The sequence below is a fragment of the Eutrigla gurnardus genome (assembly GCF_963514095.1).
Source record: "Eutrigla gurnardus genome assembly, chromosome: 11".
Classification (NCBI taxonomy): domain Eukaryota; kingdom Metazoa; phylum Chordata; class Actinopteri; order Perciformes; family Triglidae; genus Eutrigla; species Eutrigla gurnardus.
In genome coordinates this window covers 16,942,353-17,519,068 of record NC_139925.1, presented here as the reverse complement: position 1 = coordinate 17,519,068, position 576,716 = coordinate 16,942,353, and the positions used below count along the sequence as shown (strand labels likewise).

General features: G+C 40.8%; 1 protein-coding gene across 1 annotated transcript; it reads left to right on the top strand.

The window, feature by feature from the left end:
• The first annotated feature begins 164,067 nt into the window (after positions 1-164,067).
• Positions 164,068-530,926, top strand: nrg3a (neuregulin 3a). The gene is made up of 9 exons (XM_084020530.1): positions 164,068-165,349; positions 388,059-388,188; positions 459,943-460,016; positions 490,966-490,989; positions 501,725-501,827; positions 509,660-509,786; positions 519,948-520,063; positions 522,384-522,569; positions 527,571-530,926. The coding sequence occupies exons 1-9, from the start codon at positions 164,626-164,628 to the stop codon at positions 528,250-528,252; spliced, it is 2,166 nt and encodes a 721-aa protein (XP_083876656.1). The 5' UTR covers positions 164,068-164,625; the 3' UTR covers positions 528,253-530,926.
• The last annotated feature ends 45,790 nt before the right edge of the window (positions 530,927-576,716 follow it).

Genomic DNA, 576,716 nt, shown 5'->3' with positions numbered 1-576,716 from the left:
ACATTTATCAGTGTGACCATGGCCCTCCCTGTCCTGGCTGTTCACTCTCCACACCTGCTCCAAGCCGCACACCTGCAATCCATCGTCTCATGTACTCTGCAGTATATCAACCGCAGTTCTTCATCCACTGATCGCCAGATCATTGTTTCAGCCAAAGTGGATCACTGCCTGCTGCTCTGTCACGCTCACATCCAGCCATTTCCTCTGCTCTGCCACGCTCCACCAGCCACCTGCTCCCTGACCACCCTCCCTCTGCCTCCACCAGCAGGACTTCCCACCCTCATCCACTTTCATCCCCTGCAAACCCAGTAAAAGTTTTCTTATCCACACCTCTGAGTCTGTGTCCCATCCCTGTTGATCTTCCCAGTGACCTCACTTTTCTCAAATCACAAGATCTTCCGGATTTTCAAAATTGAAGAAATTATCATACTTTGTGCTGCTCCCACAAAGCAGCCACACAAAGCTTAAATCAAACCTTTGTTCACATATGCAGTAGTCATTCTCAACAGCAGTCAATTCACCTTGATTTGTAAAATTATTTTAAGTCTCACCAATTCACTTTTCCAATGCCTTTTGACCTTGGTTCACACTGTACAGTGACATGTTTGTGTCTTTCCATAGGTTTTTTTTTTCATGCAATCAAAATGCATCTAAAAGTTATCTTCATGTATAAATTGAACATTGATTTGGTCACAAAGTCTTTTAGCCATTAATTACCAGCTTGTGTTAATTTTTTTAATCTTGTGTGTGTGTGTGTGTGTGTGTGTGTGTGTGTGTGTGTGTGTGTGTCATCATGGCAACATGTGGTGCTGGAGATACTTAATGTAGCATGTATTTATATTGCTGTCTCTGGACCTGGAAACAGGAGTGTAATTTGAGATCAATATAGAGGCAAATAGCAAAGTGGCTTCTGAGAGATGGATGAACACATTTTAAAAATAGCAAAAAGGGTAATTTTAGTATAGTAAAAAGTACACTATAAATCCCAAAACCCAAGCCACTCTAACTGGGAACGAGTTACAAAGAAGAAAGGAATGAGTTAATCATTGACTGATAACGAGTGACTGACATGGCTGACTGGCTCATACTGGTGTCTGTGTGGGAGGTGGCACATGTTCCCAGCCAAGACTGCATGGCAACAGAATTATTGAAAAATGAAATCCTCCTGTGTTCATCATAATCTGAATCAAATTATTGTTGTGATCGAGTAAAGAGCAACCATTTGATCATTTTTCACATTCATTGTCTCGAAAGACAGCCATTTGGTTTACTCAGTGGTTTACTCTGGTTTAAAATGATGCAGCTTTTGTTCATGTTCCAAAATGAATTCTTTTTTTTTTATTTCTTTTTTTTTATCCACTTGGACCATTCTGTCCTTCACACATTCCCCCCCTCTTTGTCTCACATGAGCTTTTAGTGCACTCTTGGAGTTTGGGAATAGTCAAACCACAGCTCCTGTTTGGCTGGCTAAGTGTGTGTAAATTTTGTTGAAGAGCATATATTGGCAACATTGTACAGAAACTCTGAGTGAGAGAGAGAGAGAGAGAGAGAGAGAGAGAGAGAGAGAGAGAGAGAGGGAAAATAAAAGAAGCAAAGACGTTGATTGAGGGAAAGAGAATGGAGGGTCGAGCTGGCGTTTTTGCTGAACAGTGAAGAGATATGCTCTGCAGCCTGTTCTCTTTCCATCCACGGAGGCCGGCTCTTTATCTGCTGTCTCTGTGGGCAGGTGGACACAAAGAGAGATGGTGATACGAGGGGGGAGGACACAGGCAGAGTCTCCTGAAACAACCTGGAAACGATGGCCAAAAACAGGGAAAGAGTGGGAGAATGCAATCCAAACTTCTAACCACTTCTGACAGCAACAAAACAGTGGAAGTTTATTAGTTATGTCTCCAGTACATTACATGATTTATATCATTAGGGAAACTACTGGCTGTGTTGCTTTTGAAAGAAGACAAACCACAACCGTCCATGAACAAAAAGGAAAGTTGAATTATTAAGCAAAAACACTTGATTCAGTGTGTGGAGAGTTTGGTTTCCAGAGTTCACCTTTCCACGTTAGAACAGACTCCATCTATAGAATGGGTGATGTCGTAATGATGGCTGATCTGTTGGCATGCTGGCAGTTGTGTGCAAATTTTTAAATGAACATGTGCACGCACACACACACACTCACACACACACACACACACACACACACACACACACACACACACACACACACACACACACACACACACACACACACACACACACACTGCCAGCGCCCCTCACAGCTTGTAGACTGTGACAGAGTCTATTCGCCCACCTGCTCCTCTTCATTATCCAAGATGCAGAGCTGTAGATGTAGGGCAGAATATCTGGCTGGTTAGGTTCCTCTCCTGTCTCTCTGCTCTCTTTCTTGTGCTTCCCTTTGTTCCTTATCTCCCTTTTGTTACGTCTCCATCTGTTTCCCCTCCTGTTCCACTCACTTCCCCATTCGCGACTACCTTTTTTCCCTTCAAACGGTGCATTTTCATTTCCTTGTTTCCTCACCTCTTTCCTTTTGTCTTTTCTTCTCTCGTCTTGTTTCCTCAAGTCATCTTTTGTTTCATCTGCTCTCCCTTTCTCTCGTATCCTCTCCTTTCTTTTTCTGATCTCATCTTCTCTCCTTTCCTTGTTTCCCCCCCATTTTCCTCTCATCCTTTCTTATAATTTCTCTTTCTCTACTTGTTCCACCCCATCTTCCCCTTTCCTTACCTCCATTCTTTCCTTCCTTCCTAATGTTTTCCTTTTCCCATCTACTTGCCTCCTCTCCTCCATACCTCGGCATGCTCGCCACGTATTCAATTACTCTGGCCTTGATTACATGCTTAAAATGCGACATTGAAGGGCGAGCGGCTACTCTCCAAAAGGAAATCTATCGGCATATTGCTTGTAATGCTGCAAGGTTTCTCTGGTTTTTGTTTGTGTGCTTTCAGAAGCAGCTGCCCTGCTTTGGTGCTGCCAGGTGTGCAATGTGAGGAGCAGGAGGGGCAGGAGGTTGGTTTCTCTGATGCGACAGTCTATGACTTTTCCTCTCTCTACACAGTGACACGAAGCTCTCTTAATACCTACTCATTAAATATATCACCTTGGCCCTCGGTCAGGGAAATTGTACTATTTAAGCTGAATAATAGCAATCATTGAACCTGTTATAAGCTGATTGATGCAGAACCCCCCAATGCTGTTTTCAGCTGCCCTTTCTCACAGTCAAGAAACACACAGATACATAAGCATGGTTGCTGCTGCATCACATAAGAACATGTTGATTTGAGAAAGATAAGATTGTTGCTACCCAATCAGTACATTCTGCATTCTCCACCACATGCTCTAAACAGAGATGAGAAGGAAGCAAGATAACTCACTCGTTAGTTTCTTCCTTGCACCAGGAAAGCGCAGGTCAGGGCGCAGCCACCCGAGCTGGTTTGAGATCCGTTCTGCATCGCCTACCCTGCAAAAATATGCATTAATCAACCACCAGAACCCAACATGCAAGCCACCAATCTAATGCATTATAGTGTCACACTCGTCAGGACTGAGGAGACAATTACAGAGATGAGAGCCGGAGTGCTCGCTGTGTGAGAGAGAGACTGATGGAGAGATTAGAAGGGAAGATGGACTATTGTACAGCATTTGTCTTACCCGCAGGCTCACACATACAGTATATGCAGTTTACATGCCGGGCCACTCAGAGTTTACTTCTGGTTGCCAACAATGAAAGAAACCCTATGCAACCCATAGACTGGATGCACACTGACACAAACGGCAGAGTGGCAACCTTACTACATCTGGCTCCATCTGGTGCAAAACTATTAACAAAGTTAGCTTCCGTAATTCCAGGTCAACTAGTTAGCTAATTGCATTGATATTGGTAACATTGGTTGAAATGAGGCTGTGGTAGCGATGCCATGGTAGTGACCTGTCAATCACAAGGTATAGCATACCCTGCTTTATCATCTATTTTACTTGAATTTGTATTATACAACACGTAGATCCGACCGAGCAATCTGATTGGTCAATCAGACATTTTAGAATGTGCTCAAATGAGCGTTAAAGCACAGCTAGCCGTGCTCAAATGAAAAATGCCTCATCACTGTAAATATCACTCCGCCTTATTAGTAATTACGCAGGAGCAGTTACCAAGCAACACAGGTAGCCTACCTATCTAACGGTAGAGCTAAAACGGCTGTATTGACCTGACAGAAAATGGATCGGTTTGCTGTTAATTTTGATCTTTATGGCGGACTTAGTTTTGAGGAATGGCTGGAAGAAGATGAAAAGGAGAACATAACACCAAGAAACGAGAGATTTGCTACTTTGTCGGGTGAAGAGCTCAATCAGTTAGAGAAGTCGAGGAATGAAGAGAGTACATACCGATCAACATCTTGGGCTGTCAAATGTTTCAAGGACTATTTAAAAAGCAGGAAACAAGCTGTGGATTTTGCAACTGTAACAAAAGAAGATCTCAACAAGATTCTCCGTGACTTTTATGGTTCGGTTAGAAATAACCAGGGTCAGTATTACTCCATTAGTAGCTTCGTCGGGTTGAGAGCTGGCATTAACCGTTTTTTTAACGACCCTCCTCTTAGTCGCGCATGGTCTATCATGAAAGACAGTGAGTTCACTACGTCAAACAATGTGTTTAGTGGGCTCATAAAGTCTCTCAGGAAAGCAGGCCACGACAAAACTCAACATCATCCCGCCATCACCGAAGAGGACTTGATAATATTGAGGAACTCGGAGGCAATGAACCCAAACACACCACGGGGCTTGGTGAACAAAGTCTGGTTCGACATCCAGCTACATTTTGGGAGGAGAGGAAAAGAGGGTCTGCGAAAACTTACACCACAGTCTTTCGCAATAAAACGGGATTCAACAGGTGGGTTAATCAAATAGCCTAAAGGACTTGCAAAGTGCCATTAATGGCACAGTGATATAATAACACTGTTAAGAAGAAATGTGGTTAAATGTGTCTGATTACTGTTTTATTTCTGTCTTAAGGAAACAAATATGTGACGCTCACATTCAATGAGGATACAAAAAACCACAAAGAACATCATGACAGGGATCGTCAAAGTAGACGGGGGTTTATGTTTGAAGATCCAGGGAGTGAATTGTGCCCAGTTTCATCATTTGAAAAGTACCTGTCTAAAATCCCAAAAGAGGCTAAAGTTTTTTACCTCCATCCAAAAAGAGGAGAAAAGTTAGGGGAGGTGTGGTACTCTTTGGAACCGATGGGTGTAAATTACCTAGGCTCCATGCTATCGCGCATCTCTAAAGATGCAGGCACATCAGTGATTTACACAAACCACAGCATCAGGAGCACTACCATCCAGAAACTGGCCGAGTGCGGACTGGAAACGAGAGAAATAATGGCCGTTAGCGGACACAAGTCCGAGAGTTCATTGCACAGCTACTGGGCACCTTCTCTGGATAATAGAAAACTGTGGAGCAATATGCTGTGCACCAGCCGTGGAAACGTCACGCCAGCGGAGACCAGCCCCTCAAACACCTCTACAGCATCACCTGCAAAACGGCTGAGATCCAGTATGGACTTTATGGATAACTGTTTCACCAACTGTTCTTTTAATGGCAGTCTGCAGATCAATTTCTACAAATAACTCCTTGATGAGTTACTGGATACTACGTGGTGTGTAAAAATGAGATAACATAAAATAGTGAAGTTGCATACAGGAATGAGATGTGTGTAGCTACATAATAAAGTAGAAAATAAAAGTGTTGTGTGGTTTAACAGTCTGGATGTTACCTGGCTAATTTTCACCTGGTATATCAGTACAGTAGAAGAACATTAAGATTAATATAGCTATTGTAGCCTATATGCAGAATAAGCAGAAGTAATAAATACTGAGATGTAAGAGACGATGTAGTAAATGTCGCCTAAAAATTGATCATATAAACTATCAAATTGCTGATTAATGAAAGCAGTATAACCGTTAATCATTGTAGATAAAGATCAGCTGTGCTGATGAGTCGTTGACATGGCAACTGCTACCGTAACGTTAGGCTACTAGCTTAAAATGACTGTAAAGTCGGCAGACGTAATAACTATATCAGTCCATGAAAAAAATATTTTTACCAGTGGATATCTTAGTTACAACATGATTGAGCTAGCAAAGCAGTTGTGTGTTGCTTTGTGTGGTATTTATTCAGTTTGGGGAAATTGCGATGTCGAGACAGCTGCAGACGTTGGCTGTCAGCTGACAGGGACTAGTTAACGCCAGACGTCATGTATTTCCATTGAAACGGGGACAAACACTAGCAAAACACTTATACTTTGAGAGCGTATTGTTCCACATAATTTTCTAATATATTTTATTTTTTATTGTTGGTCGTTGTATAATCGCATTATTACACGAGAGGGTGTGCTTTACCGTCATTATTGTCACGACAGTGATGCGGTCAGGAACGAGGCGCTTGCGCCGAGTTCCGTTAGCATCACTGTCGTGACAATAATGACGGTAAAGCACACCCTCTCGTGTAATAATGCTTAATTGACGAATACTTGAAAACATTGGGACCATAAACTCATGTTTACAATGTTTATGTCAATGATATTAAAATAAGTGAGAAGTAGGATAACTTCCTCATAGCCTTCCAAGAAATCAGACTTATTTTTGCAACCTGAGGAGATGCCCCCTGATGGTTACTAGAGAGAATTATGTCATTTTAAGGCACTTCAGTCTTGGTTTCACTTTTCAGGACTGTTTCTGCTGATGTAACCTCATTATTTGCAGTGCAGGTCAGACATGAAAACAAGTTCTCATCTATCATGTGTTGGTGTTTATGTACTCACATGAACATGAATGATGACACAAAGAGAGGAATGGGGTAGACAGTGTTTGTGTTAGCTATCAGTGTAAAACAGGATCCGAGTCAGGGTGGCACCTTTAGCAACTCTATGTCGAGGACCCGTCCTTGGCTGTAGGTCAGATTGGCTTAGTGTGCTGGTTCATTCATCCCTCCCACTGGTGTGATGGAGAGCCTTGGCATGAATTATTCTCAATTTCATTTCTTGACATTGAGACCATCCCTCGTGGACCTTCAGCTGGGACTTTTAGTGAAACTGCAGTAGTGGCGGGAATGAGACTGTATCATCAATAATGTTGAGAATTATTCAAAGTCAAAGTCAAGTACACCCTGAATGAAACTAACACACCCCTCTAAAAACATATACAGTTGCGTCTTCAGGATTTGGGGAATGGTGTTTTTTTCACAAGGTTCTCCTATCAATTCATTCATTCATCCCTCAGTATATTTCCCATTATGCCTCCTTCTCGTCATCCCTTCATTCACCAACCTTCCTCCCTTTATCCTTCATCTTCCTATCGGACCCTTAATCCATCCCTCCTACTTTATCATGACTCTCCTCCATTGTCAATACAAAATAAACTATTCTAAACCCTTATTGTTAGTGAAAATATCTCTATTAGTGAAATATATCATGGGATGATGTATGGAGGTGATGGTGTGGGGTTGTCCTTTTCTCCTAATTACCTGCTGTCAATGAGGCACAGCTATGTTAGGAATATTTTAGTTTATAGTGTATTTCGAGGATTTGCGTCCTTCTGTTAATAAGCTCACTGCACCAATTATGAAACTGATGTATTGTCAAAATGTCAGTGAGTCCCATGGGATGATACTCAAATGCTGATTGTCTCCATGGAATGTGGCTGAAAGTTATTTTTGTGTTTAATGCCAAAACTGAAGCATGTTTTCAGCAGCACAAGGAAAGGCTTATGGATTTATTGCTGTTGCTCAGTGAAGGTTCATCGGATAGAAAAAGAAATATAAGCATTTTGGAACACTGAATTTTGGACGCAGCTCTTGATTGTACATTTAACTGCTACAAAAAAGACTCTTCAAACATGATTATAATATGCGCCATAGTTTGAAACATAGGCCCGCTGACCAAGCATTGGTATTTGATGAGTTGGGAGTGAGAATGCATTGACCAATAATCTGATACATGTAGCAGATGCTTTATGATCAACAACACTGCTTGACAAGAAAAATGCTTGCAAATTGCTAAACTTACTACCTCACCAATTTCCCATTATGTTATCCAACAGGGAGGACGTTTTCCCCAGAAATCAAGTCCCACAACACAGTGTGATATCTAAATTGCATTTTGAAACCTCAAATACATTTTGTTTTGTTTTGTTGTTTTTTATATTTCAGCAGAGAGATCATTGGTGATTATTAAGTGAATCACCAGGTTGAATCATCCTATAGTTGGAGGCCTCTCTCTCTTTCTCACCTCTCTGTCTCACACACAAACACACACCTGCATGTTGTATACCATAGCGATGTATTTGCACACAGTTGGCCTACCCACTTCTAAGCTACTGGCAGGCTCACATGTCTGAGAGGCATGCTGCTAACAGGACTCACCGCCTGAGTCACTGTGGAATCAGCCCCATGCCCACTCAAACATACAACTCATCATCACACCTCAGCACACACATACACGCTCAGTAACGATCGGGCAGGTGCTATTATTTAATATCACATTCATAGGTGAATATATAGATCTCTTTAAAATATGATAATATCTTGTTTTTTTAATATACTGGTATCGGATTGTTACTTGGTACCGGCCGATATGTACGTGCAGGTTTCGGTATTGGAAAGAAAATACTTTTTGTAACATCTCTTATTTGTTACTGTTTTAAGTTTATTCCCTTCTGCTATGATAAAGAAACATTTTGATCTACATATCTTGATATTTTATATACCTACGAGGACACCAGTTGTGAGGTTTAAAGCTACTTAAAGCTAATAAACTTTTTAGATCTTGGACATTTTAAAAAAATTTTTAGTACTTGTTATTATACTTTTTATCCAGCGTCATGGATGTGGCCTCAGGGAGTCCAAACTGTTTGCTTTCTCGGTGCAACTATTTCTTAATAGTTGCACCGAGTAACTTTTTCCCTGCTCAGTGTGCGGACCATGGTTGGGTGCACAGGTGGCGATAGTATCTCCCTGGCCGAAGCCTGCTCTGACTCCATGGGTTACTCTCCCTTGTTTGTACCTCAGCATCGGCACAAAGCAAATGGAAGCTTTCTCTTTTTGACTTACCGCCAGTACTTAACATTGCACAACTCAACACAGTGTACACACAGTTAAACTTGTCTCTGCATCCCTCTCACTCTCTCTTGCTCGTCCACACACACACACACGCTCTCGCTCGCTTCTCTCTCTTAAAGGGACCAGAACACTTTTACAACACATGATCAGGGAAAAGTAATCAACACCTTCATAACATCAACTCTCCAGCCTTCATTCACTTGCTTAGAGATGGTCCAAAATTCAGCTGTAAATGATGTTAACAGGTACTAGAAAAGTGCAAACATGTCACCCCGGTAGTCTACTAGCCTCTCTTCATTGTCTCCCTGTTCACTTTAGAATTCAATTTAGGACATTGCTGATTACTTCTGAGGCTCTTGATGATCAGGCCCCATCTCATATCGCAGAGCTTATTCATTGGCACTCAGCCTCAAGGTCTGTCGACACATCTCGCTTATACCACATTCACACCTGAACATAATAATACGTGATAAAGCGAAACCAGTTGTCGTCGGATGATAGTGGATGTGCTCCTCAGATGTTGGTCTTGTCTTTCTTTTTTGTCCAATATTTAAACGTAATCTGTGTTAGCTTGAGAAATAAACCTGGCTCTCTTTACACATACACACACACACACACACACACACACACACACACACACACACACACACACACACACACACACACACACACACACAACAAATATCTCTAAGGAGTGTGGTGGCTCAGCAGGCTAAATCAGATAGTAGGTACTCACAATATCAGGGGATGATGGGATGAATCTGGCTCACAACCCTTCTCTCTCATGCACTGTCTGTCACTGCTCACGGTATCCTATCCAACAACTCTAAACTAGCATTATAAACCACCTTTATCCTTACACATGAGCATCCTCAGATTAGAAAAATATTCACTCCTCTGTGTTGCCTAAACCTAACGTCCTGTGAGAAATTTGCATGTAACAAGCGTATATTGACCCACTGGCCCAACACATTCCACACTAGAGGGGTACCAACTGTGTCAATCTCCGATGCTAAGGGGCAGTTGGGAGTGAGAATGTGTTGATAAATCATAGAAAACAGCTGCCTCTTGATATACCCCGTCTGATTTACTATCGATGTTTGTCTGGTTGCCAATAAGGCTCAGTCATAAAGTTGTACCACAGCTTGGTCAGTGCCTGTTGATGTATGATATCCTCACTCTGAGGCACCCTTTAGCAACTGTATGAAAGGCATGGGGCTTTCAACTGACTTCCATGTAAACTAACCTGTACATCCATACAAACTAATGTCTCTGTGTGTTGCAGGTGCATGTATGACACGCATGCAGAAGGCCTTGGCTTTGCCATATAAGACGTTTGGTCATGATAGCAAAAGCGAAGCACCCCAGGGTTGAGATTGATTCACACTCACTGAGGAAATGTGTGAATATAAGGTATAATAGAGGCACTCATACCCCTGGGGAATTGATATGTTTATATGGCGACATTTAGTGAAGGGCATCATAAGATGATACCTGCACATTTCAAGGATGCTTATCTTTATGGTTTGTGTGTGTAGGAGACATTACAACAGTCCTGTTGCAGAGTCGATGCCAGTTACTAACCATCACACTGAATCATAAATATGTGAAATTGCACACATGCACAAACACACGCACAGAAAAAAACAAACAAACACATCATAGAAAAAAATGTGAGCCGGCATTGCAAACACAAAAACATGAAAGGTAAGTGGAATTGAACTGCATATCCTGGAGGAAACGCTCAGGGAATACACACCCACCATGCAGCAAAAACTTCATGATATAAATACAAAGACAAAGTAAGAAGAAATCAGCATGCTGTTGTATGTGTGTTAAATCTGGAGCTCCAGAGGGAATACATGCAACCACCTCACAGAAAAGACTTTCATTAAATACTAAATATCCTGTAAGAAAACATAACAAGAAATCAGCACAAGGTGGTTTGTTGTTGCTTCATTGGACATAAAGGGCATAAAGAAAGTAAATACAATTATGTCTTTCTTATAATTCTTATTATAATTGTAAGAATTTACTGTATATATCACTTTTAATTATTATCTTGCTATAATAAGCCTTCATATATAGATATAAAAACAGTAGATGTGGTGGGTTCTTATAGTTTGCCATTCTGGAATGGAACCGCTTGTCTGAATGACTAATGTGCTTCATGATGCAATATCCTGAATAGTTTCAGTATTGCCCTATAGGTAGGCAAATACAAGCAGACACACACAAGATAAACACACCGATGTGATATATGTATGTAATAAATTGAGTCACTTCCTGTTTTGTCATTTCATGCCCTGATGGACTCGTCCCAATTACCTTTCACTCTGATTGCAACACAACATTATGGACATTAACTTTACGATGATGATGCAAATTGAAGCTTGACCTGAGCTGCTGACATACAGCTCCATGCTCCGACTAGATTACTTTACCTGATCAAGACATGGATTATATTTAATTTAATGTAATGTAGTCACTGACATCAATATCTTGTAAGTGCATGAGGTAAGTTGACTACACGTGATGTTAATATATGGTGACTGATTGCAGGATTCAAGGCAGAAACATTAAGTCTCAGCCTGGAATAACAATGTCAGCTGATTGTGTGTGTGGTTGGTGTGTGTGTGTGTGTGTGTGTGTGTGTGGTGTGTGAGATTTGAAGCTCAGTGCCACTGACTAAGCTGCATTATTTGATGCACTGGTGTGGTCCAGACTGAAATAAAAAGTATGAATTCATCACATGGATATCATACTAATATATAATAATAGATCAATCGGTAACTTCTGGTCGAAACGGCTCAGCTAATATCTGATTCTCGTTTCCAATACTTTCTGATTTTATTCTTTTTAGTTTCATCTTGCAAAAAGATATGAGATCAACGATGGTCATGAATCAGATGCTTTCTTTTATGCTTTCAAATCTGTCCCTGTCATGGTTTCTATCCGCCTCAGACAGTCTTATCATCATTGTTCCATTATTACCTCCTCACCCCTTCCTCCACAAAGTGGCCTCGTGTCACATCGTCTGTAACCCCGAGCAACATTTATTTTTTAAAGCCTTTGGAAAAAACTCTTTAAAAGGAGAGAAATGGTTCTCTGATTGGTAAATTTAGTGCGTCCAATGTCACATGCAAATTGTTTCCTTTGATGCAAACCTTAAAAGTCTATTTTTCAACCACATCACCAAGTTGCATGATTTCACATCTCAGATGAGAGGACATTTATCCTGTCTGCGAAGGTGACAGATGTCCCTTATCTCTAGTGTCACAGTGGTTTGGAGCCTTTTTCACTGAGAAAGACTCCTTACAACACTTCAAGTAATTGAAGGTTTGGGCAAAAGGTCCCTACTCGGTGAAATAGATGGCAATCATCTGCAGAAGAGAGTGACAGTAAATATACTACTATCCAGCTTGGTGACAGAAAGTTCAGTGTCTTTGTGGCTAACTAAGTAGTGGTGTTGCCTAAACCCTAAACGCCAACCTTTCACAACGTTACCCAGGTTTCACAATGTTAGCCAAAAGTGAATCTTCAGTCAAGATGCTACACAAATGGCTGCCCCCAGTGTCATAATAGTAATGGAGGCTGAGTGGGGATGAGATCACGTTGGTATAGGAGATTATGTGTCCTTCTTTTTAAAAGGGACAGTGTGTAGGAATTACGCCCATCTAGTTTCTGGTGAAATTGTATTTTGCATTCAAACGACTAGGCCTAGTGGTCTCTAACGCCTCACTTTTTCAAATGTGGTGATGAGGTTCGTTATTTCAAACAAAATGTGTGAGCATTACTCCTCGGGCAAAAATAGTGATGGATGTTGCCAGGTTTATATATTTTTTTGGTAGCCTACCATTACTATGTCATAGCCTATAGCATCACCTAACAACTTGACACACAACAAACACAAACAAATGTTACTAACCAGTAGTGCTGCAAACTGGACCACCAACCTCCTGAAGTCCACCTGGACCTGACCGGGATCGTTGAAAATAAAGGAGTCATCCAGCAGTTAGCAGGATAGTTGCGCAGCTTCATTCTTTTTCTTCTTCCAATAATGTGATGATAATTAGGTCGTCCTCACTGCTGGATGACTCCATTTATTTTCAACGATCCCGATCTGGTCTAGGTGGACTTCAGGACCAGCTTCCAGCACTACCGGGACCGCACATCTCCGTGATCCACCTGACCCTGAACAGCGGCTGCAGTACATCCCCGATCCCAAATTGCTCGGCGATCGTCTATTTGAAAGTCTATTTGATAGGGAAGCTTATATCTAGATAGTGATTAAGTAAAAAAGTTAGATAAAATGATATTAAGACTAAAATATAACATAACTTTATAATATCAAGTCTAAAAAACATAAATCTTTAAATACAGTTGTTAAACCATTTTAAATACACGTATAAAAATTAAATGTTTCATGTATAGTCACTGAAAACAAAATATTAATGCTGAAAAAAGTCAAAAATATTGGAGTTACTGCACTCTACTTTTGCATTACTATGAGAACATTTTACAGTAATACTGTACTCTGGGTACAGTAACTACATTCTTGAAGTCAAAGTTCAAATAAATCTTGATGATTTTTGAGCATAAAAATGACATCAATACATATTATACAAACATTTTCTTTAATGATTATTACAAAAGTAGGAAGTGACTAGCAAACTCAGATTTTCATTTTTTTTTTTTTACCATGGAAATGTACACAAAAAAATCGAGATGCATCGATAATTGGTTTAGAATCAAATCGTTGAATGAGGACATATTTATGAATGAAGTGATTCATTTTAGCAAATAAATTACTTTTAACATTAAACAGTGTCCTTTAAAATAGGCTCTTAACAAGATGAAATTGTAGTATGTAAGATTGCTTACTGGGGCTGCATCTAACAAAACATTTCCAAGTTTCCCAAAATCCAAGGTGATATATTTAAATAACTTGCTTTGTCATTCTAAATCCCAAAAAGGTATTCAGTTTAATATGACAGAAACAATGAAAAGCAGAACACCATTATGATATGTGTTTTAGATGCTGAAGAGTACCTTTTAAAAATTGGTGCTCTATTGTATAAAGAAACATAATAATGCAAGCTCTGCTTGTCGCCCTTGAATCCCCCTAGAAATTGCACAATACATCTTTTAAATTTTTGCTATGGTTTGTGAACAAAATACAATTTGCAAGGGAAGTAAAATGTATGCATTGTTTAGATAGCAATAGTAGCAGTGAGTAACATTTAAAAGCTACATAGTATCATTCTCAAGCAAATTAACCATTAGCTAACACTGCACTCATGTAGGCTATTATCTGCATAAGTCAAAGCAGGAGAAGAAAGAAGAACTACATGCATAACAACATGGATGCTTTATAAACAGAAAAGGAAGGACGAAGCAATGCACATCACCATTGTTGATTGAGCAGCAGAATCTGCATTATACCTGTTAATGTTGTTTATTGTTCCCACATTAAGCCCAAGTAAAGACAGAAAAATAGTGTTCTCCTTTTTCTCTCCAGCACTGCGGCCTTGTGAGGTTCACTGGTCCTCTCCATCAAGGTAATGTGATAAGTCTAGTAGGCTGGGGGACCTGGACAGGATTCCACTCGCTGCAAGCAGTGTGTGTGTGTGTGTGTGCGTGTGTGTTTTCAAGCTCTGTGTGGACAACGTGATGGATGATGAAGATGAACAAATCAATACAAAAGGGCCTGTCATTGCGGCTACATCCCAATTTACTTCGGCATGCCGGCACTGTCAGTCGGTCAGTCAGCAGGCGGAGGAAGGGACAAAGAGAGAGGAAATGGTGATAATGGGGGAGGTGGAGAGGAGCAGATGGGGAACAGGGAAGTGATGAAACAAATGGAGAAGAAGAGGACAAGGGAGACTGATGGTCAGGAAGAGATCTATAGGGAGAGGATATGCAGGATGGGATTAGGGGTAAAAGGCAAATGGATGATAAAGACAGAGTGACTGACTTGGGTATTTTTTCCAGCTGTGATATCAATCAGATTTGGTCCTTTGCCTGAAAAGGTCACATAGTACAGTTGGATACCTTGAGTAATTCTGTCCTTCACATTCACGCGGAAACTAAGCATGCACAATTGTGTGCCCACACGCACACACACACACACAAACACACGCAGCAGCAGCACAGGGACACCAACACATCCAATCCCAGAAGGGCTGCTCTCGTCTCTCGTCACAGATAAGGACGCTAACCCTTGACGGTTCAAAATGGATGAGGGGCCTCTTGATTGTGAGTCTATTTTCTCTGAGCTATAAGCCTTAATGTCTGTTTTCAGCACCAGTGCGTTGTGTTTAATGGTTCCTGCCTGCTTTTTGAATTTAAGGATGGAATTAAGTTATCTAAAAAGGGGAAGTAACTCAATGGAAACACCGGCCGTCTCTGTGTGTATACATGTGCATATACGCGTGCCTGTGCGTCCACTAAGCCTCAGTACGGAGTGAACAAAACACTGCAGTTGCATTTAAGCATCAGTAATGTAAGTATTTGCCACAATGATGGCACTTCACAGCTCTCGGTTCTGTCTATTCAACTGTCAAGACGCTGACAAGCCGACAAATGACTTCTTGCATTTCTCTCGAGTTTGAACTTTATGTTAAATGTCTCAAGGCTGTGGTTAGTAGAGATTATGACTGTAGCAGCAATGCTTTGACAGGTTTGATGAGTGAAGGCTTCCATTAGGTCAGTTTTCTTTAAACAATTTCTTCACTTTTTACGTGGTTAAAAGTTCTTAACCAACTTCGATAAGGTTTTTTTTTAAATCCGTAGCAGATGCAGAGATCCTAATTCACCCCTTTGAATCATCCATATTTGATAATTGCAACATAATCCAAACTAAATTTTAGCTGTCCTTCATTGGTTCCCTATCTGTGTCAGAGCAGACTTTAAGTCTCAATTTCATACTCCAATCAGGACTATGAAGAAGAAGAAGTCCTCTGGAATAACCAGTCTGGCTTTTAAATACAGAACACAAATCTTATTTAGTTGTGTTTTAACTTTCATTTAGCTCCTTATTCTTTTATTATCTGGCTGGGTTGGTCCCAGTTGCAGTACAGGACAGTCCTGTTGATTAAAATATTAACTTTATGAAAGCTTCATCCCACATGTTGAAACTCTTTCTTTGTGTGTTTGCTTAGCTTGTCTTCTTCCATGGTGGAGACGTGGTTGGGAACTTGACATCCTTCAAAATAATCTGAAAATGGATATGATTCATCAAATGATTTCATTCAAATGCAAATTCAGTGTGTACTGGAGCTTTTGATTGTATTCATGATCTTCCTTAGTAGATGGAGGTGCACAGTTGCAAAGGAGTTGCATCTGTTCACCAGGTTGAAGTATGGTAAACATAGTTTTGGTTAAATTGAAAGTACTTTTTCTCTCCAGTTTGATGTATAAATTGAACGCATTTAGACTGGAAAAAAACATTAAATATTAGTTTAATCAACTTAAACAGTAACCATATATATATATATATATATATATATATATATATATATGTATGCACTATAATCTAAGCTAAATAACAGAATATAAAATTCCTGTCAGATGGTATTTCATACACTATGATTTAGCAGCTGGCATTCCACGCCATCCTACCTGCTTGTATGATGAACATAATTATCACCCTATTTTCCACACAAAGCTTGGCTGGACCTGCAGGATGGACAAGCTGTTCACAGCCTGCTATGATTGCAAATCACCTGTAAAAGTCGCTTTTATCGAGCCATCGCAGGGCACCTATATAAAAAAATCAACACAGCGCATGCTCCACACATTCCAGCTGGCTCCATTTTGTTGGAAAAAGGGGTTTGTGTAATGGCACATTATAGTATATATTAGTTGCGGAGCATATTGCTTAGAGGACGTAGAAAAGCTATATTTAACAACAGTGCATTTACCTAGTTTTGATCTGATGTGCCAGCTGTTGGATCTAATTAAGAGGCTATTTCAAACCTTATCCAAACACAACTTATAGAGCCACAAATCTCAAACAATGTGCACGCCCTTGTCTGTCCTGCCATGCATCACAACTATCCGTTTCTCTCCCCAACCCCCACCTCCTTCCATCCCACTCTCACTGCCATTTCATTGCAAGACATTCAACTTTAATTGGTATTATGGCCATCCCACCATATTCTCCTATTTAAATTCAAATCTATTGAAATGTCAGTTTTTACCTCAAACCTAGATTCAATTTAATTATCTTGCACCGAAAATTTTAAACACCAGTTTAAACCGTGATCCAGTATTCACTTTAATCTTACACAAGATACGGATGAGTTCAGCAAGGAACCTGTTATGGAGCTGAACAGGAAGATTGGACCAAAAGGCAGTCTCCTTTTTTCATATCCTCTGAAAAAATTGCCATATTGCTCTAACAATTTGACTGTCTCAACTGGAGGAGAAATTACAGCTTCTCTGCTGACTTTTTAGCCAGTTAGCTAGCACAATGTAATGTTTTTGTTTAGGAATACAGACATCACAAGTCCCGACATCATGTAAATGTATTGCATTTATTTATTTTAATTCGCGCAACCATCGTGTTGATTTGATCATCCATTTTGGTTTAAAATTGGATTAACTAAACCGACATGAGTTTTGTGGTGCAACAGAGCTCTTCTTAAATTTTATATCTGGATTGACTAATTTTAAAACTAGTTTTGGTAAAAAAAAAATATTAGAACCAATTTTAGATTAAAGTAATCCTTGTTGCATGCGAGTGTGTGTGTGTGTGTGTGTGTGTGTGTGTGTGTGTGTGTGCGTGCGTGCGTGCATGCATGCCTGCGTAGACACTCTGGGGATCCAGCTGTTGGTGTGAAGGAATTATAACTCCTGTATTTCTCAGGCCAGTCAAAGACAGCACTAATAACTCTGCCAGCTGTCCCAGCTGAGGGTATTTTAAGACATTCAACTTCACATCTATTATTGACCAGACAGATTCGGATGTCACCTCACTGTTTCGGACCCTCGCCTGAGTCTCCTGACATGACACATGCATGCATTTATTCCCTCAATAAGTAGTTTCATATGAAACCATTAAACATTATTATGCCATGCTCTTTCTGAGAAAAAAAGTGTTTGTGGCATTAATATACAGCCGCAAAGTTCGTTTGTTGATCTGTTGTTGATCAAGCAACCCAGATCCTACTGTCATACAACTAGTCGACATTGAGTTTCATTATTCATTTTAAGTAGAGACTGTGCAGCCACAGCCTGGTGGTACCAAATGGCATATGAACGATGATATGAGATACAAATATGAGCAACGATTGTACACCATTCTTTCTGAATGAAATATTACACCATGTAGTCTGTTCTTACAGCAAACATGTAAAACATGTAAACATTAATATGCTACGCTCAGAGCAAGTGTATAAGAAGTCACTTATGGTGGATGTGTCCAACAAGAGCTGGACTTTTATCAACCAGACTGGTGTTTGTGTTTAGGCTTGTGATGCATCTTTCTTTACTTATGGTAGGCTACATTATTTACTTACGTAGTTATTTTCAGCCTAACAGTGAAATGAAATGGCCAACTAGTTTTCTTGAACGTAAACCTTACTGTGGCCATTTCATGGTAACGACATGGCATAAAATGTATTATAATGACATGTCCTGAGTGAATAGTCAATGCCCTTAAATGCTGTATTAAACAGGGTTTCCCATGAGATCCAGCTGCTCTAAACACAAGAAACGCTTACTGACAAGATCACAAAGGCAGCTGCGGAATCATTGCAGAATAAATATGCTGTTCATGTTGTGATTACCACAAAGGACAAGACCTGAGTGCAGACAATGAGGGTGCAAAAATTAAAATCCTTTTATTAACAAAAGCTAATGAAGGGAATGGCTGTAATGAAGGGAGAAGCTGGGGAGGCTTTGGCAGGAAGTGAATGATAATAAAAACAGAAAAACAAAAAGGAGTTGGACACAAGGGGATAAAAACCCCACAAGACCAAGAAGTAAGGAGAGACAGATACCATTCATTCATCAGGTGTTTTCCACGGGAGAGTTGACAACAATGGGGTGAAGGCTGGAAGTAGAGCTGCGGTGTATATTCTACAGAGCTGATAGGTGGGTGGTGTACAGGCAGTAGTGTGAGCAGGGTGAAGCTGGAAGCCAGTAAGCTGAAGACCTTCACTGGACTTCACCTGTATACAACCAATCGCAAACACGGACATGTCTACTGGCAGCACAGCAACGATTTGCAAAGGAAGAGCAAACTATTATGACATAAATATGAAGAAGCAACACAGTTTAAACTGCCAAATCCAGGAAGGACAGCTGGCAAAAAAAAAAAAAAAAAACGTGAAAATAAATACTTATAATATCCCTCCCATAGACCACGATAGGTCTGACAATAATTACATTTGTGTATTGTATTAAATGTATAGGGTACGATGATTTATTCTCTTTGGCAAAAAAAAAAAATGCATTTTGGACAATTATAAACTCATTCAAACATAATTCAAAGCAGTAAGAAGGTTTTTCTTCCATGTCTTACATTCCCCCACGGCATACTTAAAAGTAGCGGTAAGTAGGGTGATGCATACAGTCTGCAGCACTGTAAGGTATACGACTCAGACATGAAGCACTGCAACATACCACCGAAGACATCCGTGAGGGCAGTGGCGCCGCCAGCCGGAATCCTATACGCACTGTGCATACTTTTTTTGAAGGTGGGCTAGATATTTAAATTTCAGCGGGTGACACCAAACAACGTCTGCCCAAGCAAGTCAGAGCTTTTCTTTCGCTCACACAGTGACCTGGAGAGACGCAGCCGCATTTGAGAGGACGATCGCGCGTGTGTGCGCAATTACGCATAGCGTGTGTTGGTCCCTCTCCACTACACAATACAGCTCGGCTCTAGTCTCGTCACCTCTCTGCTGCTGAGCACTGTGGGCCGAGCCGATGCATGTCTCTCTCCCCCGGCCAGGAGAGTTATCATACCGTACTGTGCGTGTGTGTCCAAGTGTGTGTGTGCGTGCGTGGAGTGCTCACAAGTGTGCGCTTGTGTTTAGGGCGGGGATGGAGGGCACAAAAAAAATATTTGCACCGGGGCCTATCACCATGATATACGCTACTGATTTCACTGATACTGAAAACATTCGATTTTGTCTTAAAAAAGTATTTTTCCATTTGTTGTTGTATTTTGCCATTTCTGTGCGTACATTGAAATTGAATCCTGGCGGCGCCACTGCGTGAGGGAATCTATGATATGAATATATGACTAGAGAGTACATACTGAAGATTAAGTTTAAATATTGCCATAGACACAATAAGAAAACATATGTCACACATAATTTAATATAATACACGTGTAGCTGAAGAGACAGATCTATACGGCTCTTGGTGTGGTAGGAATATTATAAGTCTACTCATCTACACATTCTCGCAGTCAGTTATGCCAGATGTCCTTTCCGCATTTGGCAATTTGAACTGTGCTGCTTTTAGTCTGAATTATGAATTTTCCTTCTTCTGATTTGTGTGATATTGTCTGATGATCTGCACGTTGAGCTTTGATTGGTCAATAAGCTGTGCTTTTGTATGAATGGATCTCTTCTCTCGAACACCGTTGCACCATTGTATGTGTGAAAACCTGAAGTGACCTCGCAAACCCAATATCCTGCAACTTAGTACCATGGTGCTCTGAAAAGCATAACAAGACTGTCTGAGTTGCTTTTCTTTCCTCAACCTTCCCCTTTCTTTTGGTTTGTTTACCACTCTATTCCATCTCGCTTTCATCCACACATTAAATATATCTTCTCATTGGTGTATGTCCGATTACTCAGTCTATTAAATTAGGTTTGAGCTAGATGGTGACACTGTTTGAACATAAATCTCAATCACATGCAGTTTTTGTAGGAATAAGTCTAATTTTGTCAGGGAGCGGCCTATATACGGTGCAAACCGACTTTTCGAACATTAACCCATATTTAATTCAAGGAGGGTCATGGGGTTTGAGGGACACACAAGAAATAAACAGGAGCACACAATTCAAGCAGTCTTAGGCTACGTTCACACCGCAGGTCTTAATGCACAATTCCGATTTATGGCTCAAATCCGATTTTTTGTTTGGCTGTTCACATTACCTCTTTAAATGCGGCCTGTCTAAGGATTGCTGTGTGAACAGCTCACGCTCCTAAAGTGACCCGCATGCGCAGTTGATCATTGATGACATCACGCCACAGCGGTGTTTACGGAAGCGGACATGGCAACGGCAACCGGTAACGTGGGACTGTATGGCTTCATGCTAAAAACAGTGTGTGGCGGCAGCCGGCAAATTTGCTTCGCTGCTGTCCTCCATGTTTGTTTTGGCTCCCGCCCGCTTTTCAATCAACTTTATTTGTCATTCATTTACAAAACAGTGCAGCGCGGGTCAGAATGACGTCAAAGTCGCATTAAATGCGACCTGGCTGTTCAGACTGCCAGGTCGCAAAAAAATCCGATACGTATCCGATTCAGTACCACATTTAAATGTGGCCTGAATCTGATTAGAAAATGTCAGATTCAATGCGACTTGTGCTGTTCACATTGTCAAAAGCAAATCAGATATGGGTCACATATGAGCGAAAAAATCTGATTCAGGTCACTTGTAACTGCGGTGTGAACGTAGCCTTAGTGCTGTGAGTGTGTGGGATTGATATACTGCAGTGCCTATCAGTAGATGGGTTGCAGGTGTGCAGCTTGGAACAGGTGAAATGGCTTGGCAGCAATCAGGGAGACGGGGGCAGGGAGAGTGAGTGGAGGAGCCACACCCACACCAGCATACAGACAAGGCCGGGGAGAGGACACTGGGCAATACGCTGGAGAAAGGTCAAGGCCATAACATGTCTCCAGTCCTCAAGTGTGCTAACACGTGCGACAGAAAAACACATTCACATCTCTTAAGTGTCTTCAGTCCACCTACGCTAACCTGCATGTCTTTGAAGTGCAGGCGAAGAAACAGACCCTGACCCCTGTGTTCAATATGAAACTCAAAAAGGCCCTCTTGCTATGAGACGACGGTACTCATAAGAAAGCTTACAGTCCCATGTGAGCATTTGTACAAAATGATGAACAGAGTCACAGCATTATCCTGCCCTTCAGTCACGTGAATGCATGAGTACAATATAGCCTCAATACTCATTTAAAAACCTAAATAAAAACCACATGTTGAATAAACTCTAAATAACGTTTTTTGTCTGAAGCCTCCTGCTCAACAATCAGGAACATAGACTGATTCGTCGACAGACAAACCCAAAGCATCAGGAATTCCTAGTGGACATGCTAAAGACAACAATAACTGTTTTAACTTGGAAACGTGGATAAATAATAACAGAAAACACTGCAGTTCAAGGCTGAATTACAAAGCTGCTTCTAATAATAATAATAATAATAATAATAATAATAATAAGGACTGTTTTACCTTGCACTTACTTGAAAGCATGTCTCACACAAATGCAAAAGGTGCCCTGGGTCATGATAAAGTGTCAACATTAGACACCCTGGGAAGGAGAATGGGCTGAGCGTATGGTTGTGACGACTGTAGGGGATGCTAGAATCCTGGCAGTCCTAATGTTAACAATATATGAACACAGCCTCCTTTTTCTGTATTAAGCATGTAGGAGAACTACACTGAATAGCCCCGTCTAGTCACTGTTTTTGTCCATTCTGGGCTACTGTACAAATATTGGCTGACTACGTAAAGAGCAGCGTCTCTGTATGTACATATACACAGCTTATTCTAAGGTCATGGAAACATGATGCTTCTTATTTTATTTTTTGATTGCATAGAAAAGAAAACATACTCAATAATATCAAACTCCAGTTCTGCCAACATTCTCCCTAAATACTGCACACTGTACCTTTAAGGACATGCACACAGGTAAAAGGTTAATCATGTTATCTTTATCACGAGCTGACATTCACAGCTGCTTGTAGAATATCTTTAAGTTACCCAAAGCCTTGTATTCATCTGCAGGCAGGCGGACAGGGCATAAATGGTAAGCTTTAGTATGAGCACTCCCTTTGCAGCATTTCATTTGATGTAGGGTTTTCTGAGTGCAACTATGCACACCTCATACAAAGTGGGAAGCTTAATCTTGTGAAAGCAGCATCAAGCTCTTGTTAAACAAGTCCATAAACGATGGCCTAAAGCGTCATGTTGGAGATAGGACCATCTAAATGTGGCTATGCCTGCCACCATGGACCACTACTGGTAATATTGCTACCAACCCCAAATGCAGATGGAACCTAAAAGCCTGGTCTGCTCATGACTTCTGCCTTAATCCTGTCAAGGCAGTTTTTTTCCTCGCCACTGTTGTGCTCTAACACTTGCTCCTGGGTGATGTTGAAACTTTGAAATCCATTGACATTGAAAATCATGAGCGTGTGTTAAGTTTGAATTTTTGTTGTGATATGATACCATAAAACTCATATCCACATCATATTGTCTGATACCCCTTGGGGGAAAAAAGCTTCAAAATATATTTTTCTAACTGAAGCTAGATATATGCCTATGGTTATGGTGAAATCAAATTAGTTGACAGAATACTTTAAAATATGTAGGAGAAACAGCCTTCATCCAACATATCCTTAATAACTTTTGAACAATTTCTCAAATTCCCACTTTCCCAAAGAAAGTTGATAACATAATATAACTGCTTTCATTAACAGTACTGGTTTCTGTGATACATTTTAGTCTCATTATTTTGTTTTTTATTCATTTCCCCAAGTTTTCCCCCATATGTCACATACAGTATTACATATTTCCCTTATCCATGATAAAGGCATTCAGATGAATCTGAATTCATTATCATATATCATTATTTACTCCCTACTGTAGGTTCACCAAGTTTCAAGTCATTAATTCAACTTTTTCACTTTTGCAACATTAAAAGATCTTTCAATATTATTTTCAAAGAATACACATTTTTAACTGCAATGTTAAATATTCCACCCTACCAGCCATTCACACCTTAGTTGTACAGCATTGACAGATGGTAGATATCTTGTGTGGGTAGTGCTATATGTAATTAAGGATCTGACTTTGTATTCCTTACCTGTTTAGTGTGTGACTGAATGTTTGCTCCATGTGGCACAACATGCTGTCAATGCATCAAATGCTTTACAGGTCAAACATCTCGAAAAATAAAATGGACCAATGAGCACAGAAGTAGTATTCCACGGGCACACATGTAACCTGTAGCATGTCATTTGTGTGACATGGACACTAAACCGAGCATCTAAAATGTATTGGATTTGAAGAAGTGGGGGCTCAACCACAGAGGTGGTAATCTTGAAGAAAAAATGCTTTTATGGCAGGAGTTTTGTTGGATCATCTTCTAAAAAGCCACCAATGAATGAGGAAGATATCTTGATCCCTTTTCTGTAAAGTAAGTGAGGTTGCAACCTATCCTGCAAAAAAATATAACATTTTTGTTTACTCATTAATATACAATGACAAACCGGTCCGTTTTTTTTGCTAAATCTGGTGCATATTTTTATTTTATCAATGTAATGTTGCACATTGTCCCCTGACAAATAAACTTAATCATAATAATTGACAGTTAAAGTGTAACGTTTCAATGTACAGTAGTGATTGAAATTGAGGTTGTATGTGTTACCATGCAGGGTGAGGTCACAGTGGTTGATGATTGCATTCACCTGTAATGCTACATGATTCCATTCTGGGTAAAGCTCCGTGATTGGTGATTGCAATCTCCTGTTAACCAGCCTCCCTATGTAGAGATGGTATCCCTGCATTTGTACATAATAAAGAAGGTCTAATGGCGGAAAACAGTTTGTATATTGCCAGATTGATCAAGTGAACATATTGAATGATGTGCTCGCGATATAATGACCCTACCTCTTATAGAATTTTTACGTTTCCAGTTATGTTTATGCAACAAAAGTACTTGGTTGGAACAGTACACAAGCCCTGTGGTGTACACCATGCATCTCCACAGACTCGTTTGGAACTAATTAATGACACGTCGAGAGCAAACGTAATCCACAACAAAATATGTTTCCCTCGGAACACGAGGCACGATGCACTTTCGTTGTGTGGGGATTTAATTTTTAGGCGAGCAGGCTGGATATAAAATGCTTTAATCAGACTATTACCTTAATTGCGGTATTGCCAACTGTAACATTATTGTCCTCCTGAGTCAAAGTCAGAGGCTACATTAACAAACAGATCATACTCAAAACTCAGGAAAGACAATAAATTATGTTAAGCAACAACACTCAACATACCTACACAGCCAGGTGAATATGACCACACACGGACACACGCACACACACTCACACACACACACATACACACACACGTACGGTCTCTGCAGCTGGAATAAGTCTGTAGTAGAATGATCACAATCCCAGCTGCAGGCAGAAGGTAACAAATTAACTGAGATCTAATTAATATTTTTTGTCCCTTTCTCTTTCCCTCGTTATCTTCCTATCTCTCTTCAGGTGGCTTTCCTCATTCCTTTCATTACGTTTAGCTGGTCATATCTTCTCATCCTGCCACATCTCTTGCCCAAAGGCCCTTCCTACACCACTCCACTTGAAACTCATAACCGCCTTAATTGAAACCGTCATTGCTTTAATTGCTTTAATTAATCACCTTTCCTGCAGTAAGGCCTTTGTGGGATTTGTAATAGGCGCTTACATTGCCTGTTTGCTGAGGCAGGAGGGAACAAATATCTTTATCTATCCACGAGTATGTATTTGATTCCAATGGTTTGCAGACAAACACAGACGCAACTCCTCCAAGCAGAGTGTGGCATAAACACATTTCTTTGCACATATTAATCCCTGTGTTGGAAGAAATAATTGGATGCTGCAATTTCATTTTGCAATGTCATGTTTGCAGTTATTTTGCTTCTGGTGATGAGTTGGATTCATTTTTACAAAAACACTGATCAGGGCAAAGACTGGATTTAATTTGATAAAGTAAATTGACCTGCAGTTATTTAGCGATTTTCTAATCTTTTTGACCACTCAAGGCGCTTTACGCTATGTCTACATTCATGCACGATTGCAGAGGAGCCACTTGCCCATCAGAATCTCCCTCATTCACACGCTGAATGCACGGACCAATGGGTGACTCATGATGACTATGTCCACTTCTTATATACAGTCGTATACATGGGTGTACCACGAGTGACTTCTTGCACACTGGTCCTTCTCAAAGGCTACCGTTACCTCTCCTGACATCTCCATATTAGGTTCCCTCTGTGAGTCACAAAAGCCTGCGTCTGTGTTTTAGGGCAAGATATCACAAGCCATATGAAAAAACAATGGGGAGAGTATCTGGATGAGCCGATGCACGGCACGGAGGATGGTGGGTGAGAAGGAGAGTGCTGCAATGTATTTGCGAACATATAAAAGAATAAACATGCTTAAAGAAATAATTACTAAAGAGGAATAAGTAGCCAGAGATTGCTGATAACAGCTGATACACACACACCAACGTATACAGAAAAGGAGTACTGGCATTTATTATTATGTAGATTAGGTATGAATTGTACCCATTGATGCATCAGATAAAGTGATAAAGTATGGGTGAACACTAAAAGGAATTGAAAAGTCAGTTCAAGTATATAAGTGTTAAAAGATGTGTATCAGGTTTTTTTCTTTTTTACATGTGGCTTTAAGGCAATGAGACAACTAACAGAGTTCCATTATAAAGACTGTTGTGTATACAGTCTTTATAAACCGTATAAGGCAACACTGACTACGTTTAAATGCACCAAATATTTCTCTTGTTGCCTTCATTCCCAAAATACAATATTCCTACTTAGCGGTTTACATGGCAAATGGAAATTAATATTCCTGTTTACATGGAACGGTGCATATTCCAATTAACATGGTGTGACTTGTCTTGTTCGCTATTCCTCGTCCTTTTAAGGAGCTTTTCTTCCACATCCTCACTACACACTGAAAAGTGTTGATAGAAAGGTCTGTGGATTATCTGGAATAACCATGAGGTTGTCCCTGGAAAAAAAGTGCATTTTTATTGTGCTTTGTAGTGTCCAGTACTCTGTGGCAGTAAGCGTACAGGAATGTAGTTATAGAAGGAAACGATTAGAGGAACATTCACCTTGACATCCCAAGTAGCCTTGCTGCTGATTGCATTACTCCCTATACACATTTGGAGCGACTACTTTGGATCGATTCTTCTGTTTTTATGTCTTCTTCTATTTTGTTTGCTGCTGTCCTTCTATATCTGGGAGACTCATAGATCTCCATGAGGCAGAAAAACCCTTATTTAGGGTAACACTTGAGGTTTTTAAAAGAGGAACTGGCCATGGGCAGAAAGAAAGACAACACAAGCATGAAATTACACTCTATCACAACCGAGTTAGGATATAGCAATGTGATCTGGCAAAAGTTCAGCTTGTTTAAACCTCTTCTTATAGCCACCTGTCACCTCAAGATATAATCTTTGATACAGATTTTTCCAAAATGCACACTGTGCTTTTTTTAATGACTCATTCATAATCATAATGTTGATTCATTTATGGCATACTGTCTTGCATGTAGTTCTTTCAAAATTTGTTTTAGTGTCAGATGAATGTAATTAAGAGAATAAGCTTATCAGCTAACAAAGAAATGATAGCAGCGAGTGGGCTGCAAATACATAATGGCAATGTTGGAAAGAAAGGAATGACTGTTCATATAACTCCTAAATTAATACAGGTGTGTGATTATATGTATATATACATTATATTGTAATTAACATGTGGGTTGTAACTAAGATGTGTTGAATATGCTAATTTGAAATATATTAGAGAGCCAGCAGCATCATTCAATGGCTAACAGACAGAAACAACAGTCCAATGGCACATATTAACCCTGGTATTAGCAGAGGCTAGCTATGTGCAAGGTTGTTCACAGCCTAACTGAATGGAGTATGGCACATGCACAGTATAACTGGTGTTGCTATGTTGGGGAGTTACAGCAGATGACGATAAATAATTGGATGGTGTCTGCTCAAGCTCTCTTTGGTTTTCTGGCCAATTTACAATAGAACATTTTCAAATCGAAAATATTTGTTTATGGTCTTTTCAATAATTGCAGAAGTGTTATTCTCACCCCTTGCTCAGCTTTGGAGAAAAGAAAAAAAAAACGTTTTTGTTCGCTTCAAGTCATTTTTGCCTTTGTTGAAAAAGAGTTGATGTGCTAAATGGGTTATGGAAATTTCTTCATAGAGGATTGTCTCGACAACTGAAACATGCACAATACTAGCTGACATGAAAAAACTTTAAAAACGTGCAAGCTCATACCGCCAAAAGTTATCTTAAAACATTGCTTGACAGTTAAATGGAATGCTGCGTATCTAAGTCGAACAAATCAGTCATCCTCTTATTGTGCCAGTGAGTAATCTCTTTAGCAAGTGCATTCTATTTTACTGTGCATGTGCTGGACCCTAATGATATGAAACGTTTCCTCTTTTAACTCTCCTTGGTTATGTTTGTGGCCTCTGGCAAAAGGTCTGGATTGCAGGACTAAAGTCGCTCCTGCATGAGGCAAAACTGCTATGGCAGGGGCAGGATATATTTACTCTACTGCAAGCAGGAGCAAGTGGTCTGCATTAATGCCATGCAATGAGTGCAGGATTAAATTTCATGTATGGAAATTTGAGAAGCTATTATTATTAGTGAGCTTAACCATGCATATAAATTTAGCATAAAACATTTGCAGTTTCTTTTCTCTTCGTAGCATAACCACCCACTGTCTCCCTCCTCCTCTCTTGGCCAAAATTAGTGAGATTATCCATTTAACCATTGCCATTTTCACATTAGAAATATTCAACACAATCAACATCTTTTTTTTTTTTTTTTGGCTTGTTGTGTAGGCTGTAGTTCTCGATGGACACACTGCATCTGTGTGTGAATGAAATGAACTCCTAATGTGTAAGCAGCTCCTCTGCCATCACTCTATGAATGTGTGTGAACGGGTAAATGTAGACTGACTGTCGTGAAAAGCATCCAACGTAGTAGGAAAGTCTAGAAAAGTGCTATATACATTCAGGGGAAAATAATGTGTTACGTAACAGTGCTATTAAAGCAACTCTAAACTGGCAGATCACTTTGGAACTGAGGCTAATTTAAAATGTATTTAACCTTGTAATGATGGAACTAAAGAAAACTCCAAACATAAATATTGGGTATATACTGAACACTAAAGGGTAACCTGCAATAATAAGGCAGAATTACTCTCAAATGAAAATGGAGGGCTTAATGGATTAGTACATTTGCCCTGCAAAGCTGCAGAGTCAGGCAAATTATTGTTAAGGTGATTCACTCCCACTTAATGAAACATAATTTTAACAAAAAATGAGAATTTTCACATTTGTGTTTGCTTACGATGAAGGCAAATTCAGTGAAGCTTCACAAAAACATATTCAGAGTTAGAGGATGACAGGAATGATACCAGAAGCATAACTCAAACAGATTATCACTCCCAAATACTGACGCTTGGTCAGTGACCCTTGGCATTAGAGATCAATGCACTAGGTACATCAACTTCTGGAGATGGTGTGTCAGTATAAGCCTTGTGCATGCAAAGTGTACTTTCAAAATGTACTTCTGTTTCACAGGAAGTTAGGGTTGTTTGATGTTTGTTGGACCTGTCTGACCCTAAGCAGTTTATACTACATCACACGCTTGTAACGTCCACTAATGCCCTGGAAAGGTTTACATTGGAGTTAGTTAAAAGCATGGTATGACGCATACAGCTGCTTCTGACCCACTATCAGTACTTAACAGGTTGGAAGTGAGAACAGGTTGGTCAAAACCTGGCAGGCAGATCAAAAATTCCAAACTTATCCAAAAAGAGATCAGACAGGAGGTTATGAAGGTAAAGTTGGTCAGCAGAACAAAAAGGCGAGAAATCTATGGCAGTACAACAGAAAATCTAGCAAACAACAATTTGAAATAGGCTGATATACTGCAGCACTACTCTGCCTTTCTCTATCACATTTTTAGTCTCGTATATGGTTTCAGACACTATGAATACACAGTAGGTCAACCTGTCACAACTCCAGCCTGTATTGTAATGAACTTTGCCCCACCCATCCTCATGTGCAATATTCAATAGCTTTGATAATATAGAATGCAAGTGAACAGTCAATTGAGCAACCATAAATCATTCATTAAGTTCAAAGCATATTATGGTAAGGCAAAACCCTGTATGTCAAAAACTAACTAAATGAAAAAAGATTTTTCAACATTATTGAACACAGTATCGTAAAGTTGGTATTGTGGCCACATCGGCTACATTTACATGATGGCGGTCTGAACGAAAGACGCACAAGTGGCATCGCGTCTTCACTTTTTATTCCACGTTTGATCTGATCTGAGCAGAGTTTTGCATCTTGGCAGTGTAGATGGTAACGCTACGGTGGAGCATATGCACGTTTTCCACTCTGGAGGGTGGTTTCAGATTTTTGCGTTTTTAAGCCCCAAAAACGTTGTCACCGTCTAAACGAAAGGCACTTCCGATAAAAAATGTTGTCGTTTTTACCCGCAAGTGTCCTCGTTTAAATGGGGCCTTAATTGCATGCATTATCATATTATTAAAAAGTGCTTTTTGAAACATTTCAAATATATGTAAAACCCAGAGATAGGTAAAGAGTGACCACTAGTATTGATTTGTGTGTGTGTGTGTGGGGGGGGGGGGGGGGATGTTTCCACAGTGAAAATATATTCATCTCTAAAACACTGATTAATTAATCTTGACGGCAATATAAAATAAAACTGGATCAGTCTTATTTGTTCTTACTAGAAAATATATGTTTATTACAACAACACAAATGTCAGGACACCTTCTTTCAGACCAGAGAGAACACATGGGTACCGTTAAAGTTCTCATCCATGCTTATTATGAAGATGAAGCATCTCAAACATCTTCACCTTATCTGCCAGAAAGGTTGGGCCTATTAAGTGGGAAGGTCTTCAGGTTCGCACACACAGTTCTTCACATCCATATTCGTGTTTTTCTCAAAATGTTAAATTGTCAATGAAAGTTGGCTCCCCAGCACATATGCAAAAAAGGCAAGGGAAAATGGAGGCAACATCTTATGTCTACATGGGTGTGTACAAAAGACACATTTCTAGAGTTTCCTCTGTGACAATCCTTCCAATCCAGCAGTGGTCTGTGTTTCTTGTCCTTCTCTTGCAGGACATTAACAGCTGATGAGCCACACCTGAGCCTGATGTGGTTCCAACATGGCCCTTCTTTCAGACATTTTCACACATCCACATGCACTGCATGAAAAGTGGGATTTTCGTCAGTTAGCGGCCCTGTAAATTCCCGTGGAAGTTCAGGTTTACGACTGCAAACGGCAATTTGCAGGAAACACAGAAAACTGACGTAAATTGCCGGGAATTGACGTGGGCCTTGCTTGGCAGTTGTCCCCCCATGACCCCCCCTCCCCGTAATCCTAGGGGAGGCTTTAACATGTAAATGAAAATGCTGTGAGCTATACAAATGCAAATCAGGGTAGCAGGGGGAGTTTTCCCCCAGGTGACATTTTTCTGAAAGGTGTTAACTTCATTTCATCTTCATTCAAAGATACACAAAACAATTTGCTTCAACAATTACTTTTAATCAGGCTTTGCCACAAAGGTAAAATGTACATTCATGCAAACAACATCACAGTCTCCTAGAGCTCAACCACTGTGCATAGTGGTATGACTACAGTGACCCTTTCTTTGGTCTTGCTTAAATGCACAGTGGATGTGTTAACCACACATCTCCCAGCAATGCGCTCAACAGGCAGAAATGATGCTGGGTATGACGTGTCTGTTCCCTGCAAGCTCCAAACTCCTATTGGCTTTCCATAAAAATGTCTGTCCGGATGGGGATGAAGCCAGGAAACTTGCGCAATAACATGTTTAAATGCAGTACCTTTTGACACAACATTAACAACTATAAACTGCTTTATAATGGCTGGTCGTAGTTCTGCTAGAGGGTCAAGGATGGGTTCATAGATCATAGATGTGTTCGAAATGCCATACTAACGTCCTACTCGTACTTAATTGTGACGTAAATTTGAGTACGTAGTGCGTTCACACTATACTATGTGAACGCACTACGTACTCAAATTTACGTCCCAATTAAGTACAATAGTATGTGAATTTGTGTACGCGAGAAATGCCCGGATGTATACTGCATTGGCAAGACTTTCTGAGTATACAGCGGACCTTGCTAAATCTACTCAACTTCCCAAAATGCATTGCGGCTCGTCTGACTTCACAAGTTTTGGATAATGGCGGACGACTGCAGTGATTCTGGCGAGGAGCCCGACACAAACCGCGTACACATGTAAGTATACTGTAACATGACTTTTATGTTTCCAGCTGACTTTTAAATCGTATTGATAATGAACGTTACTTTACTTTGTTGTTGGCATTGTACGTTAACGTTACGAATCGAAGGTCCTGCCAGCCGGCTAGCCTACTGACGGTAATTTACCATAGGGGTTAGGGAGCGCAGGCGAAGCGGAAAATGTGCCGTTTTTACCGACGTTAACTAATAATATAGTGCTTATGTTAAACCGTGGTTATATATTTACTAACGGTGATTAATAACGCCGTGCACCGTTGTCCGTTAAAGGGACGGATGCAGACACCGGGCGCCTCATTCAGTGGGGGGAACGATGAGGAGACGTTCACCGGCAGGAGGGATGCTGCTCTGAGAGGCTTCACTTAAGAAAATGTGGTTTAAATGTTATAATTCTTATATCCAGGACTGCTGGAGACTCTCAGGATGATTGCGGTAAGAATATGTTCGGTGACTGCTAGCTAAGCTAAAATTAGCAAAGCAAGCCCAAGCTAAAAGTAGCTTAAAAGCTAATAGTCTGGGCTAAAAGTAGCATAGTAGCCTTGTAAAAGAACAAGAGAGAGGAACCAGTGTAACGTTAAGTTGCTTTGTTAAGTGTATGTTGTTGGTCTTTTACAGGAAGCAGTACGCCGTCTTCACAACTCGGAGACGAATTGTAGGCACTACGAACCGGAGCAAGGGTACGATTTAAAGGATATGCTTTCATTCTGCTGTATAAGGAAATAGATGCGTTAACAGTAGATACCGATCTTAACTGTTCATTTTGTTTTCACAGACGAACCTCGCCTCATAACGAAGCTGTGACCTCTTACTTGCTCGGAGCTTTGTCCGCAAGTCCGGATTTCTATGACGCTGATAGTGACGCCATTGTGTGTAAGTAACTTTTACTGTTTTCTTCTTCCTTGTTTTAATTTTACTGTGACTTAAGTTTTCTTATTCATACCACTCATTTAATTGTTTTCCAGCTGCCTGTAAGACATACTATGAAACGGTACGCAGGAGCTTCAGACACACACAGCCTGATCTCGCATCGCAGGCGGAAGCTGTGAAGAGGTCAGCTCGGAGTCGTTCCAGGAGAAAGAAGGTAAGACTTTCAATGTGACCAAACCTACCTAAACCTATTTTTCAGGTGCATTAATAGATGTGTTGTGTCCATGCGCAGTGCATCGCGCAGTACTGATTGTCTTTATTGATTGTTTTACAGCTGCTGGAAGCGAGACGGAGTGTGCTTGCTGGCGATGAGGTGGACCGTTGGAAGTGCGCCACCACAGACATGATGTCTGATGAGGAGGACGGCGTCGTTGGCTGGGTGTCTGGATGGATTGTGCGACCTCCATCCTCTCGTAGCCAGGAGCTCACCGAGCTCTGTGCGACTCTACAGTCGCGATTAGAGAAGACTCCCAAGTACAGGGCCACGCACCGCAGGCGGCTGTAAAATTGACCAAATTCGGACAGAATGTCGCCAGTTCATTTGTTTGTTGTGTGGGCAAATTTGTACAGTTGTGTGTTGTGTTGTCAATAAAGCTCTTTCTTTGAATACTTCCTCCTGGCAATTTTTCCTTTCCTCAATAAATTCATTCATATTTATATTTATAAATATATAAATAATTAAAAATAAATATATGTGTGTATATATATGTATAAATATACATATATATATATATATATATAAACATATGTATATATATATATATATATATATATATATATATATATGTATATATATATATAGTGATAGATCTGCTAACCAATCACTAGTGATTATTCTTGTTTAAAAGACCCAGTGTGACCAATAGTAACACATCTGCCAACGGGGGTGGGGTTTACATTTATAATGACTCATCAGGTTGACCAATAGTGACAGATCTGCCAACGTGGGTTGGCTTTACATTTATAATGACCAGATCTGCCAACCAATCACGAGCGATTATACTTGTTTAAATCTAGTGGTTTCATCCAATCCTGAGTGAGGATATTCAAGCCATCTCTGGCCAGGCGCGGTTTCGCTGCTATTCATATGCTAATTAGAGCGTTCGCTGTGGCCTGTAAACTGTCGTTAACTCCCGAAAATTAGGCAGATTTCCGGGCGTTTACAGGGACGAAAATCCGACTTTTCATGCAGTGATGTATACATCACTGACGACTGATCTTCCACATTTGATTGGTTAATTTTGTCTATTTATTACCTTTAACCCATCCCATTTGTGTTGCAGCCTTTGAGCCATGCTGTACCTCTTAGAAATGCTATGGCCAAACCTTAAATTCACAATAAGTAAGACATTATCTGCTAACCTTTTGGTTGCATATCACCTAAATCCTAGTTAAACAATACATATCTCAGGCAATCAACATTTGGTGAAATATGTTTAGGTTATCTGACCCAGTCTTTTTAAACACACAACATCTGCACCATTGCTCGGTTGGTCTGATCTGGGAGAGATCCTCTGGCATACAGGGCAGGATGGCCCACAGCAGGTAGGTGAGATAAACGGTATGTGTATTTCACAGTTTTCACCCGCCACGCCAAGATGGGTGCCATCCATCACTTTACCACAATGACACTTTAAATTGGTTACGTCAAATTAACCTGATGTATCATGGCACCATGCCGGGAGTTTCAAATTGGTTTTGTGGCCTACTATGAGCAATGGGTAGACATTCATCAAGAGTGGCTTTAACTTCTGCCATACTTTCTTCTTCTCCTCCAAACCAATGAGGAGCTACAGCTAAATCATAATGACTCCGTCACACTTAGTCCCGTGAATTAAGATACTTGCCAGTTACACGTAGGTTGAGTTTGACATTGAAGTCACAAAGAATGTCCACCTCTTCCGAGAAGATTTACTGACTTTCTTCAGTGAAGTATTTCACAAGATTCCAAAGCCTTCTTAAATAGTCTGTCACCCTGGCCTTCTTTCATGGTGTTCAGAACTGTCAATACCTTGGAAGTACAGAATCGTGGCTATGAGCCTTTTCTTCAGCGCTGACAACTATCCCAAAGCCTACCTTCTCCCTTACTTCAAATTAAAGACTATGAAAGACAAGAAAACCACATATGCATTTTATTTTTAGTTTCCTTTAAATTACCCTGCATACATGAAGCCATAATAGGAATTTCAAAATGGGGAAATGAATGATTTTTAAAAAGCTATAATGCAGGGGTCAGCATCCTTTTTCAGACTGAGAGCTACCTAAAGGGTGACTAGAGTAATTTTCTCAGTTTACCCTGGGAGCATTTGAGAAGTGCAGTGTTTTTTTCAGCTGAGAGCTTTGGTTGCGTCTGATCACTATGATACGGAATATCCATGGAAGTAAAAAACGTTGCCACAAGGAAGTGTACTTGTTCTGGAAGAAGAGGAGGCTGAAGTACTTAGGGAGAACGCATGTACCCGCTGGCCAATGTGAGACTGAGATTTGATGTGGGAGGAAACATCTCAGTGAAGGCCATTTTTTGGTTCAAGAGCTGAAAAAATTCAGCGCATCATCGTGCTGCTGGCTCTCCAATTGTAAAGAATTAAAATGGCCTCAGGAAAAAAAATGTTTTGACTGAACAACTCTATTGTGCTATTTTCAGAATGTGCCTGAGGGCGACTCATTGGCTCCCTGTGGGCAACCAAGCACTTGCAGGCACCACATTGGCTATCCCCACTATAGTGAAACTATAAGGGTGCAGTTTACTGTGAGGTAAGTTGCTAGTGTTTGTAGCTCTTTCAAAACATGACAAAATGACCAAAGCTCGTGTGAAGCAGATCGGATCGGTACGTCGGTGAAGTCAATATCACTGCCGCATGCCGCTGCTGGAGTTGCTAGCTCTGAGGTTGCTGCTGTTTCCTGATCGAAGGGAGTTTGAGAACAGAGACACAGAAAGTGGAAGGGGAGGAGTAAAGTCTGACTTCCTTCCTCCGGGTGTTGATCCCGAGCCTTAATTTCCTGTTATCTAGATCATACAAACACAAATACTGCTCGATACCAGGGGCCTGTTCCAGAAAGCAGGTTTTCCTGAAACTCTGAGTTTGTTAACCCTGAGAAGAGGGATACTCTGAGTTTTCCTTTCCAGAAAGAGAGGTAACTCAATCTTTAGGTCAGTTACCATAGTAGCATACTCTGTGAACCTAACCTGCTTGCTGGCAGGTTTGTTCAACATACCCTGAGTTTCTCCCTACATGTCTCCGCCGTTTTCCAGAATCTGAACCAACTCTGGAAAAAAATTGCCGTCCTTTCCTGATTCTAGCTGCTTTACGGCGGGAGAGGATTTTGATTACTTAGAAGGAAATTACCGGTTTTCTACCGATCACATATCTAAACAATATTCTCCGACATTTTCAACATTTCATATCGCGGACATAATCCAGATTCTTTGCAGAGCTCTTCAGATTTTTTGGAAAAGGGAGTTTTCTGAAAAAGATAATTTCTTTGTTGAAATAGTTGCTTATATTTACTGTTAATATTGCGTAACTCAGAGTTTACATCCTCAGAGTTGATTTAACTAATTCAGAACTGCTGTTCTGGAACCGAAAACTCAGAGTTTCCCATCTCAGAGTTGGTTGACTCAGAGTTCAGTGTTAGGTTCAGAGTTGGTTGAGCCTGCTTTCTGGAACAGGCCCCAGGAAGCTAAAATCAAAGCAGCTAAATGGAATTCGGTCATCATTTGTTGAATTATTTACACCTGCACTTTTCCTACTGTGGTGAGCCAAAACGTAAAAAGTGATATGCGAGTGTCAGGGTGAGTGGAACATAGAGCAGGCATGCTGCAATTTTTTTTTTATCCTTTAAGCCGTGTGACATTTTTCTAACTACAGAAGCACCAAAATGTTCAGTGCTGTTACAGAGTGAACTGCTGGATGTGGTTCTGATTAACATAATATCACCCCCTCCTCTAGCTTCCTGAGACCCAGGAAGGGAAATGTTTTTTTAAATATGATTTGTTTTACATAAATTAAGTGTCGAGGTGGTAAAAAAAACATAATATTGCAACAACAAAAAAACAAGTAAAACTTAAATTGTATTATACATGTCTACTGTAGTGGCCAACAGGATTTCCTTGTTCTCAAATGTGCAGTTTTCTAATGAAAAAATTAGTAGCCTACTCTGTGCTGGATGTCAGGACTTTTTATTGTTATAAATTAGCTGTTTTTCAAATGAAAATATATAAGCTCAGCTCTGAAAACTCAATTATTACTTGAAACAATTAAAATCTAGCATTAAAACATGTTTTAATTATGAATATCATGCTATTACCTTTTTTTCATAAAATGTGCTTGTTGTGACTGCAGCCATTTTGAAAAGACAGGCACAGGGCAGTTGGCAAGGCCGCACCCCAAACAAGTGGTGTCATTTGAAAGCCCCAGTTGTCCTCTTTAAGGAACAACAGGACTGAATAGAGCGACATGTATAGTATGAGAGATGTACGCAAAAGTGGACAAAAATGAATCGCTGGGTCTCAGGAGGCTAGAGTGTAGTGTTTTTTTTTTCTCCTCGTTCTTTTTAGTTTGAGGCAAAAAATAAAATTGAATATAAAATGGATACCTGTTGATGCCCCACTGGGTAAGCAAGGTCACTTTAACCATTCAGTAGCATGTTAGAATTGAATATGAGATAATATCTGTAACATTTTACTATTTCAAATATATATTGATGCGTACAGCTATTGTGGTACATCCAAAGTCAGCAAGTTCTGGGGCCCGTTCCAGAAAGCAGGTTTTCCTGAAACTCTGAGTTTGTTAACCCTGAAAAGAGGGATATTCTGAGTTTTCTGTTCCAGAAAGAGAGGTAACTCAACCTTTAGGTCAGTTACCATAGTAGAGTTGGTTGGGCCTCCTTTCTGGAATGGGCCCCTGGGGCCTGTTTCAGGTAGCTGGTTTAACATACTCTGAGTTTAATCCTGCGCTCTGAGTTGGTTGACTCAGAGTTCAGGGTTCAAAAGCAACTCTGGGTTTTCGGTTTGAGAACAGGTGATCAGCGTTGGTTTAATCAACTCTGAGTGTGTTCACGCTCTTTAAAGTCAACAGGGGGCGTGCCTGTTGACTTTAAAGAGCCATCATCAATGGATCTCTGATAACATGATCAAACATGGACCAAAACCGTAGATCCGCATACTTTTCCCCCACGGAATTAGAAATTCTAATGCACGCACATGCCGAGCAGTTACCAATTTTAACCAAAAAAAGCAATACCGCCGCGGCAGCGAGAGCGCGAGAGAGAGCTTGGCAGGAAATAGCTGAGCAAGTCAATGCGTGAGTAAAATAAAACAGTAAAATAAAATGAGAGGAAAGTTTAATATCTTCCACTTATTGAATATGTAAATTGTGTGTGTCAATATACGCAGGAACAACCCCAGTTGCCCCAAGAGGACTTGGCAGCAAATGAAAATGAAGTACAAAAATATAGTTCAAACAGGTAAACTAATGTTTAATTGAAATCAAATCAATTGTGCTGTTTTGCCTGCTCTACCTAATTCAACAGCTATATTCAACATGTGATGGGTCTATATTTTTGCAGTAAATGTAAGTAATACATTTCTCAGCCACCCCAACACTGCCAATATAGGATTTAGATATATTAGAAGGCTACACCTATAGGCAAAATGCATTATATGTATGTATGTATATGTATGTATATGTATGTATGTATGTATGTATATGTATGTATGTATGTATGTATGTATGTGTCTTCAAAATAGGGCTTACTGAATATTAGGGTAACATTTTCCTCCATGTTAGCAAATCGAAAAAAAGCAGAGGCCCGGAAGACTGGAGGGGGTCCACCACCTGCAGCCCTCACAGTGGCTGAGGAGATAGCCCTCAGCTAACAGAGTATGCGTCCTGTGGCTGAGGGCATCCCTGGAGGGAGCTCCTCTGATCCCCCCACCCCCCAGGATAGAAGTGCTTTTATAAGAGGTTGGTTATTCAAAATAATTAAATATGTACACGCAACCCAGCGCGTTGCAAATTAGATGGGGCAATATTCTGGCTCAAGTAATAAGTTCACTGTCTAATCATCTTCTTCCAGTTACTGATGGCGTCATCGCCCTACTGGAACCAGATGCCCTCACCAACCTCCATGCAATTGTAACAATTCTTCACCTTCCACAGATTATTAATAATGTATTGATAATTGCTGAACACAACTGTTAATGTCATTACAGGAAGATGATGGAGAAACATTGTCTGCGGCATTTGAAAAGGAAGAGGAAAGGCCTATTGAGGTTAACACCTTTTTAAAAATAACATCTAAAAGTTGATGATAGCGTTGTACAATTTAAAACTGACATCTTCTTTCTCTCAAACAGGATGAAATCGAATTCAATGAGAGGCCAGCCACTTCTAAATCACAGCTTACCTCTGTAAGATTCTCCCTGGAATTATAATGAAACACTCTACTTGGTACTGTGAAATCCAATGTCATCTTTTGCATTCCTATAGCTTCCAGTCAAAGAGCTCTATAAAATCTATCTGGAAAAACTAATAAACAAAGCAGACTTGGAAATGGACCACATTAGGCAAAAGATGAAAAAGGAAGCTTTGGAGATCCACATTTTGGAACACAAGTTAAAGGTGGGTGAGGTGCAAACTGGGATACTGTTTCCTTCTCCAAAAACATACCCAATATGACTTTTTTTTTTGGTGCTTTCAGGAAATAAAGAAATCCTCATAAAAAGTTGATTGTCTTCATTAGAACACGGGCTGTGGTGGGACAAGTTATTTTATTGAACAGTGTCACCCCCTACCAGAGGCTGGGTCTGTCACACGAGTTTACATACAGGAAGGTGAAAGAATGCCGAAAAACATTTCGGAAATAAAATACATTTAACTACATAGAAAACTCAAACAAAATGGTTTTGGCAGAGTCTTTCTCGAACCACCCTTCCCTCCTGTGGATCCATGGCATGGTTTGGGTTGATGTGCTGATGCTCATCTGCAACTGTAGGTGGGCAATTTTCCCCTCTCAAAATTGCGATGTTGTGAAGCACCACACATGCAATTATTATGTCGCATGCCCTTTCGGGTGTGACTCGCAGCATTTGGAGGCACTGAAATCTAGCCTTCAGGATCCCGAACGTGTTTTCCACCCTGGCCCTCGTCCTCATATGCGCCAGGTTGTAGCGCTGCTGTGGTCCTGGCACGGGATCGGCATACGGGGTCAGAAGGCAAGGCTGGCAGGGGTACCCTCTGTCACCTAAGACATGACCGTCGAACTCTCCTACGATACAGGGGAAATATTAATCATCTGAACAAATATGGATTATAAGTCCTTCAAATATAGGCTTAACTCACCACGGGCAAAGCGAGTGCTCAGATTAGACTCCCGAAATATGCGGGCGTCATGCACAGACCCCTGCCACTTTGCCTCCACTTGGGTGATGACATTTCTCGCATCACATACAACCTTCAAATTGCAGAGGAGTATAATTAGATACAGAGGCTGTTTTGTTAAGCATCTTTAATTTAAAATGCTGAAGGTCTAGGCCTTCACCTGTACCTGCACATTGATGCTGTGGAAGGACTTCCTATTAACATAGTCTCCTTCATTTAGTGAAGGAGCTTTAATAGGGATATGCGTTCCATCGATGCACCCGATGACACCCGGAAAACCTAGAACATTACAAATTAATTTATTTAATTAAATTGTGCACATTATTTATTAAATTAAAACGTTCCAAGAAACAAATTGTTGCTACATTGTTGCTACTGTTACCTGCAATTCTGTAGAACTCTTCCTTAATTGTTCGTATAGGTCGGTGACTTGGTGTTACGTGTGGCCAGGAGGTGGGGCTCTGTGTGTGAATGTGTGTGTGTGTGTTTGTGCCTCTCTCCACCTTTCTCTCTCTCTTCACGCAGCCAGTCCTCAGGTGAGACTCATCACCTCGTCAGCTGGAGCTGACTTAAGGAGGCTGTGAATCCCTTTCTCTCGCTCTATTCTTCCCTGCAGGTGAACGGGTGAGAAAGTTCCCAGGGGTGTTTTCTGTCTGCGCTATTACCCGTGCCATGGCAGCAAAGCAACGTCAGCTGCAGCCTGAGTCCGGTGATGAGGAAGTAGCGTTGAGTGACAGTTTTATGGCTGGGGACGGTTCGTCAGTGCTACCAGCCCTTCCCTCCCCAGACCCGGTTTCTCTTCCCTCCCCAGACCCGGTTTCTCTTCCCTCCCCAGGCCCGGTTTCTTTTCCCCCGCCATCTTCCCCTTCTCTATTGGACAGTTCAGAGGTTAAATTGTCCATGTCACGTGAACAGCTTATCATCGAACAGCAGCGTGATCCCACGCTGGTTTTTCTTTTTGCGGCTGTGGGTTTGAATGATGATGATGGGGGTGGGTCTCCCAGGTATTTCTTGAAGGACGGGGTGCTGATGCGTGCGTGGGTGCCACCACGTTTGGGTTTTCAAGAGGATTGGGGGGTTGTGAAGCAAGTTGTAGTACCACAGCTGTTTCGACCAGAGGTTTTGAAGCTGGCCCATGATAATCCTCTGGCTGGCCATCTTGGGGTAAATAAGACATATGATAGAGTGTTGCATTGTTTTTTTTGGCCGGGTCTTAAAGCCAATGTGCGTCAGCACTGTAGGACCTGCCATGTGTGTCAACTCCCTGGTAAGCCCAATCAAAACATTCCCCCGTTTCCACTCTATCCGATTCCTGTTGTAGGGGAGCCTTTCGAACGTGTTATCGTAGACTGTGTAGGGCCTCTTCCCCGCACAAAGGCGGGTCATCAGTTTCTCCTGACCATTATGTGCGCTAACACTCGTTTTCCTGAGGCTATTCCTCTGCGGAGGATCACCGCCCCTGCAGTCATTAAAGCGTTGACTAAGTTTTTTTCCTTGTTTGGTTTGCCACGGGTGGTGCAGATGGACCAGGGGTCAAATTTTATGTCTAAGGTTTTTGCACAGGTGGTGAAGCAGCTTGACATTTCTCATTGTCATTCCAGCGCGTACCATCCAGAGAGTCAGGGTGCGCTTGAGCGGTTTCACCAGACCCTAAAATCTATGCTGCGCACTTACTGCCTCGAGTATGGTAAGGATTGGGATGAGGGTGTCCACCTGCTTCTCTTTGCTGTGCGTGAGGTGGTACAGGAGTCGCTGGGTTTCAGTCCTGCTGAGCCTGTGTTTGCCCATACGGTGCGCGGTCCGCTTAAATTGCTGCATGAAAAATGGGTTGGTAGTGCAGAAACACAGAATCTGCTGGACTATGTGTGCGAGTTTCGTTCAAAACTTCGTCGTGCTTGTGAGCTGGCTAAACAGAGCATGGTTGTTGCCCAGGGCAAGATGAAGCGTTGGTTCGACAAAGATGCGCAGAGCCGTAGCTTCAGCCCAGGGGACAAAGTGTTGCTGCTGTTGCCCATTCCTGGCTCATCGCTACACGCACGTTACAGTGGGCCATATGTTGTCCGGGAGAAGGTTAGCGCTCGTGACTATGTGGTCGCGACCCCGGACCGCAGGAGGCGAAGTCGGCTTTGTCATGTCAACATGTTGAAGCCCTATCTGGAACGAGGGTCTGTTTCACCCTCCCCTGTTGTATTGAAATCTGTTGTGGCGCTGTCCGGTGCTGAAGTGATTGATCAGGGTGAGGCGGCTGTGGCGCTGTCCGGTGCTGATTTGCCGGAGTCTGAGGAGTTGGATTTTGATGGTGATGCCGTTGCCTTGTCCAGTGCTGTTGTTCATGGGCGTTTGAAGAACTCTGAACTGCTGGTTAATCTTGATGGTTGTGTTTCGCATCTGCCTCCGTCTCAGGGTGAGGATGTGGTCCGTTTGATTGGTTCACATATGTCACTGTTCTCTGATGTGCCCTCTCAGACCCAGGTGCTGCAACATGATGTTGAAGTAGGAGATTCGTTTCCGATTAAACAACATGCCTACAGAGTTAATCCAGAAAAACGTGCACGCTTGCAGAAGCAGGTGGACTACATGTTGGGCCACGGTATTGCTGAACCCAGCTGTAGTCCCTGGAGTTCTCCCTGTCTGCTGGCTATGAAATCTGATGGTTCAGACCGGTTCTGTACAGACTTTAGGAAAGTGAATGGAGTCACTAGGCCTGATTGTTATCCTCTTCCCCGAGTTGAGGATTGTGTGGATAATGTTGGCGGTGCCAAGTATGTAACCAAACTTGACCTGTTAAAGGGATATTGGCAGGTGCCACTGACTCCTCGGGCGAAAGAAATTTCTGCTTTTGTGACTCCAGACGCTTTCCTTCAGTACACTGTGATGCCGTTTGGCATGCGTAATGCGCCAGCAACTTTTCAGCGGCTGGTGAATATTGTGTTGTCTGGTCTTTCTGGTTGTGAGGCATATTTGGACGACATTGTTGTGTATTCTGGGTCCTGGGACGAGCACATTCAGCAGCTGTATTCTGTGTTTGGGCGTTTGCGTGACGCCAATCTTACTTTAAACCTTGTTAAGTGCGAGTTTGGCCAGGCGACAGTGACCTATTTGGGCAAAGTGGTTGGTCGGGGCCAAGTCAGGCCGGTGCACTCCAAGGTGGAGCCTATTCTTTCTTTCCCTGTCCCTCGTTCACGGCGGGAATTTTGCGGTTTCTGGGGATGGCGGGCTACTACCGTAGTTTTTGTAAGAACTTTTCTGCGGTAGCTGCTTCCCTCACTGACTTGTTGAGCCCGAAGGTGTGTTTTCGCTGGACTGAGGGCTGTCAGCGTGCTTTTGAATGTATTAAGGCTTTGTTGACGACGGCCCCAGTCCTGTCTGCCCCTGTGTTTGATCGTCCATTTAAACTGTCTGTTGATGCCAGTGATACGGGTGCGGGTGCTGTTCTGCTTCAGGAGGGGGGGGACGGGGTTGAACATCCCGTCTCTTACTTCTCCAAGAAGTTCAACAAACACCAGCGCGCGTATTCTACTATTGAGAAGGAGGCGTTGGCCTTGGTCCTGGCGCTGAGCCACTTTGAGGTTTATGTGGGTTCCGCGAGTTCGCCAACTGTTGTGTATACGGACCACAATCCTTTAGTTTTTGTGAATCAGATGCGGAACACTAACCAGAGGTTAATGCGCTGGGCGCTCTTCCTGCAGTCCTTTAACGTGGTCATTCGGCATGTGAAGGGGCGGGACAACGTCCTGGCCGACACGTTGTCACGGTGTTAGGTCTTGTGAATGTGTTTTTTTTTCCCTTCCTCCCTGGTCTTCACGTTTGCCCCCGGCTATTCACAAGCTCTGGGTGGGGGTGTTACGTGTGGCCAGGAGGTGGGGCTCTGTGTGTGAATGTGTGTGTGTGTTTGTGCCTCTCTCCTCCTTTCTCTCTCTCTTCACGCAGCCAGTCCTCAGGTGAGACTCATCACCTCGTCAGCTGGAGCTGACTTAAGGAGGCTGTGAATCCCTTCTCTCGCTCTATTCTTCCCTGCAGGTGAACGGGTGAGGAGACCGGAGGCTCCGGTTTTCCCCATGCCAGAAGTCCTTTGAGCTTTTGTTATTTTGGTTTTTGGTTCGGAGGTTCCCGGTAGTCCTGTTTTCGGATTACCTTTTTCTTTCACTTAGGTTTAATGGGTTATTTAGGCAGACTTAGTTTCGGGGGTGAACACTGGGTACGACGGCTGTTGGCTGGCTCAGTGTTCCCCTCTCTTTTGTTTGTTTTGGCCGGGAACCTCCAACCCTTTTGGTTTGTTGCTTTTCTAAATATTTGTTTGTTTTAACCAATAAACATTTGTTACTATTTAGTGGCAACAGTTGTTTCTGATTCGTTTATTTGATGTGTTCCGGGCCTTACGAGCCATTTCTTTAAGGTCCGTAACACTTGGAAACATCACAAACGTGTAAAGAAAACGTTTCAGTGCCAAAGTCACATTTCTGACAGCCCGACACACGGTTGCCTTAGAAATGTGCTCGGCGTCACCGACGTTGTAAAGAAAACTGCCGTTGGCAAAAAAACGGACTGCCACACAAATAATTTGTATCGAACTTAAAGCATGCCCCCGGTGCGTTTGGCAGTTAACGTGGGGGCTGAGAAGGTGGTCTAAATAAATGAGAGATCGCGCTGAAAAACGATAGCGCTCGTGAAGGAAATTGTCATGAAAAGAAAGTATATCCAACCGGGGTCTTAATAATCGTTCCTCACGGAGATTCCTTCTGAGGATCGCAGCCTCTAGGTCCACGGGCTCTCGGAGAAAAGGACATGCCATTTCTAACACTTCCTTCTGTCTGAGTGCTGCCTTCAGCCTTATAGGCAACAAACTCAGAGTAGGTCTAACCACCTAGCGAGCAGGTTAGACTCACGGCGTATGTTGCCGCAGCAACTAACTCTCGGTTGCACTGAACCTGAAACGGAAAACCCAGAGTTTCCACTAACTCAGAGTGAACAAACTCGGGGTTGCCTCAAAACCAGCTACCTGAAACAGGCCTCTGGTGACAAACAAAACCCAGCGGTGAAAAAAAACAAAACACAAAAAGTCATCAACTTTCATTGATGTTTAAGAGCGATGAAACACAGTTACCATATGTCAACAATCTAGTCAATTGTCTTGTGCATAGTTTCTTACTGGTTGAACTGCTAAGCACCCAGCATGGAAAGCTCCAACATTGGTCATTAGATAGCCCTTCAGTCCCGTTTTTAAAAATTAATCTGACTGTAAAGAAAGTAGTGCTAATAACGTTGTCCAAGACACACATATTTTATTTCTTGCTACACAGTAATTAAGTTAACCAAAATAGCATGACAAGGCACACTCCTCACCAATATGGATGCAAGGTCAACATATTAGCAGGCAGCATCACACAGGAAGGTCAGAACAGGCTCGAAAACACTGGAAACCTCGGCATAACACACTAGACAATCTGGGAGAGAGCTGGTGAATCTGGGCTGGAATATAGTGAAGCTGATGAGGCAAATGGAGCTCGGGTGTGGAAATGGGCAGGGAAGCTCAGGTGAGGGGAATGAATTGATTGCTGGGCTGATGGAGTCAGGACCTACAATAGGCGCGTTTGGAATCATGCATGCGCATGCATTTGCCTCGCAAAACCAGGCATTCTGGGAAAAAAACGTCAGAAATGCTGGTGATAACTTCCCTTTGCGACATGTCACATGACTTTAAAAACTCGCGGTATCTCCAGGGTACCTCCCTCCGCATGCTTTTCTGTGCAGATGGTCTCAAATAAGTGCGGACATTAGACACTCCCCTCAACGTTGCCCTAGTTGGTTAGAATTACCACATGGTATTTCCCACGTGAGAAAATTCCTCAGCCTCCGTCAACAAGGGGAGTTCAAATGCCTCGGCTCGAATTCGTCAGCGACAAAGAAAGCCAGCGCCACTGGGTAGACCATATTCTTTGTGCAAAGTCTGTGAAGTTTCCCCTATTAATAAAGTTTAAATAAAAAAATAAAAAAAAGGCTGTGAAGTGCACCTGTGTCCAACTTGACGTGGTGAGAACTTGACGTGTTTATGACGAGTTCCGGCAGAAACGTTCAAGTCTCGTGCATGCATAGGCGCAAATGCATGCGATCCGAAACGCAGCCAATGACAGGAGTGTTAGTAATCAAGCAGTTGAACCAAGGGCAAATAATATGAATGAAAAACAGTCAATCAGGGTGAATTTGTGACAGCTTTAGTCCTCCAAAAATGTGATACCTTAGAAGAAGCACTCTGCTGAAGTGTACTTCATTTTGAGGATGGGTCCTTTGTCAGTGATCCTTATTTGCAGCCTGCTCATTATACTAATGGTCTTAAAGTCACCAAGTATCCTCTCTCAGAGGCGAAACACAAGGGGCTGTTAACCTCCTTGATTTTCCAGGGATCCATTCAGACAGAGCTCTGCCCCAGGAGAAATTAACCCAAATTCAAAGAAAAAAGGTATTCCAATGAGGAGAGACTTTTGAGTAAACAAACATTTTAATTGACATGTGGGTGGTTGTGAACAGTCAGAATAGCAACATTTGGCAATTAAACATCATCGTAACATCATATTTTGAGAGGGCAATGACGATGGAAGTAGGATAGGAAACCCCATGGAGCCGTTTTAATTTTGCAATGAGAATCATTTACTGCTCCTATCAAAGAGAGGATGGTTGTCTTTTCTTACTGTCAAATCCAACCTGATCACATGGGAGGGTGTTTATAGGACGGCTGTTTAAGGACATTGTCTTGATGACGCATTTTAGGCTGTTGTGTGTCATTTCCCGCCACGCTGTTACAGAGAATCAACTGCAGTTAGGTTTAGGCAACAACACCACTTCAGTTTAGGAAAAGCATCATGGTTGGGCTGTAAATAATTACGGGGACTCACGCAAACATAACCAAGCAACATAAATACAGAAAACACATCCCAAAAATCACCAACATAACTTTGATTTGGGACACAAGCACTGGTTGAAAGTCTTTCATTTTTTCTGACCCGTCCACATCCCGTACCACCCAGAGAAGTCTTTCTCCCTTTCTATGCTTAAGTTTACATTCAAGATTAAAAATGTTTCTTATCATATGCACCGTAAAGAAACATGTTTCCCTGTACAATGAAATTCTTGGTTTGCTGTCCACAGAATGTCAAACAATGTCAAATCTCAGTGTAAAATAGATAAATAATACAAAACAAAGCAATTAAATCATTGCAATCAGTACAGACTAGATGGTGTTAGAGATCGTGCTAAAAGCAAGGATGGTGTTGTCGTTGCTTGTTAAATTACGCACAAGCTGTTGTCATTCATATGTCTATTTGCTGTGACTGGGCTGGTGATTTTTAAATAGTGTACTATTCATGAACAATATTGCAGGAACCCTTGTATTGACACTCATGGATGCTGACATAGCCCCCATATCCTCTGACTGTGAGCACCAAATGTGCTTTCAAATCTAATAATGGCCCAGAAAAAAAAAATATCCCTCCATGTTACCAATCTGTTTGTACACTGGACACTCACTGCTGGTAAGAGAGACTTTGAACATCCTTTTTTTCAACTGGGAACATCAACATACATACTGTTGCTATGGTTACCTGTAATTTAATATACCTTGTGCAAGAGTGGTTTATCTGTTGACCAGGAGCATAGGTTTCCTGTCATACATTTTTCCTGTCAAACATTTGCCAACCAATTATAAAAGATTGTTGCATTGGGCCAATTCTATAGTTAGTATAATACCACTGTGCAATGGAATAACATAATTAATGGAGAACAAAAGATACCTGACACTTTACTTTTAATTTAGTGTTACGTAAAAACAGAAACATTTTACTGACAAGTGATGCGTTTCAGGGCACAATTTCAGCAGCCAGATTCAATCTCAAATATGTTGTTGGCAGTGCTGATGTCCAGAATGCCCCTCTGCAGTCAAAGCTGCATTGGCTTGTGGTACAAATTAGGCATGACAGGCTTTGCCATGGAAAGGTAAACAGGAACATAAATGCTGAAGGAAGGAAATCAGATGAAGATTTGTGAACAGACAGTGATTTAACCCATCCTAAGGATTGGTGAGATAAATGGGGAGATGCATACTTTATTGGAATGAAGTTTCAAGAGAAATACATGCCAAAGCATCAAAATACAATCTGCTTGAAATCCTTCAATCCATCATATATTTCCTATATGTTTACATTCTATGCAAGATCAATTTCTTCAACTTCTTCCCCATTAAATTCTAGCTACTACTCAGGTTATATTTGAAAAAAAATACATCAATGCTTCATTGTTTAAATATTTTGTGACCAGCATGACATTAAAATATATTGTCAGTGGACTGCTTTTGAAGGAATGTATACATGCAATTAGATACTTAACTTAATCAGTGCTTCCCTGCGGAATGCATTAGGAAACATCTTCTTCCTTTGCATTCTTTGTCCTGCATTTTCATACCAACAAAACAATATACAACACTATATCCATCACTTAGTTGCAGGCCCCAACTATCCCAAGGAAGCATTAAATAATAATTCCATAATTCCAACATAAGGAAAAGAACTTTGCATGCAGTCTCATTAACGGAAGCTTAACAAAGTAAGATAAACTTTGTCTGCTTCAAATATGTTAATATGTGTTCTGCATGTAAAAGAGGAAGGAAGAAGCACAAAGAGACAGAGAGAGAGAATGAGGTTGACAACCTCATTGCACGCACGCACGCACACACACACACACACACTCACTCTCTCTATTTCAGTGGGGGGGATTGAGCAATAATGCAATGCACGTTAGCTGACCTTTCTCTTTCTCTCAGCAGCAGTCTGTCATGGAAAGAATTCCAGCACATTCGAATCAAAAGGCATGGCGCTATGAAGACATTACTCTGTGAAAAAGTCGAGCAGAGAAGAAGAGGGCGTGTGTCGAGGACTGTGTGCAACGCCTGACCGGCAAATTGTGACTGAACGTACGGATTTGTGAGTTTGACGCAATTGTCTGTCCGTGTGCACACGTTATCGTCCGCCTCCAGCTCAGACCGGTCTTCCTCCATCATGTGAACCACCAGCTCGAGCCCTTTCAGGTGGCATGCGGAGTCCGTCATGCTTTGTATCTCGGCCACAAGGGAGAAGCGACTGCCCTCACGCCTGTTCATCAATGTATTAATCAGAATCTGAATTCCGCCTCTCCGTCAGTTTATTGATAAATAATGTTTTGTGGGCTTTTGTTGTGATTACAATAGTGTAGAGTGCATTCTGTGCAAAATGTTTAATTGCTATTTGATTTACAGTGGCGATCTCCAGAATGGTTTAAAGTTATAACTTCTTGTTTTTTCTCTCCTAAATGTGTCTGCTTTGTGTTTGAGAAATTGATTGCACTTAAAACTTGCAGGTTTGTTTGCTTCTTTGGGTAAACATTAAAAAAAAAAAAAAATTACACTGGCTGAGAAGTTGTCATGGCAGCCATGTATGGTGATTTTTTTCACCTTCCTTTCGATCAGAGCACGTAGTGATCCAGAAATTGTCGCACACATAACATTCACCTACACATATGTAGCGTACATACAGGCATGTGTGAGCACAGTGTGCACATTGTGTTAATTATCTAGCTGTGGTTAGAATGTGCTGAAAAAAATTCATAAGAGAGATATATCTTTTATGAAGGCCCTCTGCCCTATTTGGTTGTGCCTTGTTTTCTCTTCTCTTGCAGGGCCAACTGGTCACCTGGTCACCTAAGTCCTTTTGGAAAGAGGATGTCTTTTTTGGCTTAATCAAAATTGTTTTACCAACCAGCATCTGCACATCATATTTCCAACACAACCACTCAGTTATATCACTTACCCATTAGGCTGTTTGGTAAGAGTCTGTGCAGATAGCAGGCTGCAACATAACATAAATCTTTATTGCCCCATAGGTGAACATGTTCAATAGCACATATAAGCCAATATCGAGAATTTAAATTAATAAGAGGTATAATACAAATTAAACAAAGCTAAGAATGGAATAAAATGTTTAACTAACAACTATACAGTAGGAAATGGAGGTAAAAACTCCAAGGTAAAATGGTTGTGTAGTAGTTGTTCAAGTGACAATCGAGTGGTTAATATCAGCAAAGTCAGCAAGTCTATTGCTGTATTTCCACTGCTTGTTGCAGCATGGCTCTACTCAACTCAACTTGCTTTTTCGTATTTTTCCATTAGCACAAATTGTGGTTAGTATACCTGATGCCTTTGGTGCCACCTTTGTCTAGTTTCCCAGTGAGTAAAAACATCATCATCACTTGTACTACATGGGGCTCAAACCCCACATTGTTAAATAGCCAAGTGAACACAATATTACCCAATATTGGCCCACAAAACTGCAATGTGCAAAAATGTGAGGGAAGTTTAATGAGGCGTAGCTATGGCGATCAGCTGATAATACACTGAGGGTGTACTATCTGCAGTTGAAATGGCATGTTAGTGTACAAGAGACCGTTGGATTACGATTAACACATTGTTCTTGGTGTGTGTGTGTCTAATATAGAGGTGTAATTAATATAATAGATGCAAAAGTCAGATAATATTCACGTAATAAAGTATAATACGGTAAATTATGATATTATGGGTAGTAAATAGTAAATAAGTATAAACTAAACAGTTGGCTGGAAAAAAAATGTTCAGTACTAGCTGACGTCAGAAGTCCATTGTTATTGATACTGCAAAAGGTGATCAGAAATGTAATTTGAAAAAAGAACAAAAAAAAAGTGTGATTTATAAACAAGTAGTGGAATTTTACATTCAATACAAAATGCATCATGAATCATTTCCACTGTAAGAAAGGTTTGTATGTCATCTGGATATAAGAAACATGAAAGTGAATTTTAAGATATGGGATCTTAGTTTGGACTTCAGCAACAGCATTCTTGAAACTGGAGGAGAGCTATTTTTCTCCTTACTCCTTCAATCAGTATTCATGTTTCAACGGATCCGATTTCCAAAATGAGTACTCCTAAATGTCTAACACACACTGTTACGACCCGGCTCGTGGGGAAAAGGGAAGCAACATAAACCAGAATGTTTTTGGTAAAATTGAAAGGTATTTATTTGCAGGGTTTACAAAGAGAATGGAAAAAGGGCTGTTGGATGCTGCTTAACTCAAAGAAATGAATATAACCTAAAGAGGTCTCTCCAAAATGAGAGATAGCCATTAGCTACTTCAAAATCAATTCATCCATCTCATCAATAATCAAAATACAACAGAAGCAGCACCCTCTAAACCTAGTGAGTCTAACATAATTCTTCTACAGGTGTCTGGATGGTGTCAGTTAACCCCACTAAGATCCTTGCCCAATTTCCTTACCACAGTTACCACATTCACTACAGGGGAGCACAACACACACGAGGCCAGTTGATCATAAAGGGCCAAAATCACAACTGAGGGCAGCTATTTAACAGAGTGATGATCTGGAAGGTGGTAGATGATTGGAGAAGATTGCCAGGCGCCGCACCAATCAGATCACCGGCTGGAACCAGGAAGTAGGCAGGTCTTGCGCCAACCAATCCTCGGCAAGGGACCGCACATCCTGCTTAACATGACACAGCTGCACAACACAGATACACATACCCAGATAACGAAGGTGGCCGTAACACACCCACACACACACACACACCATACAACCCCTAACATACTGACAAACAAAGGAAGGTGTGTCATTGTTTAGACATCCACATTGCCGCTGAATATGGACAGCAGTGACCCACTGCCAGCCTTCATTTGACCTTGCATTGACAGTTGAGCTGCCTGCAGCCATACAACTAATTCTTCAGTTCACTTCTTATTCAGGTCTTATTAACATAAGAGTGCATTCAGCGTTATCTCTCCACTGGTGCAGAGAGGGAAAATTAAAAGCGCTACATGAAAAATTCTCAGTGATTTCACCCATGGTTCAAGTCATTTAGGAAGAAATAGAATAACTTCTAGATAAGAGTGGTCATGTTTCAATTCAGTTGTCGAACGTCAATCAATACATTTTAAAGTTCATTATAAATCTATTTATTTTTTAAACCTTGAAGGCAAAGCATGATGTATACAAAGCATTCAATCAATAGCTTGTGCTTCTGTAATGATGCACTCACTCTGCACATTGGCAGCCACCCACACTTGACATTGAACAGTTGCCAGATAATATTTCAAATAAAATGTCCTGTGGTTAATGTATTAAATGTTAACTTTCAGTTTGTCTCCCTTATTAACAGCTTCACCCAGACATAAAATAGCTATTCATGACCTGACCATTTGTTCATAATGTTCTGTCTGCAGTTTCATTGTAACTTAATCGTAGCATGGGGGACTGAGGCTAGCTTGCTCCTTTTCTGCAGGATTTGAAGGTACTTTTTTGTGGTTGCTGTGTATTTATTAACTTGTTTGTTTTTTCTGCCCCTTATTGGCTACAAATCAATTAATACATACCTAGCAAAACCATAGCCTCCTCCTTATGGGGCCACCATGCATATGCTGTATTGAACACGAGTCATGTATCATGGTAAGACACTTCTCGAAGTATTGCTCAAAATTGCTACAAACAAAAATTGCATTGTAAAGATTTGTGCATGGGTCCATGTACAAACACTCACATCCAGATGTGCCACTACTGCACAGGTATGAATGCAGAATGCCTGTTGCTCAAGCAGGACAAGTGTTCACCTAAACTCTATATCTGTGTTTGCATAAGCATTATCAAATCAGAATCACAGAAAAAAAAAACCTGCGGACCAGTGTTGCCAGGTCAATTGGTCACTGTTTAACTCTGGATTAAAAACAGTATACCCTATTTACACATGTATTTCCTACAAGTAAATGATTATATTGTAGTGTCTCAACATGATTATGTGTGAAATAAGGCATTCTATTGATATAGTTGCACAGGAGACAGAGCTGTTTTATTTAGGATAACATAAGGCCTCTAATTGCACAAGGTCATTTTAGGACCAAGGTGAAAAAACTGTTTAGGGAAAACTTGCTGGAACAGTTGGCGGTTTTACTTTATAGATTAAAATGTATTTGGTAATGATATCAGTGCTGTTGAAAGCAGTGTATATATGGTTTAGCAGGGACATTTCTGACAGTTCTGATATTGGGCTGGTGTCACGCCGAGGTGAGGTTTGTCTTGTCTTGGTTTTTTGTCTTGTGAAATTTCCTGTTTTATTTTGAAAAAAGTAACCCCCCTCGCGTTTCAGGTCACATGTTCTTCCTCATATGTCCCTTGTCTGATCTCATCCCTGATTGTTTCCACCTGTTGCCCATTATCCCTCTGTGTATTTAAGTACGCGTCTCCCCTTGTCTTGTGCCAGTGCGTCTCTATGTCATGTCAAGATCCTCCAGCCATGATCCATAGCCTTGCCACGGATTCTCCACCGTTTGAATTTTTGCGTTATTTTGTTCAAGAGCATTTCATTTCATAGCCATATTTTTCCTCCCTGTGGAACTATCTTTTGTTTGTCTCTTTTATAATACAGAATAGTGTCGTTTAAGTTTGTAGCCTTATTTCATAGCCTTGTTGTTTTTCCTCCCTGTGGAGCGATCTTTTGTCTGTACCTTGTTAAATAGCATAGTTTGTAGCCATGTTGTTTTTTTGACATTTTTTAAATAAAAGCTTGACCAACCCGTTCCTAATCTGCATCTTAGTCCTCTCCCTTGCCCAAGCCTGACAGCTAGTTTTGTCACACCTGGCAACCCTGCCACAGACCTATGAATTGACACCACAGTGGCATTTACCCCTGCTGGCCAAAGAAGTTACTTTTATGCCAAGGCATGCTCACATTTGTGCGGAGGCATGTCATTTTATTGCATAATAACGGGAAAACAAACGGAATTGAATTTCAAATTGAAAATGTAATGTATTGAAATCAAGACTAACAAAGTGAAACAAATGTCTAGGAGTAATCTTTAAATGCAAGCTATGATTCATGTGTGAGTGGATGCAGTGAATGTGTCTGTATGTTAGATATAAGACTATAAAACAGTGAGGATGAGGGGAAAGAATTAGTGCCCATGTCAAAGAGAATAAATCAAGAGTGCCTGCATCAAACAAAAATATTAGACTCGAAGATGAGCCCGAGTAGACTTGCTGATGGCGATTACATTTTTTTGAAAAATACCATACTAAGTGCTCTACATCATCCAAACCCAACTGTAAAATAACTGCACCAGCGCCACTCTCACTGGCATCAACAGCAACACACAGTCAAAGTTTGGAGCAGACAGCACAGGGGAAGAAGCAAGCATGAGCTTAACATTGTCAAAATCTTTTTGACATTTTATCTACCAATCAAATGGAACTTTAGGGCTAAGAAGGTTGGTCAAGGGCCCTTTGGTAACCTGCCATAGCAAGAAACCTCCAGAAATCCCCGGCAGGTTCTAGGTACTGTGAAGTCACATGGCTTCAATCTTAGCTCCTACAGGCCAAACTTGTCCTCCACCAACTATCTTAACAAGATAGGTAACAGAAGGTGGTAGAAGGAGGTAAAACAAGATGATGGGACCCAGCCCTGTGCTTGTAGTGGCAGCTATGACCAAACGGGGGTCCAGGAGGTTGTCACAGTTATGCTAGGCACAAACAGCACTCAACCGCACCATTCACAACATGGGAGGGGGTATGGTACAACAGCCTTTATTTGAAGAGGCTCGGTACACTGAGATCAGTCAGGGAGGTAAACAAAGCTAGCATGGTGAGTCCAAGGAAAGACAGAGTAACTGAGATGAGGAGGAATGCTGTAACGCCAGACACTGAGGTACTAAGATGTACTGGCACTGAGGGAGAGAATACAGGCGGTTTATATACATAGGGAGCAGGGGTTAATTAGACACAGGTGGAAAACATCAGAGGCAGAGCAAACAAAGGAAACCATCAGGAAACACACAAGGGCAGGAACATGAGAGGAGACGTGAGTAACAAAATAAAACAGAGAGGGCAAACATGAAAATGACATGACAGTGTACTGTAGATGAGCCAAGATGACATGAGCCCCTGGGAGGCATCTTGTTAAATAAATACATTTCCTGAAAGTGTGGTCAATAATTCAGCATTAAGTTGCTTCCTACCACTTGTGTTGTCCTAGCGACTGCAAATGAAGTGCCTTCAGAAATTGGAATTCCTCTTATTATGTGCTGTTATAACCTTCAGGAGAGTCAGATTGGCACCTGTTTAACTGTCAGACATTTCACTTTTTCTTTTGTAAATAGATCACAAAGTTAAAATGATAGAAGAAAAATAATTAGCGACATTTGTTTGATTTCACCATTGCTGAAATCAAACAAATGTCGCTCAGCACAGTCCAGACTTTCTCTGTTCTGGCACCTAAGTGGTGGAACGAACTCCCGACCAATGTCAGGACAGCAGAGTCACTTGCCATCTTCCGAAAAAGGCTCACGACTCACCTGTTCGACTCTGCATAGCATGACCCACTAACAACCCACCCACAAACCTATAGCACTTTGATCATAGCACTGTTGTTCTTAAGGTATGTTTGCTGAACAGCTACTATTTTACTCAGACGAGGACCTAACACTCATTTCTATGTTTTAGCTCTTACTTTATCGGCAATGATATGTTAGCGTATAGCGTCTGCTATATGCCTTAAATGTAAATTTAATTAACGTAGCATGTTAGACTGTGTTTTGTTTGTTCAAATAATATTTTTTTAATGAAATGTCTGACCACTAATCAATTTGTCAAATAATTGAAATTGAAATGATATGTTGAAGAAAGCAAAGATCCTAACGTATCTGCACCATGGTACAATGACTTGGCCTTGCTTAGATAACGCAATGAAGCTGAATAGACGAGCTGAACAGTGAGACCACGTTTCATGCCGAGTAGGAATAGAGCACCCAACAGGAAAATTTGAATCAAGGGAATCACCTTGTTTCTGAATAGCAGGGGGAATCTTATTAAAGAGGGTTACGTGAAGGTGAGACAGCCGCGGTAAGAAATGCAGCGAGAAGAGGAGGACAAAAGTACAGGTTAGGGGAGATGGATGGAGAGAGAGTCACAGCCTAATACCTTTTGCTCTTTTAACATCCGTTTGCTTGCGCCGAAAAATAGCGAAGCAGCTGCGCCTCATCTGCTGATTAGAGCTGCCATCAATCATTCATCACCATTTGTGTGTGTGTGTGTGTGTGTGTGTGTGTGTGTGTGTATCGGCAATGATTCGTTGTGGTTTCCTTGTTTCCTTCTTTTGACAAATGTATTGTAAGTCGCTTTGGACAAAAGCGTCTGCTAAATGACCTAAATGTAAATGTAAATGTAAATGGAGCTATGGATGCATATGTGCAGTTTCGGGAGTGATAGGGCTTTTAGGTAATGGTTGCGCTGCGCCACACCGCAAGTTAAGGTTGTTCACCCGACGTATTGGAGGTGTGCTTGTCACAAATCACAGTAAGAGTTATCCCACACAATTACATTCCAAGGCCCAATGTGTTTTATCCCACATTGTGGTAACAGTTTTAAACAATGTGAAAATGATCAAAAATCAACAAAAGCCACAACATTCTCCCTTACTCAGACTCATTTCAAATAATTTGTTGGAATATAACACATTTTGCAGTTTTGTTGAATGGGAACATCATTTTTAGGTGAGACAGCTGTCTCCCATGTGGCTGTGGGTGGTTTTTTTTTGTTTGTTTTTCTCGAGTTCTCCCTATAATATTTAAAACTGACTATTACATACTATTTGACTATGTTAGGCTTGTTTTGTTGAAGAACAGCAAATGAAGCTCCGCTAACTTGGAGATAACACATTGCATTTCTTCAAACTTCTTCACTATAAAAGCAATAAAAGCATTCCCTCGATTTTACCAGCGGAAGGCTTTCATTGCCAAGCATCAGCAGTAAGGAAGGATCAGGGTTGGGTTATCACACAAACGTGGAAATACAGACATACTGTTTATGTGTTCATTACTGTGGCTTCACTCACATCGTGAAACCATGTAAGGGTAGCTCGCCGACTCAAGAATCTAATCGAGTTCTTCCACTTTCACATTTTTTTCACTAGAATCTGAAATCTGAAAGGAAAAAAAAAACATCCAACTGCAGCCATGTTCACAGCACCTCTCGCATCTGCTCTCACAGCAAAGCACACATCTCATTATGAGCATAAAAGCCCTAGCTGCTACCGAACATGACTGACGGTTTGTTCGCCTCACATGGCGAAGCTCTGGCTTCAGTTGATCGAGCCTGCATTCATCATTATTTCATGTTTTTTAACGACGGCACAGCTTTTCTCTTATTTCGTTACAAATGCATGACTGCTTGAAATCTAATCTGACATTTGCCTGCAATGTTTTTCTCATTCCATTCACATCGCACTAATGTGTCGGCATTCTTTCCTTAATGGTTAGAAAACTATCAAAAAACAACCTATTACAGGCAATAGTACCATCTCAAGAGGCACTTTTCATGCATACAATTATATATACACACACATATATTTATGTATGTATTTTAAAGATTAAGCCTTTCAGTCGCATCCCTGCAATTGCCGTTGCATTATCTCCTTTCAAATAAACTGATATGGAAATGAGTTCTGTTCTGCTCTGAAAATGCATGAACAGTTCTGTTTTTATATTGGTATTTAATGCATGATGTAGATCTATTCAAATCATGCATATGTTAATGTGTTTACAGAGTAGTGCTGGTAATGCCGATGCATGCATGAGAAGTTTTTTGTGTTTTTCGTTTAGAATGTTTTTAGTTTGACGCTGATGATTCATGAATTTGCCCTCTGAGTCATCTACAAAAGTTTTTGCTTATAGTCGTTCGAATGCAAGACAAGCTTTAGGCTTCACTTTACCACAGAAGTCAAGGAGACAAGTAGACGTTTCTCTGGAGATACATTTACAAGAGTTAGAAGAAAGGTCAGTCGTTTGGGATGTCAACATGCTTAATCACCTTGTGAATCTCTCCACAGTCTTGCTCCTACACAATGCCCCATTTCCACTCCAGCATACTTTTTGGTTGGGCACAATAATATGCACTACTTGAATACTTCAAACACCATGCAAGATGAGCAATTAAGCATTGCTTCTGCATCGTAAAAAAACAAAATTCACCTTTTATTCTCTTGCTTTTACTTGTTTGCAAAGTAATTGCTTTTGAAATGGTTTCATGAGACAAAGATCAGAATATTTTTTGAACCAACAAAAAATAAATCCAAGTTGTAAAATTTTAGATTTGGTTTCATTTAAATTTAAATTGTGTTGTTATTGTTGCACTGCTAAGTAGCAGTAATGTCATAACAATATGGAGATCTTGAAAATACAGACCACATTTTTAATTTGGGATGTATTAAAGGTTATCTATTTTATATTCAGAGCAATATTATTGCAGCAAAAAACGATTAGCTATGCAAATATATATTGGAGTAATATCTACCAGAGCAGAGAATGAAGTCACTCTCCCTCTGTGAGCGTTAGCTTCTATGTGCTGTTCTGTTGCCATCGCTTGCTCTGTTAGCTTCAAGCTGCCGGCTCGGCAGTCACAATGCCGAGAGCAGCATGCAGACAATAGATTTCAACTGAACTTCTTTTTACTCTTTAAATTAATGTTAATACAAACTGAGGGGACTATTAAAACATCCGCATTGAGTGAGTGGCACCAAGGCAATAACACGCTGTAAAGTTGGAGCGTAATCAAGTTCTCCTTTAACAGATTGTATAAGAGGAAAGATTACCAAAAAAGTCCCTGAATCAGCCTTAAACAAATAGATAATGGCTGGTTTGATGAGTATTGCCCTGTCAGCTTTAATGCCCCATTTAACTGCTTGGTCACACTATGGAGTCGGACATTCAAAGGATTAGTATGTACTGTGGAAAGGCTGAGCTGCATTTCTCAAAGCAGACCTATTTTTTCTCCCAGCAAAGGATAAACGTGACGAACAAGTAAACACGTTTTGATCAGATACTGTATTTATAAGTTAGTTGTGAAGGGTCCATCCATTACTGTGCACATGGCAACCACATGAACAGCATTGGCTCATGTGTAATGTTACCTGGATATCTCCTGATGTTTTTTCTTACAATAGAGTTCTCTCTCTCTCTCTCTCTCTCTCTCTCTCTCTGTGTGTTTGTGTGTGTGTCCACATGACATGTAAGGCTGCAGCAGCTTTTTCTACCTCTTCTCACTTTACATTCTGTTCCAAAAACATGAGATTTTCATATCGGTCTTCTCTCGGAAGCTCCAGGCATCTTTCATACCGACACACTTTCATCATCTGCATGTGTGTTTTCTCGCAAGCATACTTATAGGTGCGTGCGTGAGTGTATGCCTGCTGCTTTGCAAGCGCCCTGCTGAAGGAGACAAATAAACACATCTCACACTGTGCCCACATGGTAACCATGGAACAGAATGGAGAGGAGGGAAAAAAAGATAGAAGAGACAGGAAGCCTAGGAGAGGGGATGCAAACAGATGCTCAGGGATAAAAGAAAAGGAGCGAGGAAACAAGGCCACATACGCTTGTCTAGTTGGATTTTGACACATCCACAGTGAATAGTTCCGAGCTCTGTTGTTCAACCCTGTAATGTCCTCTCACACATCTACAACATGAAATCACCACCATGTGATGTGGCTTAAGCCTTAAAAATAGAAAGTCCTGATACCTAGGTTTGATAATTTCATTAAATAAACCAAATAATGAACTGATAACGGGATGCACAAAAATGTTTACCTGGTCATTATCTCCTTCAAACATCTGTATGGATTCACCGAAAAATAAATTTTACAAGATTACATATGAACACGTTAGAATGCGTCAATAGATAATACTAATTGTGACATTTTAATAATACAGCTGAATGCCTTAACCATGCATATTTTGGTGCGATTCCACCAGAAATGTCTACAGGCAAATCTTGACTGTTTCTCCAACATTGTCCTAATTCAACCAAGTTGAAGTAATATGTTTATTTCTATGTTGAAACTTTACCAAGTCCTTATCGAAGAATCTTTGTTTTGCTTAAGTTCGAGGTGTGTTTTGTAGCCTCTTCAGCGTTAATCCCTGTACTGTCTTTAAGAGGTCGCAGTTTATTGATGTCATTCGTACGCCACCTTCAGTCCTGTCTAGGTTAAATGAGAGGAGGTCATATAGATCATTTTCTGGGTCATAATCAGAGGTGAGTAAAGTAACCAAAAACTGTACTTAAGTAAGAGTATTGTTACTTTGGAATCATTTAACTAAATAATAAAATAAATGAGTAAAAAGTCATCCAAATACTTACAAGTATTTGGTGAAAAACCTACTCAAGTACTGAGTAACTCCTGAGTAACTTCTGATTTACTGTTTTAATATTCAGAGCATGAACGTAAAATAGACAAATTATCAATGTTGCCAGATTGCGCGTTGAATCAAAAATGGATAAAAAAATAAAAGTAATATATATATATATACACACACACACACACACACACACACACATGCCACACAATGTTAACCATTTGAGTAAATATTTTAACCCCAACCTTGATGACATTTTTCTCAACCTAACCAATTGTTTCCTGTGAAAACATTTATTTTGAAAATACCGCATGCATGTAACAAGCGTAAATATTGCTGGATATTCTTAGGAACCAATGCTTCCAGGGAAGTCTCTTTACCCTTCTGGCATTTTGACTGATCACTTCATTTTCAGAAGAATCTTCCATCATAAATATGAGATTTCACGTCGTGATTATGAGATACAAATGTGAAAGAAATACTCTAAATCATTATTAATGCAACATGCTGTAAACTAAAAAACGAACATCTTATTTCATGTAGAATGCATTGAAACCAAACCCAAATAGACTCACTGGCTCTTATCAGCGTCTTAAAATCCAACACTCATCCCTAAATTTAAGAAAGTTCAGGCACACACACACACACACACACACACACACACACACACACACACACACACACACACACACACACACACATATAACCACATGGACAATCAACAGGGACACGGACACTGGCAGCCCTATCAACAACCGTGGCACTGCTCCGGTTAGCACAGAGGTGGCTCCTTTAGAATGCCAATAAAGAAGTAAAGAATAGGCACAGGGTGACTCAGACTTTGGCATACCCCTAAAGACACACACACACACACACACATGATCCAGGTGCCAGCTCACGTCTGCGGCTAACAAAATGTCCCACTCAATCATGTTCTCTTTTTCTCCCCTTCATTGTCACTCTGTTCTGCTACACTGTTGCTGCAGATACAAAGCACACACACACACACACACACACACATTTCACTCTCTCCTCCTTTCTAATTTCCCTCTTATCAAAACGCAAACAATATATAAATTAAAATATGACCATTTTGTTGCCATGCACCCATCTAATACATCTTCCACTGAGACGTATATTTGTGTGCAGAAACCGCAGTAGATGCTTTTATCCGTGTACCTTGGGAGAAGGGGCAGGAATGCTAATTGTTTCTTATCACCATTGTAGTTCTGCAAAGTGTCAACAATGTTTAGAAACAGAGGCGAAATGCACGCAGCAAATCAGTTGCTAAGGCACAAAAAGCTTTCTCTTTTGATTCTATTTGACAATAGGAATAGGGCTGCTGTTTTCCTTCTTCAATTATGCGAAAAATGCCTTACAATTTAATGAAATTCTCCTCTTGTTACCTCCCGCTGTCTCCGTTTTTATCAAGTCACTCAAAAATGTTGTCAGCAGTGGCCCACACTTGCACTGGCGCACAGAATCAGATGTGGGGATGGCAGGGGGGTTTTATATGCGTATTAAAGAGCCATCTTATAAAGAGACCATTTATTCCTGCTGTCATCAGGAGGCTTGGGGAACACACTCAGGAGCAGTTAAAAAAAAATAGATTATGGAAGCTCACAGGAATTTTTTTCAAATCGGTTTGGTTCATTCTGAGGTAGACGCCGCATTTGCTTTTTATACAAAATGGGATTCGGTTGTATAAGGTTAAAGCTTAAAAATGTCTTGCAGATGTTCTCAGGGTTGTTTGTTGTTTGGGAAGCTGGGCGGCTTGCTGCCTCATGCTGTGCTAAGCCTCAGATTGGATGCTATGTGCATTTACTATAATTGTGTAGAGTGTACGCTTGACCATGCTACTATTTTATTATCGCTTAAGTAACTGAAATGTGAGGGAGAACTATAACATGTAAGAGAGGAATCAATGAGACATCGGAACAGCATGCAGAGTCCTCTGACAGTTAGTGCCATGTTAGCTTTAAGCCATTGCTATTATGGGAAGTTGATAGACAGAGTTATCCAGTTATTATAGCTTGAATTATATCAACGGTTATGATATTCATGTTGGCCATCATCTACTACAAGCAAGCTAATAGAATAGAATAGAATAGAATTTAAATATAGTGAGCCTTCATGGACAGGAATTATTTACAGTGTTGCTCAGCATGAAAACATTGCCAATGGAAAGTCAATTAGGATGGTTTTTTGAGATACTTACAACTGAATTACTTTGAATGTTGTGCAGAGTGTCATGAAACATGGAAAATGTACATGAATAATTTCAATTTCACACACAATTTAAATGAGAAGATTCCTGCCACTCTCATTTCTGTAAGGTAGATATGAAGCCACAGTGAACTTATCTTAGCTTAGCATAAAGACCGTAAACACTAACACATAGTCTGGCTAGTTAATGTTAATTAATAAGCTTTAGACATGCTGGTAGGTGGTATGTGTTACTGTTGGACAGAGATGCTGTATGCTGCTTCCCCCTATTTCTAGTCTTTGTTTAAAGTTACAACTGCTCACATTGGCTTTAAATTGTATAAACCCTCTCACTGTTGGAAATGTAGCTTCATCTTATATCACTCTTCCCACTCTTGGAAAAAGTACTATATATTTGAATGTCTAGGTTTTCCTTTAAATTAAGGTGAAATGTAAAAATTAAAGACTTTATTGTAAGAATGATTTGAAATAATTTACATTAGGCCTACTCATTCCACCATTTCCAGTAAGTACAATCAATTAACTGTATTATTTTAGATCAAAAATCTTATTGTTGAACTATATCACTATGTTTTGTATTACAAAAATGGAATCTACTCTTAGATCTAACTGCCATTTTCGCAAATATGGAACAACTCTCTGAGAACACGGAGAGAGAGAATACGCTTTGGATATGGTCTCCTGAGATTTCTTCCTTCTTATCAGGACTACTAAGGATTTTTTTTGTTTTCCCAGAGATTGGCCTAAGTTGGCGACCACTGCTGCTGTGGGCCACTGAGACGTAGTGATGTGATCGTGAGATGGTTACAGTAAAACTGATTTGAGCAAGAGAATTGTTTATCCTTGAACTCGAACATTTCTAGTCAAAAGTAAGAATCCAGAGGGATTTTCTGACTCTGCCCATAATTACTGCAGGGCCATAAAAAATGTGATTTGCTACTCTTCTGATCTCAAAGAGTTTTCTGCACTCGCTCAGCGGTGAGACCACATAGATTATGTGCTCTTGTGCGCTTTTGTGAATTGATGCATTCGATGTCATGGGGTGGATGTCTAAAAAGGGGGCAAGTTCTTTGTGTAACTCAAATAGGTCACAATTTCTTAACCTTCCTGTTGTTAGAACTATGCAACTGGTTTTGAAAACTGAAAAGTATCTGACGAATTCACCAAAGAAGACATCTTGCAACAAACTGCTGATTTCATTTATCTTGAGTCCTAAGGTGCTCATGCCATATTATTAATATCCTGAAGAATTTGTGTTTGTGTGTAGACCGTAACCACATTGTATTGATATGAATGTAAAGAAATGTCTATGTATTAGATGGTTCATTGAGCAAATGGCATCACAATGACAACATTTAGTAGGCCCAGCTGCAAATAAAACATGAAGAGGCTTTCCTGTTATTGCTGTAACTCTAATACTTAAATAAATCTGTTATCCTCTCTGGTGCAGGAGTGTTTGATTCCTGGACTTGACTATCCCCATTTCTCACTTTGATTGGTTTCCAGGACTCCAATAAGTGCACTCCTAAAGCTGATTAGTTCGTTTCCATTCTACAAACACATTAAGTCTCATCTTCTTAGCTACCGCGCGCAATTCTGTTCTGGTTGTGTGCCACCCAACATGATGTATTAGGTGCACATGCTAAATGAAATGGGAAGCACACCACCAAATATACACAGATTGAGGTGCAGCAACGATACTCAAAAAATCAAGAAAAGAGAACACATTATTCCAGTGTTGATGAACTTACACTGGGTGCCTATTTGTTTTAAGAAGGATTTTGAATTACTTTTAAGCCTGTTAACGTCTGGCTGCAGAATCAAGACTGCTGTCCCCTTACCAACCAGTGTGTAATGTAATACAGACTAGACTAAAGACTAACCAAGCATTTCCTGTTAGGGTTTGCAAAGGAGAACCCTCAAAGAGATGATGCTGGTCGCCAGTCCATCACAGGGCCGACATGTAGACAGTCAACCATTCACACTCACATTCACACCTACAGGCAATTTAGAGTCATCAATGAACCTATCCCCATCCTGCATGTCTTTGGACTGTGGGAGGAAGGAACCCGAACCGGGAATCAAACCCAGGACCCTCTCGCAGTGAGGCTACCCACTACACCACCGAGCAGCACCTGTAAGCAATGTTACCTTTATAAATCACAGATCACCTGCGTACCTGAATCCGCCTCTTATGCCGCCCTGTACACGCCCATTTTTAACCATAATGGTCAATACAAAGCACTTCATGCATGCTGATCCATATATGAATAGGCCGGCATTCAATTGTTCTCGGTGCGGTGAATCATGGTGACAGGCCTGAAAAGGGCAAAAAAGTGTAACTTCTCGGAAAATGACATTGAGACACTTGTTGAGGAGGTGGAAGCCCAGAAAAACATTTTATTTAGTGGCCACTGCAGCAGGATACCGAACAGCTGTCAATGGGAGAGATCGGACAGCGATCTGAAGATAAACTACATCTTTCTACTCCTTTACCAACATGTATTTAATGTATTGTTTGAGTATATGAGGAAGTTTGACTTTGATTTGATTTATTTTAAATGTGAGAAATAATCTCATTCATTCAAGGTGGACGCAAAGAAGAATCTCGGCACAGCGTCTGGCTTCGGCTCCAAGCAGTGGTGCACCAGGTGCTCACGGACGCCGTCCTACAACTCCAGCGAGATACCATCAGCGCAATAAACAATGTTGCAGATGAGCTACGGCAATGAAGATGTAATGCAAGAAATTGCCCAATTAATCAAAGATTTTGTTAAAAATTAACATTGATTGATTATGATTGATTGATTCATTATCAAACAAACGCCCTTTAATTTAGTGTATATGACTGGTTGATATCACTTTATTCTTATCCCCCAAGTCCTAGTAGTCCAAGGAATAGGCATAGTTCTATTCAACCAGTACCTTAACACCCAGTGAGGAAGAAATGTTTTCTTTTTCTTTTGCTTTTACTGTCTGGTAACATTGTACTCAAATTGATTTTAAATCCAGATCAGGGCTTGGTGTTGTACACCTAAATGTTAGAAGTCTATTGCCAAAACTTGACCCTGTTGATGGCTTAATGGCTGTATTTATATTTGTGTTGGTGATATATGCACAGTAATTAAGGACAATATTTAGTTGTTCTGCAGTTATCTAATGGGAGGGTATTTGTTGCTAACCTGTATTACATGCAGTCGGGCCATCTCCTCCTCCTGCAGCGACACAGCGCTGATTAAATTATTTAGAAATCATTTTTGATTTAAAAGACGGGTTGGATTTTAAAAGAAGGTGTTTTTGAAACAATTATCACTCAGTACAAGTGCAATTAACACTGCTGAGATTCATCTTCATGATAACGCAGATGTAACGTATGATATGGAGTGAAATTAAATGTGTGCGAGTCATCAAAACTATTGCCACATTTACTTTCTTCAATCTAACTTCAGTTCACCACAGCTCCGTCTGTGTCGCTGATTCTCCTCCAGTCTCCAGAATGTGTGTACGCATGCCTCAGAGTTTGGTTACAGGGTTACGTCCTGATACAGTACCTGGAGTAACCATTGATGTTAATAGACAGAAGGATGGATGGGAGGCGCTTGTTGAAAGGAATTGTCAGTACAATTTTATTAATGAAAAAATGAAACAAACTAAAGGAACCATGCCTGTCACCAAACGGAAATGTGCTTGCCACACAAACAGGCAGAGGCCGATCTAAAATGACAAGGACAACAAGGTTAGGGTACTGACAACCCAAAATCCAAATCCCAAAACCAAATGTGCAGCAATCACCCTCCTTTTGAGGAAAAGTGCACAAAACAGCATCCACCAGTGGAGAACCATCCTTGTTCATTTCTGCTCCGCCTGCAAAAATGTGGTCTAGGGTCTGTGACGAGCTTGACCCTCCCACCGTACTTGCAACTGCTCAACAGAGGCTGCTATCTCTGCTCCCACAGGGAAGGTTGAGGAAGTGCTCCTTGGAGTGCTGCTCCACTGGCCGCCGCGTCCCTATCACAGACCGGTGTGGTGTCTGCTGCTCCCTGTTCCGGCAGACTGCTACCCGGCGGCCCTGTGGGTCCTTCCCCAGTGTCGGATGACAAGGCGGCTGCACCTTCTCACCTTGCTCCTCCACCACCACCTGGCGGGACCCAGAGCTGCTCTACTGGACTGACATCTCCCCCACCTCCCCCCGGTGGCGCACAGAGCTGCTCCACTGGACCGACGTCTTCTCCAGCTCAACCCGGCAACGCACAGAGCTGCTCCACTGGACTGACGTCTTCTCCAGCTATACCTGGTGGTGCACAGAGCTGCTCCACTGGCCTGACGTCTCCTCCACCACCCCCCGGTGGCACCCAGGGAAGCACCTCTGGAGCCCAGTGCCAGCAGTTGCCATCCCAGACCGCGACTTCTGCCTCACGGCGGAGGCTGCTGAAGGAGGCAGTACAGAGACGCTCTGGGTATCTCCACAGCGGCCGGCCTCGGGATCACTTTTCCGGTGCAAATGCCTTGCCGCTCCTTTTCCCGCCCCCGACTGTGATCATCGGAGACTCCTACACCCGAGGCGTCCGCTTCGAAAACTCCTCCACTCACTGCTTCCCTGGCGCTACTGTCCCGGTACTCCTGGACAAACTCCCCGGTCTGCTTCACTCGATCCCACCTTCCTCTATGCCTACCCGGTTAGTGATCCATGTAGGATCAAACGACATGGCCTATCAGCAGTCAGAACTCACAAAAGAGTTTTTTAACAGCCTTTTTAGTCTTTTAAAATCCAGTGAGAAGTCTGTTTTTATCAGTGGCCCCCTCCCGGCTCGATCCCACGGTCCTGAGCGTTTTAGCAGAACCCTTGCTCTCAACACCTGGCTCCAGTCTGCATGTCGAGCCCACAACCACGGTTTTATTGACAATTTTAACTTGTTTTGGAAGCGCCCGACTCTTTTTATGCGTGATGGAGTCCATCCAAACTCCTTAGGCATACAGCTGTTGGCGGCTAACATTCACCATGCTATCCTTACATCTCCACGTGAATGACTGTTTACATGTCACACCCCCTCCTCTTCACCTGCTTCTTCTTCCACGGTCTCATCCCACCCCATTCCCTCCTGTAATATCTCCCCCTACTGGCACCAGCGGCATACTCCACGTCACCTGCAATCCCTTATTCCAGTTATAATAAGTAATAGGCCCTCTCACATTCACCGTACCCCTTCATTTAATGCGTCAAATGGCGCCAGCCCAAATAGAAGGTGCTTGCTGTCAGTCCCAAAACAATCAGCTGTCAAATAAGCTGATTTGTCACTGCCGTTGCGGGTGGCATTGTTAAACGCTCGTTCAATTTCCAATAAATCCCTCACCCTGAACGAATTGTTTATGAACAAGAACATGGACATCTTGTTCCTGGTTGAGACTTGGCAGAGGGAAAACAAGTTTTTCACTTAAAGGAGCTCTGTCCTCCAGGCTGCTCGTCTATTGGGACCCCCCGCATGGAGCGCCGTGGTGGAGGACTGGCTGTTGTGTACCAGGACAGCCTCCTGTGCAGACTGGTCAATTCCGAGCCGTTCTCTTCTTTTGAGTCTCAGACAATAAAAGTTGGGTCTTCTAGCCCCTTTTATTGTGTTCTAATTTATCGCCCCCCTGGCCCTGTGGGAGCCTTCCTCACTGATTTTACAGAATTTTTATCCTCCATTATTAAGCTAGAGAGAGTTTTAATCATCGGTGATTTTAATATCCACATCGATGATGTCTCAAGTAACTCAGCTGCTGACTTTTTATCCACCACTGACTGTTTTAACCTCACCCAGCATGTCTCTGGACCCACGCACACCAAGGGTCACACATTAGACCTTGTTTTTTCATTAGGCCTAGATGTTGGAAATGTGCTTGTTGAGGACTTCCAAGTCAGTGACCATAGCTGTGTGCTTTTTAATGTCAACGTTCCCGTAATTCCTCCCCCTCTGAAAATAAAATCTCAAAGGCGGATTTTAAACCAGGATGCTGCTGATGGTTTCTCTTCTATGTTTGAGCCACAACTACTGACGGGAATTGATCACCCAGATGTCTTCATCCAGTCTTTTAATAGTCACTGTGCATCCATCTTAGATAAAGTCTCTGTGGTGAAAACAAGCTGTGCACCTGCAAATGTAGCTCACCCCTGGATAAACGACTCTGTCCGCTCTCTTAGGAGAAACTGTCGCAAAGTGGAACAACTGTGGAAGTCAACTAAACTGGAGGTTCATAGACTCCACCTAAGGGAGCTTAGAGCCTCTCTAAATGAAATGTTGAGGAAAGCCAGGTCACAGTATTTCGCTCAAATCATATCCTCAAATAAGAAAAACCCTAAGGTCTTATTTGAGACTATCAGCTCCCTTGCCTCACCCTCTGTCCCGCAAATTCCTGTGTATTCAAATGCAGACAGCAATGATTTTCTTAAATACTTTTTGGTCAAAATCAGTGACATTAGAGACAATATTCCACCACTGTCTTTAACTGACTCTGATTCTACTGGTCAATTGTCCTGCACCTGGTCCTCTTTTGGCCAGGTGACGCTCCAGGACATCACTATGCTGTTGCAAAAAATGAAACCCTCCTCGTCTCCTTCTGATGTTATCCCCACTAAGCTGCTTAAAACTGTTCTCAACTCGATTGGTCCTTGTGTTGTGAACCTGATTAATCTTTCACTTTCAACTGGTGTGGTTCCTAGGTACTTCAAACATGCTGTCGTCAAACCTGTTCTTAAAAAGCCATCCCTGGATCCATCACTACCTAAAAACTACAGGCCAATCTCTAAGCTTCCTTTTTTGTCCAAGATTTTGGAGAAAATAGTGGCAGAGGAACTAACAGTGTTTTTAGAGACTAATAATGTCCTGGATAAATTCCAGTCGGTTTCCGTAGAAATCACTCTACCGAAACTGCCTTGACTCGAGTTTCTAGTGATATTATGATGGCAGCCGACTCTGGCAAAGACTCAGTCCTCGTTTTACTAGACCTCTCCTCAGCCTTTGATACTGTTGATTACGAAATTATGGCAAACAGACTCAAAGACTTAGGGTTTTACGGTCTCGTCTTAAAATGGTTTGAATCTTATCTCTCTGAAAGAAGTTTTAATGTATGTGCAAACCAGATCTTCTCAGAAACAGCCTCCCTGCCCTGTGGGGTTCCACAGAGCTCGGTGCTGGGGCCAATTCTATTCCTACTATACATTCTTCCCCTGGGTCAGATAATTAGCCAGTTCCAACATGTTTCTTATCATCTATTTGCTGATGACATCCAGCTGTATTGTTCTTTTAATGAGTCTGAGTCTTTTAAACTGTCTTCACTAACCAGCTGTTTGTCCACCATCAAACAATGGTTAAATTCAAATTACTTGCAATTAAATTCTGAAAAGACAGAGACCCTGATTATTGCACCCGAAAATCGCATCCCCTTTATCAAATTTCACTTGGGTACGGTAGGCTCCTCCGTTCAGACGAGTCTCCGGAACCTCTGGGTCATCTTTGACTCAGCCATGTCCCTTGAGCACCACACCAGCAAGCTGATTAGAAACTGCTTCTTTCAACTGAGGAACATCTCTAAGATAAGATCCATGGTGTCCAAAGCAGAACTTGAGATGATCATCCATGCTTTTATCTCCTCACGTCTAGATTACTGCAACAGCCTTTTTACATGTCTTAACCAAAAAGCACTTTATGGCCTCCAGGCTGTTCAGAACTCCGCAGCTAGACTTTTAACCCACACGAGAAAAAGTGCACACATCACGGCGATTTTAGTAGAACTCCATTGGCTCCCAATCCATTTTAGAATTAATTTTAAAATCTTAGTTCTTACTTTCAGGGCCTTACATGGTCAAGCCCCCTCCTACATTTCAGAGCTGCTAAAATCTTATACCCCCACACGCTCCCTCAGATCCTCTGGTAAATGCCTGCTTATCATCCCCCTCACCCATTTTAAATCCAGAGGGGACAGAGCCTTCCAAGCTGTTGCCCCCAGACTTTGGAACGCCCTACCACTGTCCCTACGCACTTTAAACTCCATCGTGTCTTTTAAAAAGTATCTGAAATCTCTGCTGTTTCGACTGGCTTTTACGTAGGGGTGGGTTTTCTGGGTTTTTTTCGTAACTTTGTTTTATATTGCCATACTATTATGTTTCTATGCTCCTCTGTATTTTAATTGTCTATTCTTGTTTTACTCCCTGACTCTGTTGTGAAGCACTTTGTGAACCCCTTCTATGAAAAGTGCTATACAAATCAAATTTGCTTGCTTGCTTGCTTGCTCCTCTCAGCCCTGTGCATGTATGTGTGCCTGACCCCCAGGAAATCGTATATAGTGGCCAAACTGTGGAATTACAACTTCTGGGTCATTGGGCCCAAAAAGACTTTTCCCCATATACTTACATCAGGAAAGACATCATTCCTTTATAAGTTGCTAGGTGGCACAAGATGCAGAGACAGTTTGAAAATAATATTAATAGTGCCTTTGACAGACAATGCAAAGTATAACAAAATACAAGGCAATGTCACAACAAAATGCCCAACAGGGACGCCAAACAAAAGCAAGAAAAAATACACTGATAAAGCAGTACAATACATAAAAGAATGAAAAACAAACCAATACAATGAATTCAAAGAAAATGCAATGCAAACAAAATAGTAGAAGAGCAAATCAAAGCAGTAAAAAATTAATTAAAAAGATATTCTGTAAAAATGGGATTTAAAAGAGATTATGAAATTTGTGAGCCTTCTCTCTTCAGGCAGGTTGTTCGAAAGCCGAGGGGCCCTATCGGCAACCTTAAATCTTGAGCCCCAAGTTTTAAACAGCCACAAGGGCCCCACCTGGGAATCAAAGGCTGTCAGCTGACTCATATGGGATCAACAGTTCTGCTAGATAGCTTTAAAACTGATCAGTATAATCTTAAAATGAATCTGTTAAAACCAGTGAAAAGCTGCATTCTGAACTAGTTAGATGTGAGAGTGCCTTTTGGTTGATGCCAGAGAAGAGGTAGCTACTCAACTCAACTCAACTTTATTTATATAGCACTTTTTTTTCAACTACGGTTGTTGTAAAGTGCTATATAAGTGCTGTACAGAGACATAAAACAATTTAAAAAGACTAAAATAAATAAAACACACAGTAAAACAGGTGTTACATTGTTTTTAAAAACAATTAGAAACGATAAAACAATAAATCAAAGCAGGGCAATAAGAAAAATAAAAACACTAAAACAGGAGTAAAGTGGAGTTGAAAGCCAGGGAATAAAAATGGGTTTTAAGACTGGTTTTAAAAATGGACAGTGAGGAGGCTTGTCTAATGTAAAATGGTAGCTCGTTCCAGAGTTTTGGGGCAGCAGTGGAGAAAGCTCTGTCCCCTCTGAGCTTCCTTTTGGACCTCGGTACCACCAGGAAGAGCAGGTCGGCTGACCTGAGGCACCGAGCAGGAGAGTAGGGTTTAATGAGCTCAGAGAGGTAAGGGGGGGCGAGACCATTTAAAGACTTAAAAACAAATAAAAGAATCTTAAAATGGACTCTAAAGTGCACAGGCAGCCAGTGGAGGGAGGCCAGAATTGGAGTTATGTGCTCCCTCTTACGTGTTCCAGTTAGGAGGCGAGCAGCTGCATTTTGCACCAGCTGGAGGCGTGCGAGGGAGGACTGGCTGGCTCCAAAATAAAGTGCGTTACAGTAATCCAGCCGAGATGTTATGAAGGCGTGGATTACTGTTTAAAAGTGCTTTTGTGCAAGGAAAGGCTTCACCTTTGCCAGCTGCCTAATCTGAAAGAAGCTGGACTTCACTACTGAACTAACTTGCCGATCCAATTTAAAATCACTGTCCATTTTAAAACCCAAGTTTGTGACTGTTGACTTTACATAGTCTGTCAAAGGGCCCAAGACAACGGGCGAGGGTTCACGAGAGCTGCTTGGGCCAAACACCATCACTTCTGTTTTATTTTCGTTTAAATTTAAAAAGTTCAAGGCCATCCAGGCTTTGATGTCTTCAAGACATGACAGAAGAGGTGTGAGGGAGAAAGCATTTGTTTTGTTCAGAGGCACATATATCTGGCTATCATCTGCGTAGCAATGAAAAGCAACGCCATGCTTTCTCAGGATGGAGCCTAGGGGCAATAAATACAAAGATAAAAGCAGCGGCCCTAAAATGGACCCCTGTGGAACCCCATACAGCAGTGGAGCAGAGCTGGACTCAAAATTTTCAGTGCTTACGCTCATGCTTCTGTCAGCCAGATATTATTTTAACCACTCCAGAGCAGTACCACGGATGCCCACTAGGCAGTGTAACTGAGCCAATAAGGTATTGTGGTCCACAGTGTCAAAGGCTGCAGTTAGGTCCAACAGAACAAGAATTACATGGTCACCAGAGTCATTAGCCGTGAGAATATCATTAAAAACCCTTAATAGAGCTGACTCTGTGCTATGCAGCATTTTAAAACCGGACTGAAAGACCTCCAGGACACCATGCTCGTCTAAAAATGACTTTAACTGAGCATGAACAATTTTCTCCAAAATTTTAGAAATAAAAGGCAGCTTGGAGATGGGTCTGTAATTGGCCAGCACACTACGATCCAGGCCAGGTTTCTTAAGTAGTGGCTGCACCACTGCATGTTTAAAACTCAGTGGGACAACACCTGAAGACAGACTGCTGTTAATGATGGCCAGGACTGACTGCCCTATACAAGGAAAAACCTCTTTAAAGAGACGAGGAGAGACAGCATCACAGGGAGAACCTGAAGGCTTAATATGGCAGATCAGATCTTCTAAAAATGACAGAGACACAGGCTCAAACGTATTAAGAACTACAGAACAAGGAGCAAAGTCCGAGGGGTCGGATGCAGGAGCTGAGATGAGGGCCCTAGCAGTAGCAACCTTATCAATAAAGAAGTGGAGGAAGCTATTGCACATTTCAGGAGATGCCTCCACACTGACAGGCTGTGGAGCATTAAGAACAGTGTCAATGGTCTTGAATAGCACACGTGGGTTTTTACAATTGGACTCAATGATATGTGAGAGGTATTGTCTTTTGGTCTCCCTAACAGTATCTTGGTAGCATCGCCAGCAGCCTTTTAGGATCTGGAGGGAGACCTCCAGCCTGTCCTTCTTCCACTTTCGCTCAGCTACTGCAGTCAAGTCTGGAGAAGATAAAAGCATTAAAGACTTTTTCCAGGTCAATGCGTGAGGGGATTAGTTTGACTTTGAAGGTGCTCCTTGTTTAAAGAAAGCAGGTCTAGACAACTTCTGTGATGTGCATTGTGAAGCTTAAATTGGAGTCAAGTAGTATGATTGCTTTGAATGTGACCACTTTGTGCTCCATAAAGAAAGTAAAGAAGTAAGCAGCACACTTTTAAAAGCCAACTTTCAAGCTGAAAGGAGATGATTGTTTCATTCATTCTCAAAACTATTTTTTTTTTGGTGGAGAATGCCAGAAAAAAATTAATCTGAGAATGAAACAGATTTTTTTTTATGTAGCTCCTGCACGACTGTCTAAGTTAAGAACAGACAAGGTGATGATCTTATGACTGTCATATAATATCCTCTTCACTATTAACACCTACAGTATATCACCACAGTTATATGATGGACACCATAGATAAATAACACTATAGCTACATGCATCTACACACACACACACGCACTCACACACACACACACATTACAAACAACTTTTATGTCCCCATTTATCTTTCAGTGCACCAGTCATCTGTCCACTTTATGTGATTCCATCTTAATTAACTCACCCTCGTTATGTCTCAAATAATCCAGGCTCGCTTCTCACCTGTGAGATTTTAAGTCATTGTTCGGAGAAGTATTAAAACCTTGTAGAATGAACATCACAGTCCCTTTGATGGGAATTGGCGGGAAACAGTAGCGGCAGCAGGTGGGATCCTTGATTCCGGACACATCTTGGTTTTATAGGTGGTGTGAAGATGAGGGAGAGAGGTTCAGCGTAGATATAGTGTCATTACTAGCTAGTTCACCTTGAGGTTATGCACATTCCACTATAAATCCAGAGCCTGCTCTCACCTTGGCCAGGTGCTACAAACGGCTCCTCTAAAGCGGTGCAAGGGAATCGTTTATCTAATGAAATGTTTGGGGAAGCTGAGTTTGAAGGGCTGGAAAGGCTGCGGCTCGCCTTGAGTTATTCTGTAACACAACAGCTGCATTTGTCAGTTGTATTTGTTCAAGTGTTACTTATGTATCTCATGTCTCAGTGGTTGTTTAGAAAAGACAAACAGGATTACGCAGAGGGACCAGAAAAATAGAAACCCTACTCAAAGGAGAGCGGCCTTCTAAACACTACTTTTATGAAGCACAAGCATCTTTAAAGAATTCTTACAGGAAGATATGCATGCTCACATCACATGCATACACATTACTGCTGTGGGTTATCACTATTTCACTAATTTGACAGCTTAAATTTGTAACATACCAAGAAGAAAATGCACTTAACACATTAGCCATGAAATGTTAATGTATCCAAAGCATTTTGGTCAGAAAACCCTGTGTTTTTGTGTTTTCTTGTTTACAGGAAAACTCCACAGGGCATATTTTTACCGTAAAATATTAACTTTTAATTTGTGCTGGAGTTGACTGCCACAAGATGCGCAAAGTATTTAGTTCAGCTTGCCCCCAAACATCCAGAGGCTGCAGTTGTAGTTATGGCCTTTTTATTGTTGTTCCGGGCTAACATAACATAAGCACAAGAGCCCTTGTTTGTAATATGAACATTTTACCAAATCCTCATAATTAAATGATAACACTGTCATCTGTACGGCCATGTCCACACGGCAACAGTTTTTTGTGTGTAAACGCAGAAGTCTTGCATGTTTGGGCCGACTGTCCACACGGATCCAGAGTTTTTGATGCCTGTAAACGCTCTCTTTTGAAACCAGGACCCAGGGTGAAAAAGAAAATACGGCGCCCTTGCGTTTTGTGTTCGTATTTGTGTCTACGGCAAATACACATGATGATGTCATCGCCCCCCCCCTCGACCCTCTAGTCTTTGACTTCTTATCCCCGCGACATCTCATAACACCAACAACAACAATGGCGGTCTACATGCTTGTGCTACAGCAGATATTGAGCTTATTTGGGTTTCTAATGGAAAATATTCTGCTCCTCTGCCACTACACTGAGCTAAAAAGGATTACGGACAGCTTGTCTGCGTTTCAAAAACAGTTTGAGTCGCCCTCGCTCACTTGCCCTCAGCCCTTGCTTTGACGTCACACGGAGGCCACTTGGAGGGTGGAGGGAAAGTGGGCGGAGGAGTGAAAGAGGTAAATGGAACACACCTGCCCTCGTTCACTAACAGCCCAGACAATCATGGATCAACCACACGTTGTTGGAGTAGCGCTATACTGCCTATTCCAAATTACACAAAATATGCGGAGACTCATTTCATTGAGACAAAGACGTATTCTGCGCTTGATGGCAATACGTCGGCTTATATACTTACACTTGTAAACGGTGGGCTCTGCCATAACTCTGCAACAGTCTGCGACAGTCTAATTGCACAATTTAAGAAAATGAATTAAATTTGATTCATTTTCTTCTTCCTTGGTGGTGAATAGACAGCAGACAATGGTGTTTGAGGTTCATTATCGCCACCGCATGGACATATTTTTCGTGCACCACTGCAATGCATTGTGGGTGATATACAGCTCTGGAGTGACCATCGTTGTTGACTCGATCACTCAGCCCTCAAGGGTCGATCTCATGGAGTTCACTATAGCTGTTCAGAGAAATGGAACAGCCCTTATGATGGTGGCGGGGATTCCCCCGAGGGCAAGTGCTTAGGGCAAGTGAGCGAGGGCGACTCAAACTGTTTTTGAAACGCAGCCCCTGTATTCAGTGTGCAAGCTTTATGTGAATGCTCCGTCTCTTCTTCTCCAGTTATGGTGTATTTTTGTAGCAGAAACAGCGCCACATATAGGCCTGGAATATGTACTACAGTGTGCTGAGTGTCAGGCTTGGACAAGGAGGAGGACTCAGATGCACGTTAAACAGACTTCTATTAAAAAAAAAGTGTAAAAAAAAACAACAACTTGTCTATCACCTTAAACTGCACTAATCAGGATTAAAAAAAAGGTACAACCAAAAGATCGCTCCACAGGGAGGAAAAACAAGGCTAATGACTACAAACGTAACTACACTCAAACAAAAGAACGCAAAAAATACCAACTTGGCCGGGTTTCTGTGACAAGGCTATGGATCATGGCTGGAGGATCTTGACATGAGATGAGAGACGAAACCCACTGGGCCAAGACAAGGGGAGACGCAGACTTAAATACACAGTGGGATAAGTTTCACAAGACAAAAAACCAAGACGAGACAAACCTCACCGGCGTGATACTAGCAGGACGTACTGTAACACAAGGGTTATTTAAAAAAAAAAAAAAATCACTAAACAGTCTCAGTTAAAAGTTGTTGTTTTTTCGTGGATCAAAGTGTTAGTTTGACTCTCAAGAACACATGCACTGTACTGCACTGCTGTATGGAGTTGTACAGATGTGCACCCATGGGATGCATTCCTATCCACAGACAGGAGGTTGCAATGAAGAAAGCCACCGGCTCTCCGTTTTTTTTTTTTTTTTTTTTTGGCAGCGTCCTGTGGATTGGTGATTATCATGCTGCCAGGTATTGATTTTTGAATGGTGGGACAAGCACTGCTACCCTAGACTGAAAGATACTGTCAATACAAATCCAATTGTAGTGAAATAATTTAATCAATTCCACTGAAAAAAAAAAAAAAAAAAGTAGAGGAAGGGAAAGAGTTATGCTGTCTGGTTTTGCAATCATAAGGAATCTGTTTGTACTCAGGGCATTATGTGTCTCAAAGAAGAAAGCACAGACAGAGACAGAAAACACAATAAAGCTGTGGACATAGTCAAAGTTGAAATATGAGTAGTGTAATAAGGAAGGATTTCTACAGTCTTGTTTGTCTGATATTTCCATGAGGTATATATTCAAAATAGATCAAAATAAAAGCAACTTGTTGTATTTATTCAGATATAAGTTGATGGAACTAAAGTTATCGGACTGAAGCATTTTCAGTGGTTCCCAAATTTCAATGGTTCCCAAAGTGCGTACCTTGAGGTCTGGCCAAGGGTGTGGCAAGATTTGTCATATTATTGTTCATTTATTGTGAATTTCTAGTTATGTTTGACCGCATTGAAAACACAACATAAAACATAGTTAATGTAAATGTTTTATTCATATGTTGTATTAAGAAGAAACAATCAAACAATTACATTTGGAAATCACTATATCTAAAATTTCCGTCATAGGGCCCTAGTTTCGTGGCGCAGTGCAGGGTGGCGGAGCCGGCGTAATGCAAGTTTGCAAGTTGAATTAACACGTGAATTTATATCTATATAGATTGTCCTGTCACATCTGACGTCAGATCAAAGGCGGATGGCACGCATAACGGAAACTCAGCCTCTTGGACCAAAACACCTCCCTCTCTCTCTCCTGTTTTTTTATAATATCGGCATTGTTATTATTATGATACGCACGCACAGCGCGTGATGCGCGTGGTGGGAGCGGCGGCGCTGCTTCTGTCATCGGGTTGTCAAGTGACGAAACTTGCACTGAACCTCCCCTAACGCATTAGAGGTGAGGAGAGGAGCTCATTTGATTGGTGAAGATCTGAATCGGCTGTGTTAATCCAAGTCCACGCCTCGTCTCCTCCTCGTCTCCCACTCACGCCCTCTTCTCCTCCCTCTTTCCCACTTGCGCTGGTGGGAGTGACGGGAGGTGTGCCTGCGCGAGCCTGCACGGTGCACAAAACTTGCAAAGTCCAGGCGGACACACCCCGTCGGCGTGGCGCAGGTGCGCTGACTACGCCTAGTCTACGAAACTAGGGCCCATAGTGTTTCTCAAGAGCTCAGCTTTCAGAAAACAATGACCGTCAGAGCGAGGAAATATGACAGCTCTGATACTGATACATACAATACATCTGAGTAAACAAAGAAAACTAAAATTACAATGAATGTTATTGGCTAACAGTTTCACAGACAGATTTTGGCCACTTGTGGTCGATGAATATCCATCATGTAATGCAATTTGTTAAAATTATGGGTCAGCACCACAGAAACAATGGCAATGAACCATCAAAATTAAATCAGGCATTCATGTGAACATGCAGAGCTCGGAGCGAGTGGCTTGGGTGGACGGATCAGACAAACACAGGACCAATCAGGAGATATGCTGAAGACTGTTTCCATGTCCAAAAGTTCTGACAAGTGTTGAATAAAAAATAAAAATAAAAACTCAGTTCAGTGATGGACAAGGCCACAAGTATTACAAGTAAATGCCAATTTGTTCGTTTCTGGTAGAATAATGTACTATTTTATTTATATATATATATATATATATATATATACACTGTCACTATTAAGGAGATTGGACACTGATAGGAAAGAAGGCCTGGATCACAGTTGGCGTTCCATTTCAGTTCAGTTTACGGTAAGTGTAGGAAGGGGGTTGAGGTCAGGACTTTAGGGAGGAGTTATTATCATTTCCCACTATATGCTGTGCTGAGCTTGGCATTTTCTTGAGAGGGGTGATAAGGTCAGTGTCTGGACACCAACTATATATCTATATATGCATTGATAATGTGACTTGGCTGACTAGACTACAATTTTACTATACAATTTGATGCAGTAACCCTCCCTTTTAATGAAAGATTTATACTTGGCATCATTGATATTTTACATAATTATGTTTAGAAAAATACATGAATCATGAATAATTTTCCGCAGTGCCAATGTGTCATTCTTCTCTCTCAGGTTCTGTGTGAACAGAATTGATGAGGATACGACTATGGAGTACAGCTAAGTCAGCATCAAGGAAACTCAATATCCCTCTCCAGAATAACTATGGTGTTAAGGATGGAGGGCATCAGTGGCCTCTCAACAATCAGCTGACAATCGCCATTTCAACTAGCTGCTGATTGATGAATCCTAACAAAATCTATTAGGTGTTTTTTTTTAAATTGTTCCAACCTGACTCACGATCTGCTTTTCAAACATCACGTTTCACCTATTCCATCTATTCATATATCTAGAAAATTATTATTATTAAGTTATATTCTATAATGTTATATACTGAACATATCAAACAAAAAGTCAATGAATATGATACTGTTTCCAGTGAAAATATCCGATCATGCAATACAATATCTGCTGACAACAGAATTATGAAACATCTTACAATCCTTAACCTTCATTCATCAAGAACTTTTCAAAAAAGTAACAGGTGCTTTACCGACAATTTAAAAAGAGAATAAGCAAACAGCTCATTAATTACTATGATAAATACAACAAAATATAATAAAACAACGATGAAAATTAGACAATCTGTTAATTTCCCTGATCTGCTCTGGCAGATCATTCCACCATCCTGTGGTGATTATTCTCCTCTGTATGATGAAAGCGCGTAAGGGCAAGCCCTCCCTGAACCCATAGAGATTGCATTGATGAGAGACCGCTGGGGCGATTTTCAACCGGACTGAAATCTTCCCCAAAGAGGCGAGAGACCATTTGAAGCACGTCTTTAGTCTGATTGGACAATGATATTTTTGGCAGATCAAACATCTAGAACACTGACGTCTGTTGTGGTGATAGTGGTTCGAAAACATTTTCCTCCTTTTCCCCATTGGTAGTGCGTTGCCCAAATCGCCCCTATACACAAACCGCCCCTGCTTTAGAAGCAGAGTCTGCCTGAATGAGGGGATGAAGTGCTGGGCAAAAATAAAGAAGAAAGTGACTGAGAGAAAACATTCAGAAAGTGCAGGATGCTGGAAATTCATGAGGCAGATCCTCTTCTTAACGGAATATAACAAGGCCAATGATGTGCTTTGAGTACCCTGCAGAAATAATACTTTTTTTTCTCATTTCCACCTGCCTGCTTGCTGAGCTGCCATCGCTGTGACATGCTGCCTGGTTATTTACCTTGGGACTTTGTTAAAAAATGCTTTTCATAGATACAACTTTTAACTCTTCAGCAGAATCTGCAATGTCTTAACACAACCATTCCAATGAGAAGTGCATTTAGTGCATTAATTAGTCAGCATGGCTGAATGCATAATTGATGGATGCAAAATTTGTCAGCACATAATACACTGACACAGAAAAGACAATACGGCCCGTGTGTTCACACATGAGCAAGCACTCTGACACCACTTGGGAAATATGGAGGTAGTGAGCGTCCTTAAAGACTTTAATACGTTTCTGGAAGGCAAAATGGATATTTAAATAACACTACAGCTCTAGATCCTACTCCCTCATTAATCCAAATTTGAAAATAAATATTGCTAGTTTGACTAAGTACCTGTGCCTGCTCATTTTGATCATTTCTCTCTGTCAAAGATGTATAAAACTGGATGTAAAAGAGCTTAGCAATAATACAATTTGTCTGTGGTTATTAGAAATACAAAATTAGTAGTCCATCCATCCATCCATTGTCTACTGCTCATCCTGTAAACAGGGTTGTGGCGGGGGGGGGGGGGGGGGGGCTGGAGCCGATCCCAGCTGTCATTGGGCGAAGGCAGGGTACACCCTGGACAGGTTGCCAGTCTATTAGTCTATAGTCTTGTTATTAATTTATTGCAAGTGTGTGTCTGTCTAAAATAATTTAATTCACTAGTTATTGTTTGATGTCATATAGATGTCTGTCCGGTATGATGTCCATCTATATGTACTGCTGCTGATGCTACCTTGCGTCACCAAAAATGATTTACAATTGATTATAATTAATCTGACTGTATGTAAAATTATTTTTTAATTAATCTCGATCATTCTTACCCTTTAGGGTACACTTTAGAGTTAACAGGCAATACTACATGTGCTTGTCTAAAACTGCTGCGCAAAGACAGTAAATAGAGCATTTATCAGCATAGCTCTCACTAAAACACTCCTGTCTCCTTATGAATCATTTTCATGTTGGATCAATCTGCAGCCAACCCTGCCTCCAACGAACTTATGTTCTCATACAACTAAACTGCACCTTGAATTACATTTTTGAAGAAAACCTTTTCTTCCGGTTTAAGGTCCCAATTTTAAATAGTTTATAACATGTGGTTAAAGTTGTAAATTGAAACAAAACTAAACAAAAAATGCTAAACTACTTTGTTGGTTTTAGGGAACAAAGGTACTTAGTTAGGTGAAGGCAACAAAAGCTGGTTACGTTTAGGCAACACAAGTAATTGGTTCACACAGGACACAAAGAGCAGTCTCCTGGTTAAGAGCCCTGTGTTTTTTGACAAAACCACCACACAGCCTCATCCACATGTGGACTTACATCGACTTGTTTGAAACGAATGTGTGATGCATCTAGAGCATATGTTTCTCTTGAAACACAATTCACAGTGCAGTTGTATTAGTTTAAGGCTGCTGCAGCACATTTTACATCCAGTGGCAACATTTATTGCTGTTGTGCAAAGTATGCGTTTCCTTTTAATGAGGTGAAGAGTAAAGGTGGATGGATGCATAGCCCGTCCCACTTTCAGTGAAACTGGATTTTGTGTGTCGTCTTAAACAATAATAATAATATTGATATTATACTAATTTTGAAATTTTTTTTTTAAAAGGTTTACTTATAATACACTCAATCAATCAAAAATCGGAAAAAAAAAGCTTTACAAGGAAAAAGGGGGAGGGGAAGAGAGTAAAAGTGCATGTTAAGTATGTTACATGGCTGTAAACCAGCATGCATACATTATGTTTGAATTTATTATGCTAAAAGTTATTAATTGAATATGGTTATCAAGAGGTTCAATAAAAAATGCATTGTCAGGAGTGATTAAAAAAGAATATACTTATTTTGCAGGTATGAGTGCAAGTCAGCATATTGAGGTTTAGTAGGTAGATCATGTTCATTGTCTTGTTTTAGTGTGTTAGCATTTGCTTTTAAGCACTGAACACATACTGCTGAAACCAAATAGGAAAGGCATTCATTGCATGATTCGTCAATAGGACTCATCGTATAGACACCATAGATATCTACACCCAATGTCATGGCACCCTATGCAATGGTTTTTGAGGTAAACAAATTAAGCTGACCTAAGAAACATCTCACTTCAGACTTGAATGTCTTCAAAGTTGAATTGTTGTCCTTCCTATCAACTCCCTTCTATTGACTACTCTAACCCCTACAAACTGGTAGGGGTTGAAGACTTTGAGCTTGACATTGTTACCTTTAGGGGGACTCCATTCAAAGTCATTGCATTGCAAGAAGAGTGTAGTGATGGTGCTCCATGTCCTATATCTCGTAAATTCACAAACTCCCATCAGGAAAGTCACTCGCTGCTGCCTGCAAAATGAACATGAATGATGGGAGCGTCTGAGGTGGGTCAGGGTCCTCTGAGGGCACAATGGTGTGCACACACCCACGAGCATACAAACAACTCATACATGAATGCAGCTGAGCCCAATCCAAGCAGACAGGCTGAATCTGACGGCATCTGAATTGTAATTAGCACAAAATCCAAACAGTCCGGCAGGCCTCAGAGGCATTAAAGCGGAAGAAGAACGTCCACAGAATGCTTTGAATGTTGGACTTTGGGCTACAAAAAAAAAAAAAAAAAGCTAGAGACAAACAAACACTGGGCATCATTAGTACCTTCTACAAACGTGTTATCGAGGATAGAAATGGAGCTGTAGCCTGCTAGCTTGCAGCTTATACCTGCCAAGACAGGATGTCAATCATCACTTTCCAAGTTAATATTTCTTGTTATTTTTTTATAGGTCCAGTTACAAGCTGAAAGCTTCAAAAATACCCCCCCCTCCCCCAACTGGTATGTCCAAGGTCCATAATGAACCTTCACTTTTCATTAGCAAGCACTGTGAAAATGATTTGGCTCAACAAAAAATGATTTTCCTATTAACGTCACTGTCAATTTTTTCTTCTTTTTTTGTAGATTTTATGTCGATGTATATTTTTTTTTAAATAGGGGTTTCCAAACTAAACTGATAAAAGGGAAGCCTTTAATCTTAACAAGAAAACTGGAACACCTCATTCAATCAGCAGTACTCAAACCTTAATTAGTAATCATTAATTAAATCCATTTGGGAAAGCCACCTACTGCTGAAGGTAAGACTTAGAGAGCTGACTTGAATTAAATTCTGAGTGAGGATTAATGGTTTCTGTCAAAAGAAAATCCTCTTGGGTGCTTAAAATGGTTTCATAGAGGTCACTGGTGATCAGAGAGAGGGGTGAGGAGGAGGAAAGTAAATGAGAGTGAGGTAACTTAAAAAGTGCTTAGTCGAGTAAAACTAATCTTTGATGTTATTCTCCTGTTTGTCAAAGGGGATGGACTTCATTCCATGAGTTGGCATCTTCTGCCCACAGACAATGGTCGCAGGACTCGGCACACGTTTCTCTTCACCACCTCACCTCCTCTCGATCACGTTTTTTCCTCCACCATTTGATTATGTCCTCTGTCCCCACTGCCTCGCTACCTCCTACCTCCAGCGTGTTGGCAGACTCGGTCTCTGTGCCCAGTGCTCTGCAGGTATGTCCATTAAAGCTGGCAGGAAGGACCATTAGTGCTGTGCCTCATTTACTACGGCCCAGCCTCTAAATCAACTGAAAGACACATCCAGACACTTAGACAGAGTCACAGTGCCAGACATTAGACAGATGTACAACCCGTTCACTGCAAAGCCCTCACAACTGCAAAGCCCTCACCACCCCTTTTCTTCCTTTCTATTTATCTTTTCATACATGTGTTTTATCCTGCCACTCTTGTAGCAATCCCTACTCATCATTAGTATTAGTGTCCTATGCTTCAAACTATGGTCGAGCTGTTCTCACTCCCGAATCGCCAAATACCAAGAGTTGGTCAGTGCCCTTCGGCATAAAAAAAATCAATGCATGGAGGCTTTCATTAGTGGACTGTATGGAACTCAGTGGTTTTCAACTACTTCCTATAAAAATAAAAATAAAAAACACTCCCACAGCATTAGTGGCCAGTAAGAGCAAGTGACATAGAATTAAGTGCTTGGGTCATGCAGGAAGGTTAGTGGATGCATCCAACAAATAAAGGACATTCATCCAGGAGAGCAGTATTTGTGTCCCATGCAAAACTGAAAATAAACATTAAAAATAAAAATAAATAGTGTGGTTTTACTTAACTAAATGGCTCCAAAATCCACGTTAAAAATAATACATGTTGAAAGAACATTATGCTTGGAACACCCCATGCTGAGGCTGGGGTGGTATTTAGTGTGTCATCCTCTGAGGCCAAGAGAGCCTGAGCAGTCTCAGCCTGAGACTGAGCAAAGGTCGGTATTTGTCAAGTTGAAACCAAGCATGTGTTGGCTCTATGTACACTTTTAACTTCACTTTTGTATGTTTCTGCTCATTACATGCAGTGTCTTATGTTAAATGACTATATGACTAATGACTAATAACTATGCTTGTTATGTAACTGGTCTTGAGTACTAAAGTCACCTTACAAAACTATGGTCAAATCTAAGATGGTCAGTCAACGTTGACTTTGTTTCACACAGGACACGGACAGTGGTCTCCTGGGGGAAAGTCCTGTGTTTGTTTGACCCATCCATGCTCCGAGTGGATTTTCTCACTCTTTATCAGTTAATGATGAGAGGGTTATCTGTGTGGCTGTTCCCAGTTTAATCGATAGATTTTGATTTTTGGAATTTGCAACATCAAACTAGTTCAATCTTTACACAAAACATATAGACAAGTTTAGACATGAGACACAACTTAAGCTTTTGCAAGTAGAACTCAAAACTCATCAACATGCCTGAGGAAATAAATGCATATTTCCGAGTCTTTTATTTAAAATAAACAAAACAACCACAGGAGTTATTTTTTAAACAATTCAACTTGCTTTTGCACTCAATAGTAACAGTAACACTAAATCTTTTTTTCCCAATAGAAGTGATTCTTATATATTTGACTGAACATCAACATTGTATTAAAAAGCAGTCATAATAAAGTGTATTCATCAGTGTTATTAAAGATGGTCCTCTGCTTTATGTATCCTACTCTTGAACTTGTTAGCTGGCGGTACCGTGGCCAGCGATCATCTGTCAGAGCAGCGCAACATGAACACAGATCACGTGACATGACACAGAGCCGCCTGCACCTGACCCTGGCTCAGCCGCAGAGAAGCACATTCAGCAGCTCGGGGCTTTTGTTGTCGCATTCTGCACACTGTAAGGAGGCCGATGGCTCAGCTTTGGCCACTTTCTGTGTACCAGCCAGGGCATTCCAACGCCTCAGGAACTACTCTGGCTCATAAAGGAATCATTTCATGAGAAACGCTATTTGAAAGAGTTAAGTGGCTACTGCAAACACTGATGCACAGTTAGGGTCATGTCAGGATATTGCACAGGAACTGCTGCTTCCAGAAGTATCAGTGGGGACATTGTACGCTTTCTTTTAATGATCGCCTCTAATTTATTCAGTATAGACAACCAGGGATCTGCTGGACAATAGACATGTTCAGCCTGTGAATGATTAAACATGGTCCTTACACTGATTTGAGTATATTGAATCACCAGTGTCAGTGATTTAACCAGTTCCTTTTAAAAAGGGATCTTTCCTGTTTAAAGCTTACTGAAAGACAGACAAAATCCAGCATCCTCATCATCATGCCATAACCCTTTTGCTGAAGTTAATCTTAACTGTTTATGTCAGCCCAGTTTTGTACCAAACTGAACAAAACTGTTTTAACCAAGAGAGGAATTGTATTACCGAGACTGAAATGAAACTCACGGGGCTTATTGTATGCCATGATGTACACAATTAGCCATTACCTTAGCTCTAAAATAAACATCATCCTTTTTCTATTATTTTAGGCATTTCTTTTTTATGTAGCAAAAGTAAATTGAAACACAGGAAATGAAGGTAGATATTGAAAGAGACAAGGAAAGACATACAACAAAGGACTGGAGCCACACAAACCAGAGACTTATGGTTCTTTGTCGTTACACAAGCTTGGGGCCGCTCCAATAAAATCACATTGTTTAACTCACGTGTTGAATTAGAATAGGTTTTCAGTTATAATGAACCCTGGATCCCGTAAATAACACCTTCCTTGCTACTCCTTTAGACATGTTTTTTTTTCTACTCTTACTGAGACACAAACAGGTGAGTGGGCTACATTAAAGTAGCACTGGCTGTGTGTGTGTGTGTGTGTGTGTGTGTGTGTGTGTGTGTGTGTGTGTGTGTGTGTGTGTGTGTGTGTGTGTGTGTGTGTGTGTGTGTTTGGCATTCAAGGCCAATTTTCCTGTCAGGAGCGAGCAGAATGATTAGATTTTATTGTAAAATAAGGGATTTGTGTATAAAGATTGAGTCAGTGTTCTTGAAGTTTTTTTGGATGGCCTCACTGATAGAGGAGCAGCTGTGTGTGTGTGTGTGTGTGGGGGGGGGGGGGGGGGGGGGGGACGACTCTTAGCCTATCTTCATTATTATTTCACTCAGCAGCCAGATGCGGCTCTTCACCCACAGAGGCTGGTGAATAGGTGAGTGACATGGAGATGCAGAGGAGGCCAGCTGAAGTGGGAGAGGTGGCTACTATAGTGTATCAGAGGGTGGGTTGTCACGACGACGGACAGTACGGAACTCGCAGCTTTTGAAGTGCATGCCAAGACGGATGTCTCTGCAATGTGTCATGTTCATTACTTCGGTGATGAGACCAAATAACCCATTCTGACCCTCCAGACGGCTGCTTGGTGCATTAGTGTGAAGCCAGTGGGGCTTATTTATTTTTGTCTGATTATTATACTTCAGAAGATTATTCTGTCTGGGAATAATCACGTTGCTGTCCAAGCCAGTCGCTGAATCAGGACATGCATAATTTAACACACTACATAGGTTGACCTCTGCCATCTTGCAGACATGCATATTAACATGCTGTAGCTGCTGCTGAGACATAATTGTTTGCAATTAGACATTTAGCTGCCACACATTATCAGCAGATTGTATTTTATTCAGCTACTAAAACAAAGAACGGAGAAGCTCATTGCTATGACAACATGTGAAATCTACTGCTAGCATCTAAGCCCAAACCCTCCGATCAATAAACACCCATGAGATGACAATTTGGCCCATATAAAATTAACCAACAATAACCATCAACAGCCATCACCCTAAGTACATTAAAAAGGCGTTATCACACATTGTGATGTATTAATTAGAAAAGACATTCATGGAAAGTTATGCATCGTAATAAAGTAGCAAATCTGCGACTTTATAGAGTAGCAATTGTCCTACTTTTAAATTATAAAGTTGCAAATTTGCATCTTTTTTTTCTCTCTGAATATTGTCCACCTCTCTTGGCTACTTTTTTTTTTCCTCCATTGGCCCTAATATGGCGTCATATAACAGATATTTCATTTCACTGAGGAAAAAAAAGAGAAGCTCAAACACTCAAACTTCCCTTTCACTTGGACTTTAACAGACTTAAAAAAAACGATTTGATAAAGAAAACACTGAAATACATTAAATCAAAAGGTAAAAGAAAGAAACATTAGCACTTGAATGTTAGTAACTCACCATTTTGTGAATGTTGTGATGATAAACAATGCATGATTTTATTGTTGTTTCTATTATGTTTCATTCTCCTAGAAGTGAATAGGCCTTTAGAACCTGATTCATTAAACAATGCAAGATACTATTATTAGCCCATCAGAACAACAATTTACCAACCACGGTCCAGGGTGATAAATGTCGGGTCAAGTAAAGCCTGCTAACGATGAAAAATGACCATTCAATGATGGTAGAGTTATAGCAATATGAAAAGGTTTTCCTGTCTCCTCTGCCTCAAGTACAGGTATTTTCAGGTCCTCTTTTGTGGATTGCATAGGTCACTTTTATGATAAATTTGAATGTCAATAGTCTCCAAAACCTCATCTCTTCTCTTTAGCATCTCGAAGCTGGCAACTCCTTTCTCTTTTCTTTCTTTCTTTTTTTTTTCATCAGGTGTTAACAACACACATCAGTGGGATGTTTTAAACCAAGCACTGTACCCTACGCTTATCAAAAATAATGTTCAACAATTATGTTTTTAGCATGTGTAATTGTTTGGTGTTCTGTGTAATTACTTGCCATTTCACTCCTACAACAATAGTTTGACATTAAACACAGAGATCGATGGCAATGGCAGCAGCAAGGAGACAGAGGGCAACTGCCACTCTGGGAATGCACACAATTGTATTGTATGATGTAAATCTTCGACTGCAAGTTAGTGATGGCTGAACTTTTTCCAACCACAGCACGAAAAAATGATACAGGAGATGATTTTACTGATATCCAAGTTCCTTGAATGACACATGTAGATGATTCTAGTCGGCAGAACTTCCTGTAGCCTATCAATCATGCCGTCATCGGCTTAAAATCACTCTCCTTAGCTGCGCAATGATATACACGGTGGATGGCAGCGGCCTGTGGTATAGACTGGGAGGATAGGAGGTAGCAAGGAGCTAGCAGATTAGTGGCATGCATTTGCTGTTCTAAGAGATTGATCCATTGCTCCTAACATTAAGATATACCTATCGTTTTTGCGTAATCCAAATGCTTCCTGTTTTTGCATCCATTAGTTTGGGTATCTATCAGACCTGCAGGCTGACTGCAGCATTTGTCTTCATCCAAAAATGAAGAGAAATGCTTCGAGCTTGAAGAGAAAGCAAATCACAGTGTGTGTCACAACATATGTGTGTGTACCATTGTTCATGAGCATGCGATGCGTATGAAGCGCCACTCTTTACACCACACGTCGCCACAATCTCACACATATCGGGAGATTTACATGCTTCTTCCTCTGGCTGTCAGCACTCATCCCTGTGCTTCTGTTTGAAGGTTAAACAGTCGTTTGGGATGCATCTTTTTTCTTTTGCTCATAAGCCAGTTCCCCCCCAGCTGTCCTACTGGGGCACATTAACAACAGTACACTACTCCTTTACATCATTATAGGACAGATCCCTGCCTTTGCGACTGTGAATCTCTAAACTGCTGGCGTGTGCTTGTGTGTATTGATGGGAACCACTTCCCAACAGCCTCAACAGCCCCCCCCCCGGACTTTCTGTAATATTCACTGTATCAATCATCCGCTCTCTCTTTTGAAACTTGTGTGAGTGTAACAGGTGTATGGAACTGTTTCTCATTCCCAAGGCGACAAATACCAACACTTTCTCAGACCCCTAGTGTCTGTGTGAGATGCACCGGGACTTAAGTAGCTACAATGTAAACCCATCCCCGTCATTATTATTAGAAAATGCTCCGGGAGTGTGATGACGTAGTGTAAAGACGGAAGAAAACCCACACAACTAACTCCATGTAAAGCCATCTGTTTCATTATTAGATGCTCATCGCAACAAATGTATTTATAACGAGAAGTCTTCTAAGGGAGGGAGGGAGGGAGGGAAAAAAACATGTGACTTTTACTCGGGAGACCAGCATTCCTGTCCCGTGTAAAAACAACTGCTGAGTAATTTTTACTGACAACATTATTGCATGCGACAACGTGTACTTATTTTACAACAAACAATTTTTTTCCCAACCCTGACTAATTGGTTGTGTTGCCTAAAACTTAGCTCCACCATTCCACATCGTTAACCACGCGTCACATTAATGGCGACAGTTTCACAACATTAACCACGCGCAAACCTTCACCATCGAAACACTTCAAATTATAGAGATAGAAGTAAATGTGACAACTAGGGATGAGATCAGGTTGCACGTCCACGTCCCTTCAGTTCATGAATAGATTGTAAACTCATTTCTTATTGTGCAAAGTGTCTTATGTGGTAGGATACATTTACAAACTGCTTGTTGGTATAGCATCTTTTTGCCATTTGGACAACATTGTGTTTTAGTATTCCAAAACACCAGACAATAAAGCATTTCCTTCTAAACATAATTCGCAGTGCAGTTAAGATGTGTGGGAATGCCATTTTTATGAAACCAGGCTGTGGTTGGATATAAGAGAATGGTCACCAACTGGGGTGGAACTAGTCGTCTGGCAGCAAAAAGGTGGGGACGTAACATCTTTGGTAGCTTGATTAAGCAATTTAAAAAGAAAATGTGACATGCAAGCAATAAAATAGGCCTTATACATAGATTTGGACACAATGAGGACCTGTCAAGTTTAAGGTAAAAGTAGGACCCCAGGCCCTCATCTTGTCATTTATTGCGCTTAAGTGCACTGTGTCATTCTGGAGGGCAATGACAACCTACATATTTAGTAAAGATGTTGTTTCATTTTGCCTTTAATGATTCAGATTTGTTCATGTTGTCCTGTTACTGAGTTTGTTTTACATATGTTATGATGCAGGACAGTTGATGTCAAGTCAAGTCAAGTTTATTTATATAGCACATTTCATATGAATACATAGACACAATGCGCTTTGATGTCACAGGTGTTAACAAGAGAAATACTTTTGTTATGTCCCCCGTTGTGACGTCCAGGGGGAAAAGGGGCAGCAACAATTAATAATGAAACCGGGTGTTTAAAGAAAGGAAGATAACAGAGAGAGTTGGACTATTAAACCATTTATTCTAATACAAACCCAAAACCACTTCCTTAAAAGTAAGGAAGGGAAAAGACAGTTCAAACTAAACAAACCACTGGTGCAACCAACAACATTATACCTCCACTGAGGGAGCAATGCCCGACGAAGAGGTTATTCGTTCCAATCAAAATGCACCACACAGCTCCGATCCACAACCGACACGCTCTCTGTTTGGCTATCTGGCCCACCGCCCCCGTCTGCTTTCATCCCTGCCTGACCAGTCAGCTGGGGAGGGCGGTACCTGGATCAGGACACAACAAGCAGAGGAAAACACACACGTAACAACTTTTTTAACTTTTTTGTCTGATATTTGCCTTTTTTCATGCTGCAAAAATTAACAATGTCCATTTCTGTTTGTGCATGTGAGGATTTGTGTTCTCACAGGGTCTGAACTCTGCCAGGGTGCCTGCCATTGTTGCACCTTAATTATAAAGTAATTAATTGGCACAGAGTTGTTTTAACAGTGTGTGGTGGAATTGGATGTGGTAGCAGCAGGACAAGATGGGACTCATCTGGGAGCTTTACATTGAGAGGGATTGTATTTGCACGTTTGACAGCAGCACAAACGGACACAGGTTAAGCACACTTCAGGGCGCAGATGATCCCTTAACACCCATATCGGGCCATAGCAGAATCTGTGTGTTTTCAGACTACACAAACACTGAATCAAAGCCACATAAACTACACATACCAAAAATGTCAAATTAAACTTAAACAGAGTGGGAGACGGCGAGGAATGAGCATGGGTTGTGGCAGAAATAAGTATTGGTAGGGGTTGTAAACAAAGTGCTGTGCTAACAACAGCAGTCCATAAAGTTGTAGATAATGCAGTGTTATATCAAATATTTTACCATCATCAACCTCTGTCAGCATCCTTGCACTGCAGCCAAACAACATCCCTTCTTCCCTTCCAAGCTACTTTATTTCACCAGGCAGTTATGAAACATACTCACAAGTATTTCTTCAGTGAAAGGGGCGCAAAGAACGACACGGATGGGTTTTCTACGCAGAAAATATAGTTTTGCTCTTCTCCCGACTTGCTAGCATTTGATCGAGACATCGATCATCCAATCACTTGCCAAGTATTTTTTTAATTTTTTTAAAGGGCCTGCCCAAACAGTTTCCAATGATGTCTTCTACCATCTGGTGGGTCAGGATAGTCAATCCAACCAGTCTCTCAAATTAAAGAGTATACTGGAGCCTCGCAATTTTCAGATTGATCTCTGCATGAAGATAAGCATGTGGATCAAGTCACAACTGGAAGTGTTTACCTCTATTTAAGAAAGGCATACATGAGAAGAACATTATGTCTAGGTATACAAAAGATCAGGCTTCAAGTCTCAAGAAGTCCTTTCTTAATAAAGAAACATGGTTGTCCTCATCATTAAAATATTTATCTTACACTCGGCCAAAAAAAGATTTAAAAAGCATTCAACGGTTCCAGTTTTTTAAAGAGAGAGACAAAACGGACGTGCGGTTACACCATTAAATGCAAAATAGCTGTCTGTGATTCAAAGTAATACTTGACAGTGCAGTTCTAACTGCAAATTATCACCACAGACTCACCAAATCGAAAATCTTAGTAATAATTGGACAGCCATACTTTAAAAAAAAAGTTGGGGAAAATGAGGAAAAACATTTTTTTTCTAACCAATTCTATCACTACCCGCTTCTATGTGGACGATTTCAGTCAGGTTGAAAATCACCCCAGCAGTTTCTCATAGACTGTCATGTGGGGGGGGGGGGCTTGCCGGTCCCGTCTCACCCGACTGCGAGCCGGTGTGGTGAACCGGGCGGTCCAGTCGGTCTTAGTTTTAAGAACCGCTCCTTTGATTCAGTCTCCATTATGTGTTTATTTTAAAGAGTATGACTAGAGCCTGGCTGTTAACGCTGATTTTGCTGTCGGAGCATCAAATTGTTCTGAATCGAAATGTCATGATTCCATCATGGCAGCCCTGCCCCTTTTCCTGTGTGTGGGTGTGTGTGCTCCTTGTCTGTTTTCCCCTGTGTCTCTCCCCCTGTCTGTTCGGTGCATGTGGGCGTGGTCTTCCCTCCACAGGCAGCAGGCAGGTGAAACCACTCGGCTTTCTCAGTTCTAAGTTCCTGTTGTTGCCTTCGTGTCCACTACCAGCTTGTGTAGCTAATGGCTGCGTTTCGGATCGCATGCATTTGCGCCGATGCATGCACGAGACTTGAGAGGATCCACCGGAACTCGTCATAAACACGTCAAGTTCCCAATTGTAATGCCTTACAATTCAAAGACAGTAATATTGTAATGTAACTAATTACTTTGAAATGACAGTAACAAGTAATAAATAATGCATTACGCTTTTGAAGTAACTTGCCCAACACTGTTGATTACTTACATTTAAGTATTTATTTTGTTTTACAAATTTTCAGAATAATTTGTTAAATGTGCAAATAATGCATTCTCTTATGAATATGTGCTGATTTGCAGAAATTTCAAGAACATTCTTGTTTCATTTTGCTGATATATTAGAGTCAATAAGGAGTTAGGAATGAAACAAAAACTACTGAAGATTTTTGCTCATACTGAGAATAAGCACATTTTGAGAGAACAGACTTGAACGATATTGCAATTGGTGAATACTTTTTTTAAATGTCCCTAACCAATATATGTCGGCATGAAACTTTTAATAAGTAAATATGCAAATGAGGCATTATCTCAAGCTTACTTTTGGTGGATTTAAGAGAAGTCTACAGACACAAAAAAATAAATAAATAAACACCTAAATTTGTATTGTAGATGTTTGCTTTACACTAATCTAAAATGGGAGCAAAATAACGCCAATGAGATAAACCTTTTTCCTGTGTAGTGTCTTGCGGCACCATTTTCCCATGGATTTTAAACATGATCAAAATGCAGACCAAAATCAGCCCAAAACAGTTTGAAGGTTTATCAAGCACAGAGCTTTGCCATACTTTGGAGGCGAGGTTTTAATTTTTCACAGAGGAAATTATTTTTATCTTCCCTCGCAATGATTGCGAGGTCAAAAGTACAATTATGACATTCATGTATGTTACAGTGTAATCTAAAAGGAACGAGCTGCTGCACAAATGTGTTTGGCCAACACGGCGCCTTGCCAGCTGTTGTTGATTAGAGTAGAAAACAGACCAAACAATTAAAAGGACCCCAAACTGTGGGCTCCTTTTCTGTACTAGCAGATAACCCTGAGCAAGATATGATGACATAACTGTAAAGGTACATGCCCCTTACAGACGCAAACACAGTAATAAGCTCTATTAAGATTCCTGCATTCCCCCCTCCCCCTCCAATCGATTCACAATCATTATGCAGAGTAATAATGTTTGGGGGAGAACATGCGTATGCAGACAAGTTTCAAAAATGTTTGTGCATGTGCAAGCACCCCCATGTGCATGTTTTATATTGCTTATAATGGTAGAGATATTTTTAATGCCTCCTCTCCCCAGGCCGGCTGAATGTTTCAGAGTCAGCGGGATTGTAGAAGGCGGAAATATTAGCATGTGGAAGGACGAATGAGCAGACCTTTTGCTGCATAACGTCTGTGCAATCCTTATCTTCTGGTTGCAGGGTCTGCTCTGTGTAACCGAGCCCTTCCGACTGCTAATGCCAACAAGCCGGGTGGGGACGCTAATGCTCCCATTCCAGACAGGCCGTTCTTAATGTATATTATTACCTCCTGTGTGTTCAGGGACGGAGACTCAGCATCGACTTAATTGATAATATGGCAGTTCAGCCCTTGATAGGTCTCTGTGTAAATGAGCCACTATGGATGCACACACACAGTACAGAAAGCACAGTTGCCCCTAAAACATCTTTATCTCTGCTTCATTAGCAAGACTGTAACATAGTATTACTGCCCTGTCTCCTTAAAAACTAGGTTCACAATCAACAAATCTGCATTGTGTATCACACATAAATTTCAGATAAGTAACAACACATGACACATAATGCCGCTTGGTCAGTGCTCCAAAGCTTCAAACTATGAGGCCGTACACACCCTCGAGCCTCACCTTTGCACATGTGTCAATATACGCTTGTTACATGCATAATGTCTTTTCAAAATAAACTTGTTCTTAGGTAGTTAGGTTTAAGCCAAAAAAATTGAATAGACACTTACGCCTGACATGACCCATCCATCCACCTCCCACCCTCTATTGACCTGTATCTACCCTCTGTGTCATTTATAAACTTAACCACAGAAGACGCCAGATTCACATGAGAAGTGGGAGCGGTCCAAAAGGATACCAGTTAACTGCAGCTGGTCTCCTGAAATACAAACAGCCACCTCATGATTGTTAAAATACAAACAAGCACCAAAATCACAATTACAAACATAAACTGCCATGTTCCAAACAGACACGTAACAAGCTAACAACAATTAAAATATTGCATTTGCATTTTGGAATATAAACCCGCAAACATAACACAATACTCGATACTCAGTACAGCACTGCATTATGGGACATATTGGTCATGTTTACACAGCAACTAACGCATCCACTGACTTTGCTTTCAGCTCATCTGGTTGGAATGTAAAGCAGATTAAATCCTGGAACTGTGGAGTCTGTTCTTTTTCCAATGCATTGCACCCAAACACTATAGCTATAACATCCAAATATACACAAAGAGTTACTATTTTGTTAGGTTCACTGTTTATGTAGACTAAATCTTATCACTACTGACAATTGTGCTACTATAATAAAGTAGCAGTTTAGGAGTGTACCAGGGAGTAGAGTGTGTAAAAGAGGCAGGGTTGGTTTTAATGGGAGCCAGCTGATCGAGACAGGAGGAATGTGAGATTATAGTATTGGATTGGAGTTCAGATGGGTTATTGGGCGGGGAGGCAGACGTTTAATCGTGAGGGAGGCTGAAAGGTTTCTGAATTATATGATACACTTGTCCTCTGGGATGGGGATGTTAATGTCCACAGTGATTGCCAGGTGGTCAGAGATGCTGAGGTCGAGGCTGGACACATGATGTACATTGAGACCGGTGGCGCAAACCACATCCAGGATATGGCCAGTGCTGTGGTTGGGGCAGTAGATATGTTGTGTGTAGTAAAATCAGACAAACATTTGGATGGTTTGAAAGGCTCAACAATACTCTGAATACAGAACAGTTGTAATGCTCTTCACAAGTTAAACTTATGTAAGATAAAAGGAAATTCAGATTCAAGGAAGAGGACGTGTCCAAATTCAAAACCCCCATGGCCACTAAAGCCTTTTGAAGGTTACCACCTAACAAACGAGCAGCAAATCGACTGTTGCACAAACATCCAGCCATGATCTGAACGCATGTCACAAGATTTCAATCATACCTGTCAGCCCCACCTGTGCTGTATCCTCCGCCATTCACTAATGTTATTACAGCCTGCTCAGGGTCACGGCTAATCACTTTATATTCTGTGTATCATGCTGTCAGAGAGGTGGGGGCACACGGGATCTGGCAAACTCACTTAAACATGGGACATGTGCAAAGGCAGATTAAGGCACTGGTTCAAAAAAATCCTGCTGATAAAGTGGCAATTAGTGATTCACAAGCTGTTTCCCCAATTTGTCATGAAGCACTTTGTTGTGGGAGAGCGAGCTTTAAATCAACTCACCCAAACGGCTTGCTTTTGCCTTTTTGATGCAGGTGACTTTAAAAGTAATACAAAAAGAAAAATGGTGCAATATACAGGATTCAGGTCATTTGCTATTTGCCATGTAAATATATGGTGACTACCTCAGCAGAGAATGAAGTTGCCCCGCCTCTGTGTGTTGTTATCTGAGCTTCTCCTCGCTGTGTTGACTTAGTAGAGCCAGATATGCCCGCAATTCATGCATGTGAATGCTTTTCGTGCTTTGGCTGGCTTAGCCATCACCATGTTGAGAGCCATTTGGAGGCAATGGAAATGCTCCCAATCTTCTAGAAAGCACTTTTAATGTGTGGTTTTGAACCAGAATCACCCTCATTGGCCAAGTATGTGTGCATATCATGTGGCTAGACAGGACTGTTACTTCCGCCAAGGAGGATATTATTATTTTTTTTTTTGTCAGCAGAATTCCAGAAAACAGAAGAAAAAAACAACTCAAAACAACTGGCTAATTTTCATGAACCTCAGTACACAGTAAACCCAGATTTTGATTCAACTCACAGAGACTGAGTTCATATTACTTAAATGTGTCTAATTTATTGACATTACTTGTTAATTCTGATTAAGATGAACTTTTTCATGTCCTTTCTTATTGTAATTGTGCTTTTAAGTCGAATCAGTAGTTTCTACTCAAACAAACTGAGTTTGTATTACTTAAACGTGTCATTTCTTTACATTAATTATGAATTCTGAGTAAACTGTACTTTTTAATGGCTTATCTTATTGTAATTATGTGTTTGATCTCAAACAACTTAATATCATCAAGTTTTGCCTGTTACTAATAGCAGCACAGTGATGTCACCCATGCACCCGCCAAAAATCTAGTTTATACCAGTTTTGAAAGAGTGGCATTGATGAGCTCTTAACATTTTGAGAAAGAACAGAACAAAGACAAAGAATTCAGCTGTATTCAAATTTTCGACAAGTGAAGTTCAAGCAAGAAAGTTTTTCGACCCACGTTTGCCTTCAGAGAATGACCTGAATTCAGCCACAAAACGGTAAGTTGGAACCTGGCACTGGTTGCATGCGTTGCAGTCCCGACTGCTAGCTGAGGTAACAAAGAAATTAAACTTTGATATCACTTACTTAAGTGATATCAAAGTTTAATTTCTTTGTTTATAGTGTTGTCCCCCGAAAAGATACAATAAAATATTTGCAAAAATGTGAGGGGTGTACTCACTTTCGTGAGATATTGTAGCTCTAAGAAAAAAAAAAACCCACTTAGCTAGTTATTAACAAGCTAGTAAAGTAGCTAGCCAGCTAACTCTGCCCCACACTTTCTTAGCTAACGTTAGCTATGTGTTCGCTGGTAACGTTAGCTAGCGCCAGTAACGGAAATTGTATGTTGCTCCCAGACAGCTAATCCAAGTTGAGCTGAGCCGGGCACCTGAAGCAGCGACCTATCCTTAGCTCAACTACGGACCACGGACCAGCGAACGTCCCGGTAAGTTGGCGCAGATCCCAGCTGCCTTGCTAAAGCAGATTCTATTGTGTGACACCGAGTATGAGTACGCGGAGTCCGCCCGGTCATAAAAATTGAGCCTCCAAGGACGTCCGCGGCGGACAGACCGCGTATGTACACGGAGCGGACTCCAAGGATGTCCGCGGCGGACTCGAAGTGTACCTAAAGCGGACGTCGCCGGACACGTCGGTGCAAAGCTCAAGTTTTATGACCGCGCGGACTCCGTGTACTCAGCGTAACACAATAGACTGCTCGGCAGGAAGTCTTCACGTCTATTTGCTTTTAATGTGACACGCAGCTGATGTCCGCTCGACTCTGATACTTCTTTACTCTGTTGCTTCCAGACAGCTAAAGTTGAGCTGAGACGGTGAAGCAACTAGCCACAGACCTGCAAACATCCTTGTAAGTTGGTGCACACTAGCTCACAGTATTAGTTAGTTAATTAGCTTCAATTCTTCAATTTCTTGATTTACTTTGCTTTATTTTTTTTTAGCTTGTTGGTTATTGTGTTAGTTTGGAAAGCCCCTCTGCTGTCACCAGAGGGGCTCCATAGTACTCATCAAAATTGTATTAAAGAGTAATATTGCAGTCTGAGTTGTTGTAGCCTATAACAAGATCACATAGTGTCAACTCATTTGAACATGAACATGTTTTGTTTTTTCATGTTTCAGGTGTCTGGAGTTCAGCAGGGTGGTTGGTAAGAGCCTGAGACAGGAGTTCTACGAGGCCCTTGACCATCACAGTCCCAGGCTCATGGAAATCTTCAGGGCGAAGAGGGGCCTCACAGGGCAGGTCTTGGCTGACCTGATGCGACAAACAAAGGTTAGTTGAACACTGTGTGTGAGATAACAGGTAGGGTCCAGTACGTAAAAGGCCGTACTGTGTATTATTGATTATGTGTGTGCACATAGTGTTCAGGGTAACATATGGACCCTATTTAAAGTGTGTGATGTCCTCTCTGCTCCCTCAATCCACCAGGCTTCTGATGTGACAGAAGTCAGATGCCTTGTCCTCAGGGCGCTTCCTGTCATTCTTGGTGATGATCCATCCACCTTCTTCAAGGCCTGTTTTGTAAGCAACTTTGATTTTTCTCTACCTCCTCTCCTCATAGCAACATAGCACTATGTTCATGCACATGTTGACGTGATCATGCCCTGTTCCTTTTTTCAGGATGTTGATGATGAGGAAGGTTCCTACAATGATGTGCCAGTGGGTATCCTCTGCCATGAACAGGAAAACATCACTCCACACACGCAGTACCTTCACCACAATGCATCCTCAGTGGGAATAATCTTGGAGGGAAAAATTGTGATGGATGTTGAGAGCCTGCCCCAGGCCATGTACATTGTCTTCGGACTTACCTATGCACTGCATCTCAACTACCCAAAGTACATGAAGAACACTTTTGATTTTTTTCAACAGGTACTTCTGAACTTGGGTAAGACAGATCTGAAACCTAAACTCCAAACACTCAAGAATCAGCTTGCAATGTAAGATCCAGAATCTCCTCTTCCCAAGTTGTCAAATGTGAGTTTTTTTTTATTAATTGGCAGTAAAAGTAAAGTGAAGAGAGAGAGAGAGGGTAGGGAGAGATGGACAGACTAAAACAATGTTAGGTGGAGGATAGAGAAAGCATGGGGGGTCGTGAGGAGGGGAGGTAGAGGGAGGAGGGGAGAGTGTGGGCTTTAGATGGGTATCTACTGTCGGTTTTATTTTTCACCCTTATTCTGTCACACACATGCTTTTTTATTTTATCCAGGGAAACATTTTTTTGTTAATGATGAGTTCACAATTGCCAAGATGGAGGAGTGGGGTAGATTCTCATTCTCATTTTTTTTTTTCCATGGACACATTTGTTATTTGTAAATATTGAGATGACTGTGTTCAGCAGGGTTGAGTTTTATCTTGCCAGTTTGTCAACCAAATTTGAAGAGTAAATGTTAAGTGTTGAAGTGTAAATGTTAAGATGCCAGTGTTCAGCAGGGTCGAGTTTTATCTTGCCAGTTTGTCAACCAAATTTGAAGAGGCGGAGTACAATATTGTAATGATTGGAGGTAAACAGGAAGAGAGCTTGGCATAGTACCAGTTTGTGAGGCAGACTTTTTTTTCTTTTCATGCCATCACTGAGGAATCTACACACTAGAAGCCTATTAGGCTTGCAATCATGCCTTGGTTTCTTATGTTACTGAAAAAAAGATATGTTCAATAAAAAAAATTGGATCAGTGTAATGTTGCAGTTGTATGTGTGAATTTTACACAGCTCTATTGATTGAAAGACATATTTTGAGTTTCAGGAACCAAAAAAGTTAAGTTTGGTCAGTTAGAATATACAATTAAGTTGAATTGGTAATGGAGTAATGCTTACTTAACAAGCTGAGTTAAATAAATGGGTGGTAATGATTGTTTAAACTAAAGTATCTTCAGTTACGGTAACTTGGTTATGAGTACATTCAACTTAAATGTTATATTCCATTCCATTATGTGCTCAAGTACATTGAACGTAGTCCACTTCACTTATTCAACTAATGCTTCATTACTTAAACATTTTAAGGCAACGAGTTACCTTGATTTTTTAAAGTAGATTCTACTTATCCGGGTTTACAGTGTAGAAGTGTTTAGCATTTGCCAAGGAAGAGCCCAATACAATGTTGGAGTGAATCCTGATAACAGTCAGATAAACTAAATGTTTCTCACTTTCATTAATATTGCGAGATAGGCCCTGGCCTTGGTGGATGTGCCCTCTGAGTGCCCGCCTAGTTTTCTGTGGGAAACCTGTTGAAGCAGGGCTGCACAATACCAGACATGGATGTGTGAAGTGATACGGGCAGTGATGACAGCAGGTGATGAGAGAACAGGACAGATTGACTAATAAGTTCTCTCTTCACCCTAGCATGATGGATGCTTTCTTTGTCTTTGGTTGATGACAGCAGGGACTGAGAGCTGAAAAGGGAGTCTGGCTGCCCAATGAATATATAGCAGGATAAAAGCATTTATGAAGACTTTCAGAACATAAGAATGCCAAATCAATTTCTCTCAATTTGGTTTCTGCTAGTTTTTTTGTTAAATTGATTTCATATTTCAACTTACACAGCTTGCTGCTGATTCAAAACTTGTCATGGCATTTAGAGCCAGAGTTTGAATGTTTGCAGCACTGAGAGAGAGCGCTTCTCCTCCAAATCGATCATGGAAACTGCTATAACGTAACAGATTTCACAGTGGCCTTGAGCCTGTTGCTATGTCTGTCAATATTGCATTATATTGTATTGATATTGAACTTGATTTGTAGGTGTTTATCAGTTGGTATCTTAATAAAAACTATATTGAATTGACGCTAATATTTGAATAAGTTCTGCATTGCTGTAAAACATGGTTAGGAGATACAATACATGCCAAGTCAATCAAGATGTTTTTGTGTCCTTGATCATGACACCGAACACAAAATTGCAGTGCTAAATAAATTGCTTTTTTACATTGTGTGATGCTGACCATGACATCGCAACATCCTTTTTTTAAAATTCTTAATCCGTCAGCGGAAAAGATCTAAATGCAGACAATTAGGTGGAACAGTTTGAAAAAGGGACTTTACCGCAGTGCAGGTATATGTATGGCAGGAATGAGAGGAAAAGGAAAGCAATATTAAGCACATGGAATATAAAATACAAATAGCTTGGTAACTTACTAAATGAGTGTTGATGTAATGATGATTTTACATGGGAACATGCAGGTTATGGTAGATTTCTCATTTTCATAATGAAAACTCACCTATGATAAAACAAAATAGAATAAGTTAGGAGCAAATCATTGGAAAAATAAAGTCAATTTAAAGATTTTAACTTTTTTGCGCACTGGTGGCGGAGTGGTTAGAACGCATGTCATGTACGCACGTACGCATACACAGCCGACTCCGGTTCGAATCCTGGCCGGAGGTCCTTTGCTGCATGTCACACCCCCTCTCTCTCCTGTCTTTCTTATCTGTCCACTGCTAATAAAAGGCATCTATGCCTGAAAAAACTTTAAAAAAATAAAGATAATTACTTTAACCTTAAAAAAACAATGGAGACAGAACATATTGCATTTCATTTTTAATTTAAAGTAGGAATGTGTCATTTGGACCATAAATCTATTAAATAATTTACTGCAAAACTCACTCTGCATAAAAATTGTTAAGCAATTATAGCTTCTTTTAGGAGATATTAGGATGGCTTCACTTTCACAACAGGATCATAACTCAAATAACTTAAAGGTCTATGATTTGAAAGGTTTGAAAAAAGCCCCCCCCCCACACACACACACCCCTCCCCTTTATGCTCCTTAACCCCCCCCCCCCGAGCCTCCCGCCTCCCTCTTATTTTACAAAAATAGTTCACCGAAATGTGGTTCTGAAAAACAGTTCATGCCAGAAATAAGCTATGCAGTTGCTGAATCTGTCTTTATTTTAGATCGGTCAACACCTTGCGAGTGGCGGCGCCCCTCGAAACGCGACAGCATTGCACGGCTTCTTACATAGACAATGAATGGGAACATCCCACTCCGGGTAACAAACTCAGACAGGACGCCGTTTAGTTTCCCGGTGTGTCCGGGACTTCCACAACATGTACAAAGCAGTAATAGTGTTTATTACGGCCATGAATGATGAAACATTATCGGAGTAAATGCCGGTCGGATTTCTCTCTCACCCCGACTGCAGAACGTCCCTGATCCCAAACTGCTCAGCGATCGCTCACCACAATCGCCCCCCTCCCCACTGATGCTGAAGCCTCAGCCAAAAATCTCACTCTGAACTCAGTTAAACACTTGAGAGCCCTGCTCCATACCTGAACTGCTCAGGGCAACAAGTGTCTTGTCCGCTCGTAGTTTAAAATTCGGAAGTAAGTCGGGACGAGACGTGAGCAGGAGCAGGTTTTGTGAGCAGAGGCAAATTTTGGCTCAATTGACAAATCTTTCAAATCATAGACCAGGGCCCGGTTTCCCGAAGCCTTCTTAAAGCCTTCTTAACGCTACGTCATTTGTAACCCTTACTTAGAGTTCCTACTTAACATTTTGCGTGTTTCCCGAAACGTTCTTTGATACGAATCTCTTTCGTACGTCATACGTTGGTAACGGTGGTCTGGAGCACTCTTAGAGCCTTTTTAGCTCTACCGTAGAGATGTTTCAGCTCCTGACACTAGTCGCCACCACTGTACAGTAATCCATAAATCCCCGTTGCGCATGGAACTGCACATTGCCAGTGTTGTGTTTCACCAATGGTTTTAAGTCATTCATGAGGAAAATAAAAATAAAATTTCATCACAACCTCAGAAGTAGCCTAGGTATATTACAGTGTAATTTAATTAGCCCATTATGCCTAGTCAATGTCAAGACATGTCATAAATGGACGCCAGTGACGGTTGTGAACGGTGGAGAACTATGGCAGCGATACAACGCATCCTTGTGCTGAACCAAAGACGTCGCCGTCCTCGGAGCCGTTTAGTTGGAATACATAATTTCATAAGGATCAACTTCAATCCCATGGATATATTGACCAACGCGGCTATATTGCATAAGTTTCGACTACAACGGCAACAAATACGCATGTAATTTAGGATGTAATTGGCTTAATCTCCTCCGCTGTTTCTATATTTTCCTGTTACTTTTTTTAAATCAGTATAGGCTATGGTAGTATGTTCGACCATGGTTAAACAAATGTTTAGGCCTAGAAGGATTTCTAGCAATGTTGTATTCGCAAACACTGCAATAGCCTACATTTTATAATATAGTGGTGTCATGCACCTGCGCATGTAATGGAAAAACGTAAGGAGTGTTTCTTAAGAAGACTGCTAAGAGACCGTTCGGGAACCACGACTATAGAGGTAAACAACTTCGGTAATTCATAATGTAGGAGTCTTCGTAGCGCGCTAAGAGTGGACGTTATCGGGAAACCGGGCCCAGAGCTTTAAAAGTGTCATGGGGAAGCTTCGTCTCACCAAATGACGTATAATTAACATGCCAATTTCTTGGCATTTAGGCTACATTGCACTCCACACATTTTTTTGCTTTTCACCATTTCATGTCATGGCAATAGAGGTTCAATACAAGTATCCAGATGAGAATGGGGCCTTAAATGATGCATGAAAATGTGTGGCATGAAAAATTTTCTTAAAAGTGGCTTGATATTTATATACCTGAGATGATGTTGCATCATCAACATCATGGAAATCATGTGTAGCAGTGTATGGAAAATCATGTGGAGCACAATGTCGAACAAAAGGACACCTGCAGCAACGCTGGGACACACAATGTGATTGTGAATTAATCTATTGCCTCAGTGCATGCTTGGACGGTTCGCAACACCTCATGTAGCCACAATCACATGCTCAGCACTCAGTCAATCATGTGAATGCTGCTCATGGTTTCAACGCTCCATTAACTTTACCATCATTTCAGAATAAGAGTGCACCGTTGCCCAAGATAACTTAATCAGGGATCTTCAAATCAATTATCACACGCTCTCAACAAATCAAGCTAAATACATTTTCTGGATAAGGATGAATGAAGCCACATTTGAAAAACAGGGTGTAAGAATGGGGTTGCTATAGAAAAACTGGGTTTGATGAGGAACAGGTGTGGCTAATTGAGTGGGACGAGTACACCGGTGTAGGAAGGGTCAGGTGATAAGGCGAGAAAACTCACTGAGGACAACTGGTGGACAGATGTGATCAGTTCTCTCATCTGCATACCATCTACAACAACTCTATCCAAAAATAATAATTAATCAAATCACGTGCTTAAAAAAGTGCTTAAAGGCATGATTCAAAAGATTAAAGATTAGGGGCCCTAGTTTCGTGGCGCAGCGCAGGGCTGCGCAGGGTGGTGGAGCCGGCGCAATGCAAGTTTCGACCCGCCTTGCGCACGCTCAGTTTGGCAGTTTGGTGGATCGCCTGCGCCAAGATGGGTGTGGCAGCGCAGCAGGGGGAGGCGTCACAGATTCAGCTTGGCGTAGCGGAAGTTTCGTGACAAAAAGCCTCGCTGAGACTGCGCTGAAAGGTCGCCAGCTCCAACCTGGTCTACTCTCGGCGCAAGGCGTAAGGCGTAAATCAAGTCCATTCATTCAAGGCGAATCACAGCTGGCGGAGTGGAAGTTTGGCTGACAGCGCGCAGTGCGCACACGTCACCGAGACCTCACAGGCAGGTTTCCACAGTTCCAGGCACATTTAAATGCAATACATAATCACAACAAACACTATTTAATGCAACTTATTGAATCAACACGTGCATTTATATCTATATAGATTGTCCCGTCACATCTGACGTCAGATCAAAGGCGGATGGCACGCGTAACGGAAACTCAGCCTCTCGGACCAAAATATCTCCCTCTCTCTCTCCTGTTTTTTATAATATCGGCATTGTTATTATTATGATACGCACGCACAGCGCGTGATGTGCGTGGTGGGAGTGGCGGCGCTGCTTCTGTCATCGGGTTGTCAAGTGACGGAACTTGCACTGAACCTCCCCTAACGCATTAAAGGAGAGGAGAGGAGCTCATTTGATTGGTGAAGATCTGAATCGGCTGTATTAATCCCAGTCCATGCCTCGTCTCCTCCTCGTCTCCCACTCACGCCTTCTTCTCCTCCCTCTTTCCCACTTGCGCGGGTGGGCGAGACGGGAGGTGTGCCTGCGCGAGCCTGCGCAGTGCACGAAACTTGCAAAGTCCAGGCGGACACACCCCGTCGGCGTGGCGCAGGTGCGCTGAGAGCTGACTGAGCCTGGTCTACGAAACTAGGGCCCTAGATCTTACCATCCTATGCTCGTCAGGCAGGGACTGGCAAATGAGTCAATTGAAATTTCAAAACACACTCCAATAGCAGTGTGGACAAAAGAATCACTCAGACGGCCCCCCAAAAAGGAAAAAAGTATGAAACGAGGGAACATAAAAAAAATTATAATAATTAAAACATGAGTACCACCCATATTAGTATATTCACATACTGTATTTCAAGTACAGAAAGAAATATGTCTGCAGAGAAAGGCGGTGCGATGAAGAGAGTATGAGAGGCAGATGGACAAAAACAAATTGTTGAGAACTGTAAGCTCTGGAGCTCTATTTCACATAAGCAGCTGTTTTAGTCTACTACACAAACATAATGAAATACAAGAGCCACCGGTGACAACAAAAATATCCAAGCACAAGAACAAATGTTCCAGAAACACAGAGTACCAACGCACACACATGCCACTGCACAATAATGAAGCACTATATTCAGGAAAAGCATTCAACCTGTAAAGTGTGAACTGCTGCTTTAGAAACAGTGGCTCATTTACACTGTAACAACCAGAGGCTGCATTGTCTGAACACCGACAGACAGCACCTAATGCATTATGGGATTTCATGGACAAGTAAGCAAGTAAGTAAGTTCAGTAAATTATATATAAACATATATAGAGGGGCAATTGTGTGTGTGGGGGGGGGTCCTTCATTAAGGTAGGTGGATAACTCTTTGTCATTCCCTCCAAGAGTGGAGTGTGATGTGACGGAGTATGAGGATGCAACATGACTATATGAACTTAGTTTACATACTTATTTTAAGCCCAACCATGATGATTTTCCTTAGCCTTTGTTGCACTTGTCTTTACTGCGACCATAGTGGAGCATCATCATTTGGCACACTGGGATCATCAGTGCATTAGAAAGTGACGCCAAGGCTCCTTACCAAGCGTCAGTGTGTGGCGAGTGGGATGAGATAACCCACCGTCTGCTCTGTATCACACAGTGATGGTAGAATTCATGTGGGGAAGCCTAGCCTGTGGACTGATTTCTATGTGAAGGACTCCAGGGGAAGTGAGGTTAATGTGCACTCATGAGTGCCTTGCCCATTCTTGCCAGGTCTGCGTTTTCCATGATGAGTAGTTTTAGCCCGTTGGTTGGGTAGACCTATTTTGCATACAAATTACATGAATTATATATAAAATATACCCCCCAAAAAACAAAGCCTATCTGACTGACTCAGCATGTAGCCTATACACATGCATATGATACATGTCACATGTACACATAAATGCCATGCTTTCCACCAGCCAGCACCCACCTGGACAACATATAGAAAGAAATATACAAAGCAATGGCAAAGTAAAATCGTAACCATTAATGCAAATGAAATAATAATGTTGTGTCCGTGTTTCAAGGGAGAAAGGATGAGGGAAAAGAGAAGAGGGAGAAAACGTGAACAAACAAGGCACTGGGTGTTTGTGCGGCTTTGAATGGGTCTGCACGTTTAGAGCTATATTAATATAAGATAATATATTGTATCTAATTACACAAGGCCATTTATGACCTCAGTTATAACTGTCAAGGGAAAACTGCTTTTAATGCTGGCACAGTTAACATGGTTTTACTTATAGATATTACAAAAAACTTGGCAATGATAGTAGCCTTGTCCTGTGTATATAGTTTGGCAGTGGCATGGCTTGAATTATGGTATTGGATGTAGGCTGTACCTCTCTTCAGTTCTGCTACAGTGCCAACAGTGTGTAGCTAATGTACCAAAACACTTTCTGGAAAATTGGTAAAACTTGCATTTTGCAAATTGCTTTGTCAATGGCAGATCGATGCAGCTAGCTGGCTAGCCTTAGCTTGCTTGCCCGCAAACCGCAAAATCCATGATATGTATGATATATGATATATGTTATAAATATCACAAACAGTGATATTTGTTAGCAAAACATAAAAGCAAAAACCAAATGTTACAAAGCAAATGTGTAGCCTGTAACTAATGATTATTTCCTAACAAAGAGTGATACAAGTTAGAGGAGGCCAACTAGCTAACTGCAACTTAAGCTGAGTGGGAGGATTTGGTGTTGGTTGCTGTGTTTCTTGTTGATCCTATGTGTGCTTTTGTAGCTGTAAACCTAGTTATGCTTTCTACCACACACATTTCCATTTCAAATGCTTTGTAACTTCCTTTTCATTAACATAAAGCAGGATTTGCTCACTTGTGCAGAGAAAAGATAAAAACACAACAAAAAACAGCAACAGAAAAGACCAAACTTTCCAAGTTTCAGACAGACAGACAGCTTTTACTTTTTCCTCTCAGTGTTTGACAGGGTGTTTGAGGTCATCACTGATTGATGGGGTTGAGGACAGATGATATATCCATCTACCTTTGCGATGCTGCACTCTGTGGGCGTTCATTTTGGATGCTACAATGGTGGTGTCAATCTTTTGCTGCTGTGGTTTGGGTAGAAATGTATGCTCAAGTGCACTGATAAGTGTTGAGTTGTGTGCAGTAAAGCTAGTGCAGCAGAAGCTTGTAGGACAGACTTGTCCTATGTCTGTCTCCATTCAATAATGATGGCTGTTTTGTGTGTGTCACATTGAATGTGTCTCTGAATATGCCGACCCTGCTGTGTGTGTGTGTGTGTGAGAGAGAGAGAGAGAGAGAGAGAGAGAGAGAGAGAGAGAGAGAGAAAGAGAGAGAGAAAGAGAGAGAGAGAGAAGCACAGTGTCTGCCAGTGTGCTTGATCAGCAGTCCTACTGCTATCCCATTAACTCTGCTGCCGCAGGGCATGCTGGTCCGACCCCAAGGACCCTCGGTAACAGCATAGCCCAGTGAGGTCATTTTTTCCATTCAATCGCCTCACTCCGACTGGTCCAGCACTACACCTTTATGTGTGTCTGTGCATGCATGTGTGTGTGTGTGTGTGTGTGTGTGTGTGTGTGTGTGTGTGTGTGTGTGTGTGTGTGTGTGTGTGTCAGAGTGAGTAAGTGTAAGAGAAAGAGTTTGGATGGACATTGCTAATGAACTATGCAATGGCAAAAATCATTGCAGAGTTAGAGAAATCTGAATAGATAGTAGCAGAATCAGCCATAGCTCATTGATTGATCAGTTTTTACAAGAACAAGTTCATTAACAAGATTGATGATTTGGAAAACTAAACACCCTAAGGATTACTGACCTCCAAAAATAAAGTGAAACATGACAATTCAAAACATTGCCGAATAGGAACATTTGCCAACTTGTTCAGAATTTGGACATAAGAGAAAGATGTTTCTTTCAAAAAAAAAATAAAGCAGTTAAGAGCATGTATGTGTCCTTGTGGGAGAAAGTAAAAGTTTTATTAACAGTATGCGTTTGATTTTGTGAGTACATTTTTAGTAATATATGCACACATGCCTTCATATACATGATATATCCTTCATTGTTCTTCACTGTTTCCATGACTCTTGTTGGCTTTTTAATCAGGTTAACTTTTAATTTGTTTTGCATGTGTGCAAATGTGTTGTATTTCAACACTACAATACATTTTATACTGTAGGCCTATCTATCTATCTATCTATCTATCTATCTATCTATCTATCTATCTATCTATCTATCTATCTATCTATCTATCTATCTATCTATCTATCTATCTATCTATCTATCTATCTATCTATCTATCCATCCATCCATCCATCCATCCATCTGTGCATGTTTGGTCATGCATTGCCAACCCAATAGTTGCATATACCCAATGGTTTAAGTGACATAATTTGACCAAGGTACAAAAGTTGACTCTCACAAAAAAATTATATCTGAGCTTTTGCATTTTTGCTGTTACTTCTATTTTGCTGCCCACAGGCAGTTGGTCTGCTACAATGAAAATCCACACCAAAGACAAATGAGACCTAATTTCAGAAAAAAACTACAGTAGTCGAGGAGAAAGGGTATATATTTTCATGCCGTTTGAAATGTGCCATGAATTTCACATAAGATGATAATTCTGCAAGTCAAGAAAGCCGCAGTTGGTCGTAGATTTGTTGTAGTATCGTTTAGATTTGTGTGAATCTGTGGAGTGTACTACACCTGGAACAATGTCACCAACATGGCCGTTAGCTCACCTTACTAGCAAGCTAGGTAACTTAGCTATGTTTCATGCACAAATGTAGTGTTATCATACGTGATGTGTTTTATCCAGCTACTTTTTTTTATCATAGAGGGCGAACGATCAAGATCTGTTAATGTAACTAACATCACATCTCGGTACAAAACACACAGGAACGCACAACTTTTGGGTGTGTAGTCTTTAATTATTTTGTTTCCATTGTGAGATACCTTTGTCTAAAGCAACTTTAAAGCCAGCTGATCTCATCGAATGATTATACATAAGTGATTTGATCCCTCTGCACCAAATGGGTCCACATGAAATCATTTATCCTGAGATAAAACTCTGAAAATGCTGCACTTTCATAAGGTAGGCCTACTTGGTGCAGATTTCTGCCAGTGAAAGACTCACCACGAAAATACATTTTGTTCTTTTAACAGAAAGAAAGCAAGTGGGGCTACGTTTCCATGAGAACAAGTGGTTTGCTCACATTGTGAATGATGAAAGATAAAGACATGATAAAGAATGATATAGTGTACCTGGGTTAGTTGCTCAAATGGTGAGGGCAACTGAGTTTGATAATTTCCTCGCCAAAACAAATCCACAGCTGTGGTGCTTCTGGGAAATTGGGTGCAATCAGGGGGAACATACCATCCTCATCCTTGAGGTCTCAAAGTTTCAAACATTATTCCACAAGCATTGTATTATACATCTCTCCAGAATAATCACTGTAAAGTAAGCACATATGAGTAATATGAGTAAGCATTATGTTTTATGTTCCCCAGATTATTAATGGGTCGATACATGAGCCTCATCGGCCTCAGCTATCTGGGTCTTATATTGAATTTCTTGAATTTTAAATCTGTTTTTAAAGTTTAAGCTTTTTTCTGAGCAGCTCTGATTCTTGATACACCAGTGTACTTCTGAAGAGGCCCTTTCTTTTCTAGTTGATTCATTCAACATTGATTTGTAATGCATTCAGCTTTCTGTTCCACAGGACAGCTTCTTTTTTTCCTCGGTCTGAATGTTTCCTAGCAGTGTTGGGAACGTTACTTTAAAAAAGTAATTAGTTATAGTTACTCACTACTTGTTCCAAAAAGTAACTGAGTTAGTCACTGAATTACTTTATAATAAAAGTAACTAGTTACCAGGGAAAGTAACTATTTGCGTTACTGTAAAAAAAAAGTTGCTTTATGTCAAAGAATTTGGATTTTTCTTGTAATGAGATGGCAAACTGTAGTCTTGTAGTCTACTCCTATAGTCGCGTAGCGTGTTGTCTTGTGTATAATAATTGAGATCGCATTCTCCGCACCTCGCATGCGGGAATAATTAAAACTTGAGGAGAAATTATACAGTGGGAGACGCTGTGTCTGTCATATATCACAAAACAGGGTCAGAGCGCACAGCAGTAGACATAATGACCCCGGTGCCTCGAGCCGCTGCGCCGTTCATCATCATCATCATCACCACCGTCTTCACCATCCGCGCTCCACAGCTATACCGGATTCCCGTCCAACACCAGAACGGCGGGGACACCGGGGCCCGCGTGGCCCTCGCGCGCCGCTCAGACCAGCAGCAGCCCAAACTCCGGCTTCAGCTCGCGGCAAGTTTGCACGTTTCTCCACGGACAACAGGCTGCCGAGACCAGGCACGAGCGGCGCGCAAGCAGAACACGATCCTGACTTTTTTTTTAACCGACAAATTCAATTCATAGTAACGCACCGCATTTAACGTTCAGTAACGATAACGGCATTGTAACGTCGGGAACAGTAATTAGTTAGAGAACCCCGTTACTGAAAAAATAACGGCGTTACCTAACGCCGTTATTTTAAACGGCGTTATTCCAAACACTGTTTCCTAGTATCAGGATGCCTTCTGAAAGTGTAAGCCGCAGTAGTCAAAGGTAATTTCTGTATCTCAGGCAAAATCTTTGAAACACCCTTTCACGCCCGAAAGTAATAATAACTTTCCTTTTTCTGTCATGAGTCTGACATTTGACATTTTGAAGTTTTTGATGCCTGCTGAAAATGCCGCCAACACTGAACATTTGATTTTAAGGTGAATTAGTAGCTCTAATTCCACTAAGGTCAAGTTTTGCATCTACTTATTAAGTAAGGAATCATTCCATCTGTCTTCCTGTCGGTTTGTATTTCCTTTGCCTATCTCAACAACCATTCATCCAATCGACTTCACACTTGGCAGGTTTATTTCTGGGGACTCAAGGACTTGAAGTGCTGATGTTGGTGAAATTTGTTCAATAATAGAAAACTTTGAATGATCATGCGATAGTGATCTGTGCAGGACGGGTGTGGAGGATATTGTCCACAGCAGGACATTTCAGGCCATGGCTCATTTATAGCAGTTCACTCTTGCTGCTGGATGGTGGATATAGTAATGTTACATCCAAACTCTTCTTCACTTCCCAGGAGTCAAGGAGCGATGAGTAGCCTTAATGAGTGTTGTTCAAAGCAGAGGGCCCCACGCTCAACAGCCATGTCATGAATTTGCACTGCAGTCACAGCCTCGTAAACAGTAGTTCCATTGGTGGTCAAATACGTGGGCATTTTAATAGCTGGGAGTGGCACTGTAAGTATTTTGTACCACTAATTTTTCCACATGATACAAACCTCTCACCAACACGTCAATGCAAGTAATGACTTGAGTAAAATTAAATGCAAAAACAAATTAATACAATTTTGGAGCTAATGGGTGAATTGAAAAATGTTTCAACCATTAAAAATGGGTAAACATGTTTTGGCAGAAATTGGTGTAGCCCGGAGTCATTTGCCTTTAGTCAAGTAATGCTTATACATCTGTAGTTAAGAAGAAGTCAAAACCAATTCCCGCAACACCGACACATTTCAGTAAGGCAGATAAGCTGAATGTTTCCTTACAGTTGAATTTGGTATGCAGCAGCACAACTATGGACTTCCCACCTGAGGAGATTTGGGCCCGAGGGTGTCAATACACATCCTGCCGTCTGACTGAAATGGAGATAGAGAGCAGTGTTGAACATTCACACCAACAAGCACTCATTCCTGTCTGCAACACCTGGACGCCATGAGCCTCATTCTCACTAGTTTTTAAAAAACATGTTGCAGATATTACCTTACTGAGCCTGTTTTATTTATTTAGAAATATGTGTTTTTACTAAGAATACTGAAACTTGATAATATGATTCAGTGTCATCAAATCCAGTAAGTAATAATTCACTGATGACAGTGGGTGCAGGTTGCCCAGCAGCAGGTCAAGCTTTGTATCATCTTGATCTCTTAAGTACAGCTTCATTCATCTCTCTTATGCACAACAGTTTGGTGGAATTGGGTCAGACCTAATTGCTCTACTGTCCTTTGGCTCAGGTTGATATGAATGCAATTAGCCCTAGGTCACTTACAGAATGAGTCTATTAGTTTATGTTCGTCAGATTTGGGTAAGTGATCCAGTTCAGAGCAGTCTGACCCGAAAACTTTATTTAGGGACCTGAAATATATTTCAACCTCGCTACCCTATCGTGGCATGGTGATACATCTGCATTGTGTCAAACACTATAACCAGTTGCATACATATTTCATATGTGTTGGCATTGGGGTTCAGGTGACGTGGATAGTTAAGCACTCCTAACAGCAGCATGGGGCTTCAGGGCTCTGCCTACTGAGTCAAGCATGTCCTTTGCAGCAGGTCTTTAAATAACTTGTTTCAGTGACTGCAGTTACAACCAAACTCTTATATGCTTCCTTGGAGTGTGAACAGAACTGCGTTTTAAGATTGGGATTCACATTGTCACGGTAAGGACCCAAATGCAGTTAAAAAAAGTTTTATTTCAATGATAAGATAACAAAAAAAAGTCCAAAAACTCAGGGAGACCACAGGGGCAAAAACACTGAAAAAACAAAGAACAAGATAATCCCAAGCATAGACAAAAATTTACAAACAATAATCCAAAGCGTAGACAAAGACCAGGAGACATAGGCAGGACAGATCAGGTGGTTGACACACATCCGGGATAACACAAGACGACCACGCAAAGACAGTCAAGATAGTCAAAAAATAAGGTCCTAACACTTATTCCTAACTCCTATTCCTTGACCTCCAGGGAAAAGGTTAAGGGGTTAAGGAAAGGCGATAGGAGAATTCAAAAGGATTTAGGAAAGAGATTGGGGAGAACAAGAGGCAAGGCTGATGAGACAATGAGACACAGCTGGGAGACAGAAAAAAGGAGGGAAACCAAGACAGGAAGCAAAGCACGTGACAACACAAGACAGAAGGACTACAAAATAAAACAGGAAACCAACACTACAAAAACCCACAGTCATGACATAGACAAGACAAGAAAAACACGTGACAACACAAGAGAGAAAGACTACAAAATAACACCTGAAACCAAAACAACAAAAACCCACAGTCATGACACACATGCACTGCCTTTTAAACATCACATCTCTGGGGCAAAGCCAGAGGAGTATTTCCCTTTATCTCTCAATGTCTCTCTGACGTCAACACTGAAACCTGTTATTTTGGGTTATACTCTGAATCCACTCTCACATAGGCTGCGATTCGGGGAAAAATTAAATGTCTGAGGTGTGTGAGTGTAGCTGCAGGCCAGATAAAGTATGTCCCCATTTCTTCAACAGCGGTATCAGTGCTGTTGGAAGTCTTGGGGGTAAAGGTTATCCACAAATCCTCCCACAGTGCAAGAAGATGACAGTTTGCCGTTTCTTTAAAAACCTCTAATACCTGATAATACCCTGTCTCCCTTTTAAAAGAGGGGTGAGCAGTGGATGTACTTAAGGATGTTTTCATTGAAACACAAAGGAGGATGAGAAGAATGTTCAATGGAGGAGTCATTGCAAAGTCGAAACACACACACGCACAAACAATACTGTATACTTCATATTTCTATAATGACTAAATGTAAGTGGTGTTCTTGAGCACATGAGGGGAAACTCTTTCAGTACGAATGAACTCTTCATAACACCAGATGATGGGGGTTGACTGTTAAATTATTCTCTGGTCCAAAATGTTGTTCTTCAAAGTGTCATCTGACGGCAGGGAGAGAAAAAAAGGCCAGGGGAAGACCAAAAGCAGATCAGGGTAGTGCACCTCTTCCACTTTCAGGAATGACAGGAAACATTTATGTCAGGATGCCAAAAAACTTTAGATGTCTCAAAATTCAGTCAGATCCAGCAGCTATATTTCCACTCAAATCATAATGGCAAAAATGTACTATACCTTAACTAAAGTGTATTTGCCATAAAAAAAAACAAATCAGTCTAGCCTAGTCTCAGCCGAGCAGCACAAATCACACTTTCTACATTTTTTATTCAGATAAGGAATATATATATATATAAAAAATGTAAGAAATCTTTGGAAGAGAAATCCCTCTTCCAGGACAGACTGGCATCATGGCAGACGTGGCTGTGCCATGAGTATATGAATGTTTGTGAATGGGTAAATAGACTGAATGTAGAATTATCAAAAAGACTAGAAATGTGCTATAGAAATACAGGTCCAATAGATACATATATACACAACCGACCAAAAAGTACAATTTCTGTCGTGTCAATAAGAAAAAATGCTAGATAGATTGTGAACACTTGATAGCTATGCAGTGTATCTTGTGGCATTTGAATGAGAAACATTTAACCTTTGTTTGGGAAGGACTCTCAGGCCCAAACAGTGTTGTTCTGAAACATGGGTCCTCTTAAAATGTTTTATTTTATTTATTTTTCTTTATCCTGATTGTCTGATGGATGTTCAAATAAAACATTGTGTTGGTTGCAAAAGTTAAATCCACAGAGAGGGACACTGATGATGCAAGCTGGGCAATGATGACAGACAAGTACAGGACTAAACCCTTGGAAACTGCTGAAACGGGTTGACACACACACACACACACGTCCATTACTTATATGGCTTCTTGACATGTCAGCTCCGAAAGACTAGAGGCCAATCTCATCCCTGAAGAATTATGTCATGTTGGATGGCAGAGCAGTCAAAGGTCACAAGTCTACAGGCAGCTGTTGCCATAAAATGACGTGAGGCACCGTGACTGCTTTTTAAAGGCCAAGCCATTGTTAAGGCCTATTTCTAACATTTCCCTCTTCTGTCAAACCTTCAATATTGATTTCAATTCAGCGATGGCTACAGTGAGTCGACTGAGAGACATGAAACGTGTAATTTCAGTATTTTTATTGAACAGGATTAAAAGGCAAAACATAGAAGCAGGTGTGCAAGGATCTCGACCAATGACAGCACCAGCCTGGTAGCCGAGTCAGCGACAGCAGAAAATATTATCCAATGACTTTCTGATATTACCAAATCATCTCTCATCTCAGTGACATTTTAAAACTCAACTTTAACACTGCTGTGCATAATACACGTACATATTGAAATGTGAAAAAGACAACATCTGTGTAGTCCTTTCAATAGGAAGTAAACATGAGCGTGTAGCTTTAATAGTGTCTTGTCTAGACACATACCTACCGAACTGATAAGATAATAAAAAGGTGGCTTTTTCTCCATCCAACTGACTCACAGATATCTGAGTCCTCCGTTATTACATGCTGCATACTCATCACTCCATTGACAATAATGGCTCATATATTGGTCTTTGCGGTGAAATTGTTTCATGCATTTATCTGCATATTGTGTTAAAGTCAATCAAGTGTGGATTTGCAATTTCAACTGTGTCATTGCATACGTGTGTGTGTGTGCGTGTGTGTTTGGTTTAGGATTTTTGTATCTCAATGTGTTTCAACTTGTTTGATAAATTGGTTACTCCAAGAAGAGGTTGTGGACTGTCAGTCAGCCGCCACTCACAGGTAGAACATGACGTGAATGCTGAACAGAGTGACACATTGCAAAGAATGCCTGGTGCTAAGGAGATAGGTTGAGAAAGTAAGGTGGTTCTAGTATTGAAAGAGAAAAGATGACACTTGAATACAGGGTGAGGTTGGTGATAAAAAAAATGAGCATTTATTCTGTGTCCTTTATCAAGAGAGTTAAGTACGATGGCATATTAGGGCCACTCTTCCCATGAATTTTGCATTTGTTATTCTAATTAATACATCACAACATGTGACAACGCCTTGTTAAAGTCCTTAGGGTGATGATGGCTGGTTAATTTTATATGGACCAAACTGTCATCTTATGGGTGTTTATTGATCAGGTGGTTTGGTTAAAATGCTAGCGGTAGCTTTCACTTTCCGGCAAACATCCGGTCAAGCAGCGCGTTTACTTCCTCTATTACCACTATAAAAAAGTAGCAAATCTGTGACTGTATGAAGTAGAAAATTTGCTACTTGATGACGTCACAAATTTTCTAGTTTTAAAGTAGCAAATTAAAGTGAACAAGTGAAAGCTACCGCTAGCATTAACCCCAGCTGCCCAATCAATAAACACCCATAAGATGACAATTTGGCCAATAAAATTAACCAACAAAAACCATCAACAGCCATTACCCTAAGGACCTTAGCAAGGCGTCACACGTTGTGATGTATTAATTTCGAAAAATAAACTTCATAATGTCACAAATTTGCTAGTTTTAAAGTCGCAAATTTGTACTTTTTGTCTCTGGATATTGCCCACCTCTCGGCTCCTTTTTTTTTTCTTACATTGGGTCCTAATACGCCATCATAGTAAAGAGTCTAATGGCCCTTTTCCACCGAGGCATTTTGAGGGCCGGCTCGGAGCCGGTGCCCAATCGCGAACCAGTTCTTCCTGTTTCCACAGACAAAGAGCCGGCTCTCGGCCTGGAAAACTGGTTCCCGAGCGGCCCCAACTCCTTGCTGGGCTGGAACTGGCCCCGGAAGAAGGTCTTGCTTACGTTAGGGGCTGGGGGGCGGGGTTAACGCTCGAGGCAACGGGGGAAAATACGCCGCTGCGGAGTTTTACTAACGTTACTGTTCCCGGTAAGTTTCATTTTTAAATTGTTTCACCTCGTTACAAACCAACGACACATTTCTGTTTAGTTAACCAAGCTAGTGATTACGTGTGTAACAGCAGCAACTAGTGGCTATGCTTCCTCGGGTAATGTAAGCTGACCGGCTCGCTAGCCCGCTAGCGTGATATTGCTAACAACAACGTTAGCATGCCACTTTCTGACTGCCGTTGGCTCACTAAACGTTACCAACTACCAACGTAACATAGCATCTGTGTTCACAGTGTCGTGGACACGTTTGTGATTAAACCGCTGTTCTCTGGTTTGTGTTTGTAGAGCTGTCGGACATCGGCGATATTGAACGGAGGTCCAACCTGCAGATGACTAAACATCAAACACTTTGATCTATTGATCACACACTGTTCTACACTCTAAAAAAATGTTGTGATTTTAGTATTTTGTGTATTTTATTGTTATTGTATTATTTGCCAAAATAAACACTTTTTCTGAAGAGACATGTCTGCTATGCTTGAAATTAGCGCTGCGGGGAAACCTCAGACGTATACAGTGACGTAATGACGTGGCTCTCTGGGCTCTCTAGCCGGTGGAAATGCAAACAGGTTCTCAGAAGGTTCGCAAGTTGAACCAACTGCGAACCAGCACGGGCACCGGCCCGGTTCTTGAACTAGGTTCGCGTTGGTGGAAAAGGGGTATAAGACACAGGGTATATGTTTAATTGTCACATTCAATACATAAAAGCATATATTTTTAATAATCTGGACAAGGGAAGGGCAAGAGACGGACAAGAGGATCGTCCAAAGAACGGATCATGCAGGTCCAAATGTATAAACTCTGGAGAATTAATTCTGTGTTTTACACCATTATGTGATACAATTGAATGAAACTGAATTAAATTCTAGTGAACGCTTGGTAGGACAGAGTCTGCTGCATATTTCCATTTGAACAATACGGTGACATTAATTGATAGATTGGAGTGGCAGAAAGAGGTCGGTGCATTGGATTTGTGAATATAGTAGCTCCACCGTATTCAGCCAGGTGTGAGACAGGCCGTTTACATTTTTTCTGGGTCCAGGCTTAATAACACATAGGATCGGGTGACCCAATTTGGATCTTGACACATACATTTGAGAAGCTTGCGTATTCAAGGGGTGGAGAAAGAATGACGTGTGGTGAATAAACCTGCTGTTACACAGCAATTGAAACAGTTGTATTGATTGTAATTTTCACTGTATGCATTTGATTGAGGTGACAATGTCCTCTAGGTTTGGATCCAAATATAAATATTGTTACACACGTAATATTTGAATTAAACGTCTCTATAGCTTCTCTTTGGTGAGGATAACAGTGATTTGTGATACAAAAAATCATGCATTTTTTCAAAAGTTCTGTTTCGTTTATGTCTTGGTGTGCTTGTTAATCTGCAATGGAGAGTGTGTGGGTAGAAGAAGGCTTGTTTATTTGTTTGTGTCAATGTGCATGTGTGTGTGCGTGTACTGTATGTGGTTGATGCGCGTGATTTTTTTCTGGCTGTGACTACGTGCCTCTCTACTGTTTGCCAGTCTCCCCAACAAATTGATCTGCCTGAATGTTTGTGGTGCTGAACGTCCTCTTCCCCCTGAGGAGACTGCACTCAGAATTTCTCATTCTCCCTTTTTTTCTCCATAATTCTTACTCTTGGCTTCAGGTCTCCCAGGCGACAAAGACAAAACAAAGATAACATTCTGGATATGCACAAGTCCAGATTGGCATTGTGACTTTTTTTTCTGTTCCATTGCACGCAGCATACAAACCGAAGAATGAACTCATACAATTGGCAAATGATATGGAAATCTCCTCAGCTACATACATTTCACTCCATAATGTTAACATGTTGATGATATCTATTATTACAAGCTCCTTTAAACCTTGTGCACAGATTAAACAAATGCTACTTGATGTGTTAGCGGATTAGCTTTAGAGGTAGCCAGGAAGTTGCCGACATTGCTGTCAAGGTTGTCTCAAAAGCTTCCCCTCTCCTCTCACATTGTGTGCCATTACAACCATGAATCAGGCGGTCTTTCACTTGGCGAGATCAACAAAGAGATATTCATTAACATCTAAAAACAAAGATTGTGTAAACATGACATCAGTTTGGTAACAAGCAAGACTCTCATCAACCTGACCTCTTACTAAAACCTAAGGGACTTAATTGACTCCAAGCACCAGATAAATACATTTCTGTTCCTTGCAAAGTGAATGCAAGTTCTATCACAACACCATCACATAATTTCAAACTACTACTTCTATACTTTTATATTTCAGCTACTGTGCAGAGATGCGAAGTGATTGGCCCTTGCTCATACAGGATGATTTGGCAATCTTTAATGGCGTTGCTTGCTGTTGTGGTTGTGTCCATTACTTTTCGTTCAAAGCATCCTCCCTCCACAACCGGTTTCCATTATGATAACACAGAAGGCCTCTGAATCATATTTAATGCTGCCATCTCCTTCAACTCCTCTGCAGCTCTCCCTGGCTTTGATTCAGGCCATGTCCACATGCACCAAATGGATATTTTTTTCCCCGGTTTTCCTTGGCGTCGTTTCAAGAAAATCTGCGTCCAAACGAATCTTGTAAACGACTCACGCACACTGTAGTACATATTCCAGGCCTATATGTGGCGCTGTTTCTGCTCCAAAAATACACTAAATCGGATTAGAAGAGACGGAGCATGCGCATTAAGCTTGAACACTGTATAAAAATGCGGCCGTCCATAATCCTTTTTAGCTCAGCGTAGTGGAGGAGCAGACTATTTTGCCCAAGTAACCCAAATAGGTTCAATATCTGCTGCAGCACGATCACAAGCATGTAGGTTGCCGGAATAAGGAGTAATCCAAGTTATCTGCTTTTTTTTTGTATTTTACACAAATTACCAAAGAAATGTGGCTTTGAAAAGCATAACTCTCACTTTAAAACCTGCTGTTTAACATTGAACTATTTCTTGTGTGTGTTCACAAAGGATAATGACATAACTTTAGAAGTCAGGAATTATAACTTCCACAATGTAGTTATTCCACCTTTACATTTTTTATGCTGACATTCAGTTCTTTAACTCGCCACATATTGCTAGTGATAGATGTCCTCCAGGACACTGCTTAGGGGGGCAATGAAGACCGGCAACTCTCAACAGACAGGGGTGTGTCACAACCCTTCACCCTAATTCTACATGCTTCTACATGCTAAGTGACTAATAATATTAGTTACTTAGCATGTCATTATGTAATATTATTCAGTTTATATATACATATACATACACATACACATACATATGCTTTTCACTGCAGTGCCATCCCACTCTGTAATGACTCTAAATTGCCAATAGGTGTGAATGTGTGTGAATGGTTGTTTGTCTCTGTGCCGGGCCTGTGATGAACTGGCGACCTGACAGGGTGTAACCTGCCAAATGTCAGCTGGGATCAGCGTCAGGCAACAAAACTACTTGGTTTTGTTTAGTGAAAAACATCACCCTGTGGCTTAAAATGGCTGAAATTGAAACAAAACAAAAACGCAATAATCAAAAGTACTATATCATGTTTCCAGTACATGAACAGTGGACTTCTGTGGACTCGTTGGTCGACGTGCATGTCCGTGTCTCCCCTTCGTGTCAGTAAGTGCCCCCATTTTCCTAGTTATGCACTTATCCAGTTTGCATCCTGGTGTGTTCCGGTCATCGGCCACCGAGATAAGGTTTGCTGTTGTCCTGGTTCGGCTCCGGGTGGACCAAGAAGCTCCACACTGTCTCGGGTCACTGCATGTGGCCACAGCTTCAGGTCCAGTGTGAAGGCATCACGCCATTATCGGTGCCCACACTACGAACTCCAGTCGTCAAGCAGAGTTTGGGTCACCTGTTTTTTATTTTGATTTAACTCATTATTTTCCTTTTACAAATTTAAATATTAAAGATTGTTTTGTTGATTTACTTTAGGACGCATTTAGTTTAGAAGTAATTTGCTAATAGTTTGGATTATTTTGTTTACTGGAATAAGTTGATTTTAAGTTAAAATATTATTTTCTTTCTTTGGTATTAATTAATAGTTTAATTGTATATTTGGTTTTGTATATTTGGTTTCCTTTTTTCTCTTTTTATTAACTGTAGATATTTCTTTGAAACCATGTCCTCTGGCCCTAGTGTGATTGTACGAACCTGTGTTAGCCTTGTAGGGCTATTTCCTGGGTTAAAATCCCAGGTGGCGTTGTTGACGACACACACTACACATACACACGCACGCACAAACACAGTTTCACTCCAGTTTACTTACTTACTTCTACTTAATCTGGAAGACATTTAGCCATCTGACTGCTTGACCTGCTTATTTTACAGTCACAAGAGGAATTTCACTGCATCTTGCCATTTCTAGAGTTGAATAACTTAGTGAATTTTCCTTTTTAACTGTTTGTGCTTAAGCCTCATCAACACTGACTCAGACATTACTATATATCTGTCCTCTTGTTTTACTTTCAACATGTGACTGCTGTTTTACGCAGCGCCAGTTCCCCGCAGTTGTCCCCACGCCCGCTGTGAAGACATCGCAATATCAACGGTCCTATCTTTGCAAATATTCCATATCATAATTTCTGAACCTGATTGAGTTCAATTTCCTTTCTTGTGAAAAAAGCACATGCTGCTTACAGAGACATCATGCTTCCTGCATCACAGTGATCAACTCATATCAGTTAGTTGGAACATGGCAGTTCACCAGCCTCATCTCTGTTAGAAATAAAGCAGCAGTGGATATAACGAGTATCCTGGTGGAAACCACCGAGAGGACCCGCTGGTGCTTCCATGCCAACCTTAACTAGTATATTCATTATTGAGTTTGTTGCAGAAAAAAGGTGAAGACCTGCAGCAGTATTGACCTCAGAAACCACTTTGACGCTTTGATGGCATTTGACATTGTCAGCTAGCTAAGCCACATCACTCCAGGGAGCAATCTTCAGCATCTTTAATCCCTCAGCACTGCGTGAGCTGTTCAAAATCCCACGCTCACTCTCGGTTTCATTTGTGCTAGCTGGCTACTAACCAGATTAGAACTTGACAAGTGGGAGGGTGAAACAGGTAACATGAGAAAGAGAGAGAATAAGCCCCCAAAAGAAGCTTGTAGGGATGGGAAAGTAGTGCAGGCAGGTTTAGTTTATGTTAGTGTTCTTAAGTGAGTTAGAAAGAAGCAAAATAGCATATTTTAGGGCAGGGTTTCCCAGTGATATTTCGGCCAGTGACCCTTTAAAATGAAGCAATAACCACTTGCGCCCACCTCCCAGCTCTTCATGGACACGAGCTGTGAGCAGTTCAACCTTAAGAGTTATATTTGTTTTCTGAGATTGTTTAGTTTAAAGGGGCTTTATAATGGAAAGGTGTAAAAAAATACCTATTTTTTCACAAGATCAAAGCAAAAAATATATATTTCTATCTCAACCCATTATCATCTTTTGATTCCCTGTGATATTTGTTGCGACCTCTGAACCCCATCTTTTTCCTGGAAGAAACAATAATTTTCAGTCAAAACTGTTTCAGGCTTGCTATATGAAAGTATGAAAACCTAATATAGTATCTGTTATTCAGTGAACCTCCAGTGGAGGTTATGCATTCATCAACTGTATTACGCAACATCAATAGAGGTATTTCCAGTGCACATTAAATGGGCTTATTCGTCAAAGAAAATAGTCTTTCATTTTCTTTTGTATCTGCAAAAAAAAAGAACATCCCATGTATTTGATGGAAAGCAATTATTAGTTGGTATTAGACTAATTCTTGAACACTATAAAGATACCACACAGTCATGTAATGTTAGTTGAGGGCATAATTATATTCATCTATCCGCCTGACATGTTTAGGTTTGAACACAACTGTGCAGCCACTCCAGGGAGAATGAGCATGCTCAAGCTTCCTCCCACTTGGTGACAGTAAAGTGATTTATCTTCCTACAAAGAAAATCCTCGACAGAATCTTCTCTCACATACAGCCAGGCTTCTTCCAGAAATGCGTGTGATGAATTCAACTCACCAGAGTCAAGGTGGAGTGGATATTCTTTAATAGGTTGTGTTTACTTTTGACCGGATCATTATGAGATACTAAGTCATTTTTTTTTGTTTTTGCCATATCCAAACCTCTTACCGCACCACAGAGCAAAACGTAATGTTGCTTTTTCTTTACTTGCAGTGACTTTTTTTCATTATTTACTAGAATAACTATACAAGTAATCTAGTACACCAGTATGACAACAGAAGTGATGATACCGTTCCACAGCTAAATCCAGACTTCAAAGGGTGAGTACCTAGTTTAACTATGAAAAAACCTATGTATAATCACATGGGAAAAGCAGTTTGTACAATGATAATGTTATAATTTCTGGAATAGGGGTCACTAAAAGGATGGTGCGAAGTCAAAGGCAATTCTAGCATTTTAATTTACATTGAATTTGGAGGATATTATGTTATTAGGACTACTTCGTACTTATGCAAGCAATGTCAGTAAATTGTATCGAAGTCAGAGCTCGAACATTCATGTTCATATATTGATGTGACATTCAAATAATTACCCGGGGGAAACCATTTTCCTTCATCGCCTCCAATAAATAGGTTGTAGATTAGATCACGTTAATGTAGGTGTCAAAAACAACAGTCATTTTCTTGTTATCACAAAGTACATTTACAACCTCCTCGAAGCTGTGACACGTCAACCAATTCCTGGGGAATGGATCCATCTGTCTGCCATCTGCCACTGATCAGGTAATTTGTCCACTACCGCTGGTTGGTAATGCTAATGCAGAATGTGCTGCAGTGGAAAAGGATGTAAAATAATGGCTCAAAATCGTTCTGTGTCTAATCGTGGAGATAGACACAGAACCGCAGTTCGAGAAGTGTGCATCGGAGTGATCTGTAGATGCTTATAGTATGTTGAGTGAAAAGTTTGTACCTATGGAAAAGTGGTTTCTGTTTCTTGCATCTGCATTTGAACACGGCATAACTTAAATTTGATTCTTACTTATTAGTGAACAAAAAAGGGCAAAGATACAGTGGGTTGTTGGTTTCACTTCATATGAACAAATATAGGCAGTGGAGAAAAGCTTTGCTTCCACCCAGACCAAATCAGAGATGCTATTTCTGTACTCAGCGCATTGAAAGGTTGCTGCGTGATTTTCTTGCACCTTAGAAGTCTTTTTTTTTTAGTGAATGATAGATCAAATGTTCTAAAATGTAGATGTTTTGCATTGCATCCACACAGTCTTTCCGTGAAACAAAACATATGAATGTGTTAATTTCAAAATGTACTCGCACTATGACACCTTAGAGATGAGCCAGATGGACAGCCATTGTACCTTTGAAGGGAGGGAACGTAAAGTGGACATAATGCTGAACATACAGCAGAGTTTCTGCTAATTTTTCAGCTGGTAAAAGTATACTGTGATGATGGCAATTTGAAACAAAAAAAAAACATGAGCGATCATCAGGGATCCACTTATGCAAAACCAAGCACAGCAGAAAATACCAAAACCATTTGTAAGACTTGGCATGCAAATCAACACAGATGTGCATAATCCGTTAGAATTGCTAACCCAAAATGCTATGAGGGAGCAAATGTAGAGCTTAACTGCATATAGAGTTTAATTATTTCAGCTCTCCAGAGAGCCTTTCTGGCAAAACAAGCGCAAAGTTGAGAGCCGGAGGTCTTGCACAAATGACAAATGTAGGTAATGTAGATATGTGATAGGAAATCGCACTACAAACACATTACATTTTGCCTATCACAGAAAAAGTCACATAGATCTAGTTGAATATGAAAAGTGGCATTTGCAATCCAGAATGTAGCTATTGGCCTGTTTATTTATTCCCCCTCCTAAAATAGAACATTGTCTGTGTTGTTTTCCTTCGCAATTCATCATCCAAGTGACTTTCGCAGCGATGCTTTCCCAAATGTAACTGCGATTGGCAATTGGAAACTCCGCAGAAAATATGTGTCAAATTTATATGGCCATAATCATAACCAGTCCAGCTTTCCAAAGCTTTTATGGGCTTCCTGTGAACATCTGATGAAACACAGTCATACTGCAATAGAAATAGTAATGATACGGTGAACAACTTGGAAACGACTAAACTGCACTCTCAAAACCCATACTGTATTTGACTTAATTAAGAAAGCAAGGCATCAACAATGTTTCAACTAGTCCACTGTATACAACTGTGCACATCTTGAAAAGGAGAAACATTTGAAAAAAATATAGATTACATTTTTAATTATCACTCAGTATCTCATCGGATAATCATTACACTGAACACTAACACATACTTATCAGCATCTGGCTAAAACTCTCTGCCTTTTTATTAAAAAGCTCTTTCTCTTAACCAAACTGACGACCACAGGAACCTACAACATCAGTTCCTACAGCTACTTTAATAAGACAGATCTTGATATTGCAAATCCGTTTTCCATAATTACGAGATAAAGACCTTCTCATTATGAGATACTAAGTCATAATTATGAGATACAGATAGAGATATGGTCTTTTTTTTCCTTCCTTTCCTTTGAATTCAATGTGCTTCTGGGATTGTTGACTTATCTGGCTAATTAAATATGTGATAGATCAAGATACTTTATCACATTTTTTTTTAAATCCTGTAAATCTAATGAAGCCACAAAGTGGTTCCACTTATTGATTGAGTTTGCTTTTTGTGGGTGAGATACAGTGCTGTACTACAAATACACATTTTCAGCCCAACTCATCACATACTGACATATTACCCATTTTAGACGTTTTTGGCGTGTCATTTTGCCATCGCACGAATGTGGTTATGTTAGGGCAACAAATACACTGTTAATTTTAGGAAAAATATCTTGTGTATTTAAATATTAGTTATTAAATAATACTAAAATCAAGTACATTAACTAAGTATGAAAACTATGCAACAGGGATGTCACAAATGTCACTGACGTAACTTCAAAAACAACCCCACAACAACACTTTGGGACACTAGTCTCAAACAAAGGTCTTCTAGTTGCATGTCCTGTGCTTCTTTGATCCATCCACGTCTCCTCCCGCTCAGCATGAGTGGTCAAAAGGTACGGAAGTGCCTTAAACTTGCAGTCTCTTGACTGGCCATCAGAGGGCGACTCCTCTGGTTACAAAAAGAAGACGTATGGACGTCTGTGAGAAAATGACCCTACTTCTCACTTGATTTATTATGTCAATAAACATTGTAAACATTCATTTATGGTCTCAATTGCTAGTTTCAATGCTTCTGCAATACAGCATGATGTTCATTTAATAAATTATGGTCGCCGAACTCCCTCAGGATGTCTGAGTGCCTCAGCCTTAGAGATAGCGTGAGGAGCTCAGACATCCTTCGCAGTGAAAGAAGCCAGTTGATTGACAGGTTGCTACCACTGTGGCATTACCACACTACCAATGCAATTATCAAATATGAACACTTAAACACATACTGTAGCTGTAAAGGTTACCTTGACTTATGGAAGCTCAGGAAAACCATCAAGAAAACTTTGGGACACGTGATTTTGAACACCAGTCTTGTGGTTGAAAGTCCTATGTTGCTTCTCCACCCGTTCACCATAAGTCTTTCTCAATATGAAATACTATGTCACCAGCTCTGGCCATTCGTGGATGAGTTTAATACGTTTGTATACCACGAAAAAGGATCACAATTTACTTTTGTGGAAGAAAAACTCTTCAGGTCCAATTCTGTGGCTGGTTCAGTTGAGGTTTAATCACTGACAGTGGAAAAAGAAAGTCACAGCATTGCCATAAAATCCTTTCTGACAAGAGTGGGGCTAAACAGAGAGTTTTATACAGAGAACAAGGAGGAAGGTGTGATGAGTGGATTTGCATTGATTCAATACATGTCTCTTCCAAGAGGAAGAGACTTCCTGAGAAGAAAAAAGTTGTGGCTGCTCTCGGGGCAGCTGGGTTTCTCTACACAATGTCACAACAGGGGCCATTCATCAAGCCTTGATCAATCAATGTGAGATAAGGATGTGGAAGACACATAAGGAAGGGGGAAAGACCAAAAGGTCTTCTTATCAGAATAACAAAAGTTAACCACAATCAAATAGGAGCAGCAGGACATTTGATAAGTACAAGAGTAAGGAATATTAGGATGAGATTAAAATAAAACTGCAAGCACATTTAGCACATTTTCTTCCACACTTTCCATCTGAATCATCTTCAAGCCACACACACAAAAAATGGAGAAATTATGTACCTGTATGCAAATCCAACAGATTATATTTGTGACTGTCACAAACTCCTATGAGACTGGGTTGCATATTGCACAGTTTAAAGTAAGGATGACTCATGGCCAGACAAATATATTTACAGTATATGGAGAACACAGCAGTTGACAAACATAATTTAAATTTCCCCATAACGTGTTTGTGGATCCATGGACAATCCCTTGTGCGGTGCATCCTGTGTTTGCTGTATTATTTATTTTCTGTCCTGTGTTGAAAGTGAGGATTTGCAGAAAGGATGAAAAGCAGCTGCGATATTCAAACACTCAAGCATCAAAATGTGTATAACGTCCAGAAAGAGATGGCAGGCACAAACAGGCTTCATCGTCCAGTAAAGCGTGGACAGTGTTGAGCTAAAATACCATGCGCCTGTAATGCACTGCTAATTTGAATTGGAAGTATCTTTTACTAAGTAGTAAGTGGAGTGGTGTCTCCATTCTGTTCAAAAGAGATTGTTTTCCTGAACAGCAGCACTCAGGCTGAGCTTTCACCTGAGCTGGAAGAAATCACGAAATCAGTGCAGGTAAGAAGGAAAGCGAGCAGGAGAGGGATTGAAAAGACATGACACAACAGTGCAACAGAATGGGGCAAGAGAGAAGAAAAAATGAAGCAAAAAATAAAGCATCAGTTCAGGAACACAGAGCAGTGAGATACATGTGAGTATGGGGCAGAGAAAAGGGGAGGCAGCGGCAATGTTAAAAACCACAGACTAAGCCCAAAATCTTGCCATTTCAACAACCAGACAATTACAGTCAGCCTACTATCACCTGAAGAACCTATCAAGGATTAAAGGACTTATGTCTCAGCAGGATTTGCAAAAAAAAAACATTTTCAGTAGACGACTGTAATGGTGTCTTCACGTCTCCCTGAAAGAATAAATTAGACAGCTGCAGCCGATTCAGAACGGTGCTGATCGAGTCCTCACTTACAAGAACAACAAAGCGCATCTCATCACTCCAGTTATGAGGTCTTTGCACTGTTTTCCTGTAAGTCAGATACCTGATTTCAAAATACTACTCTTGGTTTATAAAGCACAGAATTATTTAGCGCCAAAAATACATTTATGATCTTTTTTACGAACCATCCAGACCTCTCAGGTGGTTAGGTCTGCTTTGTTAAGTCAAAACTAGTAGCCTGGTCTCCTCAAAATTACATTCTCACACAACAAATTGTGAATCATGTTTCGTGGGAAATGTATTTTGTTTAGGGTGGGTCAAAAAACACAGGACCTCCACCCATCGGACTGCTGTTTGTGTCTTGCTCAACCCAGTAGTTTTGTTGCCGAAACATAACCATGTACTTTTTCATAGTCATTTTAAGCCTCACACAATCATTTTGTAGGGGTGAAAAAGTAGCATTTTGTATTTTAATGCACCATATATCTGGAACCATACTGGTTTTTTTTATTTTTATTGAAGTATCAGTTTACATTGTTTCTTTTGCTCTGTTTTTTAGCTTCTTATATTTAACACAAAGCCATTGTTATACTATTTTGAAGTTGCAATGTATTAACTAAACTTACCTTGCAGCAAATGGGAACCAAAATGGCCTTCAAAACATCCTTATGGCCACTAGGTGTGAGGGAGTTAACTAACCCCTGAGATGGGAAACTGAGTTTTTTGGTTCCAGAACAGCTGTTCTGGATAAGTTCAATTAATTCTCAGTATATGTTAACTCTGAGCTATGCACTTGCCGGCCGACCACAAAAAAGTCATCATCAATGGAGCTCCGACACTGCGACACACCATGGCAACCGGAGAGGAAACAAGGTCCTTCACGGAATTAGACATATGACTTTGTGCTTATGGACAAAAAAGGAGCACATCCTGAGAAAGCAGAGCAACAGCAGCAGCAAAGGAGAAACAGTTGGCGTGGATGACAACTGCCGCCCGAGACAATGCGTAAGACTGCATGAAAGGTCAACTGATGGAAAAGTGAATAATATTTTCTATTTATCAACATTGTAGCACATCGGTGTAATGGTGAGCAATACTGCAGTAATTTAACACACTGGCGTCCGAGGTAGTGGCGGCTCCTGCAAAAAAAATCTCAGGGGGCAAATTTTCTGATAATGATTAAGTTGACCCATTCAATAGGTACATTAGGGCTCCAGACTAACTTTTTAATTTAGGTGCACCAGCACATCATTTAGGTGCATGCAAACATGTTCACTGCTCCCTATGGCACCGCAATAATACACATATACAGTTCCCATATACACCGTTAATTTAATAAACAGGAATAAAGATTTTTTTTAAATACATTTTGTCTTATAAATTTAAATCTCAACACAAATAGTAAATGAGAGACCGCTGGGGTGATTTTCAACCTGACTGAAATCGCCCATTTGAAGCACATCTTTAGTCTGATTGGACAATGACATTTTTGACAGATCAAACATCTAGAACACTGATAACGTCTGTTGCGGTGATAGAATTGGTGAGAAAAAATGTTGTTTTTTCCTTCCTTTCCCCCGTTGGTAGTGCGTCACAAACCACCCCTGGACCGAGGTACAATTCCTGTTGGTCATGGCTGAAAGTAAGTAAATGTAATAAAAATCCTTTTAGATTTAGGTCCCACGGGCACAAAAAAAGGACATGGCTGCAGCTGAAGATGATGCATGAGAATATTGTGCAAACGGGTAGCCAACAGGCATATGGTTTTGATCATATTTCACACATTAAACAACAGTCAATATCAGTGGCTCTTTCAAGTTGTAGTAGCTTAAACCCCAACAGACTGCTGCTTCAACACACAGAAATGTGCTTAAATATCCTGTTTGTAGATTCACATTTAACTTCTATTCAGCTAATAAAAAAAGGGCAGAGGCCTGCAAAACAGGTGGAAGGCCACCACCACCCCTCTGACAGAAGTATAGTAGCTGGCTTTGAACCAGAACACCGGGAGACCAGTGGCTGAGGGCATCCCTGGAGGGAGCTCATCCGAGCCAGTCCCCCCCCCCCCCCCCCCCCCAGGACACTAGTGGCTACATAACGTGAGTATGTGTATACCTTTTGCCCTTTTCTTTTATCTCAACAGTCACTGATGGTGTTATCTACCTCGTAGAGCCTCCTGCCACAACATAACCTATTGCAGTTGTAAGTAATTATACTCCAGAGATTTGGACAAATATGTTTTTTTAAGTAAACCGAGTTTGGGTGGTGGTGAGGATGATGATAATGATGATGACTGTCGCCACAGAGGGGGAGTGTGAAAGGCCTATGGTATGGTAGCTACAGAGTTCTTTTCTCATTCTTGCCTTATTGTGTGGCTTGAAAATATACACCGAAATTATATAATGAATAAATAATGAATGGACAAATGACTTGCTCATTATCATCCTTTTTAACAGAGCATCACTGAACAGTAGCAGGGGAGGGTCCAGCAATCTCACAGCACATATGAACATGTGGAGATGTTCAGTGAATGCCAGGTTCATTCTGCATGTAGAACTGTATGATTTAATGTCATCCATATTGTTTCCAGTTACCTGTGAAGGACTTAAAATGTATCTAATCGAGAAGAGAAATGGTCCTCTCGCAGTGGCTGAACGGCAACTGGTGCAAATAGTTATATCAATATAAATATATGAATTTCTGTATTAATTTATGTAGGAAATAAAGCAGAACAAATTATGTAAATTATTTGTCTTATTTGCAGGGCGTGGTGGTAGCTTAGCTCTGACAGTTCTTCCATCCGAGACATCAGCAGGGGGAATGGGATGGTCTTCCTCATTGTTAATGTATGGCTGGGTGTTGCTTTACAATATTCTGGAGAACACATGCCACAATAATGTTGCATGCCCTCTCTGGGGTTACTGGAACCGGGCTTTGAGCATGCCTATGTCATCTTGTCCTGCATTGGACCACATTGAATCGGTTCTGGGGATGCCGGGTCAGAGTGAGGGATCATCAGGGAGGGCTTGCATGGGTACCCTTGGTCACCCAGCAGCTGACCATCAATATCTCCTATAATTATATATTGGATACATTTTAAGTATGTTAGCAGGGGCAGACACAGGGAATGATATTTGTGCAACACTTAACTTACCATGTGAAACTGCTCAGGGTAGACTCACGATGCACACATGAGTCATGCAGCGGGCAACTTGGCCTCAACATTCTGCAATACATATGATTGGTACGTCCCCGTATGGCTAGGGGACGAAGGGAGTAACATAGTTAGTTTAAATAAACCAGGTGTTAAGGAGGGGAAAAACACAAATGGTAACGGTAACTCAAAATGCTTTTTGCCAGCAAAAACACTGTTTCATCAAGGTGCTATGCAAGGTGCTCACAAAAACGGTCCGTTGCAGCTAAGGTGCTCAGACTTCTGCATGCCCCCCCCACTGCATGACTCAGAGTTCAGGGTTAGGTTCAGAGTTGGTAGAGCCTGCTATTTGGAACAGGCCCCTGGACATGATGTTCTTTCTGTTTATAGAATGAGCATTAATGGGGATGTGTGTTCCATCAATGCAGCCTATGGCACCTGGAACACAAACACCAGAAACCTACAGTATCCCTCTTCTCAGGGTTAACAACTTTCTGGAATACACCCCGCAGTGAGGTTACTTCTACACAATACAAATTATTTTGTCCCTGTGCTAGAGTTACTTTGTTTGCGTGCCAGTGTGCTTTGAATTTAGCTCCCCTTTGTGTTGGTGGTATTTGATCTTGGCCTGGTTAAATTATGCAATGCACAGTATTTTTTCCAATCAAGATCAATACATCATTAGCATATTAAAGATAGCACTTTTAATGAGCAAGGGAACAGGTTTGTTCTGATTAACAGCACAAAGTGAGATTGATTTATAGCCCAAAACAGGCCAAGGGATGAATGCAGCAACAGTTTTGCTGGAGAAGTCCAATTATTTCATCATATTTAGGTTTAAATAGATTTCAAAAAAGGTCCTTTACATGTGGCTGGTAAACAAATTGTGGCATGAGTGCATCAGGATTGAAGTCAAGATCACTTGTGTCTGTGTTGTTTAATACACACGACTCCAGCAGGACAGTATTGATCTCACAGATATCACCTGAGATGTTAGAAATTCTAACACATGCATGTTGTAACTGTATGAAAAAGTGCTTTTTCAGTGCAGACAGCATATAGTATTCAAATTCCTACTGTATAATAGAGATGACTAGCCCAAGAACAGAGACTTAGGAATCAGGCAGAACTCAAACATGGGAAGGGAGTCAGTGGTGCAAACCAAAAAGCAAAAAGTCAAAAGCCAGAACAGGGCAGAAAAACAGGCAGCGCTGAAAACAAAAACAGAAAATGGTCATACACGGGAGGGCTACATGAAGTAAGACTGCTGGAGAGCTCGACATGAAGTTCTGATACAACCTGGCAGAGAAGTAGTGTGTGAGCTGGTGTATATACTGGGTGACTGATGGGTAACGAGGAGCAGGTGTGGTGAATGCCGTGGAGGGAAACTGAACAATGGGAGGAAGTAAAGTTGGAGTCCATGAACGGAATGAGTGAAGAACAAAATAAAACAGGAAGTGGGAGTTCAGTCAGGACGGGTCATTAAAAATAGTTATAATGGGACTATGCAACATGTCCTCAGTGTGTCAGCCTCAGTGAAAATTTGGTTAACATTATCAATTCAAACAAAAACACTAGTTTAGCTTTATGCAATAAAATCACCTAAACAAATCATGACAGGCTTTTCTCTGAGTGTCTAATATTGACACTGATGGGTTTACGTTTTCCTTCTATATCACACAGGATCGCCCTCTACTCGACTAACCTTTCGTTATTTGGGATCAGTGAGTAGAAGGATGTTGTGGCAGGGTGTGCATTTGTCGGGCTCCAACCTGTGTGAGTCACAACAGAAGTTATATAATTGTAACCCTAGTTGTAGAAGCACAGACAGAGCCCTCTACCAAGGAGGTGTAGGATAGGTGCAGCAGTGTGTGCTGCCATTAACTGTGGGGTCCACGCTAATTAAGGTAGGCACATCCTGATTTGCCACCGAGGCTTATGTTGATTTCTGTAAAGTGTTCTTATAGAATGATGGTTACTATATCATAACCTTCATTACCTGAAAGGCCTCATATACCTGCTTATATGTTGGTATCAGACAATTGACGTGACAATGCGTCATTTAACTCCCTATAGATAGGTGGATGGATGGATGGATAGATGGATAGATAGATAGATTTTTTCCACAGATATTGCATCTTTTTAAACATTGCAATGAGAGGTCCGGTGGCTTTATCCTATATTACCAAAGCCTGTGCAGGTAAACCTGGCCTCTCATTTCTGCGGCTGCCTTAAACATAATGTTCCCACTGTGTCCCCTCAAGGCCCACAGTGAGGACAGGCTATTTTCAGCACCCATATTGCAGTGTTGCCCTGTTCCAATTTGACTGACAGCTCAGTTTGAGGGTGGAAGAAAGGCTTTATGTCGCCTCTGGATGATCTGCCAATCACAACTGGACCAACTGCTGTTGGTAACCGTTGAGTGAGTGTGTTTGTGTGTGTGTGTTTCATGTGTGCGCAGACTTCTGAAACTACATCTGGTATGAGTCAGGATTGTGGTGGGTAGTGTAGTCTAGAAGACAGTTGGGGACCTTGTCTTCTTGTGTTGCAGTCAATACACTGCACCTTAGTTTGCAGTTGTCATACTCACCATCAAAATAAAGGTATGCCTTTTGAGCGCCCCTATGTTCCAACAAAATATGTTCATTTATTTGAGAGTGTTTTTAAAAGATCTGTTAAAAAAAAAATAGAAAATGTATCTTGAAGTCTATTTTCAGTGTTCATGGTGTACTGTATCTTCGTTTTCTTCACTAACTGAACTTATTTTACTGTGTAACAAAGTTTAAATCTGTTGCATGTACTGTGTAGTCATGCACTGTACATGGAGAAAACACCAGCTGGCTCCCAGGTGCACTGCAATGACTATTTTAGCTTTTCTTCATTACAGAGTCTCGCATTCGCATACAACCCACGGACATTCCAAGAAAAACAATATGTTGCTGGTTTGCACATACTGCTATGATTTTTTTTTAAATAGCAAGTATTTGATTATTTTATATCTTATAATTATACTTTTCTCTCTCTCTCTCTCTCTCTCTCTCTCTCTCTCTCTCTCTCTCTCTCTCTCTCTCCCATAGCCATGGTTACTGTAATCTTCTGTCCTCCTGTTATTAATAGCAGGTCATAGGATCTAATTATTCTTCACATTGGTTGCCTGAAATAATATTTTCTTCTATAGGAATTCACCCAAATTGAACACAAGTAGGTATACAAACTTGGGCACGACTTCACGACTATTACATTTCTACCCAAATCAGAATGTTTTTTCCTAAACTTAACTAAGTGGTTTTCTTGCTTAAACCTATTCAAGTGTTTGTTTTTGAATTCACAAGGTTAACCACGTCCTTTCTGCTATGGTAGTGGAGCGTCAGTTTGACGCACTGGGCCACCCAGTGTCAGGCCTGGCAAGGAGGGAGGACTCAGATGCAGGGCAGCGGCAGTAAAAAAGGCTTTTATTTCTAATGTAAAAAAGAGCAAACAAAAGACCGCTCCACAGGGAGGAAAAACAGGCTATGAAAAATAATGCACATGGAAAAACAGGAACGCAAAAATACAAACTTGGCTTGGTAAGGCTGTGGCTCTTGACGTGACAAAGGACGAACTGGCCCAAGACAAGGGGAGACGCAGACTTAAATACACAGAGGGATAACGAGCAACAGGTGACAACAATCAGGGATCAGGGATGACATCAGACCAGGGAACACATGAGGAAGGGCAAGTGACCTGAAACGAGAAGGGAGTTATTTTCAAAATAAAACAGGAAATGACAAGACAAAACCCCAAGACAAGACATTACCACACCGGCGTGACACCCAGGGCCTTAGAAAATGACGCCAAGGCGTCCTGACAAAGCATCCGTATTTGACGAGATGGGAATGAGAATGTTGTTACAGCACAATTGATGGTCTAAAGCACTTTCAAATATAAGAATGGTCAACATGATCTCACAGAAATACATGCCTTGACCTCTAAATAGAGCATTGTGTGGAGCCATCATGGAAACAAATTCATGTTAGCGTTTGGTAACAAAACTACTTGGTAGGTAGGTTTCAGAGAAACATTATGGCTGAGATTGAAATAAGACATTACAAATATCACAAGCATAACATGGTAAATGGTCCTCATTTATATAGCGCTTTTATCCAAAGCGCTTTACAGTAATGATTGACAGTCACCCATTCACACACACATTCACACACCGACGGCGGAGTCAACCACGCAGGAGTAATTAGGGTGAGCTGTCTTGCACAGGGACACCAGGCACTCAGCTAGGAGGAGCCACGGATCAAACCGGCAATCTTGCGGTTGCCAGCCAACCCGCTCTACCTCCTGAGCTAAACCCCCACCAGTCTCTTGTTTGTTTCAACCCTCCAACTTCCCTCCTTCCCACCACTAGTACTCTCTTTCATTGTTTATACGATGTCACTACTTCTGAGCATTGCATATTCACATAGGTGTGTTTAATTTGGGTGTCCACCAGGACAAGGGATCCTCATTGACTTTCCATTGGCATTGTTTCCGTGGAGCTGACAGGTAATGTTAACAGCCAGCCCTGCCGAAACAAACGCCATCGAAATTGAAGTCGACTGCCCAAGGAAGCGAGGGACCAGCTAGGACCTAAGGCTACTCCGGTATTCTCCTGGCTGTCTGATTTCTGGTCCAGGGAAAATAAGATGAATGAAGTAAGACTAAGAGGCTAACTCAGCAACGGGAGGTAGACTCTTGTGCCCACATCTTTACAGAGACCTGCATCACTGGTGGACCGCAGGATAGAGTGCGAACTCCGGTGGGATGAGGGGAGGTGGACATTACTGACACATAGTACTTAAACACAGTCAACGTTGATAGACAATGTTCCCCTGAATGTATAATCATGAGAGTTGTTATCTGCCCAGAGAATTGTTTTCTGATGCAAATGAACATACATGTACTACAGTAATGAACTCAGTTTAGGTTATGTTTGTCCCGTTTCTCCTGTTTAGACAATGGGCTACAGCTGCACTTGTGTATCCCTGTGTTACACAAGGACAATGAATGATCCTTGTAGCGTGCATCACCTCTAATGAGCTGCGAACTAAAGTAGACACTAGGCATTAAGTATGCTCTTTAAATGTATATTAGCACAAAAGAACACAGTGGGCATCAGGTTCAGGATTCATTTATGTTTGATTTTATGTTTATTTTTATAGGGATGCGCACAGTATATACCCTGAGTTAATGTGACATACTAGAGCACTTAATGTCCATTTCTAGAAGGGCCTTTAGAATACAGAAAATGCTACAAGAAAATATATAATACCCAGCATGAAACACAACCGTGCACAAGTTAATACAAAGAAATGAGAAATGCTTTTTGTTTATTTCCATTACATTTTATTTTATTTTTTTTACATTTAGTTTTTATTTGGAATCACATTTCAATAGCATATTACACAGTCATCATCATGTTAATAATTGGCATTGTGATCCATATTTTCTGATTTTTATCTTGTTATAAACAGAAAAGAACAGAACTTGGGGTTTCCTTCTACCAGCCCCATTACATTTTAATGGAGCCATACAGCACCTACAGTAGAATGCTTTATAGGTTTTTACCCACATAATGTCCTATGTGACAACAGTCATAAAGTATTTAATATGGTCGTAAGAGTTAATACAAGGTCATATGTCATAATTGCCAATGCTTATTCCACCCATTGTATATGGCAGGTCATAAATTGTTATAGACATTATACTGGATTCTGTCACTATGATGGGTAGAAAGTGGGTGTCTGGTTTATCATAAGTCTTTATTAACAGCTTATTGGAAGACCTTTTGAACGTTATTTTTGCAAATCATCTATACAAAGACTTTTCAACCCTCTCTTCAGCTGGGTAGCACACACACGGCCAGTTTTAAAATCTGCTTTGAGTCATTGGTTTATCTAATAGATCCTTTGCATCACAACTTTAAACTTTTACACTAAACTGTTTTGATTTGAAACTTTCAGACTGTTGGAGGAAAGAGTATTGACTAAAAATTGTGATTTTAATGCAGAGATGGTGTTAGTGGGCACATTAATGCATACTCTCTGAGAAGGATATCACTGATCTCTCATCTATATTACAGATCGGTTAAGTTGACAGAAGCGATTTTGTTGAGACGTGAGGGATGATTCATTGATGTACACACCACTGATTATGCAAGCTTACTGGCACTGTTGCAATATACTCTATTTCTCTAAATACAAATATCAAAAGTCAAATCCAGTCTGTGATTTGGGGACCTGAGAGGTTTATCTGGAAAAAAAATCTTTAAAATAAAATCCCTTATTTGTGAGTAAAAGTATGCTGAGTAATTCTGTAATATTTGCATCACTGTCTGAGATGGGGGAGTTCATGTGCTCCTTTGCAGGAGACATCATGTTTTTTATTGCCTTAATGGATCACACATGTGAACAGCCATCAGTGAGCTTGAAAGTCAACACAAAAACAAAGTACTTTTAAGTTAAGTTACACATCATAATACATTGATTAAACAGCATATGTATGGCAATATCTTTCTTACATTAGTGTATTATGCAGCCAGTTAGCACAGTGGGTTGAACACTGATGTGATGCAAAGACTCGCTGGAGAGATTTACTGACGTCCTCAATTTAACTACTTTGGATAAAAATGCAACTTAAATGACTGTAATGTTATTTGGTAATGATGCTCACAATGTATTCATTAATTTGGATTACACCCTTCAAGGCCCAATGCTATTCTGACAGATTTTCTTTTGAAAACAATAGAACATTATGACTATAAGTGATAAGTAGCTGAATACTGCTTGTTCTTGACAGGATTTAGAATTTATGCCTTTTTGTCAAGTATTGTGAGCAGTTGGAGAAGAAAACTGCAACGTATTCAGATGCTGCTGGAGTTCTAGCAGGAAGGCAAATAGCTAATTTAGACGGATTCATTCTTCAACTGATATGACAACAGTCACCCATTTTTGCAGTCAAAAATCATCTCAAATTGTTTGCTTTTAAATTGAAAAGAAAAAAATGCATATCAGAAATGGTACAAGGTGGATGGCCATCACCAAAGATGCTTTAAACCAACACATTCTCACTCCCAGCCCATCAAATCCTGATACATGGCCAGTGTCATCACTCCTCCCTGAGCTGAAGAATTTATTCAGTATTCTGCCTGGTTGCTCATATCTGATAACTGTCTTGTCATTTCAGAATCTGCTGCTTCCCCTGGCTTCCCATTTCACTCAATATCTCAGTAGGATTTATTCCAGTCCACTTTTAGTAATTTGTTGTAAGTTTGCCTTATGTATAGCTTAGCATTCTAGCATTATTGTTGCCTGATCCTGTTTTCTGAACCCTGTTTGACTTCCTGGAATCTGAATCTGGCCCCTCTAGCATTAGTTTTGGATGTGGCACGGATAGCATGTCAGTCTCCACTCGTCATAATAAGTTAAGTTTAGGCAACATAATGTGAGTAATAATGTAACGTTTACTTTTAGTTTGGCACGGGACACGGACAACGGTTTACTGGATGAAAGTCCTGTCTGAGTCATCAACCTCCCCTCCCTACTCCCTATGTGAACTATCTCGCTCTTTATACTACGCAGCTGCTCTGACCTAGATGCTAATCACACAGCTGGGTTTATATTGGAGTTACTTGAATCAGACGCTGAGGGTACTGACCTACTGTCTGTATTTAGGACTTGGGAGTGAGCCTGGTTTGTGAGAAATTATGTTGAAGAAAATAGTACTCACCATTCTGTGCATGCTCTATGTGCTATAGATGACATGCTCAACAGTTATCTACCCTGAAATGTATGTATGCAAGTATTTTTTTTTCCAGGTGGAGTCTTGGTTGCTAGCTACAGTTGTTCAACAAGCCAAGGTGCAACGCCAGATATACGTACTTGTAGATGAGGAGACTAATAACTGCTCCGGGTTGATTAATCCAGGCCCTTTTGTCTAGGAACTATAAACTCAAACAGGTTCTCTGTCTGAAAATAAGAAGCAATTCAACTAGTATATGTATGGACTAAGAAAAACTCCTTATCTTTAAATATAGCTCTCATACTATCTTGAAAAAAATATATTTTAGGTCAAAAAAAGGCATCCTAAATTGAATTTACACATCACATCTGTATATGGAGCAGAACAAAATAACATGGATTTAATTTGTATGGACTTTAAATATTCTCATTGGCTCTCAGGTATAAAAGAGATGTTAAAGCGCTGCTACTGGTTTATGAATCACTTAGTGGCAGATGGCCAGAATTAGTTTTTGATATGCTTAAACCAAAAGGGCCCTGAAACCTTCTAAAGCCTGCAGCTAGCTGCTAGCTGTAACAAACACAGTGATGCTGAATTTAGTTGCTTCACACAGATGGAACCAATGTCCGCATGACATTAAATGTCTTAAATCAAGCTATCTACATCAAAAGGTTTTTTTGACATATAAACTGACTTTACATTGCTCCGTTGTAACTTTAATTTCCTTGTGTTGGTTGTATTTTTATGCCCTACAATTTGTTAGACTCTTTGAATTACCTTTTGTGTTTTAACAGTGTTATAAGCCTGGGTTTGGTGGTGTGCGAAATACTTGTGCTCATACATGATAGTGTATGTCCGCCATGTCAGTTTGGCAAAGATGAAAAGCATATCCAAAACTTCTTACAGAAATAAGCTTTAAGTTTCTTTTACCATGCATAGTCATAGTGACGAGCACAAGGTCAGATTATTACAAACACAAACATACATCATATGTTTTATTACTATATGCAAACAGGCACGGAGGTCTGCATTTCATAACTTAAATAAAAGAATCATGGTTGGAGGACATTTTACTGTAGTCTCTGAAAAGTCTAGTGACTTCCAGGTCATATTCACATTGTACAAGTATTCAGTATTCCATGGACCTTATGGGCAAACATTTATGAGGTTTTCACAGTGGGAGGTGGGCCTCCACAGCTGTGCTCTAATCTGTTTCATGGGAGACTCAGTGAATGATAGTTAAACAATATTACATCAGTCATCAAAAGAAGATCACTGTAGGAACAGCTTCATGATTTTTTTTCACACTTGGATTTAATTTGATTAATAAACAAAAGAGGAACTATTCACCCCTGGACAACATAGTCGGGACACAGACAGAGTCTCCCGACTCCAGAGGAGAAAACACTCACATTCAGATCACTGGACTGACCAGGATGGAATGTGAGGCCTCTTTATGGCCTCAAAACATGCCCGATTAGGAGATTTATGAACGCCTAAATCGAAATACCAACAACATCTCTACACATCTCCGAATGTGAGGAGGACACAGACCTTCAGAGACACCAGTCTTTGAGGTACAACAAACACGGCTGGAGACTGATTTAATACCTTTGTTTTACAGAGAGCCCTGATCGAGTTAAAAGATTACGACCTCCTTCTGCCTCTCAGGACCCAAGGATATGACGTTTGTTTAGATGCTATTGGGGCGTCTGCTGTGTGTCAAATAACCCCCCCTGCCACTTAAAAGCACACATGTAGATAAGGGGGGCCAGATGTTATTCTCTTGAAGTTAACAGCAGAAATTACCTTAAAGCCAGTCAAGACCACTTTTGGAGCAAAGCTAAGAAAGTGCTCATTGATACTTAAAAATGCAGTCTAGATTTGTTATTATTATGTAACACATGATAATTATGACAGTCTGTTTAAATCCTGGGCTTCTGCGACCCAGATGTACGAAGTTCAGAAAATGTGATTCATCCACAAGAGTTACGTAGATCTCTACTGCCCTCAAGTGGCCAGAGGTAAAGTGGATGATCTCCCAGTCACCTCGATATATCGATATATAAGAGTAACCAATAGATATCAATTCAGACGTATACATAGTGATATACAAAGACGTGTGTATTAACCAATTTACGTGAGACTAGCTTGATTGAATGTATGGTGTTAAGAGACTTCCTTCTGAGATGATGTGTTCAAACGTATAGTTATAAGATTGCTTTTTTAACAGTTTAATCATATAGATTTTGGACTGTAACTCGAACGGGTCCGTCCTGGATACGCCCCTTCGGTCAGCATAAAAGCTGCGTATTACAGTCGTACTGGGCTCTTGCCATCCTCTCTCTTGCCCGCTTCATTTTCCCTCCTTTTTCTCGTTCAAAACTTGTACTACTTTTCTTAGCTTGTACCGTTAGATTCTTCATTTTGCATCTTTAGTCTTTTACATGCAAGAATTTATGTTACACTCTAAATCAACTGCAAGATTTAGTGAAGATTTAGTGTACTGACCGATGCTTTTGACTAGTCACCCACAGCCGAGCTCACAGAGAAGACAGCTAATCAACTGAGACGGATTTCGGCGAGACGATACCCGCTACGAAGCTACCGCAGATTGCCGCTAACAGTTCAAACCAACCCTCTGGCCTGGCACGGAGAATCCCTTCGTGTCTGTCTACATTACCAAAGGAAGAGCGACCACTTGGAGTTTCAGTAACCTGAGAAGAATCGTCACAAAGTAAGACCCAATCGGCATTCAACAGTAATGACCGAGTTGCAGGGTAAAACTAAGTATTAGCGTCTGTTAATATCTAATATCTGTAAGATTATTTTATTTCATAATTCCATCATTCTATCTCACTAAGAAGTCCAAATTCTTGGGAAGAACATACTGGCCTTTATCGCCAAACGTACTAGATGTGCTGGTAATCATTTTCCCAGTTATATTTCTTGTGTTGTATTGGTGCTTTTGTTATGTCTCTGTTATTATTTTATTCACTTTGTTTAATCTTTAGTTAATCAATAAATCCCCCTAAAACATAAAGTCGTCCGTGGATATTTCTTCTGAGCAGAATAAAAAGATCCCTATTTCAAGAGCTTATGATCTAAGTAAGTGAGACTGATTTATTAAATGATATTGATTAATTAATAATTGGTCATTAGCAGTGACAGCGCGGGGGGGGGGGCAGCAGGGTCTCGCTTTGACCCTCCTGTCAAAGGCTGCCTTTTGCCCCCCCTCCCCTCGAAATATTTATGGATTAAAAAATCTGATAATCTGAAGAAATATTGTTTATAACGTTCCTATGGTGATTGTTTTTTTGTTTTTTTTCCTGTGCCGTGCGATTTGATTGGCTGGTTTGCACGCAGACGACAGGCTGAATTTGACGTTCATGACGAAGGGGCGGTAGTAGGTGAGGAGAACAGAGAAAGGAGGAGGAGGGGAGAGGAGAAGAGAGAAAGACAGCATTGGAGAGCGAGTGAAGCAGAGTTTAAAGGACAAGAAGGGAGGAAGAGGAGAGGAAGACAGGAGTGGGGAGTGAGTGAGGAGGAGAAGAAGGGAGGAAGAGGAGAGGAAGACAGGAGTTGAGAGTGAGTGGGGAGGAGAAGAAGGGAGGAAGAGGAGAGGAAGACAGGAGTTGAGAGTGAGTGAGGAGGAGTTTAGAGGAGAGGAAGACAGGAGTTGAGAGTGAGTGAGGAGGAGTTTAGAGGAGAGGAAGACAGGAGTTGAGAGTGAATGAGGAGGAGTTTAGAGGAGAGGAAGACGGGAGTGGAGAGTGAGGAAGAGGAGTTTAGAGGAGAGGAAGAGGAGGAAGACAGGAGTGGAGAGTGAGGAGGAGGAGGAGTTTAGAGGAGAGGAAGAGGAGGAAGACAGGAGTGGAGAGTGAAGGAGAGGAGAACAGAAGGAGAGATAAAACATATTTAGTGAGTTAAGAGACAGTTGTAAGAGTATACTGTATACAACTAGCACTGTGCTACAATTCTCAGTTACACTCTTGTAAATCCACAGATGTTCTCTGTGGTGGATTTGTATTGTTTTTTGTGCTTGTTGTTTGGCACTTAATTTCATTAAAAGTAGTTAAATATGCTTGTGTTTGTTTTATGATAAACGTTTAGTAACATGCATTCGACAATATGTAGTGTATCAGCACGGCCACGGGAACAGTACATCTATTATAGTATTATTCGTTGGTGTCAGAATTCACTAGCACCTCCTATAAACAATCAGACCCCCTCATTGCCTCCCCAATAATAATTTTCTGGTGCCGCCGCTGGTCATTAGAGTCATTAAAGTGAACTCTATAAAGTTCTGTCCGACCAACAGATGGTGCCCCTTTTTAAGAGAGCAGGTATTAAGTATATTAATACACATTGATATACATATTTTAATATTGTTCCTTAGTTTCCTTACTTAGTTACATACCTTCCTACATCACATAAAATAGCCTAAATAAGTGGGCATTGGTTAAAGAGAGAGCTCAGACACAGTAGTTTGTGAGAATGTTACTGTTCCTCCACTTTCCCAGAATCAGAAACTAATAGGACAGACTTGTTTCATATATTTGGTATAATCTGAAGATATGTCAAACAAAAATATTCAACTGTGCTAGCGCAACTGTTGAATTTCCATCAACTTTGTAGTCATTGACAGGCTGGAAGAAATCTGTATGCAAAGACAGGCACAACCAAAATATGCAATGTCTACACTGATTTGTCTGATGAGGAAAAACTCAAATGTGCAGATGTCAATCTGTATGAGCTGTATAATTATATCTGAATTGGGCCCAAGAGTATATGCCATAGAGGAAATCAGGACCATGAGATGAAGAGTAAAAAAAAATAGAGTACTGAGAACAAAACAAGCACATTTAATTTTCCATCAATGTGAATAACTTTAAGGGTAACTTTGGGATTTTTCAACGTGTATCCATTTTCCAATTTTTTTTTGTGTCCAAGTGACTAATGGGAGTGCAACTTTTGAAAGTGGAACAGTATTGAAGGATAACTCAAACTGGCAGTCACAACAAAAGCTGCAAGGGCAAATCTGTGTCAATGTAATGTTACAGCCACTAAAAGAGCTTGTTTTTGAAAGGCTCAGATTGTTATTATGTATCTGAAAACATTATGGAAAGGTTCCTACAGAGAAATAAAATGTTTTTGTTAACCTCTCACTTAATTTGATCTGTTTGCAATTGTGTGCAAGTCTGGGTCAAGTCTGGTTGTAAAATCTAAATATCAGGCAGCTATAGGTCCAACTCTCTTTAGCATACTTACTATCTGGCATTGATGTAGTCCACACAACCTAAACTGAGACCAAGTCACGACCGAGACTTGAGTGTATCGAGCAAGAGACAAGACCAAGAAAAGTTGAGTCAAGACCAGATTGGTGAGTTATGACATAAAATAAGGAAAATGCAAACTCCTAAGTCATTGATACTTCTGCTTGAGCAAGACTCTTTCCATAATGTCAGACCCTTGTAATAACAATCAGCACATCAGTGGCAAAAACAAGCGTTTTAGGTCATGGTGGACTTGAAGTGGACTGAGATGCTCGTATTCTGTGGATGCCGATGTGATGACATCCATCAATTGGTGGACTGCAGTTTTGAAATCTTGAGTTTGTTTTTTTTGGGGGGGTTTTTTGCACTTTTTGCAAGCAGAAGTGACAGAAATTGGTGTAGCAAAGAACAACCAACGTCTGAAAAAAGAACTGGATGTTGTAGCTTGTCAATTTGGCTGGTTTGATTTCTCAGTGTTTACAGATAGGGCTGGGCAGGTAAATTAAAAATAAGTTACTGTCACAGACATTATGATTTTTTTTTTCATAATTCAGTCATATCAATAAATTATCTCCTTCACACCGGATACTTCTGTGCAACAAACAGGTATTATTTCCCTTTTATACTATTTCGCAAATAAATACCGAACAGTGTACTTAATTACTTAACTTTGTTATGTTTCATAAATATTACTCAGTTTGAGACATTTTACATTTTATGTATTTATTGTCCATTGTTCAGCTAACTAATAACTTTGACGGCAGATAATCTTGGGTACAAGTAAGTGTTTGATTAATTGAATATTGAAATTATTTGATTGGGACGATGCAATTTAATATAGCTCCAATAATGGGCCTGCAACTTATATTCTACACAGAGCCTTTATAGTATTGCTCATTTCCTGTCCCTAACATGTACAGTGTTATTAAAATAGTGTTATTAAAACAGCTTTCAGTATCATAAAAAATAAACACAAATATGAAAACAATAAAAAGAACATCCAACCATAAATATACCACAGTAGATAAATACACTGTAATACATTCCAGTAAGTTCTGGAATGTATTACAGTTAGTAAGTTCTGTTTTGCTTTGTTTTAACCTTTGTTGTAAAGGACTTTGTATCTGGAATAATTTCAATTTTAGTTGGTCATATATTGGCATTAGTTGATATTCCTATATATATGGAAAAATGACAGTTCTAGACACATTGGGCGTCAGCAGAGGTGAAATAGACATGAAAGGTTCAACCTGAGCGGGCAGTGATGCTACTTTTTAAGATTGTCATTTCCCCACAAGGACGATATCTAAGGATCAGTGACTGACCTTTAATTGGCCTCAATTAAATACTAATGTGAAGATGTTTTGCCAAGGGCTTTAATGGTAAGTCATGGCAAATGTATGTTCTTATACAAGGCTGGTATCACACGACAAACGGATGGTGTGTACATACATAAGTAAACAGCTGTATGCACTCAGGACAGGTGTCAGTATAAGTCTCTATGGGCTGCGCCTGCACACCTTGTATTTTGGCCCATCTAGACTGTCCCTTCATGTTACTGCCAACATTTTCTACAGAGAGTACCTCATTAAAGATTTACACTGCTCACCGCTTAATGAACCAGAGGGAGACAGGAGGCAGAGGAGATGAAGTCGGGACAGAGATGCATGAAAGAAGAGGATGAAGGAAGGCCAGCGGGAGGAGAGACGATGAGGTATGTGAACTGTGTCCTGGGGTTTGAAGTGTGAAGTGTAAAACAGCAGTCAAAGCAAAAATCTAAAAAAGTACATACACTATATATCTAGTATCTACACTTTTCATGCAATTTCCACAATTGACATTGCACAGGGACTACACTACCCTGAACACTCTCCGCTATCTTGGTTTTTCACACAAACACACACACGCACACACACACACACACACACACACACACACACACACACACACACACACACAGTCCCACTATCTCTTACCCTGCTGCCAAAAGATCAAAGTGGGTAAATGTGTTTGATGGAATACTCCACTTTCTTCATTTACCACGCATACAAGTGTTGACTTGAAAGAGTTTTCATTGCAACAAACTTGATTCTGGAGTGTTCAAAACAGGAGAGGATATTGGGGTGTGCGTGTGTGTGTGTGTGGGGGGGGGGGGGGGGGGGGTAAAGATAGAAGATAGCTGTGTGAGCTGTTTGTGTGATGTCTTTCTATTATAATTTGTGAAATGAGTTTTCAGTATAATGCAGGGCTCACAAATAAGTTGAAATGTAGTCTAGATAATTCCTATTCTTCTCACATAAGAGGCAACGCTCTTTTGTTCAGGTTTTATGAATGGGGAATGCATCAGGCTCGGCCCAAAATGTCAGCATCAGGTTGCTTTCGTTTGTGTTTTTTCTCTGACATTCTCTCATACTGTTTCCCTTTCATTCCCTTTCTCTTGAACAGTTCCACTAGCATCCAATCCTCTTCCTCTCCCTTTTCTCCTTCCTGCATGCCTCCAATGCAACCCCACCTCCTCCTTCATGCATTAACCAGGATCTCCTTGTGTAACCTTTTAAAGAAAGCCCTTTTGGTCATCCCTGAGGGTAATTAAGAAGGCGGGCTCGCCGTGTCAATGAACAGACCTCAACTGTTTCTTCCCTTCATTAGTAAAACCATGACAGGGAAGAAAACCATGGCAACCACCACGGAACAGCCGCAGCGGCTGTGTGACATGAGCAAAAGAAGAGAAGGGTCCCCAGTGTTGGACATCTGTATGTATACATCTGTATGTGTGTCTGTGTGAGAGTCAGTGGGCAGTTATCTCATGATAATTAGCCCACACATCTTCTTTCGTCTTATTGATCACTAGCTTTGAGGGTTGTTAATGGGGACAAAACACTTATTTTGAGTTAACTGAGAAAAGAGGACAAATGCAATATTGAAGACAATCCTGGACCATCATGGTGTGTACTTTTCTGAGTTGGAAAGTGTTAGGGAATTAGCAGGAGCAGATTTGCTTATTAAAAGATAATAATTCATATCAATACAATTATTGATATTAATAGGATCATTAATCAAAAATCAATAATAATGGGGCACCAGCCTGGAATCAGGGAAAGATAAACCAACGTTGTTTCCATTAGCTTCTTCCTAGATAGCTGCGTATGTGGGTATATCACAGTCCATCTCATCTTTCCAGCCTGCCTTAAATATGCATGCATGAATGTACAGGGCCATTGCCGTGGTGGAAGTTTGTGGAAGTTTATTATACATGTGGGAATATTGTCCCAGATATATTATAATTTCTGCAGTCTTTGATAACAAAGTGCTGCGGTGATAGTGTGTTTTTGTTGTCTCAACATCAAGCTAAAGAGATTGTTCCATTTGATTTTGAACTATCACTGTGGCAAACACAAGTTTATGATACTTACAAGTGTTGTTCATCAAGTTTATCATTACAGTTTACAGAGGAGGCGGACTAGCTACTTGGCATGATGAAGTTTTGTAGTTTCATTCACTTAAAAGCAAGGCAAAATGTTAAACTCTCTTCATCTTGTGTTAATCACAGATCTTATTTCAGGCATCAAACCAAAAATCAATTTAAAAAAGACTACATGCTATTGAGTAAGAAATAGATTTTTGCAGGTATTTTTGTTCACTGCTTTGTTTTCTTAAAACCATTAAGCAATGAGGAATGTCCAGTGGCAAATATGTGTGCACTGTGGTTTCTAAAGGCTACTATAACAGCAATGTATTACTATTATGCAGGATATGGTCAAACTAGTTTTACTGTATCATTTAAGTACTCAGATTTGTTTGGAAAAAATAGTTAATTGGTTATCAGCCATCCGGTGCCACAGCCTCTTTGGGGCTAACAGAGTGGAAATAAATCATTAAAAAATATCATCAAAAAGTATATTGAAATTTAATGAACAACTCACTTTTGTGCTTGTCCACATACATCTGGGTGCCTATCAACCTTCAAACTATGAAATAAGACAACCCTTATGGTTTTTGTGGGCTGCCTAGATGAGAAAACGTGATTCAATGAGCCATTCAGTTCCCTTCCCATGTCACAGGTAGGCTCATTAGAACATACCACACATCAACTGAGTATCTCCACCCACGGCTTGAGAACTACATTTGCTAACGACCATTTTCTGCACCACATTGTTCTGGTCAGACATGTACATGTATATTCAGACAGAGATTATGAGGAACATTATGTGTTTATGAACATTAAAGCATGTAAACGTGTACCTGAAATCGGACATGACGGGCCCTAGTTTTTGTGGCGCAGCGCAGGGTGGCGGAGCCAGCGTAATGCAAATTTCGACCCGCGCAGTCTTGCGCACGGTCAGTTTGGCAGTTTGGTGGATCGCCTGCGCCAAGATGGGTGTGGCGGCGCAGCAGGGGGAGGCGTCACAGATTCAGCTTGGCGCAGCGGAAGTTTCATGGCAAAAAGCCTCGCCGAGACTGCGCTGAAAGCTCGCCAGCTCCAACCTGGTCTACTCTCGGCGCAAGGCCTAAATAAAGTCCATTCATTCAATGCGAATCACAGCTGGCGGAGTGGAAGTTTGGCTGACGGCGCGCAGTGCGCACACGTCACCGAGACCTCACAGGCAGGTTTCCAGAGTTCCAGGCACATTTAAATGCAATAAATAATCACAACAAACACTATTTCATGCAACTAGTTGAATCAGCACGTGAATTTATATCTATATAGATTGTCCCGTCACATCTGACGTCAGATCAAAGGCGGATGGCACGCGTACCGGAAACTCAGCCTCTCGGACCAAAACATCTCCCTCTCTCTCTCCTGTTTTTTATAATATCTGCATTGTTATTATTATGATACGCACGCACAGCGCGTGATGCACGTGGTGGGAGCGGCGGCGCTGCTTCTGTCATCGGGTTGTCAAGTGACGGAACTTGCACGGAACCTCCCCTAACGCATTAAAGGTGAGGAGAGGAGCACATTTGATTGGTGAAGATCTGAATCGGCTGTATTAATCCCAGTCCACGCCTCGTCTCCTCCTCGTCTCCCACTCACGCCTTCTTCTCCTCCCTCTTTCCCACTTGCGCGGGTGTGGGCACACAGTGTGGGCTGCATTGTGGTCACATACAATAGGGGCTACTTCTGTACCCTCTGTAGCTTATTGTGGATCTAATCAGTTCTACTGTAGCTCAATGACAGTAAGATCAGTTGCAAACTCAACATGTCACTTCCATTTTAGCCCCTTCACTTGTGCACTGCTGCTCTTTGTCTTTCCCTCTATGCTAATATATATGCTTTTGATTTGTTTGTATTTGTTGTTGTTGCTTGAGAATGATGTGGCATATTTCTGACATACAGGATTGACACATAACATATCAACATACCTAATCTATTTTTCTTTAGATATTAGCTTCTCACTTATAAAGGATTATGAGAAACATTTTTTTGATGTCATCATACTTTGTGATGACTCAGCGGCTCAACCATTATATGACAACGGATGAATGGCTTTTAGTTGCCAATGGTTTCGTTCAGTTAAATGAACCTCTCTAAATCAATGCATATTATAAATCCTATGTGGTTTCCGACAAGTTTTGTTCGAAAAAGAAATACAGCTACAACAAGGACCCCCCCAGACCTCATTTACTTTTTTAATAGAATCCCTAATCAGAGATAAAAAGAATAATGGAGGCTTCAGGCAGCTTGAGTGTTAGGAGGGCTTAATGAGATAAAAAGAGGGTCTATGCACAAACAACACCAATTTTCAGAGGGAGAGGAAACAACTGAGATGGAGGGCAAAGACAAACAAATAAAATGAGGGCGATGGAAATTCATTTTGAGGTTGGTTTGTTTGCATAATCAACAATAAGCCAGGTTTCAGTGTGTTGCCTCTGACTAGAATTCAGAGATGTTTATGAGTCACATCCACGACATGCAGAAGAGACGCCAGACTCCACCAGCTCACTAGAACAGTGAGTTGTATAGACACTTGACACTTTCAAACATGAAAAACATCAAGAGCAAAGCAGCAACCTCAACAGAATATTTTACCCACAAAATCACACATCCTTTGTGCATGCCTTGTCGTAGTAGTAAATGTAAGCATGATACTGTGAGGTAATACGGGGTGAGTAATTAATACATGAATTTATCATTTATATTTATGGTATTCCTTGAGGTAAAAATGGTTTGTTTCCCCAACATTCGTTAGCCAGTCTCATAATAATATCTTCATCACCATTATTGCTAGCAAAACACCATAATGATTCATTCTCATCAAAAAACAACAATGGTTTTTCTAACGAGGGCTGCGGTGCAGTGCGCTCATACTTTATCATCTAAAATCACATGTGGCAAAGAATTTTTTCACAGCACATTTTAAAATAAGTTACAGTTCCCTCAGCTCATTGGTTGATTTTATAGTTCACAGCTTTACTGTTTGGTTGCTGTCAACAAGCACCATGAGTAGATTTTCAGTGATAATGCTCTGATAAACTGACTAATTAAATGGCAGAGAGACAGAGGCCCAATGATGAACACTGCTGAGACAGATATTTACCTCAGGAGATGATAGAGCCTAAAAAGAGCTGAAAGAGAATGAAAGATTGTACTTTGACAATGGCCATAATCACAACTGTCGCTTATGTCGGGTGTCTGCTAAATGCTGTTTTTACAGTGTTCTCCTGCCCCAAATGGCCAAAAATAAAGTTATTTTAAAATTCTCATTGTTAGCTTTGATGGGATTTGTTATTAGTTTTTTTCCCTCCTGCAAAGCACATTAAATCCTTCTTGAGGACTTTGCCTGCTAATGAGGTGTGATGAGGGCTCAGTTGAGATTTTGAAACATATGATTCAATTACATTATTTTTAATGTCATACTTCAATATTAATAAAGATTCATTTCAGTTAATGGACAAGCTGCTTCTCTGGTAGTGAGTTAGAATTTTTGGAGATTTTTCAAGGAATATTTGGCCATGTTTTCCCCTCTCAATCTACTCAACTTTCCTCACACAGTCGGACTGTCCTTACTGGATGCTGTTAACAAATTGGTAAAGAAGCCAAGTGAAAGAGAGGATTACAAATGTGTTGTTTTACTTGTTCAGTTGAACAAGAGACAAAGCAAAGAATTATACTGTACTCTTTATCTTTGGAATAGATCCTAGAAGTGTGATTGTCTGCTTAAGATGTTTGGTAAGTCCCTTATATCATATGAGAGAGATCAAAAATTAAAATCACATTAATTTGAACCATCACATGTTGCTTTATCTGAGGACATTGTTTACCCATCAGTTTAGTGAGATGTTCATTTGACATTTGTCCCTTTGGGTCAGCCAGAGTGACAGTTTGGCTCCTTCGATCGCTCACACTACAAGACTGCCAGGGAAACTATTGAACATGCTTGCTAATGATCAGGACCTCGCAGGCTAGGCTTGGACTACTGGATGTCAATTAAACCAGGGTATGTAGACTTAATAACATGAGACAACCACAACCCTCCTGATGTCTCAAAGTGTTTTCATTCCAACTTGTCACACACTGACACTTGGTCAGACCCATTGGCGTCTCTTTCTAACACGGCTATGTGGGTAATGTGGAGAATTCAAACACTTTATTGGGTTCAGGAAACAAAACCACTTATGAAGGTTTGGGGGAAAAAAGATAATGGGTGAGCTTAAAATTACATAACAGTACGAAACAACGGAAAACGTAACCCTGGAACATGAACACCTGTCTCGAAGACTTGACTTGTATGTCATCACACTCCCAGAGCTGATGGGTTTCCATCATAGTTACCCGTAATCCCTGCCTTGAAAGGGTAGCTTGTGCATCGGTATCAGATACATAGGGCATGACCAAATGTCAGTATTTAACTCCCTGGGAATGAGAACGGGCTTAATGTCCAGATCCTAAAAATCCACCTTGTTCAACCAATAGAGCCAGTTTTTAGCAATAGAGATCCGCTAACCAAACCTGTGAAATTAATCTGTCGTACAAGAAATAAATACGTTACGTTTCCACCAGATTACCGTTAAAAAAGTTGCGACTGTCCGACAGACATGGGGGACTGTGGTTCAGGTGGAAGAGCGGGTTGGCCAATGTTCGGAGGGTCGGCGGTTCGATCCCCGCCCTTGTCACTGTGTCATGGTCGTTGTGTCCTTGGGCAAGACACCTCACCCAGCTTGCCTTGTATGAATGTGTATGACCGGGCCGTAGGCGCAGAATGGCGGCTACGCTTCTGTCAGTCTGCCCCAGGGCGGTTGTGGCTACTATCGCAGTTTACCACCACCGGTATGACTGTGTGTGAATGAATGGAACCTGGAACCCTGTAAGAGCGCTTTGAGTGTCTTGAAAAGCACCATACAAATCCAATCCATTATTATTATGAATCTCCATATTACAGAATAGATTACATATCATATCCAAATGTACAGTGCGAACAGTACAAACTACGTGCTGGCAAAGTTAATAGTGTTTACCTGAAGGGGAGCCTCAGGGTGGGTGCTACGCTTCCATGATGACGGCATCGGTGAGAATGGCATTATCAGCTGTAACCCTTCATATGACAGTAGTGCAGAGCGATGCCTGTGAGCTCGCCTGTGGGGCATGCTCAAATGCACAAACATACGCTAAGAGCACACCGGCCAGGCTAAGCAAGGAGCAAGGGGAGGCTGAGATAACAACACACACAGAGGGAGAGTGACTCCATTTTCTGCTCAGGTAAACATAACTCCACTCAAGCTTCACATAGCAAATAGTTGTTAGCTGCTACATCAATGCTCTGAATGATTTGTAAATTGTTCACTTGTACCAATGCATATTTCACAGTCAGAGCACACCATAATTCATACAGTATGTTCTTTGAATCATGCAAAAGAAAAAAACATCTCACCTTGCTAACAAGGTTATCTTGGGGAAGAAGCCATGGAAATATGTTTGTTTTCCAACCTCCCAGGCAACGCTTCATTTCTAACCTCACTCCCAACTCGTCAAATACTGCAGCTAGATAATTGCCCCTCTTCGCCTTACACCGGCGCATGGAGGCACACTTGGATGTGATGAAATGCAGGAGATTCACTGGGCTTTCAACTTACTCCAGCCACGCCATTATTAGATGTTAAGAGGAATGGATGTTGTGTAGAATTCACAATATTTGACCGAGGGCAGGTGGGAAACGACTATTGTTAGTCCCATGAGTCACGTGAGTCGTTGGTCGGGTTAAACATAAATCACAATCTTTTCTAAACCTTAACTACATCAGGGCTCTCAAGTTTTTAACTTAGTTCAGCGTGAGATTTTGGCTGAAGGTACGTATCCACAGGCAGCGTTATTTCCACGCTTCCCATTCATTGTCTATGTAAGAAGCCGTGCAATGCCTTCAGAGTTTCGAGAGACAGGGCGCCACCTCCCGCAACCTCTTGAAAATCTTTTATACTGACCGTTGTCGATCTAAACTAAAGACAGATTCAGCAACTGCATAGCTTATTTCTCGCATAAAATGTTTTAAAAACTATTTTCGTAAAATAAGAGAATGTTTTTTTTAATTATCCCTGTAATTTGTCTGTGTGAGAAATACTAGATGTGGCGTGTGAGTGTGTGAACAGGTTGAAATGCGTGTTTCACGCCCAATGCGTGAGACTTGAGAGCCCTGCTACATACTTTAGCTGCCTAATGCTAATGTCCGATGAGGCCGGCATTTTGAAAAGACGCTCGGTAAGATGTGAATATTATGTGACACGTCGTTCCTGACACATCAAAAAGTGAAAAGGGCATCGTTTGAAGTTTAGGGCCACTGATTAAGCATTTTAATTTGACGTTTGATGTCATATATTCCACCACCTTCTGTTGGATTAACATACCATAACACCATCCATGGCCCTAATTGTTTGGTTTGTTTCTACCAGGAACACATTTCAGGGCAAAAGGACTCAATTATTCGGTGAGGTAATTTTTTAAATCTCATTATTGATTTAGATTAAGGAAACACTTCTTAAAGGAGAAATCCGGTCATTTTTGACCCCATTGCGGTTGTCCTCAGGGTCATCCCGACTTATTAGAAGCAAAAAACCAGACAAAAATTGACGTTGCCTAGCCCGAGATCTGTACCTGCCTGGCAGCCTTCCAGACTCGCTCCAATGCTAACCCATTGGGGCACGTTATATCTGCTTTCCTGGGCCTCAGAAAACAATTCCAAGACCTATGCAACACAGGTTGGGTCCGTACGAGACACCACGGCGCTCGTTTAGCTCAAATAGTGTTGCGAAATGACATAAATATGTGTGTTTTAGCATGAAGTTACTCACCTCAAATCACCCCGTAGACATTAGCAGTAGATAGCCGAGCGCCTGTCGTCCCTCCCAGTCACCGCAGAAACGAAAACGTTTTCCTCGTAGTTTTGATTTTGTATCCATAAAGAAACGACCGAGCAGTGCAGTCGTCCTGTCCGTAATAAATCCAGGAAGCTGTTATGTCCATATGTATGACTATGTTACAACATAGCAACGATAGCATACAGCTAGTAACGTTCCGGGCGCTCGTCCCTCCCACTCACTGCAGAAACGAAAACGTTTTCCTCGTAGTTTTGATTTTGTATCCATAAAGAGTTGATCAAGCAGTGCAGTCGTCATGTCCGTAATAAATCCATGAAGCTGTTACGTCCATATGTATGACTGTTACAACATAGCAACGATAGCTTCAGCTAGTAACGTGCCGGGCGCTCGTCTGTCCCACTCACCGCAGAAACAAAAACGTTTTCCTCGTAGATTTTGTATCCATACAGAAACGATCGAGCTGCGCATTCGTCCTGTCCGTAATAAATCCATGAAGCTTTATGTCCATATGTAAAAATCAAAACTACGAGGAAAACATTTTCGTTTCTGCGGTGACTGGGAGGGACGAGCGCCCGGAACGTTACTAGCCGAAGCTATCGTTGCTATGTTGTAACATAGTCATACATATGGACATAACAGCTTCCTGGATTTATTACGGACAGGACGACTGCACTGCTCGGTCGTTTCTTTATGGATACAAAATCAAAACTACAAGGAAAACGTTTTTGTTTCTGCGTGACTGGGAGGGATGACAGGCGCTCAGCTATCTACTGCTAATGTCAACGGGGTGATTTGAGGTGAGTACCTTCATGCTAAAACACACATATTTATGTCGTTTTGCAACACTATTTGAGCTAAACGAGCGCCGTGGTGTCTCGTACGGACCCAACCTGTGTTGCATAGGTCTTGGAATTGTTTTCTGAGGCCCAGGAAAGCAGATATAACGTGCCCCAATGGGTTAGCATTGGAGCGAGTCTGGAAGGCTGCCAGGCAGGTACAGATCTCGGGCTAGGCAACATCAATTTTTGTCGGGTTTTTTGCTTCTAATAAGTCGGGATGACCCTGAGGACAACGGAAATGGGGTCAAAAATGACCGGATTTCTCCTTTAATGGCTGTTAAACAGATATATGACCTCTGACACTACTGTTGTCCATCTTGGTGTCAATCTGTGTAAGCTGCCCTCAGGAGTATATCATTAGGTCTCTAGGGTCTGAGTTCAGACAAAACCAGTGGGCTGCATTTGCATCAATTCAGCAGAAATGTCAATTCAACGCCAGTGGTGATCGAGGAGAGTATATGCAGCTCAGAAGGAAAATGGCTAAGAAGTGAGTTTTAAGCTGTTGATTTTGTAATTATAAAACTGTCATACCGCTGAATATTTACAGTTGCTTGCAAACACTATTTATAAGATATGCCAACCATCGGTTTTGTGAAGGGGAAATGTGTCACTCATAGCTGATTTATCGAAATGAAAAGAAGTTACCTTACTCCTTAATTTTGTGAAAAATTAGACAATTTAGAGTAAATAGTGGGTTTCTCCATAATGGGACAGAGAGACTGCAGTGCTAGAGGGAGCAATGACAGGCTTTTTTTTTCTTTTGTTCTGCCTCCATAAATCTTGTGTGTAAATTCTATGCGGACTGTCAGAAGCCATGCAGGAGGTGAACAGTGAACAATCTGTGTACATGTGTGTACGTGACCAATAGGTCTCCTCTTTAAACCCCTGGGGCTTGACCCAGCCTGACCCAGCCAGACACCGCTGCCATTTTAATGTAGGAAAGATGACATTCATGCAGAGTTAAAACATTGCTGCTTAATCCTCAGGCCCTGACGCATTAAACATGTTGGAAACTATTTTTACTAGTCCGTGTCCTTTGCTACTGTAGGTTGCTTATATAGACTAATAGCCTCGAGGCACCCATTGCACATAACATCACATACGAAGTGTAACTTCCTATAATGTCGTATTAATAATCACAGAATGTAATTGCTCATAGGACAACATTAGCTTTCACTCACATAGTCGCTTGTCTTTCTACAACCCATGGATAAGCACAACTCATATGATCTGTACATTGTAACAAAAGAAAATATATATACAAACTGTAAATGCAAACACCTAAACATTGGGTGTGAAATGGTGGGAATTTGCTACCAATTGGACCAGCTCTGACAAAAATATGGCAGCAAGCTATTGCAACTAAAAAGGGGATTTATTGATAACTTCTTTTGCGGTTGAAAAAAAATTCCTGGAGGGACTTATTAGGCTGCGATCCCAACTCTCTTGCACACATTATTGCTCTGGACAAATGACTACAACTTTGACCTTTTGGAATAGGGCCTTTGTTGTCTCCTTGTGAATGTGATTGGAGGAAATACATTTATTTGCCCTTTAATTAAAAAGCAGGTTTGCATTCTGGGAGGCCTGATAATGGGGACAAGCAATGTTATCAAAACAAAGATCCACCCTGTCGGCCGTGGGCTTTCTTTTGCTCCATGCATATGTATGTAGGTTTTTTTGCGCAGGTTAACCCTGTAAGACCCAGATATAGAAAAACCGAAAAAAAAAAGTTTTTTTACCTTTCAGATGTTGTTGTGGGAGGCCTTTGATGCAGAAATTAAAGAGTTTAAAAAAAAAAATTTTATGTATGATTTTAGAGAATAATAATAATAAATAATAATATTGCAAAATTGGGCTTAGATGGGAGCAGAATTCCTGTATTTGTGCTCACGTTGTCTGAACAACAATTCAGAACAACTAAGGGTTCATTTGCAAGGTTGATTGCTTACTACACTAAAAGATATTTTACTTTCTTGAATCTGATGAATCCAGTCCAATGAAACAGAGAGATGTTGTTGAGAGGTTGTGTGAGTTCATGGCCATAAAGCGGGACTTACAAACAAATGTATGATCCAATAGCATTGTGAGACTGAACAATAGAACCCAATGACTATGTATATGTGGTAAAAAACAATATAAAATATACCAGATTGTTTTTTAGGATGGCTAAAGGTAACGTTGTAATTTTACAACATGGGGTGTTATAGGGTTAATGGATCTGCATCCTTCTCAAAATCGCATCTTTAATCTGACATATACAAATATGCATAATGGAATGCGACTGTAAGGATAAAAAGGATAATAAGTGACGTTAGTCCACATTCCACGACTGCTGAAGCAGCAGATGATGAAAGGGCTTCACAAGACTGTTAATGGAACAGAAAGTGGAGGGAAAGTAACAAATATGCTCTCTCAGTGATGGCTGGGTGGCAGTGCTCACATGTAATGGGACTGCGATGGACTTTCTCTGGGGCCTCTGGATATGATGAGGTTATTCTTATGTATCAGCCAGGTTTGCATCCGTGGGATGTTGAATGTGTGTGTGGTCTTGCAATATGCTGAACCAACGCGTCTCTAGAACACTGGACCTATTTGGTAGCCTATATAATAGGATTATATTGCTTGATGGGTAAACAACAGATGGCATGGGTATATAAAGAAGAGCAGAAGAGTATTGAGTATTTACTACCATTAATGAGTCACGGACGAAAGCTTGTAAATAAAACTATGAGTCTAAATATAACCCCCCCGTTGTACCAGCCAGTTCAAGCTGACAGTAGGATTATCAAACAAACAGAAACATAATACTGAACATAATCATTCATGCTTACAATGTTACAAAAGAGGCAAAAGCTCTGGTTTTCTTTGTGTTAAATTATTGGAAATGGAATATCTGTTTAGCCGTTTGATAATGTCATGTTGGCCTCAAGTTTTAATTGGTGTAGTGGAGTGCCCGCCACAGGATTCCATATGGAATGGACCTTTTCACCAGACGTGCTGCAGAGAAGTAAAGAAGAATTTAGTTAGTACATCCAGCAGCACCAGTGAACTGCAGTAAATGAGTTGCGGCCTGTAAAGGCGACATGCTCAACTAAGGCCACAAACTCTGAAACTAGGAAAACAATCACATCACTTCACAACAACATTTTGGTGACAAAAAATGGTCTCATGATTGAGAGTCCACCTACACACCGGTCCATCATAAACAGTCTTTCTTAATATCTAATCTACATAACTAGCTTGGGCCGTTGCATTGGATGGATGCATTTTATTTGTTCGTCCACCATAAACAAAAAACCTTATTGACTCTACAGCAGCATTATTTTTGTACTGAGCGACACAAAAACATTGACAATTTGTGTCCACTTCCACCTATAGATTGCATTTCATGACTATTTCATGATTTCTGTGAAACTGAGCTGACATATATGCAAAGGATATTTGCTTAGTTATATTTAAAGGTTTCAATACTGGCCGACACCCAGACAAATTGAGTGCAGTGGGAAAACATACTGATCCTGTTCACCACTGGATTCCACTACGCAGACACTTCGCTTACTGTAGGTAAGGACAAGTAATTAATCCATAGACCAGCACAGGCCATGATATCTTCTTATTAAGCACATTTAAGATTCGGCATGTCGGCAACTTTTTCTGCAGTCAATTACAATCTGTTCTACTTTAGAGGTAAAGCAGTTTCTTTTGCAGCTCCATCTATCTAAGGAAGCCTTTTTACATACTGAGATGCATGACTTACTTATCTATACATAATAACAAATAGGCATCTATCTATCTATCTATCTATCTATCTATCTATCTATCTATCTATCTATCTATCTATCTATGGCCATATTTTCATGTTTTTAAAAGTGTCTTCTTCCTTAAATGGGGCGGCTGCTAGGAAAACATTTCATTTGTGTCTCTGCGGCTGTTTGCCAGTGTGATTATTGATGATTTTTTCCAGCCACCAGTGCCGTTATGGACCGCTCTAACAGAGTTGTTCTATATATTTGAATGCCAGAAGACAGAAAAGAGGCGTGAAAAGCCTCAACGGCATGCCTTGGCTTTCCCCACGGGACCAGTTGAAGGATTCTCCTACAGGCAGATGGCTATCTGCATGACTTTGCGTGCGTGTCTGGCTTCTGATGCTATCACATCCGAGTAGACACTCTTTCAAACACGCTCATGCACACATAGATAACGTCTCAGTACAAGAGAGGAAGCCGTGCATGGTTTTACAACAAGCATCTTAAAGGTTGTTTTACACACTGCTAGACTCTGTTAAATTGATTTGAACCCAGGCTGGATTTACTGAGGCTCAACCGTTCAAACTGGCTGTTAACATAATAGTCAAAGAAAGCTGTGATGCAAAACTCAAAATGTTATTAGTCTTTTGTCTCTTGTCAGTTTTACCTGCACATTATTTCCTCTTGACTTATGGGTCTATTAATTATTTTCTCTCTGTATTTGTTCCAACTTTCTCTCACTTCACTTTTGTGCCGTCCTTCAGAAATGACTTTTCTTAATAGATTTTTTGAAAGAGCATAATATACAAAAAAGATAGGGGGAAACAGGGATAAAAGTTTTTCACAATGTAACAGATGTTGAAATAAAAAGGCCTTTAAATGCTTGATGATTGCGCCATCAAGTATTGTAATAATAAGAGACTATTTTTCACATACATACAAAGAAACATACAGATTTAGTTTAATTGAAGCAATGCAAATTACATAACCATGTTCTTAGTATTTATTGAAACTCTTTCTGGAGTGAACTTCTTTCACCCTTCAATTTGGGAAAGAAATTGTGCTGATTACAGACAACATTTTGTGGTGTAAATAAATTAGAATCACATTAAATGCATACTCTGACATGTTAAAAATGGGAATTACACAATATATGGGACAAAAGAAGAAAGAAATAATACAGACCAACATTCAGGTGACTAGGAGGTAAATTAGGAGGCTATATTCATTAATTAACGTTAATCTGCAATTTCACAAAACAACATACATGTGATACAATATAGAAAGAAAGAAAGGAGGTTAAACTATATCACAATTCTTCTTTAAATAAATTAGATATAATACATCCAGAAAAAAACATATAGCATTATGAAGAAGCTTCCATAAAGAAAAGTGTTGAACCCAAAGATTATAGTAAGTCAAAGAACAGAACAAATGAGCAGACTGTGATGCACTACATTAGAAAACTAAATGTATTCAGAAATGTAGAGCTATCTTTTGAAAGAGGGTTGCACTTAAATAAAAGACATCTTTTCTCATACGCAGACAGCTTTTCATGCAATTCTGAACAAGCTGCAGTGTTTCCACATGAATATTAAACATGACATTAAATACACTTATATTTGGTCTGATAATCCATCTCTCCTCCCTTATTCCTCCCCAGTCCCTTCTCTGGTGCCGCGCGGTGGGCGGGGTCAAGTCAGTGACGGCTTCTGCATTGTGCCTCTGCTCTGATCCCTCTGGGACTCGGGCTGCTCGCTGGTAACTGCCTCGTCTGCTGCTGCAGAGCTCTCTCTCTCCCCCTTCCCACTCTCATTATCTTTATCTGTACACACACCTCCGCTTCCTTTTTTTTCCTTTTCCCCCCATCGTTTTCTGTATGCATTCTGCATCTTTACTCGCTCCCCTCCCTTATAACGGAGGTGGGCAAGCTTCCCAGTGCTGGTGCATCTAGCAGGTGCAGCCTCTTTCTCTCCTCCTCCTCCCTCTCTTTTTCTCTCTCTCTCTCTCTCCCCTTGCTCTACCAGTGTGCACACTCCACTCTGTTTGCGCCTGCATCTTTTTTCTCCCCCATCTCATTCGTTCTCTGTCTCTCAGCGGCGGCAGCTCAGGGAGGCAGCTGTATGTGCGTCTGCATAACAATTGCCACAGGTAAAGACAGCTGCATCGTCGGATGTTGCCAACCCCACAGGGGGTGAGGGAGCCTTCGCTGCTGCGGTTGCAAGTTCTCATCCCAGCGCGGGGCGCACATTTCTAATCATCTCCGAGAAAAGCATCCTGTAGGGAAAGACGAACGGAGGATCCCAGCCACCGGACCAACAAATCACAAGCCGACTCGGAAAGAGCAAAGGCTTTCAGGGACTGAGGAAGGCAACGCACAACTCAGTGAGACAGGAGAGAGAATCAGCGGGATATTTTTAAACATCGCAGACTATTTTTGCTCTTATCTCTTGCTTCTGCTCTGTTTCAATTATTCGCATCCACTCCCTGCCTCTCGTCCTCGATTTTTTTTTATCCTTCTGTGGCGGAATGTTCCCTGCAAATAGATGAGAAGAGGCTTTCAGAGTGCTTGCTGCAGTATTAACAGACAGCACACTGAGACAGCAGGGCGCTGAGCGGACAGCTTGGGGAAATCTGACCCAAAGCCGGCTGGACAAGGAGCAGGATCACGCGTTGCAGTTGCAGATTTATCCACCCTGTGATACCACTGCACGACAATACCCCTAATTCTTTTTTTTTTTTTTTTTACCTCTCTCTCTCTTCCCTCATCTGAAGTTGCTTTTGACGGGATCAGAAAATTCTTCGGGATCCTACTGCTTTTATTTCACTGGAATTTAGAGCACACATAAAGGAAGCAAACATTGATAAAATAACAAATAATCTTAAAAAAAGGAGAGGCTGGTAGACAAGCAACGGGCAACAACGATAGTGAAGAAACCAAGGAGAGTGATCGACAGACGCATAAACGCTCTCTTTCATTTACGGAAGAGACAGATTTTGGGAGCTGAGGGACGCTGACTCTGCTAAAGCTGTCGAAACAGGCTGCATTGGAAAACATATTTCTTTTTCTATTTGGTTCTTCACAGGGTCGGGAGGCAACAAGACCCACCCTGCAAGTTTCCATCCCCTCATTAGACAATACCATTCCATCGTGGATTGTGCCTGGTGAAGGACATATATGCATATTAAGTAGAAAATAGCCGGATCTTTTGCTGCAGTGAAATCTGAACACTGATGCCACAGATTTCTTACATGCACAGATGTAAAGCTGTTCCTTCCCACCCATCTCTCCCTCCCGTCCCTCCTTCTCCTTGTTAGAAGCACTCCTTCTTCTTCTCTGGCTGATCCTGCTGTGAACATTCTCGAAGTTTACCGTTACTTTCGTCGGACATTGGGAGTTGGGCAGGACTAAGCGCGGACTAATCGGGCGATTATCCGTCTACGCCAGCTCTCCCATTTCTCACTGGTGTCGTGTGAGTGTGCGTGCTTGTGTGTTTGTGATTGCGTGTCTGCATGTATCTCCTGCACCCCTCCCCGGCTCTTTATCCTTGGATTACATATTTTTGTACGTATTGTTATTGAGCGTCCTATTCCCGTGAGGTCCTTTTTCTATTTGTCACCTTTCCTGTTGTCTCTTCTCCTTGTCCGGCATCGTTGGGAGCCTTTTTTCTGCCATGTGCTACCGATGCTTATCACAGGGTTAACCCTCAATGAGCCATAACGCACGGCAGGGAAGGATGAGCGAGTGTTCTGGGGCAGCTGTTTCAGGGGCGGTGATCCTGGAGGAACCTGAGGGTTCAGGGGTTTCCGGGGGACGAGGTGAGGGCCAGGCCCAGGATCAGGGTCCTGTTCGCTGTGCAGTTTGGCCTCGCCAGCAGACATGGCTGTGTGTGGTCCCCTTACTTATCGGTTTCATTGGCCTTGGATTGAGCCTGATGCTGCTGAAATGGATTGTTGTTGGTACCGTGCGGGATTACGTGCCAACAGACCTGGTGGATGCTAATCGGATAGGCCAGGATCCTATCTTCCTCTCCAAGCCAAGTGGGATTCCCAAAAGTCCTGATACAACCACCACGACAACTACTCCTACAGTTGATGGTGGGAATCCCACACCTAGAACTGTAACTATCACAAAAGGTAGAACTCGTTCCTATACTACAACCACGACCATAAACCCTCAAGGGGGTGCAGCCTCGGGTAGCCAAGTAACCCCACGGAATCCCGTAAATCGTAATGGACGTGGACCTTCCGGTTTTACTACAACCACTGCGGCGCCACGGACGACTTTCATAATTGGAAGTGCAACATCTAGCCCCTCACCGTCCAATCCAACTGTACTCCATGACTCTACACAGATGTGGACCGTGGAGCATACTACGACTGAGGCGGTCTCCACCACGCTCACCACGCGTATGCACGGCCACCGCAAAACACGTAAGTCACTTGCATCCGGAAATGCTTGCCAAATTTGTTTTCTGGGTTGAAACGCCACTGTGAACATCTTCTGAATTGACTTGTCGTGGTTGAACAGATTAATGAGCAAATTCACGAATTACATTTTAGGTGCGTGACCTTTTAGCTAGTTGAATTGTGTGTGTCTATTGCTTGTTTTTTTTTTCACTCATCCAAACTGAAATTTGAACTTCTGACAATCTAGAAATGTTCCAGTTTCTTTAAGACCAATTGGGGGCCAATCAACACTTACCGCCATCCTGTTTTGGAGAGTTTATATATGACACTCCAGAGATCAATATCATTGATAGGCACTGTAATGCAATCTGGACTCTTGCCGGACTCAATAATCAACCGTTCTGCTTTGAATGGATAAACTGTTTTGTTGGTACATGACGTGCTGAAGGCATACGAAAGCAGCATGTGACATTGCGACATAGACATTTAATATAAGGCAAATACAGTCCGCTACAACTTTGGCTTCAGAAATGTTTGTCTGGTATTTGGTGACATATTGAGTAAGTAATCTTAGCCTCACATAAAGCATTGGCACAGATCATCAGTCATGTTGTTTTTTTACAACTATAATGTGCAATATGTCATTAATAAGGGGTTATTTCTGTGATGAGGAACAAAAAGATCAATAGTGTGGACCTGCATTGGTTAGCTTCAAAGTTGAAGTATTGAGGTGTTATTTTGTTTGTCTGCGGGACAAGATATACTGATTAATTGTTGCATCTGGAATGAAAAGAAAAGTGCTCTAATCCATCTGTTAATAGATGCTGACTCTTCTACTTCTGTTTTCAATATCGCTGTCCTTGACTCAAGTCATGCCATGCACACATGCTATTGATTGGTGCTACAGGGCTTTTTTTTGCAGCAATCAATGACACACACACACACACACACACACACACACACACACACACACACACACACACACACTCTCCCTCTCTCTCTCTCACACACACACACACACACACACAGTGTACGTGCAGCTTCCTCCATGATGAATCTCTCTGTTCTCAAAATGGTGTAACATTATGTGCTGGACTTCCCTCCTCTTGTGATGTCTCTGATCCTGGCTTGGGAGAACACAGACAGTTGCAGAGTGACCTCATGCTCTTTACCATGTCTGTGAAAAGCTCACAAGTCAGCCAGCAGTTGGTACAGGCATCTCATACACTGTCAACCGTTTAATATACCTTAATTATATTCATATTGCTGTGTGTTATGAATTAATTTGCACTGATCAAAATGGCGTTCTAATGTATCGTTGCTTTTCTCTCATTATATAGTCTGTTATGTATGATATACTGCCATTTAGCAAATTATTTATAATTATATGATGGCAGCCATGTATTAAATAATTGATAAACTAAATCATCCATTCAACCTGATGAGGCTTCTCTGCTTCACTGCAAAAGGTGCGTCTACATCTATTTGTGTCCGTGATAATGAAAGTGTCTCCAGTTTACACCAGAGACCAGGGAATGTTCCCTCTGATAATTAGAAACAAAGGGGGGAAATTGTGTATCATTTCATTACCAGGAAAATGGGGGCCATCCATCATCATCCGTTCATTAATTAATTAACAATTAGATAAAAAAATGTAACTTCTCAAGCAAAAGCTTCTGAAAACCATTAAGCTGATAGATATCCAAGGGGAAATGTCACTCCTCCAGCTCGCCTGAGAAAGTTACTCCACCACAGAATAGCCAAATTTGTTCGATAATCCTAAACACTCTTCACCCTCCCATCCCCTGCCTTCCACCACCCACATGCTTTGATTTGAAAAGGCCATTGTTTTCACAGTAACTATCCATTATTTATGAACATGTTACGTGGTATGACTGACTTGCCTGACTTGGGCTCAGAAACGGAGAATAAACACAGTTTATAGACTTTTGTCCTGATGACTCAACCTCTCCATAGCCATCTGAGCCTTGGAATTACTCAGCCCTTATTCTCTATGCAGACAATGAATGTCACTTTTACGTCCAGAACCCCTGGTGGAGTGCAGCTTTGGTGGTATTCTGTGACATTCTAGCTTGTCTAACTGTCGAAAAGTCAAGATCTGACAACTAAAGGAAGATATCATAATATGATATATGTGAGACATCTTGGCCCACTCCTTGCAAATGTCACTTTGAAAACATGATTGACATATCTAATCTGTTGGTCCTTAGGAAATCAGAATCAGCTATCCCCATGCTACAAGATGCAGAATGAAGTTGATATGGTTGAGAAATGATACCACTCTAGGGAGCCAAGTGACCTCTGCACTGCAGGGCAAAATGTCAGGTGATGCCCCAGTGATAATGTCAGTTAGATCAAGCAAACTGGGAATCTGATGTCACGATAAGTAACAAATAAGCTGAAATAGAAATTGAATTGGAGGATTGGAAATATTCCCGTCTCAAAGTTCATAATTTGTGTAATTTATGACTTGAAGTACTTCTTTGTCTGCTGCATAGAATGTAGAATAAATATGTATCATATGATGTTTCTGCTATAAAGGTTGATTCTAAAATCAAAACAGTTATTGAAATAGGTCATAAGCATGCAGAGGAATTATAAAAAAGGAAAAGGGAATGTTAGTAAATAAGACCAGATGAGTCCGTCGTAATACATCTATACAAAGGTTTATTCAATAAGGATAAAGGAAAGTATGTGTTGTCTACTTCCCCAGTGAAAGTAAATATGAGAAACTGAGTTTGTCAGTAGATTTGGGTCGATGATCGGAGATTATTGGCTGATTTTCAGTTCCGTGCTTCAGACGATGTTCTGGTGCAGGTGGTCTGAGGTCTTCATGCTGAGCCACTCAGTGGGATTGGGTTTCAGTCAGACAGTGGCCCTGAAACCTAAATCCAGATTAACAGCCCATCACCATGACAGTGGAAGCAAGAGAATTACATTAGCCCACCTATCAGTCACACACACTCAACATGGGCTTACAAGCAGCCTGACTGCCGAAGGATTGTTTTGATAGATGGTCTTTGGTGGGATGAATTCATGATGTTAAGGTGACATGTTTAAGGAAATATTTTCTCTTAGCTGCGTTTCAGAATTCCTTAACGGTGTTGAGGAGGCTTCACGTATAGTTGTATGTTTATAAACAATTTATTCACACACAATAAAGTGGCAGTCATTGATGATTTTTTGTGGCAACAGTATTGTGCAGGGAAGTTGTATATTTTCTATTAAGTACTTGTGGCAAATGATATGTACAGTATCACGTGAAGCAGAAACTTGACTAAACCAATTGTCTGAAGTTTTTTGTTACATGTTTAATTGTTTAACTCTTTGGGGGGGAAACTTGCTCCTTGCTTCAGCCAAAACCCTTGATGAGGATATTATTCTTTATGATCAGTATATTGCTCAAAATCTGCAGACAGCCAGGATAGTTTTGGGCTGATGTCAGCAAAATTCCCTGATCCAACATAAGCATCATGAATAAAAAGGTGTTGGGTGCAGCAATTGGCATATCTCAATAAGCCTCATGAGGCAAAACTATAACCTTCTTTCTCCTTCTAGTTTGATAACATCACCTTAGCACAAGGCGACTAGAAGGGAAGAATGCCGTGTTTGGATGGGTTTCAAAATGTTGAACACGACTGTCAGCTTCATTTTTAAATTTTAACCAATCACAGTAGATGTATTTCTATAGCAATTGATATAGAATGTTATTATTATTACTAAAGCAATAATGGAACCCATAATTGTTGATTAGTCCCTACATGTTGCTCTTTTGTGCGTTTCATTGCCATTTCAGATATCACACACAAAATAATACCCCCCAATTAACAAAAAAATACCTTTGGCTTGCATCACCAGTGGCTATCTCATCAGGGAGAGATTTTAGGTTTTAAACCAGATTTATTTTTGAAACAAGATTTTAGAGTTCACATTCTTTGCACTTGGATTAGTTCTCTGTGAGCTGCTTAACACGTTCCCTATGGGGGTTTTCTATGTATATGTGTGAGACGGTGCATGCTGCCTGCGCACATTCTTACACACATATACCCGCTCGTGTCCACAGCAGCATACATCTGTATGTCTAAGTATGTCTATACATATCCCGTGTATGTGACCCAGATGTGACGTCTTGTGTTAATGAGAACTGAATTCCACCATCCTTGGCGTTTCATTGCTGAAAGCACTTTGTGGGACAAAATTAGAGCTTTTCTGAAAAGTAATGTGTGATGGAAATGGTGACTGAAATAAACTTTCAAATTGTGGCAGTTGAGATCCATAGTATGTGTATTGTGCTGTGTAAAAAATGCTTCATATTTTCTTGAGATAGATTAGTGATTGTATCTCTGTAAAGTGGCTGTTAGAGATGGAACACTGAACGTGCTTTATATAATTCCATCAATATTTAATTCACATTTACCCTCGTCCTACCCACTTCAGACCTTGAGGTATACTTTTTTTTCTATTTATTCTATCATTCTAGTTGTTCATGTCTTTGTCAATCAGTTTGTTCCTAATTCTTTCATCATTGTCAGCCTGTTCTCATTCCCAGGGTGTTAAATACTAATGCTTTGTCACGCCCCTCTGTGTAGCACAATGTATGAGATGCACCAACTGTTAAGCCATCCGCCTCCTTATCAGATGCTCGGAAATGGAGTATAATGACCACACACAGGGTCGGTGGGCGGGTGGGAGGTGTGTCAACCAAACACTGTACTTTCAACAAGAAGACCAGTGTTTGTGTCCGAAAGTGTTGTTGACCCTTGTTTGTACTCCTTGTATGTTAAATATGTTTGAAGGATGAGGATTAAGGCAGGGCCTTGAAATAATGACTTAAAATGTCCAGGTTACAAGTAATTTAGTCTCAAATGAAGCCTTTAAATCAGATGTTAGCCAGTGGGGTGATATAATTCATGTTGTTACATAATTTCCCATTTAATTTTGACCAGATGATTTGTCTTTGTAATTGGCGGAGGAGCAAGTGCCCTGGGCCCCAGATCCCTATGGTCCCAAAAATCAGAAGCATCTATTGGTTATTCCATTTGGGTATTTGCACCACTTAAATGCAGTACCAACTAATGTGCATCCTGTATTATTATCTGATCTTAAAACCGTTTTCTACCAGTTTCCAACCAGTTCTAACATTTTCCAGTAAAGTAAGTGTTCTTGAATGAATTCCTAACAATATTTGGCTGGGAACACATCCCCATCTGAAGGGTCTCGTAATCAGAATGTCTTGGAAACTTGCGTTTGCATCCCCATTCATCTAAGTGATGAATGCCTGTGCTTTCCCCGCGTTCCACTTAATTTGAGTGCCAAGATAACTTACAACCAATCGCATGAGTTCTTCCTAAAAGATCAAGGAATTTTATTTTAATTTGCAATACACTCCAGTCAGATTATCTCTTGTGCAGTTGCTGAAACTGCTGCGCCTGACCGCAAACCAAATGCATCAAAACCTGTCATGCTGTCCTGATTAGAATTTGGTGAAGACACTGTGAGAATAAACCTTCACGTCACTTTGATTCATTCTGATGAAATGTCTTGCAGGGGGAAGAGCGATAAAATATTAATGATGCAAAAGAGAAACATGTTCAATATGTAGCGGAAAGTGTAAATAATTGAGGATGGCCCTTTGACAAATTATCCCACGCTGAGCCCTTCCTGTGCATGCATACTGTACTTGTTCAACGAATTAAGGTGTTCAGGGTCTCTTAACCCCCCTTACTGGCTGAGGTTGCTTTTGCTGGTGGAAAAGAAAAGTCAAAAAGGTGTTTATTTTTTTTATTTTTTTCAGAAAATAGCTTCATGACTGGCTGCCAAGGTAGAAATTCTCCAGCTGCGTCTCTTCACTCCTTTACTCTGCTGTTCTCCCTCCCCCTCCCGAGCACGCCGGTCGTGATGATGAAGAAGTACAAAGTGGTTAAATGTTGCTGCTAACTTCAGAGGGCCTTTTAATAATGAATTCAGGTTTCGGCTTCCTTGATTAGATGAGGCTTGCTCCATTTCATTGGAGCCGGTGGCAAGGGAGGGAGCTGCTGACTAGATGTAAGCAGAGTTAATTCCTTTTCTGGGATTCACCTGCCGTGCGTTGGCTCTCCAGACGAAGCTGTCACCCCCCAGCTGATGGCACCGACATCCCCATTCTCTGAGGTGGCTGCTCATGGGAAATTGGGTTCTTGTTAAGATAAATATATGGCGAGGCTCACACAGAAAGCAACAAGGGTGGTAGCATGAACAGTAACGCGGATCACCCGACTCATGACGTCATCAACAGGTTGCCAAACCCTTTAAGTTTTGATTAATCTCTTAACTAACTTAACAGAAAGCTGTCAGGCTGTTATTCATCATATCATGGGGTAAAAATATTAGGAATAAACATTCCTCTTGCATGCGTTCCTATGTGTTGAGGACATACTTTCGCAAGTTCAATTTAAGTTTAGTTTTGAGCAGCCAGTAAATCAGAAAGATTACCTAACACAGGATGGAAATCGAACATAAGATTTTTTTTTATTTCCCCCCACCCCCAAATTTTACAATACGTCAGGGAGCATATAAGAAACACATATTGATTTTTTGTAGGTTATTAAATAAGAGAGGTTTCCAAAGAGGCAATAATCTACAGCCCTTTCTCCCACAACCCACCTTTGGCTCGCTCTCTTATTGAATCTGTCAGCTGGCCTACAGCAGCAAACCATTTAACACAAGTAAGCAAATAAATATCAGACTGTTATGAGTTCAACCATGGCCAACAGCTAGTGTTGCAGCTTGTTTCTCTGTAGTTATTTCTGAGGAGGAGTGTGGGCCGTGACAGATGGGGGCAGGGAACTCCAACTACCCAACTGACCCGTGGATACGGCAGAAAAAAAAATATGACAACATTGGGCATTTGTTCAAGTGCGTAAAATGACATACAGTGTATATGTGCATTTTCCTGACAAGGGTGATGGGGTTAGTTGAAAAAGAAAAAGGAAAAGAAGTAGTTAGATGTTGTGACAGCAGCATAAACCTTAAAAAGGAAGGTCAGCATGGTTTCACTGTCAGTTTCCTTTTATGGGCGGGCCATACTGCAAAAGAATTACCAATATCCATACCGATAGTTTTAACAATCAAGTGACTCATGTACTTTCATGTTGTTTTCCACAGTTAATCAAATGCAAAAATGCATGTTTTATTACTGTAATAATTCAATGGGCAACATGTAAAAAAGTGCAAATATCATCACTAGTTCTCACCTCCTCCCATTAGTCAACACTGGTTTTAACCAAGTAGTTGTACCTAAACTTCCTAGACCGTCACCACTAAGCATGGTAAGTATTCTATGTCTGAACAGAAACAGCACAAATTCAAACAGCTGATTCTTTAAAAAAAAAAAAATTTACCATACCCAATAGTGTAATTGTTTGAGCCTCATGCAGCTCCCTTATTTATTATTCGATTAATGGTCCTTTAGAAAGACATCTTTTATTTTATGCCATCATCCAACATCAGCTTTAGGTCATATGAACCGAATGACATAGTTTGACTTCTCAGAGTCTCATGCTTCAAGCAGAACATATTCAGCAGTGATGCATTGGTTTGAAGAAAAGCCTGCTTATTATGCTGCTGGCACCTGGCAGTAAACACTGCTATTAGCCAGGATACAATGCTTAGACAGTGATTATTTAACCTCAGTGTACACGGAGCTTGCAGAGAGCCCAACAATTCAGGTCTGAACCAGTTGTGGTCCGATTTGATTTCTTTCAATGGCTGAGCTGTGTGTGTGGTTGGGCCGACCCAACCACACACACACACACACACACACACACACACACACACACACACACACTCCTCATATCTCTCACTGTCTGTCTCTCAAGGTCAGCTAGTCTGATTCATATTACCGGTGCCCCCACTGCTGATGTTGACTGGACTTAATGGAGTGTCATTAATAGATGTTTTATACAAGGGTACAACAGTTTATTGGTTGTCTTTTCCAATAACATTTGCATTTTTATCAATTCAATGGAAGTTCAATGTTAATGGCTACTTTGACAGAAATCCAACACAACAGAAGAAAATTAACTTTAACTGTCTGCCTCGTTTATTGAAATAGCAAAAAACACTGAGAAACATGATGGCAACGTCCAGTCACTTCACAAGCACGGGGGTCTACGTCATCATATAAACACAGGTAATTTAAAGGGGCCGCAATCCCAGAGTAGTCATACCTAAATGCATAACTAAACTGCATGACACAACAGTGTAAAGAACCACAAAGAACAATGGTGAATTATGTAAGTCCATTCACTACACAGTGTGGAGTGGAGTTAGAGTTGGAGGGCGCCACTATTGTTTGTGTATGAGATCTTTTGAAATGAGGGTCTGACTTAAGAGCACCTCAAGCAAAGCTGTCTAATCCATTTTCCTGGCCATTAATTTTGACATCAGTACCAGCAAGAGATCCTCCCTCCTGGTTAGTAATAGATAATGACTCTCCGTATGTGGGTGTGACAGCGTCTGGCAATTCAATAAATTCAACGCATTTTTCATGCACATTATACGAGCCACCTCCGCCGTCCTCTGCCCTGTAAGAGATGTAAGAGATATTGATTCCAATGTGATTGTATCCTGGTCTTTTACCAGTCAGCAGTTTAGCAGGTGGCCAGGCGAGCGAGCGGGCCCTGCATTTGGGCGTGGGTTCTGATTATCCCGAGCTCGCTGCATTTTGCTGCGGTTATTTTTAGCTTCAAAGATTGCTGCCAGCTTCTCTCTGGGAGACTGCGTGGAGCTGGCTTTTCTGGTGGAGGCCTTTGAGCTGACAGAGCTGGAGGAAATAGAACAAAGAGGCGCAGTTGAGACAGTTGAGACGGTAGACTTTAACGTCAGTGGAAGATGGTTTTATTTTGGAAACATTACAGTTATGGAGGATTTAGGATGTTAAGCTCAGTGAAAAACATATTTCCTGTGTTCTGTTTGTTTTGGGGATGCAGCCATTGTAGGCAACGGTATCTTATTATGCTAAGTAACAGCAATTGGAGGTCTCAATAATGCGGGTCTAAAGATGTAGGAGGACATTTCTTTCCAGGAAATCGGAGCTGTTAAACCGCACATTGCTTATTATGTTACCACACATTGGCAGAGGAAATAGGATGCTTTCCAGAAGGTCACTTTCACCTTGATGGAAAACACACCTCAATCACACACACAAACGTGTTGGTCCTCGCTGCACTCTCCTTTGGGCAGATGATTACATAATGTATATTATGTAGGCTGACTTTGAGCATGTGTTTGCGCATGTTTGTCTGGACAATATCAGTAGAGAGCTCAGGATTCATTATTCTGTCAACATGTTTCACCATGTACCTCTGCCTTGCCATATTTTGGGGGGTTTAAATTATCGAACTATTGGTCTGTTATGTTTTTCGATGAATCAATTCATCTTTTGGTCTGTGAAATGCTCGATGACAAAAAGCTCATTGGAAGCTCCAGAACCCACAGATTCAAATAGTTTTGTCAACAACAACAACAAAAAAACAGTTCACATTTCCACAAGCCTGTGAAAAATGACTTCAAGGTTCATGCAATCATTGTTGATTTGCTTTCTGCCAATCAAAGAATCATTTTAGCAGCAATGGTCATCACTTTCTTCCCATTCTTGCTGTGTCTACTGCATTCTCTCTCTGGCCCTGGGACAGTGCTGACAGCTGCTTCAGAGGTTTTCTGTGACACGCAAGAGATAGAAAGAAAACAGGGGAAAACTCATTGTACAACCATCCTAAATGTAATGAAGGAGGACCAGAACCAGGTAGAAGGAGGGAGATGGAATTGTGAGGTTTGAGTAGAGTGCAAAAGGCGAGGAAGGAAATGAGGAGACAAAAATTGAGGAGAGGGGAGCTAAAAAAAAGAATAATGGGGAAGAAGAAATGCACAGAGGGGAAAGGAGGATAATTTTGCTGGAGGAAAACTTTCTACAGGGTAAGATGAAGGCAGAAGGAAAAACAAGCTTCTCACATCCATCTAGCAACACTAAGCTCTCTCTCTTCAGTCTCCCTCCATCTTCCCCTCTCTGCCCACTCAGTTCATTTACATTTACATTACACCCAGCTGGAGTTGATTTGGTGGCGAGTGATGGAGGGCGCGGCGAGGTTCTAATGCTGTTTATAGAATTGGGCTCAGGGGGTTAGCAGTGTCAGCCGTTTGCATGGTGGCGAGCGCAGTCTGATACAATATGGTTTGCTTGTTAGCCACTAAACTGCTGCGGTGGAGCCAGATCCATGTGGAGGGTCTGCTGTTTGTCACAGTACCTACCACATCCAACATCCGTCTGTGACACAATGGCCTGCAGTTGTTTTTTTCTCACAACATTTTCCAAAGCTCTATTTGACCTTTGTTCATTTTGAAAGAGGGAAGTCATTTTTATGCCCTTTGGCTCAATTCAGATAGGATAAGTTCCTTGAACAATCTCTGAGCGTTGACATTTCTTTACCTACGTTAAAGTCAGCCTGGTCTCCTAAATTCTTTGCTCCCACACAACAAAACTGCATTTAGAGTTAGGTTTCGAGGGGAAAGCATTTTGACGTGGATTACGTCTGCTCTCAACATATTACAAACTAGTTTCAAACGAGTCTGTCCACATAGGGAAGAGGTTGGGTCACCCTGCTGTTTGTGTCCCCGTTCAGTGTCCCTTTGTTGTCTGAACTATATAATTTCATAGCGTGTTATGTTTGGTTATGTCCATTAGACACATGTTTTGGATTGTTTATGGTGGCAATGTTTGGTCCGGATTTTTTTTCACCCTGGAAACGTATTTGACAGTGTAATTTAGTTGTATGGGAATTCAATTTTTGGAAAAAGGCTGTATTTATTTATTTTTTTTATTTAACCTTTATTTAACCAGGAATAATCCCATTGAGATTCAGAAATATAGTAGTATAGTAGAGTATTCAAATATGTACGATAATACATTTTTTTTAAAGGGCATATCTTATCTGATAACAACCATGACTTGCATTCAATTATTCTGTAATTTGTCAGGATGTGGGTGAAAGCCTGATCCAGGATTAATTTTCACTGGGTGCATCTGTGACAAAAAAAATGACCTAGCCTGCCCTGTAGAAAGCAATGCTGTCAGAACAGGGCTTATGTGTGTCACACCAGATGGCCGTGCATGCTCAAAAAAAAAAAAAAAAATCTCTGTGACCTCCCTCAGATCGCTGCTTAGACCCCATGACAATCCACTTGCAACCAAAACATAACACATTTTTACTGGACAGTATGATTCATTTTTGATCAGTGCTGAAAGTAATCTATTTCTTATCATTGCTATTTGTTGTGTTGTTGCCGTTGTCACAGTACAGTATGTGTGCTTTTTTATTGGGAAGATCGTCAAAACAAATCTGCAAACACAAAGCCTCCTCCTGGCCTGATATGTATGTAGCATAAACACAACACACAACAGAACAGAGAAGAGGGTACACCTAAAAAGTCCCATCAATCCATCCGTTTGTCTAGCTCAATGTGTTACTGTACTGGGTTGCAGGGGGCTGATTCAGATCCCAGCATGAACTCAGCGAGAAGCAGGGCACACACTAAGCAGCTCACTAGGCTATCACGGGAGAAAACACGCTCAGACTTAGACTACACTTCAGGCAATTTATAGTTTCAGCTGATCTACATGTTTGGACTGTGGGAGGGAAGTAGAGCACCAATAAGAGGAAACTCACCGACATGCAAAATACACACAGGAAGGACGTTCAGTAGACAGGTTGATTTCAAAACTCACCACTGTTACTGCATTACATTCAGTGCGATGTTTAAAGTTGAATGCCATATTTTGTTGTGGCACACTGCACAACTCTATTCTAGGGATGCTGGTCAGTCAGTCCACCATCTTTGCCCACACGGAAATATCTCTTGCTGTGGAACTTGGCACTGTTTTCATTTATCTACTGAAATTACTCAACATCTATGATATGAAATCTAAAAAAAAATAAAAATAAAAAAAACAATTCCGGTCTGAAGGTCAGCTGCATACACAATCCTGACTCGCTACCTGGTCTCTCTTCCAGGGCATACAAATACTTACGCTTGAGCAGTAACCCTTAGGGTCTTGATACCAATGCACAACTCATGACCCTGTGTATGAGGCACCCTTTGGCGTCTCATACAGATGCCAAAGGGTGTCCCATCACAGGTGCCTCATACTGACGGTCATGAGTTCAATGGACATACTCTCACATCAATGCGTCAAATAATGCAGTTTGGTCAGTTCTCCGAAGCTTCAAACTATGGTAGCCCTAGTTGCCCTTCTAGCATCACGTTTGCACGTCAGTGATGCTGTTTGGGAGTATATTGTGTCCTTTCAAAATAAACTTCGGAAGAAGTTAGGTGTACCAAATAAAACATAGTTGAACAATCACAGGAATTTCACTCAGAGCACCAGCATTTGTGTCCAGTGTGAAATTAAAAATAATTTTATGTTACGTGAAGATACTACGCAAAAGCCCCTTTAAATGATGCACGGCCATTTTCCCCAAGCTTCTTCCCAAGTGACAAATATATCACAAGTAGGTCCCAGGTCATGGTAGCATCTGTGAGGGAAATTCCTATTTAATCATGTATCTCTGTGGGCAAATGGCTGTCTGTCCTCAATGCGTATTGCAGGACCATTTGCCACCAGCGGCGTCACCAGACAAGCCCATTGATGCAGGATAAGACAATGACCCTTTGATCAAACATAATATCTGGGAACACCTGGAACGGGGACTGCAGGATGTCAGACCTATATGTAATTTCAACTGCATTATAAGTGCCGACAGAAACAGTGACTCTCCAGTCATTCCTGTGTCGCACTGGGAATGGCTCATGCTGCAGCATTAAAAGATCTTCAGATTCGGATATTATGTCTACTGGTATTTCATTGCCAAACTCTCACCTGCACTAAACTGATATTTCAGTTGCAACGATAGCTAATACATGATTTAATAGGAATTTCCCTTACACATCGCTATGTATGGCACACTGCTGCTAATGACACTAGCGCTGTGTCAGGTTATGAAATCGCTTCACACAATTGTAAGAAATGGATGTCACTCATCTGCGATGCGTGTCGCCTTCAGTGAAGCTGCACTCCACTGATTAAATGAAAAAAAATAGTTAAACCTTTTCATAATTATCGTGTTTTATATGTATTACATTGTATGACCACATTACTGTTTGTATCCTATTAGAAGGTAATTGAGGCATTTAGTTCAGATGGGCTTCATCCTTGCGGCAATGAACACGTCAGAGTCCTGAGCTGTCAACAAGCCATCCGCCACTTGTCAGCAATGACTGATGTCCAACGCCGGCTCTCGCACTCTCTCTCTCTCCGTTTCGCAAGTCACAAACACACACTAACTGCAACACATGCACAGATGCACACGCCCTCCCACACACAGACAGCCGGGGCGTCACTCTGCTGGCTCGGAGCCCTGAGAGGAACACAAGAGGAAGATGGACTGGCAGGAGCTGTCGGTGACGACGCGGGGACATGCAGTCGACATCCAACTTCAAATAAAGAATCGCATGTGAGGCGTCAGCTCAGCTCCAATTAAATCAGATCATAATTATCTCAGCACAAGTCACTCATCCTAATCAGGGTGTGATTTGCTGGTCGGGCTAGAGGTGATGTTGAGCAAAGGGAGAGGCAGAGAGTGATAGTTTGTAGTCACTGCAGAGTGAATTTCCACTTTTTTCCATACAAAGAAATATATTTTGGACCAAAAACACTTTTTTTTCTTGGTAAAATCACAGGGAGATACACTGTGATATACCCCGTAATATCCATCTGTTTGAATACCCGTTTTTGCTTTTTGTTATTGTACTGCCAGTCACTCAATAGCATAACAAAATCCACCAGTCGATAGAAAATGATGCTCTTCAAATTTTTGGAATCAGCCAAACAAGTAGTTATCTTGAGCAGTAGCGCCAGCCTTGCCTGAAATCATAAATAAAATTGTTTTTCAGCTGATTTTCAAAACATCAACAGTGATACAAGAGACAGTTTGGAGATTTGGAGCGTCTGGGTTCAATAAGAATATTGTATGTAGAACACAATAGTGCTTCTTTACATTCCTGTCCCTTTGAACCAAACGTGTTTGCCTTGAGGTGTATACTGAGTTCTTGCATGTTTTTTTCTCACATGTCACTCCTCTGTACTACTTTGTGGAAAGCTACAGTCACTATTTTGTCATACATTTTTTATTTGATTCTAGTGTACAAGGAAAGAAAGCTGTGTTCCGGCACCCACTGAGCAAGTTGATGTCCAAAATATATTTAATAGATGTATGTGAGATGTCTATTTGTCTGTAGACATTTAGTTTAAATTTGCGCTATTCTCATGTCGTTCTCATGTTTAGTAAACGTCTTGTCTTAGGCTGGTAGTTTTTGCAACGCCTTTTCAATGCCTTATGCATTTCTAATAATATTTTTATAATATGGCCTAAATCTGGGTTATGCATAGCCTAAAAGGCCTTTGGTCTATATCTCATATAGCAAACAGGCCAGATTAAAAAGACGTTTAGTGCTCAATAGGCAGGTTTTGGTGAGTAAAATGTAGTTTTTCTAAAAAAATAAGGCGAGCCATTTTGTCTTAAGCACAATTTTAATACTACGTATGCATATAAAACTGTGTTCAGGCACAAATACAGTTAACCTCCACAACACCTCTTTGTTTGCTTTATGTGTATTAGACTTCAGAATACAGACAGGCAGTCTGCTCTGGACAAAGGTGAAGGCTGATTGTTATTTATGATGCTCAAATCGACTATCAACAAATTACACACCACATAACTGTGACTACACAAAAGGTCATTGTTTGATTTCCCAAACAACATTAAATGAAAAGAGAACCGAATGCTCTGATGGTAGACTATGCAAGTCCTTGAATTAATAATAATGGAAAAATATGGTGGGTTTTCAACCATAAAAAATCTGCACAAATAACATAATTGCTTAAGATTGCATCCAACACTATATTAGTCTTTTTTCAATTATCATTTGGTGCCTCCAACCACTCTGTCTACCTGTCAGTCTCTGAAACGTGTAAGAGAAAGCGCGTCAACTGAACCGTGAATGACCTACATGACCGACAGCTCTGTCTTGTGTCTGTCTCAATCCCATTAGCGCTCTGTTTGACATTTGGCAGCTCGCATCATTGTACCACCACATGCATATGCTCTCCTATGTATTATACATTATCCCTTTGAAAGTACATTCAGTAAACCTACTCACACTCCTATTAAATTCTTCATCGACACTACATAATAATAGATGTCTCACTTCTCATCACTGTGACACAATAGGTCTGTTAGTGGATGTCAATGCATCGTAAGAGGAGCTACACATGAGCTTGTTATGTGTGGTTTAAAGAACACATGATAACATTCCCACTCATTTGTGAAGATGTTTACTCGATGCTAACGTCACTATTAAAGGGATTCTACTGTTTCCGTTGGGAACTGACATTAGAGCTTTGGCATGTGACCTATACTGCTGTATTTCTCTTCCTGTTGGGGAGGTGTGTATATGGGTGTTTCTGTTTTCTGTCTTAAGGAGAGACAATTAACTTCCATAACATGTCTTTTTACAGGCCAGTGGAAAGAAAACATCAAAAGTACACTTAGGTCTTTATTTCCTCACTTTGTATATTTGAGTCTGTAGATTTCTCCTAAAATTAACAAAGTGTAGCATTTGATAATGATTCTAATGAATTGCATTAAACATGTAATACATTTTTTTTCATATTGTAAGTAATCAACTGGGGAAGTTTCATAATGTTATCTATTAATTATTTTTTCCAATTGACCTGTTGAAATTTGACTTCAGTAGCACATACTTACACTAAACTTTCCAGTTTCATTCATATCTATATTCTGAAGGTTTTACAGAGATGTTTGTTCATGTATCATCCATAGCCTGGTTCATATCATATTGTATTCCTACAAGCATGGCAGTATTAACAGCAACGTCTGATTTATCGAGTGATTCAAGGAGATATCTAAAATTGCAGCTGCCTCTGATGTCACACAAAATCAAAGAATTGTGTAGTTGGCCAATCCAATGTTCAGATTTTTGTTCTGTAAATGTTTGGACATTGGTACAAATTAAAAATTGTAACTACTACTTAACTACAAAAAATTGTCCTAATGTACGCAATGAAATAAGGAAGTTTCAAGGTGATATCCAATACTACTAAGCCTTTTGTGAGTTTCCAGGGAAACTCCATTTACATTAGTGAGATTTCGGGAACAACTTAGTTGTACTAAGTAAAGGTAATTACAATTTGACTTAAAATTACTGTGAAACTGGAGGGGGAAAAAAGGCAAATGCAACAAAAGACTTGGTTCTCATGGGAAAACAACAGCAGTCTCCTGGATGAAAGCCCTCTGTTTTTTGAGCTGTTCCCCACCCTGACATCCTCTCGATATGTACTCTTTTGAAATGAATTTGTGATACATAAGGAGCAAACGTAAACTACGGCACACTTTTCCTCAAAATTTAATTCACAATGCAGTGTTTTGGCACTTCAATTTTAAGGGACTGGGCTAAATGGATAACAGCTGACATAGACAGGCACTGAAAGGCAGCCATTTACCACATTGTACACATGATCAGAGCAGACAAATTGCTAAATTCAATAGAAACACACACACACACTATTTCTTTGATGAGAAGCATCAGTGAAAAGCCAATATATATCACAGGAGCTCGCTTCATTCTTTATTCTTGTCACATCATCTTGAAAGTTAGTTTAAAATTGTACATTTGGATAGAAACATAATTGTGGCATGTGTTCCCTCTGACCCTGTCATTTGATCTCATATAGTCCTTAGAATTCAACGACAGTTGATGTCATGATGTTTTGGATTGTTCATATGAGTGATTGCATGTGTGGCTTTCTATCTGAGGCTGCAATACTACATCTCGTCCCAAATAAGCTGAGTGTAAAGCAAATGAAACATCATCCGGTTTGATCTCGATCTTAAAATGCCTACCGGCTCACTTATACAGACGTCACCCTGCACAGGCAGACCATTAACCTCCTGAACGCGGCTTCAATGGGATTAATGTTACTTCACTACTGACCCTGTTTTCTCTCAGCCTCTCTCTCTCTTTTCCCCCTCTTCCTTCATGCTCTTGATAACAACGATTGATAAATTCAACATTAAGCCTCCCTCTTAGTTGTAAAATCAGGAGATGACATGCTACAGATGTTTGTTTACTTGTTTACAAAATTATTATTACATTACATTCTTTTGAGTATACCAATCCAAAGCAAAAATGTCCCTTATTCACACCTCAATTTTACCCTCTGAAGGAATCTTTATAACGTCTATATGAAGTCAATGAAGGAAGACCAACTTACATTGGCCAATAAAAAAATCCCATTTATACTTAGAATTTCAAAATAAAATATATGCATGCAAAGTGTTGAAGCTGCTCCCGAATTTGGCCGTTCGATTTAGCGAAGTGCGGCCAAAGTTGTTCTTAGCTATTGGCTGAAAATTGCCCACCACCATTCAGTAAACAAAGAGCCTGTGACATGATGACCGATAATTTATTTCTGCCTAAAACTCATAAACACGCCGCTGCCTCATGTGTTCTCAGCGTTCGTCCTTTGAGCCTCCTCATTCACCACACACCCATTTCACATGTGTTAACCCACTGCAGAGCTGGCTATGCAAAAGGATAAAAGCTTCTCATGTACACATAAAAGGTTTGCCCATATAAATGGCATCAATCCACACATACATTGTGATTCACGTCAAGTAATTGCTGTCAATTCTGAGGGTTATTCTCAGTGAAAATGTCAAAAGGTACAGTGTAATTTCTGTCCTTGTTACTCCCACAGATGGATCGTCGCCATTTCATCACACCAATTGCATGCAATTTGAAACAGCAGGCTTATTGGCGTGGAATGCAAGTCTCAGTTTCACATAAACCTGAGTGTTACTGTTCGTGGTAATGACTTTAATTTCCCACCGTCCCGAAGCAAACGGCCACATTGAATGCGGCAGTGCTGCGATTATATGAATGTGGAGGAACATTCGCATGGCATAGTGCGTTTTTTATAATCCATTCAACCATTTAACACTGAAATATGAAACCTGGCTTGTAAATGTTCAGAACCACAAGACTGAACATGACCTTAGCTAGGATTCGCTACACCCCTTTATCTCCTGAGCTCACTGTAAAGCACACATAGAATGTAGTAGGAACAATTTGTAAATTCATTCAGTGTCCCAAGATGGTGATCCACTACTTTGACGAACCAAGTGAAGGAATGACCAACTTGCATCTGCAAAATAAAATCGCTACTTTTTAAACTTTTCACTCACACAGAGGAGCCTCTCATACCAAGCTGTGCAACTCCATAATTTACAGTATCCTCATTGTTTATTAATGTCGAGCCACAAAAGGTCTCAATGCAATGTATTACTCGTTCCCCGTTTTGTCGCAAAGGAGCAGTAGCTGCCACAGCCGGACGAGGCCTTGCACGCAAGCTATACATCAACACAGCCGCTACCCAAAAAAATCCCCCAAATGATCCTATCTGGTGCCAAATGGGATGTGGAGGAGTGATTGGGAGGTGGGAGGTGGGGGTGATCCGGCAAATTAGAGTCCCAGCAAGAGAGAGAACGAGAGAAGAGAGAGCAGGAGGAGAATGAGGGGAGGAGGAAAAAAAGCATTTCTCTAAAGGTTAATGTGTGTTTGGATTTTGGTTGCCGGAGGGTATCTGGCACTAATGAGTGTGAGAGAATGTTCCAGAAGCAAGATGGCATTTGCCCTTATTTCTAATGCCAGAGGAGAGGGAAGGAGGCAAGTTGGAAAAAGGAATGACTGATAGCTGGACAGAATGAAGGGAAGACAGATTTTCACAGGAGAAGTTTTTCTGTGAAAAACTGTTGGTGCATTCTACAATCAACATTTTACGTCAGTGACAGTGGACGCAGACTCTTGCCATTTGCACACATGTTTGTTTTGAAATTCTTTTAAGTATAAATAAGAGAAAAATAAGAAAAAATGAAAGAGACAGGCATGTGTGTGGTGCTAATATTTGCTCTCCGCCTCCATCCTTCCTGTGTTGGGCCACAGATTGCGGTATATGGAGAGGCCTAACTAATATTTGTCTTTCATCCCTGCAGGATGTGTTGGCACTTTACGGGTTGTATCTTTTAGCTCTGCTATCTTAAAGTGTAAGTTTGGCGGAAATTGAAAATAAAGCTATTTTCTGAATGAAAATACATCAACTAAGCCGTGGAGGAAGTAATTTTCGCTCATCACACAGTTCAGAGCTAGCACGGGCGGGAGCTAGAGTCCAAAATCGCAAACAGTGGGTTAGCATGGGGCCTACAGCCACACGCTTTCAAAATCACATTTTTAAACCACTTACATTGCTCAAAACAGCGCCAAACCTCGTCAGCAGCTTGCTCTGGGTGTCTACACATAAAACGAAGCACCAACAACTCAGTTCATGAACCCGAAGTTTATGACAGAAGACAGTTAAGAACACTCACCAATTCTACCCCTGCCAGCTCCTCGCGAAGGATAGTCCGTAAGTGTCGATTACCGAACGCAATGCAAAACGAGGGAAACGAGTATACTTTTAAATTAGTGGCAGTTTGGCCAAATATAAGTTAATAACAGTGGGTAAAACGTCGGGATAGTTTGTATACACATCCAATCAGTTCAAGACAGCAGCCCTATCTGAAGCACATAAATGTTGCGCGAGATCTCACACGGGAACCGGAGAGCTAATCTCGCGCGACATTTATGTGCTTCAGATAGGCCCCATGCTAACCCACTGTTTGCGATTTTGGACTCTAGCTCCCGCCCGTGCTAGCTCTGAACTGCGTGATGAGCGAAAATTACTTCCTCCACGGCTTAGTTGATGTATTTTCATTCAGAAAATAGCTTTATTTTCAATTTCCGCCAAACTTACACTTTAACCAAAAACTCAACTTTTGACCAAAACTCACTTCAGCTCAGTCCACCTTCATTGACTGCATTCACTACATAGCAGTAACAGACACAAATCTCATTTACAGGTGTGTCCAATGCATTAAACATAGCATAACGGGCATCCTTGTATAGGGCCCTTAGGTAATTGTTTTGAAAGCCTTTGGATTCACTTGCAATAAAAGGACAGCCCACAGTTAGATATCTACCATTTGTAAGCCCCAGGTGGATTATAACCAACACTACAATGAGTCCTGGTGAAGTCATGATCCTGTGACAGCCAGGAAGAGAGGCTCATTGATGTTCTTAGAAATGTATAAGGGATGCGAGATGAATTAAATATACACTGAGCTGGCTGCCTTCCTGACTCTCTTTGTTTCAGAAAAAGAGTCTCAAGGAGTGTCTTACCTGCAGGCTGTACAAGTACGATGTGTTAAACCCCAGAGTAAAAATTCGGTCTCAGGTTTTCTAGAAACAACAAAACTTGGCAGTTGACTCAATTGATTTAACCAAGATGCTGTGGGCCGAAGATACAAACACACACAGGACTTTCATCCAGGAGTCTGGTGTACATGTCGTTAAATGTTGAGGTTTTTTGTAGGGACATTAGTTTTGTTTGTGAAACCCAGTCATGGTGTTTTTGCTAAGCCTTAATACATCGTGTTGTTGGCTAAACCTAACTGGGGCCAATGACGCGGCGTAACAATGACATGCTTAAAACATGTTATCATTTTCACACGTAATGCCCTTTAAATTATATTTACATGCCTTCCCATGAGATCAGGTAGCACAAGCATAAGAATCATTCTATGCCTTTGCACTCTTATAGATATGCCATCATTTCTTGTGCTAGTCATAATGAGAACTCAGTTCCACCCCTGGAGGAGATGAATGCTCCACATTTTTAAAGTCATTGGGCCTTATTCACCAACTGTTCTTAAGAAGAAAATGCGGAACAGCATATGCTGTTTAAACAAGTTGCTTAAAGTAGTCAAGTAGAATGAAAGTGTTAATTGTTGTTGTTTTGTTCATAGATGGTAATTTGGAAAACATGATATACTGTGTATATATTTATATTAGGCTATGCTAGCCTACAATTTATTTTCAGTGCTATTCAAATTCACTGAAACAACTGCCGAGCTGTGGCTTAGTGGCATTACTGACCTCACTTTATTTGTAAAGATCATAATAATGTTTAAAGATATAGCTCGAACAGTGGAAAGGTGAATCAATTCAGTAAATTTTTAAGTTGTCTCATTTAATTATTTCATATTGATATAATACATATAAAATTGTTGATATGGTGGTAAATGAAGCATAAAGGAAGGAACAATTCTGCGAACACATCATGAATCCGAAGTAAACCTTTCGTAGGACATTTCTTAAGAACAAATTTCGGAAGATATTGGTGAATGATGCCCATTGTTTATAATGGCGTTGTAATTCATTGGCCCTATGATTTAACAGGCCCAATTAACAACCTGCCTCAACAAATCCCTTCAAGATGTGTAGGATGCAATTTAGCAAAGGACTCACTGTCTAAAATAGTACAGTATACAACCTTTTCACAAGAGTAAATTGTCAACCTGCCTGAAGGAAGTGGGATTTAATTACAAAAACAGGTTGTGTGCATGCCGACTTTAAATTTGAAAGTGAAGTATGCAAAGGGTGTGAGTACTTGAGGTGATTTTGTTTCAGCATATCTCGCTAATGCACTTTGTTCCTGTCACTGTGAACAGCTCTCTTTTTTCCAGGTACTGTTGTCACTGCTAGTATATATATTCAACCAGCATCGTGCTCAGTCTTTTTGATGTTTTTTGTCTCTCACTCTCCTTTACCCATTTTAATCCAGTTTTCTTGTTTTTCATTCCCTTTACCTCCCTGCTTTGTCTTCCCTAAGTACAACACACTTATTTTAAGCTAAAGTTTTCCTACATGTTGGCCTAAGAAAGAACAAAATAGAACAGGAAGTGACAGCTCAGTCAGGACGGGTCAACACAATACCATACCATGTTCACCACCAATTGGAATAAACCTCTGGCAATCTCTATTCTATTTGAGATGCAATTATTACGTTTTGCCTTTAAGTCAATGAGTAAGCTGGAGTTAGCCACCATTAGCCTTGCAGTTATTGACCAGAGGTACAACAATTAACTTGGTTATGTTTGAGATTTTTTTTTTTAAATAGTATTACTAAATGTAAGTACATTTTGATTTGACTTTGATGTGATGCTGAGAAAAAGGGTTGTGTCTTGAGACTAGATGTGGCAGTCAGGCACGAAGGGTAATGCTACACCCCTATCTGTTTTTCTTGTTCTTTTGCTTCTTTTATTTTACATTCTGGCATTGCTCTCTTGTCCTCCTTTGTTTTCCTCTTCCAAAAACATCCCCCCGACATCCCATATTAATTTCTTTGCTTCGCCCATTGCTGGGAGAGATGAAGCTGTCACACCAGGCTCTAATGACATAAAAACCACTAGACCTGCGCCCTTGCTATCGCTTACTCCCTCTACTTATCCCTCCAACTCTGTCCGTTGCCGCCTCTGTCTGGCTGCTCTGACCCTCTTTTGGGCGTGGCAGGCTTCTGTCTCCATCCCAGCTGTATTGGTGAGTCTTTCAGTGGAGTGGCAGCGAGAGAACCAGGGGGCCAGAGTGTGATGGATGGCCGTTCCTCTGGTCCTCTACTTTCCATTCCGTGACCGCTCTCCTCTCATTGCCTTCCCGGGGCTCGGCTTTGCTGGTAATGGCTTGAAACATGATATGAGTCTAACCCCGTGTTTGCCGAGGGAGAGGGAAGGAGTCCCCTAGCCAGCCAGACTAAAGCCTCAATCTGACAGGCTAAAGCAGAGCGGGCTTCTGCAGCGAGCTGATTTACAATGTGGAAGGCAAGGACAGGTGGGGGGACACCAGGAATCAGTCAGAGATGAGAAAAGGGATTACAAGGGAGGGGAAATGTAGAAAACATATATGAAATACATGCAGTCATTGTATTTTACCTCTTTCTTTCTTTATTTTAGGTTTATACAGCCAAAACAATGGGGAGAAACATAATGTGCACACTTTAATCTTACTTACTTACTGGTTCTCTGTGTTGCCTCAATAAAGCAACTACAATCACAAAGAGCATTCTGTTGAAATCTTCCCAGTTGGCATTAGAAAAGCTTTTAGCAGTCATGCAAGATCTGCGTAGCCTCATTAATGGTAAAACCATAGTTACATGCATCCACATGGATACAGAGTAATCAGATTAGGACACTAGTTTGATTTAACTATACACTGAGGTATTGCTATAAGCATAATGTTTTATCGATTAAGTGTCGATATTTTGATTTCATAACAATATGATTCCATTGAAAAACAATAAATTATCATATTGAATTGAATTATTTAATACTGACTGCACAATACATTTATTTATGATGAGCATTAACAACATAGTGCAAGCCATAGTTCAGAAGAAAGACACTATGATGTATGTATGTATGTATGTATGTATGTATGTATGTATATAATCCAATGTCTGGGATGTTAAAGAGAGGCAGTAGATTACAGTCATGTGATATGGAAGTACAAACGTTCTCTGTAGCACTCGTTTTCTGGCTGTCAAGGTTACAATCAGCTATGCCTCCAGGAAGCCAGCCTACATGTCACAATCTTGGAGTTTGCTCCTGGGATCGATATATATCTCTGACAAGCCCTACTCCGCCAGTTGATTATGTTCTGATCCTGTTTATCTATACAAATTAAGCCTTATCTCATTAAATGTGTGATAATTTGCATACATTTCCAGAACAGAAATAATTGATTAAAAGTTCAAAAGTCTTACCGACATATTATAGTCAAAGTTTTTTTAGAGAGGGTATGTTGGATCTATTTGTATCACTTCATAAATCAGAAAACTGTACTGTACAGCAACCATAAAAAAAGAAATCCATTTTCGCCATGTGACCAGCACTAAAATGTTCTTTAAATCAGGCTATGAATGATATATGAACAAACCCCTTTGCAAAATCCTGCAGAATACAGATAGGAATGAATCTGTTGAACATTTGGTGGAGGTACAATCAGTGCTACTGAAGTGAAGATTTCCGGCTCAGAATATGAGAAAAAAACTCAATTAAGAAAAAGATATCTATTGTAAACTTCCAAACATTTTGCAAGACACTACAGGTGAATCGGGTTAAAATAATACTACTATACACTGCATGAAAAGTCGGATTTTCCCGGAAACGCCCGGAAATCTCCCTAATTTTCGGGAGTTAACGACAATTTACAGGCTGCGAACGCCGCGTTCGTCTGTGCCGAAAATTGTCGAAAACGAACCACAGCGAAGGCTCTAATTAGCATATGAATAGCAGCGAAACCGCGCCTGGCCAGAGATGGCTTGAATATCCTCACTCAGGATTGGATGAAACCACTAGTTTTAAACAAGTATAATCGCTCGTGATTGGTTGGCAGATCTGGTCATTATAAATGTAAAGCCAACCCACGTTGGCAGATCTGTCACTATTGGTCAACCTGATGAGTCATTATAAATGTAAACCCCACCCCCGTTGGCAGATGTGTTACTATTGGTCACACTGGGTCTTTTAAACAAGAATAATCACTAGTGATTGGTTAGCAGATCTATCACTATATATATATACATATATATATATGTTTATATATATATGTATATTTATACATATATATACACACACATTTATTTTTATTTATTTATATATTTATAAATATAAATATGAATGAATTTATTGAGGAAAGGAAAAATTGCCAGGAGGAAGTATTCAAAGAAAGAGCTTTATTGACAACACAACACACAACTGTACAAATTTGCCCACACAACAAACAAATGAACTGGCGACATTCTGTCCGAATTTGGTCAATTTTACAGCCGCCTGCGGTGCGTGGCCCTGTACTTGGGAGTCTTCTCTAATCGCGACTGTAGAGTCGCACAGAGCTCGGTGAGCTCCTGGCTACGAGAGGATGGAGGTCGCACAATCCATCCAGACACCCCGCCAACGACGCCGTCCTCCTCATCAGACATCATGTCTGTGGTGGCGCACTTCCAACGGTCCACCTCATCGCCAGCAAGCACACTCCGTCTCGAAAGCATATTCTTTAAATCTTACCCTTGCTCCGGTTCGTAGCGCCTACAATTCGTCTCCGAGTTGTGAAGACGGCGTACTGCTTCCTGTAAAAGACCAACAACATACACTTAACAAAGCAACTTAACGTTACACTGGTTCCTCTCTCTTGTTCTTTTACAAGGCTACTATGCTACTTTTAGCTTGGACTATTAGCTTTTAAGCTACTTTTAGCTTGGGCTTGCTTTGCTAATTTTAGCTTAGCTAGCAGTCACCGAACATATTCTTACCACAATCATCCTGAGAGTCTCCAGCAGTCCTGGATATAAGAATTATAACATTTAAACCACATTTTCTTAAGTGAAGCCTCTCAGAGCAGCATCCCTGCTGCCGGTGAACGTGTCCTCATCGTTCCCCCCACTGAATGAGGCGCCCGGTGTCTGCATCCGTCCCTTTAACGGACAACGGTGCACGGCGTTATTAATCACCGTTAGTAAATATATAACCACGGTTTAACATAAGCACTATATTATTAGTTAACGTCGGTAAAAACGGCACATTTGCCGCTTCGCTTGCGCTCGCTAACCTCTATGGTAAATTACCGTCAGTAGGCTAGCCGGCTGGCAGGACCTTCGATTCGTAACGTTAACGTACAATGCCAACAACAATAAAGTAACGTTCATTATCAATACGATTTAAAAGTCAGCTGGAAACATAAAAGTCATGTTACAGTATACTTACATGTGTACGCGGTTTGTGTCGGGCTCCTCGCCAGAATCACCGCAGTCGTCCGCCATTATCCAAAACTTGTGAAGTCAGACGAGCCGCAATGCATTTTGGGAAGTTGAGTAGATTTAGCAAGGTCCACTGTATACTCAGAAATTCTTGCCAATGCAGTATACATCCGGGCATTTCTCGCGTACACAAATTCACATACTATTGTATGTGAACGCACTACGTACTCAAATTTACGTCACAATTAAGTACGAGTAGGACGTTAGTATGGCATTTCGAACACAGCCAGATCTATGATCTATGAACCCATCCTTGACCGTCTAGCAGAACTACGACCAGCCATTATAAAGCAGTTTATAGTTGTTAATGTTGTGTCAAAAGGTACTGCATTTAAACATGTTATTGCGCAAGTTTCCTGGCTTCATCCCCATCCGGACAGACATTTTTATGGAAAGCCAATAGAAGTTTGGAGCTTGCAGGGAACAGACACGTCATACCCAGCATCATTTCTGCCTGTTGAGCGCATTGCTGGGAGATGTGTGGTTAACACATCCACTGTGCATTTAAGCAAGACCAAAGAATGGGTCACTGTAGTCATGCCACTATGCACAGTGGTTGAGCTCTAGGAGACTGTGATGTTGTTTGCATGAATGTACATTTTACCTTTGTGGCAAAGCCTGATTAAAAGTAAATGTTGAAGCAAATTGTTTTGTGTATCTTTGAATGAAGATGAAATTAAGTTATATCTTTGAATGAAGATGAAATTAAGTTAACACCTTTCAGAAAAATGTCACCTGGGGGAAAACTCCCCCTGCTACCCTGATTTGCATTTGTATAGCTCACAGCATTTTCATTTACATGTTAAAGCCTCCCCTAGGATTACGGGGAGGGGGATCATGGGGGGACAACTGCCAAGCAAGGCCCACGTCAATTCCCGGCAATTTACGTCAGTTTTCGGTGTTTCCTGCAAATTGCCGTTTGCAGTCGTAAACCTGAACTTCCACGGCAATTTACAGGACCGCTAACTGACGAAAATCCCACTTTTCATGCAGTGATATATTACCATGAAACTCACCTGTCATGTCATGTTTAAAATATACAAATATTATCATGACAAAAGTATTGTGACATAAACACCTAAATGTGTATTTTGGAAGTTTTCTGTCCAGTAGACTGCAAGAAGACATTTTATGGAAGAAAATAGCCCAAAACTTGTGACCAGTGAATGAAAAAAACATGCCTGTAATGTCTACTCCGAAGCTGATTTTAGTGAAGCAGCTGTCATTATCCACTTTGAAAACCAGAAGAATAACACAGCAGCAGCCCAGTGTGTTTGTCCAATCGGGTGTAGGAAGGATTGGTGATGCCTTCGTGAAGGAGACAACTGTATTATGTCAACTATTTCAGGTGCTATTTTCAAGCAAATGGGAAACATAATGAACCCTGCCAGTTTAAAAAAAAAAAACCCACACGAGCCAAAACTCTATCATAACATTTTTTTAATCTCATATTTGGAAGGAGGATGTTACATGATTGTAGTTTTAAAGTATTTTGATTATTACTGTTTGCAAGAAATGTGTCATTTTACACAGCTGTGTTAGTAAAACAGTGAGTTTCACAGGTGCGTCACAGGCTCATTTAACGACACAAAGCTAGATCATTTGTTTTAGTCCATTTTCAACTAAAGCTTTTTTTTTAAATTGTGATCATCACCATTTTATTTGTACATTCATTATTTATTCATAGACATAGAGTGCATTGAAAGAATCAGACATAATTGATAATAATCAATAATGTCTCTCTTTGCACTGGCATTTATACAGTCAATTTATACACCATTGAAATACTTGGGGGCTGCACAGTGGTGTAGTGGGTAGCACTGTTGCCTCACAGCGAGAGGGTCCCGGGTTCGATTCCCGGGTCGGCCCCGGGTTCCTTCTGTGTGGGGTTTGCATGTTCTCCCCATGTTAGCGTGGGTTCTCTCCGGGTTCTCCAGCTTCCTCCCACAGTCCAAAGACATGCAGGATGGGGATAGGTTCATTGATGACTCTAAATTGCCCGTAGGTGTGAATGTGAGTGTGAATGGTTGTTTGTCTCTACATGTCGGCCCTGTGATAGACTGGTTACCGGTCCAGGGTGTACCCCGCCTTCGGCAGCTGGGATCGGCTCCAGCCCCCCCCGCGACCCTGAATACAGGATAAGCGGTAGACAATGGATGGATGGATGGATGAAATACTTGGAACATGACGCTGTCCACCTTCAAACACCTCTCATGATGAAAATATGTTTGCCCCATTCCTCTTGCTGTGCCGCACCTTGCTTCCTTGTTATCTGTCCCATCGCTCTGTCAGGTAAGAGGGGCTTGACGGTGGCTTGCTGCTGGCGGCGACCACCAGCAGAACACAGGAATAAATAACTGGATGAGCGGTTTTGTTAAGAAGGGTGAGAAGAGCGGGCAGACGCGTGCAGCTGAAGGGGGCTCAGCTGGAGTGTCTGTCTGAACAATAGGACGCTGACAAAGAGAAGTAAATTGGCGACTGAACAGCCTCAAACAAACACATCAACTTCTCCCACATGCAGGAACCGTGTGTTTGCTCGCCAAGTGTGTGCAGTGACGTTATTGTGTAATTGAGTGAGTGTATGTTATGATTGCTTAACCTCACCGGGCGATGCCGGGTGTGCAGCCGTGAGGTGTGCAGCCTGACCTCACAGTATTACGTGAAAATGACAACAGCCACGTAATGTGTTGAAATGACATGTCCGCACCACGGACATAACGCCAATGGACAATCAATAAGGACCCTTTTTTCGTGGTGGACACGCAAATGAGGTAATTTCCACCACTTAATGTGCTGTTAAGAGGTCGTAGTTGTTTGACGTATTTTGGTGAGATCATGTTGGAACGCGTGAGTCAATTAGGGCCAATATATCAAAAACCATTGCTCGAATCACACCCTGTGTTTAAACAGATCTTGTTGCCCATTTTTGCTGATTTACAGAGTTTCTAAAAGCGGCTCAGATTTCAGACATTCATCTATATTCTTTTGTCCCCCTGCTCGGAAAAAGTTTCAATCATTATTGCTGGTAAAGTCCACAGTTGATTTTTTGATACCACTCTAAAAACCCCAACTGATGTGCCAGTTACTCGGACTTATGTGCCGCAGTTGGCTGGTAATTTAGAGAAGCTGTGCTTCTTTTACCATAAGCCTGGTCATATAGTGGCTGACTGACGGTAACTGAGACGTAAGCAGCAGGCGTCGCAGTGTTGAGGCGGCCCAAAGGTGTTGGGCTCATTAAAACAGCCTCCCTAGTGGACTTGCCCAATGCTTTAGCCAGGCCTGATGAATGTTTCAAGCCGTTCATTTTTCAAGGTTATATTTGCTTCTGTTCTGGTAGAGGATAGGTTACCATCTGTTAGTGATGTGGTGGATTGTGCGTTCAAGGAGCCAAAAAAAAACTACCTGCAGACTAGGGATGCCACGGTTTTCAATATAATATTGAACCGTACGGTAGGCCTACGCCATGCACGGTTCAATACACACTTGTGAATTGAGGTATTTTTGGTTTTGCAATCAAATTTCATGTAATTTCACATTTCCATCCTTGTATTTCTCTCTGAATTTGCTATGTCCGATACTTAAATCAGTGACTTCATGTTTATTTGAAATATCTACATTTACTTTTGAAATTGTTTTACCCCCTTTTATCATATACCAGTTGGCAAGGCTAAGACACATGTTCTTTTACATATTTATTTCATTATACAATACATTTTAATATCCATACTGTAATGTAACATAATTTGATCATCGGGGACCCAGCAGTGAAGCCTGTCTATACTTTGGCTCTGGAGGAGCTCACTGGATTAATTAAAAACACAGACGATTTGCTAGTTGTTTGTAGCTCTTGCAAAAAATTACTGAACCAAAGCTTGTGTGAAATTGGGTGGTCAGGTCCGTCCGGTGGATGCAAAGGTCCAGACAGTGGTGTCATATCCTGTCCCATCCACCAGACGTGACCTCAGGCAGTTTCTTGGCATGAATGGTATCATCGGTGTTTCTATCGGAATTTCTCTCTTGTGGTGGCCCCACTTTCACTTCCAGCAAATTATGCATCCCTGCTGCCCCTTTGTGTGGAGTGAGGAGAGTCAAAATGCTTTGGAAGCAGCTAAGTCTCTGCTCTGTAGTGCCCCTGTTCTGGCAGCCCTTAACTTCTCTCAGCCATTCAATCTTTAGGTTGATGCAAGTGCATCAGAGGCAGGTGCTATGCTCCTGCAGGATAGCCAAAGTTGCATAAGTCATCCTGTGTGTTATTTTTCCTTTAAGTTTAAACGCCACCAGCTCAACTACTCCACGACAGAGAAGAAGTCGCTGTGCTGCAGCAAAATAGTGTCGGGAGGAAACTTGTTTAGACTGTCATTAAAATGGCTGAAAACTCTGCATAAAACATATGTCGACTGTGTGACGAGACGTTAATTAAAAAAAAACATAATTTGATCATCGGGGACTCAGCGGTGAAGCCTGTCTATACTTCTCACTGGAATAATTAAAAAAACAGACGATTTGCTAGTTGTTTGTAGCTCTTGCAAAAAATGACTGAACCAATCACACCGAAGCTCGTGTGAAGCGGATCGGATCGGTATACGTCAGTGAAGTCAATGTCACTGGCGCATGCCGCTGCTGGAGTTGCTAGCTCTGAGGTTGCTGCTGTTGTTTCCCAGAAACAAAGAAAGCGGAAGGGGCGGAGTAAAGTCTGACTTCTTCCCTCCGGGTGTTGATCCCGAGCCTTCACTTCCTGATCTAGACTAGTTTGGGCACTATGCGCGTGGTCGATGAAAGGTGCTAATGGAAAAAAGTCAGGTGTCACCCACAGACTATATTATCTTTACACCTGAACGTAGACACAAAACACAGTTGTGCCAAGTGAATATGCTCAAGCCTTTCCTTTCCAGAGATGTCACGGGGACGCTGTTTCGTTGGCCTGTCTGAGTTTCTTGGGTGAGGATGTTTTGGAGGAGCGAAGTGATGGCGAGCAATCTGGTAGGCTGAGTCATACGACCATATTAGCAAACATTGATTCCCATCTGTCCGACCTGCCTGACGGGCAGCACAGTGATCTGGTAAATCTGCTCACCTCACATCCCTCTTTGATTGGTGATATGTCTTCCGAATCAGTGTTGTCTCACCACAACAACGTTGGCTCTGCTGCACCCATGAAGCAGCATGCATATTGCTGTCCACTCCCAAAGAGGGAGGTGATGATACAGGAGGCCAGATATCTGTTGGTAAATGGTTTAGCCAAGCCTAGCAGCAGCCCATGGAGGTCCCCCTGTTTGCTTGCTCTTAAAGTAGATGGAACACCGCGCTTCTGCACGGATTTTCGAAAGGTTGATTCCGTCACAGTGCCTGATTCATTTCCTCTGCCACATATGGAGGATTGTATTGACAGCATTGGTCCCGCCACAATCATTACAAAATTAGATCTAGGCTACTGAAAGCATATTGGCAGGTCCCTTTAACAGCCAGAGCATCTGCTATCTCCATGTTTGTCACGCCAGACTATTTTCTGCAGTATAATGGCTTTTGATTTGAGGAATGCCACTGCAACCTTCCAGCGCTTGATGTACCAGCCTGTAGTGTTTATTTGGATGTGGTGGTATATTCTGACTCGTGGGCAGAGCATGTGTCCACCTTATCTGAGGTATTTCGGCTATTAATGCATCACTGACGTTGAACCTTGCAAAGTGTGAGTTCGCTAAGGCCACCGTCACCTATCTGGGGAAGCAAGTGGGCCATGGTCAGGACCGTCCGGTGGATGCAAAGGTCCAGACAGTGGTGTCATATCCTGTCCCATCCACCAGACGTGAACTCAGGCATTTTCTTGGCATGAACGGATGTTATTGGTGTTTCTGTCGGAATTTCTCTCTTGTGGTGGCCCCACTTTCACTTCCAACAAATTGTGAAGCCCTGCTCCCCCCTTTTGTGTGGAGTGAGGAGTGTCAAAATGCTTTGGAAGGAGCTAAGTCTCTGCTCTGTAGTGCCCCTGTTCTGGTAGCCCCGAACTTCTCTCAGCCATTCAAGCTTGAGGTTGATGCCAGTGCATCAGGGGCAGGTGCTTTGCTGCTGCAGGATGGCAAAAGTGGCATAAGTCATCCTGTGTGTCATTTTTCCTTCAAGTTTAAACGCCACCAGCTCAACTACTCCACGACAGAGAAGGAGACACTGGCCATGCTCCTTTCTCTTCGGCTTTTTGAGGTGAATATGTGCTCCAGTACCTCCACTGTGTTGGTGTACATCGACCATACCCCCTTGTGCAGGGTTATACAATCTGTGTGTGTCACAAGAAAGAGGCAGGCAACATAGTGGCAGATGCACTGTGTGGGTGAGGTGACGATTTTGGTTTTGTGTCGCCGATCAGCACTATGGTGCTGGGTCTGGGTAACATGAGTGTTTTGTGTTACAAGGTGTGTCAAGGTAAGTATAACCTGTGGTGGATGCATACATCTATTTGTAGGGTGTGTGGATAAATGGTTTGTTCCTATGGGAGGGGGTGTTACAGCCACAGTGCTGCGGGTGTGTTTTATGTTGTTTTCTTTGTCCCATTAAGGTGACACCCTCATCCTCCCCCTCCTCCTCGTCGGTGTGTGGAGCGCCACACCTGAGGCTACTTGCCACTGAGGGCCTGTCCACACGAAAATGTTTTCAGTGCGTAAACGCAGAAGTCTTGTTTCTCCCTGCCGTCCATACGGATCCGGCGTTCCCGCGGCGTGAAAACGCACTTTTTTGAAACCAGCTCTCAGGGTGGAAAAGAAGAATAAAACGGCCCCCCTCCGTTTCGTGATCGTTTTCGTGTGGACGGCGAAAAAGCTGACGTCATCGCCCCGCTCCTCGACCCTCGAGCCTGACTTCTTCCCCCGCGACGTCTCGTAACAACAACAACAACGGCGGCCTCCGTGCTCGTAGCAGATATTCTGCTCGTCTGTACAACGGCGTATCAGGGCCGCTGTATGAAAACAAAACGGAGCCGAGAGAGGGGGGCGATATTCCGGGGAAAAAGCTACTTTATTACGATGCTAACAAACAACCGCTAGCTAACTTCCCATGAATATAGGCATTCATTTGTCTAATTAATCCATCCCAACGTGTGACAAAGCCTTGTCAAGGTCCTTAGGGTGACGGCTGTTGGTGCTTATTGTTGGTTTTATTTATACGGGCCAAATTGTCATTTTATGGATATTTATTGATCGGGTGGTCAGGCAGAGATTACATTTACATTTAGGTCATTTAGCAGACACTTTTGTCCAAAGCGACTTACAATAAGTACATTTGTCAAAAGAAGGAAACAAAGAAACCGTAACGTATCATTGCTGATAAAGTAAGAGCTAAAAATAGAACAAGTGTTAGGTCCTCATCTGAGTAAAGTAGTACTTCAAGAGCAACAGTGCTACGATCAGAGTGCTATAGGTAAGGGTTTTTTTTTTGGGGGGGGGGGGGGGGGGGTGTTAGTGGGTCATGCTATGTAGAGTCGAGGTGAAGTCTGAACAGGTGAGTCTTGAGCCTTTTTCGGAAGATGGCAAATGACTATGCTGTCCTGACATTGGTCGGGAGTTCGTTCCACCACTGAGGCGCCAGAACAGAGAAGAGTCTGGACTTTGCTGAGCGACATTTGTTTGATTTCAGCGATGGTGGTACCAGCCGGACAGCTGAAGTAGAGGAGCGAAGTGCTTGCTTCGGGGCATGAGGTTTGACTAGTGTTTGAAGGTAGACAGGTGCCGTTCCATTGATGGCCCTGAAGGCCAGTGTCATCGTCTTGAATTGGATGCGTGCTGCAACAGGGAGCCAGTGGAGGTCACGGAGGAGGGGGGTCACATGGGAGAATTTGGGTAGATTGAAGATAAGGCGTGCTGCAGCGTTCTGGATACACTGCAATGGTTTAATCGCAGAGGCCGGGAGTCCGGCCAGGAGAGAGTTGCAGTAGTCAAGGCGGGAGATGACCAGTGCTTGGACCAAGAGTTGCGTTGCATCCTTTGTGAGGAAGGTCCGAATCCTGCGGATATTGAAGACGGCAAATCTGCAGGATCGGGCCACAGCACTGATGTTGGGGGTCCAGGATAGTTGGTCATCGAGTATTACACCCAGGTTCCTCGCAGTTGACGACGGCAATACTGTGATGCCCTCGACAGTGACCGACAGGTCCATGCAAGGGCAGTCTTTCCCTGGGATGAAGAGGAGTTCGGTTTTATTCAGGTTAAGCTTGAGGTGATGTGCAGTTGTCCAGACAGAGATGTCAGCCAGACAGTTCGAGATGCGAGTTGCAATGTGAGTGTCAGAGGACGGGGGAAAAGAGAGGAGATTAGCCGTAACTCTCACGTGTTGCCATTGCAACGGCAAACATCCGGTCACGCTCCGTCTCTTCTTCTGCATTTTTGTAGCAGAAACAGCGCCGCATAAGGGCCTGGAATATGTACTTCGTCGTTTTCAGTGGATTCATGTGGACGCAGATTTTCTTGAAACGACGCCAAGGCAAAACGGAGAAAAAAAGTTTGTTTTGCTTCGTCTGGACGGGGCCTCAGAAAAACCAGTATAAATTGCCACGGATGCCAGTGGGCTGGGGTCTGAGCACATGAGCTACAACCTATGACCGACAGTTTTTCTTCGGACAATAGCACCTTGGCTAATTAGTGTTTTTTGCTGGCTTAAGTAAAGCAGTTTTTGAGTTACCATTACCCATTGTGTCTTTCCCCTGCTTTACACCCAGTTTATTATTTAACTATGTTACTCCCTTCATCCCCAAGCCATAGGGGACGTCACAAACACTTTTGGTCAGAAATCGGAAATGGAAATAATTGGTCATTGGTCAATGAATTGTACATATTCATGTGATAACCTGCATGATCCTACAGCTCATTCATGCTGCTCCCATATTGATTCCTAGAGCTGCTTCTAAGGCCTCACATGCACATCACTTAAATTATAGATGCCTTATATAACTCTATCATCACATCCCATCTCTGTCTAAATCCACAAAGTGGAAGCTGCATACCTCTCCGGCTATTAATCCATATTAGCAAAACCATCAATGGCTGATCCATCTGCCATGATCACAAGCATCTGTTTCCAGCATATTGCACTGATATAGGATGATGTATGTTGATGCTTGGTAATGCTCTATACTGTACTTCAGTGAGTGGCTTGAAATGCACACGTTAAGATGACTCCAAAATGTGCATGCAGTTCACGCGAACATGTGCACATGCATTTTTTTTAGCCCCACCACTTTTTATCGTTTCATTGCTTCGTACAGCTGAGCAGATGCTGATGGTACACACGCGCATACAAGCGCATCTTTGTGTGACACCGGGCAGAAGCTCTTGCCCAGTGTCATTTGAATCGGCACTAAGAGGCTTAACATGAGCGGCCACTTGCCTCAGCAGAGCCGGGTCTGATCAGACTGAATGGAGGCCCCCACTACAGCACATCTGTTCCTCTATCGCTCTCTCCCCTCCCCCCACACATCTGCACTGTGCTCCTTCGGGGGCACAAACAAGAACACACACACATGCATTCATGTCCCATTGGCGAACCATATGCACTGGGAAAAATTACTGAACAGCAGACCAAGTCTCGTGGAGCCAGACTATGATATTGCCTTCTGAAATTGTTGGTCGTCGTGGATGTCAGTTAAATACACTGCTGGCAAAGCCACAAACAAAAGGCCTTTGCACTGCAACCTCTCCACAAATAGATTGAACCTGTAGACTTGAACATCTGGAACAAAACAAAACATATGAAGCATCGTCTTGCCTAAAGTCACTATCTGTAGAATATTCATGTGCTTATAGTACCTTTGAAATTGTTCTGACGGCATGCATATTATCACTGGTGCTGTTTCAGCGTCACCCAGTTGGATTTTAAATAACATTTGCCAAAATCAGTTTTAATTCAAAAAAATATATATATACAAATACAGGCTTTGATAGCTAATTTCACGAGTTTTATGGAGTAACATCTTATTCTTTCCACGTCAGATTGAATGCAACTGCATTGTAGCAACTGTGGAAACAGCAGAGGTCACAAAGAGCTGCCAGCATTCAGTGTTGTCACCTGTTCAGAGTTATCCAGAAGGATAGGAAGGTGGTGTGGCCCAGACTAATAAGAGAATTTAGGTTTCAATTTCTTGTTTGAATCGCCATCTCCAACTTTGAGCAGCAGCTTCCAGAGATGTTCGATTGATTTTGTGATTGGTTTAGGGTTAGATCCTGCTGGCCCACATTTACTTCACAACCTGACTCTGGCAGGCGCGCGCACACACACACACACACACACACACACACACACACACACACACACACACACACACACACACACGTTAGCTATAGATAAGATGTAGTGATTGCATGGGCAGGAGACAGGCAATTTTGTGCACGTACACTATATAGACATCAGAGACTACACGGAGCTGTGGGATGGAACAATGAACTATCCCGCATGACACAATCTAATGGACGTACATACAGCTCACCGACTGTATTTTCTCTTATCTTTCCTCTCCTTCCCCCACCTCTCCTCCTCTGCCAACCTTCTGACTTTTTTTTCCTGTTAACACCTCTCAACAGTTTCTTTGTGTCTATTCTGGTCAGGACAAGTGCAATTACGTTCAGTTTCATTTGTTTTTCCTCTTCTTTTTTACTTGTCTCTCCTCCCCATTTCCACATTTTCTTTAACCCTGTTTTTTCATCATTAATAATTATAATTAATTGAATTGATTAAGCATAGTAGTGGGTAGCACTGGTGCCTCACGGCAAGAGGGTCCCGGGTTCGATTCCCGGGTCGGGGTCAAGTTCAGGTTCCTTCTGTGTGGAGTTTGCATGTTCTCCCCGTGTAAGCGTGGGTTCTCTCCGGGTTCTCCGGCTTCCTCCCACAGTCCAAAGACATGCAGGATGGGGATAGGTTCATTGATGCCTCTAAATTGCCCGTAGGTGTGAATGTGAGTGTGAATAGTTGTTTGTCTCTACATGTCGGTCCTGCGACAGACTGGCGACCTGTCCAGGGTGTACCCTGCCTTCGCCCAATGACAGCTGGGATCGGCTCCAGCCCCCCGGCGACCCTGAATACAGGATAAGCAGTAGACGATGGATGGATGGATGGATGATTAAGCATACTGTAAAATACAACCAAATATGTTAGCATTGTACTTTTCTGCAAACCACATATGTGTTGAATGTGAACATTTCTTTGTTCAGTGCAAGTGACGTGTTAGGCTTGCAATTTTATTTCAACGCAAAATATGATTTTCTTGTCGCTTAAACCTAACCAATCATTTCACAACTTTATCCACGTGTCATTGTGCATTTCTGCAAGAGTGGCATGAGGCTGATGTGAAATGTATTTATGATTTTTTTCCACCTTTCAGAAACATGCAACACCAACATTTTCTGCTTTGCTGAAACAGACAATAACATGAATCAATGACACAAAATATAGCCGACCTAGGATGGAAGATGAAATGATAGGGAAGATGAGAGTGCGTTGACCATGTATGTGTGGAGCCCAAAGAGCTACAAACTGTGAAAAAAATGCAAATTATTGGTCCCTCTTTCATATTTTGTGAAAATAGCTGATGGAAATGTTGGCATGGGAACAGAAATGTATGGGAATATATGGTTGATGCATTAATAAAGATCATTAATTTGTCATAAGGCATGTTAAAGCTGCAGTATCTGATCTTATCTTCCCAGAAATTACTCATGTGATTATTATGGTATCAGTAAAATGCACACAGGCTGCTCATGTTTATCACCCCGACTCCTCTACAGATTAAGAAAACCTGAGAGAGAGCCAGGGGATCGACTGTAACGTTCGAAACTCCAGCTTTTTTTTAGGATGGAGCTTTCTGCCTGGGACACAATTTATATTTTCCCCTGAAGTGCTAGTTTGTCACTTGCAAATAGGGCAAATCATCAGGGTCTCAATGAGTGGTGACAGAATGTACAGTGTTTGCAGTCTCATTTTGTGTTTCTGGTTGAGAAGACTGGTGTATTTTTAGCCTCTTTTAACAACTGGGTGCTGCATGTTCATAGTTTGTTAAACTTCACGCTGTCTTGCACACCAGGGGAAGCATGGTAACTATACAGTGTATATATCTGTTTATATATTTTAATTAAATAATGATGACACCGTTTTGGGGCTGCTTATAACACTCAGAACCCCCAAGATCCATGTATATGAAAGAACAGAAGAAATCAGGATTGCAGGGAAAGAGCACACACACTGTGTTCCCATGTTAAAACACAGGAAGTAAAACAAATTATTATTTACCATGAACATATATGTACCAATAAAATAAGTAAACTTACTTCTGTTCAATAAATAATTATTTCATTTGATTTGACATGAAAATGTAGTTTTTGAAAGGCTAAACAACAACAAATATGGATGGAAGCAGATTATTTAGTTCGAAAAAATCACAATGTGAATTTTGGAAGTCCATCCAACTACATTTTGACTTTTGGACTATCCAACGCTCTGGGGATATTGGAAATATTTCAATTACAAGAGTCAGAAAAAAATCCTACACAGTCAGTGGAATCTAACTCTACAAATAGTATAATATTTATAATGTAACCTGATGTGTATCTGCAAATGTGTAGAAATAGTGGGTTTAAACAGAATGAATAGACATGCAATTATAGTCAGATCTGATAGTGCTCTCGATGGGGCAGTGATATTATAAAACTATTGCATTTCCTTTTAGCCTGAATTATGTGTTTAACTCCTTCCTATTTTGTGTCATATGATAGTTTGCGTTTGTCGCTTTGCTGAAAAAAGACTTGTCCATGTTTATGATTGGTCTTATGCTGCAAACACTGCCCCTTTAATTTGAACACGCTCATCAATGGATTGGGAAATGCTGGGTTGACCTTCAAGTAGTGAGAAAGGAGAAGGAGGCGATGGGAGGTGGATGGGTCAAATAAGGACTTTCAACTGTGAGAACCAAGTTCAAGACACAAAGTTGCAAAGTAATGCATTGGCAACCAGTTTTTCCAACCTGCAGAAGCGTCTCATTTCCACATACATACATGTGTGATTAGACTGTCGATACAACATTCAGTAAGTGTTTTGTATGTCTGATTTGGGTGTTCTGACCCTTTAAAATGAACTAAATGTTTTCTTCACTTAATTTCAGTGAAGCCGTAGTCCAGCAGCTGACATCTTAACAATTGTCTTGTATTGAGATGGATCGTAATACTACAAGCGAGCGGCAGCGAAGCATGCCAGGTGTGGCTTCATCAATCAAATCAAAGACCATTAAGAGACATGTCTCATGAACCAAACGGCTGGTTTTGTTGACGCCAAAATAGCGCTTTAAAGTTTCATCAGTCACCTGGAGCACGTCAATCATATCGTCAGCGCCAACGTTTACAGCCAGAGGGTGCGAGTGTGTGCTTGCTTGTTTCTCTAGCATGTACACTAGCCTACATATAGCGTGTAGGCTGCTGGAGTGTTTGTGTGCATGTTTGAGCCTGCGTGCACATGAGAGTGAGTCTTTTGATGTATTTGGACTTGGTTTGTTCTTGCGGGAACAATTCATCATCTCTTGGCTCCCAGGGTGAGGAAACACAACACACAAATCTCCCCACATCCCTGCAGGATGCAGTAGTGGGCTAAATGTCCAAATATCCAGGATTTATGGGGGCGTAAAAAAACATCTTGCGGGCTCCACAGAACGTCATTTGCCAGATCCCGGTTGAGAAGTTAGAGGAACTGCAACAGTGGCTTTGCTTGTGTGTTTTTGGAGGTCAGGGTGGTGAATAAAGATGTCCTGTATATAACCAAAAGTAAACTTGATTTTAATTTACATCTGTAAACTCGAATAACGTAACAAACATAGTATATTTAATAATCCACATATCTTTTCGTGGATGAGTCCACATGGAAAAGAAGACCTCTGCTGTCTCAAACAAGATTTAAAAGCTGTTAATTTGCCGACAGGAATTCCATATCCTGCTGCTGTTTAATTAGCACTTGATAGAGATTTGAAGTTGCCACACACAACCCATAGCTGTGAAGTAACAAGCAGCATGTTGATGCTGTTTAAATTTGCAAATTATTTTTAGCATTGTTATTATTTGTTTATTTTTTTAGTAAGACAGTGTGTTTTTGAAAATCACTGGCTGTAAACATGACTTTAGTTAAGTTTCATTTACTTATTTACATTTTTTTAGTTTAAATGTCTGTTTAAGCGCTGTCATGCCACTTGGATTTCTGATTTGGAGATTGATCAGACAAAAAGAGATCTATCCATCGTCTACCACTTTATCCTGTATTCAGGGTCGCGGGGGGGCTGGAGCCGATCCCAGCTGTCATTGGGCAAAGGCAGAGTACACCCTGGACAGGACGCCAGTCTATCACAGGGCCGACATGTAGAGACAGACAACCATTCATGCTCACATTCACACCTACGGGCAATTTAGAGTCATCAATGAACCTATCCCCATCCTGGATGTCTTTGGACTGTGGGAGGAAGCTGGAGAACCCCAGATGTGCACAACAAAAAGAGGTGTCTCACTTTAAAAGAGGAATAACAGAAGCAGGTCAGAGTCAGGTCTAACAATTCTGTGTAACCTGAGCTGCTACGATGACACAGAATCTGGATCTTACTGGGTTTTGTCGTTTTCTGGCATCATATGTCTGAATTCGCCTTCCTTCTACAAAATGCATGCACATGTCCACAGTGACAATAACACTGTGTAATGATTATAAGTATGTGTTTTCTCAGAAGGGAAAGCAGACTCTCCTGTTGGGATAAAAGCCAAATAATATGGTTCACCCTCAAAGCAAAGAGCAGAGTTGAAAGGAGAAGTTATGCCCGTGTTTTGTGTGTAAAATAACATTATGTTGGTTTCGTGGCACCCCTTTTTCACAGCCAAGGCCTCAATTAATGCAGCTTGGTCAGCGGGTCCTTGGTGTCCATCCCCGAGGCTCATTTAGTGCGCGAGTGTGTCTTTCTGACGCACCCATCCGCTGCATGATGGGAAAAGCGACTGACGTGGTATAAAGGGCAACATAGTCCATGGAGGGTTGGAGACAGTGAGGTGGACGGGTTCAATAAACAGGACTTTGGTCCAAGAGGCTGCTGTTCATGACCTCTGTGAATGAAGGAAGAATGACTGCATGGTTGTAGAAAACATGGAAGTAAATACACTTATTTTAAGTCAGTCCCCACTGTGTTAGTCAAAAGACATGATGCCATGGAGACAGAAAGATGGGCCGAAGGCACCAGAATACCATGTTTGAGTCAAATTGTGTAAAAATATTGAATTTATGCGTCTAGTATCTAAACTATCACACCTGCAACACCTGAGGCACACAGCTTACTCACTCTGCATTCTTGAAATGAAAATATCATTTTTGGAGTTCAGCAAGCAGTTTTCTTATTTCGTTTTCAAAATGTGTTTATATATTCTCATTATTGCATACACTCAGTCTGTGATAGGATGGGTTGGTCAAAGAAGCTTCTCCAAAAATGTTTGCTCGGCTGGATTCTCATCCGTTCCACTTTCTGTCTTTCCTGCTTCTGCTCTCTCCTTTTTTGTTGGTAATTATTTCAGTGTTAAGCGTGTTTTTGTTTTATCCTTTGATCTATTCCGCAATTTTCTACCATTTTTGTCATTCCTTCTATTCTATCTTCCATTGTATGTGGAGTCACAAATCCACCTGTAGCTGGTGACTCACAGCTGAATGCGTCTTGATTTCTTGGAGTGACGGCAGCTGTTGGATCTATTTTAAATACGTAAACATCGTCAACACCAACCATTTAAGTTCTCGCAAGCAACCAAAGACTCAGATCTCAGAGAGAAACCTCTGCGTTCCTCGCGAAACCAAAAAGATTGGTGCCCATGTTTGCTTCCACTCAATTTTGTGCAAGCTCTTCCTTCGCTCATGAGCATCCATTCAAACGTGTGCGAGTGCAAATGTGTAGGACTTATCCATCGCCATCCCTGGCAAGGCCTTGCCAAGAGCACGGCAATCACAGAGATTTTTAGAGAGAGACAGAAAAAAACCCTCCACACTCCCAACTGTTGGAGCTCCACCGCCAAGAGGTAAGAAGTAGAGTCAATAGAGAGAGTGTTTATCCGGGTCGCTAAGCAGACGGGAAGAAGGCTTCTGTTTACTGCTGTGAGCACTGAGGAACAGTGAGGGAGCTTTCCAGAAACATTTTGGAATTATAAGATGCTGCAGAAACAAGCATTAAAGTAGGGTGTAGTGGCAGCAGTGGTAGTAAATAATAGGAAATGTTTTCCGTAATATATATATTAATGTTTCTAATATATTTGATTGAGAGGAAGTCAGATGAGGCACACATGAAACAGCTTGTTCACTTCTCGGCTTCTCGAAATGAATTACATTTAGCAGAATGTCTGAAGTTCAGCATGTAGCTTTTTCATTTTGTTTCAAAAAGTCTTATTCTCCATAGAATTCTCATTATCTTCTGCTAACGCAGTCACTCTTGTTTGAATGAACAATGCTGTTGTTAAATGAAATGACACATTTTTCACTGTGAAAAATCTAAACAATTACTTTTTGCCTCATTTCAAGAGAATAAGAAAGAGACAGCATATATCTTAAAAGAAAATAATCTGCCATTGGGATGAAAATGTTTCACTTGTTCCAAACCAATGGTGTGACTTTGTAAGACTGTATTAGAATATAAACAACAATCTTACCATCAAGCACATTTTATTGGCTTTCTTATGTATTTTCACACTGGATTATGGCTCAAGTCATTTAATTTGGCAAAAATAGGCAAGGTACTCGTTTGATGGAATAGACAAAAGGAGAGAGAGAAAAGGGGGGTCATATAGAAATAAGCTCCTCGGCTAATAACCAGGGATTTTGTGGCTCTAAGGGACATTTCGTAGAAAATAAGATTTTTTTTTCTTTAAATAAAATGTGTTAATGGTTGTTTTGACTTTTAATAACCTTCACATGTTCGTATTAATATGATGTGAGAGACAGCATTTTGAAAAAAACAACCAATAGAAATGTCAGTGATACAGCTTATTCAGAGTACATTTTTGTTTCAAAGTGATACTTTTTACTTTATACTTTCAGTACATTTCACAGCCTGTACTTTTTCACTTTTACTTGACTAAAGAAGTTGAATCAGTCTTTTCTACTTGATTATAAAATTATTCTACTTCTGACACCTGTGTTGTTCTCACAAATTAACCACTTCAACGCCAAGTATATTGTGTACTCAACTTCCCATGCCATAACCACTTGCACAGCTGTTCAAATGATGTCGTCCATCCCCTGCACTTAAGCCAGTAGCTGAGTTTGAGCAGGAACAAGGATCAATTGCATGCTTTCATGGCTGAGCATGTTTTGACAGAGTATTACTGTCTAAATACCTATTTGATGTTTACAGACTTTGCCTGGCATGATGGATTTGCCCAAAATGACAAACTCTGTTCTCATCTCCTAGTCTCGGCAGGCTGAAGCAAACCTTCAAAGGAGTTGGAAGATTTCACTGACTAACTGGCCTCGAGGTTGAAAACAGCAGAGACATGACAGCAGAATACTGTAGTGTTCGTCTCAGTCTGAGACAGTTTGAGTTATGTATAGGATTTGCTTGTTGCTTTGCTATGAAGCACTAAATAAAGTACTTAATGTCAAAATAACACTAGTTTGTGAGTAATGGAATTGATTTTATTAAGTCACATTTCATCGTCTCATCTCATCTGCCCACCAACAGTCCATTTCTTACCTTCATAGCAGCTGTTTACTTTGGTACAACTCCTGTTGTTTTTAAATGTGCTATACAAGTTGACTTATGTATTACAAAGTCATATTCTCCGATTCATTGACTGCTTTAAAACCTCGCAATGGCTTATGGTTTCGGTTGATTGCAGCACTCGGGTGGCAAGAGATGAGTTTATGGGATCGGTTGATTTTTACGGTCTGAGTTGCAGCGGACTCGGTCAGCAAGAGAGTACTGAGTAGTCGCAGTGGTTTATGGGATTGCTTGATTTGAAGGTCTGAGTCACAGCAGACTCAGTCGGCAATAGAGAAGGCCTACAGAGTAATCGGATTGGTTCAAAAGATGCTAGTACCAGCCTTTGTTTCTGCAAGTGAGCTGTGACTAGATACTTCAGCTGGCCGGCTGGTACCACCATCGCTGAAATCAAACAAATGTCGCTCAGCAAAGTCCAGACTCTTCTCTGTTCTGGTCCTCAGTGGTGGAACGAACTCCCGATCAGGACAGCAGAGTCACTTGCCATCTTCCGAAAACGAACGGAAAACGTTATACATTTGAGAAAGAGCCGACTAATTGGCTGCTGACACACAAATCCACCGAGTCAATGAATTAACTCGGTTCAAAAAACCAGCTGGTCCGACGGACCGTCATCTCTACTTCCATTGAGAATACTTTACTTGTATGCATAATTTCTTGCTGCAGAAAACACAGCTTTGAAAAACATGATGATTGTGAGATGATGATGTTTGCTTGTTTTTTCCAAAGCTCCAGTTTTAGTATTGGAAGACACACAGATTGATTTTTCGTTGCTGTTGTTCACATTGCTTGCTGGGTATATTTGAAGCTCCTTTATAGTGTTTTAATGCTTTTCTATTATTATTTACCCAGATTTCTGAAATTCCAGTTATTTATAGTTGATGGGTGTTTCACTGGCATGTTTATCCGGAATGTATCAATATAAACAGGATGTTGTTGGTTCAGATGGTATATACAGTTTGTCATATGATAAGATGCAAGAAGAGAAGGAGATAAATAAACATGAAATTAAAAAAATAAATTACAATTACACTGCAATCATAGTATTATATCTCAGATATTTTGGGCTGATTTGATTCACTTTGACCCAAGGAATGGTTACTAGAACCTAGACTATGTTGCAATCTCCCCATCCATTAAAAAATTAATAATGTAATTATTATTATTATTATTATTAGTCATAGTATTATTATCATCAGCTAAGCAACGGAATATACTGTAAGGACGTTGCTTGAGTCTAAATGTACACAAATGACTATGGTAACATAGATTTTCTCTCCAGGAATCTTATCTCTGGAAGTACTTCTTGTGGAAACTGAGAATAAAAAAGAAACCAAGAGAGCAAAACAGGGAGTGAGTGGTTGTCTCAGTGATAGATGAAATGAACAACTGAGGCGAAGAGACAGAGTGCAATTGTCTGACAACAGAAATAGAACACAAAATATCTGGGAAAAGAGTGAAAGCTTAGAAATTAAACTTAAAGGTTTCGAGAAAAGCAATGTGAGGGCATTAAATGGATAGTGGAACTTTTCTGCAGTAGTTAGGTAGTTCTTCATTCTTTCCAAAAAAAGGTCCATGCGAACCAATCCCGAAAGAAAAAATTCAAAGAAAAATGCTCAACACCAACAGTAAGAGACCAAAAAAGATAATACACTTGGAAGAAAACGGCATTCAGACCGAGTGACCAACACTTTTCATCTGTTAACAAAACTCAAACAGTATGGGTTTTTGTAGACGTTTACCTTAGCTCGCATCCATTTCACAGTATGTTCCAGATAGCGTTTTTACCACTATCTAATTGACAGAAAATGTGGTAATGGAAGCACTTAGGAGAAGAGAGCTGAGAATGGAATAGGTCCGTCAGCAATGAATGACTGCACTGCGAGAACAGTGGCACAAAGTGGTAAATATCATGTTGTTGGCAGTGGAGGGAGGTCGGGGCGGTCTCATTCTCTGCTTGTCTCTCGCTGAACCTTGACATGAAATCTTCGTGTGCCTTACTGTATGTCTGTGTTGGAACGCTGCATGTTCTACATGTGTATAACTCCATCTATTCAAATACTTATTTCACAAAATTCTGCTGGTATATTTATTTTCAATGAGTAGCTACTTTAAGCATCTTTCTCATGAGGATCTTGTCAAATTAACTTTGAAAGCTGGAATGAATTAAATAAGTCCTGCTATTTAATTAAAACGCTCACAAAAATACCATCGAGTGCACAAGAAAAAACCTCTTGTTTATGCCTCCATGCAGTTGAACACGTACATAGCAGTTTCTCCCCATTCAAGAGCCAAGTGTGTCACATGGAGGTTAATCCAGTGTTTATGTAATTTCTCACATTGGTTACTCAATGGGATATAATTATGCAACGCTGCAGTGTTTGTGTGTGCGCACTTTATATACTCGTCTTTACACAAGTGATACCCAAGTAAGAAGGCTCACATTCTGGTTACAAAATAATATTTATACCATGACTTTCTTTTCCAATGTTTAGCGATCTGGCAGTTGAAAGCAATTATTTTATTCCAAGGATTGGAAATTATCCATATTGTAAAACCCTTATAAGAATAACAGACATGACTACATGAATACACAATCACAATTAGGTGACAAATGATTTTAAATTATGTTATTTCCTGACTATTAAAAACTGTACCGTGACTCTTAAATGTCCAATGTCTTTGTACGTATCCGCCATAATTGCATAATTTCAGACAGAGTTACTACCATAAACAGTAAACCCAACAACGTTAGCAGCTAACACTACTTCCAAATTGTAGTGCGACTGTGCTAATTCTTCTTATTGGAAAGCAATAACTAAAGTTAGCCATGTTAATTACATGCAACACTGCAACAGAATCATCTGAGATGATAGAAGCATATCCACAGTAAATTATGTGTATTTATATGTGAATGTTGCTAATATCTGACACATTTGGAGTCAAATTGCATTTGACATTTCTTTAAAGCCTTTATAAATGTTTCACATTTTTAAGTGTTATACTCACCTAATAATTGCAATAGTGCATGCTTAACTACTCTTGACATGTGGTCAGTTATAATGTCAATTTCTTTCACTTTAACTCATGGAGAGGCTGATCTCAACAACAACAAAAGAAACAAAAACCTTGCTCTTTTCTAGCAACAGTATGTGCTCAGGCACCACTCTATTCCTGTTCCCAGAACTCCAAGTACTGGAACTGTAAGTGGTACTGGAACATTTCCAAACTAACTCAGGCCAGAAAAAGAGAGATGAGGGGGAATATATGAAGTTCTAAATAATCGGTGTGAGATTGCCCAGTGCTGCTGGGTGTATGGATAGGCCGTCCCGTGGTTGCTTAGCGAGCTAGGGGAGGCCCGGGGTGTTGTCAAGAGGGTGAGCAGCCCTTGTTTCAATTGACGATTAAAAGGCTCTCCCAGCTCGTCCTCTGCCCCTCTTCAGCCTTCAGTTCCTCAAGGTCAATCCTTTCCACACACACACACACACACACAGCTCTCCACAGCCGCCCAAGTCTCCTCTGACTAACACCGCCTCTCCTTCACTTTCTCACTCCCCCGATAGTAAAGCCCTTCATTGCTCTCCACCCATTTTGCCATTTTTATTCTTCTCCAGCTGTGAAATTAGGTCTTTTATCATTCTAGGTTTTTCAGGATTTCCTCTTGCTTTTTTCCTCCAGCTTCCATAGTGAATATGTCAGCAGACCCATCCCATACATGATTCATTGCTTTTTTTGAGTGTTTGACATTCATCCCAAGTGCTACCATGTATGATCTGCGAGTGTCAAGATCAGAGGGATATTAGTTGTCTGGTCTTTCCGTCCGTATTTCAGAGCAAGATTTCGGTTAAATGCTGTGAAAGTAAAAGTTTGCTGTGCAGTTTGCTGGCTGGCAGTGTTGCAGAACTGTTAGATCAAGATGTCAAGATTAAAATTGAATAAGCAGATTCCTATGAATGTGAATGAGCACACTGATGTCCCCCAGTGAATGAATACCTTATTTCAGATAATCCATGATATTGCTGCGATGTTTGCTGAGCTCCCAAATGGATGAACTCTTTGGATTTTACGTAATGAACCTATGGTTTTTTTTTGTTGTTGTGGGTAGGCAAAAAAATATTGCTGTTTCCGTCCTCAGTAGTTAGTGAAGGGGCAGCTGTGGTGTTCTACAACATTTAGGGAGCTGTCCAGAGTGCTTAAACTCCACTGCAGCTGTCCACTTTGTGTAGTTCTGAAGTGATGATTGCAAATCAAGGCAGCGCTCCTTGCTGGCTGCGCTCTCTGTCACTGCAGGTTTCAGCCTAAATACGAGTGATGCAGTGAGGGAGCTGTTCACCAGACGTGGCGCTGAAATTTAGCAAATAGGCAGTAAAAAAATGCCTTTAAGGAAGTTAAACCAAATCATATCATATAATGGAGGCATTCAATATGATATAAAACTATTCAGTTGCATTACTTTTATAATAACATCTTTTTTATGAGGATGCTAATTGTTTGGGTTTTTTTTTAATCTACCATAGCTGTCTGAGTTAAAGGCATAATTTATGTCAAAATCTACAAGGAGCTAAAATGGTCATTTGTGATTAATTAAAGTAGTTGGACCCACTGAGTCCTTTTTTTAAGTATGTGTTTAATCTACCATCATGTAAGATTTCATGAATATTTTACCTTCTTTATTTTATTATTTTTTCTTCTAACTACACAACGTTAGAATATTATGTTGACATTAATTATGTAAGTAACGAAAGTTGATTATTTTAGAGAAATGTAATTTTAATGTAGGTGTCGGAGTACTGGTTTTCTGTAAAACATTTGTGATAAATTATATTGCTGAATAGATGTGCAATCTTCACTCTTTCATTGACTGACCAGAGTTTCCTGATTATGCTTTTGTGTGCACCTGACCTCTAAGTGTGTGGATGAATTTCTCATAATGTGCATGTTTGCTCTGTTTCTTATGAGTTTGTACAGCTCAGTAAGTAAGAGGTAAACTGCATTATGTACGAGCTCGCCCACTTCTGATTAAGTGCATGTGCGTGCATTTCATCCCCATCTAAAGCCACGCTTATCCCCCTCACCGGCACTCTGGCTGAGCTCATTCCATTCAATAATTTGACTTGATAAAAGGCCTCTTGCCTATTCAATAACACCTGCCATGTCTCTCGCAGAATAGGTGTGACCAATTAGAGAGGATTGGCGCTTTTATCTCCAATCCCTGCAAGACAAGCCATCATAAATACAGCTAAGGCCTACCAATGGAGGGTGCTTATCGGTCCTCCGAGAGGTAGAGATTGAGATGGGGGAGGGCTTGTATCCTGGGATAACCAGAAAATTTGGATTTGCTGCTTGGATGCAGTGCTGAGCCTGGCTTCAGCTCCGAGCAAATGACTGTTTAATTTGTTCACTGTTGCAGGTAATTTCTCTCACTCACTCGAGGCAACCGGGTCCCAAAGTGGCTGCAGGCAAATCGATAAGGAATAATAATATAATAGACCCTAAAACAAGTTAGGCTGCAATTCTGCAGTGCGTGCGTACAGCAGCACACGTCAGCAAAGTCTGAAGATTGGGAGAGTGAAGGTGAAAGAGAGCGATGACAGTAAGAGGAGTAAGGAGCGGAGAGGATTCAGTTGTGTTTACATCATGAAGGTGCACGCTTTGAGATCGGAGCACAGAGGACCAGTCGGGAGTGAATCATGGGAGGTTTTCCTGAGGCGAAAACAATGCTGAGGCAGCATTCAGCAAAGGGCTTGACTGGATTTTGTCCATGTGTTTACATGTGCACAGAAATCCTTGCATATACGTGAAAATACAAATTCAACCAAGCGTCCAACTCCTGACAGCATTTGGCTTGCCGTCAAGGTTACGTCTTTTTCTTCATATCCCCCTGCAGTGAGAGCCAAGGATGGAGAGAGGAGGAGAGAGGAGTTGTGGGAGAGAGGGAGGTTGGTGCCGAGCCTTTGACATGCTGCTGAATTATTAATGACGTTGCAAAGTGGTATTTCGCTAATAGCCATCCTTTAGCATTGGCTGTCAGGCCATTATAAGGCATTTCTCTCTCTTTCTTATTGGTTGTTTCCTCTTTATCTCCCAACCCCATACATTTACCTTCTGTCTCTCAACAACCATAGTGCAGTAATTATCAACAACAGCTGTTATGCCCATACCCGAGGCCTGGGCAGTTTGGAGTGAGAAAAAGTCAGCATTTTTGTGATTACTTAAATAAAGAAATCCACAAAATTTACATTTCATGTCAGTCGGAAGATGTGAAATGTGGATATGAGGATACATCTATATGATATTAATCTTATTTGCTGAATCCATTTTGGACGAAACATGGCTGCTGCCGGGATAATGTTTACTGGCAACTTGTTTCCCAGTCCAGGAAGTGGGAGTTGTTTTACTGCATAGAAGTCATAAGGATGACCACTTCCTGCACACATCCCACACAGTGTTAGGTTTACCTCAAGCTCCAGCTAAGACTGAAAACATTAAGTCCTTCTTACTTATTAATGCTAGGAGGAAACAAACTTTCTTTGTCATTAACATTGGGGCTGACTTGAACATTACAATTATGAGTGGTATATCCTGGCTATATTTTTTTAGGCTACTGAAACACCTGGTGGTTAGGGAATAGAGTGATCCAGGAATTAGTCCTAAAACTAGCATTTTTTTGGCACTTTCAGGTTCCTTATTTTATAGTCATATAGTATACAGTATATGCCTAAAATAAGATAAGGTTAAGACAAGCATCAGAGACTTAAAGTGTTTTGTTCTACGATATAAAACAACAACAACATCAGTAGATACACCTCTCATGAAATTCAATGCTAACAAGTGACTAACTTAAACCACAAAACGTCATTATGCCGGCGAGTCCGCCCTTAGCCTTGTTGTGTATATAGCCTAACCTTAGTTAACTCTATTTTTATTATGCTGATAAAAAAAAACACACAATCCAGGTTGAATTACATTTGCTACTAAACACATGCTACTTCAAATTAGTTGTATATAAACATATATTTTGGCAGGGTAAGCAGGGTTTGTGCTAAGCAGTAGAATATTCTCTATATAATGGAAATCAATACAGCACATCAAGATTCCATTCAACACAACACGGCACATTGCAGCACAGAAAAATATAACCTCATAACAATTCATAACGGAGTGCCAGACTCCAGACAATGTGCTACCTCGGTAGGCAGTATGGCCAACCCTAGTTTGAACAGAAATAATTACTTTATAGGGGAATGAGTGTGATTACAAGCTGCCCTGTGAGACTCAACAAGCAATTACAAATCAGTAAATAATAATTACTATGGCAGCTCAGCTGAGAAGCTGTCTGTAGTTGAGATAGAGAGCTCACCAGCAACATAAAACTATACACACATATGCCAAACATTTTCATTAACAGCATGAAGGACTGTGCTTTTATCATTCCCTCCCATTCCGTCACTCTGAAACATGCACAAACAGATATGCAGAAAGTCAGTTTTGTTTCTGTGTGTATAGACTAAGTATTATTGGTAAGGGACTTCTGAACCTGCCTGAACCACCACAGGGGCCCAGTAGTGTTGTAAAGATTCCATACAGCTGCAAAAGGCATTCCATATAAATGGATTTGCTTCTGGGTAACACTGTATGTTGTATCTTCACTATTATATTGCATTCCATTACATGTATACTGTTGTGAGATCATTATGCCCACTTTTTTACATACCAGTGTACTAATGTGGATGGTGATGGATGGATTGATGGATGAGGTGTTTTCAGAGTATATTAACAGGTTAAAGGTGCTTACTATGTCAGACTAACAGGATTTGAGTCAAAGTTTTGCACGCAGCCCCCGGGGCGGGCTATGGATTACATGGGCCACGATTTGTTGGCAATTAAGCTGAAAAGTCAAGTAAATTACACAGTGTAATCATCAATGTCAAAGGTTAAAGCCTTCAACCTCCGGGGAGTCATTTCATGCAGTATATTTTGACATATTTAACCTCAGCCGGAAAGATTTACTCATACATGAGCTGCTATTATGACCATGTTAAATGTTGAGTTCTTACATTTCTGTTGTTCCATTCTCTCTTCATATGACCATACAAACAACCACAGCATGCTGTTCCCCTGTGCACTGTTGGTTCAGAATAATCACGCATGAGAAAACAAGCCTTCTTGAATTCATCTTTGGTCCACTGCTGTTAGATTATTCTGGTCTGGTTGTAACCAAGACCACAACCGGCCACTGGGTATTAACACTGAGACCATTTTGGTTGTTTTTTTCCACCTCAAATCCAAACTGTAGTTTGTTGTCATTGGCGTGTTTAGGATTAAGATCAATCCGACCTTATTGTCAACAAGGTCTTGATCCGTCAGTCCTCGGGGGATTTAAATGTGAAAAGGTCAGGAAACTCTCTAGCTCCATTTACACTTCCAGTTCTTTGATAAACCTTCATCAAGAAAAGATTAAAGGTTCAGTTCATGAACCCTACCAATTGAAGGTCAACCATGGTCTTGGATTTTACCTAATAAACATTTTATCATAAGACTCAGTCCATCAAAGGTCAAATTTGAGTATCTAGTAGTTTGTAGACGTCAATCAGCATTTCATCTTAATGAACCTTGCTGTACAGTCTGTATGACCAATGAATGTGAATATGCATGATCTGCTATATCCCACAGATCACTCAGGAGTTGTAATATTAGTTGTGATGAGTGCGATGGTGTTATGAGGGCAAGCAGAGTAGCCTACAGGGATCCCAAAACACTAGATTAGATGAGAGATTTAACTCCTACAGCAGATAGCTCCAATTTGTTCATGCAATAATAAAAAGGGAGGTTACCAAAAGCCATGCATAGGCTGGTGCTCAAACTGGACCAACTAATTGGCTAAGTGATTCATTTCAAACTGAAAAGACTATGAAGCTAAGCTCAGTGACAGTGCTCGTAAACCTTCACTATGGTACATCTATAAGGTTTCAGCAAATCACCATAGGATCTTACAGCATATCAAGCTTAGGGATGAGGTAATGGCCATCACCAACATGGTGGACTACTAATACTTGACATACTGTCACATGTGTTGAGCTGAAATACAGAAGCTTAAGCCTAAGCTACAGTAAATCACATCTGTGCTGATTGCTAACGGAGACTATGACCTTATAACCTTCACGGTGGTACCTTCTGAGTATCCAACATACATCTGAGTGATGGAATTAAACAAGAAAAAAAACATTAGTGAAAGAAAGTGAGTGCTATAGAATGTTGCATGCTTTGCACAAACCTTTTGTTGGAAAAAGCGACATTTTGAATGGTAGTGAATAGTACAATGAGGAAAAGGTTAGTATAAAAGAGGAATACAATTTGAAGGGCTCTTAATAAGTGAGCGTCATAAAAAGCAGAAGATACGACGGGTAGAGGGTTAAAACGTAAACCGAGCTTTGATATAAAATTCTGACATGATTCATTATGAGTACAAGAAGAAAGAAGAGGAAGAAGAAACTTTGGACTTGGAATGATAATTCAGCTTGAGGTGTGCGGTGTGTGTGTGCTCATGCACCACCTATTCTGCACTGCATTCGTGCACACACCCACATTTCACTATGAATCATGAGATATTACTACCTCCATTCCTCTCACTCCATCCCTCCACTTTTCGTTATCTATCTTTTTCCCTCCCATTGTTCTAACCTGTATCATGAGCAGGGACTGTGAGAAGCACTGCCACGTGCAGCCAAACTGGTGCTTTTTATTCCATTCTGTCAGACCACACGGTGTTCACTTTTACTCATAGAGAGGAGGAGGAAGTGGAGAGGGAAGCAGAGGAGTGTAGTGATGATGACAATGAGTAGGAGGTGGAGGTGAAGCAACATGACGAGGAACACGAAGATGTAAAGTAGGAGGCGAAGGCAGAGGAGGAGGGACAAGACGTGTTTATCTAGGTCATCTATATCTTCATCCTCACTGGCCTCCTCCTCTTGCTGTCACTTCCTCCTTTCCTCTCTATCAACCCCATAGCACCCCATATTGTTCATCCACTAGCCAGCGCAACACGCTGCCTTTTCCAGTCTACTTCTTCTGGCTTGGATGCTAATGGCATGAAACTTTAAATACCCTGAATGGCTCAATAATTTAATAATCACCTCATAGCAGATGGACAGCAAGAGTCTGCCCAACCTCTTTATCGAGAGGAAAACGGATTACCGAGTTCCTCCTTAAAATGCAATACAGAGTTCCTCCTTAAAATGCAATTTCCTTTTCCACAATCCCTGTACACGTTTAAGAACAATGTACTTAAGCATCTTTATAAAAAAAAAAAAGTGCACATTATAATCGTGATGCAGTCCCCATGGCAGGTTTGAGCATTAGGAAAGACATATGCTGCGGGAACGGTCTGCACTATACAGCAGGAACCAAGCATGCTTTGTGCACATCGTGTGCTTGCTCCGCTTCCCTGCGCTAGCTCTATTTTTTGTCGCGTACGGTCATGTTTCACTTGGGGACCTGAATAACAAAGTGAGCAGAACTGGGCAACGCAAGGAGGAAGAAGAGCCAGAAAAGCATGGTTGTATAACATCTGCTCCAGAGAAGATTGTTGTCAGTTAAATAGCAGAAAGGGCAAACGTGTATGTGCATGTATATGCTTTGAACAGTTTCTCCCATGATATTTGCTACATTTTATCTCAATTTGTTGACTTTTTGTGTATATTACTGATGCCCTTGTGGCACTTGACAGAATACATTGATCAACTTCAGAGAAGGAAGCTTCGGGGTTGGAATAAGTGCAGTGGACCAGAGGACAGAGTGCAGGAATCTGTATTCACATCATTTACATCCCTGATGTTACATTCCTACTGTTATGATGCCAGCCATGATATCTACCCAGAGAATTGTTTTTGCATGCTGCTGTCTAAAATCTAAAATCCTCCTGATGCAAATTCCTAAAATGTACTTTTTTTGGTCTCGTTTCGACTGCATGTCATCCCGGTGTTTGCACAATGACAACAACAACAAATGAACACCTAAGAATACCTCAAAAAACTGAAGTAGCTTCCAGAGCTGGCACACTGTCGCACACTGTTGTGTCACTCTCAACGGCAGCCAAGGAAATTACATTATATGTCACAACTAATTGCCCAGTTGTTCCACCGGCATTCAAAAAGAAATTGATGGTAATGGAGCAGTGACAATTGAGCCATTATGTGCGATCTGATGAAATAGGAGTTCGGATATAGCCCAAACTGCATTAGATGTGACTTTCAGGAACGTAAGTGTTATGGATTTCAGGAGGGGGGAGAGAGCTCCAGAGAGAAGCAAGTGACTATGCATTTCAGCGATAAGCATAAATGGGACAAGGGGATCGTGTGAGTCACGCTTCACAAACCTCTAAGCCGAGCAGGAGTAGACCCAGGTCGGCACTCCCTCTCCATCTTTTCCTCTATGGGCTGTGAAGGCCCAAGGGTTCCAGTCTTAATTACTGATGAGAGATGCAGAGCCTGCACACCTGGCCCTACCTCTCAGCGTGATTCACTCTGGGATCATTTCTCACCCGATGGTATTGCATGACTAGCACTCAGCCCTCAAATGAAGTCTAGTGCGTGCAGTGTAGTGTGCGCTCGTGTGGTGTAAGCCCCGTGGTTGTCAGGTGGCAAAGCTCTTCTGGGCCTCCCGATGCAAGTCCTCTCGCTGCTTCAGCATCTACGTTGCCACAGCCTGGCTGAAGGGCCACACGTCAGCAACAGAAGTACAAACAGCAGAATCTCGGTGCACATGGTGAGGGGGTTTTAACCCCTTGCTACTGCAGAGTGTAAATAGGATATTTGGCCTCTTAGAGTTTTGGCCTGTAATCTGAGCATCATTTGGCCTCTACAGTGCTGGTTCATCTGGTTGCCTACCACTTTGTTTAATTTTTGGCACATGCATGGGTCAATGTTAAAATAAATCTTAAAAAACTCTCACAGTATACCCTTACAAATGATAGCCGCTGTGTCCAAAAGGACTCTACTCACACCGCCATTTTGTAGTGCTTGGATGGAGACAACTCCATGAGTTGTGGGGTAAAAACAATTTTTTTAGCAGAGCAGCGCACCACAATACAAAAGGCCTCCAAACATTTGTATTTATTTATTCATTGGGGAAATATGCTTATTGCCCGCATAATGACAACGGCAGCATATACCGCTCCTTTTGTGCTTACCTTTCACAATAAAAGCCCTAGACATATACAGACTTCACTGCTTACCAGGGGAATTTAAATTCACTCACAACATTTCGATTAGAAGTAACTTAAATAATATAACTGACAATATGTATTTTTCCTGGGTATTTATTATGGATGCTCCACCAGACGTTGTTGATCTGGCATGTTTTATTTTTGAAGCAGTGATGTCATTGAGGGCGCAGAGAAAATGACTAAGTGTTTCATCCTCTACATAGAACTCCCTGGGTAGTGAGTAGTGAATGAGTGAGTGATGTTGGACACAACCAAGGTTTGGTAGCCAGGAAACATAAATCTGGGCAGAGTTGGATGAGATTGTTGCTTTTCCTCAGCAGGGAAGCATGTTCCTGCCGGGGAAATAGGACAGTGTTGAATCTTGCCACATTGATGCCCATCAACCACCAAAGATGTGTGTCTAGTCCCAATTCATATTTAAAATCGATGATGTCCTTTGTTATTTTTGCATGAAGCAAACAGACATCGCTGTTGACTTCGGGGTTGGCTAATTGTACATCAATAAGCAGAAACATCAACAGCCAGTCCGCGTTGTGTCGATAAAATCCTGCCTTTGAATTTGATGGCAGTAATATTTTTTTCCTCAGAATAAAATAAAATCAAAGCTCAACTTTGAAATTTGCTCTGGTTACACTGCTGAATATTTTGCTAATAAGATTCCAGAATGAGCCTGTCAAAGAATGTTGATTTTTGTCTCGTCACATTTTCGCTCCTGTGATGTCTGCTTAGGTTGCACTTTCATGTTTTGACCCCCTGCATCTCTCCTTCTGAAAACAATGCCAAACTGCAGATGTGCAGGATTTTAAAGTCTGCCTCGTGTCTTCTCTCTCTTCAATTGATGTTGTTTTTTTTGACAACTTCACCTCTACCCATCTCAATATGTTAAGCTCTCTACCACCAGCCTCCGCCGCCTTGTTCTTTAAGTCCATCTTCCTTAAACTCCATGTTGCTCCTCAGCTGGAATGTTTCACTCCAATCTCCTTCACATCGTTCCTCCTTTCATCTCGCTCCTCCCTGTCTTCTCCTCTTTCTTTTATCTGTTTCACTTTACCGATAACCCTTTTCTCCTGTCTTTCCCACTCTGACTTCCATTTCTCCCTCTTTGTCTTCATATCACAATCCATCTCATATCATGCTAGCTTATGGTGCGCTGAGGTGGCTATTGAATAGTTATTAGAGTGTGTCTCCTCAGGTGCTGGTGTGAATGCTGAACATGGAGTTATGCAGGCAGGGAGGGAAAAAAGGGGGTGGGGTTGGAGGGGGATACTGCTGCCGATTCTGGAAGACGGATGGAGGGGATCTCGGCTTGACTGACAAGGCAAATGGTAGTAAATGACTCTCATGCCAGCTGATGAAGGGACACAGGGGGCCAGGAATAGAAACAGTCAAAGCAGATAAACACTGACATGACACTGACAACACACATTGTGTGTTTTCCCCTAATGTGACCCACTTTCCTGTTTCTTGTTAACCGAACAGTGTTGAAAAAAAAAAAAAAAAAAAAACATTTTATGCATTTGACTCACGGCGAGTTCAAGGTGGTATATGGTCTACATTCTGCATGCACATCGTGTGAATCTGTGTGCTCATGTACCATGTTTGTGTAACGTTCACTGCAGTGTAGCAGTGATGGATGGGACCCTGTGCTGCTCCACCGGGGCCATTAGTCAGCCAGAGAGCAGGGGGGCCGGCCACCTGGCTGTGATGCTCCAAGCTAGAGGTTGAAGGCCAGGGCAGACGCTTACCACCGTGTGTCTATGTGTTTACCACGAGTTCCATGTTTCGATTTAAATTTGTGGTAATTTGTGTAAATAAATTGAAACGTTTGCAAAGATATTGGCGGTTGCAACATGAAAAAATGGGTGCAAACACTAGAGGGAGACACAATGTCCTGCCTCTCCTCTGCTCCACTAGCCTCGCTAACTCATTTGTTTGGGCTTATTAAAACACAGGCGCTTTCATCAGTGCTTCTGAAAAGCAGATTCTGTGGTTTTCTTTCCATATTTGAGGTAAAAGCATATCTACTATCGTGGTGGATGGTAAAATGTGATTATTTTGTGGGGTTGAGCTACAGTTGTTACCGTAGCAACGTATTGGTTGTTTAATCTTTATTAATTTTTTTACAGATTGTCGAAGGCCAAAATGAAGACCATCGAAAATAAAGAGTGTGATGTAACATAACCACAGATATTCATAATAAGGACTTGTGACTTGACTGATAAGAGGACCTCTACAAAGGTGCACCATATTTTTCTCATAAACCAATCAGAGTAGAGGGAAGAGTGAGAATGAGAATGAGCATGAGAAAAATAAAACGTGTGAACCTGTTCTAGAATAAACTCAAACTCAAAATACAAGTATGACTCTGATAATGAGCAAGATATGTCCTCTTCAATATAATTTCCCTGATGTACCTCAGTGTAAATGTGTTGCATCTTCTTGTCGAGGCTGACATAATGAGCTCGACACAGCTACTGTAGAAGCACCACTCCAAGCCAAAAAATCTCACCCTTTAACCCGACCGCATGCTTGTCTTCATCCCTCAGATCGTACGCTCACTCCTTACACCAAAGCCTGTTAGCTGACCAGCCAGCAGCCTTTACCTGCCGAGACCAATCGCACCCACTCAACATCAGCAAGCCAGCGTTTTCTGCATGGCTCTGCTGCTCGCACATGTGCACTCTGCACTGCACACTATAAGTGGATGGAAATTATTAACATATGAACACACAGACACACACACACACACACACAGTCAAACATGGCCGTCCTGGTGGGAAAACACACACTGCAAAAACACACTGTCAGTTTGCTTTCCTGCTTGAGTAATCTCCGTCCGCTGATGGCGGACATCGCACTAACAAGCTGCTTGACTGAAACGGCATCTCCACCGTGTCACTCCGGGCCTGAGCTCTCAGAGCTCTTTCACTCTATCAAGACCCACAGCTGACATGTGGATGCACTTGGCAAAGAAAATCATCTCAGAGAAGTTTGTGTTACTTTGGCTGAGAAAAGAGAATCTAATTGGACTGTTTTAAAAGTTTGCTGTGGCAAGCTTGATTTATAAAGATACAGTTTTATTAACATTGCTTTAAGTTCTTGGTTTGAATTTCCAAAGCAAAGGCATTGATAACAGCTGCTGTCTACTGGGCATTATAATGTATATGTTTTACAATGGGACATTTTTGATATTGTTTTGACATTTGAAATTAAATAGTCTAGGTCACCTCTGACCATGTTAGCTACCTTACTCGCCTATAGCTTCTTTTGCCTTGCTTTATGAGTCTGCATCCTTACTATGCTGCAAATCAGATTACTGCATGTCCCAAATCTTAACGCCTTAAATATGTATGACCCATCTTAATAAGGTAGTATCGCTTCAAGCAATTTTCTTTAAAACCAATATCTCTCCTCTTACACATTCCTAACAAATTGCAAAACATAAATTACCTCTCTCTCTCTTTCTCACACACACACACACACACACACACACAGCCTTCAACTCCCCAGGATGCAGGATCTCTCCCAACTCTCTCTGGATTGCGGTGGTGAGAAATGTTCACGCAACAATGAGCCAGTGAAAGACACCAACACAGAGTGAGAGGAGCAGAGCAAAAGAAGGGATCCAATGCTAAGCAGCTTTAAGACAATGTGGAGGGGGAGGCTCATCTGAAAGCCCAAACGGCTGCTGCTTCCCCGTATCGCTGCTCCACTTACAGTAAACACACCCCCGCACTTAGATACACACAAACACATGCATGTAAAAACATGCACTGACACCCATCCACCTACGTGTGCTCTCCTATCGCTGCTGCACATGAGTAACCAAGATGTGCTCCCACGTATATCTCATCTCTGAACCCCCCCACCCTGCAACGGTGGAACAAAGAGGATGGGGAAGCAGAGCAGAGCATCCTATCTATGTCGTGGGGCTGTTGGATAGTAGTGGTCCCATGTCTCACAAAGGGAGAAAACGACAAACAGTTATTCAAACATAAAAATTGAGCACTGAAATTATTCACTCTGGTCAGAATTGTAAAGAAACCCATTTTCAGTGACCTAAAAAACTGTTTGAGTGTGACCAAAACGCCATAATGGAGCTCTGGCTGAAATAAATTCAGATAAGAGGAAATAAATGACAATAAACTGGTTTAAAATACACAAATATGGTTAAAAAGGTATAACATTTTTTTCCATAAGGTGTAAAACGTACATCGTATAAACGTTAGAGTTCAAAGGTTAATAGCGAACAGCACATGTCAGCCTAACTTGTTTAATACCCTGATCTGTCGATCGTTGTCTTTATTTATGTTAATTGGATCGTCTCAGGACTAATAGCCAACCCTGTTGTAGGTAAAGGAAAAAATAGGAAATAGATTTAAAAAAAAAGAGAGAAGATATTCAGTTACTCTGTTCACTTATTTTTTGTCATGTTAATCAGAGTTGTAGAAATGGATACAGTACAGACTAATATTGATGTCAGATGTCAATCATTTTTGGAAAAACTACATAATTTGTAGTTATAAGAAGCATATCCAGAGTTTTTTTGGCAACACCCCAGCAGTCTCAATGTAACCTTAATATTCAGAGACGCCACCCAGAATCAAGTCAAAAACTCTGAGAAATGTACTATGACAGTTCAGTAGAGTGTGTGTATTCGGAGACTCATCTTTATTATCCACATTCACATTTAATTTCCAGGAACTGTGCTGTGACATAGCGCATAATTATGTCACAGGTTTCTGGCTGTAGAGGATAATTGCTCTTGTTCAGATACATTACTGCATGTACTGTACCAAAGTTTTAATTGCAGTGTCAGGGAACACAAAGGCCTTTCATGCCGGCTGGTCCATGGATTGATTTTAAAATGGTACCAGTTTTAATTCAAATGACATTGTAGGTCTAATTAAGTCAGAAGAATACTGCCATATGATGAAATATGATTTTGTCTGGGAATTTATTGGATAGTATGTCAACTTTACTGCTTCTTTGGAAAATAAATAGAGGCAAAGCACAAATGAAAAATTAGCCATGGGCACTGTATGCTTGCTTGCGTTTTGGTGCAGCAGGTGTTCAGTATGTGAGCCTCTGGTTCTGTTCCGAGTTCTGCAGCTCTGTTCAGGGAACTCCTCAGCTGGGGAGGCACTGATGGGCAGCCTGAGGCAGGCCGACAGATGCTCCCCCTGCAGGTCATTCTTCAACTCAGTTCTCATCTCCAATTAAGTGGATCATTCTCAGCTGCATCTGACTGCTGGAGAACTAAACTGCAATAGTTGCCTGTATGCACAGTTGGAACTTGTCTGTCACTTCCTTTGAGAACACTTAGTCTATGGTTGAAGAAGTATTGCAATCTTATACTTGAGTTTTGACTCCTCGATGAAAACCTGCTCCACTCGAGACAGACACCTCAAGTCACAAGATGCTGTCAGTTAGTTTATACACCGCTAAGAACTATGGGACTGAACCATACAGTAAAAAAGCTGTACAACCAAAACAATGAACCAAACGACTAAAGGTGATGATTAATTTGTCATCAAAGTCATTGAAATACAACACAAAAAGAAAGATGTCCGTGTGATCTACTTTAATCGGTTAAGTGTTGACAACACTGGGCTGGGATTTTCCTTTGTATATTTTTTAAAATTTAGCCAACTAATTTAGTCTTAATGCATAACCAGTAAAGTGCCTTACTACCTGCAGGGTGTAAAATAACCATATATACATTTTAATTACTTAGTTATAGTTGTAACTGATGCATTAACTAAAAATAACCTTTTTTTTTATAGTGGAACTATAGTTTTCACTACTAGATGAGTTTAATTTTGAGCCATTTGCACTGTAACAGGTTACTATGGCTTTCATTTTTAACAATATATGACGAAAAAAGTAGAAGTATTATGTAGCATAAAATGCTATATCCAATCCACTTTATTTATGTAGCACAATTTTAACAAACATGCATCCAAAGTGCTGCACAAGATAAAACACAATAAATAGATAACACAATAGAAACACAATAAAAATATGAAGTACATAATAGAAAGATAAAAGCAATAAAATAAAATAAATAAAATGCACTGCCAGCACAAGATAAAAAATATGCACGTATACACATAAAATCATAAAACCAACACCCTACATGGTGTCAGAACCCAAAGAAAAGAGGTGAATTTTAAGAAGAGGTTTAAACTACTCCGAGTACTGTAAACTTTGAGCACAATCTAAGAGTTGGAAGCACCACGGTAGCTACCCTCTGAAACCGTCCCACATCACACTGCTGCTAACTTTGACACCATCTTTCAAAGTTATCTGCTGGGGAGTTGTGCATCTGTGGCTCTGCTTCATGCTTGGCTGACACATCTGTGGCTGTGTGGCAGCAAAACCACCACACAGCGGGCAGCTAACGCGACTCACTGAATCGTGTTCATTTCCAGTACACAGAGTGTGTGCGCGCGTGCATGTGTGTGTCGTCTATGTGAGCGTGTACAGTACTTGTGTGTAGGTGCATGTGTGCACCCACATTAATATTGCATATGTATCCTGCTCCAGAAAAACTCCAGTGTGCGTGGAGGATTCGCTTGAGAGCACCACTCTCAAAACAGATTCACTTTTAATTCATTTAATTTAGAACCGCGCCATGTGTTATGCAGAGACTGCCATTTGATATGCAGCCTGTGCATGGATGGGTTTAATTACTTAGCCATCAAAAAAGTTATGCATTTACAGAAATATTGGTTTGGTACTGACACGGGATGCTTATCAATTTGAAAGAGGGTGTGTGTGTGTGTGTTTATGAGACAATAACTGATGATCATGCTAGATTAAATTGAGACATGTCTGCAATGCAAATGCAGAAGGATACAACAGATAAGCTATGAGAGACTGGATGAAAGATATTCTTAATGGCTGGTGCCAGTGGACAATAACATTTTTCATGTTTTTTTTTTTCCATGTATGTGCACCAGATTTTTTTTTTCACAAAACATTGAGATATTTATGATAACCAGTGACTTTGGATGAAGTTTATTCATGCATTTGAAAATGGTCAACTATAAACTAAGAAAAAGAAAGTGTTTGTTAAATCTAAAGTGTGCAAAAAGGTAAATACAGCATCGATGTAATGAATTGAAACAGCTGGATTATGATAAATAGAGAAAAATAAACAGCCGCCACACACTTGCACAGACACACACTGACAAACCTATTTCGATAAGAGATATGTGTAGCTGCAGGCCATTACTCCCGCAGAGGCAAGAGGCAGCTTGACTGGGAGCTAATGGATAGAACCATTACAGCCGAGAGGAGCCAATGTTTCACCATTAGATAGAATCAATTATATGTTTGTATGGTGCTTTCTGCCTCCTCCTCCCTTATACTTGGCCTCCAGCTCTAGGGCTCTTATTAGAAATACAGCTGAAAGGTGGAGTCCAACCGTCATGCTCAAACAGTTCAGAAACTTCCTTTTGGACCGTCTTTATCCCCAAAAACAGTTCAAATACAGTAGCTCCTGTGCTTTGAGATTTAAAATATCGGTGCAATTGTAATAGCAAAAAACAGGTACATGAAGTAGGATAACAAATCCAACATGACATCCTTTGCTATGGTGATCCGTGAGACTGTATTTCTTTTGTTATAGATATATATTTAATAGGGCCTCAAAATCCAGAGTGCCAGATGGTGAATTCCCACAGAGACAGCATGCACCTACATGAATGGAAATGAAGAGCAAAGAGAAAGGGTAGAGATACATTCATCTGTGGCTCCTCTCTCTATTTTGTCCCTACAATGTTGCTCCCAGAGTTCCCCCGCGTGGGGAGGCAACAAAGCATCAACAAAGCCACAAAACCGAGAACAAAATATCAATATATATCATCATATCAGAAAAGTATGATCGACTCATAACAAGCTGACATCTTAACTGTGCAAATAGTATCCTCTTTTCGGTCTTCAGAGGAGATGCTGTCAATTGGGGAGGGAGCGTGAGCAAATATCCACAAATGTCATGCCTGCTGCTGTCAATCCGAGGATTTTTTTGTCTTTAAAACAGTTGATGGTGTTGTGATGGAAGTCTATAAATCCCACAGTTGTCACGGTAATCTCGGTAGAGACACGGTGAGCCTTAAATATGATCCCATATCCATGGAAACCACATCAGGTTTGATTGAAACTGCTGAATTATTAAAAGTTTAATTTTGCAGTGTCAAGCATCAAAAAAGAAAAATAGTAAAAAGTAAAAGTAATCCATTATGAAGTACAGTTTCAAATTAAAATAAAATGAATGCTGATGTAGAACCAGCTGCAGTTAATCAGTGACTGATACAGTAGGTCATTTCTGTTTTAAAGGTAAAGTCAGATCAGCTGCTTGCTGAGATGGATATGGCTCTGTGCTGCGGAAATGTACATTTTCCAAGACAACATGTAAATAATGACAAACTGTTTGTATTAACAGCAAACAGTAACCAACAACAAATTTAAATGGGAGCAGATCATTTGATCAAATACTATCTGCAATAAACTTGCTCCAAATAAATGCCCATTTCTCATATATAGACACATAGGGCAAAAACTCTGTATGAGACGCAGAAGGCTTTCAAGTAAAAACAATTCAAACCTATTCATTATTAGACACTCAATGACGACTTGATGACAAAGTATAATGACTGAAAGGGCAGTGAGGCCAAACAAACAGGACTTTCAACCAGTAAAGTCATGGTCATGTCCCAAAGTATTATTTAGAAGTCAGGTTTTTTCCATTACATTGTTTACATTTTGGCTAGTTTACCTACATATTTTAAGTCCAACCAGTGTCATAGTTTGATTCACTATCCTATGAGCTGTAACAGCACAAGGTCAGTTCAAGGAAGTACAGGGATGTGGAATTGATTTCCACAGAATCAGGGTGCGTGTAGGGTTACCAGGTCACATGCAAACATGAGCATGCACAAACACAAACATAAACTCTATATTACATGTGCTGGTGGATACCTGCACACGGATGCAATAAAAGCGGAATCTTATTAAAGTTTGCAGGTTGCTGAAAGGACACAGGCAACAGTGTTTTCTCTGATAAAGGTCTTATTTAACAATCTCCCCGGACATCCTAATTGTGGTGTTGGCTCGTGTTTCAGTGCACTGAACTGGAAAACCTTGGCATCTGCGCAGCTCCCTTTCCTCCTCTCCTCTCCTCCACTCCCTTTTCCCTTTTCCTCGTTTCCAAATGCTCTCCACCCATATCCCCCCCACAACTTTTTTTTTCTCTACCACTTAACGTACAAGTAATTATCCCAATTATGACTTAGATCTGGTAAGAATATTTGCCTTCCAACTGGAACCCAGAGCATTAAACATTTCTGAAAAAGCTGAGCATCTGTTGTTTGAATCAACTGAAGGACTGGTTTGATGCCAGGTTTTAGTCATAAAAAAAAGATACAGCACAGCTGATTTCAAATGGAGATAAACACCTATGAGGGAAAAAAATTACTGTTGGGGCAATTTTCTTAAAAACAGCAGGTCTATTTAATTATTGAAATGTTTTAGGAAACACTTAGATGCGTCTATTTCCGGTGCAGCCCGATGAAGGAGCCCAGACTTGTGCCAGGAGCCAAAAGCCATTTTTATGAGCACTAAATGGCGTCCAGTGCATTCACCCCTGTGAATAAAAGAGGCGCTAGTCTTGTCTCCGTGAAACACACCATTACTCCTCCATTGTTTGCCAAAGCACATTGTCGAGAAATAATTTACACTGAGCCTTTCCGCTTCCAGCCTGTTCAACACAAGGTCATGTCCAATAGAAATGGCCCTGTAATGTCACTTGTGCACAAACCAATATGAATCGTCTCTATCCATTACTTACTGTTAAGATGTGTTTGTATGAGCAATATGGGATTGATTTATCTGGCATATTATAGTAGGACACTCATGCAGTTGTGTTTTTTTATTGTGCCAGTGGAGGAAGAAATTAGCTTCTTGCAACCATGGTATACTTCTCATTCTGTAAACTGTATTCTGAAACTCATAACAGTGGGGGAACATCATAAAGAACCTGTTATGTAAAGTCTCACATTAGATTCTGTATAATACTCAAATTGGTTAAAAATGCAACATGTCAAGAAGTGGTGGACTAAAATGTAGTGACAGAGCGGTGGTTCACCGATTTAAAAATCCGGTGAAAAGCATGAACGTTACTTTTTTTACATTTTCTTTTAAAGTGAAGCAGTTCATTGAAATAGACCTGAGTGAGAGTGTCTTGGAGATCGTGCTGTGAAGAGAACTCCTGTCCCCGAAGAGAGGTTCACAAGGTAGAGGCGACTCTTTTATTTCCGGATGAACACAATGGTTTGGCGATCAACTCAAAAGGCTCTCCAAAATGTAGCTATTTTTACACAAGCGATGTTAATTGTGGTGTTGTTGTTGTTGTTGCTGCTGCTGCTGCTGCTGGTACCAGATGCTGATTGTGGAACATAAATAGGATTTTTGGAATTTTGAAATAAGGATTTTTATGCTGCCTGCCAGAAAACGTTTTTGATATGTTTCTGCAAACCACAGGATACGCTGAATACTGAAATAAATAAAAAAAAAACAATGAATATCTTTCATATTAGCTTCCAAGAACATAATGTGATAATGTCAGAATGTAACACCGCAATGTAACCGGACTTCCAACTATCCTCAGCGAATTGTCTTATGAAATGTAAAACAGTGTGAAGTCTACGTCTATGTTTAGTTTTCCCATGTTTGGTTTTCCCTGTCACTTGCCTGACCGATTGGAAAAACATCCACATCCAACATATCTCTGGTTTAGCAGAAACATACAGTGCCAACATTATTTCCTGGGCAACCTTGGCGAAATAAGAAAGAAACCAGATCCCTGTTACTCTCAAGTGTCTCAAATCTATCCCTTTCTACTTTATGTTTTAACTGATGGCTGATGTTCATACACACATGCAAACACGTGCCTGCACAAAGAGTTCCGACTGCAGCAGCGAGAATAAAAGGTTATGTTTGACAGGCATTGCCTTTAGCGTGGCGCTCTCTGCAGACACGTGCCACCTCCATTGGAGGCTCCCTCAAAGACATACTGTGAAGAAGTTAAACTGTATATTGTGGGGGGGGATTAGCAATGCAAATTCCTGGAGCCCGTGGTCTCCCGGGGTCCATCATACACAGCAGGCACAACTGGATGAACATGCAAGCGAGTGTTCATGCTTTCATTTGGTGAGGCTCTCTCTATCTCTTCCGCTCTCTCTCATTAAAGGGGCTCCATTTCTAAAGACGTTCATGCATCTCATGTATACTGATGCAAGCAGAATGTGGAGTCACTGAATTGGGAGGTAAACAGACCCTGCAGGACTGTTGGCTGCGTTCTGTTCTCCGCCAACCAGTAAAACAGTGGAAACGAGCAACTAAGAAGCTCATTACGGACCATAAGAACGCTCAAAATGGGCCTTTCTAACACTCCGGCGAACACTTAGGCCTTTGTATAACTCTGTGGTTGAACTTGAGAGATCGATAGGAGGTTTTTACAATAGTGCATACAATATGCATAAAGGGACACGGAATGCACAACACAGATGGTCGGATAAGGACAAGCAGAGAAAGCGGTGCTTGTGGTTGCATTACATGCGGAAATATCAATGGATTCACCAATAAACATCAGACCGGAATGCTCCCATGCACAGTCCACTGGTTGTGAATACGGTATACTTTACACACATTAACAGCCATACTGTATGTAAACACCTGGCTGTAACGTATGTTAAATAAATGAGAACAAAAATAAAATAAGGAATAACATGGTATTACTGCTCATGTTAATTTCCATCTGAAACCCTTTTAGCCTTTTCTGTGCTGGTCCTTCGCCCATTGCATTCATCCTCACTGAGCGGTTATAAATGCGAGCAGGTGTTGTATTCATGTTCACTTTGGCAGCAGGAACATTTTTTTGACCGCTATAAAAGTCCAGCCAGACCTTGAGCTTTGAAATCCAGACATCTCAACACCTGGTAAAGATTAAATTCAGACTGGCGTATAGACATCAGCAACTCCCGTCCAGATGTATGGTCGTACCTTCAGATACGTTAATACAATCGTTATTGTTTCCCTCGTCTTTACTGTATAATATGTATGTTATCTGAGATTTCAGTTCCAAACACAAATTCCGATACGCTGCTTATCTTCAACTGGTCCTTCTGTTAAAATCGCTCCTCATCTGTGTTTCTGTTGGTTTTACAGAGGACTGTAGAAAGCGAGGTGAACTTCTTACTTTCAAGTCTGTAGCTAAGCAATGGCATTGAACCCTCATTGGCAAAAGACTAAGACGTGTTTACGAGTGTAAAATGGACATGTTCAGAAAGAAGCCCCTTAAAAGCTGCCCTGCGTCACATTGACATTGATTCTACAGTCTGCTGGAGGTGTTATTGAGCACATGAAAGAGTTACAAGCTATTGATTTCTGTCAGCTTTTCATGCCCCGTTTTCTGCATGTTTTAACACAACAACAACAAAAAAACGATGACCTTCTGAAATTGTTTATTTTGTTTTCTTCTCATCTAATCTTCCAAATAGTCCTGTTATATTAATGTATCACGTTTTTTCTTGTTGCCTTTGCCATAGATGCACAACATCCATCTTGCACACTTATAACTGATCAAGCTTTTAATTCAGTACAATTTACTGTGATTCTAGAAAGGACCGATCCCAGAGGTGAATCCTGTGCAAGGATGCCAATTTATCTGCATAAATCAATTCTATTTTTTAGTCTGTGGCAACTCCGGATAATTTCTAACCCATCCTGGCCACAGGCAATCACACGAATCATGTCTGTAAAAAGCAGAATGTACAACCCTGTGCACATTTGTTACAATGACAATTGTGTTCAGCTATGGAGGACAGACCAAGCTCCTCAATTTATGAACATCCAATTGCACACAAATTCTAGACTTAATGTCTCCACTGGAAAGATGTCAAAATGCACCATGTTAATATCAAGTAGTGCAATTCTTAAGAGAGCACAGCCAGTACCTTGTTTATTATTGCTCAGGGATTGGATACACAAACCACAAGGGGTTAATTCTTTTCCTGTGATCTTGCCTGACTTTTCTTATGAAAAGGAAACACTTTGTATTCATTCTGCGTAGCTAGAGTAGCTGTTGGTGAGGCCCGAGTCGAGTTGTCATTGACTTAGGCAACCTCATGGGAAGGCGCATGAATAGCGTGGCACTTTTATGGACATTTTCCATGACATGTCACACATGTTGAGCTTCTCAGGTGTCATTTCACGCTGTGGTTAATGTGAATTAAAACAAAAAATAATAATAATTTGAAAGTAATCTGTGATAATGGCAACGTAATCCCTGAGAAAATATGTTTGCCTCGAAATATAATTCACTATGCACTCTTTTAGGAGACAAGGCTGCAATGAGACCAGGGATCCGTTTCACAAAGCAGGTTTAGTAAAAACCTTGAGTTAGTTAACCCTGAGATGAGGGAAACTCTTGTTTTTCGGTTTCACAAAGCCAGTTCAGCATAAATCTGAGTCAGTTACCCGGGTAACATACTCCGTGAACCTAACCTGCTCGCTAGCAGGTTTGCTTCAACAAACCCTGAGTTTCTCCCTACATGTCTCCGCCCTTTTCCGGAATCTGAACCAACTCTGAAAAATTGTGCCGTGCTTTCATCGTCAACCTAATCGATACGGAAATAAAAGTGATTCTAGCAGCTTTGCGTAGGGAGAGGATTTTGATTACCTTTCCTTTCAATCACATTAGATATTATCTAAACAATATTCTCCGACATTTTCAACATTTCATATCGCGGACATAATCCGCAACCAGATTCTTTGTGGAGCTAGCTTTTTTGCGAACGGGAGATTTATGAAATGTTTAAGTACATTCCTGTGTTGAAATGCCTGCTTATATTTACTGTTTAATATGTGAAATATGATTAAAATCATATGCCTTAGTCAACGTATTTGCGCAATATTCTTATGCTTAATTTTCAACAGAAGCCACTTTCTTTCTGTGACTGGGGGGGATTACACCCAATGAAAAAGATAATTCATTCAGGGCGCTACCTTATGTTACGGGAATTAAACCCCTGTCGCCTGCACCATAGGCAGCGTTGCTAACCATTACACCACAGTGTCGCTGTGCAAGTCTGAAAATAAAGACTTATTACCTTTAGATCAATAGACTGTTTCATTCAGTTATACACATTAGATCGGGCAGTAATTGTCTGCCACGCCAACTATCGCTACTTTGCGGCAGTTACGTTGCTCCGCTTTCTCAGGATGAGCTCGTTTTCTACATAAACACTCAGTAATATCTAATGACGCTCTCCCCGTTGCCATGGTGAATCGTAGTATCGGAGCTCCATTGATGATGGCTTTATAGAGTCGGCAGGCACGTGCGTAACTCAGAGTTTACATACTCAGAGTTGACTGAACTAATTCAAAACCGCTGTTCTGAAACTGAAAACTCAGAGTTGCCCATCTCAGAGTTGGTCAACTCAGAGTTCAGGGTTAGGTTCAGAGTTTGTTGAACCTGCTTTGTGAAACGGGCCCCTGGTTGGTTCAAAGACTGATGCATAATAATAATAAAAAAAATATATGTTAAGCTTAAAACACGCACCGCCTGCTGGCTCCACATACAATGCACAAGTGGCTTGCAGGTTTACATAAACATTTTGACTTTTCTTTCACTGTGAAACTGAGTCATAAGTAGCCTGTTTTCATTTTCTTTCATTCAAAAAGTTTGAATACCTATGTGTTATTTAATCCCAAATTAACTGTATGCCACCTTAATGCACTTTTCTCCTTGGTAGCAGCTTCTGTTTGCTGCAGTTAAGCAATCCCAGCCTCCCTTATTCATTGTTTTATGTAAAATAAATTTATCTGAGACATTGTCTTTCCCTGCAACCCCATGGTTCCTTTTTCCTTTCCTTTCCCATGAGAGATGACGGAAGATTACAATTCCTACTGAAAGGCAGAACAAATGGTGTTGCCTCAGACTTCTGGGGGTCGTGCATCTTGATAGTAGCAGTGGGAGAAGTCCTTAATGTCCCTAAAAAGCTGGTATACAGCCATGCTTCTCTTAAGACAAGCTCCCATAATAATGAAATGCAATTGCCTATTATTATTATTATTATTATGATTTATTTATTTTTTTATTTATTTTTTTTTATTTTGCTTTTATTTTTATTATATTTTTTAAATGAACATCTCTGTGCATAAATCAAACGTGAACAATGTTGGCTGTTTGCTTGCTCTCGTGGAAGTAACCGAGCATTTGGTGAAAAGTGCCAGGCCGTCAGTTAATTTATGCAAATGACACAGCAACGTCAAGCCCATTTCCCAGAGGATGGGAATGTTTATTTGCAAATTATATTTTTATTTACTATGAAGGCAATATGATGAAATGATAAGTCGTCCTATTTGCTCGGTGATTACTCCCTGATGGAGCTGGATTTGTTGACTTCTACCAGATCACAACTTGCTTCTTAACCTCTTTACTCTCTGGGGTTAGTTTTGTTATCCACCTTTCACCTTTCACCAAAAAACATTTTTTTAAATAATTTATTCCCCTTCCTCATTACTGCTCTTATCTAACCCCCACTCACCCCACTAGCATGGGAGTTACTGAGTCTGATTACAGATGTAGAGATGGAATAGGTGGGGGTTGGCTTGACTTTCATCCAAATATTCAAATCATGCATTCATTATTCTTTTCTCTTGAAAATGGGCTCAGATAAACCAAACATATTTTACAACTGGGATCATATATCTCCAATTACTACTTTATGATGAAATTGTTAATTTTAAATGCATTAGACTAAATGTTAAAATTGTTATCTTGCAGCACCGACACCGCTGCATGTGTACCCATCTGCAAAAATCCAGTTGCCTAAAAAATGCTTCTATACACATTATTTTGTTCCATTTGCTCAGAGGTACTGTACACCGACACTAATGCCTCCACTCTATGGAGGTGAGCCATTTTGAGAGCAGCCATATCTGTGACAGGGTCAGCATAAGGAGTGTAATCCTGAACCTGATTTAGTGTGCAGAGAGAAAGGGAGAGAAAGCTGATTATGAGTCACAACCATCTCTATGTCACCCTGCTTCCCTGAAAACCAGTTCAACACAGTCATAGGTTGGGCATTATGTTAAGACAAAAATAACTCCCATATGCCCCAAAGTCAAAACAATGTCAAACAATTTTTTTAACCTTTTTTTCAGGTGACAGGTGGCCAACGCAAGACTCAGACACAGTAGAGTTGATGTAATAAAAATAATGTTTAATGTTCCAGGAGTATTATAGCAGGGGATGAGGATGGATCGCTAGTGGGGAATGTGAACAGGCAGGACTTGACAGGGACTTGACCAGGAGAGAAGGCAAATCCTGTAAGTGGGACCAACACGCAAACCCCGATTGCACACGCAGGGAAATTTGGATACGCAATCTGACGCAGAAACACACAATCACCAGTTGGACTCGGAGCACAAGAGAATACAATGAGCATGGAAATGAAACAGACTTGGAAAAATAATTCAGCAGTTTGGTCACAACGAACTACTGCAGGGCTAAACGGCCGATCTGACGAAGACTGGAGATCAGAGCCGGGCGTTAATGCGGCAGGTGAGTAGATTGCATGATTGCCTGCAGCTGTGCAGAGTGGCAGGTGGGCTCTGGGGCCACAGATGGAAGGAGGACACTAGGAGGCCACGCCTTGGTGATTAACAAACAGACAGGGGAGAACAGACAAGAGGCACAAGGAAGGGTAAAAACACCAGGGGTGCAGTCGAATAGTCAAAAAATAAGGTCCTAACTCCTATTCCTATCTCCTATTCCTTGACCTCTGGGGAAAACGTCACGGGGTTAAGGAAAGGCGATAGGAGAACTCAAAAGGACTTAGGAAAAGTCGACCGCGGGGTTCAGAGAATCCGACCGGACTTTCACTAGGCTACGTCATTAAAACGCGGCCGCTGATGATTGACAGCTGATGATCGGCACCGGCGATTGACGTGCGTCTGCGCTGGATAAACTACAATAATGGACTACAAAAAGCGCATCGTCCACTTCTCCACATGTTGGTTTTATAAACAGCTGGTTCACTGACCGGCTTCAGGTCCAGCAGCTCCTCCTTTCTGTTTGACCGGTTGCTTTATTTACTTTTCATTTGTGGTTTTAGTTTCGTTTTTGTCAAACATTTGTAACATGATTGAAATAAATAAATAAAAAACATTAAATTATTATCACTGTCCACACATTTATCATCACTATTCCAATTACTATATGTCTGCATGAAAGTCATTGTTAAATATGTAAATGCACATATCGTTTGTTTTCATGAACGGCCGAGGTGTGCGGCACTTTAAATGTTGCTCTCGCAAAGAATTGTGGGTCGGCGTAATCTCCTTTCCTATCGCATAGGAAGGTCCGTTGCATCCTATGCTAAAGGAGCTCTGAAAGGAAGCATTGGAGCTCCTTTCCTTTGCATTTAGAGAATTCGAACAGCTCTTATCATGGCGGCCACTTGTTTACTTCCGGGTCACTTCTTCAGTTAGGGACCTTCCTAAGCAAAAAAGACTATTCGACTGCACCCCTTATACAAGAGGGAGAGAGAGGGCGGACTGCCAGAAAGATAACAGGATTTGAAGTTGTTTTCCTTATTTAATTTCATGATGGAAAGCAAAGCAGCTTTACAATAGTTGATATAGTTTAGCAGCACGCCCTTGGACCATTAAACTTTTTTACCAGCACTAGATTATCACTCAAGTGGAAAAAATGGAGATGTGAACGTCAACTTACCTGCTTTCTTTTATGTGCTTATCTGAAGGAAAACATTGTATGCTTCTACATCCCAAAATGGCCATAATGTAGCAACAAAATGAAACATTTTTAATGTCCTTTTTTTTTTTATCTCGCAGAGGATCTGCAACTACGTGTAAGGAAAGATGATGACAGGAAAATACTGGGCAAATGTTTTCCACTAAAGAGGGATCTTTTATAGGCCTGCGTGATATTACAATTCAACCAAATATAAACATGACTAGATTTGGGCACAGGAACAATCTATTCAAATTACTGTAATTAAAACACATAATATACATAACTTCAGTATAGCAACAGAGAGTTTTTGTTTCCAGTCACTTTGTTTTGTTAAATTCACATGCATTTTGGTCACCATACCCATTTAGCGTTTATTGTGTCGGCTTCATTTTGTCTGCCAGCACAATATTAACTTCACTTCACATCAAGACTCAGAGAATAGAGGGAAAGAATAATTTAATCATAAAAGACACAGCCTCCAACGTCACAAAAAGACACTTGCTGAGCCAAAGTGACAGAATATCCTGTGTTTACGGACATAAACCACCACCTGGAACCCAGAGAAAGGAAAGCAAATCTCACATTGATTTGCTGAAGCTGCTGGCTAGCGAGGGAGTTTACCCGCAAAGGTCTTAGCTTGGTGGTTAGCTCACTTACTTTAGCTAGCTGACTTTTTGTGTATAAAATTCACGTTTTTAGAGAAGTGTGTACCAGGGGTATCACCAACGAATCAACCGTTTGAGGTGTTGATGACTATAACAACTGGTAGCTGTTGTGAGCACTAGCAATGGAAAATATCATTGTAGTAATCATTGGATTTTAAGTATTTACTTGGTGAAATATAATTGCTTGCCACATTCATTAGGCACTTCAGCAATCCCCTGTGCACAATTTGACTTTACTTATCGCTGTATACTAACAAGTGTAGGTTGAGTTGAGTGAAACGAACTCAAAGGTCATATTTCTTCTCCAGGGATGAAAAGAGAATAAAAAGTATTTGAGGCACCCATATAAACTTGAAAGCAGTATATGCGTAGGTGCTATGAATTAGAACGTCTGCTTTATGGAAAGCTACACATTGGTGCCTTGCCTCCTTAAGCCGCTGCTTGAAAATGAGGAGAAAGACGATACATGCCTTGAAGTCCCTATAAATGAAATAGCCTGGTCTCACTCAAATACAGACACTTGGGCAGTGGTTCACAATGTCTGTATGAGACATACCAGGCTTTCAAGTAACTCCAACGTAAACCCATCGCTTCATTATCAGACGCTTAAAGCAACGGCATAATTTGGTGGATGGGTCAAACAAAAACAGGACATTTATTCAAGAAACATCCAACATGTGAAACCAAAAGTGGGATTTTCACTGATGATGTAATGACACGTCACATGGCGCTACGTCCGTAGCTTACGTTCCAATGTGGAAGTGCATAAACTGACATTCTCTCTAGCCAACAGAGTGTAATCCTACTATAATACACTGTATTATCTCAGTAAACATTGTAAACATCAGTTTATGATCTCAATCTAGGTTCAAGTCTTCTTCAATACAACATGATGTTCATTTAGTAAATTCTGTTCCCATTTAGAAAAATAGATGATGAAGCAGGTATTGCTACCTTCTGATTTACTTGCTAGCAAGGTGGCATTGCCATGCTACAATTGCTACCAAGATAACAATGCTATTGGCAACAAAGATTACTTTCACATTTAGCTGTAAAGTTTACCTCAAATTATGGAGCGGCATTTGTGAGCAGCTCGGCACCAGGAAGCCAGATCAAGCCAGGTGCAGTAAGGTTGCCGCTCTGCCGTGTTAGTTCCTCAGATCCACCCATCGCTCACTTCCGTTGAATGGTTGCAAAAATCCAAGATGGCGACTACCAAAATGCTGAACTTCCAAATCATTGTCCACAAACCAGTGGTTGATGTCATGATGACGACGCCCACTGCTAATATGCAGTCTATGGTTACGTTACAAGCACACTTACTGTAAATTAAGCAAAACCATGTTTTTTTTAAAAACCATACTAAGTGGTTGTGTTGCCTAAACATTCACGCCACTGTTTCTCCACGTTAACCAAGTGCAGACCTTTTGCTCAAGCGGCAAAACATAATGAGTAGGTATGACATCACATTGGATTAAATATTGGTTAAATACTTTACAGGAATACAATATACCATGCTCCAGTGTGCTTGTTGTAATGGATTGCTGTTGTGTGCGGTTGGTGGGGTGGTGGTATTACCGAGAGAGCCTCATCGCTGTGCTGCTCGGCTGACTGTTGCTGTCACAGAGGCTTGTCCCTGTCAGCGAGATAAATGACATTCTAGCTCCCCTGCTATCTACTTGATACCTAAGAGACAGAGACACTGGTGATGCCCTTCAAATGCTATACACCATCAACCCTGCATGTGTCTGTCTGTTGTCAGGAGAAAAGTGTGTAGGTGGGTGCAGGTGTGTGTGCGTGTGTGTGTGTCCCTGCATGTCATGACAATTGTAGCATGCCGGTTTGCGAGCACAGTATGTGTACTCTTGCACGTATGCATGCAGTTCTTAAACATGACCAACCTCTTTAATTTACAGTATGTTAGAAGGAAATTTGCCATGACACTTAATCATGGCACAGCAGCTGAGCGATGACAGGTCAGTCCATGCCGTCAGTAAAGACTCTCCAGGCACACTCAATATGGTGGTACAAAAGTACCACTCTGAGCATGCATATAAAAGGCAGGCTAGTATTTTGGCTTAAGTAGAAACAGCAAAAATGCTGTAACACCATATATTTTCACATAATACGTAAGAATGACCATACTTTCACACCCAAAAGACGTGACCCTTAAAGCAGTTTGGGATCGGGGACGTACTGCAGTAGGGGTGAGAGAGAAATCCGACCGGCACCCGCTGCATTTACACCGATAATGTGTCATCATTCATGGCCGTAATAAACACTATTACTGCTTTGTACACGTTGTGGAAGTCCAGGACACACGGGAAACTAAACAGCGTACTGTCTGACTTTATACCTTTACCAGGAGGGAATATTCCCATTCATTGTCTATGTAAGAAGCCGTGCAATGCCTTTGCTCTCAAAAATCTTTTCTTTGTTGTAGATCTAAAATAAAGACAGATTCATGCATAGCTTATTTCTTGCCTAAAATGTCTTCAGAAACACATTTCAGTGAACTATTTTCGTAAAATAAGAGGAAGGTGGGGGGGGGGGGATTAAGGAGCACAGAGGGGAGGGGGATGTGTGTGTGTGTGGGGGGGGGGATGCTTTTTTCAATCAGATGTGTGTTGCACTTTTTTAAGGTTTTATATTGGGTTAGGTAAGAATGAGTGGCTCAGTGCTGAAAGCAATATATAATTGCCTATCATTTTAATGTAGTAGTGGAAAAACACCAAAACAATTTGGTAGAATAGGAAGGTAGCATTTTAATTTCAAAGACAGTGTCTTTGAAATTACAAACACAAATCTTTACTTTGACCCCAAAAATGTGAAGAGCAAAATAAGTAAAGTAAAGGTGTCCATGTTATTTTCCAATAAGCATTTTGCCTTGGATCAAGTCTTCAATCTATCAGTTGTTCAAGCCTGCTGTATATGGCCACATTTGTATTTAAGTTAAATTGTAGCTATTATTGTTTTTTAATTATTATTATTGTTTTTTGTGTTTAAGCGTGTATGCAACCATTAATCTGAAGAATGATAAGCAATACATTGAATTGAATATTGATTTAAAGAATGTTGGGAGTCAACATATTCTATATACTGTATATATAACTTCTACACAACAAAATTGCTGTGAGCATATGCTTTACGTATAATCTCATAATAGCACCATAATATCATAGCTTTTAATGACAATACAAAAGATTTAAAGGTCCTCTGGCGCCACACAGTTAATCAAATCCTGAGTAGTAGCGATTTACATGGCAAACATTTGCTCCAGTGTTAATCTCGATGCCAAACACTACCTTTTCATTTTGGCACTAAGCGAGCACAGAGCTGCCAAAAGGCCTCACTTTGAGACCATAACACCGCTTGCTGAGCAGCAAGACTCAAGAGTTCATAATGCACTGGTAGGTGACTGTTGAGGCAGCCAGATCTTAGCAGTGACCACAGCTACAGTTCACTACCATCTCCCTCTGCTTTTTGCCTTCAGGTGGGGAGTCTGACCTTTGTGAGCGGCCAGCTGTAAAATGTCAGTGCAGGGTAAACTGTTAGCGATCTCAATTTGCAGTGGCATTTTTTCGAAGCCAGACCCCGAGGCTGCAACTTGCCATGCCGTTATAGCTTGTGCATTACGTGTGTTCATTTGTGTTTCAATTTCAATTTCATTTAAAATTCAATGTGTGCGTTTGAATGTGTGGCTATCAATTCTGACTTAAATACAGCTTGCCTGATTTGATGAAGATGGTCATTATCTTATTTCAATCGGTTTTTGCTGTCATATAGCTCCGAATACTTTTCCTTCCTCTACCTTTTTTCTCTCTCATTACTATGCATCCATAGTCTCACGGCTTTGATTATATACACTGTGTGTTCAGTGTATTTCTCAAAGATTAACAGTCCAAACACTGGCCCAGTCCATCTTCCAAATAGAGAAAATAAACAGCGGATAAACAGATTAACAGTCATCTCAATTGAAATATGTATGAATCCTTTGAAAGGCTAAGCAAAGTCCATCATTCACATACAAAGCTTGAAAATTGAAGGTTTTTCTGTGTACAATCATCTAAATCCCCCAGCTATTTGGGACTATTTCTGAAAGAATGCCTCACGTTGACTGCAGAATAATGAGGGCAGACTTCAAGGAGCTGGGCGAGGCAACTGATACAGTCTTAGCAGGCACTAAGGCAAGCAGCGTCATTTGACTATTTTTAAATTTTGCAACATAATAACTTTGTTTGAAAGTGCGAGTGACTATAGGCCCCTGACTATCCTACATGTTTTATTCTAACATTGGCATTGCATCAAAAATAACAAAAAAAACTTGAATGGCCACACCGGTCATATTGAGCGTATGCATTATCTGACTCCCACACAGACTTTACTTGGGCAGTTCGCCCAGGTAATTAACGGCCTGGGGTGAGAGAGAGAGAGAGAGATGGAGCGCATAAGCATGGACTGAAGTGCAGACAAACCGTTTATGATTATAAGGCTCAATGTAACTGTCCAGTTTTCTGTTTAAAACAAAACAAGGATTAAAAAAAAGCAATTGTCTTAATTAAGGTAGTTCCAATGTTTAATGTTGTCAAATCCATAAAACACAAGGAGGGATATCAGCAGTGATGCAAGATTGGCCATTACAGGAAGGGATGCCGTTATAGATAGAACTGCTGGCAGCCAGTGATGCTTATTTAACTACACTGTTAAATTTGAAGTGAGCAGGTTTCCTTCGACGGGCTGAGCTCAAGCAAGCTAGCGGTGCGTGGTGAAGATGTTCCTGTACTCAGGGCAAACTCAGACAACTGGAAACCGGCCAGCCTGGAAGAATCACTCTGAGCATTCAAGCTGCTTCAATGTAGTTTGTGCACCTCTCCAACAGGCTGTTGTTGTTAAGAAGCAGTAATGTAAAAGGCTTCTACTGCAAAAACAAACAAAACCACACATTTCTGTACTCTAGAAAACTGCAATCCATGACACCAACCTTTCTCTAGGTCCTTGCTGTATTTCTCTCACCTACTAACTAAGCACTCATTTGCTCTCTAGCCACTTTCCTCCAGGGTTCACCTTGTCTAACTTCTAGCCAGTGCATGACCTGGCACTGGGCTTCCTGAATAATGGTTTAATTGGGGAAAAAAGCACAGAGGGTGATTCTACTGTCGACCACAAAGAGTTGCCTCCATTTCAGGGCTTACCTCTGAGTTTGTATGTCGAAAATCTTGGGACTGGAGAGACAGCACGGTGCAGAGACTTCAATTAAAACTTCCACCTGAATAAGTTATGTCTTTCTAATAGCCTTCAGGAAATAGTCATGAATATATAAAGAGGAAGTATGCATTCATCAAATCCCCCTTTCTTCCTGGTCACACAGTGAAGGAAAGAATTGATAGTCAGAATGAGAGTAATAGGTGGGGGGATGGGTTGCAGAAGCTTTCAGGCTAGTATAGGAATGTGGCATAAAAAAAACAAAGCAACATTGATTTGAATTTCAAATTACTTTTAAAAGAGCTACTACAAAATGCATACCCATTCAAATATTGAAGACAATTTCTATATCAGAATGAAGGAAATGAGAAAGCGAGTATCTTTCAAGCAAAGAGAGAGATAAATGGCATCACCACAAAACCCCCCAAAGAGATGAGTTTTGATACCAAACCCTCACATCAACTGTGGGCAAGAAAGACAGAGATTGGGTCAGAAATGTGACTGCAACAGAGATTGTTGGGAGAAGGAATTAAGGGCAGTGTGATGAAAGCTTTTAGGGATGTGACCTTTAAAAGACAAGTGTTGGACGTCGTATGGCGAAAGGCCACACGAGGAAACTTCTTGTACTGATTGAAAGCTCTTTCTACCTCATGCGCGTGAGGATATTTTGGAAATGCGGGAGAGGTAGAATATGCATATTGTCTTTAAAATATGGAATATTAGTGTCACTTTTATCTTAAATTTGGAATGAAACAACATTTATCATATTAGATCATTGAGGCGGGTTTTCTTTTTGTCGTTCCTGCTGTGATTATGCTATTACTTCCTTTAACACAGGCCTAAACACTGCAAAGGAAATGTGGTGTGACTCAAGATAATCAACGCTTCCATTTTCCATCTTGCATTCATTTTCAATCCTATAATTAAGTACAACATTGGCAAAGTTTCATTTTTTTAGATTTGGAAGGAGATAACTATGTCTTGCTAATCTGTAAACATATCGAACTCTGTGAGTGTGAATTTTATTTTGGTAAAGCAAACGTATTCTTGTCTTTATACACAGCCCTGTTTCCTACAAGATTAAATTCCCATATAACTACGGCACTCTCAATTACATTTTCAGGGAAATATATTTTTTTTTCCAAAAGGTCACAATTCCAAACATGTGGTTAACCAACCAACAAACCAAAAGCTACACATCTCCATAGTTAAGCTTAAGTAATAAACTAGATAGGATTTGGGCAACAAAACAAAGCAAGAAAGTACTTTACAAGGGACACAAACAGCTGTCTCCTGGGAGAAAGCCCTTTTTTGTGGTACACAACCCCAACCTCCTTCCTACTCTTGCGGACTCATTCGAAATTAATTTGATTCGTCAAGTGCAAACATAGTCCATGACATAATACATTTTCCTTGAAAAATAATAAGCAATGCATGTTTTGTTGTGTGGGAATGTAATATTTAGGAGACCAGGCTGGTATAAAGTCTATAATGCAGCAGGATGTGTTGGTTGTGTGTTTTGTTGGCAGTCTCAGTCCTGTTCTGTTTGACTGGCTGATTGAGTGATTTGTTAGTCTGTTGCTGGCTTGCCTGGATCTGCATGAATATTCCTGGCGTGAGGCAGTTCCCCTGGAGCCTGGATGCCATCAGGGGGTCACTGTGACAACTGACAGGATTTAATGCTGACAGATTACTTTGTGTGTATGTGTGTGTGTGAGAGAGAGAGAGAGAGAGAGAGAGAGGGGGGGGGGGGGGGGGGGGGGGGACTAGAGCCACCACCAGTATAATTTGACATCCATAGTTTATCTTCATTTTTACCCTCAAACTGTTATCCATGAGACAGAGCAGCTGACAAATGAAGTTATATGCACGTACTGTATATGTATATAAAGTATGTAGAAATATTAGGCTGCTAGATTAGATCCTATGAAGAGATGTGAGTGAGTGCCAAAACTTGCCCCAAAAAATTAATCTTCGCGATCCGTTTTTGCCTGGCTTCTGGGTGGACTTCATTGAGATGGAAATTTCTGAGGGAGTGCTGTGCTCTGTGACAGATTAGTTTTTACCATCATGGAAGACAAGATGGAGTGCACCAATTAACTTGGCTTTTGACAAATGAACTTCAAGATGAGTTCCCTAAGGAACCAAACTGCTGGGATTTATAATATATGATGTTTATTATGATAGATGATGGTCTCCAAATCTTGCAGTGGTAATGAAGGGAATTAACATGTCGTAATTGTGAATTTTAGTCACAGTTTAGGCTGTTAACACCCAAGGAATAAGCCTCTGTAATGTTTAATGCAATGATGACTTAAAAGGGAAAAACAGAGTGAGGAAGTCATGTAGCATCTATGTGCTAATTCTCATCCAAACACTTGGGCACCGATTCAGTTCCTGTGAAATAAAACCAAGGTTATTCAGCCAGCCAGCAAAATATTACTTGGATGGTGGTTTATATGCTCGTCTCTGAGTCAAATCATCCGTGGATGAAAACATTGTTTATTGGCAGTGAAAGCTAAATGTCTTCGACATGAGGCGAATTTTAGTTGAACAAATCAGAATTCAGCCTGGTTCACTGAATCCAAGTGCAGCCCACAAAAAGGAAAGACAAAAAAGGGAGAAAAATACATTCCCCCCACCCCACCCCTCTTTAAAGGATGACAAAGACAGTGCAGCAACACTCACAACAAGCTCTTCTGCTCTTTCCCTCGAGCAGTAGCTTGGCTGCTTGGACAGTGTTGAAATGGGCAGGACCAAAGAGACTGTAAAAGTACAGCCAACAACATCCTCAATGGGCTGCCTCTCTGTGACATTTCAGCTGGGGCTTGAGGCTGTGTGCTGGAGTCATTTAATGTGTGCGCTCGTCTGTACGTGTATACAAGCCTGTCTGTTCATGCGCGGAATTGTAAATATGACAGTGTAATAAGACTTAAATATATACTTTGCTATCATTGTTTTTAGGGACGGAGGATTGAGTGAGACTGGCACAACACAGTTGAAAAGGCACAACACACTGTAACGAGGAGCAGGCAGCTAGCAGGCAGGAGTGGAGCAGGCAGCTAGACTTTGTCCGAAAAATGACACAGGCCATCATGCAGTGTGTGGAAAGTTGACATAGAGATGGGAAAACTCAGGAGCAGCACACCAGCATAGAAATCTTCCCTATGGAGTGCTATTGAAATAATTGGCCCCACTTCTCCAACTTTGAGTTCCATCCACAATGATTGTTTGCTGCTTAAAACCAGGTTAAACTAAGATTTAAGATTCATGTGGGGAAAAAAATTATAAAATGTAAATAAAATAAAATGTGCATTGAGTAGCTCTGTTTCACTCTCTCACTCGGGAATTTCATTACACTTACATTTGAAATGTGTGACCTACAATCAAAAGGGCAACAAGGAAAAAATGGCAACGCACTTTGATCTAAATGCTAATGTCAGAATGCTAATATGGCAGCAAAGAAAATGTTTTCATGTTAATGTTCAGCCAGCAATACCCATTTAAGTGTTTTAGCATGCTCACCCAAATACCACCATTGCTATGGAACTCCTCACTCCTTTGTGCATGAAACTAGAAGCAACTGTAGCCAAGCAACAAACTTTTCAGTAGCTTTGCACATGTGCACACAAACATAAAGGCATGGGTGTGTTTGCAAGCGTTAACACACAGCTTTGATGGCGCCGGAACTTTCCAGTTTAATGATCAATGCTTGAGATGCAATTAGACACCCTGTCAGTGGAGCCTGAAGTCGTGTGTGTGTGTGTGTGTGTGTGTCCTCGTGTTAGTGTGATTGTGGCTGTCATTGTGTGTGCTTATGTGTTTCCCTTTCCTGAGGTGTAATTACAAGTGGGGCTGCTACAGGGGACTCTAGCTGTGCGCAAGCAGCTAAAAACAGGCCAGCCAGGAGAGGAGCAGTGGCAATAATTGGCCAGAGTAGACCTGCAGAGAAAGATATGTAGTCAGGGGAAAAGACAGGAAAACACAGAGCACGGGAGACAGAAGGAACACGTCTTTCCTTGAACATGAACCGAGAGAAAAGACGGAAACACAGACATCTATCTTGAATGGTCTACATGGTGGAACCTCAAGTTAACACTTTAAAAGTGCACACGAAGAAATGTTCGCAAGAGAAATGTCACATCCTCTGAGAACGGCTACAATCAGAGCAACAACTGGGTGGATGCTGATTTAAATGCTGAGCTAGAAACAGAAATTATGATTGCAGAGGTACTTGCAGTGTGCAGTGAAGCTGCAGCAGAAAAAGGAGGATTTGTGTGGAAACAACGTAGTCTCACTTCAGATCGTGAAATAGTCACAAAAATAAATTATCCATTTGTGTACATGGACATGAATTTAGCATTGTTTTTGTGTCGCTGAGCATGACATTCAAACTAATATATTTCAGTTGGAAGTTTCTTTTGAATCTGCACCTAGCTCCGGCTTTTGGAAAGTCACGTGGGTGTGTTAAATTCAAATCAGTAGATTTAAATTTCATCACCGTTTCTCGATCTACCGTGAGACTGGGTTGGTATAAAATGTTGTTGCCTTATGTGTCAGGCAAACTTTTCTTACACATCCTCTCTTCAACCAAGTTAGTAGCCCCAAATTACCCAAATCATAACCTTAGAGGTGGCAGATGACAAGCCTTGATAGTATTGTTGAAGTGTTATAATGGGTGTGTGTGTGTGTGTTCGTCTGCATGTAACAGTAAGCCAGTTTTGTGTGCGATAAAGCATGCTCAAACATCTCTTCTTGTTCATGTATTTATCAGCAAGCTGTTGGGCTCTATTGCCTACATCAGCACTTCTGGGCAGCCAGGGCCACCCCTAATCCATACTGTCCCTGTCAGCCAAATGCTAATGACACTGGAGCCCAGTCTGTCATAATGTACCCAAACCACCCTCCACCTGCATCCCCTCCATCTGTCACGCAACCACCCCACCTTTACATTACCAATAATTTGGGATTTTTCACACGAAAAGCCATCGAACCAAATCCATGGCTTACAAGGCAAAACGTGGAGTGATCCCTCGAAGAGAAACCAGGCAGGCTGTTCCTCCCCGTCACACACCAGCACTTCATTTTATGTGTAATGAAATGGAGGCTGCTTGAAATGACCATTTCCAGAAAATCACAGACCCCAAAGGGGATCACTTCAGGGTGGCATTGGGGTGGAGCATTTCCCTACCAGTAAGATCTAATTATAGTTATTTTATATGTTAATAGTATACGTTTATTTCAAGAGAAAAAAAGTCTGTTAGAATCACCCGAATTCCAATGGGTAAAGCATCATTGTTGGATCGTCCTTGGTTAATCAATGCTTGGCGGTTTTTGTAGTATTGCCAGGGGCAAAAATGTGGTATTTTTTCACATAAGTATTACCTCCTATATTAACAATTCAGTGTTCCACTTTTTCAACATTAGCATTTAGCTTATTAGCAAGAATGTTTGTTGTCACGTCAAACAAACTGGCCATGGATTAGAAATATAATCTTTTTCTGTATTCATTCTACTGAACCCAATCAGGGTTGACATGAATTAGGTTTAAAGTGCTGACATATTTTAGACCTGTGAATGTGCAGCATGAGTTCCTGCTGTAGCTCGATCTGTGGCATCAGCATACTAAAGTGAAGGAACTGGAAATTATTGTCATGGTGAGATCAAAATGGGAAATTAATCTCAAACACCTATATATATATATATATATATATATATATATATATATATAAACCACGACAGGCAGAGAGAAAGGCACGAAGGGGTAAAGAGCAGACTGATACTCATGTTTGACAAATGGAGGGATTCTGGGGAGAATTGCTCAAGGCGAGATAGACGGAGATATAAACAGATGGATGAGTACAGTAAAGAAGAAATATTTTCAAATGAGGACACAAACGCACACACACATGCATACATATAAAATAATGAAAACCTTTGTATCTTTCGTATTCATGCTGCATACTGACAGAAAGCTGCAAAGAGTTGTTAACATCTGAAGTATTTTGATATTTGCATGCTGGTGGTTCAAGTTGAATTTGAGTCAATATGTTTCAGCAGCAATCGAGCAGTGACATAACGACTGATTGACTTCATTTAATCAATGTTTTTGCATTTCAATCAGATGAAACGAGAAGACTGAGTTCATGATGGGTTCTCAATCTTTTCTAACTTAAGGCCTTCCTCTGAGGACCACATTTCCAAATAAATGAGAGGAAACGGGTTATTTCTCTGTCAGCTGTAATGACCAAACTAAATATCTTGTTTTCCCTCAACATCACTGCCTGCCATAATGCATAAAAATGTAATGTATTCACGGTTATATTTCATCACTACATGCTATGAAACCTTTAATTGGCAGAAGGTTGTCTCCCACATCACTTTTTTTATTTCAAAAAACGATTAATTTTGTGTCACTGCATCGGAAGGACGGTTAGTTAGCTAAACACGTTTGTCTCCTGACGGTGTTCCGTGATTAGCGTGGCAATATTCAAGATGTAACTGGTAAAATGATTGATCATTGAAATGTTGCTTTGTTTCAATGACTTCATTTTTTATTCATGTGAATTATTGACTACAGTTGAATATCAAATGCCTAGCTTTGTAAATGGCCCAGTGTTTAAGAATAGCTGATCTAGACCATATCATGTAAAAATAATCATGCTGGGTGATGAGCTCCTGACGACACTAATTCGCTTGACCCTCCATTGAATGCATGTGTTGTGGGAAGCCAGTAAGGGATCATGTAAGGTTGGGGGCTCTTGTAGAAATATAGGTTATGCTCTCCTGGTAAAACTCCTTGCAAGCGGGCCACAAGAAGTCCTAACAGTCAGGCCAACCCGGCAAAGATAGTGACATATCGGAGTACTACCAGTTTTTCAATTAAGTCCAATGTAAACCCGCCAGTGTCATTATTAGACGGTCAGAGCAATTGGTGTAGTGAAAAGAGCGAGAAAGTCTGCATAGGGTTGGTGAAAATGAAACAAACCCAGGAGACCACTGTATGTCTTTTGTGAATCCAATTCAATGTTGACTTCTTTTACCTTTCTTTCAAGCCGCAAGCATAGCCTAGTTAATGCTTAACCACACACTTGTGCTGCCTAAACTTCATTCAGAGTTTATTTTGAAAAGGAACTGTATGCATGCAACAAGCAAGACCCGCGATTCCTGAGTCCAAAGCTAGAGGGGTAACAAGAGCGTGGTATGGGTCACACTAACCAGGTTGCTGTATTTAATGAGTTGGGTGTAAGAACGTGCTGACAGGTGATTAAGTAATGACAAAATCTGAGTTACGGTGGAGAATCTGACATTCCTAATTGGAATCAAAGGGGGGTGAAGACATTAAAAAGCTAGGTAAATATATTCACAGGATATTCAAAGCACAAGTTCTAAATTTGGCATCACTATGACAACTGGCTCCCAGAACAGAAACTGAAAAACGTGACAGCGTCTCTTAAACTAAAGAGACAGTGTACATAGGAAAAGCACAGCCTGGTTTAACCGTTGTTAAACACAATTTTATACTTCTGCACAAGGAAATATAACCAAAGTAACATAACTCCAAGCCACGATCTTCTCCTAAATCTAACCAAGTATTTCAAACATATTTTAAACTCATCCCATGATACCATGTAAATTGAGACATGTTGCTGGGCCTTCGTAGGAGAATGCACTTAATATGAGGGCTCATTACTTTGTAAGGTATCATACGAACGCTTCTTAGAGGATATATGTCTTACGCTCTTAGCAACCCAATTTGAATTGAAGTCCATAGCAGGACAGATGGAACAGAGGAAGACTAACAAACTACCTGTTAGCCTGACAGAGTTTTGGATGTGACCATTCTGTTCTTGCATAATTACACTTTCTGACAGACACCTTGTCAAAATGAAAGCCATAGATGTTGCAGCTTCTAAGTCCTGCCCTGAAATACATACACACGCACGTCGTGCACACACACACACACTGTGTTTAAAGAGAACATATGGACGCTCTACACCACCTCGATTGCATATGGCACTCATGTGACCCCGGCCACCTGGGCTCCGGAAGGTGACAGCTTGTCTTAGTAGAACACTATGTATGTGTGCGTGTGTGTGTGTGTGTGTGCGTGTGCATGCTCCAGTGTTAACTCCGGTAACTGGAGTTTAGATGTCATGGTCAATAATGGGCACTCATGCATGCAAAGCATATATAATGTGCACTCAAATATGATCAGTTACCATTTGAGGGAAAGAGAGGCAAGCAAGTGAGCACAAATTGAGCACAAGTTGAGAACAAATGTGTTTTTTTTTTCGTTATGCAATATTTGACTTTATTTGTTATATATAGATATCTCTTTTTTTTCATGGCTTAATGAAGGACTGTGCTTTATTCTCATCATTATACTGCTGTGAAATGAGATGTGATGACATATTTTAATAGTAGAAAATTAGTGTGACCACCACTGTTTCACACAACAGTGGTTTCCATGGATACAATTTGTAGTTGGCAAAAATAATGGTAGATAACTAAAGGTACCTTTCAAGAAATAAAATGCAGTGGATGTGTTAAGTTATTGAAAGATACAGAGCCTAAAAGGAAATCAGTGACAAGTCCCATATAGTCTGATACTTAATTAATTCATAGTGATATATTTATAAAGAAAGCAGAACTACCATAGTTTTCACTCCATTTCCTAAACAAACTGTCCAACACTCTTTGACAAAGATGTCACACACCTCACTGCGCTTAATTTCATATTACACTTTAAATCAATGTCACACAAAAAATAAAAAAAACTCATGTATAATTCAAAGCACATGATTATGTAAAATGTATATATATCTCTAAGGGTATGATCCATTGTTGATGAGGTACAGTATGTGCATGAGCTAATAAAACCCAGGGTGGATCATGGAGGAAAGAGGGACTGGCTTCTCTAACTGCTGCAGTATGAATGTTTACGTTGCTAATCAGATCAGTGCTATGTCCTATAAAACATGAGTGAAGCTTTTTTTTATTTCTAGTTTAATCACAGTGTGAAGGATCAATCTTTATAGGGTTTTACATGTTTTCTTAAAATAATCTGTGGCATTCATAGTGAAGTTGTATCCGATTAAAGCAAAGATAAGGTCACGCTTTACTCATTAACCTGAAATCTCCAAATTTCAACCAAGGCGCCAATTTTACATTCTATAAATCCACTAATAAATAAAGTGAGCATTGACACATTTTCCACTTGGAGTTACTTTTTAAATATGTATTATCCACAATAAGAATAATTCGAACAAATTAAAATAAAAACATTACGCAAGTAACGCAGTTCGTGGGTACTTTACTGAAATATTCAAATTTTATACTACTTTATATTCTGCTCCACATTATAGAGGAAACAGTCTGTTTTACTCCACTGCATATATTTGACAGCAGTAGTTAATGATAATATCGCAGATTAGGATTTTACATATTATTAGTTTGCAAAACATGATATGTCAATTAAATGTATAGTATAAAGTCTTCATTATCTGCTTAAGTGTGGATTTAGAAATAAAAGACTTGCATGTATCTTACTAATATTACGTACATTTAATCCCTTGGCTTTACTACTTCAGGGAGAGTATAAGGATCTGGATGTGTCAACAATGAATAGAGTTACTTTATTGCTCCCAAGCACATTTGTTCCCCATCTGAACAGATTGCATTGCACATTTCCCCCCGTCTTTACCACAGCTTCACATCCTATAGCTTGAGTCCAACTTCTTTTGACAGTTTTGTATGCTCTTTGTAGTTGTATGAGGCAGCAAAAAGCTTCGGTGTGAATGAGTCTATCCAGTATGTCACCCACAGTCTCATTCTCCAAACTTGCAGTCAAAAAAGGCCATCCGTGCAACTGTGTGTGCATCCACAGGGATGGGGATGGAAGCGAGTCAGGGAGAGAGGGAGGACTATAGTGAGCAGCGGGCGTCATTGAGAGCTTCTCTCCCGGCTTACAGGGAGGGTGATGACAGCGTGGAGAGCACACGTCTTTCAGCGTTGTCTATTTTGCAGACACTGCAGGGAATTAAAAGACAAATTGGTCCAACAGCCTCTCCTTCCTTGTATTTCCCATCTGGTGTTCGCTTTCATTTTGTCTTTTTGAAGCTTTCTGAGATGCTCTCGTTTCCCCCTAACTCTCCGAACATCTCCATATGCAAAGAGGCAAGCCATTTTAACATTTCAGCCCTAAAGTCATCTCAACATGAACATCGACTTTAAACCAAAACTAATGAAATCACCTCAGTCCAAAATGATTTGCCGCCTTTGTTAACACTGAATAATGAGGTTAAGAAGACGCTATCATGTATTTAAATTTAAAGAAGCTAATATCTACTCAACCACTGTATGTCCGTTTTGAGTGACCGCTTCGCGGTAATACTTGACTTATTTGGGGTTCAAAGGTATCTCAAAAGAACTACTCGCTGGCTGTACAGTTGCTGTGCCATATTGTCTTAGAATTGTCTATATTTGGACTCATTAATCAGATCTGGGCAAGAAAGGACAGAGAAGAAATAACTAATATATGTTACTGAATGAATGTGAATTATATTTGAACAAATATCTCATCTGTAAAACCCCTCCAGAATATATATGGAAATGAAACTGGAAAGGTTGGTGTATTTTGTAGTTAAAAAAAGTGTTATGTATTGTGAAATTCCACTTAAGTTTTCTAATATTATTATTTAAGGGCAAACAATGTTTTTAAGTGTGCTATTATGCAAGTGAGTCGGTACAATGATGGATAGTGACAGGAAACGTAAGTACTCTTAGGAATGCAGAAGCTTTTGGCAATGGCTGGTCAATCTGCTTGAAAGGCTGCTGTATATCTGAAATACAGCAAAACAAAAAATTGACAAAAATAGTTTTCACGTAGGCAACATAAGACATATCCAAGAGGATAACTAGCATTTGTTTCCTTTGTCAATATAACAATAACAAAACTGAAAAACTCCACAAATTGACTACCATATGTAGACTTATGTGGTTTTAATGGCTCTACGGGGATTACACTTCGGTTTGCTTACAAAACAAATACTTGATGTATTTGTAGAAACAGGTGAAAATATCAGTGATGTATCATTGATCCACTGGAAACTCATCCGCCTCTTTATTCCATACTCAGAGCAACTGATGTAGTATGTAAGAGCAAGAAGGCTGTTCGGGTCAGAAGGGAGGGTGGATGGGACAAACAAACACAGGACTTTAATTCGGGGGACTGGTGTTCGTGTCCCTTGTGACACCAAAAGTCAAGTGATTTTTACGCTGCAGCTTGTCCTTGGCGTCTCACGCAGGCTCTTTTTAAGCATGTGAGTGTGTTTGTGATGCACCCACCCGCTGCATAACTGATTCAGGTTTCTGATCAAAGTCAGCTCCATGTCACTGTTGACTATCATGATATCAACAGTAACGGTGCATTTGTGATGATGAATTTTTCCTGTATCTTTAACTTTTCTCACTCTCAGCAGAATTTTGAATATCTTTGAGGCTGAACACTGATTATAACAGAGGATAACAAACTGCACACACAGCTGGGAAGTGAATGCAGAGGAGCCAATGATAACACATTACACATGGAAAAAAATAGATGAACAGCTCTGCTTTGAACTCATTGGAAACTCGTGAACTCCTTTGGGCTCCACCTGCTGTTTACTGCAAAAGTTGGTCCTTCCGAAAGGCAAGAGGAGGGCGGGAGCTGTTCACCAGGGGAGAGTGGAAGTGCTTTCTTACATGAAAACAAAAAAAACAAAAATGAATAAACATGTTCTGCTTATGTGTTCGTCACCCTGATCTGCCAAACAAATCAAGAAGAACTCACACAATTAAGGATCAGAACGTTTTTTTTTTTGTTGTACAAACTATCTACCATCCTGCTGGCAGTGTTTCCCTCTGTATTTAATCAAGACTTTGCATTTTTTTTCCATCCATGGTTAATTGGGGCTTTTTGATTGGTTTGAAAGTTTGGTGCAGTGGGTTACTCTGGCTGGTGATGTTGTTTTGATGTGAGCGGACTGTTTCAGCGGTGGCGGCAATCAAAATGACCCCTACTGTGCTGAAAGAACAGGAACAGTCGTCACTGACTGTCATCGGCCTTTGTTTGTGCGTGATTGTGTTGTGTCGCGCTAGCTAAGAGGTGCAGGCGAGATTGAAAGCAAAGCGCCAATAACAGTGTTTGGTTCCAAAGCAAAAACAACTTGTTTATTAGAGTCTGTGGGAGTGAACAAGCACGGGGGCCAAAATGAAGAGAGGGCATCAAATATGGAAGCATTGGCGTGTCTTCATTGCTGCTATCCACAGGAGAATCTGCAGCTCGAAAAAGCGAAAGCTCGACAAAGGAAGACTAACATCTGTTTTTGCTGTTTTTTGTCTTATTCAGAAACTAAATTATGAGCATGTTAAATTCCCAGCCTTGCTTCGGTTATAATAAAGATCCATATAGAATTTACGTATGCATGACTGTGAAGCCTAAAGTAACGATTAAACTGGCACAATTAGGCATTAGCATTTCTTTCATTTCGATGACATGGCACATTGCTGTAATGAAGCTGCGCTTTGGGTTTAAGGTGGAGACCAAGAAACATATATACTGTATATACTTATGTGTGTGTGTATGTGGCTGCTGCTGCTTTGCTGGGAGGCTATATGATCATATTCAATTACCTCTCCAGTGATTGTATGTTACAGTTAAAGCCACAGCTTTGAAGTGCAGACAGTATGTCGACTGTAGATGCCTTGAAGGCATCAGCTGAGGTAAACCGCACAAAATAATTTCTTTGATGAATGTTTGTGATTACTAAAACAGAGGATGATAATTCACAATAAATGTCTCATTCACGCATTTATCTGGGCATTTTAATTTCATCCGGTATAGTTCTTATGTTCTTATGTCTGTGAGATGGTCATTTTTCAATGACAAAGCAAAGGTTGAGTATGTGATGTTATTCAGAAAACATTCAGAAACATTTTCTGTTATTATACTTGAAATCCTCGTAACATACTGATAGCAATGAATACATTAAATCCTTTGACATAAAAAAAATGTCATCTGTGGCCATGGCAGGACTGTAAAAACCCCGTCCAATCAAAGTCGAGCCGAGGAAATGATTGGACGGCCTGCCGGTCTGTCAATGCTTACTTCCTGATTGCGAGATGATCTCGAGCACTTGTCTGGTGTTCTGGGGGAGCGGCTTTGAACAGAGGTCTGAACGAAGGAGGCAGGACTTTTTCGGTTTGGCGATGCGTTCAAAGTCAAAGTCTTTGTGGTTTTTCCAAATTGCCTACTCTGCCTTTAACTGATTGTTTGATTTTGGTTTTTACATTCCAAGATTGTGTTTTTTTTTTTTTTTTTTTTCGCAAAAAACAAAATTCATCCACAAAATCCCTTTCAAATGTCTCTTTAATTTGAACCAAATGCTCCTTCACAGAACCCCTCATGCTTTCAGCTTTTCTGCTCATACTGCAGTCTAAAAAGTCTCTCGAACAAATGTAGTGTCAGATCCGCTTGTGATCATGAGCATCACCGCACCCACGGCTGTCACAGTGTGACTTGCCTACCCCAGCAGCCGTGACGGATTTGCAACAGGATTTAAAGCCCTGACGACTCCAATGACCCTTACAAATTACCGAACATTGCCAGGTACTTGTCCTTGACATGGAACGGCTGCCATGTGATTTACTTTAAGCAATTTAGCCTCTTTTGTTGTCTTCTTCATAGCTGGAGCCGAGCTCAGCAGCCAGCGGTGAGACTGATGCTCTAAAGTAGCAGCTCGAAGCAAACTGTGAGTTGACCTGGATGTTAATAAAGTCCTGATGAAAGTAGTGACACAGTTGTGCAAGGGCTCTCAGACTGGATGCTGGGAAGAAAATTGGAGAAGAGAGCATTACATTGTAACTGTGAATGGATGGTGTGTGTGTGTGTAGGAAGGATTATAATTTTTTTCAGTTATATTACATATATTTTATATATATTGTTGCACTTTCTTCGAGTAAATGTACTTATTGTAAGTCGCTTTGGATAAAAGTGTCTGTTAAATGCCCTTAATGTAAATGTAAAATAATATATGTGGTGTTATTCCTATAAATGTCACTATTAATACATCTGAAGACTTTTAAAATGTCAATCACATCAAAAACTACAACAAAGGTTTTTGCAAGAGCTTTGAAAAGAGAGAAATGTCTGTTTCAGAACTGTCAAAAAAGAAAAAAATGGTTCAGGAGTTTAAGAGGTGTGTTATTTTGATCAACTTTTTCAGACACTTATCATGAGTGTTTTTTAAAATCAGCACCAACTAACCGCAGGAGAACTTTGTGGCTCTTTCAAAGTCAACAGAAGTCTGTTCATCGACATCCTGTCGTTAAAAATAAGTAGGAAAAAAGTGATAAGCCATCTGAGAGTTACATCCTGGTTGGGTGCGAAGGCGACTATCGGTTGTTACTTTGACAGTGGGATTTCAGCAGGTACATTTGGTTTTCATTTTTTTTTTGTTCTGTGGTTTAGTAATGCTAGCGTACTAGCACAACTAGCGTAACTAGCGTCTTTTTTAGTCGGGCCTCTCCTTTGGCTGTCTGAAATGTGTTTTGTATTTGCCCCCATCTTCAGCTGTACAGCAGTGTTCATGTCTGCTTCTCCAACCGCCATCAACTGTCTGTAATACGCTGACAATGGATAGTACCTCACACAACCCCACTTGAAATAATCCGAACCATCCCTTTAATTCACAATTTTTGAGCCTTGGAAAGTTTATTTATATGCAAATGTGAAGGATGATGAGTGTTTGCATTTGCTCTCCCTCCGGGTTCGTAGTGCTTCACATAAAATAAGGTCTGCAGCAAACAGGACTTGGACGTATGCATGGACCTGTAGGGCCAGACCTCAGGACTCAAACCTGCAGCCAGCTGTCTGCCGCTGGGCTGCTGGCCAGGCTCCACCTCTGAGCTCATAGCAGTCCTCATCCACATGCACATTTTACACAGACAGACAAAAGTACATGAGCACGAGAACACACACTCGCAGCGTTAGCCCGCTGTCTTCGCTGCCCGCGGTGCTGTATTTGGATTGGGCCATCTGTTCGAGAGTCACCTGACAGGTGTAGGTGCAGCTCTCTCTCTCTCTCTCTCTCTCTCTCTCTCTCTCTCTCCTCTTCCTCCTCTTTGTCCTCTACTCTTCTTGTGGATGTGGGGAAGTGTACCATGCATCAAATTAAACATAATAGTTCATCCACAGCTCACAGTAATCAAGGCATGTTCTTATTCATCCATCCATCTGAAAAATACTGGAAGCTACCTTATCCACGTGTTCGGAAGATTTACGCTTGCTATCTTACCCCAATGTCCTTGAAATAGAAAACAAATATGTTTAAGTATGATGTTCTTGCAGTCTGGAAACGTTTGCAGATTGATTTGGGTGAAGGGGAACTGGTCTTTTTAAGTGTTTTCAAAATCAGAGTTAGAGGACAATTTCATGTTGTAGATAAACCAGGATATGATGACCTGAGTATGATTTTGGTATACTCATGCTGTGACCTGAAATGTAATTGTCTGCTGCTACCTGTCTTAGCCGGGGCACTCCTGTTAAGGAGATTTTATATCTCAATGAGGCATTTCTTGGTTAAATAGATTTAATATAAAATAAAATTAATATAATAATATATACAAGGAGGGTAGATGCTAAGAAATATGTCAAAGTCAAAAGATGGAGGGGAAAAAGAGAAGGAGACAGGAGGGAAGGATTATTATGTATTATCCCTGAAAGCCCAAATTCTTTTGAGCTGCATTCCCCCCCCCAAAAAAAAAGATTAGAAATGTGTTATATGAAAAAAACAAAAAACAAAAGCAGGGCATTGTGAAACACTCACACACATAAATGAATACACAAGTATGATTTATTCTGACTAAATTTACAAGCATTAAGCACTAATTGCAGCAGCACAACTGCGATTTCAGTCCTACTAACTTTGTTTAAGCAGTGTGTGTTGTGTGTTGTAGTATGTGTTGTGTGTTGTAGTGTGTGTGCTCCTCTGTGTTACTAGTCCTTCAAACAAAAACAAAGCCATGGTGTTGATTGGTGTCGTTCCCCTCATTATTTGTTTCTGAAGACTACACAGGAGTTAAAGTTGCTCTGCAGACCTTTGCACCGATGCCTGTTATTTGCAGAGATGGTAAACAGAGGATAGATGAGATGATGTAGCGTCGGCTCAAGCTAGACACTGCTGAGCTCTCTGCATCGTTGGACGAGTCACCTGTTTTGTGGATTCGGAAGAGATGCCTGGGGAGCTTTGCATTCATTTAGTAATCCCTGCTGCTGGGACGCTGACTATTATCACACTGATTCTTCAAAGACTGGTTCAAAGAGAGAGAGACTGAGATGTGTATAGAGTGCTTTATTCTCTGTTTGCATCTTTTCAAGGTTCCTCTGTAATTTATCTCGACGATGTCCACATGAACATACGCGTTTCATAGCCCTTTAATATATGAAACATAACAAGCAATATTTTGAGTCCTCATTTGATATGATTTCAAACGTTTTGTATCTTTTTGGTCTTTCCACCATGAAGCAAAAAGCATTAACATGAAAAGATTATTTGTTTCTCAATTGAAGTGGCCATGTTTATTTTCGTAATTTATTTCACAGAGAAGTGTTTGAATATTTAAGTCTCCAATTATCTATTTTTCAGGGGAGGTCGCCTCTTTGATTGTTGGATATCAGCCCCTCCTCGCAATAAAAAAAAAAAAAAATAGAAAATACTGAAAATAAAATGTTCTGAAAATACCTACAAGGCACCACCCTGGTTGGATGAGTATGTAGGTCCGCTGTTGGTAATGTGTGTGATCTTTTTAATCCACTTATGGCAGATGGTGTCGAGCCATCATTTCCTGTTGATGAGGACACCACACCTGTGGCTACATAAGCAGGTCTTTGTGTGAAGTTAATCAGTCAGATGAAGAGCATGCTCATGCAGTCATTTGTCGTGATAGTACCACGTTTTGACATTGGACTGTACAAATTACTTTTTGTTTTCAGATCATGTTAATGCTCCCATATGGGTTGAGGTAATTATGATGTTGTTCACAATGCCTTTTAAAAACAAACAGGATGATGCTGTTTTTTTTGTTCATTGAAAGTTGACAGGACTTTGTTGCCATGGGACAGCATCTTACTGATAACACTGTAATGTCCAACAATTGTGGTGGAGACATATGTTCTTGCGTTTGAAAGTCTTTCAGTGAATGTTAAACCTGTAGGTCGGTCGAGTGTGCAATAAAAGTGTTTAACTACTGATAAAGCTGTCCCAACCCATGGCGTTGTCATGGAAGCGTAGCGTCCGCTCTCTGGTCCCCACTCATGTAAGGTTCTAATGGTGCGTTCCATTTACCTCGGAAGTCGGAAGCCCGAGTTATCAGCGTTTCAGTTACAAAGTCGGAAAAAGTAGCCAACGGCCAAAAACGGAAGAGGAAACAAGATGGCTACATCTACAAAAGTTATTCTTGCGCTTGCCTTGTCCGAATATAAACACCTTCTGGACAAATATGCGGTCCTTCTGCAACCTGCAAACACGGTGGATTAAGAGAAAACACAAAGTCTTTCTACGTATTTCATTGTTTACAAAAAGTATCGATCGCCCTTTGATCGGTCATCAGTAACGTTACTGTTTACAACCGGGGCAGCCATCTTTAAATGTCAAGTCGGGCTTGTGTGGATCGTCCGACTTTCCGAGTCGGAAATCCGACCTCGGGGCTCGTTCCAGTTGAAATTTCCGACTCAGAGCTCGGATATCCCGATTTCCGAGTACAACTGGAACGCACCCTAAGGCTCTGAATTTCACACGAGCAACTTTTCAAACAAAAACAAGAAAGGAATTATGTTGTCAAGTGTTATAAATAGGATTTAAAGTTTGTCTCCAAGAACATGAAAGTGACCAGATGGCATCATCGGGATAGAACACATAGGGTTAGAACATGTTTCAATTCCTGCATCATGCTTCTAAAAATATTGCAAATGCATGTTACAAAAGGGGAGGGGGGGACTAGTACTGGGCACACTAATCTATAAAATACTTAAGGAGAGAATCTGTAAAGGAAAAGACTGAACGTAGTAAAGGAAAAAGATGTGTCCGTGGCAAAATAACGTAGCAATGTTGCACAAAAAAGCCCCAATCTGAGACTGTTTGGCTACCCTCCCCTCCCCTAGCAGACACCCTCATATATTGTATCGATTCTTCAACGAATGAACATTACATCTTGTGAAATACAACTCAGTAAAAATAAAATGAGAGAAACTCGAGTAGACCAACGGAGGAGAAAATTGATGAATAAAAGGAAGAAGGGAGCTGGTGGAGATGAAAAAGTGCACTGATGACATAACCAGTTTAATATTTAAATGGCCAGAAGTCCGTCTGGCTGTTCATGCAATGCTTGATGAAAGATTTAGAAGCTTGACAGTTATTTAGCAGTGTTGGAACAGAACATTCCTACATTTCTACTCAATACAACACAATATATTTGTGAGGTGAGTGCATCTGGTCAATAAGAGAAAATGTGTTTAGTTCAAGATGCAAGTAAATACACACACACACACACACACACACACACACACACACACACAAACAGGCATGCATGCATGCACTTTTTATTATATATTCACAGACATACTGTCAAGCCACGAAACAGCTGCCTACACACACACACACACACACACACATCAGGCTGACTCAGCAAAATGCAAGACTGTCAGTAATTTAGGGCAGCACTGTTTGTTGCATTCAGGTCCTCTGGAGAGCAAAGTTTTAATGCTAAATTGAAGTCGTTTTTTTCTTGTTTTAATTAAAAGTGACAGCTGCTAAGGAGACAGTTGTGATTAACACTATATAAAACAAATAAACAATGACTGAATCAGTTGTCTACTAATGTGCCATGTACGGTAGATGCTGTGCAAGCGAGATGGATGTAAACAAGGTTTAATGCTTCGCTGGCAGAAAAAAACAAGTGGAAGATATACATGGACAGACTTCAAAGACATTATGTAAAAAAACAAAAAAGAACTTGGGGGAAGCGTTGCAAATAAACATAAGACAGAAATGGCAAGAGATTAAGAAAAGAGCACTGGATTCATAGGGCAAATGTCAATCAAGCTGTGTTTTTTAAGAGACAAAGAAAAAAAACGGAAAGTAGAAACATTTTGCTTCCTCGTATCAAGGCTAATGCCACACGAGAACTGTCAACTTTTTCCATGATGAGATCTTACTATCTGGACATAAATGAACAACCAAAGGATGATACAGAGTGCTGATCAGGACTTTCGGAGGTATTTAAATAATTATAAAATACTTTTGTTAAAAATGTATTCCTTTTCTAATGACTTTGTATGAATCGCTGGACACAGACACACAAATACAGATTCAAGGCCCACTTTCATCAACACCAAATCGATTCTGTCTCGTGACCGCTGTATGAACAGAGGACCTTGATTTCAACTGCAAAGCTTAAAAGTTGAGACTGAGACTGTCAAAGAGAGTTGAAAGGATTTCACCGGCTTCTTAAGCATTTTACCTTATCTTCACTGTGTAACTGCCTTTTTTAGATTTTTTTTTAATTTTTTTATTATTGAGTTAGTGGCTGCTTTGGCTTCTGGCACAGTTTCACACTGTATATAAAACACCATCGACACAGTCTTCAGGTTCCAGTTGGTTTGTGACGATTTAATCCATTGTATCATAATATAAATATCACAGTGTCTATCTTAGATGTCTGCGTTGCAACGTAATACATTCATTTCATGTACTCTGATTCCAGGTACCTAGAGACTACCAAATGTCTTGAAAGTGAATATAGGAATAAACAAAGATTGAATTTCAAGTTTCTTATCAAGTTATTTTTTGGATGAAATCTGGGTCCTTAAATGTACATGTTTGTCTCAAGCTCAGTGTGTAAAAGTATTTTCTATACATTTTGATAAAATCGTTAACAATTAATAAATAAGTAAATATATTTAATTTTCTAATACATTTTTGTAGATAATAAGATGAGAAGATTGATACAACTCTCAGACACTGGAGTGGTAATGATCGTCTTATCAAACTCTCTGCAAGTCAATAAGCATATTTCATAAAACGTTGAATTATTCATTATTTCTGTCTTGTAGACTGAAATCACTAATAAGATGTACTTATTTTAAGTGCAGCTGCCAATGAAGATGACAAAAAGATTTGGTGACTTGGCAAATATTCAGCTTCAACGAGCAGGATTGACGAGGCCATCAATGATGTAATATGGGTGTGATTGGCTAATTATTCACTGTGCTGACTACATAATGTGGTTTACAACCACATTATTGTTGTCGTTGTTTTCTTTTAAAGGCTTTGGAATTGTTGCACAATATGGTGGCTAAAAAAAAGACAAGATGTCATCTCAGAAATGAAAGGAAAGAACATTTGTCTTCTTTGTCATTGATTAGAAAACATGTCAAGTCAGGTGATGTCTTTTTTTTCTCCTAGAAGGATACAAATACACACAATCAAGCCCGAAAGAAAAAGTACTGTAAAGTAAAAGAAGGGATGTTTCCCCCTCTCTAAATACTTTTAGGGATAAGAGAGGTTTTTTTTTTAATTAAGAAACTTTCGAGCTGTCAGCCATTTAGAAGATAGAGGTGAAGAAAAAGACGAGCGGAGGGGGACAGACAAAGTCTGCGTTTGAGTCTTTAAATGTTTAAATATACCACCTCTTTCTGTCTCCATCTCTCTCCTCCACATACGCTGTCTTTCCTCGGAGGAATTAGGTGACTCAGAAAGCAATTAAAACGGAATTGCTGCTGCTAGACAGAGAAGGAGACAGAGGAGGGGAATGGGGAGGTAGAAGAAAGAGGTTTGGAAGGAGTGAGGGAGGTAGAGAGGGAGGTGAGGAAGTGGAGATTGGTACAGAGGAAAAGCAGAATTTCAAAACAGCCGCCTACATTATCCTGCTCATTAAAGACTTGGATGCTTTCCGTATTAGAGGTCTGTTTCTGGAGTGTTTGTGTGTGCATAATATGTGGGTGCAGGCATGCCTACTTACGTGAGTGTATGTCTGCATAATTCTGTCCTTAATGTGCATGTACAGTATGTCTTTGTCCATGCTTGTTTGTAGATATTCGGGAAAATGTTTGCTTATGCAAATCAGATATGAATAAAACCCTTTGAATATGGACATGTTGTTGTTACAGCGATTTCCTCTCCTCAAAGCTGTGTGTGGGAGAGCTCGGCAGCTGTAGTATATGCTCGGTGCCATAAGCCTCTGATGGAAAATAAAGCTGAATGCCTCCCTGGAAATACCCCTATGAGGGGTGTATAGGGTACATCATTTTCATAATGTATCGATTTTTGCTGGAAAATACTCCAGGTGCAGCAGAGGCATTTTGTGTAGAACAGTTTGCACCTCATTGTATAGATGTCACTTGCATGGGTGGTACTTGATCTCCAGGTAATAGCAGTTTGTCTGATGTATGAATAGGAATAGGACTGGGTATCGGTAATTGATACCTTTTTAAGGTATGGACTGAAATAACCCATGCCAAGTAGTATTTAAACTTTTCCAGTCAAATAATACCTGGCTCAGATCGGTAATGATAATGAGTGCCGCGGGTGAAGTTCAACTGTTTCATCAATTGTCAACACAAGCTGCGTCTCGGATGCCTCACAACTTCCCGGCAGAAAGTTTAGCATGTTGATTGATTTTTTTTCGTTTTGCCTGTTTCATCACGGTCGCCACTTTGACTAAGAGGACAGAGTAATCTGTAAACAACGGTGAAGCGAAAGAGGAATGATGTTGATGCTGTGAGGTGGAATTGTGAATGAGAGGAAATATTAATCATATTATTACTTTATCAAATATACAACATCCGCTGATTCTTAGATGTTTCCTGGAGGGGCTAGCATGACAGAGTGAAAAACCAAACAAACTTGCAAATGAATATTGTGAATATGGATGATATCACACATGCTGTAAAAGATGCACAGCGATAATTGTTGGGGACTGTCGTGTCATCTGTCATGTCAAGTCATGACAATATTTTATGACCCTATACTCACCTATTCTGACATAGTGATGATCGGACCGACACAAATATCAGGCAATGTGAACTAGATCTGAAACCTAGAATCTGTAACCAACCTCAATGGACTGAGCCAGGCTATTCTCAAACACTGTTCGTACCTTTACTTATACACTGCAATGCACTATAATGAAATTAAATCAATAACTTGAGTCAGGACAGTGATGTAGTATAAAGAATGACACAGTCAGCATTTAACTCAAACCACGATATTGTCCATAACCTAACCAAATCATTGTGTTGCTAAAACTGGTTCAGGTTTTCCCAGGTTGGTAGATATTCCTAGAAAAACACAAGAAATATAACAAATACTTACCACCATATAAGGACATTATGCTTAACTGAGCACAGTCTGGGTATACTTCTCCATCACTATTGTAAGTGAAGCTCTGAAAAAAAACATAGCTAGTAAGATATTTTTATAGTAAGAAACTAGACTTTCCTTTTAAAATAGAAAAACTACAAATCCAAGGAGAATATCCAAAGCAGTAAATGATAACTGACATGCCCCACAGTGTGACAAGAGGACTTGTTCTTCACTCCCAGTCAAATCGCAGGACATTTTCTCTCTCTCTCTCTCTCTCTCTCTCTCTCTCTCTCTCTCTCCCCGCATGTTCTCAATCCATCTGCTCTCCCATCTTTCCTCGCCACTCATCTGCGCTTACCCCTCGTCTCACTCATTCCCAGGAACAACTTGTCCTGCACACGAATCCTCACACTCTGCTGTGTGAGTGTTTCTGTGCATGCGTGTCTGTGTGCCGGCGCATGCATGTGTGTTTTCTCCCAGGTTGGTATCTGTTTGATGTGTGATCAAAGGCCCTCTCAGCTGGGATGAACAGCCAAATAGACCTATCTGGATCTGTGTGTGTGAGTGTGTGTGTGTGTGTGTGTGTTTGATTCTTCAGTGCGCATGTCTGTTATCTGTGCCCATTGTTTGCATTAAGTGTGAGCTCTGTGACACCCTGCCACGACAAGGTCTCTAAACACTTATAGAGACAGGATCCCCCATCTCTATCTGTAAATGGTTCACTGGCTGCAATGCACATACTAGTCAAACACACACACACACACACACACCACGGATTATGGATGGATAGATGAGGTTATGTATGTTAAAATGTGAATCTGTGTTCTTGCAACTGCCAGTCACACAAACAAGGCCATGTTGCAGCATATTGCCTGCACTCCTGTTCTGCATGGATACTGAGAAGGAATGTACCATCCAGTACCATCATCATCAAGTCACTGACAGAAATCCTTGTTTTATATCATCTTTGATTATTGTACTCTTTGCAGTTTTTCTCTTATGTGGGACACAATTATTAATGTGTATACAAATATATTTTTTTATACACATTAATAATCTGTAGTGGCCCCCACAAAACTATTAGACCACTCTAATAGTCTAAACAGTTATAATCAGAAGCACCTTGATAAATTGTTGGGGTTTTGTTTTCCCACAGTCCATAATTGCTTGTGATTACTAGATGATAATGACGATTACCAGTCTTTCAAAACAGAATTTGATTTTATATTTGGTCTAATTATGTCTATGCTTGAATATTTTCCTCTCAGTTCTTCTGGACAGGAGTTAAATGAGCCAATCATCTTGATTGATGTGCACGTCCACATTACTATGTAGTTGAGATATGGGAGGTGGGCATATTTGCTTCTCTGTGAGCCTCAGCAACCTTTCATTACATTACCCATGATACACTTCTCTAGTAGTGTATATGTATCTTTCAATACATTTTCAGAGTAATTCGAGCCTCAGTTCTACTCTATTTTATATGATAACTACCTTCATTTTTATATAAAATTGAGTATGGGCATGTGTATCCTTTGCATTTACATAAACAAACCTTTTGTCTGCATTATGAAGCTCTCCATTGTGACATGAGTCACCGGTCCCTCTGCTGTTTGTATTGAAGTGCAGATGTGAATACATTTGTTATGCTTTCTGAGGCAGACCCGTGTAAATGCTGCCAAGACATTAGAATTATGATGCTTAATACTGCAGAGTAGTTTTGACAGTATTAAAGAATAATGTGTTGTGCTGCACTGTGACTGTTGTTGCTGTTTGAGCTAGAAATGGATACAGTTTGATACTAACAACCACCTTGATATTGCAATGTTTGTGTAGGGACACAGTGGTTCCTAACACTGTCCTTTAGGAATTATCAGGCAGTTGGTCTCTCTCTCTCTCTCTCTCTCTCACACACTCTCACACACACACACACACACACACACACACACACACACACACACAGTGACATATTGCATAGCCTCTTACTATAACCTAAACCATCACAACTATGTGCTTAACCCCTAACCCTTACCCCAACCTGAACACAGGTCTTTGAAGAAATGGACTGACTATGCAAAAATGTCCTCAGCCTGGGGTTAAAAACGTTTCAGTCCTCGCTAGGTAGCATGTACAGTACACACACAAACAAACATCTAAATCCCAAACCACAGTTGGGTCAGGGCACTTATCCTCAACAGGAGAGTAAATAAAGTAATTGTATCCTAGTCCCTTAGGTGTCTGTGTCTACATGTGTGTATCTGGGTGCGCATGTAGCTGAAATACATTTGTAATTTGTATATATTTCTCTTTCTCTCTCTCTCTATGTGTGTGTGTGTCTTTTATATTATTCATGACTTTGTGGAATCTAAAGTCCACCCAGACCTCTTCAGAATAAATGCTGTTTTGGATCAGTTTTCATAAAGAAGAGAGAGAGAGAGACAGAGACAGAGACAAAGAACATTTAAGGTTGAATCATACACAGAAGGCATGTTGAGTAACCTTCACAGACATGACATGTGTGTCAGGGACAGGTGTGCTGCTATTAAGCAGTTTTCTGGACAGACAGAGTTGCACACTCACTCACTCACACAAGCGGGCGGGCAATTGCATGATTCTCCTAGTGGAGATAATACAGTTCTTCACAGTAAAGCATTGTGAAGGTAACTATATGTTAAGTTGTAGTACGGTATATTGGTTAAGGTCATGGTACGGATACATTCTCACAAGCCGAGTAACAATAACATGTTGCTGCCTTCATGCACTTGTGAGTGTTATGCATGTCGGGCAGTAGCAGGTTGTTGCCTGCTAAACGTGAACTATGATATGCTCCCTGTGCACCAATGAGCCAGTGATAATGCTCCATTCCCCTTTTTTCAGTTGATTTCATAGGATTGCAGCATCCGATCTGCCTCGGGGCCCTCAGGCTGCAGAACAAGACATCCGAATTATAGAGCAGCCAGTGAGCTGAACTCCAGAAACAAGGCCACGACTTAATCTTCATCACAAGCTATCCGTTAAGCATTGCAACAGCTCAAGTTAATTTAAAATATCCCTCGATTTGCTTCTCCTCCTTGCATCCAGTCCATCTGAAGTCAGTCACTATTAATGAGCCTTTCACTTAGCGACAAATTAGTGATACAATGTGCACACATTAATTGTCCTTGTCCATCATGTCCTGCTCAGTTATTTCTGTCTTTGGACTGCTTGGTGACTGGTGGGTTGATCCCAGATGGTCAGTGGTGTGCTGTGTTGAAATCCATCAAATGTTGAATTTCTCCCTTCATGTTTATCCCAGCTTGTACTGATTGGCAGATAAGAGCATTTGTACTTTTTATGATATCTTCCCAACAAATGTATAATCCAGTTCAAGATCTGCATAATCAGTTGCATACTCAGGCACCCTCCTACATTTGAGATGCAGTATGTAAGTAAGTCACTGAGGCCTTCTGATGAGGACTTGTTGCCTCTGAAGATCGAGGGGGCTCTGGCTTTTACAGCCAGGCACTGCAGTTGCTCTCTACCGCCTCCAAGACCCAGGGCATGATGGGAAACTTGTGGCTATCGCCTGATCAAAGAGGACCCTTTTAAAGCACATTGTAATTGCTGGTTTTGATAAGGCAAACATACAAATAACAGACTAGCATACAATGACAGGTACACACATTTATTCTAACAAAGCCTACAGATTGGGTCTTAGAGGATGACACCATTTCTGTGACTTTCTGTAAAATCTGCTGGAAACTCTCCAACTTGACCTCAGCTATTTGTGTTGGCCCCCTGCTGCTGCCGATTCGTCTACTTTCCAGGCGAGACCCAGCTCATCTCAAGCAAGCCTATTATTTTGCCCAGAGATCCAGAAACCACCTTGTATTCAGGAATGTGCACCATAGAATCACTGAAACAGTCCAGACACTACAGTTGGAAGACTGAAGGGTAATACACATCAGCGGTCCCTATTACTGAACAAAGTTTCACCATTCGGTTTGAAGTGCTGACAATGAATGCATTACTTAATTGAAGTACCACAATTAGTCAGAAAACCTGGTGCCTTCATGTCTTCGACATTTCAGGCCACCTTTTGTGACAACTGATGGCTGTCAATTATGCACTACAGCATTTCTGCTGATGTCCCTGATGTTGTTCCCAAAGGAAACATCAGTGGGATTGAAATTAGATCAACGCGTACAGTACATTAGGTCGGTTTATCAAGTAGATTCAAGAGCAAGTGAGAGAAGAGCGAACTGTTTGATTAGTCTAAATGACATTGGCTAGGAGATGAGAGGAAATGGATATTCAGGGCAGGGGTAAAATAGTCCATCTGTGGGTAAATCGAATGCAGGACGCCTGAATAAAACCGAGCACACAACTGAGCAATGTAGTTCTGCGAGCCACTGTATTGCTTGCAAGCTGCATTTACACATATAGGGGTTTGGCTCAACACTGTGTTGGTAGACAATAGCTTTCTCTAGTTTATTATTCCACCTCTAGACTCTTTGCAAAGAAGAGATTATGTAAATACCCACTTTCAAAAGTGTCTCTATGCCTGATTCTCTCTTCTGTCCGTCTCTTTCTTGCTCTTTCAGGGTCTGTATAACTGGGCTTCTCTTTCTGTATGTTTGTGTGTAGTGCATTTGCCATGCAAGGCCAATAGATACACACCTTCTACAATAGCTGGGAGGCTGTGGTGTGTATGTGAACGTGCAGACAAAATCCCATCCAATTAACCAAACGACGCGATTAGAAATGCCAATGCTTCATTTGTGTGCATTAGTTAAGTTTAACTCCGTTTCAGTACTTGAGTATGACATTAATCTCACATTTTTCTTTTTCGTCTGTTGCTTATTTTCACTCAAGCAATAGGGTTGCATAATGTAAACCATTTTCAGGCATTTATTCCCTCAATAAGCTCAAAAGACAAGCTTCCTTGAATCAGTGTAGATGCGCTTCCAAGTCCCTATTGTGGAAGGTCTATTACATTTCATGATAAGCTTGTCAAATGTTCTAAATGCTAAAGAAAGGTGGTACCTTTCTGATCTCCTTTAGCATAGGAAACACTGGAGCATCCTTTACAAAGGGGAAGGAGGTAAAGCTCTCCCTCCACAATTGACATTTCCCATGTCCTTATGAATGCTTCTTTACAATTTCCTCAACCTCCTGACATTTTTTTAGGTCAAGGAACAGTGGTTAGGAAATTACATAGGGGGTGTTTTTTAAATTATCATCCCAACCAGTCAACCAAAAGGTCCTCATCCCTGATAAGGCTCTTTGAATGGTTATGCCTCAAGACTCAATATATTTCATAAACAACTTGATCATGTTTTTTTTTTTCTTTTTGCGACCAACAACGATGAGAAACCAGACTTATATTTTATCTGCCATATTGTGATATGAATATATTTTCAGGCATGAGGAGTCACAGCAGGGTTTTCAAAGAGAACCAGTCAAACTGAACGCACTTTTCTGAAACAAAGGGGTTAGACAAAACCAGGAGGAAAACTTCCAATTAAACCAAAAGTTTGGTTTATTTTTTGCAGCAGCAGCAGCAGTTAACCTGAATCAAAAGCATGAATACACTAATATAATCTAGCCAAATTAAACAACATTTTGAAATCCCCTCATGAGGTGGACGGCACTTGGTACATTCTGATTAGCTATTCATGGCTTTTAGAAATGCCATTTGTCAGCCATTTTGCCCAGCATTTGTTATGATATAACTGTTGTATAAATGTATTTAACGTTTTTCTAATATTGTTTTTTTTTTCTCTCTTTCTTTTGCTCTCTGGCCCTGCACACACCTAACTTTCTGTCAAGCAGGTAAGTGATGGTTCCTATTAGATATGTGTGATATCTTTTCATCTGTCCATCGATCCATCTATTGCATCTTTACATGGTCGTTGCCCATACCTCCCTCCTCTGACTGGGCATAAATCTGTGCTCAGTCTTGCGGCGCTGTGTTCAGCCAGTGTAATAATGCATGGATGGTGTTGCTACTCTAGCGTGCAGGGACCCAGCGATATGCCAAGGCCTGTGTGTTTTATGCTCGGCACTGTCTAAATGGCCGGCAGCCGCCGCCTCAGAGGGAGAGGCCTTGCCTTGCCCTTGCTCCACTTTACCCCAAATACAATCACAACTTCTGAAGCGAGAGGGAGAGAGGGGAATTGATGGAGAGAGGCAGTGAGGGAAGATGAAGGGAAAGTGATTTTTTTCCTCTCCTTCAGAGAGACAGACAGAGCAGCAGGCCATCAGACTTTGCACCGGAAATTAATTATTTTGCATATCCGCTCTGAGACATACGCAAACATCCCAACTCTCAAAAATGTCACCGCAGAGGCGTGAGCATGAGATCAGTAGAGCCGGAGCCATGAGGTAAAAGGTTAGGAGTCATTCTCAAGGAGAATTTCAGCAGTTGGTAATTTAGTATTTCCAACCTCGGTGACTTGAGAGCGAATGAGTGCAAAAAGTGAAGGAGAGCGAGTAGATGGAGACAGACAGAGCCCGACAGGAGGGGCAGATGTGTGAAAACGAGGGTGTGGATAACAGTGGAGTATATGAGAAGACAAAGAAGTGAGAAACGGAGACAGAAGGAGTGGGAAAGGACAAAAATAGTACAGGAGAGAAGGAAGAGATGCAAACGGGGAGAGAGTGAAAAAGTTAATTTGGTCCAAACAAGATGGATGAGAGATGATCTGGGGTCTTAAAGGAATACTCCAACATTTCAGTGGATATGGTAAAGGAGACCATTCCAGGATGTGTCTAGCCTAACTTAGCATGAAGACTGGAGGCAGGGCAACACAGCTTGCCTGGCACAAAGTACCTGCTACTTATTCACTCATTGAATGTGGAAGGTCATTTGTGTAAGCTGCACGGACACACAGAATTAAAAAAAACAAAAAACAGTGTGTGGTTTTCATGGGAGTTATGGACACAAATTATTTCTCTGTAAACTGGGCACTGATCGCATGCTGCTCTCTGAATTCTTGTTGTCACAGCGAGATCATGCCTGTATACGGATCCAAAACCTCTAAGCCACCAGATCTGGCAAGCAACAGTACAGCCAGAGAAGCTGCACAGATGTAGGCTACTGGGCAGAGGACCAAGTAATTGTTCCTAAATAAACAGTTCCAATACGTAAACCATCGAGGAATAGTCGAAGATGGAAAGCATGCTCTCAAGTTCACAAAAAAAACTTGCTCTTGCCTCTAACCCTCCATGATCCTCTTTTTTTCTCCTTCTCCTCCTCACATTTTCTTTGTGTTCTTCTGGCATGCTGTAGGGTTTGACACATGAAAGGGCCTCTGTGCATTTTTTTCTGGGTTTTTCTTTTCATGCATAATTGATTTGTGTCACATAATGAGGGAGTTGTTAGGCGGAAATGAGTCAGTGGCTGAGCCAGCTGGTCCGATACGGTTTCAAAAATAGTGAAGGGGCAAGTTTGTAGAGGATCTCGTCCCAGAGGATGCCTCAGTGGAATCGTAAAGGGAGCTGGGACAGGGCAGAGAGAGGAAAATGGGCATAGCGGTGCACAGTGGTGTTTGTAACAGCCCTGAAAGAGATCTGTCATTTTAGTGGACAGAGGGGCCTGTGTTGGGTTGTTCCATCCACCAGGGACCGCCTTGCAGGGGTGGCACAGCGAGGGGGCCGATCTCATTTTCCGGAGAAAGTTTCAGCTGTGCAAACTGGGCCACTGAGCCGCTTGATTGATGTCGGACTCACTTTTGGGCTGTAATGACACAGTGTCAATAATGTCACTGCAACCTCTCTGCTGACTTTATTTAACCTCTTAAATCCCCTACATACATTTAAGAAAAGGTCAACTCCTACAGTTAGCATACTGAACCAGCAATTTGTCAAATGACGTTGAATGATGAAACATCCCTTACAAAAAAGCCACCTTGTTAACACTATGATATAATGCAATATTGTACCATCCTCGTAGTGACCAAATTACCATGCCACTGTGTTTTCATGGTACAGCAGTACCATGATATTGTACCATACAAATATAACAAAGGAATAAACAATAATTAAGGCATATACAAGCAGTATACAATTAAAAACTATATGAGGACTATACAATAGCAACACTGGTCAAAATCCCCATCAGATATTGTGAAGCAGAGACGGAGGCAGACAGATAGAGTACATGCATGAAAATGCAATGAGATTGCATCACAGAGGGGGATTTGTCTTGCTCACATAGCAGCGATATTGCTGTTGTGACTACATTGCTCATTTGTTTTTCTATGCTTATGAAAGGCAAATATGTAGAGAGCTTTGAGATTACTTCCGGCAGCCTTTAGACCAGTTTTACCCTCATTCTTCACCTTTTCTTTCTGTGTGTGTACAGTAACAACAGTGGCCAAAGTATTTAGTAGTGTCCCTCACTGGTCTAGGACCCAAGTTGTACCAGCTGCGGTTTATTCAGTCTGCTCTTATTTGGACCCCATTTCCCAAACACACCTTAGCCCATAGATTTATGGGACAAAGATGATATATCCTTTGGGCTGCTACAAGTCTTGGAGTCTGTTGATTTGTCTAAACCTAGGAAGATCTAAGTGGCCTACTATTAGCTCTGATCATGTTATTGTCATCACCAGATAAAATGTGTTTTGTTTGACTCAAGATGAAGAGTGAACTTTGATGTGCAGGTTCTAAATCTTTACTGAAGCAGAAATATGACATCAACAGACATTTGTTATTGTAAGTAACAGTACACATTATTAGCAAAATAGCCTCAAGCATGAGTACTCGTATGTTGTTTCTTATATAAGGACATGCCATCACGTATTATTGCTAACTCACTGCATTAGCATGTAAGCAGCTTTGTAATGTTGTAACTAAATGTTTTGTTTCGTTGACACCACTGTCATATTCTAAACGTGTTCATTTGGAATTTTAAACTAGATGGGATTTAATACTATTATAAATAGATAATGTGACAATATTGTCATGGTGAGCCTGTAAGTGTATATGTGTTTAGGCATGGTCTTTTTGATATGTTTTTTATTTTTTATTTTTTTGTACTATAATACTTGTTTCAACTCTTCCATTTCAAGATATCAACTTGCATGCTGACTCATTTTCATGCACTGTCAATGGCAGCAGCGGTGCGTTCCAATTGTGTCCCCCAACAGAAAAGTTGTTCCTTATGTAACTGTGACAGTGGCCCCTGAAATGTGGCATAGTTCAAAAGCACCTCACCACCCACTCTCACCCAACACACACAAACACACACACACACACACACACACACACACACACACACACACACACTGCCTGTCTCTGCCCTCTCCCCATGTGGTATACTAGGTCTTGCGCTTTCCCAGCCAGCATCCCTTATCGCTGCAGGCACTGCAATCTTGCCCTGCTTTATTTATGAGCCCTCTCAGCAGAAGGGTGAGAGAGGAGGACAGAGAGCTAGATAGAGGGAGGAATTGTTGGATTGAGTGAGTGATTACAATTTCTGTGTTCATATCCAATTTTGTTTTGTTTGTTATTTTTTGGTGCATAGGGGAGAGGTTAATGAGCACTTGGTTACAGCACAAATCTCCATCGCTCACATATAGACACTTTTTTACATTCGCGATTCCGCATTCGCTTCGTTTATGAAAAATTTACAATCAGCCGCAGATAAAGCTATGGACGAATCCATGGATTCTGTATTTCAGATGTTGTTTTGTGCCCTTGGCCAGGTTTCTGATATGCACGGTGCTCCTGCAGTAGCGCCACAGGCACTTAGGAGAAGTAACATCACCTACATATGTTACATAACAAACGACATTAGCAGCACCATGACCCATCTCGCAGGAAACAATCTCGGGATGATGTGACCTCAATTTTGTTGTGTAAGTGCGGAGCTGTGCGGGAATTTAAAGATCAAGGCGGGCTTCTCTCAAGCGTGGGGCTCTTACATCCTGTCTTCATTCATTTCCCTCCATATGCAGCAAAGGCAGACCATAATATACATTGCATGTTTACCCCAGAGATGTAGAAATGCAGAGCTGTGGAATTGTCTTGACAGCACTTGTGGAGCGGCTTTATGTTTGTCTTCCTGTGTCACTGGAAACACAAATGCTTGCATCTCGTTTCCGCCAGTGGAAGCCAATCCCTTTTACGTAAGAGTGAGTGGTGCACTTTGCAAGGGAAATATTCGTATTCTCATATTGATTCTAGGGAGCTTTTAATCCATTTTTGACAGTTTGTGACATCTAAATATGAATAGTTTTTTGAATGCTGCACTGCACTCTGTCTGAAATCCTCTTGATATCCTCGTTTGTTATGTATTTTATTTATCTGATTTCACACACGGCTTCAACACTTGCAGAAATTCAGTATTGATCCTTTCTATCCAGCATCAGTGGGAGACAATGGTGAGAACTTAGAGTGCATTGCTTTGCTTTTCTAGTGTGACCTAATGCTGAATCCAAATCCACTGAGTAAGCCTAGGACTTGTGTTGCAGATAGAAGATGCTTGCATAAACGTCACACATCTAGGACTGTAGGTACAAGGAGAGAGTACGTTTTTTGAGAACTTGTGATAAATGCTCACTACCTTCCTGCATGTGTTAGAAAAGAGATACAAATAACAATGCTCCCCACAAAACTTGGAGTTGGGAAGTTGATATCAGAAAGGGTATTGGTTAATTATTTCCAGGTAGCGGAATTGTTTACAATCATCAGAATCTGAATCACCAACAAGTAACTTTTTTTTAAATATTTTATCTTACTTCATGTACTATATGACAGTTTGGAACAAGCACCACAAAGCTGGACAGAAATAGTGGTAAAATAGGTAGAAATATGTATATATCTATATATATGTATATCTATATCTATATATATATATATGTGTGTATATCTGGCAGGGAGGGTTAACACACACATACACTAGCATATGTCCCATGGACATAACAATATATAATATATATATATATATATATATATATATATATATATATATATATATATATGTATATATATATATATATATATATATATATATATATATATATATATATATATATACATTGTTAGGAAATAGGAAATTAAGTGTCTATACAGGTCAAGTGTTCTATATATTGTAAACAAAAAATCCAACACTGATATACACTGACTGGTTATGTACGTAATACATATACGTGTGATGATGATTTAATACTGTATGGACAAAGCCTAGGATTTATATTGACAGTCACAGATGATATGTACATATTTAAATACAAATTTGCATTAAAAACTGTGAAATTAGAATCTTTAAATGCAGCAGTGAATATTTTGGTGTTCAAAGTTTATGAATAATTGACCTGTTCATTAGCGTGACGGTCTGTGGGAAGAAAATAAATAATTTAACTGCAGAGTGAAAAGGAACCAAGATGTTCAGCTTGCTACTGCAACTAGTTTACACGGATACAAGAAAAATATATTGACATGGTCAGGCTATTTGATAATGTGATCTAGGTTGCTGTTTCATTAAAGACACATATCTTAGAGTTACAGCGTATAGCACTCTAGTTGGCAAAAATAAAACATAAAATAAATAGGTATGTTTTCTTGTGTGTAGTAGTAGTGTATTATCACCAACAAATCTTTATCTTGGCATACAAGAGACGTTTCAGTTGTTTGTAATCTGCAACCACTTCACAAGATGCCACCAAATCCCACACACTGCACCTTCAATTAGTCACTGCAATAGCTGGGAAGATATCAGTGCATCCATCCTCGCTGAAGTAGCGGTAACCCAATTTGTTCAAGTCCTTTGCCCTGACCAATAAGCTAACCTAACCCCAACTACATGAGGTCAATGCCTAACCTTCACCACTTGCCTCTGCCTCAAACAGATGTGCAGAGCAGGTCATGCCAAGAAATGCAGTGGGATTCATAATTAGATGTCACTGAAGGAATGCTGACACGAGTTTAACATTTTAAAGTAACTTTGTTGATTGGACAGATTGTGTCACTCAAGAAGGCTCACTGTCACGTTTAGAGAGTTCATTCAATATGTTCCCACATCACACAAGGCAAAAGTTTGCTCTTCAAGCAGTTGTTTCTATAATATAAAACGTATTACTGGAAGTTCCCCACCACCTTATATTAAATTTCAAGACAAACTCCAGCCTAAAGAAAGTCTATTGGAATGACATTCCTCTATTGAACAACCATAACATTTGCCATTTTCAATGTAAAAAAAAAAAGACGTGCAGTTCTGACACTTGAGATCCGGGTTTCTGTGATCATTTACATTTACATTTACATTTAGGTCATTTAGCAGACGCTTTTGTCCAAAGCGACTTACAATAAGTACATTTGTCAAAAGAAGGAAGCAAAGAAACCACGACGTATCATTGCCGATGCAGTAAGAGCTAAAAATAGAACAAGTGTTAGGTCCTCATCTGAGTAAAGTAGTACTTCAAGAGTAACAGTGCTACGATCCGAGTTTTTTTTTTTTTTTTTTTTTTTTTTTGCGGGGGGGGGGGGGGGGGGGGGGGGGTGTCGAGGGAGGGTGTTAGTGGGTCATGCTATGTAGAGTCGAGGTGAAGTCTGAACAGGTGAGTCTTGAGCCTTTTTCGGAAGATGGCAAATGACTCTGCTGTCCTGACATTGGTCGGGAGTTCGTTCCACCACTGAGGCGCCAGAACAGAGAAGAGTCTGGACTTTGCTGAGCGACATTTGTTTGATTTCAGCGATGGTGGTACCAGCCGGCCAGCTGAAGTAGAGGAGCGGAGTGCTCGCTTCGGGGCATGAGGTTTGACCAGTGTTTGAAGGTAGGCAGGTGCCGTTCCATTGATGGCCCTGAAGGCCAGTGTCATCGTCTTGAATTGGATGCGTGCTGCAACAGGGAGCCAGTGGAGGTCACGGAGGAGGGGGGTCACGTGGGAGAATTTGGGTAGATTGAAGATAAGGCGTGCTGCAGCGTTCTGGATACGCTGCAATGGTTTAATCGCATAGGCCGGGAGTCCGGCCAGGAGAGAGTTGCAGTAGTCAAGGCGGGAGATGACCAGTGCTTGGACCAAGAGCTGCGTTGCATCCTTTGTGAGGAAGGTCCGAATCCTGCGGATATTGTAGAGGGCAAATCTGCAGGATCGGGCCACAGCAGTGATGTTGGGGGTGCAGGATAGTTGGTCATCGAGGATTACACCCAGGTTCCTCGCAGTTGAGGAAGGAAATACTGTGATGCCCTCAACAGTGACCGACAGGTCCATGCGAGGGCAGTCTTTCCCTGGGATGAAGAGGAGTTCGGTTTTATTCAGGTTAAGCTTGAGGTGATGTGCAGTTGTCCAGACAGAGATGTCAGCCAGACAGTCCGAGATGCGAGTTGCAATGTGAGCGTCAGAGGACGGGGGAAAAGAGAGGAACAGCTGGGTGTCATCAGCGTAGCAATGGTAGGAGAATCCATGCGATGTGATAACAGAACCTAGTGATCTGGTGTATAGTGAGAACAGAAGCGGTCCTAATACTGAGCCTTGAGGGACACCCGTGTCCAGAGAGCAGGGTTTGGACATAGAGCCATTCCATGTGACCTGAAAGGTGCGGTTTGTCAGGTATGATGTAAACCAGGTGAGAGCAGAGTCGGTTATGCCAAGTTCAGCCAGAGTGGAGAGGAGAATTTGGTGGTTGACTGTGTTGAATGCAGCAGATAGGTCAAGGAGAATGAGAACGGAGGAGTTGGATGATGTTTTGGCGTCTCGCAGGGACTCGGTCACAGTGAGGAGGGCCGTCTCAGTGGAGTGGGCAGTCCTGAATCCTGATTGGTTAGGGTCTAGGAGGTTCTTCCGCAAGAGATAGGATGACAGTTGGTTGTAGGCAGCACGTTCCAAGGTTTTAGAGAGGAATGAAAGAAGAGATACAGGTCTGTAGCTTTGGATGTCAGTAGCGTCAAGGGTGGGTTTTTTCAGGAGAGGCTTCACGATAGCGGTCTTAAAATCCGCTGGAATGACACCTGAGGTGAGGGAGGAATTGATCAGGGTGGTGAGGAATGGCAAGATGTCGTGTGAGATGTCCTGGAGAAGAGAGGAGGGAATCGGGTCAAGGGAGCAGGTGGTGGCACGGTTAGATGTAACAAGTGCGTGAACGTCTTCAGAGGTGATGGGGCTAAAGCTGGTAAGACCATCCGAGTTGAGAGTTGGGGGAGATGTCTTCTGGGAGGGAATAGGCGTGAATGAGGAGCTGATGTCATTTACTTTCTTGGTAAAGTAAGTTGCAAAGTCATCGGCAGTAAGGAAGGAAGGGGGCGGAGGGGTAGGAGGGGTGAGGAGGGAAGAGAACATGGAGAAGAGTTTCCTGGGGTTGGAGGCAGAAGAGTTGATCTTTGCCAGGTAGAAGGCAGATTTAGCTGCCGAAACAGTTGAGGTGAAGTCAGAGAGGAGGAGGTGGTAGTGAGCAAGGTCCTCGTGCTGTCCCGATTTCTTCCATTTTCTCTCTGACGCTCGCAACAATGATCTGTTGGTTCGCAGAGGTTCAGACAGCCAGGGAGGGGGGGGAGATGATCGCGCCGGTCGTGCGATTGGGGGACAGAGAGTGTCCAAAGAAGAGGCGAGTGAGGACATCAGGATAGAGGAGGCTTCCTCAGTAGGCATTAAGGAGAACTGTTCCGAGGATGGGAGCGAGGAGAAATCCGTCAGCTCATGATCAGATTCCTACACTTAACTGCAGCTCTAACCAAACCTGTCTAAATGGCATATATCCTCATTCTACATCCTTGCTTCTGGGTTCACATATCTGGATTTCTGCATATGAAAGACCCATTAATAGTCTTTCTACTTTGTGTATTCTGACAATTTCCCATCTGAAAATGAGCTGACGGATTTGAATTTTAAACCAGCTCTAGATTATTTGGGTGGTGGGACAGAAAACACCTATTTATATGAAATTCACCAACAAAACAATATATTTGTCACTGAGGTGTCAGCGTCAGTGTCAGCATTTAATATGAATGCTAAAGACATAAACAATGAAACCGACAAATCCAGTCGGGGGAAATCAGACAGCTTCATCTTTCACCTCCTATTCACCCTCTGACACCGAATCCATTTTACATGCAAACACAACAAGGGCCATCTCTGTACCTTTATCTCAGCTGACTGGGCTGAAGCAGAGGAAGCCATGTGACTCAGAGAGAAGACTTGAAAAAGGTGTGTGTGAGAGAGAGAGAACTGAGAGAACGAGAGATGAGTGATCTCACGCGTTGCTGAAAGTTGCACACATGGTGCTTAATTTAGGTCTTCTCTCTATTTTCCTCCCTAGATGTCACGCTGCCACACACACTTACACTCTCACACACTCAAACATCCACGTACACAACAGTGTTGTCACCCTCTCCCTCTCTCCTAACTGTGTTTATTAGCATTGATCAAAAACAAGTCAAAGCATAAGCATTAAGGAAGTGATTCGTCAGTACAATAACCAAAACCATATGGGGATTCATGGCACGTCTGCTGATGACCTCATTATATTTCTTGCATGTTCATAGCATCGAACTTACAATTCCTCCAACACACATAAGTGGATACAAATACACATCGACAAAGTGAAAATGTGGCACTGACGAGGTTGTGCATCACATTTTAACAGGAACTCTTACACATTCCGTCTCGTGCCTCACTCTCTTAATTTTCAAATATCTCTCGTTTTTTTTCTCATCTCATCTCTCACAAAACAGATGTGAAGACAGACTCACAGAGTATCAGCGGCCAACATTTGCACCAAAGCTCACCCCTCAGTCTTACCTAGCTTCCTGTTTGAGTGCGTTCCTGCCTCCCTGTTAGGCTTCCGCTCTACGTCATGACATGCATAATGTAAAGCTTTGCCCGCTCTTCGACGTAAATAAACATTAAGGGGCCGGATGTGCCGCATTGCTGCTGAGGAGTAAACACATAAGGATTCATTTCATCATTAGGATAGATGGTAATTGTGCCAACACCACCCCTCTGCTTTACAAATGCAAAGTGCTTCTCTCACAAATGGGAATATCACTCTCTCTTCTTCATAGTTTATTGCAAAGTGTGTTGTGATGGTGTATATGTGTTCGCCTGTGGTAGTGAGAATATGCAATTATTCCTTTCATTAAAAAAAAGATGTTATGCAGTGAATCACAACAGGTGTTGAGAAGAACAAACAATGGGAACACTGGTGGTCTGCAGATATATATAAAGCCTTTATGTTAAATACGAACCCGACGCTCCAACTACACCTCCCTCATTAGCGCTCCCATGGGACGACCCGTTCTTGGTGCATGCATAAATCTGTCGGTTAATTGCTGTTATTGTAATTTCAAAATGTCTTTAAGTGCCAAAGAGCCTTCATTTCAAAGTAGAATGATGCCGAGTTAAATTGCCACTCTCAAAATAAGTCACAATGATAGACTTGTGCATTTGACTGGATCGGTAAGCTCATTACAACCAACTTACTTATAGCCTGCAATTTGCAAAAGAAAAATACCAGGGTTGAATGGTGAATATATACATCTGTGCCCCTGCAATATTAACAAAACACATATTTTGTTCGTTGCCTCTGGGGAGCTCCGGACTAATGTGCATTTTATGATCCTCAAGTGGATGCATGAATATTTAATCATTTCATTTCACACTGTGGATGTGAAAGTGTGTGAAGGATGGACCGGCGACCAGCCTGGGCCGCCTCTGTGCTGCATGCCCACGGCATGCTGGGATGAGCTGCATCTGCTCTCTCAAATATGAATAAGTGGTTAGTGGAAATAGATGCAACGGTTTCACTCTAGCCTGTTTTTTAAACTGTTTTTGGAAAAATCTTCAAAAACTAAAATATGCAGTACAATGGAATTATACCACTGTATTGTGGAAGACAGAGTGGATCAGTTGCTGTAGGGTAGTGGCTAAAACCAGTGATTACAGTCAGGGTTGACTGTGTTCTCATTTGTGATACAGTTTGTAAGTTCACTGTTGATGCATAATACTTCTAAAAGAGTGTTTGAATAAAAATAAAACAATACTTTTTCTTACAAATGTTTGCAGCTCATAAGCTCCATAAAACAAAAAAATGATAGAATTGAAAATGCCAAAATAAGAATGTTGTCAAAATCAAATCTGGTAAGACTATCATTTTCCGATCCAGATATACATTTCGTAAAATACAGACATTTGGAAAGTAGCTGCCTTTAGTGTCCAAGTGAAGCTTTCAACTAACCAATGTAAATCCACGTAATTACTCAAAAACTCAGGTAACTGAGGTAGAGTTTAGGAGTGAGAAGTCCTCTGAGGGTGGATGGGATTGCTGGTGAATGGGATTGCTGGTGAATGAGACAAAAACACAGGACAGTATTCGGGGGTGTTCGTGTCCCTTTTGAAACCAAAAGTTGAGTGATTTTAACTGACGCATGATGATATGTCCATAGTGTTTGTTGCGTTACAACTAATATTAAAGTACTTATTTCAAGCCAAACCATGATTTGAACCTTAGTGTTTTTTTTAGCTTGAACCTAACTGCCACCTTTTTGTAACATTATGCACAATATTACAATGTGAAATACGACTGTTTGACAACATTGACAACCTGAATATTATTTTCCATAAATGCAATTAGAAACAACAACTTTAAGGGGTTGAAATTGTATGGTACTTTTCTGTAAATGGTTTAGTTTTAACATTGTACAAGAACAGTTTTTACCCCGTATATAAAGCACCTTGAGTTTGTCTGTATTTTAAAGTGTGCTACATTTATTGAATGTATTATTATTAATAACAAATTGATTTGGCTGTAGGTGCCATGCATTCAGTGGAATATGTTTCAAATCAACTGAAACATGAAATATTTAGTGTTTATGTACACTGGAGAGGAAAGGATAGTAAACAAAGAAAACAAAGAGAAACTGGATTATGTTTTGAGTGTTTGAATCATTTTGAATTATTTTCACAGCATACTGTACTCACTCTGCCACACTCAAAATCAACTGTTGATATTTAGTTGATATTGCAATCAAGTTTTCAACTCCAGATACATATGTCTGTATCTATTATTTTACAGTCAAAGTCACAAGACATTTAAAAGTAGAGTAGAGTCCATTGTTCATACAATGTGAGAAGCATTCCTTTTATGCCACATCGTGGTTGTCATAAAACCAGACGCCATGTCTTCGCACTAACCCTGTCACAGGCTTGGGTGGCTGGTTTCCTGGAGCTGGCGAGGGAGTGGTGACACAGCAAGAGACAAAGACAGAGAGGAAGAGCTGCAGGGCTCACAGGAGAGCCCATCAGCAACACAAGGTCAGCAGCAGAAAATGTTCTATCGATCCGGTCCAATCCACAAAAGACTTTGCACTTACTTCGTTTTAGCAGCACGTGTTAACACAAAAGCACATATACACGTCTTGGAGGTTGACATGATTTGCCACAGGCAAGCAGAGGTACAAGTGCAAACACACCACGTTAAGTGATATGAGGCGACAGTTTGACAAGCAGAACGCAAGATGGTGTTTTATCAATTAGCAGAGTGTGTGGCCCCCGAAAAAAGCTGCAACAGTAGAGAAGTAGCACAAAGCATTTGAGCAATTTTGCTTTTTCCCCCCCAGTAGTTCTCATTTTATTACTCTGTATTCTTGTTGTAGTTTAAGAGAAAAGCCATAAGGTTTTAAGAACCCTATTTATTTTTTTCCTCATGAACCCTGCTGGGGAGGCTGATAAAAATGGATTGTGTCTCTGGAGTACTGCCTGAGTGGTCCGTCTCGGGGGCTGGCACTCCTCTGGGGGGAATTTGCCTCTAACAGGTTATAAGAACGGATCAGAGAATAGACAGAGAATTGCTTGACAACTACCAATCTCAAATGTACTCTTAATGAAGTTCTGTCTGCGTGCCGCTGTAATCGTTGTGCAGAAAAATCTCTGCCACACATGCCTGCATAGGTATTTAATTATTTTTTTTAATGTCAACATTGAGCAGTTTCTTAAGTCGCTGCTGGAATTAAATCATTTAAAGCCCCGCTATCTCATAATAAGAGAGTGCTTCGAGTAACGTTCAAGTGCAATATTTATGCATTTTGGTGGTTAAGAAAAGACCAAGTGAAGCTCAGCTACGCTTCAGTTAAATAAGATTTAATACTTAGGTAGAGCATATCATGAAATAAGATCGACAGGCTTTGCCAGAGGAGCTATTGTGTTGGCACTCTGAGCCAAAGTGAAGGGCTGGCATGACATGCACACATCATCAGAGAAAGCAGCCATTGCACTAAAGCAGAATTTCCCAACAAACTTCTGGGGCCCGTTTCACAAAGCAGGTTCAACAAACTCTGAACCTAACCCTGAACTCTGAGTTGACCAACTCTGAGATGGGCAACTCTGAGTTTTCAGTTTCAGAACAGCGGTTTTGAATTAGTTCAGTCAACTCTGAGTATGTAAACTCTGAGTTACGCGCGTGCCTGCCGACTCTATAAAGCCATCATCAATGGAGCTCCGATACTACGATTCACCATGGCAACGGGGAGAGCGTCATTAGATATTACTGAGTGTTTATGTAGAAAACAAGCTCATCCTGAGAAAGCGGAGCAACATAACTGCAGCAAAGTAGCGATAGTTGACTAAGGCATATGATTTTAATCATATTTCACATATTAAACAGTAAATATAAGTAGATATTTCAACACAGAAATGTACTTAAACATTTCATAAATCTCCCGTTCGCAAAAACACTACCTCCGCAAAGAATCTGGTTGCGGATTATGTCCGCAATATGAAATGTTGAAAATATTGAGAGTGTTGAGAATATTGTTTAGATAATATCTAATGTGATTGGAAGGAAAGGTAATCAAAATTGTCTCCCAACGCAAAGCTGCTAGAATCACTTTTATTTCCATATCGATTAGGTTGACGATGAAAGGACGGCACATTTTTTTCAGAGTTGGTTCAGATTCTGTAAAAAGGCGGAGACATGTAGGGAGAAACTCAGGGTTTGTTGAAGCAAACCTGCTAGCGAGCAGGTTAGGTTCACGGAGTATGTTACCCGGGTAACTGACTCAGATTTATGCTGAACTGGCTTTGTGAAACCGAAAAACCAGAGTTTCCCTCATCTCAGGGTTAACTAACTCAAGGTTTTCACTAAACCTGCTTTGTGAAACGGACCCCTGGTCATGGAATTAGATCAACAGTAGCAGGTCAGGCCCCTGAAGCGTCTGCCTGGAGGGAACGTTTCAACATTTTTACATTGTGACTCGTCTTCACCACAGTACAGGGCTGGCTATTCTCATTCACTGTCTGTATAAGAACAAGTAATGCATTGTAATTTGTTTGTAAGCCTCATAATCCTGAGCCAGGGCATGCAGGGCTGCCGCTGAGGTCAGGTGACATAAAGAGTGACAATAGAGAGGATTGCTGTTTGTGTGCTGCATGAACCTGATAGTCGGCTTTTTCTTATTTGAACTTACTTTTGATACATAATTAACATACATAACGATTGCCGCAGAAGTTACGTCACAAATATAGTTATGCACTTAGCAAACAAGGCTTAACATAACAATGACATTTTTACCCAAACCGGTAACTTATTTTGTTGCTTAAACTTTTAGAAGCAATATACAACATCGAGAGCACAAATATAGCAGCAAACCGCTATTTGCTATAAAGATATGGTAAAGTAATTTCTACCTGAGCAGAGAATGTTGTTCTCCCTCTGTGTGTGTTGTTATCCGAACTTCTCCTTGTTCAGTTGACATAGCCGATCCGGTCCTGCGTGCTTTCAGTGCATGTTAGTGCATGTGAGCGTGCCCCAGTAGCTAGCTCAAGGCTCTGCACAACTTGTGGTGGTACAGCTGATAACAGCACCCCTACCAACAATGTTGTCAAAGAAGCGTAGCACCCACCCTCCAGTTCCCCCTTTGTTAGCATGTTTGCCTTAGTTTTTTATAGTTAGCGCTGTTAGCTACGAGCTGCCAGCTGAGGTGTTGCTACGCTAAAAGCTGTTGAGAGGCGATTGAAATACTCATATCTTGCACCTTTAACCACATAGTTCCAACCTTTCCTAAACATAACCAAGTCGTTAGTTTCCTCAACAGGTTCTGCACTGGTGAGGAGTTTGAAGGAAAGCATAGTCCAAATGTTTTCTTCCCACAATCAGAGCATTTTATATAAAAGATAAAAAATAAAGTTGCTTTTCACAAAATATTTCTAGATTTCTCTCAAAAAAAGTGCTGCAATATGAAGCATAAAAACAGAGCCTAAAGACATCTTTATTTTTGGATTGTGGCCTGTGAATTTTCTGCAAAAAAATAAGAGAAACTAATCTGTACTTGAACCTGAAGTGATCTCCACATAATAAAATTAGACAAAATATACCTCTTAAAGGATTACACTGATATTTTGGGAATAACCATTGTACAAAAAGAAGATTAGTAGCAGTGTCCGCCCTTGAGGGGCACCAATACCTTTGTTTTCTTGTATCTCAAGAATTATACTGTGTGGGTATCTAGCATTGAATACTAACAGTGGCAGGGTACTGGCTTTTTTGTATGAAGCATTCATTTTACGACATTTCTTCAAAACAGAGCCAGTAGAGGATGTAGCGCATAGAAAAATAATTAAATCACTTCATTGCAAGTATTTCTTTAACGTCCAAATGTTGCTTCACATTTAGAAAGACAGATGAAACTAGAGCTTTATTTAATGTATCCATAAAACTATAATAATGTGACTCGTCGTTCTAGCTGAAGGACTTGGATGCACACAGCCTGTGACAAAGCCGCTGTATCACTCAGCCGTCACATCCCTGATTTAGAAAAGATCCTCACACCATCAGTGACTGACCGCATCATGAAGTAGGCTACTTGGTCACGAAATCAGCTCCTATCGAGCCTCATGGTGTGAATCCACTTGACTCCTCCGGCTCCTCTGGGTGATTGGACTCACTAGCGACCTAACGTAACCAATTTACCCAGTGACTCTGCCCAGGTCCCGGGCCTCCATGTGTGTGTGCGACTTATGAGTGTGTGTGTGTGTGCGCGCGTGTGTGTGTGTGTGTGTGTGTGCATGCTGACGGACAGAAAGAGCATGAAAGTACTTTCAACATCAGTTGCGACAGGACCAGGCAAGTGCACCCACACACACACAGGCACACACACACACACACACACAGGCACACACACACACACACACACAGGCACACACACACACACATATAGGCACATATACATGCACACACACACACACACACACACACACACACAGTGTCACACAGTGTCTGGCCTGCTCCCCCTGTCCAGCAGTAATTGGCCTTCTCAGCCCGGCCGAAACACTCAGTCACACTCTCAGCTGGGAAATTGATTCTCCTGAGGTTATCTTTGTATGTGTGTGTGTGTGTGCGTGTGTATGCGTGTGTGTGCGCGACAGAGGGAGAAACAATCTGTATCTCTCTGTCTGTCCATCTATCCATGCACCATGAAAATGTTTTTGATTGGCTGGCAGGCATACTGTTTAAACATCACTACAGTTGGTCAGTTTGACAGTTAAATCAACTTAAAGACAGTACAATGCTGTTTGCTTCCCGTTTCCTACCTGACATTCAACATTGCTCTCCATTAACCCTGACCATGACCATTACGCTAGCAGTCAAAACCCTGCTATTTCTTTTTTTTTTCTTTTTTGTGCCTAAAAGTGTAGTTTTTGAGGGCTATGCCAGCAATTTTTTTTACTTTGGAGTTCATCAAGGTTGGTTTAAAATGGCAATTGTATGTTATGTAAATGTATCATTCCATAACTAACTACATGAGATAAATGTTTGATGAAGAAAGCTTGCGGTTATTTTCATGCTTCGTCTTTTTTCATCACATTTCGCTAAGCGTTATCTGCATAGACAGATGTTTAAATCACACACATAAATTATTAACAGTATCTACATGTATTGATTGTGGCTCCCCATCTGTCTGTGAAATTCCCCTCACTCGCTATGAAGGGCAGGGAAATAACTGTCTTTATTTTGGATAAAAATGTCACAGTTTGAAAAGTGTGGCTAATAAACAAAACATATACATAAAAATACATAATGAAGTTTTGGCAATAAAAAATGACTTGGTTAGTTTTAGTAAAAAAAAATAAGGCATCATTTTTTCCACTTAAAAGGGCTATAAAATTTAAATTAAACAAAACAAAAATGAAACGAAAGCACTTGGTTATGTTTAAGAAACAAAATTACTTGGTTTCAGAGCCCCGTGTTTTTGGACCCGTGCACCACCTCGAGCTCCTACCTACACGGACTTCCGCAGACTAATTTGAAATCAATTTGTGGTGTTCGAGCAGAAACGTCCATTACAAAATGTGTTTCCTTCAAACATAATTCAAAATGCCATGTTATTGTGTGGTAAGATCATTTTTAGGAGACCAGGCTGGTATTGGATGAGAGAACGCTTCCAGTGCGTCACCGTACACGTCCTGCTTGCAGTTAGTGTACTCGCCTTCACACATAGAAAGCCCATGTAATCTGGTTCAACAACTGAGTTTCCACCACCCTCTGTGTTTTTAATCCATACAATACTCAGTGTGTGCTTGAGGCAGCGTGATACCACTTGGGCGAAGCGATGTTCACCTAACTAACCAATGTGGAGTACCTGGTGATGGAGAGAGTGGGTTGCCACTATAAATACAAAGCTCTCTGATTCAGACAGCCAACATGGCTCCTCTCATTCATCATCTATTGTTCTTCAACTCCCACAAGGGAGGCTGAACCGAACGGGAGAGGAGAAGGACATGAATAAAGGGAGAAAGACTGGCTCAGAGAGAATGCAATGAGTTTAGTGTGTGTGTGTGTGTGTGTGTGTGTGTGTGTGTGTGTGTGTGTGTGTGTGTGTGTGATGCTGGCCAGAGGAGGGTGTTAGCAGCAGGATGGCAGTCCGTTGTATCCGATGTTGTAGAAAACACACATAGACAGCTTTACTTTGATAAATGCAACAAGGGGCACACAACTGAAATTAAGAATTCCAATATTGTATTTCCATGGTATAGGAAAGATGAGTCAATATTTGTACATGAGCTTCTCCCCTGAAGCCAGAAACCAGAGAAGCTGTTTGCAAGCAGATGAACGGAAGTGGCTGTAGCAAGTTTCTGTCTGCAGCTCAATCCAAATCAGCAAAATACTAAAAATACAATTTTAATTAATAAAATAAAATTAAATTAAAAAAATGAAATTATTACGATCATCCTTGCTTATAGGGAGGTCAGCACCAGCTCCAAAATCACCCCTCAGGAACTTGTTGAGGTTGAGTGCCCATGTCATGACCCATTTACCCTGACCCTGTCAGCGGGGTTACTGCATCAGCTCAGGGCCATGAACCCTGGCATCCCTCTGCAGCCCAGAGATACATGTCATACAGCTCAAAGTCCCAATGCCTAATCAGGACTTTCGTAAACAGTGTAGCCCAAAACTATGTTTTAAAGTTTCCACTTTCAGACCAATTTTTGGTTGGATACGTGGTCTTTCATGAGTTCTCACACAACTGGGTCAGTGAAGATTGATGGGTTGTTGTTGATGTTGGGTCCGCTGAGTGTGTGTCAGGTGGATGTGATTGGCCCAACATGGCATGCTATGTGTGTATGTGTGTGCTATATTTGGGTGACAGGTATTGGTGCTCGATGTTGCGCCATTAGCCTTTGCCCCGCATAAACACCTGACTACGACTCACGGTGAAACCGACAGTTCCATCTTTAGGATGGTTATTAATGTGACCTTTTCATTCTGGTGAAGTTTGCATCAATCAATTGTACATCTCTGCGTGACTTGCATTAATTTCACAAAACAATGTGCCCTTTTTATTTAAAATAAGGATGTTAAACAATAATAAATAAATCAAATTAATAATCCTTAAACTCAAGCGCTTGGTCATAACTAAATAAATAAAGGCACAAATATGTATAGTGATTTGGTATGTATGCAATACAAGAGTGCAACCACTGATCCAGAAAGTACAGAACTGAATATGAGAGCTTTAAATGTCTCCATCTGGAGGAGAGTTAATCTTAAATATGATATGAAACACTATCCTGTCATAATGGGAAAATATCATAACTCATGCCACGGTTTGGTGAAACATTAATGAAACATAAAGCCCTACAGCAAGCCATTAAGCCCCCTCGTCTCATAGTGTAATTGATCCTTTGGAGCCTCTGTGACTGTAGTCCAGTAGCCTCTTGTCGCCTCAGTAATAGCTGTGTTCTGGACAACATCTCCCAAAGTTAAGTCCTCCGCCTGTGGAGTGGGTGGAATTGTATGGTCCTTGCTGCTTAATTCGTTTCTCAGTCTCAGCTGTTTATCTCCTTCCCTAGTTATAACCATAGGTAAACCAAGGATCAGTCTGCTCTCTTGGCAGTCTTCGACCGGCATGACTTCTCACAAGATCCAGGATGGAAAGGTGGGATGGAGAGGAGGAGGGTGGAAACAGAAAACAAACCCAGGTTGATTTAAGGAGGAGAGAAAGGACTCTGAAATGAAAGAAAAAAAAGACTATCACTGGTGGTATATAGGGTGATCACAGTTGATTTTAGAATGTAGGTTGAATGCTTGTGTTTGTTTTTTCATAGCTCCAGTATGTGAACTCAAAGGCAACTTTTTACCTCTAAGCCGTAAGGCTTCTGCATTTCAAGTTTTGTTGTTTTGCACGTTGTACAGTGCAGATGCATCTACCTGTGAGCTTAAGCTTTTAATTGTCTGTTGCTGCTTTCATTTACACTGAAGGCTTACACCACTGCCCCAGCAATACATTCTCACTCCCAACTTTCCAATAACTGACCCTTGATCAGTGGCCCAAAGCTTCAAACAAAGCTCTACCCCTCTTGTGTCAGTTGTGGACAAAACCACTTTGGTTGAGGAAACTAATGACTCAAGTGACTCACGAATGATGTGTAAAAATATGTCAATGTCCGATGTTTGTTTGACCCATCCAACACCCTTCCCACTGGCCCTGAGCAGACAATGGCACTCTTTGTGCTACACCACTTGCTCTGAGAGTCTATTAACAATAGTTGGGAGAGTTGGGAGTTGGGACTGAGACTGGGTTGGCCCCCAAAATGCATTTCCTCTTCTGTGCCAATACATAAGCCATGACTGGCAGGCAATAATGTCAACTCTATCTTAAACGTTGTCTTGTTTACAGTGAGATGGCGCTTCGGGTAGATTCCACAGGGAGTGGTGTTTATTCAAGTGCTGCTGAATCAAAAAGCAGCTACTCATCGCTACTTCACCTACTTTTTGACATGAAAATGCACCATCTGATGCAGCCACTGTGAGCTGCTGCAGATTGTCATATCACAATAGGAAAAATTTATTATATTCAGTGTTGATTAATATGATATGAATCAGCTTTGTGAAACCATCCTTAGTATGGGTATAATACGGGATGAGATGAGACAAGCAATACTGCCATCATTCAGTTTAATACAATCATGAATAATGAAAGTGTGACGCATTAACTCTAAAACAGCCTGTTCAATTAGTAAGTAAAGTAGCCTACGGTGTTCTGGGAACCATTTTATTTTGAAGAAACTGAAAAAATGTGTTTCATAGATATATTGTAGTCGTACTAATTTACAAAATGTGTACACAACTGCATAACATAACATCATTATTTGTCAGTGTCATGAAAGTGTTTTACTCCTGTCATTTTCTAGTTTGGGGACATACAGTAGGCTACATGTTTAGTAGGGGCTGTAGAAACAACCACCCTTATATCTCATGGAATGTTTCAATATGAGCATTTAGAGGCCCAAAGCTTTTTTTCGTGTTAACTAGCTTAAACATAATGTGTGTATGTAGAGGGGACGTCTAAGTACTCTAGCTTCTGGGCTCACATGCATAAGAGGCTATCGCACAAGTACAGCTGTGTACACATATCGCCTCTCCTCAAATTGATGGGCGACACTTGTTCAGAGTCAAACAGTTGTGCTCTGAGTACATGCTTGCTCAACACTGAATTCCCTCTCTACATGACTAATTATCATTGTGTTGACTTTACAGATGTTCAACAGGACAATCTGCCTTCTGCTGAATGTAAATGGTGTTAGCAGGCGTATTTACACATTTCATTAGTCATTTTTAAAAATATATTTATATTGCAAACAGATGGGTCTGATACTTATAGCAATGAGCAGAAAAGAAGATGGGGCGCACTCAGACAAGGCAATCGGCGAGGTCCAGATTGTTCCACTAGTATGAGGGGGAAAAGTTAGTAATGAGAAGAACAAGGCATAGCTGCATTTTGTGTATGCATATGTCACATGTGTGTATGTGCAAGTGAGCGAGTGTGCAAAAGAAAGATTGTGTAAGGAGCTGTTTAATAGGATTGCGGGCCATCTGCCTCCCTGTGCTGCCCACAGAACGTCTACTGTCCCTAAAGGCTCCCAGCAGCACTGCCAGCTAGCAAAAGATAGAGCCAACTTTGTTTCCTTGGAAAAAAGTTGGGAGAAAGTAGGCTGGCATTTAGTTAATTTATTCAAATTTAACTGTATTTTGCTGCATAATGCCTTTACTGTGTCTCCAGACAGAGTGCAGAATCTATTTCACCCATTTCACTCATATAGGTAATTCTGAGGGAATGTTGGGGGACGTTCTTCCCAGAGTAAGACCTGAAAGTCACCCACTGGCCCCATTGATCTACACGGTTTGTGTAAAGGGATCCCCAGTAGACTCCAGGCTATAAGCTGTATGGAAGAAGCATGACACACATTCTTAATAATTCCTTACTTTACACTGATTTCCTCACTGAGAAAAGTCTCCCAGCTGTCAAGCAGCGTGGCAATTAGGTTGATCTCATCTTAATCCGATGGCAAAGTCCATCTGAAGATAATTTTCACTCCAGGTTTCCAAGACTAAAGAAATGTATCATCCTCATTAGTGTGCTCTCCCGACAGGGGGTTATACATTTACCAGACATTTTTTGAAAAAAAAAACAACTGGCAGCTAGGGTCATCTTCAGTGCTGTCTGGAGCTAAGTAATTCCTCTTCTGCGCACTGAAAGGAGTGGGATTTAAAACATCGCCTGTCTAGTTCATATCAAGTCCACCGAGGGTGTAAATCTTTCTGATGGTTTGTGTAAGTGCATTTGTTACTGAGGGGAGTTCTCATTTTGCCTGCAGAACACATGGGAGCTGGGAAAGATTCAATGTTATGCTTAAGGGTACATCCAATCACTTTTGCCAACGCTTCCTTACTCTGACTTTGAAATGGAACCACATCAGAAGACTTCTTTAGGACAGTTCTTAACATGTAGGCAGACTAATATTGAGACCATAGATAGTGCATGGACTTAGTTGACTAGATTGTTTTGTCTATTAATCTTTTTCATGTTTCTTTTTCATCTATTTATTTTAACAGTCTCCAACAAGACGTGGAGCAGCAGTATAATAATACTACAGTAATATAAACATTGTAAACTGGCTTGAGACTAAGTAAAGGTTGACATTTCTGCTCAGTAAACAGTCATATATTTCTTGTCTCTCATCATGTCTCGTAACTTCATCTAACAAATTATTTGTGCTTGTGAACACAAACAATTACATTGCATGAAAAAATATGAAGGTCTGGCTGACCATTGCGGCGGCTGTAGTGTCCGCCAGAATGCAGGCGATCCTAGTGTTGAGGCAGCTTTAAGTGTCCTTTCCCGCCACTGAGCTTTGAAACAGGGAGTCTACTAGTAGGCTACTAGGTCATTTAATAATACTGTGGGACCATATGTGAAGTGAATTTTAGAGTTGTGTGATTACATTTAATTCAATTGAAAAAATTGCAGTGCACAAATTTAGGCAAAACGCATCTCAAAATTGTTTCAACTCCCGCAACACATAAACAGAAAAGACATGCATATCCTGGTAACTTCTGCAACCAGTCAGTATATTGACTGTGAAAATAGTACAGAAGACCAAATCAATGGCACGAGACAAAAAAAAAAAAAGCTCAGCGCACACCTCAGTGAATAGCCAACAGTGCTATGGAGAAGAAGCCCTCGAAAAGTTGCCTTCAGCAAAATCAGATTCAAATTCTTTATCTTTGCCCTTGAGAATAAAACACAGCTCATGTTTGAGCTTGCTGGTTTCTATGAAAATGCTTATTGGGAGTCATGTATGTACTTCTCAGTTTAAGTACACATGGCTTCAAAGAACTAGATACAGTATGGAGATATTTATCACTTCATGAAAGTGTTCCAACTGCTATGAACCTACGATTGATTATGATGGAAATGAGACTCCTACACCTGGAGCCATGGTGCCTGATATAGCTTCTCCTCCCACTTGGCTGCTCTAAAGTCATCATCCAGAGAGACATGCGTTTTGACTCGCGCTTTTCTTACTTGTTACTTGAGTTGGACTTTCCCTCAGGCAGTCTCGACCTGAATTTAACTGCACACAACAACAAGGTGAGATGGAAGAGGATCATCCAAAGGGAACCAGAAATCATTAAGAGGTCAGTGAGTCCATTTGAAGTTGTGATCACCGTGTATCTGCATTCGAATACTGAGATGGACGCAATGCATTTGCCGCTCCAGGAGAAAGAGCAGGTTGTCCGGTAGAGATTGGATCCAGGGCTCCTCCACGTTGACATGTCAACGTGCCCCTGAAGGCTAGGCCATGGGTATACGAATGTGTGTGTGAATTCTGACTTGCAGTGTGCATCGCTTCAAGCAGTCAGAAGACCAGAAAGACATAATATAAATGTACGTCCATTTACCATTAGAACAAAACTGAACCTGGGGTGATACATAGCATTCGCTGCACCTTTTTAACTGCGCAGAATCTTAACTTCTCCAACAATGCAGAGCTATTCCACCTCAAAATAGTCCTGCAGTGCCATGAATGCATAATGAGGACCTCACAGAAAGGCGGGCGGTCACTGAACTAAAATCATCATAACACCATTTCCCTCCGGATCTATAATAGATGACGATCACAACCAAGCCATCTCTCACCACCAGTTCATAGAGGGTCAAAAACCCTCACACTCATACAACCAGACTGAGCTAAGTGAAGCCGAATGAATATAATCTGTCACATCCAATCAATTGAAGCACGGCGGAATGAAAGGAGAGCGGGGTGCGGTTAAAGAACAGAGTGAAGGGAATAGGGAAGACATAGATCAGACCCTCTGAAAAAGCTAGAGAAGGGGAGGAGTATTGGAAAAAATAAAAGATGGAAAGTCAACTGTCGAGACAGAGAGAACTTCAATCAAAACCTCCACTTGAATAAGTCATGTCTTTCTAATAGACTCCAGGAAATAGTCATGAATATATAAAGATGGAATGTGCATTAATCAGATCCTCTTACCTCCTCATCTTTGTGGGCAAACTGAAAATTGTACCTTTTCAGCCACTAATCTGGCACGGTGACAGAGTCAAAGAGAAATGGAGAGAGATGAATAGACTGAGGGGAGCAGAACGGGAGAGTGGGTACTAAAAAAAAAAAATCTCTGCAGACACCTGGGGATGTGGCAAGGAAATAAAAATATATTGTATTAATAATCCAAGCACCGAATTACTTTATTTTATTTTCCCCAAAAAACTTTATGGCATACCTAATGGGCACGTCATAAATCTATACAGGCAAATAACATGGAGCAGTAAATAAGTCTGGGTAGGAAATGAAGCATGATTGCTGCTCTCGAGTCATATGTCACCTGTGACCTTTTTTTTCAGAGGAGAGAAAAAAAAGGTGAGATGGCCGGCAGGGTGGGGTAGACTGGCAGATTAAAGTGCCTTTTCATTTTGCTCCAGAAACAGCTGGGATACTTTCTGTTCACTCTGATGGTGGCTAGACTGTGTGCGTGTGTGTGTGTGTGTGTGAGAAAGAAAGTTAGTGTGCTGCTGCTGGCTATGGGTTGTCACCTGCATTGCAGCGGGAGCTAAATTTAGAGTTGACAGAAGTATGAGTGCTTTCTTTCCTTCCTCATGGATGGATGGAGGGAAGGACGGACAACAGACGGATGGACAACGGACGGACAGACAGACAGACAGACAGACAGACAGACGAAAGTGTGACAGCAATGGAGAGTGGAAACGAGGCAATGACCAAGATGAAGAGAGAAGACAGAGAGAAAACAGACAGCAGGAGGTTGGTGGGAAGCACCAGCTGCCATCCCCACTTCTCTTTCATTTTCTCATTCGCCCCCCCCCCCCCCCCCCCTCTCTCTCTCTCTTGCTCCTTCCATCCCTTTGCATGTCAGTCACGATCAAGATGCTGGGCTCCGTGGCCCTGCCTGCTAGCGTGCGCGCGCGTCCGTGCGAGTGTGGGCATGTGTGGCCGTGCGTGGGATGGTAATCAGTTTGCTAATGCCGCCGCTGCCTGTTGGGTGAGCGTCTGCCCTTTTGTTCTAGCTCAGCCCAGATGTAAAGCGAACAAGACTCAGGCAGCAAGGCTGAGCCGGGTACATCCAGCCAAAAAACATAAAAAAAAACAACAACACTAGGAAAAAAACTCACATTGCAATCATGCTGGCCTCATTTTTACTATTGGCATCCAACTGATTTCTCTCCGCCACAGCTGCAGAAGAATGGGCTTTTTCTTCAAGATGCCACCAATATCGGACAAACCGTGGTGCCGATGGTGTATATTTTATGTAACGTTATTTCTTTGATATTCCAGATGGCTGTTGGGTGACGCAGATGAGTGCATCCTCTTGCCACAGTGTACTAAATGCCATGAACTTAGGATAAAAAAAGGACTTGGACAGCAAACCCTACCCATATTGCAGGAATTACATTTACATTTACATTTAGGTCATTTAGCAGACGCTTTTGTCCAAAGCGACTTACAATAAGTACATTTGTCAAAAGAAGGAAACAAAGAAACCACAACGTATCATTGCCGATAAAGTAAGAGCTTCCAAGAATTACCTGGAACAATACACTAAAACACAGTACCATAGCACATGCTTTGAATCATCGTCTTCCAACTGTGGTCTAAAGCTGCGTTCATGTCAAGTTGAGTTAACTGCAAAGTGCTGCAAACCTACAAGGCTGATTGTGGTTATTACAAATAGGACTAGTGAACTATCTCCCATTTGATATCATGAACACACACGGTAAAGATGCGAATCCAGTCAAAGGAAATGGATATCAAAACTCCCTTTCATATAGTCAACCCCTACTTACAAATCATAATTAATTTATGACTTATTCATAAGTTCATACTGCAGTGCGTGTGGATTCAAATAATTTAGAGTTGTGCCAACAAAACATCATCTTGTTTCCCCTGCTGCTTCCCATGTCGCATGAGCGTGGAATACCAAGTAGGCTGAAATTAGAGAAGTTGTACGAGCACTCTCAGCAAATTCATCACAGTTTATTAATAAAGCTCAGCGGCAGCGGCAGCACAAGACGAATCTCAGCCGTCATCGGCGTCACCGGCTCATGACTTCTCTAATTGCAAAGTTTATTGAACCGTGCCCCTTTCAAGGTCTGATTCAGTTCTGATGCTGGATGCACTTTTTATTACATATTTATCATTGATTCGATTTACTAAATATTACTCTAAACCAGCCTTAATAAAGTATTATCAATGAATATGCTGATTGCATTTGCAAGTTCGTGGATCATATCTAGAAACAGGGAGAGAAAACCAATGAACTGTCTATGAGGATGGATGGATGGGATGGATGGATGGATGGATGGATGGATGGATGGATGGATGGATTGAGGTTTCCAGTGTGAAACATGGCTAAAGTTAACAATTAAATTGCTCATTCATATAGCCCTGGGCCAATAACCCTGGATTAACAACGTGTGTGTGCGTGTGTGTGTGTGAAAAGGGAGTGAAAAAGTTAGCCCAGGGCTATGCATAGCTCAATGCTAATTATAGGCAGTGTGAAAATCCATTATAGACATATAATGAGGTCTTATCTTAAATCCTATGGCACCTGTTACCTTTTTCAAAGTAGAGATTGAGGGAGGTGCTGGGTAGGGTGGGGTAGACCCATTTTTGCTCCAAAAACAGCTGGGATGCTTTCTTTTGGGCCTGTTTTATAATAGCAATAATCTGAGGATTTTATCACACCAGCAAGTGGGGCATCACACTTGACCTGCAGGTCAAGGTGTAGGGCAAATATATAATGCCCTTTCTGACTATTTGAAATGCACAGTCCTCTTCCATTGTCATGTTGGTGTCCTTGAGCTCGACTCTGAACCTCTCAAAGAGCCACATTGCCGAAAAGAAAAAAATATATACATTTGCATCTTAGGAGGGGAGATGAAGAGGGAAAGAAAATCCTAATTAAGATGCATGCAATGTGGAAGGATGCAGAAGGGGAAAGAAAAACATCCATATGTAGGTTTGTTGACAATGGGGTCGGTGGGGCTCATTAAGATTGTTGAAAATACAGGTGAATTTTGCATGAGAACACAATTCACTGGATTCATAACAAAGTGTGTGCCAGGAGCGCACGACCCAGAGAATGTGTGTGTGTGTGTGTGTGTGTGTGTGTGTGTGTGTGTGTGTGTGCGTGGCTGGTAGAGAAAACATGGTACACATTTCTGTTTATCTAATTATCAGTATCCTCTGTCTCCTCCATCAGAGTGTTTCTCCAGGAACTCTACTGGAAAAATAATTATAAATTGCCTTCCTGCAGCAAAACATTTGTCATATCTTTGCTATCATAAAGACATACTGCCAAATGAAGCAGGCATAAATGTTCTCTCAAATAGTGCACACTCATCGGGTGAATAGATAGCAGAGATTGACACACTAGTGAGGGGAAACAATTTCAAATCATTGGAATGCAAAATTGAAGTAAAAATATACATCTTCACTGTTGTGGTGTCTTATTATTATTTTATTTTTTATTTTACATCAATTCATCCATAAAGTATCAAGATAAGGGTCCATATTTGACACTTTTCAAAACAAAACTACCCCGTACTATCTCGTTCCACAACATCAAGGCCATTGACTCAGCTGCTCTAGACTCTGGCATTACCAATCTTCCCAACATCAACTTCACATCCACCCCTGATGAACTACTCAGTCACTACAACTGTGGCCTACACAATCTCCTTAACTCCCTGGCCCCCTTATAAACACAGGCTGTTTCCTTCTCCCAATCTGCACCCTGGTTTACCCCTGAACTGCGTCAGCTTAAAGCCAGAGGCCGCCAACTAGACGCCTCTACAGGAAAACTGGACTCACCATACACAAACAAATGTTTAATACCCATGGATCCTCTCCCCACTGTACTTGTTAAATCTTGCATTCACTCCCTGGCCCCTCTTATAACTGCAATTATCCATTCCTCCCTCATCTCTGGTACTGTTCCACCACCCCTCAAATCAGCTGCAATAACCCCCATTGTCAAGAAGCCTGGTGCTGACCGTATCATTACCAGAACCCCCTCCAGCAGTCACATAGCACCTGTCCTACAACAACTTCACTGGCTTCCCCTTCAAATACCGCATAATCTATAAAATCTTCCTCCTAACCTTCAAGGCCATCAATAACCTTGCCCCTCAGTATCTCACAGAGTTTCTTTACATCAAGACACCCCCCCATTCACTCAGGTCTTCCTCCTCCATCCAGCTCATCCTCCAACCTGCCCGTCTGGTCACCATGGGGTCAAGAGCATTTAGCTCCATAGCCACCTCTGGAACTCTCTGCCTCACCACATCCAACACTCCACTTCCATAACCACCTTAAAATCTTGCCTGAAAACTCACCTTTTTAGACAGGCCTACTCCCTTTAATTTTATCTGCTCTTAGAATTTTTACTTCCCTGCTTTTATAACTACTTGTTGATGGACTCAGTGTTTCTATTGTTGTATTTATTGTTGTTAATTTTGTATGTAGTTTTATTTCCCTGCTTTTATGACTGCTTTTTTGATGGACTGAGTGCATTGTTGTTTTATTTTGTAAGGTGACCTTGAGTGTTTAGAAAGGCACCCATAAATAAAATGAATTATTATTATTATTATTATTATTATTTTACTGTGTCCCAATGCACCAATGGAAGCTTTACATGGAAACTAAATCAGCTTAAATATCATTTGTTTTATTGGATACAATTTAAACTTAATTAAAAAAATGTGTTGGTGAAGAGCATTGTGCAATATGTTCTTGATTGGATGTATTGGAATTCATGATCAGTTTTGGATGTGAATCACACATGGCATATTGCATACTTAAGTATAACATATCTTTATGTAATGGTTTGTTCTTATTCTGAGAGTCAAGTCTTTCACTATCATGTATTTAAGGATGAAGAAACATGTATAAGCATAGTGGACACAAGTACTAATGGTAGACAGTATCATACATTAAATAGGCATAAAGTGACAAAACCATGACGTATGGATTCATAGTTACTATAGACAAATTGCAGCTTACAACTTATTAAATGACTTTTTTTTTACAATTTACTGTTTTGAAACCACCCCTGTCTCACCAAATAGTGTATGAATGACATGGCAATGGACAATAAGTAATTTAGCGTGAGATACAAATAGCATTCTTGATTTTTAGTTTATGTAGTTATTCAGTATCTGCATATTATCACATGTGTGCATATGCTACTCTCAGAGCAAGAAACTTAGTTTAAGATGTTCGAAGACTACATATGGTGCGTGGCTGGGGAGGTGGATGGGTCAAACAAACACAGGACTTTCAATAAGGTCAAAGGCGGTTTGTGTCCCCAAGTGAGTTATCTTGAAGTTATTGATGTTTATGTTTTCATTACTTATGTTAGATTATTTTAACCCAACCCTTCAATTGAACTGCAGTCATTGCACACTAATGATCCAGTGAAATATGACAAGTGGAAAGCCTCAGTAGCTTTCCCATCTCCGAAAGCTCAGCCAAATTCATGTGGACCAGGAACATCACTCCAACACCGTACTGTAGCAAATGAGCCATATTCGCCCTTTGAGCAGATATGACTGTTGGAAACTTCATGTTCAACTTTTAAATTCCTATCCCAACCACAAAAGAGAACCCCTTCTCCTTTCCACTGGTATACGTCCTACAATAGGTGCAGTAGATGGCATTCTTGACTGGATGATACTCCACTTTTTGTCGAACAGTCTTTTATCTTAACCTTTGTCTACACTTCCTCTTTGGATACATCACCAGGTTGTGTTGTCAACTCTCTGGGTTTTGTCACACCTGTTGTCGTAGCTATATGCTTCTCCACAGGTACCTTTTTGTTTAGGTTGCTGCAAAAGAGCAAACTTATTGTGCAGCAAGTGGTCATGGGAGTTGTAGGATTGGGTATGGCCATCAGACATTGTCAGGATGTTGTCGAGAGACGTTACAGAGAAAGAATTACACACACATATAAACAGGTAAACTCCAGCCCATAACAAGTAACAAAGACTCAGGAAGCTTTGGCCGAGTCTCCAGGAGGATGAAGACCCAGATAAAAGTCAACTGGTTGACAAACACACACACACACACACACACACACACACACACACACACACACACACACACAGAAACCATGACCTGAAGATGACACGTCCTGCAGAAATAGAGAGACGGAGACAGGGAGAGGACTTTTGAAATAAAATCCACTTTTTATATAAGTGTTGATTCACCCTTTGCACCTGTCCTGGCTGACGATACAAATAAAGTCTGTTTAAAACAGCTGCTCTACCAGAAATAACCAATTACTCACCATATTTGTATTTTCACACATAGAAAATCAACAGCACAAGCCCTGTCGTATCACACTTTCTTAGCTGGCACGTGGCTCAAGTTTTGCAATATTGGATTCAGATAAACAGCAGACTTCCATAACAGTTCATGTTTGCTGTAAAGGACAATTTCAACCTGTCTCTCTGATTTAAACGGTAACAACATGGAAGATTACTTCGGCCATAAAGACTTTATCAGAGGTAGGTAAGCAAAAGGCTAGCAACATCACTCTCATATTGATTAACAAATATTTCAAAACAAAGTCTAACTTTACATAAAGGAAAGAAGTTTCAATGTTTTCTGATACTCTAAATGTGTATTCATATAAGTAATGTTTGCAACCATTTCTTCATCCATTTCTTCAACGCTTATAATTAATACATGTATCTATTATTCTTTATTTTTTTATGTAAATATGTAATTCATGTTGTAAGCATATTGATATGGCCTTACATCTCATTAAGACACCGTAATACATAATAAGGTTAATAGATTCCCCTTGTCATGACTTTATGCTTATTTTGGTGGATCATCAGTATAAGTAGACATAAGCTGAAAAGAAAAGCATTCAGGATACAATGGAATAGCTCACACTACAAGCTTGAGCATACATGACATGGATTACAATTATACAAGTTTAAGAATAAAATATTGGTTAAGAAGCTCCTCGCAGTAACAACCGCCCAGCAGCTGTGGTTCGATGGTTGCCACCATGCATTGTAGTGTGGTTTTATAGGATTTAATTCACATTTGTGCATGACACAAAATGACACAAAGTCTTCTTAAAAACAGAAGGAAAGAATCATCACATGCAGCTGTGTCCAGAATCAAGTGTCAAGTCTTAATCAGTTGGATGAACTGCTGAACTGTTGCCACTGTGCTCGAGCTGCAGTGTCATGTAATATCCTTCAAATAAATGCCAGCCTTGAATCAAAAATGTGATAGTGGATATGAGAAAAATCTGATTACACCCTGACAGCGCATACACACGGGGGTTATTACAGGGGTCATAACAATACAGGTTATTGCTAAGTTAAGCATGCTCCAATTCCTGCCTTATGTAACTTGGTTTTTGCAATAGTTTGGTTTATTGTGTCAGGGCAGTTCATCCATCAAATATGAACATCCCTTATACAACCTCATCTCGGTTTGAGTGACAAGAAAATAGAAAAAAAAAAAATAACCAGCATCAATAAAAATTACGTGTGGTTTCAAATGAGAGATGCCCTTAATGGATCAGCAGGGGAGAGAAGAAACCTCTGTCAAGCAAGCATACGAGGTAGAGAACATAACATTAAAGTCTTAAGGGGTCAAGTTTTTTTTTTTTTTTTTAATCTTCCTTTGAATTTGCCTACATCAAACTAAAGAAATGCAAGGTTAACTTGGTAAACACACATTAAGTCAAGAAAATAAAAAGTGGAAAAAGAAAATGTTTTCTATAGATGTTAAAATAGCTTGAACACTACCTAGCAGCAAAGGAAACAGATTTGTTTGTACCTTTGCCTTGCTTTGACTCAACAACCAGCATAGCGCAATGTTAAGCTGGTACCAAAGTGCCTTCCAGTGTATTATCTATAATGTTCACTAGATGGTGTTTGTATTGAAGTAAACGGCAAAACCTCCAATGTCTCGCCCTAAAATACAAAGAAAATAGAATAATCAGCAATAGCATACTGTCTCAGCAGCTACAAGCAGCTACAGAAGCTTGCTTTTGACATTACAAGTCGATGTTAGTCTGAGCTCCAAAACAAAATGTTTCACTGAAAGATGTTTAGAGTTTGCCTATTATTAAAGTTTACTTTATGTATTCTTGTGAGTGCATTTGTTTAGTCCACACTAGTTAGTAACTGGCCTGGGAATATTTAGAAACTGTGTTGCATCAGTCAAGTTTGTGGAGTTTCTCTCCACATCATGATACACAGTCACTTCCCCAGGTGGCCATTGGCGGGTGTGCTTCTCATACTGTGGTCTGAGCCCAGCAGTAGGTCTCTGCGGCAGGCTGAAGCGAGCAGATAATCCCCTACGGGTCGCCACTGAAGGCTCCCTCATCTCTCAGAGCTAGTCACAGATTAATGGCCTGGTAGCTGACTTCAGACACTGTGTCTTCTCCGATAATCAAAGGCAGAGCAGACTACCATTGGGAGAGAGTTTCTTTTAACACAAAGGAAAAAATAAAAGCAGAGAGAGAAAGTGGCAAGAAGTGTTGTTTGCAGAGGGACTTAAAGTAAAACCACTAATCACATTCATATTTGAAATCAGGCTGGTCTAATTTGCTGTCCGTACTTGTAAAAAAAAAGTAATGCAATGTAACTTGTATGTTAAGTTTGCGTATGGGGTGGAGGTCAGGGTGCATTGATGAGTCAAACAAACACAGGACTTTCACCCAGGGACCATTGTTCTTACCAAATGTAACTTCTTTTCCCCAACCTAACCAAGTTGTTCTGTTGCTTAGAGGTTCCACACTGTCGGGACACTTAACTTAACGTACAAAAACAAAACTTTTCTTAAAATGTCGTACAAACCATTGTATGAAGATACCTTGGTTATGTTGTAAACATTTTGGAAGCATTCCCCTTTAAAGGATGCTGTGTAATCCTGTATAGTCTACTATTAACTGTGGTTAAACCTAAAATAACCTGAAATGGTTAATTTAAAAAATAAAATTGTGGCTGCCTGTGTCTGTATAGAGCCTATATGTAACAAGGGTGCCACTTTTCTCATCTTGTGCAGCACATTTTCAGAAGGGTGAAAGACTGAGAAAGAGACACAGACATTTTTTCCCTTACTAGCATTCTATCTTCAGGACATCTGTGTTAAGACAAGCAATGAGTTGAAAGCAGGAGAGTGACATTTATTTTAATGGTAATTTTTAATTGAAGATTGAAGCTATCAGCCATTAGAATAGATTTTGCAGATGTACTGGCATTATTCTTTTAGATAAAGCCTTCATTGTAATCACTGTATTATGAATAACATTTTTGAATAATGTAGGATCTTGCCCCAAGCTATTTGTCAAATTTGGGATTAATGTAGTGTTGAACTGGTTATGACAACCAAACAGTTGGTGCAACACTCATTTCATCCAGTCTAATTTTAAGGTTTATGTTCTCCTTTATAGGCTGAAAAAGTCTCCACTATGTCCATAAAATCCTTAAGACACACAACAATGATGCTTTTCCCAGTAGAGAACAACTGAAACAACATCTGAAAAGTTGATTTTTATTATATTCTGTTTATTATGTATCTGTTCGAGCTTCATTAAAACTGGACCAGTGCTTGAGCCGTTGTGGTCTTTGAGATTTTCCTTTTTTTACTTCTGACCTTTTATTCTAGTGACCTCATCACGGATTCCCAATCAATTTGTTATTTAAATGTCAGAACACTGTCACAAGTACAGCTTTATCAAAATTGGATCAGTGCTGTCCAGGACATCAATTGTGAAGACCAATGATTTGTACTTCAATGATAGAATCCTCACAAGTGAATATTTGTAGGAACCAGACTATAATCAAAAGATTCATCTACCTCAAAGTCTGAATTGAGAATCTGTCTGTATCTGTCCACCTTCGACTGTCATCTAAGCATGTTTTATTTAAGGAAACCCACCACATCTTGGGTTGGGCAAAGTAAGTCATATTTTACATTGCATCATTGATAGCACGTGAAACAGTGCAGTCCAATCTCTCCATTTGTAGTTTCCAGGCATCCATGAATATGTCCTCCTTTTTCAGTAATGAGCCAACCTGTTATTGTTTATTCAACTTCTTAATTATAGATCAGAATTAGTATTTCAGCAGGGAATTGAGGCCCAGAGAAAGCAAGAGACTGATGAGGGATAGAGACTGAGCTGACACCTTTTGAGTTTCCCCCCATGGTGACTAATTAACCTTTCAGGTTCCTCAAGTCCCCATCATCACCGCAATACCTGAGTGCGAGAATCTGGGTTCATACTGAGGCCATAACTATGCCTCAGCAGGGGTTGGTGACATTTCCTCTGGACTTCTACCTTACATGGCCAAACCTTTCCCTGTCCTTTCCTGCCTACCCTCGGGGTGTAATGGAGAACAAAATACACGGTTCAGTATGTACCTACATTTTTGGGTCATGGCTTGATACGTTTTCAGTTCAATAGGGAAAAATGAGAAAATACATTTTTGTTGATGTATTTTGACAGTAAGAAACATTCAACAGTTGCTCATTGGCCACAATTCTTATTTTAACAGTTAAGGCACTAAAAAAAACAAGACAACAAAAAATGTAAATGTAATCCAATTTCTGGGGATCAATAAGGTATTTCTGATTCTGTATTGCTCCAACATAATACACATTTCATACGGCAGGATGCACAGACTGACTAAAATGCCCATGTGAGAACACATTGGGGCGCTGATCAAGCATTTGCTTGAATTATGCTTAAATTCTCGATTGTCTATGATCAGTTACAGGCATCGATAAACACTCTCTACAAATACTTATTGATTTGGCTCATTCTCTGGAGTGGGAATGCTGTAGGGAGAAGGAATAGTCCTCCACCTTGTGACACATTCAGGTGATGCCATCACATTTAAAAAGTGTATTCACAAATGTACATGAGTTCTGCTTAGCAGTGTCAGTATACAGTTTTTACACAAATCGGGGTCATTGAGCTTGTTTAACCCACCGTACCTGGCTAAAACAACTAACATGGTACAGCTGACAACAACTGATATGCTGACAAAACCTTCCCGGTAAAGCTCATGCTCCAGAATGTCAGTTCTCTGTGTGTGATTCATAGACAAACAGCTCTTTGGGCCACATGGCGTACCGAAAGAATATCCCATACCCAACCAAACTTCCTGTACTGAATGGTTCGATACTAATACAGGTTGTTACACCATAAAAAAAACAAAAAAGAGCAGTAGCCTGGAGGCTACTATACTAGATAAGCATTAAACACATTCAGCCTTGATACTGGCGAGAACAGCAACTGCATCATTGTAAGAGCATAGCGGTCATCCTACTGTTCCTCCTAATGTTAACACAGTCGGTGTTCATTTTTCGTGCATCACTGGGGAGACATTGGACATAGAATCCTAGTGGGCCTATCCAAAGCCTCCATTGTAGAAGCGCCTGCAAGGAGTTGTGGGAAGCTCCCTGTTGTGGTGGCAACTAAAGAACCTGCTGGTGGACACCAGCTGTGAGGGAGACCATCTAGCTGAAGAAGAATGCCTTTTGGACTTGACTGGATCAGGAGTCTCAAGAAAAAATGCATGCTTTCGACTGTGTCCCCTGGGGAATCCTGTAGGTTGTTATGGGAATACAGGGCACAGGTGTCATAGCTACAAACAAGCATGTCTGTGTACTCGGCACAAAGTCCCAGTTGTTGTTGGCCTCCACCATGGTTGTTCCTCATCACCATTTCTGTTTGTGATTTTCACGCACAGGAATTCAAGATGCAGCCAGGGGAAGGCGAGTGTCTGATTTAGGGGTATCATAATTCCATCTCCGATCTTTGCAGATGATGTGGTTCTGTTAGCTCCTTCACAACGTGACCTTCAGTATGCAGTTTGCAGCCAGCTGTGAAGCGTTCTGGATAAGTTACTGAGTCTGAGTCTGCAGACATGGTTCTCTGCCAGAAAACCTTGGTTTTCTCCCTCTGGGTTATGAGTTAGTTATTACTCATACTACTACTACTACTGGTTCATGAATGAGAGTAACATGGATCTTGAGATGCATATGCGGTTCGGTGCAGCGTGATACAGTCATTATATAGGACTGTTTTGGTGAAAATGGAGCTAAAACGGATGGCAAACCACTCTATTAACCAGTGAATGAATGGCATCATGGAGACAAGCAGCTGAAATGAGAGTCCTTTTTAGGGTGGCTGGGCTCAGCCGTAAGGATACGCTGAGGAGGGAATTCGGTGTACAGCCTTAACTTCAAAAGGGCCCAGCTGAGGGCTTTCGGTATCTGATCAAGATGCCTCTTGGAAACCTCCCTTTAGAGGTTTTCCTGGCACATCCAACTGGTAAGAGCCCCCTGGGTAGACCCAGAAAACACTAGAGAGACTGTGTGTGTGTGTGTGTGTGTGTGTGTGTGTGTGTGTGTGTGTGTGTGTGTGTGTGTATCTGGCCTGGGAACACCTGGGGGTTTCAGCTCAACTGGAAAGCATTACTGGGGAGATTGATGTCTGTAATACTCTCCTAAGCCTGCTGCCCCATGATCGGCCCTCGATAAGTGTGTCTTAATCTAGTCTGAGTGTTTACACTTCACACAAAGAACATTATATAAATGAATATACATTTTTAAATATGTATTACATTTTAGTCAAACAAGTCATTTAATGTTGTCCTAAAGGGTAACCCCAAAGTTCAATTTAAGTCAGACAGGTTACATTATGTGGCCTGAAACAAAGATTTTGAAGCACAGAAGCAAAGATATGAGGACAACAGTATACCTGCGTAGTGTCTGTCCTCCCTCCCTGGCTTTCAATTGATCAAGTCATCCCTCCAGACATCTTCGTCTCTGTGCTTCTTCCAGCCACCCTGATGATTTTTATCTTGTGCCCCTCAGAAATAAAGAGACGGAGGGATTGAGGGTCCAAGGGATTAATACAAAGAGGAGAAAAATAGTGTTTTTGTGAAAGCGAGCTCTCCAAACACAGATATTCCCGGTAGAGATCTCTTCCGAGTGTCTTAGATCTGGTGGTAAAAATGAATATCTGGTGCAGAAGCAGTGCCTCAATGGAAGATCAGTGCCTTCCCCAAGTGTGAAACTCCTTTATCTCTCAAATACATTCAATGTGATCATAAAGGGGTTTGCAATGGGAATCATCTTTAGGTCTTTGTTATTACTGTGATGTTCTAGGTCAGTAAGACCTGGTGTGTACCTTCTCAAAATATCATTTAATTGGTAATAAGTTGATGTGAAAAGTTGCCCTGTAAGTTTGTACAGGCTTTAGGCTGTGTATAGGCCATTGGGGGCAGATATTACTGCTTTTAAGGTTTATTTAAATGTAAATGTGATATAAAGATATCACATTTTTAATGACATTCAAAATATCATCTTCATCTCCATTAATTCATCTCCAAGAGGGTCTCACAAGGAATATAAGGTCTGTCAGGTGCTCTCATAAATGTTTCTCCACGGAATTTTCCCCCGTGGTTTCATCATAAATACACATTAAACACTGGCACGCTTTGCGACCAGATGCTGCTATGAAATGTATTTATGCAATATTTTTTGAGATCCCGTTCTATTAAGAGAGAGAGAGTATTAGCATGGCCCAGTCCCCCTACCCGCGACCTGCTCGGTTATTCTTTTTTTCAAGTAACACAAATTATTTTGGAAAATGTATAACATCAAATCCATGTGGGTCAAACTAAATGCCCTCTAAAACAATGAACAGATGAACACAAAATTGCTATCTGCACAAAAAGTCTGGACAATGCAATCACACGTCACATGTATTCAATGAGATCACAACTCTCAAGAGACTGAAAATTGGGGGGATCTGAAGAATGTCATCATCACCTAGAAATAGAGATATTATCAAGAGATTGCAATTTCTGGATCATTGAACTCAACACTGTTGAACCATCAGGACTCAATGAAGAGCTATACCTGGGTTGGTTTTGTAGCCTTGAATCAAGCCTGACTTGATATTTATCCATATTGCTTGGTACAGACTATTCACTGCATTTACTGATTTATCAATATTGTTCGGTGGCTGTAGTGGGTAACAGTGTCGCCTCACAGCGAGAGGGTCCCGGGTTCGATTCCCGGGTCAGGTTCCTTCTGCGTGGAGTTTGCATGTTCTCCCCATGTGAGCGTGGGTTCTCTCCGGGTTCTCCGGCTTCCTCCCACATTCCAAAGACATGCAGGATGGGATAGGTTAATTTATGACTCCAAATTGCCCGTAGGTGTGAGTGTGAATGGTTGTTTGCCTCTACATGTTGGCCCTATGACTGGCGTCCTGTCCAGGGTGTACCCTCCCTTCGCCGAATGTCAGCTTTGATCGGCTCCAGCCCCCCCACGACCCTGAATACAGGATAAGCGGTAGACTTTAACAAAGTTTCCCTAAATCTGTGTGCTATGGGATATTTTGTCTCAAGTTATTTTTGCATCTTAATGTTCTTGTAAGAAACACTGACTTGCCATGACGGAGTTGATTTCACGACACCAATAAACAGATTTTACAGTGTTGTATTCTCAATATGTCAAGGAGTAAGAGCATAACAATACAGACCTGACTGACTTCACTGCTCGTTGTTATTGTCGGTCCCAGCCTCCAATCCAAATATCATCCAACACACACAAACACGGGCGGGCACACAAATGCACTAAGACACACAGCGACACACAATCTCATATGTGCACAGCGGGTGCTTTACAAGAGAAGGAGGGAAAGCTCTATTACTCTTCCTCCTTTCACAATTTCTCAGGGGGTCTTAAAAAGTAATGTCTTTTCAAACGCAGGGCTCTGGCTTGTCGCTGGGCCTTGCTGGCTGTGATGTATGAGCTGAGAAACAAGTGAAAGGGCAGTGGCAGCCGTATACAGCAGGAACTGAACATAGTCCAGTCCATTGCTGTACAAGAGTGTGTTATTGGAATGTACCGGACACAGGTTACGAAAAAAGGAGAAGAAAACATAACAGGCCAAATTAGCACAGGGAGAAAGGTGGTGAACTCTAGTGGGAAAAGCAACCGAGGCAGAAAGGCTTGAAATCCAGACTAAGAGAAGCTGCAGGATCATACAGAAAGTTTCCTCAGAGTACCACAGCAGATGCAAATAGGTGAGATATAACTTGCCACATTCTTAACTCGACTCTTACACTCTACTGCACTTGATTTTCTTATTATACTCCTGTGTAATCTCCTTTATTCTCTTTCCCCTCTCTTATACAACCCAAGTCAACCTGGCTGACCTAGTGGTTCACTGTGGGGCTGCAACTAATAAAAATCTACCATACAAAATATTTCCACCATAAACTACCATCATAAACAAGACATCCATTCTTCTATCTCCTGTGTAATATCACCCCTCTATAAACTATGATACCATGGGCACAGAAGTCATGAGTCGCACAAATCTCCCATAAAAAAAAGATTATAACGTTACAGTTTTTGTTGACACTGTCATATGTTCATGATTGAGGTCATAGTTACTGGCGCTCTTGAATTGCTTTGAAATATTATATTATTCATTATTTGGGCAGCAGAACACATGAAAATATATTACTATATTGCTATGTGTGTCCCCTCAGTTGCAGTATCCACTTCTTAAAATACAAACACTCTCTGGTAACCACACACACCAACACCCTCATTCCATAGATGCATACAAATGCATTATATTGTACTTTGTACTATAATATGGAAGACTAAGAGTAATAACTGTAAAGTTAAATTTAAAATATACTGTATATGTTTACTAGTAATTCAAGAGTGACTAGATGTGAACTCAAGCAGTAAAATAGGTAAATCTATACTTCAAGAGTACCTTCGACTACCTGCAGCATATTACAATCAGACAAAAACTACTTTGGTAGACAACATAAATTAATTTATAAGGTACCCACAACACATAGAATGTATACTGACTTTGCGCTCTGACTTTTTCTCCTGATTAAGCTCACTCCCACATCCAGCCACCTCCTCCTGCCCTTCAATAAGCCCTAAATCACCCAACCCATCAGCTCACCTGTTCCCACTTTCTTCATCAGCCCTGCAGATACTTAACCAGCCCACTCACTCCTTACCAGTCAGTCATAGTCACAATGTTGCTCGTCTTTTGTTTTCAACCATGTGTATGTTGTAAACTTCAATCAGGGCTGTGGCCAAAGATTAGAAAGTACTGAGATTTACACATTTGTATTTTTTTTTTATTTTAATGGCTAATACGAAGCAGGGATTCTGGAGGTCATCCCTTAGGGACGTTTAAGCATCAAACACTTAATTCCCTGTATTCTGCAGAATGTGTACATTAATGTATGGTGGAAATGTTAAGAAGAGCCAAACACAAAACTAAAGCGGTAGTTGACTCAGATGTGCTCCCTTGCTTTTGAAATATTTCTTGTAGATCACTTTTCATTAAATGTTTTCTCTGCTGAGTCAACACACATGAAGGCATGATTTACTCTCCACTTGGCTCCTATTCAAGGACATGATTTATTAGTTAATTTGAATTGATTTACACATTCCTGCACTTTTACAATTGGTAAATGTCAGCGGGCACAACTGAAGTCACGTGTGCAAAACTCTAACTACAGTTTGCACAGCAGCAGTTCATGTGGACCAAACTCTAGCTCCTTTTTCATTGCTTGAACACAGTTTCCAAAACCCTCCACACTTGTCTCCTGGCTTTAACCACAACCTGCACAACACTGTGGATTTACAGCACTTTGTTCAAATGCTCAACACACCGCTGTCAAAACTGTAAACCACACATTCAACACAGAATGATTTCAGCCTGGTGACTTTCAAACACTTTTAGCTGAAAGCCTAAGCAGGTGTCTTGTTTTAGACTTGGCAGAAAAGGCAGGAGGAAGAGGAAGGATATGTTCAGATGCAGGAAAATGCTATTGTTGACATGGTTGTTGTCAACAAAAAGAAAGATTTTCACTCTTTGCTTTAAAGAAAAAAATATTGATTTGTGTGAAGTCACTCAAATCATTAAAACTGTAAAGATGAAATGTGGGTAACTTGTGTGTTGGTGTTTGATGGTAGTGTTTTCCTCTCAGTGTATTCTGAGTGACAGTGAGTGTCGTCATGAAGATGTTCACAGTGTTTCACTTCACTGAGTCGGTTTTGCAGGTGATGTGACTGTTGGTGATGCAGACTGTGGTTAGAGAAGAAACTGTAATAGCTCATTTAAGCAATGTCATGTTCCAAACGTCCTGCACATTCGAAATAGTGCCCACACACCTGTGTTCTGAAAATGCTTGAATAAGTTGGAATGATTTGAGAAAATGCCATTAAAATTCCCTTTTGTGGAGCTCATTGTGCGCACAAATGTCACTAATAAGTGCAGACTAGATCCACATCATCATAAACATTCACACCGGCAGTGTTATTTTTGCTCGTTAGGCCAACTATCTCCTAAGTAACTTTCAGCTGTCAAAGCTATTAAATCAAAATCTCAAATCAAATCCCGATCCATATTTCATCAGTGCCGTCTCATCAGATTCAGAGGATACCTGTTATAGCTGAATTAGTATCATCATCATCATCGGTTGTAGAGATCTAAGATAACATCACTTTCACGTCTTCAGCACCACAGTTGGCTGTCTTATTGATAGCTGTCGGTTTCAAGCTGTTTCACATCATTCAGATGCAGAAACTGAAAATGATTACCAAGGTCGAAGCTGGCTGAACCTGCACCTTTTCTCTGCCTCGTTCCAGTTCGGTTCTCAGTCACTTGAGTCACTTGCTTTGATGATTGCAATTCGGTGAGCTGTTGCTGGCAGTCTGCATTATTAGCATCTGGGACTTTCCTTTGCTGCCTCACACTAACCCATGTCATGCATCTGTGTGTGTGCTACCATGAAAGCCTTCATCCATTTGGATGATTTCACATGTTATATTAATGTTTACTGTTGTCAACCATTTTATCAGAGACTGTCAAGGGACGACATGCTACTTCACCGATGTTATATTGAATAAATGTTTTTTTTTTTTTTTACATTTATGGTGGTTAAGTTTAAATATAGATATAGCAGAGAAAACCAATTAGAAATCCAATTACACCCACAATCACTGAGATTCCTGCTGCTTGATCTTGTCCTATAGTGAGCACATGGTGGAGGAGGAGACTGGCTAGGTTACGTTAATTGATTTATCAAATGCATGAGTGCGTTCATTGAACATGCTTTTGGTGAACTGAATGTATCATTCTGCAAGTAATGATCTTGAACGTGAGCATTATAAATTGGGAGCAAATGTTCAGTCTAACCTTACCTAACCCCACAACACATCTTACCATTTTAAAAGGAAATAAAGCGAAAACTTTACAATTACTAGTTAATTTGAATCCATGTGAACCGAACAACGTGTTCATCTTTTTCAGCGCCACTTCTCGTTCCAATGCTCTCACATGCCGTAGAAACAATGGTGCACAATGAATTGTGAGGCATCCTCAAACTGCTCAATTCCAATTTTGTATTGCAGTGAGACATTTCTGTGTGCACAAGTTGATGTCAGAGGGCACGATTACGTAACAGCACATGTAAAAATATGTTTGTACGCGTACCTGCACTCATTAATGTGGACACATGAGAACCACCTACAAATCCTTAAATAACACCTCTGGAATTAGTTTTTGCAGTGTTTGCATCCATTGCTGTGTGAGTGTGTGTGTGTGTGTGTGTGTGTGTGTGTGTGTGTGTGTGTGTGTGAGATAGCAGGTAACCCTGACTGTAAGGTAAGCGCTAATTGGCTCACCCCGTTTTTGCTCTTCATGTGAGAAACCTCTCTTTCTCCCATATTCTCTCAAAGGCACAGGCTGACTTCTTCCCTGCACAGCACTAAACATTAAGCTTTTGAAGTCTCATTTCCAAGTGGAGCCGAACTATCCAAACTCCCCGCAGCGGCGCTATCATGCGTCTCGCATAACAACAACTCATTTGGCCTGATTGACCCGTTTTTTTAACCTCATCAATCAGGCTAAAGGGAAACATCACAAGTAACGTTAAGTATTGCTTTGATTGCTGTGTTATAATTGCACTTTTTTCTCCTACAATTAAGCCTTCAGAAGCACTTACTTTTTGTCTTACAAGTAACAAGCAAAGTGGAAATATTTAAATCCAATTACATAGATTTGAAAAGCAACAAGCTGTGCATAGCTAGATATTGTTTTAGTCTGATGAGAGGAAACCATTCTTTGGAGAGTCTGAGGAAGTCTCGTTGGCCTGTTTGATTTTACTGTCCAACTAATCTGTTACCCCTTCCCCCCCTCCCCTGCTCAGTGTCTAGCTAACAGCCATATTGCTGGAATAATGAAATTAATGTTTTATGGGCCATTACTGGGCTAAGATAAGATGACTGAGAAAGAAGAGAGGAGAAGAAAAGAGGAATAGGAAGTCCCGCCAGATGGAGGGGAAAAAAAACATAAACCCATCTAATTTTCAGTACTGTGTTCTTTGTTCTTTTTCCTCCACAAACTCATATTAATCCTTTTATTAGTGCAGCGGTTGGGAGCAGGGATGTAGCAAGGATTTAAAAAATATTGAGGTCATTGAGTCTTGCATGCAGCGTTTGGGTGCAATTCATGTTTTGCCTGATTTTGTTGAGCAGTTATGATGTTCTCTATACACACATCTTAAACCTGTGCATAAAAGTTAATAACATGTGCCTAGAAAGGCACCTTGTGGTCTTGTAGGCCACTTACGCCACAAGATGTCACATAATGACACATGCTGGCCCCTCCAGTTCAGTCTGTGTGTCGAAGTGTCCTTGGGCAAGACACTGAACCCCAACATGCTCCCGAAGGCCGTGCTATCGGTGTGTGAGTTTGTCATTGTGATTGATTATGGGTGGCACCTCACATGGCATCCCCTGCCATCAGTGTGTGAACGTAGTGTAAAGAGCTTTGGGTGGTCATACTACTAGAAAGGTGTTATATAAATGCAAGTTCATCCATCTTTATTCTTGGGCTCTTGTAGCTCTCCAGACCGGTTGGTCTCCGTTTCAAGATCTTACAACCACTGAAAAAAAAACCTAGGAAATCCAGCTCCCTCCTGTATCAGCTCTGTCCTTCTATCAGGCATTGATTAGTATGATCAAATATCCTACAGGAGAAATCTGGTCCACAAAATATCAAAACATTTGCAATAACAATACACTCTAAAACGTTGGTTAGTTAGAGTTAGTTTTCCAAAATAATGAACTAAAACAGACTAAGGAGCCCAGGTAATATTCAGTGAGTTTGTTGCACAGTGATATGCAGGATGCTTTAACCAACAACATCCACCTGAACAGTGTGGACCTCATTATCTACCATGTCCTCATTATCTACCATGTCTTCCGTCGTAATTCCATTGTATCCAATCTTCTACCGCTGTTATTAGGATTCGGATACATTGGGAGAGGTATTAGAAACATTGCTTGAAGTTTGTACGTCTACGTAGGCAAGAATAAACGAGACAGATTGAGCATATGACTGGATGATTTTGCTGGCAGAAATAACATCTAGCTGACAGGCTGGCTGACTGACTGACTCATTGACGGATGGGCAGAGACAATGTCTAACTGGCTAACTGGTTGGCTGATTGAATGGTTGATTGACAGGCTGGCTGAGTGAGTGGCTGACTGAATGCCCTGACAGGCTGAAAGATGGGTCACCACGGATGTGTTTTCTGTGTTTGTTTCGGATGTGGTGTCTAGTCACGCACGGGTATCGTGATTGCCTATTCTCTGTGCCGATTGCCCCCCATCTGCACGCAACGGTTTGCCCCAAATACTGGCAAATGAGCTGAGGGTGGCGAAGATGAGGGGAAATTATTTCAAAGAGTCAATCAGAATGGGAGGGACTGAAGTGATGAAATGGCGTAAACAAGTCCCCTGCTCTTTTTATACACACAGACACACACTCACCGAAGCAGCCGCCATCACTCTCGAGATCACTAAAGCAGCGAAGTCACAAGAAAATACATTTTCTAAAGGTTCATGAATTTATGATTTTTTTCACAGCTCGCACAATTGTGTTTTAAAAAAAATACGATTTTTGCATATTTTTTCTCCAACCACTTGGCATTAAAGTAGTGCCACTGAATTATGATTTGTTCGGAATGAATGCACCGGTCATCCTTGTTGTAGTCACTCCTGACAATACATAAACACTCAGGTTCATGGATATGAGTAGGAAATGGGAACGGGGGGAGGGGGCAAATGAAAATGTCAAATATGCTATTGGATTGCACTCCAAATGAAACAACAACAATATTTTCCTTTTTGTAATCTCTCAGGCACTGTCTTTTCAGGATGGCAGGACAGTGGTATGAGGTAACAGCTGGGTAACTATGACAACGTGTCACTCAGACTGTTGTATCACAAACAATAGCAGGACAGGGAAAGAAACGATGCAACCCGCCTTGTATTCTATGATGTCTTTAGCCGACTAGATGTGCCAGATGAATGTTATCGCATCCCTACTTTTCATATGTGTTTGGTCATTATGATGCATTTTGGGTACTATCTTGATTATGTTTTGCATGGTTAATGTTGTGAAACAGTGGCGGTAAGGTTTAGGCATCAAAACTACTACTACAGACGAAATGTCATGTAATTGTGGCTGAGCGTCACGTGACGTAATGTTGTCAAAAAACAACAACACAACAAGTTTCACACGTCACAAGAACACCTTAACTCCTGAGTGAAAGTCCTGTGTCTGTTCCGTCGCCCCTCCCTCCTGCCCTTCATGGACATCTCGCTCACAAATACTATGGCTGTTCAAAAAAAGGGTCCTGTGTTTCCCGGTCTGTTATTTTTTCCACGATCAAATTCCACAGCAAATAGGCCTATGTAGGCCTACAGGCCGTTTGACGTTCATATTCACATAGTCCTTGATGAGGAGAGCTTAGGCTATAAATTATATTTATTTAAATGAATAATAATAATCCATCCATTTTCTACCGCTTATCCTGTATTTAGGGTCACGGGGGGGCTGGAGCCAATCCCAGCTGTCATTGGGCGAAGGCAGGGTACACCCTGGACAGGTCGCCAGTCTATCACAGGGCTAACATATAGAGACAAACAACCATTCACACTCACATTCACACCTATGGGCAATTTTAGAGTCATCAATTAACCTATCCCCATCTTGCATGTCTTTGGACTGTGGGAGGAAGCTGGAGAACCCGGAGAGAACCCACACGGGGAGAACATGCAAACTCCACACAGAAGGAACCCGGGCCGACCCGGGAATCGAACCCAGGACCCTCTTGCTGTGAGGCGAGAGTGCTACCCACTACACCACCGTGCAGCCCCTGAATAATAATAATAATTATTATAATAATAATTAAATCTTCAATGCGTTGGCTGTTATGTTTGCGAATCAACTGTGCTGTTGGAAAATATATTGTCTTGCAATAATCTTGAATGCAATTTACCATGAATGTATTGGAAGACATAAAGGCCCTTTTATACATAGGACTTATTATTATTATTATTATTATTATTATTATTATTATTATTATTATTATTATTTCATATTTCAGAATATCATATAGGAGGTGGTTACTTTATCGTTTTGCATCTTAAAGCGACAGAGTTCCAGAGAGTCATTATGACTCTGGAATTGCTCCTTCAAATGAATGTTATTTTTGTTCAACTTTGGTTGCCTTGCCAGACACAACATCAGATAACTTACAGAGATGTACACACTGTCCTGATTATCTGGCTGGCCATGTGCCTCGGGGCTTTTTAAATTATAGTTGCTGAGAGAGGAAGGCGCAGATATCAATCAACCGCACTGCTTCAACTCTCCGAAAAAGCATCCCTGGACATAGTTTCATTGATCAGGGGCCTGGAGCACTGCTGGAAAAGGTGCCCGCTCAGAAGTGGAATATAGCTTTTTTTGTCTGTTTTTCCAGACGTGGCAGAGCTCAGGTTGTGCTGGGTGTTAAAGTCCCAGTCGGCAACATTTTTTTCATCATAATCACCGAAGCCGACACTATGCTCCGATAGAACAACATAAATCATTTTGTTTTAGAAAAAACAACACACCTCTACGTGCACATAGAGCCTGTTGTTTGTTTTGCAAAAAATTGACAGCACCTGATCATGCTGTCCAATCAGCACGCATTGCTGTGTTCGTGCACATTCAGAGCCCCTCCCCCCTTGGGTCGTTCCACTATCACAGGGGGGAGGCAGATGGAAGTAGCAAAAAGCTTCCAATTCCTCGGTTAAAAACCGAAACGAGTAGGTCCAAAACAACCAAAGAAGAGAAAACACTGGTGGAAAATGAGGAAAAAAGAGATTGCGACGGTGCCCGTGATAAAACCAGACTCAACATCGTATCCGTGTTCAAAGGTGGGGTGATCTAAGGGATTTCAAAGGGCACGAAGTCGAGGGGAAGGAGCTCGGTGGTCGTGGGGGAGGAGCGTGAGAGTTGTAAACATTCAAAATCTGACAGAGTGCCCTTGATCCGCCGGACGAAACTATATTTGCACAGGTTCACTCTGTGGCTGTACTGAATAGATGTATTGTGTCTTTGATTTAATTAGACGTCATTTTTGCCGAGCATAGCATAAAAAAACAATGCCAATGGAAAGTCAATGAGGATTGAAACAATAATGGGATTGTTGATCACAACGTTGCGTGTGTTGGTAAGTGAAACTTTCAGTAAGTTTCCAAGTGTTTTTTTTGCCTAAACCTAACATTCATTTTTATTGCATAATGTCATGCCAACTGAAACCGAAAAACAAAACATTACTTTGTATTGCACCAGCACACGGCTTCTAGATTCTATGGCTTCATGACTGAGGCCTTTTCTTGATTATACAATCACCACATAAAAAATACCTATCATAGTGAAATATATTGTTATGGAAGTCAATGTTATGAGCAAATGTGTCTTAGACCTTTTAAATGACACACTTAAACATAACATTTTAAAACTGTATCTTGATTCCACAATCCATATCTCTGTAAGGCTGTTTTCTCAAAATTATTTTTGTCTCAAACACTGAGCCATAACTCGCCAGTAGCAGGAATTCAGTAGCACTCCTAACATTCCAATTCCATTCGTATGTATATTCTGAAGGTTTTACAGAAGAGTTTGCTCTTATATCATAGCTTGGTTTATAGAATTTAGAAGTGATATTTTGTTGTTGACTGTTGACAATAATTCCTGATTTAGGAAAGCAGTGTGCATTGGGATTTCCTTTGTTTTTTCTCCCTTTATAATTGGTGTCCATTAACTGGAGAGCATTTATGAATGTGTGTACCTCTGGCATGTCTCTGCAACAGCTTATGAGCGGATGTGGTCCAGTTTAACTGCTGTGTCTCATCTGACAGTCCAGCACTTGCCCAATGTTCCAAGTCAGCCAAGGTGGGAGTCATTGGGGGCACTGTGGGATCAGTAAAAGGAAAAGTGATCAAGTTTGGCGAATTACAGGGTAAAAAAATCAAACCCAGCCATCACTTTTATGCACATGGCCTGATCCCTCTTTCCTTGTTTGCACACTAGAGAGCCCTGGATATAAAGGTAATTCCAGCTCTCCAGGAACCAGCATACATAATGAATGGCTGGTTAACTTGATGTATGCAACTGTGGCAAGCTGCTTTGCATGCAGCCCCTGTATCTCAGTCTTGTGCGGGGTCATAATGAAGCAATATTTTTGACAGATTTTTGCATGTATTCCTGCAATGAGGCATCTGAACTCCTCACACACCTCAGCGCTGCTTCTAACACCGTGGCAGCCAATCCCCGCTTGGCAATTCTGCCCGGGTGAAGAAGGATAGCCCCGAAGTGTCTGCCACCGCCGAGACAATCACACGCTGCTTCAATAATTTACACTCGGAGATGTTTCTTTCATTTCGTTATTCCTGCCGAAAGGGTATTTTAAGGGCCATCTTTGTTGAGTCCAAACATAAAAAAGAATGTCCTAAATCATTTATTTTAACCATTTTAGCTGCCTGACAGTGTTTTCCTCTTTTTCTCTCCCCTCCCTCCTCTCTGCCCCGCTGGGCCTTGGTTGGATGGTATCCCCCTCTCTCTCCAAACACTGTATTTCTCCTGGCTACCCAACAGGTAAGTTTGTTTGATCACATGATATTTATGGACTCACGCAATGGGCTCGCCATGAACGGCCATTATTTAGTGCTGTGGACTGTGTGTTACCTGGTGTTAACCGACAGATGGAGAGGTTATGGATCGCTTGTACATTCTGCTGAACAGGATCTGTGGTCATTGATGTGGAGCAGAAAATCTTCACTTCCACAGTGTTTATTTTCGCAGCTTTGCCAAAGTGGCTTTAGGGCCGCCAAGTCGTCGCGACCTTATTTGGCTTATTTGGCGTGTCTCATCCGTAAGGAGAGACGCATCCGAAGTATTTTAGCACGATTACAGTTACCGACTTAAACATCTAATCCTTTACTCTAAGCTTTAAACTGAGCAGAATGGAAAGCTTTCCCCATACAAGTCTAAAGCATTGAGTTGTTTTGCAAAGAACCCGGTTGGGAGAAAAGACTGGGGATGGTGTGGCTGAGCTTGAAAAGCGTTACCTTAAATGAGGAGAATGATGTCAGGAGTAATCTGAGGGGTAGAAGAACTATGACAGGAAGAAATCAAAGTGAGATGTGACACACCAGGCGCAGGTGAAGCCTTCAGGGGCATACAGTGGTATCACATCTTAGGTATTATGAAATGAGATGAAGCGGGTGAGAGATGAAGTCTGAATTAGTCATATTCTTTTCATATTTTCCCTGTAGATCATACGACTGTGTGACGTATGAGAGGTATCTTGTCATCACCGGGTTCATGAAATGATGACAGTGATGGTGATTCAGTGCTCATCAAATCTGTGTACATGAATCACGTCCTACTGATGCAACTGAGGAATTTCAATCTGGTCCTATTTTCTCTGCCTTTGGGTTAAAGCAACAACAAATATCTTATGATTTAGAGGGAGGAAATATGAGCCGTTGCCCTTTGAGTACAAATCAATGTAATGCGTGAAGAGGAGAGTTGCAATCTTAAGTTGTATAACGAGTCACAAACATATCTGGAATTGCCTTTTTCCACTATAATGACCTTTTTTTATTTTTTAAGAAACCTTTTCTGTCTACTAAAATAAAGTGAGAGTTCAAACTTTAGTACCCGATACCCAAAACCTCTTCCTACTCTGAGGGTAGCAGTGCCCGATCACATCAGGCCCAAAGTTTGCTGAACTCAAGGTAATATAAGGGCGAAGGGTAGCAATTTCTCTCTAATGTTTATTGACGTCAACGCAATACAGTGCTGTTATGTTTACGTAATGTTAAACGCAATGCTGCGGAGCAGAGAGGCGACTAGCCATACAAATGTAATAGGAGTAGAATGGACATATTTTAAATCAATCCCACCAATTGGCATACAAACGACACAACGATTTGTAAGTCATTTGTCATTTATACGCCATATAGTCTGTGAAGCAGACCTGTGTTTACGAACGGTGGGTTTTTAAAGTTGTGTTTCCATATTTTCTGTGTTAAATTGTTTATGTAGTTCACATAGTTTTTCTAAGCACAAGTATCATGTTTTTATCAAGTTCAATAGTTGCCTAAACTTAAATGCAGCCGTTGCCGTTGTTTTGTTGTCTAAACATAGCCGCAGCAGTTTCACGTTAACAACGTGGCATTAAGTGACACGTAAAAAGCTGCTTCACAACGTTAACCCAGTGCCGTATAAATGAAACGCCATCCCTAGAGCCTTCCCTGCGTGACTCCCTCCGCTGCCGGTTTAGCTGCAAGGACAATGTGTGACAACACTTTATGGCCCCACTGATGTGTTGTCACCATATCAACTAACAACATTCACCATTTTCTTTTGACTTATTCAACTCACCAAACAGTTAAATGTCCGTTCTACTCCTATTCTAGTTCTATGCAACTAGCCTTTACTAGCATGTCAGTCTCTCTTTTCCAACGTCTATTCAAACATGACATTCTTGCAGCAGAGAACCACATGATATCTGTCTTGTCGTTTTAATCTGTGCATTCTCATATTGTCTCGAGTGATGTTGTGACATTTCCGGTGTTTATTTGCCATGTACAAGCCGGGATCTCAGTTGTAAATATCCCTAAAACATGTTGTCAAGCGTACCCTGGACTGGGGATTTAAGATGGTCTCTGACATTTCAGCAGCAGGAGAACAGATCAAACAGCCAATGAGAGAGTGAGAGGATCAGTGCGTTTGGTGTCTGGATGAGGGATGTTGTCTCACATTGATCGTTGTTGGGAATCAAACAATGTCAAGAGAGCACAGACGTGATGACGGAGCGCCAAACAAGTTTGGGGGTACACAGATATATCAAGGAAAGATTTCTGTAGTATTGTTTTTTTAAGGGCTGAATAGAAAGGGAGCGTCAGAAGAAACGGGATGACATTTCTATTTCATTGAAGGCAGAATATGAGACAACAAATATGGGACAGTGAACACTCGGCTACAATTTGGATTGATGCGGAGTGCAACTTGACTTTCTGTGGAGTGTCTCCTGAATCATGACACGTGTGTCACTGGTGTGATATCAAAATACATTATTTCAGGATAACTACTTCACATCGAAAGCACAGGAATTATATAAAAAAAACTATTTTATGCACAAAAAAACATTTCAACTGTGTATTCATCATTTTTGTATTACAATTTTGCATTTCAAATTGTCAGAATGAGCTCAGTAGAGCTCAAAGTAGACTAGCAAGATGCTGATATTCCAGTAGAAAATGTCTTCAAGAGGAGTTCATGGTGGATGGTCAATTGTACAAAGGCTGCGACTTTGACACTGGGGCCAAAACTTAAACAGGGTAGTTTTGTGTCTCTTTGTAGTCATGTTGTCTAACTTATAGTCATTTCAAGCTTGCCTTGTGTCTCTTTGTTGTCAGTTTGTGCCTAGTTGTGATTGTTTTCCCAGTGGTGGTGAGTGTCTTTGCAGCTGCGTTGGAGATGTTTTGGTAGTTTTTCTTTCTCTTTGTAGTCATTAAATACATTTTTGAGGTAATTTTGAGTCTCGTTCTGGTTGGTACGTGTCTATTTCAGTCACGTTTTCTAGGTGAAGGCCCTGAAAATGTTGGGCCCTTATGCCTGTTGAGTGTGCCCATTCAATTTTATTATTTTTTTTATTTAACCTTTATTTAACCAGGTCAAAGCCAATTGAGATTGGAGATCTCTTTCACAAGGGTGACCTGGCCAAGAAGGCAACAGCACAAGTCAGAACCAGTATACAAAGACATACACACAGCAAGACATGAGATTAAATACACAGACAAGACAAGAGATCAAATACACATACATTGTCCAAATTATTTATTGATCAATAATCCATCCATGATTGGATATACCAGGGCTATTCAATTGGCGGCCCGCGGGCCAAATCCGGCCCGCCAATCAAGTTGGACTGGCCCGCGGAAGATTTCTAAATAAATAAATAAATCCTTCATACCAGCAAAGTGCTGGTAAAATAGCATGTTATACATCCCCCGGGAAGATAGGTGGCGGTATGCACACAAAAGACGCGAGAAAAGGAAGAAGAAGATTCAAACAAGGAAGCGGCTCCTGCACGACGTGCGTTGAAAAAGAAAACAAACATTGCAGCTCGCCTCCACTAGACTAGCTGGTGTGTAACCATGTCGCTATCAAAACTGAAAAAAAGAAAAGTTGATTCAGAAAATCGTCAGTTTAATAAAGACTGGACCGAGAAATATATGTACATTGAAACTCCTGAGGGCAAGCCGATGTGTTTGCTCTGTAACACAATCAATGCCGTTGCAAAGGATTACAACCTGCGGAGGCACTTCACAACAACGCACGAAAAGCTTAAGTGAGCTGCTGTTTATTTTATCAGATGTGTTATTTTCAAATGTGTTGTAGCTTAAGTGAGTTGTTGTTTACCTCATCAGATGAACTATAAATGTGTTATTAATTTCAAATGTGTTGTAGCTTAAGTGAGCTGCTGTTTACCTCATCAGATGCACTATAAATGTGTTATTATTTTCAAATGTGTTGTAGCTAAAACAAGACATGATATGCTTTTTTTGAGCTGCTGTGATGGAGCTAAAAGCCAGATGCACATCATGCACTTAGATGTGTGTGTTGTTGTTGTTGTTTCAGATGTTCAGATGCACATCCTGCACTTAAATGTTTTTTTTTCAAAGATGTTTTATATTTCATTTAAAATGGTTTCGAGGAGATGTGTGATGTAGCTAGCTACGTTCTAATCAAGAAAGCATGTTTACAGTTGTTGCACAGATATTAAGCACTTTTACATGAGAAGTATGTTACTTTTGCAATGTAGTTAAATAAACATTGTGAAAATGTGGTAGCGTGTTGTGTCAAGTATACATATAATGACATTAATGGCTCAGGGGGGCGGTCTGGCCCCCGGCCCCTTGGGTTTCTGACAATGTGGCCCCCTGAACAATTTAATTGAATAGCCCTGGGATATACTAATATATTAAGATGTCAAAACACACTTAATACAAAGTTAAAAAAGAAGACACAAACATATTGACGGACAGATGCTGCATCAAATAACTGTATTCTGATGTTTCTTTTATCATTCTCATGAAAAGGGAATATTTCCTGACAGAGAAAAGACAGAAGGACTCGATCCAAAAACACTGCCGACTTGTTTGGACAGCACTTTTGAAAAGGTGACGAAAGAAGCCAGGTAAACATACAGAGGAGCTAGCAGAACAGCAGCAGAGTTTTCCGTCTGTTGTACCCCAGAAAGGCATCATTGAGTTCCGATGAGCTGGAAATTGCTCCCTGCTACGGTAATGCAGTTTTGCGCTGTGTTTTTGTCAACATCTCAACCGATTCAAATGACTGAATCAGATACGAGTGCGATGCAGACGTGCGAGCACTACACACACACAAACACACACACACACACACACACACACACTGAATTGACATTCAGACAATGTTTCTGGTAAAAGTACTTGAATATATAACGGTTGCATACCAAATTCAAACTCGCTTCCACTGTCACACTGCCAGATTATATTTTTTTTAGAGAATATACTCCGACCCAAAGATTTCCTTTGATTTTCCTTTACATTTCTTAATCCCCCGAGGGGCTCTTGCCTCTCTGTATTCAAATGAAACTGACTCCGGAGATCCTTCAGCAGTGTGACCAGTGACACACACTGCAATACCAAGTGTGTATATGTGTGTGCATCTGCCGCAGGCTGCGGTGGGTTGCCCTAGGAGCGCGTGTTGTGTGCAACCCAGGCCAACTGCAGCTTTGGGAGTTGGGTGGGCTGAAAAGCAGCCTTAATGGCATTTTCCATTCCCTCGCTGTAGGAGACATCTTTATGGATGGGGATGGGGTGTGTGCCGACTTAGACTCCTCCTTGTTGCCGAGGAGTCTTGAAGAGTGATGGGCATGATGGGAGGGTGGAGGGGAGGAGGAAGATGGGCAAGCTGAAGCGAGGGGGAAAAAAAGAGGATTTAGAGGATGCAAAAAACAAGAGAGAGTGGGAGACAACAGAGATAAAAGGGTTATTTAGGTACAAAATGAAAGAAAGGTAGTCTGGGAATGATTTAGACTCTGGACACAAATCAAGAAAGGTTGATCATGATGTATGCTTAGATTTTCCCCTCCTAATATTCAGCAGCATTTCTTCTTAGATAAACACTCCTCCATGTCTGTCATTTCCTCCCCCCCGTTTCCTCTCTGGCCACCAGACCTCTCTCTATGCTGATGACGTTCCGACCATGAGCATTTTTTCTAACCATTGGGGAGTCGATGAAAATCTCATTAATTAAATGGGGACAATGGTGTGCCAGCATGACGGTCAACAGGGAGGCTTCTCTGACGACTTAAAGCTACATTACACGCACATTCAGTAAATACCCAGCATTTTTTAGCAGCTTGGAGCACAAAGTGTGTCTTCAGCGGAGGAAAGCGTCTGCATTCTAATGCTTGAGAAGGCGCACTTTTGTTGTTGATGGACGTTTATATGTGCAAGGTGCAGAAAGGGGACAGCAATGGAGGTGTCAATCAAGCTCAGTCCCCACAGCGCTGAGGGGAGGCGTGATCATGCACACGTGCACACACCTGCATACAATCCTGTTTCTTTATAACATCTGGATAGCATGTTCTATATAGTAACAGGCAATGCAACACATCAGGCATCATCTGTGTGGGGCAGGAACCTATGTATGTCCAAAACCATTACTTTACAGATAGAGCATATCTACAGATGGGGACCATTTGCGCCACTAAAACAAGCATATTGTGTCCATTACTCCCACCCACATCAAGTTTGAGCGAATAGAAACTCTTCTATGATTGTGACACATCACGTCAATCTGTCAATCACACTTCACTCCCACTGCTGCTTTGCTTAGCAGAGGCCTATTAGCTGGCTAGCTAGCTGGCGACCATGAAGAAATGTTTGAGTCAGTCCACATCGTCAAGTGACGCTGAGCCCAAACTATCCAAATTGAGTAAATAGGACAGTTATGTCATTAAAAAAAACAGCAATGGGAGACCAAAATGTGTCTTTAGGTGCTAGCGAACTAAGCCATGAAAAAGCCATAATTTTTCAGTCGAAAGAGCGAGAAATACACCCGCCAGAAAACACTGATGGTGAACCTGACCACAACTTCAGAGAAAGCCCAGATGGCTTCCTATTTGGTCGCTCAATGGATTGCTGCACATGGAACACAAAATCACACAAGAAGTCATACTTACAGCGGTGGTTGAAATGTGCTTAATCTGTGCTTTATGATTATGGGGGGGGTCCTTGGAAAATGTTCTCCCCTGTAAGGGGTCCCTGGGCCCAAAACGTTTGAGAACCCCTGCTGTAAACAGTTGGAGGCGTGAGCCGTTAAAATCTGACCTGGAGCTGGAGGTCGCTGCTCTATGAAATGTGCCCGGCGAGGGTCTAACAAGGAGACTGAATAGCTGTCCCTGACCTGCAGAGATGAATCCCCTGGGCAGACTGCTGTTGAAGTGTAAAAATGTTTACACTGCCTCAGACAAAGACATGATTGCCTCGTCACTGTTCACCCTCAGCCCTGCTGTGAGCGCCACTTCACCAAGGAATGAGGTTATACCGCTGGTTTGATGATCAGATCGTATGACATTCAGTCACAAGCTCTTTTCCATACTTGATATTGGTTAAATATTTGTAAAGCCCACTGACAGAGATAAAGGGTCATCAATAGCACTGGCTAATGAAAAAAAGATTAAATATGGAGATACAAAGTTTCCGTCTGACTGCGAACCCTTTTGTTAAGTCACCTTAAAAGTCCTGAGATTCAATGTTGGCGGGATACTAACTCGAACTTGGATGTTTAAATTATATATTTTTTTTATGTGTGAAAATAAACCTCCCGAAACAGCAGCTCGGCCCTATCTCTTCTCTCTCCGTTCCTGCTCGGAACTCGTTATGCACAGGATTTGAAGAAAAAGAGTGAAATTCAAAAGCATTGCAGATCGCCGGTCTTAAAAACTATAGCTGAAACTTTACTGTACATTCACCTTCCACTTAGAAAAACAAATGATCTGTTTGAGTGTTCAGTTAAGGAACATTATGTCACTTCCAGCTCCTGAAATCTGCAGTAGTTCTCCTAACTGTTGTGTTAAACTGTCAGATAAAGTTAGATGGCGAACAGCGTGATTTGGACACGGCCCTTTTCAAAGATTGAATGGCTTCTCAACTCTCAAAGGACACATTAACTGGTAAAACTGAAATCAATCAAATACAAATAACTCACGCAAAGGCAGCTTTATTGCCTGGATGCAAACACGGCATCCTTTTTGTGATCTGATTTGAAAAGATGCACTTGAACAGTTGGAACATCAGACGTATTGAGAGACCTTGAGTGTGTACAAACTATCTTTTTATTGTTTTACTGATGTACAGAATCTCCCAGTAGATCTGCTTCTGTTTGTGCCATTAGATCTTTGACTTACAGGAATGTAGAACATTTGTCTGGACAACTAAGTCCATGGTGTTCAACCTACAGGACTCCCACACATTCTTCCATTTGAAATACATGAATTTGAAAGAGCTGAAAAAAAAGGGAAATTAGTGTCCATGTACACAAATCAATAGATGGAAATGTGACTATTTCACAGCCGTGAGACTGTCATGGTAATTATTGTACAAGTGAAGTGAACCTCGTACCCGCACCACGGCCACAGGAAGTACTCGTTTCTCATTGGTTGGCAGGTGTCTGTGTAGATTCTGCAGCCACAACGTCAGTGAACAGTTCCGACACTGTTTTTGAAATGGTGTAAGATTACTGTAGCAGTGAGTACTTCCCGATAAACTGACATGAGATCTGTCTTAATCTCACAATCCGTGCCGTCACATGCACACGTCTCAGTGACCCGTACGTTATCAGGAGCACAAAAAGCAGCGGGGAGCCACTCGTGCCGCATTGACGACACCATCCCTCACAGCACGGGCAAATATTATGTGTATTATGTATTTTGGTTACTATGGTAACTGCAGTGAGCTCGTGGCACTCTCAGATAAAAGGTGGAACAAAATTGCACGTTTTGGAAAAACAAACACTCACCTGCGGGGCCATCTGTTTGTTTATTTTTACCCGCTTCTCTCAACATTAGAGTCACTCTCTCACTATGCAAAAAGACATCGCCGCTCCGATTGACACGATAACAAGGGTGTCAAGGTATTTCTTAGTGACCACGCACCAAATCCACGCACCAAATCCTATGAATATTAAATGAGAGCGAGAGAGAGAGGACGAGAAAGCAAGAGCATGATTATGGTTGGATGGATTTAAATGGCGAGAGAGAGAGGGAGAGGAAGAGGGAGGATGGGAGGAAGAGCGGTTGGACTCGGGATGAAGGGAACTAAAAGGGTTGTTTTATTCTCAAGGACGGTTAAGGAAGTGCTGCAGCCGACTGGATGCATCATTTGTGCACGTCAGATATCACAGTACGAATTTTGCAGCATTCCGCTTTTTATCTCTGCTGTATTCTGTTTTCCTCCACCGATGAAACACCGATGGGCCATCCGGATGAAATTCTGCTGGTGCGGATCACAGGTGTCCAAATGCACCTGGAAGCTTTCTATTTCCGTTTCGCTGTCTCTCCCCCTGGTTGGGAGGGCATGTGCGCCCAACAGAGCAGTCGGAGCCGAGATGGATGGAAGCACTATGAGCCACACGTTGCCACCCATCCTTGACAACAAGATTAATCTTCACTCTTCAACCCTGATGAAAGTCCCTCGTCCGTACCACCTCCTTTCATCCCCACATCCACCCCTTTTTCCATGTGGAGGATAGTCTAACCCAAAATTAAAATTAACAGATTGAGAACACTTATTTTTTTTCCTATTACACTTTATGGGATAACCTTAAAGGGGCATTACACCAATTTCACACATGAAGATGGTCTGCTCCCCATGAGGAATGCTGCACAGCCTGTGAAATCAGTTGAATAATGTCCTCTATGGTTCTGAACGGAGACTTTCGAAAGTCTTGAGTTATCACACTTGGACTAGATTTCACATTATTAACTGCCTTTTTTTTTCACTGTGAGATTTTGGTCATAAAACACCAACTGTGAGTTAGTTGGAGATTTGCAGCGCGATGCCTGATCAATGGTCAGACTTCAGGGACTCATTTTAGACGAATCTCTGCATTTTGAAACTTGTGAACAAATCCACTTCAGCTAAACTCTGTGGATATAAAATAAAGCATTAGAAGGCAACCGCGTGGCCTATTTCACACCTCCACTCTAATCAAGAACTGATTTACCCACCACCTGTGTATTTTCAGTTTATTTACTCAGCTTCAAAAATCGTCAGCGTGCGACAGCTCACAGAATATTACATTTGTTCGGAACTAGGGTTCATGTAAGGAGAGCGCTTGTCAAAGCTCACTTAAAATGATGCCTGCTCTAAGTAAATCCATAAGGTTCCTTGTCAGACCACAGAGGGGGAAGTGAAAACTGTCGGCTATCGACAGTTTCCCAAGAAGTTCCTGCCGTTACTCGTACAGTGAAATTCTATCTGAAAGCTTTTGAAATGTTCAAATCTCCTCATTTTATTTTCTCTTGTCTGTGTGTCTTCCTTCCGCCTTCAGCACATGAGGCTCTGAATGAGGCAGCAGCTCTGCAGCTCTTCTAATGGCGTAAGAAGGGTTTTTACAGCGCTCTGTATTTGCACACATTATACACACACATAGTTTGTAATGCACAATAAACAAGAATTAAATACAGGAATCATTTTTTAAAAAGTAATTTAGTGTTTAGTGTAAAAATAAATTAAAGCATAATTTGGAATGATATTGCATGCAGTTTTTTTCTTGATGTTGTTGTTGTTCATAAGAACCTGCGGGAGGATGTTTCAATACTATCTGCACTTAATTTAAACTATTATTGCAACTCTGAGCTCTTTTTCCCTCTTTGTCTGTTGAAAATATAGATGCTTTTGTCACTTTTTGAAGCAAGGAAAAGGGACCCAACAACAGTCCAATCAAAACATGTCACCCACCTCATCACATCGCGATGTACTTGTTAGATTACATTCACAGTAATTACACATTCTGTGTGATCTTGCGTCTTCTTTTTTGCCTTTGTTCAGACAAGCAGTGAGGATGTGCTTCCCCAGTTCATATCGGATAGGGTGATGAGAGGTGGCCAGCAGGCATATGCAACCAAGAAAAGTACTGTAGGCACAAATGGAAGCTGATGTTGAAGTGCTTCTTTGCAGAAACATGAGCCATTACAAAAAAATATGGAAACAAAGCCATTGAAATTAATATTATAAAATACTTAAATTAGTTTTACATTGGCTTTGAATATCTCTGCACATCAGGAGATGTCAGGCAGAGATGTTCTTCCAGTTAAAGAGTAAATGGCCCATTATACCGGCAATCAGAAAAATCCAAAGTGAATATTCGGAGGAAGAAACAAGTACCTAATTTATTCATTATCAATTATGAATAATTATTAATTTAATTGTATACTTATGGTGTCTCATAAATCTATGAGCAGATACGTATCAAAGTCGCATCCAACATTGATGACTACAAGCAATATGAGAGCATTGGCACATCCTAACAGCATCCCTACTGTTTTCAAAAGATAATTTTGTTCGAAAAGAAAACAGCTTCCAGAGAGCTGACTGCTCCATCAGTGAAGGAGCTCTTTTTATTTTGCAGTGTGCAAAAAAATCAGCAATGCTTTAAACAAAACAGTTTTTAATTAGCTTTATTTGACTTTATTAGATTCAATGAAGTAGTCTCAACCATGCGTAGACTTCTTAACCATCAAATAGAAGACTTCATCAGAGTATATTGTTTGTGCTCTGCAATACACTATTCACAAGTTATTCTCACTTTCAAGGTAGCAGGAAAGCATCCCGAGCCCGAGGCTGCTGAGGGTCTTTATGGCGTTAACCTGGAACAAACCCTGAGCTTCATTTCACACACTTTTTCCTCTGTAACTTTCTATTGAATTATCTTCGTAAACTCATATATTGTTGCGCCCTGCTTCTCCTTTTATTTTTCCTCAAGTGTTTTGACTTCTTTTTGTCTGTGGTGGTAAAAGGCTCAGGCATCGATCGGTTCATAGGGTTCCTCCCGCCATGTTGTTATTGATGTTTGTCTCCAGTGCTCTTGTATCACCTTTGCAATGAGTTGTGTTTGTCTGCAGCAGATACACTCTATCAATAAGCACCATATTCATCTGGTAAAAATCGCCTTCCATGTGGAAAAAACATGCTGCCTCTGCAGTGCAATACGTTCAAAGGAAATGTGAATCCAAACTTTACATTTGCAATTCAACACGAACGATCAAACCGGCGACAAGCAAAACATGTATGACACTGTATTCTTCTTATTGTTGGTTTCATGGTTGTCTTCCTACACGGTGATGACCATTAGGATGCGTATTTTCAACACAACTTTCACCTTAATGTCTGAGTCAAGTTTCCTGTCTACATAATGGATTGTGAAGTGTCAATGCTTGCCTCTCGTTGATTTAAGACAAAATGGGTCAAAACCTGAATGGCAGACTCTGAAGTGTTTTGTTGTTTCACTTTATTAAACATATTCTTATTGTGACTAAAAACTAAAAATATAATACCTGAACAACTTCCCCACCCCTTGGTTCCTACTCTCGTTGTGCACTTTCATTTTTAGCAAATGTTATTCAAACAGGAATGAATAATGTATTTGTTGGGGACTATTTTCCACTGCAGATGAATACACATTTCCGGTGTTTTCAGCACCAGGATGGTGTATGTGGGATTCAATCAAAACAAAATATGGTGCCCATGTTCTTCGTAATGAAGTAAATATGTCACCCAGTGCAACAGTGTAGTTAATTAATGTGTTCTTAATGGTTTTTGGACAACTTTAAAGATCGATGGAGGAATGAAATATATCAGGCTTTCATTACACAGGCGATAAGCTATCACTGTTTTGTTGGGTTTGATCTTTTTGCAGGATAATATAAAGAATATTACCAACTTTCTCAATGTAAATGAAGACTGCATTAAAATTCAAAACAACTTACTCAAAATGATTGACAAAGAACACAATTTGGAACTAGAAAATGTTTGTAACAAGCCTGTTCAGCATTGTAAAACACATCGATACAGTCGAGCAATGAGAATAAATAAATGAAGCGACTGAGCATATATTAATCTGACGCATCAATGTTTTAATCAGGGACATCACAGCTACAACATGTACAAGTAAGATTAATTGTGGCCTTAATGAGCACTGAAGTACTCGGGGACGCACGGTGAAGCTCTGCAGTACATGTCTCACACTTCCCACGCTTGGTATTTAGTGATATGGGCTGTGGGCCGGGCCTGGCCTCCAAGCTTGTGGAACCACGTCGAGTCGCATTTGAATTCTAGCATCTTTAATGTGCTCTATTGCTTCTAGTCATTCTGGTTGCTGCTATTATCTTGATTGATGTAAGAACGTGGTTAATTATTGCTTTCCACTCTCTCGCTGAGTCAGGTTTTTTTGTGCCCAGATTTAGGAGACTTCTCGTGCAGGAGGTAATATTTAAATGTGAGCTCCAAACCAGCCTGCAAATGACCTCATCAGAGTCGAATATAAATTAAACATGACATTTTCCTCAGCGTTGGAGGTTATCTTCACTGCTTCCATTCACGGTCTCTGCTAGCAGCTGATTCAGAGAGTGGTTAGAATTGCCATGTTTATACAGTTTTTTTTTTGTCTGATACCTACTCACCTAAACTAAACCCTCATTACTGGAAAGACACAGTTGTGTATAGAGTTGGGTCTTGAAGGATTTCTTGCTTAAAGTGGACTGCTTAGACGTGTTTTTCAGCTCATCATTACACTTCAAAGAAATGGACAAGAGCCAGTAATATGCTCCAGTTAAAGAAGAATAAGCTGGATGAATACAGTCTGCCAGTTAGATGCAAGATCCTCCTATCCTTCACTAGTTTATGATGGTGGCATGAAATTACCACATCCTCTGTTTTCAACTGGAAAAATGTTGGTACTAAAAAAAGTACTTGGCAGGTGATTGATTGATGTCAAAATCATACCAAAGCCAGTCGGGGGAAGAGCTAAAACATATCTGTCCACCCTGAAAGGCTTTCAGCAGTGTTTTCCCTTCTTTCAATGAAGAAACACTCTCCACTTATGAGATAAATGATGCTGTTGCAGCTACGCTAACCTCTTTTGGAGCCGCCCATTGTTGTTCTTGAAGGGACAGTCGCCTCTCTGTGGCGGGACACACATAAAAGAAACACCCTTATCTGCCAGCAGCTCCTCACAGGGTGATGGTCCCAATAACCGCGGTTCCCACACAAAAGCATTATTTGAAGACTGACAAGATGTATTGTCGCGCGATCTCGCGTGACCTTTTCGCCAGAATCCGGCTGCAGTGCGAGGTAATCAGAGAGTGCGAGAGGGCAATCGATCATGACTGAAGCACGTTTGACATTTGTTTGTGACATCCTCTGCAGCAGCAAAACATCCTTGGTGTCATATTCATAGTCATATTCTGACTGGCCTGTCCAATATTTGGTTCAACAAGGAATAGTGTTTACCCACAAAAAACATATGAGATTTGACAATTAGCTGGTTCATGACTTTTAAAGCTGCGTGCCGTACACAAACCAAAGAATTTATGTAACCGGGTCATCGGGAAGTGGACAGTTGGAAGCCATTGTGATGATCGCAGCCTGGAACCTGCTGCAGCACATTTAGCTGTGCTCCCAAGGAGAACTGATGGGAAAACTCCGACTGCATCCAGAGTGAATGCATTTTCTGGAGATAAGGCGGCATTTTCTGGTTCACATTTAATGGCACTTTTTATGCCAATAATAATTTGGTCTTACAGTCGTGAGCATGTGAATACCGGAATGTCTGTATTCCTCTTCAAAGCGAAAAGCATTACCTTCCACACAATTTCGGTGTTTTAAAACAGGTTGCTGTGGTTCAAAATGCTTTACAGGGTGCTAAGAAGAACTAATGGAACTATTAAGATAGAGATAAAAGGGGAAAACATGTCAATCTAATATACAACAAAGTCAAATATCAGACTAGCCATGACTCCATAAAACCTCCTTACAAAAATAGGTTTTTAAGTTTATGTTAAAGAAGCTGTTTCAGCTACTTTATTCGAGCAAGTCTAATCTCTCATTTAAACCACAGCGACATTACACACATCTCTCAAACCTCACCATGATGTGTGTGCTGTCTCCATTGAGGGATTGAGTAACGCCTCCCACATTCATCTTCTCTCTGACATTGTTTCTTAAATAGTCAAATGGACAGGTGGAATGTTTTTTATTCCCGTTGGAAAGAATCTTCATGCCAGACGAGACATCCATTTCATCCCAAACTTTCCCGCAGGAAATGTTCCACCTTTTGCTCAGTGCCAGAGGGAAAACAAAATGGCATTTAAAACATATAAATTTGAACTTGAGCGACGTGCACTGTATCATTCAAACATGACAAGGAGCAGGAAGACGTGACAGGAGATGAGAAGGTCACGGTGACGTTTAGAAAATGAATACAGAAATTATGGCTCGCCAGATGTGCGCTGAATATTTTAGCCGTTTAGTGGGTATGAAGCATGCAGCTGTACCTGCATTTTCCTTATGATCAGATTTTTTGAAAATTTAAAAACTCACAAATCTAAATGTTAGCAGAAGTTAATAATGCCGAAAGTAGAGATTTGGCTAATCGAGGAGTATTTCACTGAAAAGCACGTACTCTTTGACTGAATTAAACCGACATCTGGTTTGTCGCAGTCATCAGTTTAAAGTGAATCCCTCATTGCTGAAATGTGTCATAATACTGGCTGACAGTAGATAACTGCACGGTTCATATGTCCTCCATTCAACCCTCACAGTCAGCCAGTAGTTGGCTCCAGACCTCCATCAGGTGGCGTGACTCATCCATTTTATCATCAAATTAGATGGGTGCATGGCTGTGAGCGGGTGCTTCTCATCATGACAGGCCACGCTTTAATGAGTAGTTGTAGATAGCTTTGTTTTGCCCCCCCCCCCCCCCGTCTTCGATCCTACTCCCTCTCTGCCGGTAATTCAATCTCTGTGTGGAATGGCTTTCCTTGCAAATCAAAGTTGGCCCTAGAAAAGTTGAAGATGACCTTGCGTTGTTACAGGAATACTCTCCGTTCTACTGCTGCTACTGCTTCTGGAAGTCTTTCTCTCCGTAGCTGACATTGTTCGAGCCTAAAAATAATGTTTCCAAACAAGCAAGCTGCATTGTGAATACATTTTTAAGGGATGTGTCGTGGATTATGTTTACTCTTGACTTTTTACGAACTAGTCTGTGTAGGGAGGAGGTCAGGTGGTCGACGGTTAAAAAAGTGGCTTTCACCGAGGAGACTACTGCTCCTGTCCTGTTTGAACCAAGAACATTTGTTTCTTTGTTTTCTACATCAACCATGTGTTTGCTGTTTGGTCTGGAAAAAACAGTTTCCCTGGAGACGTAATTGAGAGTGAAATTTAATTGCATGAGAAAATAATTTTGTAGGCAGTGTAGTATCGCAGTGTGCACATTTGAACTCTTTCATACTAAAAGACATAACTAACGACTCCAGAATGTTGATGCAAATGTCAACATAAACAACAACCCAGTCTGGAAATAAAAATGAACCGTGTTACATCAAAGGTCTGAGGCAAAATGAAATATGTGGCATGACGTAATGTACAGTACAACTTTCTGCCTCAGCGGGACTTTGGTCATGTATGAATGCAAATGAAAATCATCCATTCAGCTTTTGGGAAATTGCAGCAATTGAAGCGGAACCATATGTGGAAGAAAAACAAAATGTGTTCAGTGCACCAGAAAAGACTGGTGGAAGCAGAATCATCGAACCGTTAAGAAAACAGGTTGTGATTGTTTGGTGAACCTGGAAATGGGCTTGGATGGAATTCATCCAAAACGAAACAAGGTCCTTGAAATTAATTTTGAACACAACCACAGGATCTCACCGATCATCCCATACCTAGACCATGGCAGAAAATAAGGGAAAGTACTCCAGGATATCAACCTTACATACTGGAATTTCATACTGGAATAACTTAGGCTTATAAATAGGCTTGTCACTCGTGTATATTTTAGAAGCTTTGAAAACTGAATACATGTGTTGTTATTTTGACTTTCACTAATGGTGAATCTTGCTCAATAGCTTTTTTTTAAAACACAAATTAAGACATTGTGACTGAATCCATGTGGAAGTAGGGACGAGGTTCAGGTGGTGGATGGTGGTGTAAAAAATGGAAGGACTTTCACCCAGGAGACTGCTCTTCATTTCCTGCCAAAACATAACTTTTGTAAAAAAATAAATAAATTAAAATCTCATTAACAGCTCATGAGCTGACTATTGCTTATTGGAAATAACGATAGTGTAGCCCAACTGAATGTCTGTAAAAGTTGGCAGATGGCAAACATTTATTTAAAAATATTTAATATAAAAAATATATATAAATGTGAAAATTAAAGAAAAATGCAGACTGAATAAGTCATCTGTCCTGATTTGGGTGTTTGAATTCATGTATTTGCATGAATATTTACTACAATTACATTCACGACATTCTATACTGGATGTCTAACAATAATCCATAGTAGTAAACAGAAATGAAACATATATTTGAATAGTTTTTTTGGCTAGCAGTTCTTAAATCCTCGAACTCTGCCACAATAGTCAGACAATATTTTTCATAGTGTACTGTCGTAATGGATGATTTCCATAGAGCACCGATAATATTTAAAATTTAAAACGAATCCCTGTGAGAACACGTTATACATATAAACAGTAGAGTGCAACGTAACATTGATGCCCATGTTTCCAGACCCCATTAATGAATGAATGAATTAATACAGATTCAGTGAATGTGATTTAGTTAATGACCTTGTCAGGATATTCGGGGAAAATACTATTAGGCTGGAAACCTTTCTGACAGACACATTAAACAGTCATGATGTTAGATGATATTTGTGTCATTTTCCACAGTCACATTCGCCAGTCTCGCTATCATTGGATTTAGCATTGTTATCAGCTAATCTAAATGGGCTTGCTAACAGGCCATTAGCTTCCCCAAATCGTATCCTATGTATGTGCAATCAGAGTGTTGGCATTTTCTCACCCAGTGTATGTTAATGGTCTCTTATCTCAGCTAGCAATGATTTATGTCATTCAATTTACCAACAACTGTCATTTACCAGAACACGTTTGTATGCATGATGAACCCACTCAACCCATTCCAGTTTGTGTCAGATTGGTGTCTGTTCTCATTTGCCTTCTCATTTTTTTTTTTTTTTTTTTTTGTAACTCCAGCAATTACAAATCAAAAATCCAGCCAGTCATTTTAAATGAAACACACCACCTACACATTAGGAGATATGAGGACATTTGGGTCTGAACAAACTTTGCAGACACAAATGTCAATTGCCAGGGAACAGCGATAACTTAACTTAAGTACTCAGACTGGATTAATAAACAATGGTTCCGAATGATAGACTCGTGGTGAAATTTGTTCTACCCAAGAGTCTAAGGCATTTTTAATGAGAATAAACATCTGTCTTTTCTGTCTCCCACTGGGAACCATGACAAGAGCAAACAATAAAAATGGTTATTTTTGATTCCCACACGAAGCAACACTATGTACAGCACGGCATATTTCTCAAAAGGCATACCAACGTTGCCAAAGAGGGGATTATTTACAATGGGATATGCAACATAAATAGTGTGGTTCTTATCATTACTTTATGTATTATCAAAATGAAGCGATAAGAAACACAAAGCTGAGAGTTGATTGAATTTCTGCACTCGCTTGTTGGTGTCTCATCCAGTTGTGGACGAACCAACACTGAGGCAACTGATGATTTATGGCTGCATTCCTTGGAATGTATTGGAGTGACTGTAACGAAAGAGATTGACAGAGTCTCTGGGGAGCTGCATAGGGTACCGTAGTTGTGATGGTCAAAGAGCATGCAGTAATTACCGCCAAAGAGAAAGGCAGCCAAAGCCTGGGGATGTACACTATGGCACTATGAAATTACTTCACCCAGTAAGCGCCGAACGTAAATGCCTCTGTCTTGGAAAACAGTCGTTGAAGGAGATCACCGCTCCTGTTTGAAATTTCATCCAACCAAGTGGGGGATGAGAGGGGGGGGGGGGGGGGGGGGGATAACAGGCATGGAGAGGGTAAGAGGGAGATGAAGGGAGAACGAAGAGTGGCTTTAATTAGAGAAGCGATGGAGAAGTGAGGTCAGCGCTACCTCAACGGTCTTAGAACTGGAGTGAAGGATGTGTTTTGGCGTGTTGGCATTGGGCCTGTTTTTAAATGTTCCTTGATGTGTGTTTGCTTATGTGTACCTCATTGATACTCACAGGTGAGTGAGTGTGTGTGTGTGTGTGTGTGTGTGTGTGTGTGTGTGTGTGTGTGTGTGTGTGTGTGTGTCCACTGCATGTTTTGGTTCTCTCATTTATTCTCCATGATAGATATTTCCCTCCAGTGTCTGCTTCATTATAGTGTTCTCTGCCAGGTTAAAAAAACAGCATTCTAGTTTAAAAATCTGCGTAGAGTGGATGAAAGTAATAGCTTTCGCTATTGATAGGCTTGGCTGTTTTAAAAATCGTGGGTTTGTGCAGGATGTCCCTTGTCGTGTGAGTAACGATTTCCCTCTAATGAATCGTTGGTCTACAGTGTTTTAAATCCACCTTCTAATATTGAAGGGAAAAAAAGTCAGCTACACAACCTTTGCGAATGGTTATACCCATTCTAATATGTGATGAACTGAACTGAATTGGACTGCTTGGTGGAAACACGGCTTTAGAGAATTAGTTCTCATGCACATTTGTTAAAGCCTTGGTTCTTCCAATTTGCAACATTTTCTCTCTCGCCCCAATTAGTTTGTAGCGTATTAATAAGGAAGAAGTGTCAGGGACAAAAGTCATAAAGTCCTTGGCAAATTAAACCAAGACTATCCACCAGGCCTGGACTGGGACAAAAATTCCGCCCTGGACTTTTTGGTCCAGACTGGCCCACCACAATCCGCGCGCAGATACTGTGCCAACTCAGCCCGTTGATGTACTGTACATATAATCACACAAGCCCTTAATAACACTACTATACTGAATAATATCCCTTTATATTCTGGAGCCTTGAATAAAATAAATGATGACTACACAGTATGTTGCTCATTTGCTCTTAAGAAGGATACTGGAGAAAGGATTTAAGATTAACTCACTCATATGTGGTGGAACTGATCATGGCATTGGCAGGCTGATAGCAAGGTACTGTGGTCAAACCACACCACATTGTAACATGTGAGTTTTAAGCTTGTAGATCTGCAAATGTGTGGCATGCTTTAATGAAAATATAAAATAGTGGTTAATAAAAGCAACTATTAAATAATCAGGATGGTATATTATTTTCCAACACTTTAGATAAATAGATTTAGTTATAACACACCGCACACTATGCAGAGATCTATTATGTCAAGTAAAGTTCATAGACAACGGTTCTGAATGAGTGTTTATCCACAACATGTTATCTAGCACACACACCTACTATCACCACCACCAATCTCCTCATCCTCCTCCTCCTGTACCACCATGGCAGCGGGAGCCTCACTTTCACTGTACGCCTGCGACACCTGCCTATAGAGTGACCCGCCGCAGCCTCGGAGTCGGAGGCCACGCCGCCGCCGGCCCCCGCCGCCGGCCCCCGCCGCAACAAACATGTTTAATATGTTCCTGCTCTTAGCGGCATCAGTAGCAAGAGCATTTTTTCTTCTTTTCCCTCAGTTTTTCTGCACCACCTTTTCGTTTTTTCTCCATTTTCGCTTTGTTTTTCGTGTGTGTTTCTCTTCTTTGTCATAATGATTGATCATCATTAAAGGTGATTGGACGGGGGGGACTGGTAAATGGGTGGGACTACTGGGCCTCTGTAGCCTATCATAGGGCCACTGGGCCAGGTATTCTTTAGACAGACAAGCCATTGCGCCTCTAATGTGTCTGTGGAATGCAGCTGAGCTCTGCGGGCCGGTGCATGTCTCTCTCCCTGGGCTGCAGCAAAAAAAAAAAAAAAAGGCAGCCACTGCCGGCCCATTATTGACCGGCCATTGGATTGGCCATAGGGAGTACCGGGAAAACTCCCGGTACTCCCTATGGCCAATCCACCCCTGCTATCCACATAGATAGATACCACTAGAGGTGGGTGAGAAAATTATTTTTGAAATGACCTGACAGGCAGGCACCACATTCATGACATTGACACAGGGGTACTCAAAATTGAAGCATATCTTCAAGCTTGCATTTTCAAAATAGATCAAACTATTTTTTATTGTAGTAACCAACCTCCTTATTCTGGTACTGTTGTCTCTTCTACAGCCTCATCAAACATTAGATTTATTTATTAAAAATATATATATTTCTTTATTAATTAAAAATATATCTTTTTTTTTTTAATGACTCACTGCAGTGGTGCTGTCCTTGGTGCTGAAATGTTCGGCGCCTCGACAAGCTTGCCGTCTCCACTGCTGAATAGAAGCTTTGCTGTTTCATTTTGATATGCCAAGTTGCTTTCGTTGCCTTGAATAAATGTGTGTCCTTTTTTTTAACATTTTCCTGAGCTAAGCAGCTTGCAATGGAGCTCAAGTGCATTTTGGATGTGAATGTGAAAAGCAATGACAAAGAATCTGCACAGAAGGTCGTGCTGAAAAGAGCTTACAGAATACGGTAGGCTGGACTGGATGAACACAAGAAAAATAGGCTTTGGGAAAGGCAGGCTCTATAGAAATGTGAACAGATGAGAGTGTGGACATGACAGGGAACGCCACAGTGAGAGGTGATGTGTTTGTGTGTGTGTGTTAGAGGGTGGCATTCAGACCATTAGCGCAAGACACTGGTGCTTCTGGGAGCTTGATTGTTGGAGAAATATGTTGCAGAGCCACACTGCGATTCCCAGCGGATGCAATTAAACACACACACAAACCAATACTGTACACACACACGTTAATAATGAGGACGATGCTATGACTAATTAGCTGTATGGGCATCTTTATTTAGCTTCGGCAGCTTTGCGTAATTACACACTTCTCGATCTATAGAAGATCAAATGGAGAGCAAAGGAAAAGGTAGAACATGTAATTATCCCAGACATAGGTGAGATATCGCACTGTTCAGATCGATATCAGAGGAGCATCGGAGGATTCCGGCACTTCGCATCGTTGTTCTTTGCTGCTACAAGAGCTGATTTTTCAAAAATCTCATGATCGTTTTGCATCTCGGCTACTTCTTTGGCCTTGGGCTACATCTCAAGTCCATTAACCCTGTCCTAACCTTTCCCGGGCCTTATGTGGATTAAAGGTTGCACATGTCCAATATGCCAGCAAGAAAAATTACATTTCATTGTCGATTTTAGATGAAAAAATCGATTCTGATCTGTGTTCTGAACAAGACTTTAACCTTTGGAATCCACCTGGAGGTTGCGTGTGTGTGTGTGTGTGTGTGTGTGTGTGTGTGTGTGTGTGTGTGTGTATAAACAGAGCAACAAGGTGCTGCCTTCCCATTCTGTCAGATCTGCTCACACCCTTCAAGTCAAAGTGTGCTCATGTACCATTAGCTTTTTATTTGGACGGCAGTGGCGTCTAATGGACTCGCTGCTCCACGTGTCTCTGCCGCCTCACTGTGTCTTCTTCACTTTATTCCCCATGTAACTCATCCACGTTCACTCAGTGGATGGCAAGGTGTGAGGCTGCGTTCCGTGGAGTCGCGTCTGTCTCGCCATAACGAGAACGCTCAAAGAAAACAAGCTTGAGATGATGAGGTACAGAAACAGGAGGGTATATTTTACCTTTCTTGACAAGCCGTCGAGAAAGGTTACGGGCGTCTAGAGACAGGGAGCCTTGCGTTGCTTTTAATTTCATAATAACAAGAAATTATGACATTACACACTAGCGCAGTGGCCGTTTGGCCGCAGCAGGCCCCTGGAAGTGCTGAGTCGTTGATAACTGCTCATTGTTTTTTCGCTCCAAGGAAGTGAAGAAAAAGAGTATATCAAGCATGCACAGAGCGTATCGCTTTTTTATTCAAAGATTATTTATAGTGAACATGTCATGTGTCCAAATAGCAATAGCAGATCAGATGGACTGTCCTCGAGATATGCAAACAGACAGATTCTTTACTTTATGGCTAGATGTAATGTTCTTGAGGAAAACTCAACCAGCTTTGCAGAGGTTTTCATTCTCCATTTCCATCCGTGCATGTCTTCTTTTCAAGGCCCATCCACAGTTACATTGCTTCTCATAGCTTTGCATAATCTTCCACCCTTCTAATTTGCCTAATCACCACAAATCTCCCGATGTGGTAAAAGAAAAGGCCCCTTTTTTCCCCAATTTCGTTCCTGTCTTCACTTCCTGGGACTATTTGTTCAAAACAAGCCATCTCATGACAGTTTGTAAAGCCTCAGAGCATGTTTTCTACTACAAACACTCAGGGATCGATAACAAGTTAGAATGTAGCATGGCCCATTGTGATCTTACATTATGGTACAGAGATAACAGCCAAATCAATTGTCAGCTTTTTGAAATTAGCTCAGTGGCACAAATAATGGGAAAAGTTGCTTGGATAAAGAGATTGCATTGACCAGGCAGCACCTTGTTTAACAAGCAGATCCGTGAGCAGCAAAGACAAAAGGAAAAAAGTGATCCATCAATTGCATTAATAAATGATACCCGGCTTCATAGCAAACTACAAATACCCCCACCCCTTCCTTTACACATTGATTTCTTTTCCCCCCCTCTGTAGAATAGCCAGCTCAGCATTTTTAAACGCCCAGGTGTAATTGCTGCATTTAGGACAGAGCAATATCGATCAATGTTACTAAGGCAAAAAAAAAAAGAGCCATTCCATTTTTCCCCATAATGTCAGAAAGCAGGCGTGCGTAATGAGGGCCGTTTTGGTCCACGTCTCGACTCCGCTAATGGTCGCAGTCATTTTCTATTTCCAAAGGAAGCCCATCTCTTTTCTCTTTTACTCTTTGATCTGTTGAGCGGCTGCATTTAATCCGCACTTATTTCTATGTGGGTCAGAATGATGAGGATTGATGACACGCAAAAAGAGCGTGTGCGTGAGATCGCACGGTGCGTGTTGCCTGCATGTGCACCTGAGTGTGTGTGTGTCTGTGTGTGTTCCAGAGGTAGAACAAGTGGCACTACAGAGGCAGAAAAAGAGATTGCTATCAGCGGATGTAGGGCGCAGCGCGCTTCACTCGTGTCAATAATTTTGGCCTGGATAGGTGGTTGGAATATCTTCACCCGGCCAGGTGATTGAAAGCAGATTGGTTTTTAGGAGTGTTAGGAGGAAATACGGTCGAAGACGAGACGTGGAACAAATGGAGGAAGCAGGTAACGCACAAGTGGAAATTAATTGGAAAGAGAAGGGGATGATGAAGGATGGGTGGAGGGCACAAGGTTGTGGAATAGAAGAAATTTGAGAGACAGAGGAACGAAGAGACTTTCAATATGCTTTTTCTAGGTAGAGCTGGGGTGTACGTTGAAATCGATATAACAAAATTAATAACATATTTGTTTGTCTGATACACAGATGGGTGAGAAAGGTGTTGGGCCAATACATGCCTGATTGTTCAACCATCTTTTTTAATCATCATTTTGGACAAGAGACTTTTATTTCAAAAAAAGAAATAACACTGTGGCACTGCAACTCAATCCCATGGGAAGGTGTGTAAACAGCACGACAGTCCCATATCTTAACACGTCATTGGAACAATTTTTTTTTGTCATTTAAACACCATTTTTGGCATTTATACGCCACAGGGTTACACGTTGTAAAAAGGCTTTTCGTGTGTCACATTGTTACCGTGAAATGGTTGCAGTCATGTTCAGGCAACAAAACCACTGTCAGGTTCAGGGCAAGACGGAGACTCGGAAAAAGGGGGTGAGGACCCAAATGCAGTTAATAAACTGATTTTTTTCAATAATAAACTAAATACAAAACAAAACTAAGACAAAAAACAAAGTATCAAACCAGGAAGACCACAAAGGCAAAAACGACCGTCAAAGAAACACTTACGAAAGGAAACCAGAACACCAAGGGACACGGGATGCAGGACGCAGGTACAAAGAAAAGTCCAGGGACATGACGTGGTGCAGCATGCAGGGGGTAACAGATGACAGCGACAATGAACCGACGATGAGACAGGGGAAACACACAGACTATATACACAGGGAGGCAGGGAGCTGACGAGGAACAGGTGAAACACATTAGGGCAGGCAGGGTAATCAACACGAGAGGGTGGGGGAGTCAAGACAGTGGAAACAACAAGGACCAGGAAGTACGAGACAGGAAATCACACCAAGGGCAAAATTACAAAATAAACCAGGGAATCAAAATCAAGAAAACACAGATCATGACAACCACTTAGGAAACACATCATGCTTGGGCTGAAAATAATTGCATGATTTAAGTAAAATAAGTAAGTCACACAAGTACAGAAAACACGTGACTAAAGTGACTTAAAAATGTGTGTTTTAAGCTGTTGCAGTAGATTAAAGTTTGAGCATGCATGTTAGCCAAATATTCCATGCTGAGGTTGTTCTATTACATTTTCACATTCTAAAACATTTAGCTAATTACATCTTTATTTAATTGGAACTGATATCTAATTTATCTCCTACATGTTATGCCACGATGTGCGGAATTTTAAAGTCTACTTCCGCGCCCAGTGAAAGTGTGTCTGTACACACACAAGGTCCCCTGACATCTTAACAATGCAGGGTTTCAAAATATTCAAAAGCTTATCTTTGCAAATATTTTATAAGCATTCAATGTGTTTGTTGGGCCTTCAGTTTTACACACCACTTGGGAATCACTGAATGTAAACAAAGACACAGTTTTGAAATAGGATTTTATCATTTACAACTGAACCAAGGCACATACGGCCTATATGCAAACTATTCAGTGGCAACCTCATTCTTCAGTGCATCTGCTGATGGTTGCTGAGCGGCGCTCAGAGGAATGGCAACAATAATTTTAGAGGAATAGAAGAAGCTTATGGTGTGATGGGGAGGCGGGGGGATAAACTGATAAATACAGTAGAGTTCCTTTCATTGCTCGCAATGAAATTCTCTAAAATATCATGCCAACTATTTTGTTGTGTTCTCCCCGTGTTTCTTCTCCTTTCACTCCATTTCCACTGATGCCAGACTAATTCATTAAGCAGCAGCATCAGAACGGGACGGGACCCCCAGCTGCCGAGGCCTTGCTCCCCACGTCACAGACGGCATTTGAGGGAGTGTGCCCCCCCGCAGAGGACCACACTCAATAATGCATAGCTGCAGGTCTAACTAGAGCAAACCGAGGCAACCACTGAGTTATTTTACCCCCCCTAAAAAAAAATAACAAAAAAGCTTGCATCACGCTTTTCCTTGCACATGCTCACAGTAGCATGCAGCATCTATAATGTAGAGACTCAAAGAGACGTGACATCTATAAAACATGGATCCTAATTACAGAGAGACACAAGGCAACACAACGGTCACAACTTCACAATGAATTACTCACAGTTGCAAAGCAGAGCACATGCACCTCGATCTCTCGCTCTCCGAATGTAACGGTGCATTATGAAAGCCACTTTATCCTGTCAGCTCGGGTTTTAGATGACAAATTAGCTGCACTTTCACAATGAGAATGACCTAACCCGAGCAGACACTGCAGCCTTTGCAGGAGTCACTTCAGGTAGAGCAACGCTTAACATTCAGTTAAGTCAGGGTTTAGTAGACAGGCCAGAAAACACCTTCGACAATGCGTTTATGTATTATTTTACTTTTCTTTTGCGCTGACCTGTAAGTGCTTCTTATGGGTCACGGCCCCAGCAATGTTTTTCTTCCCCAGCTCTTCCTGGAGGATCCCTGAAGCATTAAAGGGCCGGTGTGCTCCTTCCAGTTTGTCTGCCTCATGTTGATAGACCCTGATCAGATGCCCTATTACTCTATTACACTACCTGAGAATAATGATTGTTATTTTCCACATCACTTTCCTGTTGGATGTTAACATTGCAAACATGACCCTGATCAGGTGTATGTGCTCACTAATTCTTGTTAACCATACTTGAAAACATAAATAATAATCGAGCAAGTAATTCAAGAGCAGCAAATTCATGAAGCAACAAAAAATATATACGGGGGAAACAATAATTACTACAAATAGGATAAGATTGAAAATAACTAGATTTGTCCTGTGGGTGGAAATAAAAATAAATGCCATTATAAACTGTAAACTGTGTGTTGTAGGTTGCCAGTGGTCATTGGTTGCTTTTCAATCAGCAATTGTCCTTGTCTTGTCTGTTCAAACGCTGTACTCCACAGCAACGGGTAACCATGAACGCTAAATCCATACATATCATCTAAACAGCACATTAATAATGACCTCAAATGCAATTTCAGGACAATGTTTATTTCTACTCTTAGTTCAGTCAGAACCATGGCACAGTTAATAATGGTCCTTCCTGGGCTTCTGCTGTATTTCTGCTTATTTAAAGGGAAACTCTTTACATGTCCGTACTAGTCAGGTCAAGCACTACACAACACTTCTATTGTCTGACCTCCGTACACTCAGTAGTATAGTATAGTATAGTATAGTATAGTATAGTATAATATAGCATATATATACAGTATACATATAGAAAGCCTCCACCATGTTCCCAAAAGGCATTTTATCTATAACTTGTGATTGGCATCACTGCTCACATGGGCAAAAGATTGCATCTTTGCAGGGGCAAAGAAAGACAACTGCAGTCAGCATCTTGATCACTTCCGAATTGCAGCCCCAAATAAACTGGAATTGTTGAGGAGACATAGAAGGAGGAAACAATTTCTGCATTCGCCCTGCTGAGAGATTTCTCACCTAAAAGTCGTCTTGCATGTTACAATAAGAACAATTGCAACCATGTTGTAGAGAAAAGCATTTGCTTGCAGAGGTCTGCTATCTGGGTGAGAGGGGGCAAACGGCCTGTTACTGCAATGTCTGTCTGTAAATCGGCATGTTCAGTCATCTATCTGGAGTGTTTTTCCTGTTGGAAATTAAATCTGATCAATGAAATTTGCCCTTCACTTTCCACCTTTTCTTCTCTTCACTGCTTGCATGTGTGAATGTGATTAGACATAAATAAATACTGAAACCAAAGCTGTTATGCAGCACTCGATCAAGGTGTTGCTGCTGGTTATTGCTATGGGAACAGTGCTCGTTGGCCAACAAAACACAGCATCAGAGGAGACAAATACACTTTAGCAGCTTGGGTCAAAGACTAAATTCCTCACTTTGCTTCCAGGCTGGAAAGAAAAGCAAAATTACCGTACGTTGCATAGTCCCTGCTGTCCGGACCCAGCATGAAGAATACAATTAATGGTCTTGGTAAGCACTGTCTGTTTTTTGACCTCTATTCTCACCTTCCCTCATCTATATTCTGCAGCTCTCATCTGGCCTACTATGCGCCACAGAAAGAGGGAGTATTAGTGTCTGAATGGAGGTGAATGAAACATAGAGGGGAAAAACATGTATGTCATTTATAGAAAAGAAGTTAAAGGTATTAGAACACCAAATCAGATCTGTAGAGGTGATGAAATTGACCTGCACATTTTATTCGGGTCGATTCGTGACAGGGAAAAGGTGGACAAAGGTGTAAAAAGCATCTGCAAATAAAGGGAAAATAAATCAGATCGTATTGATTGGAGGAATACAAAGAGGGAAGTGGAATAGTGACAAACAATTAGTACACGTGCAAGAAAAATAGAAATGAATGCCACACTGCAAAGCAAAACTCAGTGCAGTAAAAATATGTTTCCAATTCATTTAAACTTGTACATCAACTTTTGTTTTTCTTGATTCGAATGCAGCTAACCAGCTAACAAGAACATCCCTCAAACAAGTATTAATGGGCTTTATTATCGACAAATGATTTGATTAACCTGGAGATTATGTTGCAATATAGGACTAGTTTAGGAAAATGCATTCTGCTATAATATACAGGAGCATCCTGATGTGGTGGGGATGGCATTACAGTGCAGTCTGGTCTCCTAAAAAACACTACATGGTGAGTTTCATATATAGGGAAACTTATTTTTGCTGTGGACTACATTTTTCTCTTGAAATATCACAAATTGGTTTCAAACAAGTCTCCATAACTCCACACGATGAAGCAGTCGGGAGTTCCCTACAGGTCCAAAAACTTTCACTCAGGATGCTCTCCATGTCCCGCGTGAATACTTTTGCAACCAATGGTTTCTAACCACATCGTTTAACCTAACTATGTCGTTTTGTAGCATTTTTTATTTTACTTTAGTTTGATAGCCATGTGTTTCAGCCTGTTAAAAAACTGGGACCGTTCGAACCGGGGGAAAAATAAGTTTCCCTGGAAATGTAATTGAGAGTGCAGCTTAGTTGTATGGGAACCTCATCTTGCAGGACACACAGTTGGACAGTGTTTGTGTGCGTGTGTCAGTGTGAGATTAATGATAGACAGAAGCAGGATACTCCTCCTGTGACATACATACAAATAGACAAAGAAATATAGACATACTTTCACACATACAGAAACTAGGAGAAGGCTGGAAGTGGCAGCGGCGTTTAAAGACAGTCCCGGGGATGACAGTGCAGGTCAGCAGACATGACCCTGGTTATATAGCCAGTAGGGAGAGAGAACTGTAGCTGTTAGTCAGAAGAGAGGAGCGCTGAGATGAAACGAGGAGGAAAGAGAACAAGAGGGAAAGATAGTATAAAAGAGGAGTGAAGAGGACATGAGGAGAGGAAGTAAGGATTAAAGGAAAGTAGATGAGATAATGCAAGAAAAACAGAGAGGCAAAGTAGATGATGATTGAAGATGATTCTTCTCATCCTCATCATCATCATCATCATCATTATCTCCCCTGGAGTAGTAGTGCTCTCGTTTTAACCAACTAAAACGTTAGCCTCATCCTGAATGTCATGTAACCTGTAACCAGAGAGATCAGCCTCAATGATCCTGCAGTTTAAATTCACAATGACAGCGCCGATGCTCCTCCAGGTTGGCGTGCTCAGGTGTGTTTGAGCATGGTTTGAGCATCGACTTTGGCATCCACTCACACAGTGTTATTGGCCCAACATGGGTCCACGGTATGTAGGATGAGTGTGTCCTGGTGTCGAGTTCACTGCAACAAACTAACATAACTATTTGTATGCTTTCTGCAGTTTTAGAAGTGATGTTTTTCCCCATTCAACTTTACGTATCGGTTTCTGTCGAAATAAATGGTTTTGACAAGCTACTAATTTGTCAGAAATACATACACATGGTCAAACACATACTGTACAACCCCTAATTGCCCCTAATTGGCAGGAAAGAGTGTCAGACTTACTCATGAGCATTTCAACTGCAGGATTATAGCTCACAAATAGACTCAAACAGCGGAGGGGAAACAAGGGCCTTCATTCAATGCAGGTTGTTGTCAGTGGGGATGGGAGGATGAATCAGATTGGAGCAAATGAATTAGACACAGAGGGAGGGTGTTAAAACTGCTACGAGGAACTCTAATTTTGTGTTGATGTTGCTGGACACTGTTGATGTCTGACAGTCTGCCCCGAGCAATCCTGGTTGTGGTTCTGCTGTGACTCTGTGAGCTCGGCAATATGGCCTGGGCCTCCAGCAGCGTGGTGTCCCAGCAGGGCAGCAAGGCAAAGCTCTGCTCATGGCCGGAGGAGGGGCCGTGGCTGCCGGGCAGAGCTCTCCACCTCCCTTCAAAGCTCCGACTGCAGGTCTAAAGCGACTCCAAAATGGGAACTGGGTCTTTCACAGCAGGATAGTCGCTGCAGGAGGCCACATGAATGAGTTGAACAATGGCAAGCATTAAGAGTAACAATATAGACATATCCAATCTTTTCTCTGACGGTCTTTTTGTTTTACTTTCTGCGTCCATAAGTAGGACGGTAGGGCCTAAGTGAGGCAGTGAGGGAGGGCAATGATGATCTAATAAGGACATGCAGGAGGGAGCAAGGGAGTGAATAAGTGAGTGGGGTAAGGATGAAGGCAGGGAGTGTAGCAATTAAAGACAAAGACAAGGCTCTGTCCATTACTGTCCAAACTGATGTGCCCATACATGCAGGCATATATCTATTCATTGTCCATCCTCATATCACGTTTTATCATCTGACTTCTACATGAATATCTAAATACATTAAAACACACAAACACACATACACACACACACACACTAGCAAAACCAATGGGCAACTATATTTGATTTATTCACATGAATAAACATTTAGAAAGTCTCCATCCATTTAAAAGCTGAGTCATTTTAACTGGGAGCAATAAAGTAGAAGTCAATGCTACTTAATAGTATATATTGTATCGCATGATTTTTTTGTCAACAAAAAGTTACATGTATAAATGCAGAGCAGCGACATAGTAAAGCAGCTAAAGAGAACATTGAAAATAATTTAGACTTTTTCAGAGGTGATGATTGGACCAAACTAACCTGACAAAGAAACTGAACGGGTCAAAATACTTTCCTTATCTTCTTCTACTGTAAATCCATTTCAACTAGGATTTGGGTTTTCTATGTATTGATGTGTGCAGGGCAACCCAAATTCAAATTCTCTTGCAGCAGCAGGTAGAGGCTGCAGTAGCATTCTTGATAGTTGATTAGTCATTTTCATGCACATTCATTATTGATTTAAAGTAGTACTTTTCAAAATACACGTCGACATTGTGATTTTCAATTTGTTAGGACAGAGATTCTGAGAATAATAGGATTTCCTGTCATCCCAGCTAAAGGTTAGCTTTCACATGCCAACATGGCGATGGAGGATAATTTAATTCTGACAGCTTTTATGTGTGACACATTAGGTTGAGTGAGATAGCAAGGGCAGCAAAAAGCTGCAATGCTGCAGTTAACCTGCACATGTACGTGGCACACAAATCCATCCATCCAGCAACTGACATGAAATTCCACTCAGGCAACTTGATTGGGTTTGGTAAATAAAACCAAAACTACCTGCAAGCATGTACCCGATCTCTTGGGAAGGTGTATAAATAGCCGCGTCTCATTATCTTTTGGCATTTTAGGCTTTCTGTGCATCATTTTACGGAACAGGTTTAACTTTGTGAAATGGCTTAAACACACTGTTGCGTCAGCAAGACAAAACAGTCACATTTCATAACCATAACGCCACGATCATGTAATGTGTCAACGCAGTTTCAACACAACACAAAAACCAGCTCTCTGTGAATGGAGTTTGCATTTTGATTTTTAAGCTGTGATTTGAGAAAAGAAAATGTAAAATACTACAATTTCATTTGATACTTGTCACTAAGGGGGTGAAGGCTGCAAACTGTTGCAGCACATTGGAATTAAGGATGATACATTTGTTTTTAGTACATGGAATCACTTTCAATGCAGTTTGGAAGGGGAAGCAGGGAAGAAAAAAAATAAAAATACACTAAATGAAAATTGACAGCTACGTGACATTTTAACAGAAGAAATTAATGTGTGATTGAATGGCTGAGAGGAAAGAAGAACAACAGTTTGAAGGAATAATAGACAGTTTCGGGAGATGAGAAATAAAATAAGGACACCACAGGGATGCAGTGACTAATACAAGAAAACAGCATCAGAGGGAGATGGTTAAGAAAAGACAGCAGCTCGTTTGGGGGAAAAGAAAGAATAAGGATAGATGAGTGTGCAGCTGGTTTGATGGTTGCTGAAGGGGGAAAAAAGAATGATGTTTGGACGGATACATTTGCAAAGGTAAATAAGAATGAATGGAGACAAGGATAAATGGAGAAAACATGGTGGACGAATACATTCTCATTTGCACAGAGCCTGAGACAAGCAAACAGAACAGAACAGAGGAATGAAAGAATAGATGAAGACAACTAGGTTGAAGAAGGGTGATAATGGATCGATGTAACACTGAAAAAGCTGAAGGTGTTTTCTGGCTTTTTGTGTGAAACATGTAGACTCTTGGTATTTTACTGCATACAAAATGTGTGTCTATTTGTACTATTTGCAAAGATACTGTTTCATATTTATGCCCATAATTGTAAAGATGCTGCGTGGGTCAGGGCAATACATTATGGTCCTTGCTGCATTTGATTCATGGCTTCTCACACACATACACAGGACTAAATTAATAGACATTACCGAGATAATGACATTCATTTAGTTTCGAGAAGAGTTTCATTAAGATTCAAACAAAGTGAATAAAATGTTAGAGGCAAGATTGGAAGAAAGGAAAGAATTAAGCAACAGGGGAAACAGAGAAACTCGGCAGATACCAACAATTTCCTTTGATATCATCGCGACTGGAGCAGAGCTGGAGGACAAATTACCCAAATAAATGGAAGGTACGTTGATCGTGCTAGAAATAGAACCCACTCACGATAATGGCAGAGCCCTCCACATCGAAAACAGCAGTCAAATTGTTAATGTTTCAGAATATAATATAAGAGGACAACCTATGATAATTGTGAGATCTAAATGTAGAGCAATTTTTAATAAATGGTAACCCCTGGGACTGAAGGGAGGGCATACAGATGGAAAAACGTCACCAGGGAATTTATTTTGTGAAGAAAATTGAGAATTTGTGATGAAACATAGAAAACAAACCTGCTGTTTGTTTCATGCTGAGGGGTATTTCTGGAGTTGCGGCTGAGAATTCCTGGGAAGCAGTAAATAAGAAATTGGGAGTTCAGTTTAGATTGGAGTTCACGAATGACTGATCGCTTTGCTTCACTGCAGAAGACAAAGGGTGCCTCCGACATCAGTATTTACTGTATGGTCGCCGGCCGTGGCGACCAGTGCTGTCGCAGCCGCAGACAGCACTGAGCCGAACGCCGCCTGTCAGACTGGGCCAATCTATATTGAAGAGGGACACAAGTTGCGTCCTGATTTGGACTGATGCTCATTTTTCTTTTCCTTTTTTATCTGATTGACTCGGCCATTCTCATTGCTAACGTGACAAACTGTGACTAGTGTTCCAGCTCACCTCAGCTTGTCTGGCCACTCTTGTTTTGATTCAGTTCAGTGGTGATGTGCTTATACAAACTGAGGAGGCAGGTGTCGGCAAGACATCCCAAAGTGTCTTAAGGGATTCCCTTCATACCACAAAAACTGTATTAGTGTTAAAACTACTGCCAAAAGAAACTGGGCTGAAAGCCTCTCCATCTTTGAGTCACAGTTCATCCCTGGTTTGGTCCAATCATCACCTCCATTACTGACAAGCTGTCAAATGCTGCTGGAAACCATATAAATAAGTTGGTTTTCCAGTTTTAAAAACTGGGCAAAAGTGAACATGTTTCAGAACTATTGTCCAGCGTTTTAAAAATTAGAACATAGCTTCATAACAGCAATATAAACCCAATAAAAACCAATGGTTTTCATTGTATGAGACCTCAAACTAGTTACATCTGTGGTGTGGCAGTCTAGGTGGATCTGTGGGTATGATGTTACTCAATTTGAATCAAACAGAATGTGTTATTGCTGCATGTCATACTATTAAATACAGTGTTCTTCTCCGCATCTGACCTAACGTTATTTTTGATGATTTGGTTTGATGCTATTTTCAACAACAAGGTAAATGTGGCCTTTGTTCCCACAAAATAAAAAGGTAAATATAGATTGTGTGCTGAATGTGTTAGTTATGAACTACAACACTATATTAAAAATTAGACGAATAAATACCAAATAGACATGCCCCTTCGAGCACAATATGAGTGTAAACTTTTCAAAACGTTTTATAATATCAGGGACTTATTTTCCCACTTTCACCTCCATGCTATGCTCTATGTTGACGAAGTCTAGTCCATTTCATGTAATGTGAATACAATACATATTTTTTATGTTGTTTCCCATTATGTGCCATCTAAATCTGGGGAACAAAGGAATGATCCCATTTCTAGTGTCAGTTGGTTGCAGTCTAGGTAGCATACAAGAGAAGACAATACTAGAAACAAGGTCAATAAGAGTAATAACATTGATTGACCCTATCATGCACAAATCTCCCACTCTCCAGCTTCTACTCCACCAGCTGATGATGCACTTTCACTCTAAGTTAAACCACCATCAGATGTTCTCAAAATCTCCCTAAACCTGTCATACCATTGCTGTAAAAAAACAATGTTCTCCTCTCTGCTGTCAGTTGCCATTTCCAGCCCGTCCTCATTCCCAACTCATGAATAACAAAGTGATTCTGTTGCCTTAACCTAGGTATGTTTCACAAAATGAACCGCATGTTTACTGCGACCATAGTGGAGCATCATAGTTTGGCTACAAAGAAACAAGGGAGTCCTGACAAAGCTTCATCCTACTCTCTTCACCTTTCCACTTCCAATGTCTAGACTCCATCGGGGGGAATATTCTCGTACTACAGTATGGTATCTCTAGTCACAATGAGTTGTTATTGCCAAAGACTCTCCCCAAGTCTAACTTTATTGTGTGCCATGTAATGAATAGCCCTTTTTAAGACAGCCTCTTCAAGTATTCGGCCGTTTTTCCGCCACGTCGTCAGTCTAAACACTCGCCGAGGTGGAAAGGCATAACAGGATATTTCCTCTGAGATGCCACTGGAGGTCATCACAGAGCCACATCAGAAGTGAGATATGGCAATACAGTGTTCTATCTAAACTCATTCCACAAAGCCAGGGTTTTATACGCAGACACAGTTGCGGCATTACGCCACAAATAAAGTTCTATCCAAACGCTCTAGTTTGCGGCATGTTTTGACTCGCCTTTCCGCAATTACGGGGAAATCGTCCGTCTAAAACGGGCTATTGTATTTGTTTACTCTAAAAATTCTGTCCTGATTGAACTGTATACAATCCCCAGCAGCTTGCTGGCTGTCAAGCCCTTATCCTAACATATGTTTGGGTGACAGTAAACATTTCCCTCTTTTTAAAAATCCCAAAGCATAGCTCATGAATATAAGGTAATTGTAGAACAGTGGCTGTCTTGTTTATGGCCCCCTTTGTACTTCTTGGTATTATAGTAACATAGTAAATAAACACTTTTCTCCCTTGGAACATTAATTTTCCAGAGTTGAAGGTAATTTAAATGCCCACATTACAATTTAAACTTTTGGTTATTTTTCCCATTTTTCTTTTTTTTGGGGGGATTTCACGTATCAAAGCTTTTCTACTTCCATCCCAAGAATCACAAGTATCTGCAGATGCTTTCATGGTCTTCCCCCGTGGGCTCAGCTGTCATTTGATGCTGCGCTGGAAGCAGAGCATCCTCGTCGTTTGCTGGGGTTCAAATCCTGTCTCCCGCTGTGATGTGTGGTTTTCTCCGCTCAGTCTCCTTACTTGCTTTGGAGTACCGTGTACTGCCAAATATCCTTACGAGTGCTGGATGGCTTGCTCTCCTTTTAGAATTTTTTCAGGCAGCACATTTTGTATTCCGAAAATTCAAGGTTTATTTTTTAATTTTTATACCAACAGAAAAGGAGAGGAACATTTCATGCTGTATAAAGATGCTGTACTGCAACTGGATGACACATGGCAGGAGCTTGCTATTGGAATTACAATTTCCATTTGGATATGAAGCTGACTATTGACTGTTCATTGATTGCTATTTCATTAGTCAGTTGCTTGCCAGTTAATTGCATTCGTAAGCATTACCTTGGGTTGATATTATGCAATAAAATAGATTGGTGTGAGAATGAATAAAAAAACAGCACAGAAACCCATCGCAGAAGCCAAACTTTGTGTTGGTTTTGTTTGCTGGAACAACATGCTTCGTGCTCTCAATATCCCTCTGTTGTATGAGGACAACATGGATGAACAATGTACTGTATCTGTGTTTTTTCTGTATCTCTAGGGCTTTGGAGCTTTAAAGATCTGCTTTTTCAATATATTGAACAGAATCAGATGCCAACACCCAAAGCCTCTGCCCTATGTGTGTGGCTTATGTGTTCAACCAACATTTTCTTTTTAAAATTGGGTTACCATGTAGTGTTATTGTGTACAATTTTTTTAAAAGGAAACATTAGGTCCTGGAGTCTCAAGCATGTCAAAAAGGACACTCGAACATGCAGGTCATTCAAATCATCTATAAATAATGTTCCAATATGGTGACACTGCATATAGGAGGGAAATGTTATTTTCTCCCAGGTTAGGATTGTTTTCGACATATTAGAAAGTTTCTAATTTCTCCACGCAAGACTGCATAGGGAGAAGGCCGGACTGTACAGGTGGGTCAAACACAGGGCTTTGAACCTGGAAACCAATGTTATGTTCCATGTGAAACCAAAAGTCAACGACTTATTTTAAATAATGTCTGTAACTTAAATAACATAATACATTTCAAGTTAGAAAGTTAAGCACATGTTTAAAACTGGGACCGTAATCAATGTTTCCCTCGAAAAGTAATTGAGAATGCAGTTTCGTTGTATGGGAACGAAGAGACAGGGTTATGCAAGACCATGCGTCTTGAATATTTGTCATGCATATAATGTATGTATGCATGTAATAATACAGCTGAAACACAACTGAGTTTAGGTTTATAACAGTGACTTAATCCAACTTGTTGTCAAGTACTTAAAGAAGTACTGAAGAGATTTAACATTGCACCTCCATAAAGAAACCAATAAGAAAAGAAGATGCCGAAATTTCTTGACCTTAAGTCTCTAGTATGGGTCAAACTCCAACATTTCCATAATGCAACCTGTGTTGTTGTACTCGTAAAAGCCATGTCTTTTAGATTATTCACAGCAAGTAACACAGATTACATGATCTTGATGTGTAAAATCAATGTAGTGTCCCTTTAAGAACAGCTGTAAGAGCCATGATTGACATGTGTGTCCCTGATCCTGAAAGATGTAGTGTGATGACTCGTGTTCACTGGGAGGCATACAACTAATCATGAGCTGCAGAAGCTGGGTCACTCCTAAAGAGTGTCTAGGAATCTCCGTTTGTCATGTCACCATTGGGATGAATTGTGCTTGAGATCAGAATCAGAAACGTAATCAGAAAGGGTTCATTGCCAAGTATGTTTGCACGTACATGGAACGTGGCGTTGTGATTGGTGCATGACAAACACATTACAATAGTAGATCCAATTAAAAAATAGAAATATGAAACTTTACAACAGAATAGAAGACTTTGTGAGACTTCATGAGACTGCAAGACTTTCTAAAGCTTTTCTGTTTTGCTCTAGTTTCTTTAGCTTTGTTCTAATTTGTTCTGGAATGATCTATTTCTATTTTTTCTGCACTCTTCTCTTCTGTTCAGCAAAATACTTAGAAACCTGCTCTGCTTCAGGCTCACAAGGAAGAAATGAATGTCGTTATCGGTTGAGAAGGAAATTACTCAGAGTGGAATGGTGCTGACTCCAGCAGGCTAAAAATCTTGCACCTGTCAACTTAGTCGCAACCTAGAAGGTTTTCCCTGAAACGTCCATAAACCCTCTCTCCCATTGCAATTAGGCTAATGGCAGCTCACAAATACATTTCCGATTGTATTGGACGCAGATTTACTGCTCCTACGTAGGCATGAGAAATAGACTTTCAGTGACTGGTTTATCAAATGGCTGACTGGCAAACTGATTGGCAAAAAAACACTGCAGCAATGTTGCAGGACATTGATCATTGATCTTGACAACTGACACACTTTCACGCACAGCCTTCTAGAGTCAGAGCCGATATTTCGAGAAAGCCTTAGACAGACAATTAATTTTAGATCCATTTCCTACCAAGACCATTGACTGCCTATTCCAGCCTGCTCAGCCGCCTTTGACTTCTGAGAATAGCACAGCATGATTCACTCCCACGCCTCTGCCCCCCCCCCCCCCAATCCTTTTTTCCCTCTTCCGGTCTCCTGCACATGTCAGCTTCATCAGACACGTATGTGGCTTTCAGGGTCTGTCGGAGAGAGTACTTTTCTTTCACAAGTCGGACATGGGTGAACGCCTCCTCTGTTTCTTTATTGGGTCTTTGTTGCTCTCTTTTGCTCTTGCTGTCATTCTAAGAGAAATTATTTTTTGTCACAGCCAGAGCGGAGCAGATAAAGGAAATCAATCAAGACCATTTAGGGAAAAAGCCAGCTCTGTACTCTGTTGAATCAGCTGGTAACCTTTGAATATGATAAGTGAAACGGACTAAAGAAAACATCAAATGAGCCCTTCAACTCCAAATAAAAACAGGGGCACTTGTCCAAATGTGGGCTGCTTTTGAATAGCTTTGGAGATGAATGGTTTCCCTCCGATGTCTTTTTGGTGTCTTAGTAGGATCTGTGTGTTTGTGTATCTTTGTGAGGGCCAATGTTATGCTTGGGAAGTCAGGACATTATTTTTTTGAGGGTCCATTTGAGGGTATAGTCTTGGTGTTATAGCTTAGTCACTATTAGTTATTGGTTAGATATTAATTGGTTAGATGATTGACGAATTATTAAGCATTTACTTTTTTCCAGTTTCTCAAATGTAACAGATTTTTAAAAGCCAATGATAGTTCTGCTTTTCTTTGTCAAATCAACAGTGCAAGTTAGATATATACAAAATCACAAAAAGGGACTTATCTATTAAAGTAAATGCCTATTTCATTTGTTGAGGTTGAGGGTTAGATTTGGGGCTAGAGAATGCCATATATCATTGAGGATTCTCGTAAGTACAGGTGCTCAAACCGATGTGTGTTTTGGCACCACTAGTGAAAGAGATGAGAACTGTGAGTTACCAGGCAACTTCTCATGTTCTTCACACGGCAGCACGGTGGAATATATTCAATTACATCTTATCTGATGTATTTCCTTTCGGTGTGCCTGTGTTCGTTCATAGCATTATGTCTCCCTGCATGTGTGTGAACTGCATGTGGCAGAGTGCAAATGTGAATACCTGACCCAAGCCTTTGTTCAATAAGAGACACTTATTGATATTGTCTCATCATAATGTGCCTTGCAGAGGGCTGCAGAAAGAGCTCATTAAAAAGCTATTATTATCAGCTTGTGATGCAGCAGCTCCGGTAGATGGCACCAGCTGGAACACTGTATGCATGCTGCACAGTCGCACTATGCACAGGCACTTGCTAAAGCTGTAGTATATGTTGCTGTACTATTCCTTCGCTCCTCATTGAAGAAATTTGAATTTCCGATTATTGTATTGTTGTACATATGCCTTCATCTCCAAAGTTTTTTCACATGAGACCTATTTTGTCCGCTTCCAAGCTAATTCTAGTGCAGTGAGATTGGGATTAAATCATGTGAACTGTCAAGGAAGAAATCTCCATGGTAAATATGCAAGATCATTTGGTAACCATGGTAGCACATATGCATGTCAACGTGCGATTGCAGAATGTTTTCCTGTTACATCAACACCCAAAAGGTGTGTTGTGCTTGTGCCACACTATTTGTATTGGCAGCTCCTTATTAAAAAGTAGGTGAAATACACCAAGTATTTGTCATCTAAGGTGTACAACAGGCTCAAATAATAATGATCATTACCATGTATTTCTTCATAAATAGGGTGGTAATTACTATTTCTTAGAAATAAGTGATCCAAAAGGGTACTTCCTCTCAGTCCATACACCCCCAAAATATGATTTTCTTTATTATTGTTGTGGGTTGTACTGCGCTCAAGATTCTTACAAGGAACCCTGGTTTGGGTTCTGGATGAAACCCTTGGAATTTAAAAGAGCATTCTGTAGATCGTCCTCACTCTAGGTGGGTTCTAATTAGCACCCTTAAGTGTAATTTCTTGCTGGACAGAGATGGGTGGAGAAAATTGAGAACAAAGAGGAGCTTTGAGAATGTTGGTTCACTGCAAGAAAAAACCTGCCTGGAGTATAAAAGGTCCAAACGTTTCTCATCTCGATTTCATGTCAGCTCATGTCTGTGTGACTGTTCTGGTGGAAAGCATAACCAAGGCTTTAGAAGCTTGTGGGTTCTGGATAGAACCTTCAAAGAGGCATCTGTGAGCTATTACACCATCAAAGGGTTCTCTATACAAACTCACTGGGGAGATTCTGGGTGGAACAGTTCACATATGATTTAAGGGACAACCCTGGGTTTGTATTCTAGGTAGAATCCTTTGAAAGAGTTCCAGGTGGAACCTTTATAAAAAGGTTCATGATGGAAGTCAGCAAAATAAATGAGTGTCCAAGAATAAGTCTATATCATATTCATAACGGCCTGTATTACTTTCTGTTTAGACCTCTTACTTCTAAACTGAACGCCTATAGAACTGCATCTTTGTGAGAGAAAAGGAAACTGAAATTAATGAAATATGGAGCATACAACCTTGTTCAACTCCCATTCCCAAATATTGTAATCAGTGAAGGATTTCTCTAGGAAATCTAGAAAATGCTCACTCAGAAAACAAGTTAGAGATTGATCTATCCCCCTCTACAAATAATAGCAACCATCATCTTCATCTTGTATTCATTCAAAAAGATGGAAGACAGAGATCCTGAGAGACGCAGACAGATAGCGAAAGACAGATGGAATGCGAATCCCTTTCAGAAATCGAATGTTCCAAAGGCATGATATGTGGGGAAAAAACATGAGGCTTTCGCTCATGCTATGAAAAATGATACCTCTATTTCACCAGAGAGAGAGAGAGAGAGAGAGAGAAAATCCCCTAAAGAAAAGGTGATAGATTGATGCCTGTGTGTTAATTTTGCCGCTCGATGCGGAATTCCTAACAGTGATTTTCCACACCAGCAATCAGTGGCCTCTGAAATGCCCTCCTTGCCGTCAGCAAATACATAATCTTCAGACAGTGAAGCTGCTTTCATGGCAAGCAAAAGAATCACACCTGAATGGATTTCATTATGGAAGAACCTCTCATCAAAGCTGGATAATATTGTATTATGGGATTTAGGTATGTACAGTTTAAAGTGACACATTTGACATAATCATTTCTTCATGTGGGATCGCAAACAGTCCAGAAACCCCATGTTGCCTTTAATTCCTGATACCCCACATGGTGGTACATTCCTCTGTGACAGTCTTTGGTCAGGATGTCACAATTCGTCCCCTTGAGCCTTGACACGTGATAAACGTACATGACTCTGGTTTCTCTTATGACTCATGTCACTCAAGATAAAGTTATCAATGAGGTTTGGAGATGATGATGTCTCACAACCCTGTTCAACTTTAAAATGTGTGACTATAGAGTCACTGAACTTCAATCGGGGTAGAGGAAAAGACTCATTGGTCTTCTCCCCTAACATGACAGATGGATCAGCACTGGAAATGTGATTGGATGAACAATCTGTCAATCAAACTCTTGCCAAAGCGAGTCGAGAGAAGGGCGATAAAATCTTTTCCATCAAGACAAGCCTCTCTTTGTCGTTCTCTGCTCTTCTTTCCATGAAGAAATGCTCTCCATTTCTGATATATCTGATGCTACTGGAGTATCTTTGCTAATCTTGTTAGGAGCCGCCATTGTTGTTTTGAACACCTCTCCATGCCGCGTCGCATCACACGCATCCAAACCAGCTGCCAGTAGCTCATCACAGGATGCTGATTGGTCCGGTTACTGTCTGGCCAGACCAAATGCAATTCTTGAAACCTGACCTTTTTTTTTTTTGTGATATGTGCTCTGGCAATGCCCTTGTAATATTATGATAATCCAGCATCCGTCCAGGATAATGTGCCTCCATCTTCTCTTACTGTCTCCATCCTTGGACTCACCACATGTGGACAAATTAATTCCAGTGCTTGGCAGGGTTTTCCAAAAGAGGCTTCTTAATGAGGCTTTCGCTGATTCTGTGTTTTAGTGTGTGTGTGTGTGGAGAGAGATGTCAAGGTCACTTCAGCCACCTCAGTTGATGACAGGAGGGGGGGGGTAGCGGGAGGGGCTGAAACATTGTTTGGTGAAATCCAATGCAGCATACATCTAATCCATCCTCCATGTTGCCCTCACCTAGCAGATAAGTGTATTCTGCACACCATCTGTGAGAATGACATCTGCAGGACATCCATCGCCTCAGGTCTGGATAAGGACAGTCTCTCAACATGCTCGGTGTTGATGTGACCCAGCACTGAAGCTGCTGCCGTGGCCGTCTGCATGTTGTCTTACCTCATTAACCTTTACAGAGCCACAGCAGGTCAGTTATTTACAGTTAGTCTAATCTAAAACAGTCCACTGGCTGAAGGAGCTCATATTACTATTATTCCAGGGAACGTGGTGGTGCTGTAATAGGAGGGCGGCTTTTAACACTTTTAACGTGTCTCATAATCCTTTTTAAAGGTTAGAACATTTTAAAGTCTTTCATTTGAAGTTATAGTGAAAAGAACAGCAAAATTCAGTTTACCTGGTTCTTTTCTGTGGCACAATAATGTCAATCCGCTCTGTATGATCACTGAATGTTAATAGCAACTGTAAGAATGAGTGACTGACAAGGTCGTCTCCAAGGGCGCAGACAGAGAGGCACACGTGGCTATTGGGCTGGCTGCAGCACTCCACCTCTGTTGCTGTGATGAATCCCCTCCACCTGTCACCTACATTTGCTGCCCAGGACCAAAGGCAAGGTGTATGTCGTATGTGATTGTAGACAGACAGAGTAGAAAAGAAGTGAAGGGGGACGAAGGGAACATGGGGGTGACTATTTCTATAAACTGATAGTTCTGCATAGATCATTAATCTAATCATGTCACGTGTGTGTGTGTGTGTGTGTGTGTGTGTGTGTGTGTGTGTGTGTGTGTGTGTGTGTGTGTGTGCGCGCATGTGTGGCAGCAGTTGGAGTGATGAAGAGAAAGTTATGGCTTCTGACAACACATGTCCACTCCCACTTGTCAAACACTGACACTTGGTCAGTGCCCCTTGGCATCAGAGATGGAAGCAACGGGTGTTAGTTTTCAACGTGTTGAAATTGCGTGTCAATATATGTTGGTTACATGCCCACCCAGTCTCACAGCAGTTCATGAAATAGTCTATAGCACATTTCATACACAAGGCAGACTCAAAGTGCAAACAAAGTGAAAAAAAAATAGAAGAATTAAAAGAAAATAAAGGCAAAATTAAAAATGCATTACAGAAAGAAAAGGAGAATAAAAACATATTTGCAATAATTAAAAACAGTGCAGACATTAAAAGATTTAGCAGAAAGCTATGGTGAACATAAAAGTTTTCAGTCTAGTTTTAAAAGTGGTCAGAGTTGGGGCAAGTCTTACATCTTCAGGAAGTTTATTCCATCTATTTGTTGCATATAGTGACTAAATTATGCTCTCCCGTGATTGTTGTTTACTCTGGGAATCACTAACAGATTGGTCTCAGAAGATCTTAGTGGTCTAGAAGGCTTATGTAGTGGGAGCATATCAGTGATAGCTGCCTGACAGTTTTTTTTCGGAAGACCTGCAAGGAGACCATTACAGTAGTCTAGCCTACTAGTAATAAAGGCATGTACAAGTTTTTCTAAGTCTTGAGCTGACATGAGCCCTCTAACTCTTGCTACATTTTTGAGATGATAGTAGGCTGATTTTGTTACTGATTTAATGTGACTGTCGAAATGTAAATCAGAATCCATAATAACCCCAAGATTTCTGGCTTTGATTGAGGTTTTCAGGGACAGAGAGTGAAGGTGTTGAATTACTTTAAACCTTTCTTTTTTAGCACCAAAAACAATTATCTCAGTTTTGTCCTCATTTAGTTGTAGGAAGTTTTGGCACATCCAGTCTTTGACTTGCTCAATGCACTGGCACAGAAGATCTATGGGGCGATAGTCGTTTGGTGATAGTGCTACATAAATTTGGGTGTCATCGGCATAGCAATGGTGGTCAATGTTATTATTTTGCATGATTTTGCATTGATTAGAGTTAGTTGAAAGCCTGATATGTTGCATAGAGCCACTAAAGGGGGCCTCTGGTTGTCAATTTGCTATGCCGATGGCCACAAACCAAATAACGGTATTTGACAAGTTGGGACTGGAGAGGTCCATGTGGATTCTCTCACATGCATTGCATTTGCAGGAAGGTCAGTAAAAAGGAAAAGAGGAAAAGAGAGACATTGAATGCAGAGCTTTTGCCAAGAACTGCTGATGAAAGAGAAGACATATTGACAAACTGACAGGGGGGAAGAGAGTGAGACAGATGCACTAGACTGGTGGAGAAAGAGAGACAGTGATGCACAAAGAGAAAGAAATGGGATATGAGGTGGAGAGAGGGAGAAATGGACGCAGTTTGACAGCTTCTCACATGACACAAGATTTTTAAAAAGACTTCAATGCTTTGTCAGCAAGACTCCATCATGAGAGATCAGTTTACATATCTGACAAATCAGCAGAAGTTTTGAAGAGAAAGTGACTCAGCAGCTCCCCAAACTCCCAAACCTCGTTAAAGGAGCAGTGGGATTTAGTGGCATCTAGTGGTGAGAATGCAAATTACATCCAACTGAATACCCCTCCTCGACTTACCCCTCACTTTCCAAAAACGTGAAAGGCTCTAGAGCCAGTGTTTGGTTTGTTCGTTCTACTGTAGAAACATGCAACATGGCCGACATGAAGATGACTCTGCCTATGCAGATATACACAGTTCCTTCTCAGGTAACAAAAACACAGTGATTCCTAGTTCAGTAGTTATGAATATTATATTGCATATCTGCCTGTAAAACCTCTCAACACCTTCACGCTGCTCTTTAACAACAAATTGAAAGCTGCTGATATAAAACTAACCTTTACTTCCAGGACAGCATTATAAAAATGGCATGTGCCTGTTGTGTGACCACAGTGAAGGATTGTGAGTTATTGCTTCATTGAGTTTTATAGTATAAGATAATGTGTCTGTGCGCCATTCCGAGCGTTACCACATTACACTTAGAGAATGGAGAACACATCCTGGAACTTAAATAGGTTTCCGGAGTTGATGTATTTAAATCTAATCTAAATTGCCTGAGAATATAGACAGACAGGGGTTGCAGAGGCATTCTACAATGCTTGCAGCTGTCTGTACGTTACACATATTTCATCGGTAAACCAGGATGCTTTTCAATCTTTGTCAAATTGCCATTATGTGCACTATATTGCCTTTACAGTCAGTGCCTGCAGAAGAGATATTGTATAGTACCTACAATACAACACAAGCATTAATGAAGTCTAATGAGAATGTAAGTTCAATAAGACTATACAGTACAGAAACGAAAACAATCTATTTAAATGTTAGTTAATTAGTTGCTGCAGGTTGTGTTTTTTCTACTGTATGAAAAAAACAGAGAAATTAGCCCACCTGTCTACGGATAACCAAAAACAACACCTTAGGTTACCAAGTTCATAGTTACCAAGGCAACATGGTAGGTGCAGTTTAGCCCACAGAATGGTAGCAATGGCCACTGACAACGCCCGTTCAATCGGCTGAAAATCATGCTTGCAGCATGCACAGCTCATTGCAGCTCTCCATAATGCTTGATTTGATACATTTGATGATCTTTTCCTTTCAGTCTATGCAAGGATGCAAGTCAGTATGCACTGTTTCTTTCTTACCTCCACTCAACTGCTTCTGTCCTTATTTGTAACAGCTCATACAAAAATATACACCTTGTGTTTTGCCTAAAAAAAAACTAAACTAAACTAAACAAAAAACAACATCAACTTGTCCTTCCACAGAGGCCACAGAAGGCCACAAAGACCCAACAACCCTCTCAGATATGTGGGCCTGGTTGTTCTCTGATCCTGAGCTGAGAGCCAATGTGGCTACAGAAAGCTGGCAAATATGTGTTTGTTTGTATGGTCGTGTACAAGGTTGTGCTTGTGCATCACACTGCTTCTTTGCTGGCAATGAAGTTGTTTGTATTGATTGTGAGCGAGCGCCCTGGGCACCTCTCCTCTTTGATTTATAATTCTGTTCTTTGAGAGAGCGAATGAAGAGTAAATATGAAGAGTAGAGGAATGATATTTGGACAGAGAGAGAGAGAAAGAGAGCATTAGATAAAGAAACACGATGGAGAAAACAAAGAGGAGAAGCATGAGAGATGGAGAGAACAAGAAAAAAGAAAAGCAGAGATTCACATTCTAACTTTTTTTCTATTCTGAGATATGACGCAGCTCCTGCAGGTGGCAGTTCTGTGCAAAGAGAACAGCAGCCTTAGATGTTTATTTCATCGCGCTGGACTACATTTATTTGGCCCTCAGGCTGCAGCGTTACACCGCTATGTTGGAGACTTGGTGAGTTTCACAAAATTTCGACTCCATGGAAAACAGATTTACTCGCTGTCATGTTTGTTTTTGAAATTTGCCTCGCCTGGCGCTGAGGCCAGCCAGGGAGGGAACTTTAAAGTTATGGGTAACAGACTTTGTGGATATTGTTTATTTACTGTTGATTGACTCCAAATTGTGGCGTTAATAACTGCACAGATGTTTATCATAGACGGTCACAGTGTAAAAGCAGGATACTGCAGTCCTCAGATAACTTTCCAATACTCTGACATTTAATAAACTCACAGCGGCCTCTCAGTGACCCCAGCCTGCACCGAGTGTAACACACCACCATCTTATGGGAACCTCAGTGTTAGCTACTCAATAACTGACTGTCTGTCTCTAGTTGTTGCTTAGCGACGGCTGAAAACCTGTTTGAGGTGTAAAGGCTGTTTGATGAAAGTTGAGCTATTTTAATTCGATAAGGTGTGAGTGAGATTATATTTGAACCAAACCAGTTACATTATACAAGTGCCTTACTATCTTGAGTACTACTACTTATCATTATTGCCTCAGCTAATATGTTCACTTTTGCTTCATGGCTCAGTGCTCAAGCTGCGCGTGCTTCCATATCCAACATGTGTTGTTGCTAGATAAAAGTATGTCAGTGAAAGTAAATAAAAAAGACAATTCAGAGTTCCATCAATTGTGTAAAGCATGACAAACTAGAAAAGTTGATATTTTACGAGTCAGGTCCTATAAGTAAAAGTAACACCACAATGCTAAAGTACAGCATTGCTTCATTTACTGAAGTAATGATACGTAACAACACTAATAATAATAAAAACAATAAGAAGAAGAAGATGATGAAGAAGAAGAAGAAGAATGACATAATTATGGGCCTAGAAAAATAGGCTTTCACCTCAGAGCCTGCATCTGTTATAGCTTCTGATAGGGTACATTTTGCAGCATAGTTAAAACAAACTGTGCTGCCTATTTAGAGCATATTATTGTGTGTATTAAAAAAAACAGCAGTGGAAGTTGTGAGAGCTCGTGTGGAATTAAAAAATCAATAGAGTCTGAATTATAGGCCTGTCCCAAAGAGCTACAGCAACAACTTCTTTCATATGTGAAGTAAAATGTAACGGAATAAATGTAAGAAAAGTAATATATTTCAGTTTTTACAGTGTACAGTTGCACAAAATGGAACTACTTAAGCAAATTAAGTATTTGTGAGTTTCATTTCTTTCCAGCTATATCCACACCTCATCATTTGTTTTCATACTGTGCATCATTCTTTACATTTTAGAGTAAACAACTGCATTGCACAGGGCAACAACATCCAATGCACTGCTATTTGTGTGCTGAAAATATCAAGTGTGTTAGCACTTCAGGCTGAAGTTCAGTCGAGGGGTGCAGTCGAATAGTCAAAAAATAAGGTCCTAACTCCTATTCCTAACTCCTATTCCTTGACCTCTGGGGAAAACGTCACGGGGTTAAGGAAAGGCGATAGGAGAACTCAAAAGGATTTAGGAAAAGTCGGCCGCGGTGCTCAGAGAATCCGACCGGACTTTCACTAAGCTACGTCATTAAAACGCGGCCGCTGATGATTGACAGCTGATGATCGGCACCGGCGATTGACGTGCGTCTGCACTGGAGAAACTACAATAATGGACTACAAAAAGCGCATCGTCAACTTCTCCACATGTTGGTTTTTATAAACAGCTGGTTCACTGACCGGCTTCAGGTCCAGCAGCTCCTCCTTCCTGTTTGACCGTTTGCTGTATTTACGTTTCATTTGTGGTTTTAAGTTTGTAACGTGATTGAAATAAATAATAAAAAACATTCAATTATTATCACTGCCCACACACATTTATCAAGACTATTCCAATTACTATATGTCTGCATGAAAGTAATTGTTAAATATGCAAATGCACATATCGTTTGTTTTTCATGAACGGCCGACGTGTGTGGCACTTTAAATGTTGCTCTCGCAAAGAACTGTGGGTCGGCGTAACCTTTCGCATAGGAAGGTCCGTTGCATCCTATGCTAAAGGAGCTCTGAAAGGAAGCATTGGAGCTCCTTTCCTTTGCATTTAGAGAATCCGAACGGCTCTTATCATGGCGGCCACTTGTTTACTTCCGGGTCACTTCTTTAGTTAGGAACCTTCCTAAGCAAAAAAGACTATTCGACTGCACCCAGGGATAGTAAATCTAATGATTGCCATCATGTCAGCACGAACCAAAAGCTTCTATCCAGAGCTGGACCAATCACAGTGTTCTACACACCCACACAGGTGTCTTCACTTATTGTGATTGCACCTCTGCTCAGGTTAAAGGCGGGGATGAAGTGAGTCCACTGGACTCAATGTAGCATGTAGAGTTAGTGAAGACCAGAACAGAGCTGAAAGGAGATAATACTGGAGCTACATGGGCACTAACACAGTTTCAGATTAATTTCCAATGTTGCTGCTTGATGGTAAGTAGCCAAATGTTTGCTAATAAACTTGAAGGCAATATGTCAGCCTTGTGTGTTTTAAAGATGTGACTAAGTTGGAGGAAACGCATCATTGTAATTTGCGGTTTAATGTTTTAGCATTAAATTACTTGAGGGAACAACACTTGCCTTTACATAATTAAGGACTGAAATATGCAGGCAATGATTTCAAAGGAAATAACCTGAAAGAGTATCTAAACTCCAAACCAATGTATATAGTTATTTAATAGTGTTGTTGACATCTAAATGCAAAGTATTAGTGAATGCCCTGTACTAGTTGAAAGCCATCTATTGCAATAGAATTTTTGGTGTTGTGGTGTGATTGTAATGTGACATTGTTTCTAATGCTACATCCCCAAACACCATGAATGTTGATATTTTTGGAATTTACAGGCACCAAATAAGCCAAAACGGTTTGTTTTTATTACTCTTTTAACAATATAACCAACAGTAAACTTTACTTTTAAGGAACTGTTTTGCAGGATAGGGGATCATAAATTCCATGGATTAATTACAGGGCATATTAATGACTCCATACACTGAAATGAACTCAAAATCCCTCTCCTCAACGACCACATTCACCATAGGAAGTATTGGAGAGAAGGTTAATTGTTGTCAAGGTCTCTCTCTCTCTCTCTCTCTCTCTCTCTCTCTCTCTCTCTCTCTCTCTCTCTATGATGTGATTAGAAGCCCAGAGCCATTGGTGCCACAGAGCGAGGACAATCGAGTCTGTCCCAAAAGTAATAGCTTCTTCTCGACTTAATTAAGAAACTCACTCTGCATTCCATGTATGAGCTGCTGTGGTGGTGTTGCTGGGGGTGGGCTGGTGACAAACTGATCACTCTGTGTTTCTGTCTGTCTGTCTGTGGATTACAGATTTCATCTTACAAAAATTTGGGTTCGTCTCTGAAGGGGGAAAAAACTGTCTTTGAATGTTCTTGTATGTTGGGCTGACTAACTTTGTCTCGAGCTGTGCATAATTGGCTTGAGAAAAAAATGATGAGTAAAATGATTATCAGAAGAAAAATGAGATTCTCAAAAGTATGCCTACTGTTGAACTAAACGGAGAAAGTGAAAGCCTTGTTTGGGACGTAGAAGCGCCCACGTGGCATCCCCAGAGTCATGACTATCTGAAGTACAAGTTGAACACAAAAGAAGTTGTGCATTGTAGAAAATCAGGGAAGGTCAGGGCAGATAAGAAGTTTGTATGTAAACAGTTAAAAGCGATGAATAGAAGTTATCTTGACAAAGGTAATGGAAGATGTTTGCTGAGCAAAGCTGCTTCTTTTTAGCATCGGGTGGACTCTCAATCTAAGCCGCCTCAGTGTCACCTCAGTTCAATTGTTGGCTCTGCTGCAAGAATTAAAGGTTAAGTGCTTTACTCAAGGGAGCTCCTAGAATCCCCCCCCCGCTCCGGTTGCAAAACAAAGTCTGAGAAGACTATAAGAAAACCACCCACCCCCAGAGAGCAGAGCAGTAAAGATGGAGAGTTCAGTACATTTTCTTTCCTAAACCTAACTTGCTGTGAGGGCGGAAGATTGTTTTAAAAGGACACTATATGTAACAAACATATTAACATGCTGTGACTGACGAGTGCCGAAATGATGGTGGCGTACAGTGTCATTTTCAAGCTTTGGAGCACCAACCAAGCGTTTGATTTGTATTTGAAGTAGAACGTGTTAATCAAGCACTAGTTTCAAGTCTTTTTAAATACAATATGATGTTCCTTTGGCAAATTATGGTCCTATTTATAGTAAAATAGACGATAAAGCAGGATATGCTTTACGGCCTGGATACCTTGTGATTGACAGGTCGCTACCATGGCATTGTAGGGAGTGTGTTTTTGTTTCCATACTTGAACCTTTCACAGTGTGTTTTCAGTTCATGAAAATGAAGTGTAACATTTTTGTCACCTAAAAATGTATAAAGCACATTCAGTTACTCCCCCCTTGTGTCAAAAAAACCAGATGGTGATAGCCTTAATGCTAAACCAAGGCTTCAAAACTGTAGTCCACAAAATAATGAGTGACATCATGGTGACTAAAGCCACATCTTATATATTGTCTGTGATTGCACTATATTTACATTCATAGCCCATGTGCTGTGAATATCATGGATATGTCATGGATCAATAATTGGATGTTCTATAAATCCTCAGAGTTCCCTTTTGGGAGCAATTCCTCATTAATTTTGTCCACTTGGCTGGAATATCCTATGAAATCAAATTTCCATTACTGGTTTTGAAATACAACTTAATTCAGGGTCCTATTAAATCCCCCTTTTATGTAAGTAATGTAATGTATGTAAGTTAAAAAGCCAACCAGGTTTCATCTCAGTCTGAAAGACATAATAATAATTGTACATTTTCCCGATACTATCTCATTGGCTTTTACAGTAAACATTCAAGATCCCAAATAAACATTTAGGAGTATAATTCATGAAGGAATTAAAAATGTGGGACAGGAAATATATCTTGCTGTGGAAGCAAAGTGAGGTGACATTCATGTATTAGGAACTTTTAACAGGAATGTCATCAAAAACTCCTAGAAATGTTTGATTTGTACGTTAGTCATTAATCTATTAAGGGACATTTGTATGGATATGTGCTGGAAGAGCCATGAAGTATATGAATATTGTTTTATCTATCACAGCATTTAAACTACCAAATGGAGAAAACAACAGATGCATAAGTGACAGGGGTAGTTTTTTATCCGACATTGGCCATTGCACCAGGTGGTAAAATACTTTCCTGCCAAAGACTGTGAATTGTGGCTGCATGCTGTAAAGAGTTCACTAAATAAATGTAAACATTATTGCGATTAAGCTGCCAGATGCAATGGAGGTGGGGACTGTGCCAGCATATATATAGTCTTATTATAGGTACATGCACAAAATCTCATGCAGCCAGGTGACATGATGGAGAGATATTGCTACAATGTGACTCGGCTGATAGAAAGTATAGTGATGGAGTACTGGAATTGTATATCGCTACTGGTTTGGGGATAAACATATTGTTAGCTTTTGTCTCCTGAGAATGTGGCATAAGAATGTCACTTGTACTGGACTTGTGTATTAGGTTTACCTGGACTTTTTCAGGTAATTTATTAAAGTATGTATTAAATGATGCTGTATTATTATACATCAAGAGATCCATGACAGAATGCAGATCTGAACCATTAACTGCTTTGTTGACATGGGAGGAGATGGCATTGACCACAGGAGAGATGCAAGAACAAACCGGGATAATTAAAGCGGTACCCATCAAGTCCCCACATTATTAGTGCAGGTGATCGTATCTCAAATGTTATAGCCAAATTAGGAAAATGCATGACACAGCTGAAGTGTCATATGGAGAGCCTTTCTCAAACCAACCCCCTGCACCATCTCCCTAACCACTTCCTCTCATGGACGGTCCACCATATTAAGTGCCCCAAACGAGGAGGGGAAGTGGGTTATGTAACCCTCCAACAGCAAGCCCGCATCGATGCTGACTTACTGGTCAAGTGTAACTACGTTCGTTGCAGACAATTCATGTCCTTCTACATTAAAAATATAGATTGGCTTTCATTTCACAACCTGCCATCAGATTGGGCTGTGTATTAAGGCTCAAAAGTCTTGCCTATAAAATGGTATTCAATTTCGTATGTACAGGGACTGTTGCAAAAACCAAGCAGCTCATAAACATCACAGTTAAAAAGAGAAGATGTTTACCAAAACTAAATGCCACCAAAGAATTGTGGGAGTAAGCTTTTCGTTTGAGTTTCTCTGTATACTGCATATTCTTTTTAATCTTAATTCTGTGAACCTTTGCACTTCGCCTTTGCACATTCCTGCCAAGTGCTTTAAACATGTAGATATGTTTTTAGTATAGTAGGCCAATCTTTGAATATTGTTATCAGATTTATTTGGAGTATATTTTGTTTTCTGTTTATGCACTATGCAATATACATAATAAACTTGTGTTTGAAAAACAACTTGGCCATTAACCGGATTCTGGTTCAGATTTGTATTTCCATTGGCCTGGACCTGTTTTATGTGGAGCAAATATGTGTGCCAAGTTTGTCCAAAAGCTTGCCGTTGTATTTGTACCCAACACCTTTCAAGGGTGCTTCATCCAGCTGCAAGAGTGATTACAGACAGAGTTCACTGTGTCACAGAGTGGGAGTGGGGAGCGTCCACCTTGAGTGAGTCCCAGAAATGTACAGACATCTGTGGTGTGGCATATACCTTCTGACTAGATGGATGCAAGCCTTTCCATATTGTGTTTTTTTTTTGTTTTTTTTTGGGTGGAGCCCATAAAATATCTGCATTCTAAGAAATTAGTCTGAAGTTGGTGGGTAGTTGATACTGTTGCCATGCACAGAAGAGAAACAGAGGAAGAACCAGAATACACAATGTGGTTTAATTTTAGAAGTGCCTTCACCTGCAGATTGTAGTTACAGAGAGAGGCACTTGACCTGAATACCATCCCAATGATCTCCGCCTGTGTAGGGCCCCCATACTGACTAGACCCATCATGCTCTAACAAACATTTAAGCATTAATAAATAAGTTAACAATCCTTATTTTTATAGCACAAAAAACTGAAGTTATGAAATCAGAAAAGAGAAATAAGACAGCATTCAAACTCATAGACACAAAGTAAAGGAGCCACAAGATGTAAACCAAGGTCATAATAAAAGAAGACATCCATTTTTTAGCTGAAGAGGACATCAAAAAATATTACTTATTGGATTCACTAATGTAATCAAACGGTATGTATTTTCATCAGCTAGGTACTGTCATAGAAGTAGGGAGAGTATGTATTGTTGCAATAGTAGAAGTAGTAGAAGTGGTTGTCATATTACTAGCAGGACATAGAGTAGTATTATGAGCAGCAGCAGCAGTAGCAACATTCACATTAGCAGTTTGTGATTATTATCTCCAGTGTCAGAATGGAGCCTGCAGGGATACAAAGCCAAACGTGCTGGAGCTATCACCTGGAGAGTAATGAATTTCTCCACTATGAAGCCAGATGGCCAGGGGACGAGACGAGGCCCGATACTTAGTGCTATTTATTTGGCGAACCCTGGAGGTGTCCAAGCCAATGCGATTGGAGCAGAGAACAGGAAGGCGCGAGCGGGGGCTTCATGTGCTGGGCTGGGCTGACTGCACACGGACAGATTAGTAGCAGTAACGGGCCTATCTGCACCGAGCAGGTGTACTTAAAACCAGCCAGTGGAGTGTGTTTGTGCGTGTGTGTGTTCGTTTCTGTGTGTCTGCGGGGAGAGAGGCGGGGAAGACGGGTAATATCAGATTTCCACGATTAGCCTGTTGTTGACCGCAGAGCTATCTTGACACACTGGCATTTTGGTTTTGTTTGGCTGTACAGTCGGAGCACGGCGGCCTGTTCACACACATCTATCTGTGCCACGCCAGGGCCAAGTATCTGCAATGCAGTGGCTACCATTGCTTAACTCTGCTGCCTCTGTGCAACACCCCTGAGTCCACACAGGCAGATTGAAATGCATACACATACGGATGCCCACAGGCATATGTGCGCGCGCACACACACACACACACACACACACACACGTGAGAAAATGTGCACACAAGCATTGGATTGAATTGGACAGCTCCTGCACCTTTACTCAAACAGAGGGGATCAGTCATGATCTCTCTCATCTTTTTTCCCTAACCCTCCCAACCCCACCACCGTCTTTGCTATTCTTTTCTTGCCTATACCCATCCCTCGCTCTATTGACCAGCTTGGCCACGCTGTCCGTCTGCCATTGATCTGAATATAGAGTTGGGTGGGAGAGGTGCAAGGTAACAAATGCTTGTTTCTCAAAGCGGACAGGCCGGCTGACTCCCCGCAAGTCCGTTCATTCTTTCCCTTTCTGACTGGTCCAATTCAATATGCTTCATTGGCATGCATGTAACGGGGGCAATACTGCCAATGTGTCAAGTAATAATGAGATTAAAGAAAAAGAACAAGGGTGTCAGAGAGAGAGAGAGAGAGAGAGAGAGAGAGAGAGAGAGAGAGAGAGAGGGGGGGGGGGGGGGTCCCCTGCGATTGAAAACATAATTAAAAAGCTTGATTGCAGTAATATTTGGGGAAAATATCTTTTTTTTACGATTACATTCTCATTTTGTTTTTTTATCAAAATGACCATAAACAGAGATACAGTAGAGGCTGCAGTCATCTCACATTTGGGCTTCTCCTCCAATTAAATATGCGAGTTTGTCTGTGTCTATTATAAAATCCATTTGTATCCATGGTGTATTTTTAGTATATTCAGACATTTTTTTCAGGGCCTGGGATTTTCTGAGGAAAAGTAGTGGTGACTCTACCTCTTGTCTGTTACACTGGGAGCAGAGACTTGTCATCTGGCAGCCAGCTCTGTCTATGCCGACCCTTCTCTATAGCTAGGCTGTACTAGCAGAGCCTGCACATAGTGCCAATTCATAGTCGAGGCTTTTCTTCATTTTGGATTTTTTTATTGTAGTCAGATGATTTGAGGCTCTTTGTGTAACATTTTAATTGTTTCCTTCCAGTATGTGGTATAGTTTTTGACGTCACATCACAGGCTGGTGCTCCAGAAAGAGCCTTGGTATCTATGAAGGTGGGTATTTAAGAGTGGGGATGAGAGAAAGAGAGAGGAGAGGTGTTTGGTTATCTTTATTGGATCATGCTGTGCAATAATGACATCCTGTGCGTAGATACCGTGTGTCTGACGTTAGTGCTGCAACCTTCCTGACAAAGTGACATGGCTTCTCTGAGTGAGAAAATAATTGAATTGAGACAAGAAATTGAATTGGAGAAATGGAAATAATGGCAGTGGTATGTGTGGGGGCTGGGCTGCAAGGATATTTTGGCGGGCTACTACTACTTCAAAGGACTTTTTGAAGGTTAAGACTTGGTTTAAAGATTCAACCCAGTCTCACTGTCAACATGTCAAATACTTGATCAGTGCCCTTAGCCGTCAGATACCCATGCTCCGTGCTTTCAACTGACTCTAATCTAAACCCAACTGCATCATTGTTCGACGCTCCTCGCAAAGAGCGAGATATCCAGGAGGCTGCTGTTCATGTCAAGCATGAAACTAACACAAACCAGTGGCACAAAAAGAAGGGAGTCATAAAGTTCATGAACTGAATTTTATTCAGCAATATCCCAAGTAAGGCTATAGCAACAAAACCCCTGTTAAATGAAATTGTTAATGTGAGCAAGAGTGAGTTTTATTGCTTAGGAATCCAACCTTTCATCTGTAAGAGGAATAATGTGTTATGTCTTCCTTTCAAATGTCATATTGTCTCTCTTCCAACAGGATTACAAATCCAAAATGTAGCCGAATAATCTCATCCAGTTAGTATTTTCAGTGAAAGTTTTCTGTTTAACAAATTCAACAAAAGCAAATCTCATCAAATCCGAGACCTAATCCTCCTATAATAAGAAGTCATGTATATAGACTTTGCAGTGTGCACAGTATGTGATCAGGCTGTTCTGACTACAAACTGTTTAATAGACACTGAGTGATATAACACTTAGTATGTTGTGCTCCCGCATTCTCTCAACTGTGCTGTTGTGTACTTTTTCTTCCAATCTCTCTCACACACACAAACACACACACACACATGCGTTGATGCCTTTAGATGTGTACGATAGAGGCAGAAGCTAGCAGGGTATGCATGTCGTGCACTCAGATATTTACAAATTTGTATTTCAGTTCTTTGTTCTGTTGAGAATGAATGGATGTAGTGCTGCCCTTGCTTTGAAAGAAGGGAACTGGTAGTGACCCTGCTGTTGCAATAGTGGGCTACAGACGGAGAGAAACATAGAAAGATACTGCAGACGTAAGTGAGGCGGAGGAGGGAGGGTGAAAACAGATGGGCCAGCATAGAGGGAATATGTGTTTTTTGACCTTTTATTTTGCTTCAGGGTTTGCTTTCCTATCTCTGTACACTGTGGAAATACCGGATCATCCGCCATGAAAGGAAAGGAGATGTAACTAGAATTGTTTGGCAACTCGGGTGCTCCCAACAAAGTGCTTCTTGCCCATGCATTACACAGTTTCAAACAGTTATATGTTAGATTACAGTACATGTTTTTATTTTGTTTGTTGTTGTTTGAATTGTATTCAGAACCAACAGAAAATCTCGGCATCTGTTTACATTTCACATTATTCTACACGGAGACAAAAGCGGTGTTTTGGGGGCTGTAACCGACACAGTTCTGCAGTGAGGTTATACCCTTGGAAGGTGTTGGTCTTGGATGACTGAAAAAATGCTTATTTCGATGTAATCAAGACCAATCGTGAATTTGGATCCAGCAGGAACTCTGGGAGACGTCTCAAAAGTCTTGCATGTTTGGGCCGACCGTCCAAATGGATCCGTAGTTTTTGGTGCCTGTAAATTAACTTTTTTGAGACCAGGTCCCAGGGTGAAAAAGTCAAAAACATGTTTGTGTTCATGTCTACAGCAAATACGCATACTATGATGTCATCGCCCAACCCCTCGACCCTCTAGCCTTTGACCTCATAACCTTGCAACGTCCCATAACCACAACAACAACAATGGCAGCCTACATGCTTGTGATCATCTCACCTTGTAGTCGAGTGCGATTCGCAGCAGCAGTTCGGTCACTCCTTATCGGTCCACACAAACGATTCATGTTTCGACCGTTCACTCGCCATCTTCGTGTTTTTCTTGTTGTGTTCTGTTTCTTCTTCTACTGTCTGTTTGTATACAGCGCTCAAGCTCAATGTGCATGCTCCGTCTCCTCTTCCCCGTTTTGGTGTATTTTTGTAGCAGACACAGCACCACATATGGGCCTGGAATATGTACTACAGCGTTACTACAGCGTTACAGTGTGCACGAGTCGTTTACAATGGATTTATTAGGACGCAGATTTATTAGGACACAACGCCAAGGAAAACATAGTTTTGGTACATGTGGACATGGTCTAATTACTCAAAATGTGAGTTCACATTCAATGAGTCTGAAATAACATCCACTGAAGTGCTTTTGTAATGCTCATCCTATGTATATCCTTCTTTTATTGTAAAGCACTTTGAGCTGCATTTCTTGTTTAAAAGGTGTTGTACAAACACTTGAATACTATTACATTCTTTCACAACTCCTTAGTTAGTTAAGTGGATGCTAGGACAATATAGGTGGTCAGGCAAGTGTGAGATGGTGCACAATTGGTATAATGCCATCTTTTTCCACAAGTTACTTTACTTCAAATGGCTTCATTCTTTGCACAGCCTCATGTCACGTGATGCTTTTAGCACATGGAAATGAGCCTTACAGACGGCAGAAGTACTCAAGTTGCAGGAGCCAGGGTACAGGCTAGGCACAGTACCAATTCAAGCAGCAAATATGATAAAAGAAAAAATGCTGCCTCTGTAGAGAGTTGAAGCCCATAGATGGGACATGGCAGTAATCAGCATTTTGAGCAGGCGTGTTTGGAAAAATGTTGGCACTGGTGTTTTGACATGTCATAACCCAAAAATTAATTATTTTTATTGTTTATTTTCAATAACTTTGAAGTATGCAAAGCACCATTAATGTGCAAATTGTCATCTCGTCACTTCACCATAACCAGGGTGTGTCGGTGTAGAAGATTCCAACCAGGAACAAGAATAAACAGAAACATAAGTGTGATCCATATAATGTTTCTAGCAGTGCTCTCTTTTTTTCCAACATGATGGTAACAGTCAAGTCAACCTTGAGCTTCCAAATTCAAATTTAAGTAAGTCTATCATAGAGGACGTGAATGAGGAGGAAGCAGAATGAATATATTGTTTTAATTTGACTAAGAATCTTCACAATTGAGCTTAAATATTTAATTTAGACATTCCCGTTTATTCTCTGGAAGAGCTGCAATATGAGCTTTGTTAGAGATACAAATATATAATGCACAGTGCTAACTGTCTAGTAATATATTCATGATCTCTGGAGAGAAAAAGATGTGAACGATCCCTTGGATAAAACATCTGTTCGAAGAATAAAACCATCTGAAGATTCATGCATGCTTATGCCCCCCCAACATCTTTTGGATGATTTGTTCGTAAATGGCTCCAGTACGGACCATCTGACAGCTTACGCTGTGTGCAACCAATTAAGTCACAGCCCAGGCATTAAATAAATAATCTCACCAGTTTTAAACGTGGAGCATGAACATTATCTAAATATCAGCTTCAAAGTTTCAATTATCCCACTACAGGCACATACTGCAACCAGTGCATTTTAAAAGTGGACAATCGCACAACAATGTTTGGAGAAACCTCCGCATGACAAAGCGATGTCCATAAAAGAATATGCTGGACAGATTGTAGCCCCATGAGGCAAATTTGTAATATCTGATATCTAAATAAAATGGACTTGACCAGCTTTGCCTGGATGAACTTGGTTGGTCTGCACAAAGCCCAGGGTTGCAGTCGAATAGTCAAAAAATAAGGTCCTAACTCCTATTCCTTTGGAGAAAATGTCACGGGGTTAAGGAAAGGCGATAGGAGAACTCAAAAGGATTTAGGAAAAGACGATCGCGGTGCTCAGAGAATCCGACCGGACTTTCACTAAGCTACGTCATTATAATGCGGCCGCTGATGATTGACAGTTGATGATCGGCACTGGTGATTGACATGCGTCCCCCCTGGAGAAACTACAATAATGGACTACAAAAAGCGCGTCGTCCTCTTCTCCACATGTTGGTTTTATAAGCAGCTTGTTCACTGACCGGCTTCAGTTCCAGCAGCTCCTCCTTCCTGGCGGCTGTTTTTGCTGTTGGTTCTTATAACCAGAACCCCTTTCAGATAGTCAGTTCACAATACAACACACATTTTTTGTCATCCAGAAGGGACAATGCACATCAATCAGACCATTATGTAAATGTGCTAGATTTAGGAAACACAGGCTAATTTCTTCTGAAATCCCTGGGAAAAGATGGCAATACATGTGTTACATACATGCATTGCATACATGCAAACTTTTGGTTTGATTTTGCATTTCCCAAGATATTCCTTAGGTGGGGCCTCCACCAACAGAACTCCTGTTGCCTGTTAGAGTCAGTTCTGTCACCTTCATCAGGATTAAATGGCTCTGTTCTCTGTCCATGAATTGCTGGCCCTCTGCCCCACTACTGACATCTCAAACACTTATCACCTAATACAGCTAATAAGTCTTCTTCTACACCAGAAAACACCATGTCCTCATTTTGCTTGTATCCTTTCTTCTCTATTCCCTGTACCTCAGGGCATTATTCCTGCTCTCAAGGCCAATCATTAATCAGGCAGGCCAGGACTAGCCTGCCAGTGGCCTTTGCTATCACTTAGCATGGTTGCCTGGCTGGCTGGCTGGCTGTGAGACTGTTGCCCTGTTGATCTGCCACTCTGGGGGGAATGTCATCCATGAAGGACGCCGTTACAGGCCTGCCCAGGAGCCTGCCGCGCTTTAACCACCTCAAACACATCTGTGTATTGGTTCACATGCATGTAGGGAGGAGAGAAAGAAAGGAGGGAAGTCAGCAAAGATGAAGAAGTGATTGAGAGATGGAAAGGGAGAATGTGATAAATCTGCTAATCATAGTGCAAATATTGTAACATGTTCCACAATAACTCAAAGAAAGGCATAACTACATTTTAGAGACCATTGTCCAATATGACACACACAAGTCATATCCTTGTAAAATAAGTAACAATAGAACTAACAGAGCTGGAAACCGAAATTGGTAAAGACATCTGTGAAAATATATCCTCAGAAGTCCATTAAGTTACTAATGCAAATTTCGAGGTGTTTCAATTGAAAATAATCTTTACTTTACACATGGTTTCCAAAATGGATCAGAGGCACGACTGCTGGTTTAAGGAATTGTGGATGGGTACTGCAAATCATGCAATTATATTCTGAGCATTAAGAGCTTTCCCCTGGATAATTTTAAAGGAACATATTTGACTTGCCTGAAAGTATTTACTGACCAGATACATCAGGACCCATTGTTTGCCAATATCTGCTAAATAGTCAGGGAGATCTCTTAATGCAGGTTACAGCTGCCAAGAAACCCATACAGGTGAGATGTCTTCAGAAGGAATCTCCCACAAATGACACATAGCAATTAATAAGGTTAGTGTTTGAAAGTAGCAAAAGGATTAGCACTTTTTATTTTCTCCTTTTAATAGTTTACTGTAGTGTCAATGAATTGACAAGTAAAGATAAGTTGCACAGCTACTGTCATTAAACTTTCAAATATCAAATACAATTCCTGCTCTGCGCTAAACCTGGCACCCCAGCTCTGCACTCTTTTAACTTTGATGCCACTAATTAGAATGCAGTACTGTAACTGTACATATCTCCAGGGACCCTATACATGTTTGGGAAAAAAAGCATAAGAAAAATTATTTATTTTCCTAATTTTTGCCACCAAAAACATTGTTAAAACATAATGTTACAATAATGTTAGGAGTTGAATGCACAATTGAAATAGAATTGATCTTGTCAGACTTCAAGTAATGTGTTTTTGTCTGGCAAGTCACTGAATGGACCAATCAGAGTCCTTTGAGGAGCTACGGGCGTGGCTTAGGTGTGTGTGAGAACAATGGCAGCTCCTAAAGAGGTTAGAAGATCCTGTAATAGCATCAGTTATATAATATTATAATATTTTTTTCATCAAAAAAAAGGACAAAGAATGGCACTCAAGGCTTTTCTTGATGAGGGGGTTTTCTTTTGGATGGCTTTTCTGAAAGTTTTTTCTGACAGTTTTTTCTGAAAGTGCCTACCCTTTTATCAGACAGTTTTCAATGACTCATTCTCAGACGGTTCTGTGTAACAAACCATCTGGCAGATCAGTTTATCTCTGTGTGTGTGTGTGTGTGTGTGTGTGTGTGTGTGTGTGTGTGTGTGTGTGTGTGTGTGTGTGTGTGTGTGTGTGTGTGTGTGTGTGTGTAAAAGCAAAATTTCCCCTTGGGGACAATACAAATATATCTTATCTAATATCAGAGAGAAAAAGTGTACTTGACCCCATAGCCTAAAGTCTTAGGCTACTGGAAAGCTGTTTCTTGACTTTTTCCTAAACTTTTTTTTAAAACCCACAATTGTGTGTCACATTCTGTTTTACTCCTAGACGTATTAGGTCACTCAAACAGCAGAATGTAAACATTTTGGTTTCCACATGGTGCTTGGTGGCGTTATGAGACAGCAGCAAATTCACTAGCAGGGACCGAGCAGGGGTCAGCCGGGGCCCTCACAGCTGGCCATATAAGATGGCTGTTAGTGTAGGACACATTGGTCTTACACTGTCAGGTCTCCAAATTTTAATTTGTTAATGCTCAAACTCAGCCTGTATATTCCCTTGCTGATCTGGATTTACAAAACGGAAGAACAATAATTAAATCATGAATACTGCATCACCTTCAGCGACTGGTGATTGGATTCATCTCAGTGTTAATCTCCTTAGCATATTCAGCTCTTTGAAAGTCTTATAAAGACTTCAGTGTTGCTGTTAGAAGTTCATAAGGGCTCTGATTGATCTTTTTTTTTTTTTTTTAATTATTAAGCATTATATAAACTGCAGCTTCCTTTTCCCTGCTGCAGCCAAGTGGCGCCCTGACGCAAAGGTGAAAATCAGCAGATTCCTTATTCCTTCCTCATTTTCTTTGTGTAAGCAGAGAGAGGGAGATGAAAGAGGGAAAAGAGAGATTGAAGTGGAGGGTTGTGTTATCCAACACCCGATGGTTTATTGATCCTTGCTGTGCCTCTCCCTTTTTCTTTCTTCACAGTAGGACGGAGTAAATTGGACTGTTTTCTGCAGTGATTGACGTCTGCCTTATTTGAGCAATCTTGATATTTTCAACTGTCTGAATATATATATATATATATATATATATATATATATATATATATATATATATATATATATATATATATATATATATATTTCATTCTAGTCTGGCATTCCCTCTTAAAATGACACAATTCTCCGAGCGCGTACTGGCTCTGAGCTGACAGGTGACGAGTGTTAAGCTAAACAACCTACAGTGCCGTGTGACAACTCTGTCAACAAAAAAACAAACGGAGGGGATGACAAATGTCGCTTCTGTCATTTAACGCCAGGACTAGAAAAAACGCTACAGCCCAGTCCAAGCATGGAATCGTGTCTGGAGGGAAATCCTTTAAGTTTTTTTTTTTTTTTGGGGGGGGGGGGGGGGGGGGGGAACTAGCAGTGTTGAGTGCTGAGAGAGACCAAGCAGTGCTTTGTAATCCATTTGTTTGAGTATCTCTGTGTACACAATATGTGGCACTGCAAGCCAAATGTATCATGTTATATTATGAGGCCCCTCTCAGTCTGTTCATTGTATTTCTAGTTGGCCGCTGTTGTTATGGAGACAATTCATTTGTCAAATTTACTTTACTCTCACTTTGTCCAGATGAATCCATGTGAACAACGAAGTAAAGCTATAAAAAGGTTGAGTCGAGGTGTCGGTTAATGGTTGCATGAATCCATGTTAATGCTTTAGTTTGTCATGCTAAGATAATGTAATGTCCATGCAGTGTTAGTTATCTGATTATGGCAACTATAGCCAGGTTGAGATTAGCGAGGGATTGTGAAAGTTGTTCTGATTGGAAAAAAAAGTTGTTCTGTAACAGCAGCTGAACTCCAGACAAATTCACGCAGTTCTTAAAATAGATGGCACCTAGGATTGTGATAGCAGAATGAAGGTGGAAATGTCTTGAGTGAGCTCAGGCAGCATGACGCACAGACCACACAGCCTGCCCTGTCACTCATCAGCTCCACTGCACACGTAACGCCACAGAAGGGGGGAAAATGTTGATGTACTTCATTTTGTATCAAGCCTTCACTTCATTCTGCACCTCCATTAAACTTATGCAGGATTTTGATTTGTCTTGTGTTTCTAGCGTTTCACCATCAAGCACAAGGTCACCTAAATGGGGTTCATGACCTTTAACCCTGTCTGTTGAAAAGCAGTCACTATAGCCAGAAAAGAAATTTAACAAAAGCTACAGTAGTGGTTATTGTCAAAAAAAAATCAACCTTGGCATTTTGGCCGAGCATCATCGACACACCAACTATCCAGTACCAGATTTCCAGATGGTCAGTCTAGTCCTGGTTGGTGTCAAAAGAACCCCTTACATGCTCCCACTTTGATTAAGACCCACATGTCATCCTGTCCAACCTGTTGACACCATATAATAAAACCATGTCTCACTGCTGATTAAATTCCTATCTCTCGCTTGAAACTATGACCCTTACAGCCAATTACCAAGGGTTGTTGCAGATCTCCACAGCTCAATCACCACCTAGCATCTCATAAACTAAGCCAACACACAACACTCACACTGCTGATCAAGGACATATTCAAACAACTCATCTCTCTTCACCCATCTACCCCCCACCCCTACCCACCCAAAAACTGCTTATTATTAATCTCTCATTATCTCTTGATTAAGAAATCTACACTTCATTTTGATGTATCTTCCACGCACCATTAAAGGAAAACCTAATACAGCAATCAGCACACTAGTGGTAATAGCAGCGTCTTGTGAATACAACTGATTTTTAATCACTGAAGCATAAAGTTCTGGCCCATCAATGTTCATCCTGTTGCTTGAAAAAAAAAACATGGCTGAGGATCGGCTAATGAGAGCCCTTAGCTGACTCATTTTTCATTTGTAAGCACAAAGGAAACCGCCAGCACTCTGGTCTGGTATTAATAACAACATCATGAGTGGTGCAGATCTGATTTCTCCAGCCAACTGAATCTCAGGCTTTCAAAACTCATGTGATGGATGACTACCCATGAATTCTCTGTGATATCTACATTTCCATTTGTCTTCTCTGTTTTATAAATTATCTTCAACAAGGATAGAAAATGCCCAGAACGGCATTTATTGCCCCTTGCTTTTTGTTTTCTTACATCACTCTCCATATTTCCTCTTAATCAACTGGCGCCTCACTTATTAATTTCAATAATAAGATCATCCATTCAGGTGTACACTGAGCAGATCCCATCAGAAGTGTGCACTATCAACAATCAGCCGTGCGTGTTGTGATGAATCGCTGGGAGAAGTCAAGCTCTCCAACAACACTACTGTTGCCACAGAGTATTAATCACAGCTGAACAGATTATTACCCGTCCACCATCCATCTTTTGCTGGTGACATTGTAGGGTCTAAACAAACAGGGGCATGTTGGTATTATCCACAGTGTGCAGTGTGCTGTGAAGCAGCCACTGCTGTTTTTTTTTTTTGTTTTTTTTGCTTCAATTTAGGATGACATGATGATTTATTTGCAGAATTAAAGAGACAATAATGAAGTTTGAGAAGTAATGGGATTCCAGAACACAGTGACAAGAATTAATGCTGTCACTAAGCCTGATTGTTGGAGAGTGAATGCAATGAAAAATAACAAATTACGAGTTGATCATGACTAACAAGAGTTTCTTTGTCTGATCTACAGCATCTCCGACTGTCCCTCCACTGCACTCGGAGCATTTCAAACCCTGTCACGAGAAGGACCTGGCCTACTGCCTAAACGGTGGTGAATGCTTTGTCATAGAGACGCTGAGTGGGCCCCACAAGCACTGCAAGTAAGTGACTGACCTGCTGCTTTTGTTGATCATATTATGTAAATGCCTCCTTCCTACTTCCCTCTTTCTAAAAAGATCCGACCGTTGAGAGTAGTTTGTGATCTGGCTGCCTTGTATATTTCTGAGATGAGCATTTGGCACTTTTCGAGTTGGATGCCTTGTGGTTTTGGTCATGCGGCATTGTTGCAAGGTCCTTTATTTTGGATGTGACCATTCCTGTTAATAGCGCACGCAACATGAAATAAGCGGTGAATGGATCAAGGAATACAACATTGGTTTAAAGGGGATTTTCCACTCTTTTTAAGTATCAGTCATTCACTGTTTTATTAGAGGTGGCTTTATTTAGCTTTTGGTCACAACAGTTTAAGTAGTGTCATGGCAAAAATGTGCATTTAATAAAGCGTTTTCTAACTCAGCATAATCCACTTCACAGTAGTGGGTTATCCACTAAGTTAGAGACTTTTATCCTTTATTTGCTCTTGCCAAGCTATCCTGAAGCTGTGCTTGAAATGGTGTATTTAGCAAAGAGCAGTAAATTAATGTTTGTTTTGATCATACGGATCAACAGCTGAGAGGTGGATTTAACAGAAACAGATTTTTTTTCGAAGGCGATTTTTGAGTAACTGCTGTGAATCCAAGCCGACTACATCTGACAGAGCAAGCTGCAAACTTATCAGAACCATGTTTAAAGCAGTCAGATATTCGTTTTGTTCTCTATTTGATGATGGTACAGTAGATATCTACCTACCCCTTCTGAAAATACTCATACTGCATGGATAGATTTTCTGCAGCTCAGAGTATGTGCAAGTGAAAGCATGGTTATTGTCGTGTGTGTGTGTGTGTGTGTGTGTGTGTGTGTGTGTGTGTGTGTGTGTGTGTGTGTGTGTGTGTGTGTGTGTGTGTGTGTGTGTGTGTGTGTGTGTGTGTGTGTGTGTGTGTGTGTGTGTGTGTGTGTGTGTGTGTGTGTGTGTGTGTGTGTGTGTGTGTGTGTGTGTCTTAGCTGTCCCAGATTTGAGAGTAAGCTCATGGGCACTTAGTCTGTTTAAATGTGGGGCCCTTTACTAATTAAGTCCCAGAACAACTTCTTCCCAAAATCCAACCGCAGGACTTCCACCCGAACTGTTTTTCAAAGAGCCTTTTTCGCGTCCCCTAGGCTACGAGTATACATCCGTACGCACTCGTGTGGACGGTATGTGTGTGAGTATGTGGTAATGATGAGGGGTTGGTTCTGTAAGTTTTGTAAGTGAACCTCTACATTGGGGGCAAACTTAAACACGAGATGCAATGCATTTAAAAAAAACACATGAAATTATAATGTATAAACATGCATACACAATGACCTTTTGGTAAGCTTTTCTGGACTTGCTCTTACTTGTTTTTGTATGGTGGGCTCGTATAAATGTGTGTGAACATGCGTTGATGAGAATCTTGAATTGGTATTGTTAACACCCAAATAATACCATACAAGGCTTCCTGCGTCCTGTCCCATAAGACTTGCTTTTCCAGATCCATCCATCCATCCATTTTCTTCCGCTTATCCGGGACCGGGTCGCGGGGGCAGCTGCCTGAGCAGGGACACCCAAACTTCCCTCTCCCCGGACACGTCCCCCAGCTCCTACGGGAGGACCCCAAGGCATTCCCAGGCCATCCGGGTGACATAGTCACTCCAGCGTGTCCTGGGTTTTCCTCGGGGTCTCCTCCCGGTGGGGCATGCCTGGAGGGGCATCCAATACAGATGCCCGAGCCACCTCAACTGGCTCCTCTCGATGTGGAGGAGCAACGCCTCTACTCCGAGCTCCTCCCGTGTGACGGAGCTCCTCACCCTATCTCTAAGGGAGCGCCCCGCCACCCTTCGGAGGAAGCTCATTTCGGCCGCTTGTATCCGGGATCTTATTCTTTCGGTCATGACCCAAAGTTCATGACCATAGGTGAGGGTAGGAACGTAGATTGACCGGTAAATCGAGAGCTTCGCCTTTCGGCTCAGCTCTCTCTTCACCACGACGGACCGATACAACGACCGCATTACTGCAGCCGCTGCACCGATCCACCTGTCAATCTCACGTTCCATCCTTCCCTCACTCGTGAACAAGACCCCAAGATACTTAAACTCCTCCACTTGAGGCAGGAACTCCCCCCCGACCTGGAGGGAGCAAGCCACCTTTTTCCGGTCGAGAACCATGGCCTCAGATTTGGAGGTGCTAATCCTCATCCCGGCTGCTTCACACTCGGCTGCAAACCACCCCAGGACATGCTGGAGGTCCTGGCTCGAAGGAGCCAACAAGACCACATCGTCTGCAAAGAGCAGGGATGAAATCCAGTTGCTCCCAAACCAGATCCCCTCCGGCCCACGGCTGCGCCTAGAAATCCTGTCCATAAAAATAATGAAGAGAACCGGTGACAAAGGGCAGCCCTGCCAGAGTCCAACATGCACCTGGAACAGGTCTGACTTACTGCCGGCAATGCAAACCAAGCTCCTGCTCCGGTCATACAGGGACCGAACAGCCCTTAGCAGAGGGCCCCTGACCCCGTACTCCCGAAGTACCTCCCACAGAATGCCACGAGGGACACGGTCGAATGCCTTCTCCAAGTCCACAAAACACATGTGGACTGGTTGGGCAAACTCCCATGAACCCTCGAGCACCCTGCAGAGGGTATAGAGCTTGTCCAGTGTTCCACGGCCAGGACGAAAACCACATTGTTCCTTGTGAATCCGAGGTTCGACTATCGGCCGAATTCTCCTCTCCATTACCCTGGAATAGACTTTCCCGGGGAGGCTGAGAAGCGTGATCCCACGATAGTTGGAACACACCCTCCGGTCCCCCTTTTTGAATAGAGGGACCACCACCCCGGTCGGCCAGTCCAGAGGCACTGTCCCCGACTGCCACGCAATGTTGCAGAGACGTGTCAACCAAGACAGCCCCACAACATCCAGAGACTTGAGGTACTCAGGGCGGATCTCATCCACCCCAGGTGCCTTGCCACCGGGGAGCTTCTTAACTACCTCAGTGACTTCAGCCCGGGTAATGGGTGGATGAACCTCCGAGTCTCCAGCCTCTGCTTCCTCAATGGAAGACGTGTCAGTGGGATTGAGGAGATCTTTGAAGTATTCCTTCCACTGCCCGACGATATCCCCAGTCGAAGTCAGCAGCTCCCCACCTCCACCGTAAACAGTGTTGGTGGAGGGCTGCTTCCCCTTCCTAAGGCGCCGGATGGTTTGCCAGAATTTCCTTGAGGCCGACCGATAGTCCTCCTCCATGGCCTCCCCGAACTCTTCCCAGACCCGAACCTTTGCTTCAGCGACCGCCCGCGCTGCAGCACGCTTGGCCTGCCGGTACCTGTCAGCTGCCTCGGGAGTCCCCCGAGCCAACCAGGTTCGGTAGGACTCCTTCTTCAGCTTGACAGCATCCCTTACTTACAGTGTCCACCACCGGGTTCGGGGATTGCCACCACGACAGGCACCGGAGATCTTACGGCCACAGCTTCGAACAGCCTCCACAATGGAAGCAGAGAACAAGGTCCATTCAGACTCAACGTCCCCAGCTTCCCTCGGGATCTGGTCAAAGCTCTCCCGGAGATGGGAGTTGAAGACCTCCCTGACAGAGGGTTCCACCAGACGTTCCCAGCAGACCCTCACAACACGTTTAGGTCTGCCAAGTCTGTCCAGCTTCCTCCCCTGCCAGGGGATCCAACTCACCACCAGGTGGTGATCAGTTGACAGCTCAGCCCCTCTCTTCACCCGAGTGTCCAAGACATACGGCCGGAGATCAGATGACACAACCACGAAGTCGATCATTGACCTCCGGCCTAGGGTGTCCTGGTGCCACGTGCACTGATGGACACCCTTATGCTTGAACATGGTGTTCGTTATGGACAAACCGTGACTAGCACAGAAGTCCAATAACAGAACCCCACTCGGGTTCAGATCGGGGAGGCCGTTCCTCCCAATCACGCCCCTCCAGGTAACACTGTCGTTGCCCACGTGAGCGTTGAAGTCCCACAGTAGAACAATGGAGTCCCCGGTTGGAGCACTCTCAAGTACCCCTCCCAAGGACTCCAAGAAGGCCGGGTACTCTGCACTGCCGTTTGGCCCGTAGGCCGAAACGACCGTGAGAGACCTATCCCCGACCCAAAGGCGCAGGGATATGACCCTCTCGTTCACTGGGGAAAACTCCAACACATGGCGGCTGAGCTGGGGGGCTATACGCAAGCCCACACCAGCTCGGCGCCTTTCACCGCGGGCAACTCCAGAGTAGAAGAGAGTCCAGCCTCTCTCAAGGAGTTGGGTTCCAGAGCCCAGACTGTGCGTGGATGTGAGCCCGACTACCTGTAGCCGGTAGCGCTCTACCTCCCGCACTAGCTCAGGCTTTTTCCCCCCCAGTGAGGTGACATTCCATGTCCCCATGGCTAGAGTCACCGTCCGGGGATTGGGTCGCCGGGGCACCCGCCCAGGACAGCCACCCAAATCGCACCGCACTGGCCCCTTCTGAACCCTCCTGCGGGTGGTGGGCCTACAGGAGGGCGGGCCCACGTCGCTCCTTCGGGCTGCGCCCGGCCGGGTCCCGCTTTGTCAGCATTGGAAATAAGGGACCTTCCAAAGCCAAGGATTGGGGATAAATAAGTGCTGTCAATGCTGTGTCATACGAGAGTCATACTGTTACTGAAGTAAAGAGGACCTTTTATATGGTTCCATTCGCAAAATCTAAATGGCAACTACAACAGGAGGAGGTCAAATAATTTAAGTAATGCAATCATGCATCGTGATAAATTAAATAAAATACTCTTGCTTCAAGTAATGAATAATATTTAATTAGTGAAAAGTTTAGGCTTGAATAACACATGACTCTTTCGACAGGTCTGGACCACTCATTGTGTTCATTTCTGTGTTCATAGAAAATTTAAAATAAAAGGAAATTGGTGAATTTGGCAAGATTCCTCCAAAATCACTTGTACAAGCAGCGTAACAGTGCCTCCCTTTGTACAGGTGGGGTTATTGTATGCATTTACATCAATACAAAGAACCAAGATACAGTTGCAATGAAAGTTCCTTAATGAGTTTACATGAAACTGGCTGCTATGAAATTAACTTTCATGCCACAGAGCCAATAATCGCTTTTCTAGCCCAGCTGCATTACTTTGGTATCTGGTTGGGAATCTGCAGTAGTAGGTGCATATAGTCCACCCATTCGTACAGTTTGAGCAGAAGACTCATGTCGACATGATCGAATGACAAACCCGTGTAGTTTGACCTGCATTTGATTGCATTTGACCTGATTGCTGACTTGAAGCAAGTGAAGTAACAGTGCAGGGTGAGAAAAGACTATAAGGCCAAACAATTAGGCTTCTGATGCAAAAATCGATCTGTGTTCCTCTAATCCCATGTCACAGCTGTGTTTCTTGTTTACATACTCTAATGAAATCACATTAGAGTGACTGGTTCCTTAAGTAAATGTGCTTAAAGTAATCACTGGTATTCAGTGAAAAGTCAACTAATGAACATGAGACGACTGGGTTTTTTTTTTTTCTCTTTAGATTTTATTTTAGAAAGTGATGATGGTTGAGAGAGAGAGAGAGAGAGAGAGAGAGAGAGAGAGAGAGAGAGAGAGAGAGAGAGAGAGAGAATGACCGAGGTGTAGGCGGACGAGGACTCGGAGCTTGCTTCCGTTGCTATGACAACATGATCTGTGGACAGGCGAAGTTGTTAAAGAGGGAAGGTTTGTGAAGTACACTGGGACAGCCTTGAACACAGTGTCTGTGCATGTTAATGTGTGTTTTTGAGTAGAGAGGAGAGAAAAATGTACTCAGTTGATCCCTATTGCTTAATTGTGTGGCAATGAGCTCTCCAAAGGAAAGATATGGACCATCAAACAAAATGGCATCCGCTCTTAATTTCAATAACAGCTGGCAGGACCATGCAGTAAAACTATGAAGTGCGTCTAGTACTTTGCTTTAAAAAATAACAGAGTTTAGAAGGGTGTATAGTTTGGAAGTTAGGAATTCAACTTAGGTAATGGTTCAGTCTGTCGGGAACCAAATCCTTTACATAAATATTTTATGAATAGATGTACTTTCTGAGTGAGGCCATTAAGACATTCTTAGACATTTAGACATTGTAAGTATATGCGATCTTACTGAAATTCACCATAGAAGGTTCATATAAAAAAGAGGCTCCATTGTGCTTCAGTTGACATGCTGTTAGACATTAATTCATCCCCATTAACAAAAGAATGACAAATTTCACCCCAAGCACAGGATCAATGCATAATCTGATTCAATTTGTGTTTACACTAAATTGAGACAAATCAGGTTGTAAAAGTGTGATCAATCCAGACATTTAATAGGGATGAATTGAGCCGGTTTGTGGCATTGTTTGTCACCGAATTAATCATTTTTACTTGCGAGATGAAAACTTGATCCTTTGTTGCAATGATTTTCTCAGAAGAGCCATAATTCAAATATCAAGTGCCATTCCCGACCAGTTGTAAAACGAGCGTCAATTGTCCCCCAGAGCGCTGTTTAGCGCTGTCGGTGTGCGAGGGTGGTGTTTGTCAGCCTATGGGGACTGAAGCAGAAAGGGGAAAGGGACTCAACGGGACTCCTAAGGCCTGCTCCTTCTCTCTCTCTCTCTCTCTCGCACGCACGCACGCACGCACGCACACACACACACACACACCAGTGCTCGCTGCTTTGGGCAACATAGTCAGGCATTCAATCATTAGTGCTCAGCTAACCAGTAAATTAGTCAGTATGCTAAGATAATATTTTCAGAACATGGCAAGTGTTCGAGGCAATCCGTTTTAAAAGTATATGATGCTGCATCTGATTAATTACACTCTCAGTTCAGTGAGATTTTCCCACAAAGAACAAAACCTCTAATGATGGTTTTAGTGTAATTATTGGTTCAAATAATGTCTATTTAAATATATTCCCCCGACTCTTTGCCTTTTATACTTTTACTCATCTCATTTCTCTTTTTACGTTCATATGCTGGGTTTTGTGGCATGGGCATTTAGCTTGACCTCTTCTCACAGGTCACTGTTTATTTAATCTGTCTTCAGAGGTGCGATGGATTTGATATCTTCCGTGACTCGGCAGAAAGGGTCTCCCTCAGGCTGGTAAGAATTGGGGGGCTAGCTTAGACTGCCTCATCGCCCTCTGTCGAGAGGCTATATTCCAGAGTGATACAAAACCAATCTCACCTGGCAGGTTGAGGTAGCAGGGGTTCGGAAGAGATCCCTGCAAAGCCCTCATCAATCAGACCTCGCTCTGACACAGACACTCTCTAGAGGGCACAAACACATATATGCCCCCCCCCCCCCAACACACACACACACACACACACACACACCTTGCACAGCTGGTGTGTTGGAAGCTAAAATGATGGCCCAGACTTTGTCACAGGACTTTTTCCTTGTATAAATGATACAATCCTTCTGCAAGTCCTGGGATTTATATATATGTATATATATATATATATATATATTAAAAAAATGGTGAAGGAAGGATGGCTGTCAACATGAGTAATTTGGGTAAAATGTACACCCTCTCATTGCACACAGATCTTGAAGTGAGTTGATTTGGGACATTTGTGATAGAAATGATAAACAGCAATGATGTAAGCAAAATGTTTGCCCAACATTATTGCTTCATGATTGACGGATTCAAGCAAGGGCTTCAAACAAAATGCAATGCTGTCCATGATGACATCTTGCATGCATATTGTGTGCATCTTACCACTCATCTACCCCTTTCTTTAACCTATTCCATCACAGATCACTCCTGCTAGAGCAATAGTTACCTTCTTAGAGCATCACATTGTAGGAAATATTTCAGTCTTGGTTCAACTAAATAATAATTATAATAAACTTTATTTGTATAGCACCTTTCATACAAGAAATTTTGCCCAGTTATTTACACATACAAACAGGGGAAATTAGCCTGAAATAAAAACCTACTTGATAAAACCCCCTGAATACTAATAACAATATTAAAATCAGTACCATATCTGCAGCAGAGCCGCATATATCAACAAAAACCACAGCAGCACCAAAAACAATGTGTAAGTCACACAGTGTGCAATAACGATGTAATTCTTGCTTCTGTGTGTCATTTTACACCTCGTATACTTAATTAGCTGCCATGTTAACTCATACGCGTTAATATGTTCCGCTTAGAGCAAGTGACATATTATAAAAGTGAGCGACTACTTGAGTCAAACTAACACAGGACTTTCAACCAGGAGACCGATGTTCGTGTCCCAAAATTGAGTTGTGTTTTTTTTAAGTTACATTAGTGACGTTTATGATGCGTTTCCCATACAGATTTTTTTTTTATGTTTTACTTCGTCATACTTATTTTAAACCATGTTGTTTTCGTAAATCAAAGTGATTTTGATGACCAAAGCTAAGTTTTTTTTTCACTGTAACAATGTGGCATGAAATGGCAAGTGAAAAGTGTAAAATGAAGAATCATGACAGAGTGTCCTTATATTTTCATGCTATATATACAGCTACCCATGGGATCAGGTTGACATAAACACGAAATAAATGTTTTTTTCCTGATGGGCACAAACTCGACACCCAATAAATGTTCACTCCCGATGAAATGTCTTACTCCAAAATTAACATTTTTCAATGAACTCGGAGCATCTTCCCTGTAACCTTGCCTAAAACAACAAATAATACAAAGATTATCTAAAATAACATGTCTCTAATTGTTTGACAAGAAGAAGCATGAATGAAGGCCAGTATATTTTGACAACAAACCTTCGGCAAGAAATCAAAGATGAAATATTTGTTTTAACAAGAATGCAAAATATAAGAGGATCACAATTAATAAACCGTGACTGAATTTTATGTCCCAAGAATTAAACCAATCCACCAAGATAAGTACACAAAACTGGAGTGGCTTATAACTATGACTAGAACTGTGAGTGTGAAAAATGAAATCACTTAATAACAATGGCCCCCTGCATTTGTTGGCACAAGGTAAAGAAGAAGCAAGGAGGGGGAGGTGATGCAGCAGTTAAACCACTTCTTCTTTTGGAGAGTAATCCTCCCAATCCTCCATCCTCCCTCCTGTCTCCCTGGACTCCAAGCGTTTCCTTTCCTGGGCGATCTTGGGCTTTTCCAAAGTGTTCATCCACGGACCAGCGCCACCAGATTGACTTGGGCCTCATAGGTGGAAAGAGTGGCCGCTCAGTGGAATACATAAACATTCTCTCCTCGCCCATGCACTCATAAACACACTGGCAAGACAATTAACAAGAAGCATGCATGAAATTGAAAACAGCAATAACACACATCTAAGCTGCCAGTAAACAAGGAGATTAAAACCAATATGAAAAAAGAACAAGCATGTGGAGCATCTGGGAATGGATAAAAAAGGGAAAAGCCATACTTTATATTCTTAATATTGTTAAATGTCCATTTCATGGTTCCCTCACTTTTACAATCAGCACAAACTGGAAAAGAAAAGTCCAAGATGTCCATCAATAGGCAACAAATGTTTAGGAAAACGTATCCTTTCATTTGGCATCTTTCTAAAAGCCCTATGGTTATATTATCTTTTAGAAGTTGTCCTTCTACATTAATTTGTTATCACTAAAAACTCTAACCTTGACCTTTCCTTTTTTTAAAGGAAAATCATCAACTCAGTGCTCACTGGGTTCCATTCTGAAACCTTAATACATCCAAGACAGGGAAACAAAGCCTCTGGGATGGGTGTATCAAATGCTCATAGAATGCTAAAGTGCACGGCTATGTTTGGATGCGTGTCCCTGTGAAGGTGTATTGTCATTAAGTTGAAAGAAATCTATTCCCGCCTACATTCAGAGAACCATCTGGTTGCGGTAGCATCTATTTCTTTCAGTAGTTTTGTTACTTTTCTGCCTGGTTCTTCCCTCACCCTGCCCCCCCTCCCTCTGTTTTCTCTCTCTATGTCTGTTGCCCCGTCTATCTCTCTCTCAGCCCTCATCGCCATCTGCGCGATAATAATGGCACACCAGTGGGAGTTCGACTGGTGTCTCTCTGACAGTAATAAACAAGGCTGATGCCGCGGCATGCTTTCGAGGTGGGAGAAAATTAAACAGATAAGAGACGGCATATTGTTGCTAGAAGGCACTGCTTTCGGCAAGTAAATCCTCGAAGACGCCAAGAGGAGCACTCAGCGTGCCCGGAATGGAAAACAGAGGCTGGGAAGAAGCCAAGTGGTGGGGGTTGGGGGAGGACATATAAACCAGGAAACAGGCGATGAGAGGGATTTTTTTTTTTTGGTGACATGGTGACTGAGAGAAGTTGAGTGAGTGATGGTGGCCAAAGGTCGGTATGTCACTGAGTATGTCAGTATGCTGATTTAATTAGCACACAACGAAGGCTTAATGATTTCTTGGCAACTCAATCAGGTTGTTATATAAAGGGGAGTCCATGTAGTACAGAGGAATCAGCAATCATCTCCCTTTTTTTTGTTACCTTTCTAATATTTGTTACATATTGTGCTTGAATAGACAATGAAACGGTTATTGCACCCTAAAGCAGTATTGGGGCATTTGTTTGCTCACTGTGGCCTTTGTTTTTCACTGCAATAACTAAAACATTTGTTTGTACACTACAACACAATAATACCATGATTCATAATAGAATTTGAAAACAATAGAATCTTGATATACAACAATTTTGTCAGTACCCATAAGTGTTACCCATATTGGAAAAACAAATAGGCTCCATATGCTACATGTATTGAACTATTTACTGTTTTACAACCTCTACTGACAACCTCTTATCATGGCTTCTCAGGTACACTAAGGAGAATGTTTCAGCTCATCTCACTTCTCTCATGTCGAGACGCTGTGTTTAGCAAATCATGTCTGATACAGTCAACCCACTCTACGCTATCTGAACAGCACCAGAGAGACTAAGTTAGCCGGTGAAGTAGACCAAAGAGGACCCAGATATTTTATCAGAATGACGATGAAACCAAACCAGAGCTTAAGGGGAGAGTGAGCACTGCCGAGCATTCATCAGCTGGAGGAACACAACCCCAAATGCTGATCTTGCTAAATGGGTGTTAATATGTAATTAGTGTGTGATTTCCTGTAATTGTGAGTTTTCTCAAGCCGGCTTATCAATGCCTATTCCGAGGCACTCCAACTTCTAGACTTGCAATTGATTTGAATTGACATCTTTGTTGGTTTTAATTAGCAAGATTTAACAAGTTCAATTGTGCAATTGCATTAGCTCACTCAGTTTGGTAAACAGCAAAGAGTATCGCATTAAGGCTCTTTCACAATATACTGTGTGTGTGTGTGTGTGTGTGTGTGTGTGTGTGTGTGTGAATTCTTTATTTCCTCATGGCAAACGTCACGTAAATATGCTAATTGGTGACTGCTACTGGCAAAGCCATCATGAGAATTTATCGTATATGACTAAAAGCTGTTGTCTGTTGTTGGAGCCTGCGGTTTGATGTAGGTGTAACCACACACTATGATTATCACAGAAGGCTTTGACAGGAAATAGAGACTTGGGATGAGCGCTGCAGGTGATAATCCTCATAATCTTCAAATACTTGTCAAATTCGACACTGTTATGAATAATAGTACTTAGACTAATTGCGATCATTAATCACAATGTTTGTGAATAAGCCTCACATCCTGTGGCAATCGGACCAATGGCGTTGCCAGCTGCATGTTGTAAAGACTGTTTCTGTTATAAAGAATTTCCTAAAGCAGTTTGAAAAAAAAAAAATCAAAATTCCTGTACTATTATTTCAATTTTAATGTTAATGAATTCACAGCAGAGCTTGCAGTAATGCTTGGCAGTATATATATATTTTGCAGAACACAGAGTGGCCATCAAACAATAAAAACATACTTTTGGCATGACAGTAAATTGGATTCAACAACAAAGCAAATACTATTGCATAAGCCAACCTGTATCGTATCAAGAGAAGCCTTACATCGATAAGGGGCCATTCACATGTTGTGTTGAGGAACATCTGAAAACGCCCACTTTTATCGTCGTGCTCGGTGGTGGTGCACTCCGGTTGCACCTGCTGTTAACTAGCAACTAAAAGCTGCGCTCTGCGAAGATGGTGATGCAAATGCAGTAAATTAGGAGATTAGCCTGACTGACTAAATAATATAATGTCAAAATGAGGATAAATGGATGTCCAGCAATGCAAATCATTTACAGGAGCATTACTGTTGTTCTCAGTGACGTCTTTGGATGGAAACGGTGAGCTCCCGTGGAGTTAAATGGTTAATTTTTCTCACATGACCTACTGTTTTTTACATTTGGTTCGCCGCAGACATGACCATAAAAAGGGATGCATCACAAAACGACGTTGTCACAACAAGACGCTGGCGATTCTCGCTCTGGCATCTGAGTGCAGATAACCCACCTCTACCTTGAAAACCAAGGCATTGAGAGCACAGACATGTTCTGGGTTAACAAAGCAGCAATAGTGATTATTTCAGCCGTGAGTGATGAAACATTGTCAGTGTCTACATGGAGGTAGTCCCTCCTTCTCTGACGCGTCGAGCATGAGTGGCGTCAATAGACAATAATGATGTGAGGCAGCTTCACGTTTAGTGCGAACACAACTTAAGATGACATGATTTTATGGTTACCTCATTCCATCAAATGGCAATATTCTAGATGTCTTGGGCATCTTTTTAAATGCATGTCCACCTTAGTATAAAATAAAGTTATGTGGATTAGCACAATACTTGGCTGTACAGCATGAATTTTTGACCCCGTCATGACAGGTTATGGGTTTCTTATAGTTCCAAGAAACATAGAACAAATGTGATCAAGAATCCAAATATTTACCAATCTGAATCTTATCAAAATAACCATGCTCTTTTCCAAAATGATGAATAAATCATGGACTATGTCTTGCCCCACCCAGTTGGAGGATACTGCATTTGAAAAACAGGAATACTTTCATGGCATCAAATACAGTGAAAGCACATGTAGTAAAGATAATTTCACATCCTGCCATGCTTTTAAAGTGAGTGACTGCCGGGATGTATTCCATTACATAAATCAGTGATACAAATCAGTGAACTGCGATGTGGGAGCATATTTATATTCCACAGCAACACGGTCAGCTCATCCATAGGAGGCTCATAATGCATTTGATCATGTGTGTTTGTAGGTGAGCTTTGGGACACTTGACAGTTCTGCCAAACCTGTCAGCATTTTCCCTGAGGTAGCCGAGAGGGAGAGTCATGACCTTATGGTGAGATACAAAAACAGGGTGATTAGGAAGTTTCACATCAAAGGTTGAGGGATATTCCAGCATAATTCTCTATAATGATGCACTTACAAACTCACACAGGATGTGAACTGTACAGTAACAATACTCAGAAGTGAAACTGTGGAGAGCAGGCTAAAGGAATGGTGAGAGGAAGACGGGAGTGAGGAAGTACACATACAGTAATTTGGTGGTGTTCCTAATCAAGGCATCTCTTTCAAGTCAGCAGGTTTGATGTGTTAATAGCATGCAAATTTATGCAAATGATCCCTCCTTTTCCATCCAAAAGTCTGGCTGAGTTTGCATTGCCCCTTCCTGCAGGATGGAGAACTCTGAATAAATACAAACAGAGAGCACACAGAAGTGCTATTGATTTTTTTTTTTTTTAAAGAACAAAATCGAGGGAAAGTTTCAAGCTGGCCACACACTGTAATTTCCATGGCTACCTTGGGGAATCTTTCCCCAGCAAATGAACTCACAGCAGTGCCTTTCAGCATGCATGAGAAGGAAAATGAGTGTGACAGTAAAAAGGGGCAGACACTGAGTAAAAATATATATTTACATAAAGGATTGCTGAGAAAAGAAGAAGGGCAGATATTGGAAGAGAAAGAGGGAATAATAGATGAGCTGTGCCTGCAATATTAAGCAGGTCTGGAGTTTCAGTGCTACCTGGGAGCTATACCAGCCCACTGATGTATGTTTTCACTGTAGTGCACTTCACTCTGAAATGGCAGCGGCGCCCTGAGCCCAGACGTCTGTCTCCCACTCTGACTAACAAGAAGCAGTTGCCAGTGTGTTTTCAGAAGAGCACACAGGGTTTGATTGCACACACACACACAACTCGTATATCTCATAGTGAAACATCAGCACATAGATATTTCATAAAGGCACGCACGCAATCTACAGCAGCTCCCTCGTGAACCTCCTCCTCACTTGATTGTTCATGAATATTTCATGCAGTCCCAATTCAAAATCTGGTCAAGGTCACTGTCATGCTGACACTCAGCTAATGGCGATTTTGACGTCTTCAACTAGAGGCCCTGTAATTGTCCTATTACGCTGCCTTTTCGCCAATTACGAGCAATTAAATCTTACCTGAAAGCCAAAAATTGCCCATTTAAATTATCTTGTTCCTTCAGTGTGTTTCCCTTTATTGTAACAGCACATCCTTTCATTCCAATTTGTTTTGTCTAGATTTTGTTTTTCGATAATCAAAGCTCTTAATATAGTTGTTGATGTGTTTGCAACTTGAAAGGAAACATCCTCAGCAACCTCCATTCACTGATGGAGATGGTGACGCATGGTTTAAAGCTGCGGGAAAGGCTAGTATTGCCCAAGGTCATGAATGAGCATCATAGCCCAATGTGAATACAATTACAGGCAGTTTTAATTGAATCAATTAATGCGTAAATGGTCACGTGACCCCAAACTCCCATGAAGTAATCCTGAAAGGATCATTCTGGTATATTGCAGTTTGTGAATCAAATACATAAATAACACTGTTCAGCCTGAGATACAAAGACTACTTTGTGTATGCACAAATACAGTAGGGTTGAACCAGAAAGTCTGCCTGTAGACTGTAATGAAGCTTTGGACTATGAACAGTTTGGGTCTATCCATTGTGCTTTAACACACCACCAGGTAGCAGGCAAGTGTGTGGCACATGTGAAGAAGGCCAAGATTGATTACACATAACCCAGACTAAAGTAACTGCACACTTATGCACTGATCAGACTGAGAGTTGTAATGGGAATTTTGGATGTTTGTACTCTATAATCAGAATATTTGTCAGGCCAGACGTCAATCCGCATCTCCTCATCTGACTGTTATGCTATGACGAAAATGAATGCCTGTTTGTAGATGATATGAACATGAGTGCCACATTGACATAAGATAATTTCAGGACTATGATGCCTGTGTTCTGTAAATCTTGACCTTGCCTGTACATCTTGTCTTTGTAAGATAGGACATGATCCGTCCTTTGGTTCCTCCTCCTTAAAAGGGAGACTGTTGTTGGACTCAGGGTCGTTCCTGCTGATTCTGAACCTTTGCATCAGAAGGCAGGGGTAACCAGTCCCTCCTCTGCAGATGAGAATACTTAGTGGAATAAACCTCGGAGAAAAAGCTGATCCTGGTTGTTGATCTTTATTGGGCAGATTCATTTTTCCACAACAGAGTGTTTCACAGTTTCCTATTTTTCTTTTTTTGTTCACTGTTACTGGACAACCACCAAATGTTAGCTTAAGTTTTTAAAGCCCTATGGTGTCGCACCATCTTATCTAACCGATCTGCTGACTCACTAATCCACATCTAGGCAACTCAGGTCATCATCTCAAAACACCCTTTCCATTCCCAACACACACCTAAAGACACAAGGTGACAGGGTGTTCTGTCATTGCCCCCAGGCTCTGGAATAACCTCTCCCTTCAGATCAGGTCCAGCCCATTTTTTTTGTAATTGCCAGTTTTAAGTCTAAGTCAAAAATCCTTCTTTTTACTCTTGCTTTTACCCCAAGTCAAGACTATGCCCCCCCAACCCCCCCCCTTTGGCCCTCCCAAGTCCTCTCCTTCCCACTAGTTCTGCTTCATCATCCAATCTCACTAGCTACTATCTTTATTCTTTATCCTAGTTTCCTCTCTTTTACTACATGTTTTATCGCCTCATTTTACTGCTATGTGTTACCCTTTTAGCCATACTATTTATTATTTGAATTTTGTTGTTGTGTTTTAATTATTATATATATTTGAGTTGTATTTATTTGCATTTCTAATCCCCTTTTATTCTATTTTTAGAATTATTGTATACTGGGAAGCACTTTGGGTCAACTGCTGTTGTTTGCTATATGCATAAAAGTGACTTTAGTTGACTTAACAAAAAACACTAACTGTATGTTACCTAATATTAAAGTACAGTTTAAAATAATAAAAACAGCTTATCATACTAAAGCATCTCTTGTGGTTGATAAAGTCATAAAGCTCAGGTATCCAACAAAGTCGCCACAAGGGAATGAATTTGGTTGCTTTTTTATGAATTAAGACGTTCAGACTAATCATGGCCTTGTAATACAAATTTAAAGTAGCGTTATAATAAACCAGAAATAATACTTCTGTCATTATATACAGAACTATTGTCTTTGGTGTCAGAAAGAGATTGAGGCAGAAAGTATTGACTATGACACGTTTCCCTTTAGCGTAAGTTTTGCATGGAAGCCTGCCTCTAGTGGCCGCAGTAGTCAGTAGTAATGTGACGTAGTATAAAGAGCGACAAAGTCGCATTTAGGGAAGTGGGGGTAGATGGATGGGTTTAAGAAACACAGGACTTTAACATTAAGTTAACTAACATTACATATTTAACTAATAGGCTATCACATTCAAGTTTCATAACAATCATACTTATTAAAACCCAAGTTTTTTCTTTTTAGAAACCTAACCTAACAATGTTGTTTATTTTGAAATTCCCTTTACCCACATGTTGAAGTCTATCGTACTACTCTGCACATTGAAAAATTATGCTTAGGACGTATTCAAATGTGTTGCAAAAGGGGTCCTCTCCAAGGGTCCATGTGAGCTGGGAATGAATCTGTTATTATGATACAGTATTGCCATTTCAAAAGCTGATTAAACGGTTTCAAAGGGACAGTTCACCCCAAAATAGAAACAATTTTCTTTCAACAATAGTTCTGACATGAAATTAATTACAACAATTATTATATTTAAGACAAGGCAAATATCTCTGCAGCCATCATCTCCAGAACTAGGCTACTCACACCAAAGCAATCTAGATTGATAAATAGCAATAGATGTAAGAGAAACAATGTGTAGTTCTCATTGGGGGGTGAACAGTCCATTACTTCCAATAATAAATACATATGTATCACAATGTATTCCAAAAATAATCTTGATGAGTAATGAGCCATACGTGGGTGATGTGTTGATGCAAGGAATAAATTCCTGTCGCCTTCTCACAATGCCAGTCAGAAATGGCATGAATCCCAACATGTATTAAGAGCAGCAACACTTTCAATCACGTAACATTTTATTTTTACATTTATAAAATCAGCAGGAGTAAATATGAAATGAGTCATGCCGTTTAGTCATCAATAATTTTGTATTGTGTTTGAGTCACAAAAATGTAATCAAAAGTGAAACCTGCAGGTTTCATATATCAATATTACTGAAAAAATGCTGTAAAAATTGGTTTCAATTGAATCAATTAATTAGACAGACATTCCATATGATATCTAATCAGTACCTCGTAATCTGCATATAAAATGTTTCTTATTGCATATAATGGTTTATTAGAACGTGTGTGTGTGTGTGTGTGTGAGCATGGGGGATTGTGTTTATGTGTGTACATAAACACTATTGGCTGTAAAGAAATAATCATGTGCTGCAGAAACGTAGCCATTAATGGAGCCATTATTTTTCTTTCTTTTCTCTCTGGTTTACTCTGGGGCTGTTTGTACCTGGCCAAGAGTGGAGAAAGTATGTCACGGTTGCAGTCCCACAATGCTTTGCTTCAGGCCGAGCATTTAGGAGTCCCTCCATCTTCCAGACGTGCTCATGTGGGCCATAGGTTGCGATCATTGTTGTACTGTAGGTCTGCCTGACATCCGCTTGTCTGTCAGCTTGTTAGTGGGAGAAAAGAGGAGCACGTGGATGAGTGATGGAGTGAGTGAAGGAGGAAGGGAGAGAGGTAAGTGCATGTGTGTGTTTGCACACTTTTTTGCACATCTCTCTCAAATGTGAGTGGAAGAGACAGTGTCTCCAGAGCACAACTGACATATCGGGAGGAGAGGAAAAGGAAGAGGTGATAAGAGGGGAGGACAAGCAGGGGTGGGGAGATGATGGTAGTGATCCTGAAATACCTACAAGCTCCTGTGTCAAAGTTGAGCATTTATGTCACTGGAGCTCAACCCGTCACACACATGCACACACACACACACACACATATAGGAAGGCACTAACATACCAGCACATACACTGTAAACATTCACTTATAGAAAAATAGGCGCCACTGTCCACATGAAGGAATGGACACACATTCACATAGACACTGGCTGGATGTTTTATTAGTTCATAGTGGGTTTTACTAAGATCCACACCCTAACCTAATCTCTTTATACCTACCTTGAACCTAAAATCAAGCCTTTAAGGTGCTAAATTTAAGATTTAACCCATTAATAGACTATAGCAGCAAACAAAGTTATAGTAGAGTAATGATGTCCTAAGCAGAGAATGAGGTCTGTGTGTGTGTGTGTGTGTGTGTGTGTGTGTGTGTGTGTGTGTGTGTGTGTGTGTGTGTGTGTGTGTGTGTGTGTGTGTGTGTGTGTGTGTGTGTGTGTGTGTGTGTGTGTGTGTGTGGTAATCCAAGCTTCTCTCTGTGTTTTGTGCTTTACGTAGCTGCTCCGGTCGAGTGTGCACTGGCTAGCTAATCACCGCCGCTCTGCACAGACCCAACCAAATCATCTATTATCCTTTTGTCATGCATCGTTCATAATTGCTTTTAATTTTAGCTCCCCAATTTCTGCCGCACAATGAATCATGAGACAATAGTGTCCATCAAACTCTGCTCTTCGAAATCAAGCAATTTTTTGTCTGCATGCTGACTTACTTTTGTCAGTTTCTCAGTGTGAATGCCCCAAAAACTGAAAACCCAGATACAATGAATATGTAGTTTGGGACACAACTGCCAAAAGAATCCTGCTGGGACCGTTTAACAAGTCAGTGTTCCTTTCTGTGGCACTCCGTGTGTGTGTTGCCAAAAACCAGAGGAATATTAAATTATGCTGCTCCCTGGGTTTTCTTCAGATGTTCAGTCATTCTCTCTTTGCTTGACTTCATTGGCTATAACGACATTTATTGTCTCGCAATGTATACATTTAATGTGCACTCCACTAGACGCTTGGAACATTTGGTATATTTTTCAGGTAGTTTGATGGTTCCTGCTTGACCAACTATAGAGTGCTGCAGGAATGAGTCCTTAAACTGGGAAATGAGTCAGCATTTTTGCACTCCTGGTTCAATCGTATTGGTGTCTGTGTTTGTTTTTTAATGAGTTTTTGATTAGATACTTGGGATAAGGTCTGTGATTCACAATAGCTCAAGAAATTTTCATATTTTTGTTGTACAATATAAAATATGTCTATATATTCCATTATGGTGAATTTTTAAGCTTTTATGTCTTAACAAAGGCAGCTAACAAGTGGTTAAATAAAACTACAAAAAACAGCATGGTGCCAACTAGTCCACCTTTACCTTAACCTCTCATGTCATCTTGCTGAACAAAACATGTATGTATCGTAAACTTATGCTTGCCACATAAATCCCATTGGCTTCTGGAGTTTGGCTACACAAATAGGAGAGCATGGGAGGTTCAATCGTGTAGGTCAGGCAAAATTAAGATATTTCTATTAATTAAAGTTGAAAAGCCAAGCTAATTTCAATATTCCCATGTTAATCTTGCAGAAACAAAATGTTTTTGCATAAAGACTTCACTTTCAGCTCAGGATAACGTTATCGTGTTGCTAAACAAATGTCCAGCTTGTTCCCACCGAGCACACTAGGGGATCCTGCTGCTGTCTTTTATTAGCACTTATTTGCACTGACATGCCCCATCCTGATTTTGTATTACTGTATTTATGCACTGGGACCACACTGAATAATTTGTAAAGTAAGAGAGTGCTTCATCAAACTTTCATTCTCAAATGGAGCGGCAGCACTTGCTGTGCATTGTGAAACAGTGAGAACAAAGCCCCAAAAAAGTGAGCTGTGAATTCAACCTAAATGCTTTGTTGTGCTTTGGGAATGAGGGAAGTGCCAAAGAAAAAACTTTTACTGTTAATGCTTTGTTGAAGGGCCCAGTGGTGGGACTTGCTAATTACATTTCCTATTACAGACCTTGCAACATGTCAGTGAGCATTTTCAAGTCTAGACTGTTCCCCAGTCATGCTGAAAAATTCTATTGTTGAAATAACATGACCTTTGACTTTGGCCCTTTTCTGAAGGTAAAATATGAAGTCCTTTCAGGAAAATATTTGCAACCTTTCCAGCACAGCAAATGCAAAATAATCAAATTGAATACATTCATTGTAATTCAGCCTAACCTCCCAACCTTACCTCACTGTTTCTTTTGTACATACTAAATGATTTCCAACTCCTTCTGATCGTGCAGTTTTTCCTCCTCTCTGCCAGCATCATGCAGAGCAAACACATTGTCTGGGTGTTGAACAGAATAACCGGGTCTGGGTGTCTGGGTTCCGATGTTTGCATATAATGTTGCTGAGCCGCTTGATTCAAGAGGCGACAGCGAGCTAAAAAACAAAGTGAAGGTTTTATTGAGGTCACAAAGAAACTTTACACCTCCTCTATTAGTGTACGGCAGTCTGGCTTATGGAGATACAAAGGGCAGATCGATCAGCATTGCAGATGGTGCTGTGAGAGGCGGAAGTCTGTGGGATTAGCTTTGATATGCGTTATAAATCAGCTCATCTCAGCTGGCGAGCTCTCAAAGGTGGCTCCTAATGATGCAGCGTAAGAATATAAACTGTCTTTGCTAAAATAATGGTATATCGGCACATATGCTAACACACTCTCAATTATTATAAAGGTACTGTGATTTTTTGCAATTTGAGATGCTCTTTCCACATGCCCTAAATCATATATATATATATATATATATATATATATATATACACACACACACACACACACACACACACAAATTATTATAGCATTTTCACACATTCTAATTTTGTACACTATACTGAGACGTAATTAAATAACATCAAAGCTTGGGAAGTTGTGCTGTGGCCAGCTGCTTAAAGGGATAGTATGAAACAGAACCACAGAGGGATGTGTTCCCACTACAATTTACTGCTGAAAATAGTTTATTTTAAATTGTGTCGTACAGCTTCAACAAAGGAAGAGACATTTATGGAGTGCATTGTGTGATGGCAAGGCTATGTTTCTTTGTCCTTGTGTCATGTACAGTACTTTTTAAAATCATTTTTACCATGTTATGTTCTATGTATTCATTTTATATAATAGTGTGTTTGCAAACCTTTTTAGTTCTGCGTCATTTTAATATGTTAAAATAAGGTTGATAGAACATTTTCAAAAGATCCAGCAACTGGGTCAGACCTGGAAATCATGTATATGGACACTTATGGTTAAATATATGCAAAGAAAGGGGTGGGTCTGGCATTGAGGGTAATTAATACAATGGCGAGCAGCCGAGACAGTGAGCATAGATTTTGTTGTATCCGTGTTTGTGTGTGTACATCATGTCAGCCAGTCACTCTTAAAGAGCTAATTAAGGAATAAAGACGTCCACTAAGTTCAGCACTCACAGGAAAGAACATTTGTTGAAGGATATTGTGTATTCTCACAATCACTGACCATGTATTCAAAAGATAAAATAGGTCACATTGTCAGATGCAGCAATCAACATTCAACCTGCTGCCCTGCTCAGAGAGAGAGGGAGAGAGTACTTTATTATGTTTTACAGAGCAGATGTTTGGATTCTAGGACATCATGGTGTATTCCCCATGAGAGCATGTTCTTACTTTGCCACCTTCTGAAGTTCATCAAAAAAGACCTTGATATACAGGGAGAGCTATTTGCATATTTAGTTCATTAATTATCTGTGGTCAGTCTGAAAAGGGCACTTTGGCAGTCGGAACTGCCATCAATAGATAGTGTGCTTGGTAAATGCTTTGCTTAGTTGAAAGAGCTGTGTGCAAAAATATGATGCAAATCAAAACACAACTTGGAGCGTAATGCCTGACACAAGATCAGAAGTGCAACTGACTTCTCTGCCTGCTGCAGAAATAGTGATGCTGGCCGATCAGAGTGATCAAGTCGCCTCTGATTCAGTGAGAAAGTTTATTTTTTCTTTATTCAGATTGTCATAGAGGCAAATATGTGTGAGCCCACTCTGGCTGTAGGAAATGGTGCACATACTACACATTTTATTTTTATTTTATCCTTATACTACATAGCGTCTACTTTCATAAGTAGCTGATTAAGACAAAAGACAAATACACTATGCACAGTCAATCTATGGAGACAAACAACGGAACTATTATTAATTATTTTTACTTGATTTGGTTTATGTCAAGGCTGCACGGTGGTGTAGTGGGTAGCACTCTCGCCTCACAGCAAGAGGGTCCTGGGTTCGATTCCCGGGTCGGGCCGGGTTCCTTCTGTGTGGAGTTTGCATGTTCTCCCTGTGTAAGCGTGGGTTCTCTCCGGGTTCTCTGGCTTCCTCCCACAGTCCAAAGACATGCAAGATGGGGATAATTGGTGACTCTAAATTGCCCGTAGGTGTGAATGTGAGTGTGAATGGTTGTTTGTCTCTTTGTCGGCCCTGCGATAGACTGGCGACCTGTCCGGGGTGTACCCTGCCTTCGCCCAATGACCGCTGGGATCGGCTCCAGCCCCCCCGTGACCCTGAATACAGGATAAGCGATAGACGATGGATGGATGGTTTATGTCATACTATACTCACATGTTTGTTGTCATGTAAGCCCAAACACCTGGGACAACTTGCAGGTCATTGTGAGTTGTTGTGTTTCAACCACAGACTGTATATAAGAAGTGGATGTAGTCACCATGACGTCACCCTGGATGTGTGCACTGCCGCTTTGAAGCCTTGAGTTTCTCCTTTTGACCGTCGCCATCTTGGTTTTTGCAACCAGAAGTTACAGAAGAGGGTGGAGCCAAGTACGACCAAACACTGATCAACACACAGTGAAAGAGTTAAAGTTGTAACACCCAGACTGAACAGCTGTAAATCATGAGGTAGCCATGCCCTTAAGCACACCCTGCTTGATTGCCTCTTTTAAATGGGACCAAATTTACTAAATGAACATAATTTACCTGCATCGATGAGCCATCTCACAGTATTTTCCCATTTCCCATTAACTCCCCAGATTAGCACATTCAAATTATTGTTGATTATTTCTCATGTCTACAGGCACATCATGTAAGCTAAACTAATGCTGTAGCTGTCACCTGACAGGCATTAATTGATACACTGCTACATGATGCAGCCAGTGTGTGTTATTTCAGAGAGTTAATGCAGGATATATATAGCTCTACTGAACCGGTTAGGGCTGTCGTCAGTGAGGGGGTCACTTCTCTGCCTTTGCACAATAACACACCGCTCATGCACCCTGTGCCTGCAAAAATTCCAGCAATAATGAGACTAATGTGCCTAATGAGGAAAAGAGCGATTTTCTTTTTCCACTTTTGGTTAGTAACAGATGTCTAATGTGTTATATCACATTCAACTTTGAAGACAATTAGTGACAAGTGAGAGAAATGTTTAAGCATTCAGGGTCATTTAACACATTTTCCAATAATTAAAGTGATATAAAGAGTCATCTGATGTCCATGAACTTTTGAACACCAAATGGTACAATGTTGATTGCAGATGTACTCAGTACCTGGAGAATAAATCTCCAATACTTTACACATGTCACATATTTTTCATTTTCTTTTCTTTTGTTTTTTTTCCTTCTCAATCCCACTTTTCATAACAGAACAGAAACATCACAAATGAAAAGTGGAAAATATCTTTGTTTGAAACACAATGCATCTTTACAATGTGCCTGACCATTTCCTGCATATTTTGGTGTTAGCTGTTTCCTGTAGTAGCGATTTAGTAAAACAAAACACTCAGATTCATCCCCTTTCATGATGATCATGAATGCCAAACAACCACGCTAACAAGAAGTGTCTTCAGATTCTACAGCTAATCAGCCATTTGTCAAGCTTTCTATCTTCATTTCATTTGACATGGAAAAGACGATTAAGGGGGGCAGAAGGCATGACTGCAGTGACAGACCTGGTTGAATTATTTCTCGACTTTCACACATAATCCTCATCAGCTTCTAACAGAGAAGCTCAAGACATACCGCAACAAGTTTAAGTGCCTGGTCTCCTTTAAAAAATAAAAAAAGATGAGCATTTTATACCGCCTGAGACCATGAAAGACTTGAATTACTATAAGAGCATCTATATCTATGGTATGAAATTGAAGGAAATTAAGACCTGAAGTGAAAAGCGTATATGGTGAGGCTGGGCAGGCAGAGATAGTGTTACTAGACTCGTGAAATGAAAGCTTGTTCGTGTCTTTTTTCTTCCTTTTTTTTGTGTGAAAATTGTGGGAACAGTCTCGCACGCCAAAAAGCACAAACATGCTGTCACAATGTCCAGGGTTCACACGTTTGAGCAGGCGTTGAATGGAGGTGAGGAGGACGGACTGGTTGTTCAGGAGGAATGAGAAAGTCAGAGACTGAAAATGAAAGAGAGAGAGTCAAGGTCAGAGAGTAATTAGGCTTTTTTCTGTCATACCAGGGAAACTGTCAAGCCTTGGGGATGAAAAGTGATTATATGGGAGTATGAGAGTAATTGAATTCTGTTGCGGAACCAAGAGAAAGGATGAGAAAGAACAAAAAAAAAAAAAATCATGGACATGATGTCAGCAGTAGCTTCCAGTTGTCTTCCCGTTATTTATTATAAATGTAAACAGATGCCTGAACCTACATGATCAGAACACAAACAACAACATTGCTCTGTAATCTGCAACAAAGGCTTTAATTTTCTTCTTTTCTACAAGCTGCATACAAATAATTGGACAGACGTGTATGCCAGAACATATTCGTTTGTCTTCTCATGTGTTGTGTGTGTGACACACTTAATTGATGAAAAAATGTATAATGTTAAAGTGCCACCGAATTACAGCACAGCACCACTAATCAGTCATGGCAGAGATTCAATCATCTGTCAGTCATTTTGATAAACAGTAGCTGAAAGAGCAATAAATAAATAGAGGGCTTTTTTTTATTAATTTAGATGTATTAGATTATTTTATAAACCCTTTATTAATGACACTAACATGTATAACTTCTCACAGCGTATTAGAAATTGGGGAAGCCATGAGCATTCCTAATGAGTGATTTATTTATTCCTTAAAAAGAGTGTTTATTAATAACGGATCTGAAATGATTTATTAACTACTAATACTATTAGTTATAACGTATAAACCATTTAGAACAGTGTCCTATTAGAAAGTAGTGATCCCAATCTCGTCAAAGAGGCTTGGTCAGTGTCTGATACTGATGCAAGGAACTCTTTATTATCTATATGAGACACACCAGGATTCAACTAAGTCTGATGTATTCTCTTCTGCCCTATTATTACACAGTCAGAGCAACTGATGTCGTGTTAAGAGCGAGGATGTCCGCTCTCCCCTCTGGCCTCTGATCTCCTGGGTGAAAACATGACTTTGTTTCCCTTTTGAAACCAATGTTTACTTATTATCTCCGCCTGGAATATCATGAGCCTGCATCTGTCAGGAAGTGAGTGAATATGCACCTCTGTGTCTGTCCATGGCTAATCTCGCATCCTGCTGCAAACAGCATAATAATGTGCGTGGCCAGTTATGGCTAATTGCTGAAGAACCTGGACTCACACTTCCTCAAAACACCTTGTATTACCTGTTTTTATTCTGCAGTTGGTATGGTTTTGAATGTGTGTTTTGCTGACAGAAACACTGTTGTACACGTTGTTGTACTACTCCAAGATCCAGCTGTTGCCATGGCAGATAGAGTGGTGAGTTTAAGTTTGTTTTTTGAAAGATTGTACAAAGTGTGATTGCCTGCATTCAAGCCAACAGCCAATTGTGGATGTATTCATTCTATCATACAATACAGCAGTGGTAGTTGCACACACACCTGGCAAAGATCTGCACACTACTAAGTGCACCTTTCTGGTTTTAACTGGGTTTTGGTTCGTAATGGATAAACCTAACCTAGTTTTATAGCAAGCATATTATTTACATCTTATTTTAACCCTGAATGTAACTGCTGACATGCTGTTTTGTCATGCTGACACGTCCAAAACTGATGCTGGAGGGGTTACCTTAAAAGTGTCATAGCTTGAAGCTAAGATGGTAGTTAGAATGTGTAGCAATACTCCTATTGAGTTATTTTCTTGAAATGATCACTTAAAAAAACAACAAAATCAACTCATGTTGCACAGTGAAAAGTATTTAAAAATGAGCCATAATCACCAAGTTGACCAAAAAGAGGCCCTCATTTTATAATTTCCGCTTCTATGAATCCAATATATTCTTTGCCAGATCTTAATATGAAATGTTACTATGTTGGATAAGTGCCTCATAAAATGCACCCGTGTTGCATATATTGGGCCACCAATGCTTTTTCCCCCTTTGTTTGTTTTCATTCAGATGCACATTATCAGGAGGTAAATGTCCCTGATGGCAGTTTTAAGGCGGTATTGGTAAAGGTTTTATTGGCCAGTTAATCGTAGCTCAGTCCATAGACTGTCTAAATGTGTAAATAAGACATTGATCCCCCCTCAGAGTGAGCTCCTTCAATAAATATGACTAATGAATAAGTAATGAGAGGAAATAGGCTTAGAAAGGAGGAATACGGGGAGGAGGAGTGAAGGGGTGAATACTGAGCGGGAAGGAAGGGAGAGCAAGGGGATGGGAAGAAGAATGGTAAGGACTGGGAGGAAAAGAAGCAGAAAAATAAGTATTCTACCATGAAAATGGAAGTCTTGCTTCTATTGTTTTCTTCTCTGCGAAACTGATAAATATTTTTCAGTTTCACGCTGCAAGATTTATGAGTTGCAATATTGCATACCTTCTATGCAAATGATTCCCTCCTTTCTTCTGCTCCCGTTCTCCCTCTCCTCCTCTCTCCTCACCCTTTTCCTCCCGTCCGACTCACGCTCCATCAGGAATTGAAGCTGATTATATGACTATAATGGAATCTCTCTGATATGCACTGCATCCATTTCTGCTGCAGTGCAGCCATCGATAGAGCTAAGGCTAATTTAATATGCACTTTATCACCCTGCTCATGAAAGACTTTATCTTTGTCTGCAATTACACAGTCACTCTCACTGTCACTCTCTTCTTGTTTAGTCATATAAATGGGGCCCTGAGCTTATCTGTGCAAGCGTGTCTTTGTATCACATAGGTATGATTCTTTTGGTCAATGTGTACTTTTTTCTTTGTGGTATTTATTTCTGCAGGACTACATGGAATGCAAAAATAGTCGATGATGTAATGGCTACCATAAAAGGTAGCACCATCTGTATGCAACACCATTCTCAAGCCCTCCTTCCCCACTGCCCTCCTTCAGCTTTCAAATTCAAATAATCTTTATTGGCACGAGGGGAACAAGACATACTGCATCTGATCAGCACAATGTTCTCTCTCTCTCCCTCTCTCTCGCACTCTCTGTGTCACACCATCTCTCTCGCTCAACCTACTCCAACCCACTATATTAGTTTCAGCAAATCTGACAAATGTTGTCAGGATGTTTTTTAATTGCCGTTCGGTTTTAAACCGTCTCTACTTACTGTCAGCATACTTATCCTTGGGCATTTAAACTTTCATTATTCTGCACGTGAGAGATCGGGCAGTGTGGTGTGCAGTGAAAAACAGGAACCATTTAAAAATTGGTAACGTTTTTGGGTTCCTGGGCAAGAATTTGTCTCTTTTGAGGAATAACCCTCATTTCCATTCCTATCGCACTGTGTATTAAGTGCAATCCTTTCTCCACAAAACCTTGAAGTGAATTAATTCCCTTAAGAATGGAGGGTTTGTGGGGTATGATTCCTCTTTCCGTCGTCTTATCTCAGTATTTCATGTCTCAGCTGAGCGACAACCACGGGGTACTGGGTAGATGTGTGTTACCAGTCAGGAGATGTTATTTCACTTAAGCTATTTTGTTTGTATAGTGTAAAGACCAGGGAATGAAGGGATTTCATGTTCCACGTATTTCTGCTTTTTTATTAGATATTACACAATGGACAGTGACACAAAGAAAAAGCCGGGAGTGGACATATGTTATAGGAATATTCAGTACCTTAACCGGGCTATGAAATCCCATGATGGGAGAAGTCTGGGTCATTATTCAACACAGGTTTTTTATGGAAAGTGTCTGGCAGACACTCATTGATTAAATTACTGTTTACAGTTTACAGTTGTTGCCAAGTATTCCCCCAGCTGCTCCCTTACAACCTGCAACCTTACAGCTGACACACCCGAAAGCAACTGCACTAACCAACTCCCCTCTGGCGCTACATGAAGGGACCATTTAGCCATGCTGTCACTGTGTTGGATGACAAAAAAGAGTCAACACAAAAGCATGTGTGAATAAATGAGCACTGCACATGGAAATGTGTATGTGTTGGGGAGTGGTGGCTTTAAACACATGTCATGCATTAAATGTGCTAAATTTGATATTCAGAGAATTAATATGGCAGCACACAACTATTTGCAATGCAAAGTTATCAGAATATGCGCTAGCATATATACAAGGAATTTGACTCAGTGTTTTGCTATACACAATATTTATTTATTTGTATGTGTACTCACACAGTATTTAGTAACCACTTATCATACGTATCAACCAATTTAGAAAAGTAGATGTCCCATCTCGTCAAAGACGCTTGGTCAGTATCTGATTCTGACACACCAAAAACCTTTTAGTGTCCATATGAGACACTTCAGGCCTTCAACTAAGTCTAATGTAAACCCATCTGCACTTTTTTTACACAACTATATACAAGTCAAGTGTTCTGTAAGTTGTAATCAAAACGGAACAAAATACTGAGTGGGTGGGTGAGTATGTCTCTATACTGTGTGTCCGATTTGACATTGGATTGACAGATATCCATATTATGGTATTTCTACATTAAAAACTGCAAAGACATTGTTGTATACCGTTAGCCTAATAGCATAATTGCCTAAGTCATATTTGAACGTTTTCGGAAAAAGAGAAAAAACACAATTTCTAGCAAGCAGATTGGTATTTTTTATTGATAATGTAACAGCAAGTTCAACCAGACCTGTGAACAAGTTTGAAAAAAAAAAAAATTAGTGTCTAAATTAGTGTCAAGTTCATTTCCTGACCCTGAAGCAGAAGAAAATAAAGTGTTGCTGTGTGTTAACAGTAAACCATATTAAATGAAAAGATTCACTTCAAAAATCTTGCCAACATGAAAGCGATCGTGATCAATGTTTAAATTAAAATACATTTGCAGAAATGCTTTTTCATTTTAAGAATGCATCTGCATCATTTGACTGATAAATATAATTAATCAACAACCATAGTTGCATTTTCTTCTTCATGACTGCATATTTTATGCCATAATGAAAACAAACAAAGTGCATTGACAAGGCATTTTGAATTATGTGCACTATTTTGCAGATCATGAGAATGAAAATGCAAATATGATGATTAATGATTAAATCAAATAATGCAGCCACATTCTTAAAGTGAAAAAGACTTAGACTTGAAAAAGACCATATTACCAAGAATACTTCTTGTATTTCTTGTCAAAACACTTAAAATCAACACTTCAAATTAAGCTTTGCTAGCATAAGCTAGCTCTTACACTACATCATATCTTGTTGCAGAATTGTGATTAAAAGTTTAAACACACAGTTCCTAATCTCCTTGATTGACTGAGAGTACATTTACTGTCTAGAAAGTTGAAGGAATAAACCAGCTTACCAAATGAATTGAAGAGAAGATCTAATGCTTCACTTCTGTTAAACTTTCTTATGCGATCAGCCATGTTTGTTTATACCGGCAAACATGCCTAAGTCAAAAAGATGACTTGGGCAGATAGTGATTTTGGACTCTAAAAAGTGTTCTGATAGGTTGAGGACATAGCCAATAAGGCAAGGTGATGCAGCAGTGGTAGGAGAGGAAGGTTAGGCAGATATCTCAATTTGGCCAAAAAATGACTTAGGCAATTATGCTATTAGGCTAACGATACATAAAGGTGAATAATGTCTTCCTTCTGTGTGTGTTGTCATCCAAGCTCCTTTGTAACATAGCTGGCCTTGTGTGCCTTTGGATGTGAGTTTGCCCCAATGGTAAGCTCATAGCTGCGCCCTCCTGACGGTGACCTGACCCACCCTCCGTGTCGATCATCAATCATCAGGGCGCATTATAATTACGTAGCTTTGTGAAAGTCGGATTCTCTGAGCACCACGGTTGTCTTTTCCTAAATCCTTTTGAGTTCTCCTTCCACCTTTCCTTAACCCCGAGACGTTTTCCCCTGACGTCAAGGAAAAGGTGTTAGGAATAGGAGTTAGGACCTAATTTTTGACTATTCGACCGCCCCAGTTAGCTCTGGCAGCTCTCATCAGAATTGTTCTACTGTTCGCACCGTTAGGCTCAGTCGTCGCCATTTTGAGAGCTGTGAGGAGGCAATAGACATGCTCTAAATTTTGAAGAGAACCTTTTAACAGTCACATTCATTAACAATTCTATGAACTCCCAGGCCCTGAGGACCGCAGTCAAGCCCAGAGAGCGGCAGGCGCCCAGAGAGCAGAAATGGAGCTCGGTGCAAACTACTTTTATGAGATTGAAAGCTGCAGTCAGTGCAGCTTTTACAATATCACAGGCTTGCATCCCAGTTGTAAGAATCCAGCCTTTTCAAGGTGATCTACATAGCCCTGGAATATCCACTGCTGTTATAGACCTACAGACTACCAAGGATGTATACAAAATAATGCCCTCCGATAAATTCTTCAGAATACTTATTTATTCCAACACCTGCCTGACAATGAGTCAGTATTATTGTACATGTTCTTCAATACATCATTCAGTTCTTCAATAAGGTAATATTGCAGTGATTGCTGGGAGCAATTTATACAGGCTCTCTTTTAAAAAAAAAAAAAAACCCTCTTATAGGAGATAGCCCCATAGCATCATGCCACCACCAAGAGCAGCAGTCCACCGGCTGTGTGAGATGCCCAATGTGACCCTGTTAGCCTCTCTGATAAGCCCAATCTCCCCAGCCAGCCAATTGAGTTGACCCCAAGCTTTGACGTTGATGCAGAAAACATTTGATAGCTTCAGAGAGGTCAATGAATCAAATATCAGCTGACGGACCTCGTCAGGGCTCTCATGGGTGGGGGTCATGGTTCATGGACATGCCTTGGCCACAGGCAGCAAGGACAAATATAGAAGGCATGAGAAAGAGGTTGGGAATGGGTTTGAGAGGCATGTACAACACACCAGTACAGCCAATTATTGGTACATAATTTCCAAATCAATCTGTCCCACTTCTGATGGCTCTGCAAAGATATACCATCAGGCGTCATATCTGATTGAGTATTGACTGTCATGGCCAATGATCTCAGGCCAATCTCTCACAGATGAGCTTGAGTAGCCGTAGGGCAGCTGTGTTTGACAGGGTTGCGATCAAGGTCATATTTCTTACAGTAAAACTTTGCGAGTTTTGCTGCTCTTCACATGCGTTTCATGTTTCATAAGACAGAAAAACAGCCAGTGGAGGTAATTCTACCAAGTATATCATTGTTGTCCAGTAAAAATAATCGATTCTCACTTTGATTGTCATGCCCATCCATGGTTTTCACTGGACAGCAACAAAATACTTTTTGTGTAAATAGCTGCAATTATTGTTTTTTTTTAGTCACTAAGGGGCAAAACAACACCAACTTGTTATGGAGTAGAAATTGAGCTGCATTCATTAGGCGATGTTCACGTGACCTGTTCTGAGCAGTGGAATCATCAAAGCCTTTTTTATATAATTAGGAAACTGCTGCCTGCAGCTCCTGGAAATGGGGTTGATGATCAAACCATGCAGTAAATGTACAATAAAGTTGTAAAAATGGTGTTATTGATCATTAATATCATTTTTATATTGTATATTGATTGGTATTAACTTATGCTAACTGTATGGCTAACACAACTACACCAATATTTATTTCAAAGGAGCCTATCAATCTTGTGCGAAATCAAATCCCCCCCTCACAAAAAATAGCAAACAAAGAGTCAAAGTCAGATTGAGTGATGGACAAAGTGGCTGTATTACTGAATATTTTACTGCCGACAAGAGAAGCACAACAGAGCTATAGAATTATCCCTAAATTTGGTTCATGTTCTGTCTGAAATAAACACATTGTTTGTGCCATTCCTGCAGGCAAACAGTTTGATCTGTCTGTGTCTAAGGCAGACTTGAAAATATAAACCCTGACAAAAGCTAGCTCTGATTATTTTTTCTTTTTTTATCTTCTGCTTACCCTGCCAGCCATGTAGTCATTTATAATTTGCTGTGTGAAGTGAGCTTCACACATTTATGCAAAAGTAAATAGGGTATAGGTTGTGTCTGAGTTTGTATGCAACTGTGTAAAAGCTATTACACACACACACACAGACACACACAGTAAGAGGCGAAAGGCCATGTAATAGGACTCCTGCTGGGAAGGAGATTGTCTAGCTCAGCCTTTCGTTCAAACCTCCCTAAGGCTTTGGCCTCGGCGTGAACATGCTGAAACACCTCACTGATTGACGTGCAGTGTTTGGGGGGGGGGGTTAAGCAATTGATGAGGGTTGATACCATTAGTGAGATACTGTATGTCTTCCGTGCAAATGTTTAGAATCAAAGTGTTTCATAACTTGTAACGGAGTCAAAAGAGGGTTTAAAAGATGCTCTGGGAGGAGAGCTGCTGGGATGGATTTATGCAAAGAGATTCAAAGTACCACTGAATATTCATATCAGTTGATTGATTAGGACTCTCAGTTATTGTCTGCAAAATTTCATCTCAGGAGCTTTGACCACATCTGCCATGACAGCCCATCTCCTAGTTCAGTCCAATGAAACACAAAAGCAGGAGGTGTATTTCCTCTCAAATGTGTTACTGTTAAGAGATGCTATCATGAAGAGATATTTGGTTGCATAAACCCAACTGTAGATAATTCCTTCAAACCCAACCATGCCAATAAGTTTAAAAGTTATGCTGAATGGAAAATGTATGTAAATGAAGATAATGTACATTTCAAGAGCAGAGAGTCTAAGAATTAATCAATTCCAATGTCAATGCATTTTTATTTCTTCAAAAAGGTGAGTCTGCTCCATTATGCTGCATATTGTATGCTGGTTATATAAAAAGATTCAGGAGCATACCAGACGGGTTGAGAAAAAGATCTTGTATCAAAGTTCTGAGGCATTGAAAAGTGTTCGTATCAAGGACAATTCTGGTTTTAGAAGAATGCTTTCAATACAGGCCCCTTCTCTGAATGGCTGAACCTCTGTAAGTCAGTGCCAATGTCACAGCAGGGTTCAACAAATCTGGTGTCCCTGTAACTACCATGTTCCCTTCTGAGTTATATTCAAATGCTGCTGATTTACATTGGGAACATATCTTAGTGATTTTCAAATCACTTCACATAACGTTGGTTATTTCTACAAAAAACGTTATTTGAACCATCAAATATGATGAGTTCAGCGCTGAACAAGTTTTGCAAAACATCACGTCTTTTCACATTGTATTGAAAATTGCCATTAAATGTCTCAGTGATGCAGAATGTTTGTGGAAGTAACATGTAGGAGACTGAAAGAATTGCTTTGAATGCTTCGCCACATTATTTCAAAGATCTTCATCTGTATCCACAATATTCTCCCCTGAAATAATTTTGTATGAGAGTTGACAAGGTAACACATCACTTGTTCATAGCAGTAATCTGTATTTAAGATTTCAAAGGAACGTGATAATATTGTGAATTGGGTACGGTAAGAAAAGGTATCAGCATTTGTGATTCAGTTGACCAAAATAATTACCCGCTATTCCATTAAGTTGAACAGAATGTGCATTTAAACATTTAGTTACATTATTTCAATTATGTTATTGGCTTAGGGTTTGCCTTTGTCTTCATTGGTTTGTCTATCCTCACTCTGTAGACCAGTTTTCAAAGCCTCAACTAAGTGATAAATGACAGAACACAATTATGTTAATAAGAACAGAGATTTATGTCTGTCTTGATAGGATCAATTTAGCAAAAATAAAAAAATAATTCAAGGCACACAGCTTAAGAAATATATCTTAAGGGGCGGCTAGTGGCGCAGTGGTTAGGGCAGCCGCCCCATGTATAGAGGCTCAATGTCCTCGACGCGATGGTCCTGGGCTCGACTCCCACCCGGGACGCATTTCCCGCATGTCATCTCCCTCTCTCTCTCTCCCCGTTTCCACACTGTCTGAAAAATGAATAAAAAGGCTTCAATGGCGCTCTAGCCAAAAAATAATCTTTAAAAAAAAAAGAAAAAAGAAATGTATCTTTCCTCTGCTTTAAATATTCATTACCTCTTTAAATATATGTATATATATATATATTTTATTTTATTTTTTCTTTTGTCTGATCAGAGGTTGCTCCCTGTCTTGAATTATGCAGCCGGACATGTCTGAACAGCGAGAAGCATGGTGGAGGAAAGAAATAAAGAAAAGCTGGTGAGGAAGAGAAAGACAGAGACGAGGCTGATAGAGGTTAGAGACAGAAGTCATCCAGGGAAACGTGCCAAGCATGACCTCCCATCTTCCATCCTCTCTGGAAACCTTGAAACATTGGGAGGCTGCAGGAATATACAGGAAGCACCTGGGTCTGCTGGGGGTGACCAGCAATGCATGACAATTATCCTCACAGGAACCTGCTGCCAGTGCCTTCTGCAGCTCGTCCCCACAAACAGAAAAGTGCCCCAAGAAGTGTGTTTACCTCAAATGTTGGTGATTTACGGGTTCAACCTCATTCGGCTGCTATGAGTCAGCCCAGATAACTAACAGCAATGGCTGTGTGACTGAGACGCAGTGACATTCACGAGGCAGCAAACACAGCTTTGAGGGACAAAATGCAAATATCTTAGATGGAGAGGACAGATGGTTTGAGACAGGTGTAGAAGCGTGTTAAGAATGAATGTGAAGCAAATTAGGAGGCGGTGTGATGCATACAAAGTCAATGGAAGGATGAGACTACACGCAAAGACATCAATTCCCTTAATTGAGTCTAGGGATTAACGTTTTTTTCTCGAAAATTAGACAGTTTCTATCCCGGGAGCAGAGCACACTATCCTGGGAGATTGACTTGTTTGTGAGTTACAACTTCGGCTACAGTCAAAACGCATTGCAACAACAAAATGCAAACAAACTTAATGCAACCTGACCGCCATGCTTATTATTTGGTGGATTTAACAATTATTAAGGAGGGTTATGTAGCTCATTCTGATGTTGACTATGTGTCACAGATACGTGGCCGGATACCGGTGGACATGGCCATTCCACCAGGTCACTCTTTCTGTGTGCCAAACTGGCGGGAGGGATGCAGGAGGCGTATGTTGATCATGAATAATGCAAAAACCTGAAAAAGCTTTTCAAATAATCAATGCCGCAGCTAAATTTGAAAAAAGCCATCTCTCCGACAACGGCTCCGCTCTTCTGCTCTCTGCTATGTTCACATTTTGGAGAATGTACCGTATTAACCAGAATTTTAATTAACCCGCCCGTCCGTCCCACGGATTAACGGCAGTGCCCGCATTTACAACTGCAATCTGTGGATCTTATTTCTCAATTGCGAACAAGAAAATGTATGCGTGCTTGAGGTGGCTTTTGCCTTTGCCGAAAAAGAGTTAATGCATTTAATAGACTATGGAAATGGCTTTAACAAATCCCGACAAAGCGAACATTTGAACAAGCAGAAGACACAGTTTAGCGTCTTCAGATGCACCAGGCTTTCAACTAACTCCAATCCACGATACTATAAAACGCTCAGAGCAACAGTAGTATTAATAGTGACATTTTGATTGTCCCCGCATTAGAACAGTGGGGGTTTTCTAACAATTTTTCTTTAAAATATGTGTATTGTGTATGTTGTATTGCCTATTAGGGTGCCCTCTGCTGGTCAGAGACTGAAGTTGTTAACAAAAGAAAATCTGGCACCACAGAGAGAAACCTTCTTGATGGCCACCCAAAGACCCCCAACCCCACACATTCAGAGCCACGCTCACACACATTCACAAAGACAAACACACATACGCACACTGTTAAGCCTGTGTGTTTCCCTCAGTATTAAATGGGACTTAGTACACAGAATAATGGCGTCCTGGCTTCTTAGACAAGACTAATCCACTTTCACACCGTGGCACTCTGACGTGTCAAGCCTTGTTCGTTGTCCCTGCCTCATTAATGAATGGAAGCATCAATTAATCTTATTAATGATTCATGGACTCTAAATGCTTATTCCTCTCTCCTGTGTCGGAAAATCCTTGCGGCCCTAAGTCTTGTGTACTGTACAAGGGTATGCACTCTTAACTGGTGCATTTTATCATCAAGCACCTTTCACTTCCAGCACAAATACTCTACAGCATTTATGTATGCAGTACGCTGTATTATTTGTCACCTGCTTGACAACATGTTTCTCCTGCATACTGTTGTAGGGATTCCATGGTATGTTTTATAGATTCACTCATGTAGACAGTGTGGCTCTCAAGCGTGTGATATGGAGATCATGTTCACTACGTGAGCATCCTGTGATGTACTCATGTCCTCAAAAATAGCTTTCTATAAAAGGCCAACGTAATACAACTGATACACAGTAAGAAAAACACCAGCATTTACCAGAAAACTGCAGTTTGACCTGCGACCCATCTCCCAATAACTGAGCATTTGTAGTTTGCTTAGGCACTATTTATTGTTTAAATGCAGTTAAAATGTGCTAAAATGAATAAATCACAACATTTAGCTTTAGACCACAAACCTAGCCTTCAAGCGCACGTAAGTTCATGCATTGATTAAAGGTCCTATATTATGAAAAACAGGTTTTCTCTGGTCTCTACATCTATAAACTGGTCCTCCCTGAGCCTGCCAACTCCCAGAATGAGGAAAACAAGCGACTCCTACATGGTCTCTGCAGCCCACCCACTGGTAAAATGGTGCTCCTACAGGCCGTTCAGATTCAGCTCCTGTCATTACGTAACAAAGGGAGTCATTTGCATAGGCAGACATTTGCACGATGATACGAGATATCCGAGAGGGGGCGTTTCGCAACACAGCGGGGAAAGCGCAGCTTGACTTACTGGTTGTGGCGCTGGGTGATCCGGCTGGTGCTCCGTGAATAAATCCCGGTGCAGGTGAAGCTGGAGACAATCCTCCCTCTATCTTACGCGCTCTGGTGCTTCTTCACTGCTGCCTCCGGTCAGACGGAACCCTGGGGCGCATGTCCAACAGAGCGCCGTGCACGACGGTCCGGTTCTGGTCTGTTGCGTTTCATTTTTAATGACAATGTGCCTGCTACTGTCCGTGTTAGCTTGTATGTGCATGCTAACTACTTCACATTGGACTGCTTCAGTAACGAGGGTCAGTACAAAGCTGGCTTTGCCTCGACACTGACCCTCGTAAAAGGATCTGTCCCAACCATACAGGACCCAGCAACTTCACCTGAGCCACATAGGCGAGCCATAGCGATACATCCACCATAAACATTGGCGCATGCTGCTGCTAGCGTAAGTGGCATCGTCTCCGTGGCTCTCCAAGTAGACTGTTACAGCCCCAGTGCTCTGGTGTGTGTTGTGCTCTTTTCTTTGCTCCATACAGGTGACGCCCTCATCCTCCCCCTCCTCCTTGTGAGTGCATGGAGCGCCACACCTGAGGCCAGTTGCTAATTAGGTAACTGGCAAAAGTTGCGAGTGGGCCGGCACGCCCGGGGGGGACAGGCAGAAGTCTGAGCACCTGAGCTACGACGGACCGTTTTTGTGACTGTGTGTTTTGGCTGGCTTGAATAAAGCAGTTATTATGAGTTACCATTACCCTTTGTGTTTTACCTCTCCGTTACACCCGGTTTATTTATTTCATTGTACTATGTTAGTCCCTTCATTCAAAGCCATACAGGGACGTAACATATTTGGGGGCTCGTCCGGGATTATTAAGGAGCCAGAGTTTTTTTTTTTTTTTTCATCCACAGTAGCGGCTGTGGTGGTGAGTACTGGTCGTCCAGTGGGCCATTGTTTTGCCGTTGCAACTGTGCGGGTAAACTGCTCCTCATGTAAGGGTAGGGGAGTGTCCAGCCTTTACAATTACATTTACATTTAGGGCATTTTGCAGGCACAGAAACAGCCTGTTCTCAGGAGAGCTCAGCAGAGCTAATTTGAGCAACTTTTAGACCACGGATGGGTTTGGGTCAATGCATATCGAATACAGTGTTGTTGGACCTCTGACAGCTGTGTGAAATTTGATGAAAAACAGTATAGTATGGGACCTTTTAATACAAATTTAAAATGTGAACATTCAGAACCAATTTCATCAATTCCTCTTACATATGAGAAGTCATTAAATATAAAATGCAAAAATATACATTAATGAGAAATAATATTCTAAGTATGATGTAATGCGATTATAATGTAAAGATTACAATGGTGTGTGTATGTGTGTGTGTGTGTGTGTGTGTGTGTGTGTGTGTGTAGTCTAGTATTCTTCTATGATTCTTATATTTTCCAATATCTGGTTATTCTGTGCTACACTGAGCTCAAAAGCTGGGTTACTATACTATTTGTGGTGCGGACCTCTTTAACTGCAAGTAGGCGGATAATAGAGAGCAACATGTTAATGAAAGTGTTAACATGAACATGAATACTTTGATTAGAAGGTACGGCTCTGATTATTTGAACTGCCATATACATTCCCAGGGAAAGTATTATTAAGTTTAAATTACAGCAATCATAATTTGATTTGGATCACTTGTCAATGTTCATAATTACAGTGGTACCACTAGAATAACTAATTTCAGTATGTTTTATTCTGTGTTCTATACATTAAAAGGAGCATTGAGGTAAAAAATGAAATTGAATAATGAAAGACTCAGCAACAAAGTCCCTCCATTCCCCTTCTTTTATTTTGTTATGCTAATCAGATTCCTGCAGGCTACCTTCCATCTTTCTGCATGCTAACCAGATTATCACACACATCATGTAAAATTTGGGAAATCAGGTTAGTGGGAACCATGTAAACACTTTAATCAAACAATTACCTAATCTCGTTATTCACAGTAATCATCGGTGTATACAGTGTGCACAGTATGTAAATGCACTGCTTATCTTTTTTATTTTTAAAACTAAGAGGGGTGCATCACTATACATCACACAATATCTACATATACTGATTCTTTAGAGTGCCGGGACCAGATATCACACACGTACTGAGAATACTCTGCTGACTCCTGATATGTTGGACTAGTGTGAGATTGAGATCCTGGCATCGGTGACTCAGTACAGTATGTGTTCATTTGCACGGTAATGAGATGGTCATTGATATACGCTGCAAATGCATTCAAGCTTTAAATCATGATAGAGTCTTCATATGCACTCATGTCAATATCTCATGCCGATGTAAAATGAGTTTGGTAAAAAAATCAGTGCAGTTCATGATACAAGAACACCATTGAAACCAGGACTGTTGGTTCAACATATTGCTGGCAGATGGTGTTTTAATCAGGGCCGCAGACATCTTCTGTGATTGAATCTGTGGAGCAACAGATCAAGCTTCTACGAGCTTGATCTGCCAGTCCACTGTGCTGAATTTCACAAAAAGTGCTGCCTGCTGCAGTTGCCATGAAGCTTCATGACTATGAAGCTGAGCTGCAAGCACAAACTCGTGGGAAGTGTCTTTATGGTCAGGTGCTTTGTCCCCAACATCACGGCATCACTTGCTCACTGCATTTTAGATACTGATACAGATATTGAACATTAAGTTGCTCCAAATAGCTGTGTTATTGTCCGTGTGAATGTTATACCTCCTAATAAGCAGGTGCACCGCAGCCTCTGTGCTGCCTTGTTTTGTTTGGCTCTTTAAGTGGTCGCTAAGACTAAAAGTGGGCTAAATGCACCTTGGGTCATAAATACACATTTGTGTTTCTCCAGGAAAATTATCAAAAGACATGGCATGCTTTGTAGGTGCCTTAATTTAAAAGAAATGTAAATGAAATAGGCCATAAGATGCTACCAGCTGACATTATCAGCAGGAATGTTGGCTTTTTGGTGCGGAGCAATGGATTTGAGTTCTGTGCAGGAGAAACGACAGCCTTTAAATTTGCCAACAGCAGATGCACAAGGAATTTGACCCGGTTAATTTGGGCTGGCACATTCGCGATAGTTACATAATAGAGGATTGACACACTAACTGAGGGGGGGGAAATGGGAGCTAATGTGTACAGTACAGATGAATCATTATGTGACAGGAGCTGGTAAATAAACACGAGACTCAGGTATGAATGCGCCAGTTCCCTTGGGGATGCAACAATGCATGTTTTCAGGAGATTATCAAGCCTGAGCATATTTGGAAAGTCGTTCTTGCCTCGTGGTTGTGTAGCGTTCCACGAGCAGAGTTGAAGTGCAAGTGATGAGAAGAGACGGCAGTGTACAGATCCGCGGCATGGCCCGTCTTCTCCGCCATTTGCATGCAAATAACCACCTGACACATGTGCACAAACCCCTGCAGGTTGTGCAGTATAATCCCCCTTCTACTGAGAGGATTTACAAACACACACATCATAGACAAACATGGAGACTCGCACACAGAAAGGATTTTCATGATCTGCATCTCTGTAACATGATCTCTTGTTGTGGGGTCACGTGATGCCCCCTCCATCATCCTATTGGTTTGCTGTGTTTGCCCTCCCGAGGCCCAAGCAGGGAAGTCCTTTAATGTTTCTCATCTGTGTGACAGGATAAGGGGAGGAAGCTACTGGGTTTGATCCAATAACATACGCATGTGTGATTTATGCTTGTGATATAAATGGATGTGTGATATGATAATGGGATAAAGAAGAGGATATTTAGCTTAGAAAATGTATGCATTGCTGCATAATATGATAGGGCCTATGATATGACACTGATGCTTACAGCGTATGCACTGTGCAATTTTGATGTGCCAATGTGCCTTATTTCATTTCAAGCCAAGTACATTGGGGGGTCTTGGCATGGCCAAGAGAGAAGCATAAAAAGGCAGAGACAACACCAATAACCACAAGAAAACATAATAAGTACAATAACATGTCAAAATACTCAAATATCTACGCACATTGTCATTCAACACAGTGTCATCTCTCTCTGGGGCGAAGGAGCAAAAGCATTAAATGGACGACACAGAACAAATACGATGATGCAGACAGAACAAATAAGTGTGCAGGTCCCTCAGAGGCCTATGTAAATAAGTGCAAGTGTGGCTGCATATGATATAATAGATATTACACCACAAAAAAATAAATAAAAAGAAAATACATGAATACATTATAAATAAATGCAGTTAGTTTTTGTAATTTATTTATTTAGAAGCTCTTTTCTCCACAGCTAGGAGAGAATATAACGTCCTGCCTTCATTCCACAGCATAAATTAACTGCCGAACAACAAAGCAAACCAGCAAAAAATTTATTCAGGACATCAAGAGCGGCACATCAACAAACGACCTTTACAAGACATAACATTAAAAAGATGGGTGCAAAAATATGCATTGAAAGAGCCGTATGGGAGCTCATCAGTCAGTATTGTGATTGAATTTAGCTTGAATTACGTGCTCTACACTTACCTTTCTATAGCTCCTTGCTTAGGGTAACTCTTTGGATTGAAAGGTCAAAGATATTCCTTACAATCCAAAAAACGAATTTCCTTTAATTCATAGATTATAATGTGTGATAATAATATAGTATTATAATTATAATATAGTATATTCAACTATCAGTGCACTCAATTGTAATAACCATGGACAATCCTGCAACTTCATGCAATCCATCTGCCTTGCTCTATTGTACAGCATACTAGCTACAAGGTGGCCTTATAATTAATACTTAAACACTCTGTCTGTGGGTGTGACCTTTCCATTAAGCCTAAACACAAACTTGCAGCTAGTGAGTACACTCCCTCAATACAATAAACATCTATTCAATTAAGGAAACAGCGAGGCTACCACCACACTGCCGTGGATGTAATAAACTAGTGTCGCCACTTCTGACAATGATCTACCTGTGTGAGACCCAGAGATTTGTTAAGCTCAAAGCACTTTTGGGAGGCCTACAAAGAGAGCTAAAACAAGGAGGGTCATTTAGTTTATAAATGGGTTTTCCATCTCCAAGTCGGGGGGCCTCAAACCACTTTGATTTCCAGACCTAAGCCTGATAGCTAAAGAGCACAATTGCAGCATATTACCCAGAGAGACACTCCTCGAACATTTGTCCATATAAATAATATAGCTGTCTCCATTCTGAGCCAGTGTGCCCAAACGCATTCTGCTTCAGGGATCAGCCCAGTTCATCAATAGAGATGGCGAGATTTAAGGAATATGGGGCTTGTGGGAAAACAAGCCATGAGCCCTCAGAACATTTTCTTGTTTAATATATTGTAGTGCTAAATGCCTATTGTTTCTTACTCCTAATGCAGTCTTAACCCTTCACAGAAATTATTTTCAAGAGCAAAATTGTCTTTATTTATCACCAACCTCGAGGCTATAAACACTTTCATTTATTGTAGTCCTAAAACTCTTAGTGGATAAATCGATTCTTAAAACTACAGGAAATGAATTGCCATCAATTTTCAAATTATTAACGGATAATATAATGCATGATCAAAACAAGTGTTACTTACCAGCCAGATGTTGCTTGCAGGAAAGAGTAATATATGTTTAAGCAGTTTTTCTCTTAATTAATAAATACATGTTCCTCCCCTGTTACAGAAATAATTACATTTAAATTAAATGTATTTATCTCCCTCGTGGATTTAAGATGTGCCTTTTTACTTTATAGACACGGTTCTCTGATCAAACTTTAGGCTACGTGTATTCATATAGTACTGGCTTTTTTTTCATGCAAAACACCCGCACATCAGAGAAGATACGTGACAATGCTGGTTGATGAATATCTTTTCAATGTAAATACTTTCCAATTTGAATAATTCATAACTGCATTTGTGTCATTACTTCTCCTGAAACCTGCCATTTATAGTTTCACAGACAAAGACAAGAAAACATACATCTATTACCGTTCTCTATAGCTGTTTGTTTAGTGATGTTACTGATGCCAGTGAATAACCTGACAGCAGTAATAAGTAGTGTAAGACATAAGGGCAGCACATAACAATCAATGGATACATTTGATAGTGACATTGGAAATTATACTGCAGTCAAACTACACACATCACTCCTCTGGGATTTGCTGCCTCGTGTGTGAAAAATGCAAAGCAAAAAGCAGCGGTGAAATCTGCCTTGAACATCTCACCTGTGCAGGATTGAATCCCAGCAGAATATTGTCTCCCATCTAACCCTGAGCCAAGGTTTCTTATGAAAAGGTAAAGGCAGATGCAAAGTGGATTTTTCTTTCACCCTACACGAAGAAATATGCAGATGTACATTGAAAAGCATTTTATTGTGATTGCAAAATATACACAAGAGGCCGTGGATGACAAATATGTGCACTTTCATGTCTAAAGCCACTTTCACAGCGAGAAGGACCCATATATCAATGTCAAACCTATTCATTATGAGACAAAAAAAAACATTTCTAGGACTATTTGTCAGAATAAAATCATCCAAAATATTTTGCATAAAATGTGTGCTTGACATTTCCATTTAGCGCTACTAAATGCTTAATTTGCATGCATATGGAATTTGTTGCTTTGACAAAATGGTTGATGATCAATTTGAACAGAAAAAAATATCAATCAATAATCAAATCCAGCTCGCTCACTTCAGGAACAAACCTTTGTTTTTTCTGTTGTGATCTTTTTACTGTTGCCTAAAATCAAAGGAAAGTTACTGGACTCCCACAGGACATAGGTCACAAGTCTCTTGCATGTGTGTTATACTACACACACACACACACACACACACACCCTCTGATAAGAGAAGTGTCCAGCAGACATTTTTCCAATAAGTCATGTCTTTAAACACGCACACACGCTCACATCCGGAGCATACAAACACAAGCACACGATCATGCACAAAGTAAGGGTGGGTAGGTGGTTACTATGGCAACCGTGTGAAGGTGGCTGGGGAGTTTTACTGCACTGTGGAGACAGGCAGAGACAGAGAGGGAGAGAATATGAGAGAATATGAAAGAAATATATAGTTCCCCAAAGACCTTGTATTTCTCAACTGAGCATACTGCAGCTTCCAAACAGAGAAAGTAAAACAAAAGATGGAGAGACGGCACGAACGAAGGAAAATCACTAATAAATCAGCCCAATCTACATTGCTGATGTTCCAGGAAAGAAAAACACTGAATTATAAAGGAAGTGATTTATTTCAAGGCCCACTGCCTGATGGTGGAAATGGGTGAATTGAAAAGCCATTAGAGATGAAAACACCAAGGAGAGGTTGAATGGACCAATTACTGTGGGGGTTTACTGCTGGCTGCCATCGAATATAACCTTGATGGATGATTAGTTGGATCCAGTTCAATGAAAATGCTCATAGTGTCGGACTTTTGGTGCTGTGTCAGGTGTTAGTGCCGACAGGACAGCTGAGGACTGATGTCGCCTTTGCAGAGGTCTAAAAATGAGCAAATGTGAGATATGCATGCATTCAAACCTGTGTTTAAGAGGCCTGTGTATATACTACACAACCAAACCTTTTTTTGGAGAGAGGATGAGTGTATTGTGTCACTGATGTTTGGACCATTCCAATACCATCATAGCTCCTAGCTCAATAGCTGAAATCGATTTAACTTAAAGTTACTGGAAGGAACTTTTAACTGGTTATGAAACAGTGTCAATTTAATACATCAACAAGACCATCGGCGGGATATTGAATATACATCATTCTGAATGTTTGATATTAGAAACACTAGTAATTCTGTCCAAAGGGGGCCATCAAAGTCAACACAAAATGAATGTTCCTCATATTAGCTTTAAATAACAAAATTATAGTGTTTTGGAATTCAAAATGTGTTTCACTCTATTTCATACAGCTGCTACTATTTGTCACCAAGTCGTATAAAAATGATTGTAGACACAGTTGAAACCTGTGAGTTAGAACGCATTGTTATTTTTTATTGAGTTACTGTTTCTTGGCTTTATTGTTGAACTAAATATAACAACAACAAAAACACTTTCCCAGGTTGACAGGTGTTTTCAAATGATATTGAACAACACAAACAATTGTTTCAAATGAAAGGTGACGTTTTGGTAGCAAGTTTTGGTAACAATTTGCAAACAAAAACCTTTTTATGGGCAAAAAAACAAAAACAATATCCTTGTCATGTCTTGTTTGTGTTCAAGTTAGTGAAAACAATAATCATTGTTCATGAGTGCAGTTACTGTCCAGAAACAAGCTTTTGATAATGGTCAGCAGTAATAATAATGAAGGTGAAAGAAGAGTGTGAAGCCTGATGATCACCCTTATATCCCCCCTTTAATGCCTCTCATTTGTGTTCATGACATTATACAAATTCACATCGCTGTTGTTTGGGCTACTTCTGCTATACATGAGCTTAAAATGAATGCTCATGCCGCAACATTTTGACACTGAGTCCAAATGTAAAGTGTTTCCTCATTAAGAGGCTTCTTTGCAATTAACCAGTCATCAAAGAAGCTTTACTATTCTCGCCGTTGTCAATTTGCTCGCTAATAGTGTTCACAAGTGCCTCTCCCCGTATCTGTTTGTGTCCGCGTGTTTGTGTGTACTTGTTTGTATGAGGAATCAGTGTCAACGTTGTCACACCCCATGGCAAGCCTCGCTCTGTCATATCAATGCCAAACCTCCCAGCAGCTGGCGACTCTTCCTCACCGTCCAAATCCCACGGACACACACACACACACACACACACTCTCTTCCCCTCTGTCTCTATTTCATGATCTCTCTCTCTCACACACACATTCTGTTTGCCTGGATGCCTGTGATATCCTTGGTTCCCGGTTGCTTAATTCGGTTATATGCGTGTGTGTGTCCATGCGTGCATATGTGATCATGCATGTGTGGAAGTGCAGGAGAACGGCAGAGGGCCTAAAGCCCCAGTCTGCCCATTAAGTTGATCAGGGAGTGGAAGCACGGTTATGGGGATGTAATGTGAGGAGCTCTGAAGAGCTCTGATAAAACAGCTTCCTCCCCATGAGGCTCTGTGTCCAAGTGTTGGTTTGGCCACAATCTCTCTCTCTCTCTCTCTCTCTCTCTCTCTCTCTCATCCAAATCTCCATATTCAAAAACCCTACACCACCTCCAGTGTAGCTGTGACCTTGATGCTAAGTAAGATTGCTCTTTGTGGGAATTCTTTACTCCTCTGTTGCTCAAGTTAATAGCACGGCTTTAATCTTGCTTCCCGAGAAGTGTATGTAAATCAAGTGAAAACACGCCCAACTCAATCACCCTTTAAAAAAAAGTGCATTCTTCACACCGCATAAGACCATCACACAACAGGCAGGCAAGGTTTTGTTTCACACATAAATCGATATAAATGCATTTAATAAAATAGTTCCTGTACGGTTAAGTGATTCAAGTTGGAGCAGTATTATATTGGAGTGAGTAATGTCTCCATTCTTGCTTGACATTCAAAGAGGGCCTGCTTCTGGCGGTTGATGATATTATCATCCCTTTGCCAACTGGATCGCACTCCACCAACATTTTACTTATTACAACGTATTAACAAAGGTTTGTCATTTAAGAAATTGTGGAAGTAAGCAAAGGATTATTAATACATTTGCAAAGTTTTTGTTTGATGCACACATTAAATGACAAGAAGCACCTTCATTATTAATATTGTTGACCACCGGGGATGGCAGAATAACTTCACAACAAGCTGACTGATAGACAGATATTCAGTATCCAAGACCAAATTATACTCAATCTAAGAGGGTCAGGAAGAGTTTCTCAACATGCGTCACCCACAAGGGACTCCAAGAAGACTTACTACTGGCTCGGATCATGTGGGTCATAATTATTAGCAGATAAAAGTGATTTGGACAAGTGCTGCTCATTAGTTGGGGAAGCAGTACACAGCCTTCAGTATGTGGACCGATCACATCCTGGGTTGGATCTGTTGTCCTTGGATATATATGGGCCTGATTGTCCTTTGGGGAATTTCATTTTTGATTGGTTCCAAACGCTGAGCTATGAAGACCTCTACGCCTGGGGTAGCCAGACTTCCACCAACAAGCCATCTGTGGCCCATTGCCCCTTTTTTAATTGTCCCAGTCATTTTTGTTTAAAGATAAACTAGAAGATTGCTTGAGCATATTTCTAATAGATTTCACTGTATGGCACATCCTAGTTTAAAAACTAGATTTTGTGATCACTTCTGGCTTATCTCTTGCACATAAATACTGTTATTACATGAACAGAAACCAATATTTGCCTTATCTCTGCCTATTTTAGCTTTGCTTTTTTTTTAATGAATTAACTTTGGCCCAAGGAGTGTGACTGAAGTGTAACTGGTTGAAATCTACCGTACACATTTACTATTGTTTGGACACCTTGTTTTCTGAATGGCCTTCGGATCGATCAGAGGTAATCTATGCTAATCCTGTAGCTGCTCCATAAACAATTCAAATAATGTAATCTGGGCACAAATATGGCAGCAACTTTGTTGTTTGTGTATGTAATGTATTATTGTAGAGCTCTGGGTGACCACAGACCGCTACGATATGTTAGCTATTTCACATCACAATACCACATGCATTGAATTTATTTGCGTCACTTTTTGTCACACCTTTACACGTTGACCCTTACCTGATTACACTACTAGCAGCACAATTAACGTTCATTTCGAGTTATGTTTTGTCTGATGATTGTAAGTCTAATGCTCACTCTTCTTTTATATCTGTTGGGTCTCAACTAATATCATCCTTTTTAGCTGCTGGATGTCCAACTTCATTCCAACTATTGGCTCACTTACTGTTTCCATTTGTTTCTTGGCAGGTAGTACAGCCTAATAAAAGCTTGTATGCTACACCTGGGTGAATTACAGCAGAATTTATGATCATACAACCAAAACAATGATCTAAATCAGGCTAAAAATCTCCATTGAGTTGCAGAGGTCCATGAAAATTGTCTCTAGCTCGGTCTTTGCCAGAAGCCCCTTCCACATCACACAACCTTTTTGATGTATTGTTACTATAAGAAATATTGATATTGGTCTTACAGTTGAGCAATGTGTTTTGTGCATCCACATATACTTCAAGCACGTATTTACTATGTAAATCGAATTTGACACTGTCAGGTTTGTGTTCTTAATGTACGACCTTGGAGTTTGTATTGTCTGCGTTGTGTAGGTGTGTGTTTTCTCTCTTCTGTGTCCTTCAGTCTGCTGTAGACGAGCCCAGGATAAGATCTGCTCATTTATTATTCAATTAAAGATCGTTGAGGTCACGGCAGATCATTAGCCATGGAGGTTATTTCAAAGGGGGGGAGACAAACAAAAGCAGAGAGGCCGACAGAGGAAGGGAGATTTAAAAAAAGATCGGGAACAACAGAGAAAAATATATTGATTGGCCGATGGATTTCTTGTTATTTTTTTGTCTGAAAACCACAATCCCTAATAAGAGTATCACGTTGTGCCTCCCGCTGAAACATCCTGACTGGCTTTGCTGATGGTTTTTACTCATTAAATTGAATACAATGGGAAAGATCTATTGGGAATGTATCAGAGGGTTTGCAGTGCAATTTCTTAACAGAGCTTAAGTGATCTATGCTCTGTGAACAGATTGGTAAGAGCTCTCAGAGACAGAAATAACCTCAGCTCAGCAATAACAACAGCTCAAGCACAACTAGTTCTTGTTGCACATCCAGCATGTAATAAAATCAGAAAGATCAGAAAAAAAATCCGGAACTGCAGCCTTTGACCTGCAACAACAATATTTAATAGTCATGTGCTATTGATTTTCTACGGCCATCAAATATTGAGTATGGAGTGAGATAAAAAATGACATGCCAAATGTACACAAGAACAGACGTTAACACCTGAAGTAACTATACATGTGCCTTTTATGAGGAGAAACCAATTGAGAGTGCAGTTTAGTTTCCATGCAACAATTGTGGAATCTTCTATGAAAGTGACTTGGAAATGACATTATGTCTGTCATTTCTCCTATTTGCATTCATATACTGTAGCTCTGGGTATCTAGAGAGTAATCGCAATGAGAAAAAAAAACTTGAATGGCATTCTGTGCTTTTCTGCTTTGAGTTGAATGTCTTTGTTTGCAGTGTGTTAGCTCAGAAAATAGAACCGATTCCTTAAAAAAATATTTTGATTTATCGCTGCATAATATTCATATTTTAAGTGACAATACTGATGACAAAACAAGGGTCCAAAAAAAGGATACTGACTAATCACATGAAAAGATATGTCTTTAATGCCGTACTGCATTTTAGTACAAGCACGACTTTAAAAGTAATCAGTATCAGCAACGAGCGCAGAGAGATCAGAATGGCACAATTTGCACAGGACATTTGGCATATTCAAGATTTTCATAGCTGAAATGTAAAAAAAATGTAATACATAAAGGGGTGAATGAGGATTTGTTTCATAAGGTAGGACAGGACATTCGCAATCCTTCCCCGGTGGTGTATAGAAAGCTGTGTTGGAGGTGGCCTTGGTGTGTGGCTGAAAAGACAGCGATGAATCAAAGACAACACCAAGGTTTTGAGTGGAGGAGTTGTGTGTAATTGTGTGTCCTCTGAGGTTAGGAAGCAAGAGAAAGAAACCAAAAGAGAGAAGCGCTGCATCTGCCAACGTGGGAGGTAGGGCTGCCCAAGACCAAAGATTTTGTTAGTCAACTAGTAGTCGTTAGTAAAAGCTCTTCTCGTCGACTAACATTTGGTCGACTATTAGAGGGCAGCCGTAGTGGGAGGTGTGTGTGGATTGGTCGTTATCTGGGTAACTAACTGTCACATTGCTCTCACCTTCAAGAACATGACGACAGAAAAAAAATTGGTGTGAACATTTTTAATGAAGCTTTTGATTGCGGTCAACTTGCCACTTATCACTGCAATGTCTCCATAGACTCCCTTGAATGCTAATCGTATCTCTCTATTTGGCATATACTTTGTGTATGCTCTTTGTCTAGCATACTCCTTTCATTTTATTTTATATATTGTTCATAATATGAAAAGGCTGATTTCCACTAGAAGAGGTGTCAAGTTCTCCTCAGCTTGAACTTTGTTAGACCTGGACTCTATTTGACTTTACAACACAGAAACTTTAGTTCAAATATTCCACAATTCCAGTCACATTGGTTTTAATATAATATATAATACACATTTCACTCCTTGCAATTACGGTGATTATTTTCAGTTACCAAATTTCGGCATCCTTTTGAGCTTGGAAGCACCTTGACGTGGCTCCCCAATTACCAGCAGGGGTTGGTCAGTATTTTATTTGAGAGTCAAACATTTAGAGGAGAAAATCCTCCCTAAGTCTGTGCTGGCGTCCACAATAATAATGATCGTGGTGTTCCTGCCAAAGGGATAATTAAACCTGAAGACAATTTGAAACCAAAACTAGGTCCTCGCTCTCTCTCTCTGTCTGTCACTCGTTTCCTCTCTTTGCTCTCTCGGAGTTGAAACTGTGACACTGAGGGACAAGACACTCAGCCTGGGAATGGGTTATTGACATGGAGTAAACTGTGTCACATGGGTCCTGAGGCCTGGATGGAGGCTGATGAGGACTAGTCTATTGACCCCACTAGGGAATGCCACTTAGTGCCAATCACTTGGCGAATATTGCTCTTGTTACGTATTTTCTCTCTTTCATTTCACTCCCTTGGTGAATGTGTCTTTGTCCACCTCACACACACATGACACATCCATCTTACTGCCAAGAACCAAGGATGCTCCCTCTCTCGCTAGACTTGGGGCACTCACTCTCTCTGGTGTGTGTGTATGTGTGTGTTTCGTAACAGCAGCAAACCCACCCACACACACACACACACACACACACACACCCACACACACACCAGGCCTTTTCAAACACAACCTGCCCAGCTGCTGTGTGACAGAGAAGCTAATTCGCTTCGCCAGAATACTTTACCCGGCCGCCATGCAACTCTGGCACCCTTCCACCAACCAGCCTATTATATTAGAATATCTCTTCATGCATGCCACAATAACACATTTACAACCAATGAGTGTGGGGCGTTCTGCCCTAAATTAGCCGTGACTTGTTTTTCAAAGGGTCGTAAATGGCTGTGAATGTTTCATAAACAGCACACAGAAAGCTGCATAACAATAGGAGGTTTTTGCCATGACAGCACGTATAGCACTAAAGCCTTGTGGAGTTTTGGGAAACTGGCAGATTGAATTAGCAAATGAATGCGTCTTCATTGTCATGGTTACTTTGACATCTCTTTGGAATCAATTCAATAGATCCTCCATCACACCTCCCAATTCACACTGTGGGTGCATGCATGTGTGTGTTCATGTTGCGTTCGCATATGGGCGAGTTGCTCCCTGTAATGACAGATGTGTCAAGCCCCCTTCACTTGGTAGTCGCTGTCACTGAAACAACTTGAAATTACGTGTCTTTCTCACAGACACACTGTCACTCTGATACTCTTTTTCCCTAGCAGCTTATAGAAATTGTCATTGAATACTCAAAGTAAAGAGTATGTAAGAATGTTCATGTGTCCCGTTGTCATTTGACTAGGCAATATAAGTCAAACAGCCAGTGTTTAGAGAGTAGTTATTAGTTGCTACAGGGAATATGTCACTATGGATGTTTGTTTCTGGCTTCGTGACGGTGTATTTTTCAAACAATCCGAAGGGGTTTTAATAGTTTGTTTTGCTGAAGAAGTGGACAATTTTCTTCTTTTTTTAAAGTTTTTTTTGCCGCAGTTTTGCCTTTTGTTAAGAGAGTGAAAGGGGGAGAGAGATGGGGATGATATTGCAGAAAGGGCCGCCGGTCAGGTTCGAACCCTGGGCTGCTGCGGTGAGGTCTCGTCCTTGGTACATGGGGCACCAACTCTATCACTGAGCTAAGAAGTGGACAATTTACTAACCCCATAAAGGAGCATTTAGTCCTTCAGGTTATTTGAAAAAAAAAAGAGGATATTTGGGGATACAGTATGTGGTTGTCCTTGGAAAGCAATGATCCACAATCCATGTAGAATATGGGCTGAAATGAAATGGGGGGGGGGAAGGCAATTTCAAACAAATTCTATTACTATATCTTATAAAGCAAAAATGGAAAGTTGGTTTGTGTCAAGGGGAGTGAGAAGGTACCAGGGATCCAGATATTTAAGATATGGTCGGGACATAATGTCTTTCACAAAGTTCAAAAAAAGTAGTACATAGTAGTTTGTAGAGTGTAGCCTTAAAGCTTGTCCTCATAGTTAAAAAGATACTTTTAAGTGGTAGAAGAGATCAATAAAACAGCTCGGGAAAATAAACTATTGCACTACGAGTGGCAGCAATTCCTGTTTCCATGACTATCAGCCGGCCCATAGAAGTCAGGAGTACAGAGAATATTTCCGTTGCTCTGACCTTTATTCAGAAGGTGATCCATAGTTTAAGGTTTAAGTGCAGTTGGGCCGTGAACATGGATGCTGCAACCAATTAAAAGAATGTGAGAGATGTAGATGGTGGAATGTTTACATATTTTACTGCAGAAAGTGGAAAATGCTGTCAGATTCCTTTTCAGAAACATGTCAAGGCGATGCACATTCTAAAGGAACTTAATACCACTTTCAAACTTTTCAAACAGCACTTGAAATAGTATGGCTTTTAGGACACGCAAGGGCGGACATTCTGACCTGCCTTTCTATCTGTCTACCTTTGTCTGCCTGTTCACGAATGGAGAAATATGTGTATTGTGGACAGTAAAACTTGAACTTCAGCAAAAAGGTCACTTGTATGTGGTTTAAGATTTTGTCTTATCTGTCTGAGACAAAGGGATTCAGCCAACAGAGGACCTGTCTGGTTGTGGATTCCACTCACATCCAGCAGGAGTATTCCTCTGTGGGCTGAGGCTCACATCTGGCAGGTGCTTGTTTATGGGAGCAGTTAACACTGGATCAGAGAGGCTTTATAGCATAACACATACGCACGCGCACATGCTCAGACAAACAAAGTACACGCACACACACACACACATCCAGCAACCGCATTGTTTGGAGTCGTCTGTCCCCTTTTAGATGTTCTGCAATCTGTAAGCAACTAATACACTCTCTCCGTAGCCCAAAGAATGTTTTCATTTTGGGATGAATTTAATCAGCAGTAAAACACTGCGATTAATTAGAATTGAGGTGTAATCATTATGCGTAATGTGTGCCAGTGGGAGTAAACTTAGTTGAGAAATTTCACAGAATCATAGAAATGACATGTTAGTGACATAATACTTGTTAGCAGCTGCTTGCATTACACTTAAAGCCAGGGCATTCTAATTGCTTCTGTTACTTCTTCTTTTGTATTAATTTGATCTACTATGATTCAGTTTTGATCATTTGAAAATTGTCAATAAAGTGCCGAGTTGGGAGCAATCAAAAAATCAAAAGAAGAACATTTCTTGATGGCTTTTAATTCCCAAAAGTGAAATTAGATCATTTCTATGCGTAAAAATGAGTCGCCGTGTTTCCATTAAATTGCCAAGCAAATTTTAAGCAAATTTTGAAATGTCACAGAAACAAAATTATGCACATTCCTATCATCTGGTTTTCAATTGAATAAACTAAGTTGTGTAGTTTTAGCAAAAGTTGGCGGTATAGGCTATGCTTTACCCATGGCTGTAATCTTCCAGTAATCAGAGTAGAAGATGAAGTAGAGGTTTCGGGACCGGATACAAAACAAGTCACCTTGACCAATCTAGGAGAGAAAAATGGTGAATACCTGAAAAAACCTGGTTACCTCTAACCAAGTGTTACAATTGGGCACGTTTTAATTGTTTTTTCATGTCATACATGCCGTCTGGAGACAAAGACAATCTAAATATATATCCAAGAAGACAGCGGAAACAGCTGATCAGTCATGTGAGTTAAATGTTTGACATGTAAGAACTAGGGTTGGGCCTCTCTGAGGCCGATACGGTACGTATGTCGACACACTGTCGATGATCTGAAGCATTATAGATACATATGCAGCAACTACCAATGTACTACGATACGGTTCCCACCCCAATCACAACGACAACAGAGGAAGTGTTACCAAATTTCAGCGTTTTCATTCAGCTTTTCTAAAGTGATACTTAAAAATGCTTATCAAAAATATAATTGAATGTAAACACGTCACTGTGAAGATTTCCATTTGGCCATTTTGTTTTGTTGCTGTTGTTTGAACAAGATCACTGGTAGCAGTAATGTTTCTGTGTGGGTCACTTTGCTTCAAAGCGTATTCAAGATCTGCACAGCTGAGTGTTTTTATGAAAGCATTTGGTCCAGATAAAAGTCACTTGAGCAGCCCATTGCAAAGATAAAAGCACTCCAGTCCACTCTTCAACAATTACAACAGGTTTGCTGGAGATGCTTGGGAAAAAATCTGACCATAAAACAGCACACACACACACACACACAGCTACTCATCCTTGACTGTTAAACTAGGTTGATGTGGGGCAGCCTATCTCCTATGGCTCACACCGTGCTGACAGGCTCATTATAGCGGAGTTAGAGTGGAGACCTTGGTGTGACAGAGCCAAAGTCATCCCATCCAGCTCCCTCCAGCTCTCCGTCCCACTCACTGCCTGACCAGCACAGACACCACAGCACAATCCTGTTCATCCAAACCACAGATCCTCCAGAGGCCAGAGCTTGTTCATCAACACATTGCAGAGTGACTGAAACGCATCTAAATGCTTTACAAAAATCTCATTCTGCGTCCACCAACAGTTTTCCCACCGGAATGTTCACTAATAGCTGTTCTTTTTAAATGCTTTGACAATAAATAACGTATTTCTAAATGAAATATGGTGAAAACACCTGACATAGTCAATGTTTCATGAAAGCATCAGGTGGGTTGTTGCCTTTTAAGGAATTCATAGATCAATACCTGATAGACCAATGCCTCCGTATACTAAGCCCTTACACAGCAGAGGGAAGGGTAGGTGGATGGGTCAAACAAACAGAACTTTCAATCAGGAGACCAGTGTTTGTGTGCCAAAGTGTTGTTAAGTTATTTTCGTGATGTTTGTTTTCCAAACTTTTACATTGTTTAGCATTCTGTGGACAACAAACGGAGAATTCCATTGTACATACATATGGAAATAAACGCATTTGAATCTTGACTACGAGAGACTATTCTGAGCATAGGTTTCGTTTTCTCCCAGCTATCTCCTTAACTGTAATTGGCATTTATAGGATCCTGGTCTTAATCATATCTAACAATCCAAATTCAAAAAGCTCATCAAACTGGGGACTGGCTTTAATTACATAACTTTAATAACATAGAAATATGTATATCTTATTATACAGTTATTTTTGTTCTTCTTAGTTCTTATAGATTTTCATGCTGAGTACACATTTATCATGCAGTTTGTGTTAGACCAGCTAAAGGGGGTTGCCCTACTTTTGGAGCATTCTTGGTCTTATTTCTTCGTTCTTGAAGCTGAAGTTTAAGGGAATTCTCAACCTTATGTATCTTTTATGGAGTCTGTTTTGTGTGTGTTTGTGCACACAGAAAGGGGCAGGCTGAGTTGTGTTTTGCATCCAAAGGCATCTATCTGCCCATTCCTATAAGAATTTAAGTAATCCGTCACCCAACTGTAAGATGACATCAATGCACTGAAAGGAATGAAATATCTAAGAAATGTGTCAACTCAGCGGCATTCTGTTAACATATGACATTGTTCTGTGATTGACTGGCAGGGTGGTGGAGATCATGGAGAGCTGACTATCACTGGAGGGATTAGCGATAAAACCTTTTCATGACTCGTGACTACATAACATCCCCTCTCCCTTTAATCTTCTCTCCCACCTGCATTTCTTTTTTCTTTGTACCTCGTCTCTCCCTCTCACTCTGTTCAACTGGTTCTCCATCACTGTCTCAGAGCCAGGGGCATGCTAGGCAAATAGACTGCACTCTAATTGCCAATGTAATGATGCTGCAGTCCACTCATCTCACCTGCCTAATTAATACTACAGCTGCAAACCCTGCTCGCTCCTATCTCAGACTTTCACACACATTCCCACACATGAACACACACATGCACCCGATAACAGGAGGCAAGCTTGTGAGCTCAAATCACACACCGCCTCTCTATATAGGCTCAGCCACACACACACACACACACACACACACACACACACACACACCAACCTCCACAACCTTTTCCCTCCTCTCCATTGTAAAACATTGCCCTGTCAAATTGACATGATACACCAAGCTGAATTTCTGCAGAGCAGTGAGAAAACTGAACCAGCCTCTATATGGAGATAAATGCATGAATAGGTCTTAAAAATGTGTTTCATCATTATAACCAGTAAAAATAAGATTTCTAAATACATCCAATTAAATGTCGATGAATTCCAATGAATACATACAAAAAATGTACATTTCAATATAATGTTTTCCCCTTCTCAATACCAATTACAATATTTGATTTCATACAGATCCAATACAAGGTCATTATTGCCTCTCTAATATGTATTTTATATTGCTGTTAAGACATCATCTTCAAACAACTGTACATATGAACACATCATGATGACGGTATAATTGACTTTCGCCTCATACTCATTTATTATGTATGGAGCTTGACCACATTATAATGCAGCCTCTGTACCACACCCCTTACTTAGCCAAGCAGGACTGTGTTGCCCACCGGCTGCAAGCAGCAAAAGTAAACTACAGCTCCTCCTGCTGATTTCAACACAGATTTGTGGTTTGCATTATCAGGGTAAAAAAGGGTGCACTGGGGTTATTGAATGGGTACACAGACTCACCTACTCAACGATCTTTACTTGCTGTGCATGTAAACAGCTTGTTCAGAATTTTATTTACAATTCATCATACATTTTGCTTCATAAAACAGACATTTGTCCCTTGTTTTAATTGCACTCTGTGATATCTATGTTCTTCTTTACAACGTTTTTGTTAACGGAGGGTCGAGGTTGAAGAAAACCGATTTGGTGGCAGCCTCGCTCTAATTTCTTCCCTCTTCCACAAAAGTGATGAATCTGTAGGCAGGGTGTGTTCCCTGGGTCTTTTTGGGTCACATACTGTAAGCTGTTGCTTGTCCTGCGGCACGACGGAAGTCTTGTGTAAACGGCTTCTTCTGTAATGTAGTAATTATTTCCTCTCGCCTCTTTCTTGTCCTCGGAACTAAGCTTCTTGCCTCTTGTTTCCTCCCTCGTCTAAAGAATGCTGTCGACAACAGCTTTTTCGGTGCTTCACTTTTGCTTTGTAGTTGCTGCTATTTTCTTCCACTTACTGTCCTCTTCATTGTCTGCAGTCTTTCGTAAAGCATAATGTCTTGTTGTCCAAGATTAGAATTGATGAGGATGAAAGGACTTCTTTTTATTTGAGTCATTATTTCTTGATTCTTTGGAAGTGGGGATGAATTGCTTCAAATGAAATGCAAACCTCATTCAACACTCACCTTACTATCTTAACCGTTGTCTTGTTTATTGAGAGTAGTCACCATATTAGGATAAAAATCTGTCCATATCATAGCTATTGTCTGAAGGGCAGAATTAGTCCAGACAGAAGAACAGAAATCTTGATGTTATGTGCTCAAGAGTCTCGCCTGCTTCTTGACATGAGAGCTTTTGTGTAGAGCATGGATTTCAATGATTCTCTCTACAAAACCATTAATGAAATACTGTGAAAGATCTTCCAATTGCTAATTTGGCCAATCAGCACTTTTGTGAGCTTCTAATGTCCTGTGGCAATGCATTAACAGCTGTGTTAAATGTGGCAAAAGATGTTTGCTAAAGATCACAAAATGTAAGGATTTTTCCTTTGCTCGACCTGGACTATACATGACATCACAGTTACGCAACCAGCCCTGTCTCTCTAAATGGCATATGAACGAGATAAACATGTGGAAGTCCTTATGCATGAAATATCAACACCGTTGATTTTTTTGTGTGTGTAATTTTACATCATTGCATGGGTCAAACAAAACAGGACGTTAGGGATGTTATAAGGTGTTTTCCATACTAAAGTTACATAAGTTGGTAACTTAGATACATATTTTAAAGCTATGATGTTCTTCTTAAACCTAGCTAAGTGGTTTTGTTAACTAAAGATAACCGCAGACACATCACAGAGGGTAAAGTTAAAAAAGTGATTTTACTAAATGATGGTTATATTCTGAAAAAACTGAGGAAGCCCTGTTCCCGAACGCCACTGTTCCCAATATACGCTGAGATCAGGGTGATTCAACACAGCACCTGTCAATGATTTTCTTAAAATTATGTTTGGTTTTACTCCTTAGAGAAAGAAGTAATAAGTCCTTGTCTAAAATGAACAAAATGCAAAAATGCAAGGGGAAATCATACAGTATTTTGTCAAATAGTTACATAAAGCAAAGCCTTTCTTTAAAAGGGACATGGACCACTGCTATTGAACTTCTCCTGAATGACACATCATATTTGAACAAAAAAATGTTCAAGACTGAATCTTTTCAGCTCAGTGCAAGATTTCAGCATGCCAGGGATCTGTAGCCTCAAGCTATAACCATAGAATATTATTCTATTTTCATTTATTGTGATTTCTTTCTCACCTAGCAGCAGTTTCAGTAGGTGAGGTCAAAGATTGGGTCATGTATTAAACTTTGCAAAACTGTTGAATTACTGAAAAATTGAATTTTTATCCCTCAGTTGTCTGCAGCACAATAGAGCCATCAGGCCTTCTTTCAGACAGGATCCCATACCCTGAACTCAGTCAGCCTTTTTGTTAAATGCCTTTTGATTCTCTTCTCCCTGCTGAGGATTAGCTTGACACGTTTATCAAACACGTCTATGTCTGTGAAAGCAATCCTGCTTTGTTTGAGTGTTCACTCAGAGGGCAGCTACAGAGAACACCAAAAGGTCACCACTTTAGGTGTGAATGAATGTAAATAACATTCAACTGCTTTCTGTTGTGCCTACCAGGTTTTCCTTTTGTGATCAAGTTTTATCTATTATCCCAATTTCCAGAATAAATGTTCCTCATCTTGGTCCATAAATCTTTTCACATTGTAACATTGTTTTATTGTTGTTCTTGTTTTGTTAAAGAGGCAACAATTAAATGTATTTAACTAAAAAAAACTTAGTTCCTGACTTTTTATATTTAGCATTCTTGTATGTCCACGTTTATTCTATGGAGTATACCTAAAGCCAACAGATGAAATGAGCTCCTGTCAAGTGTGATATGGATAGATATTTGCTCGGATAATAACAGTAATTTGGACATCTATCTCTGACTGTATGCCAAAATCCTTAATCATGACTGTGGGGTAATAATCCTCTGAAAATTGGTAATGCCATGTCATATAATCCCTCTCTGTAGCCTGAGGTTGTGTTTTGATTAAACTAAAATTCTTCCATATAACCTGGAGGTAATGGTGCTTCATATGGGCATATCAGATATATAAAATGTAAAACATATTTTCAGATATTTTTTATGATTTGATTATATGCATCCTAACAATCTTTCCTCAGGCTAGGTTGCATGATTTAAAATATACAACCACAAGTTGAAGAAATAACTCCTCCAATAACTCCACAACCATCAGGATAGAAGACACAACGTATGATGAAGAAACAAATATTGTGCCGTTTCCAGAAGGCAATTTACAGTTCCATCATTAAAATGGCCTGATATTTCCAAAACATCGACTGCAGTTAGCAACATGACATTTCAAAACATTTTCTAATCTTAACCCTTTACTTCACCTGTTTCTGACAGTTTCTTGTACGATAAAACACAAAACACCTTCTGCTTTGTCTCGCGACCTTTGCTTTGCCATTTCCAGTGTTCCATATGGACCGCTTCTCTTACTCACTAAAAATAATCAGCTTGCAGTGTGTGATGCCCCTTACACACTTGCAAGCAGAATCACACACTTTCTTCCTTGTTATGAAGTTTTGAATTCAGCTGGTCATGCACTCAAGTGCCTCAGGTCACAAATAATCACAAGTTGGATTGTGAATCTTGTTTTTGATAATTGTGGTGCTTGTATTATTTGCGAATAGAAAAAAGTTATTTTTTGCTTTGCAACAAAGTCTGCATCATGGAACTGTTGCTTTAATTAATTGATAGAAACATGACAGCTGGGGGTTTCAAGAGTTTAAGGACCACAGATGTAAGGTAGCATTAAAATAATCATTATTTTAGTATTTTGGAATCTCTGTGTGAACAGAAATAACTAACTTAAATTTCAGCCGAAGCTAAGAGGGAGACTATTCATTTTTAACATAAACTAACAGTGTTCCCAAGCTCCCTGTGAAGGCTCATTAGGAGTTCAGTGGTCAGCAGTCAACAAATGTGATCAGGGAATATGATAACCCACCTTCTAAAACATAAACTTCAGATTTTCTGGTGGATATATTTCTAATCTAGCATCAACTGTCTTTGCAGCTGCTTTCAGTAACATAACTGTAGTTTCCTATTTGCAATGGCACATTGTCCCAGCAGTGAAATTACATTTTACATGCATAAGAGTTTAAATCCCAGCATCAACATTGGGGAGATGAAGTGGCTGCCAGTTTCCAGAAGGTTTATAACTTAAAATTCCTTTGTGAAGTATTATCCTTGGCAAATGCCTTCTTAGCTGTGCCCTCTAACGGGATCAGAAGCATGCCAGTGACACTTTAACAGTGAGAAAATATTTCCGAAGGGACACAGCATAATCCCAAACAGAAGCCAAATGGGGCAAGTTTAATTATCTGATTACCCTGACGGACTTTCCTACTGCTTAATTTTATCCAAAGGTCAAAGCATTCATGACACTATTGTTTTTCAACATAAACTGCACGCTCTCCTGCACAAATCCTCCTTTGGCATTTAGATGTTTTGGTATATTTTCTGAAATTATGATTTGATAAAGCTGCCACCCCTGTGGTACTTCGTTTGGGCAAGTCCACTCTTCCTATTTTCAACTGTCAAAGGCCACAACAACAACACATTGTGCATAACAACTTAAGCAGATTCATTCAAACTGTTCTGAACAATTCTCATAATCAGAAAAAGGTTTTCCAACGTTAACATTACATGGCCAAAAAATGTGACACCCATCCCGGTCTCATTCCCAAGGCTACCCAATATGGAAGCCAAAGGGTTTGACTGAGCGTCAGTATGTGATCATGAATGAAATTGGGTTGGGACAGCAGAACATGACACTGTTATATGGTGAACATGTATAACTGTATAAGAATCTGCTGCCATAACATCCTCCACTGCAGGATTTACTCCCTTTCAACTTTCATTTTTCAGTCATGGATGTTCGGCAAGAAGACATTAACAGTGTTCTAATTCATCCCAAGGTGTTGGATGGTGTTGGGGTCAGGGCTCTGTACAGTCCAGTCAAGTTGTTCCACACTTAACTTGGATATCCAATTTGTCATGGGCTTGGCTTTGTGTACATTGTTAACTGTACGTGTTCATATATCTACAGTAGGTTTGGCATGTCCTGGGGGTTGAATAATCATCATTGAATTTAAACTGTAAAGTAAAAATAAATCCCATGTGATTTTGATTCAGAATTATTTCGTGACTGTCCATAGGAAGGAGTCGTTGGCACAAAGACTGCAGTGAATGTTTTCAGTTACAATTTTTAAGGAACATTCCTGCACTGAACTATTTGAAAGACATTAAAACACTCCCATTATCCTCCTTGGATGGGGGATGGGAGAGTTGGGCGTAAACAACTTGCTGTTTGTCACCGGCAACAGCTAATTTAATCGATCTTAGTACGTCAGTGACCCATTTAACATTCAGATGCAATGAAGATATGTTTTCCTGAACAGCCATGTAATCAAAGTGAGTTAGAGGGAGGGAAATATTAAGCGGAGAGATAAGTAGTCCAAGTGATATTGAAGTGTTAATATTCATAAAGAGAGAAAGTCAAAGAGAGGGAGCAGAATGAAGGAGAGATAACGGTTTGAATTTAAGTGTTATCTCACCGTTAATGGTATTCACAGTCCATATCAAGATCTCGACAGAGGAATGTATTTCTAGAGGGTGACGTGATAGTCTCCTACGGTATAACAGGTACTTGTGTGACTCTTGCTGAATTGGAGAGAAGAGTGGAAGGGTGAAGACATCGCTAAACTGCCTAGAATAGTCTACTTTTTTGTCTGTTTGCCGTTGTCTCTCTCTTGCCACTCCCATATATATATATATATATATATATATATATATATATATATATATATATATATATATATATATATATATATATATATATAGTGGTGGGCCGTTATCTAGACTCTCCGGCCCACGAAGGAATATTTACTGGCCCTTTAAGTGGAAAAAACATTAAAAAAGCTGGCCGTATAGTGGCCTCTATGAGCTCTCTCATCTCCGCAAGACCCCGCTACGTTCTTCTTCGTGCACTTTACGTGCTTGACGTTGTTCTGATGACGGTTCTGCCTCGTTGAACCACCACAATGTTGCTTTCTACTTTGAAAACACGGAAAGTTGAGACACAAAAGACTGTATTTTGATAAGCTGTTGCACTCTTCAGACTCGTGGTGTGACCAGAACCGGACCGGAACCGGACTGGTACTTTTCTAATAAAAACGCGGCTTTTCACACGGATTCAGATTCATTGGCACAGAAAGCTATTGAAAACCTTGAAATGTACCTGGTGCAACAGGGATTCCTAGGGATGCTATGATGACCAGTTATAGTTAATGCCAATCTCCTTTTTTAACTTTCACCTTTGCTACTGAACTTCAAAATACATTGACATACATTGGTGAAACTGACTGCTGTGGGGTGCTGGACGAACTAATGGAGCACTTTTCCTCTATTCCCAAGAGGGATTGCTTTCACAAATCCACTTTCATTTTCTTTTTGGCTGTCAAATGTGTAACAAGTTGGGTGGAAGACAATTATGTTATGAATGTGGTGCCAAACATCCTCCTCTGGCCTCAGCAAAGGCTTGTCTTCTATCCCAGTTGTCCCTTAGATTAAACAGAGGAGGGGATATATCAAGGAGAGGTGGAGGAGGAGAGGGATGAAATGGAGAAAAAAGAACATGATACATCAGAGAAAATAGTGTGTTTTTGTTTTAATTGTGGGACGGGTAGACAGATGTGAATTATTGAGTGACTTCCTTTCTCTGTTACACGGGTTTAGGGATAGAGGTGAGGTTTCACAGGAGTCATGGTGAGATGGAGGAAAGGGCACACATTCAAACACCATGGCACGTATGCAACATTCAGTGGGAGGCATGTTTAATTTAGAAAGGAGAGAAGCTCAGCAGTCAGTTGTGCTTGACAACTGGAAACATCCAGAGAGAAAAGAGCAGGAAATGTCTACACTTTTCCTCATTCCTACACTTAACTAGAACCGAGACCACAGAGAAATTCACAGTTCGGATCCAGTTTGACCAACTTTTAAATTGCTGCAGCAGGAACATCTTCTTCTTCGCTTGAAAAGCTACTTCAGTAATGATAACTCCATGGAGGCCATTTGCAGAAATTAAACTGGAATTGGATTGGACCATAATTAGACCACAACAAGAGCTTGCTCAGCTGCAAATATGTACCTCCTGTTTGTTAGACAGAGCGCTCCAAGTCATTCGGTCTTGAATTCATTTTCCAGGTCCACAGTGATCTAATAAGTCATAGAAAATTACCTTTTAGAAGTTTTCTTCTCCTTGTTCACTAATGAATGCTGTGGGCCTGGTTCTAAAGCTCATATCCTCGTATACTCTTCCAATAAGACGTCAAAATCCATTGCTTCCATAAAACGAGTACCGCCTGATCCGCCAAGAACTGGGAAAATTTGAAGGCTTTTGACTCAAAACAAAGTAATTTCACATAATTTGGGATATCCTTACTACAGATGATGCCCAAAGAGCTTAAAAACTTAACCTTGCTTTAGTAAAATAATTATTTAATTTTTTACACACATCACGGCATTCACCTGAACATTGAACTCTTCTGGAGATTTATGAGTCATATCCTGTAAATCAAAAGAGCTAATTTGAAGACTTAATAATATAAATAAAAGTAACGATAAATACAGTGCCCTCCTTCTACCTTCCCCTTGTTCTGCTATGCCGTGCCAAGCTTTCCGTCGGCTCGTCCAGATGCTATCCATGTTGTTTTTATGTTCATGCGGCTTATGAGGCGCAACACAAATAAGCTGGTGCTGGGCCGTATGATTTTGAATCACCCAGGGTCCCTGATGTGATTTCCAATTGTCCAACTGCTGACAATGATTGCGGTGAAACATAGCACTTAGTTTGTGTATAGCTTGAGTGCAATCCAACTTGCCCAAGCATTAGACTAAACCTCAGACCAGTCTTATTCTTCAGACCAGTCAAAATATCTTCATCACATAACCTTCTGGTGTTTAGCATTTGCATTTGAGGGCGGAAAAGACTTCCCTTGATACCCAGTGACATTAAATTTTCACTTAAATGTTCTGAATAGAAACACATATACAGAAGAGACATTACATAGAGATATGTAATGTAATTAAAGTAAAAACATAATCATCTCAGGCTTCCTTTGCAGTCTGGGCAGTCAATTGTATATGACTGCCTGAAAATGTGATTAAACAAACCGCCAAGCAGCGAGTTGCTGTTAAAACAATGAAAACATATTGGATTACCTTAGGATTTGATACCTGAAACGATATGACTTCATTGAGTATCCACAGTAACAAACAGTTGTTTAAATCGTCATTACCTTATCTTAGCTTGAAACCTAATTACATATAAAACAATGAAATAAAATCTTGTCTATTCTTTTTCATTAGTGCATCCAAAAATTGGCGAGGAATTTCCTTTTCTCATATTTGCCTCTCTCATTTGCTAAAAATATGTATCAGTCTGAGAAAGTTCACCTAATTTATCACAATGCTCCTTTAAAAGATAACATGACTGAATCCACTTGTGGACTGAAGTGAGTGATGCTGCATTGTTTTAAAAAATGGGTTCATGAATGAATGAGTCTTCAGGGCAAGCTTAGAACACTAATTGATTAGCAAGATAAGTATTAACAAACATCATGCAAAAGTGTTTTTAAGCTTTTAATGTAATCCAACTGAAAAATGGGATGCATGGAGGATTTGAATTTCAAAGATATGCCGTCTTGGTGATTTTTACCTTCGGAAATCCTGAAAGAGCCGATTGTTGCGCGGTTAGCCTCCAACCATGACAAAAACAACACTTTTCCTCAGCTATTTCCCCTTATTTGTTGGCCAGTGTAATGGATGTGTATCGGCGATTCTGTTCGAAAACGAATTTCATGCTGAGAAAATGGCCCAGGATGTGAAGACCATTGAACTAACCTGTCATAGTCTGACTGTGGCATATTTTCTTTCAATAGACCATTGAGCGCTGTATTAAATTGGTCCGAATGGCCGCCCTGCCAAGGAGAGAGAAGCAGTTGTTTGGATCTGCAATATTTTATTTGATGCTTGACGCTGCAAATTGCCTCATTGTTTTATTTGTATCACATCTTTAGTATCGGTGGGAGGGAGGGATTGGTGGACAAGATGGATGATTTCTGTCTTGTACCAACCTAGGAGGAGCAGTGGAACAGTTCACTTACGGAGAAGAACATTTCAATAATCAGTCTTCATTTGGCAGTTTTCAGTCTGTCTGAACTTGACAAATTCAGTAAATAACAGGGCAGTATAGCACTGCAGGGTATGCCTACGGTCTCTCATGACATTTAATACAAGGGCAGCGTCTACTGATCCTTTCCAACAGTCTGACTTGAACTTCTAATTTAGGGATCAAGATCAAGATATCCTACAGATCTGTATTTTTAAAATGCAATTGGGAGATTGAAGAAGATGCTTTAAACAGGCATCAACCAAACTTGAAACAGTGCTTTTCAAGTTAGAGATTGCAGCATGTATCATTTTGAGCCCAAAGACAGTTCAAAATCCTGCATTTGCAGGATCAATCCCCGAGAAGCCCTTGAGCAAAGCAGCTACAACCTCAATTGGAGTGATGCTGAGCAGCTTCAAAAGTGTGACTGTTACTGTGTAAGTGTCCTGAAAAAGAGACATTTATATCCAATATTTGGCATTATCTTTCGTTCGCCAAGTATGTCTTCTTCAGTGTCCCTGTTATCTTTAAAACTTCAGCTGGAATATTACGTTTGGAAAAAAGATAGCATGTTTTCCCACATGCAGTCCATAGAGAACTTTTTAACCGCTTAAATTAAATGTGATCTTTCCCTACATCCATGCATATGTATGTGTATCTTTGTGCACCAGTATTTTCACACTTCACTTTGCAGACATTCATCATCCTCCAGGCGGCATGTTTATATTTATCCCCGGCTCTCTGCTGTTTTTTACATTTGTGAGAGATTCACACATATGCATGCTCTCTCTCTCTCTCTCTCTCTCACACACACACACACACACACACACACACATGCACACGCAATCTCTTCCCTTTTCTTTTAATTAATGACTCTGGTGCTAATTAGAAGGCACGCAACCCTTCAATACCCCCCCGACTGTCTCTCATCCATTCTTAGATTCACTCCTTCGAGCTTTATGAAGCAACACTGATGTTTTCTAATGTCAGTTGGAAACATTACAGGCAAAAGAAAGGGAGTTTGTGGGGTATAAAAACTTCATATAATACAGTGCTAGACAAGATAAAATAGGTTATTACAGTAGTTATTGTGGCGCTCCTGGCCACACTAAAAGAAGGCTATATCCACACAGTTGTGCAATGTTGTGTGGTGCTCTCTGTCACATTGTTTTTTTTTTTGCACCCTTCTGCTGTATGCACATCCTTACTTTCACAGCCCCTAATGAGCACGACACACAGACAGTGTCACCATGTTAAACCTCTATTCTTTTAATTATCTTCTTCCTCTAAACTTGGTGTAACAAAGATTCCCTCCTGTCAAAGTTAAGTCGGCTTATGTCACAGTGGCATGAAGAGATGTTAACCACAGATTTAGCACAGAGAAAAGTCTGTCTGTGTTTTGGGCGACCTGTCAGACTTTGATCCTGAATTCGAGCCTCAGAAGCTGAAGTCTGGACACCAAATAGCTACATTTAGGCTTCTATCACTAGTTCATGAGTTTTAAAGTAAAATTGTGTCGGCTTTTTTTGTCGGTGTTTTGTTCCCCTGCACCCACACAACACATACTTGGCATCACACATTGCAACAGTAAAATCTGCAAACAACAAACTTGGAGGACAGGCAGAAGTATGGAGTACATGACAAATGATGAGTTTGCTGAGGCCTCCTTGACAGCAATGACGACATTGTTACCTTCTATCATTAAGGTGATGTGGTGTCACAGCCCGTTGTGCAAATACTGATGCTTTGTCAAGCTGCTCAGCCTCTGATACCGATGCATAAGACACCCTTTAGCATCTGTATGAGACTCACTGGGCTTTCAAGTAGCAAAAATGTAAGCCCACACGCCTCATTAGTAGATGATAAAAAAATGCCAGGGTGATGATGTAGTGTAAAGACCGAAAAACCCAGAACAGTTGGGGGTGGGATGGATCATACAAACACAGGACTTCCAACCAGGACACAGGTGTTCTTGTCTCCTGCGTAATAACATGTTTTGTGTGTTCACAAAGTTACATTTCACTTTCAGCTGTTCGCATCCCGTAGATTGTTGTGTGCACAATGTGTCCTGTTAAATCTTTTTTCCCTAAATCTAACACATTGGTTTTGTTGCGGAAACCTAAGCGTTATTGTTTCCTGGCACCCAGAGTGTTTACCCAGAGTCCAAACCATACTGTGAGTATAAACCATCATACAAACAACAGGTTCGCTGCTGTATTTATGCCTAGATGACCTATGTAATGTTAAGTGTTGATGGAGCAACTACATTTTTTTTAGCATCGCTTCCTGACTGATTCAAACTCCATTCAGAAAAGAGGTTATTTGCTCATCATCTTGCTGACAGACCTAACAAACCGTGTCTTCAGGCTTTCTACAAATTGTCATCATTATATTTTGGCATCCTTTTTTATCTATTTATTGCAATTAAATCTCAACAAAATTGTTTATTTTGGGTTCATACCACTATGAATACAGCTCAATGAAATTCACCAAAAACCTCTCAGTGTCTATAGGTAAGCCACCATCCTCTCCGGTACAGCTAGCATGACTGATGTGAAAAAAACACAATTGTGACCAGCCACGGCAAAATGGCATTGACTGAAAGTGTGGTAATAATATTTGACAAAGTTGTGGCCATTTGAATGTATGCTTCTCTGAAAAACCTTCACTGAGAAAACTGGCCTGAAAGATTTGCAAATCTCACCTCACCTCACCTTACCTCACCTGGTGAGGAAAGAAACATAATGGTGCACATTTGCATCTCATTCAGATAAGCCCTCCCCCTACAGATGTCACTCAGTGATATCTGGTATCTGTTAGCCTGCTGATGATAGCCTACCTGAGGACAATAGGCTAGTTGCTAAACTATTAGCATCACAGTCAATTCAAGCAATGCCAACAGGCCCCTCCTGGCACCTTACTGTTAAATCAGATGCCCACATTACGAGCGAAAAACCTCCCATTACAGCTTGGTTTCGATGTGCATAATTTTAAAACGACAGTACTGAGCTAGCTTAGCTAGCCAAGCAAATTAGTTAACTTGGATGTTAACGGAAACTCACCCCATAAGAAATGGAAAAGTATTCCTGCAGACTTTGTTGGCTCTGATGAAATAAGAGGTCCGGGCGGACTTTCTTTTTGTCTGCGGCTTTTTGGTGGATGCAGTCATCTCTGACGTAACTACTGTATGTCCATTTGCTCTCTTTCGGCAGCTAAAGAATCCATCCGTATGCTGTACATAAGCTCTTGAGAAAGTTTGTTGCTACATGAATGTCTTCCAAGGAGAGAGTTCTCCTTTCTTCTTCCATAGCATTTGCAGTCAAAGTTACGGATTTACATTTACATTTAGGTCATTTAGCATTTTTGTCCAAAGCGACTTACAATAAGTACATTTGTCAAAATCCTCCATTTCGCTCAGTCTTTATCCCGTTGAAATGTAACCGTAGATATAGCGTCTGATATCTTCCGCTCCAGCTGATCCGCTGCAAGGGACATGGCGCTGAATAAGTAGTCATGTTTTTCGCTTCTAACGTGCAGCTGATTTGCCTAAAAAATAACAACAGCGCGTGAATGGCCAACAGTGATCAGTATGGAAATGAACTGCATCGCCGTACTCGCACCAGCAAAGACAGAGACAACCGCAGATTTTTTCCGCAAATACAAATACAAAATGTATACTTTTAAGGCAACCAATACTGTTATCTGAAACATGGAGTGGCTTCTTCGTGATCTCAACTTGCATATTCTGCAAAAAAACGAAAATCACTAATTTTGAAGAAAAAAAAACGCAAATTTGTCCCAACCGACTTGTTGCTGGTTTTGCTGTGGCGGGTCACAATTGATCCTGCAGTCAAACTTGCAAGTCCTTCCGTCGTTTGTACATTGCAATGTGTAACAATAGTGTACAAGGTGACATGCAGCAATCAACTTGTATGAAGACAGTTAGAATTCCAGTGTGAACACTTTTGCAGTGTGAACAATCTGCCCTCCTAACCTGATTATATTAGTACTCAAAATGGAATTGGGACACAGGCCCACCAATTTTGAAGTCAAATAAAGCCAATTTTTTATTTGGACTCAGCATTAAAGACACAGATACTGTCCTCACCATACGTCTCCCCATGTTTGCCCCCTTTCCCTCCCAACAGTATCGATGCTATTTAAGCAAACCACTGGCATGCACAGTCGAGTGAATCTTTCCCCGCCTACTGCAGCTCATTTACTAATTGAAAATCACTCACCGTAGATGAAAGACAAAAAGAGGGTGCACATAGCAAAATCTTTGATATGTCACATCGCATTCATTTGAAGTCTTGATCTCTATGCACAGCTCCGGTGTTTGGTCTGGGAGGACGTACATGTTCTCCCAGTTGGGGGCGTCTAAAGGCAGGCACTGCTGAGGTATGAGATATATTTGCTCTGCTATCATCCTGTCAGAGGAGGTGTAGATTCATTCCAGGAGTGCCAATGTAACAAATCCATAGGGGTAAATAAGGAAATGGGATGTTGAATGAAAATTGAGTCTTGAGAGTGAAACAGAATAGTTGAGAAGGTGATCGGGTGATAGATTGAATGAATGCAGTAGTCAAATTTAGAGAGGAAGCACAAACTACTACTGTTGCTAAAGCTTCTATTTTATTTTCGTGTATGTGACTTGCAATTTCCTGAAGAGGGACAAAGAGAAACAGTAAGCGAGGCACAAATAGCCAGAGGCAAAGATAGATCCAAACCAACTGAGGCACCCAATTAGGGTTATTCTGCATCCTGGCTTTTTTATACTTAATGCAATCTCTGTGCACTGTAGGAAACAGGTACACACTGTAAGACACAGTTACACTTCTATGTTGATAAGGATGTAGTTATTGTACTGAAATTAATTAAAAACACACCATTGCAGTGCACAGCATTTTCCTGGGACATTTTCAAGAGCAAGAACATTTCAGAATTCATTAGCTGCCTAATGATCATTGCCTGACTGCCGCTCTCACGAATATGCCAATCAAAATCAAAAGTTGAGAGATTTCCTAAACGTTTGAAGACTATCCAGGTACCACAAAATGTGTCTTCAATTGAGAAGTCTCTATCAGAAAACTTTCTCTTGGTGACTTGTAGGGATTAATAGATAATAATATTTTTTTATATTCTTTTACAGCATATTAATCGTCTGGCAAGTTTCCTCGCCTTTTGTTGGAGAAAGGTTTACATTTGTATTCATCATTTGGTGTGTTCTGCGACGATTTCCTGTAACCAAGCAAGAAACCTCATTCAGCAACAAACAGAAAACAGTCTTAGGGGCTACTCTAATGGGGATTGGATGCTCCTTTTCCACTGCAGTCTTGTTTGTGATTTTTGCTGAAGACATATGTCTTCAAGAAATGTCTTCACTATCACTTTCTACTTCTTGCAACTTGGCTCATGTCCACAACAAGTGAGCCTTACCTACATTTGTCTCAAAGAAACCAGGAATGGAACTGATGAAAAGTAAACATGGGCTTTTTGTCACGTGTTGTTGATCACGTGATTCGTTAGTCGCGTGACTCATTTGTCACTCGCTTATCACATGAGTCGAAAAGTGTTGCTTCTAAATACCCTCTGATGCGCATTATTCAGTCGTGTCCTGCAAGAGCTACATAATGAGACGGTCCGGCATGAATAGCTCATCCAAACACGTGATTAAATGCAAAAATATCCAAAAGAGAGCTGCAATGTCTCTGATTGTTTGGTCACCAGAACTGTCCTTTCCTTCCTCTCCCATCTCCACTATTAAAATAATTAAAAGGATTAAGCAAACTATTCAAATAAAATGTGTTTTTCAGGTAACAAAAGACCTTGGGATGCAATATGGGGGCTTGAGCAATTTTACATGTCACTGTTTAAAACAACAGGGCATGTATCCTTTGCTGGAGGGGCCACTTGGGTCATAAATGATTTATACCTTCAACACTTTTCCAGGCACTACTACAACACTGGTCGTAGTGACATGTATTGTCAAATACCTGATTCACTGACTGATGGTTTATTCCTCTTTTGTCTTTTCAAGGTGTCGAGAAGGCTACCAGGGAATCCGCTGTGACCAGTTTCTGCCCAAGACAGACTCTGTCCTATCTGACCCAAGTGAGTTTCTACATTTTCTACTTCGGTGTACTCAGCTTACCAGCATCTATCGTTAGTCCGTCACATCCTATTTGATTGATCAAATTAACCATGAGGGAAAAGGAGGGGGTCATATTTTTTTGTTCATTGTGATGAGGTTCAACTGAGTTTTTAGTGTTGCAGGAGATTGCCCGACCCGTAGGGTATAGTACAATTTAAATCTTTGCTGTGGCCCTTATTGCATATTTCCATTGATTATATGCATTCATGGTATTTCTTCAGAAATACTGTTAGCCATTGCAGCAGCAATGCAGTCATAGATTGTTCGTGATACTCCACATGAAATTGCTCCAAAACTAAAATGCTCTATTCTCTACTCTCTATTGGACATATACACATAATATGTATGTAGATCAGTCAGTTTTATTGCAGAGCCAGATAACAGCTGCTTTTTGATCTCACAGCCTAGATAATGGCAGGTACACTAATTGCATTCACCTGGCATCCCAGCTGAGCCTCAGTCCCTAATTAGAAAATCAGCAAGGCTGTGAGTCTAAATTTAAGAAACAATGACATCACATGTGGAGATACAGACTGTGAAGCAGGGCCACTGCAAAGTGAACTGAATGTCTTTGTTTTATACATACAAGATACCAGAGAGCAAGATTTACTGCAACCTTAAAGGGGCGTTCACAACCAACGTACATTTTTTACTTTGGTCGCAGGACCAGTTGTTTATTGGCGTGGTCATTTGTGTTCATTGGTGTCGCCCGGGCTGGACGTGCTGGAAGGAGGGGGGGAGGGGGGCGCATAACTCCCTGTAGACACCGACAATGTCTTTTATGTTTAAGGTACAGTAATCCATGGGTTTACTGAATTTCATCCTTTGCTTTTCTGTCTTTTATATTCTACTCTTTCTTACAATTTGTCCTCATATTACCTATTTCTCTTCTATTCCCCGCTTTCTCAAATACCCTCTCCTACACAAACTAATGTCATTTCTCCCATTTATTTATCCTCCAAAGACGCAACACTCTCAATGTCATGTAGTTGAGGCAAGAACAGAAATTGCCCTAACTTCTGTCCTCACCTTTTGCTATCTATGCCATATTAATTTCCCTGTTCCTCTCAGCTTATTCCAAAAAATATGCAACCTTGTCACAGGGACACTAAGTTGTGACAGTACAAAAGCTTATCCGTGACTTTTCTACCAACAAGGAGCATGCTGAAATAGCACCAGTTACCATGAAAGGACAGTGTTGTCCCTTGGATTTTTACCTCATAATTGTCCAATGTCCTCAAACAAAACCTCTTTCTGGTAATATTGTGACATTTTTATTTCTCATAATGAATAATATTTCAATCAAGTAGGACATAATATGTCCTCCTTGATTGCAAAGGAAAACATGCCTTCAATGAGAAATGCAGATGAAACGTGGCAAATGCAACAACATTGTTATAATTTGCTCTTTCTTAATATCCTTTACTTTCCAGATCATTAATTAAGTCTCCGTAATGAGTTTTTTTTTAATTCCAAGCAAGTATTAGGGTAATTGTCCTTGTTGGAACAACATTAGTGTTCACTGAAGTGACACCCATAGCTGTTTGTACACCAAACCTACTGACCTGAACACATTGGTAGCTAAGAACCGTTGCCATCCTCATCACTTAAACAATTTGTCAAATGTCAGACCTAAATATTTGTTGATTGTGTTACTTCTTTGTCCGTTGATCATTTTGAAAAAGGCTTTATTATTAAAAGCACAGGCTTACGGGTACAAATGGCCCTATTTCAACTCGTGCGAAAAAGTTGAGTGACTATCCGCGTTATTGTAAATTATTGTAGCGGTCTGTGATCACAAAGAGCTTTACCGTAGTCCACGACATTTGAGACCGAATTAAACTATGTGTATAAAACCATCCTCCTCTCTGTTTGTATCAGCTTTAACTCACATCAGTTTATTTTCTGATCTCGGTTATCTCTTCTTTGCAACTTTCTCTAACTCGCTGCCAAATCCCTCTCCTCAATTCATTTTTCTGATATTAAGAATTGATCGAATAACTTTCAGGTCATTCTTCTCCACTATTCCCTCCCCCTCTCCACTGCTTCTTTATTTCTGACAAGTCGCTGTTTCCTGTTCTCTACCAAAAAACAATGTTGTACAGCTTATGGATTTCTTTTTTTCAGTAACACCACCTTTTTTCCTTTTTCTTTCATTCTTTCCATTTTATTCTTGCTGCTTCAAAAAGTTGGTAAGTGCAAAGTTCCGAAAGAAGAGAGGCAGAATGTGTGGCCTCCTCTTTCTCTTCTCACCCCTTCAGATAATCCTGTCACAACATCACTCTCCTTGACCCCTCTGCTCGCAGCTCATCAAATCCTAGTATCCCGGGTTACATTTGTGTCCTGTGCTCGAGCTTGCCTCAGTGTTGACATCCTTGTTCCCTCTTCCAAATTTCCCTCCAGACAGCCCCGTCTTGCCCCCCATCTGTCTTTTACTAACGTCCTCTGTGCCATCATTCCAAGCGTCAAACCTCATCCCTTCTCCCTAGCCTACAGTTCTCTGTCCAACTCATATCCTAAGACAAAGTGGAATGGGCCTCAGATGGACTGAGGCTCGAGTTTTGCCAGCTAAAAAGGTTCACCAGCAGGGCAGACACATGTTGCCAAGGACCTCTGGCACACTGCACTCTCATTGGAAGGGAAGGAAAGGGAGGAGGAGCAAGGCTGGATGCGAGTGGACACATCTTCTAAGTTGGGCTATCACATTGTCTCAGTGTCCCAGAGGATAGGAAGAGTTGTGAGACTGACTATGTAAACAGAATAAGAGTGAGCTACCAGACACACAGAGAGAGAAAAACAACTGTTTCCAGCTGCACTAACCAGATACAGGACTGAAAACTCTTGATGAGCAACACCTTTATCAATGTTGGTCTTGAATGTGGTACAGTACATTAAAAAACTTCCAAAGCAAAAAGTCTGATAGATTGCACATCCAACCCCAGTTGGGTACAGGCAGAGGACAAAATGCAAACAAAGAAAGTAGCAGACATGCGCCAAATTTTGCAATTTTATTTTAGTGTAGTGTTATTGTAGTGTTTCCAGCTTCAAGGTTTCAGATGATGAGGTTAGAACACTGGTTCAGTGAGAGTTCTTTTGTTGGCATGCAAAATTCACCACAGTCTGGTTCACAGAGGGTTCAAATAAATGTGATGTAGCTAGGAGTGACACCTGAGCAATTCATGAAGATTGAAGACACAACATCATGAAGATTTAAAAATGTTGTCCATCTTACTTCCGACCAGAACAGAGGATCTCATAGTTACATACAATTTACTGACGTGTGTTTATTTCTCAAAATGCTGACAAGTCTCCACACCAAGATCCTCACCTTTCTTGCTTGATGGGATGTGTTTGACAAATTTGATTTAAAAAAGGAACAAAGTTGTTTGTTGTTGTTGGCATCCTTACATAGATTATGTCAAATCTTTATATTGCCAAAAAATGGAGTTCTATTCCACTGTTTTTGTCGAGACATCTTTTGTTGTTTAATCTGTTAAATTGCTGATTGGCACTACCTATTCTGAGGAACTTTCACAGGATAATGCAGTATTCAGGTAGCCTGATGCATCAGCCGCTTACTTCATTACATTTCATATAGCGTCTGAACACGAGCCGTAGAGATTCGTTTGCTTCCGGGAGGCGGTTGCTTCCGTTTGCTTCGACTAATCGCTGCTGCTTGGCGGTGACGTATGCTATGCGCCGGAAGCCGGGTGGTTTAGCATTGTAGTCTTTTTGAGCATATTGAAAACATGTGTAGGCTATTGACATCCCACCGCCGTAAAACAACAACAAGAAGAAGAACATGTGTATTGACGAGTGTTGTCGTTGCCAGCTGGTAAATTAAACTTTTCCCAAACCCGGTAGGAAGAAGTCCAAAAACGTCTTTGCCCTCCAAAAAATTCGTCAAACATGCTTCTTGTTCTGGCTTTAAGTCTTTAATATCCTGAATAGTTTCAAGCACAGAGCGTATAGCTTCGCCGACATCCATCTCGTCAACTGTTTACCGCAGCTTGGGAACTACACCGGTATTTCAGTTTGGGCGCTTCAGTTCGACGTCATCGCCCGTCATCGCCACATCTGCTCGCTGATTGGTCCGTCCGCTCTGGCGGACGGAGCAAACCGAAACGCATTGCTAGTTCCCTGACTATATGGTTGAGGCAAATTAAATTTGCCGGAACCAGTAGGCGGCGCTAGCCTGGCTAGTATTCAGGAGCTAATGTAGAAGAAACTCTAACTCTTTGAATAGTGTTCCCTCTCCTTTATGCCCTACCTCAATCGCTTTCTTTACTACTTTCATCATCTATATAGCCCTTTCACAATAATTGTCTGAGTCACAAATTGAAAAGCATATTCAACCCTTCTGAATCGAAGGCCTTGGAGCCAAGACAGTCTAGTTTTATGACACAGGAAGGCAGAGACAGAATTGGCATACTTAAACCTACAGTACAGCATATCTCACCCACTAGACACAGATATTTTGAGATTTAATTCACACTATCTTTATAAGATCTGATTTCATGCTTGGCAGGTTTGTGTGCACCACAGATGATAACGCTGCAGTAATCATGCAAGTCCAATTTCCCCTAGAGTACAACTCAGTGCTTCAGGTTGTGTTGCATGTTTCAATCCATAAGATAGGAAGGAAGCATAAAATGTGCTGTTACTTTAAGCTTCCTGCTTTTATTATGGCCCAACTGTTGAAGCAAGGGCAATGTGAGTCACCTTGGATCGTTTCATTAATGATCCACTGAGCAAATGCTATGTGTTGTTTAACTGTGCAAATACCTCCATTTCTGCTTGAGCCTTGCAGTGACGCTCACAATATGATTATTCACTATCATATTTAAACTCCAGGGTTGATGCTCTGTAGCTGACCCTGACCCTTAGGCACTGAAACACTCATGAAACAAATAATCAAATACATTGTGTGTGTGTTTGGGAACAAACTGCAAACTAGATGAGCAAAGATATCAACAAAAGCTTGAAATGTTACATATAGTATACTGTAGATGTAGGATGTGGACATGAACACGAACACTGGTGCAATCCAAAGAGATCTAGACTTTATACATGGTAGCAACTCAGACTGAAAGGAATCAGAGCATTGATATACAGCCATTAGTAGCCATGCGGACTGCATGGCAACTATTGGCTAAATTTTGGCTCAATTGACAAATCTTTAAAATCGTAGACCAGAGATTTAACAATGCAGTCCCGACCTACAGCGTTGTCACGGAAATGTAAAGCTAACCATTCGATTCAAAGACAACAAAAGAATTTAAAAGCTCACACATAGGGCTTTTAAAGGACCAGATTGTAGAATTAAGCGGTATTTATTGGGATAAATTATTTGTATATATATATATATATATATATATATATATATATATATATATATATATATATATATATTAATGGAAAAAAATGTCATCACTTTCAAATGCATTCTTTTTTTTTTATTATTTTAATACGGCACATATAGCATCACAGTAGGGTATACAGCTACTGATCTCCTGTAACAAATTACCTTTTCTCAAGCCATGCTGGCACATTTCTTTAAGTCTAGTTTGTGTGTTGTTTCTGTGCTCTGCATTTTTTGCATTTGTGTTTCTGCATAAATGTGTCTCCATCCTGGCTTTCTGAAACAGCATTGGGTTTTGACAAGTAGTATCTCTTGCAGAGATCTTGTTGCATCCACCATCTGAAAGACGATGAGAAAAGGGTCTGGCTTAACGGTCGGAAGTACTTGACATCTCTGGCATCAGATATGGTATCAGCTCCCTTCTTATTGTGGCATGGCAAATCCGACCTACCAGTCAGGTCTTCAGCAAAGCCAGAGGGGGGCTAAGATGTGAAAGATTTGAGTTTCTTTAATGCCTAATTATCACCAGGAGCAGATTGAAACCTTTAAATCCTGGATCAACATTTTGTATTTTGTACTTTATAATACTAAAAATAACATTGCCTTCTTTTTTATGAAGCTCTAGCTGCAGTCACAGAATACTTTTAGTTTAATTGGCGTATGTCCTGGGTGAAGGAAATGGCAACATTCAGTTCTTGACGACATCATAAGGCTCTTTGAAACCAGATGAAAATGATCCATCTCATACACCTTCTCCTCGCTCACTAGATTTTGTGTATTTGTTTGTGCTTGTACGCAAGCCGCTATACCGGATTACAAGTATAAACATAAACCACAAGTTTCTGTTAAACTGCAGTTCAGACTCTAATTACACACAGATGAAGGTGCAAATTTAAATAAAAGCACCAAGCATATTCGCCCTTGCGTTATCACGTATGAAAACTGCACACAGCTTAGTTTGATTATTACTTACATTAGGGTAATTTCCATCACAAAAAATCTCATACTTTGGTAATTCTCCAACTTCATGTTAGTATGGCACCAAAGATTAGCAGATACATTAGTTTAGGAAATGAGTAATCCACCTTTGTACAAACATCAAGTTCCACATATTGAGTTGGCTCACCGGAAAGGCACCCAAATGTTCTATCACGTCATGCTTTGTGTTAGTTCCACCTGTACCTTTCCTGCTATGACAAGTCAAAATGTCTGCTGGGAAAACGGACAAATAGTTTGCAAGATATCATGACTTCAAAAAAATGAAGGAACAGCAGGGGCTGCTGTAGCTGCTCAGCAGGGCCACTACAGCTTCACTTTCTGAGACTGATGCCATGCTGAGAGCAGCACAGCTGACATACATCACTGAGAAAGGCTAAGGGGTAGAGGATCATGAGAAGATAGAAAGGAAATGAATCCAACACATTCTCCCTCCCAACTCATTAAATCACTCACTGGTGCTAGCCTTCAAACTATGACAGTCTAGATAACCCTCTCGTGCCATGTTTGGATGTGTCGGGCCGGTGTGTCTGTTTCTACTTGTTGCTCAGAACTTTTCAAAAATAAACTTCTGACTTCACAGGAAGTTGAATTTTGGAAATGAAGCCACTGCCACTTAGTTTGATTTATGAAAAGAGTGTGGTTGATGTCAACTTGACTGATTAATGGCTGATGTCTCTATCAAGTGACTAAATACTGAGGTGACTAGCGAGTGATTAACGAGTCACATAATTAGTGACTAACTTGACCACCAATATGACACAATTTCAATGTTTACTTTCAGTTGGGCACAGTGATCTCCTGGATGAAAGTCCCGTATTTGTTTGACCCATCTACATCCACTCCACCTGCCCTTTGTGGACTATCTCCCTATTTTATACTACGCAGCTCTGACCATCTATTATTGACAGGTTTACATTCAATTTAGTTGAAAGCCAGCTGCGTCAGCATCAGACACCGAGGAGCTCTGACCAACTGTCAGTATGACAATTTGGAGTGAGACCAGGTTGATGAATCAGGAGCAGGGGAGATGAGACAAGACAGATGCCTCTGGAAAATGTCTTACTCTCTGAGGGATGGTTCTATTTGTGTTCACATTGTCAGTTCATTCGAAAGAGGACTCAGTTCTGTTTTGGTCCATTTCAGTTTGATGGGGTCTAAGCCCTTTATCTGTAAAACTGTTGCTCTACATGCATCACTCTGCTGGTCACACAGAGCACTGTGCGTTTTTTCATTCATTCCCTCTAAAATATTTCGGTTATATTGCTGTGAAAACATCCCCTTAAACCAACTGCATTTATCCAAGTTCCTCGCCAACAAGATTAGATTTGAACACATCTTCGCCCAATACTATTCGTTACTGAATAGAGCCAGAACACATCATAACGTAACTCAAAGCAACCTCTGTGAACATTGTTGGCTGTTAGCCTACGTTATTCAGCCAAGCAGGGCTGTAGTCCACACCGGCAGCTCGTGGAGGGCGTGGAGCGGGACATCCCTAATGGCAAGGCTAGAGGGCTAAAATACAGTGGCAGAGGCTAAAGTGAAGCTGGAGTGCTTTGTGTTCACAATGCAAAGGTTAGACAAAGGCACTGGAAGTGAACCATGCAGTTAATTTAAGAGGATCCTGAGTTTGTTTGGAGTGTTCACATATGCACAAACAATGCTGACTAATCACTATCCCTATCGAGTTTGATTGGAGGGCAGAAAGGGACCAAGTGTGAAAATGCCCTCAGTTTCAAGTGTGGACAAGTAGGCACCATTCTTGATGTTTTGGTTGCACTTGTTGGCCAGCGAGTGCTAGGAAGTGTGCAGGTAAAGTATCCTTAGTGTAGATGGTGGCAGTAGATCAGGAAAGCTCTGCTGTCAACCTGAGCTTTCCACACACTTCCTGATGTTGTTGCTTACTGCATGACAAAGTGACTTATCCGCAGGCAGACAAGGTGATGTAGTATTGTTGCCAGCGGAAATGTAATATCCCTAGCATGTGTTTAACCATTTCACTTTCATTGTGGTTCAAACTGAAGATTACACCACTACAAACTGATGAAGAAAGGCCTGTGCATATATTGGACTGCTGGGAGACTGTTTTTGGAACAGTTTACCTGTTTGGCAGGCTAATTAAAGGTTCCTCTTTCGGGGGCCAAAAAGTGACAGTTTAATTTACACCCAGCCTTTCCAGGTTCCAGGGGCACAGCGGGACGTTGGCAGTTTGCTACCAGTACCCCTTTTCCTGTCAGCCTCTATTGAAACACATGTGTAGGCAGAGGTTAATGAGCTGCAGGTGTGTCTCATTGACCAGCCGGGTCGCTCCTGGCTCGCTTGCAGCCCGACCAGTGCTCAAGTCTCCACCTGGCTTAGCAAAGGGGAACAGGACATTAGAGCACACAGCTTGTTTAACTCCCTTCAAGAATCACAGACGTGTCAGTGAACAGCGTGGCTGCTGTTCCTGTGAGCAGGAACTACAGCTTTAAAAATGTTGGCTTTCTGCTTGAGGCTATAGCTTGATGAAAGTGAATCAGGTGCATTTTGATATCTGGCTAGTGTCAATAATAGCTGATTCTCTCCTTCAAATGTCCATCTGCCTCTAACATCAGAATCTGTTCTTCATTCATCTTTTTTTTTTTTTTTTTATAAATGGAAAAACATATGAGGCTATATCGTCCATTTGAATGAAATCCCTCCCTCTGCGGGGGAAATCAGTGGCAAATGCCAAATTGACTATTGCAACGGGGCTTAATGGATACTGATTGCTAAGGCCGATTTACCTTCCAAACATCTATTGCAATGGACAGGGATAGCAAGCAATCAGCGGTGAAGAGAGAGGGAGTGGGGGGGAGAAAAGAACGGAAACTCATTGATTGCAGCAATTCATCCGACGTGCAGCCCCCTGTGACTGTCTCGAAATATTTACATAAGAGAATAGCAAATATTTTGGAACCAAATAATAACTTTGTTGCATATTCCACATAATATTTTTTTATCGTATGTAACATCCCTTTTTCCATCAAGCGTTCCCATATACGGACCATAATGGAGCTGGAAGGCCCAATTTATAGTGAAGTATGGGTCTTGTCAGCTAGTGCTCAGTGAGGAATCTGGCAGTGGGATGCAGATTATCCCAGAGAAGGGCAGGCTGGTATGCATGCTGCTTACACCCACCCTCCAGTCACAGGTCATTAATAACTGGGCATGGGTGGCAGACGGGGCAAGGCAATTCTCCTGCCTCGTCTCACTAGCACACAGCTTCCTTGCCCCTCTTTGTCTCTGTCTGTTCTTCATGTTTTTTTCTACTTTTTGTTTTTGTATTGTATTTTGTATTGTAAAATACTGGCAGCTACAGTTGCCAGCATGATACTGTTATTCTACAGTGTACCTACCGTAATCTACAGTTTATTACCGTAAAAACGGTAGTGTACTGTAGAGTATATATATACTTTACAGTATGATACTGTAATATTTACAGTAATAAACTGTTGTTGCAGGTACACTGTAGAATAACAGTATCATGCTGGCAACTGCAGCTGCCAGTAGTTTACCGTAATTTAACAGGTAATTTGTTACCATTATTTTACAGTTCCTACTGTAAACTGTTTATGGAGATTACCATAAACAGTTTATATACTGTAAATGCACATAAGTACTGTAGAATGGAATTTTTACAGTAACACTGCTGTATAGAAATGCCTCAGACAAGAGATGGTCTTACAACATTTATTGAAGCCAATCAAACATTTTCAGTCACTAAAATAAATTAAAATCCATAAAAACACCACTCACTCCTCGGTCTTAACATTTTCCCTTTTTTGGTGAACTACAGCACAAGGAGGCCACACTGTATAACATTGCATCAAAGGCCAAAAAATTTAAAATAATAAAATTCTTGTAAACTGCATTCTATGAAGAACAATCAATCATGTTAAACAGGATCCCAACAATCTGTATACAACCTGCCTTTAGTATCCATAGAATATTCCTTCACTTAAGATCATGTACAATAGAAACATGAAGTGAACAAAGGCTGTGGTGGAGAAGGAATTTCCCCATTGAGACAACTGATAAAAGTGAACTGAACAGAACAAAATGCATAACAAGATGTGTTATCTTAAAATTACAACATGAACATCTGCCTGCTGTATTCCTTTGTGATCTCCTGTGGAGATGTGCTGTGGACTACATGAAGCCCCACTCAAAGTCAATGAGGTTCTTTATAAGGGTGGCCACATGAAGACTCACAGTCGCTGCTTTTTTCTGGACCAGCTTCCCTGTCTTCTTGGACAACACCTTCCCCAGGCTGGTCTTTGTTCCCCTCTCGGGATTGATACCAACGAAGCGCCTAAAAATGTAATAACAGAGATAGCATACAAGATTAGCAGGGTTGGGAGGGTTCCTATTAAAATATATACAGATTACTAACTACATGCCCTAAATATAATTTCTATCGTATTCTAGATTAGTTCAATTAAGTACTTCATAATAGTTCTGCAGTCCTTTGTAGTTTCTCTCTATGATGCATGCACATTTTATAGGAAGTCCTAATAATGTAGACGTGTATTTTCTGTGTTCTGTTGAACTCTCACAGACACCTGTGTTGCTATTTTGAGCAAATACAGCTCATAGGACATTATGAAATTTGTCAAAATATGATAGAAAATCAAGAAAAGTGAAACTTCAGGAGAGCAGTGAGAGAGGGGCATGCATTGCCATGGCCAGTCTGAACAGTCTCATGCCTTCGCATGGGCGTCAATAAGGAAGCAGGTTGTGCTTTGAAGTGCTTCCATGTTTGAAAGAAATGAAAACAGAGGTGGGAGGTCAAAAGACAAAATTATTATTCAAAAACATGTAGTGTACATGAACCCGGCATTATACTTGCCAACTTCAACTGCAACTTCACTTGTTATCAAAAGAAACAACTGTAATTGTAAAGTTGATATAGGAACAAAAGACAGAGCCACTGATTATGGCACAGCTTAAAGTAAAAGACAACTCAACATTACTGAACAGAGCTGGAAAAAGGAGAAACCTACTGTATATCCAAACAATATCTAAAACTATCAGAGGATTTACCTTTGAACAAACTCTAGTGTTCTTGCAGCTTCCTCTTGGTATTCCAAGTTGAAGACTGAAGAAAACCGCAGCAAGCCCTGAGATGAAGCTGGTGCTGATGCCTTCACAGATGACATGACTTTCAATGCTGATCATCCACCGTCCAGATGTGACGTTGTCACCAGAAACTGATGCAGATGACAATTATAGGAGACAATATCAAATGTGGGTATCAGGGCACTATCAAGGCATTTTTGATCTGATTGATCAAATCAAATCCCTTCTCTCTCCCACTCCCCCACTCTCTGATGCACTCCCTCTCCCTCTCTCCTCTTTTCTCCCTCCCTTCTCTCTCCCACTCCCCCATTCTCTCCCTCTCCCTCCCTCTCTCCTCTTTTCTCCCTCCCTTCTCTCTCCCACTCCCCCCTCTCTGATGCACTCCCCCCATTCTCTCCCTCTCCCTCCCTCTCTCCTCTTTTCTCCCTCCCTTCTCTCTCCCACTCCCCCCTCTTTGATGCACTCCCCCTATTCTCTCCCTCTCTCCTTCTTTCTCCCTCCCTTCTCTCTCCCTTCCCCTCTCTCTCTACCCCTCCCCCCCTCTTATGTTTTATAATCATACCTTACTTATGTGACACTTACCCAGCAATATCAGTCATGGAAATCAACTTTTTGGCTCCAATGCACAAACAAGCAAGTTTCTCCTACCTGGAAAAGCAACACAATGTCCTCAAAACGTTTTACCTGAAATAGTCACACAGCAAAATGTAAAAATATAGCCTAGTCCCTGATTTGATAACAAATAGCCTACAGAAATACAGAAAATTGCTAATGACCAAGCAAGCTAATGTTTACAGTGAATGCTTGGAATTTCAATAATGTGACTAAATCAGATGTTCACTGCTTGCAACATGTAGCTCGCAACAAATAACACCAAGCAGTAATTTTGACAAAATAAAATGTATTCAACAGAAAATAACTGGTAAGATTGCATTTACCTAGTAATCCAGGAGCAGGATCATGGAGCAGGATGTCAGATGAAGTCCGATGATGGTACCTGGTGCAACACGATTTTGATTGTGACCAGACTGCTCAAGTTAGACTTGACAAAGAGAAAAATACTGTATTATACCGTAAAATTCTACACTTGCTGTTATTTTTTTGTTCCTCAAACAGTACTATACTGTATTTAAAAATAATGTTACATTGCCGTAAAAAAAACCTGTATTTTTACAGCTATATTTCCCATTGTACTGTATTTTACCGTTAAATCTTACAGTAGTCTACTGTTAATGTCTGTTCTTGGTTTTGGCTCCAAAAGTATGTAAATTTACAGTATTTTGCCATATTTAGAAATAACGGTACATTACTGTTAGAATTTGGCCGTATTTTTACAGTAATAATTTACAGTGTGCCCTTTTTACCTTGTCCCCCAATTATTTATCATAGGGAAAGTTTGCCAATTGTGTTTTATACATTAACACCTTGCTCCGACTAGTCAAACACACAGTGTGTGAATGTATTTCACTGCTCTGAAACATGAACCAGTTCTAATGGCAGCATGTGTTTTTTTTTTTTTTTTTAAGTAATTTGCATCTGCATTTATTTTTAAACTGCATGGCAAAATTAGAATATTTCATTTTGTAGAAAGGATTTATCATACCAAATGTGTGCAGACAAAGTGGAAATTATGTAAATATATCACGCATCAAACATCAATTACATTTCTACTCAAAGCAAAAGGATTTTCAGCCTCAAATGTGACAAATAAGACATGTTTATTGCTGAAAGACTGACTTTCCTCCTCGACTCCCTAAGTATTTTATTCATAATAGAGATTGAAATGACAGTTCATGAAGAGAAAAAACAACAACTTTGTAATGAATAAGTCATTTATGGTTATTTTTTCAATCAAATATACTAATTCTAACTAGATGATGAAACTGAAAACAAATGAAAATTGGCTGTGAGTTGGTTCTGTTATTTGTCTTTCAGCATCAGTATAAATGTTTCAAAGCAGTGTGATCAGCTGCAGCAATGCGGGATCCAATCACTAATAGATTTTCAGTAAAGAGCTCAACCATGGTTGGTTTACAGGTTGAACAAGGAAAGATGAAATCAGGGGAAATGGCATGTTCCCACAGAGAGCCTAAACTGGTACTCACCATTCACGGGAATAAAGATAGCATCACTAACGGTTTCAGAGCCAAAAAAAGGATGTGATGTCACATTCCACTGTGGGTAGTAAATATTTAACAGAGCATTCCCAAACAACGAGTGATGCAGCACTTTGTCGTGAGGTTGTTTCATATTGTACGTGAAAGCACATCACCAGAACGGCCTGCGAGTCCAGCGGAGCAAGCTCGCAACAAACAAGAAACACATGCTCCACTTTGTGTGTCGTGCTGCTTCGGATCATAGAGCGGGTGAGTATTCGCAGGACAAATATGAAGTCAGACGACCTCAAAATCAATTTGAACTGATTCAACTTTGCAGTAGTGGTTCATGTCAAAACAAGGAGAAGGTGTCTCACTCCAGTTGTAACCTCTGAAAACTGCATTTAGTGCTCTAAACATGTATGCTAGTCACTTGGATGCATTTAATTCAAGTATTCACCATGAAAAAGGATCTTAAATTACTTTCCATTGGAATCGTTTTCGTCATGAAGGACACAAAAGAAATGGACGAGTCGTGTCCCTGTACGAGAAACCAATAGATTGCATTAGATTGAACAATCTCCCGTGAAACAATTTGTCACGTGACTACAGGTTTTTGAATTCTGAGGTATGTGTGTGCATAAGCACACAATTTTAGCAATTTAAGTCACTGTCTCGTCTAATGACAGCCCTCCCAATAGCAGCCCCGGTGAGTTTAACGATTATGACAACTTGCCATGAACACAGGTGGAGAACGTGCTAATGACCAGTAGACCTCGGTGATGGAGCGGTTAGATGAGAGAGGTAGCGGAGCAAAATGACTTGAAATTGCCCCATCCAAATTGCTTTTTAATGCTCCTTTTCTAAAGCTTTACCAGTTGACACTGGAGGATAGCATCATTGTCCGACGATGGGAGGCGAGAGATGGGAGTTTCAGTAACTACAGGTTCTGATAGAGATAGACACGTCAGAGTGCCTCACTCAGTCTCTATTTCTTTCCATTATATATATATATATATATATATATATATATATACACACACACACACACACACACACACACACATCTTGTATTGCTCCTCACTGCCTATTGATTCATATTTTTCTGTAAATGTAATGATTCACCAATAGCATGAATTATTACTGACTGCACTTCACACTGTGTAGCACAGAAGTATCTATATATTCACCCAGGAAGGCTTGAAATATGTACTAAGAATAATTAAGGCCAAGCTCCACTGCACCCTTCCCTTTGTGATATTAAACAGAGAGTAAAGAAACATTAATCCTCCAGGTAATCATAAAATATGTTTATGTATGCAGAATCCTAATATGAATAAACAAGAAATGCACTAGAATTCCTACTATTTTTCTGATTTAGATGTTAAGGTAAAAACATCAAACAATAACTAAACAAAGATAGTATGTGAGGGAACTATTTAAATACGCTAAGTTATACATTGTTTACACATTTAAATGCAGCTGCCTGGAGCTTATTTATTTTGTATTTAGATTTTTTTTTTTTGCAGGATAACTTGGAGTGTCATTTTCATTATAGATGTACAACAGAAACATACATTTACATAGGTAAAACAATTCAAAATGATAAAAATGGATCTAAATACATTAGGGTTGTCAAAATAAATGATTAATTTGTGGAATTAAAGCCTTCATTTTTTTAACACATTAACGCCGTTGGCTGTCTGGATGGGGACGACGGCGTATTAGGGCCACTGTAGGAAAAAAATGGGCAATATTCTGAGAAGAAAATTATTAAAATATCATTACTGCAAACATTACCTGCTTGTATCAGGAAACACAACGTTAACAAAGTTATTGTTAGAACTGATTGTATTACTCCAGTATTAATACCAGTACTCGGTATAGGCAAGTACTGGAATTTAAGTATTTTTAGTCAGTATTTGTCGTGGCTTCAAATTCTGGTGCATATACACCCTCTGCCATTTATCTTTCCATTTCCACAACAATATACAGAGAACATGGGGATTTTTCATATATATTTATGAATGGTGATTAATCCTGATTAATCCACAGCAAAAAAATATGTAGTAGGCCTACTTGCCACCATATCTGTTTATGTACTGTAACAAAACTCACTGGCTTTCAGCAGCATTAAAATACAAAATAACATGAATCAAAGGAATACATGAGGACAGGAAGTTAAAAAAAAGTGTTCAAAGAGTGGACCACTCATCTAAACTGACCTGTTCTACTTCACAGCCCTCCAGTCAACCATCATACCCTTTTTCCTCTGTCTCCTTGTCTCTTTATAAGACTGAACCCATCGCACCATGTAGCCCCCCTCAGCTCAACCTGATTGGATACTAGTGTCTCGGTACCTTAAGATACGCTGCTCCGCCTTTGCTCCACCTAGCTATGACTTTACGCAAGGGCCTCATTAAACCTCTGAGAACAAGAGAACTGATCAAGGATCACTGCTCGGGCCGCATGGCCATATTTAACTGCACTGCACTAAAAGGAACATCCTTTATAGTTGGTGGATAAAAATAACTCCAGTTATCCTCATGTTACCTTCCTGGCACCATCTTCATACTGGGTTTGTGATTTGGTAGGTTGGATTAAGCATTTTATACGGACAAAGTCAATTACACAATGTAAATACATTTTCTTAGAATGTAATAATGTCCCGTAGACATCCCTTAGATTTGGTTCAGGCAAGGTTCCAGTGGTAAATGCCAGGTGACTGGCAGTTGTAGCTCTTGTGAGGCGTGGGTGACATGAAACTTTCATACCAACAATGAGCTGTTGTGGTAGAAAAACCCTGAATCATTAAACCTAAATCAACATTTTTCAAATCTGTATAAATCTTACATCAACTCGTGTATGGATTGCTGTTTTGTTTCCTATTGCTATGACTCAGTTTACTGTGATTTGATTCATAAACCTATTGTATCATTAAATCATCCAGCAGATTCCCATGTTTTTATATGCGCCCTGATAATCAGACAAACTGCATTATTTACACAGACTTCCATGTTAGCTGTTTTTTGTTGGATCTATCTCGAGAATGGACTGCCATACGATACATGTCCCTTTCAGCTTGCACAGAAGCTGCAGTATTCTTTGCTATGATAACTTAACATTGCCATGTCAATTGAAGAAATGTCTAAATTCATAGGAAGCCTATGTAACACTGTTGGTTGGTGTTTGGAAACCTTTGCCTCACCTGTGCGCTCTTATTGGTCAGCGGTTACCCACCCATGTGGGGTCCTAAGGCTCTTTGCTGACACCCAGAAACCTCCTGAACCCAGCAAAAAAGAAAAGAGATTATACGGGAAGAAGGCAAATACATACACCAACACATACTTCTAATGGGTGATAAGTAATGACTATTTATACATTGTTTTTTCTTTTAGGAAAATGTTGGATAGTATACCTTTTTTGCTCAGGGCAAGATACTGAACCCCCGAAGGCTGTGCCATCTGTGCCGTATGAATGTGTGTGACTGAGTTGGATTAGATTGGATCCCGATGGGCAGGCAGCTCCTCTGTATGTGTGTGAATGGGTAAATGCAGACTAAATGTAGTGTTAAAGGTTGTATCAGCGATTCTGGGCCGAAACATAAATGATCACAATCATCTGTTTTTACCTCACGATCCACTAGCTGCCCGCCCCATAAGCAGGCCGTCAAAATAAATGCGTCTCTCTAGGCAGCCTAGGCTCCGAGATCGCACACAAAAACAAATGGTACTACCAACACCTCAAAAGCAAAATAAACAGTGTTCCAACCAATCACAGACAAGGGGTGGGTGGCACGTTCATGAAAATGCGCATCCATGATCATTTTCAAAACACGGGAGGGAGGGGCTAGCTGGCTCTGTTTGTTTTGGATCTCGCAACGGAAGTGAGGGCAACCAGAATCGCTGATACAACCTTTAAGTGCCTTGAGTGGTCAAAAAAATGGGAAAAGCACTACATAAATGCAGGTTCACTTACCAAAGGTGTAATAAGCAACAATTTCCCAAACAAAAATGTATAGACTTATGCAAAATAATCCCTCACAATCATCATCTAAGGAAGTGGACGGTTGTGTCTGTATCTGCAGAGACCCTGCACTCCGCCTATATTTTCTCTTATTTTGCTGTCTTTGGGATACTTCTGGGCATCAGCAAAGAGCATTTGGACTCCACATCGCGGTGTAACTGCATATTATAGATTAAGTCAATTTACAACAAGCTTTACAAATGTGTTGATCTCATCTAGACTTGTCTCCATTTTGGTTTGGAATGGATTCTTGCTGTGGTCTAAAAAGACAATTTCCACATTTTTAATTCCATTTGCAAATTTTAGATTGTCTTGCTTATTTACTCGCAGTACTTGTCATCGTGCACCACACCAATTTAAATCACTCAAAATCAGAGATAGGGGAGCAATTTAGAGGTCTAGAGAACTATCTAAGTTGAGAAACATTGAACTTACACAGCAAGAAATACTTCCAAAACCAGTGGTCTCGACTCGTTGCCTCTCATGTCGGATGGATCAGCTGACTTTAGGATGTCAGAGTCAAGAGTAGTGGAATTTATCTGACATATCAACTTTTTTCTTGGTAATGAAATTGAGAGTGAAAGGAAGGATGGACAGGGTGAGAGATGGGGACGTCTCGAACTATACGTGACTCAAGTACATGACGTGTCCTGCCCTGCTGGAATACAGGTTGCCCTCTGTCTGTCTCCACCCGGCCTCTCCTATCTCTCTGGCAGGCCTCCATGCCCTACAGCCACTGCTTACTAAAACTCACTGTATCACTTACCACAACTACCAATCTCTCTTTTGGCATGTCCTGCCCCCCCCCCCCCCCCCCCCCCCTCGCTCGCTCTCTCTCTCTCTCTCTCTAATCTTGCCTCCTTTCTTCATTTTGTTGCTTTTTGGAACAATTTACCTTTTCCACACATCTTCCTGTCTCATTCATTGATTCTTTCTGAAGCCTGCTGGCGAGCCACCCTCCCCTGTCTCCCTCCTTCCTTCCTCCTGGATTCTAAAAGCCCCAGAGGCATCAGTGATTCACTGGCTGACCTTCCTCTGCTACATATAAAGTCTGACTGGCTCATATTTCTCCTTTGCATTCCATCAATTGGCATCGACTCAGTCCTATATGTACATTTTTGAACAGCAGTGTATAATTATAGTTATATTACATAACAACATAAGTCGTTACACATCATAAAGCATTTTATAATTGATTAATATTCTTTATTTTGCTAGGATGAAAGTATATCATCATTCCCATTGTTTTAATACATTATCTTTTTATGCATTATGATCACTGTTATTCATAATGTGATTATATAATACACGGTAAGCATTGTTTGATTTAAGTAAAGTGAAACGATACTTTTAATCTCTTCTAGAAGAGCAAACACAACATTGTGAAATACATTTTTACTTTGATCTTTCAACCTTTCTTTAATGCTTCATGATGGGCTATGGTTACAAATTACAGAGTAATTAGTGAGATGCACTATACATGGTGACTAATGGGCAAGTATCATATCAAATATTAACTTATAATATTTGATATAATAATTTTCATTACCCTGGAAGCTGATGAAACCAGGGCAACATTTGATAGGGGAACATACACCTTAGATGTATCCGTGTGGCTCTGAGTTTTGTTTTTGAAGTTGAATTATGACCAAACTGAGAAAATGCTAAACGAGGGGTCAGTTATACAATTTATTTCTTAATAACCACATTGACGTTGATACCACAGAGAATGATAGCATTTGATCTTGGCGCTACAGCTTCTTCATATACATCACTAAATAGTTGACGTTGAAGTCAGAGAGGAGTAAAAAGACTTTCAATGGTCACAGAGAGGAATCCATTCTTTGTGTTTTGCACCAACCGGAGGAATGAAATCCATCCACATTACATTCTGCCTTTTGAATAATGGGCCAAAGTCGTGCTGTTTCCCAAGCTCAAAAACTCCTTTATCCTATTGCTAGTTAACCGGGGCCGTTTCTCCTTCCACCTACACTTTTAGCCTGCAGCCGAATGCAACAAGCTGGCACCTGTTTTTATTGATATTTTTCAAAGCCATTCTGGAAAGAAATTATGGAATAGCACGAGCATAAGTAGAAGTAGACGAGGCCTTTTGAGGAAAAGTGGGTTCCTCGGAACGATAAATCACATCAACTCAGAGTAACATCGGGAATGCGCTGAACATTACAAATGAATGCATAACATTGAAAGATAAAAATATAGAAAGGGTACAAAGTGTTACAGAATGAAAAGGTGAATAGAAACCACTCACACCATGCATGAGTGTGTGTGTGTGTGTAGGCCTGAGGGCCAGAGAGGAAGATGTGTTCTCAGTGATGCGACCCTGATGATGACTGACAGCTCCCTGTAAGCGTTTCCGCGTTGACTCAGAAGTCGTTCCCCCTGTTAAACAGCATGGATTATAAACAGCAGGTTTCAAGATTGGACCAGTTACTCCAAGTCTAAATAATACAGAATCCCTTCATCGCCACCATTATTTAAAAATGTGTTCCGTTGCTGTAGATTGTACGCACCTTTTCATGCAGCTTTCATAAGCACTCATATTTCTGAATACACTTTAAGCCCATTTTACTTCAAGGCTCCCAAAAACATCATTAATGTAAGATTTGTCCTTGTGCTGCACCGACGGCGTCAGACAATTCATTTGAGGGTGAAAATGATTTCAACCTAATATCTCAAAGTCAGTTAAAAGTAGTCTCGTATGGTTGGACCTCTCTGTCTCATTTTGTGTCACTTTGCTTTAATGCTGTGCGGCGAGCAGGAAATAAAGTGAGGGAGGTTACAGAAGGCAAGGTCCGCATTTTCTTTAGCTAAACACACAAAAACCCTAGAGCAGCAAGTGTGCATTTGCTGATGTCTAATGGAACGAACACCCACCTGATTCACGGAGAATGAATGGTCATAATGCAAGCATGTGGGCAGCGCATGCAGCCATGGATGATCATTTGTCGGGATGTGACGGGTTGAAAGGGTGTGACGACATGAGCGGTTCACACCAGATCCGGGAAGCTGCCATTTTCTTGAATCCTAGTTGATCTTTATCTTAATGAACCAATGAGGTGAGGTTTCAGTGCTGAAGACGGAGCAGCATCACTGAGAGACTAAGAGAGACGGAGAGGAAGATGGAGAATTTGAAAATGAGGCAAAAGATAAAGGGTCGTAGAGAAAGCAATTAGGAAATGAACTGCAAAAAATCAGCAAAGGTACGGAATGTTATGTCCTTATCTCACATTGTTTCAAGTAGTTCATACAGTTAGCTGGTTTAAAGTCAAGCTGAAACTGAATTTTCAAGAGTAGCTCGCTTTATTTTTGTCGTTTGATGTATTTACGAGTGAAACAGAATAGGGAGGGAGGCGGGACATTTTTCGACATGTATTGTTAAAAACACGCACAATGGATGTGATCTAAACAGGTTAAGATAACATAATTTTCATTTGACTTCAACATGGCTCCAGCAACACAGGACTTTTAACCACAAGGCCAGTGTTTGACGCCATGTTTCCCAAAATAATTTTATGGATTTTTTGCCTAAATCTAACATTTGCTTTGTAAGGTAATATTGTCCAAACTGACAAAAAAAGAAGCCGACCAAGCAATGAAAAAATTAACAATTCCGGTCGCTCAGCATGAAACCAACAGGTCAAATTTTGTGACTGTTTCACAAACTGAGTTGCCATGAGTTGGATCATCGCATATTTTAAATTATTTATGTAGCGGATGTTTGTTTCTGAATTATTGGTTCTTAACAGTGAACCTTGACATATTAACACCTTAAAAGATTTCCCTGGCTGATATCTAAGATTTTAAAAACGCACAGCGATGCATTTTTCATTTTGTTTGTGTTTCTGCCCATCTGATTAATGCCTAGTCCAACATTCACTCTTTTAGCTCAATTTTGGAAAAAAGTTTTGACTCTTTAGCTTCTAATTTCCTCACCTGCTCGTCACTAACTTTTCCTGCCTACTGTTTGGTGCTGGACAGGCAGCTTACACTGGGATTATCAGAGTGTGTTTGCCATAGGATGAAGGATGATGAGAGCATTGAGGCTAAACTCTGCAGTTAATGTGTTACAAAACCAAACTGAAAGATGCAAAAATATTTTTGACACACTGAGGAGTTGGTGTTAATTATCCCCTGCTAATCACGTTGCATATGAAAAAGTTGGTTTGCAGCATTTCAAGGCTTTCCCCCTTTTCTCTGCAAGTTTCCAGAGTCAGTTAGTTTTATTGTTTCATCGAAAAATAAAGTAGATCATCGCCTTTTGTCTGATTCATGAATTGAGATTAAAAAAAGCTCATACTAAAGAGGTTCTGTCAGGTCAGAAGACACAGATACCTTGTTGTTATAGCAACTGCTGTGGGCAAAAACAAAAAAGAGGGATAGGGTGAGAGAACAAATGATGAAAGGATGAAACAGGTCATTGAAAGATGACATTCAAATTCAAGAATGACAGAGACTGGCAGGCAGCAAATAGATTGTTTAGGGTTTTTTACTCACATATTTGTACTCTGCACACACAGACATTAATCCATCAGCCTGTAGCGTTATACAGGATGCTTCTCTCAGCTTAGGACACTGACATAAAGGAGGGCAGAAAATCAGAGAAACCACTTTTGGGCCGAATGCAATTCTTTGCTTAACCGTTGACAGTGGTATGCATGTCAATGTTTATTTTCCTGTAGAAAATGTTGGAAATGAGGGTAGGCTACATTTAACCGCAGGATTCAAGCCCCGAGGCAGCATTTATCACAGCGTTCTCAGTAGGATGTGATAAATGTTTCAAATATGTTGTTTTGCTTCTTACTTCATAAAAAGAAGCTTTTTGAGAGGGGATATTAAAGTCCATTAATATCATGACTACAAAACACAAATACTGCTATTTCTGATAACAGTAAGAAAAATAAGTGTTCGCTGTTACATTTCCGCTTACTTCACGGCACAAACAGCTTTGATCAATATGGATGCACCTGGAAAAACCCAGTCAACAAGTGCATAACGTAGAGCTAGAGTGAGCCGATGCGAGAAACCCATACTCTTTTGTTGCGTCACATGATTGCGTGACTTATCCATATTGAATTTCATCAAGGCTGAGCAGTGGACAGTGCAGGGCAATCATTTAGTTTCCCCTCCACTCCTTCAGATCCGCCATCTGTCAAAATATCAATTTATTTCCCGTTCTCCAAAGAGTGCTGGGCACTAATTGGAAATAGCATGCAGCATATTCTCTGTTCTGCACAACATGGAGAGCGAAGCTATCAGTCAGTCTGAGATGTGAACATGATGCAATCTCTCCCTCATGCCCATCTGTAGAATAATTTCCTTTTTTATCTTTTCTACCCTTTATCAGGGATGTGAAATAGATGATTGTGGGTGTGTGTGTGTGTGTGTGTGTGTGTGTGTGTGTGTGTGTGTGTGTGTGTGTGTATTGCTGTGGATTTGGAGAGAGACACACATTATCTGTATTAAGCAAGGCGACACAAGATGATTTACATAGCAGAAACATCTTATTTAGCGCGGCACGCAGAGGGCGAAACAAGGCAGAAATGGTCGGATGATTTCAAGTAGAGCAAAGCTTCCAGACTAAAGGCGACTGAGATGTAACATGGGCACTAAACCTATAATGATGAATACTATTTTAGTATTAGTATTTTTATAGGCCATTAAACGCACAATTATATTAACTGATGCAACATAGGCCAGCATCGACCCACTGAAATCTGGCAATATCAAGAGGCAAGACAGCTTTAATTATAGAGCACATTTAATTACGGAGAAACTCAAAGCACATTTAACACACACACACACACACACACACACACAAACACACACACACTCATAGATGGAAAGGTTTAAGCTTTGCTTTACAGGTGAATACAGTTTTTATAGATTGCAGCTTCCAGCATTCCAGTGGGCAGCTCCACAGTAAAAGCACCTTAACCAGCTCCAGATATCAGTCTGGTACAACCAGAGAGCTGCACTCTGAAGGTCTGATGGGGGGCATAGTCAGTGAGCAGGTCAGAAATATACTGGGAAGCTAAACCATCTAGTGCCTTAAAAACAAATAGGAGGGTTGTGAAGTGAATTCTCTGTTCAATGGGAAGCCACTGAAGTGATTTAAGTATCGGAGAAATGTGATTATGCTTTCTTGTACCAATAAGAACTCTGGCGGGTGACTTCTCTATGACTTGAAGTCTTTCTTTTGAGTGTTTTCGTATTGCAGAGATCTGTTGAACATGAAAGCATGAGCCAGTTTCCTGAAATCGTTTTGTAATATGAATCTTTACTTTTGATAGATTTCTCAGGTGGCCGATGCTGATGTATGATTTGAGACGTGGTCGAAGTAAAGTACGGTGTCCACGGTGACGACCACTTCTCTGAGCTACTGCCTGGCTTTTAGGTCATGTGATAAAGTGCATGCATTCTTTCCTACTGCTGTTTTTTGGGGGGAAGAATCATTTCTGTTTTATCTGTTATTTATGTCTATTCACAGCATAAACATTAATGTCATGTGATGGACAGATCAGCAATTTTCATCATTGCAGGGTACTGCAAATAAAAGTGTGCCACTGTTACCACTGTTGAGATTTAGCTTCAGCCCCATTGCTCATTTGGACTTCTACATTACAAGAGACTGCTGGGTGTGATCTATTTTGGGTTTCATTGCTCCTTATATGATGATGTCAGGGCATTACTTTTAAAATGTCCTACATACATAACTGCAGTTTTCTTCTGGATGGATGATACAAGACTTGCTTTATTTGTGGCAGATTGTTTTCACAGTTTAAAGACAATGTTCTTTATTTACAGTCTGATTAATGGATACGACATTAATTAGTAGCAGTATTGGCAGGAGTTACCAGCTTCGATCTGTCTATTAAAATGACAATCGTGTGATGATAACTGCAGATCAGTCAGACAACATCAGAGCTTTCACTCTGCATTCATCAGATGATGATTACTTACCCTGAAAGGGTTCAATTTTGAGTTTCCTCCCTTTGCTTTTAATTCAAAAATCTCACTGCACTGATACAAAATGGTTACATTTGAAATATTTTTTTAACACATCAGCAAGGACTCAACCATGGATACGGCCACTACAAGAGAAGAATAGAGTTCCAGCTGGCTGTGATAATTACATCCATGTTTCACTATGGAGTAAAAGATCATTTTTGCATGCACTCTTTCTTGTGTAGGTGTTTTTCATGTCCTTTAATCATGCTTAGAATTCAAATCACTTAATTGTCTGTATTTTACAGATTTACCAGGTTTGATAATGTTGAATCAAGAATTGAAATAAATTAGCAAATAAAGCACAAAAGGGCTATTATTAATGTATGTATTCATGGTAAAATTTGCTGCATACGGTAGCGTTGTCAAATGGGTGTAGTCTCTAAATGGGTGTGTGTCCCCAGCGGAGGTAAAATAATCTGTCTTCCACTGTGATGTTACCTGATATCAGACAGAATTGTCAACTCGCTTCACTCCGTTTCCATAATGAACCAGGTCGAATGGGCAGATTCAAAGGCCAAACTGTGAGGCTCACTCCAGAGGTGGAAGTGAGCAGGAAGCACACTCAAACACACACACACACACACACACACACACACACACACACACACACACACACACACACACACACACACACACATATCCAGCCTATCCTCACCACCAGGGAGGGGAAATACAGACTCACTGCCACCCACCCACACACACACACACACACACAGCAGGGAGTATCTACTTTCATATAAAATGCGACATCAGTTTGCTTAGTTTCCTCATCTGATATCGTGTGTGGTTTGTCATTGAATAAGATTGCGAATTAAAAGGATTAGAGGTTTCAAGGGCATTTCAATGGGCTTTACAGTCCATTCATGTCAGGTTCAATGTCCAGCACTGTAACAGCACTGGACTGGAATATTTCTATGCTCTCCCTATCTTCATCAACAGATTTAGCTGTTATGAAACACAATCTTAACTGAGAGTAGGCAAAGACTGATTAAGAAAAGCGAACAGATCCCTGTGCGGCAACTGACTGCAGTTCACTTTTGCTGCTCTCGGCTGGATGTACCAATGTTACAACCCAACCCGACAATGAGCAGTTCTCAACAACGCTGTAAGTGGCACCTCCCAATTAGTCCACTCCGAATGGCCACGCCCCATTATGTTTACACCAAGTGAAATATTAAAACACAAGATGTTTTATGTGATTGCACCATTCCTTCAAATGGAAGTATTCTACATATTCTGTGCATCAGTTTATATACATGTACCCTAAATTCAGCCTCATATATTTGGTATCTTTGGAAACTCCTCTTGCATGTCACAATGCAGTTGGTTAGGCTTTTGAATACAGGTGTTGTATTTTTACACAGTACTTATAAGTACCGGGTCTGAATAGCTCTTCAACAACTACAAAGCAAAACCCTTAATCTTAGGGAATATTTGTGGAATAAAATCTGAATTGAGGCCAGGATATTGGACGCAAATGCTGAGGCCCCTCTTTTTCCAACATTTTAACTGCATTTCAAAAATCTAGCTTCCTCTTTGTGTTCCTTTCTTTGGTAAAGCTTTTGAACTGGAAAACAGTATCTTTTAGTAAAAAATGTATCTCCCAATTTTGGAAGGTTTCCAGCCTGTTTTTGGATTCAGCTGTGGCATCTCCAGTGGTATCTGCCATCCAACCTAATGATTCAAAGGCCATTAGTTTCCACAGAGCGTATTTAACATATGACACTTGGTGGGCCCCTCCATCTAAAGTGGTTTACAGTAGCAAGAGTGCATACATCTTGAGTATGGGTGGCTCCAATGGGAACTGAAGCTCATATCCTGACAGTGTTGGTGCTGATATATGCTTTACTCACCAAGCTACACAGAAAATGAAATCCCTAACCTTGGCAGCTTTAGTGCGAGGCTCTTCTCACTGAGCTCCATGGGAAATTGAGTTTCTAACCCTGGCAGTATAGCAGCACTTATAGCTTTACCCAAAGGGCTGCAAAACTGCCGAATTACAAAGGACAGATCACACTATCGTTTTCCTTTGGCTCTGTAGAGGTCAACAGTACGACGGCGTATAAGAGCCTATGTAGGGAAAAAAACAGCCCCGAGAGGGGTGGGCAATGTTTACTTTATAAAGTAGGAAATTTGCTTCATTTATGTCGCAAATTATGCTAACAACTGGCATTTATACGAGCTAAAATCCCATGAATGTCGCATTTATTTTTCTAATTAAAACATCACAATGTGTGACAACGCTTTGCTAAGGTCCTTAGGGTGATGATGGCTGTTGATAGTTATTGTTGGTTAATTTTATATGGGCCAAATTGTCATCTTATGGGTGTTTACTGATCAGGCAGTTGGGGGTAAATGCTAGCAGTAGCTTTCACTTGTTGTCATATAGTAATATATAGGTACATACGTATCTGCAGTTTTCTTCTGGTTGGATGGTACAAGACTTTCTTTATTTGTGGCAGATTGTTTTTACATTGGCAGAAGTTAACAGCTTCGATCTGTCTACCCTTGTGTGGTGTTCATATTCTGTTACACAGCCAATGTTCACCGGTCTAGTGGACACTGTAGTATTAGCTCTTAAAATCAATACAGCCATTAAAAAAATAGGTAAAAATTCTTAACAGATGTTTACTTTATCTCATTATTTATAAATAAAAGTGCCAATCGTTTTTTGTGGTTGAAATGTAATGTAAAATTTGTGAAATAAACAATGTTTATTTAGAACAAATATAAATTAAACAAGGTTTTTCATCACTACTGATGTGTAGTGAACAAATGTAGTGTACAGATTAAAGCCCTGATTATGATTCCGCGTAGTGATAACGCAACGGCAACGCAACGGCCAGGCAGTTGCTGGGAGACTGTGATGGTTCTGCGTTGGGTTTACGTGTCGAAATGCAATTCAATGCAACACCGGGAAAGGGCGCTATGTTTTTTGTAAAGACTGACCGACCGACCGAGACTCTTGACGTATATCGTCGTAGCCTCGTAGTATTTGTTTACTTTCCGGCTTTAAACGTCCACATTTTTTCAGAACTTGGTGTTTTATTTCTTTGTGCAAAAGCGAGAAGGTGCAATGAGTGAGTTTATGAGTGGAAACCGGATAGCGGTCTCCAGCGGATGTAGTTAGCGGACCAATCACAGCCAATGCCGCTGCGTTGGTGTTGCGTTGGTGTTGCGTCGCCTCGACGCGCGTCTAGGATTTTTGGGAGGCACACGTCAGGCCCTTGCGTTGGACGTAAGGGGGGTCCGCAAGGACGTAAGGGCTCTGCAAGCCCCCTTGCGTTGTGTCGACGCGGAAGCATAACTTGGGCTTAACAGATTGAATATATTTCATGCAGTCCCATTGAATATATGCCAGGTTATTCAACACATGAGGGGCGGAGTTTTACTGTGTGTGTGTTGCATATGACTTTCTTGCATTTGATGCATGTATACTGTGTCATCCTGTCATACTGTGGCTACCTGCTGACGGGTTTGTTTTGGGGGGCTGATGATCCTCATACTGATTTTCTATCTCATTGTCAGTCTCTGAATGGTGAGAAATGTGATACTGAAATTATGAAACATCTAAATGAATAGCCTCTTCACTATCTTCCCAATCTTCTCTATCTTCTAAAATAATTTCCAACGCCCTCTATGGAGGTATTATTTCGGCCATCTTGATCGATTGTGATAAGGAGCCATACACGTAAAACTGTTCTGTTATATGTTCTTCACAGAAAATGATCCAAGGCCAGTGAGTCTCAGGTTGAAAAAATTATTAATTGTATCATTTTTTTTTTTAGCTAACATTGAAAATGGTTCCCACAGACCCAAATACCACATGAGGGTTAAAATGACAATCGTGTGATGATAACTGATGGTAATCAGTCAGACAACATCAGAGCTTTCACTCTGAATTCATCAGATGATGATTACTTATCCTGAAAGGGTCCAATTTTTCGCTTTTAATTCAAAAATCTCACTGCACTGATACAAAATGGTTACGTTTGAAAGATTTTTTTAACACATGAGCAAGGTCTCAACCATGGATACGGCCTCTACAAGAGAAGAATATAGTTCCAGCTGGCTGTGATAATTACATCCATGTTTCACTATGGAGCAAAAGATCCTTTAAATGTGGTATTTTTGGCTTGTTTTTTCTTTCTTGGACTTCTAGTTTCTTGGTTTCATTTGTTTGCCTAGTGAAGTGTTGGATTATTTATTTTGTTGAATTGCTTTGAGAAACGTAATGATTAGCAACCTTTGCAACTGAAGCTGCTGTTTCCTCTGTTGATGTTCTAAGTTGTATTATTATATGTATACCAGTGTTGTGGGAATTCTTTGAGGGCTATAATCAAACCGTCAGTGGTTGACAAACATTTGTCAAAATCAGATTTTGGGTTTTCCCAAAAACTTTCATGTTTGAGTTGCATTTATCTTGATAATCGTCTCCCGTTCCACATTGCCGATGTTTTTGAAGGGAGAAATCAAGAAGGCAGTGGAGAGAGGTCTCTGGGTCACTGGTAAAGTGAAAAATGATCCGCTTACATCCAGGCTAACATTGCCCGATAAGATTGGGGGCAGATTGGACAGAGCTTTTCGCATTAGAAAGACCAGCTCACCCACTCTAAGATATAGGGCAGGGCCACTCAGGAGATAAAGTCACTGTCAGTGTGGTAAAAGCCAGCGGTGGCACCACAGACATCACCACTTCCTCTAGATTATTTCTTTACAGTCAATGAGTTATATTTCCAGCCCTTTATAGCCCATGGAAACATCTGTGATTCAAGTCACTCTAGTAATGATTATGTTTAGAAATGGCAGTTTTTCATAGCTGCACTTTATTATAATTGCTTGTTTGTTTCTTTGGGGTTTTCTTTTTTCCAGTAAAGTTAGATGCAAAAAGTCACAAATTAAGATTACCAGAGCAAACAGAAATAGTCAAAATAAAATATACCTTAAGAGTACAATAAAACAATTTCTATCCTGGAATGTCCAGTAAGTTATTATCTACCCCTTTAAATGATTGGCTATAAAAGTAAAGTCCAACAAAAACGTAATCATGACTTTAGTGTCAAAATGAGAGCATTTTATGGGACCAAAATGACCTTTGACCTGTTGTTTCCCAAATCTGTTTTACACAGCAGAATTCACACAAGCTCTCAAAATGTTGCTGTTCAGGCATCGAGGATACACAGCAGCATGCTGTTTGGTCAGCTTTTTGGCTGTGTGCGTGTCCTCTATACTTCCCTCTTTGTGAGGACCAACTTGAGTTTAAGGCTTTTAGAGTGGGTACTTAGCAATACATGCAGTCACATTGCGTTGTAACGCAAGCACCAGTTTTTGATGGACAAACGCGATAGAAGAAAAATGTGTGGAATAGAATAGAAGCATGGATTGTGATGGGGTTTTTTTTTTACTGTTTATCATGAATCTAACATTGTTATAGCAAAGTGCAATAATAGAATCAGCACAGTGCTCTTTTTCTCAAATATTTAATGGCTACAGTTTTTCAAAAATGCTTTTAGTATTTATTATTAAAAGTTTATGATTTAAAATCATAGCTAATGATGCAGCAGGACTGTGTGGGTGTGGTTTCATTAGATTTGATAGACTGTTAAATGTCATCAGATTTTGACTCTTGCCAGTAGATTTTTGCATGTGTGAATATGCAACACAGTGTCAAGGCAGTTTGTGAAATAGTCAAATTTAAATCTACTGATTATTTTACAGAGACATGACTTGCCCACTTTTTTCATGTCACTCAACATGACTTTAAAACAAATGTAAGAAATGCAAGCACTCTTCTGGTTGAAAGTCCTGTGTTTTTGGATGACAGGAAATGGCATAACAAAAAAAAAAAGACAAATCATGTCGCTGTACATGAAACCAGTAAATTGCAGTTCATGACTATTTCACGATCTGTGAAGTCAAAGTGCATAGGGCTTAGGTTTAGGTCAAAGTGAGGGTAAGGGAGTGCAATATTATTACTGAGGGTCCCCATACATGCAGCAAAGCAAGTGTGTGTGTGTGTGTGTGTGTGTGTGTGTGTGTGTGTGTGTGTGTGTGTGTGTGTGTGTGTGTGTGTGTGTGTTGTACATGTGTCATTTCTTGTAACATTACTAGCATGTGCCCTTTGACTCCATGTGACAGCGGACAAAATACCGATACAGCAGCTTACATGAAGGAACAACAAGTCAGTGATGATCTGGCTATACGCTGTGACAGAATGCTAACGCACACTATTGTTAATAATAACTTTATTTTCTCTCTCTCTCTCCCTTCCCTCCGCCCTCCCGCCTGAAACAACAGATCACTTGGGCATCGAGTTTATGGGTAAGGAAGCTTTTCTTGTCTTGCGTCTGCATGAGTCACGACTGTACTTCATATTGGCTCAACACTGTGCTTCATGATTGCTTACATACAGCACATCGATCGTTAATGACAGCCAGCAAATGGCACACATAGACGTGTCGGATCACATAAAGCGTCATTATATCATTTGACATGGAAACAACAAAGCTGTGATTAATAAAAAAAAATAGCGTCTGTGTGCAAATTCACAACCAACAACCTCGTGCTCTGCTGTCTTTGAAATATTAGCCGCTCACTATCTCTGTCTTCTCTCTTTACACATATGTAATTATATATCATTATTTTCTGCACCGCCGCTATCTTAATGCTTTTCTTTCTCTCTCGCTCTCCCTCACAATTGCTTATGAAGTGTCCCTCCAGAATTCCAATGTGCTGCAGTCTCCTTGGAAACAGTGAGAACAGAGAGGCGGGCGGGGTACAGTCAGGGAGTTATGATGTTGGCTCAGTCACCAAATGTAGTCCTCATTAGTGCGCGTGCGTGTGTGCGCACATGCGTGGCACATGTTCAGAAGTGTGTTTCTGAAGTTAGAGGAGATACTTCCGGTGATTGTGTGTTTCCCATGCACATGCCCGCGAGGCCACGGCAGGCCGGCCGAAGCCAGCGGCTCCTCCTCGTCGTTGCCAAGCCCCCCTGTCCTGTTCTTGGCTCTCCTCGCAGGCTCTGTGTGTCGGGTATCACAGCTGAGGAGAGCTGGTTAACGACACGGAAGCTTGTTGTTAACTAGAGCCCCCCCACTCTCTCGGTTGGCATCATTTGGGCCCTTTCCACACGAGCAGTTTGGAAAAGCAATTGATCATCAGCGAAAATGGCTCCCCCTGGTATGACACGACTGCTTCTACATTGCCGTGCTCCTTTTTTCTGCGGAGTGGCCGATATATTTGCAGGAAAATGAACAAAGACTTCTCTTTTTTTTTTTTTTTTTGCAGGAAACTTGCTGATACTATGCAAACTTGGCAGTGACAGATGATCTTTTCCACAGAGCTACATCATGCAGGTTTCCCATTTATATTCAGTGAGAGGTTTTATGCCTCTGCAACATTGTTCAGGCTCCCACATTTTCTTTGCTCGGCTAGCTAAAATCTCTAGTCCTGCCAATGTCTTCCCAAGCATTGTGTTAAGCAGTGCACAGATAGATAAGCACCTCCCACACTCCACCCTGGCTCGTCAGTGTCTGTGGCTTTGGCGGATGTTTCTCCTGAGGAGGAAAACAAGTATAAGGCTAACATACCAATCCACTGAAACAATATACAATACAATTAAGCAAGCGCATGTCGTGCAAAGTGGGCTACTTATGAACAAGAAAAATATAAAGATCAAAAGAACAGATTTAATGGCATATCATTATTTGGGAGGATCCTTGTCTTACACGCATTCTGACATTTCAGTCACAGACACAAATGTCAAGCATCTGAATATTTATAGCAAATGGTTCTACAATTAGATTTGGTTCTGATACAATAAAGCTCTGCTTGTGGAGGGAGCACTCAAAGACCCAAAGCTGTAGCAAGGATTCCACTGGGAGAACGAATCCCCCTTCAATAAACACATCAGGACATCCACCACCTTCACCTGTATGAACACTAGTCATCTGGAAGCCAATCAAGCAGTCCCGGCGGCATGGGCGGGCATTGGCGGGCCGTGCCCGCTCACAGAGTCAGCCTTGCCCGCCCTGGGCTGGAAGCTGTTTAAATTATTTGGGTTTTGTTTTTTACCTCGGAGTGACCAACGCTTTTCTATTCCTATCTCGGTTTGTCGATCATAAAATTCAACCAATCCAATGAATGAACAAACGTGCTGGCCAATTACAGGTGTTGGGCGGGCGGGTCACTGAGTTAACAACAAGTTATTTAGCTGTGGTGTTCGGCATGGATGTCCGTATTTTTCCCCAAAAAATATGCGGACAAGAAGTGACGACGCGAACGGGAGCGAGCAGGAAGCAGCGATATTCACTTCTACTGGAAACGTCAGCACTGAAGTCAACAATTACACTGGAGTAAACATTCATGCTAGGAGAGGTAGCTCCCTAGCTGCTGTACCGCTCCCAGTATGAATGTTTACTTCAGTGTTCAGGTTGACATCAGTGCTTCTGATCCAGTAGAAGTGAAGCTGTATGGTGCTATCTGCATGCCACAAGCCTTGTTGCCGGTCTTCTTGAATAAATGCTCGAGTTGCATAAATGGACACAGCACTACACTATTTTGTTTGTTTGTTATTTAGATTTTGGGATGAACTGACCCTTTTTAGTAAGAGGAAAATTACTTCTCCGCACTGTAGCAGTGGTCACGAAGCCATTGCTCTGCCTGAAGCAGATAAAATGTAGGTTGAAAAACTTTGCCCCCCTGAAAAAATGTAATGCCCCCCCCTAAATTTTTTTCTGCAGCTGGGTCTGCAATCAAGTGATAAATGACTAAAGCTATTAAAACTGCAAGAACAATTCTGGCGTATGACCACTTAGACAATTTTATTGGTAATGATAACATTAAAAATCATGTCATGTTGGCAAAAAGCAGACTAACCGTGAGAGGTCTGCACTCCCCAAGTTAAACAAACTTATTGGGAAGAAAAAAATAAGGCAAATTGTCATAATATAAAATTATATTTTAATATAATTATTATATCTTAATGTTCTGTTTTTTGTTGTTGGATTTGAATAGACTGTAAAAGGTAACAAAATTTATAAAAGGTAATACTAAGCTACTTAGATGTGCTGTATACTATTTTGTTATTGGTTTTAAACAAAAAACTCTCATCTAAAATAGTCTAATCCCATGGAAATTATTTTTCACAGACAACCCATAGCCCTATGGATGATTTATGCAGAATAACCACTGCCCCTCCTACAGACTCAGTTTCTAAGGTTAAAATTAGAAAAAAGCGTTCTGAAGGTTGAGATGTCTACCTAGACCATCACCCATACAAGGCTTAATAAAACAGATACAAGAATCCTTAGACCCTGCTTCCCTCTTCATACACTTGTTATATAGCTCGGCAAAGAAAGATTTCACTGCATCCAGTCAGTCAGTCATGTGGCCATCGATATTTCCTCTGCATCAGAGATCACTGAGCTCTAACTGTAAGATGTTCCACCTGCCTGTAAATCAATGCTCGAGCAAAGTGTTACAGGCAGCTATCTTTGGGGTGAAATGGATTTACTGTAGGAAAGAGTCAGCTTGGCAAACTAAAGAAAAGATGACTGGAGCTACAGTAGAGGGACACATTTGTGTTTGTGTATAATATGTATGTCTTGGACAACAGTGATGGGAGTTGGTGAAATGTCATTCAGGTGTCTGTTACATGTGAGGTGTGGTGGAAAAAGTTGCCTGGTCAGTGGTCAATGTTTCAACTCATGTCAAGTTTCTGCTCGTCTTCCACTCTAGGTTTACTTCATTTTTAGGTTTACTTGGTTTGGTGTAGGAACGGGTTGTGGGTTGTGTTGAAATGAGATTGTTATGTATGTGGGGTTACATAACAAAACTAGAATACTGTCCTGACTGTCCTGTGGAATGGCTTACCTTCAAACCTTAAAATTTTGAGCTCTTCCTACTTTCATTTTAAATCTTCAATAAAAAAATGGTTATCTAACTCATAAACCAAATCTATAGATCCATGAAGTACTAGGAATATTGTACTGTCTGTCTGCATGTCTGCTTGTCTGTCTGGCAACTTACCCTTGTTTAATTTGTTTTATTCATTTTATTCCCCTTTGTCCTCAGTGCCATAGTCCATTGTGCTTGTCCTCCATGTCATAGTCCATGTGTCGTTTTTCCCCTTCCAGGTAAAGGACCACAATAGAAACAAGCCTTTGGGCTTTATTGTGTTTTTTATCCTTTTGAACACTTCTTGTTAATTGTTGTTCAATAAAGTTTTCAATCAATCAATCAATCAATAAGTCCACGTTGACTTGCTCTCACACAGGAGACCAACACTGATCTCCTGGGGTCACTGCGTGAGTTTTAGTGACTAAATAAACTGTGACTGCAAGATACAGTATATGGACTGTTCTGCTCAAGTCCCACATTTTAATCAAACAGCGTGACAATTTAAGCTTTGTTCTTTTTAAATACTGCTGCTGCCAGAAACAAATGTCAAATGCAGTGCTTCTGCAAACACAGGTGTCATAACAGGTGTATGATTGCAGAATCACTTGTTCGGGTCGAGAGATTTTTAACAAACAAAAGAAGAGTTTCTAACATTTCTATTAGTTTAACAGTTTGGGTGACATCAAAGAGGTGAACATCATCATCTGGCTTTGCAAATTGTACCCATTTAAATGTTTTTTTATAGCATATAAAGCACAATACAAGACCGTTGCCAAGAGCACTGTACAATATTCATGGCAATGGTAAAAAATGAAAAGTAGCAGATACTGAACAGAAACTGGGACTGCAATGGTATTATCGCAATATCTATTGAAATTTGACAACAACAATAAAGCTATGAGTCACGTTTAAAAATGTAAAAATGACAATTCTTCATGTATGTGATTAGCAGATACGTGACAGAAACTGGGACTGCAATGATATTATTGCAATATCTATTGAAATTGAACAACAACAATAAAGGTATAAGTCACATTTAAAAATGTAAAAATCCTTCATGTATGAAGGAGGCTGAGAAACAGAGGTGGAAGATCAAAGAACAAAAGAAAGAAAGAAATGATAGCCCCAGTTATCAGTACGTAAATGGGAGAATAAAGCCATCTTGAAAATAGATGAAAGGACCGTGACCAGCCAAAAGAGCATGCTTACTGTAGCACGGCAGACCTGCATAAATGCAGCCTTTATCCTCCATCAGCTGCCTGCGCTCCGGCACATGAAACGGCTAATGCTGAGAGCTGTGAAGGAATCGCTGGAGAATCCCATGTCTCTGTGTGTATCCTCTGATCTCCCCTCTCCTCTCCTGTTATGTCATACTCCTCATTCATCCATTCCTGTCAACCCCAGCTGCTCTTGGCACAGATATAATCTACAGTCACTGTGAGATATATGGTTCAATAAATAAAACAAAATAAGAAAGTAGTTGTGCTTCATGTGACAGTAAATCACTGAAACCCTATACTTGCTATGTCCCTGTAGAACAATGTATGGTGATGACTCCAGGTTTCAATCCCTTTTTTTTCTGAAGGAACTCAAATGACAGGGAGGTCTGCAAAGGCCAAATGTTACTAATTACAAATTTGTTTAATTGTACATGTAACTGTATAATATCACTTCTTAAAGGGACAGTTCATCATGAAATTAAAACATGTTTTACATATTTGTGTACACAACACAACCTATATAGTTTCATGACTAAACTGATCATCACAACAAGGTATATAGATTATCTTGACTAAGTCAGGATTTCTGGAAAGATTTTTTCAAATGTATGTATTTTTTTGGTGCTTTGTGCATCACAATCTGAATGACATATAGTCCCATTACATTCGAGAAAAGGCAGACATCTTTACGGTCAATCGCTCCAGCACTCAGTAACTCACGCAAAAACAATCTGCAATATGAAAAATAAAACATACGTCTTTTTGATTTTGGGATGACCTGTCCCTACGGTGCTTTTCTGCAAATGTTGTTTTCATGCAGCAGTGATCTGTGCCTCCGGTTGTTGATATTTGATCCGTCTGGAGGCTGTCTGAACTTGAAACCGTATTGATCTGAAATCACATCAGTGATTAAGGTTTGAACTGTCAATAGCTTGGATAAAAGACAATAGCTGTCTTTGTAATAGTCTGTTTGTGTAGCAAACTAGGTTCCACTATGTCAACCTTGAACCAACTCCAATGTGCTGCCACTAAACATTAGATTTCACTGCCCTCAAACTAGAGGCCACAGTTTAATTCATAATTGTACAAATGCAACACAATTTAATAAACCTTAACCTAATATCTGCAACAGACCTTTACGTGTCAGTGCCTGCCAACAGACTGACTCGTCCATATGTCCAAAACAGTAGATACAAATCCTTGAATAACTCACACCTGGTATACATAAGTGTAAATAATAACGTATCCTAATGTTGCCTCGATGGAGAATGAAAACTCTGGATAACTTTGATACAAAAAAAGTTGATCATGATGGAAAAAGAGGAGCTGAAGCACTGCCAAGAGCATTGTTGGTGTCCTCTGTTGTGTTTATATGTCAGTAACCCCACCATCCAGACTTAAGCCCTCTCAACAGGGCTCAGCATCCAAATGTCACCTCAGCCTTTCACCAGACTTTAGTCCCCTCGGTTTATGTCTGTGTGGGAGTGTCTGTGTTTGCACTGTCAACAACAATTTGACTGTACTGTAAAGCCCTTTTCTCCCTGGACAAAAAAACCCACCAACACCCATGAACATATGGCTTTTGTCTTTTGTGGGAAAGGTAACACTTGGCAGGGATTCCTGGTAGAAATGGCCCTGCAGTAGTTTTTGGCTCCAGCTCTAATTGGCAATGATGGAAACATGACACCCAGGTGGACATGCTAACTTCTGTCCCTTTTCCGGTGCAATTCTATGTGACACGTGTGAAATAAGTCAAATGTGAAATATATTAGATGAAATCAACAGGGATTTAGGCAATTATAATGTATTCACATCCAAAACATACAATTAATCTCTCCTTAAAGCCACCAGACTCCAGTCAGAGAACAGTCTGACTGACCTTGCTGATCATCGTAAAACAGTTAGTTCAAACTCGACAGAAACCAGATAAAACTCAACAGTAACATTTTACTAACTCTGCTCCCGGTGTACATCTGTTGACATCGAACGCGACACACCGGGGTGAAAAACAGAAGGGGATACTCGTCTACTGGCAATGTGAAAGGAGTCAATCACCTACTGTAGTGGGTTTTCCCATGTTTGATAGATTATTTAAGCAACCTCCTAAAAATGCAGAAGCATTGGGGAATCTGGATCATAGTTTAAATAATCAGTTCACCCAAAATTACGTGTCAGAAAGAGAGATTTCTTTTCTCATCAGTGATATAGAGATATATGGATAAGACATATTCAACGACAGGCCCATGTGTTATATCAGCACTGCGGCAAGTATTATTTTTTATATGTCTGGGTATTACATCAAGCAATATGAGTCATAAATAGCACTCTCAAGGCAGTAAAAGCTTTAATCTTTATTGGCAAGGCTGTGCCGTTCCTCCACATCGTCCATCACTTATTGTTTTCTCTCTTTCTAGCCAGCTCACCTGTATAGACACATGACTGTTGTGAACACATTGTGAATGTATAGGATCACATATACGTAGAAAAAGGTCACAACAACACCGTTACAACGCGGCTGCTACCTCCTTTAATGTAAAATATTAATCATATTGTTCTCTAATGTTGCTGTAAATAGTTGCCCAGCAGGGATGTGCAGGGCAGAACTGGAGGTTTGAAGTGGAAATAAATAGAAGATGTGACCTCACAGCCCCGCAGATGGAACATGAACATGCTTCCTCTCTCGCACTCTCTCTCTCTCTCTCTGAATGATTTATTCACATCAAGAGAGTGGGTTTGTGCATACAGTAGGAGGGTCCAAACAAGGATGTGGGAGGAAGGCTGAAGTACTGCTTGACCTTGGCAACATATTTATGATTGGCCTCACACCAAGCATGCTGCATGCATATATAACATGCAAGTCTGGCTGTACGTGATAAACTCAACTTTTGAACTATGAACTACTTTCTTTGTGTGGATGTGAGCTCACACATATATCCGTGTGTCTGCACATTACGATCTCATTCATATCAGCTCTGCAGACGGGGCAAGATGAAGGCACCCCAAGTTAGAATTTAATTTTGCTTTTTGTGTTCCATTCTTGTCCATGTATTCCATCTAAATTCACCAGTATCATCTTTTCTTGTAAAACATCTGGAACCATCACCTTCTGTTCACTTATGGGCAGTAGCATTTTTTTTCTTCGCTGTATCCAACCACAAAAACTATTTGTGAAGTATTTGTTTTTCCTTTCTTTGGCGTAGATGAAATGTCACAGAATTTTAATCTAGTGAATCGTGTACATGGACATGAATTTCCCATTTTCATCATGTCACTGGACATGATAAAAAGCACGAAAACAATGCCAAAGCAAAGTCAATGGGGATCAATTTTCATGGTGGAGACACAATTAAACACATCCACCTGTCTATGCAGACTATGGCAGAGCTAGTGACATCAGAATGTGTGAACACCTCACCTTTTCTCTAAGGCTGAGCCCAGCCATCCTACATTAGAAGGTAATTTCAGCCACGTGTATCTGCGACCTCATTCCTTCGGTCAATATCCAAAGCTCTAACCATAGGAAAGTAGATGGACTGAGAGTGTTGCCTTCCGAATCAGCTCCTTCATCACCACCATGGTCCGTTACAACACCCACATCACTGGTGCCACCGCACCAAACCACCTGTCCATCTCACAACCCATTTTCCCTCACTCCAAGACCCCGAGATACTTGAACTCCCTCGCTTGAGGCAGCGACTCACTCCCAACCCGGAGGGAGCAGCCCCCCTGTTTCTGGCAGAGCACCATGGCCTCAGACTTGGAGGTACTGACCCTCATCCCAACTGATTCACACTTGCCCATGCAGGTCACGATCTCAAGGACCACATCCTCTGCAAAATGCAGGGAAAGAAAGAAATTCACAAACAAGATTGGTGACTAAGGGCGACCCTGATGGAGGCTAACACCCACTGGGAACATGTTTGACTTGTGAATATGGACACAGCACTCACTTTGGTTATAGACAGACTGGATGGCTCGTTGCAACAGCCCCGGTACCCCCTATGCCTGCAGTAAACCAACGGCCCGAGAAATACAGTCATATGCCTTCTCCAAGTCCACAAACACACAGGGCCCTAGTTTCGTAGACTAGGCGTAGTCAGTGCGCAGCGCACCTGCGACACGCCGACGGGGTGTGTCCGCCTGGACTTTACAAGTTTCGTGCACAGACCTGCAAAGGTAAAGAGGTCCACTGTTCCATGGCCAGGATGGAATCCGCATGGTTCCTGCCAGGGATATGGGCAAGCCTACTTCATAGTTATATATTGTGGCTCTGGAGAGTGTTCTCCAAGTGTGGGGAATCGATCTGGGTTTGCATTATCTCAGCTTGAGAGAGAAAACTGGGCCATGAAGTTGGAAAGACAAAGGCATTTATTTGATAGGAATGGTCTAATGAAAACAGGCTTGAGGGTGCATTATGGGAAATGTGTTTGACACAAAGAAAGGTCAAAATCGCAGAAGAGGCCATGATGTCCTACATTTTCATTTGAGTACTCCTTTAGGTGTGATCAGTTTCTCAGTGAGGTATTCAGATTGTATCTTAATAAAGGAAGACGTCTCTCTCTCCCTCTGTTTGTCTCTCTGCCCTCCCTACAACCAACCTCAGTGTGCTCCCATAGGACAGCCTCTAGCTCCCTCTAATGATATAATTATAGCCAATAAGCCAATGTGATGACTCAGGCTGATTAGCGGCATCAAAACAACGCTGGCCCCGAACATTACTAGACGGAGGAAGAGAAATAGGAAAACAGAGGAGAGGAAAACACGCACTGATAATGCACTTAAATACAATACGGGATTATATATGATATATTTATGTATGATTGGAAATGCAATATCTGTGTGGGCATCAGTAGCTTAAAGGCTACAGTGTCAAACTTGTGCAGACTGATCCCTGTTTGAATTCCTGGACAGACTTTAAAATCTTGACATGATCGTGAATGAGTAACACTGTGCCTTGCTGACTACTGTCAGAATGCCCTTGAGCAGGATGCAATGGCTGCAGTAGTGTCGCCCTGTAGCTAAGTAGATTGTGTTTGTATGCTGCCACTCCTGGCAGTGATTTTCTGAGCCTACGCACCAAGGAAGCAGCTGTAAAGAACTTTATCTTTTTTCTACTGAAGTGGCCATTCAAACCCATCCGCAGTAAAAATTTGTCTCAATCACTTCGATGTAAAACCTCAACACCTTGTGTCATCTTCGTGCTTTTCCAAGGTCTGAGCCCGGCTAAATAAAACGTGATTGATTGCCTATTAATGTATCTGAAGGCAACTATGATTTACTTGTTCGTAGCAAACAAGACAGCTTCCATTTTTCTCCACTAATGGCATCCGTCCGTGCCATAACTCTTCTTGTCTCCATGTATTCAGGCTCCATTACATGTGGCATCCATTTTGAAAGCGGCTGGTGTCGATTGGACTATTACTCGATGTTGTAGAGTGGATAAAACGAGCTGAGAGACTGTGCGGTAACTAAGAATAGCAGGTGTTGCTGGAGAATTGGAAATAGGTGTTTGCGTATTGTAAATGGGTGTTGAGTTGTTATTTTATTTCAATTTGGCTTATTTATCACAAAATTAATTACACTTATGCAGAAAGGAATCTGCAAGGCAGATGCAAAAAGCCCCAGAGAGCTGTAGCGCCGTAGCTGACTGTTTGATGATATGAAATGGCTGTTTGGGTGCTGTAAACAACGATGTTAGAAATTAAAAGTGGGCAAGTACAAATCTCAAAACTATTAATATAGTATTAAGTCTGTCTCTGTGAATATTAACTCTGGGACTGTAAACACTTCTGCACCCTCACAGATTTGTCTTCCTTCCTATTTTTCTCTTCCTCTACATCACACACACACCACATTGACAGATTTGTGATCTATGACTCTATCATGCAAATAGTGTGTTGTAATGTGGGGTCTTCCTCTGTTTTGTGTCCCTACAGAGAGCAAAGAGGTGTACAAGAGACAGGTGCTGTCAATCACATCTATCACCATGGCGATCAGTCTCCTGGGAACCCTGTGCGTAGCCCTCTACTGCCGCAACAAGTAAGAAATCAAACACACAAAAACATGTGTCGATACATATTTTGTACATTCAACTTCAACAAAAGCAGCTTATAAAAATCTCCATGATATAGTTGAACCATTGTTTCATTTTGGTGATGTGCTCACAAAGTTAATTATGAAGGGAAATGTGGTGACATTGCTGCAAACAAATCAGACAATCACATCAGAGTTAAATTGATTCCAGACAAACAGTAAAATATTTGTATTGAAATGTCTTACTACTGACAATTCAAGTGGGTTAGGGCAAACTTTTGGGTTTAAGTGAAGGTAAGAGGACACACAAATTGATATGCAAACAGACTTTGACACAGCAACACTTGGGCACACACGCACAAGAAGTTCACTGACAAGTTTTGACATTTTCACCAAACTCTTAGATGGATTCCATTTTTTACAGACATGGCCAAATTACATATATGGACTTTTCTCATGAATATGTTGGCAGGTAAATGAGCTGAAGTGACATCTAATTTCATGCCAACCATCAGTTTGCTTGCTTTCATTTGAGCTGAAAGTTGCTCCAATGATTTCCAAACTTTAAATATTACTCTGACGATTACATGTATGGTCAAATCTGCCATGAATCCTAAAGTAAGCATAACATGACAGAGCTTGGTAAAAAGCCCAGTTGAGTGTGGGCAGAAATAAATGCCTAAGGAGACATTTTGTTAATTTTGCGCCGATGGAACATGTTGAGGGATCAAACATCTTGAAGGAAATCCCAGACCGGGTATTTTGCAACAATTTGTAAATCTCATTATGTGCACACACATATTCATAGCCCATTATAACCCCAAAGGTCAATTCAAGTCACTCCTGCTATCTCTCTTACTCACTCTCTCTCCTTTCTGTGCTTCTCTCCTTATGTGCACATATTTGCAGTGCATGCCCTGCATGTGCACATATGTGAGTGGTCTACATCCATAACTGGCTGCAAGAAACTTTGCATAGCTACATTCTCAGCAGGATGGGTCAAACATCCGGTATGTAACTGCAGTCTCATTCAGGGTGCGTGGATCATGGCTGTGATAGATGGCACTGTAATTCCATAGGCTTCCCTCCATAATATAATGATGTGAGTGAGTGAGCAGGCTGACAACAAGATAATCGGATAAAGGCATGATAGACAGGCACTTTCAATGAATCCGTAATTGAGTCAGGAAACTAGCTTGTTCAGTGGAGAGGATATATACAGATTGGAAGGAAGTGTTCATGCAAATCGGAGTGCCCCGATAAACTCAAAGGTTTTCTCACACTGTGATAAAAAGAGCCACGCAAAAAAATACAGTTAAAGTGAAACACAAATGATTCTTCAACTCATGCTGTTGAAAAGTCACCCTGTAATCCTTGGACAGATGGTCCAAACAAATAGGGGGCGGCATTTTACTTCCATATAATAAAAACATACAGTCTTCGATTATTTATATATATTTTAAAAAACGGCAACTACTCAGCTGGTGGAAACAACGCTGCTATCTTATATTATCAATATCACGTATGGTGTTGGTCTGGAGTTTACATTAAACATCTTTGTGGTTACTTTGCCACTAATGGGGGGCTGTATGGTAAGTTTGGATAGTTTTATTGACTTAGACACAATTAAGGAACTTATGTTTTTCACTTCGTCCTCCCCACCAACGGGGGACTACTTCGTCGGGAGGGGAGCGTGCGGCGCCTCGGTTGGCAGCTGTGGCAGCTCAGATCTGGCCGATGAAAACCCCAGCACCGGGAGTTACAGCGGGCTTGTGGGTTGATGTCCAACCTGTGTATTGGCAGTGACAGAAAGTTTGCAGATAGAGCGGGGAGCAGTATGGGGTTAGTTCTGGCTAAATTCAAGCTAAAACTCAACTCAACTCAAATACATCTCCGAGTTGCCTAGAGGTGATAAAATCTCTCCATCTCCTGCGTCGTCCCCCCTATGTCCATAGGGCTGCTCATTATAAGTTTGTTTACTTTCATGAAACTTTGTTTGTCCCAGCTGTTCGGTGCCATGCCTCTCGCCAGCGACGTCATCGATCCAAACCACCCCCCTCTCATGCAAATCTGCTACCCTTGGTCTGTGTTGACAATACGGTCACTCCTGACACTGCACTAACCAGGCCAACATCATGCATGCTGCTTAACATTCGCTCATTAAATAACAAAGCCTTTCTCATCCATGATCACATCTTGGATAAATCACTTGATTTTTTATGTCTTACTGAAACATGGCAAAATCAACAAGAGTTTATTATTCTCAACCAAGCCACCCCACCAGGTTATAGCTATATCCAGAAGCCTTGCAGCCTTGGCCGTGGTGGCGGGCTTGCTGATATCCATCGGTCTGACATTCTGGTAAAAGACATCCCAGTGAATACCACCTCCTTTGAGTGTATTCACTTCATGTTGGGTGGGTCCTCACAGCTACGGGTTGTGCTAATCTACCGCCCCCCCAAAGCCTCTGCCTGCTTCATATCTGAGCTCACTGAACTGCTTGCCACTGTTTGCCCAAAATCCCTGTCTACTATCCTTCTGGGTGATTTTAACATTCATGTGGATTCCAGTAGCTGCTCTCTTGCTACTGATTTGCTCTCACTGCTGGACTGCTTTAATTTCACACAACATGTACAAGGCCCCACACATGACAAAGGGCACACACTGGACCTGGTGTGCTGTGCTGGCATAACCCCCTCCCACCTCCAGTGCACTGACCTGGCTGTCTCTGACCACCTTGCCATTCTTTTCTCGGTCCCTGTGCCTCTCCCTAAGAAGTGCACTAAGCGGCCCATTACACTCAGGAACATCAAACGGGTGTGTACTTCAACGCTATCTGACACCATAGTGACCCACCTCGCCACCCCCCACCTCCATGAAACAGTTGATGGCATGGTGGAACACTACAACCGTGCCCTCTCTCTCAGCCTGGACTTTGTAGCACCTCTCATCACGCGTTACGTGTCCTTCTCTCGGCCTGCCCCCTGGTTCACCCCTGAGCTCCGCAGGATGAAAACCTCAGGACGCAGGCTCGAGAGACGATATAGAAGATATCACTGTCCATCGTGAAGCATTCAAAGAATATGTAACAAGCTACAATGATGCCCTTGCTCAGGCGAAAACAAAGTACTACTCCACGCTCATCAATAACCAACAAAAACACCCCAAATTGCTCTTCTCCACCATCAACCGTCTTCTCAACCCTCCTGATGCTGCTAAACCCTCAGATGCTGCTGACCTCTGCTCAAGGTTCCTGGATTTCTTCAAACAAAAAGTGGACAACATCCACCAGCAACTCCAGTCTCCTGGGCCCTCCCTTTGCCCCTCACTGCCCCAACAAGATCCCCACCACGCTGCTGACCACTCTCACCAGTGCTGCCTATCCACCTTCTCTCCACTGGATGCTGACCAAGTTAAAAAACTGGTCACCTCAGCCAAGTCGTCAACCAGCAAAATGGACCCAATGCCCACCACCCTGGTAAAGGCCTGTCTTCCCATCCTCTGCCACCCAATGGTTAACATCATAAACGCATCTCTGGCCTCTGGTGTGGTACCATCCAGCTTAAAAATGGCAGCGGTCATTCCCACTCTCAAAAAGCCAGGTTCAGACCCGGATGACCCCAACAACTACCGTCCAATCTCCAACCTCCCTTTCCTCAGCAAAATCATGGAAAGAGCAGTGGCTGCCCAGCTACAACACCACATGTCCCACCATGAGCTCTTCGAACCCCTCCAATCTGGTTTCAGAACCCACCACAGCACTGAGACCGCCCTTATCAAAATCACAAATGACCTCCTGCTTGCTGCCGACAATGGCCTCATCTCCATCCTCATCCTCCTTGAGCTCTCTGCAGCTTTTGATACAGTCTCTCATATCATCCTCCTCCACCGTCTCTCTGAGCTCATCGGCCTCAGTGGGTCAGCACTGTCCTGGTTCCGGTCCTACCTCACAGACCGGAAAAAATTCATCACCCTAAATGGCTCCAACTCCCATACAGCATCTGTCAACTATGGTGTGCCCCAGGGCTCAGTACTTGGTCCACTGTTATTCACCATCTACATGCTACCTCTAGGCCATATCATCCGTAAACATGGCCTCAACTTCCACTGCTATGCCGATGATACTCAACTCTACTTTAGCACAAACCCCTCCTCCCAGCTCCCACCCACACAACTTGTCAACTGCCTGCAGGAACTCAAATCATGGATGACCACAAACCTACTCAAACTTAACAGTAATAAGACAGAGCTCATGGTGGTGGGCCCTGCACCACTGCTCAAAAAGGTTGGAGACCTGGCCCTGGTTGTGGATGGCTGCTGCATTTCCCCCTCTCCTGAGGTGCGCAACCTGGGCGTCGTCCTGGACTCCACTCTCTCCTTCCGGTCTCACATCAGCAACACCACCAAGTCTGCCTTCTATCACCTCAGAAACATAACATTGAGTGAAGAACGTTAATATTTAACTATTCAGCAAAAAAAAATCAAGTCCAACGCCAATGATTTCCAAATTCTGGTTTGTGCTATAACTGCCTGTTACATACAGTAGATCGTAGTTATGGCAAATAGATGATGGGAGGGGCATGGCTTTGTCAAGGTTACAGAACCCATTATGCTTACAATTCTGAAAAACATGAACATTAGCTGGTTGTCTGTGATGGGAGGTGAGTGTCAGTCTCCAGCTGTTGGGCATTGATTCCCCGACCTTCACACTCTCCCAGTCTGCCTCGGTAAATAAAGAAAGAAAGAATGGTTGTGCCGCTTCTTTAATCATAATATTAAAGAATTCTCTTTTGAAGACATAACAGGGCATGCCCGTGTCATATTTAAGGTTAAGACGCAAACTCTTGCGTTGTATCTCACTCCTCTCATTTCCCATGTTTTCCCTTTCATGGCACTATCTGATAAAGGATTTTAATCCCCACCAAATATAATTAAAAGGCATAAAAGTATGATAAGAAGCATAATTAACTCTAATTAAAAAGGGATAACACAGGTAGGTGCTGCGTATTTTGTGAGCTGCGTGGCCTTTGGACTCTATGATTAGTATGGTTGGACCCATTCATAACAATACGAGTCCCTCTAATCAGAGCCTGAGTGGTAGCTACAGGAGATAAGGTTGCTTACAGCTACTGACACCATTCAAAGTCGCATACCTTGGGTCACTAGTGTCATAATAAGAGCATGTAATGCACACTGGTCAGAAACACGATCCAGACAAGCATCTTATGGATGAATGGGGAAATCACGTTACAACATCTAAGTCTGCTTCTATGCAAGATTAGGTTGAAACTAATTAGTTGTCCAGTCAATGACTTCAGTTCTTCTGTGTCTTTCCAATAAATATGTCAACGCATTGTCAACCACGTTGATAGAAACACATTTGAGGGGTGAATGAGTCCATACTTCACAGTATTTAGGAAATGGAGTCAATAAAAAACTGGATTTTGGTATAACTGCTTAAGGAGGAAAGAAGAAGAGGTATAGATAGAAAGCTTCTTTGTTTGGTCAATAGCTCACTTTCTTCTTCTCCTCTGCCCCCAAGGGCACGGGACTGGTAAAAAGCAATTCTCCTTGGCCTCTGACTCATTTTTTAAAAGTATGTCGGTGTCTGAAAATTGGGTGAAAATCCTGTAGATGCTCTGTAGTGTCATTTGTAAGAATAGCACAGGATATTATTACTTGGAAAGGAAAGTACAAGAGGTTGAAGGCACATAAATGTACACTTTGGACTTAGGTGTGTGTGCTTGCTTTTTAACACACAAAAGAAAACGCTTCATGCAGGGCTGATACTGCCACTGGACACAGGAATTTTCACAAAGCACTTGAATAATAGCTTGACTTCTGCACATAATAAAATGTAGTGAGTTTAACTGCACACCAGCTGGTAGCATAGACAACACTGTCTGCAATGCTTGTAATTCATTATCTATGTTGAAATTAACCACTGGTCGTCAGGTCGATTTTGATTGTTTTTTTATCATAGAAAAGGGTCACGTGATGAATCAGGGAATAGACTGATAAGACCAAATCAAAAAGTAAACATGGATGTCTGCATCATTGTTTCTGCATGTCCAAACTAAAGCGCAACCCCTGGAGTTTTCCAAAGCTCACATTAAGTCCTTCCCTTCTAAGACAAATGTACTGCCCTAATGCTGTTTTGAATGAATAATTAAACCTATATTAATGTGACGCTAAAGACCGATGTATGTGAGTGATTGCAACCGAGGAGGGTACTTGGATTTAGTGTACTTGGACCAGCCGATGATTTATCCTTACGCCCTGGCCACACTTCCTGGACACTGAGTCGAGTCCACACAGACAGTGTTGCTGCTGCTGCTGCTGCTGCCAGACCTTCTTCCTATATCATGTTCACCGTTCCAGATGGCCAGAATGTTTCATTTCATTTCACTAATGTAATTCATATTTATTTTAGACAGAAGGTTGAGAACCATCTCCTCATTTGTAAATAATAAAAACAATCTACAATAGGCTACTCTACTAAGTTATAGAGCCGTGTATAAACACTGTCCTGCAAATATTTCAGAATTTAACGCTTGTGTCAACAATCAAGTGTTTCTGTCCCCAGAAAGACACTAGAGGGATTTTTTAACCGAAAAAGGAAGTGTTGAGGTGAAAATAAATACTTTATTCATGTGATTCATGTCATATTCTGTGATATTTCTACAGATATAGACATCAAATCAAATCAAATCAGACTTTATTTATATGGCACTTTTCATACATATAGTAGCACAAAGTGCCTCACAAAAAATAAAAGCGAACAAAACAAAAACAAAACAAGATGTGAGCAACAAAGAACACCACGAAACCAAAACCTCCCACCCCCACAAATATATAGACAGAGATACACAGAGACATACACACCCACACACATAAACATACACACACAAATACACACCCACACACATAAACATACACACACAAATACACACCCACACACAAACACTAACTGTTGCTGAGGAGACATGGCTGGGCATCGAGATCTGAGGTGAGGAAGAAGCTACCTTTGGGGGCCGTACACACCGAGAGGAATCATGGTCCATGCCTGCAGGGGGCGCCGCCACAGGGACCACCCCAGCCCAGGCAGACAGGAGGCTCCACACCACGGTGTAGAGCTCTCCAACCACCCGGGCCATGGCCGTCCACAGGACAGCACCCCCAACGTTGGACCAGAAACAACTCCCGGTGTGGTAGGCCCCCAGGAGGAAACACTGGAAAATCGAGGGGCTAAAACAGTAAAATAAGGTAAAAGGTAGAAGCTAAAATCTGAGGGAATAAAACAATAAAACAACAAAAACAGTAAAATTCATAAAGATGTATAAAATAAAGTAAAATAGACCCAATAAATAAAACAATAAAAATAAATAAAATATATAAAACAGTAAAGCAGGATAAGCTAAAATAGATAATATAAAATAGAATAATAATAAAAAAATGTAAGAAGCATAAAAGGAATTAAACTAGTCAGTTAAAAGCTTGATTAAAAAGGTGGGTCTTGAGCCTCTTTTTAAAAACATCAACATTCTCTGCGGCCCTGAGGTTCTCCGGCAGGCTGTTCCACAATCGGGGGCCATGGTAACTGAATGCCGCCTCCCCGTGTGTTTTGGTTCATCAAATCTCTAGAAGTGATGCAGCTGACACACCTGAGCTGCCTTTCATGTGTACAGTTTAGCTAATCAAACCTACAACGCCACTTGATGATTCCATAATTATGATATTATTTATGCAGTCCCACAGTAACTGAGCTGACAGTGGTCAAAGCTCTCCTAAAAGCAATTCCATGTGAGCATCATGTTTTTTTTCCCCTTTCTCTTTAGGAGGCGCAGAGAGAAGCTCCAGGCCCATCTGAAGGAGAGTCGCAGTTTGAAAAACTACACTGCCAATTCCCACAATGCTCTGGATGCCAAGATGAAGGCCCCGAACACCAACCTGCAAATGCACGAGGTGACTGCTGCTTTTCATTTTTCCCATCTTCATTTTCTTTCATAGTGCCGCTCCCCTATAGTGAGCCCACACGTTTCAGCCCTGTCTTACAAAAATCATGTTTCCAAACAACAAAACTGCATTGTGAAATGTTTTTTCATGGATGTCCTTTGTAGCTTCTGCTGACTTTTAACAAATCATTTAAAATGAGTCCACGGAAGTATACGTGGGGAGGAAGTCGGGGTGATGGATGGGTCAAAAAGCACTAGGATTTCAGCCAGGAGATTGCTGTTAGTGTCCTGTGTGAACCAAGGAGGACTTTTGTTGCTTTAAATAAATTAAGCAGTTTTATGGGCATTTTTTGTTGTTTTTATTGTTTTTTTAGTCTTTCTGACACACCCATTCGCTGCATTACGTGCAGATAAACTGCGTAGAATAAAGAGGGATAAAGTCCAAGCACGGACTTTATGGACGGGTTAAATAAGCACAGGACTTTGAGACCGCTGTTTTTGTCCCGTACACTAAAAGTAAGCCTTGACATTTTGTCACGTCAATCATTTTTAACTTTAATTTGAAAGTGTTTTTGTTACTTAAACATAACTTCCTGTGAAGAAGGGGAGTTTATTTTGAAAAGACACTATGCATGTAGCAAGCGTATGTTAACAGTGTGAACATGTTGTCCATGTACACACACCTAGAAAATGCATTAATGTGTGCAAGTCTGGGTTCTACCATTCCATTTCTTTAAAAACAGACAGCATAATTTCAATGGCATGAACTTGAACATATCGTGGTTAAGAATCCATCCATCCATCCATCGTCTACTGCTTATCCTGTATTTAGGGTCGTGGTGGGGGGGCTGGAGCCGATCCCAGCTGACATTGGGCGAAGGCAGGGTTCACCCTGGACAGGTCGCCATTCTATCACAGGGCCGACATGTAGAGACAGACAACCATTCACGCTCACATTTACACCTAAGGGCAATTTAGAGTCATCAATGAACCTATCCCCATCCTGCATGTCTTTGGACTGTCAGTTGGGCATACAGTACACAGAGTATTCATCTTTATTTTTTAGCTGCTTATGAATCAACTTGTATTGCTGTCTCCACCTGACCACTTGCATCAGACTCACAGGTCTTTGAGTGAGCAAGCGTTCAGTGGTTTGGGAGCACGGTGCTGGCTAGTGATGTCATTCATCATCTTCCCTGCACTCTCTGTCACCGCATCTCTCCCAGAAGTGCGTTTGGAAACTGCTGGCATGGAAAACATTACATTCATTTGAATGTCAATCAAATCCACATCTTCCATTGCCTTGGGGGCGTGTATGTATGCGTCTGTGCACCACTGAGCATAAATTTGCTGTTTTTACAAACAAACACGGTAAGTAACCTATGTAATCAACACAGGTTTGACATGAAGCTATTGGATAAATTGTATGTTTCCTCCAAGGGCATGATTAAAATTTACAATGAAGCAAAGCACATGTGCTGTTCACATCAGGGACTCTCAATCCATCATAAACACATTAACATACACAAGGTGGATGGATCACTGTGTGAGAGAAGCACATTTGTACCTGTACGTGAGACCCAGTTTGCATGAAGTTGAGATAATCACAATTCACACTGGCAGTTCATGATACAGCTGACAAATCAGTCCTTGACCGATTTTCTCCTGGAATATGCATTTGTTTTTGACGTATCACAAATACATTAAATCAGCATCGGGTCAAACACGCGACTTTCATCCAGGAGACCAGTGTTAGTTTCCTATGTCAAACCAAAAGCAAGATAGTTATTTTAACAAAAAAGTTGATCTTTTACTAAGCTGAGTTTTGTTGCCTAAACCGTACATTAATTGAAAATAGTTTCCAAATAGCAAATAACACTACGTGCATGTATAAATGATGATATGAAATGCATTTTTGGTTGAGACATTTTGAGTTTCAATGTGTCAGCGGTTTACAGAAACATGCAATGCCAACATTTTATTCTGGCAACTGGGTTGACTGACATGCTGACATGAGTCTGTGTGTGTTTGTCATCATGTGGTCTGGGAGACTTGTACTGTCTTGGGAACTTCCACAGAGGTGGTTTTAATACTTTACCCGTTGTTTATAAATGTATGTCTGCCTGTCAGTGGAAAAATGTTGTCACCACAATGTCGTTGCAACTCTGCAAAATGATGCAAGATCAGTGTGGTCTGAGCAGGTGGGTGGAAGGGGTCACTTTGACCCTCGGGACCGATTACACATCACAAAACTTTTGTGTTCCATTGAAATCCAAATGAAAAAAACAATTGGTATGAAGGGTAGGCACGCCCCTGTTCTGATTTGGCCTTGCAATATTCTTTGATAATAATTATATCATATATCTTCACACAGGCTAATGTATCAGGATGGTCAATAAGTGCAGGCACTAAATAAACTGTATAAAATCATTCAATGCCAAACTTAAATCAACAGGTCAAAGTAAAAGTGTCTGAATGGAGCAGGACTGCAAAGGCCCTGTCGACTTCAATCTTAGACTCATGGACTTTAAAACATAACGGCGTTCTTGCCTGAGGATCTTGAGCTTCAGTTCACAAAGGGTTCAGATAAGATATAGCTAGGAGACAGAGCTAACCAAAGCTTGAAAGTAATCTGTAAAATCTGCAGCTTGTGGAGATGGTGTGTCAGGTGTGCCACCTCACATTACCCTCAAGCTGAGTGCTCTGCCAAGGACAAACAAACCGGCTTCCCAGACTCATGTAAAGATCAAGGGAATCGCAGCAGTCCAAACTTCTACAGACATTTAAATTCTATGTTGTGCAGCCATTAAAATGTACAAGAAAATTGATTAATGTATAATAATTAACCTGGCAAATGATTCGCAATAGGAAAACAGATCAATTATTGATAAGGAGGATCTATTTTATGTTCTTCTTATTCATTATTATATCCCTCCATTTGCTGACACTCAGATACTAAATGTGCAGACTTTTAACTTGAAACTGTTCAAATGGTCAAATGGTTTTAGAACATTATTGCTGTGAGTATTCAATTCAATATCTCTCTTTTGTTCTACTTTTTCGTATTATGGACGTCAAGAAATGTACAAACCTGCTGCTCTTTAAACGGCATCCTTTCAGCTAGGAGCTCCTCTCAAACTTTAAATGGGTCACTGCACTTTATCACTTCACTCCAGCTTTGCAATATCTTTGTCGTACTTTCTGAGAAATTGGTTTTGTGCCTCCTTTAGAGTTCTAGAGACTTTATAATGGATGTGAATTTAGCCAGCTAGAGTCTCTCCTTTCAAGCCTCTTTAAACTCATAAAGTAACATACGACCCTTGATAGATTAAAGTTCACTATAAGTCTCCACCACATTTAACTGAGATCCTCATATTTGCTATAGCGTCAGTTCCCTTTATTTAAATATAATTTAAAATGTTTTATAAAATATTCAGCCAACTCTTTTAGTTTTACTCCTTTTGTTTTATTAAGATGACAAATCATGATATTTTTCAAGTGTTCGCCACTACCGCACATTTGTCTGTTTGGCTGATTACAATTCTCCTCACGCCGTGTGAAGGTGTTACTCCCGCGAGTTTGACCGCAGGATCAGTTGTGTTTATTTGTGGGATCATTTGTGTTTATTCGCATCACTCACGCTAGACGTGCCGGAGAGGAGGGGGAGCGTACCTCGATGTAGACAGGACAAGGTTTCATCAATCATGGCTGAAAGAAACACTAATGCTGCTTCGTACAAGGTGTGGAAGTCCCAGATACTCCGGGTAATCAAACGCCGTCCTGTCGAGTTCATAACATCACCCAGAGGTGCTTGATTAATTTCACCAAGCAGTATTCACTGTGAAGAGCAAGCCACATGTTGGCTGGTTTACTACAGCAGTGTGATTCAATTGCAATAAACAGATAAAAATGATGCCGAAGTAACTTCATAATCAAACCATTTGTAAAAAGTTGTAATAATTTTGAAGATGCTGTTTTTTATAGGAGACTAGGCTGTATGGCCTGCTCACACCAGAACCAGCAGTATAATGTCAATTATGATGTTGTTGTTTTGCATATTGATGATGATCCCTTCTGCCAAGAAAATGAACAGTAGAATTTAAAAGAAAGTGTTAATAAACTGCTGAAAACTAAAACATAATAGTGAAAACTATTTAAAGTAGTCCTTTGGCTTTTATTTAGCTAATAGCTCTATTAGCACTGACTCATAAATAACTGATTATTGTTTACTGACTATAGAATGTATGACTGAGAAAAACAACGCTGATCTTTAATGTATTAATGTTGCTTTTTAATCTCATTTATATTTATTTAATTTCTACGAGTGCTTCAAGGAACTTACCCAAATTTTGGAACACAGTGTTAATGGAGAATGCACTCATACAAATGTGTCGTAAAAAGCAGGCTGTCACTGTATGCTGAATTTATTTCACTCTACATTTCTGTTGCCCACGATTTTTCTAATCTAGCTTTAACATGGATTTTGATCTGAGCAAATGTACATGTAGATAAACATCTGTTTAATCGGGCAGGTCATGACAATGGCGGCAGGACTATCCAGTGGCCTGTTACAAATACAAATAAGCTCTTTTGATTAGCACCACAGGGCCCTTTTGTTGGAAGACTTTGATTAAGCATTGAACTGAAGAGCAGCTCCAACTGAACCGATGCTTCTCTATCAATCAGGTTTTACCACCCTTTCATCTATTCCACAGGTATTTCCACAGAGTCAGTCTGTCATTGCCACATAATTGAAACTGCTGCCTCTATCATGAACAAGGTTATCCTGAGTCAGTTTTGCTAATCTGAGAGTGCAGTGTGTTTGTGCACGTGTGTGTGTGTGTGTGTGTGTGTGTGTGTGTGTGTGTGTGTGTGTGTGTGTGTGTGTGTGTGTGTGTGTGTGTGTGTGTGTGTGTGTGTGTGTGTGTGTGTGTGTGTGTGTGTGTGTTTTAATGCTGTAAAGCTATTATTGATGGCAGCATCTCTGCACAAATCATAAAAATCATCCCCCTGGTTCCCTCCCGATGGTCTGTCAGTGTTAAAAAACATCAGTGCCAGAGGCAAACGGTGCTTACCAGTGTCTATCTCGGAGATTAAAACCTCCATTACAGTACACACACACACAGGCATATGTGCATTAGTATATGTCATGACATGCTCCCTTTACATCACAAATGTCCAAATTCGGCTTGAAGTTGCTGTCAAAGTAATGACTTTTGCCCGTTGTATCCGCGTGTGTTTATGGAGCTGGAGAGCAGAGATTCTTTGCCTGCAGCTATGTGAGAAAACATTACATTTATATTGATGACCTCTATAAACACTCAGTATTGCTGTATGACACATGCAAGCGATTTCCGTTTTTTGTCAAGCAGCAAAGCCTAGATGTTTTTTTTTTCAAACTAAAACAAAAGGGATGTTGAGAAACATGGTCCACGTTAACAAAGTGGAGGGAAGTTTCACAGTTTGAGCGAGTTGTTTATTAGTCTAGAACGAATAAATAACTTAAACAGAAGACTTCTGCCTGTAACTGTAAAATTAGTCATTGAACTCAAGGATTTATTGAGTTAAGACTAGCAGGGCCAATTATACGGCTAACCATTTCTTCTTAAACATGAATAAATTAACATGTGAGCTTTAACAGATAATTATCACACGCTTCATTGGGTCGCTTGCATAATGTCACACTTAAAACTTCATACGGAGGAGAAATTAACAACTGTTCGCTGAAAGCTTCTGTATCAATTAGCAGCTTGGATCGTGGGGTCGGAACACCAGAGAGTGAGCAGAGATTAGAGAGATTTTACGCAATTAGAACGCTGACAGATGCAACAGGGTGGTGGCGTTGGATTGGACCGTTAACCACCACAAATAGTGTATTTGTGTTCTTTGTATTTTTGGTCAACTTACAATATTAACCAATGCACCGTTAAGGGTCAGTCCAGCAATTTTGTTTCATACTTCCAAAAATGTGGGCGAATGACAACATAGACATCTCCTCAATTATATTGGCCTTCATGTGCAAACTCATTGTGTCTCTTGAAATATGGTGCTTCAAGCTTTGACTCTCTATGTACCACTTCAGTATACGTTTTGGATGTGTCAAAGACGGCATGTCAGTCTTTTCAAAATAAATGTCAACACACAAAATTAACGGTATAAGTTAAATACTTACGTTATGCAACACAATTAAGGTAAAATAAGAAATGTTGACTTGGTTTCACGTAGGACACAAACAGAGGTCTACTAAGTGAAAGTCCTGGATTTGTTTGCCCCATCCAATATGAACAGACTTTCTTGCCAATGTCAGTCACTTGTTCTGACCTTCTAATAATGTTGTGGATGGATTTAAACTGGAGTTAGTTGAAAGCCTGCTGCATCACTAAAGAGCGCATTTTATATGGTGTTTACCAGAATAGACGTTTATGGGTAAAATACCATGGCTTAGCATTAATGAATCAGTGTCAAGCATTATATTCTATCAATGCGAAACATACCATAGTTGAAAGGGCTGTTCTGGATTTTCAGGTGTAATAATGTGAAACATAATGCAATTATGTATACAAACCACTTGCCAGCACTTTAGTTATGTGAACTTCTGTTGAATCTCTAACTTTTTGTCCACATCATGCTAATGTGACCCACATAACCAATATAACTAAAAGTATTCAGACTTCTAATGTTTCTTTCATTCAGAAACAGTCTGAGCCATTCCCTTATGTTTTAGGAAAATATGATTAGGACAGGCAAAAGTATTGTCTCAGATGTGGAGACAACTCCGTGAGCTCAATCGGTAACATTTTAAAACTGCCTTCAGCTACTTCAGCTACTATCCGTGTCATTCCCCAAAGAAATTTTGGCAATCTTAAATTTGTGAAGAAACTGCCACGCACCTGCAATATCAATGTAGCCACACAGTTAAATGTCAAAGTTATGCTTAGACAGCACATCATGGACTGATTCCACCTTAGTATGAGCTCTATTTGACCACATGAGATACACCGCTCCTCCTAATCCACCTGCTTTCTAATCATCCAAATTTCTGCTTCAGTGGACGTGGTAATCTGTTTAAAGTGTAAATTTGAGTTAAGAAAAAAGCACGTCATGGTTGTCTAAGTGCAAATCGGCCTTCAAGCGTCTGAATGGTCTCATAACCGAGGCAGTGACTGTGATTCTAATGAAACAGGTGCCCTGCAGAGTGTCCTAAAAAGGGAGTGCATCAGAGACAACCTTGTTAGTCAGACATCACACTCAGAACTTTGTCAAAAGACATAAAAGTACATTGTGCATAAGAGTAACTCTCTGTCACCTTATGTTCCAGAAGATTCTGTCTAGGCGCTGCTGAGATAATGCTGACGAGAGAAAGCTGTCACTGCCAGATAGATGCAAACCACAGATATTGTTGTGAAGTAGATAACAAATCAAACCAGCTTTTTAAGTTTACAACCTGAAACACTCTCTTGTGTTGCCCCACGTTCAGCATGTTCCTTTTCCTGTTGTGTGACTGAGTGAGTCTGCCTTGTCAACCGCATTTTGAAGTGCAGAACAAAGAAGTGTTTGGTTTCACTGCATATTTGTCTCTCCAGAGATGGGGGGGGGGGGCAAACATGAAGAGAGCTGAAAGGGAGAAGCTGGGACTTGCGTTGTGCCACGGTAGTGCTGATTTAGATATCCTGTCATGACAGCTACCAGAAGGGAAGAGCGAAGGAGAGGGGACAGCAGAAGGATCATTGTGGATGAGAAAGAGATTCAACGGGGATGGAAAGCAATAAAAAAGGAAGATATACAGCAGTATTATAGAGAGAATACATTTCTGAACAAAATGAAGGATAAATCTGGTCAGGAATCACCTGACTAATTCACTCTGTTCAAAACAGGCTTTTGTAGAGAAGAAAATGAACGAAAAAATGCCTTTCCATCCATCGTCTACCACTTATCCTGTATTCAGGGTCGCAGGGGGGGCTTGAGCTGATCCCAGCTATCATTGGGTGAAGGCAGGGTACACCCTGGACAGGTCACCAGTCCATTAACGCTCACATTCACACCTACGGGCAATTTAGACTCATCAATGAATCTATCCCCATCCTGCATGTCTTTGGACTGTGGGAGGAAGCTGGAGAACCAAGAGAGAACCCACACTAACACAGGGAGAACATGCAAACTCCACACAGAAAGAACCCGAGCCTGACCCGGGAATGGAGCCCAGGACCCTCTCGCTGTGAGGTGACAGTGCTACCCAGCAGTATTATAGAGAGAATACATTTCTAAACAAAATGAAGGATAAAGCTGGTCAGGAATCACCTGACTGCTACCCACTACACCACCGTGCAGCCCGAAATAATGTTCATATCATAAGCTAAATAATAATATTTCTTGCAAGAAGGAGGCACTTCCTTAAACATATTGTCTTTTTCTAATACTTAATTATACATCTCTTTTCATATATAGGTTCTCCATTTTATTTAAATATTGCTTAATTCCACTGTAGAAAGTACTGAAAAATTAATTGCATAGATTTACTGATCAACATCCCCACTGTGATGAATCCAGGCTTTGAAAGGACTTATTAATGATTCATTTCATGGCATTTCTGCCTTATTTGATGTTTTGAATCATAGACTAGATCAGACAGAGAGATGGGTTGATATGCAAATGCTGGGAATGTATACATTACAATAAAAGCTCTTATCAAATATTTCAAATAATGTAAGGCTGTGAAATAAGTAATATCCTCAGCTCTTTGGCAAAGTGTTGTGAGCAAGATTTTCAATTATATAACCATGAGAGAAAGAGAGACAGAGAGAGAGAGATAGAGCATTAGAAAGGAATATGTTTTTGATTCCGTAGTATTCCTTTAGAAAAGGGCCAAAGACCTTTTGGTGGATCAACCCCAAGTTTTGGATCTACTGTGGGCTGTATAGCTGGGCCCGCTGGTAGGCAGGGGAGAACCAGGACTGTGTTGGGCCGATGGTCAGACTCTAACCTGACCTGCCAGATGGAAAAAATGACATGGCAGGTGATTGGATGCACCACCTGTCAATCAACCTCTTCAAGAAGCCAGTCAGGAACTGAATACCAACACATTACTTGAAGCCTGACAAGATGAGTTCTCATGTGATATGTGATCCCCCGGTTCTTGAATGGTCTCATGACATCACAAAAGTCCAGCTGCCATGTGAGCTAGTAAAATGAGAGGTTTTTAAGGGGAGGCTGGTGCTAGTTATTCAAAATGAATTGTAATAGTTAGACACACAGATACTACATTTGAGAAAAAACAAACAAACATGTATTTAAATTGCCCTTTAACATCTTAAATTCATCCCCTGGTAGGCTACCACTTATTTTGTCTCAGTAGCCACATAGTTATCCATCATTAGCACATCTAGACCCCAGTGACGTTACCACCTTGCTAACCTGAAGCCTAATGCTATTGATTTGATCAAACTTTCAACAGCCTTACTCCCTTCTCCACAATTGTGCCCGATCCCTGAAAAAGCAAGAAACATGTCAAGGAAGGTGTAAAAGGCAGAAATAGATGTAACTGGTCTCCATTTAGTCTCTGACAATCAGTTCCCAGAATCGAGGCAAGAGGCAATTCCTGGCCCGAAGCTGTCAGAGTGTGAGAAAGAGCTGGGGGAGTTAATAGAAGTGATCCAAGAAATCCCAATATACCTTGTTTGAGACAAGTGTTATCCTTCGTGGGAACACTTTGTGTAGCACAATGGAAAAAATACATGCCTTTAACATAATTTTTCGTAATATATCCAAAGGATTCCTCATAACATCCATCCATCCATCCATTGTCTACCACTTATCCTGTATTCAGGGTCGGACAGGACGCCAGTCTATCACAGGGCTGACATGTAGAGACAGACAACCATTCACGCTCACATTCACACCTACGGGCAATTTAGAGTAATCAATTAACCTATCCCCATCCTGCATGTCTTTGGACTGTGGGAGGAAGCCGGAGAACCCGGAGAGAACCCACGCTAACACGGGGAGAACATGCAAACTCCACACAGAAGGAACCCGGGGCCGACCCAGGAATCGAACCCGGGACCCTCTTGCTGTGAGGCGAGAGTGCTACCCACTACACCACCGTGCAGCCCTCCTCATAACATGTTGCAAGAAAACTTCACTTGTTCACTTGTTCTCTTATGTGTTTCCACAGTACTGCAAACGGTCCTCCCAGTCTCGCCAGGGGAACCTTTGTGAGTCCGGCTTTGCACACTGCAAGCTCTCCACTACGCCATCAAACAGCTCCAGAGGCACGGCCAAACATCACAGGTATGATATGTAATCGTGTACGCAGGCACATACCAGTGTAACGTTACACTAGAGATGGCGCTTCCCCCCTCCGTTCACTGCAGGAAACGGTAATAATGCAAATAATAACAACTTCAGTGTCCTTTCCTATAATCAGCAGGGACGCAGTGAGGAGAGAAATTGAATTATCCATATTACAGTGCCGCCAAAGTTAATTGCTGATTCGCAGAAGAATGATAGTAATTATAATTAAAGCCATAAACACGTTAATAAGCATATCTATAACAGTCATGAACACTGAGGAGATGGGACATAGATAAAATGCGAAGCACATGTGCAGGGATTTATTAGCCAGTGCCGACATATAAATCCCTGTAAGCCTTTTGCTCTCACTGCTCAGTGATGTGTTAGAGCGTTGGCATGTTCATCAGCAGCAACACACTCCGACACACACGTGTGTGCCCACTTCTGACAGAGTTAGAATTCACATCTTTGCCAAGGTTGAATTTTCTGTTCCAATACACACGAACAAACACATTCTCAGAGCCAAAGAGAAGGGAGCTCCAGCGCATCAGGCTCGTACGTCATTGGTATTTTGTAATTTAACCTCTGCCCAAGGTTTTTCAACATTGTTGACGCAGGAGGAAATCAGTAAAATGCACATCCACTTTTTTTTTTAGGGACTGTTCGGTATTTATGGAATGGACCACCGGACCAACATTTCAAATATAGTATAAATACAGCTCAGCAACACATTCATTGTTTAAAGTTATATTTAAACAATTTATATAGAGACAAAGGGACGACATGCTTTGAACGAGGGCTGCAGGTAAGATTCAAACATGGGACTGCTGCAGGGAGCCTCGGTACAGGGGCGGTAACTCTACCACTGAGCTATCAGCACACTTATCACATTCACTTAATCAATCAGATCTTGTGGTGCTCCCACAATGGGGCAGTCATAGTATACAACTATTAATTTACATATTCACACAGTAGGCGAGTTTTTGCGACTGGAGCAGATGTTCGTCACACAATGTTATTGATATGAAATATTAACAACTGACCATTTGTCACTCAATATTTTTGATGTGACATATTGAGTTGCTAAATTGTCCCGGGGGGGGTGGGGGGGGGGGGTGAAGTGATTAGAGGTCTGAAAATCCCTTCTTCTTTCTTTCTTAAAATAAATAACGAACAGTCCCTTACTTCACTCTCCTTCATCGCTGATCAGACCCATTCTCACCTCAGTTCACCCACGGGATTCTGCCTCTAACTGCTTAGCAACCTCACTGGTGCAGCTGGGGGTTAATCAGGTTTTTTTAAGGGGATCCAGGTAGTGGTGGAGAGGGGATTTTCCCCAGACTAATACGATCAGACAACCTTCAAACCGCAATGTCCACTTCTCTAACCTTTCAGCTAAACTCCTGCACCTTTCTTTCACTCTTTTCTTTCCATTGTTTGTCGCTCTCTCAGCAGGAGCTGAGTTGATCACAAGATTACTTGACTGGCAGTCCGTTCCTCTTACCACAAATGACATTCTTAGCAGGCGATCAGGGTTTATTTGTTTGCAATCGCATCAGCTTAGGCAGAGACTTGGAAACTATTGTCAGGGTAGCAGAGTGTGTCGTGATATCACAGTCCAAAATAGCCAGAAAGAAACCGACCGAGGCTAATACTGTGTTTCAGAAATATCTTGTTTAAATGCCTATATACAAAACTGTGCCAACACTATTAAGCGCCTGACTGTAAGCGGGCCTTCCAGTTGTTATGGCTAAGAAGTCCATTTTTAGAAGCAAATCTCTCCTTCAAAACAGCAGAGTTAAATATGAATGAGGGGCTGGAGAAGACATTCACTTTATTTCAGTAAAGCAAGTCAAAATGTACTTACGCACTTTGTGGGTCCAACATCTTTTGAGAGATTGTGGCAAAGAGGACATTTTGAACTACTGTAATACAAGGGATTCATGTAAGAGCAACAAATCACGTTTTTTTAACGGATGTGCAACTAAAAAGAGGTTATTTTAATCCAGCATCTATTCAAACATCATAGTAACACAATGAGACATTTTAAAAAAGAGCATAACCACTCTGTTGCTTTCTTGTTCTTGTTCTGATTACAGTCGGACTTGATCAAAAGGGACCTAAGGATAATTACACCAGATCCAAATTACAGATGACACAAACTGAGAGCAAACACCAATGACATGACACACTAAAAGATTAACAAGACAACAATAAACACTTTTATAATTTGGCCCCTTAAACAGGCCACATTTCCAATATCATGTTAATAATACTCCTAATTTTTGGTGGATTTGTTGGGTTTTTTTTCCATTAGAAGTGGTTCCCTGTCTCACAGCCCGGATCAGAGAACCCGAGCAGCCCATTGGTCCACTCCACGTAGGACCCCGCCCATACCCAGGGGAAAGCTGAATCCGATTGGAGGATCTAAGTATTCAGGCCCTGCCTACCAGCACCTGCAGGAAGTGGACTCATCTGATCGGGAGGCTGAAGCACAAAGAGGGTGAGGAGAATGCTGTCAAGGCCTAGATCCATCATGGAAATGTCAATAAATGTTTTTTGTTTGCTTTTGTTTTAAAAAATCAAATCTGCCCTAAAGGGATTATCTGGGAAATATCGTATGATAATGTTCTTGTTTGGTCTTTGAATGTGTGTATACATTGAAATCACTGAAGCCTACTCTATTTGAAGGCTCATACTGTGCAGACAGACAAATGCTGTTTTAGGAGTAATTCATTTTTTATGTAATTTCCCTTCTAATGCCACTTATGTAACACACAATTATTTTACGTAAGAAACCAACACGTATGGCCACTGATCAAGCAGCTGTATTTGAAGAGTTGGAAGTGAGAGTGTTGAGCTTAAATATCTAGTGTATTTCAAGGTTTTATCCTCACTTTCTTCTCTCCTTCTCCCTGTTTCTGCTTTGATTCTTTTCACTATCCTTCATGTGCTCATTTCAATCAAAGCCACTAACTGAAAAATATAGTCCTACCGTGGACAAAGCTTTGGATTTAATTTCAACAGTGGATATTTCAAAGCCAATTCTGACTGCATTTTTTTTCCTTTTTAAAAAACCTCCTTGACTCCAAGGCGTCCCCCCACCCCCACATCCCTTTGTTTTCCAATCTGCTGAGCAAAGATAAAAACAAGGTCACGTCATGTTGTGGTCTGCAGTACAGTGGCATGAGTTCAAAGGAAATGCTTCGCCTGGTGCTTGTGTAAGGACATGATACAGGCTGCACATCCAACTTCACGTTCTCTTCCCCTCTCCTGATTGTGTCAAGCCTGCACCAAATTCTGATTCTGATCCTCAGATTTTGAATGTGATGAATTTGCAGGGAGACAACAGTTTAATCCTCACATTTAAATGCAACACAGTGCACGTCTCAGACAAAACATAGAGTAGCAGCCAGGGGAAATGCAAATTATCAGTGCAAATGATTAGAAAGAAATGCATTGAGAGGTGAGAGAGGCACTGTGTCATTTTTGGTGGGTCATGAGTTAGTACTTTACCCACCTGGACTGGCAAGCCTGACTTCAGGCGTTCAGGTCCCAGCAGCCTCAGGATGAAGCTCCACATGACCTACATGCATACTAATAGAGAGAGAGAGAGAGAGAGAGAGAGAGAGAGAGAGAGAGAGAGAGAGAGAGAGAGAGAGAGCTGACGGCGTGCTGGGCAACAAAACACACTCAGATACGATGAGCACATAAATAGCATGCATACAATAAATTCAGTGGCTTTCTTACAGAGGTGGGGGTCAGTAGATTTGCCCTTTATTTTCCAATAATTTAAAATGACCTTGTCCTCAAACACATCTTCTTATCTGCCCCAGTGCCACCCAAGTGCCCCTCTGCTCAGCCTGAGTGTCCTCTGTCACCCAAAGTCCATTCCCAAGTTACGGTGCTCTCTGCTCTGCCCAAATGTCCTTGGTCCAAGTGCCCCTCAGGCCATTGACTCCTCACTGGTCAGGGCAGATGTCCTCTGGTTGTCCCATATCGCCTCCCATCTTCCCAGATGTCCTTGGTTTAATCAAACATACGCCCCTGGTCCCTCTGGTCAGTGTCAGTGCCCTCGGCTGGAAACTGTGGTTGGCCAAGCATCTTCTGGGTTGTCATATATCTTCAGTGGAAGTAGTCTGTGGTCTGATCAACCAGTGTCCCTCTGGGCACCCTTACAGCCAGGCTACATTAAAGGTGTAGAAAATGTGTATGCTGTGGAATGGATCTATTTACTGTAGCGCTATATGGCATAGGGTTGTGTGAGTCTCAGGCAAAATTAGATGGTGAGCTTTCCTTTTGGGATTGTTTATTCAGCTTTTGGACAAAGCAGAAAGCTTTTTCACAGCGTTTTTCTAGCCTTATATAGGTAAGTTAATATCTACCGACTACAGTAGGCTGTAAGGGATACGGTTACTAAGCAACTGCCAAACTTAAAACCAAACTGTCATCTATCTATCTATATCTATCTATATCTAGTTTGTAATCTGGTCACTGAGCCTCCCCTGGTTGGTCTAAATATCTTCTGGTCACTACAAGTGTCCCCTTTTGTCCAAATGCTGCCCCTGGAGCACCTGTGCACGCCACTGCACAGAATGAAAACTACCCTTCCATAAAAAAACACACACTCATGCACAGTTGCTGCATGGAAATCAGACATAGTACAACAGCAGATGGACAGACAAACGGCAGACTCCCTTTCCCATAGCATGGTAGTCTGGGTTGCCATGGAGACATTTGACCATGACTGCATGAAGACGGAGGCAGAAATGCAGAGATAGAAATAAAGAGACAACCGCTTTGAATTCATTCTCACACAGACAGAAAGCGTTCAGACATATCGTAAAAGAAGACACGGTCAGTAAAAGGATGTTATAGAGGAGCATGCACATATCGTATGACAGTTAGAAAAGGACTTAAAGAAAAGTTGCCCAGTCTACACCATGCCTGTTAGAGAAGCCTTGTGTTATCTCAACAAAATGGCTGACAGGGAGACCGACTGTCCCATGTTGTTCCTCCTATTTTAAGATAAAGCTGTCTCCAAAATGGCTGATGGAGTGACTGCAAATGGGGGTTTGCAGTATTTCTTTAAACATGAAAGTTTCTCCCTACGTCACTGAGTCTCTGCAACACTTACAAGGTCGCTGCGTCACATTTCATAAAGATTTTACTTTGACTTTTGCCGCAAACAGACGCAACGTATTAAGAAATGATCTGTAGGGAAATGGATTAATGAAAATGACTGGTAACACTTGTGCATGCTATGAGCTTCTGTAAAAGATAAAAGCCCAGTCACTTATCTCACCTCACTTGCACACAATCTCTCTGTAATACCCCTCTAGCTGCTCCCTCGTCGCTCCAGGGTCTATATTTGAACTCTGCTTCATAGATTTTTACAATCTGATTGTGTTTCAACACATCAAAAGAGCGATTTGTCTGAGAATGTTATCTTGGGAATTAGCACCCTCGCATCATACTCTCTTATCGCTTGCGGGATCCTCTCTGTGGGCCTGCTAAATCTCAACTGTGTTTTTTTTTTTCTTTTCTTTTTTGGTGAGGTTTCCATGTGTCGTAAAAAAAAAAAATCCAACTGTGGCGATAAAAGGACGATGTGATTTCCTTTGAGTCTGAAAAACCACCTTCTCCTCCCACCACTATTTTTGAGCGCCTTGATGGAGAGCGCAGAGCGTGTGTGATGCGGTATTACAAGGGAGAGGGACTCCGAGCTGGATTTTTGATACAGCAGAAAAAAGATAGTCTTTGCAGAGGATTATGAATTATTACACAAAGATAATGAGGCTCTGCTGTAGAATGCCGCTGGATTTAGACACTGATAGCCCTGAAGGGCATGGTCAGTCTTGGAAAGAGGGAGAAAGAGATTATGTCTGGGCTCAGTGTAGATAGTTCGAAACCCAGATAGAGAACAGAGACTTGGTGTAATGTTGCTTAAATGGACCCAAATGCACAACATCAGGATGAGGGGATAGGAGCATCTCGGTTTCTTGAGCTACATGTCTGACTGAGAAAGCACATTTCCATCAACCCAATAGTTACTTTTATATATCCATTTACATGCAGTGCCAGCATTCACGTCATGGTCGAGGGGTTTTCTTTGAAACCCCTAGTTGGTTTCCTTGCTGAGTCCCTCATTGCATACTGGTTTGTTTTTAGTTCATCCTTTTGGTGTTTTCTCCTTTGTAGTCAAACTGTCTGTTCTTGGTTTTTGCCTTTTTGCATCAGCTTTGGTTATTAAAGCTCGCTGTTTGTTCGATTCAAATTTCCTTCCTGCTGTTCTGCTTTTATGTCTTCTTCCAAAACCATGACAGTTAAATGTCAAAGCAGGAAGTAGTGTGCCCTTTATGTAGCGGAAAGTAAGGGTGTGGACATTCAGCTGGTGAATGGGTAGATTGGAGGTCCAACTTCATGCAGGAGACACTAGTCACAGACTAGAATCATTCAATCCAAAATCCAACTAATCTGATGTTAAAATAAAGAAAAGTAGCTTCTATGAGTTCCCACTGTAGGAAAACACGGTTGGTTTCACATGGTTGGGGTTCAGGGAGAAATCTGATGACTGCACAACTGCATGTTAAAACATGTAAATGTATGTATTAATGTTGCTCAAGCAAGATATCAAACATTTACATTTTAATTTATGAGGTTGGGCATAAGTACGGCTAAGAAACAGGCTGATACTAACAGGGACAGACAGACTAAATAGGCTGCACGCACAAATGGGGATAGACTGATAACTTGAATTGGGAAGCAACCAAAACCGGTTTCTCAAACCGTCTGCACGAAAGGCGGGAAAAATACCGGCTTAAATGCTCTTTGGGAAAACATACAGGAGAGAAGTGAGGGAATAGATGAGGAAGATGCAGGCACAAGTATGACTGAGAGCAGAGATTAAAAACAAGAAAAATATAGAGAAGATCTATGAACCAGTGCAGTTATATAATCTCTGAGCAAGAGTGACTCAAAAAGGATTTTCAAACAAAGCAAATGGTCTTTACTCAAAACTGGAAGTGCTCAAAAGTGGGGGGATCGATAAAAATTACCGCTTGTGATGCCTGATTACCTCAGTTGTCCTTGGCCAAAGCTGAACTCTCATCTTCAAGATACTTAAAATTATTAAATCAATAATACAAAAAGTGAACTCTCTCTGCTACCTCTTTGCTTATATAAGGGAGTTGATTTTGGATTTCTTGTGCGTGTGTGTGTGTGCACAGACTCTGATATAAAGAGATGAAAGAAAGATGTCATGGCCCATCTTCCGCCCTCTCAGCATCCTCGTTTAGCCTGTGAGATGGCAAAGGGCGGAGAGCTGTCCCTCTGTGTATACTGCCGGGGGTTTCAGCGTGGGAGTATGAAAAGGCAATCTCGTAGAAATTGCACTCAAAGCCACAATGACTTCTGGAGGTGAAGGAAGGAAGTTTGTCACCCTTTAATAACCTTTGCTCCTCTCTTCTCTTTGTCTCCTGCCTCCATTTCCCATCTTCTCTAGTTGCCAAATGCAGGTAAGGAACCAATGTGACGACCCCAGACGAGATGCCTTCCTTCATATGCAAACTCCTGTATCCATGGAGACATCGCCGCCATCGCCTTGGAGCGGTCGCATGGAGGTGCATCTGGGCCAGTGCGCCCCGTCCGAGCACGACGATCCAAATCCCGCCACCCGCAGCCTGCGCAGGCCCGCACGCCGCCACAGCCACTCCCCGCTTCCTCCATTACGCTCCTGCTCGATCCCCATCATCCCCTCCGTCCAGTGTCACCATGACAATGAGGTGTCTTGTATGCAAACCAGCACCACGCCGGCGGCCGCAGCGATGTCAGTCTCTTGCGGAGCCGTGCCCTGCAAGGAGACGAGGAGAGAGAGGGCAGCACGCACCACGCTGTCGTCTTTTTCCTGCTCGTCCACCATTGGTCAACAGCGGGATGAGGTGGTGCTGCTGCTGGAGGAGGCGCAGGAGCAGCTCAGAGCGTTGGCGTTGGCTCACAGGAAGCAGGACGACGGCGTGATTGGCAACGGCGGATCAACGGCCGTGCTGGTGGAAGCCAGAGAAACTGTTTGCTTCCTGAACCTTAACAGAGGAAGTGCTGGGCCGCTGAGCTGTAACGGACCCACGCAGACCCAGTTACTCAGCCCCATCTTGTCACACAGAGACCTGGGCTCAACCAGCCAATGAAAGGACACCATTTGGGACATTCACTTTTTGGTTTCACAGTGTTTGACAGACTACGGTGTTCTGCATCTGTGGGACACGAAAGGAAATGCTGAATTAAAAAAAAAAAAAAAAAAAAAGTAACATCATGGAAATTCTGAAAAAACACTGATATGCATACTGTATGGAAACAAACACTTCTTGAGTGGCTGCCTTTACACTGACTGACAGTATGGATCAAGAGAAAAAAAACATTTACATGTATTTACTTACAAAACAAGAGAAACACTTCTACTTAGCCAACAAGAAACCAAATAGTCTGTCAACTCCATGGTGTTTTTAATTGTAAAAAGAATATATAAATATATATATAAATATATATGGATATAAATATATGGAATTCAAAAAGTGACCAAGTAAAGTTGAAGAACACAGGAATGATGTAACTATTTTTTTGTTTGTTTGTTTCTTTTCTTTCTCCCTGTATTTTGTATTAACAATGTCACATTTTGGTTCTGGCTCCATTTTAACAAAAGAACTTCATTAACGTCCCGCCGCACGTCCGTGAGTGGGATTCTTTGAGCCTACACAGTGGAGCCGCCGCACCAATTTGCGCCCCTCTGGCCTTTTGAAAACCTGCCTACCCAGCAAAGAAATACAGTATAACCCTCTGTGGTTACCAACAACACTTTGAGGATTTTGGACAAAAAAACAAAACAAAACAGGAAACTCCCTGACTGTGTGTGTGTTTGTGTGTGAGTGTGCTGAAGTTCAGCAAGGGATGAGAGGCAGGAGAGGAAAAAACAGGAAACGATTTCTTGCTGATTGAGGGCAGCTCGTTAAAGACAGCACGGATGCTGACTCCACTCTGGCCAGTGGTTGAAACCAATCTAGATTATTCTTCTTTTTTGTTACAAATGATATTTTCACAATTGTGCACACACGCTCACCTGTGCATTATTTTTATTTTTTTTTGGTTTATTGGATGATGATGATGATGACGATGATGATGATCGGATGAATGGACAAAGGAAGGGGCAGAGGGCTAAGGGTCACCACAGGAGCTAATCTGACATACTTTTAGTTTCTTATGTTTTCCATTTTTTTGGTTAAAAATGAACAATGCTGCTTTCTGGGGCCGATGGGAAGGAGGACCACATGGTTTTGGTATTGAAACAAATAAATGTCTCTATGTTGTATCCTATGAATTGGAAGCTTTTGAATCTCTGTATGAACTTCCAGCCAAATGTTTCTGGTGACAAAAAGAAAAAAATAGTTGCAATTCTTTTAAAGATTTTTCAAAATAACAGTTGTTTTGGTTGATTGCTTGGAAGACATTTTGACTCCTTGAAAGCACCCTGTCCAAACATGCATGCTGGATGACATCAGTGTGGTTTACATCGGTATACTGTACTTGTCCTTAGGCCTGTTCACACACAATCTGGTCTACAGTGGCTTGAGACCATTATTCACCAAGTTACCTGAAAATAGCTGGTAGTTCCCTGTTTTCACCGTGCTGCCTAGAATAGAGGAATCAATTATCAGTCAATCAATAATGTTTTGAATATGGCCCCATTTCAAAATGCCTTACTATACATCATCCATTTATGAAAAAAATCATGAAACATAATTTTATTTGTTAACAGCATCTTTTTTTTCAGATGTTTAATCATCATTTTTGATTAATCAGCATAGAAATGAAGGGGAGAGGTGGTCTTGCTACTAAAGAAATCTACCGGTATAATTGGTTTATGGCAGTTCCATTGAAAATGGGCACAATGGGACGGGAAAAAATTAATTTGTCTTTTCGGGCAGAAAATGAAAACTTGTCCATATGGATGTTTTCATATTGGTTCAAGTCCTTGCAGTTAAGTTAAACATTTGAAATTCATTTGTGTAAAAGATGTTTGATTTGGAAAAAATATTAAATAATGAATTAAAAAGAATTGACTTAATTGAAATAGCAGGGTTAAAGTTTAACAGTAAGCACAAGCAGCAACAATCTTGAGGTGACTAGTGCTTCTGTCTCCATCTAAATCACTGAAAAAGTGTTCGGGGCTTGCTCTCAAAGATTTACTGCTCCACAACACCTCAGAAAATAAGATTGACTTCTGGATATTTAATGCTTTTGATGTGAAATAAGTCTTAAATTGAACCTCAAAGCAGCCGTTTTTTTTTTTTTTTAATGTGGCCCCCTGTCCACAACAACTTGCTCTCAACCATCTTCATGCAGCTTTCTGTGGCACATTCTCACGTATGTGACTGACGCTGTACGGTCTGGAAAGGTCTGATTCAGTATTGCAACTCTTTGGATTAGTTCACAGAACCTGAGAACTCACACTCTCCCCAAATTGTACTCATCAGATCCCCCACAACGGCTGACCCTTGGGAACCCCCCTGAAAAGGCGCTTTTCTACATCAAAATGTTCGACACTTTTGGTCATTTGATACTGATGTCCATGAAATCCATCATGTCCTCACCAGAACAAACACTGGTGACTTATGGAGGTTTATGTGCTTCTGTGCATCGACACAGTGCTTAAAAAAAAAAGAAGAAAAAAAAAGAAGTGAATTTGTTTGTTTGACCAACTGTAATCAGTGTATGAGCTTTTAACAGATAAAAGTCTGCAAGCATTGTCTGGATTTGTTTTCTTATCTGAGGTGAGCCCCGCAACTAGAATATTCACTGACTGCATGTTTTCACAACGTCGACATTGTTAATAAAAGCTCTGGAGCCTCGCAGAGCGGGAATACACAAAGATGCCAGATACCAGACACGGATCTCCTTTTAAACTGACACTCCTATAAGAGGTATTATGGCACCTTGAGTAAACTGCAATTACTTTTGACATGCATGTACTTCAGCACCATGTACATCTGAGCATCAGCAATTACACGGGAGGAAAAACTAATTTTATGCAGATGTCTCTGCTTTCCACTCTGAGCGTCTTTAAATGATCTTACATGAGCCAGTGATTGTATTATCAGGTGAGCGTGTGTGTGTGTGTGTGTGTGTGTGTGTGTGTGTGTGTGTGTGTGTGTTAGTTAATTATTCAACATTTTCTGTTTTTATCCTTTATAATTGGAGATGTATCAATGTGTATTTTGATCATTAATACTGTTGAAAGAACCCTATAGTCTGTTATTTCAACTGTCTATTTTTTGCAGTTGTGCTCTTATCCTACTATTTCCTGTAGATTCTGCTAATCACTGTCATATTCCAGCACGACGAGGACATTTCAACATTAGGTAGTTGGGCAAAATCTGGGGTGCTTCTTTTAAAAAAAAAATCTTGTGAAATTGTGATGAAGATTGTTAAGTGTCCATTCATGCTCGTGTCAGGCGTGTCCGTGTGTATGTGTGTGTGTGTGCAGGTATGCAGTTGCACAGTTTCTAACACTACAACACCCCCGAGAAAAAAGCACAGATCTATGGCCTGCATTACAGTTTAGCTGCTTCAACTGTAGTCCGTCGTATGGCAAAAAGTAAGGTATAGCCATTAGTGTGTGGTGTGTGTGTGTGTGTGTGAGAGAGAGAGAGAGAGACTGGTGGCAGTAATAGAGGTTAGACCATCAGGCCAGGGAGATAAGAGCTACAGCTTGATCCTCCGTATGATCCGCTGGACTGCCAGGCCAGACAACACCATCACACCTTATCTGAACTGCAAGCCAGTTCAGTGTCAGTGGGCCCAGAAGCTACGGACATTTGTTTGTGTTGCTGAGCAAGGCAACTTTTCACACACGTCACTCAACGTATCTTTACCGTTTCCCACCGTACGCCCTCCTGTCTTTTCACAAAAAGCCTGTATTGGAAAACTGGGAGCATGGTGGTAATTCCGATTGATCCCATTTCAAAAGAGAGTGAAAAGAAAGCCCATCTTAGAATGACTTTGGGTAATTCGGCAACCACATCGTGTGTGTGTGTGTGTGTGTGTGTGTGTGATCACCTGATACAATCCTCCAGAGGTTGTTTGCCTCTTTTACAAAACTCCCCAGTAATCATGAAGAGGTTATCTTTTGCCATTTTCAGTTATGAATAAACCAAACAGCTCGTCGTCAGAGTGGAAATGTTGTTGCAGCACATTGACAAAATAACATTGGAAAAACAGAAAATTACAAAACCAAATTCCAACACCCACAAAGATGCATAGAGCGCTATGATTAGCTTGTCATTCAGGACGGACTATTCTCTGTTTCCCTTTAATTTACAGGCTAAATTTGCTGGTGTCAGGATCAGCCAGGAGCAAATCCATTTGCATCTGCAGAGCAACTAATCTTCACACGGTTTCAGGAACACATCAGCCCATAATGAGTGGTTGGAGGGCAGATAGCACACGCTTGCATAATGTGAGCATGTGTGTGGCAGTGTAATTATGACATCTCAGTATGCAGTGTGTCAAGTGGGTCAGTGTGTTCAGTTTCGGTCTTTCACATGAATTAAAGTGTGCTGGGGATTTTTTCCCCTTTTATTCCTTTTTTTTTGACCCAAATGCATTTTTTAAAAATTTGTCATCTGGAAAAAAAAACAATTTTTCATGTACTAAAACCTTGCCTTGTGCAAAAAAAAAGTGGTTTTGAAATTTTGCACTGGAACGTAAAATGCAGCCCTGAAGCAGTGCTGACTCGTGCCAGTGAACAAGGGAACTAGCTGATACTGGAGCTGCAAAATCACTTCAATATCTACTTCATTATGGCAGGAACCCCGTTTTATGTTCTTAAAACTTTCACGTTGAATTAACCAGTCAGGTCAAATCAATCAAAAATGAACAAGTACAACCTGTTTTTCTCCATTATACCATCTGCCCTAAACATTCAGCTATCTTGCATTCACCAGGGTGTTGACACATTCATACAGACTGTCGATAATAGAAGCGAGGCAGGTCTTTCATTTCTTGGGAGTTATTCAGAGACTTCGAAAAAGAGAATACATCCACAAAGCTTTTAGAAAGGTGCAGAATCAAAGTATCACTTCTCGTGAAAACTTTTTTGATTGTGAATTAATCATTTTAAAAACTTTTGACGGTTCCAAAATGAATGTTTTGTTTACCTCTGTGTAGATGTGTGACGTGTGGCTGCGGCTTCCAGCAAGGCCAGTGAGCCATTAATAGAATAATGACGTTGGTATCACATGGTATCTCTGCGTAGTCAGGGGTCAAGAGTCTTTGGAGTTTCCAGTGAGTGTGGAAAAAAAGAGTTTGACGTTACATGAATTTTGAAACACCACCGCACAAAGTAACCCAAATGTATAGTTACATGATGCAAAATGAATTCATGCCACGAAAGATTCATCACTTGACATGACTGAGTCCGTCTGAGTGTCACTCCACTCGACCACGAAAACGCAGGTTATGCAACGAACTGGCAACCCTTTGAGGACGCATGCTTCGAGCAACAGCTGTGTTGTGACGTGAATGCAATGGAAGGGGGGAGTGCCAGTGTGACATCTAGTGGCTGGATGTTATCAATGACTTCCTATTCCTATGTTTTTCGTACATTGGGCTTGTACGAGCACAATTTTCATTCAGCAAATGCTTCTAACGTCCTCATATTTCCTATAATGAAGCTGCTTTTGGAGATCCATAAAGGAAAGTCATTTTAGCAGCACCAGGATGAAGGAACCTGCTAAAGACAAGGAATGGGGAAAAATTACAAGTGCTGTTAATGCCCTGACACCTGAAGGTCTTAGTGTCAGTGAAATAAAGAAGAATCGATGACTGCAACGGGTCGTTTCGCGGTTCGAGATGTTCAGACTGATATTGTCGTGTTATAGCGTCAGGAGACAATTTAAATTAAACTGCTATATGAATACATTTTGTGTTATTTTAGCCTATATTTCAAAATCGAAGAACATTGTTGAATGCAGCAAGATCTCCTCAATCACTCTTACAAGCTAATTTGGAACTAAACTGTTCATACAAGGGCTTCTTGCAAACGGCCCAAGATCTTGCATACATTTTACATTCGACATGTAAAGTTCAATTTAGTATTCTTACGTTTTTGAATGAATGCTGGTAGCCTCTCCTGAAAGCTCCTGGTGTTTTTCCCCAGCCAGTTGGGAAATGTATAACTTTGACGTCAGTGAGATCAACATCTCCTTTGCAAGGCAGACCCCATCCCAGCAAATTAAAAGATACATGACATACTTAACATTTAGAGTTTAGTTTCAGGTTTTACTCCAGGGTTTTTTCAAGTGACAAGAAACAAAAAAGGGTGATGGAAGTCAAATGATTTGTCTACAGTCATCCTGATCAAATAGCTGACGTGTGAATAATTTAAGTTGTGGTCTCCTGTCGTTTAGTCTTAGGTCATTTAGTTTTGAAACTGATGGGAAAATTGGTTTTGGTTCCTAGAAATCAAGTAAGAGGTTAAAACTAAATTAACATGGGATTACTTTCTTGAGGTCAGCGATATCCGGAACATCCTGTGTCTTTATCACTCATTATTAACTGAATTCATCCGTTGTATTTACATATGAAGAGATTCAGATCATCACATATCCAGCCAAAGGCTTAACATAATTTACCAAGTGCACTGCTGAACCGGGCTAATGTGTGCTTTGTGAGCCGAGTAACGAAAAGTCAGATTGCTCTGTTTTAAGCTTCATCTGTCTCATTATAAGTGTAAAGCATTCATTTAGATGAGTTCAGCCACCATCGCTGCTGTTTTTATGGTCAGATAGTCGTTGTGTCTGCAACGTTTCTAAATTAATGGAGCTTACAAGTTTAATCGGGGGAACCACTTTTATAATTACTCCTGAATGTCTTCATTCAGTAGGCCTCGATGCCACCCCCCTTGGCTTCTGTCCATTCATGTAATCTCTTGCTTGCCTCTATTAACCTTTAGATTTAAAGTCCAAGATGCAGCTCAATTCGGGTTCACATCATCCAATCAGGCAGCCCGAATAGTCCTTCACTCTTAACCAAAAAGAGTTAAAATACTCATCAGCCCGTCTGGTTAGTTGAGGCTGTAGCGCCCAACCTCCTGACCCCCCAACATCCTGATCCACTATTGTCATGGCACCTGTGAGATTTTGCAGGCGAGCTAGTGTGCTAACCAGCTAGCAAGATATTTATACTTTATTTAATCAGGATGTCACATTGAGATTTCAATACGTGAGACCTGAGTTCAGAGAATAGATAAATACAATACAATAAAAAATGATAGAAATATAGTAATTCAAGTTTTAATATAGAAAAGAGCATGACACATTATAAATAAATACTTTCTAAGAAATCCGTGGTGGAGGTTAAAGGCAATCCATTTTTATTAAAATTATTTTTTAAATTATCCTCTTGATGTGTCATCTTTCAGTCTCTGTATATTATACCAGACAAATGGGGGGAATATTTGAAATCAATGTTAGTATACTGCAGGAACATACTGTATGGTGTAAAAAACAGATTAATAAGGTGGTAGTTTTTGAAGTAGTCCTTTATAGATGAAAAGTACTGAGTTCGCCAGACAGAAATCAAGATTTGAAGCCTCAAGTTTAGGGTTGAGAAGTTTAGCTTATCTGCAATTAAGCACATTGACCATACACGGTGCAGTCATATACCTGGTTTCACCTTGTCTTGTTTTTCTTTTTGGGCATGGACAGTAAAATAACAGTTTGTTCGGTTTCGTTCGCAACACAGTGAGTGTGGAAATCAGCCCACAGGGAAATCCCCACAGACTGCAGAGGATGATGAAGTCCCTGAAACAACAAAAAGTAACCGAACAGAAGGGATCTGAGCCATTTGAGGCTGGTGTCTGTGGTAACAAATCACTGTCCAGGACATTGAGTTGAATTACATTGTCCATGGTGTAAAATGGCGCCCTGAGACTTCAAGTATTACAGCAGCCGAACGAGGAGAAGAAAAATATCTCAGCCCCCTCTGCACTGCAGCACCCCAAAAGTTGACGATTCCTTAAAGTTGTGCTAAATATTAATAAAATATACACACTGACAGGAAACATGAGATAAATAAGGGAATTTGGAGCTCTTTTTAGTCTGTGACTTGCTCGGGGCAATTTCTATTCATTTCCTTTTTTCAGGGAGATTCGGGAACATCATGTATAAAATAAGAAGAACCAGAAGCCAAGTGACAATTAATGATTGATTACATATTTTGTCCATCTGTTCCAGTGATCTGTTTTTTTTGTTGGTGTTTCATTGGAATAACATCCAGAGGCCGGGACAGGATTATCGTGGGAGATATAGCTTTCTTTCAGGAGAGTAGAAGCTTCAAAAGAGAAATGTTTCAGTTGGCGTGGAACGTGTTTTTAGTATATTCTCCACCTTTTTGGTTTAATAATTCAAAGGTCCATCATTTTCATAGAAAAGCACAATAAGTAAACGGGGGGTGACATAATCTTGATTTCGTAGAGTGGAGCTGAAGAGCTGAAGTAATTTTTAGCTTGGTCCATCTACCCTAAACATCGACTCCATTTTCACGCAACGAATATTCCATTTTTTTTTATCGTGTATCATTAAAGCATGAAAAGGTGGAGCTGCTTCTGCCTTTTTGCAACTTTGCATCAAAATGTGACCGTGCCTCCCCCTTTCATTCTTTCAACTACGCTAACTAAGGTTAGCGTTGCAATATTTGTCCATATCCAAAAATATCCTGTTGATATCCAAGTCATTCATAAGGCTTAAGGTCTGTTCCTCCTTCTGACCAGAAATGAGAGCTTTTCTTTTGCATGCATCTCTTGGCAAGAGCCACTAAAAACACCAATCGAAACATATATTCCAAATGTGCTGTATACGCAGAAGTATTTGTCCAAAGAATCCTCATAAATAAAATTAACATATCCCACGTCTTAACCGGGAAATACTCCGTTAAGAATAAGGCCTAAATCAGAATATCCAAACGGAATATGAAGGTTACATGACCCATGTCAAATTTGGAATAATGTCAAATTCTAAATAATAGTGGAAGATGAGTATGCATGTAAACAAACAGTCATTGAAAAAATACAGCACAACAGAAATAAAAAATGTACTGCTTCACGTTACTCCGACCTTCATCAGATTGATTCATCACCAGAATTGTGTAAGTGAAAGACAGACCTATATGCATTTCTGATGTACATACAATAGTGCACCATGACAGTAGTATGTGTGTGTGTCTGTGTGTGTATGTGTGTGTGCTACTCTTAAGCATCAGCTCCAGATCCTCAGCCCCGCCTCTAGACAGTGGGGGGTGCCTCTGGACCCTAATCAGTCAGCAAGAGTATAAAGCTGAAGAGGAGCCGCGTCAATCCCTCTCAGCTACCTGCGCTGATTGCTGCTCGGCACCCTGTAATGCTGTTGCTTGCCGACTGAAACCTGTTGCGTGTGTGTGTGTATGAGTTGAGAAGAGCAGTAGTGGCTGTTCCCTCAGCTCCCTTGTGAACTTTTTAACTGGTATTTACCCGAAGTCAGGTAGGGGAGAGCTGTCATTTTGTTTAGTGCCCATTTTCTCCTGTTTACCTGATGCTAGGGAGGTTAGACTCTGTACATTTTTTTGTTTGTGAGACAGCTGGATTTTTAGAGTTAGGGATGTTTTTTGTTGGCCTGAGTTCTCCCTGAGGAAGCTTCCCTGGATGGCAAAAAAATACAGACTCTAGACCACTTGACTCCTACCATTTTTTTAATCTGGTTTTATGTTACTGCCTTTCACTCCTAGGCTAATTTGGGGATGTAACACTACCTCATTGTCATTCCATGAACAAGAACATGGTCTATCACAGTTGCTCGGATTTTATTTTAAATTCCTGTTCTTGGTCTTGGTCTTCCTCCTCCTCGTGGTCCGCACCCTCTCACATGCACTCTTCCTCATCTGCCTCCCAGATTGTCTCCATCCATCTTTGATATCAACTTTCAACTCACTTGTGGACTCTGACCTGGCTTATATTGCTTTCATCACATCTTTAGCAACAAAAGTGTTTTCCATTTTGAGTCGTGTGTAAACTGTGCTGTATTTGTGTTTAACTTCTGCCATCTGTGGTTACCACTATGCATTGCAAGTGCATCACAGTGCAAAATGTGTTTTAGTAAGTGAGACTAGAGTTTTGCAAAAAGAGTGCAAAGTGTGCCTTGCTGGGCTACCAAGCCAGGGAATGGTGGTTACCAATGCTGGAGGAAGGTGATCTGGATGGCGGGACCACAAGACTGGAGGACCACATATATATATGAAATTTGTTAAGCTTGGGTAGCAGCTACGGAGGCAAAGCTCTCGATCTTCTGACCCTTTAAAACAGCTTTAAAATTGACGGCCAATGACTCAGATCCATTTTCCAGTTGAAAGATCTAAAAGTGTTTTGTAAAATATATCGACATACAGACTTCTGCCGTTGTCACATTTGTTCATTGAAGGCCACTGGTCATGTAGCCACACACATTATGCAGTTTGTTTTCCTTTTCAAAATATTTTCATGTCATCAAAAACAAATTATTTTGCAATCTGTACTTTACAAGCATTATAGTCTATTCATAACAAAATAATAATTTTTGATGAAGGCAAATTTCATGATGACAAAAAACAACTTTTGGTGTCACAAAGACATGAACAGTTTAACCCATCCATCCACCACAACATCCATCCATAGAGAGACTGTGCTGTCATCAGATAACAATCAGGGAGTCTTCACAAAGCCTTAAGTAAAAATGTGTTATAAAATGTTTTCTGAGTTTTCATAAGTTTCCAGAGTTTTCTATTAACTCCCTTAATTAAAAAAAACAACAACAAATAAAAAAGCAGTGAATAGGAAGGCTCCAAAGGTGATAAAATGTGCTGCTAAATACATTATTTTCCTTCCCTTGATATTGTGATTGTTTTTTATTACTTGGGTACAGATAAGCTGTTCTTTCCTCTCCCAACACAATATGTTTTTATTCTGATGTTTAAAAAAAGAAGAGGAAGAAGTAATTCAACCTCAGACACCTTGAAAAAGTGAGGAAAGTGCAAAAAGGTAATTTAATTTATTTATCCTCCAGCAGCTTTGTCCAAAAGTAAAAGACCTTGTACTGTTCTGCTCCCAGGTGTGAGCTTGCGTAAACATACTGAGCGGCGCAGCAATGCGCATTATGGAAAAACAAAACCTTCTATCGATAAGTGTAGAAACTCCAAAGAAGAAGAATCAGAGTAAAGACATATTGTTTCTATATTTAGTTGAAGCTGTGAATGCCTCATGGGGCTCTAGAGGCAGAGGCTTTGTTAGTAGACTCAGACTGGATTATAAATGTAGAGTAGTGCTTCATGGCCATGGAAGAGATGTTGAAAAGGGTCCTGTCTGTGCAGCAGATCCATCCCTGTTGTATGAAATCTGTTTAGTGGTGTTTTCTGCCGCATCGACGACCTCTCTGCCTTGATTGTTCTGTCGATTTCTTAACGGTACATTTATAGGCTAATGAAACTTAGCGTTCACAGCAATTCTGTTGATATTGTTCATGTGCAGTCAGGTGAGACTTGGGTTTAAAATAGGTGTATAAAGATGAGGTAAGCTCGTGTTCAAACGACCAAAGTTCACTGGTGTGTTGCAATCGCCATCAAACAGGATCTCTGGAGGGATTTTTGGAAAGATAAATCGGAACCTTGAGTTCCTATCATCTCTTAGTAATAGAATGTGTGGACCTACAAGTAAGTGTGAAAGGGCACAGAACACACCTTTCTACAGACATTTTAAAAGGACAACCCTAATAGAGCTGACACAAACATGCCTCTGTGCTCTAGGGTGCACTCAAATCTACACGATTTCACAGAATTCTGCATTAACACCTTCTGCACGACAATAAAATAGACCCATGGCTCCCCCGGAGCACCAAACGGTCTCGTTTAACACATTAAGCTTATTCACTTGGGCAGGATTGGCTGTAAAACATTAACCATGTAATTGGGCTGATATTTAATAGTGTCTGGCAAATGTGCAGTAAAGAAGAGAAAGTGGGTAGATACAGTGTCTTTTCCATGTGTTGTGACGGAAACATCAGCGTCGGCATCAATCTTAATGTTCCACCCGCACACTGTGGCTCCGGTAGTCGGTGAGGACTCCCAGGCTTTGTGAAGGGATGCTGACATCTAATTATTCACATGTTGTGGTGGGAGATGGAGGTGCAAAAAAATAAAAGGGGGGGAGAAGCGTGTGTGAAGACCCACTGGGAGCAAACAGATAACTGCCAGGCTGCCAGGGCCAGATAATAAAATTACTTCAGACTTGACATAGTCACCGTCAGGGTCATCCTGAACGGGATGACAACATTTCAGCAGACCTATTCAGTATTTTTTTTTTTTCAAAATATGAGTAATTATCAATTTTATAGTGGAAATTGAGCTAACTTTCCCTTTAATTTTCCCCAAAATGGTATGCTAAAAATAAATTTGACATTGTCATAGGGTCACTCTGAAAAGAAATTTCAGTAAACCTCTGAAGGATATGTATTCATGAGTTAAGAAAATGTGCTATACATCCGGGCATCGTCAATATTTCTTCAACCGGATTAAAATCATTCTGGTGAGAGATTCCAACTAAACTGTTTACATGGGTGTTAATCCGATAAGATGTGTGTTTACCTACCCCAATGCATTTAATCAGAATATACATTTTTTTGTGACTTGCAAAGTAATTCCAACTTTATTGAGAAAATTCACTTCATTCAATATGTGGAGTTAGGAAAGAGACGTGGCTTCTCCCGAATTGCACCGGGGGCCGTGTTTCGGCTGTCGGGGAAATTACTGCGTAGCAGCTGTGAGTATTTCTCTGCCCTCATTTACATGAAGCTGAAATGTTTGCCCTTAAGATCCCTCCGGTTTCTCTGAACGCTGATCAGTGACACATCGCTATGTCTTGTGTAGAGATTTTCGTGTCTCCCTCAGAAAGTGAATGGGAGCTAACTTCCCCGTAAGAAGGTGGTTTTATTAAGTGGAAACACGAATGTCACTGCAGTGCCTGAAATCACCGGCATGACTCAATCCACCTTGACTAAGAAAAGAAACAACAAACACACACAAGTGCTCCAATCCAATCCAGCTGGATTGCTTTCTCATACAGTTTTGCATTCATATACAACTATTTCACATACATAAGGGTAAGGGGTGTTATTTTTTTAATGCTTTTTAATTATTAAATAATTTCCCTCACCCTAAAAGTCAGTGCCACCTTTACCAATAGGGTCACAATACCCACACAGATGAATAATGAAAATTGTTTTATTCCCATTCTGCAAACCTGACAATGCTGGTTGATTCCATGTGTTTTCTTCTGGCCATGACGTGCATAATAATACATAATATGGTCTGTCTGGCACTTTGCAGTAACAAAATGTTTATTGGAGTAGCAGGATGTTTAACCCAAAATTATTTTTGCTAATGTGAACTATTAAACATTTGGTTCCTGAAAAGTGGTTACACAGTGATCATACCAGATTTGTTAATGTTTCTATGATGAAAGCTCTTCAACTGGCTGCTACCCAGCCACCATGGGGCAAACCAGCTGGAGAAACTCATTCATTAGTAGTTTGCCTCTCATGGGGGGGGGGGACTAACTGCAGGCCTGATGCGGGGTAGTGGTCCATCACTTCTGGTTGTCTGAGCTAACTGCAGCCTCTTGGCTCACTTAATATAAATGCCACTAATGTGGCGGGAACACAGCACAGAGGAAATAGTTGAGAGAACATGGGAGTACTGGTGGAAATGAGCTTCAAGCTCCGCTGCAGGAGTAAACACTATCTGCAAGTGTTTCCTGTTCTTACGAAAACTTCTATCATTCCCTTATGAGGCACAATACAAGCTACGGGCCTTCCCTGCGGTGTGGATGCATGATTCACATTACATCAGCGGGGAAAATTCCTCAATAAAAGAGATATTCCTTAAAAAAACAAAACAGTTAATAAGCAAACAAGCCACCTTTCAATAATACAGGATGTGATTATGTGATTCATTGTTTTAATTAAAACAATTGCTGCATTGTCCTCTCCATGGTTTGTGTTTTTTTGCCAAAGATGCTGAACACTTGTGTGTGTTCTGTTGAAATGTGTGAAATCAAAGGTGGTTGTGATTTCAACATGACCCATGCCCCGAAATACATTCAGCTCTCAACAACTCAATCAACAAGGTTACACGAACGTTTATGCACACATACAAGCCTTTAAATTCACCTTGGGTCTTATTTTCTTCTCTTCACATGTATGAGTCATATTCATATTTTTGGCTGGACCATAGAGGCCCAGTCCTAGAAGTGACTCTGCTTCGCGTTTGGTGTGAATGCCCCCTAATAGACAGCAAAACTCTAAGTGAACTTCATCTATATGTTTATGTGATTAATTGGCTCGTTGGATACGTTGTAGTTAGATAACTGGGCTGTTCACTGTAATAACTGTCTTGGTTGCCTTAGCATTTTTTTAATAGCATTAGCTAATAGCATTAGCTAACACTGAAACTGAAACTCCTCACAAACATGTTTAGTAGGGTGACCAGACGTCCCGGATTTTCGGGGACAGTCCCCGATTTGGCCGACCTGTCCCCGGTTAAAGCTGTCCCCGAAAATGTCCCCGATTTGAATGGGAGAGAAAAAAAGTTGCGCACCAACACAAACTCCAGTTATTACGGTAGCCAGTAAAAAGTTGCGCACCGACGCAAACTCCAGTTATTACGGTAGCCAGTGAAACTAACGTACTGACGTTACAGTCATTGGAATTAAAAAGGTGGAAGACATAATACCTTCTTACCTCAGGCCTGAGTAGACAGGATTGTAATATTGTTGCTCCGCACAATGAATTCACAGCATTCACAATTTTTCTATAACTTTGAGAAGACCTCTTTTAAAGTCAGTTGTCTGCACTGTGGTTCTTCATATGTGCACCATCAAATGTGTTCTTGTTTTCTCCATAAAGCTTGTGAACTGAAAAAAAAAAAATCATCAGCTAAATAATAAATAAGTTGAATAAGATAAGAATCTGTTTTGTTGTTTTTGTTTCATCTGTGGTTTTTACAGCTCTAATGTTAATTGCTGCAGACTGCTTTTACATATTAAAATGAACATGTAATTGCCCCTGTTATTTATTTCATAATGATAACATTGGAATTTTGACCACCGCGCTGGAAATGTCCCCGATTTTCATTTCAGAAATCTGGTCACCTTATGTTTAGTCACCACAGCGCTGTGTGAGATTTATTATGTGTATTATTATTATTTGTCCAACACCTTAGTATGAAACAAGTATTCATAAATCGCAGAATATTAACTGGGAAATACAGTATGAAGTACAGAGGTGCTAACACCACAATAACAAAACAGGAAGGAAATCACATGCTTCGTCTATGACATCAACAACAGTGTTGCCCTGGTGACTGCTGCAGGTCGTAGAGATGGTTTAAGTCGAGAGAGAGACTAATTTTATTTCATGTAGGTTGAGAAGTTAACTCATCTACAATTAAGCACAATGGCCACACAGTCCAGCCGTATAGTAGGTTTCACCTAGTCTTGTTTTCATGGACGTGAGTGTGAACAAAACATTACTGTCAATCATACATTAAGTATAAGCCTACCTTTTATCTTTTAATCTTCCCTGTGTTTAGAAATTCATTTTATCCCACCACACAAAAAAAAAAAGCCATTTGAAGTTGCAAGTTGCAAAGAAGCGATTCATTTTAGTCATTAAATCAAATGCACATTGTCTGGCGGTGCCCAAACAAACATTAATCACTGGGCATAATCTCGACAGGTAATCTCCTCTCCCCCCTCCAAGTTGTCTGTGAAAGAGATAAATAAATATATTTACAGCAGCGTTCAGGAAAGAGAAGGCATCCGTGCAAAATGATGTCATTAGTGCTGAACGATAGCTACCACTGCTGATGTTTGCTGTTGAAAAAAAATAACAAGTCGGTGCATTCAATAGAAAGTAGCTCAATATCTAAATCAATAATAATATTCCTGGGCGAGTGAATCTAATGGTTGGAGAATTCCATCAGCCAGCAGAAGCCTTTAGGCAGACGACGCTCATGTGTGCAATGCCGCTACGAAAATCACTTAATCAACTTTCCTGGGGGGGGGTTTGAGACACGCATGCTAGAGCGTGCACAAATGCATGCACATACACACACACAGCAGCGGTGCTGCGAGTCCAAATAACCACTGGTTATTTTGATATCATTCACAGGAAAGGATAAGGAATGGATCCATATCACAGGCTCTTTCTGGTTGAGATAATCTCCGCTGATGACGGTTTAGACTTTCCAGCTCAAGCTCAATGAGAATTGAATCGAGACAGAAGCGTCTCACCTGGATTTCCTTTCGTCTCAATCTCTGTTGTGATGCCGGCCAACTGCTTTGAAAGACCAGAAACTTAATTGGGGTGTTTTAGAAAAGTGACACAAAGATCTGCTGTTTACTGAGTTTGTGTATAACATAGAATCTGTGGACAGAGTTGATGTGTATATCGAAACTGAGTTTATTGTCTGTAATGAGTCAGAAGCTGCAAATACACAACAACCCTGAACTTGTCTTGACATTACCTCACTGGAGGAGTTGTATGTGAGTTTGTCCAAATCAGTTGGACCGGACATTACACTTACTTGCCCTGGTAAGTATAATATCTCGAACTGGAGAGACAAGGAGATCCAGGCACTTCTGACGGGTGAGAAGTCTGCTGTAGTCATCTGTAATGAAGGTGTAAATTACATCTACAGCTCACATTGTTTATACTACAAGTCCTATAGCCCTTCCCCTGGACAGACAAGTGTATAATATGAATAGTCCTTTCATTTATGAAATTTCTAAAAGAGCAACATGTTCTCATACCAAATCATCACATACTGACACTTGGCCGGACCCAGAACATCAAACTATGACGCTACAGTACAGTCCCAACAAACAAGCATTCAGATTGGACTTAAAATAAGCATGGAAACATGTACAGAATAAACATGGAAACATTGCTAATGTACCTTTAAAATAACACTAAGGACACGAACAACAGCCTCCTTTTTGAAAAGTTATGTTTTGTTCTATGTGGGTTTTTTAGGCATGATAATATGACGTAAGACTCCCAGAGGTTTTTCTCTGATGATCTAAAATGACGTGGATGAGTTTACATTACAGTTACTTGAAAGGTGTGTCTCAGACAGAGGGTACTTTGTGCATCAGTATCAGACGCTGGGGGACAAGACAGCCTTGGTATTTGATGTCCCGGGACTGAGAATGTGTGCAGCTTTAAGTGGAACACTTAACATTCAGTGTTCATTGTTCATTCAGCTGAGTCATGGTGAAATAAAAGCTGGTCCCCAGATACCTAAATGCATGCATTCACTCTCAAACACACACACACACACACACACACACACACACACACACACACACACACAGTACATTCCCTTGCTCTCACAGAGCAACAGTCTCCGTCATCTCTCCTCAATTTTAATCCCCGGAGGAGACTCATGTTCTACCCTCAAATGATAGAAGGCAAGAGTCTGCTGGGCTTTAAGACTGGAGCTGAGCATGCTTCCTCTTTCATCTCCTCATTAATTTCCATGAGAGCTCCGTGTTGGTGCATAAGGCACTCCACGCAGTCCCACAATGCACCGCTTTGACCGATAAATGCAAGTGCACATTCCACATGTGTCACCTTTTAGTGTTTGCGTTGTGTTAAACTACTTCGCTTTGTTGGTTCCAATTTGATCTACTCACAAATAATGCGGTGCTTTTCAGTCTCAATCGTTTTCTTGGTCCTCATATTTGCTTTTATTGTTATAGTCTACAGCCTGCAGTGTCTCGATGTCTTTCTCCTTCAATTTCATGACATTTTTGGTTGTTTTCTGTATTTAACAGTCCTCTTCTTCGTTTTTGGGGGAAAAACACTCAGTGTTCAGGCAAGTGGAATTCCTCATGCAGTCTGATCAGGCACATAAATTATCTTTATTAAAGGCCATTATTTAGTAAATATGAGATCGGAGTAAAGGGATACCGTTTAGAATTCTTTACATATTTTGTTTTTTTTGTCCAAATCGCTAAATTTTATATTTAAGAGCTCTACGTTTTCCATTTCGGATATCTGGCAAGTAGCTTACATGTTTTATGTGCCGGATGGCCAATTTACCAAACAAGTAGCTGAAAAAAAGCTTAACGTAAAGCCCTTCAAGTTATTCTTGTTTGTCAGCTTCACAAAATCTTCAAATGTCTTTTTCAGAGCTTTCTTGGAATGCTTTTCTAAAATTTGAGGCTACATGTTTTTTGTCAAACAGCGAGGGATTGATTCTGATGCAATTTCACATTAACTGTGGACAATGACAATGACATTTTGTACAATATTGATATTCATGTTTCCAATAAGTTTGAATCCTGCTGACCTCTCTGATGCCACCATGAGGTTGACATATTTAATTTCAAATACTATGTGTCAACAATTTTCAAATGGATTGTATTAAAATGTAAGATTTCCATTATCAGGCCACAATGTGGCACAGGGGATAAAAAACGGGTGCAAAATGCATGCTAACATGCTTGAGACGAACATCACATCTGATCAATATTTTCAGTATTGTCATTATGAGTAGTATAAGCATTTAGCAGGAAAGCACTTTCCTAAGTTTCATCGAGCAACCCGAGCGCGTTAATTTCTTTAATCTGCTGCCATTAAGTAAACAGTTTAGTAAACTGGCATTTGGTAATTATTAAGTGCCATTGCTGTTGAAAGTTAGAAAAGTTTCAAACTTTTTGTCCTTGAGGTCACTACACTCTCAAGGGCTGTGTTTTTAGAGAGTAATCCAATTAAAATGAGCATGTCCAGTGATTAATTTTCAGCAAAAATCTGCAGAGAATTTGTAGTCATGCCATGTTCACCTTAAGAATGATTCAAAGCACCGCGGACCCAAAACATACTGTACAGCAATTAGAGGATGGCAGAATGTACTGAAGTAAAGATGGAAAGATGCTTAGGTCACTTTTTACAGCAGTCACCGTGCCTTGGTTGTCTCTATTAGCAGGAACATGTAAGGAGTTTTAACTAAATCTCTCAGCTTAACTGACTTTGTTTACATTTGAGGAACACTTCATAATAAAAGCGTCCAATGTAGTTTTAGTGCTGAGATACTTTTGGCTCTCAAGAAAAAGCATCCTGATTTATTATTATTTGTTTGCTTTTTGTTTTGAGTGAATATTGAGTGATTAAGGACTCTTTTCTTTTCTTTGTAGCATTATAAATTGAGTGTTCGCTCCACAATATGCCTTTTTATATTTCCATTTGAATTACAAACTCAAGGTACTAGCACAAAGCTTATAATTCTTCATGGGCTGACTTATTGCTGCATCTCGGACGGGATTGTGTTTCCTCTTTTTACGGCTCCACACGAAGTCTCCCCAAGTGCTCCGACAGTGACATTGGCGGCAGCCTCCAGGGACCGTTGTGGATTAGCATCATGACCTCTTTTGTGCCTTGGATTCCTCCTTTTCTCCACTCGTCTTCTCTTCCTCCTCAAAAGTTCATCGATCTCTTTCGCCCGTTCTCCCCTCCTCTTCATATCCTCGGTTTCTCTCCCCCGTGCCTTCCCGATTCCCTCACGTCCTCTATTAACCTTTCTTGCAAAATCCCCCCCTTCTCATATGGCACAGGGCTCAGGGACTAGTGGTGCTTCTCGGCAGTTTATAGAATCACATGAAACATCCTTTCTCATAAAAAGGAAGACACGGTGTTTGCGTCGCTGGAGCAGCCACAGGGAGGATTTGAAAATGCAGGAACACTGGGCTAATAACAGTCAGAAGACATTTCGTCACAGGCCGCAACGTTCAGAAGAAAGCTGGGAAATACTAAGCCATTGCAAGAAAACTTGAGGTTGATGGGGCATTGGGGGGGGGAGGAGGAATCAATGTTATTACAGGGCTGGTTGAAGGGATGCAATTTGCACCGAGGGCCAAAACATGCCGCTCTGATAAAACCCCTCACTGTTTAGCTGAGCCATGTTGTTACACTCTGTTTAAAAGAGAATAAGAAACACTGCTGCAGGCCAAGTTCTGAAAGTTTCAGTGAGAGAAACACCTTCCGCTATTGAACTGAGACGATATCACTTCCAGAGTTATTCTCTAATCATCATTAGATTCCCTCAGTTTCTTATTCTTTTTTTTTTATTAGTTTTTTTCTCGCTCACATACTCCCATGTGGCAAAAAAATACATTTCTCAGCAGCTTTGCTACCCAGTTGAAGTTGTATAGTTTTTTTGCTCTGTTGTTTTTTACACTCTTTATCTATAAAAATGTTTTGCAGTGCAAAGAGTGTCAGCCTGACATTACAATAAAAACAAACAACTATGTTCTGCTCAGAGGTAAAACAAAACATCATGCTGTGACCAGGCAGCAGCCTCCGGTTCTAAAAAAGAAATGTGAAGCCAATGCAGAAAACTGAATATGCATTGTCTCTTTTCAAAATGAAATGTCTTCACAGGGAATTTAGACATCAAACCTTAGTCAGATTTAGGAAGAGAGCATGCGTCACACTAAATTTACAGACTAACCACTCACATGAATAACGAGTGACAAATGAGTGACTATGGAGACTAATGTGATTCATGTTTTACCAAAGACTGACGTGACAAAATGTTTACATTTAGGTTTGCACAGGACACGAACAGCAGTCTCCTGGAGGAAAGCTCCAGAAAGCAGCGCTTCAGCTGTTATATTAGAAATGTTGTATCAGGTTGTCCAGCTCATTTTGAGAAGCTTGATTGGAGCGATACTGTACATAGTCCTGCGAAAATGCTGCCTGAGATGATGAGATCTAACCGTGTAGTTGCAAAAAAGTTTGTTTGTAGTGACGAGAACTGAAAAATATTTATCCTGTTGTACTTGACATCATGAGGGAAATAAACAAATTTAATTCCTGGCGATCACAGAGCCCATAGGCAGTCTTATTGGATTGGAGCAGCCAGTCGAGTGAAACATGTTTCTCTGCTCACTTCACCATTTTCCAAACCGTCTTGTGGCTCCTACCATTAAGACAAATATCAGTGATTGGACATGTGCAGACACGATCGCTTGGATCGGCTCACAGGATGCGTAGCGTGCCGTGACATCTCGGTGCTGTGAAGACTTTGTTTTTCTGTCTGCCCTCACACATATTGTTTTTTTGCTGCATCGTGCAAGAGAGTCCAAACAGAGGCAAGGAGACGGTGGGAGAGGCAGAGATGCCAGTGACAGCTTTGCGACGCCAACAGCTCCTGTGGCGTAAACATGCCGCAGAGTCACCCCGTCAACCAGACAGGGAACAGGAGAGGTCTACTTTAAAGTTCGATGACTCTCTGCTGCCCAGGAGGCCTCGGCAGACGGCGTAATAAAGACTAGTGAGACGTCACGTCGACTTCACAGTGTGACGGCTTTAAACTTCAAGCTTCGAGAGATCCAACAAACACTTGAACTCTCAACAGGAGTGATGCCGCATGCTTTTCAATGTTTAGGCTATTGTACACCTCAAAATATAAACATTTTATTATTAATGCCTTTAAAAGTGACATGTGCAGTAAGTGCATGCTGGACAAACGGTCAACACAACTCAAAAACAAGTTAAAAAGCACATTCTGAGAAATCAAAGCATCAAAGATTGCTGATTGCTTTGGAACGGGCCAGCTAAATACTGGCTGAGGGTACTTTTACTTTGCAAGTACTTTCACTTCAAACACAATGTTGGGTCCGATTAGCCTACTATTATTAAAGGGCTAATATGGTGTGATTAACTGTTAACTCTGCAACTCAATGTGTCATAATTTCTAAGCATTTAAGAGATGATTTCATAAATGAGTTATAGCCATACTGCATGTCTTTAGATCAGATTTGAGAAACATATTTTAATTAGCATATTGCAAGATCTCCATCTGTCATACCAGATCACCACTGAAAATGTCCTGGGAATTGATCTCTAGAAAAGACGGGGAACTGTGGTCATTGGTATGTCAGCAGCATCTGTTGCAGGGAGAACAGCGGTTATGTCCCTGGAAACCGACCGCAGCTATTTGTACTTTTAGAAACCATGCTATTATATTTAGGAAAATACTTATGGGCAAAATAGGGCAAAAAGAGGATAGAGTTGGCAATGATCCAACATAGCAAATGACGTTAACATAATAGTATAAAATACCTAACATAGGTAAAAGTGGGATGGGCTTTCCCTTGGAAGAGTCGGAATGGGTTTATAAAGCCATGTTTGCACCTTGGAGTCTCCCTGTTAAAAGTTGAAATATAGAATCCAAAGTGTTGGGAGAGTTGAAGATCCACTGTCCGTCTGACAACTTTTTCTGTATCAGATCCCTGAGCTTCCTTTGGATCCTGAACAATACCATGACATAGATGCATCCACTAGCGATGCTCGGTTGCTAGTCATTCAGCTGGGGTACCCGTGAATATAACATATCCCGTAGATCACAAGAGCTTGCAATACTAGTAATAATGTGAGCTTGATCGGATGAACAAATATTTCAGTCTCCTACTAGACTACATTTTTTTCCTTTTTATTTGTGGCAATAAAATATATAATCACAATGTGTGCAATTTTTATTAGATGTTATTGCTCCACAACACCCAAACAGTCAAATACCCACTATAAAGCTACCTTTTAAGACTTGAGTAAAATGTAGAAATATGTCCATCTTTATGATAGCAAGAGCATCGTCCTAACAGAGAAGCCATACCGTCCTGTATATGCGGCCATAATACAAGTAAGATACTTTGGTGCACATGAATCCAACAAAACATACAAGTAGACTTGTAAACTCTCTACTGAAAAAGGAGTGCCCTAAGCTGGACTCGCCAATAATGCTTGCTGATGAAATTGCGATTTTATTTTCACTATCCTCAAAAGCCCGAGTGCTTTTAGCAGGTACCGACTTGTTTTGGACCAGATCCCGTTGGCTTTGAAGCATTAATGAACTGATAGATAAAAGACAGGAGTAGTCAGTAACTCAGATGTTTGAAGATGACAGCCTCTGTGAGTGTTTTCAGACACATTAGTTATCCAGCAACCAACTGCAGAAAAATCCAGCTAGTTAGAGCTGGAAGAAACAGAAAATAGATAACAACAGAAAATGGGAAAACTCAAAGCAAAAACCGCATGATTTAATGATCACCGGCTTTTAGATGTCAGTGTAGAGCACGTCTTAACAAACAGTAATGGAAATGCTGTGGAATCTTGGTTATAGTCGTCTAAAAAACATGCATTTTTCAACAGATTTACCAGTTGTTCCCCACATCTTTTGACGTGCCATTCTCCAAATCAACACTCACTGGATTTTGTCTTTTGGATCTCATTTTCTCTCTCAAAGCAACCATACCGTCTCTTTGAAAATCCCAACTGTTTTCCCAATTACATTTTGATAAGGATCACAGTGGTTTCCATCTGAGCGGATAGTGGGTGTACTCATTTTGAATCAGGGTTCACATCCAGTCCAGTCCCGTGTCACCTGTGTGGTAAGGTTATGTGTGACATATGATTCTTGCATGTTATATTACATAGATAATGAATACATTCATCTTTTAAATTGTTTAATAGAAAAACCTTGCAATATACAATTGTATTATAGTTCATATTTCATAAAGCCTGTGTCTTACAGGTGAAATACTTATATTGACATCCAGAGTGATTGTCTATGTGTACTGATCCATCTGTACCAATAATATCATTGTGCAATTGTGTAATCAATGATAGAAATATTTGATCCTGGTCCAAGTTTGACCATTGGTCCTGCGAAGTCTAATTAATGGTTGTTGAGTTTGTATCGTCCACTGAGACCGAGCTTGTCCATCCATCCATCCTCTACCGCTTATGCTGTATTCAGGGGGGGCTGGAGCCTATCCCAGCTGTCATTGGGCGAAGGCAGGGTTCACCCTGGACAGGTCGCCAGTCTATCACAGGGCTGACATGTAGAGACAAACAACTATTCAATTTAGAGTCATCAATGAACCTATCCCCATCCTGCATGTCTTTGGACTGTGGGAGGAAGCCGGAGAACCCAGAGAGAACTCACACTTACACGGGGAGAACATGCAAACTCCACACACAACTCCACTTCCGACCCGGGAATCGGGTCATTAAATAATCTTTGAATCGTATCAGTGCTGTCTGTATTGGTTGGGGTGTAGGCTGTAGGCAGCCATCATCAAAGACAATGCGCGGAGACTGTTGGCTGTCATGACTATATCACTATCTATATATAGATAAAGTGATGAAGGACCCCCGTTACATATGCAGTTTCATAATTATGTGGTGACTAAGAGAGGATACTGTATCGCAAGAAAATACATTTTGGTGGGGAAAAAAACACATTTTCAGGGAACATTATATTTGTGTGTCTAGTATAGACTTTACATCAGTCTGACAATGTGTTTGCTGGTGTAAATTAGTTGTTTATACACATTTCTTGAAGACATCGATGCCATACCATGCGCAATTTATGGAAATCCCTTGTAGTTCTACATGGCTAAACTACATAAATGAACGCCACTGGGGACAATTTGCACATGCTATGAGAAGCGTTACATAGCAGCATCAAAGAGTCATTTGTCATGTACCCATTTCATGCAGCTGTGAAGCATGCACTCTTCTCTTGCACATGCTAATGAGGTTTGCAGTGGACTTTCTCCATCCGGTCACCTGTATCTAACTTACCTTGTTATCCAAGGCAGAAGGGCAGCAATAGGAATCAAGTCCAATCCTCCCTTTTCATGTAAAACAAGTATAACTGCAAATTGAAATAAAAGTGCTCCACTGCATGTGCATTACTATATATACACTGTTGCCCATACAGTTGGAATATTTTGTTTTCAGAGAGAATCATCTGTTTATTCTTATTTAAATGCATCAGTAATTACTTTTGACCAGGTGCAATGATTACATTATGTGTCGCAATTACCCAGGTGAAATGAATTCATGCATAACAGTTGTTTGGTGCTATAAAAGACAAGACATTTCCAAATTATTCCAACTTTATGGGCGAATAAGAAAGATCTGAGAACCTGTTTTAGTATGGCAGTTACCTCCAGAAGATGGCACATTAAACAGAATACCACACACAAAGGCCTTTGAAATGATTGAGCATCAGGCAATCAATATTTTAAAGCAATAAACATTTTCACTTTTCAGAATGCACCTCCATATAAGTTCAGCAGCCGTTAATCTTCCACTCAAGCTGCCTTGAGGGATCAACTGTCAACGCAGCATTCTGGCCCTTTACCACAGCTTTCTGTATCGGTGATTGCAAACAGATGAAATTGCATTTTGAGAAATATTATACAGAACACACATCCGCTGGCAAAAGAAGAAAGCACCACCTCCTGAGGAAGAAACACTCCACAAGCAAGTCTTTATAATTACACACCCAAAAAACATAATCAACCTTTTGGTTCCTTGCTTCCAAACCGTACATCCTCTGTACATCTGGTGTTGCTCAAAGTCAAGGAAGAGACCTTCATTGGTTGAATTTCGAAAAGTGAATTTTGAAAGGTGCTTGTTCAGAAAATGTTAAAGGCTGCATGTGTGTATCCTCCATGCTCCTGAAACACCCACAATCCTATGAGCATGATGCTTTTCCTGTCCTTGGAATCAGGAAAAGTATGCAAGTACTAAACTTTTAGTTATTTCACCTCAGCAGTCATTTGTTCAGACTTTTGTCATTCAGCAACCGACTCATTTAGCAAAGCTAACCCAGTAGCACTAGCATAGAGGCCAGCAACGGCAGAGATACAGCATTTGGCAGCTTAATCATAAATTATTTTGCTTTGAACCCATAGGTACCCATTGGTAATTTGTTAAAACACAAATGAATATTTACTATTTTATAATGCCTCGTTGACCTGCATGCCTGTTTGTTCTTCGCTGTCCTGACTTGCTTCAATCACTTCCTGCTGTTTCTGTTAGTGGCACTGAGTTGCCATATGCAGTAGCAACACTCATTCGACTGTTTTGACCTCACTCCCATGCCAGACTCTCTAATTACCCCCTCAACCCAAATAATAGTGTTCCAGTTTCACTAACTCAATTCGCCCCCATAACCATGCATAACCTAATTGAGACCATTTCTCACCTGCACCTGTCCTCCTGCCATCTTGATATTTTACCACCCAGATTTTTCAAAAAGGTCCGACCTATCGTTGGCCCTACCGTACTCATAATTATAAACATGTGCCTTACGTCCGGCTAAGTACCTAATCAATTTAAGGCTTTTGCTCAGATAATTTTGGAAAAAGAAAAACTGCCTCGATCCATTTTTTCAGACCCATTTCGAAATTATCTTCGTACCGGAAAATAAATTGTTGCTGAGCAGCACCTTCGTACCTGGAAGACGACCCGCTACATGTTTCAGTAAAATCAAACGATGTTGGCAACCTAGTCGCCCTCCGTAACTGGGTGTTGGGAGTAACGCGCTACAAAAGTAATGCATTACTGTAATGCATTACATTTTGCTGTAACGCGGTAATGTAAGGCATTACAAAAAAAAAACTGGTCATATTTTACTCGGTACAAATCTCAGTAACGCGCGTTACAATGCATTTTAAACCCGAAATCAATTGACTCTACATTCGCGATCGCGAGATGGGCATACGCTCCACTTTTGGAAAAGTGTGAAAGCCGGTCCGTGTAACTCTACACTATGTTAATTAAGCGCTGTTGTTAGCAGGCTCCATGAGCTGGACACCGACTCACGGAGCAGCGGTCAGAGCGCAGCCGACCCCGGCAGTCACACCGAGGATCAACAGCTGAGGGGCGGCAGCGAAGAGGCAGAGGCTCCGATTCTCTCTGTCGGTTTTGAACCGCTTTTATGTCCGCGTCATAACGCTTTTGGTGCGTGTTTAAAACAGTAGGTTTACTTCAAAACGCGAGCGTCAGACGCTGTCAGAGCGTTTATTAACAGTGTTTTAGAGCTCCCCTAAATGTCTCAGGTAGGCTTTCAGGTAATTTCGCAGCATACAGCGCCTTCAAGGTCATTAAAAAAGACGAATGGCAAATCTGGAATGAAAAATGGCACTGTTATTTCAGCCCCGAATCCCATTCATGAACAAAATATCTAATATCAGTTAACGAGTCGTTTCTCGTTTTCCGTTTTTAAAACGAATAACGGGATACGAGTCATTTTCCGTTTTTCGTTCTTTTATTTTGAAGCGAATAACATCACATCCTGCTGTGTAATGAGCTGCATTGAACACAAGAAGATCTATTGAGAACAAAAAATTCATATTTCCTTTTATTTTGGCGAAAAGTAATGCAAAAGTAATGTAAAAGTAGTGTAATGCCTTACAATTCAAAGACAGTAATATTGTAATGTAACTAATTACTTTGAAATGACAGTAACAAGTAATAAATAATGCATTACGCTTTTGAAGTAACTTGCCCAACACAGCTGTTTAGCCACCGTAAAGGACTGAGTGTCAACTTTCTGCTGCTAAATTCTGACAAAACAGAGCTTCTTATTATTGAGCCCAAAAATACCATACATTACATTCTCCAGTGCATTGGCCTGGCTTGTCTTCAGCTTGATTAAAATGCAGCCAACGGGCCGTAGATCTCACAGCATTTATAGGCACTCCGTGGCCTAGTGCCAACCTTCATCCCCAGCATGCCTACGGTATATCTCTGAGTCCATCCATCCATCCATTGTCTACCGCTCATCCTGTATTCAGGGTCACGGGGGGGCTGGAGCCGATCCCAGCTGTCATTGGGCGAAGGCAGGGTGCACCCTGGACAGGTCGCCAGTCTATCGCAGGGCCGACATGTAGAGACAGACAACCATTCACACTCACATTCACACCTACGGGCAATTTAGAGTCCCCAATGAACCTATCCCCATCCTGCATGTCTTTGGACTGTGGGAGGAAGCCGGAGAACCCGGAGAGAACCCACGCTTACACGGGGAGAACATGCAAACTCCACACAGAAGGAACCCGGACCGACCCGGGAATCAAACCCGGGACCCTCTTGCTGTGAGGCGAGAGTGCTACCCACTACACCACCGTGCAGCCCATCTCTGAGTCCTTACTATCCAATCAAAACTTGTTGGCTTTACCACATGCCAAACGTAAAACTAAAGGTTACTCTTTTGCTGTCCTAGCGGCCAGACTTTGGCGGTAGACTTTTGACAGTATATCCAAAAACCCTTCAACCATGGTTAAAATCTACTCTTCCATCATCAGTTTAAGAATACAAAAAACTTCCAGGAGCATAAAATCTCAACTCACGTGGCAGTTCTCAGTACTCCTACTTCCTCAGTCAGGCTCTAGACTCTTGAATAACTGAAACATGTTTTCCAAAAGGTTACTGGATTGAGATTGTGACTCAAGAGACATTAAGATTAACTAAAAATCCAGGATTCGCCTTCATAAATCTTTCATAAATCACAGCCGACATGTTGACTTGTTATTGCACAGGTGGAACTAATAACATTAGCTGTGCTTCTTTGAGCAATTACTGCAATGCTGTGCAGCAATTAACAGTGTTGTTGGTTACACCTGTGTCAGAATGCATGCCCCCCTGGGAGAAAATGTTGAATAGATTTCATTTTAATGCAATTTCTTGTTGACATACTACGGTAAATGGGGTTGAGGAGTTTAAGCATTCAAGAAAAGATGAAAACAAAAATGACTAAAACACAGTGCTGAGCCTTTATACTATTAGTGTATTATGACTATTATTATTATTATTATTATTATTATTATTATTATTATTAATATAAGTGGGTGACAGCCGCTAGTTAAGTCCATTTGCCTTGATAAAATAATTTTGGGCGAACATTAAAACTATGGCGCCCTAAATTAGACTATGGCGATGTGCCATAGTCTCGTCATTGTGTGGGAAACACTGACTACAACCATTATTTGAAGTGCTGATTGGCTTAAAATTTTCCAAGGCAACTTTATGATGATTACTATTTTTCTGCATTATTTCAGTTTTTCTTTTGAAACAAGAAAGAAACAATTCATCTATACTGAGCAGAAGACAATAATGACTGAGCTGTCTCTAGGGTCATCTCGGGTTATCTTACTTCAGGCTTCAAAGGGACTGACTAAACAGGTGCTGTTTTTTAGTATAATAGCACATGAAAATCCAACAGAGCACGTTCCGAGGCGCGACCGTGACATTTTATCTGCTGTGCTGAGTTGAAGCAGCAGATGTCTGACGAGGAAGTGGTTAAAAAAAAACAGCCAGCAATTTGTTGAACAAGGCAGAGAAATGAGAGTTTTTGTCTTCCCCAAAAGGCCCAAAGGCTCATAAGTCAGTCTAGTGTGTCAGGAGGTTCCCAGCTTTTACTGCCGGCACAACTGTCGATGTTGACAAATGGGTTTGGTTTCTCAGTCCCCCAAAATCTATTACTGAGACTGAAAGTACCCTCCGTGCCAGTCTCTAACAGTGTGTACACACCATCACTACAGCTGCACAGACTTCATCATACTGGAGGGATAAGCAGCATCTCCATCATCTTTGTTTCCACATTTTGTATTTCCCCATCTTATGTTAGCACTACTACATAGTTACAACCACATAAACAATTGATTATGATAAATATGTTTGTAGATAAGAAATAGACAGTGGAAACATAATCTCTAAACATTTGCTTCATGGAAGGAAGATGCCTGTACCCCAAAAGTATCAAAAAACTTAACAATAACGTCTCCTTTCAGTATTTTTCTGCCTTCATTTGAAAATTATTATTTTGAAAATTGCACTCAGCTTGAATTGTGCAATGTTGTATGTACCTTATAATCCAGTATGCTGCGAACACAGTCTTATCACAACGTTAAACCAACATTAGGTCTGTTTGGAGCTGTCAGGGACGGCGTGTCAATATACACTCGTTACATAGTGTTTTTATTGTTTTATTGTTTATTTGTGTTTTGTTGTTTTAATGAAGTTGTCCACTTTGCCTTGAGGCTTTTCGCCTCTAAATCCAAAGAAGATAGATATGCACATTTCTTGAGAATTGCAGCTATATACGTAAACAGCAGACTGTCAGACTAATCAGACAGTTTCTGTGCATTATTATTACATTGAACTATGTTGTGCACAACCTGAGTAACAGATTATTTTAGCTGAAAGACAGCTGTTTGAATTTTCTGTGCATTAACAACAAAGCAGGACCTGAAAGAGACGCAGAACCTTTTTCTGTGCCTTCAACCTAATTGGGAGCTTCGGTATGCCTGTATGAGTGGGTAATAAAAGCAAGGAAGAGATGGAATAACCAACTCCTACTGTGATTAGCAAAGCCTCAAAGCACTATTCTGTGTGTGAATTCATCCCCCCAGTGTTCCCATCAGTGTGAAATAACTGGAGCCATGATTCATTACACCAGGCTATGTTTCCAGTCAAAAAAGATTCACAATTCATTGCTTTTTCTTGGATCACAGAAATTGACCTCGGGATCAATGCCATTGTAGATTCTTTTCTTGTCTTTTTTTTATAAAGCAGAAATCTATTGGCTTCTTTCTTCACTGAACAGTTCACTGCTTTTATTCTGCGCTTCTCTATCCGTCCTCTGAGTGTTGCCCCATTTTCACACATGCACTTATATATTTCACACAGGGTGATTCAAAATACTTCACATCAAACATTGAGACAACAACAACAGCAAAACCTCAGACTAAACCAAAATAAAGAGAGGAGAAGGGATGACAACCAAATGGCCTGAAAAGTGGAAGAATTACAATAAAAGTTCAGATCCGAAACACAGCCTGAAGTTTAATGAAAAGCTAATGGAAAATGCAAAGCGTGATCGTTTATTCAGTAAGGCTATGTTTTCAAGGATAGATGGAATATCTCAAATCTACCAGAGCCCAATCAACTGAAATACAAACAGCAAAGGTCTGTTACAAAAAGATCCAAAACTTGTGTAACTTTGACCAGGAAACACTGTTCAGCAATTGTATAATGGAAATAAGTTTTAATTTGCCATTTCAAAAGGGCATTTTTGCACCCAAGACAAAAGAAAATACTGTACCACTGGCATTATGGAACAGCAAGGGACCTTCTGCACCCGCGCTGCCAAAAGGCTTTTATATCTTTTGTTCCTACTTCCCCTTAAATGGCAAACACAGATAATCAATATCTGAGTCCAATGCAGACGAAATCTATAACTAATGTTTCATCTTTGGCCTCTAAAATGCCAAAAAAAAAAAAGGTAGGCAGTTTTGCAATTATATTGTCTATTCCATTATTAAATGAAGAATTAATGAGTTACTTATTATTCATCCTTCCTTATTCATCCCAGTCCTTTACGCCATTTTAGCATATTTTGACAGAAACCCAGGATTGAGGTTGTGTTTTTCTGTCTCTGCTGTACCTGAAACATAACCTCCACACAATGCCCAATGACCAACCACACACACACACACACACACACACACACACACACACACACACACACACACACACACACACACACGTGACCTTTCCTCACTAACCAGTTGAATGGAATAGAGTAACAAATCAAAGGCAGTCTTTAGAAGTTTGGCATATTGACAGCTTCCCAGCAGGTTGAAAACTCCACTCAATAAACCATCTCGGCCTAGAACAGAAATCTATTTGGCTCTGGCTGCACCAACCTTTCAATCCATCAGCCAAAGGCAGGAACAAAAACAGAGGCAGGAGGAAAGATGCCAAGGAGGCATGAAAATACAACTTGCATCTGACAAGCGACTGAGGAACAATGTCCGCGTGTGATTACTATGCATTTTAAGCTTTTCGGTTGTCACTTATCCCCACGTTGCTATCGCAAAACCATTGCGGTTAGTTGTAGACCACAAAACTACTCAGTTGGGTTTAAGGAAAACATCATGTTTGGGCTTAAAGTAAGTAGGTACACTAAGTAAAATAAGATGTCAATAACGTAACATAAGAACGGAGAACACATCACAAAGGTAACCAAGGTCACAACTTAACTGGTCCTGCATTTCCACCACGAATAGCAACCCACCTTAAGAGGTCTCTCTCACATTATATACAATGTCACTTGAGAGTGCATCATAGTTACACAGATGTGCAGTACAGACTGCATGGCACACAGTGACATCCAAAAAGCAAGAAAGGCACTCTTATTGCACACAAAATGACTAAAATTGTTGCATCATATCACAACTGGTGAGAGTGGTTTTCCCACTAGAATAAACATTCAGGTATTCTTCTTGATAAATCAGTATCTTTTCAGTATTTAAAAAAAAAAAAAAAAAAAGATTATTCATTTTAATGTTTGTATTCAACTAAGCATCCACAGCCCTTCTGTACATATCAATTACTTAAAAAGTATAATTTTATGAAATCAAGTGTCTTACAAAAAAATACATTTCACATAAATTATGTATTTATGGTTCAAGAACCTGTCGCCAAGCCAAAACATTTTCCACACTGACATATTTCTGTCCCGTGAATGTGCTTAAATAAACAAAAAAGAAATCCACATATGTTCTTAAAATAGTCACTTCCTCTGCTGGGTGAGCATCCCTTATGGACTACACTAGTGTCCAGGTTCGAAGGGGGGTCACGGAGCACAAAGGTGACAGAAAGGAGGACACCTGCCAGAGGAACATATGGGCCAAGCAGGTTGTGATGTGATGGGATGCGACAGACAGTGAGATCCCTGGAGATCCACCTGATCCGGGGTCAGGCTATAGCTGTGGGGACATCTGTGGACAGGAGGAAAGTCCTCGGAGTCAGCTGATGCTGCATACATATTTTCACATATCACACATATTTGCCTCGCACGCAGCCTCGCTGAGAACAAAGCAATTCGACACTATGACGTAAAAGTTTAACCCCTTCTGAGCTGAGATGGGATGGATGTTGATGATTGGACTGTTTTAAAGAAACAACAGAATGAACATTAGATGTGTATAACCTTTATTGTGAAAATCATTTAACCTTCAGTCGAACAAACTTTTCTGTCCCCAAACGCCCCAAAACCTTAAACACATTGAACATGCCCATGTTTTTAGTGTTTTTTGGCACTGAGGGCTTCTCATTACACACAAATAATGTTGTTGTCTATGTCATTGCACGAGCACCAACTTTAATTAAACAAGAGTGCTACACCTAATCAGCAATTTAATCTCCAGTCCATCCATCAGGTCAGCTTTGCTGCTTAATTTGTCTCTTTACTCATCAAACAGAATGATCCTCTGGACAACAAAACAAACATATTCATTCTTTCCAGAACAGAAATTTGAATAAATGTTTTCTATCATAACGTAATAACGCAACGTAATAAAAGATATCGCCTTGACTTGGCTGGCTTTTCTGATTACTGCTTGAAGCCCTGCCGATTCTGGATGAATAATCCCAACATTTAATATCCAGTAGTTAGTATGCTAACCCAAAAGTTCAAGCGGTTCAGCGGTTCAAAACCTGCAATGTACTGAGGTTAAGCGACGACTGACCCCGTTGGCTGGAAGAGTTGAACTTTACCCTCCTTCTCCTCCAGCAGAGGGTGAATCATATAGCAGGGAAAGACTTTACTGCATTTCTACAACATCATCTGACCCTTTAGCACCCTCCCGACGTGGAGGAGTAAGGGCACGTTCATATGGCATTACGAGAGCATTGATCTTAAGAGCAGGCAGATCTGCACTCGTGGTCTGTTTGATATGCGATGAAGAGACCCGTTACCCCATACAGCACATCTCAGGTCATTAGTCGTCACTTTCTTATTCATTCAAGCTCCTCTGTGTCTGGAAGTGAGGCATGAAAACCGTGGGAAGGCTACCAGTATAGGAGGATTTTTTCTTCTTCTTCTTTTTTCTTTTTTCTTTACAAGGCTGACTGTGTAGGCATGTAGGTGTGTGTGTGTGTGGACCTAGAACTGAAAGGGTGATCGTGACTTTCAATAATTGAGGCCTGAATTGCTGCACGATCACTGGTTGTATAAGTGATTCAAGATTGAATGGCTTTAAAGTTGTTTTCTTGGTGTTCTTTACGAAACGAATGGCTGAAAGTATACATACGCCGGTGACTCATATTTTCGCTTTTATACCTCACAAAGCACCATCGTCATTAAATTACAGTAAAGCCACAGCTTTTCAAGCTAAGGCCATTACGAATAAAATATAGAAATGTTGGCTGATTAAATTGTCACCTGCATTATGGTATCATGGCGATCCTGTTCTCCACAGGCCTCAAGTCATAAATAACTATTGACATTGGCAGAAAGCGATTCCTTGAACCTGCATAAATAGATTTTTTCTTTGGCAACTCTTTCATTATGCTGTGTTCCAGACAGCCCAGAACACGAAAGGCTACTCAAAGTCAGACTTCAGACTTGTAAACTCGGGGGCAAATCAATCTATCTTAAAAATGCTGAGCATTAAACACTACTTTATATACTGTAGTAATAACATACAATATTGTCTTTTAATTGAGAAAATAGAACCAATTCAACCCACATGAAACAATACCCATTTGAAAACAACTAAATTAAGCATCCCATATGGAGATAATTAAACACAAGAGCTTAGGTGAATTATTCTTAATACCTACAATCTAATAATATCCACCCTGCAACAAAACTCGGGGTTTAAAGTTGTAAATAATATTAATTTCTGCTGTGAAACATCTCTGGGTATTCATCAGCTCGCCGAGCTGGTGTCGTCAAGTGTGGAACTTTGTGTCGGTCGTGACAACCTTCATCTTTCTCCAGCTTGATGACCTTTGACCGCTTCCCAGTCAATGCATTGAATGGATTGGATCCAGTGTACAGACAGTTGATGTCTGAGTCTGCTGTATGCTCTCTTCTCCGGGGGCTATTTCACCCATGTAGCATCCTTGCTGGGTCTTTTGAGTTGAGATTATTTTGTCACACATACACTGCCACTCATTCAGGTGTGTATTTAAAATGTAACAGCTACATTAGCAAGTTGCAGCTCACAAATTAATTTCATCCTGAGCCAATTAGCAGTAATGTAATATGTATGTTGCTTATTCGGGTTACATTGAGATCATGGCAGGGCTTAAGGTGAGATGCCTGAGTAGTGATGGAGAAGATTTGGGTTAGTTGCTGAGGGAGTTAATGGGATCAATGAAGGCCCAAACAAGTATAATAAGTGCATGCAGGTATGAATATAAATCAGCGATTATTGATTCTGGTCGTCAAGATTCACGGCCCTGCTGGTTTTCCTACCAGTGATCTTATCAGGAATTATTTTCCACCTGGGATGTCAGAGCACCGTGGCAGCAAATGCAGTATGTATTTGTTGTCTATGTGTTGATTTAATTTGTAACTCCTTACACACTCTCTGTTCTTTGCGCCCATCAATAGTCCCTGTGTCGCAGTGGTTTAGTGGTGATTGCTCACTGAAATAATGAACAAAGAGGAAAATATTCATCTATGCGTGTTTGCTGCGGTTCTGCAGCATTACAGTTATATAAAAGCATATTTGATGCAGATTAGTTGTATGTAACTTGTAGGCAGGGCTGGACTGGGACCATAAATTGGCCCGGGCATTTTCAGCCGAGACCGGCCCACCAGGTATCGATGGAAAGACAATGAAGCCTATGAACAAACTTTTTTGTGACAATGCTTGTACACTGTCGGGCATTGCCCCCCAGAATCAATCATTACTAAGGGGCCGATCTACCAGTTTTGTGTACCACTAGCAATGTTTCCCACAGGATTTTTGGAGACTACTGTGAGGGTGCTTGCGATCTCCTAGGGGGGTCCGGGGGCATGCCCCCCCGGGAGAAACATTTTAATAGATTTCATTTAAATGCATCAATTTGGTGAATTTTGAGAACCAAAATATGACATCAATTACTGACCAATTTCTTACAAACTGCTGGTACTAATACAAAATGTTGACATACTAAATGGGGTTGAGGAGTTGAAGCATTCAAGAAAAGATGAAAAGAAAAATGACTAAAACACAGTGCTGAGCCTTCCAGGGTTCCCCAATTAGTTTTCACTGAGGGCCAAATTATATCCAGGTTGCCAAGTCGAGGGCCAAATTGTCTGTTTTTTTTCATTCGATCACTAAACATTATTTTATGTGCAAATGTTATTATTGTTGCTGCTATTATTTGAAGTATTCCTATTGTAATGATTAGTACTACCAGTGGTAGTTGGTTGTAGTAGCAGATAGTAGTAGCAGTCATAGCCTGTGGTGAGGGACAGATAAAAATGTACACTTGTGTTGTGGAAAAATGAATCTGCCCAATAAAGATCAACAACCAGGATCAGCTTTTTCTCCGAGGTTTATTCCAATAAGTATTCTCATCTGCAGAGGAGGTTCACCCCTGCCTTCTGATGCAAAGGTTCAGCATCAGCAGGAACGACCCTGAGTCCAACAACAGTCTCCCTTTTAAGGAGGAGGAACCAAAGGACGGATCATGTCCTATCTTACAAAGACAAGATGTACAGGCAAGGTCAAGATTTACAGAACACAGGCGTCATAGTCCTGAAATTATCTTATGTCAATGTGGCACTCATGTTCATATCATCTACAAACAGGCATTCATTTTCGTCATAGCATAACAGTCAGATGAGGAGATGCGGATCGACGTCTGGCCTGACAAATATTCTGATTATAAAGTACAAACATCCAAAATTCCCATTACACTTGAAAGAAAATAAGTCCAATATCAACGATTTATTTATTTGAATGCCCCTGGAGAATATTTTGATCAACAATAAAAAACAACAGCACTACAGCAAGTGGTAACAGGAAAATATAAAAAAATATTGTATAACAGTGGAGTTAATGATTTTTGTTTGCAGCGTCTTGCTTTTGTCTTGCAATTTGCAGACAGTCTCTGCGCACTCGCTGGGCTACCGGCTGCGCATGATCAATGTTCTCCGCCCAGACTGGACGGCTTATTTATGTAAAAAATCTGGGTTTTGGTCCTTGTAGCTCGTAGTCTATGATATTACGGTGGGAAAGAGGCATCATTTGTGTTTGAAAACGTTTCACTTCAGATTTATTTATCCCAAATCTGTGAATATATTTCCAACTTTACAGAACTCATTATTTCACCTTATGGCAGGTTATTGCATAGTGTCACTAAGTCCGCACGGGCCGGACAGTTTGCTCTTGCGGGCCGGATTTGGCTCGCGGGCTGCTAATTGGGGATGGCTGCTTTATACTATTAGTTTATTATGACTATTATTATTATTAATATAAGTGGGTGACTATTCCTCAGCCTTCCTTGGTGTTTTGGTGTTGACATACGCGCACGCACTGTCAAACTCACGCAGCTAAGGGGGGTCGGCGGGGGGGACGCCTTGCCATGGCGACGTGGGAAAACAGAACGTTGATGAACCAAACCAGCCGCGAGGATTTACCCTTATAATAAGCGCTGCTGCCCTCCTGTTTAGGCCTATCATTAGAGCCGCTAGTTAAGTCCATTCAATGTGTGGGAAACACTGAATAGGTATCATGACTAATACCATTACTAACACTAGTACCATTAGTAAAAAAAAAAATAAAGAAAAAAAAGGCTTGGCCCAAAATTGCCATCGGGCATATCGGGCAGTCCAGCCCTGCTTGTAGGAGATAGAGTTGCAGTGATGATAGGTTTGATTGATGAGCATTGCTTGTTTTTCTTTCGTTCCATGTGAAAATCATCCCATGTTGTACTTTGTGAAAATTTGGATTCATTGAACTTTTGTTTTTCTCCACATTTTTTTGTCTTTTTTTCCCCACAGTAACGCCACGATGCCCCTTCGGGGGGGATCCCACAGTTTGTTAACTAAAAATGAATAAAGATTATTGCACATGACTGTAGGGTCTACGTTTCTGTATTAACATTACATGAAGGAACAGATCCGTTAGGTGAATATAGGATGCTATAAGGCACTGTTGTGAATATAAGGTAAGCGAGATCATGAGTATGGAGCTAGAACAGTCTCATAATTCATAAATGCACAGAGAAATTCATAAATGCACAAAAAAGATTTACAAATGTATTTGGGGATTTGTATATACATGTGACTCAAAACACAAATACATTTTCAATGCACACACAAATATGTTTCATTTCATATGTAAGTAAAAAATATTCACATATAAAAAACAAGATTCATAAACATATTTCCAATGCACACACAAATCTAAAAAAAAATCACAAATACATGAATGTTAAAGTATTTGCAATCTTCATCAAATACGCATTTGGGGCTTGTTACATTCATATATGAACTGTTGGACCTGTATTTACAAAGTGCTTTTAATTTGTAAACCTCCCTGCATTTGTGTGTGAAACTTTTGAGACTCCCCTGACGTGACTCTGATCCACAAATGCGTTTTTTCTAAGAGGAGGTTGTCTGTAGCCAATCAGATGTCTCCCTCCTTTACAGCCAATCACGTGAGTGCGTTGCGTTGGAGGGATATGGGTGCTAGAGCCAGAATCGACCTTATTTCTGGAGATAATTTCCCTTCTTCCTGTGCTCCCTGTCTCTATGCTGTATAGATTAGGTGTACAGTTATATAAATATCTATTTTTCTTTTATAAAGAAGCATTTTATGGAAGTAATTTATTCCCTCATTCTGGGGAAGATGAACCGGTGCGGGCGGAGTTGTGTTTTAGACTTTTGGGGGAGACACTCACGTGATTGGCTGTAAAGGAGGGAGACATCTGATTGGCTACAGACAACCTCCTCTTAGAAAAAACGCATTTGTGGATCAGAGTCACGTCAGGGGAGTCTCAAAAGTTTCACACACAAATGCAGGGAGGTTTACAAATTAAAAGCACTTTGTAAATACCGGTCCAACAGTTCATATATGAATGTAACAAGCCCCAAATGCGTATTTGATGAAGATTGCAAATACTTTAACATTCATGTATTTGTGATTTTTTTTTAGATTTGTGTTTGCATTGGAAATATGTTTATGAATCTTGTTTTTTATATGTGAATATTTTTTACTTACATATGAAATGAAACATATTTGTGTGTGCATTGAAAATGTATTTGTGTTTTGAGTCACATGTATATACAAATCCCCAAATACATTTGTAAATCTTTTTTGTGCATTTATGAATTTCTGTGTGCATTTATGAATTATGAGACTGTTCTAGCTCCATACATGAGAGGCCCATAGGAGAGGTCATCAGCAGTCAGATATATCTCTCGCTAATGCTCCTTGATTGTCATTGACCTACTTACACTGTAATTGTCGGAAGGGTGGTGGCTTTCTCCACAGAGGATTCTAGATCTGAAAACGATCTGCAGACTTTAGTATGAGTGACCTAATTCCTATGAATTTTGCATCAAGTCCAACTCTTCTGTTGCTCATCTCCTTACATTTGGATGGAGATGTTACGCAGATGCAATGATGGAGTGAAACTCATTTAAATCACATATTATATTTTATTTTTGTAATATGAAGATCTGTCAGAAAGTTTTCAGAATCCCTTTTGAAAAACCTAAACTTACTCACAGAGCTTCTAGTTTCTAGGTAAGACGGTGCCTGTGTGTAGGAACTGCAGGTTAATGGGAGGCTTCACATAAAAGCAGCTCTTCACATCTCCACTATTTGCATGACAGACACTCATCTTCCCCTTCTACAATTTGGTTCTTCAGAGAGGAAGCAGTAGGCTAAATAAATAGTGGCTTACAGGTTAATTTTCTGCACATCACCATCCTGCAAATGAGACACTGCTTGACTAATGACTATTGCACCTACTCCATGTTATGAAGGGTTCATTCTAAGATTTAAAAAAAAAACGCAATTATGATTCTATCTATACATACTGGACCTTTAAAATTGGTATCATACCCTATACAAAAATACTTTTTAATGAAGGTAGTTATAGATACTGCCAAAATCTGCAGTTCCTCAAAAGGCCACTTGAGGCTGGCTCCAAAAGTGAGTCAGTCCCAATAGAGCGCTGCAGGAATGAGTCCTAAAACTAAAATTAGTTCGCATTTTTGCAGTTCTGGTTCCCTTGCTCATTTGTAAATGGCTTTTTTGTTAGATGGAATATGGTCTGCAGTTAACAGAAGTAGGAGTTAAACTCTTTGTTCTATGATGCACAAGCATAACTCGGCAGAAACAAAAAGGTTTATAGCCTGATTTAAAAAAAAATTTGTTTTGGTCTCTATAGCTAATACCCCCATTTACATTACATTACATTAACAACTCAGGCCACCAAATTTGAGCTTCACATTGGCTCTTACAAAACCACGGGAGACGTCATGGAGACGATGATCATATTTTTTACTGTTTATGGTTTATACACTCCCAATTTTCACCGGGGAAACAGATTGAGCCTCTTTCATACAGTGTTGCCTCTGCCTTGTTACCCAGGATGCATGGCTCCTGTGGGACCGATGAAAAATAAATCCCAGAAGCCCTTAATGTGTGCTTCAGCATATTATCCAGCTCTGTAATGAGATTTGTTTGAAGAAAATACCAAGAATTGAATGCATTTTTTGTTCCACAAGCACGCTGTGCATCAAGAGAAGGCTAAATGGACTGCGAAAGCTGTCAGATTATATGTGCCATTGAAAAAAACCTGTCCATAACTTTTTTCAATCCATATTATTGATTTGCCAGGCAAGGTGCATGTGGTTTATTTGCCTCATCAGCTGATTCATCCCACCTGCGAGCTCCAGGTGCAACCGTCATTGGTCAGTTGGAAATTTGGTGCTCCAATCCTGAACAGTAATGCCCCATGAAAGAAAACTGTGTCCTTGTACTCCTATATGAGTCTCACACACACACACACACACACACACACACACACACACACACACACACACACACACACACACACACACACACACAGGGGTGCTGCAGAGATCCCAGTGGGAGGACAAAAGTTTTTTGACGTTCCAAAACATAATACCATGCAACACATGCTGATGTTTTCCACGAGTACACCGTGGCTCCGAGGATGTTGCTCTGACAGGACGAGATGTCAGCTGCATGTTGCGGCGCTGAGACATGCTCCGCGGCCGGCAACTCAGCGTAATCCTCCTCAAACGGCCGGAGGCACGACTGTTGGAGCTCTGCCACGGAGATTTCCAATGCAGCAAAATCATCAGTGTTCACTGAAGTGTAAAAAAAAAAGAAAGGGAAAAAAAAGAACATCACACAGTGTCAGTGTTTATAAGTTCACCCCCATTGTGGTTAATTTAGCCACCTCAGAGGCATATCAGCTATTTGAGGGAACAAACAACCTCTAATCAGCACTTGTCAACACTAAATAATCAGTCGCTGTAGAATCAAGACTTATTATCCCTGAGGAATAGGCTGTGTAGTTTTTGACACGATGACCATAGCAGCAGCACTTCGGTATCTCAAAACAAAAGAGTACTTCAAAAGAGTAATTACACACTGGTGAAATGTTCCCTCTTGAGCAAATGTACTTAATTGTGTAATACAGCAGCAAACATCAAGGGTGTCCTCTTATCAGAAAGTAATGGAGATTGTTTGGTCTGTAATCACCCTTTCTTTATTTTTAAATTATGATTATGATTATTATTACTTTTTTACTCTTCAGAGCCTCAGAAGTAGTCACAGAAATTGGCCTCAGGCATTCGAGGTGGGCAAGTGCAAGTTTCTGTGCTGATAATGTAGAGTAGAACTGAAGCCTGGTCAAGGTTGGGGGAAAAAATGTCCCTTTTTCTCCCTTTTTAACATTTCCTCCATCAGTTTAGTAATTGATTTCTTTGTCTTCTGTATACTTATCTCAGTGTCTCCATGTTAAACCAGGGGGATTCCAATTTTTTAAACATATCATGATTCTTTTGTCTCCCATCTGTTAGATTTTATCTACAGTATGTTTCTTTATCGTTGCAGTACCTGCTTTATCTTATATTATCCCATAATTTGTTTATCGCTATGTACAAAAAACCAAGGCAAGTTCGATACTTTTATATCAACTGAAATAAGCCGGTACCTTGAAACCTCTCCAGCCAACAATACCTGCAATTGATCCTTTATGCACCCAAAAAGACTGCCGGGAATGCCTGCATTCTTTGAACAAGCGGCTAATGGTGCTAACAGCGCGAAGGGCATTAACAATGGTAACGGAGCTGACAGTAGGGTATTGGTATTGGCATCATCATTTTTTCTATACTACTACTACTATACCCAGCCCTACATCTTGGCAACAAACCTGATTCTGATTATTTAGTTATTTAGTACTAGTTCTGTGCCCATTCAACGCACATCTGTTACATTGTTCAGAATGGGTGTAAAGCTTGGCCTGTGGCATTGCTGCTTGAAGCTTTCTCAAGTTCAGCTAAAATCAGAGGAGGCTGGTCCACAAAGACAGAGTAGGTTGCATCTCCTATTTTTGAAAGGCAAGAAGATCAAAATATAAAAAAGACAAATTGCACCCGCAGGCACGTTCTAAAAATATCACAATAAGCAGAGTTGGAAGGTCAAAGCATTTTTTCCTGAGGGCAGCATAGTTTTTAAAATTCTTTACAATGGGAGTTGTGACGACCCCGCCTACTTCATCATATGACCCAGCAGATTGATGAGGCACTGAGAGCCGAGATGTTTCTGATCTCGCACACAAAATCTCATGAACCCAATAGACTCTAGGCTTTGTGCCCCAGCCACCAGAGCTTCTACCCTTTACTTCAACGGATAGTCTGTATCACAGAAACCAGATGCAACCAAAGCTCTCAGCTGAAAAAAAGCTGCATCTTGCAAACGCAGAAAGGTTGGTGACCACTGAAATGAACCATTTCCAGTGTCAGTATCATATATAAAACAAAAATGATCTTTGTTAGGGGGGGAAACAAACCCTTGATTGAATTGATTAAGTGATTAAAACGTTTCAACAGTGACACCTCCAGGACAGACCAGAAAGTTGTGTCGGCGTGCATAGGAGGACTGGCTGCTGCTGTCCTCATTTTCGGGCAGGACCTCATCTATCAATTTAATTTAATCCATTTATGCTAATCTATTATTGGCCAAAACACGTAAAATGTCGCAAGGGAGCAAGTCCTCCCCAGTGCTGTATAATGAGATACGGCCTGGTCCTCCCTTGGGGTCCTTACCAATCAACAACCAGAATACAATATTGACATCTGGCAGTAAAGTGATTGTAGCATATAAGAAATAAATCTTTTTTTAGGCCTTTAAAACAGAGTCCAATTTATCTTCTGACAGATTTATGTTTGCCTATACTGATCAGATGCTAGCTAGCTAGCTACTTATGTTAGCCAACATCACCGGCAACAGCTTGTTGTAGCAGCCCTTAAGGACCTGTACAGCCACTGCAGTCTCCATATTGGGATCCATTCCCAGGTGAGTGTGGCAGCAGACTGCTGCATGAGTAGCAGTTTATTGACAGGCGTCTAGAAGTATTAATTAATTGCAGAACCCAACATGTTGGCAACATCTATGGCCCATGATGAATGTAAGTCAAATATTCTCTTTAAGCTCTGGTTGGGTCTCCACTAACTCCTGAGGGGAATATCTGGCTCTTTAGCTGCTAAATATTCCACTGTGTTCACCAGCTAGTCGATAACTCTGTGAGTCTGCTGTTTGGTGCTGAACAGGTAGCGTAAAGTGGGTTTATTGGAGGATTTTCCTCTGAAAACAGCTGCTTGCTGTTTCTGGAGACGACGATGAAAGCGCCAAGAATAAACCAAAGCAGTAAAGTTTGGGGCCAGAAAACGAATTACAAGATGGTGAAATGCTCTGTTGAGCTGAGAGACGCTGCAGAATTGAGTGATAATTCTATGTGCGACCTCTTTCAAACCCATATTGTCATTTTCAATAGAGCAGCTTTAAAATAAAAACCTGCGTCTCAGTGCATTTGTAATTCCACTCCTGTGTTTTTACCTCAAATTAATTGTTTTGTTGTTCTGTGAAAGATGGATGTGCTTTTTAAAGTATCTGTCAGGGAAGGAGCAACACAGCTTTTAAACTGCATGAAATTATAGTTCATCTTCATCATTCATCGTTAACAATTAAACTTAACCATTAAAAATGCAATGATAACAATGATGTCCTTGTCTGTGTTGTAATAACCTCAAGGTTGTTGAAGTATTTGATTTACAGTAGGCCTATTTACTGACTGATGATGATGTTAATATGGAAATGATGTTGTATAACAGTCCATGTGCAACATTTTAAATAATAGAATGTATAAAAAGTATTATCATTGAACTGCTTTCGCAGGAACATTATCTGCTAATATTTGCTGGGGTGTTCAGAGACACTCTGTGTGGCTCCTCCCTTTGTCCACTAGTTGGTGGTGTTCTTCCTTCAACTTCAGTCATGTGCAAACAACTTCTGTTCTCAAATCCCTCCCTGCTGCGTGTTTAAAACCGAAGTGCATCCCCTGCTGATGTTGTAATTTTGTTTCTCCACATTGCAGGGCTCAAAAAGACGCTCGGCTCTATCTGATGTCAGCACGCTGTCCTTTCCATTCCAAAGCAGGAGAATAAGGAGCCGTTCCTGTAAGGACAGGTCTCTGGAGTGGACTCTCGCAGCCTTCCTATTTGAGCTGACGGATCATTTCGGCTCAACATCAACCTCCCCCAACCCCCATGTATCAGCTACTGACTTTGATATTATGTTTATGTCCCTGCAAGAGAGCAGAGAAAGAAAAAACTGACTGTGTGTGCACATTTTGTTGGAGAGCAGCAGGAACAAAGTGGCACAAAGGCAAGATTTCAACTTTGTTGTCTTGCATTTCATGGGCTGGAATTTCTTCCCTGACATATACGCGTGACATTTAATCTGACATTTAATCACCAACCCTTAGCCTCAACCCAACATGAGCTAAATTCAAACAAGAGCCAAACAAGCTTAATACTTATAAATGGCGACTGACCTAAAATGACTCTTAAAGGGTAACTTTGGTATTTTTCAGCCTAGACCTTATTTCCCTATGTTTTTGTGTCAAAGTGACTAATGGGGACACATTTTTAAATTGGTCCGATACATACTGCAGACGGCAGCCATCAAACAGCCTGCAATGTGATCATAGTCGGCAATTTTGCATCATCAACATCTACTGAAAGTGCTTCTTTTTGCCACCGACTCAGATTGTTATAATAAATGTCTGATAACTTGAGTGAGAGTTGGCAGAGTTTGGTGTGTTTGGTGTCATGGCTGATTATTTACATTATTTCCAAAATGTGGATGACACTTATAATACCAATCTAAGCCTGCCAGTTTTAGTGGACATTGACAGTGAGGAGTGTCCCCGAGTGATGACATTGCTGCCCATTTCACAGCTGCCATCTAGCATCCATTAGACCAACCCTATCTCTTACAAAATTACACGGTTCTCTCAATTATTTTTCAAGGGAAACGCATTTTCTCGGTCCCTGTTTTGAATGGTTTTAAATACAAAACTGAAGCAAAACAAAAAGTGTTGCAAAGCTTGCTCATTAGGTTTACTTAAGTTTTATTAAAATAAAACAAACAAATAAAAATTATGTTTAAAATGTCTACTAAATGAAAACAGACAAAAAAGCAAAAAAAAAAATGACTTGGTTAGTTTTAGGCAACAGAAGTCCTTGGCACATGAACAGCAGTCTCCTGGGAGAAAACGATGTTTTAGGATCCAAGCCATTAGAAAATCTGTTCACTAGAAACATTATTCATCATGCGGTCTCGTTATGTGGGAACGTCAATATTGGGAGACAGGGGTGCTCAGACACAGAAACATTGGATAAATGGGTTGAAAGGAACTACCAAAGTCAACCTTGAATTCCTGTAGAGGTTATTCAAGAACACGCACCAGTATTTGCTTCTCACAGTCACTGAGTGCATAATGCCTCTTCATTTTATTTATCAAAATTTGACTAACGGGGTGTCTGAATGGAGGAAACAGGAAGATCATGCGGAGACACCAGATGCAAGTGGTATTAAAATGCTGTGAGCAGGATTCTTTCATGAGCCGCTCCTCTAAAGAGATGGAACGTCATGTGCGGCTTTACTGACATCTAGCGGTGACCGGTATGCGTTGTAACCATACTGGTAGGCAGAGCAAAAACCCTCCCAGCTGGGGACCGCAAGATGAATACTTTTGATCATATTTCACAGGTGCTTGATTCTACCATTCCATGAGTTCTTAATGACTTCATATCATCTCTTTCTGTTTCTGCTGTAATTTGGGCTTTTAAAAAATGAGTTGCGGTCCTGCGGGACACCAGACAAATGCAGCCTATATGCAGTTTCGAGAGATAAAAAAGAACAGACAGATAAAATGTTTGGCATGGGTCCTAATTTCAAGCATTACACACTATCAGGGGGGACAAATGCAGATGCAGCTGACACAGATTCCCTCATGTCCTCTATTTCCTCAGATAATCATTATCTCTTTTTCGATGACATGACACACCCAGTGGGCAGTCCTCGTGTGTCATATGCGGTGGCAGGATGAGGGTTAAACCAGTTTCCATACCTCCACATGCCTAAAGTGATGCTGACACAAACAACAGCATTTCCACTGGTATTATAAACCGAAGAGAGGATACAAACTGTGTGGTATTACTGCTGATACACCTGGCAGTGGAACCGAAAGCCAAGATAATCTCTTCTATTCAAAAACAAATATTTCATGCACACATTGCCGTCTGTAGAGGAGAGCAGCTTCGATATGGAAAAATGCGCACCGACACTGATTCACTCGTACAACAGAGGTTGAAGCTACTAATCTGAGACCGGATCTGCTGTTACGGTCCAAATGGTTGTGTCTTCATCATCTTCGGCTGACAGTGGCCTGGAAGGATGCATTAGATGATGTGTGTGAACACAAGACGCTTCAGTCAGTGTCACCCGGCAGTGATGCAGCTGGAGTGTAAATGCCCCGTTGAAATTTGTTTGTGGGCCGCCGTGACAGTCTGAAGGAGACGGGGTCGAAACTCTCAACACCGAACGTGTGGTAGATATTAACCTAAGGAGAAGTCACGTGACTAGCGACTCACACGACACGACACTAATGAGTGAAGGACGCTTAGGATTCACGTGATAAAAGTTTACTTTTAGTTTCACATGGGACACGGACAACGGTCTCCTGGGAGAAAGTCCTGAAGCCATGTTGAGCTTCCATCTCTGCATCCTTTGTGTTGAATAATGATGTGGTCCCTTATGTGATCCGTCTGAAAGAGGGGGATGTGTGGAAGATGGCGACTGTTTAGCCCACTGATGGTGTTGTGGGCTCTGTAATTAAACAATGAGGAATCGTTCACACCCGACAACCCTGGGATATCAATCCAGCCGGGAGTGACTAACCAACTACAAACCCAGAACAAAGTGAGCACATTTTCCTCATAACTGTTCCTTGTCAATTCTAATTTTCTCATTTCTCATGAGTTGTTTTTTATCCTACAGTATCCACCAGAACACTCCAGCTATTGGTATTGATCAAAGATATTTTCAACTCATCTTGCAGACACACTGTGGTCGAAAATCTTACTTATTGCCCCTTTAAAAAGTCATCATAAGAATCTCATTTTCTTTGCTGGGGAAACAAAATCAATGCGTCCGCAGCAAGATCAGATGGAGGTCAGTCGAAAAAGAAACGTTCCCTGCTTTTAAGGAGGTTTACAGTTAATGGATAAATGTATACTTCATCCATCAACTTTTTCTCTCCTGCCTTTTTTAAGAGGATCCAATCCTCCTCCAACATTCACCAGTTTGACACCAACGTACCGGTAAGTAGCACAACATTTTTCGTTTTTGACAGTTTAAGAAGGTTTGAAAACTTGGCTCCCTCAAACATAAACAGAATTTTTTCGGCGAGTGAACCCTGCTCCAAATCCCAGGCTGCGAGGAACAAACGTATCAATGAAAGGAAGAATGTAGAAAAATGTTAAGAAGCTTACATCTAAATATTTGACAAGATTCGTGTGATTTTCGGAGGGATTAGTGAGCCTGGCTGCGTCCTCGCATGCTGCCAGGAGGACTAGACAAAAGAGGAAAACAGCAGGCTGCCAGCGGATTAGAAGGAAAGTCAGTGCAGTTGTTGGTTGTGAATGAGCATATTGCTGTACAGTAGGCACTTTTACAGCACGGACACTTTTTTGACTTTATCCCCAATATTCATGAAGAGTTCTTTTCTGCAGATTCCTCCTTCGGTCTGATCTTCCTGCAGAGCAGAACGACACGGACACCTGAGAACGTGGATTGCAGGATGGAATCACAGCTGGGACGAGGGCTGTGAGGCACATAATTCACACAGCAGTGACATTAGATTCATGCAAACAAATTATGACATGCAAAAACTAATAACGTTAAAAAAAACAAGGTGAATTTAATGAATTGAGTGTCAAAAATGTGCCAATGCTTGATTGTGTTTCCTTGTTTTAATAGCCCGTTGTCTGGAAGGAAATGCACTTTTCAGATCCACCTCAATCTTAATGGACTCCTATACATGTCGCACTGCCACTTAATAGACTTTTTTTCATGCTAGTTTCAATATCCATGACTTCCATTAGCAACGTCAAATCTGTCAATTATCCATTTCTTCAGGTATGATTCAGAAAAACCGACCTGAACGTGGTTTGCATGAGAACAGTGTTGTTATCGATCACATTGTATGTTTCACTTGTTGTTTCAGGTCTGAGCGAATTCCCCAACACAGGATCAATAAAGTAATTACAACAATTA

Bases quoted from the DNA above. Each gene is read 5' to 3' on its own strand.
- nrg3a (XM_084020530.1), top strand. From the start codon at position 164,626: ATGAGCCATAACGCACGGCAGGGAAGGATGAGCGAGTGTTCTGGGGCA. The intron at 165,350-388,058 runs GTAAGTCACTTG...TCTGATCTACAG, and splicing joins GCACGGCCACCGCAAAACAC to CATCTCCGACTGTCCCTCCA. The intron at 490,990-501,724 runs GTAAGGAAGCTT...GTGTCCCTACAG, and splicing joins CTTGGGCATCGAGTTTATGG to AGAGCAAAGAGGTGTACAAG.